This window comes from Schistocerca nitens, chromosome 4 (assembly GCF_023898315.1).
Source record: "Schistocerca nitens isolate TAMUIC-IGC-003100 chromosome 4, iqSchNite1.1, whole genome shotgun sequence".
In the NCBI taxonomy this organism is placed as follows: domain Eukaryota; kingdom Metazoa; phylum Arthropoda; class Insecta; order Orthoptera; family Acrididae; genus Schistocerca; species Schistocerca nitens.
This window is the reverse complement of record NC_064617.1, coordinates 556944577-557521292: the sequence shown is the minus strand read 5'-3', so window position 1 is coordinate 557521292 and position 576716 is coordinate 556944577. Positions and strand designations below refer to the sequence as shown.

Sequence of the window (576716 nt, the reverse complement as noted above, 5' to 3'; positions counted from 1 at the left end):
TTTCCGTTCCACAAATTTCATTAAACATTTGTAAGCAAACTTTTTATATTGTTTGAGTCACATTAGCTTCAAACCTAGTTCATAAAGTGCATACTAGTATCATAAAGTGCATACGGAAAACGCCTTACACGAATACATTATGTCTGTTCTTTCGGACATGTCCTCAGCTGTGACAGATATTATATAAATTGAAGGCGGAGAGTGAAGAAAGAAAAGGAAAGGGAATGAACTATTGATGTCAGCTGCATAGGGGCTTTATGCAGAAACAGAAGACACTAGTGAAGAAAATACCAGATCGAGATTCCAACCTGGGATCTGCTGTTGACTAGGCAGCTGCGTTACACTGCGCCCTTCAGACGCAGTGTTCATTGCAGCAGCGCGAACTATATCGGCGTGTCTCTCGGGCGACTCAAATTCCCGCCTAGCGCCACCTATCAGCGATTCCTGTCCATACCTTCCATTCACGCTACTTTGAGATTCCTGCAGGAGTTACAGTTTAATTGTACTCCCCATTGAGGGTGGTGAATGCATTTCCCATAGAGGAATATCAGTTATATGAATTTATGGTGTCTGTTATTCTGACACACATTCGTATAATCGATTCGTTTCGACGGGTAATGAATCCACCACTTTCAGTGTTGATGAACAACTACTTTTAATCCCTTGCGGGAACCTCTAGATAGCGAGCATGCAGAACATGGACAAGGACTGGAAATAAATGGAGCTAGATGGAAATGTAGGTCGGAAAGAGATGTGTCAAGATAATTTGCACAATAGTGATAAACAGTGTACGGATGTCACATTGGTTAACGAAATTGCTTAGTATACAGGAGATTCCTGTCTCGGGTCCTGATCCACCACCCATTTTCGTCCGCCACCACTGATTGTGCGTGAAGTCCCGACGCAGCTGACATCAACAGTTCCTTCCCTCTCCTTTCTCCCGCACGCTTCCACCTTCAATTTATATAACAAATGTTCTTGTATTTTTCAGTTGCTGGAACTGCTCTCCCAGGGTGTAAGGTATAGCCTGTAATATGCTGTATAACGTAAAATAAACAAATTTTGAGATACTGCTAAAATCGCTTTGTTATTCCATAGCGGAAATGCCCCTAAAACACAACAAACAATATGAAAACGATTAAGTTCGCCTGTTAAACTGATGTAATTCAATGCTGGTTGTCAATGATATTCACACTTGTTTACACTGGAGGTGGCCATGGAGCTATTACCGACGCCGTCTGTTAGTCACTGTTACGATCCTTTACTTTCGTCATTTTTCGATGCGCTGGTACTGTAGCATACTGCCATACACATTTAGATTGAATATAATCAATTTTGAAAGAAGTGGTTGTGAGCGCATTTAGAGAGTTAGGTCTTAATTGACTAACATTATCATCGGTAGTATTCTGCTTCCCCTTGGCGCTCTGCATGGGCTCACGCACGAGTCGCGCATGAGGGAGCAGTCAGCCGTGTTCCGGGCCACGGGCGCAGTTAAAGCACGCGGCTGCCTCTTAACCGTGGCGTGAATTGGAGTGCTACGTCCTCGAGTCTGGGCTAGCGGTCTCCGTCGCTGCAGATTCCGGCATTGGCAAGATGTCCGGCGCCATCGCCGAGTTCAGCAGAGGGCCCGCTGTGTAACTTCGATATAAGAAGTCAATGACCCACTTACCTGCGTTTATATGCACGTTTCGTCGTGAGTCATCCCTCACTCCCAAACCATACCTCTCGGTCTTTTTTTTTTAGATATTACAACGTCTGGGAGGTGTCGTTTCGCTTTCCAGCACAATACGTTGTGTAGGGAAGTGTTCGTCCACGTCCAACACTACGTTTAGATGAGAGACTTGGTTTTTGTGAATAGTGAGAGAGGCAGTGGCACTTGACATTCGTACCAGCTCAGTAAAATGTTGTGCTGTGAGTTCAAGTTTCAGTTGTATTACTTTTTATGTTTGCTCTCATGGTCTCAGTTAGTTGTTTGAGCTAAGGTACAAGAAGTTTAGAGTTACTTTCGTGAAGTCGCAGCAACTCGTTTATTTACCTTTGTTCAGAGGTAATTGTGGATGGGATAAATTAGTGCCAGAGAAATTTCCATTTGGCAGTTTGTTTGGGCACCAGTCTCAGCGTATCAGAGCTGTAGCAACAGTTTGTTCTGTATGTAGAGGCAACATGTATGTGGGCGCATGCTAGTCGTACCACGGTTCTCATTTGCTGGTTTCATCCTATATATCTCTGCAGCGTTACTCCCGGATATTTAAACGACTTAACAGAGTCAAGCAGGACACAAGTAATACTGTATTCGAATATTACAGGTTTAATATTCCTACATATCTGCATTAACTTACATTTTTCCACATACAGGGCTATCTGCCACTCATCACACTAACTGGAAGTTTGGTCTATATCATCTTGTATCTTCCTATGGTCACTCAGCTTCGACGTCTTACTATACACCACGGCAGATTGCTACCCACCCTGTCCGCCAGATAATTGATGAATACAGAGAACAACAGCGGTCTATCACCCTTCCCTGGGGCACACCTGACAATACCCTCCGATGAACACTCGGCATCGAGGACAGTGTACTGAGTTCTATTATTTAAGATATCTTCAAGTCACTCAAATATCTGTGAACTTGTTCTATATGCTCGTACCTTCGTTAACAGCCTGCAATGGGTCATCGCGTCGAATGCTTTCCGAAAATATAGAAATATGGAATCTGCCTGTTTCCCTCCATCCATAGTTCTCAGCATATCACGTGAGAAAATTTATCGCACGAGCGATTCTTTCTAAAACCATGTTGATTAGTGGATATAAGATTCTCAGCCTCAAGAAAATTTATTGTATTCGAACTAAGAATATGTTCAAGGATTTTCCAGCAAACGCAATTTAGTAATATTGGTCTGTAATTTTTCAAGTCCGCTGTTTTAATGAGTGGTTCCAGATATGTAACAGAGTAATAGTGTTACTATAGGATTTATACATCGTTACCCATGGTTGTCCATACCTTATAGATGACCCATTCAGTCAGAGTAGTGCCTAAAATGGGCATACCACTCCATACCTTATTGGGAGTATAACCATCCTCACATTCCATAACCTCTAACATTTGTTTCAAAAGTTCCAGAAATTGTGACAGTGACCATACTCACTAGGTTCTTCATACGTTGAATAACCAGCAGATGACTTTTTTGGTGTAACCATTCACCCATCTTTCTCACTGTACCTTTACATTCAAACCTTCTTCTCTGTAATTCACACATTAGCTTGCCTGTTTTCAAGGAAGCCAGATCCTTTACGTTGCTAGATATACTAATAATACACTCCTGAAATTGAAATAAGAACACCGTGAATTCATTGTCCCAGGAAGGGGAAACTTTATTGACACATTCCTGGGGTCAGATACATCACATGATCACACTGACAGAACCACAGGCACATAGACACAGGCAACAGAGCATGCACAATGTCGGCACTAGTACAGTGTATATCCACCTTTCGCAGCAATGTAGGCTGCTATTCTCCCATGGAGACGATCGTAGAGATGCTGGATGTAGTCCTGTGGAACGGCTTGCCATGCCATTTCCACCTGGCGCCTCAGTTGGACCAGCGTTCGTGCTGGACGTGCAGACCGCGTGAGACGACGCTTCATCCAGTCCCAAACATGCTCAATGGGGGACAGATCCGGAGATCTTGCTGGCCAGGGTAGTTGACTTACACCTTCTAGAGCACGTTGGGTGGCACGGGATACATGCGGACGTGCATTGTCCTGTTGGAACAGCAAGTTCCCTTGCCGGTCTAGGAATGGTAGAACGATGGGTTCGATGACGGTTTGGATGTACCGTGCACTATTCAGTGTCCCCTCGACGATCACCAGTGGTGTACGGCCAGTGTAGGAGATCGCTCCCCACACCATGATGCCGGGTGTTGGCCCTGTGTGCCTCGGTCGTATGCAGTCCTGATTGTGGCGCTCACCTGCACGGCGCCAAACACGCATACGACCATCATTGGCACCAAGGCAGAAGCGACTCTCATCGCTGAAGACGACACGTCTCCATTCGTCCCTCCATTCACGCCTGTCGCGACACCACTGGAGGCGGGCTGCACGATGTTGGGGCGTGAGCGGAAGACGGCCTAACGGTGTGCGGGAATGTAGCCCAGCTTCATGGAGACGGTTGCGAATGGTCCTCGCCGATACCCCAGGAGCAACAGTGTCCCTAATTTGCTGGGAAGTGACGGTGCGGTCCCCTACGGCACTGCGGTCTTGCGTGCATCCGTGCGTCGCTGCGGTCCGGTCCCAGGTCGACGGGCACGTGCACCTTCCGCCGACCACTGGCGACAACATCGATGTACTGTGGAGACCTCACGCCCCACGTGTTGAACAATTCGGCTGTACGTCCACCTGGCCTCCCGCATGCCCACTATACGCCCTCGCTCAAAGTCCGTCAACTGCACATACGGTTCACGTCCACGCTGTCGCGGCATGCTACCAGTGTTAAAGACTGCGATGGAGCTCCGTATGCCACGGCAAACTGGCTGACACTGACGGCGGCGGTGCACAAATGCTGCGCAGCTAGCGCCATTCGACGGCCAACACCGCGGTTCCTGGTGTGTCCGCTGTGCCGTGCGTGTGATCATTGCTTGTACAGCATCTCTCGCAGTGTCCGGAGCAAGTATGGTGGGTCTGACACACCGGTGTCAATGTGTTCTTTTTTCCATTTCCAGGAGTGTATAAATATCATAAACATCACAGAAAACTACCTTAACCCAGGAAATATCCTCTGTAACTTATTAATTTAGCTCACTCGACTAGCATTTCTTATTTGCAGTTGCGTCTTTAGAACTGAAGGTTGGGATCGATTGACTGAGTCTGGGTTACCAAACCAATATTTACACAATTTGATAACATGAATAAACTGCATGAAGCAAATTCAGATTTGACTTGATCACATGAAATGGTTACAGCCACTACATTCACCAACAGTACGTTTCCGAGACTAAAAATTAGTATAGTAATATATTCAGAATACAGACTAAGGGTAAATAAATTGAGTGCCATATTTAAGACAACAAGAGTGCAACTACTAAAAGCCAACTGATTTATAGACAGAATGCTTCCAGACAAAATGTTAATAGCAGCAACAAACGAAAGACTCAAATTAAAAATTTTAAATGAGTTTACATCCTGGTTAAATTAACAACTCCATACTTAACTGATCTGGTGAAAGGCTATTTCAGAAATGTATTGAGTCTGAAAGACGGAATGTTCAGCATATGCTGTATGATAGTAGCTTAATTTCCCTTCCTTTTTGAAAGGACATAGATGTTTGCGGTTTGAAGACAGAGAAACATGCAACTTGATGCATGGGTGTCAGTGTACATCTGCAGACTCTAGGGACAAGGAAATACCACATAAACTGATCTGTTAAGTATATAATGCTGATTATACAGCTAGCTATATACACATCACTACATACACATCATGGACATAGTAAAACTTCCTGTGTCTAACATACAAGCAACACGAACACACTACAACCAGTATCCACAAGCCAGAACTTCATGTCCCTCAACTTTGCTCGGTTCAACAGACCCTCAATAAGTAACGTATGTCGTGTCACACCAGTACGCCCTCTCCCGTCCTACAGCCTAACTTCTAGTGCTGGCCAATCAGTTCCTTCAATACACATGTCTCTGCTCAGAGCTCCCCCTCTGAGCACTCCATGCTGACAAATTAAACACTACCTCAGTCAGAGAGTCGCGCCAAGGCAAATAGTTCCACATTCGGCACAATCCTAAGCTACGATTTATTATTTTGCAAGTAGTTAAACTAATTTAAAATTTTAAATTAGTAATTGGGTAACAATGATTAATTAAATAATGAATACAAGTGTTGTATATCTATCAATGAATACACTTGGATGTACTGTTGTATTAAAAGACAATAAACGAATATTATCTAAAGGGAGAAATTTTGTGGATTAGTTGTGACACATTTCAACAAAAAATTCAACTACAAAAAAGTAACTCACTAGTACTTTGCTGTATTAAATACAAAAGTGACAAATATTTAGAGTTTATTTCTGGAGAAATAACACAGGCTCTTTTTAGTTACACCTATTATATTTTAGTCTTTACCAAAAAACTGTTAAAATGTGTGTGATACCTTATGGGACTGCCAAGGTCATCAATCCATAAGCTTACACACTACTTAACCCAAATTATCCTAAGGACGAACACCCACACCCATGCCCGAGGGAGGACTCGAACCTCCGCTGGGACCAGCCACACAGACCATAACTGCAGCGCCCCAGACCGCTCGGCTAATCCCGCGTGGCTAGTCTTTGCCTAATTGCTCCACTTTTCCATAAATACTTGGCTTAAAAATAATGCATTTCTATATTTTTTGGAAACTAAATCAAACATTTAATATCAAATAACCAAAAAAATTGAGTCAGAAAATTGTCTCAATGCAATGATGCATGAAATTTTTATGTGAAAATCACTAATATAATTGAAATATTACAGACTATAATTCCCATTGAATAAGGATTTAAACTACAATGAGCAATATATTTGGTTGAAAAATTAATGATGGCACCTCTTAAGTCTTAAAAACGAGCGAGTTTTGTTGAAGACAAAGTTAGTCTACTTATATAGCCAAAATACTATAACGGAAAACTCATAATTGTAAAGTATTAGGTCATTCACTTCACAGGCTAGCAGACATCGTCTTTCTCTTCATTCGAATTTCACCTGTTGTCAAGCTCTCTTCGATATTTACATGTTATAGGTATGTATGAAGATATTTGTAGTCGTTGCGACATTATTTTTAATATAAAGCTTTCCTATCCCTTACTATAGTGGTGAAACTTGCGCTGCTGGACATGAATTATCAACCACTATTTATGATCCTTAGCTGTTGTCGTTCACTATATACGCTCCGTCATGGGATTCACCTTTGATTAGTATGTCATCAGTCTTTCGGTTTACCTTGTAGAAATATGTGTGGAATAATCTGAAGTGGCATTGTGCTGACTGTCGTAACACAGCTTATACAGGTTCCTTGAAGTGATAGGCAATATCTGACAATGTTATGACTTTCCAGATCACAAACAATTCTCTGTATTTCTTTAGGCTTGTGATTGCTTCTGAAGTCCAAAGCTCTTCTCTGTATGTGAATGAAAAATGTCTGATGACAAGAATGAACAACAAAACACTTCCCCAGCGCATAACCTTTTCACTGCTGCTTTGTTCAATAACGCTTCACTAATCGAAAAAAAATCTTATAAGGAGAACAACATTAGCCATACACTTTTCCAATCACTATCTAATATTCAGCAATGCTGATATGGGACAAGCAGCTGCAGCCAGGTTGACAAATTCCCTTCACATGTTTGCTGTTTTTTCTTTGAATCCAGCGACTCTAAAGAATATTGTCTTTCGTTAGTAATCTGCTTGATTGGCTCTGACGAGTATGACGTTTCATTTATATAGTTGTATGGAGAACTATGCACTTTGATCATATTATTTGGTAAGTATTCAGTTGGCCTAAGAGTCAAATAATACACATAGAATGTCATCGATTTCCTCCTCAGGTGCCTAACAGACTATAGTTGATGTTTCAGCGAGACAACAGAAATTTTCAGTAACATAGCAGTTTTCAACTATGGTAATTTCACTGTTTCTTTTCGATTCATATACCTTACGTTTTCTTTCATCACTTTCCCTTTGGTTTGATTGTACTATAGATTCTTATGCATATGAACATCTGTGCGCTTAATCATAAACATTAACTCTTTCACTTCAGTATTTGAAATTAAGAAAGAGCCAGCATAACATTTCCTGGATCTCCGTGAATATATTCCCAACATTTATTTACATCTATATACTGTGGCCTTTTGTCCATGAATGTTGGTATGATTGTAGGGAGGACCAGCTGGCCGTAAATGAAAAAAACGAGTGATTAGATAAGCTGAAACATTTCCAGACACTGTACTCTTGCTCTTATTGTTTCACTGCTACAACCATTCATTACTAGTGTCCGGACATTACTAAAATCATCGCCGATCATCTCATCATTATGTTAAAGTGGGTTAAGGCAATTTTAATGCATTTACATCAAAGGTGCATTGATATTTTTGTTTAGAACATTATCACAGACATTCATCGAGCTGTCTGTTTTGAGAGTTGTCACAGTTATCACCTCGCGTTCAGCCTATTATATTAAGTACTATTTGCTCGTAATAACGAACATTCAGGCAGTATGTCTTAATAGTAGCTTCAAAATGTAACACTTGTATAGTGTCTTGGTAGCAAATGGATACGGTATTATTTATGATCTCAAGCGAAACACTTTGTGGTCACTAAGTCCCATGTAGTAGTTACGTCCCCTTTAAAAAATTCAAAAGGCCAAAATTAACGAACTGCAATCTGGGTATTTCTCATTATGGTTATATACAGAACGATAATTATATAGCGCCACATAACGTTTTGTTTAAAATGTGTGATGCCGTATTATTTCCTATTGGTTAATATCCCCATTGCTGTATCCTCCTGAAATCCTGCTAACAATAATCAATATTTACCTAATAATCAAGACAGAAAAACAAGTTTACGCTTTGATGTATGAAATTGTCATATTCTCGTCGTAACCTACTGTCTATGATAAGAAACTAATTTACTAATCCAAAGAATGGTTGTTTGTGTATTATTTTCAGAAATGGTTTAGATATGAAAAGTTGATTTGGATTATGCACGAGAATATTTAACTACTTCCACTTACGTATTATGCTTTGCCTCATCCTTGCTCAGTCCTTCAATTAATTAATTTAATGTGGTATTTACATTAACTTTATATTTATTATTGAGTTTGAAAATTATAGAAGTTTTTCATAGTTCAAACCGATTAACGGTACTGAAAACATTTACTGTTTCAACGCAGTCGTACAAAGAGCAGTTCGTTCACATACGTTTAAAAAGGCATAGAAATTGTAAAACCTATATGGTGATTGAGATATCGGCTTGTTAGAAACGGTTATGAATCAGAAACAACACGTAAACAAAATGGGACTTGCCCCACTGATCGTAATAGAAAGTACCGTTCTGCAAATCATTCTATTGCATTCCCTAACAAACCACACTGATTCTTTATAGGTCACCAGATCATAATGTAAGGAAACACATTAACTTGTGTTGCAAAATAGGAATATAGAGAGGGGCTATACCCGCTTATTACAATCAGTTCATCAATAATAGGCGAAGCTCACACATTTCTCCCTTTCTTTCTCTCAGCATATGTCAATGCAGCCACATTCGTAACGACACCATATCACTTGTAAGTAGGCTGTTTCGGTTTTTTTATTGGTAACGCCACCTCTGTATGAAAATCACTGGCTGTGCTGTGTGTAGCCTGTGGCCAGTTTGCATTGTTGTAATACTCGCCATTGTAGTGTTAGGCAGCTGGCTGTGAACAGCGCGTAGCGTTGGCCAGTTGGAGGTGAGCCGCCAGCAGTGGTGGATGTGGGGAGAGAGATGCCGGAGTTTTGAAATTTGTCATGAACAGCTATACATATATATATGATGATATCAAGGTAAATACATTGTTTGTTCTCTATTAATATCTTTCATTTGCTAACTATCCCTATCAGTAGTTAGTGCCTTCCATAGTTTGAATCTTTTGTTTAGCTGGCAGTAGTGGCGCTGGCTATATTGCAGTAGTGGGAGTAACCAAGATTTTTGTGAGGTAAGTGATTTGTGAAAAGTACAGGTTAGTGTTAGTCAGGGCCATTCTCTTATAGAGATTATTGAAAGTCAGATTGCGTTGCGCTAACAAAATATTGTGTGTCAGGTTAAGCACAGTCCCGTAAAATTGTTCAACAGGGGACGTTTCATATGTCGACCCTTAGCCGAGGATACCTCACTGGAATCTTCTGATTTTTTTCCTTGTAGTTTGTGTAATTAGTGTAGCTTTTGTTTATTGCTAGCGCGTAATTGTAGAGAGAATCTCCTTTGTAGTTGCAGTCTTTCGTTGTTGTACAGTAAAACAGGTGTGGCACGCATGTAGATTTGCACCAAGTATTTCGCAGCTGCAATTAACTAGATATTATTTTCAGTGTTATGGTAATGTGTTTTCTTATTTTTGCTCTTCAAATTGTGTTTTTCTGTGTTGTCGTGTGAAATACTGTGACAATAATGGCGTGTGAAAAACGTAATACTAGGCTCCAAAGTAAACTGCGAAATGACAGTGAAAACGAAAGCAGTGTGTTAGCGCCACCGAGTAATGAATTAACTGATTTTCAAAGTAATAATTTGGTAATTGTGCATAGGGAAATGGAGCGGGCGGCAAACAATGGCGTAGACAGTGAAACAATTAGTGAGCAGGGAAGCATTATCGATCGGTCGGTCGGCAACAGCTCGCCTCAGGAAACCGAAATGACAGGACACCATTTCGCAAATACTGTAGATTCAGGTTCTGGGTCATCACCGTTTTCTCAAATGAGTCAAGACACATTTTCTGCTTGTCAAAATGTGAATGTTGCCGGTGAAAATGCACTGCCAAAAAGCATAGAGAAACAGATTCCAGACACTAATACATTATTATTGCAATTAATGCAACAAATGGAACAAAATCAGAGACAAACACAGCAACAGTTAGACACAATGGAACAAAATCAGAGACAAACACAGCAAAAGCTTCAAAAGTTAGACACAATGGAACTAAATCAGAGACAAACACAGCAACAGCTTCAAAAGTTAGACTCATTGGAGCAAACTCTTGAACAAACACGTGAGGATTTAACTACTGAGTTACATCACATTGAATCGAAATGTCAAAAAGTCTGTAATGACGTAAAAACACAAATTTGTGAGCATTTCCAACCTATTTTTTCGCGGCATGAAAATGCACTACAGAATCACGAAGCAGCCATAAAAGAACTGCAAACTACTGTTCACGAAAATCATGAGACCTTGCAAGCTAAATTTGACTCAGTCGCATCTACCGATTCAGTTACGCAACTTGCAAAAACTTAGGAAAACTTAAAGGACACGGTAGATACTCTGAAACTTGGTTCAGAAAAACACACTGAGGAAATGTGTTCACTATCGGAGAAAGTAGCCAAACTTTCGGATCAGTTCACTAACTTATCTACGAAGGTAGATGATAATCTGAATGACACAAAACCGGTAGTCTTTAATGACAAGGAAGAGAGCGAACAAATTAGGAAACTGAAACAAAATCTGAATCAAATTAATACGCAACACCACAGAGAAATCCGCGAAGTACAAGATCAGCTGACACAGGTAATACAAGAATTACGTATTTCAGAGGACACTCGCGCCCCAACACGGGAAGAGGGACTTAGAAATACGGAAAAGACGCAAAATAATAACACAGGGCATTTCGGAAGTTATGAAAGAAACTGGTAATGTGCACCGAATTTTGAGATGGAACGGCCGACACGACCTAACAATGACCGATATGCGACTCGCCGACATGATGATTTTGACTATAAGCTGTTCATTACTACACGTAAATTCAAAACATTTAAGAATTCTGCCAACGACATAAATCCACAAGCGTGGCTCCATTAATTCTCTCATTGTTTTCCTCCCAACTGGTCATTAGAACACAGATTAGAATTTATGTGTGGCTACTTAGAGACTGAACCAGCTGTAAGAATGCGATCGGTCATTCACGATTGCCACAGTGAAGGAGAATTTTACCATGCCTTCCTCTCAGCATATTGGTCTCAAGCCACACAAGACCGAGTAAAACATAGTATCATAATGATGAAACGTTTCGAACAATCTGAATTTTCCAGTATTATGAAATATTTTGAAGACATGTTGCATAAGAATCAGTATCTTTCAAACCCATACAGCCCCTCAGAACTCATCCGAATTTGCTTAATCAAACTGCCTGAACATTTACGGCATGTTATTTTAGCAGGACGTTGCAAAGACGACATTGAAGCTTTTCAGGGACTGTTACAAGAACTGGAAATTGACACTGACAATCGCGGAACGCGAGAACAGGAACACAACAATTACAGGTCACATCTGTCACAATTCCGCGATGACAGAAATAATACACGACAAGGCTATTCTTATAACGTAAATCGTGACCAAAACAGACACCACCCATATGACAACCACTGGCAGAGTAATAATAGGTACAGAGAAAGATCGCACTTCCATAGTAATGAATATGATAGAGATTACCATGGAAACAGACAATATGGGAACCAAAACAATTATTATCAAGGGAGACAGAATAGCTTCAGACGCAACAGTTCGGCACACAGTTACGATTCAGGGAGAAATTCTCCACCACGTGACGGACAAGAAAGAAACTACGGAACCTACCGACAAGACGACAGACGATATATTCGTAACGACAGACCTGAATTGCATCAGAACTGGCGGGATTTAAACAGGACAGGGCCTTCTCGTCAGAGTGAATTTGTAGAAGTTAGGTCTCCTAATCCCAATAACGGCGCGCGCCAACAAAGAGACAGACAATGACTCGCACAGCAGGCAGCCGCGTGCGCCCGCTGGCTCCGATATAAATAACACAGACGCTAACCTTGAGAAAAATTCCAGTATTCTTTACCGACATATACCACATGATAATTGCGTTAAAGTTGAAACTCTACGTACTAGGAAGAGTATAGGTTTACACCACATTTCACATGTAAAACCGTTTATTGAAAGATAATCTGCTTTTTAACTTTGTCTTTGCTATAAAACTTTTCACTTTACATTACTAGTATGCTTTGTAAGACTTAAGAAACTGTTAACATGCAACAATGTTTGAAGTTAAATATCCAGTCAAGAACCAAGAGAACTTATTTAAACAGAAATGACGAATGCATTGTTATAGTGAACAGACGTCACAGTGTCATTGTATGTGTACATTCTTGCGTGTTAGTTGCATGATTACGTAACGACTATAAGGCTTACATACTTAGAACATTTACCAGTACTGCTAATGAGATTTTAATGCAACATTTTGGTTTACTTGAAAATACATTCTGGATTTAAAGTACTTTCTGTGAGATACCAGATGACACAGAGGTTAGTTTATGTGACAGCTACACGATTTTATCACGACATTACTAATGAGTGACAATTTACAATGTTGCTTTTGCGGTGTATCTGTTTTATATCTGCACAGTTTTTCTGTATTATTCTTTTGGAAAGAAAAACATGTTTTAGTAGTAACTTTTGTGGTATAGCAACAATGAGACAGCCTTTTTCGTGGCACAACAATATGTTACAGTACAGTACTTTCTTCATCACAACAATAAGCGTAATAACTAAGATATCTATTCGCAAAGCATTTCATTTTTGTGTATCGTGAGGTAAGTACATTGACTTCTGCAGAACTTAGCTTTCGGAGGACGATAACTACGACACTTCCACAGAGATTATCTTACAACAAGACGCACAGTTTAGCGCTACAGTACACGCATTTGAGTGATTAATTTTGTACTTAAAACATTTATTTTTAAAGATATTTGAAGTACAATCATACAAAGGTATTCCGTGATACATTTCATTCCATTGCTGTAATCTGTAACACCTGAGGGTATTATTCATTTATCCTCAGGGGGGTACACGCCTACTTTGTGTACCATGTGTTTGGCAAGCACAAGGAGCCCTAGCTAATATGGTATTTGCTCATACAACTTTACACATCGGTACCATATTTCTCTAACACAGAATTACACAGCTATCTGATTATTTGACAGAGATAAACATTTATTTTACTACATCTGTGACAGACGTTTACGTAATTACACCGTTGGATAACTTCACACTTATGAAATTGTATTTTGTCTGTACTTTGTGAACTGTTCATATTTTTTCGGAACCATTGTGATACTATGAGAGCTTTGAATGATGTATTTGGTATGGGATCATGATTTTTAAAGTAAGTTTGAGGTTGATGACACTACTGAAATGAGCAGAGAATTTTTTTAGGTTTTGAAACTATTGGAGGAAACTACGACGATTTTGAGAGTTGACTGAGGTGTTATGATGTTATTTTTACGACGACGATGTGTATTATGCTGCTGAGGTATGTTTATGGTCAAGAAGCTGATGCTATATGAGGAATTTGATTATGCTACATATTTCATATGATGAAATATTAAAGAAGTGTCGACGAATATATATATGTGTAATAAGGTAAGGAGTAATGAGTAGCGGTTAGGGACTCTTGACTTGTGGAAAAGGATGTTGGAAACCAAGAATCGTACTTTAAGAGTTATGAAATGTGTGTAAATGCGTGAATGTATCATAATGCCGGCGAAAATTTTTTGGACACTGTTATATTCATACGATTTTGTTTCTACAGATTTGTAACGCAAATTCTTCACCTATGAAATTTTTATATGAGACTGTCGCTGTAGCGAAAACTGCTGTCGTAAATATTTCGTTAAGAAAGGTAAGTGACCGTGAAGTAATTTGTTGTGAGCGGCCAGGTGTGTCAGACGATTGGAGAAAAAGCCATTATTGCGAGCCCTTTTCCGCGGCACAGGTAGAAAAAAAAAGGGAGGCTATTATCCTCGCTATTGACGTTCCTTTGTAGAGAGCATCGCAAAAACGACACGGTCGAACTTGAAAACATATGTTGACACTGTGGAGCTCTTAATTTATGATATTTACAGAAATGCCTAATGAAATGACGACAAATATTTTTACATCTGCACACCTGATTATGACAAGCGTCTTTCTACGAGAGTTGAGAGAATGTCTACTAACTTATGAAATGTCACATGACTATTGAATGATATTTTTATGCTTTGGTTTGCGTAATTGCTTATTTCATTTGATATCTAGTTTCTAGCTGCACTGCAGCATTGGTTAAAATAAAATTTTATAGGTGTACTAATATAAATATTTTCTGTCTACAGATCGAGTAAATAATAATTTTTTTAAAAAAAAATGAGGGAGCACAAAAAGACATTTACCTTCACAGGAACTGCAATCATAGTTTTCTTTTCAAGTACTTGTTAATTTCTTTTGTAGAATAAATTGTGATGCATCACTCTAGTGTTAAGATGTGACATAGGTATTAGACATGGCCATTTTTAGTCTAATACTTTTTCTGCTTGAACCTTGTCATGTTTAGGTATAAGTTATGCTGTTTGCCAGGCATAGTGCTACTGAATTTTAATTTGTGTTACTCTGCTAAGCCAGATTTATTTTTCTTGTTTGCTGCACATTGCCTTATATTAGTCGTAATATTGCAATTGCTTCGCTAATTTCTAAAATGCTGCTTCCTTTGCAAATCTGCACTTTTTTGTCATTGCTGTTTGCGTTAATTGTTTTATGTGCTGCTGCATTGCCTTGTCCCTTAGTTTAGCATCTGAGCTCAGTAGATTTAAGTTAGCTTAAGAGGGGTAGACTATATAAGAAACTAGTTGTGATGAATGGAAAGAAATGCATTGAAGGTATATGAAAACGTTTTGGGCCAAAATGAGTATTGTACAATGATCTGTAATTATTTTGAAAGAAATATGAACAGAGTAGAGAAAGCAGGTATTGATAGGACTTTTTGGAAATAATGAGAAACGAAGGGAGATCTCCGAGAAGTAAAGAAAGTTTTGTTTGCAAAATACTGCAGTAAAAGAAACCCTGTCCTTTCCTTGTGTTATCCCACTATGTGTTTGTGTACCCATGTGTATTTGTTTTCTTCCTGTCTCTGTGTACTGTTTCATAGAATTATTTTTCTCTTCTAATACTAAGCTACATTCACTATGATGAGGAATACTGTTATCCTCAAATATAATTTGCATTAATAATATGTTATTTTCTTTGTAAAGATGTTTAGACATTATTTATTCTGTTTTGTTTTAATGCTCATGTGTAAAGTTGATGTTTCAAAAGTTATTCTGATGTTTTATGTATTTACTTATGTCATAATTCCTGTAACACTGTTGTATATGTTATTTTGATTCTTTTGTAAAGCCTGTACTACAAATGTTATCTGTATTGTTATGTTCTTTAATGATGTATTTTGTACCTTTGTAATTGTATTCTTATGTTATAAAATTGTAATTGACACCAGGTCATCAAATTAAGTAACTTGTAAGTTCCATTTCACTGCACACGATTCTGTTGGTCGTAGTATATGGACAAAATGTGAGAAGTAGGGACTGTTAGTGTTTGCACGTGTGTTAATAATTCAGCAAGGGACTGGATAACAGCATTGCTGGTTCTAAGGACAATTCAAAAACTTTGTGAGTGCACATGTGGTGGTTATGGACTTGCTCTATTATCCGCAAGACTCTTCAATGGTGATTGTGCACCTGCATAGTCACAACAGATGGCTGCTGGCCATCTCTACAAGGACTACATTGGGTCTACATCTTTGATGATCCGTCAATACCATTATTTCTACAAGGACTGCAGTGGGTCTGCACCTCTGGTGGCCCACCAATACCGTAATCTCTACCAGGACTACAGTGTCTCTGCTCTGTGATGACCTACCCACCAATACTCTTCAAAACTTCGACTGACTCCGCTTTGGGTTTGCTCTGTTGTGGCCCATGACCTGTCAGCATGTCAAGAGTCAGCACTGTCTTTCCGTTGGAAGGACAACACTACTTCTTCTAGACTGCATGGAAATCCACTACTTTCGTATGCATTTTCTTCTACTGCTCAGACTTTGAGAAAAACACTGAAATGTTATTGTGATGAATGATCAGGACTGTCTTTATGGACCGTGAGAAAATTTTAGCTTTTGAGCAACATTGTATCAATAAGTGTGTGCATTTGATTTCTTTGTTATTGTAATTATGAAAAATTTTTTCAAATCTGTATTGGCCACTGCCCAAACCAATTTGTAAAATTTTTTGTGGGGAGCATGGGGGCTATGTAAGTAGGCTGTTTAGGTTTTTTTATTGGTAACGCCACCTCTGTATGAAAATCACTGGCTGTGCTGTGTGCAGCCTGTGGCCAGTTTGCATTGTTGTAATACTCGCCATTGTAGTGTTAGGCAGCTGGCTGTGAACAGCGCGTAGCGTTGGCCAGTTGGAGGTGAGCCGCCAGCAGTGGTGGATGTGGGGAGAGAGATGCCGGAGTTTTGAAATTTGTCATGAACAGCTATACATATATATATATATATATATATATGATATCAAGGTAAATACATTGTTTGTTCTCTATTAATATCTTTCATTTGCTATCCCTATCAGTAGTTAGTGCCTTCCATAGTTTGAATCTTTTATTTAGCTGGCAGTAGTGGCGCTGCTGTATTGCAGTAGTGGGAGAAACCAAGATTTTTGTGAGGTAAGTGATTTGTGAAAAGTACAGGTTAATGTTAGTCAGCGCCATTCTCTTATAGAGATTATTGAAAGTCAGATTGCGTTGCGCTAACAAAATATTGTGTGTCAGGTTAAGCACAGTCCCGTAAAATTGTTCAACAGGGGACGTTTCACACTCAAGGACAAAACACACCTCCCTCCACACCTGCCCAAACGCCATGGACTGTACGCCTTGTTATCCTTCAAGACAAGAAAGCCACTGAGGTGACCACAGCCTCGCTAGACTGACCGGAGCCACAGAGACCTCCAGGTAGATACACAGCGTGACCAAGGCAGTCGATCAATGTACCAAAGGTATAACATTAAACAAAATTGCTAGCGAGGAATCTAAGCGAAAACAGAATATATGGAAGACGGCTAATTACAAAGTACACATTGCACAATTACAGTTACCACAAATGCGAGTGTCTTCTGTGCAGAGGACAGTCTCGTATTTGCATCGATGCATATTGTGTTCATTCTCAGTGACTTGGTTTGAAATCAAAGCTAATTTTTTAATAAGTTATAAACATGCATGTATCCTGTTTTGCAAGCTAACACTTCAGGTGTAAGTGTGTAAGTGTATATAGAGTGGAAGAAACAGTCATTTGAGTTCCAGGGAAATGGTGATATATTAGATAAATTTAGTTCGACAACTTGAGGATACAATACTCAGGTACCGCATAAATCTGGCGCCGACAGGACTCCGCAAAACTTCTAAGTCGTTTGGGTTGCCGCGAGCCCAGCCCCTACGGAACAGACACCGCGAGAACTCCCATTTTGGAACGCAGTGGTCATAGCAGGAAGTGGCGAAAACAGCTTTCCGAACAGGCCGTTAAGCAGCGAGCATGGCGGCGGTAGAGCTCATTGACGTACCGCAACTTTTCCTGCAACCGTAGGATCACGTGCCGAAAATAGGCCCACATGTGTTCTTCTGCGAGGCAGCTAATTAGGTCAGCGCGCGAGTTTAGCAGTTCAGATCTATCGTAGATCAAGGCTTCATTACCATCTTCCAGGACAGCATGCTGCCTGCTCCGTCTGTAGTGTAAGTGCGTTCGGCGACGTGCTAGCAGTGTTCTTCCCTGACAAGATAATGCCAAGACTTTGCTTTGTGCGTCTATAATTGCCTTACTTAGAGACTTTTTAAACTGGTTGATTGTCGATGCTTTGAAAGGGTTTTAATACCTTGCCTTAAGATAGACGGCGGGCTTTGTTTCCAAACTCAAGAAGTGAGGAACTTGCTTCTTGCTGAGCTTAAATTTTATTAGATTTCAAGAATTGGCTCACCTTTAAGGAGTGTTGTGATTAATTCTACCGATTCAGGAATGTAACTATTTTTTCGGAATCAGGAGCTGCAAGTTAGTTTATCATTGAAGAACTATTGTTTGTTTGTAGGCTAGTGGAAGCATGTTGTTTAATTTCAGTTTTAATAGCATTTTACCTGTGCAATACATTCAGGATTTTGGGATTTTGTTAAAGGTGTTTTAGAGAAATAAACTTGTGTCAGTGTGACTACCTGCCTCTTTAGTGAATATCTCCGTGGAACGAGACATTTGTTTTACGTATAAGGGAATGCAGATAGACTTTGAAGACACATTAGACCACGCAGAAACTGCATATCTTGGGGTAAACTCTACCCAGAATTGGTGGCACACATGATGGACATGTCGAGTTTTTACACGGCTCGCTCTGACACAGATACAGCGGCCGCTGGGTTCTGGCTACGCTGGAAAATCTCCGCGATACACCATGCGTCCGATTAATGGCAGGATGAAAGCTAAATTTCTAGATGTCTATGTAAGGTACGAATAATTGATTTACAGGCATTCCTAACTATTACTTCAAACGTCGTCATGCAACGTTTATCATACCTGGAGAGTGTTTTTCAGAGGCGAAAAGGAATCTACGGAGCAGAATGTTAAATTCCTAAACGACAAAAAATGATAACATCACCGAGAATCACCAGCGCAGTCGTACAGTGCCTTGCTATGTAGACCAATGATGACTGTCAAGGTACTGCGTCATGGCCTATGCCACCTAAAGGTTTCACAACCCATACAGCCAACTATCTATCTGCGTATGAGAACAGGCAGTGCAGTCTACCATATAACGGCAATTACCACCGAGGAAACGCCCCTGAATGCATCTGAAGCTAGCTCACTCACTTTATATGTAGAGTATATTTAACAGTTCCACGAGTTAGTAGTTTCTTTCAGTAATTATAATTTATATCTTTAGTCACTGATTCATGTTACCGTAGCACTCGACAGACCTTTAGGTTCTGGAGGCTTTTTTGATAACAACAGTTAAAGTGGAAAAATGAAGACAAAAGAAAATTAAAATCAAGTCTTAAGTTTTCCTCCAGAGCAATGCAGCTGGGAGGAAATTCTTGTACAAGCTTTAATTTACCCAGAAACCGATGTTACCAATATTTAAGAAATCTCAGACAGGAGAGAAACACTTCTTTTAAAAATAAACGAGAGGTATTCGTCTTTAACAGTGTTTACACTTACATGATAAGGCAGAAAATCTCATCAAAAAACGCAGAATCTATCTAACAATGTCACACATTATTGCGAAGGTATGAGACAAATTACACTATTCTGAAGAGGTTTCAGATATTACATAAAAAATTACAGATATCATATGGCAGCAGAAAAAGATTTTCCAGACGGCAGTGCGCCATCCCACGTCGCTTCCGGGATTCGAGGAGTGGCATCGATCGCCCATGGACACTACCTGGTTGATTGAGGACGAGAGCTAGTGCGTCAGTGTTTTTTAGGCGTTTAGGCGTATTCCCACACCCACCAAGCTGAATACTGTGCTGGCATCCAGGTGCCCCCTCATCTACATGATGCACAAATATTAAAAAAACGTTCTCGCACATTTCCATGGAACAACAATAGACGCAAATTCGGTGCACAACTGTCGTCTCTGCGAGAGATGAAGCGGCGACGTGGAGGACATTCGGCCACCAACTACAACTACATTGCGAAACCTAGATTAAAATGCCGATTCCACGAAGATGCAGGACAAAACCAGGGAAAAGAAGAAGGAGAAGATACACCGGTGGAGTTTGCCAGCAAGAAAAGCATCTATCACTTGAACAGCTGTTGAAAATGTATTCCAAAAATTGGTATTATTAATTAAATTCACCTTATTTGTTGCGCTAGAAAGATTATAGACTAAGAGGTGGCGATAATAAAAGTTTCATATTATCACAAGCTCGTACCGTACAGAGCGTACATAGATATGAAACAGTTGTACAAGACAGGATAAATGTATATTAGAGTTGCGGTGGGGCGGTGTTCTGTTCGCTGTGCAGGCTGCACATTAAAATCCACCTACCTCAGGACGGCGTCTCCTCGATGTCCATCCACTCGGCAACGTAGATTCTTACAAGACGATTTACCACAGCATTGATAAAAAAAACACCATCTAATATCTACATTTACTAAGGTTGCACGACTCTAGTAATGAAAGGAAGATCTGTAGAAAAACTGTCATTCAATTTTATCGGGCAGTAAGAAAATCGATTAGCTTCAGGAAAATAGTCAGAAATTTCCACACAAAAATGTTTATTTTGTCCTTGTTGTCAAAGAAACAATACTATTCAGTCCACATTTAAACTATTGACTATTTTCATCGAGTTCACAAGTGATACAAACATTTCATACGCACAACAGCCAGAAATCTGCCCAGACCCGACTCGAATTAAACAACGTTTACACAGCCATTAATTTGCCCACTAATTTGAGTCACAACATTCAGTCCTTCTTGTGGATTTCTAAAAAATAAATTACTCGCCAAAAATACTCAGTGGCTGAATACTGAAACATGCCATGCGGATACTATGATGGCCAAATTGTCTCACTCAAATATCTTTCCAACAAAACAATTCCAAAACTTCCAAACTTCACAATACTGTCCGTAAACGCAACTGCTATTATGGCCACGCCATCTGGACGCGAGAAGCCAAATATTTTTCATTTTAGACATTAGTTTGACTCGCACTAGTAACATAACCGTCCGCGCTCGAGCTAGTGAGTGACTCCTCTTCTTGCAGCCTCACTCCCAGTATAACCATCAAGTCACGAACGGGAACTATCTCAATTCCGATTGGCTGATCATATTCGCTGCCAATCAGCATGCTCGCTCATGATCACACTCGTGCTAAAACTGTCCTGCACCAATCCTTATACACAGACGCATTTACGTCATTCTGACATACAAATATTACAGTACTGTTTGATAAAAGAAAAAAAAGGCAATAATTCTGGAAACATTCCTTAGAAACTGATTTTACTCCATCTGACTTTCTAGCTGCTCTGTTACAATAGCAATCACACCTATACATACATCATCAGCAAAGTGGGTACATTCCCTACGATCATTTTCCCACGACAGGCTTGTGTAACTCTTGCAGGTTACTAAATATGGTACATCATGCAATATTAAAATCTGATGAATGTCCCACGTACACACTCTCATTTACTCACATTTATTCCCACAACAATATTAGACACAAATAATAATTTTGTCTGATTTTTATACTATGAAAACGAAAAATAGTTAAAGCTATAATTTGAAAATCTCAATTAATTCAGCACATTGAGGGTTCTGTTTATGTTTTCCAATTATACCAAAAGATAAACTACTATATTCCCTAACTGAATTTAGCTTCCTAAATTTAGATTTTTTTTACTTTTTTAGCAATTTTTTTATCTCCAAAACTATGATAGTTTCGATGTTGAAATTTTTATACAATCTTCTCCTGAATAACAGAAGATAGTGTACCGAATTTTAAAATGATTGAATACTATTTAATATCATTTATTTAGGTTCATATGTGGCTTGAATATACAGTTACCCGAAGTGACACAGACGCTGTTCTCACGCTGCATTAGCAGTAGGTGTATTTGAGCCATAGGTAGGACACAACTTGCCGTCTCCTTCACAGCCTCTGGCTCCAATTCTGCGGCCTGTACTGCAATGTGCCTTACTGCAATAATTGCTATCGGGCATCAGCTCGCAACGTCACACACCCCCTAAGAACCTAAAATTTCTCTTGAGCATATTTTATGGTTCTTATTACAAGCAAAAGCTGAACCTTTAACTAACATGACACTCTTAATCAATCTTTGTTATGCTCAATTTGCCAAGTATCTAAACTTTATGGCAGTATTATATACAATTATACTGAATATCAAACGCATACAGCATACAGTGAAATTAATTTACAGAGAATTTCCATCTTTCTCCATAATCACCCTTTTCTCAAAATTTAATCTGCAGAATATTTACATTGAACTTATCTTCTCTGAACAAAAGTTTTTAATCTTTCACTTTGACTTCAAGCAACAATAATAATTTAATTATGTCGCTTATCAGCATTCAAAAATTTACTAAAATACAATTTAGGCACTGTGTAGAGCGTCTTTTCCTGAACCTTAACAGAACATATTCATTTCGATATGGGGTCGTCTTATTTTTCTTTTTACCTAATATTTCTCTGACAACATGTTGGGTTCTGATAACTGTCTCCGAGGAATAAAATGGTCTCAGATCACTTCTAATCAACACTTACTTATGGGTCACATCATGGCTTGTCACTCACTACATAATTTCAGCTCTTAGTTATACATTGGAGTTCTCCCTCAGTTGTGTATTGGGTTCTCTACAGTTTTTCTGTACCTGCAAAATACAGTACATCTAAGTATCCATGCTCAATATCTACATCCTAACGTAACACACATATTTACTTTAATCAGCAATTGCTGCTCTCAATTCAAAAGCAAAAACTCCATGAAAAATTTTTCAAAAACTTTACTGTCCTCCCCAGTTTACTTCTTATTTACACAAAGCTTTTTTATCAGACAAATTCATAGTTTATTAACACTCAACATCTTATATACAGTAGTTAAATGCAGTATTAATCATCTCTGTAAAAAGTGAAATAACTGTCCCTCAAAAAATTAACAGTACCAATATTAGCACTACTACTAAAATCTTTTTCCAATATCTGTTTTAATCATTAAGCAAGTTACTGTTACACATTCTGCTGACTATACAACATTATAAAATATCCTGAAAAGTAATCTCCGCCACCATCTGCAGCTCTGAAAAACATCATTACACACTATGTACAGAAATACAAAATTATTGAGGACTGAAAATCAATCAGTCCACCTCCTGCAGTCCTGCACGGCCTTCTATATACATCTTACAGAAAGAGAAAAACAATTTTATGAAATCACTGAAATACTACTCACGCCGTACATACTACTATTTACAAAGAACATCTATTCAATAGAAAAGTCCTCATAAAAATCTCAGAAAAATGTCCTTGCCATCATCTGTGGCTTGAGAAAAGTCCTCACATTTATCCTATGTACAAAATTTACCATGCTGTGGTACCAGACTGAAAATCCTTTACGCCAGCTTTTGTGGCTTCCAGCAATACACCTTAGACACATCTTTTGTGAAGCTTATAAATACTGACAATTACTGCCATGAGTCCTTGTATAAGATATCTGAACATAACTCATGCCCCCTCTGTGGCTCTGTACTTCTTGTACACAATATTCAAGAAAACTACAGAAAGTCCTGATAGTGAAGTACTGAAACTACTGTCTGATTACTGTGGCTCTTTATTACATATTACTGAAACTAGATCTGGCAAACTTGTGTGGCTGTTCAACACACCTCATTCACTATATTCAAGAAAAAATACTACTGAAACAAGCCAACCTCAGTGGCTTTCAAGTCATCTCAAACACAAAACATCTTTTTACTCGTTAGGCACACTGCCTCTGAACAAATTACATTTACAACAACATTTCTACCAGTTACATAAAACTTTCGGAAGATTAGACATCTTAAGCTCACCTCTGTGGCTTTCAAAACATATTTTAGACCTTACTTCCTTGAACAGGCCCTCTCTTGCCTCAAACGCATTTCTTACACTGCAACGTTTTTACAGGTTACAAAAACTTTGTATTACTTTTCATGTTACTGTAAGGTCACCTTAAAGTAATCTTTTCTGTCATTAATAGGCATTTTGTCTCATCTAATTAGTCACTTCTTAGTTTCTAGTGCTGGGACACTCGGTCTCTGTGTACTTTGTAGTACTTTAGTACGCTATTTACTGATAGGGAAGAAAGTAATCTTTTCTGTCATTTATAGGCAATTTTCTCTCATCCGATTAGTCACTTCTTAGTTTCTAGTGCTGGGACACTCGGTCTCTGTGTACTTTGTACTACTTTAGTACGCTATTTACTGATAGGGAAGAAAGTAATCTTTTCTGTCATTTATAGGCAATTTTCTCTCATCTGATTAGTCACTTCTTAGTTTCTACTGCTGGGACACTCGGTCTCTGTGTACTTTGTACTACTTTAGTAAGCTATTTACTGATAGGGAAGAAGGAAAGACGATAGTGAAAGTTCTAAGTGAAGAAGAGGAAGATTAACAATACGAATAGAAACGGAACTAGTATTTGTCAATAACTTGAGCACATAGTGTTCGCCAGATACTTAGCATTGCATTGAGTGCAATTTCCTCAGAGGCTTCTCAGTTACTGCTATTTAATGGCTGCTCCCTTATGTTGTCATTCAAATCACTGGTATTACGCCATCCCTTTGCGTCTGATAGACCTACTTCTCTCCCTTCGCCATACTCATAATAGCCTTCAATTAACTTAGCAGTCCTGCAAAGACGTATTGGCAAATGTCGAGCAACAGAAAATGTTTCTCCTATGAATGGAACAGATATGGTTTCACCCTGTACTATAATTACCTCCTCCATAATTCCTAAATCCAATTTACCTAGGTACTTCTGAAAAAATCAGCACCTACTAACATTTCAGCATTTACACCTTTAATAATTAGAAAATTTTGTTCGACGTCAACTCCACCAATAATAATTGGTAACCATATTTCTTGTTTCACAACCTTTTTACTTTTACCAGTATCCACAGTAATGTTTAACCACTTACTAGCATTATAACAACTGCTTTATTTTCTGGAAGAGCATTCACAAATTCCTGTGACACTGCACAAATTTCAGAACACTGTCAATTAAACAAGTAACTTTATCATTAAATAAAATTACTTCACTAATTGGTTGTCTAGGATTTATTTTTAGACATTGAGTTTCAGGTTCATCTAGTAAACCATGCACAACCTCACGTCTGTCGAAACCTACCCCTCTTGTGTAAATTAACTGTACACTTACAGGATCCTCTTTCACCTTATTTCTACTAGTACTCGCCTCTTTCACTAAATTACTCATAATGGAAAAAACATCTTCTTTTCCCTCCTCACCATCTGAAATATATTCTGTTTCGGCAACCCTATCCGAGGTGTTGACAGAATATCTATATTACCCCCTTCTTCTTCCTCTCCTGATTCCTCATCTTCACAATCTGAAATAACTCCACTTGCTTTATTCAAAAACTGCTCAACACTGTCATCGTCTTCCACCTGCGTTTCCATAATATTAATTTCACAGTCTCGAGGTAGCCTCTCAACTGTTCTGCAGTGCTGATCCACCTCCACGTCCTGATCTAGATATGTGAAATAAGTTCCTCTTTAAAATGGTTCAGCTGATGTTTGAAATTACACACTCACCAAATGCTACTTTCTTTTCTAAACAAACAAATTGTTTAGCAGTGACCTCTCCTTAGCCCTCCTATTTTCGTTAATATTATTTTCAAAATACAGTTTAGTATGTGCCTTCATTACAAAGGGCTTTGCTAGCGGGTTTAGACTGTACAGCTGCAGTCTGTAAATGCTAGCGTCATCACAGACTGTTAACAGTTTTCCTGCCGTGTAACGTTATTGCCTCTGCTGTTTCTACCACCTGACAGGTGACGCTCATCAATTACGTTGTCGTCTCTTAGCTGACTGCACTCGAAATGCCGGTCCAGGTTAATGAACCTGCTTTTAGCCGTACCGCTTCTTGCCATTCTTCCCCCTCTCTTTCTGTAACTGTTCACTCGCAGCACTGAAACCATGTTTATGTTGACGTCTGCTCGGTTTTCACTGGATCTAGTGGGAGGCCTATATTCTTTCCTAGCGCTCTCACCTTCTTTTAAGGGGTTCTCAAATCTTTCCAAATAATGAGCAAAACGGTCAATGTCTTTCCTGGGAGCAGAAATGATGTTATTTCGGCAATATAAAGGCAACTTGTTTTCGATCCCCCTAATAAACTGCTCTATTTTTTAACTCAACTGTGACAAAGTAGTAACCCCCTTTTGTACAAACCTTTTGATGTTGTCTCTCTTGGGATCATATTTTTCCACTGACCAAAATTTATTCGAAATTTCCACCTGTTGTCTTTTTCCCCAATACTCATCGAAATAGGCTTCTTTAAATTCCGCTAATTTTTCGTACTTATCTGATGCCAAGTTTCCTCAAATTATTGCCTCTGTAATCAAATTTGAAGTAATGAATCCTATTTTCTGCTTATCGCTCCAGAAGTTTGGCAAAACGTCCTCAAAACTTCTCCAAAATTCATTAGAGTGAACATTTTTCCTGGAATCGAATAGTAAAAACTGGCGGTGAATAACAGGCTATTTCAGATGAATCTACAACACTGTTAGAATGATACTATACAGCCACAAAGGTTGTTGGCCTTTTCCTCCACTTTTGTTAGTCTACTTTCATGCTCAGAAAACTGCTCATTCACGCTTGGACTAAACTGTTGGGGGTTAGTTTCAATGTTAGTAATTTTACTCGCTACTTCATGCCTAACTTCGCACATACATCTTTTCCGTCTTTGATTTGACTTTCTAACATAGTGTGAATTTCCTCTTAGTGATTATCTACATGAGAGACATGTTCAAAACTTTGGCTATTTCTAAACGTAACTGCTACTTTGACTGTTGGTTGTCCTCAGAAACTTGCTCAATCTGTGTAGTTAGTTCACTTTTCACTGTCACAGTATCAATATTACATTCTTGTCTGACCTGATTAATATCACTTTTAACATTGTTAGTGAACAAAGTCAGGTCATTTTTCCAAGAATCTCTCAAATTCCAAATTTTATGCTCCATTTTAGCTTCCATTTCTGCTGACAAGTTAGTAAACCCCTGATCAACTTCAGCGTGTAACTCATTTATTTTCAAACCTAATTTCTTCATTTTGGTATCCATATCCATACCTAATTTATTCATTTCGGTATCAGTGTCATTACCCATTTTATTAATTTTTGTGTCAATATCAGAACTTCCTGAGGATTTAATATCCAAACCCATCTCCTTTGTATGTTTGAGAATATTCGCAAACATATCTGAAACACTATCTTTTGGTTCACAAGCCCCTGACATTGGTTCCTGTTTCAGTTCTTTAACAGTAACAGGTATATAATGAGCATCGGCCTCCACCACGCTCAATTCATTATCTACACCATAGTTAGATGATATTGATTCAGGGAAACCACGGTTGTCTGTTCGTGATACATCAAAACTGAAATTACCTGTCATTGATTAATCTTCGTAATTTACATTACCAAAATCTACCTTCAGTTTCTCATCTACAATTTCCTGATTCCCTTCAGCCATTCTGCAAAGTTTCTTGGCACACACACCAAAAACTTTAAGTAGAACACTGCTTATCTTTGGCCTCGTCCGCTTGACTGTGCAACGAGATGAAACAGTGGGTCCGTCCTCCGAGCTCTGCTTACGTTTGACCCGATTACGGGTCATCGCTTCCGCCACGACTCCAGTTTCTTCAAATGCCGGTCGGCTGCAGCTTCAACGCCGTCTCACGAAGTTCCATGATCGCCAACATAGTCTGCCACCTCGGTCCACTGGCTGCCATTTCTTGACGAAACTTCTTTTTCACATGTGTCTATTGTCCTTTTACACACGCTTGTGAAAACTTCACGAGTTCAATGGACACAGCAGCTTTTATAATGTTACTACTCATCCGAATTTCACTATTGTTTTTCCCGGCCGATAAAGCACCAATTTCGATGGGGCGAGGTTTTGTTCTCTGTACAGGCTGCACATTAAAATTCACCTACCTCAGAAGGGCGTATTCTCGATGTCCCTCCACTCGGCAACGTAGATTATTACAAGATGATGTAAAAGCAGCGTTGATAAAAAACAACATCCAGTATCTTCAATTACTGAGGCCATGCAACTCTAGTAACGAAACAAAGTTCTGTAGAAAAACTGTTTTTCAATTTTATCGGGCAGCAAGAAAATGGATTAGCTTCTGGAAAATAATGTTATAAATTTCCGCACAAAAATGTTTATTTTGTCCTTATAGCCAAAGGAACGGTACTATTCAGTCCACATTTAAACTATTGGCTATTTTCTTCCAGATCACAATTCATACACACATTTCATATGCACAGCAGCCAGAAATCTGTCCAGACTCGACCCGAATTGAACAACGTTTTCACAGCCATTAATTTCACCACTAATTTGAGTTATTACATTCGGGCCTTCTTGTGGATTTCTATAAAAGAAATTGCTTGCCAAAAATTTTCAGTGCTTGGATACTGAAATATGCCACACGGATACTAGGAAGGCCAAATTTTCACACACAAATGTCTTTCCAAAAAAACAATTCCAAAACTTCCCCAACGTCACAAAACTCTCCATAAATGCATCCGCTATTAGGCGACGCCTTCTGAGCGCGAGAAGCCGTATATTTTTTTCATTTTACACATTATCTTGATTCGTACTTGTAACATGACCGTCAGCGCTGAAGCTAGTGAGCGACTCCTCTTCTTGCAGCCTCACTCCCAGTATAACTATCAGGTAACGAGCGGGAACTGCCTCAATTCTGATTGGCTGATCATACTCGCTGCCAATCAGCATGCTCGCTCATGATCATGCTCGTGCCGAAGCTGGCCTAACCAATCCTTATACACAGACACATTTACGTCACTCTAACATACAAATATTGAAATACTGTTTAATGAAAGGAAACAAAAAGGCAATAAATCTGGAAATATTCTTTAGATACTGATTTTACTCCTGCTTTCTGACTGCTCTGTTACAATAGCAATCACACCTAGACATGCATCATCAGCAGCGACAGGCTTGTGTAACTCCTGCAGGTTACTTACGACGATATATCAAACAACGTTTAAATCTGATGAATGTCCCATGTACACACTCTCATTTACTCACAGTTATTCCCACAGCAATATTAGACACAAATAATAATTTTGTCTGATTTTTATATTAAAAAAACGAAAAATAATTAAAGTTACAATATGAAAATCTCAGTTAATTAAATCTGCACACTGAAAGTTCTGTTTCCTCCCCCATGAACCATAAACCTTGGTGCGGGTGGGGAGGCTTGCCTACCTCAGCGATACAGATAGATGTACCACGACAGGCTTGTGTAACTCCTGCAGGTTACTTACGACGATATATCAAACAACGTTTAAATCTGATGAATGTCCCATGTACACACTCTCATTTACTCACAGTTATTCCCACAGCAATATTAGACACAAATAATAATTTTGTCTGATTTTTATGTTAAAAAAACGAAAAATAATTAAAGTTACAATATGAAAATCTCAGTTAATTAAATCTGCACACTGAAAGTTCTGTTTCCTCCCCCATGAACCATGGACCTTGCTGCGGGTGGGGAGGCTTGCCTACCTCAGCGATACAGATAGATGTACCGTAGGTGCAACAACAACGGAGGGGTATCTGTTGAGAGGCCAGGCAAACGTGTGGTTCCTGAAGAGGGGCAGCAGCCTTTTCAGCAGTTGCAGGGGCAAGGGGCAACAGTCTGGATGATTGAATGATCTGGCCTTGTAACACTAACCAAATCGGCCTTGCTGTGCTGTTACTGCGAACGGCTGAAAGCGAGAGGAAACTACAGCTGTAATTTTTCCCGAGGGCATACAGCTTTACTGTATGGTTAAAGGATGATGGCGTCCTCTTGGGTAAAATATTCCGGAGGTAAAATAGTCCCCCATTCGGATCTCCGGGCGGGGACTACTCAAGAGGACGTTGTTATCAGGTTGTCACCAAAAGATAAACTATTATATTTCCTAACCGAATTTAGTTCCCAAAGTGTTGGTTTTTTACTTTTTCAGCGATTTTTTTTACCTCAAAAACTATGATAGTTACAATATTGAATTTTTACACAATCTTCTACTGAATAATAAAACGTAGTATACCGATTTTGAGACTGATTGAATAATATTTAATATCATTTATTTAGTTTCATACGTGGCACGAATATACAGTCACTCGAAATGACAGAGGAGCTGTTCTCACGCTGCAGGAGCATCAGGTATCTGTGACTCATAGTTATGACACAATTTGTGGTCTCCATCACAGCCTCCAGCTCCAATACTGCAGGCTGTACTGCAATGTAGCTTACTGCAATTATTGTTATCGCGTATTAACTCGCGACGTCAAAGAGTGTATGTATGAAAAAGTAGGTACAAGAAATGTAGGTGAAGAAAACATTCTAGAAACTGAATAATCTACAGACTTATTTGGAATATGTAACAAAGACCATCAGAGATGAATGAATTGAACTTGAAGGTTCGAAGACAGATGGAAACTATACCGATAGCCTGCTAAGAAAGTTTCAGAAACCCGCTTTAAGTATGATTCTATGAATATATTGCAACCTCTTACATATCACTTACATAAGGGTCTTGAGGACGAGATTAGCTCCATGAACATGAGTTTCATGAAGGACTATGCCCGCTGTAGACTTCCTCCCCTAGCTAGCTTTTGACGGTGACAAATACTGATCCTCTAAATTAGCTAGTACTGAAAGCTGTTCAAATAGCTCTGAACACTATGGGACTTAACATCTATGGTCATCAGTCCCCTAGAACTTAGAACTACTTAAACCTAACTAACCTAAGGACAGCACACAACACCCAGCCATCACGAGGCAGAGAAAATCCCTGACCCCGCCGGGAATCGAAACCGGGAACCCGGGCGTGGGAAGCGAGAACGCTACCGCACGACCACGTGATGCGGGCACTGAAAGCTGTTTGACGGAGAATGGTATGCTAATAAGTGGGGCAGGGAGGAGTCAGATACAAGGCTAGGCAATGTGGTAACCACCATCGGTATTACTCCAGCCTGGCTTTGCACTTCTACTGTGTCAGTGTTAGTTATAATACTACTGTAGGCTACCTTAGACTACCATAAATAAGCGTAGACCAAATTAGTTCTCATAGTACCTTTGGTGAATGGGTAGTACCCGCATTTTCTGTACGTTGAGCGTGTTGCATTACAAAAGGATGTTAGTTCATAACGATCGCTTTCTTTACGTATGCGATCAGTATGCTACTAGATTCCCCAATAACTGGAGGCGGTTAACGGTCTACAAACTGATTAAGTAAATACATTATGTAATCAGAAGTATCCGGACACATGGTTGAAAATGATTTACAAGTTCGTGGCGCCCACCATCCGTAATGCTGGACTTCAATACTGTGCTGGCCCACCCTTAGCCTTCATGACAGCTTACACTCTCGCAGGCATACGTTCATTCAGGTACTGGATTCTTGCGAAATGGCAGCCCATTCTGCACACAATTCCACTGCACTGAGGAGAGGTATCGATGTCTGTCTGTGAGGGTTGGCACGAATTCGGAGTTACAAACATCCCAAAGGTGTTCTGTAGGATTCAGCTCAGGACTCTGTGGAGGCCAGTCCGTTACTGGGATGTTATTCTCGTGTAACCGCTCTGCGACATGCCGTGAATTATGAACAGGCGCTTGACGTGTTGAAAGATGCAGTCGCCGTCCCCCAATTGCTCTTCAAAAGTGGGAAGCAAGAAGTGCTTAAAACATCAATGTAGGCCTGTGTTTTGATAGTACCACACAAAACGAAAGGAGTGCAAGCCCACTAAATCAAGAAAAACGACCACACAATAACGCCACCACCTCCGAATTTTATTGTTGGCACTACACACGCTGGCAGATGACATTCATCGGGCATTCGCCATACCTACACCTAGCCATCGGATCGCCATATTGTGTACAGTCGTCCGTTACTCCACACAATGCTTTTCCACTGTTCAATCGTTTAATATTTACCCTCCTTACACCAAGCGAGGTGCCGTCTGGCATTTACCGACTTGATGTGTGGCTTATGAGCAGCCGTTCGACCATGTAATCTAAGATCTCTCACCTGCCCCCTAACTGTCTTAGTACTTGCAGTGGATCCTGATGCAGTTTCGAATTGCTGTGTGATTGTCTGGATAGGTGTCCGCCTATTACACATTAAGACCCTCTTCAACTGTCGGCAGTCTTTATCAGTCAACAGATGAGGTCGACCTGTACGATTTCGTGCTGTACGTGTCCCTTCACGTTTCCACTTCACTTTCATATTGGAAACAGTGTGCCTAGGGATATTTTCGACAAATCTCGCGTACAGACGTATGACACAAGTGACACCCAATCACCTGACCACGTTCGAACTCCGTGATTTCCGCGGAGGGCTCCATTCTGCTCTCTCACGATGCGACTACTGAGGTCGGTGATATGGAGTACCTGGTAGTAGGTGGCTGTACAGTGCATATAATACTAAAAACTTTTGTTTCTGGTGGTGTCAGGATACTTTTGATCACATAGTGTATAATAGGCGGAGTAACATACGGAATCTTTTCGTTGTACATCGTTATCCTAGTGTCTGTTATTTAAGAATAAGTAGCTTTATGGCAAATCTGCAATAGCCTATGTTTACTGTAGGCTGTTTTCAAAAATTGCTGATGTTTGACGTGAACGAGAGAGCGGTTATATTGAAAAAATCTTTATCATACAGCACTGAAAAATTATATTCCCTCATTGATAGGTAAAATAAAAAATAACGAACAGAAATACATCAACATCACTTCAATGCTTCGTCGAACTTACATACGAGAAGTTTCTGTTATTCATATACAACTTTCGCCTTCATCAGTAATAACACAAGACTGTTTCTTTTAATGATGAGGAACGTTTTACTGAGTAATATGTATTTAATGTTTGAGCACGCAAAGCAGACAAAGAAAAGTCTCCCACGAATCCTGAGAATGCGGTGGCACCCGTCCCACCGCAAACTTCCAGCTCTGCGTCTGAAGATGTGGTGGAGATTCTGGCATCCGCTGAGGACCTGGATCTCGCTGGTCCCTCAGACCCGATGGATTAGCTGTTGCTCGGGTAGTCGATTGGTGGCAGCCGGTGCCCAGGAGGCGTAAACTGCCTCGCCTGTCCCTTCACGCCTTTCTCAGCCATGGACAATACCATCCTCCAGTGGAACTGCAGCGGCTTCTTCCACCATCTAGCTGAGCTCCGACAACTTCTCAGACTTCACCCTTTTCTCTGTATTGCTGTGCAAGAAACTTGGTTTCTGTCAATGCGAAGCCCCACCCTCTGTGGCTATCGGTGTTATTATAGGACAATAGCAGTCTGTGGGGTGGGTCAGTGGCAACAGGTCGAGGCGCAACTGTTGGCAACGTATTGACACAGCTCGACCATTCCATTTTAAATGATGGTGCCTTGACACATATCAGTGTGGCGCATGGCACGTACTCCAGCATCGACCTTTCGATCTGCAGCCTTAGTCTTGCACCATCTGTCCAATGGAGTCTGCATCACGACCTGCATGGTAGTGACCACTTTCTGATATTACTGTCACTGCCACAACGTCACTCTTCTGGGCGCCCTTGCAGATGGGCTATGTATAAAGCTGACTGGGGTTGGTTCTCCTCCATGGCCGCAATAGCGCCTCTTTCTAATGAAGCCATTGTTGCAGTGGTTATGGGCGTTGAAGTCGCCCAGTAACAGGAAAGGTGGCGGCAATTGGGTTATCAGCGCAGCCAGGACAAGCTGCGGGACACCACATTCCCGAGGAAGATAAAGACTGCGGACAGTAACAGCCTGTGGCGTCCACACCCGAACAGCGACAGCCTCTAAAGGTGTTAGGAGAGGGACAGACTCGCAGTGAAGGCAGTGGAGGACATAGATGCAGACTCCACCAGATACCTTTTCATAAGCTGCCAGGTTCCTATAATAACACCAATAGCCACAGAGGGTGGGGGTTCGCATTGCCAGAAACCAAGTTTCTAGTAGAGCAATACAGAGGAAAGGGCGAAGTCTGAAAAGTTGTCAGAGCTCAGCTAGATGGTGGAAGAAACCGCTGCAGTTCCACTGGAGCATGGTATTGACCATGGCTGAGAAAGGCGTGAAGGGACTGGTGAGGCAGATTACGAATCCTGGGCACCTGCTGTCACCAATTGACTACCCGTGCAACAGCTATCCATCGTGTCTGAGGGACCAGCGAGAACCAGGTCCTCAGCAAATGCCGGAATCTCCACCTCATCTTCAGACGCAGAGCTGGAAGGTTGCGGTGGGACGGGCGCCACCGCATTGTCAGGATTCGTGGGAGCCTTTTTCTTGGTCTGCTTTGCGTGCTGTGCCTTTGGTGGTTCTGGCTGGGAGGGCTTCACTGGGGCAGTCTCAGGGACGGACGACGACCTTGAGGCACTACGACCAGCGACCGGTTGATGTTTCAGAATCTTGCGGGTGTCCGCTTTGGCACTGGACAAAGCCTGGGATGGGAGGGCCCCAGGAGACCCCTTCCTGGCGACAGTAGCCAAAGAAGTCTCACGCTTCTCTGTCTAGGAAGGGGGAATTAATGTCCCCGATGGTTGGGGTGGTGTTGCTCCTGAAGTAGATGGAGCAGGAGCTACAGCGAGTGCCCCCCCCCCCTCCCATCAAGGGGCTGGTGGATTATGACGTAACAGAGAGCCAACTATACCTGATGACATGGGAGATGATAGAACCGTTGTTTCCACAGTGGCATAGGTTGATGACATTGGCACAAGATGTAGCTGCTCATATTTCCGCCTTGCCTCGGTGTGGGTCAGGTGGTACAGGGTCTTATATTCCATTAGCTTCCGTTCTTTCTGGAATATCCTACAGTCCAGCGAGCAGGGGGGAATGGTGTTCTCCGCAGTTAACACAGATGGGAGGCAGGGCACATAAAGTATTGGGATGCGAAGGACGTCCACAATCTCGACACATAATACCGGAAGTACATCAGGATGACATGTGCCCAAACTTCCATCATTTGAAACACCGTATTTGAGGAGGGATATATAGTTTCATATGACAATGGTGAACCATCACCTTGACGTTTTCGGCTAAGATGTCACCCTCGTAGGCCAAGATGCTGGCCTCGGTGGCTATCTGATTTTCCCTCAGACCCCGATGGACGCGCCGGACGAAGAGAACACCTGGTCGTTCTAGGTTGGCGCGTAGTTCATCGTCCGACTGTAGAAGAAGATCTCTGTGGAATATCTTAGGTCAAGATGGATTTATAAAACACCAGGTACAGTGCCCCTCCCCAAATAGTACACACTAACAGAAAATGTTGAAAGGTAGTGGTCAAACCCCTTAGGCCAACATGTTTGAGACTCCTTTTAGTTGCCTCTTACGACAGGCAGGATTACCGCCGGCCTATTCTAACCCCTGAACCCACAAGTAGGTCTAATGTTCAGGATGTGCAGGCTCGGTAAGGTTTTTTCATGAAATGATATATAAAAGAATTTACATGTGTAAATGATCATTATATCGTGCAGACTGTAGCTGCAGACATTAATCTTGTTGCAGATGTAGCATATTCGTCGCCACCTATTGTGATGGCGCTCCTACAGACGGAGGCTTGGAGGAAAGAAAGGGCAAAATAGATCGCTCACAAGACTGAATCTCCTCAGGAATGGGAGCCTTGGGAGGTTTGTACAACTTATGACGTTTACGATATAACAGATACTGTGGTAAGAGAAAGCATCATGCGACAGATAGTACTTTACAGTGCACAGTGGAAATCGCTGGGGAGTCTTTCCAACTGGAATAGGTTGTCCATAACGTACTTCCTGGCAAAGAACGAACAAAGAGAACTGCGTGCCACGTCACAACTAGTGAATTAGCTTGGCATAGTACAGCAAGGGTCGAATACAAGGAAATGTAGCAGTGCAAGCAGTATTCTGCCTACAATTAGCATTAAGGGAAGGGAAATAAGTGAAACTAACGTGGTGGGTAGTGGTTCTATCATATGAGGTTATGTGTCAGAACAGTTTTATGCATCAGTTTGCTGTTGAAATAACGAGTAAATCTTTGGTAGAAAGACAATGTTCCGGGGGACATAAAATGATCCAAGTGTAGAAACCGCTACATAGATGAGAGGAAATACCACGCATGAGACATCATCTGAGTATAACCAATTCCTCTTGAAAAAGAACATTTAAGGAAATTTGTTAAGAGGGAATAGTTTTGTAGCATAATTTTTTACTGTTTCCTTGGTACGTAATTATTCAACTGTAGTAAGGTCTGCGGGTGAAAACCGAGTCGAGTTCAGTGAGCTAATAAGACCCAGAATGACGCATAAATGCAAAGTCGATATTCCAGCACGTACGATGATATCGTTACGATCAGGCCAAGCGAGCCGCGATGGTACATTTCTCAGTTTCGGATACTACTACAGTATCGCCTCTTCTTTACGCAGCCACTACCTATTAAAGGCGAAAAACCGCCCAAACAGTGAATAAACATTGTGGTTCAAGGTGAATCACACCTATATGTGACGTACATGTATGTAACATCTAAGAGATAAGTTAAAAATGCCTCCGAAATGTGGCCTGTCTGCAATGCGGCGGAGAGGAGGCGAGCTACGGCTCCGGTTTCTTTCTTTTTCTTTCTTTTTTTTTCTTTGCGGCACCTTGTTTGATGCTGTTCGCCACGAATTCTTACCCTGTGTCAACCTTTTTATCTCAGAATACCACTCTAACGTCCCCTACATCTTCAATCATTTGCTAGATGTATTCCACACTGATGTCCTCTACACATCCCTCTAATACCAAGAAAGTGATTCCCTGATACCTTAACAGATATTCCATCATATTGTGAAGGTTGTGGTTGTTCTTATTTCCATGATTACTAAGAAAAAGGAATTCCATCTTATGCAGAGTCTCTCGTACTTTTCTTTCACCCAAATATGATTCAGCACTATTTGTGCTATTTTCAGTGGGTTTGTATATTTTTCATCTGCAAAATTGTTACTTATTATCTGATAAAGAAATTTTTGGTAGAAAATATTTACTATTGTAAAATGAGTGATTATTGTTTAATGTTTTTTTACATTGGTTTTTCATACAGTACAGAGTTGAGATATGTATCATTGAGTTGATGCATTCAGCGTTGTTTATTTATGATACGTCTAACCTTTCTATGTTCGTAACTCAATTTGAAATGTAGTGGCCGTATGCATTTCTTTATATACCTCACAGGGAGCTATTGAATATTTATGCTAGTAGCTTTTGGTCGGCTATGGAGTCTACAGCATTTCATTTGCAAACAGGGATACTTAATTTATTTTTTCTGGTTTTCATACATTTTGGATCGAGACCATAATATATGATATTGTTTGGCGTGATGCTTACTGTTTTCGTGCTGTGTTATTACTTTCTTCTGTAGATGAATCACGTTTATCTTTTTTTGTTTTTTTCGTCATGCATCATTTCATACTATTTATTGCCACTTACAGCGAGTTCACCGCCGTTATGTGTTGCCGCTGCCATGTAATGTTCATATACTTCGTGGCTTGTTAGTTTCGGATGTGTTGTTGTTGTGGTCTTCAGTCCTGAGTCTGGTTTGACGCAGCTCTCCATGCTACTCCATCCTGTGCAAGCTGCTTCATCTCCCAGTACCTACTGAAACCTACATCCTTCAGAATCTGTTTGGTGTATTCATCTCGTGGTCTCCCTCTAAGATTTTTACCCTCCACGCTGCCCTCCAATACTAAATTGGTGATCCCTTGATGCCTCAGAACATGTCCTAACAACCGATCCCTTCTTCTAGTCACGCTGTGCCACTAACTTCTCTTCTCCCCAATCCTAGTCAACACCTCCTCATTAGTTATGTGATCTACCCATCTAATCTTCAGCATTCTTCTGTAGCACCACATTCCGATAACTTCTATTCTCTTCTTGTCTAAACTATTTATTGTCCATGTTTCACTTCCATACATGGCTACACTCGATACAAATACTTTCAGAAATGACTTCCTGACCCTTAAACCTCTACTCGATGTTAACAAATTTCTCTTCTTCAGAAACGCTTTCCTTCCCATTGCCAGTCTACATTTTATATCCTCTCTACTTCGTCCATCATGAGTTATTTTGCTCCCCAAATAGCAAAACTCCTTTAATACTTTAAGTGTCTCATTTCCTAATTTAATACCCTCAACATCATTCGAATTAATTCCACTACATTCCATAATCCTCGTTTTGCTTTTGTTGATGTTCATCTTATATCCTCCCTTCAAGACACTATCCATTTCGTTCAACTGCTCTTCCAAGTCCTTTGCTGTCTCTGACAATTACAATGTCATCGCAAACCTCAAAGTTTTTATTTCTTCTCCATGGATTTTAGTAGCTACTCCGAATTTTTCTTTTGTTTCCTTCACTGCTTGCTCAATATGCAGATTTAATAACATCGGGAGAGGCTACAACCCTATCTCACTCCCTTCCCAACCACTGCTTCCCTTTCATGCCCCTCAACTCTCATAACTGCCATTTGGTTTCTATACAAAGTGTAAATAGCCTTTCGCTCCCTATATTTTACCCCTGCCACCTTCAGAATTTGAAATAGTGTATTCCAGTCAACAGTGTCAAAAGCTTTCTCTAAGTCTACAATTGCTAGAATCGTAGGTTTGCCTTTCCTTAATCTAGCTTCTAAGATAAGACGTAGGGTTAGTATTGCCTCACGTGTTCCAATATTTCTACAGAATCCAAACTGGTCTTCCTTAAGGTCGGCTTCTACTAGTTTTTCCATTCGTCTGTAAAGAACTCACGTTAGTGTTTTGCAGCCGTGACTTATTAAACTGATAGTTCGGTAATTTTCACATCTGTCAACACCTGCTTTCTTTAAGATTGGAATTAATATATTCTTCTTGAAGTGTGACGGTATTTCGCCTGTCTCATATATCTTCCTCACCAGGTGGTAGAGTTTTATCAGGACTGGCTCTCCCAAGGCCGTCAGTAGTTCTAAAGGAATGTTGTCTACTCCCGGGGCCTTGTTTCGACTCAGGTCTCTCAGTGCTCTGTCAAACTCTTCACGCAGTATCATATCTCCCATTTCATCTTCATCTACATCCTCTTCCATTTCCATAATATTGTCCTCAAGTACATCGCCCTAGTATAGACCCTCTGTATACTCCTTCCACCTTTCTGCTATCCCTTCTTTGCTTAGAACTGGGTTTCCATCTGAGCTCTTGATATTCATGCAAGTATTTCTCTTTTCTCCTAAGGTCTCTTTAATTTTCCTGTAGGCAGTATCTATCTTACCCCTAGTGAGATAAGCCTCGACATCCTTACATTTATTTACTAGCCATCCTTGCTTAGTCATTTTGCACTTCCCGTTGATCTCATTTTTGAGACGTTTGTATTCCTCTTTGCCTGCTTCATTTAGTGCATTTTTATATTTTCTCCTTTCATCAATTCAATTCAATATTTCTTCTGATACCCAAGGATATCTACTAGCTCTCCTCTTTTTACCTACTTGATCCTCTTCTGCCTTCACTACTTCACCCCGCAAAGCTACCCATTCTTCTTCTACTGTATTTCTTTCACCCATTCCAGCCATTTGTTCCCTTACGCTCTCCCTGAAACTCTGTACAACCTATGGGTTAGTCAGTTTATCCAGGTCCCATCTCCTTAGATTCCCACATTTTTGCAGTTTCTTCAGTTTTAATCCACAGTTCATAGCCAATATATTGTGGCCAGAGTCCACATCTGCCCTTGGAAATGTCTTACAATTACCTTCTAGTATCTCCAGGATTCTTCCATGTACACAACCTTCTTTTATTATTCTTGAACCAAGTGTTACCTATGATTAGGTTGTGCTCTGTGCATAATTCTACCAGGCGGCTTCCTCTTTCATTTCTTACACCCAATCCATATTCATCTACTACGTTTCCTTATCTCCCTTTTCCTACTACCGAATTCCAGTCACACATGACTATTAAATTTTCGTCTCCCTTCACTATCTGAATAATTTCTTTTATTTCATCATACATTTCTTCAATTTCTTCGTCATCTGCAGAGCTAGTTGGCATATAAACCTGTACTACTGTTGTAGGTGTGGGCTTCGTGTCTTTCTTGGCCACAATAATGCGTTCACTATGCTGTTTGTAGTAGCTTACCCGCATTCCTATTTTTTATTCATTATTAAACCTACTCCGGCATTACCCCTATTTGACGTTGTATTTATGACCCTGTATTCGCCTGACCAAAAGTCTTGTTCCTCCTGCCACCGAACTTCACTAATTCCCACTATATCTAACTTTAATTTATGCATTTCCCTTTTTAAATTTTCTAACCTACATGCCCGATTAAGGGATCTGACATTCCACGCTCCGATGCGTAGAACGCCAGTTTTCTTTCTCCTCTTGAGTACTCCCCGCCCGGAGATCCAAATGGGGGACTATTTTACCTCCGGAATATTTTACCCAAGAGGACGTCATCATCATTTAACCATACAGTAGAGCTGCATGCCCTCGGGAAAAATTATGGCTGTAGTTTCCCCTTGCTTTCAACTGTTCGCAGTACCAGCACAGCAAGGCCGTTTTGGTTAGTGTTACAAGTCAATCATCCAGACTGTTGCCCCTGAAACTACTGAAAAGGCTGCTGCCCCTCATCAGGAACCACACATTTGTCTGGCCTCTCAACAGATACCCCTCCGTTTTGGTTGCACCTACGGTACGGTTATCTGTATTGCTGAGGCACAAAGCATAACGCAGTTTCGGATGTGCCACGCAAATGTGAAGTGTTGTTGACGTTTGTGGCGTTTCGTTTGTTTGTGTGTGTGTGTGTTTTTCTTGATAAGGAGAGAGAGAGAGTGAGAGAGGGACTGGGAGGGATGAATTGTAGGCTGCCTACCTTGTGAGGTCCGCAGCTGGTGCCCGGGCCACTTGGTCGCCCAACTGTGAGCCGCTATTATCCTCACTGGTGTCTACAGTTTGGCTCTGCAGGCTCCCATGTCTCCTGCGTTAAGCTGTGTACCTGTGTACCAGTGCCAAGCAGCACGTCTGTATCCTTCGACTACCATATACCACCCTTCCTTGTAATGTTACCTAGCGCCACCGAAAGAGTTCTGATGACGTGGCCCCTCCTCAGCTGTCGCCTGCTGGACTGGACTGACGTCGCCCGCTGTTGCTGATCACGCCCACTGTGGATTCCTGAAGGACTCCCTATTCATTAGCACCGTAGCTCCACTAACCACTTAGAGATCATCTGATCTCTACAAGATGTACACTTCCTCGACGTTTACAACTGTATATGGGTTGAGAGTGAGTTTCCGTCACAATGGCGCGAAAGCGTTGATATCCCGTTTTCGAACCCGGCAACAACCCATGGGAGGTGGACAGCTACCGCCCCATTAGCCTCTCCAACGTTCTTTGCAAGTTGCTCGAACACATGGTGAGCTGGAGGTTGCGTTGAGCACTCGAGTAATGGGACCTTCTGGCCCTGTCACAGGGTGGGTTCCGTAAAGGCATCTCTGCCGCCGACAATGTGGTGAGGCTGGAGTCAGCCATCTGTACGGCCTTTGCCCGCCGTCAGCACCTCATCGCTGGCTTTTTGGATATGCCTAAGGCATATGATACATGGCGCCATCACATCCTCTCCACGCTTCATGATTGGGGTCTTCGGTGTCTACTGTCGATTTTCCTACGAAAATTTCTGTTGCGTCGTACCTTCCGCGTGCAAGTCACGGCCTCCTATAGTTCCTCCCGAGTTTAGGAGAATGGAATACCACAGGGATCTGTCCGAAGTGTCTGCATGTTTTTAATTGCAATTAACGGGATCGCTGTGTCGGTGGTGACGTCTGTCTCAGCTTCCTTGTATGCTAACGTCCTGCCTCTACTACAGCTCCATTGGAATTGCAGTTGCTGAACGTCAGCTGCAGGGCGCTATCCGCAAGGCGCAGTCTTGCGCTGTATTGCGTGGCTTCCAGTTTTCGGCTGCCAAGACCTGCGTTATGCATTTCTGCCGGCGACAAGCAGTTCACCCTGAGCCACGGCTTTATATTGCCAGCGAACTTCTTGCTGTGGTGGAGACACATCGGTATGGTGTGGTTTTTGATGCACAGTTGACTTGGCTCCCACGTATTCGGCAGCTTAAACATATGTGTTGGCGGCATCTTAATCCTCTGCAATGCTTGAGCCACACCACCTGGGGCGGCGATCGATCTACCCTCTTATGACTCCACCAGGCGTTAATCCAGTCCCGTCTGTAGTATGGGAGCCTGGCTAATGGTTCAGCATCCCCATCTGCATTGTGGATGCTGGACCCAATCCTTCACAGCGGGATCCGACTTGCCACTGGTGCTTTCCCAACCAGCCCTGTGGACAGCATCCTTGTGGAGGCAGGTGTCCCTCCACTGCGGTTAAGGCGCCACCGTTTACTGGCCGCTTATGCTACGTATGTTTGTAGCTTGCCCGGGCATCGTAATTGTCGTCTCCTGTTTCCTCAGTCGGTCGTCCATCTCCCAGAACGTCGGCCCCGGTTGGGTTGTACGATCGCGGTCCGCGTCGGAGAGCTTCTCTCCGGGCTTGGGAATTTTCCTCTTCCACTTCCTTTCTGAGCCTCTTCTGCGTACACCCCGTGCTGTGTACCCTGCCCTTGCCTTTGGGTCGAATTGGCACAGGGCCCGAAGGACTCAGTCCCTCCGGAGGCCTTCCGCCGCCGCTTTCTTTCCATCCTTGCCACATATGAGGGCTCTGGCGTTGTTTACACTGACGGTTCGATGGTTGCTGGTCGTGTCGGTTATGCTCTCACTCTAGGGGGCCGCAACGAACAATATTCCTTGCCAGCTGGCTGCAGCGTTTTCACTGCTGAGGTGCTCGCTATCTTTCGTACCCTAGAGTATATCCACTTGTGCTCAGGTGTCCTGCCTGCCTGAGCAGTTTACTAGCTATCGACCAGCGTTTCCCTCACTCTCGTCTGGTGATGGCTATCCAGGAGTCCCTCCATACTATTGCCCGTTACGGCCGCTCTGTGGTCTTTGTGTGGACCCCTGGTCATGTCGGCATCCCGGGCAATGAACATGTTGACCGCCTGCCCAAACAGGCCACCAGTGAACCAACTCTGAGCATTGGCCTCCCAGAGACTGATTTGCGAGCTGTCTTACGCCGCAAAGTTTTCGAACTTTGTGACACTGAATGGCGCGCCCTGCTTTCACCAACCAAACTTCGGGCCATCAAGAAGGCTACTAGTGTGTTGCGCTCCTCCTTGCGAGTCTCTCACAAGGAGTCAGTTGTCGTCTGCCGGCTGCGCATTGGGCACACATGGATGATACACGGCCACTTATTGCTCCGAGAGGACCCTCCTCTACGTCGCTGCGGTTCCGTTTTGTCTGTGGTCCACATTTTGTTGCAGTGTTCCCTTTTAGCTGTGCTCAGGCAGACGTTCGCGCTGCCTGACACGCTCCCTGCCATTTTAACAAATAACACTGCCATGGCAGACTTAGTTTTGCGTTTTATTCGGGGAGGGGTTTTTATCACTTAATCTGAGTGTTTGTTATGTTTTTTTTTTTTGTATGGTCTAAGATTTTATACCGAGTTTTAGTGTGTTTCTCGGTGGTTGGCTTTTCCATTTTTGTCTCTATGGTCGACCAACCACTGTCACACTCTGTGTGATTTTAGTTCGTTTTGTCTGATTTCTGTATGAGTCTTTCTTGTTCTGTGTCGTCTGTTGTCGTCTGTGTTCTTCGTTTTTATTCTGTGTGGGTGTTTGCAGTTCTGGAAAAAGGGACCGATGACCCTTGCAGTCTGGTCCCTTCAATCTCACAACCCAACCCCCCAACCTGAACATAAGAACCACCTATCTCCAGAGGGGAACATAACTAAATCACCATCACCCATGCTGCTATTTACACATTCCTTTATCTCAGTACACCATACTTTAACTTAGTCTGTAGATTCAAATTCTGAAATCTCACTAGACATTAGAACTACTGATCTTAGATAATTTTCTGTAATTTCCTTAACTTTTGCAGCAACTAAACCATCAATATTAATTTCATTTTCTTCATTATCTGCGTTCTTGGTAATAGTACCAAGATTCAATTTCTCGACCTCCTTCTACTTAACATAATTGCATTGAGTCTACAATCTGCGCTCTGCTTCCAGCCTACCTGTCTTCATACGTTTTTCGCCTTCACAAAAATATTAGAAGGGTTAGCTTGACAGCTGAGTGCTGAACCTACTGCTGCAGCAGGTAAACTAACGTAGCCCTGCCCCTAATAAAACTTTCAGTTGCTTATTCATACTTACATTGTCCGCTACCATGTCTTGTCAACAGTAATCAACTATATTTCCTACTCAGATAATGTGGAGCCTCTCTACAAAGAAAGACAAACGACTGGCAAACAGAACAGGTTGCCGAGGAAGGTATTTAAATGTATCACTGAGTGGCTACTGCTGGCTACCACTTTACGCACTTACAAACAATGAGTCATAAGCATTACTCAAAATAAGCTACGATGCCCAAGACAAGCAAGAATTGATATAAATTTTTGCTCACTCTCAGAAAAGTGTCTGCGTTTAGTTGTAATAACTTGAATATGAAGAAAGAATCTGGTGGAATGCCTACTGGCTCGCTGTGATAGTTGTGGCAAAAAGAGAAACTGAAAACAATAAAAACGCCTACCGTATCTTCTTGCACGGACAGCAGTTGCCATCTTAGAGCTGGTACTTCTAAAATAGAGTTCAGATACTGTAACACTTCTGACGTCAATTATAGAATGACGGAAATAAAATCGCAGGACCAAGGAGGATTTGTGAGTCATAAATTAAAGTTGATAGGCGTGTTGCTATATCTAAAAAGTAATGTGTATTCAAATTTCGCGCAAGTCACATGAGAACGTTGGACGTAGCGGCAATATATGAATGCAAACCATATTTGCTTTTAAGCACGGGCTCTAACAGTCGTGAGCAATAGTTACGTTTGAGACTGTGCACAACTATGGATATAATATCGGTACATTCATTACAGATTTCTGGTTCATCTTTACAATCCGTGCAGTCTGTTCACACAATATTTCGACAGGTAATATCTATAGGTACGTTGTAAGTTCTATAAGCGAGAACCATAGTATGGATTTCGCAGCTTATCGGAAATTACCTCGATGCAGGCTTACAACCAAAACTGCAAGTACACAATCATTGAGAAAACAGAAATTTTGAACCAGACAAAATGCATATTACATATAAGCAAACCTCTGATTGGTAATATCATAGAAGCAGAATTAATTTCAATAACAAACCAAAAGAAGGAAGTTATAAATCGTGCAAAAAAGTTAAATAATGAATTAAATTACCTTTAGAATTTTTTATCTCATTTGAAAGCTTGGGAGAGAGAGGGACACTGAAATGTTTCCTACTTTTTGTCAGTTCTACCGCAAACAGAACATAGCTAAATATGAAATAAGAAAATGCGTCGTAATTTTTAATTCAAAAGCATCGCTGATTCACAAAAGTGTACACACCAAAATTACTTTTATTATTCATAAATGCTGCTAGTGAACACAAAATAGATGTAACCCATTCATAGAAGAACACAGAACAGCAAAACACTTGTTTGACAGTAACAGTGGAAAACACGCTGAAATTAAATTAAGTGTACGATTATCAACACAATATTAACATCATATTCTCATAAATAATTATCAATGGTTATTGTACATTCTATGCTTAAACTGTATGTTTTATATTCTCCAGTTTTTGTAATGACATTAACCTGTTTCAAAAGCGTCCAAACAAAAAAGGGAGTAACTACTCCAGCTTGAAGATAAGGTTTTACGTCTTTCACTTATCGATCAAGACGACGCAGTTGGTTGGTAGGGATGCTACAAAGCGGATGTGTGTTACAGGTTCGCTCCATGAATTGTAGTCGTCAATAACGTGTTTGAATATTGTAATCAGCTGTGACAGTGTATCATAATCTGCTATTAATTCATCCGGTGGAGAATGGCATCATGGGAAAGACTATTTCTTAAAAGGAAAACGTCAACTTAAATTTACTCTGAGAACATGTTTTTACAAGCTTGCACAAGAAGAAGAAGCAGCAGCTTGGGAGACTATCGACAAAACTTCAACATCAATAAACTAAGAATTATTGATTCATGGCCAAAAGGTATTTCTTGATCTATATTACTAACACCTTCCTCTACAGACCGACTAATAGTTTCATCAAACTCGGGAAAGTTACAACTGACACATTCATGTGAACACATTTTGAGTTATACGGTACTGTACTGAAAGAAACAAGTACGAAGTTCACGACAAGCGGTCTAGGAGACTCCAACTCCTATCAGTAACGCATGTCAAGAACAAACACAGAAAGCGGTAACGCAACCGACAAGAAAATATATGCTACGGTCGCAAGTTCGAATCCTGCCTCGGGCATGGATGTGTGTGATGTCCTTAGGTTAGTCAGGTTTAAGTAGTTCTATGTCTAGGGGACTGATGAACTCAGATGTTAAGTCCCATAGTGCTTAGAGTCATTTCAACTATTTGAAAAAAAAAACATAGTAGGCTTGGCAATTTAAGCGGGGTGGGGGTAGTGTAGAAGCATTCCACTACAACTGGCCTTGTTAGTTAAGGCTTAAGTACACCAACGACTTTTTTTTTCTCATGCTTGTGTTCTGATTGTGGAAACTTTTCTAATTTAAAATATGCTTTAGTATCACCATTTTGTACGAAGTAAGTAACAGTTTTTATCTAAAATTTCGAATACAGTTGACGAAGTAAAACAAGAGTCAGATGAAGAGGAGATACAGTTTTTGCAAGCTAATGAAGGGACGGTGTCACTTGCAAAGTGAAACGTAGATCTAGTAAACCTTAAGTCAAGACAGTCATGCCAAAGTGAAAACCCAATGGACAAGGGAATTTTCAAAGCATTTTACTTACAATGTATCGGAACATTAATGTCATTGCCTAGACAAATGACCTCATTACTGCTGAACTTACTAAAACCTGTCAAAATAATAACAGAGCTTCATTTGAACGTCAAATCTAAACAAAACAATCGTAGATACAAACATTGTAATTCAGACCACAAGGTTTGACGTAGTTACTGTACTAACCAGTCATAATAATGATGTTAAGAAGGAGTTAACTGGCTGTGTGACAGTGAACAGAAACCAGATGAGCGAATACGAAACGTAGTAAACAAGGCAGTCAACTTAGATTCCAGATCGACAATTTTAGAACGGGGAATGACTGACTTAAATAAGAGGGTGGAAGTTGTAACTGGTGCTATAGTAACCCAACGTAAGGGTAAACTTGAAGCTATTAGACAGAAAAACATGGGACACATGACAAACTCTGTAATAAAATTGAAAAATTTCAGAAGGTGTCTCAGAGCAATTCGAAACAAATGGGAAAGAAACTGATAACAAGGTATCAAACTACCATGCAGATTTTGCAAGTATGCTGAAACAAGTGCAGCAATTACAAGAAGGAGCCTGTTCCTAAATATTTTTCAATGTTGGATATTCTGCCTGGTCAAATATGCCTATGGAAATCTTTCCCGGTAATAAGATTTTCACCTGGTAGATTTCAAGTAGCACTGTAAAGATGGCTTCATATCTAGAATGAGATATGACCTCAAACTTAAATTTGTGAAAAGATTCGTAGAAGGTGAAGCTTTCTCTTTGACAAACCGAATTAATTACCATAGTTTAACGTTTACTGGGTTTGAGGTTAGTTTTTTGAAAAGTCTGGCGTGAAGCAGAACATGTCAGAATTTTTATTTGTCTCATAATGAACTAATATTCCATACTTGAAGAGTTACTGTCTTTAGTTCTATTACTGACACCAATAGATTTGTATATTTCTAACACTGTTAAAAATGTGTTGACAAAGCTGGTGGTTTTAAAAACTGTTCAGAAATTTGCATCGATGGTGCACGAGCTATGGACAGAAATGAAAGAAGTTTCACTGGTAAGTTATGAAAAAAACAGAATAAATTGTTTACGTTTTCATTACATTATACATCAGGAAGTGCTATCTGGGAAAATCTCAATATGCTGTCTGCAGTGACTAATGTAACAAAAATTACTAATGTAATTCGAGGTGGAAGTAGATGAGTGTCTCAAGTGAAAGTTCAACAAGTTTTTGAAGACGTCGATGTGGAATACAGAGATATCACTCTTACATTCCGCAATTCCTTGGCTGAGTGCAGGAAAGTGCTTAGCTCGGTATTTTTCCACTTAGAACGGAATATTTCGAGTTTCCGTATGAAGAAGTAACATTGGATACTATGGAACTTGAAAATAAGCTGAAGGGTTCACTGGCTTTTATTCGGAACTAGCATTTCTAACAGGTTTTAATATTTAATAATTTTAATCTCTGTTTGCAAGAAAATGAGCTCAGTATTTGTTATACATACATATATATATATATATATATATATATATATATATATATATATATATATATATATATATATATTAGTCAATATATATGTATATATATATATATATATTGACTAATTGATTATTAATGGGTTCTGGTGTAATCAATTGCTTTTTATTGCAATTAAAAAAGGAAATGTTATTATTTTTCTAGTTGCTGTGAAATGAAACAGGAATTTATGGAAGTAAAATTTTTATTATTGTGTTTGTGTGTGTGGTTAGTGTTTAACGTCCCATCGACAACGAGGTCATTAGAGACGGAGCGCAAGCTCGGTTTAGGGAAGGATTGGGAAGGAAATCGGCTGTGCCCTTTCAAAGGAACCATCCCGGCATTTGCCTGAAACGATTTAGGGAAATCACGGAAAACCTAAATCAGGATGGCTGGAGACGGGATTGAACCGTCGTCCCCCTGAATGCGAGTCCAGTGTGCTAACTACTGCGCCACCTCGCTCGGTAAATTTTTTTTAATATAAAAAAAAATAAAAAAAATTTTATTATTGATGAAATCTTCCATGTTTCAGAATCGCGTACAAGACTTTAAATCTCCAGAGCCAGATATTATTTTCTTTAACAGTCCAATGAAATTTAGCCTTTAAAGCGATAGAAGCGATCTTCAAGAAGATGTCTGCAGTTTACAGAATGATACATCCATGATATCCGTAATAGAATAGATGCAGCAAATTTTTGAAATCATGCTGCAATATAAGTAACTAAAAGTCGCTGGCTCGATTTTTAAAATAAAATCGTTTCCTCAGATCAACTTACCTTTGTGAAAGTACACTTTCTAAAATGAGTTACATTAAATCTTCTGAATGTAATACATCAACCAGTAAGTCGTTGGAACACCAGTTTTTTATGGCTATAACGGAAACTGAAGTAGATAAATTGCAGAAGTGATGAATATTAAGTTAAATAAATCCGACACAAATATTTATATACGTTATTTATGTACATAAAATAATAGTAGATAACTAAGTATAAGTCAAAGTTTTAGTAGTGTATATTTTATGACGTTTACATATACGGACTAGGTAGATGTCATGACCCACACTGGCTGACAGTTACTCCTGCAATTGGCTGATGTGGCACTGGCGGGGCCTTGACAGTACAACACGAGTCTGGTTGGAGGGAGAAGCACTTGCTGGAAGGGAATACTTGCCTCGCTCACCCAGCCCTGACCTAGGTACAGAGAATCAAAAGGTATTATGAAGAAGTTTTGTAGAGACCAGCTGAAAAATATTTGAGTGTTGATCAATTCCAAAAATATGTGGACAAGCTGATCAGGGCACTTGAAAGAATAGACAGACAAAGGAATGATTACAGGAGACCTTATTGAGTAAAGAGTAACAGTAATAATGACAATATTAACTACAATAATAACAACTGTGGAGAAGGAGGATCTAATAACAACTGTTTCATGAATTATTATTCAGGAAGAGGACCTGAAGAAGCAACCAAAACCTTCTTGGTGATAGAAACAGGGGATTTGAAGGTAGAGGTAGACAGTGACCTGAATATAATAAACCACAAACAAATTTCAGAACACATGAAGAAAACTATTAACCATTAGACTGATGACCTCATGGTCGGCAGTCCACAATACGAGAGAAAACAAAAAGGATTACACATTTACTAGTGCTACAGATATGCACTTGCCTCAGAGTTGCGATAATGTAAAATACAGCATAGTTAATATCTTTTAAATAAATAAAGAAGTAGTAGATGACGAATTTTAGAAAGCCATATAATGATGAAACATTAAGTGATGAGTTTTGTTTAGAAGAAAAGGATCTATAGAAGTTATTCAATTAAGGTCTTCGTGGTAACTTAAAAGGAAGTGATGGCAAGGAGATTTGCCTTGTTTCAGCAGATGGATGAGGGTATAATAGAAAATTAGGTAACTGATGTTTCTCCAAGGGATAATATGTTAAGTAAAGATAATGAGAGCTTAAGAGCTGAAGCTGAAAGTGATGAATGCCATAATGTTAAGCATTTTATAAGTTTAAAGGGAGGAGGGGTCTTAAGAAATTAGGAAGATGAGGTCTCAGGCCCTGTCGTTTGGTGTATATGGGGCAATAGGGAACTATAGGGAATATTTGAGTTACATGAAGTCCAGAGTGTTTGAAATGCCTAATTTTCCTCGGTATGCAAGTAGTAAAAGGGGTGAAAGCTATGAGTGTGCTAAATAAATCTACAATGTGTGGAATCAAGTGGTATGAAGGAGAAGGGTACAACAGAACTTTACCAAATCTTGGAAAAACTGGCAGCAGTAACATACTAACAAACTCCTGAATGGTGAAATATTGATAAATGTGTATATTACAAATATTTGAAAGAAAATTTAAGTAATCAGGAACAAAAGCATTAAAATTTGAATGTTTGTTTTAAAAAGATGGGAATAAGGTAAGTACTCTCAATTTTGAAGTAAGTGTGAAACTAACTGATAAACTGATCAAGATTTATGATAATTATGATACAGAGTATGGGTAGTTATGTGAACCTCTTGACCAAAAGTCTAAAGCAAGTGAGGTGGTAGGAACTCCTTTAATTTATATAAAAGCTGGAACATGAGAAGAAAGGTTGCTAACAGACTCCGGGAGTCAGATTTTGGGTACATCTGGAACACTTAGCACAGAGCTAAAGGAAGATCCAAACTATCTAGAATTTCCAGTGACTGAAGCACAAAATAAAGAAGCTACTGGTAGACAAACAAGGAAATGTAGTATCAAGCTCTAATAACGATTAAATTTGGTGAATCCATGTTCAAATATGAGTTTCTTGTTATACCTGACATTAGTAAACAATGCACCCTTGTTGTAGATTTGTGACACCAATTCGTTGCAATAGTGAATTGGAAGGAGAAGGACTTATATAATTTGTGTGATAGTGGAGAAACAACACAACCTAAACTTTTACAAGAAAGTAGGTAAAATCAGCAACTTATCTTGTGTTGACAACAGTCCACATACAGTAGAGGGCAATGAAGAAAAAAATCGAGAAGACTGAGGATTTTAAAAAACTGGTTAATGGAAGGATGTCTGAGCAGAGGGACTATATGATCAACAAAAGTAATCTTTGAAGTGACTAATTTTGAATTATAATGTGAATTCAATTTTCAGTTGAACTAGATCATAATCACATAATCATTTTTATCAAAAGTACTATCACGTATATTTTGCATAAAGACCTGGCGTTGAAAAGGAGCTACTGGAGCTAGACAAATTTAGTATCACTGAAAGAAATGATAGTCAATACAATAACATATCGGTTGCTGTTGCTAAATATGATGGTGGAGTCAGACATGAGTTAGACATGTGACATTTAAATAAATGTATTCAAGGAGAGAATGAGCACCCAGAAAACACTGAACTGCTTCAGATATTTTCATATGTAAAACTAATATCTAGCCTAGATGTAATTGCCAGTTTCCATCAGTACCATAATCATTATAAACTTCTGATAGTGTTGAGATACAAGTTGGCCATCAGCAGAAGATATACCTGTATGTAGCCAAAGCTGGGAAGACTATTATGAACTTTTGAAAGAAAACATTGTTGAATGAAGAGAAGGAGGTACGACCTTCAGATTAGAGAAATGTAAATTTTAAGTAAAAATTAAAATTACTTGGACACCATATTTATGAAGAAGTTATTTTACACCATCCAGGAAAGCTCAAAACTATCGCTAAATTTCGCCTACCTACGGACCGAAAACTGTTAAAATCCTTTTTCAGCTTAATGGATTCTACCAAAAACTTATAAATGGACTATATATGAATACACCATGCCTAGGTAACTCATTAAAGAAGAACACTATCAGGAAATGGGACAAAGACTATTGAGACACCACTGAGAAACGGATACAAGCCTTATGCAATTGTAAAATAATGTATTGATCTAATTTTCTTCTACCTTATTTGAGTTGTGATGGCAGTGATTATATTTTATTGGGCAACCTGTTCCATATCGGTGAGGATGACGGGAAAATAATGAATTATACCATTGCTTTTAAATGTAGAATGCTGTTACAACACGAGAGGAAGTACATAGCAACACGGTGTGAGGTAGCGCAGTGGTTAGCACACTGGACTTGCTTTCGGGAGGACAATGGTTCAAATCTGCATCCGGCCACCCTGATTTAGGTTTTCCGTGAATTCTCAAATTACTTAAGGTAAATGACCGGATGGTTGCTTTAAAAGATCACAGCCAACTTCCTTCCCCATGCTTTCCTAATCCAGGGGACTGATGATCTTACTGTTTTGTTCCCTCATCCTAGAATCAACCAAGCAAGCAATCAAACAACACAGTATCATGAAAGGAGCTACCTGCAGTTCACTGGGCTTTCACAAAGCTTAAAAACTGTTTGATGAGACATGAGACCGTAGTGTATTCTGACCACAAAGCCTTAAGCTGTTTACAGGAACCCAGGTTATCTCACAGTCGGTTATCTAGGTGGGCAATGTTCCTCCAACATTTGGATTATGACATAGAATATGTAAAATGTTCCAAAAAGAAGATAACAGATGCCCTCTCAGTTCACCAGTGGGAGCAGATCAGGGATGCCTTGAGGTCTAAGAAAAGGAATTAACATTTATAAACATAAAGGGGATGAAACTGGGACAACCATCAGAACGTTTTGTAACATCATCAGGAGAAATGAAAATCACACTGAAAACTCATTTCAGAAACCTAACTTTCCCCATGATTCTACAGTTCTGAACATATTTTTTTCTTATGCAGTATATGTACCTTAGATTTGGGGGCAACATTTAATGACATTATGCATTTGTGTGCACATGCTTACTTAACATGTGATCATTTAATTTTAATCCGAGTTTTGGGTTATATATATATATATATATATATATATATATATATATATATATATATATATATATATATATATATATATATAATTTTTGCTTAACTAGTGTTCTGATACAACAACACACAACCTACTATGAGCTCTCACAGAGTAATATACAGGGTGTTTGAAAAACGTATGGCCAAACTTTCAGGAAACATTCCTCACACACAAAGAAAGAAAATATGTTATGTGGACATGTGTCCTGAAACGCTTACTTTCCATGTTAGAGCTCATTTTATTACTTCTCTTCAAATCACATTAATCATGGAGTGGAAACACACAGCAACAGAACGTACCAGCGTGACTTCAAACACTTTGTTGCAGGAAATGTTCAAAATATCCTCCGTTAGCGAAGAGACATGCATCCACCCTACGTCGCATGGAATCCCTGATGCGCTGATGCAGCCCTGGAGAATGGCGTATTGTATCACAGCCGTCCACAATACGAGCACGAAGAGTCTCTACATTTGGTACCGGGGTTGCGTAGACAAGAGTTTCAAATGCCCCCATAAATGAAAGTCAAGAGGGTTGAGGTCAGGAGAGCGTGGAGGCCACGGAATTGGTCCGCCTCTACCAATCCTTCGGTCACCGAATCTGTTGTTGAGAAGCGTACGAACACATCGACTGAAGTGTGCAGGAGCACCATCGCGCGTGAACCACATCTTGTGTCGTACTTGTAAAGGCACATGTTCTAGCAGCACAGGTAGAGTATGATATCATGATAACGTGCTCCATTGAGCGTAGGTGGAAGCGCAAGGGGCCCAATCAAGACATCACCAACAATACCTGCCCAAACGTTCACAGATAATCTGTGATGATGACGCGATTGCACAATTGCATGCGGATTCTCGTCAGCCCACACATGTTGAGTGTGAAAATTTACAATTTGATCACGTTGGAATGAAGCCTCATCCGTAAAGAGAACAATTGCACTGAAATGAGGATTGACACATTGTTGGATGAACCATTCGCAGAAGTGTACCCGTGGAGGCCAATCAGCTTCTGATAGTGCCTGCACACGCTGTACATGGTACGGAAACAACTGGTTGTCACGTAGCACTCTCCATACAGTGACGTGGTCAACGTTACCTTGTACAGCAGCAACTTCTCTGACGCTGACATTAGGGTTATCGTGAACTGCACGAAGAATTGCCTCGTCCATTGCAGATGTCCTCGTCGTATTAGGTCTTTCCCAGTCGCGAGTCATAGGCTAGAACATTCCGTGCTCCCTAAGACGCCGATTAATTGCTTCGAACGTCTTCCTGTCGGGACACCTTCGTTTTGGAAATCTGTCTCCGTACAAACATACCGCGCCACGGCTATTGACCCTTGCTAATCCATACATCAAATGGGCATCTGCCAACTCCGCATTTGTAAACGTTGCACTGACTGCAAAACCTCGTTCGTGTTGAACACTAACCTGTTGATGCTACGTACTGATGTTCTTGATGCTACTACTGTAGAGCAATGAGTCGCATGTCAACACAAGCACCGAAGTCAACATTACCTTCCTTCAATTGGGGCAACTGGCGGTGAATCGAGGAAGTACAGTACATACTGACGAAACTAAAATGAGCTCTAACATGGAAATTAATCGTTTCCGGACACATGTCCACATAACATCTTTTCTTTATTTGTGTGTGAGGAATGTTTCCTGAAAGTTTGGCCATACCTTTTTGTAACACCCTGTATAAGCACTTGCTACAAGACCAGGATATTCCTTCTGTACTATAGTCACATTTGCACACTGACTGAGATCAAAAACGTAGTATCTTTGTTGAACCATTACTTTTACAACAGATATCTCAATCATCACACTATAAGACATTCTTCAGCAACTAGAGATTTCAATCATATTTCATTTATACGTTGATGCAATTTTGAGGTCTTGTTTGAAACGTATCTACATATACACCTATTTACTGAATTTTTGCCAAAATATTTTTCGTATGGTCTGTGGAACATGTGTTTCCATGTATCCATTAGGATTATCATAATTTTTTTCTTTATGTACAAAGAGTTTCTTTAACCAAAAATATGTCTAAGATAGAAGATACTTTTATGAAAATTACATTTAAAGTTTTGAGTGCACTTTTATATTTGAGGACATTAATCTTTTACTTATGTCAACTCCTTTATAGCACGTTTATACAGTACAGTTCATTCCAACCTACGCTTCTGATAAATGGAGTCTGTGTTAACATAATTAAATGTACCCAGTTTTTAGTGGATTTTCTTAACGCAGTACTCAGTTCTGAGAGATTTCAACCACTTTGAATCAGTCGCTAATTTATTTATAAGTTTTGGGAAATCTGGATAGTTGACAGAACCCATTTCTTATAGGAAAGAAAATCCACAAATCCAGAAAATCCCACAAAATAATATACATCTGCAGAGAGAGCAATAGCAAGCAAGAAGATGATAAAAGTGGCCATCAAACAACAACGCCACCCAAGATCCCGTGATCCTGAACCAAACGGTCAACACCATCGGCAGATCAACTGACACTACAAACAGGAAGAAATTAATTCTGTTCTAAGATCTCTAGAAATTTTTCTAAGATTTATTTAGTCTTTGAGAACATGCCGTTTTACTTGTATTCCTCACTAAATTAAATTTTCGGACGGTTCTCATAAAAAATACAGAACATAAACCTAGTTGAATTGTAAATGTAAAATTTCGAACTCATTACTGGACAAAACTGTTAGAATTCCGTCGAGAGTGGAAACGGATTGGATTTCTAAGGGGATATTATACCATTATGGATATTGTATCGGCAGATTCAATGAATTTCTCTCTTTCATCTTTACAATGTGTTCAGTCTGTTCACAGAATATTTCAATAGATAACATATGTAATGATCCTACAAGTTTTATAAAGCAGAAGTATAATTTGGATTTTGCAACTAATCGAAAACTCTCTTAATGTAGTGTACAGTAAGGACCGATACTGAACGGATTTATTAGTATCAAGTACGATTTTTATTATTTCACTTTATGTTCGTCAGTACCTTCTGCCTGGCGGTATGCTGCAGCATCTCAGTCACGTTGCCCAGAACCAGATAGAACCAACCTAAAACTCACGTATTGAACCATCAGCAGCTAAACTCACGTGTTACTGATGAGGTAACGCTACCGAACTACGCGTCTTACGATATGACCGACCAATAGGAAAGCTTGGAGGTGGTGAAGTGGGGGGGGGGGGGGGGGGGGGACCGCAGCCGGCTGCCGGGAGTGGACATGCCGTTCGCTCTCTTCTGCTGGCAGCTTCCAAACCGATCAGACGCCCTCCTCACCTGCTCTCTTGAGCGGCTGCCCATTCAGTCCCGGTGGCTTCTCCAGGCCTGATTTTCTTTACGGCATTAAAACATCATACAGTTTAAACTATGTTTTATTTCTCACCTCAACGGGTGCCTACTGCTTTCCCATCCTGGCCAATCCTGACACATTAACAGTAGGCTTACAGCCAACTCTGCAGCTACCCGTGGTCTAGGGATACCGCCTTTCATTGGTTACCAGAACGTCCTCGGTCCCAGGTTAGAAACCGTCACCACATAAATTCTGATTAATAATCAACACTGGCAGCCGAAAACTTCCGGCGTAACATGTCAGCCTCGTTCTGTGAACAGCCTCGTCAAAGAGGGTGGAGGAGTAGACAGAGGTAAATCTCTGTCCTCGGGGCGGGAAGCTACCTCTAAAGACGGAAGAATCAGCAATGATAAACGGCATGAGGATGCGGAAGGTAATCGAAACCTCCGCATTAAAGGAGCATAACGTGTATCCAGTGGGCATGTGGTCTGTAATTGAAAAAGTGTGATGATGGTCTCTTCATTGACAAAAGATTTCGGAATAGTCCCCCATACGGATTTCCAGAAGGGGACAGCAAAGCAGGAGGTGACCATGAAGAAAAGACTGAATAATAGCCGAAAGGATGACTTCTTACTGGTCAGGGCAGGGATTGTCAGAAGCTTCAACGTGCTAGAGAAGCTAGAAAATCTGAAAAGTGAAATGCAAAAGCTCAATCTAAATACAGTAGGGGGCACTGAAGTTAAATGCAGAGAAGACAAGGATTTCTTTTCAGATGTGTATAGAGTAACATAAACTGCAACAGAAAACGGTGTAATGGGAGTACGATTCGTCATGAAGAGGAACTTAGGACAGAGCAGAGAGGGTAATACTGTGAGCAGATCTGTGATACGGTAGTTCAGAATCGACAGATAATCACCAACGACAACGATTGTTAAATTATACTTGCCGATGTCGCAAGTGGCTCATGAAGAGACAGAGAAAACATATGAGGATATTGACAGGATAATACAGCACGTAAAGGGGGATCAAAATCTAATAAACGTGGGGAACTGGAATGCAGTTCTAGGACAAGGAGTAAAAGAAATGGTTACAGTAGAATATGGGCTTGGGACAAGGAAAGAGAGAGGAGAGATGCTAATTGAGTTCTGCAATAAATTTCAGCTAGTAATAGCGAATACTCTGTTCCAGAATCACATGAGGAGGATAATAAGCAGAAGAATCGAAAAGAATATTTAGGATGTGTTAGATGAAGATCAGTTTCCCTTAACGAAAGGTAAAGGCACCAGAGAGGCAATTCTGACGTTGCGGTTGATAATAGTAGCATGACTACAGAAGATACGGGAAGACTTCAGTTGGATTACATTATGGTGAGACAGAGATTCAGAAGTCAGATACTAGATTGTAAGACGTACCCAGGAGCGCATATAGACCCACACCACAATGTTGGATACGCTTGAAGTTCTCTAAAGCCATAGGTACGAAAATAGGGAATAGCTAACTAGGCAGTAAAGTTGAAGACTACCTCTATAAAGGACACTCAAAGAATTTGGAAAGGGAAATATATAAAAAGAAGGTAACTGCGAAGAAGGCGTGGGTAATATAAGCAATACTTCAGTTGAAGCAAATACACAAAAATGCTTAAGGAAATTCAGGTATACAGAAATACAAGTCGCGTGGGAATGAAACAAATAGGAAGTGAGAGGAAGCTAAGACGAAATGGCTGCAAGAAAAAACTTGAAGGACTGTCGGAAGTACTGACTCAGCATATAGCAAAGTGAATTTAAAAGCAAGGATGGTAACATAAAGATTGCAACGTGAATTCCTCAGTTAAATTCAGAGGAGAGAGCAGATAAATGGAAAGAGCATATTAGGGGGAGGACTTTCTGATGTGGTAGAAGAAGAAATAGGAGTCGATTTAGAAGACGTAGTGGATCGAGTATTAGAATCAGAATTTAAGAGAACTCTGAAGCAGTTAAAATGTAATAAGGCAGAAGGAATGGATAACATTCCATCAGAATCTCTAAAATCATTGGAGGAAGTGTCAACAAAACGACTATACATGTTGGTGCGTATAATGTATGAGTATACCAACTTACTATCTAACTTTCGAAAAAATATCATCCATAAAACTCCCAAGACTGCAAGAGCTGGAAAGTGCGAGAATTAACGCGCAATCATCGTAACAGCTCATGCGTCCAAGTTGTTGACGACGAAAATAAGCAGAAGAATAGAAATGAAATTTTAGGATGTGCTAGGTGAAAATCACTTTCGCTTAACGAAAGGTAAAGGCACCAGAGAGTCAATTCCGACGTTGCGGTTAATAATAGAAGCATGACTACAGAAAAATCAACATGCGTTCATAGGAATTGTCGACCTGGAAAAAGCGTTTGTCAGTGTAAAAGGGTACGAGATGTTCGAAATTCTGAAAAAAATAGCGATAAGCTATTGCGAGAGACGGGTCATATAACAACATGTACAAGAATCAAGAGAGAATTATAAGAGTGGACGACCAAGAACGAAGTGCTCGGATTAAAAAGAGTGTAAAACAGAGAAGTAGTCTTTCGCCTCTATTGTTCAGTCATCGAAGCAGTAATGATGGAACTAAAGGAAATTTTCAGGAGTGGAATTAAAATTGAAAATGAAAGTATATCAATTCTTCCAATCCATATGTGGCATACAGACAACCAGTGCTTAACAGTATTGGTTAAAAACAGTCTTGGTTGCAATTTTAGTTTTTTTTATTTTTCAACGACGCGTTTCGCCTTATTTAGGCATCTCCAGGTTATCTTTTCTAGATGGACGCGAGACGCATTCTGTTACTCGCTCCTGTGAACGGGAACGCGTTATACAGATCCTGGTGTCTCTCGCATCCATCTAAAAAAGATAACCTGAAGGTACCTAAATAAGGTGAAACGCGTCGATGAAAAATAAAAAACTAAAATTGCAACCAAGACTGTTTTTAACCAGTGATACGATTGGCTGATTACATTGCTATCCTGAGTGAAAGTGAAGAAGTATTACATGATCTGCTGAATGGAACGAACAGTCTAATGAGTACAGAATTTGGAATGAGGGTAAATCGAAAAAAGACGAAGGTAATGAGAAATAACAGAAATGAGAAGAGCGACAAACTTAATATCAGGACTGATCGTCATGAAGTAGATGAATTCTATTACCTAGGCAGCAAAGTAACCAATGATGGACGGAGCAAAGAGGAATCAAGGGCAGACCAGCACAGGCAAAAAGGGCATTTCTGGTGATGAAAGTCTACTAGTATCAAACCCAGGCCTTAATTTGAAGAAGAAATTTCTGGGAATGTACGTTTGAAGCGCAGCATTGTATGGTAGTGAAACATGAACCTTGGGAAAACCGGAACATAAGAAAATGGAAGCGTTTGAGATGTGGTACTACAGACGAATGTTGAAACAGGGGTTGTCTGCTGAGGTTAAGAATGTGGATGTTCTGCACAGAATCGGAATTGAACGGAATATGTGGAAAACACTGACAAAGAGAAGAGACAAGATGATAGGACATCTGTAAAGGCTTCAGCGAATGACTTCCATTGTAACAGAGGGAGCAGTAGAGGGTAAAAACTTTAGACAAAGACAGAGACTGAAATACATCCAGCAAATAATTGAGGACCTCGGTTGCAACTCTGAGATGAAGATTTTCTGACAGGAGAGGACGCGGGACGAATCAAATCTATCAGAACACTGACGACAAAAAGACCAGAAACCATAAATGTTGAAACAGATAAAATGCAAATTACATGTAAACAATCGTCTGAGTGCTAAGGTGACGGAAACAGCCAAGTTAATTTCAACAACAAAACAAAAGACGGAAGTTCCAAACTGTTCAATAATGTTAAAAAACGAGTTACATTACCTTTTGGAGCTTAATATCCCTTCTAAAAGCTGGCCGTGGTGGCCGAGCGGTTCTAGGCGCTACGGTCGCAGGTTCGAATCCTGCCTCGTGCATAGATGTGTGTGATGTTCTTAGGTTAGTTAGGTTTAACTAGTTCTAAGTTCTAGGTGACTGAGGACCTCAGAAGTTAACTACCATAGTGCTCAGAGCCATTTGAACCTTCTAAAAACTTAGGAGATGAGGACACTGATGTGTTTCCTAGTTTTTGCCAGTTCCATCCCAAATAGATACTTACCAAATTTGAAATAAAATAAAATACGTGTAACCTATTCGAAGAAAAACACAGAAATGAGAAACACCTGCTTGGCAATGACAGTGGTAAACACACCCAAATCAAATTAAGTGTACCATTGTCAACACTATATAATCATCATATTCCCATAAATGTAAATGTCGTGTGACTAAGGCCTCCTGTCGGATAGACCGTTCGCCGGCTGCTAGTCTTTCGATTTGACGCCACTTCGGCGACTTGCGCGTCGATGAGTATGAAGTGATGATGATTAGGACAACAAAACACCCAGTGCCTGGGCGGAGAAAATCCCCGACGCAGTCGGGAATCGAACCCGGGCTCCTAGGATTGAATTTCTGTCGCGCTGACCACTCAGATACCGGGGGCGGACTTCCAATAAATAATTACCAGTGGTTTCTTTATGTGTTATTCTCAACCTGTACGTTTCATATTTTTCTAGTTTTTGTAATGCTATTAACCGGTCTGGAAAGCGTGTAAATAGCCGCACAGTTTGGCACTGCGGCACTACTCAGTGCCTCACACACGAGAGCATGCATAATGGAACGGTCGTGGATGGCAGCCACAGTGCCTCGCGGCTGCGAATTTTGTTGATACAGGCAATGGCGAGCAGTAATTTAGTTTGTACGCAGACCGTGATGAACAACTGTACAATTATACCACTCAGGGCAACGACGTTAAGGGAGTTAGGTGGTCCTGATATGAAATGCAGCTCCAGAGTGGACGGCCTGCAGTGGATGGAAGCTTGGCTGAAAATCACGATGACTCGCGTAACTTCTCCATCATAGCTGGCTGTGGGTACTTATGCTTGTCTAAAACTTATGTGAGCCTCTTCCGCGATTATTTTTGAAACAGCAGCTCTTTTCCTCCAGCAGAACTGTGGTACGGGTCTTAGTCGTTGGGCAATCATGGCACCACCAACTCAATTGCCCAACTGTGTTGGTGGTACTATTGTCCTGGCGTGCTCTCATGGTGCCGCATCTTTGTTTTTCAAGAGATTGCTGGTGACGACTTTGCAATATCAGTACAGTGTTAATATGGCTTCTTTCGCAACTACAACTATCACTGAGAGTTTTTGCGCCACCCTGTCGTGATGTCTGCCTGCTGAGTTATTCATGTGTATCTCCTGCTTAGACAGAGCAGAGTTGGAAAAACACAAGAGGGCCATTTCAGTAATGAAAACTACATTAGCGTAATCGTGGCGACGAATGTTTGAAAACAAACATGGTGAATGATTTCCGACAAATTATATATATATATATATATATATATATATATATATATATATATGAAAAATTAAAATAATATATATATATATATATATATATATATATATATATATTATTTTAATTTTTCATTATTTCTGGGACACCTATCCAGTAGTATTAATGCAACAAATAGTGAAAATTCAGAGAAGAATGGATCAGTTTTGGTGGACACCAAGACAGCATCACAAAAAAGCTTAAAAAGTTGGAGAGAGAAGCATCGTTGGAAAGATGTAAAGCGTTACTATAAACATTACATCTAAAATACATTTAATTAAGAAATATATTACTTCCACCAATACACAAAATGACAGTAAAAGTGGATAAAACCACACTAATATGGGAGCTTAGCGTCGACAGTCAATTTTACTACTGCCCAAACCAATGTGTAAATAATCAGGAAGTCCTGGAGAGCAGAGTGCGATGGTATTACGAGTAGAATGCATATCTTCTGCAACCATATTATATTTTGGAATATGTAAATATGGTTGATAATTTAACAGCATGCAGGATTCTTAGGTAAACAGAACATTCTCAACAAACAAGAATGTTAACAGCGATACCCTCACATAAATTGGACTACTGTCTTGACATTTAAACGTATATTGATTAACTGAAACAATTGCCCATTTATATAAAAAACACCATACATAAAGTCATCACTTTTGCACGATTTTGTCTCTGCTTCCGAGAATACTGACAATAACTAAACAATCTTCGCCCAACAACGCTGATCCGTATGAATCACATTTAAAACTAGTGCATTTGAAGTTTTATGATACATATATTCTTGTGTCACTGTCTCTATGAATCGCTTCTGTGAACATTAGGTCTGAAGTGGTAATTTGAAAGTGTTACTACGCGGAATACTAAGTCTTGTCAGTGCTAATCGCATTTTCATTTTCCGATAAAACACGAAACGCGGGCCTGGGAACTGGAGTCGGTATCACAGACCTTTAAAGGGCTGCACGTTCTCTGTATGAGATTGCTCGTATATCACACGAAGCGAAAAGAAATAGAGCTCTACTGGTTTGGAAGAGTTAAAGCTTTGGTTTGTTTTTGGTTAAGAGTGAGGCCATTCGGACTGCAGTGGTGAAAAACCAATAGATGTCGACGTTTTCTGTGACAGCCAGAAATTACATTGGCATTTGTAGTTACAGAAATTTGTTTGTGTGGCCAAATAATCAGTCCTGGAAAACATTCATGCCAGAGCTGGAATAAATGTATATTTTGACTGCAGTTTTTGAACGCTAGGAACTGAGATGGATAGAGGTCCAGAAGCATACATTGATATCTACAAGTATCAAGACGGACTGATGATTCCATGCCACCAATAATGATAAGTTTATATTCCGACGGCTGTATGGATTTAATGAATCTGATCTCCTTTGCCATTTGTCGAGAAAGATGACGAAATTCAGTTCAATCTTATAGTAAATGAACTAGGAAAAGAAACACCACTGCTTCAGTTCGACCCCATTGGTGAGAGTAAGAACATTACAGTCCTGAGGTAACGTTACCGTCACACATCGTAATGCGATACTAATTAACTTTTTCCCTGTTATTTCTGCTAGTGTACTTGCGTTGCCAACTTGATTTATTGTAAGCTGGAATTCTGGATTCTTTAACAACGAATTCGCGAACTGCACAGGGAAGCATCACGGTCTTTAATTCTCCATGAAGTCCCACAAATAAATTTTGGTCCCTCCCACAGGGTTTGCATCGCTTGTGAGCAGGTTAAAAGAATGTTTAAATACCTGTGCACTCTATCAATTTGTTTGTTAATGTCATGAAACATAGCGAGAAAATAAACTCCTGTGACATACAGACTTGACTTCAATTTCCAGATCCTTTAACTTGTCTTAGAACTTTCTCCGGTTAGACGACCCATTAAAAAATAAATGCAATCTGTTGTATTTCTAGCTGGTTAAGTTCATTGTGAAGGCATTGTCCTTGAGCAGAGTATCTAAAGACACTAATTATTCGTTTACGAACTGCCAGCATGGTGGCATTATTTCAGGTCAGCAACATCTGTTAATTAGTACAACGCAAACCCAGCAAAAGCTGCAAATTTCCCCTTTTTTGTGTTTCCGGGCTGGATCCTATTTTTATATCACCCAGATAGTCAAAGTGGTATTTCCACAAATACAAGAAAAGTATCAAATTAAATATATACGTATCACGAACTACAAAAGAAACGGCTATAGTGTGTACCGATAACTGCTGCGTGCGCTGCAACTGTTCCTTTGCACTTCATGATACGTATATATTTATTTTGAAATGATTTTTTTGTATTTTTGGAAATACCATTTTGACTATCTGTGTGATTTGAAAATGGATACCAGCCCGAAACTAGGCATCCTGTAAGTAAAAGATATAAATTTGCAACTATGGCTAGTTTTCCTTCGTACTGATTAATGTTCGTCTTGTATAAGGTCGATTTGGCTTTTGTTAACTAAGAGCAGCGGACACTTTCACATCGACCCAAATTCAACTGTCTAATATCGATTTTTTTTAGTTTCCTGCAGTAAGGATGGCACAGTGAAACACTTTATGCAGTACAGCAATTTATAGCGACCACTTTGTTCCATGTATGCCTCATCCAGCAGCTGCAGCATACTTTTGCGTGGAACATTCAAATCTTTTGTGGCGTAATAAAGTTCTGTATATACCTGCATTACGGGGTACTTTATTGAAACTTTGTACTGCGTGTGAAGGTTTTCTTGTATATCGTGTAATAACTTTATATTATTGTCAGCTGGCTTATTTGTTCATGTTAAATTATATGGAGCAATTTTCAGTTTCAACTGCTTCAGACATTGATATGTCTAGTCGAACGTGGTTTAAAGCGACAAGAAAAATTACTAGGCGGGGAAATTGAGTAGATCCAGAGGAACTCGTGTTGATACCTTTTGTGGGCGATGTGAACGTAGCAGTTGCGTTGAATGTAACCGTATAAACAGTACAGAATGTCGGGAGCACGAAACTAGCGAGATTTTCGAAATGGCGTCTATAGCAGAACAGAGCAGTTCAAATTCTGGAGACATGTGGGATATTCCGCTGTGGGCAAAGTCAACGCAAGAAAGAGCCGACGTATATAGAAAAGAATCGGAAGCTGACAGAAGAAAATACCCAGTGATAGATGCCAAAGCTGAAGCAGACAGGACTATAGCTGAAACAATTAAATTTGTTTGAAACATAGTTTTTGGGTATAAAGGCATCCGTGTAATACTATTAAAATCGTTAAGCAGTAAAAACAGTCTAGATTACATACAGCAGTTTTCTTTCAAATTAATGAAGTTATGGTATATAGACTGTTTTTATTAACAGCGGATAAAGAAGAAGCAGGGGGACGAGAACAGTTTATGGAAAAGATAACAGCGTTATGAGAAGAACTTGACAGTCGTGTTACTTCAGTATAGGGAGGAAATTTTCTACCTACACCGCTTGCGCCTAAGTAAGGCAATTTAAGGGCATTCTACTAAATTCCAAAGAAATAGTGATAAGTAGTCAAAAGATGGGTGGTGTTACTGTGACACTTTCGGCAGTCACCAGACACTGTACAACGCATGCGAAACTCAAATCCGAGATCATGAAACTGTACAAGTTGGCTGCAAAACAAAACTGGGTCAATTAAATATCACAAAAGCCCCTCCATCAGCATAAACATGCTTCCAGTTTACCCGTAGTATGTTGCCAGTGTTAGCAGTAAACTTTTTGTGTAATTTGTGTTGTGATGTTACTCGAAGTTGCTGTATTTTGTACATGTGCATGTGGACTGTAGAGGCATGTAGAGTGGGAACAAATGCATACGGCGTCCAAGTTAGACATCCTTAGCAACATTATTTTGGGTCAAAAATTGGTGTGCAGACGCACGTGTGCTCGTCGCAGAAATTTGGTGGCACGAAATTACCATATAGAATAACATATTGTGCACTCCTCTATCTCACTTTATGATATTCACTAGCCTGTGATTCTATAAGAGTTGTTTATTTGAATTTATGCTGCACTCACTGCAAACACTACGTAAAACAAATCTCACTTTGATCACTATATGGACAAATCTACAGTCAAGCACCAACAATAATGTGTTATTCTTATTGAAGCTATAATGGAATCTAGACCTTTCACTGCTTACAGGTGTGGACAAATACCGACGACAACAGTTGAAAAAATGTATGCCCGGCCGGGACTTGAACCCCGGACCTCCTGCTTGCATCGAAGACGCTTTATCTGACTTTTTTTAATAAAAACATTTATTAAAGAAACACTGTTACACATTCAAAATACATACTAAGTACATATATTAACCATGTATACATGTTATACACCAAATGGTTCAAGCCAAAACAGTTTGATCATTGCAATTATGCTGATGTTAAAGAATACAACAGAAGAATGTGTTACTGACTAAATTACCAGAAATAATTAAATGAAACATCAAGAAAAGTTTATTTTAAAAAAAAGACATTCAAACTTCAAACATGAAGAAGTAAAATCTGCACTTTGAATGACAGGTGCTCCAATCTTTACATAAGCATAAATAGCTGTTTATGAAGGATGTCAACAATTTGGTGGGATAATATGTAATATAGTAATGTACACAAGGAAATCGTCTGTGTGAGAGACTGGTTGATGGTAGAAACTGATCTTTAACCTTCTCAGCCTAGTCACACTAACTATATTTCACGCAAATGTATGGAAGTCATCAAATACAGAATATGGAAAATTTATGCCCATTGCACATAAAAACAATTTAATAATCATATTAGACAATTTCTGAAATACTGGACAATAAAGTTGACTAGCCTTCCAACCACACTTTCTGGACATTAATTGAATGTTAAGCATCTGAAGTGATCAGACCTATATAATAAGTCTTTCACTGCAAAACTGACTTACACATCACAGTGCAAAAATGAACAGGGGAAAAGTGCCAGCCATTGAATATTACATTATATCACATAGAATCTTATGATCTTAACCAATCAATAAGGACATTTCCATAAAAACAGTCAATTTCCTGATTTCTAATATAAATAAAAAACGCAGCTTTAATGTTTTGTGTTTTGAAACTATTAGACACAGAATCTGACTGTCACATAATTTCTGTACATTAGCTTATAAAATTTCCTAAACTACTCTCTGAAGTAGAAAAAGCACACCAACAAAAAAAGTACAATTTCCAATAATATCCCTAAGGTAATTACAATACATCACTGTCAACACAGTCTTCTTTTTCATATTAACCAATGCATATTGTTTCAAATATAATTTTTAACATATTACTGAACTTTTTCTTGCGATTCCAATATCTTCTAATTTTGTGGAATTCACACAGCATGTATACCTTGAACTCTATGGCGCCGTTGGCTCCTAATTTGTTAAGGACGTAATTAACAGTAATTCCCATCAACCAGTACACAGCGTTAATTTTGCCTCTAGGAAATAGCGTGCTTTAGGCCTGTGTATTAATGACGGCGATAAATACTCAAGGGAAGTTCTTGTAATCAGAGCTATTTGCTCCTGGATCCACTTTCAACTATTCATGTGACCACTGCAATTATATCTATGAATTATTGTGTCAACTAGATGGCATTGTTGACATAAATTTGTTTCACAGACTCCAGTTGCGTACAGTCTTTCATTGGTGCTAACTATATTGTTAACTGTCTTGTACTATGACGTTTTTATGTTAGTCATGAGCACATTAGAACTAATGATTTTCCAAATATCAGTCCACCCAATGTTTGGAAGCTGTCGTTCTATTTTGTTCGTTCCTTCGCTTTTCTTTCGTTCCCACATTATGGCTCTTGATGTTAAGTTTCGTGACTACCTGAGTTCGACACTTACATAAATAAACTCAACATAGAAAATCATCACATGCTGTAAGCGACTATTGATATTCTGCACGTCAATCGTGAGAAGCAGCCTTCGAGGTTTAATGATCTCGAAAAGTTAGCTGGTTATGCTTTCTCGTTAGTCTCTTATTAAACTAACTTACCTTTTGATAAAAAGTGCAGAGGCTTTATCCGTTATGTCACCTAATCATAGGCCACCACTTTTAGGATTAAAAGTGCCTACTTTAGCAGGCACTCTGGAAACTTCACCTCTTCACAAAAAGTTGGTGATTTTGGACATTATTCTCCTCGCTATTATTCTAGGTATTGGAAACAGTTGGGCAGTATAATGAGCTTCAGCAAGGATGCATGAGTTGATATACTTTGTTCTTTGAACTTGGTTCATATATCGAGCAAAATTCTCTATACTGTCTCCTTGCACTTTATCTGCTGCTACTTTCCAATTTAAACTATCATTCTCATGGGGCATGCTGTCAGGGTAATCCCAAGTGTTTTATGTTGTCGGACTAATTTTGCCCACTCGACGTTGATAATATCAAAACCTCTGAGATTTAACATCCTACTTTTTTTCTCGTTTGCATTGGCTCCAGATGCTCCACGGTACGAATCAATCACTGTTGCTTGCGTGGTTATCTCGTCATTAGTCCTTATAATGACGCCTATATCGTCAGCATAGGATATTACAACTGTTTATGCCCTGATAATGTTAAGCCTTTTAATCTAGCACGGACAAGTCGGAGGAAAGGTTCCAGCGAAACGGTGAAGAGCGACATGGACAGAGGACTTCCTTGAGGAAGATCTCGTTATATTTGCATCGGCCTGGATTAATGATAACTAACCGCTATTTTAGCATTTATTTCAGTTGCTATGTTCCTTATCAACTGTGTGACCCTATCGTTGAAACCTATTTCATTCAATGCCTGTAGAATATATTCATGATTTACTACATCGAACGCTGTATAAAACACTAAAAAAAATAAAGCACACTTTATGTTTGTTACAGAAGTTATTGCAATGATATCCCTGAATTCTGCTAGATTTAAAAAAATGGTTCTGCCTTGCGCTCAGTTCTGATGTTGACTAATAATATTGTCTGTAAGGCATGAAATTCTCTTCTTTACTATTCTAGCTATTAATTTATAATCAGAATTGAGCAGTGAAATTGGACGATAATTATTTATATCTTTGTTTCTGTTATTTTTAGCACCAGAACAATTTTACTCTCCTTAAACTTAGCCTGAATCATTTTACACTGAAGAACCTCATTTAAATTGCCCATGATTTTCGCACCTACTATTGGCCGGTAACGGATGTAAAACTCTGCTGGCAGACCATCCGGTCCTGGGCATTTTTTTGGTGGTGAGGCGCACAGAGTCTCATACACGTCCTCTTCACTGACAACCTCGAGAAAATTTTTGTTGTCACCTTCTGTAAGCTGTGGGGCTAGGGTGTCAAGGAATTCATCCAAGGAAGCATCCTTATTTTGTTGTACATAATATAGCTCGCCATAATAGCGATAAATATCGTCCAGGATACGCTGCTGGGTTCTGAGAATCTTACCGTGTTTTGTTTGAAGTTCATCAATAAAAGTCCTTCTCCCGTCTTCCGTATGCTTCACTAAATGATACAGGGAAGTAATTCCGTCTTCTGACACCGAATTTGCCTTCGATTTTATTTTCAACCCTTCCATTTCACTTCTATTGATATTAAGCAACTTGGCTTTGACTTTTTTGATGTCTGCCATCCGAAGTGAGGAACCCGCTGAGACTTGATCGTATAGATCTCTCAAAAAGGAATAGTAATATTCTTTAGCGGATTTCATTCCTCTTGCGCTCTGGGCTCTGTATTGAATAAGAACCTTCGGCAACTTCCACTTTACCATTTTAACCCCCCAGTCAATAGCAGTGGGGTATGTACTATGAGTACACAGGCATATAGCCCATGTTTCTTTAATCTAGTCTTCTAAATTATGATTTACTGACAAGGAATAGTTCAAATTCCACTGATTCTTGAATCGGCGAACTGGGTGTCTAGGCAGATGTATGCAAGCTAAGACGCTTGAATGGACTTAAAAGTACGTAGGAATGGTTTCTTCTTTTGTCACGGAAGATATATGATCTATCAGTTCTGCTACGTGATGTTCCTGCGATATAAGTGACCTCAACAATGGAGGGGTATTTGATTTCCCATATCTCCTTTAATTCTAAACCAGTAACTAGTTATTTTATTCCACTTGAGATATTAAAATTAGGTAACTGATATTATTGATTCAAAACACAATTAATTCCACTTCCAAGTAATAATATTTTGGAGCTTTCCTTAACAAGTATATCAGGTCATCTTTGAAGAAACGTGCCCTGTCAGCTTGGTGAGAGCTTCCTGAAGGGGCATACAAGTTGATGATAGCCACATCATAGATATTTAGTCCTATTATAATTCCGGATTTCAATCGTTCCGCTTCGCTTACTGTAATCCCTTCCCTTACCAAAACAGCTTGTTTCGAGAGACACATTTATGTAACTGACAAAACCGGGAATTACTAAATCCGAAATTAGAACTTCTTGTAACAGGGCAATATCAGTTGCAGATTCGTACAAAAATTCCTGAAGTGCCGATAGTTTCAAACCGGACGTAATTTTATTTATGTTTGTAGTGGTGACAGAATAAGACTGCTTCATTGAGCTGTCACTATGAATTTGTTTTGATGAACTAATTTAGTTTCCTGTAGTTCTGGGTTCAGTTAAGCTATAACAGTTTTCTCTGAAGGCTGAACATGGAGTAACACTTCAATCACGCAAGCAGAGTGATTTCCTGGTAAACCTGATTTTTCCTCCAGTGATTCATGTAGGATAGTTTCGGACCGAACATTCTTTGGGCTTGGGCCGCCCTTGCCGGATTTTCCCTTCTCTTGGTTACGAGCTACATTCTCATTTGGTTGTGTCGGTATTTTACTTCGTGGCTTATCTGGAGCAGCAGCAGACGCTTTCGCAATTTCTGTTGCTAGCGCCTGCCCTGAGATGTTGACCGTGATTTCAGTTTGGCCATCACTTCCTCGTTCTTTATTAATATCACTTACTTCCTTATCGAGGAAAACAAATGGATACTGCAGTTTTACAATCTCTCCCTGAATTTGTTTATTAACAGATACCTGCTGCTCTTTACAGTCGGCTACTGTATCTGTTGCTTCTTGCAAATTAATACTGATTACACACCCTTCATTTTCTGGTACCGTATGTGTATTATCTTTCTGATCATCAGTTTCCATTCGCATTTCGCCTTCCGGTTCCTCTGCCTCCTCATCGCACTGTTTTTGCTTTCGAAGAGAGGGAGTTGGACAAGACAGCTCGTCCTCTGAACAACTATCAGTTGTCTGCAGAGGTGTAGAGATGTTTTTTTCGGTTGCATTTTAGTTTCACGAGTGGTGGGAACAGGATTTCCATCTGTTGTTACCGGGGTAAATTGACTGTTATCATGAAGGGAGACATCAGGTTGGCCCGCTGCGTTAACATCCTCAGTCAGTTGATCCGGGCTGTTCTTTAGTAACAGATCATTTAAGGTAAGAACAACAGTTTGCGGCGGACATTCCTGTCTGAAGTGGCCAGTTTCGTTACATATATGACATGTAGATTCCTGACCCGTATAAACAATTTGTGCCTTATACCCACAAACAGTTATGTGAGACGGAATATTCGTCTTAACCTCTATCTTTACACAGTGGACCCCGTTGCAACACTGCAGTTCAAGTCGAGGCGACCATCTTTCATTTGCAATTGATTTAATGTCCCCGTAGTTTGAAGAGCTTCCTTAATCTTATCATTTTCAATTTCAATGGGAAGATTCCAGACACGAACGGTTTTGTAATGAATGTCTGCTCTATAGAAGGAAACCTTACTTTTATAACCATTTCTATACACAAAATCTAATTCATAGCCCCACTTTTTAAATACTTTATCAACACTCACAGCACTGATGAACTTGACAAAAACACATTTCTCCTGATCCAGTCGCCAGGTATGAACCGTTTCAGAACTGAGACCAATTACCTGTGTAATCCAGTCATTTGCTTCCTGGGATGTTAGCTGAACAGGACGGGATTCCTTGTCAAAAGCAAATGCCAGAGTATTCTTCCTGGGCGTTGTAGTCATAATTAATCCAGCGATGCAATTTCGGTTAAGCAACCGAAATTCCAATTAGCAGCAGCAAGACCAGAAAGAGCGATCAGATCACAAGGAATATGAACGAACACGGAGATTAACGGTCGGACAGCACTCGGCGAAGCACAAGTATAGCGATTTAAACGCGGAAGTGCAGCGCAGGACTCTCTAGCGCGGCTGAAACGGAACTGACTAGTGGTGGGCAGGAATTCGCATATCTGTTAGAAATCACAGTGACTGAGAAGTCACAGATATCACAATAACAACTTTACAGAATCTGCCATTTCAGTCACAGTTAGCAGTCGCAAGTAGTATTTCACATTCAAAGACGTGAGCCATCTGTTGGTCGAATTTAGCACTGCTTTCTGCGATTTCAGTGACAAGTCTCAACTAAGAGTCGCCAGAAGCAACTAAAAGCGCGGTTAACAGCGCCATCTGTTGGCCAAAGTTTGTACTGCGCTCGTCTCTGCGATTTGCAGTCGAATCCAACTGCGATTTCCGTGACAAGTCGCGACTAAGAGTCGCAAGTAGCAACTAAAAAGCGCAGTTAACAGTGCCATCTGTTGGCCAAAGTTTGTACTACGTCCATCTCTGCGATACGCTATCGAGTCCAACTGCGATTTCCGTGACAGGTCGCAACTAAGAGTCGCAAGTGGCAACTAGAAAGTGCAGTCAACTGTGCCATCTGTTGACCAAAGTTCGTGTTGCGACCATCTCTGCGGTACACTATCGAGTCCAACTGCGATTTCCGTGACAAGTCGCAACTAAGGGTCGCAAGTAGCAACTATAAAGCACGGTTAACAGTGCCATCTGTTGGCCAAAGTTCGTACTACGCCCATCTCTGCGATACACTATCGAGTCCGACTGCGATTTCCATGACAAGTCGCAACTAAGAGTCGCAATAAGCAACTAAAAAGCGCAGTTAACATTATTTGTCGAATGCCATCTCTTGATCGACTTTCGTACTTCGTTATAAGGACACGAGATGATATCAATGAATGGTCGAAGAATTGAACCACGGCTTATGTTATAAGCGGCTGATTCGATCCCATTCGTTAGGTCTACGTTACTGGGACATTCCCCAACTAGTTGAAAATTCCCAGAGTGGGGACAGGATTTCCGGTATTTCCTGATTTTCTTCCATTTCGTCTCTGGTCGTTCAAGGGTTTACTTCTTGTTTCTGCCAAGATGAAGAGATCATGGTGGAGCGAATTGTTTATCATTTCACTATTCTGGATCAAGAGTATGCGAAATGTGGTTTATGCGGCAAAACGTTGTCGTACAGAACCAGCACGACGAACTTGAAGAAACATATCGAAAGGTCGCATATAATGGTCAACTTTGCGACAAATTCTTCAAGATCCGTCGACCCTATGTTGCCAGAGCCTGGTATGTTGCAACAACTGATTGTTTTATGGGATACTTAGTTTTTCTTCGTCTGCACTCTTTTTAAAACAGCGCTGTTAATACAAAGAAAACAACATGCTCGGCTGTGTGATTTTTTCAGTAGATCATTTAGAAAATTTACTCTTGGGGCTAGGATTTTACTTTAAATTTTCTACCTATGGTATATGCATTTGTAAGTGTAATAATACCCATCGAGCTTAACTGAAATTTGAACGAGATATTCTTGCCGTCCGTGGCACTAGAAATGTGCGCGATTGTGTTGTGCTGTTGGCAATGCCACGTGGTAGCAATAGCCAATAAGAATTCGACATAACCGCCCGACGCAGCCGTTACCAACATGCGCACACAACATTTACACAACATTTTATTTCTTCCAACACGATTATTTCCTGAGGAAATTGCTCATTTGTTACTAGAATAGTTAAATGACATTAACTGTCCGAATTACAGTGAGGATTTCAGCTTTTGGTTTCATCTGTAAGTATAAAATTCGAGTTAAAAATATATAGCGTTGTGTAACAGGCTGCAAAGCAACCCGCGAGTCCGCTCTATTTAAATTAGAACGTCGATGTTCACTTCCCTGAAATTAATGTTCTACGTCAGAGAGTAATTAGAAATCAGTTTCCACTTTTTTTTGTTGCTGTATAGTGTAACTCAAGGCTGCGATTTCATTTTGATTATAACAAATTAACATCGAGTGAAGTGCGATGTAATTTAAAATCTGAATGGTGTATTGTATTTCACGTGGCTCTTAATTACTGTTGTATAAGATTTCAAACTTGGACTGGCGTGAGGAAAGGTTTACATTGCACTTTTAATTCTTCCTTCTTCTTCGGTTATCAACCCACAGGTTGGTTGGCAGCAGCACGCCATTCCGTTCTTTTGTCAACTTTCTTCTTCATATCTGCATAGGTCTGGCACCCGATGTCATTTATTACTTGTTGAATGTAGCTTAATCTATGTCGTCCTCGGCGAGTTCTTCCTTCAATGATTCCTTCTAATATTCTCTTAATGAAATTGTTATGCCGTAAAATGTGACCTATGAAGGTTATTCTTCTTTTCTGTATATTTCGCCAAAGAGATCTGTTTTCTTTCACTCTTCTGAGGACATCTTCGTTTGTAGCCTTGTCTCGCCAGCTGATTTTTTCCATTCTCCGGTAGCACCACATTTCGAATGCCTCTAATCTTCTCTTTTCTTCTTTTCCACTAGTCAGAGTTTCACATCCGTAAAGGGCTGTACTCCACTAATTAATAGAACAAAATAGAATCCTTATTTGCCTATCGGTATGCTATCCATACAATTTGCGTCTTCAATGTGTTGAATACATAAAAGCAAAATATAATTATGCAAGTATTTATGTGCATGACAAATATACATATGCTTAAATAATGGTAATAACAAAATAATCATAATTACAGTGGTACTACACATTGTTAACATAACAACAGTAGTAATAGTTACTTACATTTATCACATATTATACAAAAGTATCTATATAAATATGTGTTATCTTATGTACCCTGTAGAAAAAAAGTGTGAATGCTTATACATTACTGTCACACACCTGTAGTCATACTTCATTATGTAGTTACCACCTGATTACTGCTACTGCATATTCGCTATCACTGTTTAGAAACTCATCCAGTGAGAAGTATAGCATACATTTGAACCACGCATCTATGGGATGCTTCAAACTATTCATTAATATATTTCTTTCTGCTCTTATGGGTTAATGTCGGTCTTGAGTATGAAGATCTGGATTACTATTATTTTGGATCTTACGGCCATGGACTTGGGATCTTAAATTAAAATTCTTAATGTTTCCTTTAGCATGTATTAAACAGTTGTAGGTACACATACGAGGCAGAGTAATTATCTTGAATTGTATAAAGCATTTTTTACAGCTTTGTCTTGGTGGTATATGCAATATACATCTGCTTTCTTCTACCACTTCAAGAAGGTACTTGAATTCACTGAGTTACCACATAACAGTATTCCATACTGCAATTGTCAATGGATGAAAGAAAAATATGCAGAAATTAATAAATGTTTACTAATAATGCATCTCATGTTGTGCAGTAGGAAGAGAGTACTAGCAAGTTTGACACACAGATGATTTATATGCTTATCTAATGTGAGTTTTTTTATGAAAATGCAATTCCAGTAATTTAACACATTTTGTGTCTTGTTTAAATGTCCTTAGGGTGAAGTAACCTACCTCCTGCTCGTTTCAGTTACAACTTTGTAGTATTCTAAAATATACTTCTGATTTTCTCTATCAGTGATGAGTGTCATGTCATCAGCATGCAGTACTTGGAAAGTAAATTGTACTCTAAATGTATATCCTGCCTCTTATTGTTTTATAGGTGAAGCCTCTCTTGCACTGGAGTTGCCAGAAGAAGGGACCACAGCCAGCAGCACACAGGGGGAAGCAGTTCCCTCCACATCACAGCATCAGATAGCCATCACAGAATACATTCCGAAAAAGATGGGATTGATTCAAAACGAGAAGTTGGATAGCAAATTAATGGGTCTGTTCTCAAAAGGCTATCAACCTTCCTCTATTGTAAATGACTCAGGATTTTGTAGTATTGTACATGCACTGAATCCCGCTCATGAAATACCGAGTAGAAGGACTGTAACAAATGTAATGTTGCCAGCAGCATATGCAGAAGCAAATGAGAAAGTACAACAAAAGCTGCAAGGCATAAAGACAATCTGTCTAACAACATATTGCTAGACATCAGCTTCTAATGAAAGTTATATGGCTGTGACTGGACACTTCATAAATGAACAATTCAGATTACAGTCTGTACTGCTGGAATGCAGTCATTTCAGTGGTGCTCATACCAGCTCAAATTTGTCCACAGCTTTGATTAAAATTACAAACAAATTTAGTCTTGGTGGTAAAATTTTAATGGTGGTCATGGACAATGCACCAAATATGAAAAATGCTAATTCCACCATTCTCAAGTGGAAACATTTTGGTTGTTATACTCATGCTCTTAATTTAGTTGTGCAGGATGCACTTAAAATGTTCAGGAAGTTCACCAGAAAGTCAACACCAATTGTAGGTTTTTTTAAAGGAGCAGCAGTGCAACAGAGCGCCTCTTAACATACCAACAGAACAGTGGCAAAGTAAACATCAAGAAATTGATGCAGAACTGACCCACAAGGAAGAATTCAACCCTGTTTATGTTGGAACGTATTGTTGAATTGTCAGAGGCAGTGAAATTACAGTTGCCCTTTGTAACAGGCCCACAGAACTTCCGTCACAGTCAAATGATGAGTGGGAAATCTGCTCCGAACTCTGTTCGAATTTGAAACCGTTTGAGCAGGTTTCGAGGCAGCTCAGTGCAGAGGAGTACCCAACTGGCAGCTTGGTAAGTTAATAATTTACTTTATTTGGCTCATGTAAGTTCAATGTCACTTTATTGTATACTTTTTTATATGTTGTGTAGTTGTTAGCATATTTGTCTCAATTTTCTGGTTACAGTCCTGACACGTGGCCTTCTGGCAGTGCTCGACGACGTGGTCAAAATGCAGTTACATGAAGTTTCAATGAAAGTTGTTGATGCACTGAAAGAGAGGCTTACAAACCGGTTTTCGAATCTTGAGCAAAGCAAATCCATTGCCCTTGCTACTCTTCTGGATACACGTTTCAAATTGCTGGCATTTCAGAACCATACAGCAGCAGACAACACGAAGAAACAGTTAATTAATATTGTTGCCCAGAACCTGGAAAAATATGTGACAGTAGGTATTCAGCCTTCACAATCTATTGAGCCAAATAATTTGGCAACTGAGTACTTCTCTCTGTGGGGCATATTTGATAAGTTAGTGAAACATGCACAGCCACATGGCACAGTACAGTCATGTGCTATTGTAGAGGTTCAAAGGTATGTTGACAGCTCAGTCATCAGTAGAAATGAGGATCCTCTGGCACGGTGGAGACAAAATCAGTACATATACCCAACCATTGCAAAAGTAGTGCAAGAGAGATTTAATGTTGTAGCAACTTCTGTGCCTTGTGAGAGGGTGTTCTCTAAAACTGGACATTTAATAAATGACAGAAGGACCCGCCTCAAGCCATCGAACATAGAGAAACTAATACACTCCTGGTAATGGAAAAAAGAACACATTGACACCGGTGTGTCAGACCCACCATACTTGCTCCGGACACTGCGAGAGGGCTGTACAAGCAATGATCACACGCACGGCACAGCGGACACACCAGGAACCGCGGTGTTGGCCGTCGAATGGCGCTAGCTGCGCAGCATTTGTGCACCGCCGCCGTCAGTGTCAGCCAGTTTGCCGTGGCATACGGAGCTCCATCGCAGTCTTTAACACTGGTAGCATGCCGCGACAACGTGGACGTGAACCGTATGTGCAGTTGACGGACTTTGAGCGAGGGCGTATAGTGGGCATGTGGGAGGCCGGGTGGACGTACCGCCGAATTGCTCAACACGTGGGGCGTGAGGTCTCCACAGTACATCGATGTTGCCGCCAGTTGTCGGCGGAAGGTGCACGTGCCCGTCGACCTGGGACCGGACCGCAGCGACGCACGGATGCACGCCAAGACCGTAGGATCCTACGCAGTGCCGTAGGGGACCGCACCGCCACTTCCCAGCAAATTAGGGACACTGTTGCTCCTGGGGTATCGGCGAGGACCATTCGCAACCGTCTCCATGAAGCTGGGCTACGGTCCCGCACACCGTTAGGTCGTCTTCCGCTCACACCCCAACATCGTGCAGCCCGCCTCCAGTGGTGTCGCGACAGGCGTGAATGGAGGGACGAATGGAGACGTGTCGTCTTCAGCGATGAGAGTCGCTTCTGCCTTGGTGCCAATGATGGTCGTATGCGTGTTTGACGCCGTGCAGGTGAGCGCCACAATCAGGACTGCATACGACCGAGGCACACAGGGCCAACACCCGGCATCATGGTGTGGGGAGCGATCTCCTACACTGGCCGTACACCACTGGTGATCGTCGAGGGGACACTGAATAGTGCACGGTACATCCAAACCGTCATCGAACCCATCGTTCTACCATTCCTAGACCGGCAAGGGAACTTGCTGTTGCAACAGGACAATGCACGTCCGCATGTATCCCGTGCCACCCAACGTGCTCTAGAAGGTGTAAGTCAACTACCCTGGCCAGCAAGATCTCCGGATCTGTCCCCCATTGAGCATGTTTGGGACTGGATGAAGCGTCGTCTCACGCGGTCTGCAGTCCAGCACGAACGCTGGTCCAACTGAGGCGCCAGGTGGAAATGGCATGGCAAGCCGTTCCACAGGACTACATCCAGCATCTCTACGATCGTCTCCATGGGAGAATAGCAGCCTGCATTGCTGCGAAAGGTGGATATACACTGTACTAGTGCCGACATTGTGCATGCTCTGTTGCCTGTGTGTATGTGCCTGTGGTTCTGTCAGTGTGGTCATGTGATGTATCTGACCCCAGGAATGTGTCAATAAAGTTTCCCCTTCCTGGGACAATGAATTCACGGTGTTCTTATTTCAATTTCCAGGAGTGTATTTCTGAATGCCAATGGTACCTGTGTTTAGACACTGTTGCTTGTAAGCGATACATCATTAGAACACAGTACGTTGTTAAACTGCTCATAATCACAATAGTTTTATATGAACAAGAATAATCATCATCTTCAATACGCTTCTTACATGCATACACTCTCTTGCAGAAAATTCTGGACCTGTGTGAGGTTTGCTTCCATGGAGGTAACTAGGCACTTTCAACACAACTAAACAAGACCACACAACTGTATGATGCCTAGCAATATTACAACATGTGAGTGTGTGTATCCAGTATGTAGATGATACATTTTATTCTTCTAATACATACGTTGTCTTGAAAAAAACTGTGATTTCATTCTTATTTTGATCACATGCAGGTAACTGGGCACTTTCAACACAAGCGAACAAGACCACACAACTGTATAATGCCTAGAAAAATTTAAATATGTGCGTATTTGTGTCCAATACATAGGTGAAACCTTTTACTCATCCAGTGCATATGTCGTCATGTAGAAAATTGTTAACTCATTTGTATTTTTATTATATGCAGGTAACTGGACACTTTCAACACAAGCAGACAAGACCACACAACTGTATGATGCTTAGAAAAATTTAAAATATGTGAGTATTGGTGTCCAATACATAGGTGAAACCTTTTACTCTCCTAGTGCATATGTTGTCAATAAGAAAATTGTGAACTCATTTGTATTTTTATTATATGCAGGTAACTGGGCACTTTCAACACAACGAAACAAGACCTCACAACTGCATGATGATTAGCAAAATGTAAAATATGTGAGCTCTTTGGTGTTTCATAATTAATGCTAAGAATAATTTTGCCGCAATAAGTTATTTAGGATGTAAGGGATATAACTAGGATCATGAATGAAATGAAATGTTTGGGCTCTGATTCACTTTGTAACTGTGCAAAGTCAAGTGTTATAATGTATTGCACTAAGATATAATTGTTCAATATTGTTTTGATGGATGAACATATAGTATAACAGAGCATAATCCTTATACTATAAAGGTTCACGAACAAGTCATTTGTCATACACTGTGGGCTTACTAAAATTAAATTTTTTCATCTTATGTTGCAGATACTTTTCACTTACTGCAAGTATTTCACTTTGGCATAAATGTGAGTTACATCTCTAGCATCAAAAGATTGGTAACACAGACCATTGATATCACTTCCAAGACTATGTTTTCTTTGTCATATTAGTTTCTGTCTGTTGAAAAACACAGATTTAGTTTTGTTGACATATGCACAGTAATGAACAATGAGGCAGAGATCACATATTTTTAAGCAGAATTTCATCATCATCCACTACTACACTTAAATCTTATAGATCGTTAACTATTTGTTCATTCATTTGTCCACAGAAAGGTGACAGAGGAACAGGTCATACTGGGAACAGTATGTCTGTGACTTGGATGGAGCACAGTTACTGATATGATACCATTAAGGCACAAAGCTTTGTAATGATTAAATGGTGAGTGAATGTAAATACTGGAAGTGTTATTTCTTTATACTAAAACCTGCTACTTTAAGTTATGTTTCAGAAATATCTTGAGCACCTTGACTTGAAAAAATAACAGGAATACCATCTAGAATATTACAAGTGAGGACAGTCAGTCAGTGATAATCCATGAGCTTAGGCTGAAGGAAAAAAATCTATATATGTAATAAAAGTTGATTATAATGTGTGATGTTGTAAACATACAATAATCTGTTTTGTGCTATCTTTTACATAATGAACTTGGTGACCACATGTGGATGAAAACAGGAATGAGCAAAGAATACCAACCAAATTTAAGACCCAAAAACAAGAAAGAGCCATGACCAGTGGTGGAACACACGCAAGTTTGAAAAATTATTTCCGAATGCACACTAACAGTTTTTTTTCTTTTTTATGTTGATTGTACATGTACATATATGTTCCTGTCTCCTGCTAAAAATGATGAACCATCCCAACTAGCAAATATTACTTCTTTATTTAGAACTTTGTTAATTACATTAGTTAAGAGCCACCTGCACTTTGAGAGGACTAAAACTGCTGAGCTTATATTCTTCATCCAATAACAAGATTAATATGTGGGGCATGTGAAATGTGTTTTGCTCATACTTGTACATATGTTTCATGTAACCTGACGAGGTGAACCCAAGATTCAAGAATAAGAGGAGGAGGAGGAGGAAGAAGAAGAAGAGGAAGAAGAAGATCCCTGAAGGCTGCAACATAAAATATTTAACATGTAGCACAACAACTATACACAGCTGATAACGTCGTTCTGGGGTTTTAAGTAGCTGGTTTTCTTCCAGACCATAGGCAAATGTGAGGACGTATGAGAAGTTTCCAGCTCAGAAAATGCTCATTTTTATGAATTTGTCAGTAAAATGCTGTAGATAAATACCAAAAGAAAAATGCTCCCTGTAACACAGATCATTTATTAAAAATGTATTGTAATAAAGCAAGTTGTAACTTTTTTAAATATTTGCAGTCTGTGTAACTTGAAAAACTGAATTAATTATGTAGAAGAAACAGCTTGTCTACATAACAATGTAACTGTATTTACACCAACATTATATGATTTAATATTTACTGACAATGCCACATGTAAAACCATAGATAAATAAAATCTATTTGAGAGATGGTTGGTTTGATGATTAAAGGGACCAAACTGCAGAGGTCATCGGTCCCAATCTATTTGAATTTAAACAGAAATACAGTAGCTGACACCTCATATTTGACATTCCCTGAACCTGTTCAGTAAATTATAAGTGTGCATTTTACCTGGTAGGAAATAGCTCTTATCCCTTGCAATAGCCATTCAGATGATTAGATATGTGCTCAAGGTCACAATGTTACTGCTCACTGTACGCACTAGCATTTCTCGAGACCACTTGTTAGTGAACTGTTAAGTCTCTTACAAAGGTAAAAATGTGAAAAATTTAATGAAGTTTGTTCCTGCAGTTGCATTTAAGTTCACCAGGTGAGAATGTACCTTTCCAGCACCTAGTGTTTTTCTTTGAACCAAATTAAGAGCAAGGGCTGCAGACAAGTTTAAAATTTGGAGAGCAAGTTTAACATATCATTTTTCTAATAGACTTGGGTAAAGACTCCCATTTCAATGTGAAATTTTGAATATCTGTTTTATGCATATGTTATTCCCTAAATGTGGCTGTAGTGTCACCATCTTCTTCAAAACAACCTGCTGTGAATTGTTCAACTTGCTTGCTCCAATTCAGCCCCTTTTTACATAGAGCCTATACATTTTAAACTTAGGCACTGGAAAAGGAATTGCTACTGAGACTTCATACTGGCCTCACCATCTAGGTGTTCGCCCTTAAAATTTATCTCAGCAGGATTACTGAAGTATTACTTGGTCTTTATGTTAACTACACTATTTTTAAAAACAACTCCAATAACCTCATACTTAAAGTTATTGGCAACTTACTTCACATATTAAAAAAAGAAATCTCCCTCAGTGGTTTTAACGCTTGTAATACACCTCAGCTTGGGACTGTATGTGCATACTGTATGACGACATACACATTCAGGACCAGTAATGGTTGGTCAAACAGCTGTAACTGAAGGTATTATATCAATAAGAAGCAGCATTGCCCATTTATCCTGAAAATATCATTTACAGACAAGTAACCTGAAAAATATGTTTGATTCTGCTTCCAATATGACAATTGTGGTAAATACTCCACCTGCCTACAGGAATTTGCAATGTTAACACAGCAGAACTCTGACATCTGCATAAGTGTAATGAAACAAATACAATAGTTTTGAATCATATGAATGCCACACTTTTGTTCTGACACAGTTCAAAAATTTTTACACCTGGCGTTCTACATGGCAACTACTCACAAGAACTTTTTGCTGACACTACAAGGACCTACATAAGTAAACATTTCCTGGTTTACCTTTAAGTACTGCACTTAAACGATTCCTGAAAACTGGAAGATCGGTACTTCCCACTTCCATAACGGGCTCAAAATGCATACGCTAGACCTTGTGCTATGTTCCAGGTCAGTATCACACCAAGCTTCTGGGGAAAGGGGGTGGGGGCGGCGGCATGTCACACTCTCCAATAAGTCTTTACCAATAATTAAATGGTGGAAAATTTTTGGGTATAGGACGGATTAACACGTGGAAAATGATATTTTGTTTATTCACTCACTGTATTTAACATTTATCGTTCCTTTAAAATTGCATAAGAACAGTTCAATCACTCATTATGCACACTTATTTCATAATTATGGCACTTTTAAACAGCAAATCCTCTAAGAGCTGTCTTGAATATTCACGATTCTCTCTCAAGAGCCTTTTTTAGGGCATAGATACGTACAGAAACCAGTAATCAGGGTCGGAACTGCGTCTACACAATTAAAAGATTTATTAAACATTATTGCTGTCACTAATTACAAACAATGTAATTGGCAGACTATTATTACTAATATATGCTGGCATGAAAGCCATTCAATGGGGGACATTTCACATTTGCAAGAATGATCTCATTTAAGTAATTAAGTTCATCGAAACACTTAGAAACTAACCTCTCGTCTGACGAAGACAGTCTAAAGACGCAGTGGCTGTTGACGATAATATTTCGAATTATCGCTTTACTGAGTGACTGAAATGTAGTTCGGGTACCTGTGAACATAACAATACGTTATAATTCTCTTTGTAAACACGAACTATTACGGTACTGTTTGGCTAATAACAAATTAATTACACTATTAATATTTTCAATATTGTTTCTTTAATACAAAAGTAAAGCCAACGGAAGAACAACTGTAAAGCACTCTTACTAATGACAGTTTTGTTAAGATGCAATTTTCTGTGTGAAGACATGTAACATTTTCATTCGGAGATAAGTCGCAGAAATCGCAGAAGTAGCAGAAATCGCAGAAGTCGCAGAAATCGCAGAAGTCGCAGAAATCGCAGAAGTCGCAGAAATCGCAGTGGTAGAGTGCGGAGGGTTACAAGAGCTGGATTCCTTAACTGCGATTCTTAACTGCGACAAATCACAGTTAAGAATAACAGATACAGAAAAGTAGCATTCACAGATATCACTGATATCGAAAAATCGCAGTTTTGCCCATCACTAGAATTGACTGATAGACCGAGGACACAGGCGATAGTGCGACTGCAGGGATTTAACTCTGGCACGCTCCCCGTGAGACCCACACTTTCCCACTTTCTGTCCACAGACTACATATGTAGTGCCCCTGAACACGATAGTCGGAACTCGTGGTAGTCAATCTACCGGATAGAGCGATTGCCATGTAAGCAGAAGGTCCCGTGTTCGAGTCCCGGTCGAGACACACATTTTTCAACTTTCCTCGTTGATATTTATGAACTCCTGTAAGCATAGAAAGGTCTAGATTTCATTGTAACATCATTCTTCGAAAGCTGCAAGATCACCAGTGATATCTGTACATATACCAGCTTCATATCTTATTAAAACTGTCGAGGGAACGAGATTATGGAGACTGAGTAACGAAGATTTTTCAGTCAGCAATACGAACTAACTTTAAGTGCAGTAAACATAAATTATTTTGCATGAAAATGTAGTGGAATAACCGCAAGTAAAGTCTTCCATTAAATTCTTCATAGCTGCACACACTCATACTTGCTATCATGTGGTGCACTGTGGTTGTATGAAGAGGCCAATATTTGCTCATTGAGGGTGACACCTATTTCAGAAGTAGGCGAGTAGCGAGGTGCGTGAGGACTTGCTTGAGGCTACAACGGAGGGATCCGCAGACCCTACGGCAAGGGTGGCCAAGGTTTCGGCTTGCGGGCAGTAGCCGGGATCGAGTGCCTAAGCCCTCAGCCTCACTTCACATTTGCTCCAACACCACGCCGCGCTGACCGAGTGTGAGGAGGGGAAGAGGGGAAAACAGCAAAATGCCGCATCTAAATGGTAGTACCTTCATACTGCATATGACTTGGTTCTATATTCCACATTTCTCAACAGCTTGGATCTAAAACAGTGTTAATTATTTCTGGCCACACATAACATAATTTGGATCTGTTCCAAACTGTTGGCATACAGACAGGCGCAGACAAGACTCTGGCACTCAAGTTTCTACGTAATCGAGACTTATTGAGATTCATAATTGACGAAAGATCTTTCATACCTATATGTCGACTGATGTATTCTAGCACTTTTGCAATCTCATTATGGACACTTGGAGACCAACCTGAGAAAATCAAAGTACTTCGTGGACAGTTTTAACGTATAAATATTTGTCATTAATCTGTAATTAACTTGCAGGTCAATCAGATACATCTACACATGCACAGGGGCTCTTTCAACTGAACGGTCTCGAAAACAGATTTAAGACTGACAGTGTCCTAAACCTTTATAAGACTATCATTGCAATTCTTGCAAAGATACCATGAATTCTTCATACCTCGCGCTTTATTTGACGTCAGTGAGCTGAGGGAACTGGATTGTCTTTGTCAGAATGTGTCCCATGCATACCATCAAATCAGAATAAAGTTATATTGCAATGTTTCACTGTGGCCAGTGTGCAGGCAAGTCCACTAAAATGTGAGATCTGTAATCCATTCCTGACAAGGGCATCGCCAAGGGGGAGCGGGGCAGCTGCCCCTCCACCATGGATTCGAAGTTTTTTTTTAAATTCGTACTGCTCGCCCAGTTGGTGACACGACAACTCAGACTTCCTAGTCACGGTTACCTTCATTTGAAGAACAGTTGAAAATTAAAATTTAATATATCTCTATATCAAAGTCAAATCCCACTGCAAGACAATAAAGTAGAGGCATTCGAAAAGGGCGCTACCGGCACGGTGCACTGTTGGGAGGTGTAGTGTGGTTTGTTCTCTTTTACTTGATCTCAGCAGCTCTGCATTACGCTAATTTCGGCCGCTGAGCGTTGTTTATCGATGTACTAAAGATGCAGCATAGATGGAATTAACGTTTCATATATTTTAGCATATGTTTCGAATATAACAACGCCTCAAAATTGTAAAAACTAAACCATTGCTTAGGATGAGGCTCGATGTAGACAACGACCGTTTGGCGTGCAGCAAGCAATAAGAGATTTAAAAATACTAAGTTAAAATGTGTTTAATTCGGGACCCAACAGGACAGTGAAAACCGTGGTGCGTATATAGTCATTACATCATCCATGTCATACACATGGACATTCTAGCCTCTAACTCTTAGTTTCCTGTCGTCAAAGGTAAAGAAAAAAACAAGAAAAGTTGTCATGACGCAACGCACAAGGGTTTATCGCAACAATGCTAAACGCACGGCATATTCCTCCACAATAGATTTTGCGTTGTCACAACCGACAGGCTTCGTTCTGTTACACCGAACACTCGACAAATTGATGCACTATTTGATGCGACATTACATTCTTAAATGCTATCGAACCATTTTAAAATAGTACCCTTCAAGTCTGTGCCGGGTAAGACACACAGCAGGTGAACGGCTGGACACTGAAACCACTAAGTAGAGCCCAGGTCTGGTGTCGGAGGCAGGTAGCGCTCCAAATCCCTTTAAGAGGCAATTAGCGAAGGAAATGAACATTTGTTCGGAAAGGAAAAACCAGACAACGCTCTAATCCCCTACCCCACCATTAAGCATTAGCAACAGACTAGCACTAAATGACCTAGGACGGCCACCGTTTGTTGGAAGTGCAAAGCTGCAGACAGACGTACATCCACACAACATACATATCAGAAACTTTTTTGGTGAGTGATTGCTTTCAGCTTTTATATACATCTATTTATGATTACTTATTAGTGCTGATATAAACGCTAGTTTTTGCGAACTGTTAATTTGAAAAAAATAGTAATAATTATCTTTACACCACGTTTATAATCCTATTCGAAACTAAGGGTCTGATGAAGCCGTTTCAGATGCTCACAAGCAGCAGAACAGCGTTAAACCACCTGCAAGGAGCAGGTATAGAAAATAGATGTGACCCCTGCTGACTTCATATACCGGTAGGTCTAATTCAGTTTTGTGTTCTAAACAATACTGTCGTACGAATTAGCAGTTTCACTCTTTCCTGAAGACCGGCTATAAAAGCAACGAATAAAAGAACAAACTGGCGAGGAGTGAGAGTATCTCACGGCTCACAAACACGTCTGATGTGTTTGAAGTAAAGCTCTTATTATTGTGGTTAAAGCCAATACCCGAATCCACGCATACAGAAAAAGACGCAAACAGAGATAACCTTCTGATTTAAAACGAACTTGCCCATTGTGCATCAACACAGTAACATTTTTCTGCTGGATGTATTCCAATCTCTGTCTTCCTCTACAGTATTTGCCTTCTACAGCTCCCTCTAGTACCATGGAAGTCATTCCCTCATGTCTTAATAGATGTTCTATTATTCTGTACCTTCTCCTTATCAGTGTTTTCCACAAATTTCTTTCCTCTTCGATTCTGCGCAGAACGTCCTCATTCCTTACCTTATCAGTCGACATAATTTTCAACACTCGTCTGTAGCATCACATCGCAAATGCTTCGATTCTCTTCTGTTCTGGTGCAACCATTCTCTTCTGTTCTTGTTTTCCTACAGTTCTTGTTTCACTACCATACAATTCTGTACTCCAGACGTACATTCTCAGAAATTTCTTCGTCAAATTAAGGCTGATATTTGATATTAGTAAACTTCTCTCGGCCATTGCTAGTCAGCTTTAGATGTCCTCCTTGCTTCACCCGTCACTCGTTATTTTACTGCCCAAATAAAACAATTCCTTAACTTCATCAACTTTGTTACCATCTCTCTGTTGTCATTCCTACTACTTCTCTTTATCTTCGTCTCTCTTCGATTTAATGTCAATCCATACTCTGTAATCATTAGACTGTTCATTCCATTCAGCAGATCATGTAATCCTTCTTAACTTCCACTCAAAATGGTAATGTCATCAGCGAATCGTATCATTGATGTCCTTTCACCTTCAATTTTAATTCTGTACCGTTCTTTTATTTCCATCATAGATTCCTCGATGTACAGATTGAGCGGTAGGGGCGAAAGACTACGTCCTTGTCTTACACCCTTTCTAATACGACCACTTCGGTCTTGGTCGTCCACTCTTAGTTTCTTCCCTCTTGGCTCTTGTACCAAATGTATATGACCCTTCTCTCCATATAGCTTACCCTATTTTTCTCAGAATTTCGAACATCTTGCACTAATTTACATTGTGGAACGCTATTTACAGGTTGACAAATCGTATAAACGTGTCTTGATTTTTCTTTAGTCTTGTTTCCATTATTAACAGCAATGATGGATGGATAGGATGTGTGACTGCTGTGTACAGACGCAGGAGGAGCTGGCCACTGTTCGTGAACAGCTGAGCGTGTTGATGGGCGCGGTCAGCCGTCTTAAGTCTGCTGCCTCGGAGTGTAGCGGCAGTGGGGAGTCTGGTGCGTCGCATGGTACACCCCAGGTGTTACATGCTTCCCCCACTTTCCCTGCTGTCGAGACATCTTGGCGGGTACCGGGCACGGTTGGGCCACCCTCTACCCAAGGGGAGTGGCGGGTTCAGCGGCGTTCGCGGCGCACGAGGCGGAGGGTAAATGTGGAGGCTGGCCGTGTGGCATCGCCCACTCTGCCTGTGAGTGGACACTCCTTCAGCAAGGTCCGAGCAGGCGCACGGGGGGAGGGGTTTATTAGTTATTGGGAGCTCCAAAGTTAGGCGGGTGATGGAGTCCCTTAGGAAAATAGCGGAAAGGTCGGGGAAGAAGGCCAGTGTTCACTCTGTCTGCTTGCCGGGGGGTCTCATCCAAGATGTGGAGGAGGCCCTGCCGGTGGCGATAGAGAGCACTGGGTGCACCCGACTGCAAATTGTTGCTCATGTCGGCTCCAATGACGCCTGCCGTCTGGGTTCAGAGGTCATCCTCAGTTAGTACAGGCGGCTGGCGGAATTGGTGAAGGCGGAAAGCCTCGCTCGCGGGGTGGAATCAGAGCTAACTATCTGTAGTATCGTTCACAGAACCGATCGCGGTCCTCTGGTTTGGAGCCGAGTGGAAGGCTTAAACCAGAGGCTCAGACGATTCTGCGGAGATCTGTGGTGCAAATTGCTCGACCTCCGCTATCGGGTGGAGAAATTTAGGGTCCCCCTGAATAGGTCAGGCGTGCACTACACGCCGGAAGCGACTACAAGCGTTGCGGAGTACGTGTGAAGTTCACATGGCGGTTTTTTAGGTTAGAGAATTCCCTCCCTAGGCCCCACAAGACGCCTCCTGAGACGCAGCAAGGTAGGAGTAGGCAAAATGAAACAGGGAATAACAATATTAATGTGCTAATAGTAAACTGCAGGAGCGTCTATAGAAAGAATACATCACCCATATAGTACTAGGGACAGAAAGTTTGCTGAAACCAGACGTAAACAGTAATGAAATCCTAAATTCAGATTGGAATGTATACAGCAGAGACAGGTTGGACAGTGAAGGGGGAGGCGTGTTTATAACGATAAGAAGTGCAATAGTATCGAAGGAAATTGACGGAGAACCGAAATCTGAAATAATTTGCATGAAGGTCACGGTTAAAGCAGGCTCAGACATGGTAACTGGATGTCTCTATAGGTCCCCTGGCTCAGCAGCTGTTGTGGCTGAGCACCTGAAGGATAATTTGGAAAATATTTCGAGTAGATTTCCCCACCATGTTATAGTTCTGGGTGGAGATTTTAATTTGCCGGATATAGACTGGGAGACACAAACGTTCATAACAGGTGGCAGGGACAAAGAATCCAGTGCAATGTTTTTAAGTGCTTTATCTGAAAACTACATTGAGCAGTTAAACAGAGAACTGACTCGTGGGGATAACATATTAGACCTTCTGGTGACAAACAGACCCGAACTACACTCCTGGAAATGGAAAAAAGAACACATTGACACCGGTGTGTCAGACCCACCATACTTGCTACGGACACTGCGAGAGGGCTGTACAAGCAATGATCACACGCACGGCACAGCGGACACACCAGCAACCGCGGTGTTGGCCGTCGAATGGCGCTAGCTGCGCAGCATTTGTGCACCGCCGCCGTCAGTGTCAGCCAGTTTGCCGTGGCATACGGAGCTCCATCGCAGTCTTTAACACTGGTAGCATGCCGCGACAGCGTGGACGTGAACCGTATGTGCAGTTACGGACTTTGAGCGAGGGCGTATAGGGGCATGCGGGAGGCCGGGTGGACGTACCGCCGAATTGCTCAACACGTGGGGCGTGAGGTCTCCACACTACATCGATGTTGTCGCCAGTGGTCGGCGGAAGGTGCACGTGCCCGTCGACCTGGGACCGGACCGCAGCGATGCACGGATGCACGCCAAGACCGTAGGATCCTACGCAGTGCCGTAGGGGACCGCACCGCCACTTCCCAGCAAATTAGGGACACTGTTGCTCCTGGCGTATCGGCGAGGACCATTCGCAACCGTCTCCATGAAGCTGGGCTACGGTCCCGCACACCGTTAGGCCGTCTTCCGCTCACGCCCCAACATCGTGCAGCCCGCCTCCAGTGGTGTCGCGACAGGCGTGAATGGAGGGACGAATGGAGACGTGTCGTCTTCAGCGATGAGAGTCGCTTCTGCCTTGGTGCCAATGATGGTCGTATGCGTGTTTGGCGCCGTGCAGGTGAGCGCCACAATCAGGACTGCATACGACCAAGGCACACAGGGCCAACACCCGGCATCATGGTGTGGGGAGCGATCTCCTACACTGGCCGTACACCACTGGTGATCGTCGAGGGGACACTGAATAGTGCACGGTACATCCAAACCGTCATCGAACCCATCGTTCTAGCATTCCTAGACCGGCAAGGGAACTTGCTGTTCCAACAGGACAATGCACGTCCGCATGTATCCCGTGCCACCCAACGTGCTCTAGAAGGTGTCAGTCAACTACCCTGGCCAGCAAGATCTCCGGATCTGTCCCCCATTGAGCATGTTTGGGACTGGATGAAGCGTCGTCTCACGCGGTCTGCACGTCCAGCACGAACGCTGGTCCAACTGAGGCGCCAGGTGGAAATGGCATGGCAAGCCGTTCCACAGGACTACATCCAGCATCTCTACGATCGTCTCCATGGGAGAATAGCAGCCTGCATTGCTGCGAAAGGTGGATATACACTGTACTAGTGCCGAAATTGTGCATGCTCTGTTGCCTGTGTGTATGTGCCTGTGGTTCTGTCAGTGTGATCATGTGATGTATCTGACCCCAGGAATGTGTCAATAAAGTTTCCCCTTCCTGGGACAATGAATTCACGGTGTTCTTATTTCAATTTCCAGGAGTGTATATTGTGAGTGGAACCAAGACACTTTCTGTTGTAATTACAATCTATAAAATCTTTTGTCTTTTATCTTTAGCTAAATTACATCCAGTGCAAATGAAAATCCAGTCAGCTGCTAAACTGACAGGAGCTTGTGACACCGTAGCCACGTTTTGCGATTTGTCAAACATCAAAAGTGAAATTGAACTTTGGAACAAATTATGGCAGGATACACAGAACCAAAAGGAGCTAACTATTTGTGATACAATTTCAGAAACGAAAAACGTCTTTCCAGAAACCCACATTCTTTGAAAACTTTGATTACTCCCCGTTGTCCAAATTGCACTGTTGAACGGTCTTTTATCAATTTAAGACCAATGAAAACTTCGTTGATAAGCGCGATAGTAGAAAGTCGTCTCATTGGCCTAGTAATGATGAACATCCGCAGAATAATTTTTGACCATAAACTTTTCATTGACGAAGTGTTGCAGGAAAATAACAAAAATCCGCAATAATTGTCTTTTAACTAATTTCCCTCAAATGTAAGTCGTTTAAATATTCATTTTCATTGTTAGTAATATGAACTGTTAATAAACAGTTTCCTGCTTGAGTCATTGTACAATTACATATTCATTTCCTCATCCTCTTTCTCATTCCACTCTCTTAACATATTGGCTGGTGACGCCCTTGTGCTGGGGCAAGGACCTGTGGGTCCCGGAGAAGTGTTCCTGGGGCTCTTCTGAAAATGTTTCATTTTAAACTTTGATTTCTTGGATAAAGTCAGTAAATTTTAACGCAACAAAATCGAACATCTTATCTAATAAACTTTTTAATGGCCACAGTTTACATAAATTCAGTAGTATTGTCCATCAATTTAATCACTAATTACAAATGTATATGTGATTTTTAAACAATCTAGCGGGTTCAGTGAGGGCCTCGTCCCCCAGACTTTGGTTCAAAATCATAGTGCAGGTACCAAACTTGTATATCTTGTGTAATTGTTTAGGCACCTTGGCCGATAAGCCCCCTTCGTGGACCTGCGTCCAGGGAACTTTGACCCCTTGCCCCACTTACCCACCCCCATAACGGCCCCCTTTACGAAAGCTGTGCTTGTGCTATCTTAAACTGTTTTGTTTGTTTGGATTATATTTCACAGCAGTGGGAAAAATAACAAAAGCTTGTGAAATCTACCCCCAACTTTAAACATAAATAAACTGAAATGAAAACTTAGCGGATACTGTTGCTCAATAAACAGAATTCAATGAATGTAACTGTAGTTGATATCTCAAAACAGTCACGAAACATCTTTTCAGACAGTAGTACTGTGGTGTGATATTATTTTAAGAAACCATAATCAAAATTAATAAATGTTTTAAGATGAGAGAAAAAGACCAAAGTACTTTTTGTAATAAATTTTATTTCTTTTCTTAAATTTTTATTCCTGTGACAACTTTTTGTTCCGATCCACTCACCTAATGACCCTGCCCCCCACTACTCGTCTAGCTGGCGACACCCTTGATAACGGATGTTCTAATTTTCATTCCTGCACTCCTTTTTCCTTCACAAATTGAACAAAAGTGCGATTTAAATCGGAAAATCGCGAAAGGGATGCCTCTTTACCTAACTAACGCACTTTGCAGTAATAGATGAAGTCTCCTTATGCTTACTTGACTTCCATTAACAACTGTTGCAACTGAAAATGGAATAATGGATGAGACTTCTGAAACTCTAATATTTACACTACCAATTTCCTCAGTGGTCCATGTGGATCTTGATGTACAGAACAACGAATTCCGCTTTTCGATTGTTGTAATTGTTGGTCTTCCATTGTCATCAAAAAGTTTAATTTCTTATTGCATGGTACTGTAATTTCGTTTCGTAGCAAATAAGCTCCACATGACTTTCATGCGAGGATCCTCATGAATAAAAATGTCATTTTAGTAATAGCAGCTGGCATACATTTAATATCGGCTTCCGCCGTACTCAGTTCATTTCCTATACCATAATTAGAACTCATACAATCTGGAAACCACTGTCAATGATTTATGATACATCAAAACCGAAATCATCAACCATGGAATGATCTTTATAATTTACATTACCTTCAGTTTCTCATCTACAATTTCCTGATTCTTTTCTGCCATTTTGCAAAGTTTCCTGGCACCCCCCCCCCCCCACACACACACACACACAACTCTAAGTAGTACACTACTTATCTTTTTCCTTTTCCGGCAGACTGCCCAGCGAAATGAATCAGTGGGTCCGTCTACCAAGCTCAAACCTACGTTGCACAGTAATATGGGCCACCGCATGCGCCACGGCTACCAGCTGCTCCCACTGCCAGTCTGCTGCAGCAGAAAAGCCGTCTTTTCAAGTTCAGCGGTCGCTGATGTAGTCTGCCACCTCGTTCCACTTGCTACCGTTTCTTGATGAAACTTCATTTTCACATGTGTCTACTGTCATACTATAGATCCTTTACACGCACGTGTGAATTCTTCACGAGTTCACTTGACACTGATGCTTTTACAAAGTTCCTACACACCCGAACTTTACTATTGTATTTACAAGCCAATAAAGCACCAATTGCGGAGGGGCGGGTTTTTGTGTAAATTTTGCTCGTTTTTCGCACTGTTCACTGCAAAATTTCCACCTACCTCAGTACGGCGGCAGATCACCAGTCCGTTTCTCTGCATATGGATGTACTGCGCTGACGACATAAAAGCAGTGTCGAAGAAAACACCGTCAATACCTACGTTGCAAAGTCCGCGTAAAATCTAGTAGCAAGCTACCCAGTAAATTCTTATATCACTTTTCGGGCGGACAATGGTTACTTCGCTCTCTCAGTAAAATGTCAAAATTCCGAAACGAGTCTTTTATTCCATTTAGGTTCAAAACATACCCTGCCATCGGCCCACATGTAATTAGCAAACATCACTGTCCTCAATTCACAGTTCATGCAACCCAGTACATACTCAAGGAAGACAGAAATGCACTTAAGTTCAACCCGACGAATTGCGCGATTTCACAGTCAATACTCCGCTACTATATCTGAGTTCCACATTCAGTCCTTTTCAGTGGATTCCTATTAAAGAAAATGCTGTCCAAATATTACGAAACATGCAACGCGGAATTTTACATAGGCCAAAAGTTCACACGCATTTATATTTACAACAAAACAATTCTAGAACTTCCAAACTTCACAAAACTGTCCGTAAATGCAACTGGTTAAACGGCAACACAATCTGGACGTGAAATTCCAATAACGTCTCCATTTTACACATTATGCAGACGGAGACGTTCAACATGAGAGTCTTTATTGTGCTTGGTAGTTGGTATCTGATATGCACCAGAAATGGCTCCTACATTGATGTATCGGTAGTCACGGCAAAAGCTGAACTTTTTATTGCCATTGTGCAACTTTCTTAGGACCAAAATTACCGGTGCCCCTAATGGGTTATCATTATACTTAACAATACCGTTAGCTAGCTGCTGGTCTATAAATTCTTCTACTATTAGTTCCATACACTTTGCAGCTCGATATGGGTTCTTGTACTATAGAATATTATCCTCTGTGGGTATTCTGTGTTTCATGAGTGGTGTCACTGGTAATGGACCACACGGATTAAATAAATCTGTCAACTGGAGTGACAAAGTTTCACTTCCTCACGTAATGTAGATGCAATGACGGTTTGTTTGACCGATCACCTATTCATGTCGCCTTACTCCAAAACATCCATATCAGCAATTAGTAAAACCTTTGGCATACTCACTTAGTCTCTGCCGCAGTTATTAAGACTGACCAGAGCCGTGTCACTGAACTGCAGTGAAACTGAGCTGTCACTGAACATACTACCCACATACGTACTAAATAGAATCAATTGTCCAACTCTTCCTTTGTTTCCAATGGCTCTAAACATGTAATCAATTATTAGGTAGGTCCGTGTCGATGCTTACCCAGACCAACTTACCTGTACCTTGCAGTATCGTATCACACGAATTAATCTTTAGTGCTTGTCTCAACAGTTTATTAGATACCATCTTCATAACCAATCAGTCTTGTGACCGTGTAACACTTGTAGATGTAGTTCGTAGTGTAGAAAAGATCCTACAAAATTCAGATGTATGCTGTTGAAGGTCAGTTTTTGCGTGATATTAAGAAGAAAGTCGAGTCCCAGGATTGCACAATACCCCTCACCAACATACAGCAATACTTCTACACACTCTCGTCCTTGCATACGTTTCTGCAGCCCTGTGTTCTACTGGGTATGCGTTCCGATGAGATACCCCCAATAATTTTTAACGATTGCTTACACGACGTTGCTTGCCCCACACTTTTTTCCCGATAATCACGCACTTTATGGCCTACCTCCCCACATTAACAACATTTGGGCGGACCGCCTTGTATCCTGATGTGGCCCGTGCGATCACATCTAAAACACTTCACTGCAGAAAAAAGGACATTCCAATCACTCTGCCTTCGTGTAGGAATAACGATCTCTTCCAGTTTCACTGCAATCCAGATAAGTCACCTGATTACTCTATTCTGACTCTCCTTGACATATCAACAGAAATACCTCTTAGAAACACATTCTAAGCTCTATTATCTGCCTCACACAGAATAAGTCTATCCGCCTCCGCATTCTGTGTTAGTTCTTACTTTTGGGAGTTCAGTTTCCTAATTATTTCAGTGAAGGATTCCGCTGATTTGTCGGGCTTTTGCGAAAGTTCATGGAGTTTTTCCCTACATTACCTCGCACTGTTCTGTTTCTGATAGCGTTGGATTAGACCATGAGACACTTCATCAAACTTTTGGTCCTTACTGAGGGTATCGTGCTACTTAATATGCTTCTTTGTATCACCCACTAACCTTAATCTGGCCATATTAAAGGACATTTCTTCAGGTCGTTTTCCCAATTCGGCGGCAATCTTTTCTTCTCAAACAAAAATAGATACATCCTCGGCTGATTTCCCCTAAAAATAGTGCGAGGTCGGTAGAATGGGTGGTTACACTGGAGACGGCTCTACTTTCTCCTGAATCAAGGAGTCAGTGGTCACCAATAGCTATCACTGCTCTATTCTCCTATGAAATGCTTCGCTGTCTTACCTCTGTTGCAATACAGTTTGTAACAAGGAAGCTATCTGTCCCTTCAAAACTTCCCCTTTTCATTCAGAGTCGATGCTCGTTGGTGTAGCAATTGTGTGAACTACATGCACCATTAAGACTTAAGATAATATCATAGCTCAACGAGATTCTGTGCTCTAGTGTGCCTCTGTACCAAACCTTCTACACGTATTACAGGTAGCTGATGCAGCCTGAACTAGGGCAAGTCAATCCCAGACACATCACAGTCTGGACGCCTCACTGGTTGCAAGTAACCTTCTCTGGTGTTCCCACGGAACTGAGACAAATCTGTACATTCCTGCGGTCTAACAAATAACATTTATAATGTACTGTGAAGGTCCTTCCGGCTCAACATGGCCATACGATAACAAGAACAAGAGTGGAAACAAGTATCCGGCAATCTCAATACAGCACTGCTATGAATTTCAACTAGTAGCTGTGGACCACTCGTTGTAACTACATAGATGGCCAGATAAATGTATGAGGGTTACACAAGACATAGACGTCACAGTACTGACAACCACTTGCTAACACCAGACATGCTAATCTGATCTCAGACTTCTACAGTCATCAGGACAGAGCTGGACAGGATGCTGTGGTGCGGACCTAGTTACGCTCGTGATCACCGAGAAAAGATAATTGACAATAATACAGGACTGCCTTCAAAAGCGCTGCATCACAGCCAGGTCGGCGTAACGGTGGCTTGTCAGCAGCAGAAGGCCTGCAAGAGCTCGTCTCTGAATACCGCTGATATTTTCTTCAGAGTTTCGCCCCAGGTGCACATGAAGTATTTGGAGGCTATCAGTGGTAGGTTCTCAGTCCTTATTTAGAAGACAGGAGGCGGCAGCGTTGGTGTCTGCCAAAGGAACGGAATGAGCAGCACTGGTACCTCACACCCCATCTAAAAATTTGTGTGATTGCCGGCGTGCAGGTCACGCAGGTCAATCCTCCAGCAGCCTCGTAGGTTGATGGGAGCCTCTGTGCAACATCAGTGTTGCCTTGACAGTGCAGCCGGCAGCAGCAGCGTCCTTCCATCCAGACTTGTGGGTCCATAGACGACAGAAGGTAGCTAGGCTTGCCGAGGGTCGTCCTTCATAGCGTCTCATCTCACTGGATGCCTGCAACTGACACAAGGGCTGAGAAAACACACCTGGCAGACGACAATCAGTAGTCAGCAATGAGACATTTGTTAAGAGGAGGGGGGGGGGATACTTGTTTTGATACTTAGAGTGTGATCTGAGGCAGTAAAGACGGCCATCACATCATGTCACCTGGTTTTCCCTCTCTGTCAGGTCTGGTGACTTCAGACTTTCGAAATTTCGCCGTTCAGATGCTCTTTCTGCTGGTTCGGCATCTGAATACGTATTGCTGCGTTGTACCTTGCCTTCCTTACAGCAGTATGTTTTTTCACTAGTACGACGGTATCTCTCGGCTTCCATCATGTCATTTGCTTTGCTTGCAGACTTGGGAGCTCACTTGTTCCTCTGTCCTGTGATAGCTTCCGTGTTTCCCGCAACTCATTCAGAATTGCCCACTGCTCATTAGCAGACTCGGTTTGGTTTCTCGGAGCTGCTGTGATAGAACAAAGAAAATGGTTCAAATGGCTCTGAGCACTATGGGTTTCTGAGGTCATCAGTCCCCTAGAACTCAGAACTACTTCAGCCTAACTAACCTAAGGACATCAAACTCATACATGCCCCAGGCAGGATTCGAACCTGAGACCGTAGCGGTAACGTGGTTCCAGACTGTAGCGCCTGGAACCGCTCGATCACTTCGTAGGATAGAACACAGACGAATTTTCGGTGTCCTCCAGGAACATTATCAATGGGCATAACAGCAGCAGTTGTCAACGAAAACATCTGTTGCTCAGTAAATACCGTTAAACCATTCTAAAGAGCTGTCGGTGCTTTACCACATGTGCCATCAGTTACGCCAGTATCGAAACAGGCGTCGAGAAACTTTGACAGACAGGTATCTAATGACTACAAAGAGGTATACATTTCACATTACACACACAGATCGCGAAATATGAGCTGTGTGAGAAAAGTAATGAGACTGATTTTTTATCTACCATAACTTTAACTTTTTTCAAAGGCCAATATTGTCCCCTTCAACGTAGGTTCCTTTAGCCTACATACACCGGCGGAATCATTGCTCGCTCTTCTGGTAGCAGTGCTAAACCGCTTCAGCTGATAGCACCTTAAAGATGCCGGTGACATTTTTTTTTGTATTCTCCGGACTTCTAAAAATGACTCCTTTTAACGCAATTTTCAATTTCAGAAGAAAACATCACAACTTATATCAGTTAAGTAAGAGAGACTGTAGAACAACAAGAATGCCATTTGAGAAAAAAATCCCGTTATTGAAGTGGCCTTGTGACGTGGGGCGTAGTAATCATGTAGCGTCCACTTGTCTGTAAATTCCAGTCTCACTCTGTTTACCCTTTTCCAGAGCCTTTCAAGGACCTCTTTGTAAAATACTTTGTTGACACTTTGACCTTGACGAAAAATTTTTTGTGCACGATAACCATGATTGCCACAGAAGCAAATCAGCATCGTCTTGAACTTTGATTTGCTCATTTGAGTTTTATTCCGTCGAGCAGATATTTCAGTGTGCCACTCCACACTCTTGACAGTTCTTCAGGTTTGACACAGAAACTGATGGCTTGATCGTAGAATTGTGATCTGAATTCCGCTGTTCGATTTTCGTAACACACAACAAAAACCCAGCTTTACTAATGGTGCTCTAAAAATTAACGTGATGGGTGCTGGGAGCTGAAACTCGTACTGATATTCTAAAAAGTGTTAGCACACCGGTCTACACAAGATGAACAATACAGCGTTGCCAGATCTCTCTCAGTGTTGTCGGTCTCATTACTTTTCTCCCACATTTTGTAAGTAGTTCTGGCTAGGTTTATATATTGTTTTAGAGTTAGTTGTACATTCGTTATCTTCAAATGTTGCTATGTATTTAGTAGCGTGTAGTTTAAGAAGTTTGTATAGTGTCGGGTACAGTTTATTTTCTTAGTTCTGGCTAGGTTTTTATATTGTTTTAGAGTTAGTTGTACATTCGTTATCTTCAAATGTTGCTATGTATTTAGTAGTGTGTAGTTTAAGAAGTTTGTATAGTGTCGGGTACAGTTTATTTTCTTCTCCTCTGCGTGTACAAACATTTTCAGAAAAGGGGAGGGACTGATGAATCGTTCGTTTCTATTAGGTGGCGTACCGTGATAGACTTTCAGGATGGTTATCGTAGTCCACATAACGCTTCACTTCGTCAAGGGAGGATTACCGAATGTAGTAGGGGACCAGTGGTTCTATTCTGAGATATTGTTCTTCGGTCACCCGGATGTGCTAATAAATAGTGACAGGCGACCGGTGAGGTTAAGCTTTGACAAAGCGGGAATAAGGAATGAGCTGTGCAGTTTATAGAAGGTATTTAGGGAATTACAGTAGGAAGGACAGCATTAGAATGTTTTGGAGGAAATACATAAAGTGTACAAAGAGCTAAGACTCTCATATGAGAAATTGAAACCACAAGGAGGGAAGTTACTGGAAACCATATTTGGCATGGTAGACAGTGAAGATATACGAAATATAAGTAATAAAGTAGAAGAAACACAATAAGCAGCGGATACCACAAGAACTACAGTAGAGTGGCATAACACAGTTGACAAACATGGAACAGAATCTGCTTAGTAACACAAGGTTGGTAAAAAAAATTGACTACGGATTTGGCTCGGCATGCAAAATACAGTGTGCGAACAATGAATAACAGCTTGGAAAGAAATCAGAGTAGGTGAGGTATATTGTATTTGGCGAATGACCATAGTCAAGCTGTTGTGAACATTAACAGATGGCCTGAACGCTACAAGGCTAGAAGTAGCAAAACTGCAAGATGCAGTCTGCCATACAGTGCAGGGATACCTGTGCAAGGCACTGTCACACTCAACCAATTCCTAACAGGAGTACCCGTAGTACAAAAAGAATTTCCCGCAGAACTGCAACATATAATAACTCTAACCGTAACAAAAGTAGTATTATTCTACCACTAGGAACCTTTGAATTTAGAGTACATGGAGTGAAAGGGCATGCATCCTTTCAGTTTCGGATAGTGATCAGGAATACACGAAACTAGTATTTTATCGCTCACATCGTCAGAAACATTAGTGAATCGTATAGAAGTCGATCCAAGCAAGAGGTATTATTAATCTCAGAACAAAGGGTAGCTTATGTCTTCAGGTGATTAGCAGAGTTAAAAGAGCAAATAAGAGAAAACATCACGATTTGTCAATCCTATGTACTAAGGTACAGACTTGTGAGGTACATCTTTTGTTATTAGCGGAAATGGAAGCATCAGAGTGTAAAAGGAAAGTACTGCTCCGACAGCCACATTTCCTGAGAGTGGGAGGTACAGTGGATTTATTTACTTTTCTCAACGGAACTTGTCATGCTGAAGTGGTTATAGAAGTCGAAACCCACGCCCATGACCAAAGCAGAGATAAGATACAACGCTATTTTAAAAAATGGCACAGCTTGTGATGCAGCAGGATCACAAATTCTTCTTCCAGCTACTACCGTGCCTGTGATAACGATCTCGTTCCCACAATACACGTTGTATTGACCGGAAAAACCATAACAATTGCTGCCCACACCGTACCAGACATTACAGAACATCACCTTAAGTCCCAACCTGATGCACACACTATATGCGCAAATTAAATATCAGTAAGGACGAATTTAGGCAGAAAAAACGTTCCTGCGTCTTAAAAACTATATACATAAGAACAAGCACCGTGGTCTAGGGGAAGTGTCTTCGATCAGCAATCAGAAAGCATCCTCTGCCTCGGGTTCTCTCAGATTTTGAATAAAAGTCATCAACAATGGTGCTTGAAGACGTATGGCATGAGAAGTCACCTTCATTTTGTCAATGTCATTGTCAAAGAGAGCGGAGGAGCTGACAGAGGTTCAGAGCACTGTATTGCGTATGGTGTGGTAAACTGCCCCTAAAGGTGGAAGAACTAGCAATGAGTGTGGAGCCTGTAACTGAAAAAAATTATGATTATCTCTTCAATGATAAAAATTCCAGGACCGTCCACCTTTCGCATGTGCGGGAGGGGACTGACAAGATGGAGGTGACCTTGAGAAGAAGACTGAATAACCAATGGAAGGATAACATTCTACGAGTCGAGATGTGGAATGTCAGATGTTTGTAAGTGGCAGGGAAGATGCAACATCAGAGTAAGGATTTGCTAAGGCTCAGTCTAGGTATAGTGGGGGTCAATGAAGTGAAAAAGAAAGAATTCAGGGATTTCTTGTCAGGTGAGTATAGAGCAGTATCAATAGCAGCAGAAGATGGTATAACGGGATTCGGATTGGTTATGAATGGGGAGGTAGGGCAGAGAGCGAGTTACTGTGAACAGTAGACTGATAGGGTTGTTCTCATCAGAATCGACTGCGAACCAACATCGACAACGATACTTCAGGTATATATGCCGACGTCGAAAGTGGAAGATGAAGAAATAGAGAAAGCATATTGGGGTAGTGAAGGGGTAATTCATGTAAGGGGAGATGAAAATCTAATAGTTACCTGAGACTGGCATGTGGTTGCAGGGAAGGTATAAGAAGAAAGGGTTACGGGAGAACATGGGCCTAGTACTCGGAATGAGAGAGGTGAAAGCCTAATTGAGTTCTGCGATACGTTCGAGCTGATAGTAACGAATATTGTGTTCAGGAATGAGAAGAGAATGAGGTATGCTCGAAAAAGGCTAGGACATACGGTAAGATTTGTTAGATTTCATCATGGTCAGAAACTGATTCCAAAATACGATATTAGATTCTAAGGCATATCCAAGAATAGATATAGACTCACATTACAATTTAGTAGTGATGAAGAACTGCCCAAAGTTTAACAGATTTGTTATGAAGAATCAATGCGGACAGATGTGGGATCCCAAAGTACTAAGGAATGAAGAGAGACGCTTGAAGTTCTGTGAGGCTGTAAATACCGCAATAAGGAATAGCTCTATAGCCAGTTCAGTTGAAGAGGATTGGACATCTCTAGGAAGGGAAACCACAGAATTAGGAAAGGAAAACATACATACAAGGAAGGTAACCACGCATAAGAGAAAAAGTCTTTAATTGATCGATGAAGGAGGGAAGTACAAAAATGTTGCGGGAAATTCAGGAATACAGAAACACAAGTGACTTAAGAATGAAACAAATAGTAAGTGCAGGATATCTAGGCAAAATGGCAGCATGAAAAAGAGATGATTGTGAGAAGGGCTGACTCGGCGTCTAGAAAAATCAAAACAACCTTTGGAGAAACTAAAAGCAAGATGCAGTTGGGGGATGCAATGGGAATTCCATTGATAAACGCCGAGGAGACAGTAAATAGGTAGCAAGAGTTCATTGAAGTTCTTTATGAGGGGAAAATCTTGTCTGGTGTGATAGAGGAAGAGACAAGAGTCGATACAGAAGAGGTAAAGGGTCCAGTATTCTAATCGGAATGTAAACTGACTTTCAGGAAAACATCATCCATACATGGGCTAGCAAGTGTACTAGAATTATTGTACAATCAGCTTAACAGCAAATGTATCCTAGTTTCTGACAAGATAATATACAGAGGAATGGAAAAGAAAATTGAGGATGTGTTAGATGACGTTCAGTTTAGCTTTAAGAACGGCGAAGCCACCAGAGAGGCACTTCCAACGATGCGTTTGATAATGAAAGGAAGTCTATAGAAAAATTAAGACATATTCATAGGATTTGTCGATTTGAAAAAAGACGTTTGTCAATGTAAAATAGTGTAAGACGTTTGAAATTCTGAGAAAAATACGGATAAGTTATAGGAATACATGGGTAATATGCAAAATGTACAAGAGCCAAGAGGGAACAATAAGAGTGGAAGACCAAGGACAAATTGCTCCCTGTTCGATAGCGATGTGGTCTTTCTCCACTGCTGTTCAGTCTATAGATGGAAGAAACAATGACAGAAATGAACGAAAGGTTCAAGAGTGGAATTAAAATTCAAGGTGAAATGATATCATTGACAAGTTTCCCTTCTGAATGTAATGGTTCAATAAGTACAGAGTATGGACTAGAATAAATCGAATAAGGGTGGAAGTAATGAGAAGTAGCAGAAACGACAACACACTGGTGAGCACGAAGTACATGACTTTAAGGAATTCTGCTACCTAGGCAGTGAAATGACCCATGACGGATGAAGCAAGGACATAAAAGCAGACTAATACTGGTGGAAAGGGCGTTTCTGGCCAAGAGAAGTCAACTGATATTCTGAGGTGTGAGGTTGATATGTTAGTCTGTTATTCTGCGCAACGGATTAATCTGAGATGTACCCTTTAACCTGTGGCTCCTGCAAGATTCAATTTCCACCACCCACACTACTACAGAGTCAGACAGACGCTCCTACCGTTCTAAAGAGAAATGCCTGAAAAACTTTCAGCAGTAAATATCTTCTGGAGTCGTCAGCTGTAAGGAAATGACACTAAAATTCACAAAATTTCTTACAGTACTAGTGTGATACTTGGGTAGTGGAGTAGCGCTAGTTAGTGTAAGAAAAACATGAAACTAACGAAAGTTATTATATATTTTGCAAAAATTCTGAGAAATCACAATGGCACTTTTAGTTATGAGTTAAACAAGTTATATCCTGGTTCTTTTTGGAATGTGAAGTTATCTCTCAAGGATAGGATTCCCTAATGAAATTACTATACAAAGTTTAAGATGGTTGTTGACTTGGCAGAATGGCTGAGAGGCGTGCCTACTCAACTTGAATAATTATCCTTTAGAATGTTGCTAGGTACGGTAGAGGCTGTCACGTGCGAAATGCAGTGAAGTGAACTGTTGTGGAGGAAATATGGGACTCGCAACAGCTGTAGTGCACAATACCCTAAGCTGCGATGATTTGTGTCTGCGCTGACCAATAAGATAACTCTTGTTCTATCTGGATTGACCTTCGCCAATCAAACTCTCCCTATGCCTTGATGAAGTCAAGGATTCCTATTTGCCCCTAGTCTATTGGCGTAGTAGACGGTCAGATAACCAGTCCACCGCGATGCAACTCAAAATTCGCTCGCAGGCGATTAACTATAACTCTGTCTGTTCACACCGCACAGTAAGTGTGTCAGCCAATACAGTCAACAGCGCTTAATCACAAGGACTCAATATAGAGTAGCACTTAGATTCGATTTCGACAGATGTGCTCTCCCAGTGAACTACTGAGGAGAGACTTGTTCCTCACTCCAAGAGCGACAACGGAACGGCGTCTGTCCACGCCAGACATGAAGGGGTATATCTTTCGGTCTCTTCCATTATTCCTTCAGCTCAAGGAGTCAGAAATATCGTCTGGCAATCAGCATTGCTCTTCTAAAACGGGAGAATGACGATTCGTTTAAAGCGACCAATCCGGAAACCTGTAGCATTGGCGTTTGGCGTGTGATGTGTCCCTGTGAAAATCTTTGAAACTGCGTGCTATGTGTAAAGAATGCGTAGGCTGGCCGCTCCCACACAATGTAGCGGAATTGGCTTTTAAGCCAAACACGGGGTTGTTCCCCCCTTTCACTCAGGCCTACGGTGTCCGCTACACGGGCGGTCACCGCCCGACATAGGCTGGGTCGTCCTCTGAAGGGACCGGCGTCCCATTGTGTGGTTTCTTTCCCGAACTAAAAGCTTCTGTGTCCGTCGCCTCTGGAATGTATGTGTGTACGCCAGCCTCGAGTATTTCAGCCATGGTGTGCTAACTTGTTAATTGCATATCGTTTACATGAATTCATACAACATTGACCTTATCTTATCGAGTTTGGGTTCGAATGAAGCATCTTGATGTGCGGGACATGATTGTGAGGGCAAAATATGTAAGCAATGAAGGTCAGGAGACCATGACGTCTTACATATCTCCCTCTTTCTGACAAAATTTTTGTCTGGGGTTTGTCAATGCCGAGGAAAACATTGACGAAGTCAGGCAAAAATTGTTCTTTTAGATTTTCCAATCAACTTTTTTTCAGCCATTCTTGACAATTTTTTCTAATGATTTCTTTATAGCTATTGTTTCTATTTTTTAATTGTTGTTAGGCAAATATAGGCTTTACAAAGGTTCTTATTCTTCTTTGTTGCCAGTACGTGTGTCTGTTTTTCTTTTTTATTTCCAAAAATTTGTTTTTACAATATTAATTTTTCTAAACTCGTAAGTGTACAGTGTATCATGTTTTAGTGTGGTTATATCTTTTCTTTAGTTAAGCCTGCGTAAATGTTCGCAAAAGCTCTGTTGTGTTACTTTGTTTCATTTATTTAGGCATTATTTTTTTCTTAAGGTGTCATTGTTTTTTTTTTTTGTAAGAATGAAGAAGCGTTTCCTCTTAATTCTATCCTCAATATTAATATCATTACCCCAAATAGGTGTTTTTGAATGTTACTTAAAGAAGAAAAATCCTGCAGAAATCCTTTTCTAATTTTAAATATAAAAGAAATAAATAGAGTTTTCATGAGTTTGTGAGATTATATAACTGTACTAAGTTTCTTTACAAAAGGTTTAAGGTATCTATAAATTGTGGATTTTATGTACATAATAAAAATCATTACTTTTACAAGAAAGGAAGAAGGTACTTTTACAAATATATCATTTTTTTAATTCTACATTTGTTTTTTATGATTTTTATTAATTTTTTTTTTTTGCTGCGTCAGATCTGTGCTTGGTGATCCCCACTGAAATGCTGGAAGGCATCGTCTCATTTGTATGGGTGCCACAAACCATGAGAGGAACACTCTAGCATGCGATGCCGGGTCTTACTTGTTGACATTGTCATCATGGAGTGGTACTTTTAACTGATGATGATAACTATGGTTTACTGCGTAAACAGTGATGTCTTGGTACTTCTTTGCTGTCACACCTGCGATGGTGTAGCAGTTTGATGATTGTAGTTGACTACTGACGATTTCACCCAATATTTAGCTGTGACGTCTTGGTACTTCACACCGGGTTCAGTATGGCAATTTGATGATGTGGTAGGGAGAATACTGTCCATTTTGCTGAATCTATTTCTAGATAATGTTGGTTGGTACTACTTAATATTTCGTTTGCCGTTTGCTTGTATTTGTTTGACGATTCAAGGTTTATTTTTGGAGAGGTGGTTGTAGTACTTGCTATACCTCAAATATCATGGAAAGATGTTTGTAGCAATTTGCTTTGTAAGATAGGAAAGAAAGGTATCTTGCTGTCTTCTGCCCTTCTTCATCTTGCATCTTCTTCTCTTCTTTCTTGCATTCTTCTGTTCTTCTTGGGCCAGGAATATGTGAATTTTAGCGTAGGAGTGATAAAGGATTTGTAGGATCTGATTGCCTTTCCAACTGTTACTTGATGAGTTTGTAGATCTTAGTAATCTTTTGTACCTTCATTGTCGTCTTATCATATTGTGATTCTCCCCACACTCTTCTGTTGCGTAACAGTGTCAAGACATATGAAATGGCCATGCTGCATGTTGTCCTCCTGAAGTCCAACCTGTTTGCAACCTGCATTTCCAGTGTGGCGTTGGTCTTCATGTTGTTGTTATTGCCCTAAGTGCTTTCTCAACATGTCTGTACCCTCTCCGTCGCTATCTCGAAGCATCTGGTGTTAAGAGAGCTGGTGATTGGTGTTGGTGGTGATGTCCCTCTGACACATAGAAATACAATTTTTGTTTCACATATATTTGTTATTTACAAAAAAAAATTCTGATTTTATACAATGCAAAAATTTTCTGATAGTGGCAAAAATTATTGTATATATATGATATCTTTTCTTTATTCTAATTATGTCCTACCACATCTTCATTCTTTTAATTGTTGTGTAACATATATTTTTGTGTGCATGTTGCAGTGTACTTGATACTACAACATATTGTTAGTGTGTATTGTGTCTCTTTTATCTATTAATTAATGTGTTACTTTGTTGATTCTTAATTTAGTTTTTGATTTAGTAGTTAGTACACAATTTGCCATTGCTGCTCTGTCTGTTTCCCTCTCTTCTCTTTTACCATTTCTTTCATTCACTTTCTTTTAGGTGGCTCACTTGGTAGCTGCCAATACTTTTACCTGTTTTTGGATTCATTAGCTCTACGGCATTTTCTTGAGCGATCATTGAAATTATCATTGGCCCTTTATAGATTGCAAAAAATTTTCGGAATTTATTTTGACTCTTATGTGAAAGTTAATGAGTTTTTACGAATACCTTTTGGCCCAGAGTGAAGCGTTTCTTTGTGGCAGATTTGTCTTGAGTGATTTTACGTCTCATTGCTACTGAGCGAATGTTTTCTGGGGCAGAAGCGACGATTTGTCTATGTTGCTTTCGGGGAATAACTGGAAATTTAATGATTTCTTTTATTTTTTCTAGTGGATCTATATTCTTTAATATTGTAATTGGTGGATAAGTTGTGGTACTATGTGGTGGCTCATTAATTACCTCTTGGAAGTCTCATAGATATAGGTCCCAAGTACGATGGTACTGTGGTGTCACCGCCAGACACCACACTTGCTAGGTGGTAGCTTAAATCGGCCGCGGTCCATTAGTACATGTCGGACCCGCGTGTCGCCACTGTCAGGATCGCAGACCGAGCGCCACGACAAGGCAGGTCTCGAGAGACGTACTAGCACTCGCCCCAGTTGTACGACGACGTTGCTAGCGACTACACTGACGAAGCCTTTCTCTCATTTGCCGAGAGACAGAGAATAGCCTTCAGCTAAGTTAATGGCTACGACCTAGCAAGGCGCCATTAACCATTTGTAACGTTGCATGTATCTCAAGATAGTCTCACTTGTCTCATCAAGATTGCTGTATACCAAAGGACAATATAAAAGTTAAGTGTTCTAGTAGCTACGTCCTTTTCTTTATCACATTCATTACGACTCCTGTTCCAGACTTAACGCCAGACGGCGTGAGTTGACGCGTGCCCTTTCGGCTACTTCACTGTGGACTGGCTGCCTTAACAGTCCACTACATTGGCGACGCGGATTAATCAGGATCTTGTTCTTTCTCATTGCTTCCATTTACTTGTGTCATGGCTTCGCCACATTCTCCAGATGTACTGTACGAATTTTATCGCTTGCAGAATCAGCAGACGAAGGCCTTATTGGATGCCCTTGGACAGCTCGTCCAGGGTCAACGTGCGCTGCAAACCGATGCGGCCGCCGCCGCTTCGTTGCTACCGCAGCCACATCATGCCGTTGCACCCCCGTTTCGTAGCTTTGTGGCAGCCAACAAAACCTGGACAGAATGGTCCCGACAATTTGGATTTCATCTCGCCGCCTACAGAATTCAAGGTAATGAGCGGCAGCCGTTTTTGCTTTCGTGTGTAGGTGTGCCCACCTACCATGTGATAGTGAAATTGTTTCTCCGACGCGACGTAGCAACTCTGTCATACGAAGAAATTTTGTCTGCTTTAGATGCCTATTTCAAAGAAACAGTAAATGTCATTGCAAAACGGTATACGTTCTTTCGTACAAAACGTACGGGTGGTCAGACTAATAGGGAGTGGGTTGCAACTTTGCAAGGACTCACTAGGGAGTGTGCATTTGAATGTGACTGTGGACTCCCTTATTCAGATACTATGGTGAGTGATGCAATTGCACAGAACGTTTCTGATGTTCGTATAAGGGAACAGATTTTGAAACTAGTAAATCCCTCCCTTCAGCAAGTGATAGACATATTAGATAGGCAAGACACACTTGACTTTGCTCAGGAATCATTTGCAACTTCGCCAGCTGTGTGTCACATTAACCGGCCCACCGGGCCCGCTGCACGGAACGCTAACCTGCCCTCGCGCACGTCCGCGCAGCTGCAGCCTAGCTCGCAAACACGTGTCCCACGCAAGCAAGCAAATGCAGTGAAATCATGCCCGCAGTGTGCAACTAGACATTCGCGTGACAATTGCCCGTCACGCCACGCTATTTGCTTTTTCTGTAATAAGAAAAGACATGTTCAAAGTGTTTGCCAGAAAAAGCTCAGATCAGACACTCACAACCATTCCAGGCCCTTTGCTTCGCGCCGGAATAAAACCAAGGACAATCGGGCTCGTGAACCTTCGCCCATGGACATTCATGTAGTTAATTCCATCCCGTCCAGTGTTCCTCTCTCTAACAGTGACTGTGTTCGTCCCACAAAAAGTGTGCGTCGACGTCGACGGAAGTCCCGTCACGTCGCGCGTGATTCTGTACTGGTGTCTGTTCACGTTGCACAAAACAGTCGCTCTTGTCGTCCGCAGGACAATAAACTTTTTGTAGATTTGGACTTTGCCGGACAAGTGATACCATTCCAGCTCGATACCGGAGCTGCAGTTTCATTGCTCAATCACGCCACGTACAAACAACTGGGCGCACCTCCGTTGCGTGCCGCAACTGTTCAGCTCAAGAGTTATTCTGGACAAGCTATCCCTGTGTTAGGACAGTGCACTCTTCTTGCTACATACAAGGAACAAACAAAACTTGTGTCATTTTACGTAATTCGTTCTTCTACGGCAGTGAACTTGTTTGGTTTAGATTTATTTCAGTTGTTTAACTTGTCTATAGTAAATCAGGTCCTATCAGTGAATCAGACTGTGCCTTCAGCCAGTGTTTCTAGTCATGTGACGAATTTGCGGTCATTTTTGCACCGGGCCTTGGTTACGCTACGAACTATGAAGCACATTTGGAACTGAAAGTCAAAACGCAACCGAAATTTTTCAGAGCACGCAATGTTCCCCACGCATTGCGTGATGAGGTCGCCAGAACATTAAACGATTTAGAATCGCAAGGTGTCATTGAACGTGTGCAGGCTTCTCTCTGGGCCTCACCCTTAGTAATTTTGCAAAAACCTTCCGGAAAATTGAGACTTTGCTATTTACAGGCTGTTTGTGCGTCGGTCCCTACTGCTGCGAACTATCTGGACGATATTGTGATCTCCGGAAAGACAGAAGCTGAACATTTAGCCAACCTCCGCACATTATTTCAGGTCTTGCGACAAAATGGTCTTCGCTTGAGGAAGGAAAAATGTGTGTTTTTTGCTCGTGACTTACCATATTTGGGACATGTAATCAATGCCCAAGGCATACATCCGAGTCCGGAGCACCTCCGTGCCATACAGGACTTGCCTTCGCCACAAAATGTGAAGCAGCTACAGAGTGTGTTGGGAAAAATTAATTACTACCATAAATATGTTCCCCATGCCTCTTCCATTTCAGCTCCGCTTCATCGCTTATGCCGTAAAGGTGTTCCGTTCGTCTGGACGACGGAATGCGAACGCGCCTTTCGCCAGTTGAAATCGGCGTTGCTTTCCAATACTTGCCTTACGCCATTCGATCCCCAGAAACCACTTTTGTTGATGGTAGATGCATCGGATTTCGGGATCGGTGCTGTGCTTGCGCACAAAGATGGATCGCATGATCGCCCTATTGCCTTTGCGTCAAAACTGCTCTCGTCTGCGCAACGCAATTATTCGCAAATAGAGAAAGAAGCTTTGGCTCTCGTGTTTGGTGTTACGAAATTTCACGATTTCTTGTATGGTCGTCACTTTACCATCATCACAGACCACAAACCTTTGACATCGCTTTTTCATCCGAACAAGCCTGTACCTCCAAGTACAGTGCAGAAATTCATATGCTGGTCGATTTTCCTCTCGCAGTACCGCTACGATATCTTGTATCGGTCCACTGTTAAGCACGGAAACGCTGATGCGTTGTCCCGTTTGCCTCTTGCTGAGGATGAAGCATTCGATTCTTCTGAACTTGCTTGCATGTTCATTGATTCAGAAACCGATGACGTAGTCGAATCGTTTCTGATTGATTTTCGTCGTGTAGCTACAGCCACAGCTGCTGACCCTGTCCTTGCTACTGTTTTGCGTTTTGTTGCTACGCAATGGCCCTTGTCGAAGTCACGGATCGAGGATCCGTTGGTTCGCCGATTTTTTGCTCACAAGGAGAGACTTTTTGTACGACGTGGTGTTTTGTTGCTGCTTTCTGATAATGATCAGTCTAGGGTCGTGGTCCCACGATCGTTACAGTCCTCTGTCTTAAAGCTTCTCCACCAAGGACATTGGGGTATCGTGCGTACGAAACAATTTGCTCGTCAGCACTGTACTTGGTTCGGAATCGATGCTGCGATTATGGATATGTGCTCTTCTTGCATGGCGTGTACCGAACAACAATCCGCACCACCGCGGAAATTCTTTGCGTGGCCACAAGCCACTTCCCCTTGGCAACGCTTACATATCGATTTTGCTGGTCCCTTCTGGAATGCTCGATGGTCGGTTGTTGTCGATTCCTTCAGTAATTTTCCATTTGTTGTCCGGATGTCTTCCACGACGTCTTCTGCCACCATCCAAGCGTTGTCCGCTATCTTTTGCATTGAAGGTCTTCCACAGACTATTGTTTCCGACAATGGCCCACAATTCATGTCCGCAGAATTTCAGGCATTCTGCAAGGCCAATGGTATTCAACATCTGACGTCCGCGCCGTTTTCGCCTCAGTCGAATGGTGCCGCTGAACGATTGGTCTGGACTTTCAAGTCACAGATGTTGAAGTTGAAAGAGTCGCATTCTCGGGAGGACGCGTTGTTGCTCTTTTTGTCTTCGTATCGCTCTCAGCCCCGAGATGGTCACTCGCCGGCTGAGTTGTTGCACGGTCGTCCTCATCGAACCTTGATGTCTTTGCTGCATCCGCCGCATCAGGTTCCTGTGCAGCGGCAGACTCCTGCTTTTGCTTCTGGCGACGTTGTCTTCTATCGCAACTATCGAGGTTCACGGCGTTGGCTCGCGGGGCGCATTCTTCGCTGCCTCGGCCGCGCGATGTATTTGGTTTTGGGGGCCTCTGGTGAGGTGCGTTGGCATCTCAATCAGCTGCGCCTCTGTCGTCGCCTGGGTTCTGCCGCTCGCCGTCTGCTTTCAGCGACGGTGCCGTCCGGTCAGCGCCCTGGGGACCCATCTACTGGCTCGCCTCATCCCCAGGTGTTACCGACGATGCCTTCCATTTTGCCCCATGGCGTCGTGCCGCCGCCGCCGCAGCCGGCGCCGGCGACGGCGCCGCCCGCAGTGGACGCTTCGCTGCAGCCGCCCAGCGCCTCCCTGGGTCACGCGCCGCCGTCCGCTTCCCGTGACCAGCTGTCGTCCGCCATGGAACTCTTGCCCGCTCCGGACCACATGGCGTCATCGCGCGTCGGATCCCCGACGCAATGGAGGTCGACCCTTCGGCCCCTCCTGTCTCATCACGGGCGCATACACAGCATGTTGACGTGCACCCTGGACTAGGTTTTCAGGCGTTTCCTAGCTCCCCTCGGACCGAATGGCAGGGTGCGGGTGGCACAGCCTCGCCTGTGTTTAGGCTCCCCACCTCATCGCCTACGTCAACATGGGGTCCTCCCCACGGCGGGCGGAAGCCTTATCACACGACCGTTCGCCGATTTGCGGGGGAGGAATGTGGTGTCACCGCCAGACACCACACTTGCTAGGTGGTAGCTTAAATCGGCCGCGGTCCATTAGTACATGTCGGACCCGCGTGTCGCCACTGTCAGGATCGCAGACCGAGCGCCACCACAAGGCAGGTCTCAAGAGACGTACTAGCACTTGCCCCAGTTGTACGACGACGTTGCTAGCGACTACACTGACGAAGCCTTTCTCTCATTTGCAGAGAGACAGTTAGAATAGCCTTCAGCTAAGTTAATGGCTACGACCTAGCAAGGCGCCATTAACCATTTGTAACGTTGCATGTATCTCAAGATAGTCTCACTTGTCTCATCAAGATTGCTGTATACCAAAGGACAATATAAAAGTTAAGTGTTCTAGTAGCTACGTCCTTTTCTTTATCACATTCATTACGACTCCTGTTCCAGACTTAACGCCAGACGGCGTGAGTTGACACGTGCCCTTTCGGCTACTTCACTGCGGACTGGCTGCCTTAACAGTCCACTACAGGTTCTTTCTACAAAACAGCCTACGAAGTGTTCCCAAGATTTTAATGGTACTTACGGCCGGATTTCCACTTGGTTTATATTTGGAAATAAAGGTGGGTTTGATTTTTAATTTGTCGAATGTTTTTTTCCAATGCATCGATCTTGGGCCCATTATCTCAGATGATCCTTTTCCCTCTCCTGACTTGTTGTATAAAGTCCTTTTGAAATGCTTTACTAATTGTAAATCCAGTGGCTTTCTTTAAGGGTATGAGTGTAGTGGATTTTGATGCTACTTCAATTACAACAAATATGTAGGTGAAACCTTTCCCTGTTCGTGGAATTGGACCATAAATATCGGTTGCTGCAATCCGTCTTAATTTATCAGGGATAATTGGAAACATTGGGGGTCTGGTCTGATATTTCACATGTTTTGACTGTGTGCATTTTTTACAACTTTTAAGAACACGTCGAATACGTCGCTCCATCTTTGGGAAGTGTACTGTTTGTTTCATTTTTAGATAGCATTTCGTGGGTCCAAAATGTCCACTGCTAAAGTGGGTGTACCAAATGTATTTATTAATAAGTTCGTCAGGGATGCATGCTAACCATTGTGAAGCATCATGACTATGTTTGAAAAATAGGATATTATCCTTTACTATGTCATTTTTTTTTCTAATTTCTGTGTTGGTTTTATCGGAAGTTGGTGTCTGATCTTGAGGTGGGTCTAATCTTAGTTTTGTTCGTCAGATAAAATTTTTAAAGCATTTGTGATAAGATTTTCGGATGGTACGTGTTTTAGATAATGGATAGTCCGTTCTTCATCTTCAATGTTGATTTTCTGGTCCTCTGCTATTCTCTGTGGTAAACGAGATAATGCATCGGCCAGAATATTTTCAGGTCCTGCTATGTATGTGATTGAAAAGTCATACTCCTGCAGTATTTGCATCCATCTTGCCAAACGTCCATTGTGAGGAGATTAAAGACTCTAATGCTTTATGGTCTGTGTATACTTGTGTTTTTCGCCAAACAGAAAATGTCGAAATTTTTGAAATCCCCATACTATGGCTAGAGCTTCTAATTCTGTTATGGAATAATTCTCTTCTGCTTTCGATAGTACTCTGCTTGCAAAAGCTATTGTTTTATATATTTTCTTACCTTTTTCCTCAATTTGTTGAAATAGTAGCGCCCCTAGCCCGGTCTTTGCACTATCAGTTACTAGATGGAACTCCTGACTTAAATCTGGGTGTGATAAAATTGGAGCATTATTAAATGCCTCCTTCAACTTATGATATTCTTCATCTGCTTGTTTAACCCCTATCCTTGGTGTGTTTTTTCCTGTCAGTGCACATAGTCTAGGTGTTGCAAGTGTGTCTATCCATATAAATTTTTTGTAAAAATTTATCAACCCCAAGAATCCCCTTAGACTTTCCTTGTTGTAGGGAGTAGGAATATTACAAATAGCGTTTATCTTCTTCTCGTCTGGCGTTATACCTTTTGCAGATATGATATGTCCCAAAAATTTTATTTCTGATTTTGCAAAATGCGATTTAGTAATGCTGACGGTGATCCCATGTTTTTTCATAATTTGTGGGAAAGTATCTAGTATATAATTATGTTCTGCCCAAGTTGCCTCCGCCACAAGAACGTCGTCCACACAGCAAGTAAATTTATGAAGTATGTCGAGATTTAGTATAGACTTCACACCGCGAATAAAGGCAGCTGACGAAATTTTGAGGCCAAACGGTAAACGTTTGAATTGGTAGCAACGACCAAAGACCATAAAGGCTGTGTATTTTCCACATGAAGGATCCAATTCTATTTGCCAAAAACTTGAACGCAAATCGATGGATGAAAAAATCTCCACTCCATGAAACTTTTGAATTAACTCTTCCAGTTTCTCTGGTCTGTCTGTTTCCGAAATTATAATTCTATTTATTTGTCTTGAATCGAGTACCAAACGTATGCTCCCATCCTTCTTACTTACAACGTGTAGGGGTGAATTATATGGCGATTTCGCGGATTCGACTATCTCATCATCCAACATTTTTCTGATTTCAAGAAATACTTGCTCTCGATAACTAGATGGTATGGAATAAGGTGGAACACAAAAGGGTTTATGATCTTTGACGTCAAGTTTGTATTGAAAATCTTTAATGCTACCTATCTTTGGTGCAAATACCTCCGCATGTGATCTGAATATGCCTTCTAAATTTTTTTTATCGTGGAGCGAAATATCATCTATTTCCGCTATCTTCTTACTAATTTCTTGATGAATTTCTTCGATTATTTCGGGCAGGAGAGGGTCAAGGTTTTCCTCAAACTTATATCTAGGGTGTCTATTCTCCTCTATTTCATTCCCTTCTTGACTTAAATGTAATTGCTTTACTTTTCCCTGTTCTTTTTCATCGTTCAAAGTTTGAATAAAATATAATATCACATCATCTACTGTAACGAAGCCTTGTGGTATGCAAATGTTAACATTGCGCTCATTAATGAAATCTACACCGATTATCATACCAGCTGTAAGTTTTGGTACGATTATAAAATTGTTTTCAAATTCGTAACCTTGGCAATTGAATGAAAGACGTGTTTCGTATTTCACCTCTGTTGTATTTTTCCTAAGGCTCCAAAAACTATTATCCGTTTTGTCCATAAAATCGGTAATTCTTTCTCTCTATTGCACCTTCCAAATAGGCTTTCTTATATAGCCGTCACTTGACTCCCACTATCTATGATTGCATGTGCCGTGATTTCACCATTGTTTATCTTTAATATGGGTTGTATAATTGTGGATGTTACGATTTCCTTTTCTTGCATCAATCCTCTGCCAAAGATTCATAGCTTAACCTGTGGATAATTGTACCTTCCCTATGTGTTTGTGTCTGCTTTGATGTTAACTCCGTGAACAAAACCGTTTGCGACTTATCTATCTCTTTTCGTCTGTTTTCGAGCTCCTGTCTCTCCTTTTCCTTCATTTCCAAACATTCCCGAATGTACTCTCTATCTCCTCATAGTCACCCATGTTATATACATTACACGTCTTTTGTGTTCTTGGCGTCTGTGTTTTGTTTTTATTTAGGATAATCTGCTCTGTTTTATCGCGTTCATTTACTTGCTACTCGTCACAATTCTTCATCGCTTGGTTCTTTAATACACAGAAATGGTGGCAGTTCATCCTCGTTTTCAGAATTTTCCCATTCTATGCTGTTTTCCCAGGCTATGTAGCGTAATTCAAGTGTATCTGGTGCTGACTCTTTATCTGAAATTTTCGCCGTTTGTCTGAATTTTGGCTATTTTCAGTTTTTTCTGATTTTGATCTAGCTACTTCCAAAACATGAATGCCCTTTTTTGAGTGTTTTACTAAGGGGACGTCAGTTTGCCTAACCTCTTCCGGATTTTCCCTTCAATCTTTACGTTTTTCAGGATTTGGTTGCCTAAGTTCTACTTCTGGTTTCCCTTTGCTGTGTTGTTCTTGTCTTTGTGGACCATCATTTTCTGGGTAATTATTCGCGCTCTGGTCTCGCCAGTTGCTGTTTCTGACATCGTGACCTCTTTCAAAGTACCCTTGACCGTTGGCATTTTGATTCCTAAATCCATATCCGCTACTGTATGAGTATCCATTACCGTTCCTATTTCGGTATCAATTAGTCTGGTTATCGTTTCTATGTCAATTGTCTCCATTGTGCCACTGTCCTTGTCTGTTAAATTGCCTGAAATTATTGGTGTTAGGATTACGATTATTAATATTATTGGAATATTCGTTCCTAGTGCTCTCCTTTTGCTGTTCCCTTTCCTTTCTCTTTTCTTTCACCTCGTATTATTTAAACATAAATTCTAGTTCCCTTAAAACCTCTTTGAATTCTTCGGTATTTTCATTTTTTCCTACCGTCGCCTGTTGATACTTTACCGGTAATTTCATTCTACATAGACATATCAGCTCTCCGTTACTGTATGGTTTGTATAGGCATTGACTCTTTTAGTCCATTGTATCAAAGAATTTTACCACGCTTTTCTCTCCTGAGTTTTCATATGGTGTCATTTGAAGTAACTTGTATTTAATTTTGTTTTGCGACTCCTTAGACCAATATCTTTCGAGAAATGCTGTTCTGAACTGTAGGTAAGACGTACAGGCAGCTGTGATCTCTTGCATCACCACTGCTACTCTCCCTGACATGTGTACAAAAATGAAGTCAAGTTTGTGAGCTACGCTCCAGTGGTTTGGTAAGCCTACTTCAAACTGGTCGATGAATGTGCGTGCATGCAAGCTACCGCCTTCTTCCTTGAAATGTTGAAATTTTCTAACTGTAAGGAAGTAGTCTGTATCATATCTACTCATAAATCTGGTTTATGGCTGATTCATGGACTCCATTAATCTGCCACTGCTTGTGTCGTCGTGTTTATTCTCTGGTAATCTATTGCCTGTCTGCCTATTCTCAATTTCCTGACTCGTATCCGCGTCATATCGTATCATTGGTGAACAAGTGTTATTCGTGTGTTTCTACTCTCGTCGTTCGCCGTATAGTATCTGTGCTGCTATTATGTTGTGTCACTGGATTTACTGGTTCAGTTGCCTGTCTTTCGATTGGTATCGGCTGAATGTATGTGTTCCGTTTCTCTAGATACTGTGTCTGGTCCTGTGGCATGTCATGTATTACTTTAATCGGGGTTTTCTGTTTCGATTTTTGCGCGAGTGTTACGTCCACTCTTGGTTTTACTTGAACTTTCTTAGACGGTGCGTGTTCGCATACTGAACTAATGCTTAACGTGTCGGTTCTTTCGCTACAGGTGTAATCGGTCTCGATCTTTTCTTCGATAGTTTGTATCAACTCTGTTCGAAGCTTGTCCAACTGATCTTCGTTTTTGAGTTCTATTTCATTGATACGCTGATCATATTTTTTCAGTTCAACCTTTGCGACCTTGCCTTGAATTGCTCGTTCTTCCGAAATTTGTATTGTTGTTCGAGTGGCTTTCTTCGTAAAACGTTCCACCTCTTTTGTCAACGTTTACGATGTCCAATTGGACCTTGTCCACGTCAGTGCGTAATTGCTGCTGACTTTGTGATAGTACCTGAATTCTTTCTCTAGAGTCTTTTACATATTTGTTTATTTAAGTGATCTGACTATCAATTCTGGCGATCCCGTCTTACATCTGGATTTTAACCTGTTGGATCTGTGTCTTAATAGCCTGATTATCCTGTTTCAATTCCTGATTATCCTGTTTCAGTTCCTCATACTGGTTTGTCATCTGTGTATTCTGTTTCGTTATCTGTGTATTAATACCCTGATTCTGTTTCGTCATACGAGCATTCATTTTTTGTAACATCTCCATGATCGCGTCCTGTCCTGTGACACTACATCCTGCTGAACTATGTATTCTCGAACTGTTGTTCTCTACTCGGTTAGTTACGTCGTTTACTGGGCTATGCTGTGGCGTTTCTAAGTTTGATAACTGCAATAACCCGTGATGTCTGAGTTGAGGACTAGATGCGTTTGTCATTGAACCATTACGTGGCGCAAACAATTCTGCCCTCTCTGTTGTGTATGTGTTGTGTTTACAGCTACAGTTGTGTCTGTTACGGAACCTTTCCGTGGCGCTCGTAACTCCGCAAAATTCTGTGTCTGTTGTTGGGGCATATTTAGAATGTGTACGATAGGTTCGAGGTATTATAAATGTTCCCCCTCTTCCTCACTGTCTACTTCTTTTTGAACGTTAGCTACTGCCGGTTCATTGACTGTATTGACGCGTATTCTGTCCCTGAATATGCGGCAAACAAACGCGTTTCCTCTGCTCGTTTCGCTTCTAATCTTTGCCGTCTCCTACGTAGGCTGTCTATTTCTGGCCCAGAATGTGCCCTACCCTGAACTTCATATTCTGGAAATTCGATGTTCTCGTCCCTTCGATTCCTATCTGTTTGATCTGTCTCAATTTTATCCCAGTTTAACTGAGCCTGCCGATTCTGCAGCTCTCCGACTGTCCTATTCTCTGATTCACCGTCTGCCCTATTCTCAGGTTCACCTTCTGTCCTATTCCCAATAAGCTCGTTTACTTGCTATCTGGTTGATTCTCCCCCATCTTGTCTACTTGCTGTCTCTCACGTAACCTTCTGGCTTGTGCTCTCGTTAACATTCTTTGAACACACCACAACTCTATCTACAAAACAGTACGACCACTTACCAGTTGGTTGAAACAACAACAACAACATCGTCGCGACTTCTCCGCTAATGTTCTGTCAGCTCTGCTACAGTCTCTCATCTCCACCTGTGGGCTTGCAAATGGAAAAATATGTTATTTCTTGATTCTAACTTATATGATGCTGCGTCACACTGTGTCTCTGCGTCACTCTGCGTCTGTGCCAATCACCTGAAAATCCTATGCCCTAACAGCTACTCTAAAATCGTAAAAAATTTTCCAACACAATAACACACGCTCTTTTCCCAACAATTTTGCCTTTTTCACTACCTGTATCTGTTCTGATCCCTATCTTCGCAAATATCTATATCATACATGAAAGAAAGTTCTTCAAACTCCTACTGCTGCAACCTGCCGTACCTAATTATCCTGACACTTTCGTAGCCCGGTAGCTTAACTATTTTACCTATCCTGGTAGGGTTGCCACTTTCTGTGAGCGACGTGGGTGCTATAGTGTCATTCTGCACGAGGAATTAATCTGAGATGTATACTTTACCCTGTGGCTACTACAAGATGGAATTTCCATCCCCACACTACTACAGAAGTCAGACAGATGCTCTTAACGTTCCTAAGAGAAATGCCTGAAAAACTTTCAGCAGTAAATATCGTCTGGAGTCGTCTGCTGTAAGGAAATGACACAAAAATTCACAAAATTTCTTACTTAACTAGTGGGATACTTGGGTACTGGAATTGTGCTTGTTAGTGTAAGAAAAACATGAAACTAACGAAAATTATTATTTATTTTGCAAATATTATGAGAAATCACAATAGCACTTTCAGTTATAAACTGAACACGTTATTTCCAGATTCTTTCCGGAATGTGAAGTTACTTCTTAAGGATAGGTTTCGCTCATGAAATTTCTATAGAAAGCTTGAGATTGTTATGACTTAGCAGAATGGCTGAGAGCTGAGGCTACTTGATTTGAATAATTATCTGTTAGAATGTTGCTAGGTACGGTCGAGGCTGCCGCGTGTGAAATGCAGTGAACTGTACTGTTGTGGAGGAAATATGAGGCTCGCAAGAGCTGTAGCACACAATACCGTAAGCTGCGGTGACTGCTGTCTGTGTCGCTCGCTGCTGACAAATAAGATAACTCTCCTTCTATCTGGATTGATCTTCGCCAATCAAACTCTCCCTACGCCTTGATGAAGTCAAGGACTCCTATTCGCCCCTAATCTAACTGTTGGCGTGGTACAAAAGTCAGATAACCAGCCCACCGTGATGCCACAAAAAATTCGCTCGCAGGTGTTTAACTGTAACTCTGTCCGTTCACACTGCACAATAAGTGTGGCAGCCAACACAGTGAACAACGCTTAACTGCAAGGACTCAATACAGAGTCACATTCCAGTTTGCTCTAGCCAGAGGTGCTCTCCCAGTGAAGTACGGAGGAGAGACTTGTTACTCCCTCTTTCAGTACATTTAAAAGTGCACACACACACGTTACATGTTCTCGCTCCAAGAGCGACAACGGAACGGCCCCTCTCCACGGCAGACATGAAGGGGTATATCTTATGGTCTCTTCCTTTACTCCTTCAGTTCAAGGCGTCAGGAATATCGTCTGCCAATCAGCATTGCTCTTCTATAATGGGAGAATGAATTTCGTTTAAGGAGACCAATCTGGAAATATGTAGCATCGGCGTTTGGCGTTGCTATCTCCCTGTGAAAACCTCTGAAACTGCATGCTATATTTCTAAAGAATGCGTAGGCTGGGCGCTCCCACACAATACAGCGGAATTTGCTTTTAAGCTGAACATTGGCACAGACAAAGATATAAAGATATACAGACAGGCAACCTCCGTAAGGGCCTGTTGACGCGGACAGGGGTGCGGGACGGGGGGTTACAGCAGTTCTGTCAGATGACACGGGATGGCGCTGGGGTGCGAAACTGCTCGGACAGCGGGCAGCAGGTAACTGCACACGAGGCCGTGGCAGTGGAAATCCCCACCACCACTTCCCCTCAAATGCCGGCACAGGGCACCATCCAGTTCTGAGACATTAGTTAAATGCCCAGACACCTAACTCAGTCATTTGCAACGATAAACGCACTCTTCGTAACAAACCGAACCTAAAATCATTCTATGAATCGGCATGAGCTGACTAAAGGAGCGATTATTTGTGTAATCGTATTCAAGCAGATTATTGATCCTTATGTGACTGGTCGGCGTTTTTATTCATTTACTATGTCCTATGAAATCAGGATAAAGTAGATATCATTAATTGCAACGCATGTTACTGCCGCCAGTTGCAGCTGTATGCAGAATTATGCAACAGAATTGTCTTGTGACACTATGTTGTAACGTCTGTTATAGAAGGCCAGTTTTCGGCATAAAACCTAGCTATGAATATTGGATCATCACGGCTCCCTATTAGAGAATAAGCCAGCTGCTACAGCCAAAATTGCGCACAGCGGAGAAGCGCAAAATTTTGTTGCGGCGCTCCTTTCCATTATTTGTTAGAAGTATTTTCCAACATTGCTTATTTCAAAAGGTCTGTCTTCACGTACTGTGAAGAACTTGTCTCAGGCTTTGCTGCCTCAGGTAGGGCCCATAGTGTCTGCGCAGAACTGCTCCGATCTGCGCAATACGTCACCGTCGAGAAGCTCGGCACGGTTCGCGCGCACTGTTACGTGTTGAAGCGATAAAGTTTCATGTTGTTGCTGTTTATTTTTGTCTTCTTTCGATTTTGTTCGTTATGTTTGACATTAATAATGCCGAATTGTCCTACGGCTGTGTGTGAAAACTGTAATCAGAAGACTAAAAGGCAGTAGTATTACTTGTCATAAGTTCCCTCGAATTCCTGAAACATTTGCTCAGTGGGCTCAGCTCTGTAGCAGTAGTGACAGCATTAACATTAAAAATGCTACTGCCTGTAGCAAAAACTTTAGAGAGGACGTTTATTTACAGTATCTACAAGCTGAAATAAAGAAACTTCAACCAAAATAGAAGCCGACTGCAAATTCTATAAGCTCGTGAAACTCGTAAACGTGCACTTAACATGCTAGAAAAAGTAGATCAAAGCATGGAATCAGAGAAAGGTATTATCGAGGATGAAATGAAAAAAACTTAATGAAGAATTATCACCATTGAGAGAAAACAATTCTGTGTTTAATTTGCTTTTCGTTCTCAGTATATTGTTATCCGCTATTACTGTTTCACGCGTTAAGCAAAGAGAGGAAGTAATGCAAAGCATTAAGTATCTACACAGTGCTGACGACTAAAGTACACAAAAGTTTTGCTAAAAGCACTTCACGAGTAAGCAAAAAACAAGCTTAAGTGAAGCAGAAAATTTGTGTGTTGAGAATTTGATGAAATGATTGGCATATGCTACGACTAAGAAAGTGACGCCGTATACGGACCACATAGCCAGGTACAGGTTGTGTGACCTGAGTTTCTCCTGGCGTATACAACTTTCAAATAACTTCCGGGAATTCAGCCAGGTAACACTTTCAGCAGTTTGCCTTGAAAATCGCGGGGTGTTCTCCCGCCGAAATATCGGCGGTCGCTGAAAGTGTTACCTGGCTGAATTCCCGGAAGTTATTTGAAAGGTACAGGTTGTTATTGCATGTGGTTAATATGGAGCCTGGAAGCAGTCTGTATACTGCTGGCCACGAAAGAGACGCAAAAATACATCACTGGATGTATTTCTTCCAGATCCGACTCCATAGAGCAATCACTTGGACATCATAGTGACAAGATAATAGTAATATCAAAAGGTCCTATAAGCTCTGCGGCAACTGAGGAACTATCTCGTCCTAGCTTAATCGTCTCTTCAAACGCAGCTCTCTGTGTAAAGAAGCAGATGTGAATAAAAACCTGCCAAAACTTTTAATCGAAAGCTTCAAACTATTTCTCAAGAGATCTCCGCAATTTACACTAAGATCATTACTGTGCCTACATCCGGATAAGGCACCTAACACGTCGGCAAAGACAATGAGGGCTAAACAGCTGCAGAGAGGAGCACACACATGGAGAGCTTCCGCAGTTCATTCCAGATGGGATTAAGGTATTTAATTTGTTGTTGAATTGTTGAAGTACGGCGATCAATACTGAAGCTTCAGGATCATCAAACGCAGATGTGACAAGTAAATGGAATTATATCGTTTCCTTTCTACTTAATATCTGCACGAAAAAAAATGTTATACACTATTGCTGATTTTGACGAAACTGCGTTTAGAAACTGAAAGCTCTTATGATTGTTGCGTTTCTTGTACTATTAAAAATGTGTAATACTTAATAACGACTGAAGGATGCCAAGTTATAACTTATCTCATAGAATGTATATGTCAAGGTGATCCAAAATACGTAGTTATACATCTGTCATTACTAGAAAGACAATATGATAATTTCATTGCCGTAGGAAGCAGTAAGTCCCTGTGTAGGTAAGTTTCAATCGAACTCATATCTTATTACATCGCCCTTCAGTTTAGCAAATTAATGGTGGTTTAAGCGGAATACGGCCATGCACGAACGTGAAAAATCGTCTCTTCTCGACAGTGACGTCACGCGGAAGCTCGCCGAAAGCGTTGGCCCAAATTTTCTATATAAGTATTGCTTGTTGCTGCCCTCACAGATGCGGCTACGCTCTCTCGGTCTCACCCCTCTGTCACCCCACCACGCTACCCTTGACGTCAGGGAGGCCGTTGCCGAAGCGTCTCTAGCGTGATCTTCCGAAACTAACCAGGCGACACGCCTGACATCTACTGTCGTCTAACGGAACTACGAGCACACCCCGGGACAGTGGTTTAGGGGGGGCTTCCTCTCTGTATATGTTACACTCTGTGACATTGGCACAGACAAGTTACTCTGTGACGCCAGCCTCGAGTATTTCAACCCCAGTGAACATTTGCGATTTACTTGTTATTTGCATTTCGTTTATATGAATTCTTACAACATTGCCTTTATCTTATCGAGTTTGGGTTCGAATGAAGCGTCTTGATGTGCAGAATATGATTGTGAGGGCGGAATATGTAAGCAGTGAAGGTCATGAGACCATGACGTCTCACAATGTAACAAAGCCCAAGTTAACTACAGCAAGAAGAAACACTGAAAACGGGGATGGGAGACAATGATACTATCATCTCCTTTGCATTCATACCATACAAATATCTCAGTGAAATTTGCATTACGATTCTACACATGCACTATTCTGGTTAGAGTTTTAACCAATGAACGAGGTTGTGCGATAATTATTGAACATACTAATTGCGTCTGCTTCTGACAAAATGGCCATACTATAGCAGTTGCTGCATTCTGAATCAAACTGTTGTACTGCTTTGTAGAAAGTGCACAAAAGAACAGATATTCTTGCACAAATTATAGCTCATTAAACAAGAAAACTGTTAAAATAAAGCTTATTGCGGTGCCATGGTGTACCAGAAGGTTCATTAAGTACCAGACACGTGGCACAAAATCGACACACAAAAACAAAAGCAACTTCTACAAAATATGAGATTAAAATTTGTTAAAAAAATTACTCTCTTCACATGCTTCAGTTAGGCTGAAGTTCTTAAGTATTTCATCAGTTAAACATAATGAAGTCCTAACTCAACCTGCTTCCTATCACCTGAATCCCCCCTTAAGAGCTACGATCCTACTCACCAAGCGTTCACCGAAGATGCTCCTTTCTTTTTCGAGATTATCTAGGTCCCCGTGCAAAGGAATCTACCAGAAGGGTAGCCTCCGTCACCTACCTCACACACAAAAACAGTCTTCGACGCAGCCTTCGACTAAGATGGGTAAACCTCTCTGTTCAGGTACTGGAAACCTAAGCTGGTCATCCTGTGTTCTCCATCAAACGAGAAGCAACATCGCCTGCTCCAAGAATACGATGACCAACTCAGCGTTTCCCACAAAACAGAACTGAAACCCCACATTAAAACACACATATAATATTCAATAGGCCTTATTTGAGTGCTCAGTCTTTCTGGAAGAGTTCATGAATTGAACTATAAGCAGGTAGTAAAGTGAATAAGTTGTACCGAATTCGAAAAGCGTCTTATGAAACGACTACATGGAGACGTTTCATCACACTGAAGCCCCCCAAAAATACTGTGCCGGGAACGTTATTGTCATGCTATGACGTTACGCAACAGGCTTTTCCTCTCTTAAATTTGATAAAAACGTATGAGTTCAGGCAACCAGTAATTCCGAAACATAATTACAATTACAAGTTAATGCTAAAATCATTATATTGTGAATTAACTTGTGGTACTAATTTACTGAATTAACTATTGACCTCATTCAGTCGGCAATTGAACAAGTAGTTATAGACAAAGTATCACAGCAAAAATGGTGTGTGGATGTAACCCATGACAGTGTACACAACAGGACATCAAATGAACTATCATATTTACTTAACAAAAAATTTTAAATTTTGTACTGAAATTTTTCGTCGTACTGCTTTACTGAATTTTACTGTTGACTTCATTCGGTTGGCAATGAAACAAGCAGTTATAGGCAAAGTACCACAACCAAAATTGGAAAAGAAATTTTAAAATTTATACTGAAAGTTACTTGTGGTACTAATTTACTGAATTTACTGTTGACCTCATTCGGTCGGCAATGAAACAAGGAATTACAGGCAAAGTACCACAACAATTGATAGTACACAAAAGCAAAATATGAATTATACACATAACGTTTACTAGTCTACAAACTAAAACAACAATAGTACTAGACAAACCCACTACATAGATACAATATTACAGAATATACAAAGTATTAATAAAGAAAAATAATTCGTGAAAACACAGTACATGACACATGGACGTAATATTGTATAACATATGAGAGTCATAATTAAAAAAAATACAATCTTTTGACATATTATTACATAGTATACAAATAATGGAAACAGTAAATCATGAAAACAAGGTTATAATGAGTTACTAAAAAGTGAGTTTATCCTCATAAAATTTAGAAACATGTGTCTTTGGAAAATAAATTATTTGAAAGCTAGGTTCCTTAAAAAGAAACCTCCTAAAAATATTCAAGTAATGATTTGTGAAAGAACTCTGTCTTTTTATCATTAGAACGATGGATGTAACAAAAAATGCTAAAGAAATTGCACTTGTTTACAAAAATCACTTGTCATACGGATATTTGCACTGCACAATCACATATCTGTGTTTACATAGAGATGGAGGCAACTTGTCGAATTAACTCGCAGTATTGTTTCCAACTGTCTCATATTCCCACTACTTTAACTGTTCTCCTTACTCAGCAACATCCATGAGAAATCGCCCAGCTACTATCGTCTCCAAGAAACGACAAGTGGTAATTTGTTGTCGCAGCTTCCACTTGTGACGATCACATCGTCCTCAGTATTGGCAATGTTGATAATTTGCTTGTGGCTACAACTGGTTTTAGACATGTGGATGCTCTGGCAAGAGAGCGACACTGACTGGCTCTCGTTTGTACCACCCTCTGCAGCACAGAGCATCGACCAGTATGTTGTGCCACGACAGTCTAGGAGCGGCTACTCTCGAACTATCGAGTGACATTGTGGTGGGTAAGATGTCCTCGCGCAAGGATGGCGCTAAATGGCTCTTCTGCACGCCATCCGAGGCAGCAGAGGACATCGGCTATTTTGCACCTTCCCCGTCTTTCCCCAGCTCCTGTCATCCACTATGAGTGTGTACGCCACCAGACAGGTTGCATTGGTCCCGCTATGCTGCTGGCGCACGCATGGACTGCGTCTGATTGATTCACCGGCCGGGGTGTGCGGTAGGAGAGGAAGGTAGGGGTAGCTGCCCCTCTTCCTTCAGCCGAACCGGGCCGCCAGCTGGCCAAAGTGAAAGTATTCTCCGGGCCCCGCTGTCTTCCGATGCCGGGCTCCCACTGTCACTTTCCGCGCCACTCGTCCGGGTGCTCCACCCAAAACAATTGTGCACTGACAAATATTTGGGCAAACAGTAAAATGCTTCTGTCTCGATACTCCACCATATCACATTGTTGCTTACATTTATCAAGATACTAATCCAATAATGTCTTAGCCCCTGATTGCCAATTTTGTCGGAAATACAAATAAGTTTAATGTTTACTTGCACCAAGCGCAAAAAAATCTTACAACAGGTCTACAATGTATCACTTTAAAACATTTTTTTAACCAGTTATTCAGTGGTTCCACTAAGAAATTTTGTCAAGTGTGTAATGCACTGATTTGATTAAACATGAGAACCTCATCAGAGATAAGGTGAATTACACAATGTGAATTACACATGAGCTTGGCCGGCCGGAGTTGCCGAGCGGTTCTGGGATCTGCAGTCAGGAACCGCGCGACCGCTACGGTCGCAGGTTCGAATCCTGCCTCGGGCATGGATGTGTGTGCTGTCCTTAGGTTAGTTATGTTTAAGTAGTTCCAAGTTCTAGGGGACTTATGACCTCAGATGTTGAGTCCCATAGTGCTCAGAGCCATTTGAACCATTTTTTGTGCCCTTTCCCTATGTGCGTGGTGACACTGGTTCCTGGTATCTAGTGACATTGTTGATCTGCGCTCCTTGAAACATGCATGTAAGTCTTACATTATTTCACTTGTAAATGTTATATAAAAATACTTCCTGTTCAAAAAAAATTGTTATTACCACTTGTCATTATTTTAAATCATTAATATACTCTCTAACGCTACTACATTCATTTACTCATTTGCAATAAACTGTTGATTGGCATACTAATGAAACAAAATAAGTTTAAATATGGTACTCTCTGTCACCATGGTTAGCAGTCACCTGTCCTCTCTTCTCATTACTTGCTGTATGGCTTGCTGCCTCGACAGCCTGCTTGTAGGAAAGCTATCTTTAACATACGTTTTAGATAGAAACAACAATTACACATACAGTTACATTTTTGTTTACAACACTTCATTATCGTCGGCAGTTATTCCCTCTTGTTTTAACCAATACACTTCCGTGGTTTAATATAACCCGATGCAACGCTTCACGATCCCCATCCGCATTTTCGGATAGAATATTGCCAAAACTATCATCCTGACACTGCTCGGAGAACTTCGAAACCGGTCCATCCACCAGGTTAACGTTGAACTCGAGTTCGGGTTGCGATTCGGTACAAACGGAAAATCGCAGGCAGCTCGTTTCATTCTCATTGCGCAGCACGAGCTCATCAACATTTAAACTGACGGGGTTACCATGAACCTCCACCGCCATAAATCGTTCACTAACGTTAATTCTTGCATCATGTGCACACATAAAATCGGTCCCCAGGGTGACGGCCACCCGCATCAGGGGTACAATATAAAAATTGATTTCAAACTCGTAACTTGGCATGTGAACTTAATCCGAGCTTGCCGTTTGATTTCCACACTTCTCCCGAGAAACGCTCCCCTTACTCTCGTCCCTCGCACCGGAAGAAGAGGCCAATTTCCCCTCTCCTTGCACTGCCTGAATTTGTCTTCCCCAATAACTGAACATGGACTTACTGTGTCCAGAGTGCATATTAATTTCAAGTCACCAATTGAAACCGATACACCGGGAGTAATTACTGCCACGTCTCTGCCTGGAGTCTCCTGTAATAAATCCTCCTGTATGTCTTCGTTCCCCAAGTACAAAATGCTTGTGTCCGTCCTATTTGCAGTTTCGCTCCTTTCCGCGCCGGTCTAGAGTCAAAGTTCCTGCCTCTCATTTTCAATTCGGTGATTGTGTGCGGGATTCGCCAGCCTAGTTTCCACCCTTGGTGATACACCTACCTCCCCGTTGCTATTCGCATCGCGTTCTCTGCCTTGTTGGTTTCTGGGTTCTTGTTCGCGATTTCCACCATTTCCGGGGTTCGTAACATGATTTCCGTATACTCTTTCATTACCAAATTGTCGGCTCCTATTGAACCCATTGTTCCTGTTATCCCCACGGTTTTGCCACCCATTATTATTGATTCTATTCTGACGATCATCAATCCGTGATTGGTTCCGTTCGCGCCCCCTATTCGACTCTTGTACTTGCGCACTACGGGGTTGGCCCGCTTAATTAGACGTATTCATTTCCGAGTCGTCCTCAAGTTCCTGTATAATTCCTTTGAAGGCCTCCACATCATCTTTGCATCTTGCAGCAAGGACGATGTGGCTCATATGTGCCGGTGGTTTAGGTAAGCAAATTCGGATCAGCTCTGCTGGTCCAAACGGTTCATACAGATACTGATTCGCCTGTACCATATGATCAGAAAGCCGAGCTGCGCTCGTGAAACCTGAGTTTCTTACTAAAGGTATCATGAACATTTTATGTTTTATCCTGTCCTGTGTGGCTTCTGACAAGTTGGCCGAAAGGAAAGCTGCCTTGAATTCGCCTACCGTGCCACAACTACGCGCTACGGTTCTCATTCTTGCGTCGGGTTCCCCTGCTGGAAAACTGCACATAAATTACCTTTTGTGCGTGCTGGGCCACGACTGAGGTAGGGCAAACTCAAATTGCTGGGTCCAAGAAACGGGGTGGATCCCATCACTTGCGTTGCTGAACACATGGAACTTTCTCAGCGAAAGAAAGTGTTTGAAATCCACATGCTCCCTTTTCCTTCGCGGAGAACGCCGGCGTAAATTCATTGCTCGTCCCCATGAGTTGCCTGCGCCCTCGTTTTCGCTACTGTTCCATCCGTCCTCGTGCCCATAGTCCTTCTCCGCACTTCCGTGTGTTTTATTACGTCTGGGCACCTTTCGACTACGTTCAACGGGTGTTTCAAGATCCCCTATACGTTCAACTAAATCACGGGTTACTCCCGCTTGCTGTTGGTTTATTAAATATTGTCCATTCTGGAATTTTAACAAGGATCGCACCTCTTCCGTGTTTTCGCTAGTTCCTGCCGCCGAACAGTTCCTTACCATTTCTGCGACCTTCGCGATCTCATTTCTTATATCCTCGGTTTCAGAAGAGTTTCCATATTTGCTGCGCTCCAACTCGTCTTGGAGAGCACTAATCGCGCTGCTATTGAGGTCCACTTGTGTCTTAATGGCCTCCAGACACTGTGCGCCCGCTACCTGCATCTTAGACAATAGCTCCTTTCCGCCTGAATTTCCAAAGCCTGGAATTTCTCCGTTATGATTCGCGCCTGCTGTTCGACCACATTAATCAGTCTTAGCTGATCATTTTCCACGTGCGCGATACCTTGCTCCACCACAGTGACCGCTTTTCCTGTCTCTGTGGCTATTTCTTCACGTAGTGTAGTTTGAAATTCCTTCAGATTATTCACAACATTATTTTCAAGTTTCTCAAATTGTTTCTCATTCGCCTCCAATCTCTTTTGTGTCTGTTGATTAGCCTCTATCGTAGATTTATGAATCTCGTCGATCTTGCCTAACTGCCCCAAGATATTTTGTAAGAGTGCCCCCATGCCAACTCCCATATTATTAAACTGGTTATTGGTGGGTTCATTACCTTCCTTCTCTATACTGGATTTATTCTGTTTGCTATTTAGATCCTCCATATCTTGTACTTGGTGACAATCTGGATCGACGCGACTTTTTACTGTTTCCGTTTGTTCGACTATGTCCAGTATCGTGTTTTCCACGTGTTCTACGGGCTCATCATTCGCACTCATCCTGTTGCTACTGTCGTCCTGATTATCCCGACTACTATTTTTTATAGTTCAAGAAAAAAAATCCACACAATAAGAAAATGGCTCTGAGCACTATGGGACTTGACATCTATGGTCATCAGTCCCCTAGAACTTAGAACTACTTAAACCTAACTAACCTAAGGACATCACACAACACCCAGTCCACACAATACAAAAATAACATACGCGTCCCCTAATCACGAGAGCACACGATTATGTGACTGAATAAGAACACAAATTGGAAGTTGCCTGCACTTAATTTCGTCACACGCAAACCAATAACATGTTAACACATCCCACAATTTAAAAATAAATAAATATAAAAAGAACACATACTTAATTACAATAAACAACAAACAACGCCGTTTACAACGTCGAAAGAAATATTCTTTCTCAAGCAACCGAGAAGTTGTTTGAGCACTGTGAAAAATTTTTTCCATATATTAACACACTGGTAACTCTAACTTAATATCTCAGAAGTTCGCAAGGTTTGCGCATCCTGGGCCAGGGTCGGCTATGTGTAATGTATTACTATCTTTACGACGTTCCTCATGGAGCCATATACGTTATCTCGCATTTCTAGCTGCTTCTGTTACACAAATAATGATAAAAATTGAGAAATTCAGGGTCGCCACCAGCCCAAGCCCTTCTAAACCATTTAGAAAAAACGGAGCTGGAAAATTATTAATTTAATAACTTTAATAATTTAATTACAAGTATGAAAATTTCTTTAAGTAGCCATGTTGTGCATGAAGCAACTTGATTAATTCAGGATTGGAAATCGGAGTAAGTGGGTAAGATCAACATCACAGAATTTATCTTTCAATTTTATTATTTATTGTATCTAAGTAATTGGTTGCACATCCTAACTACACATAACTGGTGCCTGACTAGAAATATTTAAGTAAGAATTACGTGAGAATGTAACAAATCACAATTTAACAACAGCAACGAGAAACACAGAAAACGGGGGTGGCAGACAATGATACTATCATCTCCTTTGAATTCATACCATATAAATATCTCAGTGAGATTTGCATTACGATTCTAAGCATGCAGTATTCTGGACAGAGGTTTAACCAATGCACGAGGTTTTGCGATAATTATTGAACATACTAATTGCGTCTGCTGCCTGCAACGGCCGAACTGGAGCACGTGCTGCATTCTGAATCAAACTGTTGTACTGCTTTGTAGAAAGCGCACGAAAGAACAGATATTCATGCAGAAATTATAGTTCATTAAACAAGCAAACTGTTAAAATAAAGCTTATTGCGTTGCCGTGGTGGACCAGAAGGGTCATTGAGTACCAAACACCTGGTACAAAATCGACACACAAAGACAAAAGCAATTTCTACAAAATATGAGATTAAAAATCATGAAAAGGTATCTCACTTCACACGCTTCTGTTAAGCTGAAGTCCTTAAGCGTTTCACCAGTTAAACATAACGAAGTCCTAACTCAACCTGCTTCCTATCACCTGAAACCCCGCTTAAGAGCTACGATCCGTACTCACCAAGCGTTCACCGAAGAGTGCCGCTTTCTCTTTGGAGATTACCTACCTCCCCACGCAGCGGAATTTACCAGAGGGGTAGCCCTCCGTCACCAACCTCACACACAAAAACAGCCTTCGACTAAGATGGGTAAACCTCTCTGTTCAGGTACTGGAAACCTAATCTGGTCATCCTGTGTTCTCCATCAAACGAGAAGCAACATCGTCTGCTCCCAGCATACGATGACCAACTCAGCGTTTTCCACAAAACAAAACCGAAACCCCATATTAAAACAAACATATAATGTTCAATAGGCCTTATTTGAGTGCTCAGTCGTTCTGGAAGAGTTCATGAATTGAGTTAAAATCAGGTAGTAAAGTCACTAAATTGTTCTGAATTCGACAAGCGTCTTATGAAACGACTTCACAGAGACGTTTCGAAGATGGAAGAAATACCTACACGTAACTTCTTCTGTGTTAATAGTTATTACAAGAGAGAGGACTGAGTGAGGTGGCGCAGTGGTTAGCACATTGGTTGGTATCGATTATAAATTTTAATATCAGGATATGTTTTATAAATTTATTTTGCTGGGGTATAGGCTTGTATATAACTGAAACGTGTCCAACAAGCGACTAGATGAAGAGGAAGACGCAAACTTTTATAATGAAGTGCTACAGAAGAAAGTTGACATTTAGAGGGGCAGACGAGAGAAGTCATGAAGAGGTACATAGTCCTACTGTGGAGAAAATATGTCTGTGATACGACTAAAACGACCGATGTGTCGAACGGACACATTATGGGACATCTACTAGTAGTCAGATTTTTTACTGATGGAGGTGTGTGTGAGAGAGAGGCGGAGGAGGCGGGGATGGACGGTAGAACAGCCGGAGGGCTTGACTGCTTTAAGCATGGTCAATTTGATGTAAGTTTCAGCCCAGAACTGAAGACGTTTGCACTGGGGAAACTGACGTTTTAAGATGCATCAAATCAGCTTTCGGACTGAAGACCACACCAGGAACGAAACTGACAAAATAATAGTCTGATCATATGAAATTTTACGCAAAAATCCATAACTGCTTGAGAGCTTTGTAAATTTTTGCAGACATAAAGCAAGCAAGAAACATTACAGTTCAGAAAATGGTGTTGTATCTCGTTGCTACTCGTTTCCAAGTGATGGATGGGGAGTGGTCCATTGCATTTTTTACTGAAGCCTTCCATGTACTCGGATAAGTGGACGTTCGTTTTGCAATTCAGTAACCTTGCATTTGTTTCTGGCGGGTATTGCTGTTTATTAGGTTTCTTAAGGATTTTGGGTTGTTTTTAAAGCCGAAAGCTACACATGTTCAACTTATTAATGGGAGACGACGTAAGGAGGATCAAAGTAATTTCTGGTCTAAGGAAATCTTCCAGTATCAAACACATGGGGTAATTTGAAGAAGACTTTTCTGAGTGCTGTGTCATCCAAACGAGACACAACCTGGCTATGTCGTCCGAACAAGACACAGCCAGGGCAAAAGCAGCACAGGCGCAAAGATGCGAGCTGGTGCCAGTGCCATAGAGACTCGCCAGTTGCGCGAGTTCCACCAGCGCCACGGGAGGCGCCTCGACCAACTGCCGTCCGAGTATAGTCCGCCAATGACCAGATGACAACGGGCAGAAGCCTACTCGGTAGACAGAAGAGCAGCTCTCGCGCACTTATTTAAATATCATCGTCAATGGCTGACTTAGACAGGGAACGTTGTTTAGTGAACAGACGGTTATTGTAAACTGTATTTGGTACGACTGTGAAGTTTCAAAAAATGGTTAAAATGGCTCTGAGCACTGTGGGACTCTGAGGTCATCAGACCCCTAGAACTTAGAACTACTTAAACGTAACTAACCTAAGGGCGTCACACACATCCATGCCCGAGGCAGGATTCGAACCAGCGACTGTAGCAGCAGCGCGGATCCAGACTGAAGCGCCTAGAACCGCTCGGGCACAACGGCCGGCGACTGTAAAGTTTACCTACTATTATTTTTTCTTAGCCACTGAGGGCATTTTTCTGTGTTATATTACAAGCAGTGTTGCAAATTGCAAACTTCATTATTCAACAAGTCACAAAGAACAGTAAACCTCATTTGTGTGACTTTATACTAATTTGTTGGAGTGTTTTAGAACCTTCATTCTCCTATACTGTTACCTGACCCTGGAGCATAACTGTATAGTAGTGGCAGGGAGAACTTTTCTTAGCGGTATACTGCACCAGAAGCTATTTCACGAAATCACAAACTTGGTCTACAGTAACAACAGCGGCAACTCGGACTGCACAGCAGTAGCGACGAAGCCTTTCAAAAACTGGCGACGAGGGTTTACAAAACTAGGAATGTATTATACGTTTGGAGCACAGAGTTGAATTTAAGTTAATCACAGACCATAGGAAAATCAGGTGGAGGATAGGATCTAAGCGGTTGAGATACTCTGCTACAGAAGGATACTGAATTTTAAGTACAGTGATAAATAATGAGAGGAGAGGAACACGTGGAACACATTTACACTGGTAAGGGACGGAACCATAGAACATATGAAATCAAGGAATACTTTCCATGGTGCTAGAGAGTTCTGTAGAGGGTATTACTATGGGGGAAGGCAGAGGTTGGGAGATGATGAAGAAACAATTGTATATGTTACTCTGATGTGAAGAGACTGTAAAAGGAGATGAATTCGTGCCGAAGTGTGTCGAACCATTCAGAAGACTTAAGACTCAGAATTTAAGGAGACTGTGTGGCATTTGCGTAAACGCTATTCTCCTGCTCGGAACGTGTTCAAACGTAAATTAAAGGTGACCGAATCTTGTAACTCATACGGTAGCTTAGCGCAACACTTATTTTTTATCCTGGTAAAAGTTCCAAATTTGATGAAGAAACACTGCTGTTCCCAACTTTTGCTGTCTGTATCAGTGCTTCAGAAGGGTTGTTTAACTAAACGAGATGTTGCATGTTCTCGCTCCTCAGGTATCATGGGTCTACAGACTAGAAAATGACGTCTACTGAGTCCTCTAGCAATAGTGATCAACGGGGAAAAGATGTCGCCAGATGAAGTGTAAATAAGCAGTGTTGGCAGTCCTGCGAGTGTTGGAAGTTAGTGAATGATTAAGTTTCCAGCGATGTGAAACCCCGCCCTCCATGGCTATCGGGGTTATTATAAGAACTGGGCAGCTTATGACATGGTGTCTGGTGGCGTCTGCATCTATGTCCTTCGCTCACTCCACAGCGAGTCTGTCCCTCTACAAACACATTTAGAGGCTGTTGCTGTTTGAGTGTGGACGCCACAGGCTGTATCTTCCACCGGATGGTGATGGCAGACAGCATGTCCTGGCTGCGCTGATAGCCCAATTGCCGCCACCTTTATTGTTACTGGGCGACTTCAACGCCCATAACCCTCTGTGGGGTGGGTCAGTGGCAACAGGTTGAGGCACCACCGTTGAGGATGTATTGGCACAGCTCGACCTCCCCCTTTTAAACGATGGTGCCTTCACACATTTCAGTGTGGCGCATGGCACTTACTCCGCCATCGACCTTTCGATCTGCGGCCCTAGCCTCTTACCGTCTGTCCCATGGAGTGTGCCTGACGACCTGTGTGGCAGTGACCACTTTCCGATCTTTCTGTCACTGCCACAGCGTCAGTCTTCTGGGCGCCCTTGCAGATAGGCTATGAATAAGGCTGACTGGGACTTTTTCTCCTCCATTGCCGCTATTGAGCCTCTTTCTAATGTTGCCACTGATGCGGTGGTTCACTCGGTCACCACCGGCATCGTTACTGCCTCAGACTCTGCCATTCCCCATTCTTCTGGGTCCCCTCGGCGGAGGACTGTGCCTTGGTGGTCGCCTGCGATCGCCGAGGCGATTAAAGATCGCGGGCGAGCGCTCCAGCGTCACAAGTGGCATCTCTCATTAGAAAACCTCGTCGCCTTTAAACGGCTCCGTGCACGGGCCCGCCGCATCATTCGCCAACACAAGCAGGAGGTCTGGGAGCGGTATGTGTCCACCATTAGCCTCCATGTCTCTGCATCGCAGGTCTGGGCCAAGATTCGACGCCTCTATGGCTATTGGACCCCTGCCAGCGTCCCTGCGCTCTCACTGAGTGGAGCAGTTTGTACTGACTCCAACGTAATTGCCAACCACTTGGTACAGCATTTTGCTCTCAGTTCCGCTTCTGCGAATTACCCACTGGCCTTCTTCTCCATTAAAGAGCGGATGGAACGTCAGAGCCTTTCATTTCGCACCCACCATCCTGAAACCTACAATGTTCCATTCAGTGAGTGGGAATTTCACAGTGCCCTAGCTGCTTGCCCTGATACTGCTCCTGGGCCAGATCACATCCATTGTCAGATGCTGAAACACCTTTCAGTGGACTGCCAGCGACGCCTCCTCGACCTTTACAACCGTCTCTGGGTCGAGGGTGAGTTTCCATCGCAATGACGGGAAAGTATTGTCATCCCCGTTTTGAAACCTAGCAAGAACCCTTTGGAGGTGGACAGCTACCGCCCCATTAGCCTCACCAACGTTCTTTGCAAGTTGCTCGAACGGATGGTGAGCCGGTGATTGAGTTGGGTACTCGAGTCTCAGAGCCTCCTGGCTCTGTCTCAGGGTGGGTTCCGTAAAGGCCGCTCTGCCGCCGACAATCTGGTGAGCCTGGAGTCCGCCACCAATACGGCCTTTGCCCGCCGTCAGCACCTCATCGCTGTCTTTTTTGACATGCGGAAGGCGTACGATACGACGTGGCGCCATCACATCCTCTCTACGCTACATGATTGGGGTGTTCGGGGTCCGCTGCCGATTTTTATACGCAATTTTCTGTCGCATCGTACCTTCCGCATGCAAGTCGCGGCCTCCCATTGTTCCACCCAAGTTCAGGAGAACGGGGTGCCACAGGGATCAGTCTTAAGTGTCTGCCTGTTTTTAATTGGAACTGACGGGCTCGCTCCGAATGTCGGAACGTCTGTCTCCGCTTCGTTGTATGCTGACGACTTCTGCCTCTACTATAGCACCATTGGCATTGCCGCTGCTGAACGTCAGCTGCAGGGCGCTATCGGCAAGGCGCAGTGCTAGGCTGTAGCACATGGCTTCCAGTTTTCGGGTGCCAAGACCTGCGTTATGCATTTCTGCCGGCGACGCACTGTTGACCCGGAGCCGCGGCTTGACGGCGAACTTCTTGCTGTGGTGGAGTCACATAGGTTTTTTGGTGTGGTTTTTGATGCCCGGTTAACTTGGCTGACTCATATTCAGCAGCTTAAACAGATGTGTTGGCGGCATCTAAATACTCTGCGATGTTTGACCCACACCAGCTGGGGCGCCGACCGATCTACCCTCTTACGGCTCTATCAGGCGTTAATCCAGTCCCGTCTGGATTATGGGAGGCTGGCTAATGGTTCAGCATCCCCTTCGGCGTTGCGGGTGCTCGACCCAATCCTTCACAGCGGGATACGCCTCGCTACTGGTGCTTTCCGGACCAGCCCTGAGAACAGCTTATGGAAGCAGGTGTCCCTCCACTGCAGTTACGGCGCCGACGTTTACTGGCCGCTTATGCTGTCCATGTTTTTAGTTTGCCCGGGCATCCAAATTATCGTCATCTGATCCCACAGTCGGCCGTCGATCTCTCAGAACGTCGGCCCCGGGTCGGGTTGTCCAATCGCGGACCGAGTCAGATAGCTTCTCTCAGGGCTTGAGGGTTTTCCTCTCCCACCTCCTTTCCGGGCCCCTCTGCTTACACCCCCATGGTGCATGCCCCGCTGTTGCCTTCGGCTCGGATTGGCACATGGCCCGAAGGACTCAGTACCTCCGGAGACCTTCCGCCGCCGCTGGTCGCCATCTTTCGTGCCCTAGAGTATATCCGCTCCTGCTCAGGTGTGTCCTTAGTTATCTGTAGCGACTCCCTGAGCAGTTTACGAGCTATCGATCAGTGCTTCCCTCGCTCTCGTCTGGAGATGGCTGTCCAGGAGTCCCTCCATACTCTTGCCCGTTGCGGCCGCTCTGTGGTCTTTGTGTGGCCCCTGGTCATGTGGGCATCCTGGGCAATGAACATGTTGACCGCCTGGCCAAACAGGCTACCAGTGAACCGCCTTTGGACAATGGCCTCCCAGAAACTGATTTCCGAGCTGTCTTACGCCACAAAGTTTTCGAACTTTGGGACACTGAATGGCGCGCCCTGCCTTCACCAAACAAACTTTGGGCCATCAAGGAGGATACCGGTGTGTGGCGCTCCTCCTTGCGCGTCTCTCGCAAGGAGTCTGTTGTTCTCTGCAGGCTGCGCATCGGGCATACGCGGATAACGCACGACCACTTATTGCAACGTGAGGACCCACCTTTATGTTGCTGCGGATCCATTTTGACGGTGGTCCACATTTTGTTGGAGTCTCCACTTTTAGCTGTGCTCTGGCAGTCGTTCGCACTCCCTGACACGCTCCCTGCTCTTTCAACAAATGACACTGCCATGGCAGGCTTAGTTTTGCATTTTATTCGGGCAGGGGTTTTTATCACTTAATCTGAGATTGAGTTTTTAATGTGTTTCTCGGTGGCTGGCTTTTTTTCCTCTATGGTCGGCCAACCACCGTCACACTCTGTGTGATTTTAATTTGTTTTGTCTGACCTCTGTCTGAGTCTTTCTTGTCCTCTGTCGTCTGCCGTCTTTTCTGTTGTTCGCTTTTTATTCTGTATGGGTGTTTTTAAGTTTTGGAACAAGGGACCGATGACCGTAGCAGTCTGGTCCCTTTAATCCCCAAAAACAACCAACCGACCAACCAACTAACGTGGCCATTGCTGGAAGAATTAAAGTGATGGTAACCATTGTCTGCAGAGGGAAACGAAAAATAATGCCCCGACCAATTCGAAGAATGTGATTTAAAGGAGAATCGAACGGGAATAGCAAAACACAGAGAACTGTCTCGGGGACAAGTTTTTGCAGGGACAAAATGCTCTTGACTGAGCATTGTTGCTCGTGGAAGACAAATCAGAAACGTAATATTTCTGCAAAGTTTCTACATTCATGTAGGTTATGATGACGAAACGATTATTTGAAGAAATGTACCGAATGTATGCAAATGCAGGCATACTGTCACACGTTCTGAATAATGTCACCCACACAAACACCTAAGTAAGAAAGGCAGATGAATGTGAGACCCATAGCTCACTTATCTCAACAAGTCACGCATCTAAGTCGCGGACGAGAGCACTATTAAGAAGAAAAGAATGCAGGGTGAATTACTGGTCTTTCTCTTCCGGCAAAGAAGAAGAGGTAGATGCCAGTGTAGAAGTAATGATCCTTCGGAGCAGGAGGTCACGGAAGAACCATTTTTTAAAATATGAAGTGATGCCCTCACTTTAATTTTTTAAGTTTAAAAATGCTACCTCAACGGGAAACAAACACAAATTTTTCAGCAGAGTATATATATATATATATATATATATATATATATATATATATATATATATATATATATATACTCCTGGAAATTGAAATATGAACACCGTGAATTCATTGTCCCAGGAGGGGGAAACTTTATTGACACATTCCTGGGGTCAGATACATCACATGATCACACTGACAGAACCACAGGCGCATAGACACAGGCAACAGAGCATGCACAATGTCGGCACTAGTACAGTGTATATTCACCTTTCGCAGCAATGCAGGCTGCTATTCTCCCATGGAGACGATCGTAGAGATGCTGGATGTAGTCCTGTGGAACGGCTTGCCATGCCATTTCCACCTGGCGCCTCAGTTGGACCAGCGTTCGTGCTGGACGTGCAGACCGCGTGAGACGACGCTTCATCCAGTCCCAAACATGCTCAATGGGGGACAGATCCGGAGATCTTGCTGGCCAGGGTAGTTGACTTACACCTTCTAGAGCACGTTGGGCGGCACGGGATACATGCGGACGTGCATTGTCCTGTTGGAACAGCAAGTTCCCTTGCCGGTCTAGGAATGGTAGAACGATGGGTTCGATGACGGTTTGGATGTACCGTGCACTATTCAGTGTCCCCTCGACGATCACCAGTGGTGTACGGCCAGTGTAGGAGATCGCTCCCCACACCATGATGCCGGGTGTTGGCCCTGTGTGCCTCGGTCGTATGCATTCCTGATTGTGGCGCTCACCTGCACGGCGCCAAACACGCATACGACCATCATTGGCACCAAGGCAGAAGCGACTCTCATCGCTGAAGACGACACGTCTCCATTCGTCCCTCCATTCACGCCTGTCGCGACACCACTGGAGGCGGGCTGCACGATGTTGGGGCGTGAGCGGAAGACGGCCTAACGGTGTGCGGGACCGTAGCCCAGCTTCATGGAGACGGTTGCGAATTGTCCTCGCCGATACGCCAGGAGCAACAGTGTCCCTAATTTGCTGGGAAGTGGCGGTGCGGTCCCCTACGGCACTGCGTAGGATCCTACGGTCTTGGCGTGCATCCGTGCATCGCTGCGGTCCGGTCCCAGGTCGACGGGCACGTGCACCTTCCGCCGACCACTGGCGACAACATCGATGTACTGTGGAGACCTCACGCCCCACGTGTTGAGCAATTCGGCGGTACGTCCACCCGGCCTCCCGCATGCCCACTATACGCCCTCGCTCAAAGTCCGTCAACTGCACATACGGTTCACGTCCACGCTGTCGCGGCATGCTACCAGTGTTAAAGACTGCGATGGAGCTCCGTATGCCACGGCAAACTGGCTGACACTGACGGCGGCGGTGCACAAATGCTGCGCAGCTAGTGCCATTCGACGGCCAACACCGTGGTTCCCGGTGTGTCCGCTGTGCCGTGCGTGTGATCATTGCTTGTACAGCCCTCTCGCAGTGTCCGGAGCAAGTATGGTGGGTCTGACACACCGGTGTCAATGTGTTCTTTTTTCCATTTCCATATTTGCCAATTTCTTCCACTTCTTAAGGTTGAGCAGCAAATTTAATGGCTGCTGGGAGACTTATAGATGAGTAGTGAATTTAAAAATAGTCCATGAATTAGGAGTACTGATCGGGTTGTTTCGCCCGCAAAACCATTAACAACGCTGAGGTACAGTGCCGTCATTTGATGAAAAACTCAGACGATTGTCACACTTCAGTGGCTGAAATCATTGTCTCTCAAATAACTCAGTATTTTAAAACGTATTGACAACATAACGTGGGTAGGGGACAGAACTTGTCTAATTTTATAGAGTCTTTGTAGGGTAACATCTCGATCACTGTTATACCGTGCATGCGTCTGCTGGACCATCGCACTTAAAGGTTCTCGATGCGGTTCAGAATGAGTGAATCATGCAATCACAGGGGTATTGATGCCCAGCTTCATCCCCAGCATTTGAGCTGAAGCTGGGAAAGCGGTACCTAGTATCAGACGTTAACTCCTCATGGTACGGCAGGCGTAACAGGCCTGTTCTCAACCGTAATCACGTATCCACAGTAAGCTGTGATCTATAGAACCAATTGTACGGCAGTTTGATCGTCCTTCTGGCTACAAAAATGGGATGATGTGGGAGCGATACGTTTTCATTTACGACATTTTCTTTTCACCGATGACTTCATATTTGCTTTATGCAAGTTGAAAGTTTTAGTGTTTTGTAAAGGGACTTGTATATCTTTTTTATTTTACTTGTGTGTGTGGTCTTCAGTCCAGAGACTGGTTTGATGCAGCTCTCCATGTTACTCTATCCTGTGTAAGCTTCTTAATCTCCCAGTACCTACTGCAACCTATATCCTTCTGAATCTGTGTATTGATCTCGTGGTCTCCCTCTACAATTTTTACCCTCCGCGCAGCCCTCCAATACTAAATTGGTGATCCCTTGATGCCTCCGAATATGTCCTACCTACCGATCCCTTCTTCTAATCAAGTTGTGCCACAAATTTCTCTTCTCCCCAGTTCTATTCAATCCTCCTCATTAGTTATGCGATCAACCCACCTAATCTTCAGCATCCTTCTGTAGAACCACATTTCGAAAGCTTCTATTCTCTTTTGGTCTAAACTACTTATCGTCCATGTTTCACTTTCATACATGGCTACACTCCATACTAATATTTACAGGAATGACTTCTTGACACTTGAATCTATACTCCATGTTAACAAATTTCTCTTCTTTAGAAACGTTTTCCTTGCCATTACCAGTCTACGTTTTATATCCTCTCTACATCAGTTACTTTGCTCCCCAAAAAGCAAAACTACTTTACTACTTTAAGTGTCACATTTCCTAATCTAATTGCCTCAGCATCATCCGACTACATTCCATTACCGTCGTTTGGCTTTTGTTGGTGTTCATCCTATATCCTCCTTTGAAGACACTGTCCATTCCCTTCAACAGCTCTTCCAGATCCTTTGCTGTCTCTGACAGAATTACAATATCATCGACGAACCTCTAAGTATTTATCTCTTCTCCATGAATTTTAATTCCTACTCCGCATTTTTCTTTTGTTTCCTTTACTGCTTGCTCAATATACTGATTGAATAACATCGGGGATAGGCTACAACCCTGTCTCACAAACTTCCCCACCGCTACATCCCATTCATGCCCCTCGACTCTTTAACTGCCATCTGGTATCTGTACAAATTGTAAATAGCCTTTCGCTCCCTGTAATTTGCCCCTGTCACCTTTAGAATTTGAAAGAGAGTATTCCAGTCAATTTTGTCAAAAGTTTCTCTAAGTCTGCAAATGCTAGAAACGTAGGTTTGCCTTTCCTTAATCTGTTTTGTAAGATAAGTCGTAGAGTCAGTATTGCCTCACGTGTTCATACACTTCTGCGGAATCCAAATTAATCTGCCCCGAGGTCGGCTTCTACCAGTTTTTCCATTCGACTGTAAATAGTTCGAGTTAGTATTTTGCAGCCGTCACTTATTAAACTGATAGTTCGGTAATTTTCACATCTGCCAACCCATGCTTTCTTTGGGATTGGAATTATTATATTCTTCTTGAAGTCTGAGGGTATTTCGCCTGTCTCATACATCTTGCGCACCAGATGGTAGAGTTTCGTCAGGACTGTCTCTCCCAAAACTATCAGTAGTTCTAATGGACTGTTGTCTACTCCCGGGGCCTTGTTGCGACTCAGGTCTTTCAGTGTTCTGTCCACTTCTTCACGCAGTATCATATCTCCCATTTCATCTTCATCTACATCCTCTTCCATTTCCATAACATTGTCCTCAAGAACATCGCCCTTGTATAGACCCTCTATATACTCCTTCCACCTTTCTTCATTCCCTTCTTTGCTTGGAACTGGGTTTCCATCTTAGCTCTTGATATTCATGCGAGTGGTTCTCAAATGGTTCAAATGGCTCTGAGCACTATGGGACTCAACTACCGAGGTCATAAGTCCCCTAGAACTTAGAACTAGTTAAACCTAACTAACCTAAGGACATCACAAACATCCATGCCCGAGGCAGGATTCGAACCTGCGACCGTAGCGGTCTTGCGGTTCCAGACTGCAGCGCCTTTAACCGCACGGCCACTTCGGCCGGCGCGAGTGGTTCTCTTTTATACAGAGGTCTCGTTAAGTTTCCTGTAGGCAGTATCTATTTCACCCCTAGTGATATGCGTCTCTACATCTTTACATTTGTCGTCTAGCCATCCGTGCTTAGCCATTTTGCACTTCCTGTCGATCTCATTTTTGAGACGTTTGTATTCCTTTTTGCCTCCTTCATTTACAGCATTTTTATATTTTCTACTTTTATGAATTAAATTCAGTATCTCTTCTGTTACCCAAGGATTTCTATTAGCCCTCGTCTTTTTACCTACTTGGTCATCTGCTGCCTTCACTATTTCATCTCTCAAAGCTGCCCATTCTTCTTCTACTGTATTTCTTTCCCCCATTCCTGTCAATCGTTCCCTAATGTTCTCCCTGAAACTTTCTACAACCTCTGGTTCTGTCAGATTATCCAGGTCCAATCTCCTAAAATTCCTACCTTTTTGCAGTTTCATTAGTTTTAATCTACAGCTCATATCCAACAGATTGTGGTCAGAGTCCACAAATGCCCCTGGAAATGTCTTACAATTTAAAACCTGGTTCCTAAATCTCTGTCTTACCATTATATAATATATCTGAAACCTGTCAGCATCTCCAGGCTTCTTCCATGGATACAACCTTCTCTTATGATTCTTGAACCAAGTGTTAGCTATGATTAAGATATGCTCTGTGCAAAATTCTACCAGACGGCTTCCTCTTTCCTTCCTTACCCCCATTCCGTATTCACCTACTACGTTTCCGTCTCTTCCTTCTTCTACTATCGAATTCCAGTCACCCTTGACTATTAAGTTTTCGTCTTCCTTAACAATCTGAATAATTTCTTTTATCTCCTCATACGTTTCATCAATGTCTTCGTCATCTGCGGAGCTAGTCGGCATATAAACTTCTACTAATGTGAGAGGCGTGGGCTTTGTATCTATGTTGTCCATAATATTGCGTTCACTATGCTATTTGTAGTAGCTTACCCGCATTCCTATTTTTTTATTCATTATTGAACCTACTCCTGCATTACCCCTATTTGATTCTGTATTTATAACCCTGTATTCACCTGACCAGGAGTCTTGTTCCTCATGCCACCAAACTTCACTAATTCCCACTGTATCTAACTGTAACCTATCCATTTCTTTCTTTAAATTTTCTAACCTAGCTACCCGATTAAGGGATCTGACGTTCCACGCTCCGACCCTTAGAACGCCAGTTTCCTTTCTCATGCCCGCATCTCGTGGTCGTGCGGTAGCGTTCTCGCTTCCCACGCCCGGGTTCCCGGGTTCGATTCCCGGCGGGGTCAGGGATTTTCTCTGCCTCGTGATGGGTGGGTGTTGTGTGCTGTCCTTAGGTTAGTTAGGTTTAAGTAGTTCTAAGTTCTATGGGACTGATGACCATAGATGTTAAGTCCCATAGTGCTCAGAGCCATTTCCTTTCTCATGATAACAACGTCCTCCTGAGTAGTCCCCGCCCGGAGATCCGAATGTGGAACTATTTTACCTCCGAAATATTTTACCCAAGAGGATGCCATCATTATTTAACAATACAGTAAAGCTGCATGCCCTCGGGAAAAATTAAGGGTGTAGTTTCCCCTTGCTTTTATCTATTTTTTTTTCCAGAGTTTAGATACCATACGCACATCTTACAATCCTTTAATGCTTTCTCCTTGAGCTCTCGATTTCATGACATATTTTAGCAGTATTTGGTTTTACGCATGAGAGCACACACGCCTTGTGTGTTTGTGTGTGTGTGTCCATAGAAGCGTTCTGTGCCAATATTTTATGTTTACTCGCCTCAGCCAAATTCATCTCCCCAGACTAAAGTACGGGCACTAAATGCCACGATATCGTACGCCAAAATATTATATCATTGATGACTCATTCTACAGTGAACGACGAGTGATGCACAACATTTGAAAAAAGTAAGTGGCAATAAGAAACGTAGGCGCTCAACATCGAGAATCTTATGCTAAGATGGCGACAGACAGGTGCTTGGGAAACAGATATAAATGCAAAGGCAAACCACAAAACTCTTAAGGCCGGAAATAATAATGGAAGGCCTATGGAATGAAATACACGGCATACGGCGCACAAAATTTGTAACAGTAAAAACCACAACAAAGATGAAAATGATAGTGTTTTCCTTCCACAAATATTGGGAACGACACATTAATGTGGAAGTGAAAGAATACCTCTACCCTTATATCCCAGTACGGCCAAAATAAGGAATAGATCAGAGACAGATTGACGCAGACGAAGAAACTTTCTACTAAAATGAGACCTAATCGTATGTAATATTGACACGATGTTGAGGAAAAAGATCCTGAAAGTGTACGTCGTCAGTAGCGCAGGACTGTACAGAAGTTAAACAAGGAATTTAGCAAAGTATGATGAAGAAGAAATTAATAAAATATGGCGTTCCAGTCTTCGATCGCTATACTTTATTTTCAATTACCGGTTTCGGGCTAGCTGCTCATCTTCAGATCTGTTAGACAAACTTAAAAATTTAATTAATAAAAGAGATACAGTTAGTGATAGACACATCTTAGTTTACAAAAAGAAATTTTGGAACGTATTAAATGCCAACATACCATATATTGTAGTTACAGAGCAACATGTGCGTACAGAACACTCGGTTCGCTGTCATAAGTAAAGTAAATTTCAATCTGTTAAAACCTTATATCGCAGTTTTTAAGAAATTTTGTAGTAAATTATTACATTTTGTGCGATCGTGGCTGAAGTAAGTCTCTCACGCTGTATTCTGATAGATTTCCATGTGGATTATGGTAAAATCTCTTAAAATTACGTGTGGGAACATAATAGTTGCGTGCCGTGCGACGACGCAACTATCTTATTAAATAATCACGAACAGGAACTGCACTTTACTATGCATGACCACAACTGGGCACATACCGTGCACGCAGATATGTGCAGGAGAAGGCTTGTAGGCGTAAACACCATTGTCATTCAGAAAATAAGGCGACACCATTGCAGCGAGCTACCTTCTCAAGCAGAAAAATGTGTGCCACAAAAAGCTTTACTGGCCTAATTGGTTGCATGTGGCATTGCTTTGTTGAATAGACGTAGCTGTATATTTTGCGCGTTTGTTGTGAATAAGGTAATGTTCTGTGTTAGAAAGTGTGTCTGTGTAAAGTGGTTGAAGTAGTAAAATTTATGGAGGAACAGGTTGAGACAGCTAGCGCATAGATGGTTACAGTATAAAAACTTGAAACACGTACATAAATGGAAATGCATATGCATACATCACGGAAACGTCAGGAACTACTATAACACACTTTTGTCTACTGGATCGAACAGTAGGATTCGAAGACAATAAGACAGATTAAGTAAGTACAAACACAGGTCCTTGACGCTATAGCGTTTTAGATATACAGACGTTCTCAATAACTATAATAGGAAAGTTGGAGGAAACCAATAGACACCTTGATAGAATGATACATGACAATGGAGGTGGAATGGAGGAAAACGTAGATGAAAACATTAGATACCTTTATATAAGGATAAAGGATAACATGGCTGTAACGAGACAAGCAAGTCAGCAAACTGAATTCTCCACTATGTTTAGTGAACGGATCGAAAACTACGAGGAAAGGAGTCACATACATGAACTTAGAATTCTACAAGTTGAAGTAGTTGAGACGGATTGCTCCGAAAATGGTAGCCAGCTAAGCATGTAGCTACTCCCTATGCAAGACGAAGCAAAAAACACAGCAAATAAGGTAACCAAAAATAGTGGATGACGGAAATCGCTAAGTTCTAGGTGGCGTTAACATTTGCTAGCTCTGTGACACTTGGAAATAATTACTTGGGTAACTTCGTAATGCGTATATTGTGAAAAGAAGCAGTGGATCTCCTTACAGCAGTAAACAACATAGAACTGGTTTGGAAGAAATACGAGAGGAAGACATCTTTGTGCAGGCTTTAAAGAGTGGTGTCTTACTTTAGACAGAATAGCGTACAACGAATTTGAAAATAATTTTGTAGGAGAATATCGATCACGGAAAATTATCACTCCAGGAAATTGAAATAAGAACACCGTGAATTCATTGTCCCAGGAAGGGGAAACTTTATTGACACATTCCTCGGGTCAGATACATCACATGATCACACTGACAGAACCACAGGCACATAGACACAGGCAACAGAGCATGCACAATGTCGGGACTAGTACAGTGTATATCCACCTTTCGCAGCAATGCAGGCTGCTATTCTCCCATGGAGACGATCGTAGAGATGCTGGATGTAGTCCTGTGGAACGGCTTGCCATGCCATTTCCACCTGGCGCCTCAGTTGGACCAGCGTTCGTGCTGGACGTGCAGACCGCGTGAGACGACGCTTCATCCAGTCCCAAACATGCTCAATGGGGGACAGATCCGGAGATCTTGCTGGCCAGGGTAGTTGACTTACACCTTCTAGAGCACGTTGGGTGGCACGGGATACATGCGGACGTGCATTGTCCTGTTGGAACAGCAAGTTCCCTTGCCGGTCTAGGAATGGTAGAACGATGGGTTCGATGACGGTTTGGATGTACCGTGCACTATTCAGTGTCCCCTCGACGATCACCAGTGGTGTACGGCCAGTGTAGGAGATCGCTCCCCACACCATGATGCCGGGTGTTGGCCCTGTGTGCCTTGGTCGTATGCAGTCCTGATTGTGGCGCTCACCTGCACGGCGCCAAACACGCATACGACCATCATTGGCACCAAGGCAGAAGCGACTCTCATCGCTGAAGACGACACGTCTCCATTCGTCCCTCCATTCACGCCTGTCGCGACACCACTGGAGGCGGGCTGCACGATGTTGGGGCGTGAGCGGAAGACGGCCTAACGGTGTGCGGGACCGTAGCCCAGCTTCATGGAGACGGTTGCGAATGGTCCTCGCCGATACGCCAGGAGCAACAGTGTCCCCAATTTGCTGGGAAGTGGCGGTGCGGTCCCCTACGGCACTGCGTAGGATCCTACGGTCTTGGCGTGCATCCGTGCATCGCTGCGGTCCGGTCCCAGGTCGACGGGCACGTGCACCTTCCGCCGACCACTGGCGACAACATCGATGTACTGTGGAGACCTCACGCCCCACGTGTTGAGCAATTCGGCGGTACGTCCACCCGGCCTCCCGCATGCCCACTATACGCCCTCGCTCAAAGTCCGTCAACTGCACATACGGTTCACGTCCACGCTGTCGCGGCATGCTACCAGTGTTAAAGACTGCGATGGAGCTCCGTATGCCACGGCAAACTGGCTGACACTGACGGCGGCGGTGCACAAATGCTGCGCAGCTAGCGCCATTCGACGGCCAACACCGCGGTTCCTGGTGTGTCCGCTGTGCCGTGCGTGTGATCATTGCTTGTACAGCCCTCTCGCAGTGTCCGGAGCAAGTATGGTGGGTCTGACACACCGGTGTCACTGTGTTCTTTTTTCCATTTCCAGGAGTGTAAAATGAGCTCAAGAATGAACTGACTACGAACATATAACAGACAAATATATGGGTAGCTAACAGGATTGTTGCATGAGTCACTAGAAATAAACAGATATTTGTTCACTCTACTGTAAGACAAAATATTGGTAAGATGGGTAATGAAGAGCGTACAGGCGTAATAAGAAGATATGCCACATGGTATCATGGTTGAACAGCAAGACAGAGCCGAAATTATTTAAATATGTATTACAGCGTGCTGAGCACGCAAGGAGGTAACCAATAGTGTCAGATCAGTGGGGCTATGTGAAACGCTGTAGACAATTAAAAATGATTTTTATTGATTTGTATACATGACGTAGCATGGTAGGCACGTCTCTCCCCATTGCCCCTAGCTGGTGATGAGAATGGTTAGCAGCTTACGGCCGTAGCCACTGATCTGGCGTTCTGCGTTGCCGAACCGGTGCCATTTCAAGGTCACGGCGTCAGTGGGGCTACACGTTATGCTGCGACGGTGTTCCACCATGCCATGTAGCCTCGGTGGTGGCGTGTGGAGTTTGCTGTGTGCATGGTTCAACCCGCTGCTCTTGGACTGGAGTTGAACAGTGGGCAGCACCAACCCCCGTGAAGGACTCGTCAGTGTCGGTGGCAGGTGCAGGGCAGTCTCGAACCCACAGCTGCTGGTGGTGGAGACCAGACGCCTCATTGTCCTGCACAGCTCTAACGTCGTGGTGGTGCTGCTGGTTTCTGGCGACAAGAAATGACTCCTGTCTTCAAATTCAGATTTATTTATACGTCTCCAGTGCCCATTTGTTTCACTAAAAACTGACACCTTGTCACACCGCCATAACAAGAGACTTCTCATGGAATGGTGACATAGGCCCCTTAGCTAGACGTTTACCACTAACCGTTACAGTTTATGGCTGTGATCGGCTACCCTTGCTTCGAAATCTACTGGCGCATCTGTTCTTGTGACCCATATGTAGCCACACTGGCGGCTGCCGACCCGCAGATGTTAACTCCACGCTCAATGGTGGTTTCCATATTACTTCTCCTTAACTTTACTAAATACTTATAATTTTCCTCCATAGACTGGATAGCTGCACTACTGTATTGAAGATGGATCTAAATAGGAACGTCATAACAGTAAGACGAATAAAGAGGGCAAAAACTGGTGAAACGACGAATGCAGAGGTGAACAGGTAGCAACCGTCGTCCGTCCGACGCATGAATGGCGGACGGTGGGATGGCAGAGAGAGTTACCATAACGGAAAATTTCCATTCACGGCTACGGCGGATATAACGATAAAAGCTTCGGCGCAGGCTTTTGCTCGCAGGAACAAGAGACGAGACAACAGGTGGAAGAGGCAATCTAAGAAAAACAACTCGAGGACTGAAGATGGCTCTGTAACCCCTCGTTACGTATCTGGTCTTTTGAAACTAAAATTTATTCGAACTGGCCATGATGAACTCCCATGTTTCATATAAAATTGCGAATTCCCGTTTTAAAGCACAGAAAATTAAATTAAAAAAATAATAAGAGCCAGTGGAATAGGGTGTTTACGTAAAGTAGCAGCGTGCTTTATTCAGAAAGTTTCTAACGAACGTCCCTTTTGTTTCACAACTAGTTTATAAAACCAACGCGCTTATTGTTAACATCTTTAGCGTCTGAGAGTCTCTGACGTCTGGGAGTCTTTCGCGTTTGGTATTTTCTAGCATTTGGGACATTTTGTGTTCAACATTTTAGTGTCCGAGCCTTTAGCGTTTGAGTCTTGAGTATTCGCGTATCGTAAGTTCATGCGCCACAGCGTGAAATAATCATCTTCATTGGAATCAGGGCTACTTAAAAATAAATTTCGGTTCGTTTGATTTATTGTCAAAGACACGAAAACTGACAGAAATGAGATAACACTGAATCCAGCCAACATCTCAATGGATAAAAGATTGATGTCATTAATTCCATTTCAGGACTTCAGTTATTGTCGAAGTTACTATTCAAACATTGCGTCGCAACTTGACTTTTGATTATAGTCCATGTTTGGGCATATACTATCGAACTTAAGTTTGATCATTCATATGAAAGAAACTCTATCAATGAAAACCAAGTTGAGAAAAAATTGTAGTGTCCTAGATTTTGAACAGAGTATCACTAAAATGAACCGTGTATTGGATTATTTATGGTCAATAATAATAATAATAATAATAATAATAATAATACAGCAAGCATATTATTAAAGACCCCAATACCACAACAGATAAATGCAGACTTTGCAAACAACAAATAGAAACAGTAGATCACATAACAAGCGGATGTACAATACTAGCAAATACAGAATACCCCAGAAGACATGACAATGTAGCAAAAATAATACATCAACAGCTTGCCTTACAACATAAACTTATAAAACAACACGTTCCCACATACAAGTATGTACCACAAAATATACTGGAGAAAGATGAATACAAATTATACTGGAACAGAACCATTATAACAGATAAAACAACACCACATAACAAACCTGACATCATACTCACCAATAAAAAGAAGAAATTAACACAACTAATCGAAATATCCATACCCAATACAACAAATATACAAAAGAAAACAGGAGACAAAATTGAAAAATACATCCAACTGTCTGAGGAAGTGAAGGACATGTGGCATCAGGATAAAGTTGGGATTATACCAATTATACTATCAACTACAGGAGTCATACCACACAATACCCACCAGTACATCAACGCAATACAGCTACATCCAAACTTATATATACAGCTACAGAAATCAGTAATTATTGATACATGTTCCATTACCCGAAAGTTCCTAAATGCAATATAACACATACCGTACAGTTAAAAGGAAATGACGCTTGATCAAGGTCCGCGTCACTTTCCATTTTTAACCAGACTTAACGTCTGAGAAAGTAAAGAAATAATAATATAAATAATAATAATAATAGTTTACTCCATATTAATGTCAAACGGAATAATTTTCAACGGGCAGAACATCGTGCTGTGTTAAGTGGATATTGTGACCTTTGAAAGAATTTATTCGGTGTACATGTGCTACGCAAGTCAAAGATAGCAGTTAATTTTGAAACGCGAATCGGCCGCGTAGAGCATCTTTGGAGCAACAGCTACAAAACTCAGCTAACCGTTAGTAATAATTTGAATCTAAATTTATTAATCAACAAATATTGACTGCAATAACAGATGCTGTTGTGTCGTCTCACTTTCACGTATCTCGACGAGATGAATAATACTGGCTGTGCATTGAAAAAGGGCAATAGACTTTAGTTGATCGTTGAAGTGCCAGTAGGCAGGAATGTTATAAAAATTTATGACAAAGGACAGTACATCACAGAGAGGATAGCAAGTAATGCACAGCCTTTGGCGGAGAACTGTGGAAGAAGAAAGGGGAACCAGGAAAACGTAGATTACTTACAGTTTGGCCTCGCCCTGGAACTGTGACTAAGGGGCAAACTGTATAAAGACCAGAAGACCTAATGCAGAAATGAAATATTATCTGAGAAATCAAGTTCAATTATTAGTCAGTAATATATATAAACAAGCAAAGCAGTTTGAGAGTAGTACCGAAATAAGTGACGATATATTGATTACGGTAAATGGGAAGTGTATGGGTGGTAGTAAAGTCGAGCCAGCTAAATATGAATATTGTGGTGAATGATGGGATCATAATACATTCATAAGAAGAAGATGATACCATAATATCAAAAGATACGTTTCTAAAGGTACCAAGCAATTCTAATTTTGAAGCGTTGATGGACCTTGCAATATTATTTGAAATGTTGGATGTGCATACGGAAGGCATGTGAGTGCCACAATATAAAAATGTAGTTGCAGATTGCGCCTCGACGACGGCGATTGCCGAATAGTAGTAGTAATTAGAGAAGAAACAAGAGATATAAACAAGAACAAGGTCAAACATTGCCGAATTATTTGAGATACTATGATCGAACCGAAGCAGACCAGATGTGTGGAAGCTGAATGTCATATTTCCATAAGCAGACCTAGCAGGCGTTACTAAGTTAAAGAATAGCTTAAATGGTCTGAAAGTAAATCTCAGTGCTATGGGAGAGAGACCGCCCGGTTAGCCGTGCGGTCTAACGCACTGCTTTCCGGGTGGGAAGGAGCGCAGGTCCTTGGCATGAATCCGCCCAGCGGATTTGTGTCGAGGTCCGATGAACCGGCCAGTCTGTGGATGGTTTTCAGGCGGTTTTCCATCTGCCTCGGCGAATGCGGGCTGGTTCCCCTTATTCCGCCTCAGCTACACTATGTCGGCGATTGCTGCGCAAACAAGTTCTCCACGTATGCGTACACCACCATTACTCTACCACGCAAACATAGGGGTTACACTCGTCCGGTGTGAGACGTTCCCTAGGGGCCCACCGGAGGCCGAACCGCACAATAACTCTGGGTTCGGTTTGGGGCGGCGGAGGGGTGAAGTGGACTGCGGTAGTCATCGTGGGGTTGCGGACCACTGCGGGTGTGGCGGGGACGGAGCCTCTCCATCGTTTCTAGGTCCCCGGTTAACATAACTATGGAAGAGAAGTATGAAGTGGAAAAGAAGAAAGGACGGTTTCTATCATTCAAATAACTTTTTAAAATACTTGTATTCTGTCAAAGAGAAGGGACTGAAAGCGGCTAAAAAGAGGATGAAGGAGTTAGAAAAAGAGAGAGCTCAACACCGAAAACCGTTTAAAGATATAGAATGTAACGGAACGCGGATAACGATGCTAAATCCACCAGTTTGAGAAGTACTCCCTTTGGAACAATATAGGAGAACCAATGTGAAGAACAGCGACACCACAAGGAAGGTGCAATGACAAAATAAGAACCAATGTTAATGGAAATGTGGATATAAAGAGAGAAATGTATACATGCGATTCTCTCAAGAAGGAAGTGAAAGGGGACCAGTCTGGTAAAGAAAAAAGACAGACCCGACAGTTAGACGTAAACAGAAAATGCGACGAAGGATGTCACAATTTGATCAAATTTGCTTTCGGTTTTCATGCACAAGAGAAAGTCGTCATGTAAGGACTGCGAAATACAGAATATGTTAGATCAGAGAGTAGCAGATCAATGACGAGCCAGTTTTGGAAGGACGTTGCTTCTGAAGCAGGAATGGTCGTGGGAAGTAGAGCTTAGCCGTATTTGGACCAATGCAGGCTACGTATAGTAAGTTGTGAGTGGACTCTGCAGAACTGCCAGTGAAGTAGATTATTTTGCTTGGATGCTAATTTAGTGTTGCGCCCCGCAGCCTAGGTTATGTCACACTGTTTGTGGCATTTCCAATGTTTCATTCGAACATCACGTGATCGGTAAGGGCAACGATCTTCAGCCCATGTGCAGCCGAGACGGTGGAGCTTCGAGAGTGGCACTTGGCGAACACTTGGTTACACAGGATAACGGAAGATGGATATGGTGATGTCATGCACAGAGGATGTGCGCTCTGATCTCATTAGCAGACAGCCGCAGATGTACAGCTGACCGCGCTCGGTGCTACACAAATGAACAGCCTTCCTGCAGGAGAAGTTTGAAATTTAGCTCAATGCTGCCTACAACCCTCCTAAGTGATGGTGGAAAACCGTGGTGTTCCGTGACGCCACTCTCGGGATCGGTGAGGCAACAGGCAGTAAGCTGTCGACACGTGCCAAAAAAAGTCACAGCTCACTTCATGTCGTGTGTAGTGGGTTAATGATGTCACTGCAGGAGTGCCACACGACGAGACGATTGTCACTTCCTCTCTTGCCCACACTCCACATTTTTTCTGACGCCTCTGCGCTCGTGGTCAGAACCGCTATGCCGACAGTTGAAATGGATGGCCGAGGAAAGCGTTACAGACATATCGCCGCTGAGTATCAACGAAGAGTTCTCAGAGACTGACATAAAGGGCGTCAATGAAAACAGCCCTTCCCGGTCGAAAACGATATTTCGCAGTACGATGAGCAACAGTACGACGTTCCAGACAAGCCTTGACACAGCTTATTTCCCCACGATCCTGCCACGGACGATTCAAGCCTTCTCTAAGGACATCGGGTACCTGAAACTCCGTTGAACGTGATCGCGCTCCTTTGAGCGTAGTCTGACGGCAGATTTTGCCTTCGTGTACAGAATGGAATCACCAGGGATCTGCCAAAACCTCACGTTTCGCACCCTCCTGTGGCACGATAAGGAGGCAGTGCTACGTCGACAAAGAATAAAACGACCAAGACCCTCCCCCTGCCCCCCCCCCCATCCCCACCCGTTTAACACTCTCGGTGCCACCCACGCACATTTGTTGTCACGTTAAAAATGTGACTCCAAAGAGACATCCAGTCATTCATCACTCGGCAACCGTCTGACAGGCCACCATTTCGACACCCCTAAGCTAAGTGGCACTACGTTGTTGAAATGTCAGTAGACCGAATGCGAAATCTTACGGGTGTTGAAAGGCATGCCTGTCACTCCGGTGCCTAGTATTCAGTGACTAACTGTCTTTGTACAGGTACATTTCTAAAGTGCTCAAAATAGGTGCGTGAGTTTCACCAAGGGGGGGGGGGGGTGATCATCTGGTCTTAGCGCGACCCTTTGCATTTTATTGATGCATGTGTCAATAATGACACCATGGGAGGGAGCGAAACAGGAGGGATGGAAAAGCATAAAGCTTTGTTGCTGTTTCGAGTAAAGTTCAAATTTCGTCGAATGTTTTTTAACAGTCCGTAATGGTTCAATCCTGTATAACACAGCAAAATTGTGGTCGCGGTAAACTGCAAGAGGGTGCAATCATGTTCATTGTAGTTGCGGGTCCATGTTTTCGTTAGAGACGGGCGGGAGGCGGTGGTTTATCTGAAATGTTTCCTTGACCACTCATAAGAAAACCACCTGATTTCAAACCTGGACAACTGCCGGCGATTAATACAGCTCATTATTAATACAGATGCGACTCACTGCCTTCCTGTTCCTCACAGACATACAAAACTGTATGTCACAAAAAGAACATATCAGAGGGGGTTTTAAAATAAGCAAAGTGGTTTTTGGATTTTGGGATCTTTATTTATGGCAATATCCAGTCAAATAATCAAAAACTTTAACATTTTCGCCAACACCAGATCATTTACACCATCTTGATCCACGTTAGGACGACTCCGGGCCCTCAAAACCGATGGAACAAAGGCAATATCAGAAACAGACTAACATTCCTTGCTCGGCGTAGCTCTGTCTACGTTTTTCTTATTTTTTTTAGTATTGACAATCATAATCTTATGATTACGCGTCTTTATTCTGTATTAGTTTTATTCTGTGACATGGCCAACGTTTGCCCCTCAAAATAACTTAATTTTTGTTCTGAAGAAGATACCATTATTGCCATCGAAACCTTGGTGAACTCAAGAAATTTTACCTTGCAACTGAAGGCTGAATTTGTTGTTGTCTGAAAAATTCACGATTTGCTGAAGCGCAGCATTATGTTAAAGTCTAGCACTGGCGAAGACGGCATTCCTGGACAACTCTACTTGTATCAAAAATAGGCCTTAATTTGAGGAAGAAAATTTTGAGAATGTACATTTGGAGAATAGTATCGCATGGTAGTGAAACATGGACTTTCAGAAAACCGGAACAGAAGAGAATCGAAGCATTTAGGATGTGGTGCTACAGACGAATGATGAAAACTATGTGGACTGATAAGGTAAGGAATGAGGATGTTCTGCGCAGAATCGGAGAGAAAGTAATATGTGCTAAACACTGACAATCAGAAGGGATAGTAGGATTGTACTTGCGTTAAGACATTAGGGAATGACTCCCACGCTACTAGAGGGAGCTATAGATGGGAAAACACTGTAGAGGAAGACTCTGGAATACAACGGGCAAATTATTGAGGACGTAAGTTGCAAGTGCTACTCTGAGATGAAGAGATTGGCCCAGGAGGGGAATTCGTGAAGTGCCGCATCGAACCAGTCACAAGACTGATGACTAAAAAAAAAAAAAAAATGGCCTTAGTACTGAGGACTCGCAGTCGTAAGCGGGATCAGGCAGGGATGTCAAAAGAAGGGTGAGATGTGGGTAAGAGGGGGGTGTGACGATCTACTGATAGTGTGACACGTTCGTTGTGGCGTTGGGCAGAACTGTGGAGAGATTTAATTACACTGTTCCATCATTAACCCATTTTCACTTCTTATGAACTTCTGAGCTGTGACCTTTCCTCGGACTCTTGTTGCCTGAAGCATCTCCATGCCCGAGGGTGAAGTCGTAGGGCGCCACTCGTTTATATCATTAAAGAGGAAGTTTGTAGGTTACTTTGAGGCAAATTTCAAACTTTTTTAATTGTGTTGCGTTGTGTGTTTACTGAGTCCTTACAAAGCGTTAAATATTTCTATACGCTTTTCATAAATCCCGACTGAGTGATGTTCTTGTGTTTCATAATTAGACTATCTGCAATTTTCATACTTGTATTTCTGCCTGGATATCATTAATCTAAGTCAACCGAAGGCAGTGGTGTGAATTGCCGTAAAAATTTAGTGGTGAAAATGAGTTGCAGTGTTCTTATTTTTAAAAATGTACTAAATCGACAGACGCTTGGAGGAGTGTTTCGATATTTTTTAATGTCATGGAATTTTCGAGCTGCTAAAGTTTTCATTTTGCACAACAATTACGGACGGCAAAATGAGGATATCGTGATCGATGTCCTTGCCAACGACCGTCGTATTAACAGGCTCTCGCAGCATGCTGCAGATGGAAAATGGGTCCACAACTTATTTTACAAATGAAGTAAATGATTCTAGCTCCGTCATAAAGCGCATTGCGAAGTATATTTTTCTTATTTCTTGATGGTGACACCTGTGTTCATTTTAAAAACATCGTACACACAAAATTAAAGTTGGAGTGACAATTTCTATAAACGAAGCACATATTTGCAATATAGTTATAGCAAAATAATATAACTTTATGATCAACAAATTTGTCGTATTTATTTAGTTTTTACGAGTTGCCTTGCTAGTTACATAATGTATCGCAATTGTGACAATACACGTGAGACTATGTAAAAAAACTGCCAGGGCATTGATAATCAGGGCGGCACTATAACCGCCTCAACACCATTAAAAAACCACAGAGGACCAAAAACAGAGAACTGGTGTGCAGTCACACCAGTGTTTAGCAACCCTACAGGCCGATAACAGCGGTGAGCGTCGAAGATATATGTTAACTGGCTAAACATTGCGTTCTTTTTCTTTCATTAACTTAATGTAGACTTAAATAACCTACAACACCAAAACATCTTTTTTTCTAAGACCACTCAGTGTTCTCCAGTCGGTGGAATTGCACCACAGTCTATGTGTTACATCATGACGTGACGTCACCTGCAATAGACGCAACAGCTGCGTGAGCTACGCTCAGTAGTTATACTCTTATGTATTACATATAATTTATACCCAATCCATGAACAGTTGCGTGTCCCTAGCGCAGCGCAAAACCATAAAGTTTCCAGGCCATGCTCTAAAAATAAATTAACTTTCCTGTTACAAAAAGTCTCCCCCTAAGTAGATCATCTCAACAGTAATACATTAGTTTGTATTCAGTAATCTAACGGAGAAGAGAAGCGTCTTACCTTCATATAAAACATAGTAAAATAGTGGAATTGAGATAAAAGCGGTTAAGTCTGTATTCAGAATAGCATTTCATTGAAAAAGAGACGTCGATTCGTCCACGGCTTCCTCAGAGTAAATGACTCTTTTAATTTTTCAGTTTAACGAAAGTGAATGAGTATGATATAAAGAGGTTTATTGTACACTGTTTGAAGATGAATGAGTTGTAAATGGATGTCAGCTTTTATTTCATAGATTCCTTACCATCTTTTGTGATTAATTTTGTAACAACTAATTAGTCACAGGTAGAGCTAGGCAGAAATTAAAAAGTTTTGTGCGAACGTGGCTGATGTAAGTCTCTAACCCTAAAGTCCATTAGCATCACAGTGGGAAATCCTAAAATCAGGGAGACGAGTGCATACAACTGTTACCTATTTCAGGGTAATTTTTGTAGCTACACAGTAATTTGTCATGTGGTATTGAACATATGACAGTGAGACTAATTGCGCATCAATAAGGTACTGTAGAACTACAAATATTATCTGCACATCGGCGGTAGTGTCTCTAAGAGCCATTTTAAGATATTATAAGAGCGATTGACAAGCGGAAGATAAACGTATTTTTGCTATCTATACTGAATCTAGATTCTATTGGAGTTTATACTTGCATGCTACTCCACCACACAGTATTAAGTAGACATTTTTTCAGATGTAGTTACTCTTCACCACCATACCCCCTCCCCCCTCGCCGTATTCCATCCCCTACCCCCGCCCCCCTTCGGTTTTTCTATTTTGCGTTCCGTAGTAAAACAATTACAAGTAGGAACATTAACACATTCTAAACTTCGTCTATTGTACGGTATTCGTTCGAACAATTTTTGTGCAACGTATATTCTGTTTTTAAATCTACGTAACATATTAAAAGCGAACATTAAATTTCATCCATTCGTTATAATTTATTACCATCCAGTGCTGGATCGTAAAATCAGTATCGGTGCTTTCGATCTGACAGGAAAATAATACACGCTGACAGTTCGATGCACTCACAACTCTGTCCATAGACAGCGGACGGACGCAAATATGTCTGATTTATTGGCTAAAAGTGGTAGTTTTGTGAATTAATATTACCCGTTCACAAAGCAGCCAAATACCCCGATGTGGATTTTAACTTCAAACTGACAGGTAAAACGAGATATTTGCGTGAAGCGTTTGTTTGACATAAATTACACAAAAGACTGTTACTTTCTGTTTTCCCTTCGTATATATCATCATTGAATTCAGATGAATTTTCTATTTTCTCTTATCCATGTGTACATGTTCACTCCTCAGTGAATATGCGGGATACTACTGTAGCAACGGTATTTTTACGAGCACCACGCTGAAATGTTCTGTAGCAAACACCTAGTAAACTGTCATCATCCTTCGGTAATTTTGTACAAAATTTCATGTTCTGTTAACCTAAGAACTTGTAATAGTTCTCTAAGCCGTTTCTTGTCTAAGGTATTTATGTCACAAATGATTATTTGTGGTATTTTTGTAGTTAAAACCAATACATAAATACACCTCGGAATTAAATCTATTCCATTGACGTTTATTTTAAAATAACCTGTTCGTATAGGAAAACCAGCAGCCCGCTAATTTGAGAGATGACGATGTGAGCCAGAGACGGTCGGAAAGAGAAGCAGCCCCTGCACCACTGAGTAAATGCCAGAAACAGAAGTAAGAAAGAAATTTTGCATATAATCGTCGAAATGAACACGACATTGACCATTTCTTCTACGTTCTATCTTGTAGACTATTTATGACGTTGAAGACACATGTTATAAAAGAGATAGATTGCATACAAAGATACACTGTTACTAATGTCACCCAATACTGCGTAATTACAGAATCTGCTGGTAGAGAAATATCTCGACAATGCTTGGTTTTCAAAAAGTTCTTGCTATCAATATATCTGGTAAGACGAAGGGAGTAACTCAAGAACATAAAACGTCCTCATTCTAATGCATCCACGATGTATCTGTGTACGATTGTGGCGACACTGACATGTAGGCAGATTGTGATCAGCAGGAGTAACCATAACAGAATTAGCACCAGAAAGAAGGGCCACACAGACATTATTCAGATGGGACGGAAATCGATAAATGTGATGAACAATTGCTGAGTAAAAAGTGATTGCTGTTTCATAGCATTGGAAGATTTATTCAGAGAAAGAACTTCACAAATTAAACAGGTCAATAAACCCTTACTCTCCTCAGTAGTGGGACAAGGGGTTTCTGGCGCCACTTTTGATATCAAATTGGCATCAAGTTAATTATGCAAATTAGTTGAATTGATAACTTAATTACCGCAACCCTTGTTGATGTCATGGGTCATACTGGGGCCCCCTCAGGGACCTCATAGCCCATACCCTCCGCCTCACCTCAACATCCCCTCCCCCTCCTATCCTTAATGTAATTTGGAACAGCATCGATGTTCCGACTTCAGCAGATCATGCAGACTTCCGTTATTTGTCTGCACCACATCGTCAGCAATGATGGTAGGCATGTCGACAGTTCACAATCTAAATCCGAATATCTGTAGCGACGTTTGCATGTTTAATAAAGTGTGTGCATGACGGAGTTTGTAAACTAATTTAGTTTTTTTTTTTCTCTTCACAGTGCCGATAGAGCCGTATTGGGAGATCTGAATAATCAACTTGTTGACTTTCACGGTGAGGAAATCATTATCCGATTACATCTAAGGCAGGATAGGCGTCCGATATAAAACCAGAGCAAGATTCCACTTTGCTGCTGAACTTATAATTGACAACATGTGCGAACTATCAGTTTCTTAAATCAGTAATCTTGAAACCTCGCAATAACGTCCTCACTCAGTATAACAATTCCAGTAGAGTATCGCTTAAACCTCATGCTTCCATCCCATTTAACAAGAATGATGATTGTCATCCAGCACCAAGACAGACTGATATTTCCACGTCAGAGTTTCATATGTCTGGAGGGATTATTGAAGAAAACCGATGACAGCACTAGTGTGTGCTTCAAGCTTACAAGTAATGATTTAGCATTCCTATTTCAAGAGATGCGCTACGAAATCATGAGGTCTTAGATTAACCATACTGGCAATGTCAGCATAAAATCAGCACTGAAACCGTACACCTTTGCATAACTCGTGACTTTGAATGGTTTAGAAAGTCCAGGATGGTTCATAGACGATCCAGTGAATATAACAGTTGCAGAGGACAAACGTAAGCTGTCACAAGAAAGCTCTGGGGTTTACAGTATTTCTTGTGACACCTACCCTTCAAAATACATACCCCGAATGGGCAGAAGGTTTAGTGTAAGGGCCGCGCAGGATTGGCCGTGCGGACTAATGCGCTGCAGCCACGGACTGTGCGGCTGGTCCCGGCGGAGGTTCGAGTCCTCCCTTCGGCATGTGTGTGTGTGTTTGTCCTTAGGATAATTTAGGTTAAGTAGTGTGGAAGCTTAGGTACTGATGACCTTAGCAGTCCCATCAGATTTCACAACATTAAATTTTTTTTTCTTTTTTTTTAGTGTAAGGTTTAGGGAGTATACTCCTAATTCCACTACAAAGTCAGCTTTCAGTGCTCACTTGCAAGAGATGGGACACAGTCTCCGATGTTGCCAGTAATCTTCAAATACTTCACCGGGGAAAAAGGGTAATGTTCTAAATATTTTATACATCTGGAGATTTTTACAGTATTGAAAAGAGCCCCAGAAACTATCTTCAACTCCCAGACAGATTTACATCACAGAAACGTCGTTACCAATTGTGATTATTTAAGTATATGACGTTTTCCAGCCCTACCATTGTTCTTTTATTAACGTAAAAGCCTCTTCATTTGTGAAAACAATTTTATTAATTGTTAGGACACTGCATTGAATAGAATTTATAAATTAATTGTAACAGCAATTCTGACTTATGCGACTGATAACTGTTTAATGCAGTTTGGTAATTTAAAAGCAACAGCCAGTTCCCAAATGTCAATCAAGGTACCTGGTTCCTTATTGTTTGCGGCGTTGCGCATGCAGGGCTTTCTGTGTAGGCCTCGCGGCAGATACCGGTCAGTTGACACCGGCAGCAGCAAAGCTTCCTTCCCGGGCCGTCTACTAAGGAGGTAAAGTATGGTACTATTGACAACTGTTCTTCTTTTTATGTTACAAATGCGGTATTTTCCTAAGTATTCCAAAATTTTTATTTTAAATTATTTAATAGCTACTACGTTCCTGCTTCGATTTTATTATGGGTTCTTCTTCAGCTTAGGGGTGGCCTTAGCCCGTATTACAGACGTTCGCACATACCTTGTAATATTGCTACATGAATTTGCTATGCTGAGATCGGTTGCTAATAGTAGAATAAAAGCGGGTTACAAGCCGTGAGCTGTCTGGGGAGAAGTTAATCTTGCATTACTAAGCAACTGTTTCACGACTGGGTATCTTAGTCTAAGTTTACCACATTACCAATCAGACTAACATTGATTTTAATCTTTTACAGTCATACAACAACCGGTAATATATATTTATAAAAGGGAGAATTTAAATAAAAAGAAAGAATTCAGTTTATATTTGCAAATTTATTTTAAAGGTTGATCATTGAAATTTCAGCATATTATCCGTGAGTTATAACTGAGCTGGTGCCTTATTTACGATTGTGAAAATGTGAGATTGGAATCTTACTGAACACATAAAATATGGAGTCAAGATTGGGAGACTGGATACAACACTGCATTCATAAAACAACACACAAAGAACATTGAAACACATGCGAGAGAAAGTTAACCACAACCAACAGATTCAAATTTTCAGTCAAAGTAATAATGTTCGTAGCACAATCCTGTCCGTCATGTAATTACCACACACTGGTATACTAAATTCATATTAACTCTTTGTGAAATCTTCCCAAGAAGAATAGCTGAGGGCTACTTTGATGATTACACCACATGCTTCACGTGGTCAATTTGGTTTACAGAAAGCGTATAACTCCACAATAATTTAGATAATAAAAATAAATTAGATCGAAAATCAAATTACAAAAGAAAAACCTCGAACTGGTTACTAACGTCTTACTGTTAACCTGATGGGTCAAACAGTTATATAAGCACGTGGTACTGGTCTCACAAAGTACACCCCACGTGGGTTGAACATAAAGAAAAGTTGCTATATTGAAAATATTATCAAGACCAGACGTTATAATCACACAAGCATTCGCATTTAAGATTGATCTTAGTTAGAGTTACTGACCAACACGTGGTTCCACTTTACTCACAAAGTAGTAACAAAGCAACTCCCGGAAAATAATATGAACCTCACACGAGAATTACACTACGCTGCAATTTAAGATAACCTTAGATATCTTAGAGCTAAACCCGAAATAAAAGTGATTAAATCCTCAGTTAGGCTGAACTTAACAAATCCATTGTCCTACGGACTCAGCAGACACGCGCTTAGCCGGAGATCTTACCATTTCAGACGCTCGCTACCGCCAGACTGCAACTGCCTACTGCCAGACTGCTACTCTCCAACTGCCTACTACCCAGCGTGCTCCTGAGAGTCGCTCACCAAGACAAACGGAAGGGGCCAGAGGAGCAGCTTCCTATACCAACATGACAAGGGACGGACCGAACCATACTAAGAATAGAAACCTCTCTGCTTTTAGGAACCGTAGCTACCTGTTCCAACGTTGGTCCTACTGTTCTCTAGCAGACAGCCTTGTCTGCTACCCTCAAGCATGCAACTACAAACACATTTGATCATTCATCCTCTCACACAGAAGGGAAGGGGGATGACAGTATCTTATCATATACAGTATATAACAGAAAGCGGATGTAGGTTCCGTATGAGACTGTGTGACATGAATTACATATAAGAATTACATATAAACTGTGCTTTAAAGTGTAGTAGTGTGACAGATCGTTCTTGTTTACGTGTAAAAGTAACACGTTCCACTACTCAGTCTCCTCCCAGATAGTCAGAAACGCCACAGTAAATTTAGGAGAGGAATTTACTCCATAAATGAAAACAAATTTGAGAAATTAAACATGAAAGGAATCCAATAGAGACCTTTCATAACCCCAACGCTCCGGGAAAAGACTGTGCAGGGAATTTTCTGGCCATGCTAGGACATTCCCAAGCAGGCTTCTCACACCCTACTTAAACCAAAAGTGTAAAGAAAAGGCAAAAGGTCACCAGCTACTTGCTAAAACACAATAATTTCAAACATTTTTACAATCTACCAATTTCAAACAGAAAAAAAACACACAATCTGTGACACCTATTTAAAAGATCGTCTAGACCTAAATCGGTCAGCAAGTAAAAACAATGGTCCCTGTGTCATTAATATGAAAACAATTTCTGGTTGTTACCCTTATGGAGTTCACCAGTATTTGCTCATTGCAAGAGCCAACTGATCACAGGCTAATTTATGACTGTTTATTAACAAGCAAAATTTATAAAAATAGCAAAGGTGCCACAGCAATTAAAAAAGAACATGAAATAAAATCAGTATTATAAAGCAGAACATTACAATGCACAATCCGCAAAATCAAAAAAAATATAAGAGAAAAAACATGTTTTACAAAGTGGTTATCGCAAAAAAATTCTATATCTTATAAAACTAATAATTTGTAGAATTAAAATAACTATGTGGCACTAATTTAATCACTCTACTATATTTCAATTAGCTAGCAAACAATGATCACTGTGTCGTTACACTGAAACTACAATAATTATGTGATTGTTACCATTAAGCGGTTCCTCACAATAAATATGGCCCATTGCAAGGGCTAATCGATCACAGTCCAATGAGAATGAAAAGCTATCTGACTGATAAAGGAAGCAGTGCCACAGCAATGAATTTACGAAACAAAATAACACAAATCTAATACATAACACAAGAACAAACATTGATCAATAAAACAGTACAATAGTCAACATCTAAAACAAAACACCAATTAATAAAACACCTGCAAAATACAAGAGTCAAAGTTTTAAAAAAAAATATAGAACACCTGCAAAATACAAGAGTCAGAGTTTAATAAGCACCAATAAATCGAGTCCCTGCAAAACACACGAGTCAAAGTTTCTGTGACAGAAACACACGTATATGCATTGAACTAAGAACCGTATAATCATTGTTCACTGATACACTCACTAGTTCCACTGTTCCGAGGCACAATATAAGGGGAGGGGGAGGGTGTTCGTCGCCGCAGCTGTCAGTAGGGATTTTTGTCCATCTGTTGCGTGCGATCCCGCCGTCTCTGCCCTCTCATGAAGTTTCTCTTGGTAGTCTGTGTCACGTACATCTCGATTTGGTTCCATGTTTGTGTTGTCAAATTCGTGCGGTATCCTCGATTGACACGCCAGGTTGATATTCCTGGGCAAGGATGACACTTCAATGGCTCTTCTTTTGTGCCACCCTTAGCGACCAGAGAACATCGAACCATGATTTACTGTCGCTTGACAGTAGGCATCCTTCAGGAAATGTCGATAGGCGTCGTTGACGTCTGCAATTTTCTTTGGACAGTACCTGTCAAAAGGCTCCACGCCCCTTGTTTTGTTTCACCGCGGCCGTCTCGTCACGGTCGCGTGCGTGTGGTGCGTTGCCAGGAGATGGATTTACGCGCGGTGGACCACTTGCCCATCTCAGGTCATCGCCTTGAAGAAAGGGTCGCCCGGGGCGGCCGCCCATTAGCAGCAGGTACAAGGGAAAATGTTTGCCGCGTCCCTTCTTTTGTGGTTGACCGCGCTCCCGTCTTTTGTTGTCGGCCACACTCCCAAAGTGGCCTGGCTGACAGCGTGTCCCGCTGGGAAACCCGCCAGTTTACAACTAGTCTGGCTGCTCCCGCTGTCTCTTAAGAGTTTTGCCGGTTCGCTTTCACGTTCTCAACTGCATTCACAGAAATTTTTCATCATTCTTATGTGATTACACAATGTCATACATAATACCACTTAGTATTGTCTTTCACAATTTTTAAGAACAAAGTGAGACTTAATAAATTTTTTTTAATAAAAATAATTAGATGAATCGACAATATAAAATAAAATTTAAATGACTTGACAATGTAAAAATAAAAGTGAAATGACTTGACAGTGTAAAATAAAAATTTAAATGGACTGACAATATCATATTTAAGTCCACATCACTAATGTGGTTCACTTACGTTTTAATAAATCAAGTGCTACTTATTAATTCACTAAAATGAATAGGATTATGCCTTGTGCAAGTATAGGTCAGGACAGCATAGGGTTCGCATGTTATTTACACACACACACACATGCACACCTGTTGTCTATTCTACAAACTAACTACCCATACACATGCATTACTCATAATTCTACTTCTATCCACTACTAATTAATCCCACAAGCCACTTCAATGCTACTTCAACAAAGTGTTTACACCACTACAGCAATGTTCTAATTCGCCCTCTTCTTGACGCTCGCGGCATACGTCTTGTCACATGATAAATTGAGAAACTTTCCTTAAACATACACAGTAAAAAGAACAATAGTCATTTACACGCAAAAACATTTATACCAGTTCGCACACCTGAAAAGAGACTCGCAATTATACATTTATCATATTCATATATTCACACATAAAACAGTAAGAAAATTTCATCTAAAATTTACGTTATTACAAGAATTAATCACACAGATGGCTCTGAGAAGGTTAAAAATTTTTGCATTATACAGGTTATACTACATTTTCTTACCCATTTTGCTGCGATTTCGTTCCTTCTTTAAGTTACCTTTCGCTTCCAAATCAGTTATTTCGCCTGTGGTGGTTATTCTCGATTCATTTCTCATGAATGGCAAAATTGTGGTCACCTCTATTCTGTAAAACAGTATCATCTTAACATATTGAACTTACAACAGACACAAAAGATCCGAATCCTCCTGTAGTTTAAATGACAAATATTTTGCTTCATCCTTATTACCTTAAACCAAGCTTTCCTTCGTTCCCATAATCAAAATTATTTAATCATCCTCTACCTTCAAGAGGGAAATTTCCTCAGTACCAATCATATAAGCTGCAGTGCATCCCGCACCAGCGAAAACAGTAAGCTGTAATGCTCACCGCATCAGCAAAACACATAAACGTCGCTTTTCCAGGACAAGTATTAACGCAGAATAATTTTCCAGGCTTTGGCTCAACATCAATCAAGACTACAAAAAGGATCCATATTTCCGTTCCATTCTCCATTTGCTGAAAAACTGCTCGTATTTGACTACCACAATAATATTTCAGAGCCACGTAAATTACACAAACCACAATTCTTCTTTCACCTTGAAGGGAATCAATATACTTACGAAATCCACAGACAGCACTTTACGTACTCAGCTATAAAGAACAAAAAGACATATATCATCAATATTAACATATCATCGCATATTGGGAAGCCAATGGTTAAACAATCGTATTATCGCATCCTGTTTTCAAGATTCCAGATTTACTCATTCCTTTCTCAGAGTTCTCCTATCTTAAAATATTCATACAGCACGCATACTATAGTAAGAGATCCTCATTTATACAGACAGATATAGAATAGTAATAGATAGATAGTAGCACTGAAAGCAGAAAATCGGAAACAAGGCTACTAACAGCTGGGGACCTGGGTTTGCCAGACCCATAATACCCACAGATCGGATATTCCCCTGAGTTTTTGCACTAATTCAGCAACGATCTTGCTTCTCTCAGGAGCGACTCCTTTTCAATTTACTCACACAAAAAAAAAAACAGCATTTTACTCGTTCACAAGGAAACCTTTTATGTTCACATTTGAATCAAACTAAATCCTAATTGCACAAGGAAAAAAAATTAAAACATCACATAGAAACATCTTTATCATTATTTTACCAACGTATTATTCAAAATGCATACACCACAAATTTAAACTAATCAATTCATTCTCCTCTCTATAAACCCTATGTACTCATTTGCCATGTCGCTCATTTGTTCCGATTTGGCGCCTTCTGTGCTGATCGTTTGTCATTGCCGGTTTCATTCATTTCCATTTACTGGATTATGTCTAGGGTTGGCCGGCCGAATTTCCACATCATGTGGGGCTCCGCCTACAATCCTAGTCCCACCGTGTTCATCGTAGTAACGATGCTGGTTGCCGTACCTGTTGCGTTCACGATCTTGTCTACGTCCTCGATCATTTCTGTTGTTCCACCTGTGCTCGCGAGTGTTACCCCTGTTTCTATATGGCCGGTCCCGCTTATTGTTCCGTTCGCGTCAGGACGACCGGTCACGCCGTTGATTAGTACTACGGCCACGACTGCGATCGCGCTGCTGTGCCCCGTAATAACTTTGTGCCTGATTAGGCGGGCATTCTGCTGTATTATATTCCAACTCTTGGAGAAGTGTTTTAAACGTTTCCACGTCCTCTTTGCATCGTCCCGCAAGAATGACGTGGCGCAAGTGCATCGGTAATTTGGTGATGCATATCCTAATTAGTTCCGCAGGTCCGTATGGGTCGTATACAAATTGATTTTCCTGCAGCATGTGATCGAATAGGCGTGCAGGGCTGCTGAAACCAGGCTGGTTCAGCTCGTGAATCGCTAAACTGTTGTCCGCTATTGTGTTGCTAACGGACGTGGGACAATGCGTTTCCGCCTCCTGGACCCTCGAGAGTACCTGCTGGCATTCTTCTCTCAGCTCTTGGAAATTCCTAAGTAGCTGTTCTTCGCTTTCTTTAGATTCGGCCTCGCCACTCCGCTTGTCCTGTTCAAAGGCTTGCAGACGGTCATCGATTTGTTCAAATGTACGGCCTAATTCTTGGATCGGTTTTTCTGATTTGTGCGTCATTTGTTCGCCTGGCTCTCGGATCGATTTTTCAAATGTATGCGTCATTTGTTCGCCTAGCTCGCAGATCGATTTTTCAAATGTATGCGTCATTTGTTCGCCTAGCTCGCGGATCGATTTTTCAAATGATTCTTCTTGTTCTCGGAACGATTTTTCAAATGATTCTTTATTTTGTTGCAATAAGGTTTTCAAGAGTTCTGCCAAACCAATTTGGTTAGTAGGAGGCAAATTTATTTCTGGCTCTGCTGTGAGCCCGCTCGTGCTGTTTTGCATTTCGTCTGAAGTATTCCCCATTGCATTTTCGGAACCGCCCGACGCGTTAATATTGGAAATCAAATTATCCCCTTGGTCCATGTTGCTTAAGTCGCGTTAATATTGGAAATCAAATTATCCCCTTGGTCCATGTTGCTTAAGTTGTCGGACCGCTTACTTTTAGCTTGGTTACGTGTCAGCATTAGTGCAATTTACACCCAGTACGCAACACACTAATCACAGTAAATGTATCCCCCAAAAATTTCGACAGTTACACGAAAGGTACCCAACCTAGTACGCACTTTTTCACACGCAAAACAAATTTTTACCTTTGATCGAAGCAGTGGAATTTACAAGCGAGGAAAAACAAAAACCACACACACATATGAAACACACAAATATAGAAAACAAAACAACAAGACAAACAACACAACGCCGCTCAACAACGCCGTGAATCTTTTGATAGTCTCCTCAGAAACAACGCAGAAGTTGTTTGAGCGCTGTAGGGAAAAAAAAAATTAAGATTATACACGCTCGCAATCTAACGTATCAGAGATTCCAGAGTCTAGCGGAATCACAGAACAGGGTCGCACATGTGTAATATTGCTACATGAATTTGCTATGCTGAGATCGGTTGCTAATAGTAGAATAAAAGCGGGTTACAAGCCGTGAGCTGTCTGGGGAGAAGTTAATCTTGCATTACTAAGCAACTGTTTCACGACTGGGTATCTTAGTCTAAGTTTACCACATTACCAATCAGACTAACATTGATTTTAATCTTTTACAGTCATACAACAACCGGTAATATATATTTATAAAAGGGAGAATTTAAATAAAAAGAAAGAATTCAGTTTATATTTGCAAATTTATTTTAAAGGTTGTTCATTGAAATTTCAGCATATTATCCGTGAGTTATAACTGAGCTGGTGCCTTATTTACGATTGTGAAAATGTGAGATTGGAATCTTACTGAACACATAAAATATGGAGTCAAGATTGGGAGACTGGATACAACACTGCATTCATAAAACAACACACAAAGAACATTGAAACACATGCGAGAGAAAGTTAACCACAACCAACAGATTCAAATTTTCAGTCAAAGAAATAATGTTCGTAGCACAATCCTGTCCGTCATGTAATTACCACACACTGGTATACTAAATTCATATTAACTCTTTGTGAAATCTTCCCAAGAAGAATAGCTGAGGGCTACTTTGATGATTACACCACATGCTTCACGTGGTCAATTTGGTTTACAGAAAGCGTATAACTCCACAATAATTTAGATAATAAAAATAAATTAGATCGAAAATCAAATTACAAAAGAAAAACCTCGAACTGGTTACTAACGTCTTACTGTTAACCTGATGGGTCAAACAGTTATATAAGCACGTGGTACTGGTCTCACAAAGTACACCCCACGTGGGTTGAACATAAAGAAAAGTTGCTATATTGAAAATATTATCAAGACCAGACGTTATAATCACACAAGCATTCGCATTTAAGACTGATCTTAGTTAGAGTTACTGACCAACACGTGGTTCCACTTTACTCACAAAGTAGTAACAAAGCAACTCCCGGAAAATAATATGAACCTCACACGAGAATTACACTACGCTGCAATTTAAGATAACCTTAGATATCTTAGAGCTAAACCCGAAATAAAAGTGATTAAATCCTCAGTTAGGCTGAACTTAACAAATCCATTGTCCTACGGACTCAGCAGACACGCGCTTAGCCGGAGATCTTAACATTTCAGACGCTCGCTACCGCCAGACTGCAACTGCCTACTGCCAGACTGCTACTCTCCAACTGCCTACTACCCAGCGTGCTCCTGAGAGTCGCTCACCAAGACAAACGGAAGGGGCCAGAGGGGCAGCTTCCTATACCAACATGACAAGGGACGGACCGAACCATACTAAGAATAGAAACCTCTCTGCTTTTAGGAACCGTAGCTACCTGTTCCAACGTTGGTCCTACTGTTCTCTAGCAGACAGCCTTGTCTGCTACCCTCAAGCATGCAACTACAAACACATTTGATCATTCATCCTCTCACACAGAAGGGAAGGGGGATGACAGTATCTTATCATATACAGTATATAACAGAAAGCGGATGTAGGTTCCGTATGAGACTGTGTGACATGAATTACATGTAAGAATTACATATAAACTGTGCTTTAAAGTGTAGTAGTGTGACAGATCGTTCTTGTTTACGTGTAAAAGTAACACGTTCCACTACTCAGTCTCCTCCCAGATAGTCAGAAACGCCACAGTAAATTTAGGAGAGGAATTTACTCCATAAATGAAAACAAATTTGAGAAATTAAACATGAAAGGAATCCAACAGAGACCTTTCAACCTGAATCAAAAGTTTGAAATGCCTGGATGCAAAAATAGAGTCATGGCTTTCTCTAGCTTAAATAAATCCTTTAAACTTTTAAGTGTAACTAGACACATAACTTATCACTTTTATTTTTCCATTTCTTGGCATGGCTGAATTCCGTTTTGGTTCTATTATTCCTTTGTACACGGTGAAACACCTGAAGATTCAAATTTAATTTGCGAAACCTGTCGTGTTCTCCAATAAAGAATTCTCAAAGTCACAGGGGTCTCGCTTGTTCAAATCCTGTATGGCTTGCCATGAATGGCACCTAGAGTTGTAGAATATCGTCGACGTACCGACGTTGGTAGCACAGCATTGTAATGCGGTCAAACATGGACTGTGAGAAAACCGGAGGAGAAGAGAAGTCTTTGAGACGGGCTCTTATAGCCGAATGTTGAAAATTAGGTTGACTGATAAGGTAAGGAATGAGGAGGCTCTGCGCAGAATCGGAAAGGAAACGAATATGTGGAATACACTGACAAGGAGAAGGGACTGGATGATAGGACGTCTGTTAAGACATGAGGGAATTACTTCCATTGTACTAGAGGGAGCTGTAGAGAGCAAAAACTGTAGAGGAAGACAGAATTTTGAATACATCCAGCGAAAAATTGAAGACGTAGGATCCAAGTGCTACCGTAAAATGAAGAGATTGGCACAGGAGAGGATTTCTTGGCGTGCAGTATCAAATCAGAAGACAGATGACTCAAGGTAAAAAAAAAGCTGCTGTGCTGTAAGGGTGCCCCAAATAACAACCAAAGGGGCCCTCCTCTGACCTCAGACCGTCACTGCTAGCTGTGGGGCCGTATGGCAGGCGACAGGCGGGATGTCATCGCACCACAGTCTGGGGCGTGTCCAGATACTTCTTCGCTGGCCTTTGGGCCTCAGTTCCAAGCGGAACACATCGCTGAAGACAATGTTTCTCCAGTCAAGGAGATTCAAGGCTGAAGATGTGTGCGGAGACAACCCAGACAGCACTGGGGTACCAGCCTAACTGTAGCTAGCCATACGGACCAACAACCAGGAATGATCGTCTGAGGTGACACATCATTTCATAGCAGGACCAATTTTGTGGTAATCCACCTATCCCTTACAGCACAGCGGCACTTCGATGATATTCTACGCCCCTCTTTGTTGGCCACCATGTCAAGCAATCGCTTGGGTTACATTGTAGCAAGATAACGTTCGCCACAAAAAGGCGAAAGTTTCCGTGATTGTTCCCGCGCTTGCCAAACTGTACCTTGGCCAGCAAGATTGTCAGATTTCTCCCAAAATGAGAATTTTTGGAGCACGAGTAGTAGGGTATTCCAGCTGGGTAGTGATTTTGACTATCTAATGTGCCAGTTGGACAGAATTGACCACGATATTCCTCCAGAGAACATCCAACATCTCTGTTAATCAATGCCCAGCTGAAAGGACCAGATGTGAACCAACACGTTTTTGTATTGCTCAACTACTCAAACTCTTTCTCTTGAATAAGTCATCAAGTTGTTGGAATTTGAAATGATACCATTTGTTTGTCTGTAAGAGTACATCACACCTACAAATTTCCCTAACATTACTGCAATTCCTTCGTGGTGCGTCTGGCTTTTTTTTTTTTTTTCTTTGAGTGTATGAAGAATGCAGTCGGTGTCCAATGCAAACCGCACATTCCACATTCATTCATTCTTTTCCTGTTCTGTGTTACCACAGGTAACATGCAACGGTTCTCACTTGTACTGGAAACAAAGGACATACGACGGACCTATTTTTACCCTGCCACATGAAGGAAGAACACTGACACTGAGCAATGACTCGTCTACCTGATGATGTCTTCTAAAAATGTCGTCCCTGTGCAGACATAGCACCCAGGTGCTGGGAGCGTTGTTTTTGAGGTGAGTCTGTAATAATCTAATGCGCTAAATAATCAGATTTCACTCAGGAATGCAGAGGTTTCGGTTTAATTACCACACGAATCATATTTCAGATAAGACCTCAAACTGATATCAGAACACTTTACTAAATTATGTGTAGAAAGTAACATGTATCACAGTCCATGTTCCAAACGTTAACTAGCCTTCTGTAACAAAAGAAACTGGTGGAGAAAGCCTCAAAAGTCCAATATATTGCAAAATGTCCCAGAGAACGAGGTGAAACACATTACATCGATATGGTAGAAAGGGAGACGCACTTCGACCACATACTGAACAAGGAAGGAGTAAAAGGGAGACCAGAGAGCAGACAGGACACAGTGCCACAAACAACTATGGAATGGGTCCCATTCATCACAGAAGAGGTCAAAGAAGCCATTAAATGGACCTAGAACAAAATTGCTGCAGGCCCTGACTGACTTTATGGCGAATATTTAAAAGACACTGTCTGAATACTAACGCCAATGTGGGAAAAACTGTACAATTAATGCGTACCTCCATTCCTGAACAGTGGAGACAGTGAATACCAAAAGAGCTATATAAAAGGAAAGGAGACCCCCAAAGAGACTTGCAAATACAAAGGCTTATCCCTACAAAACTTACCTTCCAAAGTGTTCACAAAAATATTAACAGAAAAATCGACGAACACTTCCCTGAAAGCCAAATGGGATTCAGTAAAGGAAGATCAACTGCGTCTGCAATAGAACTTGTGCTAAGGAGCGTATTGGAAGCCCTTGAAGACAGAGAACATTTTATGTAGTACTTGTAGACTTTACAAAATCCTTTGACTTTCTAAACAGAAAATTAGTGAGCAAAAAGCTAGAGGAAACCCTAAGTGAAAACAACATATGAACACGAATCACAAGCAAAGTGCTGCCATGGAACGAAGTAAGGGCCTCAAACAACCTCTCCCTATCGGGAACGATACTCCAGTCAAGCGGAGTACTTCAGGGAGACCGACTGAGTCCTGTGTTATTTATCCTTGCAGAGGAATAAATTGTAAAAATACCCCAGATGGAGGGTGTAATCTCATATGCTTACGCAAACTGTATTGTAACAGGATCAAAGGACATTGCAAAGTTACAAGAAGCAATAAACCGTATGGGAGACTGGTACGTCGAACACCACGTCGGAATACATGTGGCAAAAAGAGAAATGATGATGCTCCGAAATTGAGAAAGAGAACCTGCATCAGCAGAGATCTTCATACAGGAGAGAAAACTGAAAACCATACCAGACGTCAAGTACGTAGGGTTCCAATACAAACAAACTGCAAAGTGTTCCATGTAACACGTAACGGAGAAAGCAATGCAAGAGTAAAGGAGACCTATATAAAGAGAGCAATTGGTGTGTCCAAAACAACACGATCCCGACTTGTATACCTGCCGGTGATGGACCCCATCCTCATCAGAGACTTGCGGGCAAACCTGATGCTACCCAATACCAACGCTTCGGAAAGTCTACCAAAAACATTGAACGGAGAAAAGGAAGACGTACCTCCAGCATTTTACAGCGCTGGCGCCCTGGCGCCATCATTGACCGAACATGGACAAAGGAAAACTTCGAAATGAGACACGTGATCACCAGAATGGCCATCGATGGTTTCCACCACCTATTTGCAAATATCATGGACATAAATCAATGTGTGATTGTAAAGTTTGTCATAAAAAATGCAAGCGTTACCATATACAACTATGTACCATAATGACACGGTCAATAAGAGACTATATAAACCACAATATGTATAATTTATAATTTCGTGTATTATTATTATTGTACTTTGAATTAAGACATTACTTTCACGTGAAATTATTCTATACGGCAAGCAACTTAGATCTTAAGCATATGGCGCATAACTCGAATGCACTGTACACCCATTGGTAACCGACTCGTTTGACAGTTTCGCCGGCCGTTGTGGCCGAGCGGTTGTAGGCGCTTCAGTCTGGAACCACGCGACGGCTACGGTCGCAGGTTAGAATCCTGCCTCGGGCATGGATGTGTGTGATGTCCGTAGGTTAGAGCAGAAAACGCACATAGTGCTTCGTCTGACTATCTTTACTCTGCTGTTAGCGGAATTTGTTATTAAAATGGCATCTGAAATGATTGGATGACAGTTTACTATAGAGAAGCTACTTAGGGTCATAGATAACTGTATATGAGCTACGCTTAACGAAAGAGAATTAGCGATTATGCTCTCTGGCTGTTTTGTGGCAGCCAGTCAGATTATCCTCTTACTAAACTAAGTTTCTGTCGGAACTGGACCCACTGCTGCTCACTCCACTTCTTACCCTACAACTGAGTTCATGCAGTCTCAATCTGTGCAATGAAGGGATGGAATATTGTGGCCTCTGTGGCCAGAAACGTCACACAGCCCAGCCTTTGCGACACTTTCAAAATTTGATTTTTCTGGCAGACAAGAAACAGTTTTGACATAACTTGTGCACGGATCACTATGATCAGAATTAAAAAAGAAACATAGATCTTTCAGTAGCAGTTTTACCACACTGACATTCTGTCTCTACCTGAACCCTAAAATTAATTTTCACATTTTTTGTCTTCAGTAAACAATATTGCGAAATACAAACCAAAGCTGTTGATAATATACTAAAAGAATCATGTCTTTATAACATTATTTAGCTGTTAAACTATGGATGCGTTATCGTTGAAGCCAACATTTCCTCTTACTAATTCTTTAAGTATTTTATCACTGTTCAAGCACACAATTTTTTTATTTTCTTTCTCGTGATTATTTCTGGAACTCAACACTCTAGTTTGAAGTAGAAAACTAATTTTCAAGGGTATAATACATTACCAATCTCTTTATTTACATACAACATCCAACAATCAAATTTAATTTCATATTTTTCTGCTGGGAATGTGCATAAGCGGTCTTATAATGAAACTTTCATGAAGATTTTATTTAATCAACCAAATTTAATTTCATATTTTTCTGCTGGGAATGTGCATAAGCGGTTTTATAATGAAACTGACATGAAGATTTTATTTAATATTGTTTTCTGTCCGAATTTAGAATAAGCATTCCCTTAATCACATTGCAGCAATTAACACAAACTAACGTACTTGTTATGAGTAACCTTTCCGTTGGCACAGAGCCGTCCTTTAACACCACCACAAATCATGTTGTCGCTTTGAGTTCTGTTTTTATAGAAACATTTTTAAGGAACTTAGACGCGTATACTTGATCACCTTTCGTGTTTCTTAGAAAGGAACTTTCCACTTAACCACTTTTCACGCACTTGGAGTCGGAGGATTCCCTTATCTGACAGACCTACTAAGAACTAAAGTAGATATTCCAGCGACACCGAAATCTGGATGTCATTCGGTTAACTGCATTGTGTCTCTGCACTACGTGATGTAGGAATTCGCGGCCCACAGTCAGAATTATGATTGTGTCTCTCTCATTTCGTCTCCAACGTCAGCGCAAAGGACTCATACATAATTACATGGAGTACACAAATAATTGCATCAATTATTTGCTTAATTTACATAGTAAAAAGTCTGGAATGAATCATAATAGATCCCAACAACACTCACAGCTCAGAAACATCTCCATTCATATGTATTGTACAGACGACTCAGTAGTCGAGGCATCCGCAGCTGTGGTAGACGTTTTACGGCAAAAACTCGGTAAACAGCTGTATCCTGAACCAATTCTATTAATGTACCACCGGTTTCGTGGCTTATAGCCACATCATCGTATGCATATAAAAATTTAAACACAGTGAAGGACATGCTTCATAGCCAGCCAGAATCATGTCAATGAAGAAGAGAATTTGAGTGGTTGCGGCGCCTCGCCTGGAGGGCTCTATGCTGCACCTCGACCTGTGGGCGCCTTCTTGTTACTTGTCTGGTGAGTTATCAGTCACCCACCATTTTATTCATTGACTATGCGCCCTTCGGCTATGACGGCTTTAAGGGTTGTGCCTTCTATATTCTCCGCCATGTTGTTTACCATGTTCTAATTTTTACATCCACTAGATAAAATGGCTGTAAACGAGGAAATCGGTACTGACTTAATAAGATTATTCCCATGCGCGTTGACTGGTCTACCTACACACTAGCTATACCTTAAAACGGTTTGCGGTCTGATGCCACATAATTTGCTTTACATTATGGTCACTTCTCTTCACTGGTTATTTAATATACGAAAACACAATGTAAAATTTGTATCAACTTACACAAACTATATCATAAGTACTTAACAATGTCAAATTTATGTGTGCTTTTTAGCTTTACTCAATTTCTTGTAGATATTCCGCATATGTACATGTGTTTTTCTCTGAGAACAGCATTCTGTTTTACAAATTACCTAGATGTAAAAATGTGATTTTCCGCTATTTTCAGAGAACATTTTGGTCATTATATCAAGTAATATCACACTACATGTTTTCATTAGGTAATAAAACCAAAAATCAGCTACGAGTATAATTCGTTGTTACTTTTACTCGACTGTTGTAGAGTTGCCGGGTGATACATAACCTTTCTCCAAGCCTATAACAGAGCAACATCTTAAAAGACTCCTCCTCACTTTTTTATTGACTCATTTCCAATAAAACATATTTGTATGAGAAATACAATATACACTATGTGATCAAAGGAATCCAGACACCCCCAGAAACGTAAGTTTTTCGTATTGGGTGTATTGTGATGCCACCTACTGCCAGGTATTCCATATCAGCGACCTCATTAGTTATTTGACATCGCGAGAGAGCAGAAGTGGTTCTCCGCGGAACTAACGGACTTCGGACGAGGTCAAGTGATTGGGTGTCACTTCTGTCATACGTCTGTGCGCGAGATTTCCACACACCTAAACATCCCAAGGTCCACTGTTTCCGATGTGATAGTTAAGTGGAAACTGGAAGGGACACGTACAGTACAAAAGCTTACAGGCCGACCCCGTCTGGTGACTGACAGAGAGAGCCGACAGATTAAGAGGGTCATAATGTGTAATAGGCGGGCATCTATCCAGGCAGGAATTGCAAACTGCACCAGGAACCACTGCAAGAACTATGACAGTAAGGCAGAAGCTGAGAAAACTTGGATTTCATAGTTGAGCGGCCGCTCATAAGCCACACATCACGCCTGTAAATGATAACGACGCCTCTCCTGGTGTAAGGACCGTAAACATTGGACGATTGAACAGTGGGAAAACGTTGTGTGGACTGATGAATCACGGTACACAGTGTGGCGTTCCGGTGGCAGGGTATGGGTATGGTGAATGCCCAGTGGACGTCATCTGCCGGCGTTTGTAGTGCTAACAGTAAAATTCGTAGACGGTGGTTTTATGATGTGGTCGTGTTTTTGATGGAGGGGGCTTCCATCCTTTGTTGTTTTGCGTGGCACTATCACAGCACAGGCCTACATTATTGTTTGAAGCATCTTATTTCTTCCCACTGTAGAAGAGCAATTCGGGGATGGAGATTGCATGTTTGAACACCATCGAGCACCTGTTAGTAATGCACGGCCTGTGGCTGAGTGGTTACGCGATAATAACATTCCTGTAATGGACTGGATTGTAAAGTGTCCTGACCTCAACCCTATTGAACACCTTTGGCAGTTTTTGTGACGCCGACTTCGTGCCAGGCCTCACCGACCGACATCAATACCTCTCCTCAGTGCACCACTACGTGAAGAATCGGCTGCCATTCCCCAGGAAACCTTTCGGCACCTGATTGAACGTATGTCTGAGAGAGTCCAAGCTATGATCAAGGCTGAGGGTGACCCAACACCATATTTAATTCCAGCTTTACCGGTGGAGAGCGCCTGGAACCTGCAGGTCATTTTCAGCCAGGTATCCGGTTACTGCGGCGGGGCGGGTTAAAAGTTGCGTAACTGCTTACGGCGTTCTGCCAATGGCAATTGTTCCACGTACCTCAGCAAAGCATCTAGTCACCAACCCGCGTCTGTGCGACGTAGGTACTGTCCAGGCGATGTTAAAAGTAGCGTTGAAGAAAACTATCGTCCATACTTATGTTTGTAGAGTTCACAAAAACTCGGTAGCTACATGTCCTGTAATACCTTTTAACTAAATTTCGGATGGAGGGCGATTGCTTCATCCTTTTAGAAAAATGACAAAATATTCGAAAATTTCTCTATTGCCTAGAGAAGCAAAACTAAACAGGTACCATGTGCCAACATTTACACTACTGGCTGATATCACTGATCCTCAGCTCAGGATTAATATAATTTCATACACACGCAAAACAGCCAGAAATTTACTTCACTTCTAACCGAATTGTTACGCGATTTTACCGTCTATAATCTGCTACAGTATGTGAGTTTACAATCGGTATTTTTCAGTGGATTATTTTAAAGAAGTTACTGCCCAAAAAGGTTCCCTATTTGAATGCTGAACATTCCACGCGGTATTTCATTACACAAACGCCAAGAGTTCACTGGCGTTTATCTCTCCAACAAATTACTTCACAACGCTCGATTTTTTACGATCTGTCTGTAAATGCATCTGCTTTCACGGCGATGTAACCCGAACGCTAAATAACAGTCACTTCTTCATTTTTCACATAGCTTTTTTTGGACGCGTCCAGTATGACCTTCCCGTCCGACAGCTAGTCCATCAGTGACTCAATGCCGTTGGTCACAGCGGATATACTACTTGATGGAGTGCTGGAAAGACTTGACTATGATTAGTTGATCAAACCAACAGCCAAACAGATCAGTCTTTCAAGATCATATTCGCGACTAAACTGTTTTAGTCCAATCAACATTCGCAGATGCATTTACGTCATTTCATGCTAGAAATATTAACTAAATGTTCCACCAAACCAAACCAAACGAAAACTAAGAGAAAACTGTGCTTCAAATACACATTAGTACTGATTATCCTGTTACCTCTCTGGCTGCCTTATTGAAAAAGCAAACACTCATAGACATACGTCATCCACCGGTTAGTGGGATTTACAGTTTTCATGACACCGTGGTGGCGTAACGATTGCTAGTTATGTACGGTGTAGTACAATATACAATTGAAATTTGATGTATGTCCCACATACACACTCACATTCACTCTCATTTACTCTCTCCCTAACACAAAATATAAATATTAACTTTTAAACTGTTATTTTCATTACGGAAGAAAAACTATCGAAAGCTTGGAATTGATAATATTAATAAAATATATCAGCACAATGACAGTGCTATTACTGTTTTCAATTAAAAAAGAAATAAAAACTGTTATAGTTCCTATCTGAATTTACTTTCTTAAGTGTCAGTTAAGTACTTTTTAATGTTTTTTATCTCCGAAACTATTACAGGTAGCGGTATTAAATTTTGACACAACGTACGCCAAAATAACAAAAGGTAATGTGCCAAATTTGGAATAAAACAGACAATATTTAACATAGTTATTTAGTATCTTAGGTGAGGCGAATAAGTGATTTTGATACAAGCCACAGGGAGCACTCTCACGGTCCGCTTTAATGACGGGTGTGGCTATGACACATACGGGAGGCCACAAGTCGTCCCCCGCCTTACGAAACTTCTTACCATAACGTAACAAAACTTACTGCAAAAATGTGCAGTCCGGTAATAGCTGGGACGCTACACACCCACTAAGAAACTAAAAATTTTCCTGATCATATTTATATGTTTCTTACAATTTTTGCTGTAATGTTTTTCCTTAACTACCCTAACACTTCTCATTAAACCGTTTTTACTAAAAAAAATTCATTTGATCTAATTATTTACATTAGATAACTTCACAACATGATATATCTATTTACATCAATTGTTAATGTCTAGGGCTTGATGATATACAGGGAATTAATTTTACAAGAAAAATTATTTTTCATCAGCTGAAAAGAAAAAAACTCATCTAATGTTCTTTTAGGGATGTTTACAATTTAATACTTCCTTGTTCAAAGAATGATTTTAACCAAATTCAACTTTCAAAGTTTACTTACTACAACATTTTTTTTACATTATGTAAATTTTCAAAATATTCACGAGGAAAATTTTTTAGAAAAAGTTTTTGAAACAAGAAATTTTTTTTAAATCCAAATCTTTCATTTTAAAGAATAAAAAAAACACTAACTTTATTAATCAAAATATCCACGGGTGTGCTGCCGGTCTATAGTGTCCAACGGGCACAATATTTCGGCGATCATACATGTCGCCATCATCAGGTGAACTGACGGACTGAGCTCCTGTGAACGTGCCGGCACGGAGATCCGTACGCTATGGCTGCTCAGAGGGAACTGGTTTCGGTCGCGGCGGCGGCCGATTTAAATACCCTCCGCCCGCGGCGCGCTTCCTCCGCCATCCGCGCCACGGTCGCGCGGTGGAACAGATTGCGACGGCGTCTGATATGACGTCGGTGTGATGGCTCTGTCCGCCGTGGTCGTCACAACTATACGTTTGCTCGATTCACTCTTGAGTAACCCAATCGCCGGTTCCCAAGCCTTGCAAAGATTATAGCCACAGTCACGGTTTATGAGGTCGTCATTTGTGCGAATTTCGATGGCCTCTCTAACAACGCTGTCCCAGTATCTCGACGTCTGTACCAGAATCCTCGTGCGGTCATACTCCATGGCGTGATTTTCCGACAAACAATGTTCAGCGACCGCCGACTTGCTCGGATACGTCAGTCGAGTGTGCCTCTGGTGTTCACGGCATCGATCCTCGACGGTACGCATCATCTGACCAATGTACGACTTGCCACATTGACACGGAATCTGGTATACGCCGGCCTTCCTCAAACCGAGGTCATCTTTGGCGCTCCCCACCAGTGCACGAGTTTTATTCGGAGGACAAAATACAGTTCCGACCCGGTGTTTCTTCAGAATGCGGGCGATTTTCCCCGAGAGTGCGCCTGTGTATGGAATAAATGCTGTGCCTACCTCCTCCCTCGTGACTTCATCCATCTCAACAGGTTGTGCTGCAGTGGTTGGACGGAGAGCACGTTGAACCTGCCACTCTGAGTACCCATTTTTTCGAAATACAGTTCTCAGATGTTCCAATTCCTGGGGTAGACTCTCTGCGTCGGAGATAGTGCACGCCCTATGTACTAGAGTTTTAAGTACCCCATTCCTCTGTGAAGGGTGGTGGCAGCTGTCTGCGTGCAAATACAGATCAGTGTGCGTTGTCTTCCGATACACCCCATGACCTAGGGTGCCGTCAGGCCTTCTCTTGACCAAGACGTCAAGGAAAGGTAGTTTACCCTCCGTATCAGTCTCCATAGTGAATTTGATGTTGGGGTTTATGGAGTTTAGATGTGTAAGGAAGTCAAGGAGTTTATCCATACCATGTGGCCAGACGACGAACGTGTCGTCCACGTAACGGAAAAAGCAAGTAGGTTTCCATACGGATGACGACAGGGCTTCCTCCTCAAAGTTCTCCATGTACAAATTCGCTACCACCGGTGAGAGTGGGCTACCCATGGCGACTCCCTCCGTTTGTTCGTAGTATTCTCCATTAAAAAGAAATTACGTGGAAGTCAAGACATGCCTAAAACGTTCAGTGGTCTTCTCGTCAAACTTCTGACTAATCAATTCTAGTGACTCTCGCAGCGGTACCCTCGTAAACAAGGAAACGACGTCAAAACTCACCATGATATCTGACTCATCCAACCTGAAGCTATCAAGGCATTTAACAAAATCCACGGAATTACGGATGTGATGAGGGCATTTACCCACATAAGGATTTAATATTTCCGTCAGGTATTTGGCCAACAAATATGTAGGTGCCCTGATGTTGCTGACAATGGGGCGTAATGGTACCCCCTCTTTGTGAACCTTCGGGAGTCGATATAGTCTAGGCGGTACCGGACCTTGGGGTAACAATTTCTTAGCGTCACCCTCCGGTAAATCTGCGTCCTTGACAAGCACCCTCGTCTTGTTCGCCACCTTCTTTGAAGGGTCAACGCTGATCTTCCGGTAGGAATCGTCATTTAGCAGGCTCTGCATCTTATCAGTGTAGTCGTTATGGGAGACAACAGCTGTAGCATTGCCTTTGTCAGCCATTAAGACAACAATTTCAGAGCGCTTCCTCAGATCACGAATGCCGCCGTCTCTTTACTGCTGATATTTGACTTCATCGGCATGGATTTCGTCAACGCACGACAGGTTTCACGACTTATTTCCTCGGCTGATTCTGGCGGAAGTCGAGCTGCAACCTGTTCAACAGTACTAACAATTTCTGCGACCGGAGTGAACTTGGGGGTGGGAGCGAAGCTGAGACCTTTCTGCAAAACCGAGACCGCATCATCACTTAACACCATGCCACTCAAATTGATGACAGTCTTGCACGGAACCTGCAGAGATGGTTTGTTAAGGAGGCGTGAGAACTTAGCTGTTTGACGTCCCGTAGCCTTCATATGGGCGGAATCAGCTGACACCCATGTGGCACCATCAATCCAATCCCAGGAAAAAGGAATGAACTTACTAGCCAGTTGCAAATGTAGTTTGATTAATTCCTGTGAGATAAACTCAAGGCTCCGGCGGGTGAATTGCACTCTCTCACGTACCAATGCGACGCAGGCTCGTTTCTTGATTCTCTTAGTTGCTGCAAAATCGATTTGATGCATAACCTTAGCAAAATTTGGAACAACATTCTCGGAACGACATCTCTTTAGAAAGGCAAGTGTACTTAGCAAACGACATCTACGGTGGCGCAACTTTTCAAATTTCTTCATGCTGTGATGCATCTCCTCCCCGTAAAGGTGTATGATGTGATTCTTGAGTTTCTCCCGGCGTATTTGATAATCAAAATATCCACGGGTGTGCTGCCGGTCTATAGTGTCCCACGGGCACAATATTTCGGCGATCATAGATGTCGCCATCATCAGGTGAACTGACGGACTGAGCTCCTGTGAACGTGCCGGCACGGAGATCCCTACGCTATGGCTGCTCAGAGGGAACTGGGTTCGCTCGCGGCGGCGGCCGATTTAAATACCCTCCGCCCGCGGCGCGCTCCCTCCGCCGTCCGCGCCCCGCGCCGCGGTCGCGCGGTGGAACAGATTGCGACGGCGTCTGAGATGACGAAATAGCCAAAAAGTCAATCTGCTGTCAGAGCGTTTTACAAATTTACGCCTACAATGTCTTAGGTATCAAGATATGTGCTTGAAACTCTAAAACACTCTCTACATCAAATACATTGCAAGAATTACTTTCACCTAAGACTTCTCTTACGGCGTGCAACTCATATCTTCTCCTAGATATGTATGTACGAATACTTATGGCTGCAATACCCTAAACCGGTTCTGGTCTAATATTCTCATGTTTTGCTAGATGGTACCTATAGGGCTACGAAAATATTCAGTTCTCCATCTGCAGGTTTGAAACATATCTTACAGGACATACAAACGAATTTTTAATTATAATTTAGATGCAAATTGTTAATATGGATTGAAGTGGGAATATGACAAATGTGTACGAAAGAAGACATAAGATACTTAATGTGTTTGCTGTATAATTCTTGTAGCATTGTATCTCTGTGTATCATGTGTTACACTTTCGTCTTGATTACTCGTGTCAGTGTATCGTAGATGTAAAATTTGTTTCACGTTGGGATATTTCCTTTGTTAATCCCATGCAACTTAGTACCACAGTACGACTTACACCACCGTATAAGGTGAATTGTGAAGACATACTGTAATATAACATTTCTAATGTTGAGGCGCCTGTAATGGCACATTCAGAAAGACAAAAAATAAAAAGCAAAACAAACAAATAAATTCAGAACTTAATCATGCGGCTCTAAGTCGGACTACACCGGACAGCCTCCCGTAATCGACTCGACTGCCAGTCTCAAGCTCCTGCATAAGTTTTTGGTAGTTAGCACGCATCATTTGTACATAGTGCATTTTTTGGAGGGATAAGAAGATGGACGAAGTGCTTCGTCTGAATACCTTTATTGCAGTGATGTAGATATTTGTCATTAAAATGAGATCTGAAGTGAATGAATAATTGCTTATTATGTACAGGTTAATTAAAGCGATGGGTAATTAGCCCTGTGACATGTTTTATAAAATTTTAACAAATCGGAATTAGAAATTGGACCCGCTGGATCCTGCTATCGCAGAAAGTCAGATTGTCCTGCTATTAAAGAGGCATAATTTCTCTCCAAAGGGGTATTCACTGTATCATCCGTCATTTAATTCTCACTCCACTTCTTACGTTGCACCTCAGCTAATGGAATCTCAATCTATGAAGTGAAGGAAATGTTTTACAAAAGTTTTTGAAACAAGAAATCCTTTTTTAAACCCAATTCTTCCATTTTAAAGAAAAAACACTAACTTTATTCATCTCTTAATGACGTCCAAAAACTTTTCACAAAATCTATTTGAAGCATTATGTCGTCTGTAACTATCACACTAGAACTTTGACACTTTGGGGGTTTTCAAATGTTTTCACTAACGAAGTAAAATGAGTATTGGTCATAAGCAGTTACACTTGAATCTGAAAATGGCTCATCACTGGTATTTAGCATCCAGCTCGGTCTCAACCTCGGGGTCTCTCTCAGCACCTGTAATATACAATATGCCTCTGTGTCCATTCTCAGTCTCTACAACCTAATCCTAACACGCACATTTATCCTAATAGATAATATTTCTTAAAGCTTGCCTCTCAAATTCAAAAGTTAAAAGGAAAAATTTTTGAAGTCTTTTTAAAAATTTTATCCAGATTCTTTTTCAGGCAAATTTTTATTCATTTTCAATCCTACATTTTCTAATTAATTCACTGAAAAATGAATTAACAGCTTTTAAAATCTTTAACAGTGCCCCAAAATTCCCACTACTACTGAAATCTTATTTTCAAAATATGTGTGTATATATGCAAGTTATTTGTACAAATATTACTAATTCAAAATTTTACTCTTTCATAACTTTCTTTCAGAAAACAAAGTTTACTGCTTGACTTTACACTAATAAGATATTGTACACAAAGAAAAAATACGTCATTAAATATTCTGTGAAACTACTCCTGCCACCATCTGCGGCTCTGAAAAACATCAGTACGCTTTACGCCTATTGATACAAAATCATTAAGCACTGAAAACCATTCAGTCCACCTTCTGCAGTTGCTCAACGCCTCCTATATACATAGTGAAAAAGAAAAAACAATTTTCGAAAATCACTAAAATTTCTTATGTCCGCTTCAGTAGCTCTGAGGCACATCTTACGTACTACTATATACAATTAATACCTATTCTCCAGAAAAGTTCTTATAAAATTACTGCAAATAATCCTTGCCATTCCTGTGGCTTTAACAACGTCTTCACACAGATCCTATATACAATAAAATTACCATATTGTGGTTGGCAAACTGAAAATACCTTAAGCCAGCTTGTGTAGCTTAAGTAATACACGTTAGATACATATTATATAAGGAATACTCATTATTATTAACATACAGAATACCTTGTACAAAAATTTGAACATAACTCATGCCACCTCTGTGGCTCTGTACATCTCATACACAATATTCTAGAAGGAATACAAAATTCCATATAGAACTTTACTGAATCTTCTAGCCCATTACTGTAGCTCTATACATATCCCTTCTACACTAGCCAAATACTGTGTCTTTTCATCATCTCATGATCCAAATTACATAATATATGTGTATAGTACATACAAAAAGGTACTTATAGAAAAACATTAAGCACAACTCATGCTAACTTATGTGGCTCTTAAACCCATATCGTACACTACAGTCAAGAAAAACAAACGTCACTAAAAACATTAAATTCACTTAAGTCCACCTCCATCGTCCTCTCTTGCCTCTGATACAGTACTCTTACAACATCTTTACACGTGACAAAAGTTTCTAAAAATTCTTGCCATATTACTCTATCACCACATTAAAGCATACTTTTCATACCTCTCTCTTTCTTGTAAGTCCTTTAAGTTTATACTGGGACACTAGCTCTCTGTATACTATGTGCTACTCTAGTACAATATATACTGATAGAGAAGAAGGAAAGAAGATAACTAATGTTCAAAATGAAGAAGAGGAAGGTTGACAATACGACAGTAAAAGAAAAATATTATTGTCAACAACTCGGATGCCTAGTGATTGTCAACCACCTGACAACGCATAGAATTTACTGTGGTTCTGCGAAAGCGTATTGGCTAGTCTTTGGCAATGAACCCTTTTTCTCCAGCAAAAGGGGTGGATATAGTTTCCCCTCGTACATTTATTACCGCCTCAATGTTTTCAAAATCTAATCTTCGTTCGTATTTCTGTAAAAAGTCGGCATCTACCAGCATCTCAGCAATAAGTCCTTTAATAATCAGAAAGTTGTATTCCAACTGAAGCCCAGCTATGGTAATGTGTATCATGAAGTCTTGCTTCACCACCTTTTTGCTTCTACCACTGGCCACAATAATGTCGAACCCACTTACTGGCATTACAACAGCTGCTTTACTTTCCAAGAGAGCATTCATAAATTCCTGTGACACTGCAAAAATTTCAGAACCACTGTCAATTAAACACGTAACTTTATCATTAAATACAATGACTACAATAATAGGTTGTCTAGGAATTATTTTAAGACATTGAGTTTCAGGTTCATCCAGTAAATCATGAACCACCTCTCGTCCGTCGAAACCTATCCCTCCTGTGGAGATTAACTGTACGCTTAAAGGATCCACTTTCGCCTTATTTCTACTACTAGTAGCCTCTATCGCTACTCATAATGGAAAAAGCATCTTCATCTTTTCCCTCCTCTCATCTGAAATATATTCTGTTTCTGCATCCCTATCCAAGGTGTTGACCGAATTGTCTATATCACCCCCCTTCTTCTTCCTCTTCTGATTCCTTTTTTCTGAAATAACTCCACTTACTTTATTCAAAAACTCCTCAACACTGTCATCCTCGTCCTCCTGCGTGTCCATAATATTAATTTCACTGTCTCCAGGTAGCTTCTCATCTGTTCTGCGGTACTGATCCACCCCCACCTCCTGATCTACATATTTACTTTCTGAAATAAGTCCCTCTTTAATATGGTTCTGCTGATATCTGTCTGAACTTTCACTCTCACAAAATGATCATTTTCTGAAGAAAGATATTGTTTAGCAGTGTCACTCTCCTTAGCCCTCCTAAACACTGTTTAGTATGTACCGTCTTTACAAAGGACGTTGCTAGGCTAGCTGATTTAGTCTATAGAATTGCTGTCTGTAGACGCCAACCTCCTCACAGACAACTAAGCGTTTCCCTGACGTGTGATATTACTTCCTCTTACGTAGCTACCACCTGACAGATGTCGAGTATCCATTACGCCATTGTCTCTCAGCTGACCGCAGTTGGCATACCGGTCCCGGTCAATGAACCTGCACCTATCGGCACTTCCCCTTCTTCCCCTTCCTCTACAACCGTCCGCCCATAGAACTGAAACCATATTTATACTGATGTGCGCTCGGTTTCCACTGGATCTAGCGGGAGGCCTATATTCTTTCCTAGCGCTCTCTTCTTCTTTTAAAAGGTTCTCAAATCTTTCCAAACAATGAACAAAACGGTCCTTGTCATCCCTGGCAGCAGAAATGATTTTATTTCGCCAGTATAACGGCAGATTGTTCTCAATCCCCAAAGTGATCTGCTCTGTTTCTACCTTTGCATTTAAATATCACAAAATCGTAATCCACATCTGTACAAATCTCTTTATGTTATCATTCTTTGGGTAATATTTTTTCCCCGACCAAAATTTGATCAAAACTTCCATCTACTTCCTGTTTCCCCAGTGTTCTTCGAAAAAGGCCTGTTTGAAACTATTAATATATCGTATTTTTCTGAAGCCATATTACCCCATATTCTAGCTTCTCCCATTAGATTAGAGACAATGAATTCAACCTTTTGCTTGTCATTCTACACTTTAGGTAACACGTCTTCGAAATCACTCCAAAACTCTTTAGGGTGAAGATTCTTATTTGGATCAAATTTCAAGTACTGACGATGGGCAACATAGGCTACTTCTGAAGATTCCACAAGACCATTAGACTCTACACAAACGTTATTCTTATTAACATCCTGTTCAACTTTCATGGTTACACAGTTGCTCATTCACACTAGTACTAAATTGTTATATTAGTTTCAGTGTTAGTAATCTTACTAGCAGCTTGCATAACAAACTTAACACATGCATCATTTCCTTCTTTGATTTTATTTTCTAATACAATGTGCCTTTCCTCACAGCACTTTTGCATCTTGTGAATCAGTTCCTGAACTTATTTCTGAATGTAATTGTTGCTCTACCTGCTGGATGTTCTCAGCAACTTGCTGAATTTGCAACGTTAGTTCACTTTTCCTTGTTAAAATAGTAGTATTACATTAGAATTTTACTTGATTAATTTATTCTTTAATATTATTTCCAAACAATGTCAGGTCATTTTTCGACGAATCCCTCAAATTCTAAATCTTGTTTTCCATTTGGATTCCAATTCGCCAACTTCAGTGGGTAAATTATTCATTTCGTACCCAAATTTATTCATATTAGCGTCAAGGTTAGTACCCAGTTTAATTATTTTATCGTCAATATCAGAATTTAATGATGTAATTTCGCTACCTTATCCATTCGTTTTACTATTAAAATCTGATCCCATTTCTTTCATATGCTGTAGAATATGCGCAAAAATATCTGAAACACTGTTTTTTGGTTCGTCACCAAATGACATTGGTTCCTGTTTTGTTATGGGAATATCTAGAGGTAGATATTTAACATGGGCTTCCACTATGCTCATTTCATTTTCTAGACTATAATTAGAAGGCATAGACTCAGGCAAACCTCTGTCATTTGCTTGTGATACATCATAACTGAAGTTACCTAACATGGAATCATCTACATAGTCAACACCCCCTAAACCTACCTTTAGTTTTGCATCTAATATTTCCGGCTACATTCCGCCATGCTGCAAAGTTTTTCGGCACACACACACACAAACAATGAAGTAGAACAACACTTATCTGGTGTTCCTTGTGATCTGCACGGCGAGGCGATAGAGCGGGTCCGTCCCAAAAACTTCGCCTTTCCGTAGCTCTGCTGTCGCTGCTAAGTTTGTCGCCTCGTCCGACTCGTTGTCGTATTTTCGATGCACGTACACTTGCACACGTGTCTTTGATCCTACATTCCACTTCCTTTTTTCACACGTGTGTGAACACTTTAACAGTTCATTTAAACACTGATGTTTTTATTTTCAGTTCCTTCTCTTCCGAACTCTGTATTGTACTATTCTCGGCCAATAAAACACTAATGGCGGCGGGGCGGGTTAAAAGTTGCGTACCTTCTTACTGTGTACTGTCAATAACAATAATTCCACCTACCTCAGCACAGCATCTAGTCACGAACCCACTTCTCTGCAACATAGGTACTATCCATGCGATGTTAAAAGCAGCGTTGAAGAAAACCTACGTCCATACTTAATGTTTGTAGAGTCCGCAAAAACTCGGTAGCTACATATACCGTAATATCTTGTAACTAAATTTCGGATGGAGGGCGAATGCTTCATTTTTTTAAAAATATCAAAATGCGTCAAAATTTATGTTTTGCCTTGAGAAGCAAAACTCAACAGGTACCATCTGCCCACATTTACACTACTGGCTAATATCACTGATCCTCAGCTCACAGTTAATACACTTTTGTACACATGCGAGGCAGCCAGTAATGTACTTCACTTCTCCCGAATTGTTACGTGATTTCACAGTCTATATTACATTCAGTACTTTTCAGCTTACTATTTAAAAGAAGTTGTTCGCCCAAAAAAATTTCCGTATTTGAATACTGAACATTCCACGCGGTATTACAGTACACAAAGGCCAAGAGTTCACAAGCGTTTATCTCTCCAACAAATTACCTCACAACGTTAGAATTTTCACGATCTGTCCATAAATGTATACGCTCTCACGGTGATGTATCTCGAACGGGAAATAACAGCCACTTCCTCATACAACTGTTTTTGGAAACGTCCAATATGACCTTCCCGTCCGACAGCTAGTCCACCAGTGACTCAATGCCGTTGGTCACAGCACATGTACTACTTGATGGAGTGCTGGAAAGACTTGACTCTGAATGGTTGATCAAACAAACACCTAATCAGATCATTCTTTCAAGATCATATTCGCGACTAAACAGTTTTACTCCAATTAACATTCGCAGATGCATTTACGTAATTTCATGCTGCAAATATTAACAAAATGTTCCACCAAAGCAAACAAAACGAAAACTAAGAGAAAACTATGCTTCAAATACACTTTAGAACTGATTATCCTGTTACCTTTCCGGCTGCCTTACTGAAAAAGCAAACACTCATAGACCTACGTTTTCTGCCAGTTAGGGGGATATATAGTTTTCATGACACCCTGTTGGCGTAACACTTGCTAGTTACGTAAAGTGTAATACAATATAGAATTGAAATTTGACGTATGTCTCACATATACACTCTCATTCACTCTCCTTTACTCTCACCATAACATACAAATATATATATATATATATATATATATATATATATATATATATATATATATATATATATCAGATTTTTAACTATTATTTTCATTATGAATGAAAAGTTAACGAAGGTTTAGAATTGAAAATCTTTATAAAATAAATCAGTACAATGAAAATGGTATTACTGTTTTCAAATAACAAAAAATAAATAAACTGCTATAGTTCTATCTGAATTTACTTTCTTAAGTGTCAGTTAATCATTTTTAAATTATTTTTTATATCTCCGAAATTATTATAGATAGCGGTATCGAATTTTGACACAAAGTTCGTCTGAATAACGAAAGGTAATATATGAAATTTGGAATAAAACATATAATATTTAACATAGTTAAATAGTTTATTAGGTGAGGTGAATAAGTGATTTTAGTACGCACCACAGTCAGCATTCTGACGGTCGGTTTAGCGACAGGTGTTGCTATGACGCATACGGCAGGCCACGAGTCGGCCGCTGCAGAATGCTACTATGCGGCAGACTTCCAAAAACAGCTTGTTATAACGTAACAAAACTTACTACAAAAATCTGCAGTTGCATAATAGCTGCAACGCTACAATACCTTTGATTATACAGTGTATCTCAAGAGGTTAATTAAATTTTCAGTAGCCGTGTTATCCTTTGTGTAAAACAAACGCGACCTTTGATAAGTGTGTTTTCCTCTTTCTTCATTACGTTATGTATTATTGTCAGTATTACTTACCTGCTATTACGTTTCTCACTGGTGGCCATCGTATATCCAATGCTGTATTTCGTGTTTACCAACTGAGTATGTCTCCTTCATAACACTGCAATGATCTTTGGAGGAAATCACTTCGCCTTTCATCTCGTAATACTTCAGTCTCATCAGCTACGAGTAATTATCTTACTTGGTTCCCAAAATAATCTTCTCAAACTCTCTTTGGCTGACGTGTCTGCCTCCCCATCAAACTTACTGGCAGCACCATCGTTTGCCGATTGACATTAAACTTACTGGCAGTACCATCGCTTGCCTATTGACACCAACATAAAACAGACTGGCGGAAATACACTCGCCCAAAATAAACTCTCACTACTAAACCATAATATTGTTCATACATAAAACCGGCTTCACTTTACAACCCAGACAGTTTAGTAACAGCACAATCTTCTGTTATCACCTGTGTAATTTACACTTACTTCGTAGTTCCGCTGTTTCGTCAGTACCACTTACTTCGATTTCATAATTAACTTAGTCTACTGCAGCAAACGTTTTCGGTACTATACAAAACCTTGTGTTTTCCGCATCTATTGTTTTTAACAGCCTTCGTGACAGTATTTGGAATCTCATTACCTCTTTGATTTGTTTTTACAAACCGTGTTCCTTGATAAACTGTGCTCATTAACGAGTCTCACGCTACTATAGTTTCTGTCTACGTTACGAAAATGTTGTTCTGCTGTATGGTTTGACTCAAATATGTTTGAGATTTACAGACAGTTGTTATTATGTTTACTGTTAAGCAAATATAAAATATGTTCTCCAAATCAAAACGTGCTGTTGCTCGTTGTTTTACAGTAGTATTAGTCTACATACATTGACTGTTTCAGATTGTCTTACTTTCATATGGTCAATACATATCATCATTGTATGTTAGCATAGTAGTATCACAAGTCGATGCTCTCATGTCATGTTTTCTTTGCGTAGGCGTATGGTTTCCTGTCCTGATCTATTCCTGTTTAATCACCACACAATTTTCACCACTCTTCACACTTTCTCCGGTCACAGCGCAATTTTACTTGATATTTTAGTGATATCAACGGTTCCCGTTCGACTACTACTACTACATCAAATTTCTATACCTACGTCTATACCTATGTCTCTCAAAATGACAGATCATATTTGCACTGTATTTTCAAATGGAATTTCCATTGTGAACTTTACTAATTGTTCTACACATTTCCTTAGACGTTGAATGAATCTGTGCATCCCGATGTGTATGACCCGTACTACGAAGTTCACTAGCCACATCCTTCGATTTGACAGTTTTTCTAACCTTAGCTTCTAATGTTTCAGAACTAAACATTCGTTTCGTCTTAACCAACTGATTCCACAATAACCACATCAATGCTAAATTTGTACTGTTCCTCAGGCACTGACACAGCGCTGATGTACTGACTTTGATTACTTGTAAGACAATGTTCAGTGACCTCACTTAGGATGTCTACAACTTGAATACCTTATAATTTATGGTTCAATGACAATCTGAATCACATTCGTTTCATCTTCGCTAGATAATTCATTTAGCAACACTAGTGTTAATTTCACACTACCCCGCAGTCATTGAATCAGGTTGTGTGTAATTTGTGCTTCAGCTGTTATTGACGTTATTTTGTGCATTAAAAACTTCATTCACTTTAGGATCAAATGGCTTGACACCAATCTGAATTACATCTGTTTCATTATGTGTCAACTTTTTCAGTTACTCTATCATTTATTTCATCTTGACACTCAGCGAATTGCTCTCCCAGTCCTTTCGTTTCCGGCTGCAAATTTTGTTTCACTACAACATTATTTCCCCATTAACATTTTCGTTTGGCAAAGTGTCATTCGACGCAGTGTCGTAGCTTAAACTACGTAAGTCACCTGTCTCTCATATTAAATATTGAAAGAAGATAGTTTCTCTGGCCTCTTCATTCAAATCTACCATGCTACTGTGATCAAATCGGACAGAATGCTCACTTTCGGTACAGTGATTTACATCAAACTCTAGAGTTTCATGTACATTATTTCTAATTTAGTCTGCATTACAAGTCTCACTAATATTATTGTGCTTCTGCGTTACTATCTTAGCCTCTTGACCAGTATCTATTTTAGTTAGCTTTCATTTGCTTTGACATTAGCCTTATTGCAATTTTAAATGCCTTATTTGTACGATTAATACGTTCTTCATTAAATTTACCCTCCTCAGTATGTAATACTTCTTGGATTGTAATGAAATAAATATGATAAAATATTTCAGAGAATATGAAATTCTTATTGAATGCATTTGGCTCTTCTCTTGTTTATCTCACACACGGAATCGTGAATTTTAATAAGGTCCATGATTACGATCACAGATGTGGGTTTGAATTTAACTCCCTTACGGCGACGTTTTTCTTCGCTATGCTTGATTCCACGCTTTTGATACTGATTTCATTAATAGCCTCATTTGAAGTTTCCCAAACTTGTCATAACATTTACCGAAGTCTTCTTTTATTTCGTCCTCGCATTTCAGTATTTCATAACACACATTACCAATGAATTATCTGAGCTCCTCGCGGATGATCTTAATGTAATTTTTCCTTTACTGAACTTCTAGTAAATACTAGACCATAGATTTCAGTCTTAACCTCGTCTCTGGTGACGAGACGGTTTTCGTATAATACAAAACTCTTATTACCTGCCATTTTAACAGTATTATGAACCAGTATAACATTCATACAAGTAACTTCTGGCAGGTTGAGCCCATTTAATTTCCTCATCCATCATTTATGCACATCCATCTATGCCTTGAAAGCTTTATACTTAGATTTTTTAGCGTCATCTGTCTTTTGATTGGTGTGGTGCAGCTCGCCACGAATTCTTCTTCTGTGCCAAACTCCTAATGTCAGAGGAGCACTTGCAACTTACGTCCTGAGTTATTAGCTTCTTGTGTTTAAATCTCACACTAACCAGTTTTAATCTGCTTGCTGACATCCACAAATCGTGGTTCTGCTGCCGACAGCTGAAAATAGCACGACGTACAGCTTTCAGACCTGCTGAAACACCTTTTTCGGCTTCGCTGTTAATGCGTCCGTTCCCATCCCCAGCCGCTGATTCTTTCACCCGGGGTTTATGGCTTCTTCAGTGGACTCCCTGGACTGCTTTCTGCGCCGGGTAGTAACGGATTACGACGAAATCTTCTTAGCATCACCACTCACGTAATCCAAAGACCACACATACGAGTGTTAGTATAAATTCTTGGCGTATTCCGACGTTAACTGAGACTTAAGCCTCTTTTCAGGTACTGCATATACGATTACGTAACAACGAAACGGTTCCTAGCACAAGTCCTCACTGTTCAAACTCAGTTTAAGTACGTTACAATATGGTTGAAAAAGAGTTCATGTACAATTCTCTTTTGCAGTTTCTACTGTTCACATTCTTCTCTAATAATATTAAGCCCCATTTCCTCAAAGGACCACTCTTTAATCCTCAAAGATATTCCTCGCTGGAGATTCCAAGTATGCCTATACTGAAATGAAAGGGAAATGGGAAGTGGGAATAAGTTGTAGCACCAATGTGACGAAAGCAGTCAGCGTCATCCCGCATATTCGACGTTCATTCATTCTTTCCTGTTCTGCGTTACCACAGATAACATGCAACCATGCCCATTTGAACTGGAAACAAGGGAAATGCGAGAAGCCTGTATCTGCCCTGAAAGCTGAGATTCTGTAAGGTTTACCCACATCATGTCTTCTATAGATGCCCCGTCCATGCGCAGACGTAGCAGTCAGGTGACGAGTCCGTTGTGTATGAGATGAGGCTGTAAGGAACAACGAAGATATCTTGTAAGTAGGCTGTTTAGGTTTTTTTATTGGTAACGCCACCTCTGTATGAAAATCACTGGCTGTGCTGTGTGCAGTCTGTGGCTGCTTTGCATTGTTGTAATACTCGTCATTGTAGTGTTAGGCAGCTGGCTGTGAACAGCGCGTAGCGTTGCGCAGTTGGAGGTGAGCTGCCAGCAGTGGTGGATGTGGGGAGAGAGATGGCAGAGTTTGGAAATTTGTAAGATATACAATGATCTGATATGTATATTATGAGTTTTCAACATTATTAAGGTAAATACATTGTTTGTTCTCTATTAAAATCTTTCATTTGCTAACTATGCCTATCAGTAGTTAGTGCCTTCAGTAGTTTGAATCTTTTATTTAGCTGGCAGTAGTGGCGCTCGCTTTATTGCAGTAGCTCGAGTAACCAAGATTTTTGTGAGGTAAGTGATTCGTGAAACGTATAGGTTAATGTTAGTCAGGGCCATTCTTTTGTAGGGATTATTGAAAGTCACATTGCGTTGCGCTAACAAAATATTGTGTGTCAGTTAAAGCACAGTCTTGTATAATTGTTCTAAGGGGACGTTTAATATGTCGAGCCTTAGCCGAGGATACCTCACTGGAATCTTCTGATTTTTTCTTGTAGTTTGTGTAATTAGTGTAGCTTTTGTTTATTGCTAGTGCGTAATTGTAGAGAAAATCTCCTTTGTAGTTGCAGTCTTTCATTGTTGTACAGTAAAACAGTTGTGGCATGCATGTAGATTTGCACAAAGTATTTCGCAGCTGCAATTAACTACATATTATTTTCAGTGCTATGTTAATGTGTTCTCTTATTTTTGCTCTTCAAATTGTGCTTTTCTGTGTTATCGTGTGAAATATTGTGACAATAATGGCGTGTGAAAAACGTAACACTAGGCTCCAAAAGTAAACTGAGAAATAATAGTGACGACGAGTGTAGCTTGCCAGCACCACTGTGTAATGAATTAACAGACGTTAAAAGTAGTAATTTGGTAACTATGCGTAGGGAAATGGAGCGGGCTGCAAACAATGGCGTAGACAGTGAAACAGGTAGTGAACAGGGAAGCATTATCGATCGATCGCTCGGCAACAGCTCGCCTCAGGAATCCGAAATGACAGGACACAATTTTGCAAATACTGTAGACTCAGGTTTTGCGTCCTCACCGTTTTTTCAAATGAGTCAAGACACATTTTCCGCTTGTCAAAATGTGAATGTTGCCGGTGCAACTTTATGCCGAAAAGCACTGAGGAACATGTTTCAGACACCAGTGCATTGTTATTACAGTTAATGCAACAAATGGGACAAAAGCTTGAAAAGTTAGACACAATGGAACAACACCAGAGATAAACACAGCAACAGTTAGACACAGTGGAACAAAATCTCAAAACGTTAGACACAGTGGAACAAAATCTCAAAAAGTTAGACACAGTGGAACAAAATCTTAAAAAGTTAGACACAATGGAACAAAAGCTTCAAAAGTTAGACTCATTGGAACATACGCTTGAACAAACACGTGAAGACTTAACTACTGAGTTACATAACATCGAATCGAAATGTCAAAAAGTCTGTAATGACGTAAAAACACAAATTTGGGAGCATTTTCAACCTATTTTTTCGCGGCATGAAAATGCATTACAGAATCACGAAGCAGCCATAAAAGAACTGCAAACTATTGTTCATCAAAATCATGAGACCCTGCAAGCTAAAATTGACTCAGTTGCATCTACCGATTCGGTTATGCAACTTGCAAAAACTCAAGAAAACTTAAAGGACACTGTAGATACTCTGAAAATTGGTTCAGAAAGACACATGGAGGAAATTAGTTAATTATCAGAGAAAGTAGTTGAACTTTCGTATCAGCTAAATAATTTATCTACGAAGGTAGATGATAATCTGAATGACACAAAACAGGTAGTCTTTAAGGACACAGAAGAGAGCGAATAAATTAGGAAACTGAAACAAAATCTGAATCCAATTAATACGCAACACCAAAGAGAAATCCTGGAAGTACAAGATCAGCTGACACAGGTAATACAAGAATTACGTATTTCAGAGGACACTCGCGCTCCAACACGGGAAGAGGGACTTAGAAATACGGAAAAGCCGCAAAATAATAACACAGGGCAATTCGGAAGTTATGAAAGAAATTGCAATGTGCACCGAATTTTGAGATGGAACGGCCGACACGACCTAACAATGCCCGATATGCGACTCGCCGACATGATGATTTTTGACTATAAGCTGTTCATTACTACACGTAAATTCAAAACATTTAAGAATTCTGGCAACGACATTCATCCACAAGCATGGCTCCATCTATTCTCTCATTGTTTTCCTCCCAACTGTCGTTAGAACACAGATTAGAATTCATGTGTGGCTACTTAGAGAATGAACCAGCCGTAAGAATGCGATCGGTCATTCACGATTGCCACAGCGAAGGAGAATTTTACCATGCCTTCCTCTCAGCATATTGGTCTCAAGCCACACAAGACCGAGTAAAACATGGCATCATAATGATGAAACATTTCGAACAATCTGAATTCTCCAGTCTTGTGAAATATTTTGAAGACATGTTGCACAAGAATCAGTACCTGTCAAACCCATACAGCCCCTCAGAACTCATCCGCATTTGCTTAATCAAATTACCTGAACATTTACGACATATTATTTTAGCAGGACGTTGCAAAGACGACATTGAAGCTTTTTAGGGACTCCTACAAGAATTAGAACTTGACACAGACAGTCGCCGGATGCGGAAACAGGAAAACAATCACTACAGGTCACATACGTCACAATTCCGTGACGATAGAAACAATAACTGGACACGACAAGGCTATTCTTACAACGCAAATCGTGACCAAAACAGACACCACCCATATGACAACCACTGGTAGAGTAATAATAGTTACAGAGAAAGATCGCATTTCAGTAGTAATGAATATGACAGAGATTACCTTAGAAACAGACAATATGAGAACCAAAAGAATTATTATCAAGGGAGACAGAATAATTTCAGATGCAACAGTTCAGCGCACAGTTACGATTCCGGGAGTAATTCTCCACCACATGACCGACAAACAAGAAACTATGTAAACTACCAACAAAACGACAGACCTGAATTTCATCAGAACTGGAGGGATTCTAACAGAGCTGGGCCCTCTCGGCAAGGCGAATTTGTAGAAGTTAGGTCTCCTAATCCCAATAACGGCGCGCGCCAACAAAGAGACAGACAATGACTCGCACAAGCAGGCAGCCGCGTGCGCCCGCTGGCTCCAAGAAAAATAACATAAGACGCGAGCCTTGAGAAAAATTTTAGCATTCTTTACCGATGTATACAACATGATAATTGCTTTGAAGTTGAAACTCTGTGCACTAGGAAGAGTAAAGGTTTACACCACATTTAACATGTAAAACCGTTTGTTGAAAGATAATCTGCTTTTTAACTTTGTCTTTGCCATAAAACTTTTCACATTTCTAGTATGCATTGTCAGACTTAGAAACTGTTACCATGCAACAATGTTTGAAGTTAAATATCCAGTCTAGAACCTAGGGAACATTTTTAAACAGAAATTACGAATGCATTGTTATAGTGAACAGACGTCACAGTGTTATTGTGTGTGTACATTCTTGCTTGTTAGTTGCACGATTACGTAACGACTATAAGGCTTACATACTTAGAACATATACTGGTACTGCTAATGAGATTTTAATGCAACATTTTGGTTTACTTGAAAATACATTCTGGATTTAAAGTACTTTCTGTGAGATACCAGATGAAACAGTGGTTAGTTTATGTGACAGCTACACGATTTTATCACGACGCTACTAATGATGACAATTTACAATGTTGCTTTTGCAGTGTTTCTGTTTTATATCTGCACAGTTTTCTGTTTTATTCTGGAAAGTGAAACATGTTTTAGTAGTAACTTTTGTGGTATAGCTACAAGGAGACAGCCTTTTCCGTAGCACAACAATACTTTACGGCACAATACTTTCTTCATCACAACAATAAGCGTAATAACTAAGATATCTATACGCAAAGCAATTCACTTCGTTTATTACGAGGTAAGTACATTGACTTCTGCAGAACTTAGCTTTCGGAGGACGATAATTACGACACTTCCACAGAATTATCTTACAGCAAGACGCACAGTTTAGCGCTACAGAACACGTATTTGAGTGATTAATTATGTACTTAAAACATTTATTTTTAAAGATTTTTGAATTACAAAGAAAGTTTTCCGTGATACATTTCATTCCATTGCTGTAATCTGTAACACCTGAGGGAATAGTTACATTAATCCTCAGGGGGGTACACGCTTACTTTGTGTAACATGTGTTTGGCAAGCACAAGGAGCCCTAGCTAATATGGTATTTGCTTATACAACTTTACACATCGGTACCATATTTCTGTAACACACAAATTACACAGCTATCTGATCATTTAACTGAGAGATAAACATTTTTTTACTACATCAGTGACACATGTTTATGCAATTTCACAGTTGGGTAACTTCACACTTACGAAATTGTATTTTGTCTGTACTTTGTGAACTGTTCATATTTTTTCGGAACCATTGTGATACTATGAGAGCTTTGAATGATGTATTTGGTAAGGGAGCATGATTTTAAAGTACATTTGAGGTAGATGACACTATTGAAATGAGCAGAGAATTTTTTTTAGGTTCTGACATTATTGCAGAATGCTACGACGTTTTTGAGATTTGACAGATGTGTTATGATGTTATTTTTACGATGACGATGTGTTTAATGCTGTTGAGGTATTTATGATCAATAAGCTGATGCTATATGAGGAATTTGATTATGTGTCGACGATATGTATATGTATAATAAGGTAAGGAATAATGAGTAGTGATTAGGTACTCTGATTTGTGGAAAAGGATGTTGGAAACCAAGAATCCAACTTTAAGAGTTATGAAATCTGTGTAAATGCGTGAATGTATCACAATGCCAACGAAAATTTTTTTCGACACTGTTATATCAATAAGATTTTGTTTCTACAGATTTGTAATGCTAATTCTTGACCTGTGAAATTTTTTATATGAGACTGCCACTGTAGCGGAAACTGCTGTCGTAAATATTTCGTTAAGAAAGGTAAGTGACCTTGATGTAATGCATTGTGGCGCCCAGTTGGGCCAGCCACCGGGAGAAAAAGCCATTAGGTGGAGAAAAAAAAAGGGAGGCCTTTAACCTCGCTTCTGACATTCCCTTGTAGAAAGCATCGCAGAAACGACACGGTCGAACTTTAAAACATATGATTACACTGTGGAGCTCTTAATTTATGATATTTACTGAAATGCCTAATGAAATGACGAGATATATTTTTACATCTGCACACCTGATTATGACAAGCGTCTTTCTACGAGAATTGAGAGAATTTCTACTAACTTATGAAATGTCACATGACTATTGAATGATATTTTTATGCTTCGCTTTTTATAGTTGCTTATTTCATTTGATATCTAGTTTCCAGCTGTGTTGCAGCATTGCTTTTAAAAAATAAAATGCATTTGCTAATGTGAACACTTTCTGTCAACAGATCTATTAAATAATTTTGTAATCCACATTCTTAAAAAATGGAGCACTTGGAAAAGGAAAGAACAATAAGAAGGGACTAGTAACAGTAACTGCACACATAATTTTCTTTTCAAGTACATGGTAATATTTTTTTTACAATAAGTTGTTGTGGTGCACCACTTTAATTACATAGACATTAAGATGTGAATAGACATTTCCCTTTTCTGCGTTGTTATCTTTAGTGTACTATTTTTTCTGCTTGAGCTATGTCATGTTTAGATATATGTTTTTTTTTTTATTTGCTGCTGCTGTTTGCCAGGCATAGTGCTACTGAATTTTAATTTGTGTTACTCTTCTAAGCCATTTTACTACTGATTTATTTTTCTTGTTTGCTGCACATTGCCTTATATTAGTTGTAATATTGCAATTGCTTTGCTAATTTCTATAATACTGCTTGCTTCGCAAATCTGCATTTTTTTATTGCTGTTTGCGTTAATTGTTTTGTGCTGCTGCATTGCCTCGTCCCTTAGTTTAGCATCTGAGCTCAGTAGATTTAAGTTAGCTTAAGAGGGGTAGACTATATAAGAAACTGACTATGGAGAATAGGGAAAGAATGCATTGAGAAGTTATATGATAAAGATTTGGGCCAAAATGAGTATTGTACAATGAGAAATAATTATTTTGAAAGAAATATGAATAGAATACAGAAAGCAGGTATAGATAGGACTTTTGGAAATAATGAAGAACGATGGGAGATCTCCGAGAAGTAAAGAAAGTTTTGTTTGCAAAATACTGCAGTAAAACAAACCCTGTCCTTTCCTTGTATTATTCCGCTATATGTTTGTGTACCCTTGGGTATTTATGTTTTTCCTGTGTTTATATGTTTATCTGATAAGACTTACGTTGTAGAATTTTTCTAATACTAAGCTACATTCACTATGATGAGGATTACTGTTATCCTCTAATATAATTGGCATTAATAATATGTTATTTACCTTATAAATATGCTTAGACATTATTAATTCTGTTTTGCTTTAATGCTCATGTGTGAAGTTGATGTTTCAAAATTTATTCTGATCTTTTATGTATCTAGTTATCTCATAATTCCTGTAACATTGATGTATATGTTATTTCGATTCTGTTGTAAAGCCTGTACTACAAATGTTATCTGTATTGTTATGTTCTTTAATGATGTATTTTGTACCTTTGTAATTGTATTCTTATGTTATAAAATTGTAATTGACACCAGTTCATCATATTATTAACTTGTAAGTTACATTTCACTGCACACATTTCTGTTGGTCATAGTATATGGACAATATGTGAGAAGTAGGGACTGTTAGTGTTTGCACGTGTATTAATAATTCAGTAAGGGACTGGATAACAGCATAGCTGGTTCTAAGGACAATTCAAAAACTTTGTGAGTGCACAAGTGGTGGTTATGGACTTGCTATATTATCCGCAAGACTCTTCAATGGTGATTGTGCACCTGCACAGTCGCAACAGATGGCTGCTGGCCGTCTCTACAAGGACTACAGTGGGTCTACATCTTTGATGATCCATCAATACCATTACTTCTACAAGGACTGCAGTGGGTCTGCACCTCTGGTGGCCCCCCAATACCGTAATCTCTACCAGGACTGCAGTGGGTCTGCTCTGTGATGACCTACCAAACGATATTCTTCAAAACTTCGATTGACTCCGCTGTGGGTTTGCTCTGTTGTGGCCCATTACCTGTCAGCATGTCAAGAGTCAGCACTGTCTTTCCGTTGGAAGGACAACACTACTTCTTCAAGAGTGCATGGAAATCCACTACTTCTGTGTGGAATTTCTTTTACTAATGAGACTTTGTGAAAAGAAAAAATTGTAATTATTATTATGATGAATGATCAGGGCTATCTTTATGGACTGTGAGGAAATTTTAGCTTTTGACCAACATTGTATCAAGAAGTGTGTGCATTTGATTTCTTTCTTATTGTAATTACGATTATGAAAAATTTTAACAAATATGTATTGCCCAGTGCCCAAAACAATTTGTAAAATTTTTTGTGGGGAGCATGGGGGCTATGTAAGTAGGCTGTTTAGGTTTTTTTATTGGTAACGCCACCTCTGTATGAAAATCACTGGCTGTGCTGTGTGCAGTCTGTGGCTGCTTTGCATTGTTGTAATACTCGCCATTGTAGTGTTAGGCAGCTGGCTGTGAACAGCGCGTAGCGTTGCGCAGTTGGAGGTGAGCCGCCAGCAGTGGTGGATGTGGGGAGAGAGATGGCGGAGTTTGGAAATTTGTAAGATATACAATGATCTGTTATGTATATTATGAGTTTTCAACATTATTAAGGTAAATACATTGTTTGTTCTCTATTAAAATCTTTCATTTGCTAACTATGCCTATCAGTAGTTAGTGCCTTCAGTAGTTTGAATCTTTTATTTAGCTGGCAGTAGTGGCGCTCGCTTTATTGCAGTAGCTCGAGTAACCAAGATTTTTGTGAGGTAAGTGATTCGTGAAACGTATAGGTTAATGTTAGTCAGGGCCATTCTATTGTAGGGATTTTTGAAAGTCAGATTGCGTTGCGCTAAAAATACTGTGTGTCAGTTTAAGGACAGTCCTGTAAAATCGTTTAAAGGGGACGTTTCAATCTAAGGCTCTCAGTGATACGAAATAATCTATCAAACTTATGTCAGGGATTCCAGAGGGTTTTCTTTAATTAGCATACGAATCACGTAATAGCCAAAAAGTCAATCTGCTGTCAGAGCATTTTACAAATTTACGCCTACAATGTCTTAGGTATCAAGATATGTGCTTGAAACTCTAAAAAACTCTCTACATCAAATACATTGCAAGAATTACTTTCACATAAGACTTATCTTGCGGCGTGCAACTCATATCTTCTCCTAGATATGTATGTACGAATACTTATGTGTGCAATACCCTAAACCGGTTCTAGTCTAATATTCTCATGTTCTGCTAGATGGTACCTATAGGGCTACGGAAATATTCACTTCTCCATCTGTAGGTTTGGAACATATCTTACTGGACATACAAACGAATTTTTAATTCTAATTTTGATGCAAAGTTGTTAATATGGATTGAATTGGGAATATGACCAATGTGTACGAAAGGATTCTTGTAGTATTGTATCTCTGTGTATCATGTGTTACACTTTCGTCTTGATTACTCGTGTCAGTGTATCATGGATGTAAAATTTGTATCACGTTGGAATATTTATTTTGTTAATCCTATGCAAGTTAGTACCACAGTACGACTTACACCACCGTATACGCTGAATTGTCAGGCACACTGTAATATAACATTTCTAATGTTGAGACACCTGTAATGGCACATTCAGAAAGACAAAAAATAAAAAGCAAAACAAACAAATAAATTCAGACCTTAATCATGCGGCTCTAAGTCGGACTACACCGGATAGCCTCCCGTAATCGACTCGACTGCCAGTCTCACGCTCCTGCGTAAGTTTTTGGTAGTTAGCACGCATCATTTGCACAAAGTGCATTTTTTGGAGGGATAAGAAGATGGACGAAGTGCTTCGTCTGAATATGGTTGAAATGGCTCCAAGCACTGTGGGACTTATCTTCTATGGTCATCAGTCCCCTAGAACTTAGAACTACTTAAACCTGACTAACCTAAGGACATCACACACATCCATGCCCGAGGCAGGATTCGAACCTGCGACCGTAGCAGTCGTGCGTTTCCGGACTGAGCGCCTAGAACCGCTCGGCCACCGCGGCCGCCTTCGTCTGAATACCTTTATTGCAGTGATGTAGATATTTTTTATTAAAATGAAATCTGAAGTGACAGAATAATAGCTTATTACGGAGAGGTTATTTAAAGCGACTGGTAATTAGCCCTGTGACATGCTTTATAAAATTTTAAAAAATCGGGATTAGCAATTGGATCCGCTGGATCCTGCTATCGCAGCCAGTCAGATTGTCGTGCTATTAAACTGGCGTAATTTCTCTCCAAAGGGGAATTCACTGTATGATCCGTCGTCTAATTCTCACTTCACCTCTTACGTTGCACCTCAGCAAATGGAACCTCAATCTATGAAGTGCAGCTGGGGTGCAATATAATGGCTTCAAAAGCCACATATCTACAAGCTGATCCTATCTTGAAAAAGAACATATTAACCTCACATCTTTGCGTCCGGAGCACCGAACTATTCTGGATTCAATAATCAATACAAACAGCACTGGGAGGCAATGTAATACTGCTCAATCTTATCCATTATCAATGAAGAGATTGTGATTGTAGTAATCTGAATCGAAAGCACTGAAAATGTGCGTTAATCTGTCACTGTTTTGCCGCCTCCATTAGTGTCCTTATGCTGCGGTATGATTAACTCACAATGATGAACTATGCCAATGCACAAGTTGTCTTATTCAGAATTTCTCATGTGGTAGGTGTAGAGTATGTGTGCAGTCTAAAGGTAAGCGGTATCTGGAAGGACACGCTAAGACAAAAGAAACGACACAAGAGAAAAGATTTATCCGAACGGGACGCCAAAATCGGTAGATGTGATGTATATGTACGCAAATTAATGATCTCAGTTCTAGAAAGTTGAATGACTCAAAGAAAACGAGCTTCGCGAACGGAGAAAGTCACTGGCTCGTTCACCTCTGGCCCTTTTGCATGTAATTATTAGGCTTGTCATTCAGTGACACATTTGTTGTTAGCGCTCCTGAAGCATGTCTTGCCAAACTGTCCCACTGGCGCGATAGATCGTCGAAACCCCAAACTGGTTATACAGCCCTGCTCCAAACATTCTCAGTTGGTGAGAGACCGGGCGACCTTACTGGTCTACGCAGGGTTTGGCAAGCACGATGATTAATAGCAGAAACTCTCGCCGTGTGCGGGTGGAGTGGGTATTATCTTGCTGGAATGTAAGTGCCGGATGTTTCTTCATGATGGGGAACATAACGGGGCTTAGAATATGGTCGTAATACCGCTATGCTGTAGGGGTGCTGCGGATGACCACCAAACGGGTCCTTCTTTGAAAAGAGATGGCACCCGTGACCACCGCTACTGGCTATCCGGCAACATGGCGGGCGGCATTGGTACCCAACCGCTGTCCAAGGCGTCTTCAGACATATCTACGCTTGTCATCGGCGCTCAATTCGAAGAAAGATCTATTACTGAAGACAATTCTCCTCCAGTTCTCTACTCTGGGGCTTACACTTCAGCGAGATAATACCCGCTCGCGCAAGGGAAGAATTTCTGCTGCTAGCTCTCGTGCTTGCCAAACTCCTATATTGGCCATCAAGATCCCCGGATCTCTCCTCAAATGAGAAAGCTTGTAGTATTATGGCCAGGTCCCTCGAAACTGTTCCGGAGTTTGACGATCTAATTCGCCAATCGGACAGAATTTGGCTCGACATCCTTCAGGAGGACATCCATCAACTCTTTCAATCAATGAATAACAGCTTGCACGAGGACCAGAAAGTGGCCTGTGCGTTATTGACTTGCTCGATTTGTGAAGTTTTTCCGATTAAATAATTTATCCTATTTACTTGAAACTAATAACTTGTTAGTCTGTGAGAGCAAATAACATCCACCAACTTCCGTCCCTCTCGGACAATTTCTTCGTGGTGCGTCTTAGAGTTTACTATGGCTAGTGATGCTAAGGAATGTAGATGAGTGCGAAACAAACGTGTAGTAATATGTTGGTGAACACCTATGACCTAACATAACTGGTAGGCACACAGATTTTCAGGGGACCATAAGTAGTCTCGTACAGGATAAGCAGATGGTTGAATGCCGATAAATTTGTAGAATTTTCTGAAACTTAAAAGGTTACAAGTCGTTTGCCTTGCCTCCTTCCATTTATTTACTAAATTCATCTTCCCTTTGTTACGACTGGCGATATGCAACACACTTTAGTTTATCACGCTAAAAACTCATAATGTTGTCTAATGCTGGGTATTGTATTTTGTAAATCCGAAATGGTTGTAGGTCGAGGTTTGTAGTTCCATTCTAAGAATGTGTGAGAATGGCTCAGTTCGCACGTGACTCAGAGAGCGTTAAGGAAGATCAAAAGGCATCCACAGGCTTTTTTTCCGTCTTACGTGTTTCAGGGAGACACCTGAGAGGGCTCACATAACTCCCATGTCAATCAATCAAACAAAGACGTAGTACTCGGAATGGTTCGGCTTTGTAGCACACGGACGGTGACAGTTCAAGTGCTGGCTGCCACCTAATAATTTATGGTGAGAAATCACAGGTCTTGGAATGCGTCGGCCTAAACAGTGGGAAGAGAAGCTTTGCATTATTCCTGTCACGTTGTTTAGGCTTCCGTAAATTCAGAAATGTACAAACAATGCTCTGATTCACGCATCCTCTAATCACAAGGGAACTCCAAGAGCCAACTGGAGAGGAAAAGTGTACCCTCATTGGTCCGCATCGTTCTACTGTGGCTTTTTACACTATTGGCAGAAACAGCAACTCATTCCCTGATTCATGGTTGCGGTCGAAATAGCGCAACCAGCAGAGTCAGAAGCAGAGCTACATGAAAATGGGCTCTCGTGTTGTATGTGGAAGGTGAATCGTCGCTGGTTTTGGATGTTGAAGACTGAGTTGAGATGGTGTATGGGCTTAATGGTGTCCAAGTCCTGACGAGAGCGATTTTGGAGCCGGCCGAAGTGTCCGAGCGGTTCTAGGTGCTTGAGGCTGGAACCGCGCTACCGCTACAGTCGCACGTTCGAATCCTACCTAGGGCATGGATGTGTGTGATGTCCTTAGGTTAGTTAGGTTTAAGTAGTTCTAAGTTCTGGGGGACTGATAACCTCAGATGTTAAGTCCCATAGCGCTCAGAGCTAGAGCGATTTTGGATCTTCATATATGTCCGTGCACAGCCGACTTACTGCCACAGCAGATAGGTGAGAGTATGCTCAGTACCAGTGATAGGTGGGCGTTGATGTTTGCAGTACAAGACGTTCTGTTGCCATAGTACCGTTAATCCTGGTTGCACTGATAGTATCTGTTGTGGGTCGGCGGGAGAGCCAACACCGGTTTACTAGAGGAAGCCGAAAGGCACGCGTTTTAGCTCACGTAGGCTGGCGTGAGGTCTGGAACAGATCAAGGAAATTAGAATTTAGAAAAACGGACGTAGCTGGTGGAATACTTAACTTTAATCCATTAATGATGAGCATCGCTCTTGACTGTACATGATTCAATATCAATAGTAACGTAATGGCGCCTTGCTTCTTCTTCTTCTTCAGTAGCTCTCCAGCCCTTGGTGAGCCTTGGCTTCTTCAACAATCTTCCTCCACACTTCTCGGTTATTTGCTGCTCTTTTCCACCCCCGGACTCCCATATTGCTGATATCCATTATTACCTCATCGATCCATCTTCTTCTTGGTCTCCCTTTTCGCCTAACTGAATGGATCATACTTTTCATCATTTTCTTTGGAATTCTATCCTCTGCCATTCTCTCCAAGTGTCCTAGCCATCGTATTCGTTGAGATTTCACAAATTTTACTATGTCCCTGCCTTGTATTAACTCTTGTAATTCGGCATTGTAACGTATTCTCCAGCCTTCTTCCTCCCTTATTGGCCCATAGATTTTGCGTAGTATTTTCCGCTCAATGCTTCTTAGAGCATTTTTATCGTGTTCTGTCAACGTCCATACCTCTGAGCCGTATGTGTTTACTGGGCGGACTAGGGAATTATATATTAGCAGTTTAGTTTTTCTTGTAACAAGGCTATTTTTGAAAAGCTGCATATTTGCAAAGTAAGCTCTGTTTCCTGCTTGTATTCTTTCCCTTATAGCCTTTCCAATACTGTTATCATTTGTTATTAGGGCTCCCAAGTAGTTAAAAGAGGACACTCCATTGAAGCATTTCCCATTGATGTTTAGGTTTTTAGGGGTTCTTCTGGCCTCAGATTGTGACATTACCATATATTTTGTTTTGTTTTCGTTTACTATGAGGCCAATTTTTAAGGCTTCTGTTTCCATTGCCCGGTATGTTCCTAGGAGTGTATTGGTATTTCTTCCTACTATAGCAATGTCATCAGCGTATGCACATATCTGGCTAGTTTTCATAAATATGGTGCCTCTTTTGTTGATTTTATTTACTGCACTATGCAGGGCTATGTTGAATAGGACAGCGGAGAGACTATCCCCTTGCTTCACACCTTTATTAAAGTCAACGCTATCACTTGTTCTGCTAAGGACCTTTACTTTTGCTCTTGTCTCTGTCATTGTCATTCTGATTAGTCTTATTAATTTAGCACATATACCAACTTCTTTCAGTGTTCTGTATAGTTCTTGCCGATTTATGCTGTCAAAGGCTTGTTTGAAATCGATGAATAAGAAATGCAGATCTATATCGTATTCATAGAACTTTTCCATCATTTGCCTTATCACAAATACTTGATCCGTTGCTCCTCTGCCTGGTCGAAAGCCCCACTGATATTCCCCTAGTATGCCTTCTGCACACTTCTGTATCCTTTCGTTTAATATACTTGTGAAGATCTTATAAGCTGTACTTAGGAGTGTTACACCTCTATAGTTTTCACATGCCTTTCTGTCCCCTTTCTTATAAATGGGGACCATTATTCCAATTTTCCAATTATCCGGCATAGTTTCTGTTTCCCATATATCTGATATTAATGTGTGCAGTTCCTTTATTACAGCCTCACCACCAGTTTTTATTAATTCAGCAATTATGCTGTCTTCCCCAGGGGCTCGATTGTTTTTTGACTTGTGCACAGCCTGGGAGACCTCTTGTAGTGTTGGCTTTCTTGCCTCATTGGTTTCATTGTCTACTTCCAGCTCCACTCTTCCCGCCTGTGCAGCTGTCTCTTCATCTTCTAGGCTGGTGCTTAGTGTATCTTTGAAATACTCTGCCCATCTTTCCACTATCTGTTCTTCCTCCCTTATCATTTTCCCATCTTTACTGGAACAGGCCGTTGTTTTTGGTTGGAATCTATTCTTCATTTTGCCTATGGCATGATAGAACTTTCTTATTTCACTCTGTTCCTTTAGTTCTTCTAGTTCTTGAAATTTCTTCTTATTCCACTCTCTTTTCTTTGTCTTGCACAGTCTGTTAGCTCTTCTCCTTAATTCTCTATATTGTTCCACATTATTTCTGGTTTCTCTCTATAGCACTTTTGTTCTTGCCCTGTTCTTTTCCTCTATTGCTGACCTGCAATCTTCATCAAACCACTCCTGGGTTCTTCTGTTCCTTCTTATGCCTATTATTTCTTCTGCAGCATCCTTAATGGCTTTTTCAAACCTGTTCCACCTTTCATCTACTCCTACTGTGGTCTCTTCATTGCTCAACTTTCTGCTTAGTGTTACTTGGTATTTTTTTACTTCATCAGGGATGTTCAGTTTGTCTGTATTCCATTTCATCATCTTTCCCATTCTGTTGCCCTTTGTTAGTGACAATTTCTCTCTCAAGACTGATTTTATCAAAAAGTGGTCTGAATCACAGTTTGGTCCTCTGCAGCTCCGTACATCCGTAACTGACGTGGAGTGGCGTGCAATCACTAAAATATGGTCAATCTGATTGACTACTCCATTGGCTGCAGACTTCCAAGTACCCAGATGGATCCTTTTATGTGGAAAGCAGGTACTTTTAATAATCATATTATTCCTTGCTGCGAATTGGCATAGTAAGTCTCCATTCTCATTGTTTTCTTCATGTAGTGAATATTTTCCAGAAACTCCATACGGATGTTCATTCCTCCCTATTTTTGCATTAAAATCTCCTATTACTAGCACCAGGTCATATTTAGGTACTGCACAGCATACATTTTCCAAGTCTTCATAGAACTGTTCTTTAATTATATCCTCTTTTTCCTCTGTTGGTGTATGTGCATTAACTATTGATATATTCCTAAATTTACCTTTTAGTCTGAGTCTGCACATCCTTTCATTTATGGGTTCAAATTCTAGAAGGCGCCTTGCTAGGTCTTAGCAAATGACGTAGCTGAAGGCTATGCTAACTATCGTCTCGGCAAATGAGAGCGTATTTTGTCAGTGAACCATCGCTAGCAAAGTCGGTTGTACAGCTGGGGCGAGTGCTAGGAAGTCTCTCAAGACCTGCCGTGTGGTGGCGCTCGGTCTGCAATCATTGATAGTGGCGACACGCGGGTCCGACGTATACTAACGGACCGCGGCCGATTTAAAGGCTACCACCGAGCAAGTGTGGTGTCTGGCGGTGACACCACTTTTCTCCCCCGCAAATCAGCGCACGGTTGTGGCATAAAGCTTCCGCCCGCTGTGGGGAGGACCCCATGTTGACGTATGCGACGAGGTGGGGAGCCTAACAACAGCCGAGGCTGTGCCACCCGCACCCTGCCATTCGGACCGCGGGGAGCTAGGAAACGCCTGAAAACCTGCTCCAGGGTGCACGCCAAAATGCAGTGTATGCGCCCGCAGGGAGACAGGAGGGGCCGGAGGGTAGACCTCCATCGGGCCGGGCCACCCGACGGGCGAAGACGTCATATGGTCCGGAGTGGGCAAGAGTTCCATGTCGGAGGACAACTGTTCACGGGAAGCGATCGGCGGCGCGTGACCCAGGGAGGCGCCCGGCGGTTGCATCGACGCGTCCACTGCGGGCGTCGCCGGCGGGAGAACAGGCGGCGGCGGTGGCGGCGGCGGCGCGTCGCCATGGGGCAAAATGGAAGGCAGCGTCGGTAACACCTGGGGCCGAGGCGAGCCAGTATTTGGGTCCCCAGGGCGCTGACCGGACGGAACCGTCGCTGAAAGCAGACAGCGAGCAGCAGATCCCGTGCGACGACAGGGGCGCAGCTGATTGAGATGCCGACGCACCTCACCAGAGGCCCCCAAAACCAGATACATAGCGCGGCCTAGGCAGCGAGGAATGCGCCCTTCGAGTCAACGCCGTGAACCTCGATAGTGGCGGTAGTAGACAACGTCGCCTGGGGCAAAAGCAGGTGTCTGCCGCTGCACAGGAACCTGATGCGTCGGATGTAGCAAATACATCAAGGTTCGATGAGGGTGACCGTGGAGCAACTCAGCCAGCGAGCAACCATCTCGGGGCCGAGAGCGAAACGAGGACCAAAAGAGCAATACCGCGTCCTCCCGAGAATGCGACTCGTTCAACTTCAACATCTGTGACTTGAAAGTCCTGACCAATCGTTCAGCGGCACCGTTTGATTGTGGCGAAAACGGAGCGGACGTCAGATGTTGAATACCATTGGCCTTGCAGAATGACTGAAATTCTGCGGACATGAATTGTGGGCCATTGTCGGAAACAATAGTCTGTGGAAGACTTTCAATGCAAAAGATAGCAGATAACACTTGGATGGTGGCAGATGATGTCATGGAAGACATCCGGACAACAAAGGGAAAATTACTGAATGAATCTACCACAACCAACCATCGAGCATTCCAGAATGGACCAGCAAAATCGATGTGTAAGCGTTGCCAAGGGGAAGTGGCTTTTGGTCATGCAAAGAATTTCCGCGGTGGCGCTGATTGTTGTTCGGCACACGCCATGCAAGAAGAGCACATATTCGTAATCGCAGCATCGATTCCGAACCTAGTACAGTGCTGACGAGCAAGTTGTTTCGTACTCACTATACCCCAATGTCCTTGGTGGAGAAGCTGTAAGACAGAGGACTGTAACGAACGTGGGACCACGTCCCTGGACTGATCATTATCAGAACGCAACAGCAAAACACTACGTCGTACAAAAAGTCTCTCCTGGTGAGCAAAAAATCGGCGAACCAACGGATCCCCGATCTGTGACTTTGACAAGGGCCATTGCGTAGCAACAAAACGCAGAACGGTAGCAAGGACAGGGTCGGCAGCTGTGGCTGTAGCTACACGACGAAAATCAATCGGAAACGATTCGACCACGTCATCGGTTTCCGAATCAATGAACATGCAAGCAATTTCGGAGGAATCTAATGCTCTATCCTCAGCAACAGGAACGGGACAACGCATCGGCGTTTCCGTGCTTATCAGTGGACTGATACAAGATATCGTAGCGGTACTGTGAGAGGAAAATAGACCAGCGAATGAATTTCTGCGCTGTACGTGGAGGTACAGGCTTGGTCGGAAGAAAAAGCGATGTCAAAGGTTTGTGGTCTGTGAGGATGGTAAAGTGACGACCATACAAGAAATCATGAAACTCTGTAACAGCAAATACGAGAGCCAATGCTTCTCTCTCGATCTGTGACTAATTTCTTTGTGCAGACGAGAGCAATTTGGACGCAAAGGCAATAGGGCGATCGTGAGAACCATCTTTGCGCGCAAGCATAGCACCGATCCCGAAATCCGATGCATCCACCATCAACAAAAGGGGCTTCCGGGGATCGAATAGCGTAAGGCAAGTATTGGAAAGCAACGCCGATTTCAACTGGCGAAAGACGCGTTCGCATTCCGTCGTCCAGACGTCCAGACGGCGTAAGCGATGAAGCGGAGCTGAAACGGAAGGGGCCTGTGGAACATAGCGATGATAATAGTTAATTTTTCCCAGCAAACTCTGTAGCTGCTTCAAATTCAGCGGCGAAGGCAATTTGTACGGCATGGAGGTGCTCGGGACTGGGATGTATGCCTTGGGCATTGAGTACATGTCCCAGGTAGGGTAAGTCACGAGCAAAAAACACACATTTGTCCTTCCGCAAGCGAAGACCGGTTTGTCGCAAAACCTGAAATAAAGTTCTGAGATTGGCTAAATGTTCTTCTTCCGTCTTTCCGGAGATCACAATATCGTCCAGATAGTTTGCAGCAGTATGGACCGACGCACAAACAGTTTGTAGATATTGCTGAAACAGTACATGGGCGGATGCACCCCGAATGGCAGTCGTTTGAAGCGATACAAACCAAGATGCGTGTTAACCACCAAAACGCGCAGGGATTCTTCGTCCACCGGTATTTGCAAGCACGCATCTGCTAAGTCCAACTTCGAAAAATATTTACCCGGGCACAGTTTGTCAAAAAGATCTTCCGGGCGAAGTAAAGGAAAAGTTGCTGTCACTAGTTGTGGATTCACTGTTGCCTTGAAGTCCACACAAAGTCTCAATTTTACGGAAGGTTTTGGCAAAATTACTAAGGGTGATGCCCAGAGAGAAGCCTGCACACATTCAATTACACCTTGTGGTTCCAAATCATGTAATGTTTTTGCGACCTCATCACGCAATGCGTGGGGAACATTGCGCGCTCTGAAAAATTTCGGTTGCGCCTTTACTTTCAGTTCCAATTGTGCTTTACAGTTCTTAGCGCAACCGAGGCGCGGTGCTAAAATGTCTGCAAATTCTTCACATAGACGAGAAACACTGTCTGAAGGCACAGTCTGGTTCACTGATAGGACCTGATTTACTATAGTCATGTTAAACAACTGAAATAAATCGAAACCAAACAAGTTCACTGCAGAAGAAGAACGAAGAACGTAAAATGACACAAGTTTTGTTTGTCCTTTGTATGTTGCAAGAAGGCTGCACTGTCCTAACACAGGGATTTCAGTACCTGCATAGCTAGTTAACTTAACATTAGCAGCACGCAACGGAGGTGTGCCCAGCAGTTTGTATGTGTCTTCATTGATCAGTGAAACTGCAGCCCCGGTATCGAGCTGGAATGGTATCACTTTGCCTTTAATGTCCAAGTCCACAAAAAGTTTACTGTCCTGCTGACGACAAGAGTGACTGTCTCGTGCAACGTGAACTGACACTGGTGCAAAATCACTTGCGACTTGATGGGAGTTACGGCGATGTCGACGCACACTATTTGTGGGACGAACACAGTCACTGTTAGAGAGAGTGGCACTGGGCGGAGTGGCATGAACTGTATGTATTTCCATGGGCGAAGTGTCGCGAGCCTGAGTATCCTTGGTTTGATTCCGATTCTGGCGCGAAACAAAGGGCCTGGAATGGTTTTGAGCTGCCGATCTGAGCTTTTTCTGGCAAACACATTGAACATGTCCTTTTTTATTACAGTAAAGGGAAATAACTTTGGCGTGACGGGCAATTCTTACGCGAATGTCGAGTAGCACATCGCGGGCATGATTTTAGCACTGCATTTGCTTGCCGGCGCGGTACACGTGGCTGAGAGCCTGGCGGTAGCAGCGCGGCCGGTCGCGAGGACTTTTTACTGTTCCGTGCCGCTCGCCCGGCGGGCCGGTTAACCTGTCACACGGGTGGCGAAGTTTCAAATGATTCCTGAGGAAAGTCAAGTGTGCCCTGTCAATCCAATATGTCCATCACTTGTTGAAGGGAGGGAGTGACTAGTTTCAAAATCTGTTCCCTTATACGAACATCAGAAACGTTCTGTGCAATTGCATCACGTACCATAGTATCTGAATAAGGGAGTCCACATTGACACTCAAAAGCACAACCCCTAGTAAGGCCTTGCAAGGTTGTAACGAACTCCCGATTAGTCTGACCTGCCGTACGTTTTGTACGAAAGAAGGTATACCGTTTGGCAACTACATTGACTGATTCTTTGAAATATGCATCTAATGCAGACAAAATTTCGTCGTAGGACAGAGTTGCTACGTCACGTCAGGGAAATAACTTGACTATCACATGGTATGTGTCCACCCCTACGGAGGACAACAAAAAAGGCTGCCGCTCGTTACCTTGAATTCCGTAGGCGGCGAGATGGAATCCAAATTGGTGTGACTACTCCGTCCATCTTTCCAGTGCAGCATCAAAAGGACGAAAAGGTGGTGCAACTGCGTGTTGTGGCTGCGTTAGCGGTGGAGCGGCGGCTGCCGCATCGTTTTGCATTGCAAATTGACTCAGGACGAGCTGTCCAAGGGCATCCAGTAAAGCCTGCGTCTGCTGATTCTGTAGGCCATAAAATTCGGACAGTACATCTGGAGATGGTGGCGAAGCCATTATACAAGTAAATCAGGGCAGCCTCGTCGCCAATGTTGTGGGTTGGCAGGAGAGCCAACACTGGTTTACTAGAGGAAGCCGAAAGGCACACGTTTTAGCTCACGCAGGATGGCCTGAGGTCTGGAACAGGTCAAGGAAATTAGAATTTAGAAAAACGGACGTAGCTGGTGGAATACTTTAATCCATTAATGATGAGCGTCGCTCTTGACTGCACATGATTCAGTATCAATAGTAACGTAATGGCGCCTTGCTAGGTCGTAACAAATGATGTAGCTGAAGGCTATGCTAACTATCGTCTCGGAAAATGAGAGCGTATTTTGTCAGTGAACCATCGCTAGCAAAGTCGGTTGTACAACTGGGGCGAGTGCTAGGAAGTCTCTCAAGACCTGCCATGTGGTGGCGCTCGGTCTGCAACCACTGATAGTGGCGACACGCGGGTCCGACGTATACTAACGAACCGCGGCCGATTTAAAGGCTACCACCGAGCAAGTGTGGTGTCTGGCGGTGACACCACAGTATCGTTTTCACTTATTATTCAGTCAACCACTAATATATAGTGTGTTAGACCACCCACTGACTTTCGCCCATAGAGAGCGAAATGAGATGTCAGGACGACAGTTGATTTGTTTAACTAAATTCTTTATTCCAGTCCTCAGCAATAGTACATCAGGAACAGCTTGGTAGAGGCACCTAGTTGCCTCTCACGTGAAACAATAGGCGTCCAGCACCGATGTCAGTGCAAAGAGCGGGGCCGAGCGTGGCGTTAATCTACTGCTACTGTCAGCGACGACTCCATCTGAAACCATGATGGCAACATGCCATAGCAAGTGACAATACTGCGGGGGTGGCCGTGACCTCCCTGCAGCGAGTGGACAGATCTGCTCCAGTGGCAGCTGCTTTCTTGACTCAAGCCATTCTCTCCTGCCTCGTAGTCGAACAGTTCACCCTGTAGTGCATTCCAGAATGTCGCTCTAGGTGTCACAGTCTTGGGGTGTAGGGTGCTGTACTGAGTGGATAGCATTCTACTGCGCAAATGGCTGGCTACTTATATGTTCCTGACTACGTGCGTTTAGGGCTCAAACCACATACACTGAACACTCCTGTGGTGGTAAGTGAGGAAAGGCTTCCGTCTTTCCATTAGCGTATTGCAGTGTCAGTTGTTGCTATACTGGGCTAAGCTGACTCTGCCTAGCACCGCTTATCAGTCATGTTTTGCTTCAAAAATCATAATACTTTTGCCTACCTGCAAGTGGCTCCGCTGCAACTCACTTCCGCTAAACCAAATACGCTCGATACGCTACAGAGCCCTCCGTTATATCAAGACCTGGTAGCTCGGGACGCCCTTTATACTAGAGTTCGTGTACAAAAACGTCTCAAAAATGAGATCAACAAGAAATGCAAAATGGCTAAGCAGGGATGGCTAGACGACATATGGAAGGATGTGGAGGCTTATCTCACTAGGAGTAAGATAGATACTGCCTACAGGAAAATTAAATAGACCTTTGGAGAAAAGAAAGCCACTTGTATGAATATCAACAGCTCAGATGGAAAACCAGTTCTAAGCAAAGAAGGGGACACAGAAAGGTGGAAGGAGTATATAGGGGATCTATACAAGGGCGATGTACTTGAGGACAATATTATGGAAATGGAAGAGGATGCAGATGAAGAAGAAATGGGAGATACGATACTGCGTGAAGAGTTTGACGGAGCACTGAAAGACCTGAGTCGAAACAAGGCCCCAGCAATAGACAACATTCCATTAGAACTACTGATGGCTTTGGGAGAGCCAGTCCTGACAGAACTCTACCATCTGGTGAGCAAGATATATAAAAAAATGGCTCTGAGCACTATGGGACTCAACTGCTGAGGTCATTAGTCCCCTAGAGCTTAGAACTAGTTAAACCTAACTAACCTAAGGACATCACAAACATCCATGCCCGAGGCAGGATTCGAACCTGCGACCGTAGCGGTCTTGCGGTTCCAGACTGCAGCGCCTTTAACCGCACGGCCACTTCGGCCGGCCAAGATATATGAGACAGGTGAAATACCCTCAGACTTCAAGAAGAATATAATAATTCCAATCCCAAATAAAGCAGGTGTTGGCAGATGTGAAAATTACAGAACTATTAGTTTAATAAGTCACAGCTGCAAAATACTAACACGAACACTTTACATATGAATGGAAAAACTGGTAGAAGCCGACCTCGGGGAAGATCAGTTTGGATTCCGTAGAAATGTTGGAACACATGAGGCAATATTGACCCAACGACTTATCTTAGAAGAAATATTAAGGAAAGGCAAACCTACGTTTCTACCATTTGTAGACTCAGAGAAAGCTTTTGACAATGTTGACTGGAATACTCTCTTTCAAATTCTGAAGGTGGCAGGGGTAAAATACAGGGAGCGAAAGGCTATTTACAATTTGTACAGAAACCAGATGGCAGTTATAAGAGTCGAGGGACATGAAAGGGAAGTAGTGGTTGGGAAGGAAGTGAGACAGGGTTGTAGCCTCTCCCCGATGTTATTCAATCTGTATATTGAGCACGCAGTAAAGGAAACAAAAGAAAAATTCGGAGTAGGAATTAAAATCCATGGAGAAGAAATAAATACTTTGAGGTTCGCCGATGACATTGTAATTCTGTCAGAGACAGCAAAGGACTTGGAAGAGCAGTTGAACGGAATGTACAGTGTCTTGAAAGAAGGATATAAGATGAACATCAACAAAAGTAAAACGAGGATAATGGAATGTAGTCGAATTAAGTCGGGTGATGCTGAGGGAATTAGATTAGGAAATGAGACACTGAAAGTAGTAAAGGAGTTTTCTGTTTGGGGAGCAAAATAACTGATAATGGTCGAAGTAGAGAGGATATAAAACATAGACTGGCAATGGCAAGGAAATCGTTTCTGAAGAAGAGAAATTTGTTAACATCGAGTATAGATTTAAATGTCAAGAATTCGTTTCTGAAAGTATTTGTATGGAGTGTAGCCATGTATGGAAGTGAAACATGGACGATAAACAGGCTGGACAAGAAGAGAATAGAAGCTTTCAAAATGTGGTGCTACAGAAGAATGCTGAAGGTAAGGTGGGTAGATCACATAACTAATGAGGAGGTATTGAATAGAATTGGGGAGCAGAGGAGTTTGTGGCACAACGTGACAAGAAGAAGGGACCGGTTCGTAGGACATGTTCTGAGGCATCAACGGATCACCAATTTAGTATTGGAAGGCAGCGTGGAGGGTAAAAATCGTAGAGGGAGACCAAGAGAAGAATAAATTAAGCAGATTCAGAAGGATGTAGGTTGCAGTAAGCACTGGGAGATGAAGAAGCTTGCACAGGATAGAGTAGCATGGAGAGCTGCATCAAACCAGTCTCAGGACTGAAGACCACAACAAAAACAACAGAGTTCGTGTCGCATGGTCCTTCTGGTCCTGTTTCGCCTCTTAAGAATTGTTCTCGCAGTGATGTCCTTAACCCTATTACACATACCTACAAGGCCACTTGCCTGCTCCTTAACTCAAACACTAGGGAACGTATTTCATTACTTGACATCTTGCACAAAATCTTTTAACTCTCTGATCCAGACATAAAAGCTAAATATTATCAAATATCCTTAATACTTCCACCTAGCGCATTCATCTTCCTTCTACTGCTTTTATGATCAGAGTACCCAATCAACTGGAATCTGAAAGACAACTGAATCTGAACTCACTGTTCTGCTTCATCTTGTACATACCAGAACAAGGACAACACCAAGCAGAACAGGTGCTGTTGTGGTGACTCTTTCCGGTACTGATTTTCTCGATATAAATTTACATGCTACAATGAGGTTTCCAGATAGACTCGTCTGTCATACAGGTTCAAAAGTGTGTTTATAGACTGCATTAATTCCGTACCTATAGTTTCATTTAAGCGCATTAGATATGCGGCAGGTACCGTTTCCATAGGCTCCTCTGGTCAATACAAACGAGGCTGCGAAATATTCAGGTGCGATATCCCTGGAATCGTGGCGGGCAGATGGCCCCATTAGCTAGCACGCTGTTCCAGTTCATAATAAACTGCTCCCGTTTAATGCTAGCCTCATTGCTGACGTAAGCTTCCCCTGCTCGGAACATCTAGCCCGTACTAACGTTTAACCAATGCAAATCGACCTGATGAAAGAACAATTTTCTGCTCAATCACTTATTTATCGTATTCTCTTACCTCCTCTTGTCCCATTAACAGTTTCAGTGCCCAGAAATCCTACCCATCCTTTATTGTCATATTCGGACAGACTGTGATTTCCCATCATTACCATTTTTGTAACTTCGCTTCCTCCATTTCTACATAACTGCAGTTGTTTTTTGCAACTAATAATAGTCGATGCGTTTTTAATTTTATAAATATCTTAAATAGGCACCACTTGACAGGATACACATGGACTATCTAGGACTAGTAACGTGCTTGTTTCCTGCCACTAGTGCGGAAAAGGAGCTCCACCAGTTTTCATCGATACTGTGGCTACCTTGAAATAAAAAGCTCGGTTTTTGTGCTTAGGTTCTAAACCCAACCATAACACCTGTGGTAGTTCCTTCTGTATTTTCCTTAAATACTTTAAATAATGTAGTAGCCACAGCGATGGACATACAAAAACTCTAAATAATGCTCTGGCGACAGTAAATTTAGCCCCACCTGACCTCGTACAGGTTTCTGCGTAGCCTCCCGTAGTTCCGTTACTTTCCCTTCTGATTCCGAAACACTGTCTTCTGCAGACAGTAACCATTTTGTCATTACTACTTCCCTATCTAAGACTTCTACTTCAGTTTGTAGTTCACTGAAATTCCGATTGACTGTATCTTCTGTTGCTCTGACATATCGCTTTACTTTTACAGTCAGTTGTCGTAGTAGTCATGTATTAATCAATACGTTTTTCTCCAAACGCAATCTGCATAGTGTGCCAGACACTCAGGGTTTTGTTCCCTTTTGCCCTCTTGTACGGTGTCGTTCACCCTCAGAATGTCTCACTCATCAGCAGTGCTAAATATTGCTTTCATAAGCCGATCTCCAGCGTCGATACAACCCCTCTTCCTCCATGTGTGTGGAATAACCCCCAGTACCTGTGTCATCTCACTCCTTCGTTTCTCGTACACTACACGTAGCCTCTCACATACCCCGGCATTTCTTTTGAGTATCCCATGCCTTTACGTTCCTTGACGGAATATGTCGAATGATTATTCCAGTCTTCTCACCTCGTTACGCATACCCCTTACGGTGAATACCACCTGTACGACACAGCGGTGACTGGTGATCACTACGTCTTCCTGCTTCGAAAATAGCACTCCCCTTTCCCGGTGACGATTCCGAAACGCTTGCACTCCGACTGTGATCGATAGTCTTGCTGTGAATCGTATAATCTCACCTTCTCTGCACCTCGCTAACGGGCAGGAATACATATGACTTTTTCTCTCCTTAAATTCACTGCTGCTCCGCAGCTGCTTGTACTAACTACACCAAATCTGTACTTAACGTTGAATTCCTCTTTAATAGGCCTTATTTCATACAGGTTCCTGGCTACCGTTTGATTCACCACCACTTGTTTTTCTGGTCCACCTCTCCTACACCTAGAATAACTTCTGAACTCCTCTGAAGACATTTCAACCGCCATACGTCCACAACTGTCGTTCTTGATGGCAGTTAAATATTTACATTTACTAGTGACACAGTCGCTACCACTTAGTAAGGCTCCAGGCAATTTGCAACAAATTTCTTTTTCTTTCCCTTCAGCGTGTACGACGTTAACAGCGTCACGCACTGAACAACCGCATACTGTGGGATTCTTACGGTGCGGCCCACTGCTTCTTTCTATTTCTCCAATTATCATGAATTTGCCCACCGTATTCTAGTCCAAATTTCCCTGATCACTCAGGAAAATTTGTTAACAAACTCTCCAGTCTTCCCTTTCTGCGTTTACAATATGTCGAACGGTGATGACATTTTATGACAATAGACTACTTTATAAGGCGTTAATCCTGTACTCGTTTGCTCTTTTTAGTTGTAATCCGAGACGAAATACTTCAAATGAACATCCCACTTGGTGTGAGATAAGTAAGCGTAGTATCGAAGCATCTTCCCAATTGCCGTATGCACTCTTGTAGTTCTTCCATTGGCCTGTGGATGGGGAGGACTCTTATTTTCTTCACATTCAATAACTTTCACTATTACTTTAATAGGTCTGACATGAAGTTCGTTCCATCGTCTGTTACTACTGTTTCAGGCACTGCAAACATCAGTAACCGATTATTCATAAGTTCTTGTGCCACTGTTGCTGTCTGCTGGATTGGCATCGCGATCATTTCTACGTATCCTGAAAAATGATCTATCATTTTATGTACTTATTCCCTGCAAGTGTTTTATTAAATGCACCTGAAGCATCAGTCTCCAAAAATTCGAATGGTGCTAATGCTTCAGTTAATGTCAGAAATGATGGGCGCTATATGCAATTCCGCACATATTGGTTTACTTGACTCTCCCTATTCCTCCATCAGTACATTCCAGCTACTCTTCTGTTGGTAGAGCTGCAACCTTCGTAATCACCCACTAATATGTGACCATGAGTTCCTTGTATTCTCTAGTCCTTAGCTTCTCTGGTGCCATTACCTACCGACCCATCTTGCTTTCTCTGCATATCAACGTATCTTGTTTACAAAACTGCGACTGCTTGAAATACTGCATACATTCATCATCCATTCTCTGAGCAGGTTGCCATTTTTTATGCTCAGTACCCTGTAATACTGATCTTTTTCTATTTGCACCATCAGCATTTATGTCCTTATTCCCAGGTTTATGCATGACTTCGAAATCAAATTCAATTAGTCCTGCTGCCCATTGCATCAACCTACTAGAATTATCCTTTAACCTCAATAACTATATTAATTCCACGTAGCCTGTTATTACCCTAAACTTTTTACTGCTCAGATAACACTAGAAAAATATGATTCCATAAGTAAGGCTTAACACCTACCTCTTGTAACAACACACAGCCAAGTGCATGGTTTGGTGCATCACATGATAAAACAGATTCTCTATTAAAATGCGGAAATACCAATATCGGACTCGATTTTTTAATGATTCTTATAGATCCTTCGTTCTGGCACTCTTCTGACCACACAAATTTAATACCATTTTTATAATAATTGTGTCAACGGTCTGGAAATATCCGCAAATCCTTTTACGAACTGACGTAACAGCTCACCAGTCCCAAGAACGATTTACAACTCCTTTACAGATTCTGGTACAAGAAACTCACGTACAGATTCAATTAATCTTTGGTCTGTCACAACCCCCATCTTTACTTATGAAATGACCTAGATGTGCTACCTCTTCCATCACAAAATTACAATTTTCTAAATGCGATGTTAATTTCCGTGTTTTTAACCTTAGTAATACTTCCCTTAATCGCTGCAGTTCTGTATCACTCCCACAGACGATTATGTCATGAAGACACATAAACACTGCCGTGGTTTTAAGCCTCTGAGCAAACCGCCCAACAATCTCCGAAATGTTGAAGATGCACTTTTTAACCCGAATGGCATTCTTCTGAATTGGTCGTGCGCCCAGGATGCTGAAAACACTGCTTTGTGTCGATCCTGTGATGCAACCTCTATCTGGTGATATCCACTCTTCAAATATTCGTAAATTGCTGAAAAATTTGTGCATTACCCTATATGATCCAAGATTTTTGTGCTGTTTGGCAAAGGGTAGGCGTCCGTTATGGTTTTCAGATCTAGAAGTCTGTAATCACAACAAAACTTATATTTTTGTGTTCCATGACTCGATTTTTTTGGCATGACTATTATTACTTTACTCCATGCACAACTACTTTCTACAATTATTCCATCTTTCTGCTGTTTGTGGATAAATTCCTCCAAAATTGGCTGCAAGTACCTAATTATTCTGTATGGTTTGAGGTAGACTGGTGATTCATTCCTCGTTGGTATAGGGAGCTGTGTAATATGTATAGCTGCTAATAGCCCTTTTGGGCAACATATCCTTAAATTCCAAAGGTAATTTTTCCAACCGTTCCCTATTGCTTCTCTCTAGACGCTTCACTGTTCGTCGTAAGCCGGCCTTAGTGGCTGAGCGGTTCTAGGCGCTTCAGTCTGGAACCGCGCGACCGCTACTGTCGCAGGTTCGAATCCTGCCTCGGGCATGGATGTGTGTGATGTCCTTAGGTTAGTTAGGTTTAAGTAGTTCGAAGTTCTAAGGCACTGATGATCTCAGAAGTTAAGTCCCATAGCGCTCAGAGCCATTTGAAGCATTTTTTTGTTCCTCGTAATGAACTTGCAATGACATTCGACGACTGTCTACGGCTGACAACCCACGTGCCCCATTTTTATTCCTCCAGGATATCCATATTAGCGATTAGCAACCCCTTTGTTAATCCTATGTCAGCTGTGCTAAAATCATCTATAGGAACATGTATCTTTTTTTCACCCTTTGTTTCCTGTGTGTGTACTATATTTCCTGTGTGTGTACTATACCTCATCCATTCTCTTCTAACATTTCCACCAGACGCAGAATTTCTACCAGCAAGGTAGACTAAACACTGACATGATGTATTTCCCAGTACCCTTAATAGACTCTCGTGCAACTCAAGTCTTAGTGTATACGTTCGCAGTTTGATGGGTTCGTCTTTCACGACAGACTCGCCTTGTAGCATTGCTACACTGAAAATGGCTTCACCAAACTGAAACATTTTTCTGTCAAATTTCAGCCACTATTGCCAAAGCATACGTACCGATTCTAATGGTGTGACATCTTTATACCCCTTTCACGTCCTCTATACCATAGTGGGTCCCATTACTTACATTTCATTGGATCACTATTGGCTACCCACACATGCACCCGTATGCCCAATAATATCTAGCAACCCTTTTTCCTACATTCCTCTTATGGCACAGTCCTCCTCTGTATACGATTTCATATCGTCCAATCTTATTGGGAGTGACCGAAAGTGGACCTGGAGCTGCTATTGGCTTTAATACCTTATTCGCCCCCAGTTCTTTAGTTTTAAAACTATTACTTCCTCTTATCATATTCACATCACCCCGAGGCTGGTGACACTGTCTCCTTACTAGCCCCATTCGTCCACATCTGAAACATTTTATACTAGCTGCAAACATTGTCCGTTCACCCTGCATTCCTCACACTCTATAGCTAACCGCACCTCTGTGCGCAAAGCTGTCGGACCGACTGTCCGCTCATGTCTTTGCATTTCCTCTTAAAAAAGCATCAAGCTCAGCCCGTTGCAAAGTAATTCCATTGTCTCTAGAATCCTCTTCTAATTGATACGTACATCCATTAATTTTCCCTATCCTGTCTGTATACGGTTTCACAGCTTCTGCATTTCTCTTAATTGTTACACCGAATTGTTCCGTATAAAGTCTTGACTGTCACCCATGTAGAGTGAAATGATACATCACGACAGTAGATTTATCTAATTTTCTCTATTTCAGTTCTAGTTTGGTGGAGGCGTCCATTTGCTCTACATGTGAAACAATAGAAGTCTGGCATTCCACTCCCGCCGGAGGTTCGAGTCCTCCATCGAGCATGGGTGTGTTGTCCTTAGCGTAAGCTAGTTTAAGTATTGTGTAAGTCTAAGAACCGATGACCTCGGCAGTTTGGTCCCTTTGGAATTAACACACAATTGAACAATTGAATTGAACATCTGGCACTGCTGACAGTACAAAGAGCAAGGCGAAGCATGACATCACTCGAATGCTGCTGTCAGCGATAATTCCAGCTTCCAGCTGCGAGTGTGATGACAGCATGGCAGTGCTACTGGCCATACTTTAGGGGGGGGGGGGGGATGCGTGTGACCTCCTTCCAGAGGATGTCAGGCTCGCTGCTCAGCAGGAGCTGCTTTCGTGACTCAGGGCAGGCTGTCTTGCAATGTGGTTCTTGAACAACGGACCACATACTGCATTCCAGGATGTCGTTCCAGGTGTCACAGACTTTTCTTGTAGGCTGTGATACTCAGACGAAAATAGTACATGAATGGCTGGGAACTTATATACATCGGACTATTTTAGTTTATGGCTTAGGGCACATACGCTAAATGCTTCAGTAGTGGCAAGTGAGGAATGACTGCACCCTTCCCATGGCTCTGCCTCGCAGCACATAACACTCTTGTCTGTCTGTGGCTGAATGTGTAGCAACAATGACTCCCCCGCTCGCGTTCTTTTTTTGACTGAATATGGTCGATTCGCTGCAGGTGGGTTCCATTTGTATTATTGAGTTAATGTGCAGCTGTCATATAGTAGTGATCATCCACTTGCTTCACACCTTCGCTTCAATCACTTTTTCGAACAGTCATGTCACTGAGTCTTTTGCTATGTCATTGCTTTCAATATAATAAAACTTTTTTTTAAATTCGTGTTTGTGTTTCATTCGAAGTAAATTGTAGTTTCCTTCAATTAATTACTATTATTTGTCGGTTGATTAAAAATAGTCATTTAGCAGGATTTTATAGCAAGTCTTCAACGTAGGATTCCATATTAGGGTCATTTTTAGATAGTAATCACGCTGCAAAATTTAAAATTTTACATCATTCTAGTTCGATTTCACATCCACACACAAGGGGTTTTACAAAAAACTGGCGAATCTTCCTCACTCCTCGTTTCTTGGGAGATTTTGTGGGTACACTAACTTTTTCTCTTACAATATAACACATATTTAGTTAGTAGATCTAGTGTACAGTTCATATCATTATTTCCATTTTGCGACCAATTGCGGCAAGCTTTGTTAAATTCGTGCTGGTGTTACATCAGTCATAGTTTGATGTTGACTGTTTCTTCGTTTATTTGTGTTTGCTATTTACTTTGTTCCCGAGGGTTCTGCCCCGCGTTTCTATGTCATTTGGCAGAGTTAATACTGGTGTTGTATTTTGGAAGCATTTTGTGATCATTATCTATTAGTTTACGATATCTATGTACCATTAATGTTATGTTAGGGAAATCTGTTGTAACATTCCACGAATTTTGTAATTGTGTGTATTAGTATTCATTCAGAATGTCACTCGAGCTAATGCCTGGAGTCCAAAAGATTCATTAAAAGTAGATGCTATAGCGAATATAAACTACAGTCAGACTGACGGAGTCGCAAACACAGGGGAAGATCACATGGTCGTTTCTGTGGTACAGCCATTCTCAAATGTGGCGGTCAATCACATGAATGGGTGAGGTCAAATCCAAAGTGAGGGTGATGCACACCACCGTGATGATAGCACAGATGGGACAATGGTGAGGTCAAATCACGACGTGAGAATGGTTTAGAAGACAGACTAGATGGCGAAGCCCAGATCAAAGCAAGTTCCAGCACGAAGCCGACCACCCTCACGATCAAATTCATCCACATCCCCACGCAACAATAGGATTGATACTGAACAGAGTAGGGACGATCTGTTTACACTCTGAAGGGAAATGGAAGAAAGGGCCGTACAGAAGGAACTAGAATTCAAGGAAATACTAAAAAAAATGGTAAAAGAAGCAGAAAGAAGGACAACACAGAGGGAGAATGTAGGAGAAAGAGAACAACACAGGGAGGAAAAAAAAGCAGAAAGAACCGCAACAGAGGGGGAAAAAGAAGCAGAAAAAGGGCAACCCACTGGGGCCAAGCAGTGATCGAAAAAATTAGAGCACAAGTAAAATAGGAAAGCTGAAAGAAGCGAACACCACATGTGTGTACCGTGAAGCAAGCACGGGAGGCTAAACTTTTAGCAACGTCAGAAGACAGAGACACAACGAAGGCTCACGTGGACAACGAGAAGCTAAAAGAGCAGGATCGTGAGGTGTGAAAGCAGGAAAGAGACAGATCATGCGTGAAACGCATCGTCCATTGTGACGAAATCGCAAATGATTTTACAATTCTTCAAAAGCGCATGGAAGAGACATCAAGGAGCTTCCAGACGACGAGTGATATAGACAACTGCATACCACTATGCAGAACTTACGAGCCCATGCATTATGTGGCCAGTCCTGTAGTAAGCCACACCGGTATTGTGAGAACAAAGCACCTGATAACCTTTCAGGACGGAATTTCTATTTCAGATACTTCGTGTCCACCAGGAAACCTCCGAATTACAATGACAACGGGAGCATCTTGCATCCCAAGAACATCTTACAGTTTGACCCCTCGTTATCTCCAAAGCGACCACTAGAATATAAATTACATTTCATCTGTGGATACGTCGTGGGCAATGGAACAGAAAGAATGTGCACGATCGATGTAACATGCGTATTGTACAAAGAATTCAAGGATGCGTTCTTGGTGAACTACTTGTCAACCAAGGCACAGGAACGCATCAAACACCATATCATTTTTTGTAAGGACCTGGTCACCTCAAGATTTAAGAACCCTGTCATATTCTTAGAGGCTGTGTTCAAAAAGAACCAGTTCATTGATATCCACGTAGTGATGCAAAAATAATGAGCTTGTGCCATTTCAAGCTCCCACCAATCTACCAACAAATACTGATTGGCAAGTCTGGTAACGATAATGAACCTTTGAAAGATCCTCTGTGAGAGTAAGAATTCATGCTGGATTAGCAGAGCATGAGGGAAAGAAGACGTGGCTCTAATCTCAGAGGCAGCAATTGCACACAAATGGAGGTAGAACTTCAAGTGCTTACAGACACAACAACAACCAACTCGGCAAAAGAGGAGGCTGGAACAATCAGCACTATCGCCAAAATGATAAGAGAAGCAGTTGAGGCACAATGGGTTTGCCGCTGGAAAGGATAGAGTACAAGGAGAGGTCGTTGAACGCCGCTCACCTAACCCCTTTTAGCAGTCATCAACAGGAAAATCAGTGGGCATTCACATCAGCCATCTGAAACACTTAACTGATCAGAATAATACTGGATCTTAGGAATCCGTAGTATAGACTACACTTATGTTGAACAGGTAATTTTGTTACATTCTTCCTCCCAACTTCTATTATATACCTCGTCTTACTTCAATATTAATATAAGTTTAAAACCCGTGTAATCGGAACTTGTGTGGTTGTGACTAGAAAACTGAGTGTGCCAAATAATGTATGCCCTTCTTAGAACGTGCGCCGGCCGGAGTGGCCGTGCGGTTCTAGACGCTGTGGTCTGGAGCCGAGCGACCGCTACGGTCGCAGGTTCGAATCCTGCCACGGGCATGGATGTGTGTGATGTCCTTAGGTTAGTTAGGTTTCATTAGTTCTAAGTTCTAGGCGACTGATAACCTAAGAAGTTAAGTCGCATAGTGCTCAGAGCCATTTGAACCATTTGAACCAGAACGTGCCTTGAAGAACGTCAGTGTTGGCTGTAAAGAATGGTTGAGAAGAGAAGACGTGCTGTCTGACATCTTCGTTATCTTTACTGTAGCGTTACGCGATTGTAAAACATATACCGTTGAGCTGGCTATGTATTCCATAGCCAATGGGAAGTTTCCTATCTCGTAGGTTTTCGTTTTGCCTGTAGCGTTCTCAGGGCGTTCAACTTCGATTTGGAACGCATCTACGCCACCGCTGCATGGACCCATATCTGTAGAGTGAAGATTTTGCTTTGTATTGTGTAGTGTGATTCCAGGGAGCACTTTCACTTATCTCGTATAACAGAAAAGAGTTTTATCACTACTGTAAGAGGGACAGAGTATGCTGTATTGTAACTGAGGAAACGCGGACTACGAGAAGAGACGAGACACCAATGTTTACATCTGCTTTAATTCCACGAATCGTCCATCCTTTCTCACAAGAGCATGGGTTCAGAAATTTGTTAGTAATATTTTTTTCAATACAAAGGTGAAATAAGTTAAGGAAATGTTCGATGTGTTGCCTTTATCTACAGGACATTCTGTTTACAGCGATACATTTATACGAGTATTATGTCTAATAAGTAAGTGGTACATATTACGTACACGTGAAAATGTACATGTTCTAATGTAGTCTTGGCTACGTTCAGTTACGCAGCTTTACAATAAGTTCTACCGTTTTGATAATTCTATTATTTCGTGTAGCTTTTCGCATGATGTGTCTTACAGCCTTGCTGTATCTTAATGCATAGCTTCAGTATTGTGCAGAACCGGCCAGACAATGGTGCGGCGAAGCGTTGTGCTGGCAAGGGTGACTTATAATGCTGATGCGGCTCGAACACACAGCAGTGGGCGGACATAGGGTGGAGCGGTGCGGCCGGTGGCTACCGGGGCGGGTGGCTGCCGCTAGAGATGAAACACAGGTGGCTCTCGATACTTCTGATCAGTGGGCAGTGGCAATGACAGCAGACTACTTTAGGTCTCCTCGCCCTGTCGCGTGCTGACATGGGCAGTGTGATTCGTCACGTGCACTGATAAATGACGCTGGGATAACGGAATTATCTTTCTCCCTCAGGGAGCATCAAATTTGGCAGGTTGCAGTCCTGTAGCTCTGTGCTTGCAATGATGTCCACATATTTTGTCTCTGTGAGACCACCCCTATAAACAAAGTACTCTCAGCGGCAGTCCCATTGATAGGGTACACATGTTGTGGACTCTTCTGTAATTCACAACCTACTTGACTTGCACATGTGCTCTCGACAATTCTCTGTCAGTACAGTCGAGTTAACCCTGTAAGTGTTGCCGACGTGGGCGAAACTCCACACGCTGAGAAGACAGCGACGAGATGATAATTCTAGTGTTCATGCTAGTTGCCACGACTGATGGACGCAGTTGCTATTGCTGTCCCGTGATGGCGCTGGCCTAGGATATGCCCACGGCTGTCCAGCCCTTTGCAAACCAGTGGTCAACCCTCTGATTCACGACTCTCTGCGAAACAACACTCTGCTGTATCTGTAGTGAACCACACTGCGTTGTGTGAACATGTGACAGTGACACATGCACTTGACACAAGTCTCAGTGTTCATTAGTAATTTCGTTATTTTCTGCACAACTACAGATTCCTCTTTTTTCAACAGTATTAAAATATGTCGGCATACTTTCATAATTTTACCCCATTAGGACACGAAAATGCCAATGTCTATAAAAAGACTCTTGCCGCAATCAACTCTAAACACGAACAATGAAACGTGACCATCTCATATCCACACTGTAAACCAATAATTTGCTTTAGTATGGTGCTGTTACCTACATCTTCTTGATGTAACCCTTGGTGTATTTGCAATATTAGTTTAATAATGTCTCATTTACCCAAACCATATGATTGAACATCACACTTACACTTGTGATATTTCACGCTAGATAATTTGCATTACGTCATTTGTATGCCCACAGCGTCATCCTCCATGAAGACCCCTGCGTCACATTTTCTCCGCAAGTCACATAACGTTAAGCCGTTTCCTTTACCTGTAACTTCATTTTCCAAGACTTACTGTTCAGCATGTTAGTAGTAAACAATTTGATGTCCAGCTCATTCTATATGGCTATCGTTCCAGCGGCATAGATTATATGTATAACGTCTTTCACTAAGCAATACATTTTAAAGCTTATCAGAAAATTTTTTGGTCGTTCTTCTACTTGAAAGATTCGGAACATCTAACATAATTATGAAATGGGTTGGACTCTGTGAATAGCTCTTTTGCTACTTTAGTGTAGTACACACATATCTGCGAAACAGTAACCACAGAATCATGCCAGAGTCTTGGCTGATAAACTTGTACTGTAACACCAAGCAATTAGTAACTGTACTAGCAGGAGAGTCATACCATGTTACGTTGTTCACTGTTGTATTAGTTAAGTCTGCTGGCGCAGATATAGTGTATAATCAACATTAAACTAGTTCATATGTATTCAAATTCTATGCTCGAGAGCGTCATCCTGTGGCAGAACACAGAGTGTATACTCTGTTTCCGTCCCTGTTATGCTATTCCATGCTGCACAATTTAGTAAATCGTAATTAAAATTATACTGTACCGGGGAGGTTGTGAAAGGCTTCAAACCATCTGACTTGCATTTCTAGCTATATTCATCTTCCCCTTGTCACAACTGGCCATAGGCGGGACACAGTAGGTTCATCATGAAAGAAGTCTCATGGCATTATTTAATGCTTCTGAACATATTGTATGAAACTGCAATGGTTATCTGTTGAGGCCTGTGATTCCATTTTAAGAGAGTTTGAGAATCGCTCACTTCGCACAGAACTAAGAGAGCGACAGGGGACACCACAGGGTATTCCGCACGGTTCGGCTGTGTAGGTTAACGGCGCTAGTATCAAGTGCTGGCTGCCGTCTAATAATTTATGGTGAGATATCACAAGTTTTTGAATTTCTGGGTCTATGCGTTAGGAAGAGAAGCCTTGCGGAGTTCCCATCACGTTGGTTAGGCTTCTGGAAATACATAAGTGTGTAAACAACCTTCTGATCCGCCATTCGCCTACTGAAGTCAGACGAGGATTTCTAGAGCAAAGTGGAGAGGAAGATGTGGTCTAATTGACATTCTATGGTGCAATTTTATGAAATGTAGTAATTTTCAGGTTATTGACGGAAACAGTATTATATTTCCTGACTGGTGGTTGTGACCGGAGCAGCACAACCAGCAATGACGGGAGCGGGGACACGTGGAAATGGCCTCTTGGTTTGAATGAGGAACGTGAAAGGTCCCTAGTTTTATACGTCGGGAACTCTTGAGTTCAAACGGTGGATGGGACTTCATAGCGTCTGAGTCCTGACAAGAGATATTCTGCATCCTCACATGCGACCAGACATGGCCGACTTACCGCCACAACAGACTGATGAGAGTGTGCATCAACACCGGAGATACCCTTGCCACACATAGCATCATTTTCATTTATTATTCACTCAACCACCGGTGTAGCTAATGCATTAGGTGAATCGCCCTCGCATTAGTGATTGAATATGCTGCTAGCATACGGTAGCGCTTTCCTAGTTGCTCCATACCTGTATTGCTCATCTTTTTTATACCAATCACGTAAATGATTCCTTTCCTGGGTCATTGCTTTGAACATAATACATCACATTAATTTTTATTTGTAGTTCATTTGAAGTAACTTGTAGTTTCCTTCTGTCAATTATTGTTATTACTTTGCCGATCGAGTAAAACTAGTCATTGAGTAGGGTTTTATAGCAGTCCTCCATCTTATGATTCCTTGTTAGGGTCATTTTTGAGATTGGGACTGCGATCGGCAACGAAATTTTACATCAGGTTTTAAGGGGTGTGTGACGGAGTTTGGGCAGTTGCATCATTCCGGTGCGATTTCAGAAACACACACCGCGAGGCTTTACATACTACAGCGTCAGATCACAGCACAATTAAGTACGAATTTTTGGAACAATCGCATTCGTTAATTCTGTCATCACAACTGTCAGTTATCAGAAGTGTCGTTATACACCTCAAACGGAAGCGCGCATTCTGCCATGGATCATCTGTTCTGGGTAACGTCGTCGCTTAGGGGTATCGTCCGTTTCAAATGTAGAGAGATTCTCCGACTATTCCAAGCGGCTTCTTTGAGCCCAACCACACGTCCACTCTCAAATTCTGACATCTGCGTATATCTTTCAGAATCCACATTATTCTTACAATTTTTTTGTGAATGGTATAATGATGTTGTACTGATACATACTGATACATACTTACATAAAGAAAACATTTCCAAAATATTCAAGAAACCAAACTAACTATCAGCTTTTCCCCCATGGAATAATTAATACTTAGCAAAACCTGTCAAGGAAACATTATGGTATACTTACTGCTTACAAGTAGACATATAACTTACCCTAGACATACCTGTAGAAGTAGTCTTTCACAGTTTATATGCTAGTATCGCCTTCCTTATACTTACTATTCGTTGAGCTGTACTATGAATATCTTACCTTTTGCTGTGTAAGGTGGGACGATATTACTCCTTACATGAGTCAATTTAACGTGACTATAATGACTTTGCGAGCACTTTAGGTCAATGAAAACGACAAACAGTGGCGCAATCTCTTTGTAGAAAATTAGTTGTTGTTTGTTGGAGTAATACTCTCGATTACAGTGTATAAAATGTCTGTGGAAACGTATCGGGACGCTGGCTATGTAATGCAGGGAGAATTACGTGATTTTGTAACTATCGAATTTTGCGTCAATGCATTACTTGCGAGGCAACGGGGACAGCGCTCGGCCAGCAGCCTGACAGCGCGTCCCCAGGTGTGTAACCTCAAGTGTTTACAAAACAGAGCAGTGGCTTGCTGGGCGTGCCCTTGAATAATTGAAGTGGGGCAGGCCAGGAGTCCCTTAGGAATTAAAAATTCCGGAAAAATTGTTGTTATCCGCAGCTGTGGATCTTCCCAGGTTGATTGGGTGTTCACTCACGAAAGTTGGTAGAAAGGGAAGAATAGTGGAAAATACACTCCTGGAAATGGAAAAAAGAACACATTGACACCGGTGTGTCAGATCCACCATACTTGCTCCGGACACTGCGAGACGGCTGTACAAGCAATGATCACACGCACGGCACAGCGGACACACCAGGAACCGCGGTGTTGGCCGTCGAATGGCGCTAGCTGCGCAGCATTTGTGCACCGCCGCCGCCAGTGTCAGCCAGTTTGCCGTGGCATACGGAGCTCCATCGCAGTCTTTAACACTGGTAGCATGCCGCGACAGCGTGGACGTGAACCGTATGTGCAGTTGACGGACTTTGAGCGAGGGCGTATAGTGGGCATGCGGGAGGCCGGGTGGACGTACCGCCGAATTGCTCAACACGTGGGGCGTGAGGTCTCCACAGTACATCGATGTTGTCGCCAGTGGTCGGCGGAAGGTGCACGTGCCCGTCGACCTGGGACCGGACCGCAGCGACGCACGGATGCACGCCAAGACCGTAGGATCCTACGCAGTGCCGTAGGGGACCGCACCGCCACCTCCCAGCAAATTAGGGACACTGTAGCTCCTGGGGTATCGGCGAGGACCATTCGCAACCGTCTTCATGAATCTGGGCTACGGTCCCGCACACCGTTAGGCCGTCTTCCGCTCACGCCCCAACATCGTGCAGCCCGCCTCCAGTGGTGTCGCGACAGGCGTGAATGGAGGGACGAATGGAGACGTGTCGTCTTCAGCGATGAGAGTCGCTTCTGCCTTGGTGCCAATAATGGTCGTATGCGTGTTTGGCGCCGTGCAGGTGAGCGCCACAATCAGGACTGCATACGACCGAGGCACACAGGGCCAACACCCGGCATCATGGTGTGGGGAGCGATCTCCTACACTGGCCGTACACCACTGGTGATCGTCGAGGGGACACTGAATAGTGCACGGTACATCCAAACCGTCATCGAACCCATCGTTCTACCATTCCTAGACCGGCAAGGGAACTTGCTGTTCCAACAAGACAATGCACGTCCGCATGTATCCCGTGCCACCCAACGTGCTCTAGAAGGTGTAAGTCAACTACCCTGGCCAGCAAGATCTCCGGATCTGTCCCCCATTGAGCATGTTTGGGACTGGATGAAGCGTCGTCTCACGCGGTTTGCACTTCCAGCACGAACCATGGTCCAACTGAGACGCCAGGTGGAAATGGCATGGCAAGCCGTTCCACAGGACTACATCCAGCATCTCTACGATCGTCTCCATGGGAGAATAGCAGCCTGCATTGCTGCGAATGGTGGATATACACTGTACTAGTGCCGACATTGTGCATGCTCTGTTGCCTGTGTCTATGTGCCTGTGGTTCTGTCAGTGTGATCATATGATGTATCTGACCCCAGGAATGTGTCAATAAAGTTTCCCCTTCCTGGGACAATGAAATCACGGTGTTCTTATTTCAATTTCCAGGAGTGTAGTTCGATTCCCAGGCCGTACATTGGTCGGCACTGGGAAACTGGGTATTTTGAGCGTTTCTAGGGATGTGATTCACTCGGTTAAGTTTTGGTGAGGAAAACAGAGGCGAAGAGCGATCTTGCTCGACTCTCTGTTGACGTCTTCCGTCTTGGGCTTTCGTTCTGAGAGGACGTGAGCCATATCAGCTCTTCGCTGATGGGAAGATTGTCGTAATTTGAGAAGTTTACGGACAGCAGTCTGTTGTCCAAGTATTGAAGGAGTGTAATTTCCGAGGCGCCGCACCCGGATTCCATGGCCACGCCGTCGCCCGCTGGAGACCGCAGCCACAGCAGCAGTAGTACGGAGAGATTGCTCCCACATTGGCCTGTGTTAGGAGTAGCGTTAAATAGTTGGATCACGTGCGATTGCTGTTTCCACTGAGGTTTTACGATACCTTGGGGTATACTAATTCATCTTATTTTTCGTCTTTTGTCGATGTCAGTCGGTCAGCCAATTTATAGGACATTGCGTTTTGTACAGATTTTGGCACAGTTCACAGCCAATCCCAGCTACGAGGGTAATTCATAAATGGCTCACTTGTGTTTTTGTTTAGAACTGGTGTGAAGTTAATAGTAAATTTATTGATTCGGTAGAGTTTCTAATTTCAGTAATTTGATCTTGAATTCACCTCTTGCTTTATTTTATTTCTTTGTAATTGTCTGATATCATTGAACCCCTTAAGTGTTCGTTATGGTTCATGTTTGGAATTAAAATTAGGTGTGATTTATCATCAACATTACCACCGCAGATTAATTAAGGGCGACAGGGTGACATTTAAATCTAGCGTTACCCATTCTTGCATACATTTCCACTCACGATTTCTCTGTAAGTTGTTTGACGGGGGTGAAGAAAGGCAAAATCCAGACAAACAACAGGTGGGGTGTTATAGCTGCAAGACTCTGAACATAACATCACTAATATCAGACGCACTGGAGCCAATCACTCACACTGTTCCTACCAGGCCACGTGATACGTTATTGCAGTTTAATTCTAGCTCATCGTCTTAAGACTCTACATTAAGTGATTATACAGCGATAATATATCGAAATGAATCTCTGTAAATTTCAGGACCTAATTTTGTATTCATAAATAGGAATATTCGACTCATTACATTTTAATCAAACTGAATTGTATTCATATAAAATACAAAACCAATTAATGAAGAATACAAAACCACTTCTATGAACTAGTTACACGATTGTTCAAATTCTCAACACTTTAAAGTTTCGCGAAAGTCTCAGATAGATATTGGCTATCTTCAGTCCCTTGTCATTTATCCTAAAGTGAGACTCTGGCTGTTATGTACCCGGTAGCATTCTGATTTTAGGCGTTGCAATACTACCTTAGTGTTGATTAGTAACAGCCGAAGAAACATATTATTAAACAGGAAAAAGTCGATAATAGTTACTATTCCAAAAAAAAAAAAAAAATACCATTTGTGTACAGAAATGTCGTTAAGTGTCCTTTGGGTGAGTTTGCTAGTATTCAGCTTTGTTGGTGCAGAACATCTTTCACAGAGCAAGTTGTTAACAGAACATTCGTAAGGGGGGACCTTTCCTGAAAGGAGGAACAATCGTTCTCTCAGGATTTCAATGAGCACATCACGCGATTCACTAATCTTTAAATCAATGTATAAGCTTCATAATGTAAGTTAACACGTGTCATCTCACTCTAAAAACTTTGGTCAATGAGAATGCTACACTGTTTGAAATGTACTCCGAAGTTGAACTATAGGGAACGGTACTATTCTTGTTGGGAAAACGTCTTAACTGTAATCAAATTCACCGTGAAATTCCGGCAGGATATGGACCAAATGCAGTGTGGCATCCAGTCTTATTGAAACGGTGTCAACTATTACACCATGGTGCTGTCCACAAAGTTCGTATCTCGCAACAGGAGTTCTCCATCTTTTCGGTGAGGTGAAAGAACATCAGAAGGGAAAAGACATTTTCCGACTATGATGATAGAGGGTGTATTTACCGTCGAGGAGATGAACGGCTGGGAGCACGTTCCGACCATTGTCTATACAGACGTTGTGACTAGACTGAGAAACAGTGCCACGTTCAAAAGTGTAGTCCAGAACTGCAAAAAACTTACTTGGCCTGCGTTAACAGTGTGTAATTGTTTTAACAAGGCCCCTTGTATTTTCTTCCTTGTATTGTTCTGTGCGTCTGAAAACCAACGAATGAAAGGTTTCTGTAATATTGAGTAAACAAAATAAATACTGAGTAACAGTTATATTTTATTTACACCGTAAGATACACAGAAAGACATGTTTGTTTAGCAGCAAATACTCCTCCCCTGGCGTGGCAGAGATTAGCGCACTGGCGTCCCTGACGTGGGCTCATTAGCGCCGGGGACACCAGCTGGCGTCTCTCTCTCTCTCTCTCTCTCTCTCTCTCTGCAATCCCACATCCTCTTACTTCAGCACTGGGCCAGAGGAGTCTTATCTTTTAACAGCAAACAGAGCAGGCCATTGAACCGAGCCAGCTTCCAGTCCGTCTTGTATGTCCACAAAAACTGTCTTTAAACAGAATTAGGAAGCAAAGTGGCAACAGTCAAGATATCTTACATAAGTAAATCACATTAACTCATAACACGAGCAAGACCAATAAAAAATATTACACACAGTTCGTCATCATAGCAATGAATATACTTCTGCAGAGGCAGCTGGAATAGAAGAAAGCGAGGAATACATTTACTGTAAAAAACAATTTTAGATAACCACAGGTCTGTGGAGAATTTGTGGTTTGACGTGGAATTGTTTTCTATATTTACATAGATTTTGATATGCGGTTCTGCACATGCGGTATGGTATTTTCAAATTTTGATTCGGTTTATGTATGATTTATCGTCTTGTTTACGGAGAAGCTACAAACTAGTAGTAACGGTTAACAGTTAACTCTCTTGAACTTTCTTGTGTTTACAGGTGGTGTTTGGTAGAACACACCAAACCCTCGTGGTACGGTGATAGATGTGAGAAAAAGAAATGTATAACATGGAATTCACGGATGTGCGAACGTTTACAAGATGTCGCGAGAATTAACGACCTGATGTAGGGAATTTAAGACATGAACAAGATGGTATGGTAAATTATTACAGAGTAAACGGGATGTGTGGCAAAATGAGGATGTTTGTCCTCATGTTAGAGATCTTTGTCATAGCATAAAGAAGAGACAAAATGGAGAAAGGTTCATCTATTTTTAAGTCTGTAGTTGTACTATAGGTCTATCAGTTGAGGATAGTAGGAGTTACTTGTCGATCAGGTTAGTGTTTCAAAATTTTCTGCATAGTTTTCTAGACTATGACTTGTAAGGAATTAAAAATGACTAATGCATTTATGAAAGAATAGGTCATATTCAAGTGGAGTATGATCTGTTATCAGCTTTAAGAAATTATGTATCGGACTGCAAGTCACACTCGGATTTGTGAAAGTACTCACTGTGATGTTTTAACGAGTCGAATCAAAGTAGTATCCCATGACACTGATGACAAGGAGTTACTAACGACTCAATGCCACGAAAAAGGTGGCACATACTAGTCAGCAAAGGAATCTTCCCGGCTTCGCTAAAGCAGCTCCTCTATACAGCTCATTCAATCATCCGTTGCAGTTCTATACCGAAAGAGTTCATTCGCATTCAGCAACGGTATGTTGTCTCGCACACACTTCTCGCAGCTGCCACTCGCCAGTTCAGCATCGCGTGCTCAACAACGAAGGCGAAAGCTGAAGAGGGCGACGTCAGCAGAGCAGATATTCGGTTTTCGTGCTGTTCACACTAGAGCATTAGAGTGCCGTCACTGATGCCTCCTTGGCGGTGGGCCGTAGAAAACTGGCTGCGCCGTTGCGGTGCTGGAGGGGTAGCAGCGCCCCCTGATGGCTGGCGGCGGCCGCGACGGTGCTGCTGTTGGCGGTGGGCGCGGCAAGCTGCGTACGGGTCGTGCCGTCTTCCAAGCCGCCGCCGCCGCCCCGGCCCGTACCCGTTTCGGCGCAAGACGTGGGCCGCGCCAGTACTGGAACACGGACGGCGGGTAAGCAGATCTGCAAATTACTCGTCCAGCAACAAGGCCTAAGTACTTCATACAATGATAACCGTGGCCAACTATAAGTACAAGAATCACGTCTGTGTGACGTCAGCAATGTAGTGTTAAATGTGGGCCGACACAAACGTATGGATGCTGAAAAGTTAACAACAGCACAATACGTTGGTGGCGAGTACACTGCCTGAAAAGAAAGAGAAACGTAAACGGCACTGTGTGAAACTGTGCGTAGCGACAGGAGAAGCCCAAAGTGTTTACCATAATTAGCTACGTCACCTACAGTGCGAGGACATAAAAACAAGGAACATTATTTGAGAATGCGTGAACAAACGTTTCAGATTGCCACGTTGAAATTGGCCTCTAATATTTGCATACACAACACTCCTTTAAGAAAAGTCTCTTTTTAATTTCATTCATCTCAACCGTTGTATTTGAAAAGCCTGCAACTGCGTCATTGATGATTTAATTAGTGAAACACTGCACTAGCTACGTATTTTTCGTGCTTAATATGTCGCGTTTCGAGAAAAATAAATATTCGCACAAGTATTTTATGTGGTTTTTGTATGTGTGTTATCTGCCTCTCTTGCCATGCAGTTGTGTTTCACAGGTTACCGCAATCGGACAAATTTCTTTTGACTGGTTTTCCAAAACATTGCATAAAATACCTATGTAAATATTTGTACTTAATCTTGGGAATAATTTCTTGAAAAGTATCTTGCAAAAATTCTTAACTGACACAGTGTTTCATTGTTTAAATCATGAATGCTATTTCTGCTAGAGGTCTTGGCCAAGTTAAGATTATTATCAACAGGCGAAAGCTATTCCATCTTGCAATATATTACTCGAATCTCCATGTACTATTTTACATATTATTGCAGAAACATGTGAACCAATATATAAATCACCTAATGAGTAAGTTATGAAGGCTAAATTAGGTTATAAGAGTACAAATAAATACATACATTTCACTTATGTACAATTTCAAAAAACTTGGATTTTCACATCCATTCTTGTTATATGTCAGCTTAACATCATTTGCAAATTCGAACACAGCTGGTATTTCTTTGTAAGATTCCGACCGCTTACTACGGGTTTTGTAGCCACTATGCTTTGTGTAATCAAGAATTTCGTATTCTTCATATTTTGCAATGTTCACTGTGGTGGTAGGCACGCACCACATATACATCGTCATTTTACAGCTTACATGCACTAAGGCAAGTGAAGTGGCATTTAAGCAATGGCCGTAACTCTTACTTTTATCAAAGATGTTCGATAAAAGCTTCTCTACTAAATAGCTTTTATACATATTTATCTTTGGCCACAAACACTATATTTCTGACGTCACAAAGACGTGCGCTCAAGTTAGGTCACGGTGCAAATGTAACGTAAACACTCTCCTATAGGTCAACGTAGGAACTGATGAACGGCCTATATTCAGAATTGCGTGCTGTTTGTCGTATAGGATACTTGCACTGCAGTGAATATGCAGTTGGCTATTAAAACTGGAACAGCAGGAAAAAATAGTAAGTAACGAACGTTTAGTTATTGTGCGTATTCATTAATGAACATGTGGTCTAGGGGTAGTGATTCGGACTTGTAATCGAAACAGCGTGGGTCCCGGCTTCGAGCCTATCCATGACTTAAATATTATAGAAAAGTCGTCAACAGTGCCGGACAAGGACTTCCGACACACACAGTCACGCTTGCTCTGTCAAAGGCATTGTCAAGGAAGGCGGAGGAATGGACGGAGGTTTTGGGAACCCCCTTTCCCTTTGGATGGGAAACTCTCCAAATAAGCCGTAAGAATCAGCAATGATCAACTGCACCAGGATGCAGAAGGCAATGATAACTACAACATTAAAGGCACAAAATATGTATCCATAGGATGCGTGACTGCAATAAAGAGAGGATCTGTCCATAGGATAAAGATTCCGCACTAGCTCCCCATTCGTATTTCTGAGAGGGTACGATCAAGGGGAAGGGGGGGGAGGGGGGTGGTGAACGTGAGAATAAAAGTTGAATAACCAACGAAGAGGTAACATTCAACGAGAAGGAGCATGTGTTGTCAGAAGTTATAACGTAGTAGGAAAACAAGAAAATCTCAAAAGAGAAATGTAAGACCTCAGTCTAGATAGTGCAAGTCAATGAAATGAAATGGAAAGAATATAATGATTTCTCGTCGGACGAATATTAACAACAACATAATATGTATGAGAGGAGTGGGATTCGTAATGAATCGGAAAGTAGAGCAGTGAGTGAGCAAGTGGACGTTCAGTGGTGGGATTGTTCGTATCATATTCGACAGCAAACTATCGCCGACAATGGCTATACAGGTATAAATGCCGAGGTCACAAGGAGAAGAACAAGAGATAAAAGTATACGAGGTTAGTGAACAGGTAATTCTGTATGTAAACGGAGATGAAAATCTAATAATTACGGGAATTGGACGCGGTTGTAAATGAAGGAATAGAAAAGATGTTACATGCCTGGCATTTGAAATGAGAGAAGAGACAGAATTCTCCGTTCAAGAATGTTACGAGGAGTTACACTTGGAGAAAATGAGACACAGAAGATTACAGATGCGTTTCATCATGGCCAGACACATACTTCGAAATCATGTATTCGATTGGAAGGAAAACTATTTGCAGGTATTGACTCAGATCACAATTTAGTAACGATGGAAGTTTATGAGAACGTTCGGATGAGTGTGGAAGAAAGTGGAATACTGAAGTACTGACGAACCATTTGAGATTCGTTTGGGTTGTGCTAGGGACTTTTATACTGCGATAAGAAGTACGACAGTAAAAATTTCAGTTGCAGAGGAGTGGACATATCTAGAAAGGCCAAGCAAAGATATTGGTGGATCAAACAAAGGTACAAGGAACATAACTCAGCAGAAGTAGAACATTTGGTAAGAGAAGAAATATTTCCACTGACAAACTGGAATGTATCGAGGCCAAGAGGAAAGGACTCCAGGATAATGTGAACCAATCTAAAAAGGAGTAAGCGTCAGGAGGACTGACTCATATTGTAGAATAGTCACACCAATGCTCTATGTAATGAACAGAAGGGGTGATAACATTAAGAAAAAGGGAAAAAGTAAAGTTCAGCGTTCGGACTCCAGACGGACATATCAGGCCCGACATGGACCCTGTCATCCTCTGCCAACGGCGTCTTTGGACGCCTTGAGGAGACACACGTGGTCAACAAACGCTCTCCCAGTCGTCGTCTGGTTTCTTGAATTTGTAACCGCTACCAGTAGGTCGAGTAAGTCCTTAGTTTGCCTCAAAAATCAGAGTGCAACCCGCACAAATCGACCCACCAAGCTACGGAAGCAGACGATAACAGCAAGAGTGCAGTCGGAATTCCGCTGCTAAACGCAGAGGAAAGAGGGGATAGGTGTAAAGAGTGCACTGAATCCTTCTGTAAGTGACGGTAGAAAATGAAAATTCGTCAGTGGAATAGAACGAGTTGTCTAAGAGCAATTATTTTAAATTAGATTTAAAACTTGTTTCGCTACCTGTCAGATACGCGCGCTGGCTTAGCCTCGCCTGCACAGTAGCTCAGCGTGTTCGGCCACAACAATGAACTTGAAAGGGTATTACGTGACGTCCGCCCAGACCAAATGTAATGAACAATAACGAACAAAATGTAGAAAAGAAAAAAGAAAAGGGGGTAGCGTCCTTGATTTGTACTCAAAACGTCCTCGGTACCGTATTCGAAACCCTACATCGCTTAAATTTTGAATAAAAAGCATCTGAAATGGCGGTCGAAGACTTCTGGCATAGGAACTCACCCCTCTTTTAGTGAACGACCTTTCCAAAGAGGATGGAGGAATGGACCGAGTTTCAGGACACTCTCTTGCCTTTAGAGTGCGTAACTGCTCGTAAAGACGGAGTAATCAGCAATGATCAACAGCATGAGGATGCAGAAGATGGCGAAAACCACTGCATTAAAGACACACAATGTACATCCACAAGACATGTGGCGTCCAATTGAAATGGCTCCTGATGATCTCTGCACTGGCAAAAAATTCCGGACTAGACCACCATCCATATCTGCAGGAAAAACCTGAATAACCAACGAAAGGATTACGTTCTACGAGCTGTGGCGTGGAATGTCAGAAGTTCTAACAGTATAGTGAAGGTATAAAAGCTTGAAGGGGAAATGCTAAGGTAGAATCTAGATATAGTGGGGGTCAGTGAAGTGAAATGGAAATAAGACAAAGATTTCTGATTAGCTAAGTACAGGGTAATACCAACAGCCGCAGAAAATGGTATAACGAGTGTATGATTGATTACGAATATGAAAGTAGGGCGGAGTGTGAGTTATCGTGAACAGTTCAATGATAGGGTGATTCTCATCAGAATCGAAATTGGAGTACATAGAGCTCTCATCTTCGGCAGGAACAGTACCTCTGAAGCTGCTGTATATCGAATCGAACTGAGCTTTGATGACACTTACGGATTCGGTATTACATGCTGCTTCAACAGTAGGGCAGAGTTCGCCAATTCTGTGGTTGGCGAGTGTTCCCAGTCTTCCCCGCCATTCACGGGAATACTTCTGGAGAACGCGTTGGTCGGAGCAACAGTCGAATACTCTAAGACACAAAGTGTGGTCATGCGTTGCCTTGTTATTAGATTACACCAGAGTGACATAGGCCAACAGACAAGCGTTAACAGAAACATGGGGGCTATACCAAACAGACATGACTGTATTGTGTACCCAATGACACCCTACATCATGACAAGCACTGGTCCTGTGCGACGAAGACGAATGGAATCTGACAGCTTTCGTTCTTCTCGAAACGTCGAGATACGAATAAGTCCAACGTGATGTTGTAACTCGTCTGCAAGGTCAGTACTGCGTCCAGTGCTCTTATGGGGCGGACCACAGTCGGTAAACCTACTTCTGATGAACCATCAAGAGAACCATAAAAAACATTCGCTGTATGTGTGGATCTATCTCTGCCGAGCGATCAATTTCTGTCCTCACGTAATCCCTGTTACGTGCGACAGTTGAAATCCAGCATGTTCCACCTGATGCAGTCGAGCCCATATTTGCACTTTAGTCATCATACCGCGAATAGTGCGAGTAGCAGTATCGTGGAATGGTAAATCTTTGTGTCAGCAGAGCCAGAAATTGCCGTTTTCGGATTCCGACAAGTCCTGGTAGATGCTCCGCCTTATTGCATGACTGTCTACCAAACTACCAACATCCAAATGCTATTTCAGAATTAGAATTTCATTGTGAAATCTTTAATAATATACGGTGAACCATAACTCTACAGACAAACTTTCTTCGACCAAACCGAGATAGAAATGTGTAATAAACATGGGCTCTACATTGCATGCATTAGCAGCTAAGGGCACTAGCTCATCTTTGTTACTGTGAAACACACCTCTTCTATAGAAAATGTGCTCACAGCTCGTAAGGTATGCCTTTTAGAGCCGAAGGTTACAGGACATTTTTTTGTTTTGTTTTGTTTTGATCCATACTACTACCTCTGAAAGTTTGTCGTGTCGTTGGAGCTCTGGTTCATCCTGTATATGGACTGCAAAAGTCGTTAATCCTACCTGCCTTCCTACTTGCCTACCTACCTAAGCGTAGTTAACTGTACTGAAAACTTTCCGAAGGCATGATAACCCTTGCGAAGCATAGAGGAAATAGCGGGCGTGAGGTGTCCACAGCGTATCGATGTTAATGGTAGCAGCGTAACGTAAGACGACATTCTCGTAATCCTCATTCCGGACGCGTACTGCTATTCCGTACAAACGCATATTCGAACCACTACATATTGTGGTCAATTAGGGCCATTCGCAGCACAGCCAAAACCGACATAGGCACTTTCGAAGCAATTTGAACAATATGTAGTCGCAGATTAAAGCAAAGGTAGAGATTCGCAGCCCAATTAAAACCATTGAAGCCCATAGAATGTGACACAGGACTAACAGGAAATATTTACTACTAGCTGCTCAACCAGATTGTGTTCTATTCGTCATAAAGCCGTCCTCCAATGGTACAGCGAAATATGAAGATGGGGTGGGGGGGTGGGGATGGGGGAGGCTAAACGATATGATGATACAGGAAAAGTGTATAATCTGTTTTGCTGTCAGAAAGATGGCGTGAATGTGTGGCTTCGTTTAGGAGAGCCTTAGTTACCACTACACCATAATCGTCACAATCAACATCTCCACTATGTGAAAATTTTAATCTGTGATAATTATATACATATTTTGCTTGTTGAATGAACGTTAAACAGTGTAGGATAGTTCCAGAATTCCATCTATCCCATTCTCTTCTCACTCGTACAGCGCCATGCAAATGTGCTTCTTCGCCAGCACAATCTTCGTTCACACAGTTAGGGATTAACCAGTGGTGTATACCCCCGCCCCCTCCTCCCTCAAGACGATCACTGTCATCCCCTGAAGACTCATGATACTTTATGGCACATGGCGCGAGGATGCATAGTTTTGTCTGAAATACATGACAAATCCATTGTATATTTATGACAATATTTACTTGTAGTGGCGCCAACTATCACCAAAGGAGACATCTCTGTGATAGCACCATACACGATCACAGCGCATAATTGTAACAGGAGGAGGCCATGCGAGATACTGAAACTATTCACCATAAGTACATGATTCTATCATAACACACTCATATAAAATACATGAGTTAATAGTAATGTTCTGCGTTCTGGTCCCAGACGGCCCGCTCTAGCGCGACCGACCGCCGTGTCATCTCCTACCAATGGCATTACTGAGTGCAGTATAGAGGGCCATATGGTAAGTACACCGCTCTTCCGGTCGTTGTTGGGTTTCTTCGCTTTGGAACCCCTACTAATCGGCCGAGTAGCTCCATAGTTGGCGTAACGACGAAGCGTGCTCCCTTTGAGGAAAAATCTCCAGAGTACCGGGCAGCAAACCCGGGTGCCAGGCCGGCACTAAGGATACAACATGTGTACCCACAGCGTGTGTGGCCTTTAGCTGAAGAAAGTCATTAAGATTTCTCCATTGCAAAAGATTCCAGATTAGTGCCCCATTCGAATGTATGTGTATGTATCTACATTTCTCGAGGTATAAGTGAAGAAGATTCCCACTGATCTCCTACGTGACTATATCCATTGCCCCATACATGTTTAGGTAGAGGGTACCCATATCAAGCAGATTCTAGACAGGTAATCCTTGATCTCACATGTCTTGCAATTTTTATATATTCACTATATTGCTAGTTGCTCATTCAGACTCACCGCAAATTAGCTCTCTTATTTGGAATACGGTGTTATTGCTTCGCTGTGGGACATTACAATCGAAATAAGCAGAGATAGTGAGGTAACACAACGGTGAATAATAATCACTGCTCTCAGGAGACATCCTGAGGTAATAGAAGGAATTATGTGTTGGGTGGAATGTGAAGGTTGTAGAGGGAGGAAAGGCTTGAAACGGTGAAGAAGCTGAAGTAGATGTACGATGCAACAGTTTTGTAGAGACGAAGAAGCTTGCACAGGACGGAGCAGTGTGGGCAGCTGCACGAAATCCTTTTGGGATCTGAATGCCACAACAACAAAAATTATTTTGTTATGTCTTATAACTGATTTTTAAATGTAATTTTAAGGTAATGGCTTTGTATTATATCTCTTAACAATAAATTATGTCATTTTCGCGATTAGTGGTCAATGACCTATCAATGTTCTTGGACACATATTACCACGTATTTTGATCATATGATCTATATGTAACGTTTCTTTATGTTTCCTTGTATTTTGGCATGTGCACTAATGTACCACTTTTAATTTTGTCATTTTATGTAATTATGTAATTTTATGTAATTTATGACACGGCGCCACCATTTAACCCTTCTGTCACGTAGCGGCAATTTTATCTTTCGACCCTTGCTTTATGGGAACTCACTTAGTACGTCATCTCAAGTCACGTACACAAATGATAACGTTCTCACCCTTGAGCAACCTTTGCTCTTGGGTAGGTAGAAATGGACTGTATTTACACTTTTGGTTAATGTTGTTTAGTTATTACCATCTAAAAAGTTATTCTAATGTATTTTTGTATATCAATTCATTTGTTACGTTTCTATTTTAGAGTTCTGAAGATGGAAATAATCCCTATACGCGTCATGCATACTTCGTGATCAATAACGTCAGTCTTCACTTTCTGGTTGACCTCATTCTAAACATTTTGAACTTTAGTACAAAAATGACTACAATTACTTCTACATCAGGGCGCTCATAATAAATTGTGAAAGACGTGCTTACAAGTATATTTTAGATTAACCGAAGGAAGGAAACGGTTCTTACGTTGCTGTCCAATGACCGGGTCAGTTTTAAGTCTTTCAAATTCACTTTTTGAGTCCTTATTAAGTTACTCCATAGATTTCTGACATATTTTTTTAAAAAAAAAGCCTTTTTCCCAACAGTTCAACAATAATTACTACAGGGCAGTTAAGGAAGACTAGAAAATAAAAAAAAAACTGCTTTTAAATTTACCCGATACATGTTTCCTACTGTAATGACATGTAAATGAAGATGTAGTCACAGTGATGAAATCTATAATGTGAAAATAAGCTGCACAGAATGTAGTTTATTATAAAGATAAGGCATCTGTCATCATCGAGGCGTTATTTATTTAATGTTTAGGGGTTACTAAAGTATTAAGCCTAATACATAAGTCCAGTTCTTTATTAGTTCTGTAACAGTGAAAACTACTTTGCTGGATGGTTCATATGTAACAGTTTCATCACGTAATTACAACATTCTCTACTTCAAACAAAATAATCAGATACCCACACATTACACCTGTTGTATTTTAATGAATTTTTAATGTAGAACAAACGACGTACCCAAAAAAATTCCGAATAATTTTACAGAAAGTTACTCGATGTCTGAAGTTGTGCACAATTTTCATTCATCCATTTGTGCAGGATGTTTCCCATTCTTTGCGAAAAACCTCTGTGGGTGACGGATTACGTCATGGTGAACGACTTTAGTTAGGGACAAATTGTTCCCAACGACGCTTGACGTGTTTTAGTATCCCTCAGCCCTGGGGTTAGAGATTTCACCGAATAAGCGTAGTCTATTAACCAGGTGCACAGCATGAAATCTATGCCAGTAAATTGATGGAGTGATTCTCAACAAGAAAACTATAAGAAAGAGTTTGTCTGAGGGGAGAGAGTGATTTTAGAATCAAGAACTTCAGTTTTGCTACACCTACCACTTTTCACGCGGTATGAATCCATGACAGGCGTCACACATTGCATACAAAGGCTGCAGATTGCCTCCTTGCTGCCTCCTTTCTGGGGCGCAAACACTCTTGAACGATGACATTAGGCGTAAGCAAACATTTTGTCTCTAACACTAGTTGTTCCCCATGTGATGATTTATCACATCTACACGTTTGTAATAAATATTTTTTTAAAAGATGTACATTTTTAATCATGTAATGATTTATCACACCTACACGTTTGTAATAAATATTTTTTGAAAAGATGTACATTTTTAATAACAGCAGATTTAATACTATGAACAATTGGCACTTCCAATCTTGTGGATGTCTAAATGTTTATATGTGCTTGAGCGTGGTTATTGCTGTTTAATCAGGAATATCATTTTTGAGTCCGTATAGAAGGTTGTTTAATACACAAACTATTCTGTAGTCTCTGGCTGTTATTTGTCACATCAGAACTGTTGTCATCATGGGCGAGTCAGAGCAGCTGCTACTTTAATAATTAATATCACAGTACAACGTACATAGTAACAAGCATTAATCTTTGGTAACAAACGAACGTATACTGAAAACAGTTACATGAAAATGAAACAAAATTTTTAATTTAATAATTTTGATAACTACTGGATGCCAAATTTTTAGCTATCAATAATTTGTAATCTCTGTAGGGGCTTTAAGAAATGGTAAACCAAGTTGTAGCTTGCTTACGATTTCCTTTTACGTTTACGTGTTGTTCGCTCAGTGTAATGTTATCGTCACGAGTAGACACTCCATTAATTCTGAACAAGCTCTCATCTCACGTAACATACACGTTACCGTCACACCACCGTCTTACCCCTTTTGCATCTCGAAGGGAGCAGTTGCATGAACTCGTGTCGGATGTTGGAGTTCAGCCAGCCGTAGACGATAGGGTTGCTGACGGCTGACGTCATGGCGGTGATGTGGCAGGCTGCCAGGGCGAGGTACTGCGCTTCCGTTGTGGCCTCGGGAAACCCCAGGTCCATTACAATCTGGTACAGCCCTGCGAAACAAAACGTATGCGGCTGGCTGCATTACACTAATTGTGACTGGGGACAATATATGGGAGTCCGTACCATACATCCATGAAATCGTACACTAGTATAATTGCATCACCAGAAAAAAATAGAAAACAATAGAAAATTAACTATGCGTGTGCCGAACAGCAGGAAGGATACGTGATTAAAGTCGTGTACGTTTCGATAGTATAGAGGGTGAGAATTCAGAACATCAAGTTGCCACTTCTGATATCAACAGGAGCTCTAGCCCGCGTGGAATCGAATCGCACTGAGTCTGGATGACCGACAGGGCTACGTCGCCCCATACTACTCCTCCACTATGCTAATGATAATGGCTACCGAGTGTCAGTGTGCCAGTCTCTCAGCAAGCAACAACCAAGACTACAGTAGGACATGATGTGCATAGAGGTAGTTCAGGATTTAAAAAAAAGAAGCACTCTGTCTTCAGGCCGCAAGCGGCCCATTGCGACCATCCGACTGCCGTGTCATCCTCAGCGGAGGAAGCGGACAGGAGGGGCGCGTGGTCAGCACACCGCTTCTCCGGACGTTATGATGGTTTTCTTTGACCGGAGCCACTACTATTCGGTCAAGTAGCTCCTCCATAGGCATCACGAGGCTGAGTGCACCCCGAGAAATGGCAACAGTTCATGGCGGCCTGGATGGTCACCCATCCAAGTGCCGGCCCTCCTGACAGCGCTTAACTTCGGTGATCTGACGGCAACAGGTCCATCCACTGCGGCGAGTACGTTGCTAGCTCAGGATAGTATAGGAAAAATGCGGTCTTGCGTTTTGTTGAAGGATAACTTCACGGAGACGTCGATTATAGGGCTTAACCTCGGGGCTCAGCATGTCAGACACGTAACCTTACGTCAAAAGTACCCGTTATGTGAAGCTGAGGTGGTCGTATCAGATGCGCAATGGTCTGCAACACCATCACGAAAGGTACTGCACCAGTATGACAATGACGAATGCAATCTTATAGCCTCCAAACTCTGGTACATCCATCGTGATGCCGAACTAAGACTTGTCTGAAATGTCGGCGTTGTGTCACTCCTGTGCCCCGCGTTCTCGTTAGACGAACCATTGTCAGCAAACCTTCCTCTACTGCCGCGTTATGGAAGTTGTATCTACTGTCTTCTTGTTGACAGTCCGTGGTGCTCCAGTCGTCACTGTAGCATCCATACCTGTGTTTTTGAGTTTTCAGAAACACCAAGACCATGGGATGTGATCTCAATTAAATTTATTCCACCATTTAGGGACATGACACTACACAGATGGTTACCTTTGTTGACTTGTACATGCACCTTGACTCCGTAAATTCTGTAAGGAGTAGCGCCACAATTTGTTGCAGTGAGAGCCATCGGACGTGTGGAATGGAATCAAAGAGCACTTGAACATGCTGCTGGAGAATACTCTGCTACGCAGTTTTTAGGTGTGTCCACAAAGCATCAATTGTGGCTGCAAAAGAACCTTAACCTACAAATTCAGACTGACCATATCCCACACATTTTCAATGGGGAACTTGTTAGACGAACGCACAGGTGAGGGAAGCTGTGGTGCACAGGAGACCTTTCCTCGAAGGAGACCTGCATATTTCTCGCCACATGTGGCCAGACATTGTGCTACTGAAATATGGCATTTGGAACGGCATGCAGGAGGGGTAATGCCTCAGGCTATAAAACTGTCCTCATGTAGCCGTAGCTGTTCAGAGTTTTCTCAAGACTAACGCGGCCGGGGTACGTGTTATAAGCAATGGTGGCCCCATCCATCACACTTGGCATTTGTCCTCTATGCCACTCAACAATATAGTGTGCGCGATTACTTTCACCACGGCAGCGTGTAACGCGTATGCGGCCATCACTACAGGACAAGATAAAGTGGAACTCATCCGTAAACAATACATTTTGCTACACATCACGTCCTGTCGACTTCACGAGCCCATTTCCGTCTGCGGCGTCGGTGGGTTCTGGTCAGTAGAAGCCGACACAGTGGCATGCTTGCCACTAGTCCAGTCAGTTGAGGACACCGTCGAACCGTCGGCGGAGACATGTCCACAGCCATTGCAGCGCGTCGCCCAACACCATGGACGAAGCTGTTCTGTCCGTTATTGCCAAGCGGACGTGACGGCCATCATCTAGCGCTGTGGTCACTTTGTGTCGATCAATACACTGTCGGCGCTGTTACGGCCCTCTACTCTCCACTGGTCCCACATAAGGCTCACTGCTGATGCAGCGTGCCCTGTATGAGCCGTAGTGTCATGGAACGATAGACCAGCCTCCCGCAGAGCAAACCTCGGCCCCATTCGAACGCACTCTTTTGCCGATATTGCACCCTGTGACGCTGGCGAGGAACAGCGGCAACTGATTGTACGTTTACACTTCCTACGAGGGCGCCGCACCGCCTGAGCGTTGCGAAACACTCTCCTCTTCTGTCACACAAAAGGAGGTGCTGTTGGGCCTAACTGCATGCCCCCTCTCTGTCACTGAAATTACTTATTATGGTTTCGCTGTTCTACAAATTTTCTTTATCGTGGAGTGTTGTTGCAGACCATCTCTCCTGGGTTTTCACTTTTTACAAATGTTTACTTGTTGGATGTATTCCAGTATCTGTTTTCGACTAAAGTTTATGCCCTCTGCAGCTCTCTCTGTTACCATGGAGGTTATTCCCTCATGTCTTGACACAGGTCCTGTTATCCTGTTCCTTCTTCTTGTCAGTGGTTTCCATGTATTCTTTTCTTAACTGATTCTATGGAAAAGTCCTTATTCTTCATCTTGTCAGTCCACCAAATTTTCAACATACTTCTGTAGCACCTCATCTCAAATGGTTTGATTCTTTTCTGTTCCTGTTTTTCCACGGCCCATGTTTCACTGCCACACAATGTAGTGTTTATGATGTAAAAACTGAGAAATATTTTCCTTACATTAAGGCTTATTTTTGATACTATCACCCTTTTCTTGCCCAGGAAAGCCCTCTTCGTATGTGGTAGACTGCGTTTTAATATTATCCGTTTTTCCCTATTTCTTACTCCTACGTTTCTCAGGACATCGAACATCTTGCACTATTTTGCAATATCGGCCGTTTTTCTAGGTCGACGCGACAGATCAGATGGTTATTTTTTTTTTAGTCTTGTTTCCATTATCAAACACAACATCAGAGTCACTTCTCTGGTGGCTTTATCTTTCCTAAAGCCAAACTGATCGTCATCCAGCTGATCCCCAATTGTCTTTTCCGTTCTCCTGTCAGTAGTTTGGATGCATGAGCTGTTAAGTGGACTATGCAACTATTCTCTCAATTCTCGCAATTGTTGGCTCTTGCTATCTTAGGAACTGTGTGAATGATATTTTTCCGAAAGTCTGATGGTACATCGGCAGTCTCCCATATTTTGCACACGAACTTGAACGGTAATTCGATTGCCACTTCTCACAGTAATTTTATGAATTCCGATGGAGTGTTACTTATCCCTTCTACCTTTCATCTCAAAAAAGTCTTTCAATGCTCTTCTAAATTCGTACTCTAATATTGGATCCATTCTGGCTCTAATACTGGATCCCCTGTGTCTTCCTTATCACAAATAATCTCGTCAGAGAAGCCTTCCACCTCATAGAAGCCACCTATCCCCTCTCTCCTCTGCGGTTAACAGTGAAATTCCCGTTGCACACTTAATGTTACCATCTTTGCTTTCAGTATCAGCGACGGTTGTTCAAACTTTTCTCTATACTATGTTATTTCTTTTCTTCCGCCAGTCATTTCTTTTTCGATTTCTTCACATTCTCCCTGAGGTCATTCATCCTTGGCTTCCCTGTACTTTTTATTTATTTCATTCCTAATGGATTAATAGAGCTACATTCCTGTCTATACCTGAGCGTGTTTGTACTTCCTTCTTTCGTTAACACTTTAAGTACATCTTCTGTTATCCATGGCTTCTTCGTAGTCAGGGCCCTTACACCTATGTATTCCTTTCCAACTTCCGTGATTGCTTTCTTTAGAGATGTTCCTTCCTCTTCAACAGAACTGCCTACTGAGCTATTCATTATCACGGTATCCAAGGCCTCAAAAATTTGAAGCGTATGTCTTCATTCCTTAGTACTTCCATGTCACATTCCGTTGTGCATACATCCTTCCTGACCATTATGCTAAACTTCAGCCTACTCTTTATCATTAGCAAATTTTTATCTGAGTGTACATCTGCTCGAAGGGCGCCTTGCAATCGCATATTTTATTTCCGTGTCTCTGCCTAACCATGATGTAATCTAACTGAAATATCCCCGTATAATTCGGTCTGCTCCATGTATAGTTCCACCTCTTGTGAGTCTTGAACAGTATATTCGCTATTAAACTCTTAAACTCTGAAATTTACTGCAAAAATGAATTAATCCTTCTTCTTTCTCATTCCTACTGCCAAACACATATTTTCCCGTAACTTTTTTTGCCGTTCCTTCCCTTACAACGGAGTTCCAAACAACGACGTTTATTAGATTTTCATCTGTCATTGCATAATGAGATTTTCATCTGTCATTGCATAATGAATTTCCCGCTCAGTATCTTTGTACACTTTCTCGATCTCTTCATCATCTGCCTGCGACGTCGGCATATGTACCTGAACTATCATTGTCATTGGTTTGCTGTGGAGTCCGATGGGAACAACCCTGTCACTGAACTGTTCACAGTAACTCACTCTCGACCCTCTCCCCTATATTCCTATTCATAAGGAATGGTAATCCAAATGTGCCATTTTCTGACGCTCTTGATATTAGGTAAAAGAAACAATCACATTTCCCGACACAAGGTACGTGACGCCGCTACATGATGCGGCATGCTTTAGTGAACAAAACTGTGTCTTCCTTAGGGCATTGGTCGCTTGGGGACCCAGAGATCCAGCAACGCGTTAAGTACGGCCCCACCGAACGCATCGATGCCCTATTCGCTATACAGGCATTGGTTCTCGACCAACACCTTCAGCAATATCGGTAAACGATAATCCGCACTCAGGACAGACGCTCCTTCTGATTACATGAGGCACAACACTATCTTGGCGTTAGTCCGACTACTTTACGCTCTTGTGCTAAAGTCCTAACCATTTACATATACATTCATATAGTACACATCGTATCAAATTGACGTTTGGCGAATGCCGCTTCCTTGACGATGCAATTTTAATGGCTTGCAATGTAACTCTCGTTGGAAACAATGTATAGAGCTAGTCGCAACGCGAGGATCTCATCTTATGGAGAGAAGTACTTTAAGTAATTGTTGAGGGGGGTGTAATGTATTTGGATAAAAAAAAAATTAAAAATATTATTTTCTTAGCCTACAGAGTTTAATCTGTGTTGTGCTTAAATTTTATCGTCGTAGCAGAATTAGAAATTTCTTTATAATGTTAAAATGTTTAACTCTGTACTGACAGCGACTCCCTTCTTTTCCAAATTTGGGAATGTGCTGGCTTCATTGGAATTGTTGTGAGAGTTAAGGAATGAGGTAGGTTAGAAATTTTAAAAGGGGACATGGATAGGTTGAAGTAAGATACAGTGGGAATTAGTGAAGTTCAGTCGTAGAGGTAACAAGGCATCTGGTCAGGTGTATACAGGGTTATAAACACAAAATCAAATAGCGGTAATGCAGGAATAGGTTTGATAATGAATAAAATAATAATAGTGCGGGTAAGCTACTACCAATAGCACAGTGAACGCATTATTGTGCGCCAACATAGACACGAAGCCCACGCCTACCACAGTAATTCATATGCCAACTAGTTCCGCAAATGGTGAAGAGATTGATGAAATGTATGATGAGATAAGAGAAATTGCTCAGATAGTGAAGGGAGGCGAAAATGTAATATTCATGGGTACTGGCATTCGATACTAGGAAAAGGAAGAGAAATAAACGTAGCAGGTGAATATAGAATGGGAGTAAGGAATGAAAGAGGAAGCCGCCTGGTATAATTTTGCACAGAGCATAACTTAATCATAGATAACACTTGGGTCAAGAATCATGAGAGAGGGTTGTATACATGGCGAGGCGTGGAGATACTGGAAGGTTTCATATAGAAGAAACTGCAAAATGGTGGGAATTTAAGGAGAGGGGACCTGATGAACTGACAGAACCAGAGGTTGTAAAGAGTTTCAGGGAGAGCATTACGGAACGATTCACAAGAATTGCGGAAAGAAATACAGTAGAAAAAGAATGGGTAGCTATGAGAGATGAAATGGTGAAAGCAGCAGAGGATCAAATAGGTAAAAAGCCGAGGGCTAGTAGAAATCCTTGGGTAGCAGGAGATATATTGAATTTAATTGATGGAAAGAGAAAGTATAAAAATTCAGTAAATGGACCAGGTAAAAAGGAATACAAACGTCTAAAAAATGAGATAGACAGGAAGTTCAAAATGGCTAAGCAGGGATGGCTAGAGGAAAAATATAAGGATGTAGAGGCATTTATCACTAGGGGGAGCATAGATACTGCCCACAGAAAATTAAAGAGGCATTTGGAGGAAAGGCAACCACATGTATGAATATCAAGAGCTCAGATGGAAACCCAGTTCTAAGCAAAGAAGAGAAAGCAGAAATGTGGAAGGAATATGTAGAGGGTCTATACAAGGGCGATGTAATTGATGACAATATTACGGAAAACGAAGAGGATGTAGATGAAGACGGAATGGAAGATATGATACTGCGTGAAGAGTTTGACAGAGCAATGAAAGACTTAAGTCCAAACAAGGCCCCGGGAGTATGCAATATTCCATTAAAACTAGTGATAGCTTTTGGATAGCCAGCCCTGACAAAACTCTACCATTTGGTGAGAAAGACGTATGAGACAGGCGAAATACCCTCAGACGTCAAGAAGAAAACAATAATTCCAATCCCAAATAAAGCCCGTGTTGACAGGTGTGGAAAGAACAGAACTATCAGTTTAATAAGTCACGGGTGCAAAATACTAATACGAATTCTTTACAGACGAATGGAAAAACTAGTAAAAGCCGACCTCGGAGAAGATCAGTTTGGATTCCGTAGAAATGTTGGAACATGTGACGCAATACTGACTGACTCTACTACTTAGAAGATAGATTAAGAAAAGGCAAACCTACGTTTCTAGCATATGTAGACTTAGAGGAAGCTTTTGACAATGTTGACTGGAATAGTCTCTTTCAAATTCTGAAGGTGACAGGGTAAAATACAGGTGGCGAAAGGCTATTTACAATTTGTACAGACACCAGATGGCGTTATAAGAGTCAAGGAGCATGAAAGAGAATTTGTGGTTGGGAAGGGTGTGAGACAGGGCTGTAGCCTATCCCCGATGTTATTCAATCTGTATATTGAGCAAGCAGTAAAGGAAACGAAAGAAGAATTTGGATTAGGAATTAAAATCCATGGAGAAGAAATAAAAACTTTGAGGTTCGCCGATGACATTATAATTCTGTCAGAGACATCAAAAGACTTGGAGGAGCAGATGAACGAAATGGGCAGTTCTTGAAAGAATGATATAAGATGAACATCAACAAAAGCAAAACGGGGATAATGGAATGTAGTCGAATTAATTCGGGTGATGCTGAGGGAATTAGATTAGGAAATGAGACACTTAAGGTAGTAAAGGAGTTTTTCTATTTGGGAAGCAAACTAACTGAAGATGGTCGAAGTAGAGAGGATATCAAATGTGGACTGGGAATGACAAGGAAAGCGTTTCTGAAGAAAAATTTGTTAACGTCGAGTATAGATTTAAGTGTCCAGAAGTCGTTTCCGAAAGTATTCGTATGGAGTGTAGCCATGTATGGAAGCGAAACGTGGACGACAAATAGTTTGGGTAAGGTGAGAATAGAAGCTTTCGAAATGTGGTGCTACAGAAGAATGCTGAAGATTAGATGTGTAGATCACATAATTAATGAGGAGGTATTGAATAGAACAGGGAGAAGAGAAATTTGTGGCACAAAATGAATAGAAGAAGGGATCGGTTGGTAGGGCATGTTCTGAGGCATCAACCGATCACCAATTTAGTACTGGAGGGCGGCGTGGAGGGTAAAAAAATAGTAGGGGGAGACCAAGAGAGTAATACATTACGAAGATTCAGAAGGATGTAAGTTGCAGTAGGTACTGAGAGAAGAAGAACTTTGCACAGGATAGAGTAGCATGGAGAGCTACATCAAACCAGGCTCTGGACTGAAGACCACACTAACAACAAGGAAGGAGGTAAAAATTTTAACGTCCTTGGTGTAAAGGCTCTTTTCTTTCAATATCTCTGGCTGACACTGTATCTTTGCCAGACTAGTTTCGTGCATATGCTTAATTTACTGTTTTACAATACTGACACATGTTGGTTCGTAGCAGGTTGAATTAGCAAACCTTTACGTGGAAGTGAAGATATATGCATAACGGGTTATTTTATGGGATAGCTCTCAGGACAAACACAAAGAAATTAGAGGCAGTTAGGCTTGCTGTGTGGGCAATTTTATTCCACAATATGCCCACCGATCAAAAACCAATGCACAATCCGTGACTGAAACACGATTGTTGTAAGGACAACTGAAAAAATGAGATGTATTCACATAAACAATGATTACCAGACCCTATTATAAATACATTTAAGCACTTATCGCGGTTCCTTGCTAACCCTGATGTACTGAGGAAGTGTCTTCATGGGAAGACACAGAATGCAAATTAAAGCCTCAATAATTTAATTTTGATTAGATGCTCAAAAAGGGCATATTGTGGACTTGAAATACTGGAAGTAGATGTCAATGATGTAGTTTTATTTTGTAATGACGGAAATAATGGCAGAATGTCTCGAATAAAACTGGTATAGCTCAAGGAGCATACACAACAAAAGAATTTTACATAATTGATGAGAGCAGGGTTAAGGAAGGTGATAACTCAGTCTTACCAGCCAAAAAAAAATCATTATGGAGTTCTTAAAAATTGAGCTAGCCTTATTACACTGAAGAGCCAAAGAAACTGGTACACCTGTCTATTATCCCCGCGACCACGTAGAAGTGCAGCAAAACGACGTGGTATGGACTCGACTAAAGTCTGAAGTAGTGCTGGATCCTGCAGGGCAGTCTGTTAATCCGTAAGAATACAAGGGGGAGGAGATCTCTCCTGAACAGCATATTGCAAGGCATCCGAGATATTCTCAATAATGTTCACACCTGGGAACTTTGGTTGGCGGCGAAAGTGTTCATGGAGCCACTATGTAGCAATTCTGGACGTGTGGGGTGTTGCAGTGTCCTGCTGGAATTGTTCAAGTCCGTCGAATGCACAACGGACATAAATGGATGCAGGTGATCAGACAGGTCCTTATAAATGTGTCACCTGTCAGACGTATCAGGGATTTCACTTCACTTAAACTGCACGAGCCCCAAACAACTACAGAGCCTCCACCAGCTTGAACAGTCCCCTGCTGACATGCAAGGTCCATGGATTCTTAGAGGAGTTCTTCAGCCTTTTGATGTCACTCTTACAACTCGAAACCTGACACCATGAGTACTAACCCATGTAGAAGATACGGCAAGTGCATATGAGTAAGACAGCAGACCTTCTATGCCCAAAATACTTTCCTACTGCACTACAACTATACTAAACATTTTATATAGTCTAGAAATGGCGGAACCGCAATGAAAAAATCGTAGGTTTACAGTCTATGATAACATAAGAAAGCTCGTGGAACTATATGCAGACTGTAGCGGACCTCCCAACATAAGCACGAATGGTGCCAAGGAACAAAGGTACTATCAGAGGCCGGCCGGAGTGGCCGTGCGGTTCTAGGCGCTACAGTATGGAGCCAGGTGACCGCTACGGTCGCAGGTTCGAATCCTGCCTCGGGCATGGATGTGTGTGATGTCCTTAGGTTAGTTAGGTTTAATTAGTTCTAAGTTCTAGGCGACTGATGACCTCAGAAGTTGAGTCGCATAGTGCTCAGACCCATTTTTCTAACAGAGCTTCAAAAGTATGCAAATATTGCATTGCAGCGCCACTTTACTAGAGACACAGTAATAACCCTCAACAAAAGCCTACAACCAAAAATTATGTACGTATACTTAGGCATCATTGTCGATGAGCGATGAAATTTCATCGTTCATATGTAGATACTGGAAAGAGTTCTAAGAAGCTGATAAAGAAAGTCATACGCCTGACTCGTTGCAACTATATCACTGAGCTATTTAAGCTGGCATTATTTTTTACAACGTCACTTGTGGGTTTACTGCCTGTAACAACTAATGGTGCCTCATCATGAACGTATCTAACGTGTCGTTATATTTATAATGTCACTTGAGTTTACGGTCTGCTAGTGCCAACAGAAGTATGTAAATAAATAGGTGCTGGCTATGGCTCTGAGCACTATGGGACTCAACTGCTGAGGTCATTAGTCCCCTAGAACTTAGAACTAGTTAAACCTAACTAACCTAAGGACATCACAGACATCCATGCCCGAGGCAGGATTCGAACCTGCGACCGTAGCGGTCTTGCGGTTCCAGACTGCAGCGCCTTTAACCGCACGGCCACTTCGGCCGGCAATTAGGCGCTGTTGGCACCTTTGTCATTGCAAGGACTCTCGTCCCCATGTCCGAGGTCGTCAATACACGATTGTGCAGCGGTTATCGGTTCTGAGATGGTTGTTTCGAATTCTGGTGGTGAATATATTTCCATTTTCAGTACTGAGCCGGCAGGAGGAGGTAGGCTGGTAGCGTACCGTTCCTCGTCACCAGAGTCTTCACAGCGATTCGTGGAGTAAACGTTTATGGTGATCCGTCGTGAGCTTTGGCTGCCACAGGCCTCCTTGGTCTATTGGAGAGGAGTATGTTATGTGGACTAGTACTTATCCATTCTCTTCTCTCGTGAGAAGATTAGTGGAATATCTGATACGACATTTTTGAATAGCCAACTTAGCGGAAGAAGGATCAAAAGAGGGGAAAATGATGTTTGCAAAGACGAGAATTATAGACAGTGTAGGTTGTAGTAGAGCTGAAAGGATCTTCCAAGGCAGAGAAAGATGAATAGCCTTATGGAAACAGTTGAAAGGCAGACGATGTTAAAAACCCTGTGATATATTTAGAAACTTAAATAAAATTAGTACGAACTCTCAATCAAATCAAGAGATGTGCGACGTCGTATCACTGTACTACATGTTCATTTCTGTCCAGACACGCTTAAGGCTTGGTGGCTGCCTCAAAAAGATTTCGAGTCCTGCAAACTTCTTGTCGTCCACCCTTTCGCAAACCCTAGAACAACAAGCATTTCGCAGCTGATTGCTAAACTGTTCTACTACCAGCAACGTGCATTTCGCGCAAGGACTGCGAAGAGAAGGCAAGAAAAATTTGTTCTCGTACTGAGGCATGTAGACAGTTGTTTTTTCTCAGTCAATTTACAAGCGCAATAGGAAAGGAATGGCTGGAAATAGTACATGGTACCATCCGCGTACACCATACGGTAACTTGTGGAGTTGGAATGTACATGTAGAAAAAAAAGACGTATTTGTAAATGCAGATCCGAAGTGCTTCCAGTCGACTTGACACCCTCTAGCTAACAGGCGCTTCACCTTTAATGCAGTCGCAGACTGATGAATTAAGACAATAGGGTGAAATGACAAAAGTAGTGCGAAATCGTAAACTCTCTGAGACAAACATTGTTATGATGCTGAAGAAGCGGACATACCTATAACTCTCTCGTTGACTTCAAATGGTTCAAATGGCTCTGAGCACAATGCGACTTAACTTCTGAGGTCATCAGTCGCCTAAAACGTAGAACTAATTAAACCTAACTAACCTAAGGACATCACACACATCCATGCCCGAGGCAGGATTCGAACCTGCGACCGTAGCGGGTGCTCGGTTCCAGACTGTAGCGCCCCGAACGGCACGGCCACTCTGGCCGGCTCGTTTACTTCCAACAGCCTTGATTTATGAAACATAAAACTGTCAAGAGAGTTGAGGTACTCCTCGATATGGCACATTCTCTCATCCAATACGAAAAAAAAGAAGTGCTTGACGATTACCCTCCAGAGCACAGCATCTGAGAATTACATCTGCTTGTGGGCTGGGTTGGGGTTGATTTGAGGGAGGAGACCAAACTGCGACGACATCGGTCTCATCGGATTGGGGAAGGATGCGGAAGGAAGTCGGTCGTGCCCTTTCAAAGGAACCATCCCGGAATTTGCCTGAAACAATTTAGAAAAATCACGGGAAACCTAAATTAGGATGGCCGGAGGCGGGATTGAACTGTGGTCCTCCCGAAAGCAAATCCAGTGTGCTATCCACTGCGCCACCTCGCTCGGTCATCTGGTTATGCCTGGTGTCGGGACATCTATGAATTTTGAAAACTGTTCCCACTTTGATGTATCAGTAATGTCTGCTTTTAATCTGGAATGGTAGAGTTGGTGAAGTTGTGGTCTATTATAGTGACATGTCTCGATGCCAGGAATGCGTACTCAATCACCAAGTAGCTGATTTATTATTATACCTGGTCGGGATCATCATCATATAATCAGTCATTTGACAATTTGACATATAATGTTGGATAAAGGCTTCTTCTACACATTTCAAAGCAATTATGCTTCTCTTATTCTGTGTTGGTTCATAAATGTGCTCTCTCACTCTTTATTTTGCCTGATTTCTTCTTTTAGCTTCCCGTAAAGCTGTTGTCTTTCCGTATGCGAGAGACTAGTCACACGAAAACTGACCAGATGGTTTGCCTTATTGCTTCAACTGTACTGAAATCAGTCTAATTGACCGCCTGCTTAATAGCTTTCTTGTCCGTCTTTGGAACGAAATGCCACATTGAGATTGCGTATTAGGGATCCGACAGTTTTTGGTAGGTTTTTGGAGTTACGTGGCAATAGAAGTCTACAAACATGTCACGTAATTCGCGTAAATCATGGGCCTGTGATTTGCGCACCCGGTGGTGGCACCCGGTAGCAACCCAGATTCACATCAGGCGTATCTGGTAGCCGACACATCAACGTCAGTTGACTGTAACACTCCTAAAACCACTGTAGCATGGCTCCGGCTCCGAGACACGGACAGTTATACTGTTGAATGATGATATCGCCTCCGGGAAAGACATTATTCATGAAAGGATGCAGGTGGTTCGCAGCTGTCAGCCTGCCTTCAATTACTACCGCAGGTCCAGTGCAAGCACAGGACAATGTCTCCCACACCATAATACTGCTCTTACCGGTATGCGTCTGTGGCCCGCTGCATGTTTCGAACCGCCTTCTACCTCGATGAAGGCGTTTGTCGAGACGCCCATTGGCCTACTGGAGCAAGGCACGAAGAGGTAACACGCTTCCATTGGTCGGAGGTCGGATCCCGATGGTCCGGTGCCCACTACAGGCGTAAATGACGATGTCGTTGTGCCAAAATGTGAGCACGTAGTGGTGGTCCGCTGCGGAGCTCCATGTTTAAGAATGAACGATGAACGACGCAACACTTGTGCTTTCACCAATATCGTGCTCTTTTGGCAGAGACGCCATTGATCACCATCTATCCTACATCACACAGCAGACGAGCCTCCATTCCCCACGTTCTGTGAAGAGTCGTGGACGACCAACCATTTTGCGCCTAGTGGTAGTTTCACTGTCCTTCTACTTATTCCCGTAGATGCACACGACATAGTACGTGAAGATTCGACCAGTTTCGCCGTTTCTGGGATACTCGTTCATAGGCTCTGCGTTATAATAAGCTGCCCTTCGTCGATGTTTCTTATCCCAATGGGTTTCCCCATTTGCAGCTCATACCTTCGCTAGGGAGATCCCCCATCCGTATCTGCTACCCTTACACACTTTTGTTACTGCTTCACGTGGCCCAGCACCACTGAGCGGCATTCAACGTCGCGGTGGGCAGTAGTCATAATGTTTGGACTTACCTGTGTATGCTCTAAATAATAGACTACTTTCAAGACAACTTCCCAAATCTCGGCCAAGTAATATGAACGCGAAACGGGCTGATTCAGTTCATTAATTTTGTTGTGACACTTTCTAACGTTCATGGACTGCTCCCAGCTGTAAGACGGAAGTTGTATAATGATGTAGTAGGATATTCTCTGTCGCTCTCTCTCTCACTCTCTCTCTCTCTCTTGGAGTAATACCAAAATCGCGACATTTTCACAGAACTTGGGCAGCTGCCGTGTGTGATATGTTCACAGATAGAAAGATCACATATCAGTGTGTTAGTTTTATTCAACGAGTGTAACATTTATAAAGATAATAGCACGGTTTATTAGTGTATCATATAGTGTAACAGCCGACAAGTGTGTGGGTAATGGTATGACACATTGCCCAATGTGACTTATTTTTTGGAAATATGTCGGTCCAACCTTATAGACCTCTTTGCTATTGAGGATATATGGGTTTCCTGCTAGTTGTCATACTCGTGATATGTTAAACCAGGCCGAAGTACGATGAAAGTGAAATTAGGCTTCAAGTTGTAATGTTTTGCCTTTATCATATAGCCTTTCTACATTCAATAATTGCTGACGACAGCTGCACATCGGGACTTTATTGAATACCATCGTTCATCTGAAGTAATAGATAGTAAAACGAAATTACGCGTTGTTCTGTACAATGATATACCATTGGTTTTATCATCATATAAGGTTTTATGGTTTAAAGGAAGATTAAAAATATAACTGCATAACTTGGTACTAATTTTGCCGTTGAAATAGTGCTTCCAGTATTCGACAATATCTCCACCTTGCATCTCACATATTCCAACACTGATAACTGTATTCCAGTGTTGGTATACTAACTACTTAACACAACAGAATTTGCGTTGACGTCTCGTCTTGTGCGATGTTGGATTCGGCGTTGATTTCACGATTCGGGAAGTAAAGCTGATGTTTCATGATTTACGGTGCACTTCCAATTTTCAGAGCTGAATACCAATTATAAAGAGGGGTATCAAGGCAAAGGGACCATTCTACGAAACGAAAAACAGCTGGTCATGCGCAATGGGAAGTCTTTCCCTAGAGAATTTGGTTCAAATCCACATTCGGCCATCCAGATCTAGGTGTTGAGTGACTTCCCCAAACTGCTTAATGAAAATAGGCCAGGACGGCCCTACTGAAAAGACTCGGCCGATTTCCTTCCCCGTCCGTTCCGAATCCGAGATTGTGCTCCGTCTCTAATGTAGTCGACATCAAGCAGTAGCCTTCCTTCCTTCCCTCCCAATATTGGATAGGCCGTGCCCGGCACCGTCGTCCTGCACGAATGGGTACAAAAAACAAGCATTAAGTGCTGGAAGGGCCCCTCCAACTGTTTATAAACAGCATTTACTTTGAGCTGACACTGACACAGCCAATAGGTAACAAGCTACAGTTCCTACGAACTGTGAGTGATTGGCAGGCCATGTATGCCAATAATGAATACAGCGCTGTAATCAGTGTATGAGACAGAGCTGAACCCTAAGACAGTAGTTGAAGGTTGAGGCCGTGTAGCATTATTCCTATACAAGTCAAAATCATAGCTAACTGAAACCACTGACTTCTTTTATGGCGTAGCGTTACCGCTAAGACTTTGTTAAACAGTATTTATGTAGTATTTTGTTTTGGCTTTAGTGGTTAATCAAATTTCAGAGCTTTGACTTTATTGGGAAGGTGAAAGCATTCGATGTAGTATATCCTTACCAATGAACATAGCACCTCAGAATGTCAGCTAAACAGTTAAGATGCTTACAAAAACTTTCAACATTAAGTCAGATAATTTTGGTTGATCATTTATACTGCATACTTACCCTATAAAGCATCGAAAACTCATAAATTAAATATTTCGTATTCCATCCTCCACGAAGACGTTCTTCACAGTTTGTCTTATATTGTTAAGCACGAATGTGGTACTTTTATAACGGTCTCGAAGTAACTTACATTATGTACTCTTCACGATCATTCCTCTGAATCCAAAAGTGGTGTACCTTACGCCTCTTAGACGTGCTGTATTTTCGCCCAGCTTATGTTGATTTTTGTAAGAATATAAGTTACATCCTCGACTCCTTTTTCTTCCTCGATACATTTGTCTTTGTCTCTGTTCTGCGTTGTATCCATGTGATTCGCAGCAGGACTCTTCTTTCAACTCATCTACGATCCCCCCTCCCCCCCAATTGTGACGTTACTCGGAGCCAAATTGTCCACTCCACTGCTTCTCTCAGTGATTAGACAGATTAATTTTAGCTGATGTGACGTACGTGACAGACTAAGTTCCAGACAACTGCCGTTTATTTCCGTTGTACACTGCCGAAAAAAGAAATAGTACACACTTTTAGAGGTTTCCTATGCACTCAAGTTCTGTTGTTGCAACAGTGCATATCGAGTATATGAAATGCTTACATTTACAGATTAATAGCTGAAGCGGTTCTGAGGTACCAGGTAACAATCCATTCTAAAACATATATCTCAGTACGTAGTGTAGCCTCCGCAGCCGCCAACTCTGGCACCTAGACGATTGGACAGATGCCAAGTACTGTCCTGGGACGTGTTCTTCGACACATCCTCTACTTGTTCACGTAGTACTGTAAGAGTTGTTTACTGATGAATCTCACGACTCACATCTCGTCCCATCTTTTCCCACACGGATTGGACACTAGCCTGGAGACTGTGCTGACCACGTAAGTTGCTGCACATATTGCAGGGCATAGTGAGTTCCACCGGCAATGGAAGAGCGAGCATTATCCTGTTGGAACAGAAGATCACGTTTCTGTTGCAAGAATGGAAAAGGAACGGGTATAACAACATTCAGCATGTACTGAGCGCTTCTTAGCGTCCCCTCCGGAAACACCACAGGTGAACGACAATTGCAGCTTATCGCACCCTAGGAAGAACGCACTCTACGAGACGGCCCTCATGTGGTCTATGTCGTATGTGCGAACGATCATCACTTTCGCGTAGACGGAATCTGCTTTCATCGTTTAAGACAACAGCGCGTCATCCCATCTTTCAATTGATCCTCTGACGGCAACAGTTGAGCCGTGGAAGTTGTAAGGGGTCCGCAGGCCCTTACTATTAAAATTTGCGCTCACACAGGTCGACAGGGCAAATATCGAGTAGTGTGTGCAGGACGCGCGAGCCAGAGGGGATTCCCCGGAGTGCCGAGTGGACGGCTTGGGTAGATTCCCGCGAGGCGGGAATAACTGGGCGGAGAGCAGTGCGAAGTGAGTAGCGTGGAGGATGCCGTGAGGGTGTGTTAGGTTCCCGCGAGGCGGGCATAGCTGTGCAAAAGCCAGCAGAAATTAATACAAATTACCGGCAAAGGGAGTGGCCAACGCCGTGGTTTAACCCCTCTGTATCAATATTATGCGGGAAAGTGAGAAAGTTTTATTATAAAGTGATTTCAGTGAGATTGAGTGCCGCTGTTATACTTCCGCGTCTACCGCGCCGGCATTAATTGGATTACAGTGATTGGATATTGCGTGTGAAGATTAACGATAATTATAGAGACCTGTGATGAGATTAGCCGTCATTAACAGTGTATTGACGAGGGCAGTGGCTGTCTCCTTATTTTTGTGCTTTGCTAAGAATATAGGTTTTGTTCATGAAACTGTGTTTGCTGTCCTCATTACCACCAAACCATACTTATTACCATATTTGTGAGGACAGTACGGAATGTAACACCTCCTGAGCAGTTCAATCCAATTGCTAGCCCATTAGGTACACGGTCACATTAATTAATTATCTAATTTTGGGCTGCTACTTAGGTCCGCGAACGAGCGGATAGATAAAATATATAAAAGGACGTGTTACACGTTGGCTTACCGTTGACAGGACTCGGACTAATGCAATTTTCGAACGCCGTGTTACACCGTTGGCGAGCCGTGAAAGGACAACTGCAATTTTCGGACGAATAGTGTTACTACACAGTTGGCTTATCGTGAAAAGAACAAGTGCAATTTTCGGACGAGAAAACAAAATTTTCAATGTGGAATCGGGACAGTGCATGAATGTTAAAATCGCGATAAGGAACAGTGTAATTTTTGAACAATACGAAGTAATAATATCGCAAGATTGTGACTAAACTGTTTTGCGGGCTATATTAAACGGTGTTGCAAAGTACAAATGCGAAAATCCGCGCGAAAAACTGTGAAAAGTGGACATAAAAAAAAGAGACACGTGTGAACAATAAAATAGTGAGACGAGCCAAGATTTCGTCACAAAAGTTGTTAGAAAGGTGTTTAATGATAACATGTTGACCGAAATTGCGCTTTGAACAGTGAAAATCGGACGGTTTCGTGTGGACCCATAAACTGGTATGCTGACGATAACGTATTGTGGCGACGCAAGTAGTGAGTGACGTCACGCAGAGCCACGTAGCAGTTGCACCAAAGAACTTCGACCCGCGAGGTGATTCCACACGACATCCTACTACAGAGCGACGCAACTTCGAGACAGCGAGCGCAGTCCCGGCATCTAGCGGCCGAACTACAAACTACGCCCGCCTGCAGCGCTACGGAGCGGCCGACGGGGAACTACGTCGCCTTGCAGCTGACCAACTTCACGCGAGCTACAGCGGCAGCCCGGCCACACCCATCTGAAACGTCAAAACATCGCGACTCGCGGTAACGTCGGTTGGTGAGTGGAGCCGACGGGTTAACCTAACAGTAAATTGCAGTGTGCAGTCTTCGTGATAAATAAACAGTTTTAACTGATATTCACGTTAGGGAAAATGCTAAATTGTAGTAATTTCAGAAAAGTTGCGAAACATATTTTGAAGTCTAGCATGCTTATTGGTGCACACTGCATTGTATAAATGATAATGATTTTGATGAATTTGCGTTTATAGATGTTGTGAATGTTGTGATTATCTTGTTTAAAATATATTTTGCATAAATTGTGTATGTGAAAATTGTTCTTGAAGTATTAGGTTTTTGAGAGCTGTTATGATTAATACTCATGCATGTGATATCATTTTGGGAACTAAATGAAAGGGTTACAGGTACTGTTTGAGTAGGTTTATGGTAATTAGGAGTGTTTTGAATTATTGGAGGTTGTTTTGTAATACTTGCCTGGGCATTAAAAATAAACCAAAAATGTCTTTTGAAGATAGGCAGGTCTGTGAGGCAGTAGTTGAAAGAAAAGGGGTAGCACAGAGAGACAGGGATGATTCAGGAATCAGTGATTGTGGATTGTCATTAGGAAGCCCAGCAGCACATTCAACTAGTTATCCTGAGACACTGGAACAAGCGATGAGAGCTAGGCCAGTTTCAGAGGATGCAGATATGCGATCGATGTTGGCGGCCTTGCTAAAAGAAAGTAGAGAGAGGGAAGAAAGGTTACAAGAATCATTAGTAAAGAGTTCACAAGAAACAAGAGAATCGTTAGAGAAGCGTTTACAAGAAACTAATGCATCGTTAGAGAGGAATTCGCGAGAAACGAGAGAATCAGTAGAAAAAAGTATACAAGAAAATAACGCGTCGTTAGAGAAGCGTTTACAGGAAACTATAGCCCAAGAAATCCAAACGTCACAAATGAAAATAGAATATAATCTGAAGAAGGAAATACAGGAGCTACAAGAACAGTGGAAAATGGATATCAACGAAAGAGAGAATAAGCTGCAGAAAAATATAGACCAGGTCCAGGGGGACGTGGAGAAGACGGAAGGAAAGCTAACAGAGAAGATAGAAGAAGATGCTGAAGAAAATAGAACCGAATTGGGAGAAAAGATCACCGAAGTGACGCAGATGCAGAAACAATGCGTGGTTGAGGGGATAGGAGAGAAGCAAAACCAATTGGCAATCAATCCGAGAAATGCTGTAGCCATGCAGCGAGAAGATTACCAGAGGGGTGTAATCGAAGGTGAGGACTTCACTTGTGGAATCAAGAGGAAGAAAGGGACTACGGATAATGGTCAGTTCGGAGGAGAATTATTGAAGAAATGCTGGCCCAAGAGTCGTCAATGTGCAGCACTTGAGGACCCACTACGATGCAGACCACTTAGTAATTGGAAGGGAACGTCGGAAGAATTTGCCAAACATTTGTGGAAATGGAACGAGGCTTTGGAACAACCCCTGAGTGACAACGTAATGATATCTGCAGTAAGAAAAAGATTAAATCATAAAAGGCAAGGAACCGTATCTAGGAGCCTAATCAAAGGTAGAGAGGCCTTAATGAAGATACTGGAGCAATTGGAGTCTATTAAATCACAGAAATACAAGCAAGCTAATGATAGAAACAGAGAAGGGAGTAATGACCCAAGGATTCATTTTAATCATTCGTCTGATTACAGAGGAAGAGGCGGAGGAACCGAAAAACCGAATGACACTCCAGATGTAGTCCGATCTAGAGTGAGGGCTATAATGACCCAAAATAAACATGCTAAGACATGGTTAGGACAATTAGCTGTAAAATGAACAATTGAAATAGGAAAGGGTTTATTTACATTTGTGCTTTGTGACATATTACAATTAGAGTTGCATATTTCATGTCAAAGACTATCTCAGAAGGAATATAAAACTTGTAATAACTATGTTGTAATAATAATCCATATGTTCTGTATTTAGGTAAGAAATTTTGAGTATATATGTTGTGTATGTTTTCGTTTTTGATATTGGACTATAGACGACTTGCTGGTTAAAATGAAAATTTGTAATTTTGAACAATGCCATTTATGTGATGTAATAACCTTTTTGTAGAAATTGTTGTGGAGGCAGCCCACTACCGGAGTCCAGGATTATTTTGACAAATTGTAAATTCATTAATGATTTGTATTGCATGTTTTGATTCAATGTAACTATGTTTTTAAATCCCTAGCCGATTCTTTTTCACCTGTGGTTCAAAAGAAGTTTTTGAGGGCGGGGATGTAAGGGAACCGCAGGCCCTTACTATTAAAATTTGCGCTCACACAGGTCGACAGGGCAAATATCGAGTAGTGTGTGCAGGACGCGCGAGCCAGAGGGGATTCCCCGGAGTGCCGAGTGGACGGCTTGGGTAGATTCCCGCGAGGCGGGAATAACTGGGCGGAGAGCAGTGCGAAGTGAGTAGCGTGGAGGATGCCGTGAGGGTGTGTTAGGTTCCCGCGAGGCGGGCATAGCTGTGCAAAAGCCAGCAGAAATTAATACAAATTACCGGCAAAGGGAGTGGCCAACGCCGTGGTTTAACCCCTTTGTATCAATATTATGCGGGAAAGTGAGAAAGTTTTATTATAAAGTGATTTCAGTGAGATTGAGTGCCGCTGTTATACTTCCGCGTCTACCGCGCCGGCATTAATTGGATTACAGTGATTGGATATTGCGTGTGAAGATTAACGATAATTATAGAGACCTGTGATGAGATTAGCCGTCATTAACAGTGTATTGACGAGGGCAGTGGCTGTCTCCTTATTTTTGTGCTTTGCTAAGAATATAGGTTTTGTTCATGAAACTGTGTTTGCTGTCCTCATTACCACCAAACCATACTTATTACCATATTTGTGAGGACAGCACGGAATGTAACACCTCCTGAGCAGTCCAATCCGATTGCTAGCCCATTAGGTACACGGTCACATTAATTAATTATCTAATTTTGGGCTGCTACTTAGGTCCGCGAACGAGCGGATAGATAAAATATATAAAAGGACGTGTTACAAAGTCTATGCTGTAGCTATGCAGGAGAGCGTGCTTGTAGTGCCACTAGTAATATCCGCCTTGGAACAGTTCATATTAACACGTCTGGGCCCACAGAGCAACTGGTCTGTGCTGTGCTAGTTGTACGATCTACCACTGCTGCCCTTGAAAAACGAAGATCCTGGCGGGCGTCTACGCTCCGTGGACGTTCAGAACCTCGTCTACAGATGTGACAACGTACACGTGACCACTGATACAAGTATCGTTGCACAGCTGATGCAGCAGGTCCGACCTGTGTGTCAGTTCTGCGAAAGGACAACCCCACCGTTCGGAAGGCCACAATTTCACCTCTTTCAGAATCACTCACTTGGCTGTAGGAAGTACGAGTGCGTCTCCGTGAGAATGTTGTCTGCATGCTGCACACTTTTGCACCATCTGAGACTTCTGGCTGTGAGAAATACCTATTAAAGGTTAGACAGAAATGACGCTCTTGTAGCTAGGCCACTACGCTATCTGTTGGCGGGCGACGTTGAAACTATTATCAGTACATTTACTGTTCCCCATATGGTATATGCCGTCATCGGATCAAAATTGAAGTAGTGTAATTTTGTCCAGCAATGTATATACAGTGAGACCAGTGACCGACTGCAAAGCCTGTAAGTGTGTTACCAGGGAAGTTGTGCTAAGAAATAATACTAAGAAAAAATTCGATACGTTGTGCCATTTCCGATTTATATGGCACTGAAGATAGCCAATCATGTGGCTCAAATTCAAGCATCCTGCCAAAGGCTGTGTTTCCAAACGTGTTCTTCATTCGGCTTCCTCAAATCGAACAAACATATCTTTTCCTCACTTAGCTTCAAGTTATTACTTTCGAGAGGGGCACATGTAATTAGTAATTAGCAGTTGAGCAAGTGTTAAATGATGGACCGACAGATGTGGGCGCAGTGCAGCAGTTTACCTAGTGCACGTCCTCGAATTTGCTGGCGCCGTGACTCCATTGGTTAACTTCAATGCTAAGTGACTCGAAAACTACATTAAGTATTGCATTTTTTCCTCAACAGTTATTTCTCAGAACAACCTACCCTGCAACACCGTTACAAGCTTTTCAGACTGTTTCTGACCATATACATTCAGATTCAACTGGTGCTTGCAGCAGATGCCGACAATAGTATGAGATCAAATACAGTAGTCAAATTTATTATTTTAATAACAGTAGTATTATGAAGCAATGTAGATGGATCAGACCCGAACGAAGTTTTTCGGGCTGTGATAGTTGGAGCTAAGCAGAGGAATTGGACGGTTGGGCGCGCACTTAACTACGGCTCCTCGTTTAGTTGTAGGCAATGCCGCACCGATGGAGTCTTATTTGCTCACCTAGTACGTAAACATTACTGTACCGAAACTCTGCTTACAATGCAGGTCAGACAGTATAAGTAGGAGTTACCCCGCTATGTGCAGCATATAAAATTTTGCGAACTGTATCAATATTGTTTACTGTGAACAATATAATGTGTGACACTAAAATCCCTCTTTTATCCTTTCATTTGTTAACAGTTTTTGATTTTATTTGCTACGTCGTCTTCATTTAAAATTAAAAGTCCCTGGCAGCCCTGCACTTTAAGTTCGACTTCTCATACAGTTGTCAGAGAACTTAAGCCGATACACTAGTAACTTTCTTAAAAACCTCAAATGAAGTGAGCTGGGCACAATGACTAGCTTGCTGCCTCTGTACCAGAGCACCATTATCAACAAGTCATAAGGTTGGTGGGCAATCGGAACATTTGTGTGTTCTACCTTGACACCGTAGGATACAACTGTGGCACCCCACATGCTCTGCTTGCCAACTAGATATATGGACAGGCACACGTAATCTATGGTAACACAGAGGAGGGAATTCGCAGGACGTTAGCTGTGAAGAACACTGACACCCGTTTCCAACAGGCTGCAAAGGTTAATTAGTTTCCGAAACAATTAGTGATCACCACCAATAGTTGCACCCTGTCAATAACGTTCCGCCGTACATGTCAGCACTCGTAAGGTGAAACAAATATAATTCTCTGTATACTTGAAGCTGGAAATAGCTGGTGAGGACAGTGAGTAAACGCGCTATTGTATCGCTGACCTATCGATACTCGCCTCTCCGGCGAGGCTATAACGCAGCAGTCGAGTCGGAGAATGGTTACCGTGGGGCGCGGGCATTGTTCAGTGTTTATGTAGTACGAATTTCTCAAGTTATTGTGATGCAATTAAAAATGTTTGCCACGTAAGTTGTACATTTCATAGCAGTGTTTACGGCTCAATGTTAATATTTATCTAAAAGCGTCGGGACGGTTATGGGAATATAAAGTGGACTGGATTGAAATTAATTAGAAGTTCCAAGTGAAAGAAACGTCAATGGCTTGACTGTTTGAATGTCACGAGGGCAGGTACATTCTCATTCGGGACATCGCACGCCGACTTTTTAAAACGTCCTTGTCGCAATTCGGTCACGCGCATACTGGTGTGATGAACAAAGGAATTATTTCTTAGTACTGACTGGAGGAACTGTGGTCGCCGGCTGGAGTGGCCGATCGGTTCTAGGCGCTACCGTCTGAAACCGCGTCACCGCTACGGTCGCAGTTTCGAATCCTGCCTCAGGCATGGATGTGTGTGATGTCCTTAGGTTAGTTAGGTTTAAGTAGTTCTAGTTCTAGCGGACTGATGACCTCAGCAGTTAAGTCCCATAGTGCTCAGAGCCACTTGAACCTTTTTTTTTGTGCTTACTGTCGACTTTCAAAGCACCTTTCGAGCAGTTTTGGTTGCATGTACTTGAATTGTATAATACTACTTCTACACGACTGAAATGCAAATACCGACAACGTAAACTAGCGAATAATGTTAACAGTGAACACTGTAGCCCAACCCTGAGTGTACTGCATTCTGCCACTCTAAGTTGGCACTCTGCGTGTGAGTGGCTCCTCACGTCGTTACGTATTAATTATTGCAGGACGAACAGAAGCAGGTAGATCAAGACGAGAAGAGCTACGGGGAAACCAGGTACGTGGGATTTAGGCACGGCCACACCGTGGTTGAGGTCGAAAAAAATCGATTTTCGGTTTTCATAATATTTCGATGGATTAAGGTTTTGTTTAAGTACTCTGAAAAGGATTTTGCTGAAAAAAAAATTCTAAGCGTTTGAACAGCATGTGTGTTTATGTGTCACGCCCACTTTTCTGTCACCCACTTTTCTGCATATATTTTAGATCTTTATATCCTCTACATTGCACGATAGGATTTTTTTATACTCCCGAGTGTGTTGGCTACCCTTGGAATGCAACGGTCGGTATTCTTTTGTTTGTGCAGTTTGTAAACAACACACTTTCAAACTCGTGGGTAGTTCAAGTGTGATTGCCAGTAGTTTTTATACTTACGTTTCCAGTTCTTGTTTACGTGTGTTTTGTTGTGTTTATTGAAGATGACGAAACGTAAAGGCATTTTCACGAAACGACAATTTAGAGGAAATAAGTACAAGAGGTTATGTCGCCGGGCAACGACGTTTCTAATTGTAATTCCTCAAGAAGTGCATCATCAAAGAAGCTCTCACCATTTAAAGAGAGTTACAACGAATTTACTGTAAGTGACAAGGGGTGCAGTAACATTGTTATAAATATGTGAATATTATCAGACGTAATTTCTAAATTTGTACAATGTAGACAGTGTGGTGAGTCACAGAGTGGGAAAATTTGTGAGAGTGCCAGTGGGAGAAAAGGCCTAGTAATTGCTTTGGATTTAATTTGTACTACATGCTCAGATGTGATTTCATTTCTGAGTTCTTCAAAACCAAATGCAAGTGGCCCTTATGAAATCAATATTAGATCAGTTGATGCCTTACAATCCACTGGCAAGGGCATGACTGCAGCGAGAACATTTTGTTCAGTGATGAACTTACATCAATCACCAAATAAATTTGAAAAACTGACTGCAATATTAGAGAATTCTGTGATTAAGGTCAATGACGAAAGCATGAGACTGGGTGCTAGGGAAGCAGTGGAAGAAAATGATGGCTGTTCGGTTATTGCAGTTACACTTGATGGAAGCTGGCAGCAAAGAAAACATTCTTCTCTGAGTGGATTGTAGACACCGGTAAAGTGTTAGATGTGAAGATAATATCTAAATATTGCAATTCTTGTAAAGTCAATGAACGTAAAGAACACAACTGAGTGACTAATTTTAGAGGAACAAGTGGTGGTATGGAAGCTCATGGAGCACAACAAATTTTTCCTTGCTCTATATAAATAAGATGGTGGACGATGGTGACAGTAAGGCATGCTACAATGTGGTGAACTCTAAGCGATATGGAGATGACATTATTAGCAAAATAGAATGTGTAGGTCATGTTCAAACACGTTTGGTAACAAGGCTGAGAAAACTAACTGTTGATATGAGAGGAAAAAGATTGGAAGATGGAAAATTGTTGACCGGAAAGGGTCAGTTAACTAAAACTGAAATAGAAAACTTGCAGGTATACTATGGGCAGGCAATTAGGAGAAATAAAGAAAGTCTGGAGGCAATGAAGACAGATGTTTGGACGATATTCTTCCATAAGTCCTCTACTGATGATAAGCCATGTCATGTACTGTTTTCATCAGGAGAAAATTCGTGGTACAAATACAATTGAGCTCAGGCAACTGGAGAATCTTATTCTCACCAGCATCCTCTTCCTGCTGCTGTTATTACAGCATTGAAACCTATTTTCAGAGACTTGGAAAAGTCGGCATGGGCAGACACAGAACCCAAATGAATGTTTCAACAGCATAATTTGGAACCTCCTTCCTAAAACTGTATTTGTAAGCATGTGTACTATGAAACTAGGAGTTCATGATGCTGTCATTACATTCAATTGTGGTAATATTGGAAAGTGTTGGGTACTGAAAAAACTGGGAATTAATCCTGGTGAAAATATGATCACTGGGCAGCAATATTGCGATAAAATGAGGATAGACGATGCAGACAGGTCTGCATCTAATATGGCCAAGAAAGCAAGACAAATATCCAGGAAGGTGAAAAAGAAGCTGGAAGACCTGCTAGAGGCCAAAGAACGGTCATCATATGCCGCAGGACAGTTTTAATTAACAGTAAGTAACAAATTTAAAAAGTTTTCTTCTTTGAAGTCAATTTCCCGCAAACTAAAATTTTCAGTAAGTATTCCCCATTATATCAGAAACTATGATAGATAAATGAATGAAATTTTCAGAGACTCTGCATAACATAAAAAGCCACCTCTGGTACTACATTCATTAATATTCCCCCATTAGGAAGTTCTCAAAAATATTTTATGCAGAAAAACTTAATTTTTTTGTTGATAAATTTTAAAAAGTATTTCTTAAAAACTATAAAGTGGATGAAGCAGATTTTACTACAGTTGACTCTACTAGCATCATGTAACATACAGTAAAAATATTAACGTCCTGCATCAAATAGTTTTTTTTCAGAATTGGGTCAAATACTTGCCTAAATTAAAATTGGTTAGATAGACAGGTTGTGGTCCCCTGATAACCAGCCCCCATTCCTGTGTTTAGGGAGTCTCTGCGCATATGTAACTATGCACTGGGCGCATTATAAGTGAATTGTTTGAAGTTGGTTATAACTGTGTAGGACGGTTTGAATGGCGATGTCATTGCAATGAGTAAATGTTTGTTACGTCACAGTGAGTGGTGGGAGTGAGGCTAGTGGCTCAGGTTAAACCAGACGCTAATGGCGTTGTATGAACATTCGTTTGCGCGGGTATTGGATTAATCACGTTTCATCACGTAACTAATCTGTTCATTGCCATAGGAAACAGTGATGAGCAGACTGCAACGGGCGAGGCGTTTGGTCAATTCTGCAGGGAGTGTGTGCTGTCACGGCAGCAGCAGCAGCAGTACCTGACGTCACTGGTCTACACTTGTATTATTAATTTGGAAGGAGTGGTGACTGTCTCTCAGGAAGGAGTGAAGTGGATTTTTATATGCTTTTTTTAATAGGTATACGTTTCGTTTGCTTTTGGTTTGGGGGTTACAATATTCAATGTCGCTACGACAACCCTGTGTTCGCTAATCCGTGTATCAGTTTTGATGCTCGTTATTAACTCAGGATCATTTGTTGCTAAGGGGTCAACTGCGTTTTCACAACCGTTTACTACTCCCGTGGCCACTAGAACTAAAGGCTCGAAATAATTTTCAGAGAATGCGTTTAGCACAATTTCGGATGATGTTTTATGCATATATTCGGAATTAAACATATATTTTGCCAACATATCTAGAGTAAATTAAAGTCACTACCAACTATAATCATTTGAAATCAAGTTTTTAACAACTGTATCATCTGAATTGGGAGGTCGGTAAAAGAATCCAGTTATTATTTTATTCCGGTTGCCAACAATGACTTCTCATCATACTAACTCACAGGAACCATCTACTTCAGTTCTGCAACAAGATAAACTACTTCTAACATTAACAAACATGCCACCACCAAGCGTGTTTAGCCTATCCTTTCGCAATACTGTTAAGTACTTCGCAAGAATTTCGGCTGAGCTTTTATCTCCAGCTGTAGCCAGCTTTCAGTGCCTATAACGATTTGAGCATCAGTGCTCCGCACCAGCGCTTGGAGCTCTGGTACTTTCCCAACACAGCTACGACAATTTACAACTGTTATATCGATGGTTCCTGTATCTACGTTCTGCCTGTGTTAGGCCTGCACCTTTTGTGACTGAAGCCCTTCTTCTGTTTTCCGTAGACCCTCTAACCTAAAAAACCACCCAGTCCACACCACAGAGCCTCTGTTACCCTTGTAGCTGCCTCCTGCGTATAGTGGACACATGACCTATCCAGCAGAACCCGAAACCCTACCACCTTTTGACGCAAGTCAAGTAATCTTCAGCCTACACGGTCGCAGAACCGTCGGAGCCTCTGATTCAGACCCTCTACTCGGCTCTGTACCAGAGGCCTTCAATAAGTCCTGTCGACTGTCCTGCAAATGGTCAGCTCTCGCAAGCAAGACTGGTAGCCCTTACCACTTCTGTTAGCTGTTAGAAACCAAAGAGAATCTCCTCTGATCCAAAGTGAGACACATCATTGGTATCGACGTGAGCCACCACCTGCAGTTGGCAGCACCCAGTACTCTTCATGGCCTTCAGGAGGATCCATTCCACGTCTGGAATGTCTCCACCCGGTGTGCACACGGAGTGCACATTGGTTTTCCTTCCATACTTGGCAGCTATGTCCCTAAGGGGCCCCATAACGCGACTAACGTTGGAGCTCCCAAATATCAATAATTCCACATTCTGTGATTGTCCGGATCTTGTAGGCTGAGCAGTTTCCTCTGAAGCAGGACAGGCGACGGCACCTGGCTCAGCGACAGTCAGTCACAGGCAGCACCTGGAACCTGTTTGTCAGACTAACCGGAGGGGCCTCACGTGGGTAGCCTGGGAAGTCTTTCGTCGCCTGCTACGCCCTGGAGCGATCTCCCACTCGACACAGGTAAGGGGTCAACCTCTTGCGAGCTGTAACTGGGCTGGCCACCGGTGAGGACTGATCGGAGGACTCGGACGTGCTGGACGTCCGTTGGATCCCCATGGCTGGCCAGCAACAGTGCTGCCCTTCCACTGCAGCCTCAAGATGTGTAACCGAAGCCATCGTAGCCTGGAGCTGAGAGCCAAGTGTCACCAACTCAGCTCGCATCCGCACACAATAATCGCAGCCATACTAAAATTCTTGGAAAACTAAACTACGAATATAAACGGTCTATCGGCATGTGCAGCGCCACTATACTGTAGACACTGACGAAAAGCCAGGAACTGTCTAACAAATTAGATTAATACGCAGATATTCAAAAACCTAACTACCGAAGCACTCAGGTGAAATTAAATAATTAGCACCTGATTAGGAACTTGTAACACGTCACAACATCGGTTTACTTTCCGACGCAAACGAAAACGTGAAAACTGTAGCTGTTAGATATTAAAATAACAGGCAGAAAATGAAGAGACTAAACTACTAAGGAACACAGATGACATTCTAATATTCGCTCCTGGTTAGAAACTCATAAAAGTCAGGAACTTGGTTACTTTCCTGTTGCTGCGTGTATCTCGGATTGATGCTTGATTCATATCATGCGCCGGCTGTAAAATATCTCACATCATTCAAAGAATTTTATAGGCGACAGAATATTTACCTAGATTCTTAATATGTAATCTTCTTTCCGTATTAACAAGTTTTATAGCTACTGGAAAACCGTAGTACAGCGAAGTTTTTGTTGTGGTCTACGGACCATAAACTCGTCTGATGCAGCTCTCCTTGCTATTCTACACTCTGCAAGCTGCTTCATCTCCAAGTAACTACAGCAACCTACATCCTCATGGATCGGCTTACTGTATTCATCTCTTTGTCTCCCTCTACAATTTTTACCCTCCACGCTGCCCTCTAATAATAAATTGGTGATCCCTTCATGCCTCTGAATATGTCCTACCAATCGATCCCTTCTTCTAATCAAGTTGTGCCACATACTCCTCCCCAATTCTGTTCATTATCTCCTCATTAGTTACGTGATCTACCCCTCTGATCTTCAGCATTCTTCAGGAGCACCACATTTCCAAAGCTTCTATTCTCTTCTTGTTTAAACTATTTACCGACCGTATTTCACTTCCCTACATGGCTACACTCCATACAAATACTTTCAGAAGATTTTCTGACACTTAAATCTACACTCGATGTTAACAAATTACTCTTCTTCAGAAACGTTTTCTTTGTCATTGCCAGTCTGTATTTTATGTCCTCTTTAATTCTACCATCATCTGTTATTCTACTTCCCAAATAGCAAAATTCATTTACGACTTTAAGTGTTTCATTTCCTAGTATAACTCCCTCAGCATTCCATATCCTTGTTTTACTTTTGTTGATGTTCTTCCTATCTCCTCCTTTCAAGACACTGTTCATTCCGACGACTGTTCTTACAGGTCCTTTGCTGTCTCTGACAGAATTACAGTTTCATCAGCAAACCTCAAAGTTTTTATTTCTTCCTCATGGATTTTAATTGCTACTCAAATTTTTCTTATGATTCCTTTACTTCGTAACATACAGATTGAATAATATCGGGGAGAAGCTACAAACCTGTCTCACTCACTTCCCAACAAGTGCTTCATTTCATGCCTCTCGACTCTTATAACTTCCATCTGGTTTCTGCATAAATTGTAAATAGCCTTTCGCTCCCTGTATTTAACCCCTGTCAGCTTCAGAATTTGAAAGAGACTGTTCCAGTCAGCATTGTCAAAGGCTTTCTGTCAGTCGACAACTGCTAGAAACGTAGGTTTGCCTTACCTTAATCCATTTTCTAAGATAATTCGTACCGTCAGTATTGGCTCACGTGTTCCAACATTTCTACAGAACGCCAGCTGATCTTCCCCGAGGTCGGCTTCTACCACTTTTTCCATTAATTTGTTAAGAATTCGTGTTAGTATTTTACCGCCGTGACTTATTAAACTGATAGTCCGGTAATTTTCACACCTGTCACCACTTGCCTTCTTTGGGATTGGAATTATTATATTCTTTTTGAAGTCTGAGGGTATTTCGACTGTCTCATATATCTTGGTCACCAGATGGTAGAGTTTTCCCAGGCCTGACTCTCCAAAGGCTAGCAGTAGATCTAACGGAATGTTGTCCACTAGCGGGGCCTTGTTTCGATTTAGGTCTTTCAGTGCTCTGTCAAATTCTTCATGCAGTACAGCGATGTTAGATGTCTGGGTATACCCACACTCAATTTGGTAACAGCGTTCAGCGCTGCTGAAAGAAGTGCGTAACTATTATCACATCATAGGTTTTAGCTACCTATACTAAACAGATAACACCACAATAAAGGCAATGTACTTCTCACAGTCGAGTCAAGGCAACAATTTTTACCGAGTGAAGCAGGGCAGTGGTTAGGACACGGGACTGGCATTCAGGAGGACGACGTTCTAACCCGCATAGATTATCTATGATTTCCCTAAATCGCTTCAGCCAAATGCTGGGATAGCTCCTTTGAAAAGATACAGCCGACTACCTTCCCCGTCCTTCCATAATTCGATGGGACTGATGACCTAGCTGTATGGTCATCTCTCTCAGCTCATCCAAACAACCAACGTTTCCTTTGGTCTCAACTTTCGGTTTTTCTATGATGCTGCATACAGTCAGATTCTCTTTGACCTATGAACTAACGTGTTCTCTTGAAGCTACGAAACTTAATTGCGCGTCTAGGTAGTCTGTAAGAAAAATTCAAAACATATCAAGACTATGGATTAGAATTTCAGTAAATTTATGTGATTTACTGCTGCTGTAATGTCACATGAAATAACTCACACGTCCATGGAAATTTTGACATATCCTAAATCAGTAAGATTTAAGTTACACTGTCAGTACTGAGACGACCTATTATAAAATTGTTACGGCATATTTATTAACCTGCTGACCGTCAATAAAAGTGATAAGGTGAAACGTACCCTTAGAAAAACTTAGACTGACGGTGCTGGAAAAACTCTTACGTTATTTGATACAGAAACAGCCGAGTAAAACTGAACGTACTCAGACAGTTTTCTCTTTACTTATTCTGATCATCACTAAACTGACACAAAATATTTTAGCGCAACGCAATCTGACTTTCAATAATCCCTACAAAAGAATGGCCCTGACTAACAATAACAATAACCGATACCTTTCATGAATCACTTACCTCACAAAAATCTTCGTTACTCAAACTACAGCAATTCAGCGAGCGCCAATACTGCCAGCTAAGTAAAAGATTCTAACTACAGAAGGCACTAACTACTGATAGGCATAGTTAGCAAATGAAAGATTTTGTTAGAGAGCAAACAATGTATTTACCTTAATAATGTTCAGAAGTCATCATATATACATTTATCAATTTATGACATCCATCTTTATAAATTTCTTTTTTCTGGCGGACACACGTCCAGATCGTCCGCTCCAAACTCTGGCATTTCTCTCCCCACATCCACCACTGCTGGCGGCTCTCCTCCAACTGCCCAACGCTACAATAGCGTATATTCCGACAATGAGTTTAACCAGCCACAGACTGCACACATCGCAGTCAGCGATTTTGATACAGAGCACTACGTGGCGTTACCAACATAAGAACCTAACCACCCTACTTAAAAAGGATATGAAATATATTTCAGGTTTTGATAGTGTAAACCAGATTACTAATTAGCACTGTTTCTTGTATTTTCATTTCACTATATACGTGTATGCTGTCGATGTGAAGAAAGGAAGCCACAACAGGATTTACTTGTGTTACAACTTGGGGTTGCCCGACGTCTGGCCATTAAATTTTACACTATGGTTGGCTGACTTACGTTCAGACACAGTTGGCTGCTGTTCACCACGCCCCACTCGCCGATCAAGTTCAGGAAATCTTTCATCTCCATGCAGAACTGGAGGTTTTGTATCTACTGTGTTGTTAGTCAAAAGAAAACGCCAGTGTCACGATAGTTAAAATCTGTAGTTTTTTGTGAAGTGCTACGATAGAAAAGACGTCGAAAAACGAGTGTTTTTAAGATATGATAATGTGATAGGACGGCACTGTGTCGGTGAGTTGATTATGTTGAATAGCTGTGTCCGCGTTAGTAGTAAAGTTTTCAGTAATTAACGATCAGCTGTTGAAAGATCCTCACAACGTATAGCTGTAGTTCTTTTATAGCGTGTATTGACAGGATGATGAAGCACTCCAGTTTTAAAAAAGCTTTTCATTTAAATGATGACCATTTCCAATACAGAGTTAAAAACGTCTTGATGTTTAATTGTGCAAATTTCAAAAAAGTTAAACTATAGATTTAGACATAATAAGACAAGCACAGTATGAAGTGCTTCTTTCCTATTTTTAAAGAAAACGAGGCAAAAGAGCGTGAAGATACATTTCCTTGAGCTATGTGCATTTTCGACAGATCAGTTAACTAAATTAGGTATTTTGCTTATTCTTTGTATGATATTTAACTATTTGGCTGGTGTTTTCACTAGTGTTGCTTTCTTTTTGTATAATTTTAATGAACTACTTAGTTAATATTTTCTTAGTATAAATTTATAGAAGAATGGTGTAAATTGATTTTGAGGTCAGTTACCAACTTCCCTACTACGAAATCATTGCTTTTGAGAAGTCCTTGTTTTGTCATTTTTGATTCTTTTGATTAATAATTCTCTAAGGATAAAATACTTCAAAACGTGAACTTTTAAACGCAAGGAATGGAAAGTGTGAAATAACTCTCTGAGAGGCACAGCATTCACTCCCGTACCTCACTCAGTTTCCTTGAGTCATCAGTATTCTGACTAGTTGGATGCGTCCCGCCTGGAATCCCTTTCCTGTGCGAAATTTTCATCTCATCTCCACAGATACTTATAGTTCCATGGAGGTCATTACCTGATGTTTCAACAGATGTCCTATAATCCTGTCCCTTGTTGACATCGTTGGTTCCTATATATTCCTTCATCACCGATTCTGCAGAGAACCTCATCATTCCTTATCTTATCAGGCAACCAAAGTTTGAACATTCTTCTGTAGCACTACATCCCAAAGGCTTCGATTCTCTTCTGTTAGGGTTTTGTCCACAGTCCATGTTTCACTACCGTAAATACTATGGTTCAAACGCACATATACCGAAACTTCCTTCTCAAATTAAGGCTTATATTTTATACTGGTAGACATCTCTGGGCCAGCATTGATATTTGTTTCCAGTAACAGCCTATTTTTATGTCCTTGTTTCATCCATCAGGGGCATTTTGTTTCCTATGTAGCAGAATTCTTTAGCGTCGTCTTCCTCGTGATCCTCAACTCTGATGTTAAGTTTTTCGCTGTTCTCCTGTTTGCTACTTTCATTACTTTCCTCTTTCTTTGATTTACTCACAATCCATATTCAGTACTTATCACTGTTCATGCTATTTAACATATCCTGTAATTTTTCTTCACTTTCACGAGGTTAGCAATGAGATCAGTGATTCTTATATTGATATCGTTCCACCATCAATTTTAATCCCACTCTTCAACCTTCCTCTTGTTTCCATCTTTGGTTGTTAGAGTGGGCAGTAGGGGCGAGGCTCCATCCCTGACTTACACCATTATTAAACCGAGCACTTCGTTCTTGGTTTTCCACTCTAATTGTTCCCTCATGGTTCTTGTACATACTATATATTACCTTTCTTTTGCTACAGCTTACCGGTATTATTCACAGAATTTAGAACGTCTGACAGTGTCGAACTCCATTTTTTAGGCCGACAGATCCTATGTACAATACTTGATTTAGCTTCAGTCTTGCTTCTATTATCAACCGCAAATTCGGAACTGATCCTCTCAGGCCATTGCCTTTCCTAAAGCCAGGTTGATCGTCACTTAACAGATTCACAATTTTCTTTTTCATTCTCCTGTATATAATGCTTGTCAGCAAATTAAATGCATGAGTAGATAAGCCGATTCCGCGATAATTTTCCCATTGGTCACCTCTTGCTATGTTTGGAATTGTGTGGATGATTTTTTTCCGAAAGTCTCACAGTCTCATACATTCTACACACCACTTCCCCCAACGACTTTAGAAATCCCGATGCATTGTTATCCACCCCTTCATCCTTATTTGATATTAAGTCGACCAAAGCACTTTTGAATTCCGATTCTAATACTGGGATCCCTATCTTTTCCCTGTTGACGCCTGTTCAGGGACGGCCTTAGGCATGTGGAAACATTCAACCAAAGGCCATCGGTAGTTTTGTTATTGGAGATCAACTGAAAAAATAAAGTAAGGTGTTTCTGAAGCTCATTTTAATGTGATATAATTCTGTTAAATACCAACTGTGACATGACTGTGGCGACTGGAGTACGTCTTTGAATATTATGCCTGCATCGGAGTCGAGGGAATCAGGGGCTATGATAGTGATGTGGTATGGTAATTCTATTCACAATATATGACTATTGCTCATCCATAAATTAAGAAGTACGCGATTCATTATTTCTCAATGCCTCCACCCGCACTTTCTACTCATTTTCATGGCTAACAATTCAAGCATTATATTCTGCCATCAGCAGGTGTTTCGAACACAATGATTGGTTCATTGTGGTCAGTTTAAACGTACGGTGCATCTCCAGTTCACGCTGTTTCACGTGTTGTGTGTGCACTGTGTGTGAAGATAAAATGTTTTTGCCTGTCATGTGAAGTTCACAGTGTCAATGGTGAAATGTCTTGTGAAAAGAACAGACGTAGAAAATACGATTCAGTTTCTGAAAAGATCAAGAAAAAGCTACTGTACGAATGGTTTCTGAAAAAAAGGCACTTTCGGTAAATTTCTTCGACCAAAAACATCAGAGAGTTTCTAAAGTATCCTTAAAGGACGATGGCATAAAATAGCCTCTTATCATATGGTGCTTTAGATGAAACATCGCAGTGTGGACATGCTGCTATGCCATATTCAGGTACGCTTAGTAGTAGCAGTTGTGAAGTAACCACAGATTCTGACCCAGGCACTTGGCCTAACACGTTAACAATCTCAATGCTAAATGACATTGTACGGAAAGGTCCCACTAAAATTGTATGTTTTGAGTAATCTTTAAATGAGAACAGAAGAAAAATTTCAATTCATTTTTAAGTAAGAAATTTACCAATGGAGAAGAAAGGTATCGTAAATGGCTCTTGTACTCGATACACATCGTCTAAGTTCTCTGTTTTTGTTGTAAACTTTCGGATCTTCTTCAAACAAGCTGTCAAGTGATGGACTCTGTGATTGGATTCATTTTGGAAATCGGCTTCAAGAGCATCAACAATCATTTAACCACATAAACTGCGTAAAAAACGGATATAAGTTGAGATAGTTTGAAATAAAAAAGTAGTATTGATCAAATTGACCTTCAACTACTGGAAAAAGAGGAGGAGCAGTGGCATCATGTTCTAAAATGAATTATACTTACCGTCAGGTACCTAGCTCAACATAATTTGGCGTTAAGGGGAACCAGCGATAAGCTCAATAAAGAAAATGCTAATTTTCTTGATTTGATAGAAATGATAGCAGAATTTGACCCTGTTTTGCAGGAACATTAAGGAGAGTAGACACTCAAGAAATTCATGACAATTATCTTGGGTAAAACATTCAACATGAACTCACAAGTTTGTTTGGTAATAACGTAAAAACCAGCGTTATTAATTTTGCGGAAGAAAGTAAATATTTTTCTGTCATACTTGACTGTGCGCCTGATACAAGCCAAAATGAACAAATGACTTTGATCGTTACGTTCGTAAATTTATCAGAAGACGTAGTGACTGTATGAGAACACAAAAGCGACTTTCTAAACGTCACTTCAGCCATACGAGAAAGTCCGACTGAAACCCTTTGGTCGAGACTAGATCAACTAATATTCGATATTCATGATTACAGAGGCCGAAGTTACGATAACGTCGCAAATGGTGTTCAGGCCACAATCGTAAATTGCAATCCAAGAGCATTTTATATGTCATGTGCCAGCCACAATCTTAAACTTATGAATTCAGATGCTGCAATCTCTACAGCAAAAGCGTTCACATTTCTTTTGTTGTGTGTAGTGCAAGGAATATACATTGTTTTTAGTACATCCAAACAGAGATGATAAATCATATTGAACGTGCTAGAGCTTTAACAGTAAAACAAGCTTTTGGATTCTCAGTGGAAACGTAGGGAGGAGAGTGTCAAAGCTATTAGGTGTCAGACAAGAGAAGTCGGAGATGCCCTCCTTGAGGTGAGAAACATTGCTGTTGAATCTAAAACAAAGAGCGAAACACATTCGGTTGCTATGAACGAATTAGAAAGCTTTGAGTTTACTGTACGCAATGCCATATGGTATGACCTGCCGTCGCTTGGTTTATCATAAATATATGTCCAAGTGATGCTAAATGTTATTATCTGTACGTACTGACAAGTGTTATCTTCTGAACATCTTCGAATTGTGAGCTACACTTTTAATTTTTATATATGAAATTAATAAATTTACTCGTGGCAGTTTGTTGCCTTTGTCTGTAGTTCCTTTCAGAACTCAAATAAATCACCAGATTAATAACTTAGTACGACTGGATTCTGAATTGCTCGTTTATCCATGTATCACCACAATAAAAAATAAAAACTGTGAATGACTGTAGGAGTATGAGTGATAACAGTGGCGTATTTCAGTTTAAAGAATAATGGCAAGTTTTTATTAATGCTTAGAAAACTACAATCGAACTGATAAATCTTACAATAAATGATTAACATAACTCAGGAAAGGAATGATGCTTGATTGGCAAAGCATTCATTGGGGTGGAAACTATACAAGTTCTCCCCTGAATTAATACCTTTTACAACGCAAACAGGCTTGTTTAGACGAATCCACTGTGAGGCCAGATACTAGTCAAATAGAATTAAGTACGACCAGGTACGGCACAGACTATGATTCACGGCGAACAGGGAGCCGAGAATATCATTTAACAAGCTACGCCGGTGCCACCACGCTTTATCCTTTCACCGTGATTTAGTCGGCAGCTGAAAAGGCACGCTGCAAGCAAGGGACGGAGCGCGGCGGCAGCTGTAATGCTCTGACGCATCCACGAAAATTTCCACACTACGCGGAATGAAGTTCTGATTATTAGAACGCGGGAAGCTTCCCTATCAGAGCCCTGAAATACCGGCAGATTTCAGTGTGAGGTGCACCCTGTTGTTGGTCTGAGCAAGCAATTTGACTCACATGCACGACAGTGCGTGCTCGAATTGTTAAAAGTCTGACGACCGACTCAGGGCGAATATGTTCACCCTCGTGACACACGATATGACCGAAATGATATGCAGCTCCACTATCGGTACAGTTGGAACCGGCCTCTGGTTCTCAGTGCATCACAAGTTGCTTGCCGCAAGTCCCACCCTCTATGGAAAGACCTGAAGTTCTCCACCAGGGGAAAACTAGAAGACGAAGAAGGCAAATAATCACACTCACTTTCCACCAAGCGTCGTACAGGGGAAGAATTAGCATAAAAAAGCCGCATCCATGCTGTTTAAACCATTCACACTACCCTCAATTCATTGTATCTGGCCTCTTGACTGTTCTTCTGGCCTGATAACCAATCCAGACACTGCTTCGGGGTTCCTACGATGGGAGAGCAAGCCCCTGCTTTGCATATCCTGAAGGGAGTCAATTAGCAACCTTTCTTGACGGAAAAACGAAGATTTTACATTAGGGTGGCGTCGTACTCTTGCACGCATGGCCATGTTTCGGCAGAAAACGTCTACCTATGGGGCCACAGTTTCTCATTTATGAAGAGATATAATCTTTCCCGACCAACCATTTCCCGCTTCTGATAGAAAGCTTTTAAGCTTCCCAGACAGTGGTGCCTGTGAAATATATGTTTTTTTTTTACTCGATAAAAGAAACTAGCGACTTCCTGGCGTCAGAGAAGTTACAGTGTTGCCTCCACTAAACACGTCCTCCAGCCTCTCTGATTCTTTCACCCCAGCTACTAACACGAGAATGCTTATAGTTTTATGACCGTCCTGCCATTTGCACAACTCAGATTACAGCAGTTGCCTTCCTCCAGCCACTTCCTGCCACCTTCGAGACGGACTGTCACCTGGCCCAGGTAAAATGTTGTGCGATCTGGCGCCCTCCTGCTCTGACCCTAAGTGGGAAGAGTGGAGGGTTACGGCCTGAGGTCCCTCTTCAGGTGCAGTTCACAGAGTGCTGCTTCTTCAGATCACTCTCACAGCCAGGCCGCTTGAGACATTTATGGCCCACCATCCATCCTCCTCTCTGTTCTCCATCCAATCCAATACGGCCCCTTGGGGACAAGTTCTCTACAGGCTACATATACAGTTATTAGAACATTCTGCTCACAATTTCCTTATGTAAGAAAGCTCATAAACCACAGATACCAAATATAGTATTGGGAGATACCGAAATGAAGCGATCGTATGGCATTCTAGGCCGGGAGGTCCCATCCGGCTAAGTTCGGCCACAGAGTGCAAGACTTCTTTCAGTCGACGTCACACTGGGTGACTTGCTTGCCGGTGACGAGTATGAAATGATGATGTGGAGAACACAACACTCAGCCCTCAAGCGGGGGGAGGGGGGGGGGTTCGATGTAGAAAACGACTGCTTCTGTTATCGATGATAATACGTTGCATGCTCAAGAGTTGATAAACCGTTTGACTTTTATGTTTATGCAGAAGACGGACAAACAAAAAATGTATTCAGTCCACTAGCTTTACGATACAAAATGGTTTTCTGTGAAAACGCATTTTTTCCGTTCCTTCATTCCACATAGCCACACAACGCAAAGAATTATATTGAATAGAATGACGTGTTGTCTTGGTGACTCTAGGTTCGCTAGAACACTTTTAATTATTTTCAGAATCATTTCATATCAGACAAAGACACAACGAAGCATGGCCGGATTTAGCTAGTGCTTGATAATGCACCACCATGTAACAATCAGTAGTTGTCTAATACTTTTGCTCTGTTAAAGGAACAGAACATTGTTAAGTGTAAGCAGGGTGGATCGCCGACTAGAAATGGAGGAAAGAAGGTCCTATGAACACTTGTCTAGAAATGGAAGATGTGGGCGCAACGACACACCAAATTGTCCTGGAACTCTGTACAGGGGTGCATCGCATTCCCGTCACAACAGATGTTCAAAGTAGCCTCCGTGGGACTGCAGGTGATGGTGGTGGTGGTGGTGGTTGCCATCCGGGGCCCCCACAGCCACAGTCCGGCCACGAGGCGGGCCACTTGCCTGCAACTTGTACGAGGGTTGGCCTCAGTATGCATTAGAAGCCTGTCCTGCAGATCTGGTACACGCGCAGTCCGACGCCTCCTTGCACATTCATCTGTCTGAAAGCCCAAAATGGGCTTGAAATGTTGTGTGATATTGTTGGTATCTTCGAGAGTACTTGGTCTGGTGTATCTGGGCTGCCTCTCGGCCGCTCATATCTGTCTGGCCGTAAACAAACTACATCTCGACATGAACACTGCACCAGTCTGCTGCTTACAGTACGCTGCGTCAATCACACAGTCTCCACCACACAACTAACTCACGGTACGTGTTCAGAGGAACTGGCGTTCGTCAACCCCATCTACCATGACAACGATGAATTTTCAAACACATGTTCATAGGACATATTTTCCTCCAGTTACAGTTACGAATGCTTCCTTCCAGTTTGTCGGTTTTATTGATATTCACCCTGTATATTATAGATTTATATACTAAACCAATGACATCTGAGTTCATTTATGATAACAAGTATCTAACTGTGGTTCATGATACCAAAACTGCACTATCCTCTTGTGTTATCTATATGATACGCTGCTGAAAATGTCACAAAGTGAGCCGATAGCGGGTGATCACGGTCGGGGCACATGAGATATTAATTGTTATTGCAGGAAACTAAAGAACGGAATTAGAGGAGAAAGAATCCCCTAGCCATACACGTACAAATACACAGGCTAACAAACAAACCACGAACTCCATATAAGATGCTCAGAACTTTTCAAGCTCCAAGACACTTGGGCTGGATTGAATTATATCAACCTCTGTACAGGTTGTTGGACGAAGAACGTGATATAGAATGTGGCTTGCAATTTGCTGTTGTCCGCATCTACTCTGCCGCTATCACCCATGTGTGGAGATGAGGTGTTTCCTCCTATCACATTTCCTGTATAGTTTTGACAGGAGGCACGATAAGCTTGCTAGCCCATACAATTATCAAAGATAGTTGCCGTCTTTTCTCTTGTGTCAGAAAGAAAAATTCAAAAACAGTGCATTTAACATTACCGTAGATTTCGATCTGCCCTTACGTGTTTCTGCTACTTGGTATCTCCATCTACTGATTATTGGCTTAGAAATAATATAGTGAAATATCGTTTCGATAATACTGACACGTATTGATTCTTGTCAATTTCATTAACCAAATGAACAACCCATTTTTATTAGTGAAGGCAGTTCTTTCGGAAATAACTATTAATGAAATGAGAGGATGTCACGTGCAGATTGGTCATGAGTGTACCTGTCTTAACTTCCTGTCTACCACTTGAATATTTGTCTAAATGTTTAACTGCCACAATATTCGAGCTTGTTAATTGTCGACGAATCCAGTTGCGTTTGTAATACACTGAGGTAACGAAAAGATGGGGTAGCGATATGCACATATATAGATGGCTGTAGTATCGCGTAGACAAGCTATAAAAGGGCGGTGCGTAGCTGTCATTTGTACTCATGTGATTCGTTATGGCACACAGGGATAATTAACAGACGTAGAAAGCGGTATTGTTGTTGGAGCTAGACTCGTGGGACACTTCATTTCGGAAACAGTTGTTGAATTCAGTATTCCGAGATCCACAGTGCCAAGAGTGTGTCGAGAATACCACATCGCAGGCACTACCTCTCACGATGGACAACGTAATGGCCGATGACCTCTGCTTGACGACCGAGAGCAGCGGCGTTGGAGAAGAATTGTCAGTGCTAACATACATGAGACGCTGCATGAAATAATAGCAGAGATCAATGTTAGACGAACGATGAACGTATCCGTTCGGCCAGTGCGCCAAATTTGGCGTTAATGGATTATGGCAGCAGTCGACCGAGGCGAGTCCCTTTTCTAACAGCGCGACATGGCCTGCAGCGTCTCTCCTGGGCTCGTGACATATCGGAAGAACCTTAGCCGGCTGGAAAACCGTGGCCTGGTTGGGTGAGTACCGATTTCAGTTGGTGAGAGCTGACAGCAGAGTTGGAGTGTGACGCACCCACTGTGAAGCCTTGGACCTAGGTTGCCTACAAGGCAATGTGGAAGCTAGTGGAGGTTCCATAAGAGTGATGGCTGTATTTACATGGAATGGACTGGGTCCTTTGATCCAACACAGCTGATCCTTGATTGGAAAGGGTTACGTTCGGCTACATGGGGACCATTTGCAGGCATTCGTCGACTTCATGTGCTCAAAGGAATATTTGGACTATTATGGATGTCAATGCACAATGTCACCGGGTCACAATTGTTTCCGAATGGTTTGGAGGACATACCGGACAGTTAGAGGGAATGAATTGGTTTCCAGACAATGACTGGTATTATGATGGGTGTCAATGCGCCATGCCGTCGGGCTACAAGTGTTCGCAATTGGTTTGGAGAACATTCCAAACAATTCGACAATTCGGGCGAATTATTTGGTCACCAATCGAACATTTATGGGACACAATATAGAGAGATTTAGGAAAGGTAAAGGCACCAGAGAAGCAATTCTGATATTGCTGTTGACAATGGACGCAAAACAAAAGAAATATCAAGACACGTTCATAGGAGTTGTCGACTTGGATAAAGCGTTCTAGAATGTAAAATAATGCGAAATATTTGAAACTGTGAGAAAAATATGGATAAACAATAGGGACAGACGGGTAGTATACAACATGTACAAGGGCTTAGAGAGAATAGTAAGAGCGCACGACGAAGAGCGACGTGCTCGGAGTAACAGGACTGTAAGACAGGAAGATAGTACTTCGCCCCTGCTGTTCAACCTGTACATAGTAGAAGCAATGGTGCAAATAAAAGAAAGGTTCACGAGTGGAATTAAGATGCAGAGGGAAAGGATATCAACGATACGATTAGCCGAAGACATTGCTATCCTGAGTCAAGAAGGATTACATAATCTGATGAACGGAGTGAATAGTCTAATAAGTACAGACTATGGATTGAAAGTAAATCCCAGAAAGACGAAAGTAGTTAGAGGCAACAGAAATGAGGACTGCGCGAAACTTAACTGCTACCTAGGTAGAAAAATAACCAAAGACAAACGGTGAAAGGAAGACATCAAAAGCGGAATAGCACTGGCAATGGCAAGACAGAGATTCCGAAATCAGATACTGGATTGTAAGGAGTACGCAGGAGCAGACATAGACTCAGATCGCAATATAGTAGTGGTGAAGAGTAGGCTGAAGTTTAAGACAATAGTCAGAAAGAATCAATACGCAAAGAACTGGGATACGGAAGTACTGAGGAATGACGAGATACGGTTGATGTTCTCTAAGGCTATAGATACAGCAATAAGGATTAGCTCAGTGCCGGCTGGGGTGGCCGAGGCGCTACAGTCTGGAACCGCGCGACCACTACAGTCGCAGGTTAGAATCCTGCCTCCGGCATGGATGTGTGTGATGTCCTTAGGTTAGTTAGGTTTACGTATTTCTATGTTCTAGGGGACTGATGATCTCAGACGTTAAGTCCCATGGGCTCAGAGCCATTTGAACCATTTGAATAGCTCAGTAGGCAGTACAGTTGAAGAGGAACGGACATCTCTAAAAAGGGCCATCACAGACGTTGGGAAAGAAAACATTGACACAAAGAAGGTAAATGCGAAGAAACCATGGGTAACAGAAGAAATACTTCAAATGATCGATGAAGAAGGAAGCACAAAAAACATCCACGAAATTCAGGAATAGAGATATACAAGTCGCTGAGGAATGAAATAAATAGTAAGTACAGGGAAGCTAAGACGAGATGGCTGCAGGAAAAATGTGAAGACGTCGTAAAATAAATGATTGTCGGAAGGACAGACGCAGCATACAGGAAATTCAAAACAACCGTCGGTGAAATTAAAGGCAAGGGTGATAACATTAAGAGCACCACGAGAATTCCACTGTTAATTACAGAGGAGAGAGCGGATAGGTGGAAAGAGTACATTTAAAGCGTCTATGAGGGGGAGGCTTGGTGTGATGTGAAAGAAGAAAAAACAGGAGTTGATTCAGAAGACATAGGGGATACAGTATTGGAATCAGAATTTAAAAGATCTTTGGAGGACTTAATATCAAATAAGGCAGAAGGGATTGATAACATTCCATCAGAATTTCTAAAATCGTTGGAGGAAGAGGCAACAAAGCGACTATTCACGTTGGTATGTCTGGCGACATACCATCTGACTTTCGGAAAAGCAGCATCCACACAATTCCGAAGACGGCAAGAGCTGACAAGTGCGACAATTACCACAGAATGAGCTTAACAGCTCATGCAGCCAAGTTGCTTAGACGAATAATATACAGAAGAATGGAAAACAAAAATTGAGGATGCGATAGATGACCATTAGTTTGGCTTTAGGAAAGAAATTTGTGGTAAGGTCTTGTGGTACCAAACTGCTGAAGTCATCGGTCCCCAAGCTTATGCACTACTTAATCTAACTTAAACTAACTTACGCTAAGGACAACACACACACCTGCCCGACGGAGGAACTGCACGGACCGTGACAAGGCGCCTAAGACCGCGCTACTACCCCGCAGTTAATAATGAAAGCAAGACTAAAGAAAAATCATGACACGTTCATAGGATTTGTCGACGTGCAAAAAGCCTTCAACAATGGAAAATGGTGCAAGATGTTCGAAATTCTGAGAAAAAAAGGGTTAAGTTAATGGAAGAGGCGGGTCATATACAATATGTAGTACAACAGCCAAGAGGGAATAATAAGAGTGGACGACAACGAACGAAGTTCTCGGATTAAAAAGCGTGTAAGACAAGGATGTAGGCTTTACGTCCTATTGTTCAGTCCGTACATCGAGAAAGCAATGGTGGAAATAAAAGAAAGGTTCGGGAGTGGAATTAAAATTCAAGGTGAAAGGATATCAATTATACGATTCGCTGATGACATTGCTATCCTGAGTGATAGTGAAGAGGAAGTAGATGATCTGCTGATCGGAATGAACAGTCTAACGACTACAGAGTATGGAGTGAGAGTAAATCGAAGAAAGACAAAGGTACTGAGAAGTAGTAGAAATGAGAACAGCGAAAAACTTATTATCAGGATCGATGGTCACAAAGTAGATTAAGTTAAGTAATTCTGCCACCTAGACTATAAAATAACTAATGACCGATGGAAGACGTTGGACCTCAAAAGCAGACTAGCAATGGCGAAAAGGGAATTCCTGACCAAGACAAGTCTACTAGTATAAACAATGGCCTTAATTTGATGAAGAAATTTGTGAGAATGTACATTTGGAGCACAGCATTGTATGGTAATGAAACATGGACTGTGGGGAAATCGGAGGAAAAGAGAATCGAAGCGTTTGATATGTGGTGCTACAGACGAATGTTGAAAATTAGGCGGACTAACAAGATAAGGAATGAAGAGGTTCCTCGCAGAATGGGAGAGTAAAGGAATATGTGGAGAAGACTGGCAATGAGAAGGGATAGGGTGATAGGACATGTGTTGAGATGTCAGCTAACGACTTCCCTGGCACTACAGTGAGCTGTAGAGGGACAAAACGGTAGAGGAATACAGAGATTGAAATAAATCCATCAAATAACTAAGGACGCAGGTTTCAAGTGCTACTCTCAGATGAAGAGGTTGGAACAGGAGAGGAATCCATGGATGGCCGCATGAAATGAGTCAGAAGACTGATGACTCAATAAAAAAAAAAATCCTGCAGCGGCAACACTTTCGCAATCATGGAGGGCTTCGCAAGCACTTCGCTTAATAATTCTGCATTTGTTTCCAACGTCTTTTTGAGTCCATGCCACGTCGAGATGCTGCACTACGTCGGGCAAAAGGAGGAGCGACGCTGTATTAGGGGGCATCCCATTATATTGTTCACCTCAGTGCATGTCTCCTTACAAGGTAGCTTCATAGGCCTTCCAGTCATCAGCACCGCGATAATAATTTTTGTAGATCCAACACTTGTCGGAATGAAGTGTTTTCATACATTTAACAGAAAATAAAAGAAATAGCTGTAAAAAGACAAATATTAGCCTACTGGTACTTGTAAACTCGCCATAGAATGTGTTATTGTGCCAACGCTTTCATGGCAGTTATTTAAGGCGGGGTTTGCGCTACGGTTACGTAGGGTGAGGGTAGATCTCGGGCAAATATTACTATGTTTGTGACGCTGTAAACGTCAGCAAGCAATTTTGGCAGCTACTACCAAATGCTTTTTATGCTGCATTTCGAATTTTCTATGGTGTTGCTCATTTTCCTATTTTAATATCAACGAAGGAGAGTCTATTTCCGTCGCAAGGTTGTACTCCCCCACAGCCCCAAGAAGGGTCGACTATCGCTTTAACCGCGAGTTTGATTTCACCGGCCAGAGTAGCCGAGCGGTTCTAGGCGCTACAGTCTGGAACCGCGCGATCGCTACGGTCGCAGGTTCGAATCCTGCCTCGGGCATGGATGTGTGTGATGTCCTCAGGTTAGTTAGGTTTAAGTAGTTCTAAGTTCTAGGGGACTGATGACCTTAGAAGTTAAGTCCCATAGTGCTCAGAGCCATTTGAACCAGTTTCGATTTCGCAGAAGCACAAAAAATGTGTGTAAGCTGGAAGCACTGCCATACGGTTCCTCTCCCCACGGAGGCCCCCATATTTGTTTACGCTAGCAGTCGGCTGCGACATTAAAGTTTCCATGATATTTACATTTACATGTATTCCGAAAGCCGCTGTACGGTGGACGGCAGAGGGTACCTCGTACAACAACCTACTCCCTCCTGTTCCTCCCTGAAATAGAAACAGGAAAGAACAACTGCCTCTGTGCATCTGAACGAGCCTCAGTTTGCCTTGTTTGAGATCTACGGTGGCAGCAGTAGAATCGTTCTGCAGTCATACGCAAATGCCAGTTCTCTGTTCTCTATAGATTTTCGAGAAAATAACATCGTCTACTCTTCAGGGATTCGAATACACGGAGCATATCTGTAACATTCGCTTGTTGATCGGACCTGCTGGTAACAATTACAACAGCAAACCTGTGAATTATTTCGACGTCTCCCTTCAACTTCACCTGCTGAGGGGGTCCCAAATACTCGAGCATTATTCAAGAATGGGTTACACAAATCTTGTTTACGTGGTCCCTTTTATAAATGAACTACATCGTCTTAGAATTCTCACATTTCCGCGTGAGTCCCTCCGTCGGAGGTCGAGTCGGGCATACATGTGTGTGTTGCCTTTAGCGTAAGTTAGTTTAAGTAAGATTAAGTAGTGCGTCAGCTTAGGGACCGATGACCTCAGCAGTTTGGTCCCATACGACCTTACCAAAAATTTCCAATTCTCCCATTAAATCTAAGTCGACCATTTACCTTCCCTAAAACTGATCTTACTTTCCCATTCCATTTCGTGTAACTTTGTAATACTGTAGCCAGAAATGAAACCTACACGACTGTGTCACGCACAGTAGCAGTAATAGTTAATGCACTTATTACAAGGTTGTTTTTCCTATTTATCTGCATTAACTTTCAAGTTTCTACATTTATAGCAGGCTGACATTGATCGCATCAAGTATAAATTCAGTCTAAGTCATCCTGTATCCTGTTAATGGAATGAACTGCAGCAGTACTTGAAGCTGAAGACAGTGCATCAGGTCCTGTGAATTGATTGCCAATAGTCGACACCCCTGCCAGTTCGGCAACTCAACAGAGGTCATAAGTCCTACGTCGTCAGATTTCCACTTAGCCTGGGAGTGGTAGTGTTGCAGAAAGCGTCGGTAGTTTCACTGACTGTTGCATGAAAACAGTCCAGTCTTGATAATTGCCTCTGTTCCACTATAATCCTGCATGGCACACATCTGGACATTTCCACAAAGTCAGCTGGTCCACCCATCATTGTCAAGCAGCTGGGCAGAAGTGTGACGTCCAGTCTACGTTATACATCTCTCTGACGATGTCGCGACTACCGCTACCATCACCAAACTTCGAATGCCTGTCTGCCGTCTAAACCTCTGGGCGTTTGGGCAGCTCGGGATTCTGCCACAGTTACGGAACTGCGAAGCTTGGGATCCGAGCATCCCCACCTCTATCACTGTCCCAACAGACAATTTCCTCGCCTTCTATCAACTGGGGAGAGTCGCAGTCCTTCATATTCACATGAAGCGGTCACATCAGGCCGCAGCTCATTGCTGAACACGAGGCTCCAGTGATGCAGCAGTAGGAGCAAATATTAGTGCCTGCTTCAGGAAGGCCAGACTGGAGACTGACGTACTAAGAGACAATGGGACGAAGTATTCGCCTTACTTGGCACTGATGCTAGCAATGTCAGATTCCAGCAGATGTAAGCAAAATGCAAAAGGAAAGTTTCAGTACTAACTAACTCCCTTCTCCAGCTGCACCTGCGTCCATGTTCGATATAAAATCGCCACCCAAACCCAGCATACCTGGTAACCACATAATTAATGTCAATTTAGGTGTGTATTATTCTTGTATCCGATTATTCCGTCTACAGTCAATCAACGACTGTTTCCCGAACAATGCAGTGAAGTAAACAAAGAGTATGAGACTGCTAACTCTATCTGTTGGATCATTTACCGGTACAGAGTAAAGGAGCGACCCTATTATAATTACCCTGGAACACTCATAACAGTAACCTTGTCTCTGATGAAGCCTTGCCGTCCAGGACAACATACTACTTTTTGTTACACAAGAAGTCCTTGAGACATTCACATCTCTTAGAACCCTTTCTAAATGGTCAGATCTTCATTAACAGTATACAGTGAGAAACAGAGTCAAATGTTTCCCAGAAATATGGAAAAATAGAAACTCCGGATTGCTTTTTGTTCATTGTTTACTACTACACAACAGTATTTTAAATGGCCCACTATTCCCAATTATATACAAATTAAAAATATTGTTCATTTAGACTTTCCATTTATTACATGCATATGCTAATACAGGGTGTACATAAAGTTCGCGAACACTTCCAGTTATTTATTGCACAGGAATCAAATATTGAAGACATATTATACATATGTCACTTTGAAGAGAAACCGTTAAATTTTTGTTTCATGTATACCGACACAGCGTAGTTCGGTTGTTGTTACGGTCTTCAATATTGAGACTTGTTTGATGCAGCTCTCCATGCTACTCTATCATGTGCAAGCTTCTTCATCCCCCAGTACGTACTGCGGCCTACATCCTTCAGAATCTGCTTAGTGTATTCATCTCTTGGTCTCCCTCTAGGACTTTTACCCTCCACGCTGCCCTCCAATACTAAATTGGTTATCCCATGATGCCTCAGAACAAGTCCTACCAACCGATCCCTTTTGCTAGTCAAGTTGTGCCACAAATTCCTCTTCTCCCCAATCCTGTTGAATACCTCTTCATTAGTTATGTGATCTACACATCTAATCTTCAACACTCTTATGTAGGACCACATTTCGAAAGCTTCTATTCTCTTCTTGTCCAAACTATTTATCGTCCATATTTCACTTCCATACATGGCTACACTCCATACAAATACATTTAGAAACGACTTCGTGACACTTAAATCTATACTCGATGTCAACAAATCTCTCTTATTCAGAAACGCTTTCCTCGCAATTGCCAGTCTACATTTTATATCCTCTCTACTTCGACAATCATCAGTTATTTTACTCCCCAAATAGCAAAACTCATTTACTACTTTAAGTGTCTCATTTCCTAATCTAATTCCCTCAGCATCACCCGACTTAATTCGACTACATTCCATTACTCTCGTTTTCTTTTCGTTGATGTTCGTCTTATATCCTCCTTTCAAGACACTATCCATTCCGTTCAACTGCTCTTCCAAGTCCTTTGCTGTCTCTGACTGAATTACAATGCCATCGGCGAACCTTAAAGTTTTTATTTCCTCTCCATGGATTTTAATACCTACTCCGAATTTTTCTTTTGTTTCCTTTACTGTTTGCTCAATATACAGATTGAATAACATCGCGTCGGCCAGTGTGGCCGCGCAGTTAAAGGCGCTTTAGTCTGGAACCGCGCGACCGCTACGGTCGTAGGTTCGAATCCTGCCTCGGGCATGGATGTGTGTGATGTCCTTAGGTTAGTTAGGTTTAAGTAGTTCTAAGTTCTAGGGGACTGATGACCTCAGATGTTAAGTCCCATAGTGCTCAGAGCCATTTGAATAACATCGCGGTGAGGCTACAACCCTGTCTCACTCCCTTCCAAACCACTGATTCCCGTTCATGTCCCTTCCGTTATTTGCCGATAGTCGGCGCTAGTCGCAAACATGGCGAGATCAGATGCGAGAGCACTGCGTCGAGAGCACTGCCACAGGATATTCCTACTTCCACATGGTGCAACAACGGCTGATGGCTCAAATGCAATCGGCCTCTCCATCTTTCTGCAGGATGGGGCTCAACCCCATTTACATCGTGAATTTCGTGGGTACCTGAACATGGAGCTGCCGCATAGGTGGGGACCGCTGTTTCATGAAATGGATTCCCCAATCACCATATCTCTCTCGGTGTGACTTTTTCCTGTGGGGACACATTAAAGGTCTAGTGTATGTACCACCTCTACCACGTGATGAAGCAGAGCCCCGGGAGAGAATACAGGAAGCGACTCCCAAGTCGAGCATGACAAGCTGGCACGGGTATGGGAAGAATTCGATTACCGTTTTGGCGTCTGCAAGATCATTCATGGTTCGCATATCGAATGTTCGTAAAAGAAGCTTTCAGAGTTCCTCTTCAAAATGCAAATTGTATGAGATCTGTGCAATGTTTAGTTCTTGTGCAATAAATAATTGAAAGTGTTCCCAGACTTTATGTACAACCTGTACTATAATCTGTAATATGTTTGTAAATACTGAAAATTTTGTGTTTTTAGGAAATTTATATATGTCTAAAACTATAGAGTATACTGACTACAATTTTATATACCGATCTCATAACCACTGTGAAGATTATCACCAACCCTACAGCAGAGAGAAGTGGAATCAAAGGCTGGAATATGGTGTATTGGTTAATAAAAAGAAAAAGAGAAGAAAAGAAAAGGTTGAAAATGTGGGAAGAAATTGTGAATAAAAACGGGGTTTTAAAATCGTTAATGACCCTGAAAAATGGAAAGAATAAAATGCAAATCGGACTTCGTATTACAGAAAAATTGTCGGACTTAGTGATTCGGAAAAGCTATTGTTGGGGTGGTCCTTGTGGCGTTTCTGAGCAAAAGCAAACCAATCTCCACTACAAAAATTATTTGAAGGAGAACAGAGAATAACAAAATGTGATTAACAGGAGGAAAGGGCGTAGATAAGAGTTTATCCTTTACCATGTTAACATGTCTTCTTTCGTGCGGTGTGCAAGTCTTCAAAAATCTCCTACTTCATTTCTGCGTGAAAAGTAGTAGCTGCTCCGAAATCTTGCAATCTTCCAGGAATCACTAATTTATACAAATCAAAACCATCTTGGTATTGAATGCAATTTATTTTACGTTGCTACTTCCATCCTCCGAATTTGATACCCACTTCCACAATACGTCTGCACATCAATGAGTTTTTTTCGTCTTGATCCGACCAAGACTGGCTAATAAGTCAGTTAAACTTCCGCTCTCAGAGACAAAAGACGGATAGAAAACAAAAAGGGTTACCATTTCAGTACCTTCATTTTCTTATATATTCTCACTGCAGTCGAGCGCTCTTACAGCTGCGACGGTATAGTTTATATCTGAGGGAACGAGTGTAGCGCGGTGAAATTCAAAGTCCCGCCACAATGGTTTAGCGTCTTGCTGCATCAACCACATCAGTTAACGTGTTGCATGGAGTAAGAAACAGCCTCCTGAGTCGCTCTCCATACAGAATTTGCAAAGGCATAAGACTGCCTCCAAGATTACAGTTGAGTCAACGTTTAACTTGATCACTGACATTTCCAGTGTAGGCCCGCGAGCTTTGCAGTCCCGCATACCGCGATTTTGTGAGCACCTCTACGGCAACACATCAGTGCTTTTCAAAGCTCTGCAGATGGCTAATGTTTTAGTCTGTATCCTTTATCACTTCCCACCTGAAGGCTGGCAAAGGCGCCGCGAGATGTCAGGGACCTCGTTACGCCGTCTCGACAATAGCTACGCCACGCGCAGTGCGTCTAGCCTACCTTGCGGCAGCCAGGAGACGACGAAGAGTACGGCGACGCCGGAGAGCAGCAGCGTGGTGCGGCGGTTCCTGCGCAGCTCGCGGCTCGCGCGGCGGGAGTCGGCGGCGGTGTTGGCGTGCGCGTGCAGGTAGCGGGCGATGCGCGCGTGCACCGTGGCGAGCACGGCGGCGGGCAGCACGGCCTGCAGCAGCAGCAGCCCCGCCGCGTACGCCAGCTGCAGGCGCCGCGACGGCCAGCGCTCGATGCACGCCTCGTAGAGCACCAACTGCAGCTCGGGCCCGGGGCCGCCCACCAGCGGCAGCGTCACGCGCTCCACCACCTGCCCAACACCGCCAGGCAGCGTGAGCAGTCTTACGCCTTATCAGCTGGTTGCCAACAACCGAGTCGACAGCATCCGGGAGGTTTTAGAGTTTTAGACTGTTTGAAGGCAGAGGAGAATGGGACACTGTGGCCATTAAAGTCTGTCACTGGAAGCTGAATTGATACAGCACACGAACATGAAGTATAGTTTTTTTTTTTTTTTCACACTTGGGACTTCGCGTACAGAATATCACTCGGGCGAAGATATGGAACTTTCGCAACATCAGCGAGTTTTATTGTAGGTGGCGATCCGTACGCAGAGAGTCGAGGAAAATGTGATCAGTTACGAACATTGTTGCCAGAAACAGCGACTAGTCACATACCGGGAATTCAGGAGAGACAGCCTGCCAAACAGCTAAAGACCAAAGGTAATGTCCCTAGTCGAAAAGCTGACGTTTCTCTTTTATACTATTTAGTTCAGTACCTGTTTTTCGTGTACTCCAGCGAAGAAGAGAATTGTGTCAGTGTACTGTACGGTGCTGACTATTGTTTACTAATCAACTGTAAGGTTTTTTGAGAGAACTTCAGTGTATTACCTTTGCGTGAGCCGACTTTGGATCGTAGTTAAAAGAAAAACAAAATAGCGAAAAAGAAAAATAGAACAGAAGCTGAATAGCGTAGTAGCGCAACATAGATAGCGCCAATCGACTTTTCGGGTTAGTGCCAGATTATTTGTGGTACAGACAAAAACTGTATTTGTCCGTAAGCAACTGTCTGTGTCGGCTACCGTTTAAAAGCTGCTGGCTGCTGACCTCGTGGTATTGGGGCGACCTAAGAAGAATGCTTGGCACCTCTGGAGACGATAGTGTCGCCTGGAATCATGGATGACGCTACGCCTCCCGGTTCACAGAGAATCGCTGCGTGGTCTGTGTGGCCAATCGCTATGGTTGGAAGCGTTCGCGTGCGAAGGCGGCTTGTAATGTTAGCAGCCGGCCGCACATGGAGAAGTGCTGCCAGAGATGAGTTTCTCGGACGCAAGTAACGGAAAGAGCCACTGCTCGGTGCGGAGGTTTAATAGTGGTCCATACCATAGTCGGGAAATAAGTCCACTCCACTATCCTGCCAGTGGATCTGTTCGAATTAAGGTGGATGTTCTGCCGCAGCGACTGTGTGCTCCTGGTACTCCCTGATACAAATCGTGGCTCATGTAGCTACAAACGACCCCTGTCACTTGGATTCGGAAGAAAACCTCGGCTACTAGTGACTGGCACTTTTGGTGAAGATATGTAGCTCCTCCAAACAGAGGCTCAGACGATTCTCTGTCGATGCTGACTGAACAACTTCTGCTGTTGGGTAGAGAACTGTAGCACCCTCACAGGCCCCGGTGCAATTAGGAAGCAGCAGTTAGGGTAGGTGACTGCATGTAGCTTTCACATGTTGGTTATTTAGGATAAAGGAATTATCTCAGTGGCACGATTAGAAGAATTCTGGTTCTACAAAGGGTACCATTCGTCGTAGTAATTCGGAGAAAAATAATGTTAATATGATATTAATTAACTGAAAGAGCTGCAATGGTTACAATACCCATACAGTACCACATAGCTGGCTGAAGCCGGACGTCAATGGCAATCAAATTCTAAATTCCGTCTGGAATATGGCAAAGAAACATTGAACTCTAGTAGTGAAGGCGCATAAATGGCTCTAAAAATGTCATAACATCTAGTTAGATTAGTAAAGATTCTCAATGCGAAATAGTTTCGGCGAAAACAGATATTAAAAATGGATCAATGATGGTCTTTGGATGCTTTTATAGAGCGTCTGCCTCTGGGGCATTTCATGCGGAACGTCTTAGGGTACACTAGGAGAAAATTTGGCGTAAATTTCCTGATGATTTTGTAGTATTCGGTGGAGGATTCAGCTTACCGGCTATAAAACGGGAGACTAAAGTGGTTATGGCGTTTAGTAAGGATAGGGAATCGTATTAAATTGTTGTGAATGCCTCATATGAAAACTAATTTAAGCAGTTAATTTGAAAACCAACATATGAAGATACAATCTCAGATCTACTGGTGAAAAAGAGACCAGAACTTTTCGACTCAGCGTAGAAGAATTAATCATTGATCGTAATGCCATCACAGCAACAATACTTAAGGGTGTCAACAGGAATTCAAGAAAGGTCGGAGAAGACAACTGCTTAGCAATAGGGCCAAGAAGCGGATTTCAGATTACCTGAACCGTCAGTATGGTAATTTCATCTCAAACACTAACAATATTAAGTATTGGTGGACAAAGTTCAAGAGCACTGTACTGTACGCTGCAGACAGATCTGTGCCGATCAAAGTTCTGTGCGATGGAAGTGTCCCGCTGTAATTCGATAATCGCGTCAGGAAGCTGCTGCGAAGGCCAAGAGATCTTCCCGGAAAATTTAAACGTAGTCAAACCCTCAAAAACTAACAAAAACCTAACGAAAGCAAAATTAGCGTAAGGAGAGCCATGCATGTAGCGTTAAATGAATATCAATGCAGATTTCTTTCACCGATTTGACAGAGTATCTTGAGAAATTTTGATGGTATGTTAAATCAATAAACGTATGTTAGCCATCTCTCCAGACACTATGTGATGGGTATGATGTAGACATCGTGGCAATTGGCACGGTAAAATCCGTCAAATTTTTTAGGCAGCCATAATTTTTGTCCTGAGAATGGGCTTCAGGGGGCAACATAATGGTTTACATTTGTTTACTTAGAATCGCAGGGAGATTCGTATTGTTTCTCAGCTCTTTAGCTATTCTGTAGAAAGGTTTGAGAATGTCTTTTATTGAAGTACTAAATCTATTAACTTCATCCCAGTTACTTTATTGAGAGAATATTTCTGACTTTGTAAGAGGTTTGTGAAATATACCTTAAAACCAAGGAAACATGATAAAAATAATAACCTTATATCACCTTGAAAAAATCTCCGCTCCCTGCAGTATACATTCGGTAAACCGTTCAGGGTGCCCTTTCAAATCTCCTACTTTTCAAAGGCTCGGAAAAAAATCATTACAATAAAATTTCTTTAATGCTACTGATTGCTGATTACTTCGATAAATTTAGCTTTTGAATTATAACAGCTTAAAGAAATTTGTACTATTTGTAAATTTTTAATTATCATGGGCAAAGTAGTCGAGGATTCAAGTACTACATATAGGAAAAGAAATTAATGTTACTGAAAGTGAAACAATAATTATTGACTTTATATACACCAATGACTATGCTTATTCACGTGCAATGGAATTTGCACTTCGCAAAGTATATAACAGTTGCGTCCGAGTTACATCTCTTCGCTACAAATGGCAGTGCGTATTGCATGTAAAATGTGGTGCGTGTTCGTGATGTTAACAATACTGAGATAGAGAATGTATATTTCGTTGGTAACGGGCAGCCTAATACCCTCCATTAACATAAAATGGGCGTCCATTTTATGAATACCGCCAGCAGTACCAGAGTAACTTTTACAGAGTTACGCAAATGTATGAGTACTTCACAATCACATGGAAAGTTTGGGTTGGAATATAGACAAAATCCTCAGACGAGTTACGTTAATATTTTCAGACATACGATTAATCCACAACATGCTAAAATTCTAACTGGGTTACTAAGAGTGGAAAATCAAGAAACTTGAAACCATAAGTGAATGAGATAGCAAACTGAGTTTCCTAGACAACATAACCCACCTGGCCGAAAATAATGGAAGAAACAGACTATATTGTAAAGTCTGCATATTAATCAGTAACAATGAAATTAAGACGAAGTAATCAAATGTGACAAAATCTAGAATAGCGAATAAACATAAGATTTGAGGAATGTATGCCATTAAAATTGTGAATGAATTCTGATATGTGGAAGCAAGATATGAAAGGGACACTATGGAATGGTATGGAAATAGTACCTGGCCCATCACGAAAAGGGCGAAGGGGAACTGTAACACTCGAATACGTTTCGTACAGATCAGAGTAAACGTAAATATAACTGATACCAATTATTTTATGTCACGTATTATGTCATTCCCGTAAGTTTGAAAAAAGTCGGCGGCTGACTAATTACAGATGGGACTCGATTCACCGGACTAATTGTTGTCGTAAGCCATACGGATAATCGGATATACGTATAACTGAATGTATGCAAAAAGCGATTTTTGTGCTATTAACTCTAGGTAGATAACCCACGTCGTCCGTTAATTTTTGTCTTTTAGGTACACTATCATACGTTTATCTTCCAAAGTTTAGTACTTAGTATTTGGTATTCATTCAAAACAACAAAAACAAATTAAATTTATTAAAATCAACAAAACACAACGTTTATCAAGAGGTTTGAGACCCATTTCTGTATGTTCATAATATTTTCTTAAAATTTCTGAAATACTGTAATCCTAATCACGTAGTACCTAACAAATGTGACGTTGGACAGTCATTGTAGTTCAATTCTGTTTACGCCAAATTGTAATTTGGCATTAACAATTTGTGCTTTCCTTTGCTGCAACATCACGAATCCATTGTAGTAAACTCATGGTATCACATCCTATTTTTCTAACCATTTGGAAGCTGTTTCCGGGGCTTCAAATGCTTCCGCAGGAGATGGTCTTACATCATTTCCTGCGGCTACGTTTTCTTCTGGTGTCATCTTCTTGCATTTCCTGTTGTTAGTTTGGCTGCAATATGTGTTCAAAAATTTCATTACCCCACATGATCTGAAAACCTTTATCATTAGTGCCACAGGTGAGGCGCTGTCTCATATCATCGGCATCACTTTATTGGCCTATTTTTATGTTTGACACTAGCACTTTTATATCCTTCGAATCATCCGTATGGATTATTGAATATTCGTGCACTGTTCCAAAATTCGTTCATAGTTTTCTTTTCAGTCAAATCGTACTCATATACAACCATGAAACAACAGTTCCTTAAATTCATTTGCTGAGCGATGTCTTCGTCAACAGATAACGATCTACGTAAAAGTTGGTTTCGATAAAGTCGTTTCATTGTTATGAAAACGCTTTGTTTCGTTGGTTGAAGTAAATATCTCACATTAGAAGGCAAAAGATTTACAGGAAGAACTGAAAGAGTTGAAAGCAAGTATGGGTTCTTAATCGAATACTAGTTCAGTTTTACGAAGAGTTGTCTGAAACTCAAAGTCCCAAATAGCTGCTCCTAGAGTTCGGACACAGGGCCACATTGCAACTGTTAAAGAAGGCACAAGGATACAGAACAGGTTCCCAGATATGTTGGTGGCTCGAAGACTTCTTAAATAACAGAACCCGGCATATTGTCCTTGACGGTGAACGTTCATCAGAGAAAATGTATCGTGAGGAATGGCCCAGGGAAATGCAACAGGACCAGTCTTATTTTCTATGTACATAAATGATGTGGCTGAAATGGTAAGCAGCAGTCTGCGGCTGTTTACTGATGATACTGTAGTGTACGGGACCGTAGAAGAATACAAAATGACACAGACAAAATTTTAAGTTGGTGTGTGGAATGGCGACTGGCTCCAAATGTAGAAAAATGTAAGTTAATGTAAATGAGTAGGAGAAAAAGAGGAGAAAAAGTCCTCTGATGTTCGACTACAGCATTAGAAGCGTGCGGCTTGACACAGGCAGTCACGTCGATTAAATACTAAGCTTACAGTTGTAATACGAAATGGAATGAGCATGTAAGGATTGTAGTAGAGAAGGCGAATGATCGACTTTGGTTTATTGTGTAATCTGTAAAGGGGGCCGCACGTAGGACACCAAAGTTATACACAGCTCAGCTCCATTCGAGTATTTGGGATCTTCACTAAGTCGGACTGAAGGAAGAAGTCGTACCAATTTAAAGGCGAGCTGCTCTTTTTATTACCGGTAGCTTCAGACACGGCGCACGTAATAAGGACATGCTTTGGGAACTTAAATGGGACTCATTGAAGGGCAGGCGATGTTGTCTTCAAGGACGAGTATTGATAAAACTTAAAAAACCGGTGTTTGAGACTGACTGTGGAACGACTTTACTACCACAGATGTACATTTCGATATAGGAACACGGAGATAAGATTAGAGAGATCAGCATCCGGCCACCCCTTAAAATCAACCGTGCCAAATCCGACCTTAACCATGCCGACCCTGCGCAAAAAGAAGAAGAAGAAGACAAGATTAGAGAGATTAGGGTTCCTACGGAGGCAAATAGACAGTTTTCATTCCCTCTTTCTATTTGTGAATGGAACAAAAGAGTAAGTGAGTGATAGTTGCATAGGGTATCATTTTCCACGCACCATATCTACCTCATGCTTATTATCTAGCTTACTACGAGTTTCTCCTTCTTTTAATCACTCCACAATGTTTCTTTTATCTTTAAGCGATAACTCCATTCTCTTGCACTTTGACTTTTTTAAGCACAGACGCGACACGGGGCCGTGGCAGAGCCACTGGCAACTGTCTAATTAAAACAGTAATGAACCGCTTGGAGCAGAGGCGCGCGTTGTGCGGGTGGGCAGTGCCAGAAGGACGTGTCCGCACACGCACACACTACGCTACAAAGGTATTTGCTCACTGTTGACAATCGGGATGGTTGCGAATCCGTATAATTCAATTACGGACAATGGAATCTCCATTGTATTCAAAGCTGGGGTTTAATTTCACATCCTACTTTTAATTTCTGACTGTAAGGTCGTATTCATTGAGACGATCGCGACTCCCTGCAGAATTTTTTTCAGATTCTCCGAATTACAAACGAGCAGCAATAGTCCCTCTGTCTGTAACTTTTCGTTGATAAAGCGGACTTATAAGAATTCTGAGTATTTGGAGTCTGTAGAAATTTTAGATGAATGGAAAATGCTTTTCTAGACGTTCATGGCCAATGCTCATCCCGACCGGTACTCCCATATCTTAACAGGCAGTCTTCTGATCGTTAGTCTTTTATTGTTCGATGCTATTGCGTTACTAAATTAGCATGTAACCTTTGTTAGCTGTGAAAGTAGTTGACCTACTGCGAACGCATTTAAGAGAGTAACGTTTTTCTGCCTTATCTGAAGGCAGAGAAATGTCTTAGAGGTAGTGTAACTTCTGGAAATTGGTGTCTAACAGAGGTAAAAGCTGCGAAGTGTTTTGAGCAGTTCTGCGTTTGTATACTAACACTATCATTCTAGAGTCCATAATTTCACGGTTCTCGCTACGTTGACAGCTGGTCGATCATACAGTAATTAAATTACTGTATGATCGACCTCCCTGCAGAGTTGAGTAGCTGGTGCTTTAAGACATAGTAGCAGGAGGTTTTGGTGGGAGGAATGGGCCTGAGGAAACTGGACTAACTTGCATAGCCTCCTGGTAATCTAAAGTGATTGACTTTATTGTGAGATTTTCGATTTTATTTATGAGTTCTCATTCCGAAACGTTTTGTTTGCAGACAATGCCCATCACATTGTAAATAATCAGTTAAAAATTGGTTTCGAAGTTACATATATCCTTTCCTGGTAACTGGGAATTTGCCTTAGTGTTTTGACATTTCCACCCTCCATCGCTGATGAGAGCGAGGATTACTGATTCGAAATAAAATACCCTTTCCTTCATCTACTAGTGCAGGAAAGTAATAGGAAATCTCTGATAAACAGTATGGTTTTCGACAGTTAATGGAAACAGCTGGTGTAACAAGGTACAGCAATGAGTCACAATAAGTGTTTTTTGTAGCAGATCCGCATTTCAGTGCTACAGGTAATACAGGAACCAATTAAAATACTATCATGATGCACGTTAACACGAAAGTACAATTAGTAAATTTCACATGTAAGTGGATGATATATACATGCAGATGAGGATATCACATTTGAGTTATAACCAACTATGTATGTACAATACGCTACTGTAACATGGCGTATGTATAGAGGGCTCCATAGTCATATATGAAGTATACCAAGGCCAGTTGCGAGGTAATTGTAAATACCGGCCTCAGCGCAGTTACAATCTTGACGTGTATAGTCCATGAGCGACTATGCCCAATAACGGCTTAAGTTTGATAACTTTTCCTGCTGGTACGTACCATCTACTTATATGTGAAACTTATAAAGAGATACTTTGCTGTTAACAACTATGCGATGGTACTTTAATTGGTTCCTGTATTACGTCTAGCATTGCAGATGGTAACTCAGTGACCGAAATCTAGATCAGCTGAAATAAACGCAAGCTGCGACTGATTGCTGTACCTTTTTTCACCAACAAAAATAAGCAAGACCGCTGAGCATTTCCTGGTTTCACGTTGAGTCAAATTTAAGATAGCTAATTACTTGAAGATGTTGGTTTAATATGCATAGCTTAGGCTTGAAGAACGTGAGTTGAGGCATAAAAATTATAAATTCTGGGAAAAATACTCTAAAATCGAATCGTCAACTTAAATTACATACGTACACTGTTGGAGAATAAAATCACAACAACAAGAAGGAGAGCTGTGCGACATTAGCGAAAGCTGGTAGCACTGTTTCTACAGCTGAAATATGTCTATTAAAATTTCGTGTCAGTTGCGTAAGTGTGTCGCTAGTAGTGCCCCTATGAGGATGCAACTCACTTTTTTTAAAAAATACAAGCTGTAACGGTCGTGAGCGTTTGTTACCTTTGAGATTGGACGTTATGAGTTTATGTAAGTCAATAGTGCCTTCAAGGCATTGACTGCGTAATAACAAAGTCGTGTAATACTGCTATTAGAAGCTGGATATTTCTTGTGCGATACTGGAGAAAGACTTGACGCAAATGTAGACACTACATGATTCCTGGTGGCGGTGGCCTCGAGATTGTTTGGTTGCAAGAAGACCGGACTCCAGACAGCCACGTATCACTGCCAAGAGGGAAGACCATCGTGCTCGGCGTATGGCTCTGGCGCATCGTACTGCAACTGCAGCAGCAATCTGAGCAGCAGTTGGCACCACAGTGACATAGTGAACTGTTACAAATCAACTACATCAAGGACAACTCCGAGCCAGACGGCCTGTAGTGGACATTCCACAGGCCCCAAACAACCGCCATCATTTCAGTGGCGTCAAGAGAGAGCTCATTGGAAGGCAGGGTGGAAGTCTGTTGTGTTTTCCCGATGAATTCTGGTGGCCGACTGTTTGTTAGAAGGAAGCCATTGAGGGCTTGTAACCAACCTGTCTGGGTGCTATACACACTGAACCTACACCTGTAGTTATGTCACGATTTCTTGTGACAGCAGAAGGACTGTCATGGTTATACCACCCATCCTGACAGCAAAGTTGTACGGCAGTCTGATGATCAGATCTTTTTTACTGCCATTGATGAACAGCAAGCCAGGGCATTGTGTAAACTGAAAATGGAAGAGGGAGAAAGGGAAGGAAAGGGAAGAAACTCATGACGTCAGCTGCATTGGGAATCTATGCGAATTCAGCGACGCTAAATAAAAATGCTCTCCGGACCGGGTTTCGAAACCGGGATTTCCTGCTTACTAGGCATTTGCGTTAATCACTGCGCCCCGCGGAGCAAGTGTTTATAGAACTTACGTGAATTATCTCCGTACGTCTGTCGGCTGACCATTCCCTCATAGCGTCATCTTCCTGCAGTCCCCTCCATGTCCTCCATGCTCTCTACTTGGAGGTTCCCGAAGGAGGTCGAACGTATTGTACATTCGCACTGAAGGTGGTGAATTCATAGCCCATTCAAGGTGACTCAGTTATACGAGTGTGTCTTGTTCGTTCTTTCGGATATGCCCGAAAGAGCAAACACCACGCATTCAGATAATTCCTGCCGGCCGGAGTGGCCGTGCGGTTCTAGGCGCTACAGTCTGGAGCCGAGCGACCGCTACGGTCGCAGGTTCGAATCCTGCTTCGGGCATGGATGTGTGTGGTGTCCTTAGGTTAGTTAGGTTTAATTAGTTCTAAGTTCTAGGCGACTGATGACCTCAGAAGTTGCATAGTGCTCAGAGCCATTTGAACCATCAGATAATTCCGGGTGGTGTTCTCCAACTTGTTAACTCTCGCCCATAAACCGCTGTTACAACTCAACACCCTCTGCAGAGTGTCGACATGTTGCCTTGAGCTACTCTATTATCAAATCTGTCTCCAATCGAGCACGTATGGAACATGATCGGACGACAAATCCAGCGTCATGCAAAAACACATTTCGATCACTATATTGACGGGAAAGTGTGACAGGCATGGAAGTGACGGCACTTGTTAACACAATGCATGCACGTCTGCATGCTTGCGTTCAACATTCTGGCCGCTACACCGGTTATTAACGTACCAAGATTTCACATTTGCAATGTCTTATGTCGCTCTTATCTTAACCTGCTATCTTGCAGCGTTAATCATTTAAATTTGATACCTAGAATAATGTATTACCATATTTTCGTTTATTTTTTATGTAGCGTTTCTTTCCGTCAGTGTTTTATAAAAATAAATGTCTTAATGAGTGTATGTGTGTATGTTCCGCATCTCGTTAAACTACTGGGACTGTTTCAACCAAACTTGATTCACATATACGTTGGTTTCAGGCAACAATCGCTGACGCGATAAGAACCAAAGACCTATCATAGTTCACCACATGTGACGTCATAAACAACGAGATGCATTAAAAACTCCGCATGATGCGTCACTTTCAAATTTATTTCTCCTTTGCTACTAACTCTGTTCCCAAAATTTTTCACATGTAGTGTCCACATTGGCACGAAATGTATTAGCACATATACGTCACTGCACGACACATAGTTCAAGAGATACGACATTACAAACATTCAGATACCCGAAAAAATGTCGCATCGTATAAAAAGTTTTAATACATTAATTCGTACTATTTACCCACTCCTACAGTCGAGTCAACTGAACGAAATCCATGGCTCCGGGCAGCACTTTTGATAGCTTTCAACTGCGAAGCGCATATGGCTCTAGGCGAAAACAGTAGCCATCGATAGAGCTATGGATAAGCGTTAACCATAGAGACGTTTACAATATAGGGTTGGAGACACGCTGTGCAGCTGCGTCAAACGTACAGAAACTGTCCAAGATTCTGTACGTACAAATCTGTACTTTTCTTTGGAGTCATCAGTCTTCTGATTGGTTCGAAGCGGCCTGCCACGAATTCCTCTCCTCGGCCAACCTGTTGACCTCAGAGTAGCATTTGCAGCCTACGACCTCAATTAACTGCTGGATGTATTCCAATCTCGGGCTTCCTCTACATTTTTTGCGTCTGCAGCTGCCTCTAGTACCCTGGAGGTCACTCCCTTATGTCTCATCTCCTGATGTCGTCACAGATGTCAATTCTTATTGTCAATGTCTTCCACATATTCCGTTCCACTCCGATTCTGAACAGAACCTCCTCATTCCTTACCTTATCAGTCCACCAAATTTTCAACATTGAGCTGTAGCTTCACATCAAACTGCTTCGATTCTCTTCTCTTCTGGTTTTCCCGCAGTACATGTTTGACTGCCATACAATGCTGTGATCAAAACGTACATTCTCAGAAATTTCTTCCTCAAATTAAGGTCTGTGTTTCGTACTAGTAATTTCTCTTGGGCAGAAATGCCCTTCTGCCAGTGCTAGTCTCCTTTTTATGTCCTGCTTGCTCCGACCGTCATTGCTTATTTCGCAGCCTAGGTAGTAAAATTGCTTAACTTCATCTACTTTGTGATCGTCAATCCGGATGTTAAGTTTCTCGCTGTTCTCATTTCTGCTACTTCTAATTACTTTCGTCTTTCTTCGATTTACTGTTAACCCATATTCTGCACTCATTAAACTGTTCGTCCATTCAGCATATCATGTAAATCTTCGTCAGTTTCATTCAGGATAGCAATGCCTTCAGCGCATCGTGTCATTAATATCCTTCCATCATGAACTTTAATTTCATTCCTCAAGTTTTCTTTTATTAGCGTCATTGCTTCTTGGATACACAGATTGAACAACAGGGCCGAAATACTACAACCCTGCCCCCCTCTTACACCCTTTTTAATCTGTGCACTTCGTTCTTGGTCGTCCACCATCAATATTCCCTCTTCCCTTTTGTTCATATTGTATACTGCCCATCTCGCTCTATAGCTTACACCTATTTTTCTCAGAATTTCGAACATCTTGCACCATTTTACGCATTCGAGCGTTTTTTCCAAGTTGATAAATACTATGAACGTGTCTTGATTTCTAATTATTATTGCTTCCATTAACAACAGCAACGTCAGAATTGACTCTCTTGTGCCTTTATCTTCCCTAAAGCTACACTGATCATCATCTAACACATACCTAATCTTCTGTTCCATTCTTCTATATATTATTCTTATGAGCAACGAATCATGAGCTATGTTTATGTGAATTCCTAAGGGACTAAACTGCTGAGGTCATCGGTAATGCCAACACACACACACACACACACACACACACACACACACACACACACACACACACACACATGCCCGAGGCAGGACTCGAACCTCCGGCTAGAGGGTCCGCGCAATTCGTGCATGGCGCCTCAAACCTCGCGGTCACTCCGCACGGCTGTATGAGCTCTTATGCTGACTGTGAGATAGTTCTCGCACTTGTCGTGTCTTGCAGACTACGGAATTGTGTGGAAGATATTTTCCGAAAGTCGGATGGTATGTGGCCAAACTCATACTTTTTACACGTCAACGTCTATAGTCGTTTTGTTGCCACTTTCACCAATGATTTTAGAAATTATGATAGAATGTTATCTATCCCTTCTGCCTTATTTGATCTCAATTCCTCCAAAGATCTTTTAAATTCTGATTCTAATACTGGATCCCTTATCTCTTCTAAACCGACTCCTGTTTCTTTTTCTGTCACCTCATAAACTCTCCCCTTCATATAGGCCTTTAGTGTACTCTTTCAACCTATCCGCTCTCTCCTCAGCATTTAATGCTGGAAGTCCCATTGCCATCTTAATGTTACCATCGTAACTTTTGATTTCACTGAAGGTTGTTTTCACTTTCCTATATGCTGAATCAGTCCTCCCGATAATCATTCCTTTTTCGATTTATTCACATTTTTCGTGCAAGCATTCCGTCTCAGCTTCCCTGCACCTCCTATTTATTTCATTCCTCAGTCACTTGTATTTACCTGAACATTTTTATACCTCCTTCTTTCATCGACCAACTGAAGTATTTCTTCTGTTACCCACAGTTTCTTCTCAGTTACCTTCTTTGTACATATGTTTCTCTTTTCAACTTCAGTCATTGCCCGTTTTAGAGATGTCTGTTCCTCTTTAACTGTACTCCATACTGAGCTATTCCTTATTCCTATATCTGTAGCCTCTGATACCTTGAAGCTTATCTCGTCATTCCTTAGTACTTCTGTATCCCATTTTCTGATAAGAACATCCCCGTCACTGAACTGTTCACAGAAACACACTCTCTGCTCTACCTTCCTGCGCGTAACGAATCCTACTCCTGTTACACATTTCTTTGGTGCTGATGACATTACCCTATACCCTTCTGACCAGAAATCCTTGTCGTCTTTTCATTTCACATCACTGACACCTACTATATCTAGATTGAGCCCTTGGATTTAACTTTTCTGATTTTATAGCTTCCCTACCACATTCATGCTTATGACATTCCTCGCCCCGACTGGTAGAACGTTATCCTGTCGTTGGTTATTCAGTCTTTTTCTCATGGTTAACTCCCTCATCTGAATGGGTGTTATTCCCGACCTTTTGCCAATGGACAGATCATCACGACTCTTTCCCAGTTACAGGTAACATGTGCTCTGGGTACACGTTATGTGTCTTTATTGCAGAGGTTTCCATTGCCTTTTGCATCCTTATGCCGGTAACCATTGCTGTATCCTCATGCCGATAATCATTGCTGATTCTTCCACCTTCAGGGGCAGTTTTCCATCCCAAGGACAGGATAGTGCCCTGAACCTCTGCCCGCTACTTCGTCCTCTTTGAAAAGGCCGTTGGCAGAATGTGGGTGACTTCTCATACAGGAAGTCTTCAGCTGCCAATGCTGATTTTTAATCAAAATTTACGCAGTGGCAGGTTTCGAACCCATGACCGAGAACTTATCAAAGACGTTACCCCTACGTCACAGGAGCGGGGTGTGTGCTTTAGGCATATTTCTTCATACGGTTGTTTCTTAAAAACAAAGGTATTTTCACGAATACAAGGAAATGAATTTTTTTCGATATTGCATTAAAACGCAGTTAGATTTTTATTCTCCTTTCAGTTATAAATTTGGCAAAATGAGTATTCGGGCAATGCCGGCTTTGCCGACTACCATGTCTTTAAATCATAGTGAGGAGGTAGTACGTCATTGCTCAGAATTTTGTTTTGTAGTAGATTCCTATATTATCTAAATTTTTCCAGTCACTATAATCAAATGTACATGTTATGACGATAAATACCTTCTGAAGTAGGCCTACAGGAGTTACAGGGGCTTAATATTCTCAACGACAGGTTACTTTCAAACAGTATTTACTGGTTCTCGATGGAAAATATTGTATCCCTTACAGGAAGCAGAAGAAAATTTTATAGAAAGTAAGAATAAGAAAAGAAAAGTTTAACGATCAGTATATGTCATTAAAAACGGAGAAAAATCTCGATATCGAAATGGATGAAGAAGGATATTTGTGTCGTCCTTTCCTAAGGAACCATTTGGGTACTCATCTAAAGAGATTTTAAGGAAATCTAAATGTGGAAAACTAGACTTTTAACGTATCTCCTCCCAAATGCCAAATCTGTGCTGTAACCAGTGCACCAAATTATTCGCTTACAAATGTGGTGCGATGCTGTAAGCGACACGCAACCAGTTTCTACTCTGAGATACTGACCACGAAAATGTGAAGTTTGTCCGTGCTGAATTTCAGAAAATTACAGCAGGATCGTTCTCGATGGGCGTACGGTCCTATTCTACATCAATAGCGTGTATACAATTTTGCTGCTTGGCTGCGTTTCCGGGTTGTTTACGCCGATTTCCGCTGTACGCGCTCATTAGAGCCCGAAATCAGCCAACCACACTAATCGGGAAGGACTGCAATTATGCATGGCTCATAGCACTACCTGTTAGCGTCGTTGAAAATATTTTGACTTCGTCCGCATGAGTTCACTTCCCCGAAGCGCTGGCGTACCTTCTGAGCAGCGTGGGTTAGCGCGTGGTGTCAGGCGTTTTTCCACGGTTCACGCGGCTAACCCCGTCTGAGGTTCGACTCTTCCCTCGGGCATGGGTGTGTGTGTTGTCCTTAGAGTAAGTTGGTTTAAGTAAGATTAAGTAGCCTAGGAACCGACGACCTCAACAATTTGGTCCCATAGATACTACCCCCTACCCATAACTTATGATACTTCCTTAATATCGATCTTTATATCTTTGGAGTGTGCAAATTCACAATTTATAAGTTACATCAAGCAAGTAAACAGAACGAGATTTTCAAATGGAATCTTCAAGTCACCTCACAAATAATCATTAAAATTTTACATTGACAAAAATGACACACTATAATAATGTTATACATCAGAAATAAAGGAACAAGGAGTGATGTTTGGGAGACAATGTAATACAACCATCAAAACAACAGTAAGGAGCTAGAGTACAAATCTGTCTGCTCTGTTGTATGTCTAACCTAATCAGACATAATCAAAATAAATGACGTACGTGCTGGACACCATTATGTATGTTGTGTCTGGACGTACAAGTGTCATATATGTATAGGAAGCTTTACCTTCAAGGAGAAACTGCAAAAGTGAATTCCCACCAAAATTCTCAGAGCATTTCCTCTTAGAGCCCATGCACGACTGACATCCAAAAAATGGTTCAAATGGCTCTGAGCACTATGGGACTTAACATCTGAGGTCATCAGTACCCTAGAACTAAGAACTACTTAAAACTAACTAACCTAAGGACATGACACACATCCATGCCCGAGGCTGGATTCGAACCTGCGCCGGCCGGAGTGGCCGTGCGGTTCTAGGCGCTACAGTCTGGAACCGCGCGACCGCTACGGTCGCAGTCTCGAATCCTGCCTCGGGCATGGTTGTGCGCGATGTCCTTAGTTAGGTTTAAGTAGTTCTATGTTCTAGGGGACTGATGACCTCAGAAGTTAAGTCCCATAGTGCCCAGAGCCATTTGAACCATTTTTTTAAACCCCCGCACTCGGCAATTCTGTGTGTTCACCTCACCCGTCAGAGAAATATAAGATTCGTCTGTCCATAGGATGGTCCAGGGCCAGCCTTCGTCAAATTAAATCCTTGCGAAAATGTGGAGAGCGGAGTCACACATCATTGTGCATCCTGTGGTGCAAGGTGCTTCAGTACAGTGGACCACGGGATATTTAACTGCCGTGACGCAGCACGCGCACTGCCTGACGATCGGGAATCGCGCGCGGCAACAGCGATTTCGTCAACCACTTCTGGTGCAACCGCCCGTCGGCCTCCTCCCGTCGCGACGCCCAGTTTTCCAGTTGATTCGAACTTCTTCATTATGCTACGCACAGCAGTTGAAGAAAGAGCAACCTTCCATTTTTCCGACGGTGGTACTCTCGAAGTGCAGCTGCAGCATTACTGTTGTTTTCATAAAAGAGCTTCCTTTGGCCCAAGCTCATGTTGACATGTCGACAAGTTCACTGCGACCGGTCAGGTGTGTGAGACTACGAATCACGATGACTAATCACGACACCTGGTGGCGTAGTTGGAACTGGTCGGTGGCGCAGTGACGCAAGTAAGTCATACTCCCCATACTCTGGACATTAATGCTACCGATTTTGGTACTTGTGCGATAACTAACGTGTTAGGTAGGGTAAGTTTAATTATAGCCACCTGAAATTCGTTTAGATGCTGTCAGAACTGCTCCACAGTGTAAAATCTCCACATCGCGTAATAGGAATCGAAACTTCAGAGATATTCTTTCCAATGGCATGAAATGTGCGTACTGCTTTTTATACCTTGCACTTTTCGCCCTTTCATCTTCTGAAGCGCTGAAGTCACTTATGAATAACGCCGTAGAACGCAAAATGTGCTGTAAAGTAGAGTACGTGTCCTGTGGAACAGCGTTGTGTAATAAAATTTCTTTTTAATGAGAGAAATGAAAAGAAACGCACACATGGGCCGTAGTGTTTGAGTAGTATATACTCGTACAACCTCGGAAGATTTGGATACCTAACCCGTACGGATATATTCGTGATCTCCTGTTATGCTGATGGATGTTTATTGTGACCACTTTATTGTGCGAGTTCGCAGTGTTACGCAGAATTCAAAACAAGTGCCTCTAGTGTCGACAGTTGCTTACTAGCATTTATTTAAGAAAAGCTATTTACAAACTGTACCTCAACTGCGAGACCAACTACTACAACTTTTGCCTGCCGCGGTGGTCTCGCGGTTCTAGGCGCGCAGTCCGGAACCGTGCGACTGCTACGGTCGCAGGTTCGAATCCTGCCTCGGGCATGGATGTGTGTGATGTCCTTAGGTTAGTTAGGTTTAAGTAGTTCTAAGTTCTAGGGGACTAATGACCACAGCAGTTGAGTCCCATAGTGCTCAAAGCCATTTGAACCATTTGAACTACAACTTTTAAATATGACCATTTGTTTAAAAGAAATCTTTCTCTTCCGGCTGTCTTAGATTGGTGAATCTTCCGTATTGTATTGTCACGAGCAGTTCTAGGCGCCACAGTCTGGAAACGTGCGACCGCTACGGTCGCAGGTTCGAATCCTGCCTCGGGCATGGATGTTTGTGATGTCCTTAGGTTAGTTAGGTTTAACTAGTTCTAAGTTCTAGGGGACTAATGACCTCAGCAGTTGAGTCCCATAGTGCTCAGAGCCAATAGTATTCCAACAAAATGAAGTGAGTTCAGAATTGCACAGCCGCCCGTGGAGGTCATTTCCGAGGTAAGTTATAACTGCACAATAGCTTGCCGAACACCCTGTATTTACATCCAAATTCTACCGTAAATTTCCTCAGCGCCATTCTTAAAATTCATAAGAACTGTAACTATACTAATGTATACCAAGAGCTGCTTTCAAGGAACTGCGATCCCAAATAAAACAAACACGGTGTCAGGAACGATCCCTTTACTCCTAGTGATACTGTCAAAATAAGAGGCCATACTGTCGTCGTACTAATCACAGTGTATTTCTTAGCCAATGTCTTGACACAATGTCCGTTTTCACTTCACTCTCAATAACCTCACGTAACAGATGAAATTTACATCACACGTTTTGTGTCCTGGTAAATGACTCTTATGATCCAGGATACGCGAAGTATCTTGTCCTCCGTCGATACATATACAGCCAAGGTCCGCACGGTGCAATTTCTAACGTTAAGTGGAGCCCGAAGTAACACTCAACACGGACCTTGTAAGCTGGGCGCTGCCTTGGCTTCTCCAGCTACATTTCCATACCGATTATGTTGTGTCAGAACCTTCGAACTCCCCTGTGGATCTCCAACTACAAAACGACGTCATTATTATCGTTTTTTAAAATAAAACTTCCTTGTCAGATATTCTCTCGCTGTTGGTCGAAATTATTGCAGAGACCTTACAAATGTCCTTTCAGTTGCATCTTCTTTGCTTAACCCGTCCCCTCCTACTCGTCCCGGCGGATGTTCGAGTCCTCCCTCGGGCATGGGTGTGTGTGTTTGTCCTTAGGATAATTTAGGTTAAGTAGTGTGTAAGCTTAGGGACTGATGACATTACCAGTTAAGTCCCATTAAATTTTACACAGATCTGATCATTTTTTTAACTCGTCCCCACTGTTTGTAGCTTATTCCTATTCTTCAAATACCGCTTCAAGATATATAATGAATTAGAAATCGACGTTCCACATCAATCGGCTTTCATACAACTCTCAAAACAATGTCAGCCGTGCCGGCCGTTGTGTCCGAGCGGTTCTAGGTGCGTCAGTCTGGAACCACGCGACCCCTACGGTCGCAGGTTCGTTCAAATGGTTCAAATGGCTCGGATCACTATGCGATTTCACTTCTGAGGTTATCAGTCGCCTAGAACTTAGAACTAATTAAACCTAACTAACCTAAGGACATCACACACATCCATGCCCGAGGCAGGATTCGGGGATTTTCACTTCCAGTCTCTGTGCATGAAATTCCTATAAGTGGTGAACGTGTCAAAGTATGGTGTGGCTTCACTGCAGTATTGGCCCATTATTTTTTGAACACGTTGGCGATCAAGACCAAAGACATGCAACGTGACAGGCCAGCGTTACTGCAATACGCTTCGATAGCATGTCATAGCCGCCCTACAGGAGAGAGACCCATTGAACTCAACAGTGTTCATGCAAGATGGGGCCCCACCGCACATCACTAATGAAGTTCACCTACTACTCCGAAACACATTTCGAAACGATCGAATAATCAGCCAGTCGTTTCCAAATGCTTGGCTGGATCGATCACCTGAGTAGTGGGACGAAATATGTAGGGCCCCACATTTCGTTGTTGCCAAATTTATTCAATATGGCAGCGATGAATTCATCCAAGATGGCGGTCTGTAGACTTGGTAACAGCGCATGACGTGATCCAAGAATGGCGGATTTTGCGGAATGTTTGAATTTTGGTGGGAGGATAGGTCAATTGGGCTACCTCCACTAATCTAAACCTCCAGAAAAAATTGGCGGGAAATTCAAATTCCAACAGGATAATACGTCGCCCATAAGGAAATAGACCTATTGTGTTACGTCCACTAATCTAAGCTGACCGGCGTGGCCGAGCGGTTCTAGGTGCTACAGTCTGGAACCGCGCTACCGCTACGGTCGCAGGTTCGAATCCTGCTTTTGGCATGGATGTGTGTGATGTCCTTAGGATAGTTAGGTTTAATTAGTTCTAAGTTCTAGGGGACTGATGACCATAGAAGTTAAGTCCTCAAGTGCTCAGAGCCATGCGAACCATTTGAACCACTAACCTAGCCCTCTATAGAAAAGTTGGTCACAAGTTCTAATTCCAACACGACAATCGGTCACACCTTCAAAAAAAATCGTCTGAAATAGGCCAGTTTGGTCACATCCACTAACCTAAGTCCACCTCATCCTACAAATTCACGCCTAGTTTGAATTTAGGCAGCCAGTTATGTTTTCGCTGCTAAGCTATGAAAATCGCGTCACCTCCTGTCGATTGATGGGAAAAGGACTGAAGTCTTTATTTCAAACAGTACTGTCATCACTTATGCTCCAACAGACTTAGTACACATCATCGATATGGCAACACCAACAGCGCTCACCACTAGATCAAGACTTCAACTGACTTAATACAAATCGTCGCCAGCAGAGGAGACTACCCTGGTGCCACCGGTCAGCGGTAGCCCAACCGGTCCAGCGACTGCTCATGTCACAGACCTCGGTCGGAAGGCGAAAAAGCTGTTTTGCTGGACAATGGTATCTGCCCTGATGTCACACAACTGCCAGTCCACCACGTGGCTTGCTCGACAAAGAACGCTCTCACTATGTTTGTAAATAGGTTGTTTAGGTTTTTATGTTGGTAACGCCACGTGGCGCTCTATATGAAAATCACTGACTGTGCTATGTGCAGTCTGTGGCTGGTTGGCATTGTTGTAATATTCCCTATTGTACTGTTGGGTAGTTGGCTGTTAACAGCACGTAGCGTTGTGCAGTTGGAGGTGAGTCGCCAGCAGTGGTGGATGTGGGGAGAGAAATGGCGGAGTTTTGAGAGCGGATGATCTGGACGTGTGTCCATCAGAGACACTAAATTTGTAAGACTGGATGTCATGAACTGCTATATATATTATGACTTTTGAACACTATTAAGGTAGATATATTGTTTGTTCTCTATCAAAATCTTTCATTTGCTAATTATGCCTATCAGTAGTTAGTGCCTTCTGTAGTTTGAATCTTTTATTTAGCTGGCAGTAGTGGCACTCGCTGTATTGCAGTAGTTCGAGTAACCAAGACTTTTGTGAGGTAAGTGATTCATGAAAGGTATAGGTTATTGTTAGTCATGGCCATTCTTATGTACAGATTATTGAAAGTCAGATTGCGTTGCACTAAAAAGACTGTGTGTCAATTTAGTGTTGTTCAGAATAAGTAAAGAGACAAATGTCTGAGTACGTTCAGTTCTCAGCTGTTTGAAGATCAAATAATGTAAGAGGTTATCAGCACAGTAATTTATTATTTTTTCTCAGGGTACGTTTCATATGTCGACCCTTAGCTGAGGAATCCTCAATGGACTCTTCTGATTTTTTTCTTGTAGTTTGTGTAATTAGTGTAGCTATTGTTTATTGCTAGCGCGTAATTATAGAGAGAATTTCCTTTGTAGTTGTAGTTTTTCAATGTTGTACAGTAAAACAGTTGTGGCATGCATGTAGATTTGCACCAAGTATTTCGCAGCTGCGCTTGCAATTAACGAGGTATTATTTTCAATGCTATGTTAACGTGTTTTCTTATTTCGCTCTTCAAATTGTGCTTTTCTGTGTTATCGTGTGAAATATTGTGACAATAATGGCGTGTGAAAAACGTAATACTAGGCTCCAAAGTAAACTGAGAAATGACAGTGAAGACGAAAGCAGTGTGTTAGCGCCACCATGTAATGAATTAAGTAATGTTAAAAGTAGTAATTTGGTAACTGCGCATAGGGAAATGGAGCGGGCTGCAAATAATGGTGCAGACAGTGAAACAATTAGTGAACCGGGAAGCATTATCGATCGATCGGTCGGCAACAGCCCGCCTCAGGAATCTGAAATGACAGGACACAATTTCGCAAGTAATGTAGATTCAGGTTTTGGGTCCTCACCGTTTTCTGAAATAAGTCAAGACACATTTTCTGCTTGTCAAAATGTGAATGTTGCCGGTGCAAATGCACTGTCGGAAAGCACTGACGAACATGTTTCAGACACCAGTGCAATGTTATTACAATTAATACAACAAATGGGACAAAATCTTCAAAAGTTAGACACAATGGAACAAAATAAGAGACAAACACAGCAAAAGCTTCAAAGGTTAGACACAATGGGACAAAATCTTCGAAAGTTAGACGCAATGGAACAAAACCTTCAAAAGTTAGACACTACGCTTGAACAAACACGTGAAGATTTAACTACTGAGTTACATAACATCGAATCGAAATGTCAAAAAATCTGTAATGACGTAAAAACACAAATTTGTGAACATTTTCAACCTATTTTTTCGCGGCATGAAAATGCATTACAGAATCACGAAGCAGCCATAAAAGAACAGCAAACTATTGTTCATGAAAATCATGAGACCTGGCGGGCTAAAATTCACTCAGTTGCAACTACAGATTCGATTACACTACTTGCAAAAACTCAGGAAAACTTAAAGTACGCAGTAGATACTCTGAAAATTGGTTCAGAAAGACACATGGAGGAAATTAGTTCATTATCAGAGAAAGTAGTCGAACTTTCGGATCAGCTAAATAATTTATCTACAAAGGTAGATGATAATCTGAATGACACAAGACCGGTAGTCTTTAATGACACAGAAGAGTACGAACAAATTAGGAAATTCAAACAAAATCAGAATCAAATTAATACGCAACACCAAAGAGAAATCCGGGAAGTACAAGATCAGTTGACACAGATAATACAAGAATTACATATTTCAGAGGACACTCGCGCTCAAATACGGGAAGAGGGGCATAGAAATACGGAACAGCCACAAAATAATAACACAGGGCTCTTCGGAAATTATGAAAGAAATTGGGAAGGTACACCGAATTTTGAGATGGAACGGCCGAAACGACGTAACAATGACCTCCATGCAACTCGCCGACATGATGATGTTGACTATAATCTGTTTATTACTTGAGGTAAAGGTGGATAAAAGGGCCCCCACTTTGGTTTTTTTTATATAACACCTTTTATTTTTACTATAACCACCTGAAATTAACATAAAGCATTTCTCTAGTATGTCCTGCAAATAGTCATGACATGCTTTGGCTCAACTTTTTAATAGTTAAAAATAAATTTTATTTTTCCTGATAGTCTGCATTTTGTTGCGTCAAGAATTTGTGCTGGTAATATGGGCCCCAAGGTAGTTTGAAATAAAAAGAAACAAAAATTTAAAAAAAATAATTTTATTTAAATTTTGTGTATCATGAAAGAAAGATTCACTCTGAACGTTATTAATTTGTCTACTGGTGGGATGATTTTCACAGCCTACGCCTAGTCTATTCACAATAGTCACACACATAAGCATCTTTTTACACGTTACAAGTGATCCTCTTTCAGCTGCAGATAATGTACCAAATTGCCTTTTTCCCCTCAGGCCGATGCCACGAGAAATTTTTCTTTGAACGGCACTAAGACCTGACTCATCTGCCGGCTGGGGTGGTCGAGCAGTTCTAGGCGCTACAGTCTGGAACCGCGCGACCGCTACGGTCGCAGGTTCGAATCCTGCCTCGGGCATGGATGTGTGTGATGTCCTTAGGTTAGTTAGGTTTAAGTAGTTCAAAGTTCTATGGGACTGGTGACCTCAACAGTTAAGTCCCATAGTGCTCAGAGACAATATTTTGATTCGTCTACATTAAAAACTCTGTCTTCAGGATATTTGTAGTTACTGAACGCAGCTTCAAGTAAACTGAAGAAATTGTCGAAAGCTTGTTCATTAAACTCATTAGCACGTGAAATCGAAGTTGCGGATGGCTTCAAAATAGAATATTTTTGTGCCGTGACATAAAATGGTCAAAAGAAGTTCGACCAGAAACTTCGCCCTTTACAAATGGATGAGGGATTTTATTTCTTGTGCAAAGCTGCTAGGCCATGCGCCTGACGTCATTTCTGGTAAGGCTGCAGAATTTGGATTCCATAATGAGAGGATATTTAACCAGTTCGTCCCTGTGGTAAAACCGGTGGACGGCCCAGTTTAATATTAACTATTTCTTCGACCGGTTTATCGATTCGTGAAAGCCTTTGGAGCGTAGAACGAGGGACAGAGTACACTTTAACCGCTTTTTTTAACCCCATTTTTTTCTCTTTAATAGCTACAATAGCATTTGACATATTTGCTTTGTCCCACGATTGCCGTTTCAATTTTTTTGGTGGTACAAGATGTCTTCGAGGCATCTGAAACATAAAGAGTAGCAATATTTGTAAATGGTCCCATAAAATCTGATTGATTTTACGGGGCCCATAATACCAGCAGCAAAAGGGGCCCATATATCCATCCTCGACATCTTGAGAAAAACGATTTTGCCTACAGTTAGTTTGGTTCGCAACCGGCGTTAATTAATGTAAAACGGCATCCCAACAACATGCCAAATACGTACCTTACCTTAGTTTTAGTAATAACATGTTAGAAATTAGAGTTTTATTCAAATAAACACTAACCTTTCAGACTTTTGATGACAGCGAAAAAACTCACAGCACAACTACTCACAAACCTTGACAGCTACTACGTCAGCACACTCTACAGTGAAGTTTGGCAACTAGTTCTAGTAGCTCATTTGCTCTCCGCTAGAATTCATGGCCTTTACTTCCAAATATGTAGGGGGCCCATAATACCAGCAGGGGCCCATTTTTCCACCTTTGCCTCTACACGTAAATTCAATACATTTCAGAATTCCGTCAGCGACATTCATCCACAAGCACGGCTTCATCAATTCTCTCACTGTTTTCCTCCCAACTGGTCATTAGAGCACACATTATAATTTATGTGTGGCTATTTACAGAATGAACCAGCTGTAAGAATGCGATCGGTCATTCACGATTGTCACAGTGAAGGAGAATTTTACAATGCCTTCCTCTCAGCATATTGGTCTCAAGCTACACAAGACCAAGTAAAACATAGCATAATAATGATGAAACATTTCGAACAAATTGAATTTTCCGGTCTTCTGAAATATTTTGAAGACATGTTGCACAAGAACCCTTTCAAACCCTTACAGCCCCTCAGAACTCATCCGCATTTGCTTAATCAAATTGCCTGAACATTTACGACATATTATTTTGGCAGGACGTTGCAAAGACGACATTTAATCTTTTCAGGGACTGTTACAGGAATTGGAAATTGACACTGACCATCGCGGGACGCGAAAACACAAACACAACAGTTACAGGTCACATCCGTCACAATTCCGCGATTTAAGAAGTAATAACTGGACACGACAAGGCTATTTTACAACGTAAAGCATGACCAAAACAGACACCACCCGTATGACAACCATTGGCAGAGTAATAATAATTACAGGGAAAGATTACCTCTATACGGTAATGACTATCACAGAGACAACCAGAGAAACAGACAATATGGGAACGAAAATAATTATTATCAAGGGAGTCAGAATAAGGTCAGACGTAGTGGTCCACCGCGTAGTTACGATTCCGGGAGAAATTCTCCACCACGTGACCGACAAGGAAGAAACTATGGAATCTACCGACATGACGACAGACGATATGATCGTAACGACAGACCTAAAATGCATCAGAACTGGCGGGATTCAAACAGGGCTGGGCCCTCTCGGCAAGGTGAATTTATAGAAGTTAGGTCTCCTAATCCCAATAACGATGCATGCCAACAAAGAGATAGCAGACAATGACTCGCACTGCAGGCAGCCATGTGTGCAGGCTGACTCAGAGAAAAATAATGTTCACGCTAACTTTGATAAAGATTTTAGCATTATTTACCGATGTACCATATACCACATTATAATTCCGTTGAAGCTGAAGCTCTGCATAGTAGGAAGAGTAAAGTATTGCACCACATTTCACATGTAAAACCGCTTATTGAAACATAGTCTGCTTTTTAGCCTTTGCCATAGAATTTTTCACTTCACGCTAATAGTACACTTTGTCACACTTACGAACTGTTAACATGCAACAATGTTTTGAAGTTAACTATCCAGTCTAGAACCTAGGGAACATATTTACACAATAATTACTAATACATTGTTATAGCGAACAGATAACACAGTGTTATTGTGTGTGTACATTCTTGCTTGTTTGTTGCACGATCACTTAACGACTATAAGGCTCACATACTTAGAACATATACCGGCACTGCTAATGAGATTTTAATGCAACATTTTGGTTTACATGAAAATACATTCTGGATTTAAGGTACTTTCTGAGAGATACCAGATGACACAGTGGTTAGTTTATTTGACAGTTACACGATTATATCACGACATTACTAATGGGTGACACAATTTATATTATTGCTTTTGCGCTGTATCTGTCTTATATCTGCACAGTTTTTCTGAATTCTTTAGCAAAGTAAAACATGTTTTAGTAGTAACTTTTGTGGTATAGCTACAATGAGACAGCGTTTGTTGTAGCACAACAATACATTACAGTATAGTACTTTCTTGGTCACGGTACTGCACGTAGTAACTACGATATCTATAGGCAAAGCATTTCACTTTTGTTTATTATGAGGTAAGTACATTGACTTCTACATAACTTTGCTTACAGAAGACGATAATTACAACACTTGGCACATTTTTTACCCTTAAGTAATGACAGATTATCTTACAACAAGATGCACAGTTTAGCGCTGCAGTACACGTAATTGAGTGATTAATTTTGTACTTAAAACATTTGTTTTTAAAGATTTTTGAATTACAATGATACAAAGGTTTTCCGTGGTACATTTCATTCCACTGCTGTAATTTGTAACACCTGAGGGTATAATTACATTAATCCTCGCGGGGTACACGCCTACTTTGTGTTCCATGTGTTTGGCCAGCACAAGGAGCCCTAGCTAATATGGTATTTGCTTATACAACTTTACTCATCGGTACCATTTTTCTCTAAGACATGAATTACACAGCTATTTGATCATTATACTGAGAGAGAGAGGAACATTTTTTTACTACATCAGTGACAGATGTTTGCATAATTACACAGATGGCTTACTTCACACTTACGGAATTGTATTTTGTCTGTACTTTGTGAACTGTTCATACTTTTTCGGAAAAATTGTGATACTGAGAGAGCTTTGAATGATGTATTTGGTATGGGATCACGATTTTTAAAGTACGTTTGAAGTAGATGACACTATTTAAATGAGAAGGGAATTTTTTTTTTAAGTTTTGAAGTTACTGCAGAAAGCTACGCCGTTTTTGATATTTGACTGAGTTGTTATGATGTTATTTTCAAGGTGACGATGTGTATTATGCTGTTGAGGTATGTTGATGATCAATGAAATGATGCTATATGAGGAATTTGATTATGCTATGTATTTATTATGAGGAAATATTGAAGACGTGTTGATGAATATGTATATGTGTAATAAGGTAAGGAATAAGGAGTAGTGGTTATGGACTCTGATTTATGTAAAGGATGTTGGAAACCAAGAATCGTACTTTAAGAGTTATGAAATGTGTGTACATACGTGAATGTTAGTTACCACAATGTTGACATAACTTTTTGGACACTGTTATATATGAGATTTTGTTTCTACACACTTCTAATGTTAATTTGTAACCTTTGAATTTTTTTATTTTATATGAGACTGTCACTGTAGTGGAAACTGCTGCTGTAAATATATCAGTAAGGAAGGTAGATGACCTTGACGTAATGTGCTGCAGAGGCCCATATGAGCGACAGTCACCTTGAAAAAATCCATTAGTGTGTGCCTTTCAGAGGCACAGGAGGAGAAAAAAGGAGGCCATTATCCTCGCTATTGACATTTCTTTGTAGAAAGCATCGCAAATACGACACGCTCAACTTGAAAACATATGAATACACTGTGGAGCTCTTAATTTATGATATTTACTAAAATGCCTAATGTAATGATGAGAAACATTTTACATCTATTGTATTTCTAGGTGAGAGATTTTTTACTGCCTTTGGAGGCGCCATTTGCATAGTGAATGGCGTTCACGGCCTTGCTTTATGTATTTATTTGCTCATTTTGTTTAATATCTAGTTTCTAGCTGTACTGCAGTGTTGGTCAAAATAAATTTTTATAGATGTACTAATATAGATATTTTATGCCTACAGATCCAGTAAATAATAATTTTATGATCTACTTCCAAAAAAACGAGAGAGCACAAAAAGACATTTCAATTCACAGAAATTGCATACATAATTTTTGTCAATGACTGGGTAACTTGTTTCGTAGAGTAAGTCAAGGCGATGCATCACTCTAGAGTTAAGATGTGACATAGGTATTAACCATGGCCATTTTTACTGTTATATTTTTTTCTGCTTGAGTCATGTTTAGGTATAAGTTAAAGCATTTGCTGCTGCTGTTTGCCAGGCATAGAGCTACTAAATTTAATTTAGTATTACACTGTTAAGCCAGTTTTACTACTGCTTTATTTTTCTTGTTGCTGCTCATTGCCTCATATTAGAGGTAATACTGCATTTGCTTTGCTAATTTAGATATACTGCTGCTTGCTTTGCCAATTTGCATTTTTTTGTCATTGCTGTGTGTGTTAATTGTTTTGTACTGCCTTGTCCCTTAGTATATATAGTCTACCCCCTCATACGCTAACGTCATATATATATATCTGATCGCAGTAGAATGACGTTAGCGTATGAGGGGGTAGACTATATAAGAAACTAACTATGAAGAATAGGGAAAGAAATGCATTTAGAAGCTATAAGAAAATGGTTTGGCCAAAAAAGTAGTGTACAGTGGAGAATAACTATTTTGAAAGAGGATGTCAATAGAATACAGCAAGCATGCTTGGATAGGATTTTTTTGGTGGAAACAAATGTTGAAATAAGAAGAAAGATCTATGGAATGGAGTTTTGGGTTGGACTGCAGTACCAAATGTTACACCGAAAACAAACCCTGTCCTTTCCTTTTGTGTTATTCGGCTATGTGTTTGTGTACCCTTGTGTATTTGTGTTTTTCCTGTCTTTATGTGTTTGTCTGATAAGACTTTTGTTGGAGAATTTTTCTAATACTCAGATACATTCACTATGATGAGGCATACTGTTATCCTCAAATACAATTTGCGTTTATAATATGTTATTTACTTTATAAAGATGTTTAGACATTATTAATTCTGTTCTGTTTCAATGCTCATGTGTGAAATTAGTGTTTCAAAAACTTTTCTCATTATTTTATGTATTTACTTCTGTCATAATTCCTGTAATACTGATGTATATGTTTATTTCTATTCTATTGTAAAGTCCCTATTACTACAAATGTTATCTGTACTGTTATGTTCTTTAATGATGTACTTTGTACCTTTGTAATTGTATTCTTATGTTGTAAATTTATAATTGTATAGACAGCAGTTCTTCAAATTAAGTTACATTTCACTGCACACGTTTCTGTTGGTCATAGTATATGCACAATAGATGAGAAGGTGGGACGGTGTTTGCATGTGTGTTGATAATTCAGCAAGGGACTGGTTAACAGCATTGCTGGTTGTAAGGACAGTTCAGAATTTTTTGTGAGTGCACAAGTGGTGGTTATGGACTTGCTATACTGTCCGGAAGACTCTTCGATGGTGATTGGGCACATGCACAGTCGCAACAGATGGCTGTTGGCCATCTCTACAAGGACTGCAGTGGGTCTGCACCTTTGATGGCATACCATTACCATTATTTCTACAATGACTGCTCTGAGTCTGCTCCTCTGGTTGCCCAGCAATATTGTAATCTCTAACAGGACTACAGTGGTCTGCTCTGTGACGACCTACCTACCAATATTCTTCAACTTCGACTGACTCTGCTGTGGGTTTACTCTGTTGTGGCCCATTACTTGTCTGCATGTCAAGAGTCAGCATTGTCTTTCCGTTGGAAGGACAACACTAATTTTTCAAGACTGCATGGAAATCCACTACTTCCGTGTGCAATTTCTTCTACTAATGAGACTTTGTGAAAAAAACTGTAATTACTATTGTGATAAAGATCAGGACTGTCTTTGTGAGAACAATTTTTGCTTTTGACCAATAGTGTATCAATAAGAGTGTGCATTTGATATCTTTGTTATTGTAATTATGAAATTTGTTTCTCAAATCTGTATTGGCCACTGCCCAAAACAATTTGTAAAATTTATTGGGGGGAACATGGGGGCTATATAAGTAGGCTGTTTAGGTTTTTATGTTGGTAACGCCACGTAGCGCTATATATGAAAATCACTGACTGTGCTATGTACAATCTGTGGCTGGTTGGCATTGTAACATTCGCTATTGTAGTGTTGGGCAGTTGGCTGTTAACAGAGACAGTAAATTTGTAAGACTGGATGTCATGAACTGCTATATATATTATGACTTTTGAACACTATTAAGGTAAATATATTGTTTGTTCTCTATCAAAATCTTTCATTTGCTAACTATGCCTATCAGTAGTTAGTGCCTTCTGTAGTTTGAATCTTTTATTTAGCTGGCAGTAGTGGCGCTCGCTGTATTGCAGTAGTTCGAGTAACTAAGACTTTTGTGTGGTAAGTGATTCATGAAAGGTATAGGTTATTGTTAGTCAGGGCCATTATTATGTACAGATTATTGAAAGTCAGATTGCGTTGCACTAAAAATACTGTGTGTCAGTTTAGTGTTGCTCAGAATAAGTAAAGAGACAAATGTCTGAGTACGTTCAGTTCTACTCAGCTGTTTGAAGATCAAATAATGTAAGAGGTTTATCAGCAGAGTAATTCATTAATTTTTCTAAGGGGACGTTTCAAGTTAACTGATCATGCAAGTCTCGTTATTCAACCCACATGCCCCGATTACCGAATCCAAGATCGTCGCAAAAACACATGCGCGTATGCGTGAGCCATCGCTCGCGCCAAGCTTTCTACCTCCGCAAGTCAATCTAAAATAAAGTCCACAACTCAAATCCCTATCTAGAAAAACTTAACAAATATTGGTAAGAGAAGGTGTTCACTACACTTTCAACTATTTAGTTTCAACTACATTTCAATGTACAGACCGCCACCTCTTCCCAGGAACCGGAGACGATTTGGAATTCTGCCAGTAAAGAAAAAGCACTTGCGCTTTCTCTACCAACCTAAGAAAATTGGGGGAAAGAAAGGACACTTGTACTAACCTAAGCCACCTGACCACCACCTTTTCGTGGAAACCAGCGGTGAGTTTGAATTCTTGGCTGTAAAGAAACGTGACTAGCGCATTCGCTACCAACCTAAGAAAATTATCTCAAACGAAGGTTACCACCACTAACCTAAGCCTCCAGGATGTTAACTATTCCTAGGAGTTTCTGGTATAAGGAGTCAGCCTGCACTAGGCTCATGGATGGAGGAATGAATAAACTTTGCTTAGGGGTGGAGTATATGTATCACAAAACACAGGCACTTACATGTCCCACAGCATACAGACCAGGAAACCACTCCTACATAACTCATTTATAACGCTCTACACACACACTTGCTTATTGTAAACCATCAGAAATAACGCACCACACAGCCTACAGACGTGCAAACCACTTGTCAATAATGCAAAAAATTTACGTCCAAATAGCCAAACTACTCCTAATTTTCCAAAACAATTTCAGAACAGACCTGCAAACTGTTCCTAAATAATACAGCACAATGATATATAGACATACTAAGTACTCGTAAACTGTTCAAATAGCGCATATCAAGGAATACAGACCCGCTCCCAAAACACTGCAGTCAACGTGCGCAAGAACAGTCCAGAGCCCCCGCTGTCCATTGAGTACACAGGAGGTAGCGTTAAGTGACATATCACTCAGATGTCAAACCGCGCACAGCCCCTGCTCGGCTTCCCCAAGCATGAGATGACGGCACCTCCCATTCATACGTAACACCTGAGAAATTCCTATCCAAATACATGTTCCCCTACACACACGTGCTGATGTGATCGGGCGGGAGCTCAACCCCGAACTGCAGCCGAACGCAGGCCAAGGTTGTATGTAGACGCCTTTAATGACCAGCCGTTTATTTACAGTCAGCGCACTCCAAGCAGAGCCGCGCGCGTTCCGCGTTCCTCCATACCCTCACTCTTAACTGCGATCCAGCGAATATGATGCAGAATTCCGTACCACAATAGCAGAACCTGATTTCTCTTTAGCGATTCTAACGGACCCTACATCACATTTGACTCACGCTTCACTGCGCTTAGCTACATACTACCGCGAAGTGAGGCAGCCACATGTCGGGTCCCACGCGTGTCGTTGAACACCGGTGAAAGTTGCATTCCAAGCATCGCTCACGCCAGTCACATATGCCAGGCATCTCCAGGTGCCACTTGTCTCTACCATTGAAGGCAGGGTGTGTTGTCACACACACACGTTCAACCATAATTAACTACCCAACACGGCTTTCGTCTCGTCATGAAACGTCTGCGTGATGACTCGCAACCTAAAACGTTCTCAACATTATTCTTACCTCACATCACTCTTTAAAAATATAATACCCAGGGCAACCTCTAGAAAATTGAATAATGCCCCATAAATAGTTAACGCTCGCTCACTCTCGCTTTCTATATGTCTCAGGTTGTGTGCACGGAAATTCTTTCCATAACAGAATCTACGAAAATAACATGTAATCCACTCTCCCCAATGATCCTAACATGATACGGTTCCATTTCTCAACGTACACAAACTTTCCCCCCCTATATTCCGCCACAATCAATCGAGCATTCTGATTCTCTGTTATCGAATTTACCTGCAGAATTAGTGATGCAGCCGGCATCGAAGCACGATTCTCTTTTTCTTTCCGACGCTTTCTGTGCTTATTTTGCACAGATCGCTAAATTGCACTGTCAGTTAAACACACAAAATTGCCTACACATTATAAAATACATACCAGATTCACAAGAATGTTGGAAGAGGCGAAGATAATTACCAGTGTAACTAAAATTAAATATTACGATTGCTGCTACATTCTGACACCGGACAATGTACTGTTAATGTTTCCACTTGACGAATGCGACTCACTATCTATAGCCCAAATAATTTTCCAAGTAAAAATTCGCTCTCCGTTATCCATGTACTCAATCTATACGTCCTCTCTAGTCATCCCATAACATAAACAATACAAACTTTACAATGCAATATATACACAGTTCACATAGTGCAAGCAACACTAACTTTAAAATGCAATATAGGTCTATTCCACACAAACAGATCATTTACCTTTTATATCTGTACAGCACACGAAAAAATTAACTTATGCCTACACTCACACTGCCTGTATGTCACGATGCTCCCCTAGTCCTAGGGAAGCACTGCCATCCTGTTCTTTCTTTCTACAGACGCTACACTCAACACTAATAAACTGTTTTACACTGATGACCATTTTGCACTGACAACTGAACATCGCAATGTTGTCTACAGGTCATCAGGAACATACCAGACTCGCAGGAAAATTGGAATGACAAACTGATCTCCAACCAGAGAATACATCGCCATATCAAATCACCCACTTTAAATTAGTGAACCAAAGTCACTCTCAGAACTGATGTGCATGGAGAGGGGCGCCCCGGCGACACGAACACGTTACAGTTTCCGCTTTCATGCTCACATTTCTACTGACATCTCCAGACTCATTGGTTACAAGAACACCAATATTTTAGTAATAATATTGTACCAATTTAGCTGTAAATCTCGATATCAAGCACCAGGCAGCATTCTACCGATCACTCACCCAACATAATTCTGAATATGTAGACTGTGAATTAAATTTGAGCAATGTTAGCTAAAAACTTGGATAGATGATAACCCGTACTGCGCGATTCTAATACTGATCGTGCTATATTCACTAGCAGTAATATGGATGCTCTGAGGTTGAGAATGCGCTGTGATGTCGATGAAGTTCATTTTTAACTGGTTTGCTTTCAACCAGTCCATTCATCGTTATTCGGCTAATGTGTTTAAACTTTTACAGATTTATGTCTCCTAGCAATTCTCAAAAGAGCCAAATAATTTAAAGAAAGATACCTTTTCACCAGTTTTTTTGTTAATAAAAACTACTTCGCAGTAATTGCCAGATTATTGATTTAATTTTCAAGTGCAGCATGTGACCACATCCATTTGTGCAACTGAATGTGTATCCAGTCAACATTGTCGAAAGCTTCCCCAGTGTTATCACTATTCAGTCTGTGTAATGAGTAAGTTGTGAAGAAAAGGAAGGAGAAGTTTTGAAGGGGAATTAAAGTTCTGGAAGAATAATACAATTTCTAAAGTTTGATGATGGTCCTGTAATTCCGTCATGTAAGGGAAAGCACTTGGAAAAATAACTGAATGAAATCAATAGCGCCTTCATGAGAGATTATAATATGATTCTAAACAGCAGTAAAACAAAGGTAACAGAACGTAGTCGAATTAAATCAGGTGATACTAAGGGCATTAGATTATGTAATCAGGCACTCAAAATAAAATGTGACTTGTGTTATTTGTGTATGAGAATAACTTGGAAATTTGTGGTGAAGTCTTATGAGAGCAAACTATTGCAGTCATCGGCCCCTAAGCTTACACACTGCTTAATCTAACTCAAACTAACTTACGCTAAAGAAGATACACACACACCCATGGCCGAGGGAGGACTCGAACCTCCGACGGGGAAAGCCGCGCGGACCGTGATGAGAAGCCCTAGACCACGCGATTACCCCGCGCATCTGAGAATAAGTGATGGCCGAGGTTGGGTGGATATAAAAGGCAGACTGAGTATGGTAGCATAAGCATTTCTGGAAAACTTAAATTTAAGTGTGAGGAAGTCTCTTCTGAAAGTACTTGTGTAGACTGTTACTTTACGTGTAAGTGAAACCTGAACGATAAATTTAGACCAGAAGAGAAATAAAGTTATCAGGATGACGTGCTATACAAGAACGCTAAAGAATCGACTTACAAATGAGGAGACTTGGAGACACAAGAAATTCATGGCACAGCTTCAGTAAAAGAAGAGATCGGTTGACAGAGCACATTCTGAAGTGTGAAAGAATGGTCAGTTTGGCCATGGAGAGAAATGTGGGACTTAAAAACTGCAGAGGACGACCATGGTTTTAATATTGTATGTATTTCAAACGGATGTAGGTTTGTGTGGTTACGAATAGTTGTAGAGGCTTACACAGCGTGGACTAGCAGAAAGACCACCACCGAATCAGTCTTCGGACTGGAGACGATAACAACGATAATATGTGTGTATTTCGTATGTATATTACAACCCCGCGCGTACGTTTTGGACGCGTGGAGATCTCAGGAGCAGAGAGCGCGACCCACCTGGAAGAAGAGGATGGGCGTGATGGCGACGACGGCGAGCAACCATGTGAGCACGATGGAGAGGATGACCCGCGCCCGGCTGCCCGTGGGGTGGGCGGCGGAATGCCGCACGATGGTGAAGTAGCGGTCCAGCGCGATCACCGTGATGGTGCCCACCGAGACCATGATGTTGGCGCCCTGCAGCGCCGGCACCAGCTTGCACAGCAGCGCGCCCATCGTCCACTCCCGCCTGCAAATGGCACAATACCCAGAAACCACATTGTGGAACTATGTTAACCATGCTCCTGTCAGGAAAAGTTTTGTTGCAATAGCCGTTGCGAACGTATTTATATCGTTATTCTTTCTAATAGACATAAATCATAATCCATTATTACTGCCACAAAGTACAAGAGGCTTTCAATAATTGATGCAATCCTTTTCTTAAAAAAGCAGGTTAGTTTATTTCAGAATTTCAACACATTGTATTATTCCTCACAATTTTGTCTAGAAATTCATATCTTTCAACAGGATCTCCATTCAATGCTATGTCCTTACGCCACCTTAGTGAAAGGGCCTGTGTTACTGCATGGTACGACTCTTTATGGTCGACGTCGGAGCCAGTGTTCTGATGCATCAGTAACCTCCCCATCATCCATGTACAGCTTGCCACGCAGTGCAGCGTTTATTTGCCCAAAGATGGAAGGCGGAAGCTGCGAGATCCAGGCTGTAGAGTGGATAAGAAACAACACTCCCCCCCGCAGTGCCCAGTGAAATTTTGAGGACTCCTTTCGGGTGCGCAGAGTAGTGTGAGGTCTTGCGTTGTCTTGGAGAAGTTCGTTTGCATTTTTGTGGTGACGAACACGCTGAAGTAATTTCCTCAATTTCCTGAGGGCACCACAACACCCTTCAAAGTGGCACCAAGAGAGAGAAAATCAAACAGAATAACCCTTTCAGACTGCCACAAGAACGCTGCCATCACATAAACAGCTGAAAGTATTGCTTTGAACTTTTTCTTCGGAGGAGAAGTGGTGTAGCCCCTCTCCACGTACTGCTGCTTCTTCGGTTAGAGGTGATGTGTCCATGTTTTATTGCTTTTGACGATATTCTATAAAAAATTGTCAAGAGCAGTCTCGTAACATGCAAGAAATTCAGCATACATGGCCTTTCGTTGCTCTTTCTGATCTCCTATTAGGCAGAGGGAAAAGGTCGGGCACGCACATTCGCCTAACTCATGTGGTGGACGCTCCTGTCAGCACCACTAACAGATCCGTCCACTTGAGCAACGAGGTGTTTGACTGTGATCACCTCGAATGAGAGTTTTCGCACATCCCTACACAGCGTGGATATCAGCCGCATGCAGCCGACCAGTACGGAGGAAATTGAACAGGTTTGTGCGACCTTGTTGCGGTTATGACAGAATCCTCGCCAACGATTCACAGTGCTTTAGTTCACTGCCTGGTCTCCATATAATTCTGCAAGCTCCTGTGAATATCTGTGATGTTCTGGTTTTCCGCCAAAAAACTCAGTTTGCCGCTTGGAACGTACCTCCGTTGGAGACGCCATGTTGAAAGCTATGTATGGCCCTGTCACCTACTGGAACTTCATGAAACTATAGGCGCTGATGCGGGAATATTTCACAACAATTTCCACATTTCTTCAACCTAAACTGGACGATAAAAAAATGTCACGCATTACCTATTGAAGGCCCCTCATAATACAACCATTTCAGGTGACAAAGATAGAACAATAAACGCAAATTACTCGTACGTTACTGAGATGATTCATGGGTAATGTATTATTGTGAAATTGAGGTAGAACATAGAATATACGGTAACTAGTTGCTATAGAATTCAAGGATCTGTAACTGTTACCCATTATAGCTAAGAAATCGAATCAATAGAATTTGTCCAGCTTTTGAATGTACATATAGATTACTTCCCACATTGGCTAACTCATTTTGTACGTTTCATAAGCCATCTAGTTTCCCATCATTTGTTGTTAGCATGACGATACTTGCAGACGATTTAATCTTTAAATATAAATCATTAAATTCTTAAGGAAATCAGAGCACATAAAGTACAAATTTTGACCCTGTCGATGAACCATCGTTTCTTTAAAATAATACAAAGCACAGGTACAAAACTAAGACTAGAAACAGTTTCCTCAAAGAAATAAAGCATTTACACGTACGAAGGAAGGAGTCACATACATGGAAACGTATTGATATAGGACAGTGTGAATTAAAAGTCTTTTTTGTACAATAGTAGCGAATCATATCCAGTCAAGTTTCTCGTGAACGATGTACTGGACGACGTTCTTGGAATTTTGTAGAACGCGGCCTTCCTTTTAGAGTCAGTGACGAATTAAATTTACGTGACTAAGCCATAGCCTTTAAACCAGATATTTACGGAAAGAGGCTGCGCATTTGCTGTGTTTGAGAGACTCTCCAGATTCTGTATTTCGTTGTCTCAGAAAAGTTCATCCGTCCAGTTAGCCGCGCGAGACAGTACTCCGCTTATGTAATTCGTTCAGTCGATCCGGACGCCTAATGAATGCCACACTGCAGCGTCTGTGGTGTTAAGAAGAACGTCCTAACTTTCAGTCTTATATGCTTGTATGTCCGAAGGAAAATTGCATAGTTCTCTCTACTAACAAAGGCACTGTAGCATGGTATTTATTCGTCGATTCCAGCCAGCGACTTTCAATTAAAATGGTCTCCACTGTATGGGGATTACATAAAGTATGTACGAGTACGATTTGTACCGCAGGAACAACGGCCTATGGATGTTGGGGTCTTGCCGTATGTCGTGGACGGATAGCCGAATCTGTTAATGCGACCGCTCATTTAAAGCGGGAAATCTGGGTTCGAGTCCCGGCACTGCACAGATTTTGACTGTCATAATTCTCTTATACAGCTGGTTGTTGTCCATCTTTGCAATTGCAAATACATTGAATCCGCCTGAATAATTAACCCCTATGACTGTTGTACGGTCCAGCCTGATGTCGTTTTTGGGCAGTTTCCCATATCCAACTAGGTGAATACCGAGCTGGTACCCACGAACCAAAATGCAGAAAGTTTGGGTGCAGATATTCAGTCCCGTGGGTCATAGTGTGGGGACGGAAGGGCATCCTCAAAAACAGTACCGGTACCGAAATCCGGTAAAACTCATGCCAATTTCGTGTATCTACGGAATGCAGATAAAAGTGAAGGAAGACTGTCCTAGAGATGCTCACATATGTCTTCGGCAATCAAGAAGAAGTGAAGATCCCTCGGTAATACCGAATATCCCCGAAGATCTACTGTATAATAAAGGCTTCACCAAGTTCGGAAACTAAACATCACAAATAGCCCCACATAACCATCGTCTAGGAATCTACATCTCTTATACTGAAAATAGAACCTAAGTTACCAGAAAATCACCTATGATTGGACCATAAGCCAGTAGATTGAAGCCATCTGAGATGAAATGGACTTACGAGTCATCTTCTGGAAAATTGTGCGAAGAAAGTCACAGCAAGTTTGCAAACAGCAATACGGGAAATTTCCAGCTGTCAAAATGATAGGAAAATGCCACAAGTCCGAATACATCACACAACGGTCATCGCTGCATCCAGCGATACCAACCGGCGTGATACAAAATGAAGTCACTGGAGAAGAGTCTTCCTGCACCAAGTCGATCCTTCGAGCAACTTGAGCAGTTTTCCAGTTCGAGAGAGCACTTCAAAGATTGTATGAAGAAAGAAAGAAAATTTTCAATAGTTTACCCCTTCTCATGGCCAGAGCTTACAATTTGATTCATATCAAAAACGCAGTCGTCTTACAGAAATCTACCGCAAGCAACATAGAAGCACAAATCGTTGAGAAACATGAAATAGTGAAATAATAAAACGCTTTCACGCCTTTTTATTCATTGTGTAGAACCACATCCTATTCTTCATATACGAAATTAGTATATAAATTCACAACGGCTCCTTTGGGGTCCTTTTCGGTTTTCTGTGGAATGATGTCTTTTTCTAGCATAATACGGGAACATAAGTAGGTATATAACCTGTTGGCTACTGCAGAATCCCTAGCCTTAGTCCCTTTCACTTTCAATACGTGTAGTAAACCATATCGGAAGAAAGAGTCAGCAGCCGAGTACGTCCTTATCTACTAAAACTTTATACATTCTCAGAAATCAAGTTTCTTCTGAATCTGGTTTACAGGCAGGTATATCGTTTTATCAAGCATGCGTGTTTTCTCTACCTTCCCCATACTTGTGATGTCTTAATGCTGTACGCCTACCATTCTTTCCCATTACTCCCCTCTTTGAATGAAACAGTGAGGATTAATGCGTCGGTGCACTGGATTTTTATAGTGTTCGGTGACTGGCAAACTTTTCGCCTGCTACTGTGGCAGCCTACCAACTCTTGCATAGTCTTAAATTGAGGCAAAGACGTTTGCTTCCATGCGGTTGAAGCTCTATTTTGTTTAAGCTGGCATCGTGCGAAATGCTGTCTGTCTGACAACTCGCACTAACTGTGTGGACCCAGATTTTGCTAGGATGCTCTTCACTCGTTCCAGGGATTGTGGTGAGTCAGGCTCTTCGTGGGAGCGCGTTTGCAGTAATTTTGGAAGGTAAGTGAGTTTGTATAAGTTTCAGTCTACCTTAAGTATTAACCCATTTCTTTTACAGTTCTTAATAATAACGAGGAAATTTTTATTCAGTATAGATCGTGGTAGAGTTTTTGTAATTGCTCGATTTTACTGGTATACATCTAAAAAATTTTGGAGAGGGTAATATACATTTGTCTTCTTAACATGTGACCACAAATAAAATATTGTGCAAGTCGCAGTTAAGATTTTTAAAGGATTCCGATATTGAGATATGGTGAGACTGTACTTAATTCATTAGACAATAAATTACAGGCTAGTGGTACGTTTTTGATCTATGAAAGGGATTTGACAGCATAAATTACAATTACCGTTTAAGTAAATTATAATATTGCGGTGTAACAGGAAATGCTACAAGATGGCTCAAATCGTGTATCTCTGACCCCAACAAAGGGTGTCAGTAGGAAAGACACTTGTATTAATTAATCAGGCGTCCACCTGGGAGCCGGTAACATCTGGTATCCCCCAAGATTCCGTCTCTAAGCCTCTTACATTTTCTTATGTGCCTCAATGATATTTCGTCAGCAACATTAACAGACGCCAAGTTTGCTTTGTTTGCCGATGATACAAACATTGCAGTAAATAATAAATTAAGTTTACTCTCAGAGAGGTAAGCTAATGAAATTTTCAATGTCATTAATGAATGGGTCCTAACCAATCCACTGTCAGTGTACCATGAAAAATCATACTGTACCCAGCTCAGAACTTGTAAAACTTTCCTGCCTGTATATGCCAAAATACGACGACAAGCAGATAGAAGAAGTTGACAGCGTTAAATTCCTTGGATTACAGCTTGATAACAGATTTAACTGGGAGGAGAATACCACTGAACTGCTGAACCTCTTAATAAATTTCTATTTGCTATGCGAATGTTGTCAGCCATAGGTGATATAAAAAAAAAAAACTAGCGCACGATCCTTACATTCATTCCAAAATGTCATACTTGATTATTTTGTGGGGTAACTCATCAGGTCAAACGAAAGTCTTACTTGTTCAAAAACATGGAGAATACTCAAGAACTTCTAGGAGAGAGCTGTTTAAGGCACAGCTTCCCAATATATTTATTCCTTAATGAAGTCTGTCATTAAAATGTACATCCTTATTCATACCAACAGTTCAGTTTATGGAATGATTACTAAAAATAAGAATAGCTTTCACAAAGAGTTAAAGTCACTTAATTCGATTCAGAAAGATGTCCCCAATTGAGCGATACATATTTTCAATAACGTGCCAGCAGCCATAAAAAAGTTTAACTAGTAATAAAGATCATTTTGAGAGAGTCTAAAGGATTTATTGGTGGGCAATTTCTTCTACTACACTGATGAATTTCAGGGCAGAACAACTCATGCATGTATTTTATTAATAATATCACATAATGTGAATATAGCGTGCAATCTGACTTATGCACAAATTTTGTGCAGTAATGCTATCACTGTAAATAAATGCAGTAAAATATGTATTTTTATTTGATAATGCGTAGCTACAGTAGCCTGAGAATTATCATTTCATCTAAGTGTATTGAACATTTAACATTTGGTGACAGGTTATATATCCTTTTAAATGCAAATACGCTTAAAGTTCTTTTTACGTTCCACATCCACAAAGGACAATTTAGTCTGGTATCTGTGGAAGTAACATTGGCATTTATATTCTTATTCTGTAAATATTTATTGTGTATTCGTATTTTCTGACATGTTCCACGTCCCAGAGGATCTCCTCATTATGAATCAATAGCAACCCAAAGTACATCCAATGTAATCTAATCTACGAATTTGGGAGTGCTATGCATGAGTTACGCTTCGTCACACATTCAGTGTGATCGTGCATGTGAGTTTCTTAATTTCTTGACTCTTTTCTCTCATTAGTTTCATCTCTATACTGTAACTTCTGTCTGTTAGTATAAGTGTCTTTGTTTGTTCTATCACACGTGCTAGTATAAACTTTGGAGAGCTTTCAGTTGTTCGAATCGGTTTGTTCTTCGAATTACTTTCCTGTAATTATCTTTCGTGGGCAATTGTTTCACCGGGATAAACGATTTTCAGAATTTTTTATTTTCTCTTGCTCTGTCTTAATGTTGCTTGATCCACGTGGTTCTTTTCTGAGCCATGTTAGATTCATCCGTATTTTTCCAAATTAATGAGTCTCTCATTTTGACGTGAATAGCATTTATATCGTAATTTCTACATAGCTCTACAGCACGAATTTTCAGGTTCATCATAAAACGTTCGACTGTTGGAACAAACCTTTGCCGACTGTATGTGTTCCTAGTGCATTCTTCTGGTTTCTTTTCCTACTTCTGCTTAACGTTAGGGTGGATGTGTACGGCATGTGTGTTTCCCCTGGCATTATATTATATCATTTTATGAGTATCCAAGGATTTAAAAGGCCATGAGATTATCCAAAGCAGGTACCAGCAACTATTATGTTTTTTAGGTAAATGTATGACTTTTCTAATTATCTACATGGAATAAATTTTATGTGTAGTTTGAATGGAATTTTACTGTTACAGTTAGAGATTTATCCCACACATATCAATCACTGTTTCTGTGGAAGCATTCTACAGCACTTTATCTCATGCAATGTATACAGAGTGAGTCACAAACTATCGGTAGGAGCTGAAAAGTTTGTAGGACAAAAGCTGCAAGGGACAACGGGGGCCATAATATGACGTTGGTTTTTTGTTTCTAGGGGGGGTCGCGTCAGAGATATGAAGGTCAACTTCGTTTTTTTTTTTATATGGGATGCCATATTTTGGTACCCATTTTCTGATAGCGGCTATCAAGACGAATCTAATGATGTGTAACAGGAAGGTCTTTGAAGGTCAACGAAGGTCAAAAAGGCAGCATGAACGTGCATTTACAGAAGGTGTTCGAAGTGATGACCACTGGTATCAATACAGTGCTGTAATCTTATTATCATGGGTAGAGTGCTATTCCTTATCGGCATTTATCGAAGCACATGGTTCTGACAATTCTCTCTCGCATATCTTCAGCTGTAGTTTGAGCGTCTTTATAAACCATGCCTTTTACTAATCCCCACTAGAAAAAAAAAACCCAGAGGTGTACAGTGTGCCGCACGAAGTGCGAGAATTATAGAAATTTACCTTCTGTCTCTTATTATGAAAGTTTTGTGCAAATATTACTATTTCTGATGTTGTAATCAGAAATTTCAATGCCTGATTCATAAGCAGTTTGAGTGAAAGAAAAAAATCCTCGGTTTTTAATATCATGATCCTCCTTTAGGACAACCCAATTCATCTTCACAAGGTACTGAGATATGATGTAAAGAATATCACATAACTGTTTGGTGAAGACAAAATTAATAGTAACTACAGGAAAAATTTTTTCGCGTTTCCCCACAAAAGGAGGTTTTGGACTTTTTCCTTTCTTTAGACTACCAATTCGATTTTAATCCTACTCTTGATTCATCGTTTTATTTTCGTCACTGCGTCTTCGATTTACGTACTGAACAGTAGGGAAGCAAGACTGCATCTCTGTCTAACACTGTTCTTAATCCCAGTACTTCGTCCTTGGTCTATCTAATTTCATTATTCCGTCATGGTTCTTGTACATATTGTATATTATCCATCTTCCCCTATAGCTTACTCCCGTTTTTTTCTTTCACATATTTTCCTTGTCAGCAACATGGGCGCATGAACTGTGAAACTTACTGTGCGATAGTTCTCGTACATATCAGTTGTTGTTATTTTCGAAATTCTGTAGATGATTTTTTCCGAATGTACAGAGTCCCAACTATTAATGATGTCACAACATGGTACGGAAACTAAACGAAGCCGTGTTGCATGCATGTATGTATAGACGGAACATTTTTTACTGACTCGCATAACCCTGATGCCGCCAGTAGTCGTGGAGATGTACACTTACACCCAACGGTCACTCTCTACGGTTACTGTGGTCCAGCTGCTGCAAGCAACGACGCCCAGTCAGAAGTGGACATCGGCCTCGTCCCCAGACCATGTACATTACCACGACCGGTCTTCGCATCACTCAGGTGTTTGGGCACGGTACGGCCGAATGCCTCGGCTAAATGCCAATAGGAGAAGCATGAGTGCAGCTATCAAAATTTTCACTTTGGCAAGTACGGGGAAGCAACACTAGTCTCCACTGGGTCGCTGCGTAGTTATGGTCGGACGCTACAGAGGGCGCACACAATAAGGAATATTTTATGCTCTTATCCAACGTCACACAAATATTTGTGAAGTGAACATCTAACCAGCAAACCTGGTTAAAGGCACTCTCATGGCTTTATTCAGTCAGTTTATATCCTCAGTCGGACCGTGTGCCTCAAGAGCGCATCTTGAATCCCCGTAGTTGCGGCGCAAAAGAACCCAATGGGATTTTGTACAAGGTATATTAGTCATAATATCCTGGATTCAGGACTAAAAGTTAAATTAGTCATCACACACTGGGTTCAGCACTAGACCAGTGTTTAAATTAGATGAGCACAAGTAACCAACATTGCCCCGCATCGTCTGCACACTCGAATTGTCTACACTACTATATAAAGACAATTTCTTTTAAACAACGATGTAGGGATTTTCAGTTAACACTTATTCCGAGAAAGGAAATTCCGTGAGGTGAAAATGTGGGGTTTCGCTCCTTTTCATTTTTTTTTTCACAGACAGTTTTCATTTATCAGGGCACTGAAACTTTTAGACTTATTCTTTCGCATATATTCTTTACCTTTGAATATAACTTTAGACAAAAATTTTATATACAACAGTGCTATCTTCTGTTGTGTGCATCGCAGCCAGTTTTAAGAGGACACAGGAATGTTATGTTTATTACTTATTCACTAATGATTACAGTACTACTATGCATCTGAATCATCTGGAACTTTCCAGTTCTACCCGTTCACAGTTTATGAGATATACTGTTACTGAAGCTATGATCTTTACAAATTCAGAAGCTGGAGAGGTCTCTCATGTAATAACTATATTAATGATTCCAACCGATTTACCTGTTAATTTTAAGTAACTTCATTTCCCAATCGAGGTTTCGTTTTCATTAAAAATAAACAAGGCTCATTGTCAGGGAGAGAGACATGGGGAGAGTAGATGGACAGAGAGCGGGAGTTGGAGAAAATGAGTGAGGGGAAGGGAGATGAGGATAGAGAGAGGGGTGAGAAGGGTATGAAGAGAGACTGGGGAGGAACAGTGAGAGAGGGAGGAGGAGAATATGAATAAAGAGAGGGGGAAGAAGAGAAGATGGACAAAGAGAGGGAAGAGGAGATAACAAAGAGGAGGGAAAAGGAGATACGGATGTATATACATTTCCCATATATCTCTATAAGTTGCAAAGCATTACTGGGATCGCTTGCGTAATGCAAATTTTAATAAATTATCATAAATTGTTGCTAATTTGAATTGCCCTCAAATGTTGCATACTTTCCATAAACCTGTTCGGCCATGTGACGAGGCTGAATTGTTGCTTCAGACAAGCAAGCCAACTCAATACCAATTCAACGACTTCACCTACTTGAAGTGGTTATTGGTTTTCTTCATGCCACATTTATGTCGGATGCCAAAGTATTAGATGAATACAATAAAACCAAAAATATAACATAAAAGAAAACAATAATAATGCCTCAAACAGTTGCCGATTTGGAGGGACAGACTGAGTCAGGAAAATCGTGTGATGCTGGTCCCACGACACAGGGGGAAAAGTCAAGTATAATGCTGAATTCGTACACTTATAATTATTTTTCTAAATTTCATAATGTAAACAGCGCCAATTTCGGTTGAATGTATTGTTTACTCGAAGGAACTCTACGAACTTGCTATGTTTGATCTGAATTCACTGGTCTGATGCAAAATCTTACCAAGAAAGGTTAGTAGGGAAACATTCTTAGAAAACGGAAAATGCGAAGGGTGAATTTTAGAGCTTCATTCGTGATACGTCAATTCCTATGAATAATGTCACTCTTGCAGCTCATCAATTGTCTCCAGTGATCAGAGTATTGGACGGTATAAAGGTCTTCATGGAGAAACAGGAATATATAGTCATAAGACGGAAGGAGTGGCTGAACGAATAGCGTGATTTATACTCCTGCAGAATATACTCTTAAGGACGGTAAACCACTTTGCTTTGCCAAGTAAGAAATTAAAAATCAATATGAGATCTTTGCTTATCACTGACGTCACTTCAGTGGTCTGCATGTCAATTTCGCTGCTTCTTTTCTATTCAAGCACATCGTGTTTTGGCTTAATGAAGCTGATTTGAACCTGTTAGAGATCTTTCACAGACTGGAAAAGGACCTGAGGCCTTCACGCGAATAACCAGAGCTTCCAACCACTGAACCACGATAGTGGTCTGTAAAAGAAACTTCAAGCGTATAACATTTCACCACAGAAGTAATGAGACACGCATATACCCACGTTTTCAGTTGAAAGATTCATTGTGACAGGTGCCTCCGAGAGACTGGATGAAATATCATTTTAGCCTCACTACTGTCTCAAGGTTGTTAACCCGGTAGAGCATACGCTTTGTGCTTTATATCCCTTCTCCTGGTACTAGGTGTTCCACACCGTCGCAGGAGAGCATGTACAGATTTTTATCACATCGGTGAGATATTTCACAAGATTGAAAAACTAAGGTCATTGAAAGGTAAGAAGATAAAACATCTGTAATAAAGACAATTGGAATTTTCATACCAATGAAAACTGTAGGCAAATGGAGGGGAAAAAAGAGGTGAAAGTTAACACAAGTTACTAGATTAAGAAAGACAGAACGTTGTGAAATTGTATGTAACACTAGACACCGTATACCGAAATCACAGAGAAACGCAGTTGATGAAAATATAGATCTGAGTAATGTATATTATACAGAAAATTGAAACTTGTGGGAACACCCTAACCAGTCGCGTGGGAAGAGACCTGAAAATACTGAGAAACCAGAAAACCCGCTATACAAAAAGGAAGGTAGTGCTTAATCAATGAATCATTTGGACCTGTGTACAAGAAACAAATTTTACTCGATACACATATTGACGTAGAAATAGGACACGTAGATGTATTTAGAAATCAAGTCACACAGGCAGAAAGGTGCCTAAGACAAGAAAGTATGAGGGTATTAACAAAGAACGAAATTGGAACAAGTTGTGGCAAACAATAGGAAACATTTTTTTTTCATGTATTTCTTATCCTCTTGCGAAGTGTATGTCTCTTTCTTTTATGTAACTTGGTCAGAAGTAGAGCAAGTATGCCTATATTTTCCTAGTCTGTTATTCTGTTTCTCACAGGGAGAAAGGTGCCCGAGACAATAAAGTATGAGGGTATTAACAAAGAATGAAATTGGAACAAGTTGTGGCAAACAATAGGAAAAAATTTTTTTCATGTATTTCTTATCCTCTTGCGAAGTGTATGTCTTTTTCTTTTATGTAACTTGGTCAGAAGTAGAGCAAGTATGCCTATGTTTTCCTAGTCTGTTATTCATTAACAGACTAGGAAAATATAGGCATACTTGCTCTACTTCTGACCAAGTTACATAAAAGAAAAAGACATACACTTCGCAAGAGGATAAGAAATACATGAAAAAAATTTTTTCCTATTGTTTGCACAACTTGTTCCAATTTCGTTCTTTGTTAATACCCTCATACTTTCTTGTCTTAGGCACCTTTCTGCCTGTGTGACTTGTTTTCTAAATACATCTACGTGTCCTATTTCTACGTCAATATGTGTATCGAGTAAAATTTGTTTCTTGTACACAGGTCCAAATGATTCATTGATTAAGCACTACCTTCCTTTTTTGTATAGCGGGTTTTCTGGTTTCTCAGTATTTTCAGGTCTCTTCCCACGCGACTGGTTAGGGTGTTCCCACAAGTTTCTATTTTCTGTATAATATACATTACTCAGATCTATATTTTCATCAACTGCGTTTCTCTGTGATTTCGGTATACGGTGTCTAGTGTTACATACAATTTCACGTTCTGTCTTTCTTAATCTAGTAACTTGTGTTAACTTTCACCTCTTTTTTCCCCTCCATTTGCCTACAGTTTTCATTGGTATGAAAATTCCAATTCTCTTTACTACATTCTTTTGACAATAACTTGTGATACACATGGAATGTTTTTGAGATATTCAGTGTCCACGGAAATATATAATCACTTACAGTAATTGGTAGCACTGCTATGACTTTTCTTTCTGGCAGAAAGAAACATACAGTAACTACGTCGTAGGTTCATATTCGTAAGTAGTGTATTCCAAGCTTTTTGGATCTGCAGATACAGACATCTGAACACCCGCTTAAGGAATCGTTTCGGGGAGGTCGTTGTTAATATTTATAATGCGTATCAGTGTCAGAAAAATATAATAGATTTTACATAACTGGATTATATTACCACGACAACAAACGAAAATAAGTCAATTAATGGGATAATATTTGAAGTTAATGATATATTCTGGTTATTAATATGGTACGTAGAAACGGAAACTTTCTGTAGCTTTTGCTATAGCTTAATTACGCCAGATATTTCGTTGGGACTCTGTGTAAAATAATGCATATATTTCCAGCATTTAACAAATAAAATCGACAATGCTTCTCTCAGTGGAAACTTTCTTTTTGCTTTGTCCAATCAGTATGATCTTTGTAAGTCACTCTAAAATCCTTTTCAAAAGAAAATAACCGTGTAGTATCGAAACTAGAGAAAAGCTGTTCACAATATTCACATGTTATTAATTTTAGATACAGTCTACAAAATGTGTCACATAGTTATGTAACTGGGAAAAACGTATAAACTTTTGAAACCAAAAGTTGAAACATAAGCTTAAGTCTTATTTTCTCCAGCAAGAAGAGTTGCCATTGTCAAAGGTACATTCTCCATTACAGGTGTCGAAGAACCCGAGATAGAAGCAACAGTCAATAAGTCAGTTACGAATTAATTTATTACCGGGCTGGTGGTAATAGAATCTAACGTTGGCACAAAAGCCGCTCACTCAAAAAGTGATGCTGCGTTGTATGTAACAATAAATTTCACCCGAGTAAAGTCTGCACTGTAGAATGAAGGGTTTGTTTCCATTCAGCCAGTTGGTCGGTGAAGAACAGCTGTAGCCCTGCCTTCTGACGTAATGCTGCTATAAAAGCAGACCAAACAGGGCTGTCAAAACAGAAATTCTTTCATCCGATTATGTGCTAGCACCAACAGCGTTGTCGATGGAGAAATTTGTTGCGCTGAAAAGCTGTCTCTTCTGTCAGGCAGTCCGAATATTATGCCTTAAAAAGGCATTGAGGAAACACAGCTAGCATAAAAAGGAAGGTCAGCATTTCATTCTTACAGCTGATACGGACAATGCTAACAATTATTAAATTCGTTGATAAATGCTAATCAGTACGCTCAAATGTATTTCTAGTGTATTAGAAAGTTCAAATATTTTGATGCCGATATATAGCTACGGAAATAATTTGAAACTATCGAGATCGGGTCACAAAATACTTACAGCAGTGCTCCTACACCACATTTGCCAAACTGGAGTATGTTCACCGAATGAAATAAGTATTGATGATGCATGTTTCGGGCACTCAATGCTTGGAAATAAATGCTAATACACAGAATTTCTTATTACTTACTCGTTTTTCCGTAGTTTCTGACGTACTATCTATCAATATTTTACTTTTTAAGGCGACAGTCAAATAAAAACATTAATAACATCGATGTTCGTAATGAACCAGAGATTTTTATGTTTATGCCACGATATTTGCCTTTAACCATTGTTAGGAGTCTAATTAAGCAAGATTAAATTTTTACATGAAATCATTTCGGATTGAAATACTACATAGATAAAAAGGCTAATGAATAAAAAAGTGTACATTCAATGTTCACTCTGGTTCCTCTTGCCCACAGAGTCACATGTAATGCCAGCAATGCTAATAGTAACTTTTCTCGGTAGCTGAAGCTGAATATCTGACTTAGCCCTGGCGCTTTGATCAAAGCAAACTGCACCTATCCATTTTGTCTTCAGTATTCGTAGAGTGAATGTAGCTTCTGAACAATGGTTATGATCTTAAGAACAGAGTCCAATGTAAGCAATGCGGTTTCTCCAAACTTTTCTTCATTAACTCTCTTCTACAGTGACAAAAGCTGTACGTAAATCTATGTTCGTTTTAATTTGCTTAAAATATCAAAACAGAGCAATTTCTTTTCCATTTGTATGTGGTCATCCCGTTTCAGTCTGACTGTATATTATACTCGTCCTTGGAAGACCAGTTATTAATACAGCAATCTCGTCATCATTATGTACCATTTAGGCTTCTTTCATGAACGTATATATCGCAGATATGGGTGGTACTAGGGAAATGAAATACGCAGGGTTGACCAAATTCTAACTGCAACCTAAACCGTTAGCGTCTCTTCTGGCATCCCGCAGGTAGTGGTCATCGTGTATTCACGAAGTTGGTGCGGCTGCTACAAATATGTCTTCATCTTAACAATCAAGTTCCTAACATTCGTGATCTCCAAAATAGATCACCACACCAACTTCCAACTTGAAAAAATCGTGATGGAACAACAGGAAAAATATCCACCACGCCAAGGCCGAGTAAATGTACTGGACTCTCTTGGTCATCGCATTCTGGAGGACTAGTAACATCATGAGAAGAATCGGATCTTCTCGAAACCTGTTTACAAACACTATACTGCCACGCTCAACACAAATACGTTGGTCAAGACAGGCAAACTGAAACAGCTTACAGATGTTCAGGAAAAATTTCATTTCAAAACCCTCGCAGTATAAGAGACGCGTTTCACAGACGAAAACCACTTTAACTCAGAAAATTCCAGGATATACAAAGGAAAACCTGCTGTCAGAGGAGGATCACCGACAATATTTGGCGCAGGATTTGCGGTTCACAATATGCTAGATCTCAATTGAGCTTCAGAAAGAATCTGTACAACAGCCTTCTAATCACGAAACCAGAGATACACAACCATCAATGCGCATGCACCGGCAAACGATCACAACAGAAAGAAAACACAAGAAATCGAAGACTTTTGAAGAAAACTTGGACGAAATAACAAATAAAATACCAGAAAGACATGTTAAGATTATATTAGGAGACTTCAGTTCACAACTAAGCAAGGAGAAGAAGTACAAGCAAATCACAAACCTATACTCAGCAGAAAAACGCACAAACAAGTATGGGGATCATCCAATAACTTAATGTCAAAATTTTAGCTTAAAAACTATGTTAACGCAATTTAAAACGCCAAAACGAAACTCACAACATGGAAAACGCCCAAAAACGTATGGGAGAATTTCAAATAGATGACGTGGCCATCAAAACCAAAAATAAAACGAAATTCAGAATGTGAGAATACGCAAAGGATTCTTCAAGTCCGACATTCACTTGCTATAAGTGAAAATTAGACAAATCCCAAGACAGAAAAAAATCACAAGACTGGATCCAGAACAATTGAAGATTGAAAAAGACAAAATTATTGAAGAAATTAAAGTTCAACAGAAAATTGGGCAGACCTCGCGAAGACAATTCAGAATGCAAATGGTTTGGATCTACCACTTAGGAAATGTAAACATAGATGATGGAACGCAACTTGTTATCAGGCCATTGAACGTAGAATCCAAGGTTGGAGGAATTTTAGCAGAAACAGAAGAAAAGAGATATGGCTAGATTTCCACAAAGTCCAGAAACGATCCTCGAAAGATATTAGAAGAGTGAAACGGATATACGACAAAACTAGACTAAATGAAATCGCGGAAGTCCTTAAGAGACGTAACTTGAGAAATTTATACAGAATTTTCAGGGAAAATACAAAGTGTTATCAGCCTCTAACTATTTGCTTCAAGAGAACAGATGGATATCTCGAAACAACTTCTGTATAAAACTGCAAATTTCTTGAAAATGGTTTTGATACACTCATCAATTTCGAGAAGCCTAAAGAAAAGTTACCCTACACGAAAACGGTACCAAACCCTCTATCTGACGTACAAGAGATGGTAAAACAGCTAAAAACAACAAAGCCCCAGGAGGAGACGGCGTTACTTCCGGCTCTGGAAACTTAAAGACCAAACCATCACAAAGGGAATCCATAAAAGTCTTATAGAAACATGAAATACAGAGAAAATTCCACAGGAATGAAAATGTTCGTTGATTCACACAGGCCAGAAAAAGGGCGACAAGGCAGACCTTAATTATTACAGAGATATTTCATTACCGGTAGCCCACAAAATGCTCTCCGAGATTTTACTCAACAGACTAGAACCACAAGCTGATACAGAGATAGGGGAACACCAAGCAGGCTTCAGAAAAGGAAGGTCCTGTATTGAACAAACTGGGAACTGGCAAACGCTCCTGAGAGTCATTCAGATGAGCGACACTGTAGTCGCACTCTTGGACTTTAAGAAGACCTTAGACTTAGAAGAATATGTAATAGACAGAAAGACTAGGATACTCCTGTGACAGCCACAGACACGACATCCTGCATAATATTTATAGGAGAAATTTCAGACCCATTCGCGAGACATACATGGGTCAGACAAGGAGATGGTCTCTCACCGCCTCTATTCGACGTTGTCTTGAAAATAATTAGCAAACAAGGGGGGAAAAAATTAAAGGAATACGGTTAGGAAGAACGTGTTCAAACAAGATGATCATAAAATGCCTGGCATTTGCAGATGACCTTTCAATACTAAGCAACAACTGTCAAGAAGCACAATAAGCACTGTAATAGTTACATGAAGTCTCTGTGAAAGCAGGTCTACAGGTATCGTATGAGAAGGCGCAATATATGAAATAAAGAGCAACGACAATCAATTCATATGTACAAAAGACGGAAAGGTTAACAGAGATGAAACATTCAAATAACTTGGGGAATATATACAAATAGGAGGATAAAACGAGGTATCCAACATGCAAAGAACAGAAAAACTTTCAGAAACAATACAAACTGACATGGACGCAATAAAATAAAAGAGATATTTGAAGATAGACTGAATGCAAGCACCACAGTACACTTGTACTACCAGAAGCACTCTACACATCGGAAACGGTCACCATCAGAACATCAGGCATCGCAGAGATACAAAAAATAGAACGTAACATCCTCAAAAGAATTTGGATCAGTGCAAAGAGATGGTATACGAATGAAGAGACCAACCAAAGAATCACATTGTATGGACACAAGAACAGAGTCATGGACATGGTCAGAAAATGCTGACAACCATTCTATGGACTCGTACATAGAATAAACAACAACGCACTCACAAAGAGGGTGTTTGATGTAGTAAATAGTTCCATCAAAGAAGTCAATTGTTTTCAAGAAATACAAGAAGACCTAAAACAAGCAAGGACTCGTATTTAAAAGATAAATGAAACAGATAAAGTTAAAAACAAAGTTATGAACAGGAATTTTGAAGTAAAAGAAAGGAAGAAAGGCTAAATATGAACAAAGCAAAGGAGACAGGAACAAAGCCAAAGAATGAAGAAGTTCCAGGAAGAGAAAAAGAAGAAGAAAACAAGAAAAATTCATAATAATGTAACGTTCAAATTAATCACTGTCATGTATGTGTATCTACGTAAATGTATTAGCTCGTCTGCGCCGAATATACATAAATACCTTATGAACTATTTCAAACATTAAATGAGAAGTGCAGCTGCCGCAGTAGGCGTACAGAATGTGAAGGTAACGGCAGACAAAGGCAATTAGTCAAAAATAGCTCCTGATGTTCAGGGTTCCACTGCCATCTTCTAAATGGGAACTTCTTCCGTGCTATAATTTAGTATCTGTCAGGACTGGAGAGGATCGATTCCTTACAGTTAGGTTTTACCGGCTTACGCGACATCCAGAAGCAGCTATTTTTCGAACAATGAAGTACTGAGAAGCAAATTTATTTTAGTCCTCTTCACGCAACTAACGTTAAATAAATTTTTGTTTTGTTGCTGCATTTTGAAAACCTTTCAGCACCACGGAAAGCTCTAATGATTGGTAATTAAGCTCATTTTCCCTCGAGCCTGTAGGTGTGGACATCACTGTCCTGAAATCGCGATGGATTATTTATGATGAATTTCACTAACGATGACGCAGTTGCAATACGTAGTTTCTCTTACTGCTCACTTTTCTGCAATCGTTTCTTTCTAAGTGATGAGTTACCCCAGAAAATTTTTTTCATATGACATTATTCAGTGGGAAGATCCAGAATATGTCAGGAGATTCATGGTAACGTTTCCACTATTAGCAATTAAACGAAGAGCCAAAATAACTTAATTACATTTTTTGAGACGCTCAGTAATATTCTTCTTACAATTCAAGTTTTAATCAATATCTACACTAAAACATTTGGAGCATTCTACTATATTTACTTACTCCAGCTCATATGATACATAAACTGTTGGTATGACAATTTGTTGTACAGAAGTGAACATAATGGTTATTTTATCAGAATTTGTAGAGTCAGTTTTCTGATAAAAAGTTCATAATTCCTTACAAAGTGTAATTTTTCATTTCTTCTCCCGTTTTTTTCTGGAGGGCTTATCGAAACACTGGTACCATATGTAACAAGTACCATTTCCTCATGTTAAATGTTAACTGGAAGGTCATTGGACACAAAATTGAACCTTGTGGGACTCCTTCTATGATTTCTCCAAAACCACTAACATTTTCTAGCCCTCCAACATTGTTTAAATTATTCAGCAATACCCACTGTTTTGTGTTTGCGCATAACGCTGTCAGTTCCATAAAAGTTGGGCGTTTCTAGGAGTAACATGATTTTCACAACCAAAAGCCTTCGAAATAGTACAAAAAATACAAACTGGTGAGATTTTGTTATTTAATGCTTCTAATATTAGGCGAGTGAATGTATAAATATCATTCACAATAGAGCTACCCTTCTAAAATCGAAATTGTGATATGCAGTAAATTGTTTCTGCTTAAGTGTGAGACTACTCTTTAGTAAATTACTTTTTTGAATCTTTTGGAAAAACACGTCACTAAGGAAATTGGTCAATAATTGTTTCAGCCTGTCACCTTTCCTATGAAGAGGTTTAGAAACTGCATATTTTATGCTGCCTGGAAAAAAATTCCCTGTGCCGTTGATGAATTGCATATATTGCTGTGGAGATTACACCTTTTCAGAATTCTGTCTGAAATCCTGTTAACCACAAGTGAGCTTTTGTTTTTTTTATTTACTTTACAATTCTGTTAATTTCAGTGAACGCTTTCAGTGCCACATATTTTTGCTTAAAGCTTTGTGGGACGGCGTTAATTCTGTGTTCGCTGCTAGAATCAGAAAGTAATTGATAGGAGTACTCTAAATGCGTGAATTATCAGTCACAACATTGCCCTTTAGTGCAACACTTATGGTATCTTGTACACCGGCTGGCTGTCGAGTCTCCAGTTTGAGAATATCCAAAAGTTCTAATCTGTATATCTACATTATTTATTTCTGTCAGGATGTGCAAACGTCTGATCATTTTAATGACTTTTCTTAGAGTACTACAGTATCTTTTATGTTATGCAACTAATTTCAGATCATGACTTACTTTAGTCTTTATATAAATTTCACACTAAGTCTTACATGGGATTTTAATTCCCTTTGTTATCCAAAGCTTACTAGTTTTTTAAATGGGTCTTCTCGATAATTTTTTAAGAAAGCAACTCTCGGATATTGACTCAAATTTGCTACAGGATAAACAGAATGTATGGACTATATATATATGAGTCTATACATACCTCATCCTATACTACTCCTTTTAAAGAACTTTTAAAACACTTATCCCATCCTCATTAATAAACCTCAATACTTCGTATGAATCGGCCTCGGGGCCGTAGGCTTTCATATTTTTTATTTACATTAATAGACAATTGTGAATAAATAGTCCATTAAAAACTGGGTACACATTAATTTCATTAGCCTGAGAACTGTCTATAAAAGATGTTATCAGTTGGTGTCCTAATACCTTGCTGCACATGAACTGGAAAACAGACTACTGAAATTACGTTCAAACATCCAAATAATGATTTTAATTTATTTTTCCTGACTATATCTTCCTAAAAATCTTCACTGAAACCTCCACAAATTACTGTCTTATCTTGTCCGACAGGCAGCTCAATAACTCATCTACATAACTCATAAATAGCTGAAAGTTTCCTAGAGAGGATCTGTAGACTGTTTCAATTCTCAAAGTAGTATTCTTCAGTAACAACTCACAGTGGTATGCTTTTAGGTTCTGATAAACACAAGAACTATTTGTTTCAATATTTCTGACTTCGTATCGAACTTTTACATATGTTACAAATTTGTCATTTTTCCATGTTACCTTTACAGGAAAATGCAAATCTGCTACCTCTGATAGTTAACTTCTCCATCCCTGTTTTACACGGCTTTCAGAGATGCACTGAATGTCTGGCATTTCAGAAGTTTATACATTTTCTAGGCATACAAGAAACGCATCTGTATTGCTTTTGAAACCTGTAATGATCTAATGAAATAAGTTAATTTTATCTTTCGAAGACTGTTGCATATATTGCAGTGATGTTCAGTTCTAACTTCTTACAATACTGTCTGCCTGTTTGCTGACTGCAACGTAAAAAAATGTCTCTCTTTGACTCCAGTAATCACAGGGATTTTCTCCCCTTACACTTTCTGCAAGACACTCAGCTAATCTATCCTTCTCCTTCCTATTCAGGTGCTGACCATGATTTGCGTATCCCCGTCTATCAATTAGAGGCACGGCACAGATATGAGACATTGTATCAGTTAGAGGCAATTTGTTCAGCTCGTTGTCCAAATGTCTAACAGCCGTGGTAACACAGGACTTGTCATCTTGCTACCCCTACAGACCCCACACGGGTGTGCACTGTTCCTCCATGTCACCTTTAGTGTTATATTCCAAGTTTTTAGGCAATTTATTTCCTGCAGCTTCTACTACATTATTATCTCCATCAAGTTCTCTGCACCGATTCCTCATGTCCTCTGTCTCCTAGCTAAGCTGACTCTAGGTTTCACGATTCTTGTGACTTGGTATGCTACACCTAGCTCTTCCTGTAGCACCTGGTTCAAAAATAGCTCTAAGCACTATGGGACTTAACAGATGAGGTCCTCATTCACCTAGATTTAGAAGTACTTAAAATTTAGAACTACTTAAAATTTAGAACTACTTAAACCTAACTAACCCAAGGACATCATACACATCCACGCCCGAGGCAGGATTCGAACCTGCGACCGTATCAGTAGCGAGGTTTCGGATGAAGCGTCTAGAACCGCTCGGCCTACACTTCTCCAATAACTGCTACCTATAAACAGGGCTTTATTCTTTCTACGTAACTTTTCTACCCACCTTGCCTTAAAGTCGCTATTACAAGTTCGCTGGTTTCTAGTTACCCCAAAACTTGTTTGAAACTGATCTCCTACATCAGGTAAAAAGTCGTACTGATTACTGGAATTTTAAATGTGATTTCTGAAGCTTTCTTCTTGTGGCCATTATTTACCAAATTATCCCACCTCCCATAGTGACTTTCCTCCTTCAACCTATCTAATCCAGGTTATGCCTATTTCTAATTCTGCGTAGGGATCACAACTATTTCTTCCCTATTCCTTGACATTCTTGTCTCGACTACATAATCTGCAACTTCACGAAAGAGTCTCATCTGTCACTTGTTTTTAGCTTCTCCGCTGCATTCCTCCCAGTGAAACACCAACCAGCAGTCCTGACGTGTTTCTCCCATAGCAGTTAACCTACGAGAAATCCACATTTGCCGCAAATGATGCTGTTCTTACGGTAAACCAAATGCATTACATCACACTTTAATAGTCTTACAGTAATAACTAGTAAAATTTACTTTTTGATGAATTATGCAGGTAACTTAGAGGCGTCAGGGTGATGTAGAATTAGACGACAGATGTTCGTTGAACGTAGGTAGTAGAAGACTAAAATGAACAATATTTTCTAACAACATTCCTAAACCGACGCTATCGAGAAACCATGTAAATCGCCACAATGCATCCGAAATAACACACAACGATAAGACGGCGGGAAAACTTTAACACTAGCTTGTAACCACACCATCAATATTCACTGAAATTCAGTTTCAAACGACGGAAGACACAAAATGAATTAAAACTCGAAACAACACGATATTTACTACAACAGCGTTGAACAGACACTATTCAGAAATTATGGAAAGCACAGCAGTGATTCCAGAACACATCGTCACACTCCGTTAAGTTGTTGTTTACTTCCGAGCGCTTGAGTAGAAATGAATCAATTGCATAATCTATTACGATATTCAGTAAGAACATATCGTCAGATTGGCGTGAGATGTGGGAACTTGACGTCATAGGGGAACTTGTATAGTGATGACGTATACGAGCAGTTAAGCGAATCAATGAAGAAGCTGCATACTGACAGTCCAAATTCAAAGATTATCTGTGTTAGGCTCAATGTTTTTCTTTCCTGGGCGCACGTGCGGTGACAGACCCGCAGTGACATTGAAGAGGACAGCAAGAACGCAGCAGTGGAGAGCGGTGCAGAAGTCTGCAGCAGTGCTGAAGAGCTAGTGGGAAGACACGCATTGAAAGTCACAAATTCTCATCAACTAGCTCCAAACCTGACTAACGAATCAGAAACACACATTCATATTAAGCTGTTAATGAGGCACAGTTAAAGAGAACAGTTAAAACGTTTCTACTAAGGTGACGGGTTTATGACCGCGATGTCACACGGGCGCTAAATAATGTTCACAAATGTGGTCACTGAATAACAAACATGACGATGGATGGGCTTGAAGCGGGCTCTTATTGTTAGAGACTTCGGTAGCTGTAGGAGTAGACAACACGCCAGTACCATTCACACCTTCTCTTCTTTCTTTCCTGCGCCTATTCGGAAGGCCAGAAGTACAAAAAACTATGACTAGCCGATAATCATTACAACTGACCCAGCGTCGATCCTACTTGTTCAGTATCCTACCCCATGCAGTAGCGGCATGGGCACTAACAGCAGTATTAGAGATCAGGATATTAAAAGCTTCAGTTCTAAAGGAGCATGAGTAAAGTTTTAGGAACTACTAATACCATCAAGAGAAGAAAACTCGGACACTATGACCATTTTATGTGCAACAACTAGTACCGCCTGTTTCAACTTATTCCGTGTCGACAGACTGATGGGGGACCTGCTCCAGGATATAGAAGGTTACCTTGGCAATGGTTTCAATTTGGCACAGAATCGCTGTTCAGAGGAGTTGTGGGTAATCAACAGAACATGCTACTGGCCGCCAGTCTACATGGTGTGTCGTCCTCAATTATTCGTACGCTTGGGTTCTTTTTCGTGTAGTGCAAATTTAACCATTCTCCTGAGTTCTCTAGAGTTACTGATCTGAACAGTTATTACTTCGAACAAGTGTGTATGACTGTACAGTACTCACACGCAGCGTGCATGCTACCTGTTTGTAACACGGCAGTGGATGTCGTATGGGTTGTGTATGGAATCTGCCTTATTGTCCACATTCCTAATTAGCAGACGTACTAAAAACTGAAACCCACGGTCTCGAACACGTGGCAGCTCTAGAGGGCAGACCGATAATTAGTTTCGTCCTGAGTATACCAATAATTACAAATCAAAAAAGTAGACAGACTAGCAGGTGTTTATATTACAGCGTTTACGGCAATATAGAGGCAGCAGAGAGGCATTTCTGCCATTGAGCTTGATTACAGAAGCAAGATATTATACAAAAAAATTTTCTTACGGCTAGTGTACCAAGAAAAAGCATATCTAAATTGGTGGAACATATTCGAAATTCACAAAAAGCAGTGGTAGGGAAAGACCTGTGATATACAATGTGAAGAACGTGAATGGAAGGCTAAAAATGAAGTGCTCGGATTCAAAAGGGAGTAAGACAGCTGTGAAGTCTTTCACACCTCCTCTTCAATTTGTACATAGAGGAAGGAATGGGAAACATAAAAGAAAGGTTGAGGAGAAGGATCAAAATTCCGTGTGAAAGGATACGAATGATAAGATTCGCTGATGAAACTTCTATCGCCAGTGGAAATGAGGAAGGGCTACAGGAGCAGCTGAATCGAATCAAGTGTGATGGGCGGAACTAGGGAATTGTATATTCAGGAACTGGATGATTTTAAGTCGTGGCGGGCAGAATCAAACTAATCGGAATACCTATCAGAACACAGATGACCACTCCTATCTTCACACTCTGTCCCAAGGAAAGAGGACGATAATATCAGCAGGAATAAAAATTAATTTGACAAAGTAAAGCAAAGCAGGAGTAAACAGAACAGTAATGTGGGAAAAAGAAAATTTTTAAGGATAATGTAGAACAGGAGAGTTGTGATGAAATAGCGGAGAATCCCTATAATGTACATGTTAATTGCGACGCTGTTGGCCCGCAGTGCGCAAAGGGAACAAGTAAAAGAAAATTAAGATCAAAAGCAATTATACGTTATAATTATTAGTCAAGAGTAACGGTAAAACCAATAATGCGGTAAAGAAATTGTGCTGGTGACCTGACGAAAGTATTTTGGCATGTGAAATTCAGTTGTCTAACTCCTCCATAAGTAGTAATTTGGAGTCGGGAACGTCTCATGAAATCATAAAATGGAGACATAATGTGCCAAAGTAGGTTACTAAATGAAGATACTTTTCACGGTATAAAGAGCAAATTCTTATTTCGGGACTAATCAAGGAGGGAAATCGCAAAGTTTTATGCGAAAAAAGCTACGAAGCTAATAGGATACAGTAAGTTCCAGCAAATCGTAGAAGAGAATGTTCGCGTGTTCTGAAGGAGAGAGTTTGGCGTGTGCTCATATTGGAGAGTCGTATGGCAGCTATTGTAACATGTGGGTCTACATTTTTTATATCAAAAACGTAATTTACACCGTTAAGAAACTGAGTGGTTCAGAAAATGACAGAGACTTTTTCTAAGCAATAATTTTACTGACTTACCAAAAATTTCCTTTCCACCTTGTATTAGGATATGTAACGAGTAAATGTAGGTGCGAATGAGAAATGGCAAAAGGGAAGAAGGCACAGAATAAACTTACATCAATAGGATCTAGATTTGTAAAAGTCTATGTGCCACCGAATTGCCATGGCAATTCGGTGGCACATAGACTTTTACAAATCTAGATCCTATTGATGTAAGTTTATTCTGTGCCTTCTTCCCTTTTGCCAAATGAGCTTATTCCTGGTATCGTAAATAAAGGTGTGTTCGAAAAAAAATGGGAACTTTCCAAACCTTTAAAGAGTAAAGTTCACGTATTTTGACAGTCTTAATCATACCGGCCCTGCCTGCAAGAAGACAGCCTTATCTTATTTAGGGCGTGTCAAGTAGTGAACTTAGTCTACGTTATCTCCCTTTCAACCCCTATGTTCATGATTCCTCCATGGTTTTGTGCTCAGACGGCAATGTGCTCCTGAGAAACTGACAGACGTCTCTACGTGGCGATGAGCAGTCTTTCTGTATCCCACAAATCCTCTTGAAGTAGGTAGATGTCAGCTTTCCGTACAGTTCAGGAAGTCGTTTACCACTTTTTCAGTTCTGTTATGAGCTGTGTACTAGTAAACTATTTTTCAAAATTGTCATCATCTTGCAAATGATGCGCTGAAATTATTCATCAGAGTTTTTACATTGTTGCTTGGAATTTTTCGCAGTTCGTTCTCTAAATGAGTCTGTAAGAGCTCCTACTTCTTCAGAATTTCTTCTGTCGGCGTCGTTACGACAGCATATAGCGTTTGCACACTTAGTACCAGAGGTGACACTGTTACGGAGGCAGAGCAAAAGTTTACTACAGAGGCAATTATTGTATTATGTACACAAAATATCATCGCAAGGTGCTGAAGACTTCTTCATACTTTTGTCCGTTTCCCTTTGATACTTCTGTGTTCCTCTGAATCCATGGTATTCAAGTCCGTACCTTAGAAAATTTGTTATCTGTCGTTCTGTCTTTCTGTCTGTTTGTTGGAAACCCTCTTTCTCAAGAACAGTTAGACATTCCACGTTGAAATTTACGCCCCGTACTAAGATCTATGCCGGCCGGAGTGGCCGTGCGGTTCTAGGCGCTACAGCCTGGAGCCGAGCGCCCGCTCCGGTCGTAGGTTCGAATCCTGCCTCGGGCATGGATGTGTGTGATGTCCTTAGGTTAGTTAGGTTTAATTAGTTCTAAGTTCTAGATGACTGATGACCTCAGAAGTTAAGTCGCATAGTGCTCAGAGCCATTTTAACCATTTTAACTAAGATCTATGGTATCCTGGCAGTGTAAGAAATTGAAATTTGGATGTCAGTGGAATCAAATGAAACGGCCATTTACAGGGTGACAATTTTTGAACAATATGAAATAAAATCGTCATAATTTCTGAATGGTTTGCTTTAGGACGTTCAAACTGCGAGGTTGGCCGCGAGGCATGATGGGAATTAGTGTGCGCAAGCCTACGCGCCTTGTTATTGTCGACCATTTTCATTTGGATGAGTTAGTCAATAAGCAAAATTTGATAACTGAGAATCCTAATTTCGCTGACGACAAGTCTCTTCACCCTCAACGGATGACTGTGTGTTGTGCAATGTCGAGTCACGGAATAATGGGTGCGATATTCCTTGATGGCACGGTGACTACGGAACGGTACATGAAGATTCTGGAAGATGATTTCATCACCGTTATCCAAAATGACCCTAATTTCAACAAGATGTGGTTCATCAAGGCGGAGCTCGATCCCATCGAAGCAGGAGAGTGTTTGATGTCCTCGAGGAGCACTTTGGTGACCGCATTCTGGCACTGCCATGGGGCTTGACTTGCCGCCATATTCTCCGGATCTGAAAACATGCGACTCCGTTTTGTGGACCCGTACAGCAATAACGCCAGAACTACTGCTGAGCTGAAAACAGCCATTCAGGATGTCATCGACATCATGGACCTTCCGACACTTCAACAGGTCATGTAGAATTTCGCTATCCGCCTGCGCCACATCGTCGCCAATGATGGCAGGCATATCGAACATGTCATCACCTAGATCCGAATATGTGTCGTGACGTTTACATGTTGAATAAACTGTGTGCACGCGGTAGTTAGTAATTAATTACCGTCTTTCTTCATATAGTTCAGTAATTGTTACGCTATAAATCGCACATTTTGATGCTCGCAAATTCCCTCATCAAAACCTATAGGGTACTTGTAGTTTACTTAGGATCATGAAATTTGAAGACTTGCAAAGTGTGACAGTTCAACCAAAGCAAATACTTTCGAAAATGTCAATTTTTAATCACAACACACGATTTTTTTCATTTATGGTCTGTCTGTCTGTCTGCCCGTCTTTCTATTGTGACCTCTTTTCTGAGGAACAGGCAGTCGTATCAGGTTGCGACTTAAATCACATACTGAGGTCTATGGTGCCTTGGTGGTGTACTAAATATAAGCTTCTGAGTCAGTGTAATCAAAAGATATGTCTACGTACGTCACATGTTTTGATACTCAGAAACTTACTTATCAATACCTGCAGAGTACTTCCCGTTGACATAGAATCATGAAATTTGACAGGCAGCTAGATTTCACTACATCATACGGAAAAAGTCGCCATTTGTTAACATACTGTCTGTTCGTCCACCTCTTAAGACTCCTGTTTCTCAGGGACGGGTATATGTACCAAGTTGAAATATATGTCACGCACTGAGGCCTATTGTTCCTTGATGTTACAATGAATGGAAGCTTGTTATTCAATGTAATCAAAAGATACGGTCATTTACGTCACATGTTTTGATAGTTCCAAACTCACTTACACAAACTTGTAGGGGGCTTCTCCTTGACTTAGATACATGAAATTTGGTAGGAAGCAAAATTTCACAACACAAGTAAGAGGGAACACCAAAAAATGAATAATTTGTAACTGTAATCAAATGGCTCTGAGCACTATGGGACTTAACATCTGAGGTCATCAGTCCCCTAGAACTTAGACTACTTAAACCTAACTAACCTAAGGACAGCACACACATCCATGCCCTAGGCAGGATTCGAACCTGCGACCGGAGCGGTCACGCAGTTCCAGACTGTAGTGCCTGGAACCGCACGGCCACTCCGGTCGGCTTCTAATCAAACCACCCGAAAAAAATTTATCTTTCAAATTAAAACTTTATCGACAATCTTCGTAACTGTGGACTCATATCTTGCCTGTATCAATGTCCATAACAGGGAAAAATCGTCCATACTATCAGTTCCCGGAATGGATGAACAGTCTAGATGAATAAATAATTAAATCTGTGCGGAACCATCAGAGCTCAGGTCTTACTCGCACATGCTCAATTTTTTTCTGCTGTTTTGGCAAAACTCGTTGCCACAGACCAACAGACACTTGCAAAAGTAATAACTTTAGAAAGAGTAGAATGTGGAATGCCACAGTATACAAGTGTACCTACAGGAGGGTTTATGAGTTTCATTGAGTTTTTTACTGACATTAATTTTCTATTAGTCGGTGTAGACTATCTGACTTTAAAAATACGGTTCCAGTTGTAGAAATGAAAGAGAGAGATCCCTAGGAAGAAGTTAGCTGCTCAAGAATATTTTTGATGTGGCTCTATGCAGCGGGAAACTGCAAAGAAAACTCTTGGGCATTGAGACACTGGGAGAAAGTAATTAATAATGATGATGAAATAATATGATCTTGGTGAGAGTAGTGTGCGGAAGAATCGCACTACAGTACAAAACAAAAGCAATTTTGTGACGAATAAATACTTTTGATCATCATCTTGCATGTTCAATTACATATCGTTAATGGATGACTAAGTGGTTTGAATCATAGAGATGTAACTCTCATTGTCGACGACAATCAGTGCTGAGACAATGGAAGCAAGTGAAATACAATTAGTTCCCTCTTTAAGGACTGCCTCTCTTCGGTTTAGGTGCCAGCGTAAAATACGAGAGGCGCTCGATAAGTAATGCAACACATAGTTTCTAGAAAGAAGTTAGTTTCATTCAGGAATCAAATACATCATATTGATCCACACTCTTTTGGCTAGAAACCCAATTTTTCAACATAATCTGCTTACACCACCTTAGTGGAAGGGCTGTATGCTCGAATTGAGCCACTCCACTGGTCGTTGTCGGAGCCAACATTGTGCTGCACAATAACTCCCAGTCATCCATGTACCGCTTTCCGAGGAGAGCATCCTTTATTGGGTCAAACATGATTCTTCGCTGCTCTTTGTGGTCTTCTAACGAGGAACCTTGCTTGTACACACCTCGGAGTACGCCAGCTAGTGGATAAGTGTGTCAGCACCGCCAACAGAGACATCCAGTTGAGCAGCGAGGTGTTTGATGGTGGTGCGTTGATCACCTAGAATGAGAGCGTCCGCACGTTCCAAGATTGCAGGAGTCACGGCCGTTTGGTGCCGGCCGGCAGGCGGGAAACCGCACAGGTTTGCGCAGCCTTATGGCGTTGGTGACACACGTCTCGCCTAGTGAGTCATTGTGATTTTGTTCATTGCCAGACCTCCATTGACATCCAGCACGCGTCTATGAATTTCTTCGATGTTCGTTTTCCTTCATAAGAAACTCATTGAAAGCTCTATGGTTGGGACGCATCGCCGTTACAGACGTCGTTTTGAAGCTTGTGCAAAGGGCAACCACGAATCAGAACGTCACAGAACTACAGATGCTGAAACAAGAATATTCCACGACGTCCCGCAACGGATTCCACATTTTTTCAACCAAAACTGGCCATTAAAAGCTATGTATCGCATTACACACTGAATGCCCCTCGTAATGATAACACGACACTCTCGTGAAACTCAGTTCTTTGCTTTCTATCATGTAGATGAGTGTACTGTGTGTACCATCGTTTAAGTGTTACACTAAAGTTACTGTATGATTTGAATGAACAACTGAGGAAGGAACAGTAGAATGTGTCATGCTGGAATATTTGTCTACGACGTTGTTGAAGCACACATCTGATCATGTAACTGGAAACGTCTCTTACATGCAGGGAAATATTAAATTGAATTTGCTGTAAGAAAAAGTGATCAGCACTAGCATCGATGATCCGCAATCTATTTCACCACTATGGTAAATAATCACTTTAAGTATAGATAAGTTTTGTCATAGGTTAATTCTTGTTAAACGTAAACTCAATTCTTGTTTATGTAGATTTGTCATAACTTTCTGCATGACGCATGTACACAGTCACACAGACTAGCCGTAGTTGTTTATTACACCGTCCCATACATAATAGTGTTATACTGTCGTATTGTTTAATTAAATTATATGTCGTACACAGTGGAGATTTACTTCTCGTTGTGATTATGTACTATTATGTTATATGATATATTTCACTTTTAGTCGCATTTGTGTTTGTTAGTCCGACTACTCTACGTGCCAGTAATTACTAGATGACTTACTATGAAAATACACGACCACGTTGTTCCCAGAAGCTGACGACAACAGGTACGCAATCATATTCGCCTCCCACCGTAGTCGTTTATCTGTTGTTCAGTGTGTTAACCATCATGCATCATTTCGTACAATATCTGATGTTAAATGAAGCTACTTTTCGCGGAGTAATGCAAACTTCCGTTGGAGTTGACTTTCATTGTTTGGAAAGGATTATCGCAGTAGACACTTGTATTTCATTGAGTAAATGCTTTACTTATTGCAGGAAGATTCTTATAATGACGATAACAGTTCTGATGATTTTCTATGATCGACTTAATGTGCTCCGCTGCGAGTTATTCTGAAGTGATTCTAACTTTCTGTAAGAAATACATCTTGAAAGATAATAGTAGTGACCTAGGATTCGCAAGTGTATAAAGTATTCTCACAATAACCTTAACCGAGATTCCATGTCGAGACGATGCGGTCTTAGTTGTTTCGTTGACTAAGAGATTAAAAGCTTACGGATATAGAGCTGCTATGTCCTTCTTTACCTGACAGTGTTAGTGTGCCATACTCTTTATGAGTGATGCCTGGTACATAATGGAACTAAGCTCCTTTCATCTAGAAGGCGACTGTGCGGTGCGAAGGGACGACGACGTAAACAGCGCTGTTTGTTTACAAAATTTTCGGGTTTAATGCTACAAAGCGAGCTCTACAAGAAGTGTGGGGTTAGGTAATACCATCTCTGGCACTGTGGAACGTAAGCACTGGGAATAGGTTTTGATGCTGTGCAGCAGATAGAATTTTAATTCCACTACGTTACAAATTTTTATCCTATCGAGTAGTTTCAACCATTTAGTGATTTACATACAATAAATTAAAAGGTTCGTAACATTCTGTCGACAACTGTCAAGTATTTCACAGATTTGTTGAATAAGAGGAAATCAGTGACCATAAGACTGCTACAACATTGATGAATGCAGGTATTAGCCCGCCGCTGGTGGCCGAGCGGTTCTGGCGCTACAGTCTGGAACCGCAAGACCGCTACGGTCGCAGGTTCGAATCCTGCCTCGGGCATGGATGTGTGTGTTGTCCTTAGGTTAGTTAGGTTTAATTAGTTCTAAGTTCTAGGGGACTTATGACCTCAGCAGTTGAGTCCCATAGTGCTCAGAGCCATTGAATGCAGGTATTCAAAGGATTATTAGGAAAGTATATTTTTATTTTTTATTTAATTTTTTTAGCAAGTGTTGCCAAAAGCAGAAGGGCCCTTAGCTGAACAGTCAACAACAAACACCCATTTCTGAGTACGGTGCTGGGAAAGATAAGTGGATGAGATAAAGCATTGTACTGTTCGCTATATAGATGCATATAACGAACAAGGTTGTGATGGAATCCACACTCCTTCCACATTCCGAAGCAATGTATTGGAATTCCGACTGCCCTGAGACTCCGCATGAACTTTAATTTCTATGATTTTCCCTTTTGTGGTCATTTCGCGGGGTGCATCTGGGAGGAATATTGGAGAATGCAGCGAAACCGAAGAAATTTGAAAGTATAATTTTTCCCACTGATCTGATGAAAAATACAAAAAGATTTAGACATTGAAGATCAATGTCATTCCTTTAGTTGGACAGTAGTCATACTGGCTCCGAAATACAAGATGGAAGACCCCGTGCCGAAATACTAAATTTGGTCTTCTGAAATTGAGACAAGTTGCATAAAATCACTCAAGAGCGTATGGGCGTCTAGTCCTCGCAAGGCACATGTACGGTTCTATACATTTTGAAATAAGCTGCTCTCTCCTGTCAGCCGTTTACATTAGGTCGCTGGAGCAACGAAGCCTTGCGAGCGATTGGCAAATGCGTGTCTTGCCCGTTTCCAAGAGCGATCAGATGCAGGTTTGTATCACTGACATCTATCTTTTGCAGGAATACCAACTAGTTTTACGCCTGGTGTAGTTACCATTTTTCGAGAAGAAAGATCTTCTAATTAGGAATCAATATGCATTTCACAAACAGAGATCTTGTGTATTACATATTCCTTTTGTTCGCCTGTAAAATCAAAGGACCCATCAGTAGCATTGCCCAGATTGATGCCGTGCTACTTGAATTCTCTCAGACACTCAGTACAGTGCCATTGTGTCAGCATATGAACTAAAACTAAGTTAGCGAATATAGAAAACCTTTGTGACCCAATTTCCTAACCGAGAGACCTTAGCATCTAGCTGTTAACTGGGTCAAATAATCAGATGGACAAGTAGTTCAACGTATTTTTTTCGAATTACTACCGTTCATAGTGTGTGTAAACTATTCGTCTGATGACTTGGAAGGTCCATGAGACAGTTCCTCGCTGATGCTATTGTACGTAGGAACGCAACAACAAAACTTTGGCAAAATGCCAGATAATCTGCAAACAGTTGACCTACGATGTAAGGCCGGGGAATAAAGTAAATTGAACAAATTGTGCTTGGCTAAATGGCTACCCTCTTTTAGTACTCGGCTATACTATTGGCCGTAAATCAGTTCAGACAGTATTACCCGCCAAAAGCGAGCTAAACTGAAGCGAAGACATAGAACTAGTTCCAAGAAAAGGAGTACCCAGGTGAGTTTCGTTGGATGACTCTAAATGAAATGTAATTCACCTACGAAAGAAGGCTATTACTATACGTTCTTCCGCCCTGTTTCTAAGTAACGCACGACACTCTGGACCCGTAACTGGTCAGAATTAATACAGGTGGAGAAAGAAACAAAGAAGTGCAACACCTTTCGTCACAGGTTTGTTTAGTAAGCGCGAGATCGGTACGGAGTTACTTATCAAACTATGGTGAAAGACGATAAGGGAGAAGCACCATGCGGAATGGACCAGTGCACAGTCAAATACCTGGGAGCGTATTTTCGAGGAATAGTCAGGCTGCATCTTATACCTCCCACAAGCACGTTGTGACGTCACCACAACGGAAAAATCAGAAAAAGTGAGCTCATAAGGACACTTGACTTCCAGCACAGTTCTCAGCAATGTAACAGGAGACGGGAGAAACGGCAGTGATACAAGAGATACCAGCCCATATCTAGGCCCATAGTTGAAGGTTTCATTCAGAAAAACAGCCCGTATGCGCGTTAGCATTCTTCACTACCAAGATATCTATTCCCTTATATATATGAACGCTGATTAGTAACTACGATACGGCGGATGGGAGATCAGAGCTTCGTAACCGATAATGTAATTCAGATACTACGTCAATTTACCCGTCATGAAAATTTTGGCATACAACGAAGCAATAACAGAAAGTCAAGGTTACAAGGGACCTCCTCGTATAGCTACTTCATGCACAATACTCCACAAAAATTTCAAAAACAAGGAGCCGAAGAAGAGGAAACGTAGCACTACATCATGTAAGCAGATCGTTCCTGGCTAGAGTATTGCAACTGACTATCTATATATAGGAACATCGTGATAGATTAAAATTGTGCACCAGACCTTGGTATTTCGTGGGCTTTACCAACTCAGTTATGCAAACACAACCCACAACCGGCCTCGACAGTACTTATTTGGCGAGTAGCTCCCTCAAACCTTCCATACTTCACAAAAGATATCCTACACAGGAGAGGTGCTTGCATAATAAAGATATGAGGTTGACTGTGAGCCGTGCCTTCTTAGCTCCGTCACCGTTGCTCCCGAAAAGCAAACACCCCACATTCGAGTGCCGGTCATATCAATGAACACACTGCTGTATAATGAAGATTCATTCAGCCAGTTTATTCACAATGAGAATGTGTAAAATTGTTTTCTCTGTAAGACTTTTAAAAATTTGAAAAGTTGGAAATTTTCTATATAAGAGTTCACTTATGCTGGCTGAATAACTTAGCCAGATCAGCAATAGTAAACACGTACGCATCCCATATCGTACATTACAGCTACATAAACGGTAACCTTCAATTGTTCACACGGTATGGAAAGATAAGGGAATACTGTTATATCAGTATCATGGCTGAGGATCAAGCCTGAGTTGGGCTATATGTACATTCATTTTTCATTTATGAGTTTCCACAAAGTTTAATAAATAATGAACCAAAACATGCAAAAGTAGCCCCTATCGTACTCAAGTACCATTATTATACCGAAATGAGAGGTGGCTACTCTGAAACGGTGGGTTTGGTCGTTTGGAACAGACGATGAAAGGAACATGAAGATGAAAACATAAGGCATTTTGAGATGTGTGTTCATCAGAATGACCATAACGAAATTTATACGTTACACTATGGTAAGGAGAATGAAGTTCACAGGCGGAAAAATGGGAAGTTGGCACGGCATAATTAGAAGGGACAGCAGAAAATGACAAGTAAGAGAAACTTCAAACATAAATACTTGAGGCTGTATTTATTTAATTAACACTGTTGTGTGTGCGTGTGTGTGTGTGTGTGTGTGTGTGTGTGTGTGTGTGTGTTTTTGTGTGTGCGCGTGCGTGTATGTATCTGACGCGATGACTCCTTTACAAAATTATTAGTAAACTAGTTGCATCCCGCGAAGTTATCCGCGATTAGAAAAAATGGTTCAAATGGCTCTGAGCACTACGGGACTTAACATCTGTGGTAATCAGTGCCCTAGAACTTAGGACTACTTAAACCTAACTAACCTAAGGACATCACACACATCCATGCCCGAGGCACGATTCGAACCTGCGACCGTAGCAGTCCCGCGGTTCCGGACTGAGCGCCTAGAACCGCTAGACCAACGCGGCCGGCTCCGCGGTTAGACATTTATAAATAAAAGTTAATGCCGAAACGCAAGAGCCACATGTATGCGCCACCGCAAAAATTATCTTTAGGAGGTATTGAGGTGCGAACTACTTGCGGCCCAGCAACTTGCTCGAGATCGGAAAATAAATAAATAAGACGATGGGAGAAGCTCACAATTCTCTCGTGTACTCAAGGAAAACATTTTTTACGCGACCCAATACCGTATAACAAATCGTGCCAGGAAAGGGAGTAAATAATTTCACGACTATTTGCGACATGACTAGCGCGGAAAATATAATACGAGTAGCTGTCTTGGTGAATATGGAGAGTCAGAAATCTGCTGTAATACGTCTCCGTAAGCAACGTTTAAAGACTTCAGTTCTCTGCGAATATTAGATATATGTGGCTCTCGATACGTGCAAGCGGCAAATGTAGAGTTGTCCAGCGGAAAATATTACGTGCTCTTCTAGTGCTTGCCCTTGACTCTTATTCATAGTGATTAAGAAGGCCACTTTCAAAGAAACTGCAGGTTTTTGAACTGCAAAGGCAAGTCCGTTTGGATGACAGGATTTCGTGGTATCAATACCGTCTCTCATTTGGCTCTGCCGTTATGATGGTGGCCTACACGAAATGCCTTCTCAGATCCATGATGTGTAACTTGGGCCATTACCCGATCTTGGTGCATCGAGGTGAAACGAAGTATTTTCATGCGCGTACTTTGTTACGGAGTTTTGTGATAATTTTATCCTATAGAAATAGTTTTACTGTCCTAAATTTATTCATGTACTTATTTAATTTATCAAAACAGACAAAAATTAATCTCTACATTAAAGTTAATGCGTTTTGTAATTGGTAGTTAACTTTCGTGGATGACGTTCCAGTCACGTCATCCATTCCACGGGTACAGCAGTTCCGTAGAACAATCCATGCGTACAGTGATTACTTTCTGAATAAAAGATAGCCTTGATGTGTTAAATCGAGAGTACAGACGCCGAAGAGGATAGCGTAGTGGTTAGCACGCTGGAGGAGGAGGTGACGGAGCAAGAGCCTAGTGTTCAGCGTGTCGTCGACAACGACGCACAAGCTCGGATTAGGGACGAATGAGAAAGAAATCCGCCGTGACTTTTCAAAGAAAATACCCCGGAATTTTCCTTAAGCGATTTTGGGAAATCACGAAAAACCTAAATCTGGGTGGCCGGATGTGGATCTGAGCAGTCGTCCTCCCGAATGTGAGGCCACTGTGCTAACCACTAGCACACTGGACTGGTATTCGGGACGTCGACGATTCAAACCCGCCTCCAGCCATCCTGATTTAAGTTTTACGTAATTTTCCTAAATCACTTATGAAAAAATGCCTGGATGGTTCCTTCGAAAGGGCAAGGCCACTTTCCTTCTCCATCCTTCTCTAACCACAGCTTGTGCTTCGTTTCTAGTAACGTGCCGTCGAAAAAGACACGTTAAACACTAGTCTCTTCCTCCTCTCCTCCTCCTCCTCCTTCTCAGGGTATAGACTTTCTCCCTTCCGAAATTCATCAAAATCTGCCCAGCACATTTAGCCTGAAGGAGTAACAAACATAGTCATTGGACGAAGCAAGAAAATAAGTAAGTTCTAGTTCGGTGCAACGAATATTTTATAATATTCATACGTGCAACAACATCATTTTCCCTTGTGTGTATGCCTGTTACCAGCGGATACGCTCGCAGATAGTAATCAAATCCTGCCTCACTGCGCGTAAAACCACGACGTCTCTCTTTCGTACGACATTCAAACGAACTTCGCTGCGAGTCTCTTAGCGTCTCAGAAACTATAAGATACGCTTGGTACTCGGCGGATAAATTATAGCGGGCTTGTATAACTGTAAATATCAAACACTCGGAGAATTATCTTGAATTGTAGGACATATTAAAAGTAAAATAATTTCCACAAATACGATACAGCTCAAAAGTCAAGCAGTAAATAGCTTTATCTAAGACTAATTATTGTTCCACGTTACACATTATTTTCTTCAAATCAATAAATATATTGCACCACACACTTTTTTGAAGAAATAGCCTATGTATTAATTCATTGTATCACCAAATTTCTTTCCAAATTTCTTATAAATACGTCGACCAATTTCAGCGTGAAGGATTAACAAACATATAAACAAACTTTCGCATCTGTTATATATAGGATACAACGAAATAATGGAATACGATTAGCTAGACCTTCATACATCATGGCCGGCCGGAGTGGCCGAGCGGTTCTAGGCTCTACAGTCGGGAGCCGCACGATCGCTGCGGTCGCAGGTTCCAATCCAGCCTCGGGCATGGGTGTGTGTGATGTCCTTAGGTTAGTTAGGTTTAAGTAGTTCTAAGTTCTAGGGGACTGATGACCGCAGCAGTTAAGTTCCATAGTGCTCAGAGCCGTCTGAACCATTTTTTCATACATCATGAAAGCACAGTCTGTAAGACTTTTGGAATTATTTAATCACGCAGCCTGTTTCATGTTTGCAGCCTAAACAGCGGTAAAATTGTCGACGTTATCTCGAAGAGCGAAGACGCTTCATTTCATTTTTACTCTGTGTACTTTCAAGCGTATTTTACGTTACTGTTCCTACTTGCAGAACGTCTGTTTATCGATCTAATTATATCAAGCGACTTTGTTACGTTCGGAAGCTTATCTCTTCGTGCCATTTTTTTCTGCTTCAGATAATTTCACTAAATCGATTATCAAACTAAATTGCTACATCTATATATCTTTTAAGTAACTGCACTCTATGACATTCATTTACTCGTAGTAAATAATCGCTTATTAAATTTCTGTCACCGTTCGTTCCAGCAGCGCAATCGTCTCCAAACTTTGTAACTTTCGTCACTTAGTTAAATATGACACACCTTTCATCTTGTTCATAATATTAGTTTACGACCACAACGTTCTGTGCGCCGTTGCTCTCTTGAAAATAATTAGGTATGCGAAAATAAATTGACTTACGTGTTCCTCAAAATTTAAAATACACTTGCATTTATTTTACTTGTGTTCTGTTACTGATGATCACTGCAAAGCCAGTATCGGTAATCTGTTTGAATAAATTAAAATGTGACAAAGACCGAGAACTCTTAGGCCTGCATAGGCATAAATTAGGCAACGCATGAGAAGTAGAAACATTCATCATTTCCGCCGAGAAACTTAAATCATCCCATTTATCATGCCACTAGGATATTAATATTTTTCCAACAAAAATGGTTCAAATGGCTCTAAGCACTATGGGACTTAACTTCTGGAGTCATCAGTCCCCTAGAAAAAAAAATGGCTCTGAGCACTATGGGACTTAACACCTGAGGTCATCAGTCCCCTAGGACTTAGAGCTACTTAAACCTAACTAACCTAAGGACATCACACACATCCATGCCCGAGGCAGGATTGGAACCTGCGACCGTAGCGGCCTCGTGGTTCCAGACTGTAGGGCCTAGAACCGTTCGGACATACCGACCGGCTTTTTCCAACGTTATGGTGTGTGTACCTTTAGAGCTTTTCCTTAACGTCGTTCCGTAAAACCACCAAGTGAAGAAACAGTTTTTGTCACCATGTATTCTCCTAGCTGTAATTCTGTCTGTAAATTTTTCAGTTGAAGTAGTATGCGGTTTAATTGAGATGCACATTAATAACATGCACTGAATGTGGCTAATATACGTTTGTGAATATATTCTGAAAACCAGTATGAACGGCATGCACCACGACAGCATTGTACCACGTGTTATGGTTTCTTCCCGTTTCGGTTGCGTATGGAGCCCGAAAAGAATTACACCTCAAATGCTTCTAGGTCTCCTGCAGTTGGCCTAATTTAACCTCCACGCTCACTATGGGAGAGACAAGTAGAGGGTTTGGGATGTCTCTGTGTCCTCCACTTAATACTCATTCTTGAAACATTGTGATCAATAGTGACGGCCTTCGCTGTAAACAGTCATCACTACCAGGTAGTCGTACTTGATACGAGTCCCATACACTTGAGCAATATTTAAGGCGGAGAGCCGAATCGCAGGTCGATAGGTCTCGCCTCGCTTGCTTGCGAGTAGGCATATCGTTGGTTGAAGGACGCGGTGAACTGACGCTCTGTTAAACTCTCTCAAAATCGAACTGGCAAGGAGAGAGATGGTGGTAGAAGGAAGCAAGCAGCTCGGTATGCTCTGTGGTCTATACGTGGCGCGGGGTCGTGTTGTCCGCTGTAGGAGTACTGAGATCGTCACTGTGCTGGTTTGTCGGTCATGTTTTGGAGGAAAGGGACCAATAGGATCAGTCCGGCGCGCCCCCGCGGAGCGAGGAGGCGATCGTTGGCAATTGTTTGGCCGCTGCCATATGAGGGTCACATTCTGCAGTGGGCCTCCATTACGAGGGCTGCAGCACTTGTCTTCTTATAGCCGGAAGCAGTTTTTGAGATGACCTCATTTAAGAAACCGGGTGAGCAAGTGTTGGAAAACTTTACTGGAATTCTGCTGTCCTGCTGCGTCTTTCACAGTGCTGTTTACACATGGGTTAGCTCCACCCCGCACCACCGCCTTCGTTTGTCTAGTGGATCGCGTTTGCCGAATGAACTTCCCCAGCTTCAAATTGCCACTATAGTCGACTGTCGTCTCATTTTGGCTAAGCTGAGTTTTCCATGATGAAAGTTCTTTTTGATGTTTATTGCTGTTTATTTAATTCCTTAACATTTATATATGTACATATTAAATTATCGAGCACTGTATAAATTTTATGAGCGTTACTTAAGGCCTTGTGCCTAGCTTCTGTATTGCACTATTTGCTTGTGACTGTCTATGCGAGAAGTGTTTACTGAGTAATTACCAGTAGCCATTTCTAGCCGCACGTACGGGAAGTGTTGAACCATCATAGGGATGTGTGGGGAACTGTAGTTGGCATCACGCTGTTGCATGATTACGTGAACCTTTCGCTTGTTTTGAAAATTGTGTTTTATGTGTTATTTAGAGGCAGCTAATCTTAGCGGGGTGACGTCAGACCCGATATTGTTTAAGCATGACATTCTCTGGGAATTTACTGCCCCACTTTACGTCATTTACTAATTCTGCAATTTGAATTCGAAGTATTTGTTATTATTTTCTGCTTTACTGTTTTGTGTTTTCCAATGATTACCAAACTTAATATTCAGCCTTTCCTGCTAAGGGGATTAACTATTCATTTTAATTTTAACTGGTTACTCCTGTAATCCTGTTGTATTACCCAAAGTTCTTTGCTGTTCTCTTAGCGAAGAGGAAATAAGTAGCTCTAGTGTTGTACGTTTTTGGGATTTAAGTGAATCTGTCTTTAGAAATAAATGTAAAGTAGAACTGTTGTGGTAAACGTGTTCATTATCCATTCAGTCTTATCTTGTTCGAACTCAATAAGTACGCAGTGTCACGTAAAAGGCTGCTGAGGAAAGCGCAACCAGTCGGAAACGGTGGCATCGTGGAGCTCGGTTCGTCTACGGATGGTGCCCACGCTCAAACTGCTCTTTACTGCCGCGCGGGATTAGCCGAGCGGTCTCAGGCGCTGCAGTCATAGACTGTGCGGCTGATCCCGGCGGAGGTTCGAGTCCTCCCTCGGACATGGGTGTGTGTGTTTGTCCTTAGGATAATTTAGGTTAAGTAGTGTGTAAGCTTAGGTACTGATGACTTTAGCAGTTAAGTCCCTTAAGAATTCACACACATTTGAACACTTTTGCTGTTTACTGGAGTCCGTTCTGGCCAGGTAAGTTCCACGCTGGAGCGCTGTGCCGCTTCTCTTTCTGATCTTGAGAACAATCAGGCGTTCCTAGAGGATAATAAACCATCCCGAGGACAATGATAGCGAACACAAGTGCAGATCATTCACTAATTTAACCGAATCGATGATACAGAGCTGATAGTGTCTGATTTAAAATCAAAGGGAAAGGTTAATGAACAGCAAATGAAAGTATTGCAGTTTTGGATGAAATTGAGAGCTTTACAATGGTGTGGGAGAGGGAACAAAGTGAGAGTGAAGACAGTGTGTTGTTAGAAAATTCGCAAATTCAGCTACTGGAAGGAGGCAGAACATGGACAGTGACTCGTTATACTTTGCAAAATTGACAAACTCTCTTTTAAGTGTGATGAATGGGTGGACTACCTTGCCATCGATACTGTGCAAAATTAGCAAGGATTTTGAGATTTTCTGTATTTTTAGAGAGTCACGTTAGTGTGTTCAAGTTTTCGTCGTGTATAATTTGTCAAATGCGATATCGAGTGTGTCAAGGCATCGTTAGTGTTGTCCTAGGGGACCATGGGAGTCTGCGGGTGTTGTGCACTAGGATCCTATGGTAGAGGTTGCACGCCAGACTTAAGAGTGACTTAATTAACGAACACCTTCTTCGTGTCCAACGCACGGGACAGCCGTTGAACGAATATGTACGGGAGGTGCGAACAGTACGACTTGCTTTTGTTTTTCAGATGTATTACTCTGATGTAGCCACTATTGTGCAGGATTTGATGACGGAGATTCGCTCCCGCGTGTTATTTGGTGAGAAGCCACTCACTTACGGTGACCTAGATCATTTGGTGACTAGCATCGACGTCGTGACACAAGTTCATATGAGATATGAGTGCGAAGGGGCGGTCGTTCGGTTGAGTGGCCACGGCGCTGGCGTATAGGGGTGCTGTTGTTACTGCGGCGAGCCGGGTTACCTTGCTCGCATTTGTGGCTGACAATCCGTCACTCTTTGCGTGTGTTAATTTTCATCACAAACCATTATGTGCATTATTAGACTCAATTGTGGATTGCATCTTAGAAATCATACTATTTGTTAATTATCTGTATTGCCACCCGTCACAGGGACGTGTAGAGCCGTAGTCAAAAGCTTCCTCTGACTGGGTTTTCTGTGTTGCTGTAGGGCTGGTGACTTTTCCTGGCCCTTGGAAGTATTGATGGCGAAAGCTTGAACACTGGATTCCTGTTAGGACGTGATTTCATCAAGAAGACGGAGATGGTTTTAGATTATTCGCCCGCTTTTGCCATTTTAAGTTCTGTTCATCATAGGGAAACCTGATTTGTGGGAATGGTCAACTTCTTTCGAAATCTCGTCCCCAAGTTCGCGGAACTTGTGGCTCCTTTAAATATGCTGAGTCAGAAGGGGAATTTTCAAATGAACTGAGAGCCAGAAGGCCACATTCGATAGGTTGAGGACTGCGTTAAGTAACGCTTCAGTATTGGTGACCCCAGACTTCGACTTTTCTATTATCTTAAAAACGGGGTGCAGAGGCAGTATTGTTGCAGGAGAACGATGGGGAACACAGGCCAATGGCTTACACGTGCAATTTGTTGGCTTCCACTGAAGGCAGATATTCGATGTATGAAATCGATGCTCTCGCAGTTCTATTCGCTACCGAGAAATTCAAGTTTTATTGGGGGAATCGCGATTTGTCACTTGTAATGGACAACAAAGGTTTTACTTGTACAACTGGACGCACTGTCCACTGGGGATTGTTAATCCCCACGTTCAGATAGTCAGGCATATAAGGGGACGGGAGAACGTAGTGGGCGACGCCCTCAATCATATGTTCGAGGAAGAGATGCACCCTTCCTTCGAGGACCCATGAGAGAGGCGGGTGGTCTGATGCTTACCGAGGTGCCAGACTTGTTTGCGGATCACGGCGAGCAGCAGAAACAGGATATGGAGTTGGGGCCTATGAAGAATCGTTTTGATTTAGATGAAAGCTGCCTGGGGTACGAGTCAAAACGAGGATCCTGTGCTTTCGCGCAAGGGAAGATGGTCATTAAAGGTTTGCCTACATAGAAATCTGGTACTAGCTGTATTACGATACTATTATGATCCAGTCATGCGAGGACATCTGGGTTCATGCAAAACGGTCCATAGGATTAAGGAGCCGTTGACGTGGGTACTGTTGCATGTCAGCTTTGTATAGGGCAGTAGACCGGAAAAAAATTTTCGAAGTCCCTTTGCGCAGCTATCCTACTGCATTACGCAATGCACGCCGTCCCAATAGTCGTCTCTTGCGCTGTCATTGTATAAGGGCATAAGAAGAATGGTAGGGCAGTGCCGGGTGTGTAAGATTGCCAAACCACACTCTGATTAATGTAGGGGGTTTCACTAGTCCACCCGTTCTGAGCTCCAAACAGAGCATCCGTTCGTCTACTATGTAAGACCACTACACCCAGGCAGCTCAGAAGTATATTTTGTGGCTGTCGATTCCTTCTCCAGTTTCTGTGATTGGCACCGAGCTGATCGGTGACAGCAGGTGTTAGTACTAAGCACCGCAGCGAAATATTTTCCCTATTGAGCAGTCCAAAAATTGTCATTAGTGACAATGGTGCAGCATTTGTTTCGTGGGAGTCATACGAATTTTGTTTTCAGCATAGTATCACACACGCCACCAAAAGCCTTACTTCACTCAGACATCGGTTGCAGAAATATTCAATAGGAACTTTATAAAATTGCTTTGATTATATAACACGGTGAAGCAGAGACAAGCGGGATTGTTCAATGCTGTGACATAATTGTGTGTTTAACACAAAAAGTCACGAAGCTCATGAACTGACACAGGTGTCTCCCACGTTTGTTAATCCGTTCAATTTCCCATAATCCAATGTGTGGTCGGTGACGGACATGGTACCTGAAGAAGTCCTTCCTTATTATGGACAACTGACGCATGGCTAAGACCAACATAGAAAGGATCCACAAAAGGGAAGCAGGGTGGTAAGCTACAGCTTTCGTCCAGGACATTTAGTTTTTGTGAGGAACTTTGGGAGACGAGAGGGTGAACGCAAAGCCTTGGGTTAGTTGGCACTATATTTGAAGGGTACGTGATGTTCTCTCGAAGTACTGAAACCGTCGCTCTCTGGATCAGACTCGAGGAGACTGGGCGTGGCCAGCTGGTGCACCTGAGACATGTGAAGCCTGACGATTCCAGATAGCTAAGTTTAAAAAGCTTTGTAAACTTGACCTCAGGGGTTGAATTTATGAGGGTGAGGTTGAGTTGTGTCGCGAGCCCATAGGTCATATCTGGTTTGCGACTGGGCATATCTTTGGCCAAAGTGCACTCGCCTGTGGTGAACTGAAGCTCTGATAAACTCTCTCTCTCTCAGAGTATAACCGGTAAGGACTGAGGACCTGGTTACTGGAAGGAAGCAGATCAGTTTTCTCATTGGCTTATATATAAAGCAGTATTTTGTGGGCCTTTGCGAGAGTCCTGAGTTTGTACTAGAGATGATCTGTGGGAAATGCAGGGCATGGTTTCGCAGAAGTTGTAGGAGAGCGCGCAAAAGGATGAATTTAGCGTTACCACGCGGAGCCGGGAGACTACAGTGTGCGACAGGCAGCCAGTTGCTGCCTGCAGTGAGCCTCTAGTTCTGAGAGCTGTAGCACTTCCATTGTGAGGTCGGAAGCAGTCTCATGACAAGTCTCCATTAAAGACACAGAGTGACAAAGTCTTGGAATGTCTTACAGGAATTCTGCTGTCCAGTGGTGTATCTCCCAGTGCTGTTTCAACCTGGTGTAGTTCCACCTCTGCACAACCGTCTGTGTTTCCGTAGAGCGTGCTTGCAAGCTTATTGCGTTTGCCCAGTGAACTTCCCTGGCGCCAAATTGCCACTATTTTCACCTGTCGTCTTGCTTTGTCTTACTTCAGTCTCCCATGAACAAAGTATTTCTACTGTTTATTGCTGTTTGTTTAATGCCTCCACATCTATGTATCTATACTTGTTAGTGCCTCTGGCGCTTTGTAAATTTAAAGATTGCCGCTGACGAGCTTGTGCCTAGTTTTGGGTTTTACTGCTTGTTTGTGACCGCACATGCGAGTAGTGTTTATTGATAAAAGGAAGTGTAGAACTATCATAGGAATGTGCTCGAAATTGGAATTGGCATATCGGTGATGCGTGATTAAGTGCAGCTTTTCTCTTGTTTTTAAAATCGTATTTTATGTGTGTTTCATTAGCAGTTAAAGTGAGTTGCTTTTGGATTTCATGACTTGCTTGTGACCGCCTATGCGAAAAGTGTTTACTGAGTAGTTACCAGTAGCCACTCCGTACCCCACGTACGGGAAGCGGTGAACTATCACAGAAATCTGCGGAGAACTGGAGTTGGCATATTGCTTTCGCATGAATATGTGTACCTTTTCTCTTCTTCTTGTATTTTATGTGTGTTAGAGGCAGCTCAAGTGAACTAGTTAGGCGGGTTATTGTGAGGCGTTCGACTTCGCGGGGTGATGTCAGACACCATGTCATTCTGGGTGACAACTTTTGAGAGTTCCGCTAGAAACGTAATGGCTTTCTTTATGTCTTTTAATAAAATTATAATTTGTAGCCAAAATATTGTTATTAATTTCTGTTTTATCTGGCGTTCGTCTATCAGTGATTAAGTAATTTATTTTTTGTACTTTGCTGCTCATGGGATTTGCTGTTTAGATTAAATTTAAGTGGTTGCTCCTGCAATCTTATAGTCTTTACTAAAGTACAGGCCGTCCTTTTAGTCAGGAGGAAATCATTACCTTCATTCTTATGTGTTTTGGCTTTATGTGAAACTGCATTTGGAAATAAATGGTACTTTCGTTGTTATTCTAACAAATGGCGTTCAATTCCCTTTCAGTGGTCCTTTCAAGTACAAATTCATTAGGCGTGCATTGCAAGCAACAAACTGGTAGGCAGAGCTTGGATATCTTTAGATGTAGGGTTAGCTGACTGAACATCATTTATCACTTATGTTATAGAAATTGTGTTTAATAGCAATTGTGACATATAACTTTCTTGTTTTGTCAGAATTTACTTGCGTGCACGCTGAGGTTTTATGGAGCCTGAGCTTTTGATAGGGTTCGGCTGTCTGAGGAAAGAGAAACTCAAGTACGAGTTGCGCATTTGCGGCCAATCGTAACACGGCCACATCAGGAAACTGGATTCTTTTCAGCGGGGCGGCGACCCTCAAAGTATAGGTTACTGCGGACCGTATTGGTCCTGTGAGTGCCATGCTGGAATGCTGAGACGCTTCTCCTTCTGATCATGAAAAAAATTTCGTGTTTCTAGAGAGTAGTGACTCATCCCGAACACAAGTGTAGCCAATAGATGTGCAGATTACGCACTGGTTTAAACGAATCAAGGGTACAGGAGTGCTAATGTCTGATTTACAGTCTGAAGATAAGGTTAATGAATTGCAAACGAAAGTATTACAGTTACAGATAAAACTGAGAGCTATAGAATGGGGCGGGTGCAGGCGAGAGCGAAGAGGGCCGTGTCTAGCTATCAGAATGGATACCTTGCTATCGATACTGTGCAAAATTAGTAGCGATTTTGTGTTTTTTATTTAATTTAGCGAGACAGATTAATGCTTCAAGGTTTCGTGGAGTATGATTTCTCAGATGCTATGTCCGTGGTGTTGAGGCTCATTGGCTGACATCGTTATTGTTGTCCTGGTGGACGGTGGGAGTCTGTGGGAGTTCCGCACTAGGATCCTGGGAAAGAGGTTACTGACCAAGCTTAAGAGTGGCTTAATTAACGAACACCGTTCTCGTGTCGAACACACGGGAGGGACGTTGACCAAACATGTATGAGTTTTGATGTTAGGGTGTCTGAGTCTCAGGTGGTAGCCACTAATGTGCAGGATATGAAGCCAAAGGACCGCTCCCGTGTGCTGTTTGGTAAGGAGCCCGTCACTTACAGTGACTTACACTTAAGTGACTATCATTCAGGGCGTGACGGCAACTGATATGAGGTGTGTGCCGAAGGGGGAGCCGTTCAGCTGAGCGACAACGACGTTGGTAAAGGCATCGTCTCTGGTAACGCCACTGGCGTCACGGAGTGCTGCTGTCACTGTCGTGAGTTGGGTCACCCAGCTTACACTTGTCGCGCCAGGGCAGACAATAGTTGCGCAGCTGACACCAGAGAGGGTGCGGTAGATTTCCGTCTTCCGTTTTGCCGAATGCTCCGAACGTGGTCAGGGCAGTGACTATCTGCTATTCTTTGTGTGCGCTAATCTTAATTACAAACCATTATGTGCATTATTAGATTAAAGGAGTAGGATTTCGTTATTAAATTACGATTTTTATCTTAGAAATCAAACTATATGAATTTTCTCTACTCAAACCCCTTCACAAGGCTCTGTAGGGCTATTAACTGTCGAATGCTTACTCTCACTGGGTTCTTGAGAGTTTTGGTGACTTTTTCTGGCCCTTGTGATGCACTGATGTTGAAAGCATTGAACAATGACGTACTGTTAAGGCGTGATTTCGTCAAGATAGACCAGGCAAATTAGGAAAAATGGGGTAAAATTTTATAAAGCTTTAAAACTTTGGGAAAACACTCTTAGGGGACGCTGAAATAAAAAGCATAAAGTTCCTTCCCCTATCGGGGGAGCATACCCTCCCCAACCCCCTTAATATATTTTATTTTCCTTTTTTCAAACTTTACAGAAAACGGTTCATTTAACGAAGTTGTCTATACGACTGAAAATATTTCTGGTGAAATTCTACTCAGAAATGTCGAATTCATGTTCAAGCAAGGTAATTAGGCTTTTGGATTTTTTGGCATTGAGGCAAACAAGACCCCATCACCGAAGTGTTGAGTCACTTTGTTTCTCAGAGGTTTTATAGTCAGTGTCTCTTCTTCTGGGAGACATTCATTAATTTTCTGAAACAAATCTAGCAGTGAAAATTGTCATTCTTCTGAACTATCAATAAATTTGCATAATTCTTGAAAAGCGGCATCGGGGTTGGTATTTTGACGGCTCCTTTTTCGAGCAGAGGAAGGATTCAACACTAATTTAGCATAGCAATCTTGATGACAATGGGCTTCTGCAGCTAATAAACACAAAAAAACTGTTGATGCGTTCGACAACCTTTCTACCGAAATCATAATCGCGTTTCTTTGCTTTCTCAAGCAGCGTATGTGCATAGTTAAGGAGCGAACTTCAAACACTCCACGGCGTTTGTGGAGTGGTTTTCTGTTCCCCTTCTGTGTCACACGTTTCAGGTCATATGAGACAGTCTTGTTTGAAATTGAATGGATAAGAGAAAGAGGGTCTCAAAGTTTTATTATCTGCTTATGCAATATTCTGATTAATTAGTTTTCTTATATTACATTCCTTACCATATTCACGTTGACATTCCTTATGCACTTCAATCAGTCCAGTGTTCCGTAGAAGATTATGAGCCCCACCCTTCCGTTCTTTGGTGACTCGCATCAGAGTTTCGATTCCATTCGTCACTACTGGTCTCCTTCCGAAACAAATTTACCACAAATAAAACAAGTAGTGAGGTGGAGTAATATTGTTTTCCCAGTCCAGACAAAAGAAATGAGACTAAGAAAAGCACCTCATAACACAACAACCTGATAAATACTGTCTCAAAAACAGAGCCCTCCGGCATTACTTTCACAGTTCACAACATTAACTCAATTGAACTTGAGACTGGGTAGAAGGAAAAGGCAGCGACAATAGTGGTTGGGGATCGCTGAGTGAATGGGAAGGTGAACTTGACGTCTTCGTTGTTGGCACGTACTCTTGATTTCTTCAATACTGATCACAAAAGAAAATGGCTCTGAGCACTATGGGACTCAACTGCTGAGGTCATTAGTCCCCTAGAACTTAGAACTAGTTAAACCTAACTAACATAAGGACATCACAAACATCCATGCCCGAGGCAGGATTCGAACCTGCGACCGTAGCGGTCTCGCGGTTCCAGACTGCAGCGCCTTTAACCGCACGGCCACTTCGGCCGGCGATCACAAAAGAAATATCATCAATTAGAATATATAGGCTGCGAAATATTGCCATAAACTTAATTACGCTTTTCATTTAAATGCTTTGCTGCGTAACAAAAACTGTAAACTATTACGTTAACAGAATTGTGTTCCAATTCTTATACCTCAAATACCATTTGAACAAATGAAAAGATGCACAAGACCTTTTTCGTGTACAATTTTGTGAGGAATATATTTACTAATAGGAGCTGTGTTCCAAAAATAAGCCTTTTTGCGTATAAATTTATAAAAACTATACTACTAAACTAAACGCCGTCCGAACAGGCTTTGGACGGCGCCGTGTCATCCTCAGCCCACAGGTTTCACTGGATGCGGATATGGAGAAGCATTTGGTCAACACACCGCTCTCCCGGCCGCATGTCAGTTTTCTAGACCGGATCCGCTACTTCTCAATCAAGTAGCTCTTCAGTTTGCCTCACAAGGGCTGAGAGCAACCCGATTGCCAAAAGCTCTCGGCAGACCGGATGGGTATAAATTTATAATGTGGTACAAATTGACTTCTGGAGGGAATAAAAGGGGGACTGAGGTGGTTTAGGATTATTGATGGGGATTTTCCAAATTCTGTTCATCCGTAAGTTTCGTTATGTTTTGGAACGTTAATTTCTTAAGTTTTCGTTCGACAGCAGCCGGTCGTGGTTGGTTGGATATGGCTCACGTGCACAAGGACCCAAGGAGCAAGCCCAAGAGACGCTCGTAGTGTTATAGGAGTTCCCAGAGGTTTTGACGCGTAGGGAAGGTGTCAGTTAGGCAGCCGTATTGCAGGCTGGCGGACCCTAAAATAAGGCCGTTGCATCAGACAGAGGAAAACATGCTGATTGAGAAATTTACCCGTCCTTCTATATCTCCTTCTGCGTCTTCGATTTATTTGGTGGCAAAAAGCAATTGAGGACGATATAAGACAGTAACTGGTTATCGGGATTTAAACCGTAAAGTAGTTCTGAAGTCCGTTCTTCTTCCGGATTTACAACATTGCTTTACTTGGTGCGATGAAGCTCTGTGTTTTTGAGCGAAGTTAAGTACTGATTCGTGTACAATTACTTGTACGATTTCATGGTCCACAGTAAATCTTTCCTTAACCATCTGGAACACCGTCAGGTCCTGTTGCGATTTGGGGAGGCGGATTCAAAGTAGAATCTTTCAAGGTTAATCTTAAGAGTCAGATTTCTTTCTTGGAATATTTCGTCTCTGCCAAAGAGGTAAGAACTCATCACTCATGAAATTTCGGCCATACAAGACTAAGAAGGGAATAGCCAGATTCGTGGGAATTGTCAATTTCGTTCGAAAACCCGTCCCTTAGTTCAAGGATCTGTTGCCTCCTTTAAATGTCCTGAATCATAAGGGGAAACATTTCAAATGAACTGAGATCCAGCGTTCAAACTTAGAAAGGTTGTGGACTGCATTGAGTAATGCTTCAGTGTTGGGTATCCCAGATTTTGCCCTTCATTTTATCTTAAAACAGAAGCTTCCAACTTGGGAGTAACAGTAGAATACTAGTAGGAGTATAATGCGGAACAAAGGTAAGTGTTGAATACATCCTGTTCTTTGATTGCCTCTCAAGTTGATATTCAACATAGGAAGTGCTCTTTCGCTGAGGACTCAAGAGACTGAGGACGGGGTTGGAGGGGGGGTGGGGAGGGGGTTTCCAACTCAGTTCTTACCGAGTTGCCAGATTTGTTTTTTGTTTGCGGACATAAGCGAAGTGAGATCCTCCAGCATATTTTTTTGTGGGAGTTCCGGAACTTTTGTTTTCTATATGAGATCACACATGCCACATTTTTCCTTACTGTAGACACAACTGGCGCAGCGCTATGACCAAAGGGCCCACAAAATAGAAGTGAACAGCGCCGCATAGAACATGAAAGGTGTTACCGTCTGCGCTGTGGCGAAAAGTCAGCTGTAGCAGAGCGTGCTGTGGAAAACGGACACCGAATTGCGTTCGATGAGACGTCTTTTATTAAACGGACTAATGGCTTCTGGGATAGCGTGGTAAACGAGACCATAGAGATTAGAATTTCTGACAAGACCTTCAATAGAGACGGAGGATTGCAGCTGAGTACAGCGTGAGATCCGGTGTTGAGGGAGTTGCAGCGAGCCCGGTGGTCGCGCGGCCAAAACATTACCATATATGGTGCGGGACCGAGCACCAGTGAAGTCACAAATGACGTTATGAGCGACGGCGCGGCCATATAAGCACGGCAATGACAACCACACGACAGTCATCGACTTGACAATGGCAGAGGAGATCTCTGCCGAAAGCTCGTGGGCAGTAAACCATTTGACGCTGCTTGAAACTCGAGAATGTTTTACTAACGGATATCGCCGGGAAAGCATGCATTCGTATATAACGTACCTCTACGGAAAGGAGACGTGGCGCAGCATCAACCGCCTGGGAAAGCTGTACGTTAAGAAGGCTAATTTACTAAGCTCGCTCCCCATTCTACTACGCTGCCGTGATGAGAAGACAGTTCCACGTTTTACGCTCGTTAACCATCACATCGACACCACGGCAGCCAGAAGAATTTTTCTCCTAGTTAGCTTCGCCCTACTGCGGGAGAGGATACATTTCACCAGAAAACATCTCGATACAAACGGTCGAGAGCTTTTGGCCGTTCACCTGCAACTGATAAGATCGCATTAAGCTTTGGATTGGGACTGGATAGACGCAGCAACAGTTGCACAGCAAACATCATCGAGACAGAGAACAACGGTTAAGCAGAAAGGGAAATTCAGTAAACTTTCGCTGCAGCAACATGGAGCAGAACATAAAGTTACGGAACGTGCTGTGATCAACATGACAGCAAGAAACATCGACGCAGGTGCCATCTCAGCTCTTAAGAAGGGACTTAACTTTGCTCCATCTCCACGAAGCATCCCCTTCGTTGACATATTGAGTGGTGTTGAACGTGCGGTTTGTAAGTTTCCAAGTAATGTGGCTGAGGAAATTCGCAGAGAAACGAGCCATATTCTTTTAAAATCCAAACCACCAGCTTCAAACATGACTTGAGCTGAACGCAGTGGCTTCCGTGCTCTCCGGAATGATCCTCTCACCGAAATCCTACCAGCTGACAAGGATAATGCTGCCGTCTTAATGGAACGAGCCGACTATGTCGCAAAAATCAGACGGATGTTGGAGAAAGACACATACCAAAAACTACCTCGTGACCCAACATCCAGAATAGTGAGGAAGACTTCAGAGCTTCTCAAACGGTCATCGCTGGAAGAGAATACTATGAAGAACCTCCTCGCCATGGCACCAAGACCGTCTACGTTCTATGGTCTGTCGAAGGTGCATAAGAAGGACACACCGTCGAGGCTGATAGTGAGTACTCTCCGGTCGCCGACCTACAAACTTGCTAAACATCTGACCACCATCCTCTCTACGCACTTTGGACGCTGTGGACACCATATAAAGAGTACTGCGGACTTCATCAATCGGATTAAAGGTCTGCGTCGTGATGAAGGGAATATTATGGTTAGCCTAAGTGGAAGGAAGACAAGGATTTCTGGTCAGATGAGTATCGGGTAATATCAACAGCAGCTGATAATGGTATAACAGGTGTAGGATTCGTTATGAATAGGAAGGTAGGGCAGAGGGTGTGTTACTGTGAACAGTTCAGTGACCGGGTTGTTATAAACAGATTCGACAGCAGACCAACACCGACAATGATAGTTCAGGTATACATGCCGACGTCGCAAGCTGAAGATGAACAGATAGAGAAAGTGTATGAGGATATTGAAAGAGTAATGCAGTATGTAAAGGGGGACGAAAATCTAATAGTCATGGGCGACTGGAATGCAGTTGTAGGGGAAAGAGTAGAAGAAAAGGTTACAGGAGAATATGGGCTCGGGACAAGGAATGAAAGAGGAGAAAGACCAATGGAGTTCTGTAACAAGTTTCAGCTAGTAATAGCGAATACCCTGTTCAAGAATCACAAGAGGAGGAGGTATTCTTGGAAAAGGCAGGGAGATACGGGAAGATTTCAATTAGATTACATCATGGTCAGACAGAGATTCCGAAATCAGATACTGGATTGTAAGGCGTACCCAGGAGCAGATATAGACTCAGATCGCAATATAGTAGTGATGAAGAGTAGGCTGAAGTTCAAGACATTAGTCAGGAAGAATCAATACGCAAAGAAGTGGGATACGGAAGTACTAAGGAATGACGAGATACGTTTGAAGTTCTCTAACGCTATAGATACAGCAATAAGGAATAGCGCTGTAGGCAGTACAGTTGAAGAGGAATGGACATCTCTAAAAAGGGCCATCACAGAAGTTGGGAAGGAAAGCCCGCATCTCGTGGTCGTGCGGTAGCGTTCTCGCTTCCCACGCCCGGGTTCCCGGGTTCGATTCCCGACGGGGTCAGGGATTTTCTCTGCCTCGTGATGGCTGGGTGTTGTGTGCTGTCCTTAGGTTAGTTAGGTTTAAGTAGTTCTAAGTTCTAGGGGACTTATGACCACAGCAGTTGAGTCCCATAGTGCTCAGAGCCATTTGAACCATTTTTTTTTTTTTTTTTTTTTGGGAAGGAAAACATAGGTACAAAGAAGGTAGCTGCGAAGAAACCATGGGTAACAGAAGAAATACTTCAGTTGATTGATGAAGGGAGGAAGTACAAGCATGTTCCGGGAAAATCAGGAATACAGAAATACAAGTCGCTGAGGAATGAAATAAATACGAAGTGCAGGGAAGCTAAGATGAAATGGCTGCAGGAAAAATGTGAAGACATTGAAAAAGATATAATTGTCGGAAGGACAGACTCAGCATACAGGAAAGTCAAAACAAACTTTGGTGACATTAAAACCAACGGTGGTAACATTAAGAGTGCAACGGGAATTCCACTGTTAAATGAAGAGAAGAGAGCCGATAGGTGGAAAGAAGACATTGAAAGCCTCTATGAGGGTGAAGATTTGTCTGATGTGATACAAGAAGAAACAGTAGTCGATTTAGAAGAGATAGGGGATCCAGTATTAGAATCGGAATTTAAAAGAGCTTTGGAGGACTTACGGTCAAATAAGGCAGAAGGGATAGATAACATTCCATCAGAATTTCTAAAATCATTGGGGGAAGTGGCAACAAAACGACTATTCATGTTGGTGTGTAGAATATATGAGTCTGGCGATATACCATCTGACTTTCGGAAAAGCATCATCCACACAATTCCGAAGACGCCAAGAGCTGAGAAGTACGAGAATTATAGCACAATCAGCTTAACAGCTCATGCATCGAAGCTGCTTACAAGAATAATATACAGAAGAATGGAAAAGAAAATTGAGAATGCGCTAGGTGACGATCAGTTTGGCTTTAGGAAAAGTAAAGGGACGAGAGAGGCAATTCTGACGTTACGGCTAATAATGGAAGCAAGGCTAAAGAAAAGTCAAGACACTTTCATAGGATTTGTCGACCTGGAAAAAGCGTTCGACAATATAAAATGGTGCAAGCTGTTCGAGATTCTGAAAAAATTTGGGGTAAGCTATAGGGAGAGACGGGTCATATACAATATGTAAAACAACCAAGAGGGAATAATAAGAGTGGACTATCAAGAACGAAGTGCTCGTATTAAGAAGGGTGTAAGACAAGGCTGTAGCCTTTCGCCCCTACTCTTCTATCTGTACATCGAGGAAGCAATGATGGAAATAAAAGAAAGGTTCAGGAGTGGAATTTAAATACAAGGTGAAAGGATATCAATGATACGATTCGCTGATGACATTGCTATCCTGAGTGAAAGTGAAGAAGAATTAAATGAACTGCTGAACGGAATGAACAGTCTAATGAGTACACAGTATGGTTTGAGAGTAAATCGGAGAAAGACGAAGGTAATGAGAAGTAGTAGAAATGAGAACATCGAGAAACTTAACATCAGGATTGATGGTCACGAAGTCAATGAAGTTAAGGAATTCTGCTACCTAGGCAGTAAAATAACCAATGACGGACGGAGCAAGGCGGACATCAAAAGCAGACTCGCTATTGCAAAAAAGGCATTTCTGGCCAAGAGAAGTCTACTAATATCAAATACCGGCCTTAATTTGAGGAAGAAATTTCTGAGGATGTACGTCTGGAGTACTGCATTGTATGGTAGTGAAACATGGACTGTGGGAAAACCGGAACAGAAGAGAATCGAAGCATTTGAGATGTGGTGCTATAGACGAATGTTGAAAATTAGGTGGACTGATAAGGTAAGGAATGAGGAGGTTCTACGCAGAATCGGAGAGGAAAGGAATATGTGGAAAACACTGATAAGGAGAAGGGACACGATGGTAGGACATCTGCTAAGACATGAGGGAATGACTTCCATGGTATTAGAGGGAGCTGTAGAGGGCAAAAACTGTAGAGGAAGACAGAGATTGGAATAGGTCAAGCAAATAATTGAGGACGTAGGTTGCAAGTGCTACGCTGAGATGAAGAGGTTAGCACAGGAAAGGAATTCGTGGCGGGCGGCATCAAACCAGTCAGTAGACTGATGACCAGAAAAAAAAAGTGGTTTCTTTATTCACGTGTGTCCCCATCACAGACTCTATTGACGTGTTGTCCCAACTCTTTGACGAAACCATAGTAGATTTATTTAAGCACACTCTGCGTCATCATATTTCTTACATGATGGAGAATATTTTAACCAAACTGACGGCGTGGCGACGGGAAGTCCATTAGCTCTAGTAGTAGCCAACCTCTCTATGAAACATTTCGAAGACATCGCCTTGGGCACAGCTCCTGCAAAGCCGAGCTGTTTTTATCGCTACGTCGAACATACCTTCGTCATTTGGCCACATGTACAAGAAAAGGTAAAAGAGTTCCTGGAGCACATCAACAGCTCCCACGATCACATCAACTTCACAATGGAAGTAGAGAAGGAGAGTTCCCTGCAGTTCTTGGAAGTGCTTCTCCGCCGTAAACTCAATTGGTCTCTAGGTCATAGAGTAACCGCAAGCCCACTCACAACAATCGGTATCTGCACGCCACCAACTTCCATCACCCAGCACAGAAACAGTCAGTTCTGAGGACCTTACTACATCGAGCTGAAATCGTCTCAGACGCTGGAAACTTGCCTAGATAACTGAGCCACTTACGCCAAGATTTTAAGGAAAACGGTTACAACAACAAACAGTTCTCACAAGCAGTGTCATCCAAAACTCAAAGGAAGAAGACCTCTGAAGAAAACACCAACCAGGTTGCATTCTTACCGCTTTGTGTCTCGACAATAGGGAAGATTAGTCGGCACCTGAAAAGGCATAATATAGACACAATCTTCAGGCCTCCGGCAAATATCTGGTAACTAATGAAATCTGTGAAAGACGATGTAGGCCTCAGAACGCCAGTAATTTACAATATACATGGATGAAGGGTATCAGACGGATGCCATATTCCTTGACTTCCGGAAAGCGTTTGACTCGGTGCCCCACTGCAGACTCATAACTAAGGTACGAGCATATGGGATTGGTTCCCAAACATGTGAGTAGCTCGAAGACTTCTTAAGTATTAGAACCCAGTACGTTGTCCTCGATGGTGAGTGTTCATCGGAGGTGAGGGTATCATCTGGAGTGCCCCAGGGAAGTGTGGTAGGTCCGCTGTTGTTTTCTATCTACATAAATGATCTTTTGGATAGGGTGGATAGCAATGTGCGGCTATTTGCTGATGATGCTGTGGAGCACGGGAAGTTGTCGTTGTTGAGTGACTGTAGGAGGATACAAGATGACTTGGACAGGATTTGTGATTGGTGTAAGGAATGGCAGCTAACTCTAAATATAGATAAATGTAAATTAATGCAGATGAATAGGAAAAAGAATCCCGTAATGTTTGAATACTCCATTAGTAGTGTGGCGCTTGACACAGTCATGTCTATTAAATATTTGGGCGTAACATAGCAGAGAGATATGAAATGGGACAAGCATGTAATGGCATTTGTGGGGAAGGCGGATAGTCGTCTTCGGTTCATTGGTAGAACTTTGGGAAGATGTGGTTCATCTGTACGGGAGACCGCTTATAAAACACTCATACGACCTATTCTTGAGTACTGTTCGAGCGTTTGGGATCCCTATCAGGTCGGATTGAGGGAGGACATAGAAGCAATTCAGAGCCGGGCTGCTAGATTTGTTACTGGTAGTTTTGATCATCACGCGAGTGTTAATGAAATGCTTCAGGAACTCGGGTGGGAGTCTCTAGAGGAACGGAGGCGTTCTTGTCGTGAATCGCTACTGAGGAAATTTAGAAAACCCGCATGTGAGGCTGACTGCAGTACAATTATACTGCCGCCAATTAATATTTCGCGGAAAGACCACAAAGATAACAGAGATTAGGGCTTGTACAGAGGCATATAGGCAGTCATTTCTCCCTCGTTCTGTTTGGGAGTGGAACAGGGAGGGAAGGTGCTAGTTGTGGTTTGAGGTACCCTCCGCCACGCACCGTATGGTGAATTGCAGAGTATGTATGTAGATGTAGATGTAGATACCAAGTTGATGTAGGCAGTTCTATGTCGGCTAGACAGTTAGCACTATTGAACAGCGCCGCATAGAACATGAAAGGTGTTACCGTCTGCGCTATCCCGAAAAGTCAGCTGTAGCAGAACATGCTCTGGAAAACGGATATCGAATTGCATTCGATGAGACGGCTATTATTAAATGGACTAATGGCTTCTGGGATAGCGTGATAAACGAGGCCATAGAGTTTAGAATTTCTGACAACACCTTCAATAGAGGCGGTGGACTGTAGGTGGGTAGAGCGTGGGATCCGGTGCTGAGGGAGTTGAAGAGGGCCCGGCGGTCGCGCGGCCAAAACATTACCATATATGGTACGGGACCGAGCACCAGTGACGTTACGAACGACGTCATGAGCGACGGCAAGACTATATAAGAACGGCAATGACAACCACACAACAGTCATCCAATTGGCAATGGCAGAGGAGTTCTTTGCCAAAGCTCGTGGGCAGTAAACCACTTGACACGGCTTGAAACCCGAGAATGTTTTATTAAGTTTTGTAATAGTTCTCTAGATTTCAGCTGTCAAGCAATGTCTCTCCCAGTGCTATTTACATGTTGTTTGAAGCAACTTGTGCGGCCCTGGTTGTGTGTTTTCCTAGAGTATGCTTGTTAGCCTATCGTGCTTGCGGAGTGAACTTTGTGAGTGCCAAATTGTAATTATTGTCACCTGTCGTCTCGTTTTGGCCGAGCTTGGTCTCTCACGAGGAAATTCCTCCTGGTGTGTTTATTGTTCATATAATGACTTCACGTTGACGTATGTAGTTATTATTATATGTGGTGCTCTGTAAATTTAGTTTGTGATATTGACGACCTTATGTCTAGCTTTTGGATTTCACTATTTTCTTGTGACCGGCTTGCAGTGTTTACTGAGTAATTTCCAGTAGTTGTTTCATGCCTCAAGGACGGGAAGCTGATGCCCATTATTTAGTGTTCATGCAGTTCCAGTTGCCTGAACTATCATAGGGACCGGCGGAGAGCTGTAGTTCAAATATCGCTTTTGCGTGATTGTGTGTACCTTTTTCATTGCTTTTTAATTTATAATTTATGTTTGTTTGAGAGGCAGTTGTGTTGATCGGGCTGTCTATTGTGAAGTATCCCGCTGCGTGGTGACATCAGAGCCGATTTTGTTTAAGCGCGACACTTTCGGAGTTTCTCTGGGAATTTAGTGCCCGACTTTACGAAATTTAGAACTTCAAAACATTTCTTATTAATTACCCTTTAGTCAGTTTTGCGTTTTCCAGAGGTTAACTGATTTATTATTCAATATACGCTTATGTGGGGAACTAGTGCTCAGTATAATAGGCTACTCCTGTAATCCTTTAGTCTTAATCTGAATAATTGCTGTTCATTTAGCCAAGAGGTCTTCCCGAGTTTTTGGGTTTTAAGTGGATCTGTGTTTGGAAATAAATGGAATTTAGTATTGTAACGAATGACGTTCAATCCTCTTTCGCTCCGTCCCTCCTAGTGCAAATTCAATGAGCGAGCAGTGGCAGGCAACAGGTGAGATGCAGAAGTGATCTGTAAGCAAAGCACTTTATGGGCTGCATGTTCCCAGCTATCTGCAATGAATCCATGATTGATCTTTGTGACGTTAGAGTCACGTATCACGCAGCGATATTTGATTACTTTCTTCTCATTTCTTGGCTACTTTAACGAGAGCACAAGGCTTTGAAAATCGGCAAGAAGGCTTCATATTATGTTGTTAAGAGTCGATTCATCCGTGGTGTAGGGGTAGCGTCTTTGATTCATACACAGAGCTTGTTCGTTCCCTGGTTATAATAGCGCCGCTGGTTAAATTTTGATTAATAATCAGCATTGGCAGCCGAAGACTTCCGGTATAAGTAATCACACACATTCTGCCAACGGCCTTGTCAAAGAAGGCGGAGGAGAGGACAGAGGTTCAGGGCACTCTCTTGTTCTAGGGGTGGGAGACTGCCACTAAAGGCGGAAGAATCAGCAACCATCAACGGCATGAGGATGCAGAAGGCAATGGAAACCACAGCATTTATGACACGTAACGTGTATCCGCAGAACATGTCGCCTGTAATTGAAGAACTGCAGTGATGATCTCTCCATTGGCAAAAAATTCCGGAATAGTCTCCCATTCGGATCTAAAAAAGGGGACTGCCAAGGGTGCCTAGGATTCGTTATGAATAGGACGGGAAGGGAGAGTGTGTGTTACTGTGAACAGTGCAGTGACAGAATTGTTCTTATCAGAATCGACAGCAAACAAACACCGACAACGATAGCTCAGCAATAAATTCCGACTTCGGAAGCTGAAGATGAAGAGATATAGTAAGAGTATGAGGCTATTGAAAGGGTAATACAGTATAGCAAGGGGGATTAAATACTAAAAGTCATGGGTGACTGCAATGCTGTTGTAGGGGAAGGAGTAGAAGAAAAGGTTAGAAGAGAATATGGGCTTAGGACGAGGAATGAGAGAGGAGAAAGACTAATTGATTTTTGTAACAAAATCTACAAAATCTACAAAAGCTACTAATAGAGAATACTCTGTTCAAGAATCCCAAGAGGGGAGGTATACTAGGAAAAGGCTGGGTGATATGGGAAGATTTCATTTAGGTTACATCATGGTCAGACAGAGATTCCGAAATAAGATCCTGGATTATAAGGTGTACGCAGGAGCAAATATAGACTCGGATCACAATTTAGTAGTGATGTGGAGTGGGCTGAAGTTTAAGACATTAGTCAGGAGGAATCAATTCGCAACGAAGTGACATACGGAAGTACTAAGGAATGACGAAATACGGTTGAAGTTCTCTAACGCTGTAGATACAGCAATAAGGAGTGGCTCAGTTGGCAGTACAATTGAAGAGGAATGGACATCTTTAAAAAGAGCCGTCACAGACGTTGGGAAGGAAAACATGGGTACAAAGAAGGTAATTGCGAAGAAACCATAGGTAACAGAAGAAATATTTCAATTGATCAATGAAATGAGGAACAACTAAATTTTTCCGGGAAACTCAGGAATACAGAAATACAAGGCGCTGAGGAATGAAATAAACAGGAAGTACAGGGAAGCTAAGACGAAATGGCCCCAGGAAATATGTGAAGACATCGACAAAGAAATGATGGTCAGAAGGACACTCAGCATACAGGAAAGTCAAAACAACCTCCGGTGACATTAAAAGCAAGGGTGCTAACATCAAGAGTACAACGGGAATTCCACTGTTAAATGCAGAGGAGAGAGAAGATAGGTGTAAAGAATACATTGAAAGCGTCTATGAGGGGAAAGAATAGTCTGATGTGATAGAAGAAGAATAAGGAGTCGGTTTAGAAGCGATAGGGGATCCAGTATTACATTCAGAATTTAAAAGAACTTTGAAAGACTCAAGATCAAATAAGGCAGTAGGGATAGATAACATTCCATTAGTATGTCCAAAATCATTTGCGGAAGTTGCAACAAAACGACTATTCACGTTGGTGTGTACAATGTATGAGTCTGGCGATATACCATCTGACTTTTGGAAAGCATCATCCATACAACTCCGAAGACGGCAAGAGCTGAATAGTACGAGAACTATCGGACAATCAGCTTAACAGCTCATGCATCCACGTTGCTTACAAGAATAATATACAGAAGAATGAAAAAGAAAATTGTGGATGCGCTAGATGACGATCAGTTTGGTTCTTAGAAAGATAAAGGCACGAGAGAGGCAATTCTTACGATGCGGTTTATAGTGGAAGGAAGACTTAGGAAAAATCAAGACACTTTCATAGGATTTGTCGTCCTGCAAAAAGCCTTCGACAATGTAAAATGGAGCAAGATGTTCGAAATTCTGAGAAAAGGAGGGGTAAGCTATAGGGAGAGTCGGGTCATATACAATATGTACAACAGCCAAGAGGGAATAATTAAAGTGGACGACCAAGAACGAAGTGCTCGCATGAAGAATGGTGTAGGACACGGACGTAGCCTATCGCCCCTGTTATTAAATCTGTGCTTCGAAGAAGTAATGATGGAAATAAAACAATCGTTCAGGAGTGGAATTAAAATTCAAGGTGAAAGGGTATCAACGATACGATTTGCTGATGACATTGCTATCTTGATCGTAAGTGAAGAAGAATTAGATGATCTGCTGATCGGAATGAACAGTCTAATGAGTAGAGGGTATGGATTGAGAGTAAATCGAAGAAAGACGAAAGCAATGAGAAGTAGTAGAAATGAGACCAGCGAGAAACTTAACATCATGATTGATGGTCACAAAGTAGATGAAGTTAAGGAATTCTGCTACGTAGGCAGTAAAATAACCGATGACGGATGGAGCAAGGAGGACAACAAAAGCAGACTAGCAATGGCGATAAGGGCATTCCTGGCCAAGATAAGTCTACTAATATCAATTATCGGCCTTAATTTGAGATAGAAATTTCTGAGAATGTACGTCTGGAGGACAGCATTGTATGATAGTGAAACATGGACTGTGGGAAAACCGGAACAGAAGAGAATCGAAGCATTTGAGATGTGGCTTTACAGACGAATGTTGAAAATTATGTAGACTGATAAGGTAAGGAATGAGGAGGTGGTGCACTGAATCGGAGAGTGCCGGCCGCGGTGGTCTCGCGGTTCTAGGCGCGCAGTTCGGAACCGTGCGACTGCTACGGTCGCAGGTTCGAATCCTGCCTCGGGCATGGATGTGTGTGATGTCCTTAGGTTTGTTAGGTTTAAGTAGTCCTACGTTCTACGGGACTGATGACCACAGCAGTTGAGTCCCATAGTGCTCAGAGCCATTTGAACCACTTTTGAATCGGAGAGTAAAGTAACATATGGAAAACACTGAGAAGAAGAAGGGACAGAATGATAGGACATCTGTTAAGACAAGAGGGAATCACTTTCATAGTACTAGAGGAAGCTCTAGAGGGCACAAATTGTAGAGAAAGACAGAGATTGGAATACATCCAGCAAATAATTGAGGACGTAGGTCGTAAATGCTACTCTGAGATGAAGAGGTCAGCGCAGGAGAGGAATTCGTGGCGGGCCGCATCACACCAGTCAGAAGACTGACGACCATAAGAAAAGAGTCGATTAGGCCCAGATACTCGTCCCTTAGTTTAGCTTTATCGCAGGATGTCAGACACAGAGGTTGCCGAGATGGGTGTCGGTCCCCAGGACACAGCAGTTCGCAATAGCTCATTCGGTAAGCGCCGGCCCCACGCCTTGGTGGCAATTCCGGTTTTCTCCTTTGTAGGAAGTCTCCTGTTAAGCCACTGCAAGTAAGTGGAAAATAGTTGTACATCACGTCCCAGTATGCAAATCTTAAAATCGGCCGGGAGGTGCTGATCCACCACCACGAGGGAATTCGTGATCTTTCCCTCCACATAATTATCAATTCAAGTTAAAGTTATCCGCCATCGTGATTAGGTGCTAAAGGCTCGCTCTATAATTGGAACATGGGGGAGGGGCCTATACCAGACGCTTGCTTGTTAAAATGCGTTCTGTAAGCCAAAAATGGAAAATTTCAACATGGCTTCCCTGTACTTCCGTAAATAAGCTAAATTCTTGCTGGTCCCTATGGCAATGGCTTGGCTTCACACCTTACACCTGGAGATTTTCCACGTTTCTGGAGGAGGATAATTCTGTAGACATGCCGTCTTGCCATGGAAAGAGAGAGATACTTCCGTTGCTACCGCAGAGGGACGGAAACTTCTGGTCCTGGTGCGCGCCCACTGGGACGCACGTTTGTCGAGTTCTGAAAAAGCGTTATATTTTGCATCAGCGCTATCGACTTCCTGAGCGGCTCCCAATTTACGGGATACGCTACGCAACTTTCCTGATTATTTACAAGCATTTGCGGGCTGCATGGATTAACAAAGGATGTAGCGTTTCCCAAACAGATTTCCACGAAGTTGAGGAACACCCCACAGTGTTAGCGGGACATTCTAAATTAATTTGAGCTTCGAAAGAACTCCGTCAGCACTTTAGGTGACTACAGTCGTTGTGTTCGATTCAAATGGTTCAAATGGCTCTGAGTACTATGGGACTTAACTACTGTGGTCATCAGTCCCCTAGAACTTAGAACTACTTAAACCTAACTAACCTAAGGACATCACACACATCCATGCCCGAGGCAGGATTCGAACCTGCGACCGTAGCGGTCACGCGGTTCCAGACTGTAGCGCCTATAACCGCACGGCCACTCCGGCCGGCCGTTGTGTTCGAGCAATTTCTCAGTAAATTTACGAGACATAGTGTTCACTGCGTTGGAACCTTTTTCTCTGGCATTTTAATATGATATGTGTCGTGATCTTAGAGGAAACAAATGACTTATTAAACTCAGATTTGATTTGAACGTTAGCACCAAACTATTATCTTACAATTGATTCGGGTTAGGCTACCCTCTACAAGCAAATATTACCACTGCATTCTTTATTCGTCTGTCTCACTGTGACACTATTCCATTGCAAATGGGTGGCTCCCTTTTTGTTCAAATATTAAATATGAGAGTATTTATCTGCTGTTGTGACTTATAATTTACGAACATTACACTGAGCTCGTTACAGGTGTGCTAAAGGCAGGTTAGACACGTACGTAAGACAGGCAGGGTAAGTTCAGTTCAGCCTTTGTGATCGACCCATTTCATAAAAGTACCCATTGTTGCACCCAGATTTTTGTGCGAGGAGACCTGTTCCAATTGTGATTCATTGAGGTTTTAGTCACTATGCTATTTTTCTCCGTTTTGTTAAGTTCACACTTACACTTTCCTGAAATTGTAAAATAAATCTGCCCAGTCTTGCACCACTCTGAAGTCTCATCAAGAATTGACAATATCTGTGCAGTCTTTTTCACATACTACGCTAAAAGTCTTACGTTACTATTAGTATCAGCTGCAAGGCCACAATACACATCCCGGGTGATACGTGGTAATTGCTGGAATTAAGGAAAACGTGGAAGGGAGGACCTTCCAATGTTCCAGTGTAACTTTCTTTCACACAACCTGTTTATTTAACAATATATAACCGTAAAATTTTGTTTAACAAGATGAATAAATTTGCAAATTTCTTTTGACCTTAAAATTTAAGTTGAATGTGCTTTTACAAAAAAATCTGAAGTGTTGTATTGCACAACAGCAAACAATATGAGAGTGATTGCAAGACGGCCGGACCTGCAGCGCGCTCGTTATTGGGTGAAACTGCTATGTTTACTACCGCGCTGGACACAGTCTGTCTTATTAAATGCCCTTCTGCATCACATGAAAACTATATAAGCACCACTGATGACAAGAGTGATTCAATTACTCAAAACAGAATACGTAAGTTTTAATTTGAAAGCTGTATGTCGAAGGGTGCGGGGTTAAAATGTGCGCCTGTGCTTAAAGGTTGAACAGATTAGGAAACAATATGACAATGATGAGGCTTACTTCAAAGCAACCAACCTCTTAATTTCTATCCGCACCCAAGGTGCGACTGGATCCCAACCCGTCCCTTCTGACAATTTTATTTTGACTAATGCCCTTGTGGCAGTTGTCTGTTAGTATTTCCAAAGTTCAACTCATTGTCAGTTATTAAGACCGCTCTGAAAGAACGTCTTGAAACATTACTTGTGAACACTTATTACAAGAGAACTCACTCGGCGGAACAACGCGGTCCAGCTAAAATACACCAATAATGACCCGGTCTTTCAAACACATCAACGAACAGCTTAGTACAACAGGTTGTTCAAATTGTAACTAATGACTAACAAATCCATTTTCAATCAAAGAACTGAATCGGTTAACACGTTAATTTAACCACAGGGTTCCTTTTTGTTTAATGGCAACCTGTGCCTTAGTACAATTGGTCCGGGTATATTTACGACCAAGAGCTGATTCATTAGATCATTAATGATCGGGTACAAAACAGAAAAGAAAGGCAATATAACGGCGGGACAAATTTTCAAACGACAACTAGTGCCTTAATACCATACTACGGCCTATATTTACGACCAAAGAGTCGACCGAGTAAACCTCTGAGGGGCGGGTATAAACCAGAAAATAATAAGGACAGGTAGACAATGACACAAATCACCACGATGATTACAGAATATTACTCCCTTTATCAGCAAGCCCATGGATCCACGGTGTGTCGCAGCGGCTACTGATTGGTGCCGATGAAAGCCAGGTAGAAGAGGGCAGCCAGGCCACGGGCGGTCGTCGGACACGAATATTGCCAATTAACCGACGGGATGTCGGCCTGCTGCTTGTAGTCGACGCTAACCTCGGTCGAGTACTCCCGTATCTTCGTTCTGCGCCGGCCCGCCTTACGCATATCGTGGCTTCGGCCGCGGGGACCTCGCGACCACCTCCTGTCGAGACGGTATCGTCAATCCCCAAACTTCGTGCCTCTGTCTCGGGCCAGCGATCCCCGTATATATATCGGTAAGCAAACACCTTCCAAGGGCACAACCCACAGATACCAAATCTTTTTTGCATATATTGGCAATGGGGCCGCAAGAGGGACATTCGATACTTCACCTGAGCCAGTGGCGCCAGACAGGGCAGTCTACTAACTCAATGGTGCCGCGGTTGATATGGAGGCTCATGAGCTTTTTCCCTCATCTGACTTTCATCGAAAACATCACACTGAAGAAACCCTCAATCTAGTAATTACTTTGTTTGATACTCCACATAATCACACTTTTCTCAAAATCGGTGCTGTATTACCATGTGAAACGCCTTACGGAAGTCAAGATATTGTGCATTCCCATGACTACCTTGTTCCACTGTTTTCAGTATGTTATGTGAGAAAAACGCAAGTAGCGCTTCGCACGATCGGTGTTTCCGGAAACCACGTTAGTGCGTATGGAAGTCACTGGTTTCGCACAAGTCATTGTTTGAGCTTAAAATATACTCTGTGATTCCCAATTGCCGGATGTCAATGAGATAGGACGGTGTGATTTTAACTATTTACCAGCGCCATTGACACAAATATTGTAAACCAAGGACTGAAGGTGTCATATTATACACAGATGATTTGAAGTGCCTCATGAATTCGTTTTACGGAGGCTTACTTTCCAAACGGATTTTAAAAAGATCTGTACGTAGATGTTTCCCAGGTGCTAGAACGAGAAAGGTGTTTTTAATATTCTTTGCATAATTACACGTTGAATCTCTTTTGTGTGGATCGGCAATGAACATAAAGCAAGAAATAAAGCGCATTTCTCTGTGTACCTCGGAGGCACCTGAGCCACAGGAAACATATCAAACTTGTGCAGTGCAGCGGGAACGAAGAGCGGATTCCGCTTAGGAGATGTGACGCGAACTGGGTTCCCGAGCCAAGTTAGGCAAGTTCTCCCGGCGGCAAGCCGTTGCAGCTGTGCAGCTTCCGGCGCGAGAGGTCATTACTGGAGCATGTACCTCCGGCGTATAACGTTCAAGTGCGGGAAAGTGCGAGACTTGTAGATGGAACAGAACCGCTTCAGCGCATTAATTACGTGTCTTACTGTGATTCTCGTCTACCCCCCACCAGGCAGCTGTTCTCGCAAACTTTGGTGAATCTAGTTAGATAACAGAAACTTGAATGTTCAGTGCGAACTGCTCCAAAGGGAAGGAACTAACGTGATAGAAAAATATTTCATCGGCATTGTAAAAGGGTAAATTGATGTCTGTAAATTGCGACTAGAGTGGTGTATGTGGTATCTAATCGGCTCACATTTCCCAGGAAGACGAAGCCGTAAGCTGTCTAAACACGCACAAAAAAAGCCTACAGATGGTATACTTAAACACCGAAACTGGCAGCCATATAATAAGTAATATCGAAGGAACCGCTGCAGGTATTCCGTTTTGTTATATGCATAAAAAAACCTCGCATTACTGAGAAACTATTTGTTGTGGCGTATTTGGACACAAATGATTACACATTTCTAACGTCTTCATTGGGTTATAATTTTTCTCCAAAATGCAGTAAAGTCGGCGGCATTTACACGCTAACCTATTTCTTTTTGTCTTCTGTTGGTCATCAGTCTTCTGATTGGTTTGGTGCGACCCGCCACGAATTCCTCTCTGGCGCCAACCGCTCCACCTCAGAGTGGCACTAGCACACTATGTCCTCATTGTTTCTTAGATGCATTCCCACCTGTCTTCTCCTACAGTTTTTATCCACTACGACTAGTTCTAGAACCAAGAAATTATTCCCTGACTTCTTACCACATGACCTACCACACTATCCCTTCCTCTTTTCAATATTTTCGATACGATCTATACTTTGCAGATTCTGCAGAGATTTTCCTCGTCCGTTATCAATCCACCTAATAAATGTTAGTAGATAGGAATTGGGAGACCTGGACCATTTTTCATATAATCAAAAAATCACAATAAATCAAACATCTCTGAGTTAACAGAGCACTCCATTAATTCGGGCTGAAACACATCTCCCCTCTTTAGGAGAGGTTTCAAGCCCGCCCGGGGTGATGATGAGTCATACAAAGGCGAAGGTGAAAAGGTTTTAGCCAAATGGCTAGCTCTCTCTGCACATAACGCTTTAATGACCTCCAGTAATGGCCACTCCCTTCGGTCAGCGCTCTATACAGAGTTTGGCTGACAGTAAGAAGCTCGGACATTGTATATATAGTTGGTATTCGACTGACGAAGTTGTTTCTAAAATGTGGTTAATTTAAGTCAAAAATTAAGAAGTAATAGACTTTTTATGGTATTTATAACACATCAGTTTCCTAGTATGAATTAAAATGAACACCTTCTGAGTAAGAGAAAGGTTTTAATTTTACTTATTAAAGAAATAATCAAATTAAAAGTATGAGTTGTGCCCCTATATTTTCCCTATATGTATGTATGTGCTGCCATCTCTTGTGTAAGTCAGGAACCACTTGATCTTAGAGCCTGAGCATTTCTATCTGTAAAGATATTCTACTCAACATGATCCACAAATACTTCTACCTGTCAAGATATTCCACAAAACTCTCGACTTCAGTTGGCATGTCAGGCATATAAAATTTAATTTTGTTATAACTTTATTATTTTTAGAGATAAACAAATTCTGATTGCATTTTTGGACAGCACTATTGCCCCTGAAAAACCGCTACCTGCAATACATGGAAGTAAGAAGGGTTGCATAACTCGCAGGGGCAAGGTGTAAAAATTGCATCTTTAATTTCTCAGACAAATATCAACCGATTTTAAAAATTCAAAGTGCTAACATAATCTACATTAAGAGAGCTATCTAATAAAATAAGAAAAAAAATAAAAGAAACATTATCTTAAACTTGAGATTTCAAAATTTTTCATTTTTATCACAATTTTCTTTCTTAAAATATTTCACAATGAAATATAAACATGCTGTGAATACATCAACGACTTTCTCTAATTTTTTATTCATTTATTTAACTAAAAATTTTCGGTAAGAATTCTGTGTTGTGAGTCATATGTTAAATTTCTTTTCCCATACATAACTATATAAGCTAATGTTTTATCAGGTATCTTATCATTAAAGACAGCGCATAACTTCATTGTTGTTAGTTGAGTTGCTAATACATTCTTTCTACGGGTCATATTTATAACATAAATAGGACAGTTGGTAATAAAATTATATGGATTAACATCAATATCACCCTTCAACTGTGTAACACGTTTAAAATCTCTAAATGCATCATAAGCTTTCATAAAGTTCTCTGGTGGATTCAAATTCCACATTTCCTGAGGAAAAACTTCATTTCTTCCATTCTTCAGATAAATGTTCTGCAGTTTAACATGATCAAACAGTGATGAATCTTTAAGCTGATTATTCTTTCTATCTGTTTGAAATACTACAAATATGAAGTAAGGCATATCAAATTCCATTGAATTATAATAATTTGTGATGTCTAATTCAAAATGTTTGCTACCACTTAATCCAGCAACCTCTTGAGTCTGTAAATCATAAAAAAATATTGGAATCTTAGGATTTTTAAGTCTTTCTTGTTCTAATTCAAGTTCATATTCAGGTTCATTTTTTACGATTGGAGCTCTAATTTCCATGCTGTTTATAACTATTTTACCTTCTTTTGGAAGTGTTCCAGCTACTTCACTTCCATCTACATTTGTACTAGACCATCTAAGAAGAGCATCAGTTACAGATGAACTCCATGTAAAAGATATGGTTAAATCACCTTCCCACATCATTTCCTTGTCATCCTTGAAGAATCCACCAAGCAGTTCTAATGGATATAGAACTTCATTCTTCTTCCTAATTATTTTCCCATTGTTCATTATAATACCTTCCAAAGATATTTTATCAGAAAGAGATGAAGTTAACTGAAGTAAAACTGTTGAGGAAATAAAAGGGTTCTCAATTCTAGAAAGGATATTATTCCCCTTCTTTATTGTTATCAAATCAAAAAGCTTTGTAACAAAATTGTCAATTAATTTTGCGTTTGTTTTACCCTCATATTCAGAAAAATCTGTTCCATCTTCATGAATAACATCAAAACTCATATACAGCTGAGCTCGATTAGGATGTAACCAACCATCACCGATATTGATATTAATCTCCACATCTTTGTTGGGAACATTCAGATTAAACTTACTCTTCTCGTTTACTGGAAATGACTGAAATTGATAGCTCTCGATTCTGTTCATTTATATAGGATTAAAAATACTCTTATTTCATTTCTAAAATAACTGTCACATCAGCTCCATTAAAATCGATTATTTCTTCATTCTCATCAGTTACAGTTATTACTATATCCTGAACTTTATCATGTATTGGTACAAATAATGGGTGGCTCGGTTCATAAATAATGGGAGCACCAAATTCAACATTCGGCTTAAATGAAGCAATAATATTCGTTTCTCTGTGAAAATGATCACCATTTTTAACAAACACAAATTAAAGCTTACATTAATCAGTTGAAATGGAATAATTTTGGGAACATCAGTAGCAACAGTCTTTTCATTTGCATTAATAGTCTGATTACTAAAGCCTAACAGACTTCCAATACCATCCTTTACATCCATATATAATTTAACATCACTTTCAATAACAACTCTATTTAAAACTTCATCTGGTTTAATACTTATATTAGGTTTGTTCATGTGAAAAAATCTTTCCAAATTTTTCAAACTATACTGCCCTTCTGGAATAACAATAGTCTCTCCATCACAATACAGTTTATTATTTTTAGCTGTAACATTTGGTGTGAGAAATGTTGAATAAAAGCCAACTAATGCAACTTGTTTAAACTCATCTCTTAATGGAACATTTAATCGTTTTCTCAATACTGAGGTCTTACCATTCAATAGAAATAGTCTACTCATTTAAATGATGAAAAATTTATCTAAATAAATGACTAACTGGGAACCGAAAATACGCCTAAAAGAAAAGAAAACGAAAAATAAGCATGGGGAATTATTACCTAACTCAATAAGATGTGCAATTATTGGTCCAAGTGGATGTGGAAAAACAACTCTAATGATCGATAACTATATTAAATTGGGATAAATTGGGATAAATTGGGATAAAATAAATCATTTGTATGTTTATTCTAAAAGTTTGGATCAGCCAAAATACCAAGAGTTTTAAAAAAGTGTAATAAAATTGAAGAAAAAATTGATGACAAAATTGTTACTTTCATTGATAACAATGAAGATTCAATAAGTCTAGATGAATGTGAAGATAAATCAGTTGTTTTGTTTGACGATTTCATTCTTGAAAATCAGGACATTGTTAGAGAATACTTAACTAGAGGTAGACATAAAGGAATAGATTGTTTTTATTTAGCTCAGACATATTCCAAGATTCCAAAACAATTAGTGAGAGATAATCTCAACTTCTTGAATATATTTCGACAGGATGACACAAATTTGAATCACATTTATCACGAGTTTGTAGGTGGAGATCTGAAATTTTATGAGTTTAAAGAAATGTGTAGTAAATGCTGGAATGATGATTTTGGTTTTATTACAATAGATTTAACAAGGAAAGCGAATGATGGAAAGTACAGAGATAGAATAAAAAATTTCTTGCTATGTAAACATAAACATTAAACATGAACATCAACATCGACGTGAATATTAAACACGTATGTTTAAGATGATTAATAAACATCAAACATGAACATCAACATCAACGTGAATATTAAACACGTATGTTTAAGATGATTAATAAACATCGACAGAAATGACAATATTTTCTCCTTAATAAATGTTCGCAAAATACGATCACTCTACGGAGGTTAGTAAGCATAGTGGTTATGATCCTGAAATTGTTAAGAAAGCAAAGAGAAATAGAAAGAAAAAAGAAGAGTTGAAAGAAGCTTTTCGAACATGGAAGAAACAACCGAGAACAGAGTATGAGAAATATAAAAAAGAAGATCAGCCTGTTATTGATGCAATTCAACAAGTTAAGGAAGGAATTGAGGGCTTAGGTGATAATGTGTTGAAAGCAATTGAAGAAAACAGAGAAGTTGAAAAACACATGGTTCCTTACCATCATCATCATCAAGAAAATTATGATGATATATTTCCGATTCCTTCAACACCAACTGAAACATCATTTGAGAAAAGTTTATTCCCTAAAGATGATGATATTCCAAGTGTTTCTACTCCATCACCTCAAAAACAGAAACAACTTGAACAAATGCTGAAAAGTGTAGAACAAAAAGAAAAACAAAAGATGAGTAGAGAGAAATTATTGCCTCCAACTACCTATATTGGTCCAGCAGTATCAAAATACCTTGGAGCTCTTAATGACAGAGTATTTGGGCTACGATTTGAAAATGGAAAACATTATATAGGCGATTCACAAGTTAAATTTAATAATGACACCATTTTAATCAAAGGAAAAGTTTACAAAGCAACAGATGATTTAATGAAACTCTTAACTCAAAATAGTGTTGATGGTGATGGATATTATGAAGAAGATTTAGATACATATGAAGATATTTTACTATTAACTAATGCAATATTTCAAAACAATGATCCAGATTCTAAGAAACCCAAATCCAGTGTAAGTGATAAATATAATGAATTAATTAAACCAATATGGCAGAAACTGAGAAACAAATCAAGCCCAACAAGATCTGGTGAAGGATTGATAAAAAAGTATACCGAGAAACCCGTTGAATATGTTTGGATGAATGATGTGAGAGATTTAATCGATCGATTAACTGTTATTCATGGGGAAGAATTAGCTGGAAATTAAAACTTTCACAATGAAAAGGTGGCAATAACAAAAATGTTAACAAACAAATTTAATGATTTTATAATTAATAATCCTAAAGGTATTCCATATTTAATCAGATTTTTGAATAATTTACCACACACATTCTGGAAATCAGAGAAATATGGTAAAGGATTAGTCAACTGGGTTTTAAACAATGCACCATTTCCTGAGATGCATATTCCAGAATATTCATATTGTGGTCCCTTTACGAAGTTAGAAGAAAGATTGGCACGAGGGGATAAAGGAATCAATCCATTAGATGAGGCTTGTAAAGAACACGATATTGCATATAGAGACAACAAAGATTTAAAGTCCCGACATGAAGCGGATAAAATTTTACAACTTAAGGCAAAAGAGAGAATGCACAGTCCAGATGCTGATTTGAAAGAGAAAATAGCAGCAACTGCTGTAAGAGGAATAATGCATGGAAAAAGAAAATTAGGAATGGGTATTGAAATGGATGATAATGGCTGGGGAGTATAACATAAATTTTGTTCCTATATAAATGAAAACATTTTCAATTGACTATAATATTACTCCAGGTGGTAAAACTAAACCAAAATCTGTAAAGATAAAATTATCCAGAGATGAATTAAATAAATATGATTTCCTTGATAATTATTTAACTGATGTTCAGAAGAGACAAAAGTCCAATCAGATTAAAAAAGGTGGCTCTCTTATTCTGACATTAGGTATTCCAGTTATTAAAAAGATCTTTGAATACTTGAAACAAAAGAAAGAAGGTTCTGGTATAAATGAACATGAAGGAGGTTTTCTCCCACTATTATTTGCGGCATTAGGTGCATTAGTATCATTAGCAGGAGGTGCTGCAGCAATTACAAGTGCAGTTCAGAAGAAAAAGAAAGAAGATGCTGAATTGGTAGAACAAAAGAGACATAATTTGGAGATGGAGAAGAAGAAAGGTACTGGGATTAAAAAAAAAATTTCAAAAAAATAATTGAGAACTATAAACACGCTTTAAGTAATTTTGATATAGAAAAATTAGTAAAAGAACTGAAAATTAAGAACTTTAGAGGTGTTTTCATGATTGATGAACTTCCATTAAAGCCAAATAAAATTGAATGTGGTATCGTAAATTTAGATACATCAGATCATGTTGGCACACACTGGATTTGTTATTATAAAAGCAGTAACAAGAAGTATGTGTTTGATTCATTTGGAGGAAATATTCCAACAGAATTGGTTAAATATTTAGGATCAGATGAGTTGTATTATAATGTAGACAGGATTCAAAAATTCGATGATTATATTTGTGGACATTTATGTTTATTCGTTTTAAAACTGTTTTCCGATGGTTATAAGTTTGATGAAATTTTAAATATATTAAATGGACATTTTTGGAAATAAGATAGCTGAGACAAGTGATATAGTGTTACCCGATTTAGACAAGCTGAAAGATGTAGAAAAGAATTTTCTCAAGTTTCAAAAGTATTTTACAGATCTTCTTAAGAAATCAAAGAGTTATATCAATTTTCTGGGAAGAAGAATAGTTAATATAGCTGATCCAATAAGTGGATATGATGCAGTTACAAAACAGTATCTTGAAAACAAATTATTGGATGTTGTTAGTAAAGCTGAATACTCAAGTATTCTAACACAGTTCAGTAACTACTACAGTAAAAAAGAGATTGAGAAAGCTTTTTCAGATTACTTTACTAAAACAGATTTACAACCATACATTACTCAGATTGAGAAATTAGATAATAAAATCATTGACAAACAGTTTATTGAATTCACTTTTAGAAAGAAAGATGATATACTGAACCATATGTTTGATTATGGCATTAAAATTATGAAAATTATTGTAAGAGCTTATAGCAGTATTGGTGGATTAATAGAAATAGATTTGGATTTTAAGTTTATCATGAAGGACATTTAAGCAAATCAGTTGACTCTAAAGACATAGATAATGTATCTATTACCACTTGTACTGATGATGTAATGTGTGTAAAAATCACAGATACAATAGTTCCTATTCGAGTAAAGTTATACATATTTGGAAAAGTAGAACATTGTATTCATGAAGATAGCTTGGGAGGTTAGTATTTTTTCTTCTATATAAATGAATGATCACATTTGGTGTTTAAAGTGTAAGAAGTATACAGAGACACATCATCCTCAAAGAGTGACAACTAAAAATGGTAGACAGAGAATTGAAGGTATTTGCACAGTATGTCAAAGCAAAAAGAGTAAATTCATTAAAAAAATTTTGTTTAGATCAAAATAAAGTTGGTTCTGGAAGTGTGAATATTCGTGAAGAAATTATAAATGAATTGCATAAACCAATGAGGAAAAATTTTCCCAGAAGAGAGGTTATTTCACTCGGTATTGATGATTTATGGCAAGCAGATTTAGTAGAAATGGATTCTGGAAAACTGAAAGGGATTTCAAAAATAAATAGAGGCTATAAATATTTATTAACAGTAATTGATGTTTTCTCAAAGTATGCATGGGCTATTCCAGTTACAGATAAGAGAGGTAAAAATGTAGCTGATGCTTTTCAAAGAATATTCAATGAAAGGTATCCTAAACATCTACAAACAGATAATGGTAAAGAATTCTATAATAAAGATGTTGAAAAACTCATGAAGCAGTATGATATCAATCATTATTCTACTTTTACAGAGATGAAAGCATCTGTTGTAGAACGATTTAACAGAACACTTAAAGAGAAAATGTGGAAGAGATTCGCTCTTCAAGGTAATTATAAGTGGATTGATTTAGTCTCCAAATTGGTCAATGATTACAACAATACAAAGCATAGAACAACAAAAATGAAACCAAAAGAAGTTGATAAGAATTACAAACCACAGAGTGTTGTTACAGTCACTGAGAAAAATAAGTATAATGTTGGAGATAAAGTGAGAATTAGTAAACTGAAAGGAATATTTGAAAAGGGATATACTGCTAACTGGTCAACAGAGATATTTGAAATAACAGATGTTGTGTTATCCAATCCAGTTACATATAAATTAAAAGACAGTAGTGGTGAGGAGATAAAAGGTTCTTTCTATGAATATGAATTACAGAAGACAAATTACCCAGATGTATATCTTGTTGAAAAAATATAGAAGAAGAAAGGTGATAAGGTATATGTTAAGTGGTTAGGCTTCGATAATTCTCACAATGGTTGGGTTAATAAGAGTAATGTTATCCTGTAATTCTTTTATCTTTCTTTTTTATTTTAAGTGTAGACATTGGCTATTAGTACACTAAAGACAATAAATAATGCGGAAGTAGAGATTTTTTTATTTTCTTATTCATTCAATAATTTTAACCTATATAAATGAAAATATTAATTGTAACCTTGTTGTTAGTGAAGATAGCTACAGGAGAAGATAGTAATGAAAAAGAAAACATTATAAAGTATTTACAGGAATTTGGATATCTCGAAGCAGAATCAACAAATATTGGTGAAATTTCAGATATCAAAAATGCCTTAATTTTATTCCAAAAGAAGTTTAATTTGAAACCTACTGGTGAAATAGGTCAAGAAACTTTAGATCTGATAAACAAACCTCGATGTGGTGTAGAAGATCATGCAGTATCTTTTACCTCACATATTGCTAAATGGAATAAGAAAACTATTAAATGGTATTATGCAGGTTCATCGAAAAGAATGAAAGAATTGAGTGAAATTGCTTTTAATACTTGGAAAGAGCATACAGATCTAATTTTTGAAGAAGATAGTTCAAATTATGACATCATCATTTCAAATAAGAGACGTTTGCATAGGAAAGAATCAAGTGGACAACATTATTGTCCTAAACGATTTGATGGTAAATCAGGTGTACTGGCTCATGCAAATTACCCAAATTCTAATAATGATGTTGTAGAAATCCATATGGATCAAGATGAAGATTGGTACTTTGAGATTGATACAAATACTCCAAAAGAGAAGATAAACTTTTATGCAGTTTTAGTTCATGAAATTGGTCATACATTAGGAATTCCTCATTCAGCAGAAAATACCTCAATCATGTATCCATTATATAACAGTTCCAATATTGAATTAAGTAAAGATGATATTCTTGTAGTACAAAGCTTATATGGGAAACCAGTTGTAGGAGATGATGATGATGATGAGGAAGATGAGGAGACTGATGATGAAGAAAAAGATTTAGATCCTCCAGAATTATGTAAGCTGAATAATAAAATTAAAAACTTTCTGATTGTCGATCAGGTCCTATAGATTTACTATGAGAAATGGGTTTGGATAATGGATTTGGATAATTTAGATGTTCGCACTAAACCACAACTTATAAGTGATTGGTTAACATTTCTTCCAAAAGGATTTAACAATATAACTGCTGCATATCAAAGACCATCTGGAGATGTTATTTTATTCATTGACAACAAACTGTATATAATGAAAATACCCTCTTTTAGGTTAAAATTTGGTTATCCAACATCTTTAACATCTCTTTCATTACGAAAAAATGTAATTCTACATTCAGCTGTGAACACATATTCTGGTAAAAGCTTTATATTTTTTGATGATGTTTATTATGTAGAAATTGATGAATGTAAGGGAATAAGTAAAAAATATGGACATATTACAAAAGAATTTTCAGGAATACCTCCAGGTATAGAATCTAGTTTCAGATATACAAATGGATTATTATACTTTATTAAAGATAAAACATTCTATGAGTATAGTGAATTTACAAATTCTGTTGTTAGAGCAGGTAAATTTGATCTTTCATTATTTGGAATAGATTGTTCAAAATCTACTTCCAAGATGTTGGATATCATAAGCAATTTGAAAGAATCACTTAATCAATTAGAGAATTTCAACTAATGTCATTTATGTTGTTGATTTACTATAATGACCATATGGTAATGTATCTATTTTATTTTCTAAAACAATTCTCTTATTATCATGTGGGCTTAGAGCCTTTTTATTCACTTCCACAGTATATATTTCATGTTTCTCACTTCTAATTAAATTCATTGATCTATACTGCTCCTTATTATTGAAGAGGCAATCTTTATAATCGTCTAACGTTACTTTATTTTTTACTATACATTTTTTCACACCTTTTGACTTTTTATTCTCTTTCTCATCCACTTTGTAGGCATACATTTTAGCTCTTAACCCTACAAATTCTGTCATAATTTTTCCACTACATTCATCTTTCATCTTACCCAAAACTTTCTTATTCACTTGTGGTATGCTATACTGGTTATCTTTTGGATAGTCACTTGTATCAAATAGTTCAACCATATCTTTCATATCTTTGTAGAAATCTTCAGTTTTTATGTTATATATGAATGAGTCAGTGTCTTGATAACAGTTCAATATTATCCCCATACTTCGGTTTCATAATATTGTAATGGAAATCATACATCAATTCTTTTGATAAATCTAAGATACTCATACCCACATATATTGGCTTATTGAACTGTATTTTTATCTTCTGCATGTGTATTGCAACCAATTTTTCATTGAATATTGTTCTAGACTTGAAATTCGGTTTAGCTATTAATATATCACATACTTCAGCATCAGATACTAACTTTATATCCACTCTGTTCCTTATATTCTCCATCGTTTTCCCAAACACTGAGTTATTCATCAGTTTATAGAAATCTTTTTCAAAATCATTTGTTGCCTTAGTTCTCATTTGAGTATTCAAATCTATGTATTTCTTTAACCAATCTGACTGTTTAAATTTGAGAATTCTATGTATTTTTCTCATCTTCATCCCCAGTTTTAAATACTGTTTTAAATTTCTGTAATGTATCACATATTTCATTTTGTTTTGTAATGTTGTTATTAGTTTTGACTCTTTTGTTCCTGAAATAATTTTATTTTCTGGAGCAAGTGGAAGATCTTTATGTTCATCATGTAATTCTTCTGGATATTCTAAATCCACTTCAAGAATGTACCCATATTCAGAATTATCTTCCATTTCCATAATGTTTTTTCTCCAACGGTTTACATAAAATTGAGGATAATTCAACCATTCAAATTCACCATAAGGTAAATATTAAGACATTGCCCATCCATATAGATTATTAGCATCAAGATACATTAAATAATTTTAGTCCTTTTCTTTATCAAAATCTTTTATATATTTGTTATTTGCTTTTACATATCTCTTACAGCATTGTGATATTCCACCTCTAATTCCTTTCTCAATCATCAATATCATATCATAATCATGTAATAAATCAAGTGGTTGTTTAGTCATTTTCAGCATTGCATCCCAACTTAATCCCGGTGCTGTGTAGTACCATGCTGGATCCAAACTATATGCTTTCATGCATGTTTCTCTAAAGTTTTCAAATACATCAGCTAGTAATAGAACATCAGTTTTTAAATACAAGTCGTGATATTCTCCAAGATTTTTTATATTAAACTTTTCCCAAACTAATTTCGCATGTTCATAATCTTCATCACTTATGTCACAATCACACAGTTTACTATAGAATTCAGTTTTTGATGGTAGTTGTGTTTCTTCAAATCTTTTCCAGCTGTCCATGTAATCATATGGATAAACACCTTTTCTGATAACCAGATCCACTTTACCTTCTGGAAAGAACTTTTTGGTATTTTCCATTTGATCTTTCTTCAAATTAGATGAGAGATTATCTAAAGAAGAAGCCATGAATCTGAATGAATCTAAGAACTTCATCTTTATATTTTCAGTACATTTGCCAAAGCTTATGTATTTTTCTTCATTATTTGGAATCAGATCTATAGGTTTCTCATCATATCCAAGTTCTTTTACAAATAAATGTGAATCATATCCTGAGAGATTGTGGAGATAAATGGGGACAAATCTTGGTAACTGATATCATAGGTTACAGTAACTATGCGCAGCACCTCTGAATAAACCAGTTAAATGATCATGATCATGAACTTTTTTAATATTACCTTCTGCATTATCATTGAAAGTTTCTAATTGCTTATTATTATATTCTAATTGCTTATTATTATATTCTAATGAGTTTTTATATCTTTGTACCTTCTCATTACTTTCATCTATATTTCTTTTCCTTAATGACTCCAATTGACCATTAATGTGTTTTATTTTATTTTCTATAGAATGTTTTAATCTCATCAATAAAGGAGGTAATTCACTCAATTTACCTTCACAGATATGACATATCTTTGCTTTAGAATATGCTTTTCTTTCATCTGTTGTTAGTGGTTTCATTGGTTCTTTTTCGGAATAAATATCACCTATCACCTCCACTTCTTTCTTAATCATCTCAATGAATTTGCTTTTTGCATCTGGCCCTCTATATACAACCGGATCTTTATAATGTCCATTAGCATACTTTATATAATAGCAGAATCCACATGGTTCATGTTTATGATACTTCATTGTATATGATTCATCTGGATTTGGTTGACATGTGTCAATTTTATTTAACAAGCTCTCAAAGTCTGCATATATGACAAAAGGAACTTTCATTTTATTCTTGTAATTTTCAAATGTGATTGTGTCTCCTTTAGATGGTAGTTCTACTTTAACCGGTTTATTTACTAAGCAATCTGGAACATGTGTTTTCAATTTTTCTTCAGAATTGAAGTGGAGTAAACACATATCACGAATAAATTTGCGACCATTGTGTTTTGTAATCTGCATTGATGCTAATTTTGATAAGTGTTTAATCCAACAATAATGTCCATTGTCTTTTTCTTTAAAATATAGTAAGTTAATATGTTTATCTCTTTTATTTCCTGTCAGTTTTAGTGGATAGATGGAATATCCATCATTAAAAGAATATACATTAAATGAGATATTCAGAACATTTTCTATTTTTTTAATGTCTTCTATTTTAATTGGATACTGGAATTTACTTAGTTTTTCATCAATTTCAAGTCCAACTTTTTTATATTTTGAAAGTCTATCTACATGATCTTTTGCAGGGAATAATGCTGATTTAATAGCCCAAAGAAAACATTTTTGGTCATTATTTTTCACATTAATACACGCTTTTTTATTTTTTATTTCCTCTGGCAATTCAATATAAGATGATCCTCTTAGGGGATTATATCTGTTAATTGCTATTTGTAATCCAATAACTCTTTCTAAGGTCCATCCTGATCCTCTTGCTTGAAACTCTGTTAGCTTTGGTGACTGTTCTCTTTTTGAATTCTTTAAAAATTTGTTAATATCTTTCTCATGAGTAATTGTATGATTGTATGACTGAAATTTAAATGTTTGAGTTTTATTGTTATTGGGTAGTTTAAATTCACAGAATAATTGCATATTCACTTTTAAGCCATTGTGGATCTTTAAATTATCTTTTATTAATTTAAACACATCCTTTTCAACAGAAGTAAGGAAATACCTTGGATCTATCAACTTGTTAGTATTTTCAATATTGATGGTTTGCAATCTGTTTGAAAAAGCTTTCTCAACAGAATAACTCCTGTTGGTATTTCTTGTTCTAGGCTTTTCAAAAACATTTGTTGAGAAGGGGAATATTTCCTTCAACTCCTTCTTTGCTGTTGTTTGAAATATATCTGTAGAGAATGGAAATATATTCTTCAGATCTTTCTTTGATGGCTCTTGAAATACATCTGTAGAGAATGGAAATATATTCTTCAGATCTTTCGATTCTGCTTTATATTCTTCTTTTATATCTGCATCAAGAAATGGTAGAGTATCAAAATTTACTTTCTTAACTTGGTTAACATTATAATAATGTCTAGCAATAGTTTTAATTAATTCATCTTTTGTCATTTTATAATATCCTCTTATACCAAGAGACCTAGCTAGAGGTCTAAGATCAACAACTCTCATAGTGTTGAGATTCTGAGCTCTCAGATTTCTCTCCATTTATTTGGGGAAAAATTTATTTAATAATTATTCAATAACTTTAGTGTTCTCCATTTTCTTGATTTTCTCCATATTCTTGAGCCTCTCCATATGGACACCTGTTTGTTGATGTTTTTTGAGATATGTTTTACATACATATTTACCACACTCACAAGGAACTTTCTCAAGCAATTTTTCCTTATTTTCATGGTATCTTTTTTGCTTTTCATTATTCGTGATTGCATACCTTTCTGGATGTCTGTCTACATAGTTATGAAAATATGCTCGAATTTTTTCTCTATTATTTCTGCAGTATTCTTTATGTATCTCATCTGAACAAGTTTTACATGTAGTGGAACGTTTATCTTTTGTATTCTTATTTCTATAGAAATTGTCTAAGTTCTTGGTCTCACCACATTTATTACACACCTTCACTGACAGTGGACTTTTTTCCTCCATTTATTAAGAAAGAAATTTGTTAATAAATATTTAATAAATTTTTTCCTATATAAATACAAACAAAAATGAATAATCAATTGTTCGCTAAGTTAAACAACTCATATGAGTTTATAAAACTGAATGAACTTGAGATTAATAGAAAGTATAAAGCATCTAACTTTGAAATTTCTGATACTAACTTCGGTAAGAAAGTTAAGTGTATCCTAGATGGACAATTTAAAATTACATTACCAGACAGATATGTTAAGATATTTGACAAACATACTCTGAAAGCAGTGAATGATGAAAAAAATATTTTCTTAACATATAAAAGTTTAAAAGAAACGAAAACTGGTAAACCAATGCATGAAATACTTTTAACCAATGAGTGACTCAATGGTGTTCTTTTACTTATATATTTACTTGTGCAGGCTCGTTCAGGCTTGTGCAGGGTAATTTTTCAAATTTTGATTAAATGGATGACTTTTTGAAGTTTTTGATGTTATTTTTAATTAATTTTCTTGTTTTCTTTTATTTTGCGATTTTTCGTGCAGGCTTGGCTGGACCAGAAATAGGGATTTTTTGGAAGTATAAAAAAAATCGATTTATTTCTGATTTTTGTGTGTGAATTACGAGAAATGTTTGATTTATTGTGATTTTTTGATTATATGAAAAATGGTCCAGGTCTCCCAATTCCTATCTATCAATTTTAATTCATACTAGGAAACTGATGTGTTATAAATACCATAAAAAGTCTATTACTTCTTAATTTTTGACTTAAATTAACCACATTTTAGAAACAACTTCGTCAGTCGAATACCAACTATATATACAATGTCCGAGCTTCTTACTGTCAGCCAAACTCTGTATAGAGCGCTGACCGAAGGGAGTGGCCATTACTGGAGGTCATTAAAGCGTTATGTGCAGAGAGAGCTAGCCATTTGGCTAAAACCTTTTCACCCTCGCCTTTGTATGACTCATCATCACCCCGGGCGGGCTTGAAACCTGTCCTAAAGAGGGGAGATGTGTTTCAGCCCGAATTAATGGAGTGCTCTGTTAACTCAGAGATGGTCTCTGTGCAGAGCTGACATACAGAAGGACAGAGACCTGAAACAGGGTATTCGGTGAGGATGTTTTGCTCCTCCATACCATGTTGACATAAGGAGGGTTGATCCAATGAGTGACTCAATGGTGTTCTTTTACTTATATATTTACTTGTGCAGGCTCGTTCAGGCCTGTGCAGGGTAATTTTTCAAATTTTGATTAAATGGATGACTTTTTAAGGTTTTTGATGTTATTTTTAATTAATTTTCTTGTTTTCTTTTATTTTGCGATTTTTCGTGCACACTTGGCTGGACCAGAAATAGGGATTTTTTGGAAGTATAAAAAAATCGATTTATTTCTGATTTTTGTGTGTGAATTACGAGAAATGTTTGATTTATTGTGATTTTTTGATTATATGAAAAATTGTCCAGGTCTCCCAATTCCTATCTACTAATGTTCCTCATTCTTTAGCACCACACCACAGATACTTCCAATCTTCTTGTCCGGTTTTTCCACTGTCTAAGATTCGCTGCCATACAAAGCTGCGATCGAAACGTACGTTCTCAGAAATATCTTCCATAAATAAAGGCCGATATTAGGTACTAGCTGCCTCCTTCGGCCAACAACGGCCTTTTTTCCTGTGTACGTCGTTGTCATTGCCGCTACTCCTCATTATCTGAGGATTCTTCGGTTTACTCTCAATTCATAGCATGTGCGCGTTCGACCGTTCATTCCATTCAACACATCTTGTAATTCTTCCTTATCCCAGAGAACAGCAACGTCATCAGTGAATCTTCTCACTGATATCCTCTCACAACAACAACACCTTCCGAACAGGCCTTGGAGGCCCAATGGTACCGACTAGCCGCCGCGTCATCCTCAGCCCTAAGACGTCACCGGATGCGGTTACGGAGGGGCATGTTGTCAGTACACCGCTGTCCCGCCCGTTGTCAGTTTCTGTGATTGGTTCCGCTTCCTCTCAGTAACACCTCAATTGACCTCACAAGGACTAAGGGCACCTCCCTTGCCGACAGCACTCGAAAGACACAGATGGTGACCCATCCAAGTGCTAGCCAAGCCCGACTGCGCTTAAGTTAGGACAGCTGACGAGAACCGGTGTTACCACTGCAGCAACACCGCTGGCGATATACTTTCACCTTGAATTATAATCTCGCTCTCTCTTTGATTTCCGTAATTGCTTCTTTAATGTACAGACTGAACGGTAGACGCGAAAGACAGCACCCTAGTCTTAGACGCGTTACAACGCGAACGCTTTGTTTATTTAAATTACGCGCCGACGGCTTAAAATTATTGCAGTGCTGGTAGGACATTAATGGCATAGGCACAGAGATTCACTACACACAAAGCATTAATTACAATTCAATAAAATAGACACAAAACAATAACAATCCAGGGATTAACATATACAACAAGGATTTGTAAAATGTAGACATTAGGACAAAGAAAAGAAAGACAAACAAACCTCAAGGTAAGTGTCTTCATATTCTGCGGAGAGTTCTGTTGTCGGTGGTGTTGACTCTTTTCCTTGCTGCAGCAAGGTCACTGTTAGTGAATGTATTCTTGCAGACTATCAGATGTTGATGGACTTGTAAATAATTACCATCTCAAGTTCCATGATCGGTTCTGAGGTCCCATTTCCTGAGGCTGACCCTGCAAGCCGGCCGAGGTGGCCGAGCTGTTCTAGGCGCTACAGTCTGGAACCGCGCGACCGCTACGGTCGAAGGTTCGAATCCTGCCTCGGGCACGGATGTGTGTGATGTCCTTAGGTTAGTTAGGTTTAAGTAGTTCTAAGTTCTAGGGGACTGATGACCTAGGAAGTTAAGTCCCATAGTGCTCAGAGCCATTTGAATCATTTGACTCTGCAACGTGACACTGCAGTTCATTAACTACAGGCATTCAACCAGAAAGGAAACAGGGTGGATCTTCTGCACTGGCTCGCTGAAAACGAAATAGAAATATCCTCTGGAAAGTGCCCGGAATGAATTGATTCTACTTCGAAGGTGACCTTCATTAAATGATCCTACTGGCCAAGTGCAGAGTGCTATAGCTTGAATTTCGTTGCTTTGAGTCGGGCTTTTCTGTGGGACTTTGACGAAACTTTTCACAGCATAACGACATATATTATGTCTCAAATAAAGGTTTAAACAAAGGGCAAAATATAGCTAAGTTCGAATAAAATACGATATCAGAGGAAAGCATGGAGTTTTAACTATTGATATCATTTCGAACAAATAAAGTTGTGCAAATAATTTTCTGTTCCGTTATGGGCAGATGTCATAAATCCTGATACACACTCAAATCCCAGCGGCACTCTACCGTATCACGTCGACAGGAAACCAATTCAAACTGTCGCAGCCCACTAAGAAACTGGACTATCGTATGGGACATAATTCTATGAACGGAAACAACGCTGTTATTGTTCATGTTGAGTTTGTGGAAGTCGACAGCCATAATGCATCATCAATTAAAACAGTGGTCAACCAGCCCAGATGCATACAGATTAGCCCATCAACTTGATTGATGAACAACGAAGCTGCAGACCATCTTTCTGTGTAGAAACTGGAATTGCGAGAAAAATGCGAGAAAAATGCAGGTGTTAGTACTGTAAGACCAAAGTAACAAAGCCGAGGACAACCTGGAAAAGCGAAAAACAGTTATGGATAAGTTTCCATCATATTACGAGAAATTTTGAAGATGACAAACGTCACCGTCCGCTGACTTCCGATACTGCTCACACCCATTGAACGTCGCGGTCAAACTGAGATAGCAGCGAAAATGTTAGAGTGGTCAGGGCACTTCAGATGATGTCTTTCGTTGTTGTTGTTGTTGTGGTCTTCACTCCTGAGACTGGTTTGATGCAGCTCTCCATGCTACTCTATCCTGTGCAAGCTTCTTCATCTCCCAGTACCTACTGCAACCTACATCCTTCTGGATCTGCTTAGTGTATTCATCTCTTGGTCTCCCTCTACGATTTTTACCCTCCGCGCTGCCCTCCAATGCTAAATTTGTGATCCCTTGATGCCTCAAAACATGTCCTACCAACCGATCCCTTCTTCTAGTCAAGTTGAGTCACAAACTTCTCTTCTCCCCAATCCTATTCAATACCTCCTCATTAGTTACGTGATCTACCCACCTTATCCTTAGCATTCTTCTGTAGCACCACATTTCGGAAGCTTCTATTCTCTTCTTGTCCAAGCTGGTTATTGTCCATGTTTCACTTCCATACATGGCTACACTCCATACAAATACTTTCAGAAACGACTTCCTGACACTTAAATCTATACTCGATGTTAACAAATTTCTCTTCTTCAGAAACTTCACTCGATTTAATTTGACTACATTCCATTATCCTCGTTTTGCTTTTGTTGATGTTCATCTTATATCCTCCTTTCAAGACACTGTCCATTCCGTTCAACTGCTCTTCCTAGTCCTTTGCTGTCTCTGACAGAATTACAATGTCATCGGCGAACCTCAAAGTTTTCACTTCTTCTCTATGAGTTTTAATACCTACTCCGAATTTTTCTTTTGTTTCCTTTACTGCTTGCTCAATATACAGATTGAATAACATCGGGGAGAGGCTACAACCCTGTCTCACTCCTTTCCCAACCACTGCTTCCCTTTCATGCCCCTCGACTCTTATAACTGCCATCTGGTTTCTGTACAAATTGTAAATAGCCTTTCGCTCCCTGTATTTTACCCCTGCCACCTTCAGAATTTGAAAGAGAGTATTCCAGTTAACGTTGTCAAAAGCTTTCTCTAAGTCTACAAATGCTAGAAACGTAGCTTTGCCTTTTCTTAATCTTTCTTCTAAGATAAGTCATAAGGTTAGTATTGCCTCACGTGTTCCAACATTTCTACGGAATCCAAACTGATCTTCCCCGAGGTCCGCTTCTACCAGTTTCTCCATTCGTCTGTAAAGAATTCGCGTTAGTATTTTGCAGCTGTGACTTATTAAACTGATAGTTCGGTAATTTTCACATCTGTCAACACCTGCTTTCTTTGGGATTGGAATTATTATATTCTTCTTGAAGTCTGTGGGTATTTCGCCTGTCTCATACATCTTGCTCACCAGATGGTAGAGTTTTGTTATGAATGGCTCTCCCAAGGCCATCAGTAGTTCTAATGGAATGTTGTCTACTCCCGGGGCCTTGTTTCGACTCATTTCTTTCAGTGCTCTGTCAAACTCTTCACGCAGTATCTTATCTCCCATTTCATCTTCATCTACATCTTCTTCCATTTCCACAATATTGTCCTCAAGTACATCGCCCTTGTATAAACCCTCTATATACTCCTTCCACCTTTCTGCTTTCCCTTCTTTGCTTAGAACTGGGTTGCCATCTGAGCTCTTGATATTCATACAAGTGGTTCTCTTCTCTCCAAAGGTCTCTTTAATTTTCCTGTAGGCAGTATCTATCTTACCCCTAGTGAGACAAGCCTCTACATCCTTACATTTGTCCTCTAGCCATCCCTGCTTAGTCATTTTGCACTTCCTGTCGATCTCATTTTTGAGACCTTTGTATTCCTTTTTGCCTGCTTCGTTTACTGCATTTTTATATTTTCTCCTTTCATCAATTAAATTCAATATTTCTTCTGTTACCCAAGGATTTCTATTAGCCCTCGTCTTTTTACCTACTTGATCCTCTGCTGCCTTCACTACTTCATCCCTCAGAGCTACCCAATCTTCTTCTACTGTATTTCTTTCCCCCATTCCTGTCAATTGTTCCCTTATGCTCTCCCTGAAACTCTCTACACCCTCTGGTTCTTTCAGTTTATCCAGGTCCCATCTCCTTAAATTCCCACCTTTTTGCAGTCTCTTCAGTTTCAATCTACAGGTCATAACCAATAGATTGTGGTCAGAATCCACATCTGCCCCTGGAAATGTCTTACAATTTAAAACCTGGTTCGTAAATCTCTGTCTTACCATTATATAATCTATCTGATACCTTTTAGTATCTTCAGGATTCTTTCAGGTATACAACCTTCTTTTATGATTCATGAACCAAGTGTTAGCTATGATTAAGTTATGCTCTGTGCAAAATTCTACAAGGCGGCTTCCGCTTTAATTTCTTCCCCCCCAATCCATATTCACCTACTATGTTTCCTTCTCTCCCTTTTCCTACTGACGAATTCCAGTCACCCATGACTATTAAATTTTCGTCTCCCTTCACTACCTGAATAATTTCTTTTAACTCGTCATACATTTCATCAATTTCTTCATCATCTGCAGAGCTAGTTGGCATATAAAGTTGTACTACTGTAGTAGGCATGGGCTTTGTGTCTATCTTGGCCACAATAATGCGTTCACTATGCTGTTTGTAGTAGCTAACCCGCACTCCTTTTTTTTAATTCATTATTAAACCTACTCCTGCATTACCCCTATTTGATTTTTTATTTATAACCCTGTAATCACCTGACCAAAATTCTTGTTCCTCCTGCCACCGAACTTCACTAATTCCCACTATATCTAACTTTAACCTATCCATTTCCCTTTTTAAATTTTCTAACCTACCTGCCCTATTAAGGGATTTGACATTCCACGCTCCGATCCGTAGAATGCCAGTTTTCTTTCTCCTGATCTCTTTCGTTATGATCGTGAAAGGCCGTTGGATGTCTCGGTGTGACCATGAGACAAAAGAGCAAATGAAGCCGTTGATACTTGTGGATCTGGAACTGATGAGAAAGACAAATAATATACCATCGACAGGAAAACATGAAGATGAATGTTTTTTTGGGATTGCCATGCTATACTGCCAAGAAATTATGTTCGATAAGTGTAAGCTTTCAAGTGTATGTCGGGTTATCGATTTATCAAAAGATATTACTTTTATTTAGAAAACTACTTTCTAGAATCTGGTAACATTTAAATTTATTGTGTGTAAGATCTGTGATTGTTAATCGACACTCTCATTTTATCACTGAACTTTTTTTCGTGTCTTCAATGCTTTTCAAATAACGAACACATTAGTGCGTTGGTTTTTTTCTGTGTGCTATAAACGTCCGCAGCTCGTGGTCGTGTGGTAGCGTTCTCGCTTCCCGCGCCCGGGTTCCCGGGTTCGATTCCCGGCGGGGTGAGGGATTTTCTCTGCCTCGTGATGACTGGGTGTTGTGTGATGTCCTTAGTTTAGTTAGGTTTAAGTAGTTCTAAGTTCTAGGGGACTCATGACCATAGATGTTAAGTCCCATAGTGCTCAGAGCCATTTGAACCATTTTTTGTGCCACAAACACGTCACAAACATTACGACCGGATGATTTCTCCATGGGCGTAACTGGGCCACTAAGTAGACCAGGCCTGTCAGTAAGGAAACCGGTTTTGCGTCCACAAATCCACTTCAACACCACATCAGCTGCCTAGGGGAAAATAGCCATTAAAGGCTTGCTCCTGCCATACATACTTGGAGCAACTAAACAACCAAAAATCATACGACTTATAATAGCTATAGTCGTTAGTCTGTAAAAGATGTAAACCGTGATGTAACGTTGTTCAGAACACTGTCCTCAGTTTCCAACAGAAATATCTCCACTTATACAACAATGTGCATATAAATGCAGATCTCAGACAAAGTATAGTTGTTCTAAATTGAAAACTGTATTTTGAAACTCCCAAAAACAATATTTTTAAAGAAAGACCCATCTCTTAGATTAATTTCATGATGGCTCAAAGTCATGGTACTCTAAAGCGGTGTCAAATATTAAACAAGCTTATCAATTCATGTGAAAGTTAAATTTTAGGTGACTCATAAAACTCGTGTAAACATGACTGGTAACTGAAGAATATGTTATCAACAGAAACCTTATATTCCGCTATTGTAAATATGAGTCTCAAATTTACCAGCATATATTAAATTGGTGGATAAGTTCGTAACATTAAAACAAAACAGATGCATCTAGTAGAGACCTAGTTTTGATGCGACCCCCCATGAATACCTGACTTCCGCCAACGACTTCATCTCAGAGTAGCATCTGTACCCTATGTCCTCAATTATTTTCTGGATGTTGTGCTGCCTTTAAATCATATTGTGAATGCGAAAATTTAGCACCGTCCAACATAAATATTTAAATATATCTACAGTTCTAAATTGTGATTCAGTTACTGGTTTACCCAGCTGGATAATGACATGAGCACGAATGTGAATTAAATTGAAACCCACAACCGTATTCATATGTTCTCTTTAAAGAAGTGTATCTGTTTAAAATTACTCAATTTGGTTCGTTGACTCCTTTCATATAAACTTAGTTCACTCTTGAATATCACTTCACTTTAATGACACGGAGACACGCAACACTGGAATCCGCGAATTTTATTGAAAGGATTTCTGAGGTTTAGCTAAGAAAGTTTTATGCTCCGACACCAGCAGAGAATGCTAGAATTTAAAACAGTCTCTCATAGCAAAGATTTTGATATACAATCAAGTTACCTTTACGTGGGTTCTTTTTACAATGGGAAATATATACGTCTGAATTATTCGGCAATTTAAACTCGCCGTGTAAAGCTGTCGTGAAATGGCGGCAGATACATGTACATCTCTGTATTACAGAATCGATCTGTTCCGATTACATGAAAATAAGTGATTGAATTCGATTAAAAGACATTAATCAACGATAAATAATTGTTCTTAGTATTATCAACCTGAAATAAATCTGTAATTGTTGCCAATAAAATCATGTAAATAAATTACCGCTATTGGTGATGTTGCAGCTCGTCCGCAGCGAAGCATAGATGGAATGCAGAAGATCACGATTAGTAATATTCTTACAGAAAATAGGACATCAACTTCAATGACATTATTCTCAATTTTTTTCCACAATTAACCACAGATAGTATACATAAAAGTGATAATACCATCATGGTTACTCGAAAAAGAAGAAAAATGCAACAAAAACGGTGATAATAATAATTGTTTTCAGTCTATTTTCTGTAGTTTGTGAAGATACTGTTACACCGTCTCCTCACTAGCAAACCCAAACTGTTTCTCTGACAACACACTTTTTTCTCACAATATCACACATTAAAAAAAATAAATAAAACATGTTTTCATGGACTATAAAATAAGGGCTTGGATACTGTAATGTATTTCAGCCCCTGCCTTCCTATACTATTTTTGCTGTCTATAGCTCCCTTAATTACCATGGAAGTCATTCCCCGATGTCTTAACACATGTCGTTACATCCTGTCTCTTCCCCTTTCTTTTTTTTTCACATATTCCATTCCTCTCTAATTCTGGGCAGAATCTCCTCATTTCTTACCTTATCAGTCCACCTAATTTTCAACATTCGTCTGTAACACCATATCTCAAATGCTTCGATTCGCTTCTACTCTGGTTTTCCCAAAGTCCATATATCACCACCATACGATGCTGTGCTCCAACAGTACATTCTCAAAAATTTCTTCCTCGAGTTAAGGCCTATGTCTGATTCTAGTGGTCATCTCTTGGCCAGGAACGCCGTCTTTTCCAGTGCTAGTCTGCTTTTGATGTCCCCCTTGCTTCGTCCGTCATTGGTTATTTTGCTGCTCAGATAGCAGAATTCCTTAACTGCACCTACTTCATAACAATCGATCCTGATATTAAGCTTCTCGCTGTTCTCGCTTCTGTTACTTTTCATTAGTTTCATCTTTCTTCGATTTACTCTAATATTTTGTACTCATTAGACTTCTCACTCCAGTGAGCAGCTCATGTATTTCTTCCTCAATTTTACTCAGGATAGCAATGTCATCAGCCAATCGCAACATTTCTATACTTTCACCTTGAATTCTACTCCTGAATCTTTCTTTTATTTCCATCACTGCTTCTTCGATGTACAGATTGAACAGTAGGGGTGAAAGACTTCATCCCTGTCTCATACCCTCTTTCATCCGAGCATCTCGTTCTTGGTCGTCCCTCTTCGCTCTTTTGTGTGTGTGTGTGTGTGAATTCCTAAGGGACCAAACCGCTGTGGTCATCTGTTCCTAGACTTACACATTACTTAAATTACCTTTAACTAACATGCTAAGAACAACACACACACCCATGCCCGAGAGAGGACTCGAACCTCCGGCGAGAGGGGCAGTGCAACCCGTAACATGGTGGCTTAAACCTCGGGCAACTCGACGAGGCCTTCGGTCTTGTACACATTGTATATCACCCTTCTCTCCCTATAGCTTATCTTCATTTTTCTCAAAATTTCGAACATCTTGCTCCATTTTACATTGTCGAACGCAATTCCAGATCTACAAATCCTATGAACTTGTTTCGATTTTTTTGTAATCATGCTTCCATTATCAACAGCAACGTCAGACTTGCCTCTCTGGGGCCTTTACCCCTCACCTAACATATCCTCTTTTTATTTTCCATTCTTCTGTATATCATTCTGGTCAGTATCTTGGATGTATGAGATATTAAGCTGATTGTGCGATAATTCTCACACTTGTCAGCTCTTGCAGTCTTCGGAATGGTGAGGATGACATTTTTCCGAAAGTGAGATGGTATGTCGCCAAATTCACACATCATCTGCAAATAACCGTTTAGTTGCCACTTCCCCCAATGACTTTAGAAATTCTGATGGAATGTTATCTATCCCTTCTGCCTTATTTCATCTTAAGCCCTCCAAAGCTCTCTTAAATTCTGATTTTAATACAGGATCCCTTATCTCTTTTAAACCGATTAATTTTTCTCCTGTCACATCTGACAAATCTTCCCCTCATAGAGGACTTCAATGTAGTCTTTCCACCAATCTGCTCTCTCCTCTGAATTTAACAGTGGAATTCCGGTTGCACGCTTAATGTTACCAACCGTGCTTTTAGTTTCATCGAATTTTGATTGGACTTTCCCGCATGCTGAGTCAGTCCTTACGACAATCATTTCTTTTTAAATTTCTTCACATTTTTCCTGCAGCCATTTCGATTTAGATTCCCTGCACTTCCAGTTTATTTCATTCTTTAGCGACTTGTATTTATGTATTCCCGAATTCCCCTGAAAATTTTTGTACTTCCTTCTTTCACCGATCAACTGAAGTTTTTATTCTCTTAGCCATGGTTTCTTCAGAGCTACCTTCTTTTTACCTACGTTTTTTCATTCCAACTTCTGTGATTGCCCTTATTAGAGATGTCCATTCTACTGCCTACTTAGCTATTCCTTATTTCTTTATCTATAGGCTTACAGATCTTTAAGGGTATCTGTCATTCCTTAGTACTTCCTTATGCGTATTGACTTTTCCTGACTAATCTCTTACAAGTCAGCCTCTTCTTCATCACTACTAAATTCTGATCTAAGCTTATTCCGATCCTGTGAGCGCCATTCAATCCAATATCCGATTTCGGAATCTGTGTCAGACCATGATGTACTCTAACTGAAATCTTTTCATATCACACGGTCTTTTCAAGTCTACCTCATTCTCTTGTGATTCTTGAACAGAGTATTCCATATTACTAGCTGAAATTTATTACAGAACTCATTTAGTCTTTCTCCTCTCTAATTCCTCGTCTCAAGCCCATACTCTCCGGTAACCGTTTTTTATACTCCTTCTCCTACAACTGCACTCCATTCCCTACTCTCTCCCCCCCCCCACCCCCCCACCCCCCCAGCTATCCGATTTTCATATCTCTTTATGTACTGTGTTACCCTTTCAAGATCCGACGTCTGCTTGTATACCTGAACCACCGTTGTAGATATTGGTTTGCTGTCGATTCTGACTTGAACAATCCAATCACTGAACTGTTCACTGTAACACACAATTTGCCCCCTATCTTTCTATTCATAACGAATGCCAGTCCAGTTCTACTATTTTCTGCTACTGTTCATATTACCCTATTCTCATCTGACCATAGATCCTTTTAATCCTTGTTTTTTTTCCATTTCACTTCACTGACCCCAACTATGTCTAGACTGAGCCTTTACATAACCCTTTTAAGATTTTCTAGCTCCCTACTACGTTCAAGCTTCTGACGTAGCACGCCCCGACTCGTAGCACGTAATCCTTTCGTTTGCTATTCAATCTTTTACTCATTGTCACCTGCCCTTTGGCAGTCCTCTCCCGGAGATCCGAATGGGGGACTGTACCGGAATTCTTTTTCCAATGAAGGGATAATCATGATACCTTTTCAGTTACGGGCCACATGTGCTTTGGACACAAGTTACGAATATTTAATGCAATGGTTTCCATTGCCCCCTGCATCCTCATGTCGTTATCATTCTTGATTCTTCCACCTTTAACGGCAGTTCTCCAACCCAAGGAAGTCTTCGACCGCCAGTGTTAATTATTAATCAAAATTTAGGCGGTGGCTGGTTTCTAAGCCAGGACTGAGGAAGTTTTGATTACTAATCAAGGAGGCTACCACTAGACCACGGTTATAAACAATACATTCTACTTCACTATTTAGAACAGTCTGCCAATGTTGAGTTGTATCTTTTCGATTCCGTGACTGTAGAAATCACATGGTTTTTAGGCAAAGAACCAATCGAGCTATGTTCGGAGTGAATTACCATCCGGAACGTAAGTTCTTTGAAGAATTTTCGATAAAGAGTGGTAAAGGTGAAAATCTGGGGGCGCAGAATCAGGTGAATCTGAATAGCGTTTTTTGTCGGTCTAACAGAATGCGGGAGAGTGTTATCAAGGAGTAGCATCGCTTCTCGCAGTCTTCATGGTCGTTGGTTTTGGAGTGCGTCTGCAATACCCCTCTGTTGTTGACAATGAATGTCAGCAGTTACCGCTGCACCCAAGGGAATCAATTTGTAATGTATCACACCGTCGCTGTTCCACAGATGCGTAACACTATCTTATATGAATGCGCTCATGTCTTTCAACTTGGAGTTGCTGCTTTGTTTGCGCTCAGCCACCGCCTTTCTTTCCTTACGGTAGCATAAAGACACCATTTCTCAGTGTAGGAATGGTCGGTGTTGTTCACGAGCCAGTCGATGATAAGCAAGCTGAAATGCACGTGCATATGGTCACCCGCTGATTTTTGTGATTTTGTCTTAGAGCGTACGGTGCCAATACGCCCGAATTTTGTACCTCCCTCAAAGCATGAAAATATCGCACGATGGTAGAATGACCACCGTTCATCACAACCGCCAGTTCTCGGATACACTGTCAGTCTGGATAAATGCGTTTAAGCAAACTTCGTTTAACACTGAAGGTCCTCGTGATCGTTGAGAGTCATTAATGTCAAAACCATCCTCCTTAAAACGAGAAAACCGTTTTCTCGACGTGCTCTGTCCAATGGCATTACCTGCATACACGGCACAACTGTATCTGGCTTCCTCCACTACTGTCACACCTCTATTGAACTCAAATAGAAGAATATGTCTGAAATGGTCCTACTTCTTCATTTGACACTCCATTTAGTGGCGTCCACAGCTTCACTCATTATTTGCTGATGACAAAATGACAATATGCAAACTCAGATAGCAACAACTAAGTACAAATAATATATGAGAATCCAGAAAGAAACCCATAGGAACCGGAATACCAACATGCAAAACAAAGCACTTCGAAATTAGGCAGCAACCTTGTATATCGATTTACACCAACATGGAAAATAAGCTTTGTTGAAATATTTTTGAAGGAAACCATTAAAAAAAGGAATGTGCTACATATTGAATTTTTTTCAATAACTGAGTTGCAGATATTGGCAAGCAGTCTCTCAGCCTGGACAGAAGCTGCAACAACACTCAACGACCGTCTTACTAAATCCTTAAGATGATGTCAGCTCAGAGCTGAGGTTTTGCATTATATCCGTGTCTGATAGCTATTTACTGGTGTTTGCAAGTCTATAGAACTTGCTGCCAAGGTTCTCAGCATTGGACGAAGACACTCTCTTTTCTTAGTTCATTTCGGTGCTATTGACTTTCGATGTGACAATACACTTGAAGGATCTGTCATTGTAACCATTTCAGTCTCTGACCCTCATATCTTTTCTCACAGATTTGGAACTCGTTTTACTCTGGTTACGAGTTTTCGTTCATGCATTTCCGATCCAAACAATTTGAGGAGGCAAGTAAATATGTATTCACTATTTCCTTGGGCTCTTTCTTGTGAAATTCCTGTAGAAAAGCTGCGTTTTCTAGTTGGTGCCCAATCTAAGTTTTGAAGAGTGCTTAGTAATTGATTAGAGGCACCGATTTGCACTCAGGATCACTGACAACAGCCCACAAAGAGATAAGCAAACTACCAAAGCGAAACTTTGAAAACAAATCCGGAGAGTTCCCATATACACTACTGGCCATTAAAATTGCTACACCAAGAAGAAATGCAGATGATAAACGAGTATTCGTTGCACAAAGATATTATACTAGAACTGACATGTGACTACATTTTCACGCAATTTGGGTGGATAGATCCTGAGTAATCAGTACCCAGAACAACCACCTCTGTCTGAAATAACGGCCGTGATACGCCTGTGCATTGAGTCAAACAGAACTTGGATGGCGTGTACAGGTACACCTGCCCATGCAGCTTCAACACGATACCACAGTTCATCACGAGTAGTGACTGGCTACTGTGACGAGACAGTTGCTCGGCCACCATTGACCAATTGGTGAGAGATCTGGAGAATGTGCTGGCCACGGCAGCAGTCGAACATTTTCTGTATCCTGAAAAGCCCGCACAGGACCTGCAACATGCGGTCGTGCATTGTCCTGCTGAAATGTAGGGTTTCGCAGGGATCGAATGAAGGGTAGAGCCACGGGTCGTAACACATCTGAAATATAACGTCCACTGCTCAAAGTGCCGTCAATGCGAATGAATAAGAGGTGTAACCAATGGCACCCAATGCCATCAGGCCGGGTGATACGCCAGTATGGCGATGACAAATACACGCTTCCAATGTGCGTTCACCGCGATGTCGCCAAACACGGATGCGACCATCATGATGCTGTAAACAGAACCTGGATTCATCCGAAAATATGACGTTATGCCATTCGTGCACCCAGGTTCGTCGTTGATTACACCATCGCCGGCGCTCCTGTCTGTGATTCACCGTCAAGGGTAACCGCAGCCATGGTCTCTCAGCTGATAGTCCATGCTGCTGCAAACGATCTCTAACTGTTCGTGCAGATGGTTATTGTCTTGAAAACGTCCCCATCTGTTGACTCGGGGATTGAGACGTGGCTGCACGATCCGTTACAGCCACGCGGATAAGATGCCTGTCATCTCCACTGCTAGTGATACGAGGCCGTTGAAATCCAGCACGGTGTTCCGTATTACCCTCCTGAACCCACCGAGTCCATATTCTGCTAACAGTCATTGGATCTCGACCAACGCGAGCAGCAATGTCGTGACACGATAAACCGCAATCGCGATAGGCTACAATCCGACTTTTATCAAGGTCGGAAAAGTGGTGGTACGCATTTCTCCTCCTTACACGAGGCAACACAACAACGTTTCACCAGGCAACGCCGGTCGACTGCTGTTTGTGTATGAGAAATCGGTAGGAAACTTTCCTCATGTCAGCACGTTGTAGGTGTCGCCACTGGCGCCAACCTTGTGTGAATGCTCTGAAAAGGTAATCATTTGCATATCACAGCATCTTCTTCCTGTCGGTTAAATTTCGCTTCTGTAGCACGTCATCTTCGTGGTGTAGCAATTTTAATGGCCAGTAGTGTATAAATGACCGATGATTGGTGCCAATGCATGTCCCATAGACCCTGCAGTACCGCGTCAAACGGGCAAGTGTCCCCACTTCAACCGTCCGAAGCTGATCGACACGCCGTCTGGCTCGCGAGGTCAATCGTCGGAGTGTTCCGTCAAACGATGTGGGGAGCAGTATACACAGATGGCATCAACGTGCGACGTACCGGATCTGAGCCGCCAGGAAGACGACAAGGTGAAGGGACTGAATATCGTTTGGCCAGCGATCTGGGAGTCTACAGACTAGCTCCATAACATAAACAAGTGGATGTACAGGTGCCAGTTGTTATACAAACCATTTTCAGGCCCTTTGCGGATTCTAATTTGCAGTACAGGCGCCGATGTCGTTTACTGCCATTAACACCGTGATATACGCGACTCCTCCTAGAGAGTTGCCCCTCAGTCCAGAAATACGTGATCTGCCAACTAGCAAAACGTAGTGTTTAGTGATGAATCCTGATTCGTTTTGATGAAAGATGATAGCAGCATACAGTTGTGAAGGCAGTCTGGTGAACGGTACAGTTCCACCCAACCTGTCGCTCGCGACTCCCCCCCCCCCCCCCCCAACCGACGGTCTGGTGGGTAGACGATCCCCTTGTGGTAGATGGAACCCCAAGGAGCCAGCGTTATGTTGCAGTACAGCCGCATGTGGGACCCTGCGTAGGTGGTCTAGGAGGGGCACTTTTCCAGGAAGAAATGCTCGTCCTCATACAACTCGAACTGCTCAAGACTTACTACGTTATGATCCAACTCTTCCGTGGTCGGCCTACTCCCTCGACCTGGCCCGTATAGAGCACGTGATGGATCAGTTGGAACGCCACATGGTGCCGTGTCATTGTGTACATGATTTGTCAGTGGTCGATTAAGATCCCCAAATTGCTTCAGGACAGCATCAGATGTTTTATCAACTCGAAGCCGAATCATGTTGCGGTAGTATGTACCGTATTCCATCAAAAGGTGGCCCAACACGTTATTATCGTCTAATCGTCTAATCCCTTAAGCTATTACCTGACCATGGTTAGCCCTTGTTATTGCCGGCAACTACCTTCAATTTTAAATACCTGTCTTACATGTCATAAAAAATTTGAAACATAGTTATTACTTTTTTCTACACAATAATCTATAAACCGATGACTATGCTTATCAAACTAACAACTTTCTTGAAGCCTTCTACACATAAAACTACTACTAAACTACAACCATCCGCCAGACAACGTTCGTGCAGCAGTAGTTCGTTCGTCAGATAAGCTTATTTAAGATATTCATTCTTTACGGCTTTTTTGTACTGGTGAATATTCTGGTACATATGAGTCTCAATTTAGAATTAAGTAATGGCGAATAGCAAACTGACAGCTCACAATTAGTACAGCTTCCAAGAAATCTTGGTCTCAGTGGAGTGTTGAGTACGATGGACGTCCCGAAAGTAAAGGCTCCTACTTTTATTAATGGAAACTACAGCAGATACATGAATCGCAACAGCAAAGCTACATACGATAGTATTTTAGCTACAGTCATTTTTCCACATAGTCATCACAATTTGTTATGCACTATTTTCAATGATGAACCAGAACCTGCACGCCGCGGTAGTAAAAATCGAAAACAGTGAGACTAACAATTTCCTTACATCTTGGACAACAGCATCCGAGTCTCAAAAATGTTCGCCCCTAATACATATTTTAGAAGCCCAAAGAGATGGAAGTCTGGAGGTGTTAAATCGGGACTGTGCGGTGGTTCTGCTGAGACAGTCAAACCGAATTTTTCAATGAGTAGCGTGGTCGCAAAACTGGTGTGGTGTCTGGCATTATTATGTTGCAGGTGAAAATTAGTCTTCTTCCCCGGCCTTACCCCGGAAATTCTGGCGCTTAGGCAGAGTCGTCTTGTAGCGTGCTGAATTGATAATTTCTCCAAGCTCCAGGACATCCAAAAGAACCTCACGCTGACTGCCCCAGAAGGGTCTAATTTCGGCTGCAGAGAATTAGCGTGTCGGCATTCCATGGAATGTCTTTAGGACTCCGACTCGTAGATGTGACACCGTGTCTGATCTCCGGTGACAATGCTATTCAGAAAGGTGTCACTTTCAGCTTCATATTAGTCCTGGAGGTCCCGAAAAATGTTCATCCGGTAAGTTGTTTGTTCATCTGTAAGCATCTGCGGGGCCCATCTCGTACAAACTTTGTGATAACCAAGATACGTGAACATATTTGCAAGGAATTACAGCCGACATTCAGGTTTCCACACAATTCTCTCGTCGTTAACCGCCGATCGGCTCTTCATTGCGAGGGATGACAGCCGTGCAGGTGGACCCAGCTTTGGCTTGTCATGCACTACCTTGAAAATGCCGTACCCCTCGCCTCATATTTCTCACGTCTATTGTATCGTCTCCATGCACCTTTAGCAGTGACGAATTCAATCTCGCATCGCTGTTTCACATGCATGTCAATGATGAACCAGAGCCTAGTAAAAATCGAAACCAGCTGAGACTAACTACTTCCTTACATCTTTGACAACAGTATCCGAGTCTTTGAGCTCTGCTCTGCTGGCGCCAACTACCGCAGAACAACGGCACTACCTGCACATGGAAGAGAAAATTTCAAGCAATAGCACTACACCAACGACACCTGGCCCGGACATCCTTAGTCACCACTTTCAGAACGATCCTCGTATTGTACAAAGGAATGATGGTACTTCTGGATGGTAATACTTCTGAAAAGTATTTTCCGTTTATTCTGCTTCTTAAACAGTGAACTGAAGTACGGTGGATTAGTGGAATACCTTAAAATTGTAGTCGATTCATTATAAAGAATGCAGAAAACAGACGGAGAACGATGGGAGCTAGCTCAAAATAAACACGAAGCAGAACAAAAGACGATGTCCGCTGTGAAATAGCACCTTACATGTAATTCCTTCGCACACTTTTAGAAAGGGAAGACATGTGTAAGTAAGAAGGTAACGATGCGTTGGGAAGACGCTCTTATCTGTCAACCACTCCTGTGTTCACGCTTGCGAAAAGAAAGACTGTTCACAGGGTTTCTTGGAAAAGCAAAAACATCTTCCGCTGTGAAAGCGGAATTACTATCAACAAACACAGCACAGTTTCCGAAGGCCAGTGTACCTGAGAAACAGTCTGCAAATTCTACAGAACCTTTCTTATGTAATGGCAAGTGATGAGCCACATTCTGTAAATAGGAATGATGCCTTAGATGTGGTTCCGGGTCTTGTCAGCAGAAGGTCGTAGATAATAAAATATTCTCCATATATGTGCAACATCTCATCGAAGTTAAAACTTGAGAAGTTATAATTTATAAGCACTATTTTCGACATGTATAGGCTCACGAGAGAATGTCTTGACGAAGATGATGACTTCCAAATGAACCTGTGAAATTTGAGTATTAACTTTAATACTGATTAAGCGCCGAGTTAATTACATACTAATACAAAGCTCGATTTTCTGAAAAATGTAAATAGTTTCAAGTAGAGTGGTAGATGGAGAACGACAATCTTCTTTACATTAAAACTGTTAACGACACAATAGTGTGCGAACTGAGGGAGTTCTCCTGCTGATGCAACAAGAGTTTAAAAAGTGGTCGAAGATATAAAAAAATAGAGCGACCCAGTTGAAGAAAGTGTATCATCAGAGCACATCAGCGTATGAAAGTGAAACTTAAATTATACGAAGTACGAGAATAAAAAACTAGAATCATTTGAAATGTAATTCTATAAAAGGAAGTTAAAATTTAAGGACAAAAGAGAGCATGCGACGAGAGGTATCTATGGAAAACCCTTTGGGAGAAGATGAAAGATGTTAATGGGAATGTTGCTGTGGCCACTAGTAACAGTTGACTTGGAGCTACAAGGAGAGAGGCAATAGAGGAAATATTTTTAGCAGTTGAAAACTGAATAAGCAAATTAGGTTGCTGATTATCATGGTGTGACATTTATGGAGAGATGAAACAATTAGCACAAAATAACGAGGTGGGAACGACAGTATAAAACTACTTGAAATACTGGTGATGTCAAAACCAAACAAACTATACCTTCTTGTTAGACCCTGTTTTGCCATCTGTTGACGGCCTTATTCGACGGCAAGGGCGTCGAATAACCAAGTCACAATTTAGCACGCTCTCGGCCGATACTTTCAGCTTGTGGGAAAGGTGTTCCTGTTCCTATATGTAATTTCTCAGTGACCATAAAGTCACCGGGAGACACGAAATGTTTGCTAGATGTTAATGCTGTAGGCTTCACGTCCGTAATTTTGATTTCCTCAAATGATTATAAATGGAGATAAAAGTCAAGATAACTCTAGTTCCCGTCCTACTATATTTAAAACTATATAAAAATCATTCACCATGTGAAATCAGACACAATCCTCAGGTGGGTATAGCGCAGAAAAATCTATGAAAAGGTCATGAGACGCCATATTCAGACGTATGTAGAGCAGGGTCACAGCGTGAAGAAGAAGTACATACGGAATATGTCGAAGTTTCTCGTAGAGTAACAAAATATAACGGTACTTAAGTTTGCAGGTAATGTAGTCCTTTTACCAGAACATAAGACGTCTTATTAGCCCCATTGAATTTAATAGGTAGAATTTGCGTACAAAATATTGCTCAAAATAAAGAAAGCTGAGAAGAATGTTCAAAATTGCGGATGATACAACTGTATATAGAAAGTAAGATTACACTGCGTGTCCGAAGCCAGGAAGGAATAGGAAGTAGACTGGAACGAATGTTGTAAATTGATTTATTCAGCGAAAGATATCGACTGGTTTCGAAGATGGAAATCCAGAAAATGTGTGAATTAAGAACGACATTGAACAAAAATGAAACCAGTGAAGAAATTTAAAATTTTGTTGTGTGTTATTATCGAAGAATATTGGCAATTAAGTATACCATAAACCTGAAGGGAGAAGACGATATTAAAAGAAAAGGATAACAGCAGGAAGAATAAACAGGAAATAATAAACAAGCGGAACGGAGGCGTAAGCTGAACATAGGTTACCCTAGCCAGAAAAATTGTGCCATGCGTTCGAAGAATCGTAACATTATAGAAAATAAAGGGGAAAGATTATAGAATGAGCAAAGTAGCTTGCGGGGAGGTGTTCGGTGCATATGTTACACAGAGGTGACAAGATAAAATAAAAATATGAATAAAAGAACGGCTTGAAGCTATTCTAAAGGTATGATTCAAAAATGATGCCCCATGTATAGCAGTAGCTTACTTTGCTAAACAAATCTTTAATAGAAAATTTCTGAAAGAGTATTTTAAGACAGAAACATTATCTTACAGTAAATTTTTTACCTTTTACTATTTTTAATTTGAATTTTTTCTGGAATATGAATAATATAAAGAGAAGAGTTTCGTGATAGACGTCGCCCTAATTGCAAGATATTAATCGTTGTGGATAGATACGAGCGACAAGCAGGGTTGTTAACGCCACAGATAGCTATCAAGGTTTTATTTCAAGACGTTGCTCTCACATTAAAATTTGAGAAGATAGTGTTGGAGCGTGTGTGAGGAAAACCACCAGCAATCAGCCGCAGTCGCTAACTTGCCCGTGAAAATCACACATCGTAGACTGCCTCGTGGAACAGCGACTACAGCCCGCATCTCGTGGTCGTGCGGTAGCGTTCTCGCTTCCCACGCCCGGGTTCCCGGGTTCGATTCCCGGCGGGGTCAGGGATTTTCTCTGCCTCGTGATGGCTGGGTGTTGTGTGATGTCCTTAGGTTAGTTAGGTTTAAGTAGTTCTAAGTTCTAGGGGACTGATGACCTTAGATGTTAAGTCCCATAGTGCTCAGAGCCATTTGAACCATTTGAACAGCGACTATAGTCTATTAGAAGTAATGGCTACAAGCGAGCGCAAATACGTTTGAGCCCACAATTAAGTTCTGTTTAGGGAATATTTTTTAATGCAGTCACTAGAACTAGCGGTCGTTGCTTGGAACATTTGCTACGTTTTTAAGTTTTGGTTGTTAATTGTTTAAACAGGAAATACATATTTCTTTCTGGCTATTGGTTCCATCAGTAAGAAATTAAATATTTGTTTCTAATCACTAATTCTGTATTTTAAAAAAATAGTTTTAGCATCCTCTGCCACGCGCACTATTGGGACCTCTTAACGTTGTGTAAACTATGTAGTCATTGTAATATTAGTAATTTTCGCCTCACAAACATTAATATACGCACAATAGTAAACGCCTGATGGCCTAAAGTTATCGAACAATTGTAAAGTAAAAGAAATGAACCATCGCATAGCAGCGACAGAATCTATTATTCTTTATCTGTGCCGTTCTTTCGCGGTGCCAGTAAATCTATGTACATGTATCGATTAATGGTATAAAAAAGAATTCTGTTGTTTCAAGACAAATGAGGCTTTTGGCGCCTCACCTTTTACTGTTTGTATTCCATGAGAGGCGGACGCGGACTTGCTGCGTTCCGCAACTGTATTTTATATTCTATGTGAAAATATCGAGTGAATATGCTAATTGTCATTTTTTTTCCAATCAGAAAACATGTAGTTTCTTGTAACTGATTACGAACAGACAGCATCAAGAGGACATTTTAACTGTTATGTATAAAGTATTTAACCACAATGGTCATCTATTGTAATTAAATATGAAAAGGTACGTAGCATTAAAAAAACGTGTGTTAAAGATAAGTGTGCTTATTTTCGTAAATTAACCTTGATAATTCCATCTCCTTATTAAGTTGAATATTAATCATTTTGTGTTACTTCATCACCAGAAATTACGATCACGCTGATGGGCCGAACGCAGCATGAGGCAGAAGGAACATTATCGTTTTCCTATTATTTCTGAACCAACTCTTTTTTTAATTGTGTAGTGTTGCATTTCTTTTAAAGTCTATAAATCTTCTGGTCCCTTAGTGTTGATCCGGGTATGACTACATCGCGACTATAAAAATGCACAGAAATGATAATGTTTCTTCGGAGCGATCTCAAATATATATATATATATATATATATATATATATATATATATATATATATATATATATATATATATGCTGCTCTTATTCAGGTATCTAATGGTCAACGTATGCTATTATAATAGTGTAATCAATCCCTGATTCTGTTGCCAAGTGGCCCACCAAAATATTCACTTTTTCGACAGTTTCAAAAAAAAAATAAAATAAAATAAAATATAAATTCTTTTTCTTTTCGTCCCCCAAGAGCAACGCTACACTAATACTTTTGAGCCCACAATTAAGTTCTGTTTAGGGAATATTTTTTAATGCAGTCACTAGAACTAGCGGTCGTTGCTTGGAACATTTGCTACGTTTTTAAGTTTTGGTTGTTAATTGTTTAAACAGGAAATACATAATTCTTTCTGGCTATTGGTTCCATCAGTAAGAAATTAAATATTTGTTTCTAATCACTAATTCTGTATTTTAAAAAAATAGTTTTAGCATCCTCTGCCACGCGCACTATTGGGACCTCTTAACGTTGTGTAAACTATGTAGTCATGTAGTCCAGATTTTCATTTTTATGGATGAAAAAAAAAATCACAGTCTTGTAAGCCGAAAAACGGTTAGCGTAGTAAACTGATATTGTAGAATACAAATTATGATTTTCATTGATAAATATGAAATTTTTGTATGAAGCAGTGTTGGAACAATTCATTGGCATCAAAATATCCGTTTCAGTCTGCTGTTGTAACGCACAGTCGTTATTCGATCAGTCGCGGTATACGAGTACTATGCAGTTAAATTCATTTTGATCTGCGTTGTTAATGTCAGATTGTCTCTCCTCGAACGTACACCCGATCTCATCTTATATATATATATATATATATATATATATATATATATATATATATATATATATATATATATATATATATATAAAAGCAATATTGCTTCATCATATTCCACGATTTGTTAACTGTTATTCAGTGTGGAACTATGAGTACAAATGCACAATTGTGAAAGAGTAGTATTTTTTGCAGCACCCAGACAACACAAGAAACTTAAACTATGTGACCGTCTTAAGTCGGTAGACGTCTTGTGAATGCGAATTATTTGTCGATATTTTGGTATCTGTTTTGTAATGTTTTCACGTCTAAATATTATTATGCCAAACAACACAGTTTTGAGCTTCTTATTTTTCTACCAGAGTGTAACGCTACCAATAGTATTCGTTCAGAAAGAATTATTACAAAGTAAAAATATTTGTCTCTGCGTAAGGTTTTTCTTTGTTATATGTGTGGCTGTAGACTTCTGATTAAGACCATAAGTTGTTCACGCTATTTTTTAATAGTGTCCGATACTGTAGCAGAATTACTATAGCTCAAAATAAGATTATGAATAACCGCCCTACAAACGTACTATCGTACACAAAAGACCGTTGCGACATAGGCCTTTCTGCTCCGTGGTAGTCGTCTTTGTCTTGATACTGACGGAGGATTTCCATGTTTCAGCCACTTTTCTTTCAGGTACTTTATTACATTATGTGTGAATCCTATCTATTGTTGTTGTTGTTGTTGTTGTTGTTATGGTCTTCAGTCCTGAGACTGGCTTGATGCAGCTCTCCATGCTAATCTATCCTGTGCAAGCTTCTTCATCTCCCAGTACCTACTGCAACCTACATCATCTGCTTAGTGTATTCATCTCATGGTCTCCCTCTACGATTTTTACCCTCCACGCTGCCCTCCAATGCTAAATTTGTGATCCCTTGATGCCTCAAAACATGTCCTACCAACCGATCCCTTCTTCTAGTCAGGTTGTGCCACAAACTTCTCTTCTCCCCAATGCTATTCAATACCTCCTCATTAGTTAGGTGATTTACCCACCTAATCTTCAACATTCTTCTGTAGCACCACTTTTCGAAAGCTGCTATTCTCTTCTTGTCCAAACTATTTATTGTCCATGTTTCACTTCCATACATGGCTACACTCCATAGAAAAACTTTCAGAAACGACTTCCTGACGTCCGCAGCTCGTAGTCGTGCGGTAGAGTTCTCGCTTCCCGCGCCCGGGTTCCCGGGTTCGATTCCCGGCGGGGTCGGGGATTTTCTCTGCCTCGTGATGACTGGGTGTTGTGTGATGTTCTTAGGTTAGTTAGGTTTAAGTAGTTCTAAGTTATCGGGGACTGATGACCATAGATGTTAAGTCCCATAGTGCTCAGAGCCATTTGAACCATTTTTGTTGACTTGCTGACACTTAAATCTATACTCGATGTTAACAAATATCTCTTCTTCAGAAACGCCTTCTTTGCCATTGCCAGTCTACATTTTATATCCTCTCTACTTCGACCATCATCAGTTATTTTGCTCCCCAAATAGCAAAACTCCTTTACTACTTTAAGTGTCTCATTTCCTAATCTAATTCCCTCAGCATCACGCGACTGAATTCGACTACATTCCATTATCCTCGTTTTGCTTTTGTTGATGTTCATCTTATATCCTCCTTTCAATTTACTGTCCATTCCGTTCAACTGCTCTTCCACGTCCTTTGCTGTCTCTGACAGAAATACAATGTCATCGGCGAACCTCAAATTTTTTATTTCTTCTCCATGGATTTTAATACCTACTCCAAATATTTCTTTTGTTTCCTTTACAACTTGCTCAATATACAGTTTAAATAACATCGGGGACAGGCTACAACCCTATCTCACTCCCTTCCCAACCACTGCTTCCCTTTCATGCCCCTCGACTCTTATGACTACCATCTGGTTTCTGTACAAATTGTAAATAGCCTTTCGCTCCATGTATTTTACTCCTGCCACCTTTACAATTTGAAAGAGAGTATTCCAGTCAACATTGTCAAAAGCTTTCTCTAAGTCTACAAATGATAGAAACGTGTGTTTGCCTTTCCTTAATCTTTCTCCTAAGATAAGTCGTAAGGTCAGTATTGCCTCACATGTTCCAACATTTCTACGGAATCTAAACTCATCTTCCCCGAGGTCGGCTTCTACCAGTTTTTCCATTCGTCTGTAAAGAATTCGCGTTAGTATTTTTCAGCTGTGACTTATTAAACTGACAATTCGATAATTTTCACATCTGTCACCACCTGCTTTCTTTGCGATGGGAATTATTATATTCTTCTTGAAGTCTGATGGTATTTCGGCTGTCTCGTACATCTTGCTCACCAGATGGTAGAGTTTTGTCAGGACTGGCTCTCCCAAGGCCGTCAGTAGTTCTAATGGAACGTTGTCTCCCATTTCATCTTCATCTACATGCTCTTCCATTTCCATAATATTGTCCTCAAGTACATCGCCGTAGCATAGACCCTCTATATACTCCTTCCACCTTTCTGCTTTCCCCTCTTTGCTTAGAACTGGGTTTCCATCTGAGCTCTTGATATTCATACAAGTGGCCCTCTTTTCTCCAAAGGTCTCTTTAATTTTCCTGTAGGCAGTATCTATCTTACCCCTAGTGAGATAATCCTCTACATCCTTACATTTGTCCTCCAGCCATGCCTGCTTAGCCAATTTGCACTTCCTGTCGATCTCATTTTTGAGACGTTTGTATTCCTTTTTGCCTGCTTCATTTACTGCATTTTTATATTTTCTCCTTTCATCAATTAAATTCAATATATCTTCTGTTACCCAAAGATTTCTCATAGCCCTCGTCTTTTTACCAGCTTGATCCTCTGCTGCCTTCACTACTTCATCCCTCAGAGCTACCCATTCGTCTTATACTGTATTTCTTTCCCCCTTTCCTGTCAATTGTTTTCTTATGCTGTCCCTGAAACTGTGTACAAACTCTGGTTAGTCAATTTATCCAGGTCCCATCTCCTTTAATTCCCATCTTTTTGCAATTTCTTCAGTTTTAATCTACAGTTCATAACCAATAGATTGTGGTCAGAGTCCACATCTGCCCCTGGAAGTGTCCTACAATCTAAAACCTGGTTCCGAAATCTCTGACTTACCATTATATAATCTATCTGATACCTTTTAGTATTTCCAGGATTCTTCTATGTATACAACCTTCTTTTATGATTCTTGAACCAAGTGTTAGCTATGATTAAGTTATTCTCTGTGCAAAATTCTAACTGACGGCTTCCCCTTTCATTTATTAGCCCCAATCCATATTCACCTACTGTGTTTCCTTCTCTCCCTTTTCCTACTGTCGAATTCCCCTCACCCATTACTATTAAATTTTCGTCTCCCTTCACTAACTGAATAATTTATTTTATCTCATCATACATTTGTTCAATTTCTTCGTCATCTGCAGAGCTAGTTGGCATATAAACTTGTACTACTGTAGTAGGCATGGGCTGCGTGTATATCTTGGCCTCTATAATACGTTCACTATGCTGTTTGTTGTAGCTTACCCGCACTCCTATTTTTTTATTCATTATTAAACCTACCCCTGCATTACCCCTATTTGATTTTGTATTTATAACCCTGTATTCACTTAACCAGAAGTCTTGTTCCTCCTGCCACTGAACTTCACTAATTCCCACTATATCTAACTTTAACCTATCCATTTCCCTTTTTTAAATTTTCTAACCTACCTGCCCGATTAAGGGATCTGACATTCCACGCTCCGATCCGTAGAATGCCAGTTTTCTTTCTCCTGATAACGACGTCCTCTTGAGTAGTCCCCGACCGGAGATCCGAATGGGGGACTATTTTACCTCCGGAATATTTTACCCAAGAGGACGCCATCATCATTTAACCATACAGTAAAGCTGCATGCCCTCGGAAAAAGTTACGGCTGCAGTTTCTTCTTGCTTTCAGCCGTTTGCAGTACCAGCATAGCAAGGTCGGTTTGGTTAATCTTACAAGGCCAGATCAGTCAATCATCCAGACTGTTGCCCCTGCAACTACTGAAAAGGCTGCTGCCCCTCTTCAGGAACCACGCGTTTGTCTGGCCTCCGTTGAGGTTGCACCTACGGTACGGCTATCTGTATCATTGAGGCACTCAAGCCTCCCCACCAACGGCAAGGTCAATGTTTCATTGGGGGGGGGGGGGGGAGGATCCTATCTATTACATAAGTAAAATGCTTTCTGAACTAGCAAATTGTAATACAGTATAGTGTTCTAGTTTCTCGCTGTTTGTTATGCATACGGAGTAAGCGTGCAAGCAGAAGTTACTGATACCTTTATAACCTGAACCACAATTCATTCAGTATCATTTAAACTACGCATTTTATGGAACAGAACAACAGCGTCAAGGATTCTGCGGAAAATGTTTTGACGTTAACATCGTTAGAGGAAGAGAGTGGACGCCTGCAGATATCAAAAAATGGTTCAAATGGCTCTAAGCACTATGGGACCTAATATCTGAGGTCATCAGACCCTTAGAACTACTTAAACCTAACTAACATCACAAACATCCTTGCCCGTGGCAGGATTCGAAGTGGTGCCAATGACGGCTAACTGCTTATTCGTATGATCACAGGGGACGTATCCTGGTTTTCTGATTTCTATCCTCACACAAAGCGATACACTGAGACATGTCCACCCAGGAAAAAGCTCGAATGAGCAAAACGAAGATCAAAACGGTGCTGATACACTTATTTGACAGTAGGGTGGTTAGTGGTGGTGGTTAGTGTTTAACGTCCGGTCGACAACGAGGTCACTAGAGACGGAGCGCAAGCTCAGGTTAGGGAAGGATTGGGAAGGAAATCGGCCGTGCCCTTTCAAAGGAACCATCCCGGCATTTGCCTGAGACGATTTAGGGAAATCACGGAAAACCTAAATCAGGATGGCCGGAGACGGGATTGAACCGTCGTCCTCCCGAATGCGAGTCCAGTGTGCTAACCACTGCGCCACCTCGCTCGGTTTGACAGTAGGGGTATAGTGCCTAAGGAATGTTTTTCTCCAGGACAATCCATCAACCAAGAATTTTACAAAGATGTCCTTCTAATGCTCAGTAAAAGTGTAAATAGGGTAATACCGGACATTAGAGAGGAGTGGTTGCTGCATCATGACAACTTTCCACATCACACAGCCGCTTCCATTACCGAATTTTTGACCTCAAAATTCATTCCTGTTGTTCCACAGCCCCCTATTCACCTGATCTGAGTGCTTGTGACTTCATTTTAATCCAAAAAATGAAAAACATATTAAATGAAAGTTAATTTGGGATTCAGTAATATTCAAGAGAATGTGAGCAACATCTTAAAGGCGCTACCAGTTCAAGCCTTGCGACCTGCTACCAAGACTGGGAACGACATCATCGGTGTACATCTGCCGAAAGGACCTGATTTAAATGGGAAAATATTGTTCTTTGGAAAAAAATAAGATCATTTCTGTACAAAAAATCAGTCTCATTAGTTCTCTCAAACACCCTGTTGCGAATCTAAATTAATAGCGAGTATGAATTAAAATGTATCAAGACTAGTTCAGCTAGTTAAAGGCAACGAAGCGCATGCTTCGGGAAGAAAAGCGTTGCGACAGTATTTGTTAACGATAGGAACCCAGCCGGCGCAGCGGCGCCGATAGACAAATACGTTAGGTGATTACTTGACCGCCGTACCCCGGATACATAGCAGGGCACACACGTCTCGTGATGATGGAATTGTACCAGTACGTGTGGCCAGCCTCCTAGACGGAGATACAGAACTTTCTAGAAGCTTCTAGAAGATTTTATGACGCACAACCGCAGTATAAATAGGGGACCTTTAGGGAGTCAAGGCAGTCGTCAGCGGGTCACCAGCGAGACGTCAGGTAGACGTCAGTCAGCAGGAAGTACTTCGGTATCCGCTAAGGGACTTAGTACGATACGCTAGCCTCGGCTCCACAGCAACCAGGGAGATAGATTCCAGTAACAACTGACAAGAATTTGGGCCAGATAGTGCCAGTAGGAATTCTCAGTTATCAACGGATAGGAATTTTACGAATTATGCCCTGCAGAAGTAACCACTCAAAACCGAGTTCCGTATCCTGCACCATAGTACTAGCTTGCTTTTCCTATCTGACGGAGTTGCAGAAGCTGCCCACTCCTACTTCTACTCTTCGAGACAATCGGACGAGGTAAGACCCCTGATTTTTATTCGTGTCATTCTCACTCCCTCTCGGGACACGACAACCCCATATAGCAGTGGCTACTGTTATTTAGTGTCTTTGTATTCTTAATCTATATTTAATATTTTCCTATGGTTTCAGGACGGTTTTCAAAGGGCTTGGACATTTTTCTATGAGAGTTGTCGCACGACAGAGGCATGTTACCTGAATGAAAGATAAAACTCACAATTTCTGGACAAAGAAAAACCAGTGTGTACGAATATGAACATAATATGGGGTTATAAACTTCATTATATAACATTTATACAACAGTGAGAAGGTCAGCTGCTTTGAAGAAGAAAAATTTAGTTCTTTTCGATTTTATTCAACAGTGAGAAGGTCAGCTGCTTTGAAGAAGAAAAATTTAGTTCTTTTCGATTTTATTTGGTTCTTACAAAACACGATGAAGAGGGTGAAAAGTTTCTTTGTATTGTCTTGTAAATATTGATTTCTATGGTTGTATGTGTATACTTTCTTGATCATACACATTACACTGTTTTCATATTTACAGACGATCTATTTACTGTTCTTTATTTTCTCTGTAGGGTGGAAAATTACCAAACTACCTTTGGCTGTAACATAGGAATTTCGGTCTGGACATTAATAATATTGATCCTTGTTCCTTAATTTTGTTATATAATTCCGCCTAGTTGCAGCACAGATAGTACTTCATAACCTCGCTTTCACAAATCAATACCGAGACAAGTTAAGTGACATGGTCTTGAGTGTCTAGTGTGAACATATCTAAATCTTATAGTGATGTTGCCTTTCATTCCATACTGTTCCGTTGACATCGAATTTGAAACGACCTATAGACGCCAATTTTAACATTTTCAGCTGGTAATTGGAGTTTCACGGTGCTGCGGAAGTGGAGAGGTCAGAGACCTCTGAGGGAATTTTGCCGTTTGTCACGCCCTGAGGAGCCCGACGGGTTGCCGCAATTTGTCACGGAAGGGGCAGCGCCCTCTCAACGGGGCATCCATCGAGTCAGCTCTGCGATCCGTGCAGCACCGCACGGTGAACGACAAGGCGGCTCTCAGCTGTGCTCTCTGGAGCTCCAGGGACATAGCGATGCAGAGAACCACCTAATGTCACTACCAAACACGGATCGTTAGTTCAAAATTTACATCTCTGAGTTCATCCATGGGGGTATCAAAATCCAGAGAATGGAAGTGAAAGCAGAAATCATAGTCTGTTGGGAACATGTGATGAGCAGCAAAAATAAATTGTGAGTAAAGATCTAAATAAGATATACCACTTGCGACGAACACGGCACAACTAGAAACATTGCATCACAGAACGTGGAATTTTTTTTTTTCCAAATTGTTTGAATGTCATCATATTTACCTACGAAATCGGTGCACGGAAAATGACTAAGAAAACTTAAGACACTCACCCAACAATCACACATAAAGAGAGAAATAAAAATAAGGTACTATAACAATTATTCGCTGACAGCTATAAAGAGAAACGCAAGAACTGCAGCTATCCAAATGAAACGAATGATCCCCACTGTTCATTCGCTCCAGGTACCAGAAAATATTTCAACATGTAAAATACGAAGCGTAAAATATGAAACACTAAAGAGACAGCTAACAAGCAATTACTGTATCATACTGGAAAGAGAAATTGATATCCATTAACAAATGAGAACTGCGGAAGTAAGATTTCGTCCAAACACTTACGACGTAAAAGGATTCGAACAATTTACAATCTATAACAAGGACGTAAGCTGATTTTCAGCTATCAATTAACATCTTGTTGTACATAAATTTTCGAAGACAGCTATTGAAAGCCATCGACTACTGTTGTCACGTGTGGAGTGGAACTAGCAATGTCAACAAAGCAGATATCCATCTAAACGGCGCTGTGGGAATCGTGTCAGGTGCTATTAAATCCACAACAGTACCATGGCTGTCAGCACTCGCCATTATTATCCCCCCTAATCTACGATGATAACAAGAGAAATACATTAATTATGGAAACTCAAAACTTCCACAGCCGTACCGACTAATGAAGCAATGAGGAATTCACCGCGTACTTGAGAAAGATCTAGAAAACCTGTGTGAGTAAACAATGGCCAAACAGCTCCAAAAAGTTATGATCTACGAGAAAAATGATCAGTGGACATTCTTCGATGGCCATGATAACGTAAGTAAAAATCATTCTCACCATGCAACTCCTGGTAGTGAAACAACAAAATACATGTGGAGCTTCCTCAACCGCGTCAATACAGGTCACGCTATAACCAAACCAACATTAGATATATGGAGACTAACCGATGATGATCAATACTCCTGCACAAAATCGGAACAAACGTCTCACCAATTTGGCACGACTCCCCAAAAAGGGAATTCATGGGTACCTGTAATCACTTTGCAGATATAAAACATGCAGCAGTGAAGTGTCTGGAGTCTTTGGATGGCTTCTACTGCAGCGTAGATCCATTGTCTCAAAGCTGTCAGATCTCGAATCTTTGTTTGGAAACCGTGTCCTTGATAAACCGTCTGGAACCGCACTACCGCTACGGTCGCAGGTTCGAATCCTGCCTCGGGCATGGATGTTTGTGATGTCCTTAGGTTAGTTAGGTTCTAGGGGACTGATGACCTTCGATGTTAAGTCCCATAGCGCTCAGAGCCATTTGAACCTCGATAAACCCACATGTATTGGAACTCAGCGGAGTCAGATTAGGGGCAGGGGCAGTGGGATCTTCCCACCCTCCGAGCCAAAGCTCAGGATATGTTTGTTGGCGAAATGTGGTAACATACCCGAGTTAGTGCGGTGGGCTACAATCCTGCTGGAAAAGAACATGGAGAGGCATCTGTGGAACTGCGTACTGTAGTTCACCAACATGTCGAGATAAGCGTTCCCTGTCATTGTAGACTGTATAAAAAAAAGTGGTTCAATCACACGACGTTAATGTAATCCTAACCACATATTAACTTTTGGTGTATCCTTTCGTACTCAGTGACCTCTTCCGGAATCTCACATGTCCGTATTCGATAGTTACGTCGGTTAACTTTGCCACAGACGTGGAAGGTAGATCTATGACTGAACAGCATTGCATCAAAGTAGTTGTTGATTTCATCTATAGGATGCAACAGTTAAACAGCAAAAACGAAGTCTATGGTGATCCTCACACTTAATGTGATGAGAAAGCTTGTAAGCACACAACCGGAGACATTTAAGCACTATGTCATGCACCTGCGAACAGGGAATGGCTAGCTTGTCTAGTGGATTTACATAGGATTCTAACGAAAGCTTTGCGTACACGTTACACTGTCTTTTCATTCACATGCGGTTTGGGATGTTTACCAGCATTTGAAACCAAGCTTCCTCATTTGTGCAAGAGTTAGGTCTACTGATAAATTGATTTAAGCGTGGGAGGATCCACGTTCCCTTCTCTTCACCCCCCCCCCCCAAAATCTGCTACAGATTTTAAGTCTGCTAACCATAGCACGCACTGTACCTTCCGTAGTGGCAACCTCATTCTGACTAAGTAGAGTACGTTTGCCTGTTGCACAATAAATATCTGAGCGCATGCGCCATACCACTCAGAGCTGTTCATGAAATGAGGAGGAACACATACTGGAGAGCGTGTCTCTATCGATGCCGTACTTATCAAAAAACATAAATTGTCGAATTCTGTCGTTACTTATTTGTGTTTACCTCCAGTCCCTGTATGTATCAGATAAATGAGGCATTGCACGAGTATCCATTTTGCCAATTTTCTATCAGAAACGAAAACAAAGCGTTCACTTGTAACACCATGGCTCAAATGCTCTACTCATCTATTTTGCTTTTTTTTCATTTAATATTACATCGTTAAGAACCTGTAAATGTTTTTGATTGAATAGATAACACAAAATTGTATACTCTTTTCTTTGTTAAAACTATGATGTCGTAGTTTGTTTCAATGCAAAGTAGTTTATCTGTACTGTAAATACTTTGTCCCATTTGGAGGGAACAAAGCTTACTGTATATAATTGTAATCCTGTGTAAATAATTTTTTGTAGAAGTGTCAATATGTGAAAATGTTCTGTTTCATTTAATGTGTTTGTTTGCTGTTATGTAAACTGCTGACCTTCACTTAGGGCTCTTAGTTATTCTGTATGTAAAAGGTGTAATGGTTCCCCTCGGGAACGGAACTGTGTAGCGCGCGCAAATTGTGGTTGGCCTAGGTAGAAAAGGTGGAACAAGAGTCAGTCGGGGACGAGCCACCGATCAGAGATGAGCTATGAGTCCGTGCACTGCCGTGTAAAAGTTACATAGTGCTGGTTTCGAGAGAGGCTTTTCTGTTATTTTCCAATGCCTCGGATGGATGGATAAATAGCTGGGCTATTCTGGAATTTGTATCTATCATCGCCACCAAGAAATGACAGAGTCCAGCAATTGTGCCAGCAATTCCACCTACCAACATGCAGTTGCCACCACATTGCGCAATCATTGCAACGTAACACTATAATGATGTACAGTGAAGGATCAGCTTAATGGATGTTAGTGTGCTCAAATACAAGGTAAATTTTATCTGAATTTATGTACCTACCTTGATTTTTCTCCTCATCATAACACCTCTCAGGGTCCTCTCCGTTTGAACTAAAGTGACTACCGAGTGTCCTTACTGAAAGTACGTTAAAAATCCAGTTTTCTAATTAATGACTCTTGAACTTAGTAAAAATAAGGTTAAAGTTAATGTGGCAATAGAGTGAGTTAAAGTAAATATTATTTGCTCAAAATAACTTTCCTATTAAAACTCCTATTTAAAGTGCTTTTGCTAACTTCAATATTAAAAGTTCTTAAGACTGAGACTTATAAGGCAAATGATCACATTATTGTCTGTAATAAATCCTAAAAGGTGAGTCAGTTTCTTGCAATTTGGTCAGTATTGTGTTTCGCTGTAGTAAAAGTGAGAAAGCTGCAGTTGTGAAACTTTATATATTCATGTTTGCTAAGTGTTTGTGTATCTTGTGTATTAGAAGTGCATGTTAATAGTAATATTATAAAGACCATTCATGTTATGTAAGCCTGAAAGTAATAGGGTGTTTCGGTATCTCTTATAATTTAGCAAATAGTTTGTGCTGCTCCAGTTGTTAGCTTCAATCTTAAAACATATGTGTGTCAGAGTTCATTGCCCTCGCGTGTGGCCAAGTCTAGGTTGTGTTTGTCCGTTATAGTTACTTATACCTACTTTCTTAAACGAGAATGTTAATCATTCTCTTGCCTAGTTAGGCTGGCGGCCGTTTTCTTTATCCATTGAACAGTGCAGATAGGCAAAATTTTGCTTAATATTGTTAAAATATTTACGTAATTCTGACTTTCATTTCCGATAAGCCACTTCCGTTAGGTACAACACGGTCAACTTAACAAAATTCCTCCCAGAGGGTAACATTGCTCTGCTGCTTTGTACCATAATTGCTTTTACAAAATAGTTTTATGTTGCAACCTGTTTCTGGCATTGAGGTTATGGTGCAGTAATAGTAGCAGACAGGAGTGTTATACGTGGCTTTTCCGTGACAGGACTATTTTGTTCTGTTGGGGACATACCACGTAATAAACCAAACTTGGTACTTCATAGTTTAAGCTACGTAAATACGCTGTTGTAGTGTTGTACGAGGCGCCGCGTGACAGGACGTTGTTCGATTTGCACTGACAAGCGGAAAAAAATTATAAATAGTTTGCATTTTACAAACATATAGTGAACATAAAACGTCCAGCGGCACGAACCTGTAATTTATTTGACAGAACGGGTAATGAATGTTCAGCTTAAATTGAAAATAAAACGTATCAATACTTAATAGCAACTAAACAACGTATAGTGAACATAAAACGTCCAGCGGCACGAACCTGTAATTTATTTGACAGAACGGGTAATGAAAGTTCAGCTTAAATTGAAAATAAAACGTATCAATACTTAATAGCAACTAAAATGGACAGGAAAATAGAAATAAATCTAGACACGCGAGAGCAGAATGCAACCGAGAGCAGTTCAAGCAGCACACCAACAGATGGCACGACGCGCGAATTAAATTACATACGTTATCACGCAGACGTTAATAAACAGATCGAAGCTATGAATGTCGCGCATACTAAGCAAGGCAATATGAGCAATGTTGTGGAAGACAGTGGCTATGTTAATGAATCGCGGGATATGTTTGAATCACCAAAAACTGAGAGGGAAGTAGGACTCGAACATAAAAATGTAGCAGAAACCAAAAGTGAAAAGACACCAGATGTGACTGAATTGTTAAAAATGTTGTCTGCACAAATCGCAGCACTGGGGCAACAAAATGTAGAACAAAGACAGCTAATTGCAGCACAGGGGCAGTTAATTACAACACAGGGTAGTGATATTAGTAAACAGATTGAGAAAGTTGATGTAAAAGTAGACATTGTGAGTAATGAAATTAAAAACCTCAAAAGCGAAATTACTGTCATCAATGGCAATATTGCCAACATACAGGGACAAGTTGATGACATTAACGAAAGATTTGACACGGGAGTAATTAAAATCCAAGATCAAATAGAACCCTTAGTCTGTACTAAAGTGGATGAAAAGGTATTCGGTATTAAATCCGAAATACAAACCGAATGTAACGAGGAATTTGCACAGATCAAACAGTCTGTAACAGAAACAAGCAGAGCTCTAACCAAACAGATTCTTACTTGCGAAAAGAAGTGTGAACATACACTTCACAAATCCAAGGCAAAATGTATGACTTGGAAAGAAAAATACAAACCGGACCTACACATATTACTGAAAGAATGCCTCTCAGTAAAATATTAGAGGGCGAAGAGAAATTCGACCCTGCAAAGAGGCATAACGGATGGCACCCCCTAGACTTTATAAAGAATTGTGAAAGAAATTTTCCTGAATATTTGTCCGATCAGGAAAAAATTAATGTCGTAATTAGTGCACTAACAGGAGAAGCAAAAAGATGGGGGTTCAATCTGGATAATAACCAGATGTCTTTTGAGACCTTTAAACAAAAATTTATTGACGAGTACTGGTCAGAACAAAAACAAGACCAGTTGTGGCGTGAATTTCTAATGGCCAGACTGTATGATGTCAGAGGTAGGCAAACCATGAAAGAATTCTGCGAATCATGGTACAGAAAACTGATACATTTGAAGGCTAGAAGGACTGAAGCTGAGATCGTTTGGGTTCTTTGGCAGAAACTGCCTGAAGATTCTAAACGATATGTTGGAAGTACACACAGAAGTTTTTTTGCGTTTTTGGAAAGGGTAGAGGATGAAGATCACTGGCGAAGGAATCGCGAGCCCCGTCCTGATAATAACAACAATCATTCGCGAGAAAGTAATGACCAAGCTGAACGACATGAAAATGATAGGTTTCGTGTAAACACAATTCAGAGAGGTCGCGCGAGAGGTAGAGGAAATTATACTACGCGCGGCAGAGGATACATGCCGCGGAATTTCCAAAATAGAGATGAAATGGAAAACTGAAAACCGCGTGTGTTACGGGCCGGATTCACGCGGAAACCGGTTTTGGGCCCAAAGAAAAGATGTCAAATATTAGATTCGAGAAGGAAAAATGTAAACTACGGGGCAGAAAGGTTAAGGAGGCGCCTATAGCAGACGGGCGAGGAGTGATACATAGTGGACGATCCCAGTGCGAAGTCACGTGACCATTCGTGCTCGGGCCAGCGGTTGCCGGAGCAGCGTACATTGCACTTGGCAGCAGACACAAATGGCAGACGTCAGAACAAGATGGCTGCCGTAGAAACAGAAGAGGCGGGATCGGACACTTCCGATGGCCGGTTTCAGTAGTAAATGAATATAAAAATGAAAATAAAGTTAACATGTCATATGATAAGGATAACTCAGTATCGGAATCGTGAGAAAAGACTTCATTAAAGAATGAAAGGGAGACAGAAAAGGCGAGTGAAAAGGGAAATATTGGCACTGTTAATGATGTGTATGAGGTAAAGGACGTAGATGTGGGGGAAGTTATGATGAATAAAGAGAAAAGTGAGGTAGAATATGCCACGCAAAAGACGTGTGCACAATTAAAAATAGGTAAAAATTATGTAGAGGAGGACGTTAGTAATCATGACATTATAAGCAGTGCAGATGAAATTATTGTTGATGGAAAGGTGTTTAATGATTGTAATGCAGAAGGGCCTAGTAAGAATTTCGCACGATTACCTGAAAATGACAGCATGGAAGAAAATGAAATGAAAGTTATTAATGTATATGACGAGCATACTATGTACGAAACTGAGGCTGAGATCGTTCAAAGTAATTCAACAGAAGTACCTGAGTGTCCAAACGATATGCATTGTGTAGAAAATGAGTCGAAAAACGAAGTGGCTGAGGCATCTAGTGATAATCTGCTCCACTGTCTAAAGGTTGCTTTCCTGCTCGAATCTGATGACGAAAATGAAATCTATGATAGTTCAGGTGATGAAGGGTATACGAATACAGATAGGAATGAATATACTAACTTTCCCTGTTGTTCAAAAGTAGCGTACGTACGTGAATCTGATAGTGAGGAAGAGAGTAGTGATGACTCCAGTGAAGATGAATTCTCAGGTGTAAACGAAAGTGAATATACTTTTACTGAAAGAGGGTATGAGAAGATTAGTGACATTTTTCCAAAGCAAGATACAGAAAGCGAAAATGGGCCAAAACCGAAGGAATTATTCAGTAATGTAACACAGGTATATAATTTGCAGGAACCTCTAGATGATACTGTACTGGGGCAGGCTTTAACAAATGTTTTGAAAGAGTGTGAATTACAGGGACAAAAAGAGCCTCCTGATAAAATAATAGCAGAACAAGAAATGTGGTACCTTGCTAAAGACTTTGAAAGCCCAAGACCTAAAAAGCCACCTGATGAAACAAAACGTTGGCAAGATTTGAATAGCATAGTGAAAGATGTAGAAGATAGAAGGCCTAAAAAGCCACCAGACCTAAGTGACTGTTTTATGAACCATAAAAGACTGCCTTGTTAATAAAGAGACTGGGGGCAGAATGTATGTATTTATTTTGTTAATATAATGCATGACTTTAGTATTATTATTGTATCTGAGTGTTATCTGAAAGTGAGTTATTGTTTTGTTGACCTTGAGGCCTGTGGAAGTTTGTTGTTTATTTACTGTAGTATACTGTTTGACTTTGCTTAGGAACTGTTTATTTTCAATTGAATACTTGTTGTTGCCAGCCTAATTATGAGGCTAGGGGCATGTAGTGAGGCAAACCTTAAAACTTTATGAATAATGATGCTTATGGTTACTTTATGAAAGTGCAAAGAACTCTACAAGATAATAATTTACTTCTAATATACTTAAAAATCAGAAAGGGCTTATGTTTGCAGCATGTAGTGTATTTAAAGGTACATGTCCTCAGAGGAGGGTTGTTCACCCTCAGGGGACAATGCACTCTTTGCATTGTCAGGTGCCTGACGAGCACCAGGGACCCGAGTCGTTGCCAGTACTACTTCAGTTTCTTTTCGTGCTGCCAACCTTCCTCTTCATCATTCAGAACTTTTACTGTATTCTTTCCTTCTTCTCTCTCAGAATAAATCGAAAAGTGTGAAAATAATGTAAGATACTGCGTAATTTTTTTTGTGGACAAGTAAATGAATAATTAAATTGGGTACACTAGAAAATGACTAAGAATAATGAATGTATAGTGGGTACAGTAAAAAGGAATAGGAACATGCAGTTAAAGTAAATATTCTATGCAGAAAGATGTAAGTGTGAATAAAGGTAACGTTTATAATGGATAATCTAATATGATTAATGTATAAAGATGGTTGTATAGAAATGGGTAAGAACGGTGGTGAAAAATGTTCTGTGTCAAAACCTGATTAATATGTGTAAAGTAGATATGAGATATATGTGTCCAGTGCCACAAAGAGTAGGCAGAAGTCACTTACAGTAGGACGTAATATAATTGTTCTGAGCTTGACGTATCTGATGACCTGATACTGTCTTTAAAAGAAATGTTACTGAGTAAGAAAATGAGGAGAAAAACCATAAATCAGGGACTCTCAAATAACCCCTGAACATTGCCATTATTCCAAAAATGTCATTTAAAATTTTCTTGATTAATGTATATGTCTCCTGTTGTTGTCATTTGAAAAGAAATGGTTTTGTTGCCAGTGTCTAATTACTGTTTCAAAGTTGCAGGTTTTATATTTTGTACCATTAATGCAAATGTTACCAAAGATGTGACGTAATGATGAAAAACACAAAGATGATGACAATAAACTGCTCAAAAGTATGTTGTTGGGCAGTAAAACAAGACAAAACAACAAAAATGCTGTGGTCCTGAAGTTGAGGGCTACCAAATATACTGTGTGAGCAGTAGCCAAAGGACTTGCCATTGTGGGGCAAGAAGTTAAGTGGTCACGAACTGCCAAACCTAGAGGATGGGGCAGTGTGTCAATTTAAAAATGTGTTTTCTTTAGGGTTTTTAATCTAAATAGTGTTTTGTGCCTAAATATTTATAGGTAAAGACTGCCAAAACAATAATGGGCAGAATGTGTAACATGGACTGCTAGTGCTGAGGCAAGCAGTGAACTTAGTTAGGTTTATTGGTCAATGTGTTATGAACTGACAATTCTTTCTGAAGTCAGTGAAAATTTATCAAAAAATATGTATACATTCTCATTCAAATGGATGTAGATGTTTTGATGCTAGCTTTTTTGGAATAACTTAAAGTTTTGGACTGTCTGTGTGCAACAAACATTTCGGACTGCTATTAATGAAGAGCAGCTTTAAAGTAATTGTTTTGAGAGAACCTTAAAAAGCTAATTTTGTGTTTAAGCAATCAGTTGGAAAAATTTCTAATAACTGTTTTGTGTAGATATTGGTACATATGTGGATGCAAAATGACTTTTTTTACATTCCATTAATTGCTGAACCTTGCAAAATGTACTGTGATCATTAACATGCTTGTGTGTCTGAAAATTTACATTCCTTTAAAAATATTGAAAGACAAATTTCTGCTTTGTTAAGTTAAAATGTTCTGTGCTATTGTATATGTGTTTAATTTTTTCTATATTATTTAAAGGCTTTACCTTTTCTACTAATATGAAGCTTATTTTGTGTAATGTCTTGTCTTTTATTTGAACTGTGTGTGTATGAAGTGAACATGCTCAATGATAACATGTATAACGATGCAAAATTAGTTTCCTTAAACCAGTCTGAAAATGAAAATTACTGTAAATGCTTTACTTTGAAAATGTTTTTGGAAGAAGTGTATGAATCTCCTTAGTGTATATACTGTATATTTGTAATATGTGTATTTTTTTTGTCCCAACTGAAGTTGGATGGTATAATTTTTTTTCTGTAGCCAACACCACTTAGGTGCTATAGATGTTTCCTTGAAGTATCCCTTAGAGGAAACTTCAACGAAACATGGGGCATGTGTAACACCATGGCTCAAATGCTCTACTCATCTATTTTGCTTTTTTTTCATTTAATATTACATCGTTAAGAACCTGTAAATGTTTTTGGTTGAATAGATAACACAAAATTGTATACTCTTTTCTTTGTTAAAACTTTGATGTCATAGTTTGTTTCAATGCAAAGTAGTTTATCCGTACTGTAAATACTTTGTCCCATTTGGAGGGAACAAAGCTTACTGTATATAATTGTAATCCTGTGTAAATAATTTTTTGTAGAAGTGTCAATATGTGAAAATGTTCTGTTTTATTTAATGTGTTTGTTTGCTGTTATGTAAACTGCTGACCTTCACTTAGGGCTCTTAGTTATTCTGTATGTAAAAGGTGTAATGGTTCCCCTCGGGAACGGAACTGTGTAGCGCGCGCAAATTGTGGTTGGCCTAGGCAGAAAAGGTGGAACAAGAGTCAGTCGGCGACGAGCCACCGATCAGAGATGAGCTACGAGTCCGTGCACTGCCGTGTAAAAGTTGCATAGTGCTGGTTTCGAGAGAGGCTTTTCTGTTATTTTCCAATGCCTCGGATGGATGGATAAATAGCTGGGCTATTCTGGAATTTGTATCTATCATCGCCACCAAGAAATGACAGAGTCCAGCAATTCTGCCTGCAATTCCACCTACCAACATGCAGTTGCCACCACATTGCGCAATCATTGCAGGATCAGCTTAATGGATGTGTTAGTGTGCTCAAATACAAGGTAAATTTTATCTGAATTTATGTACCTACCTTGATTTTTCTCCTCATCATAACACCTCTCAGGGTCCTCTCCGTTTGAACTAAAGTGACTACCGAGTCTCCTTACTGGAAGTACGTTAAAATCCAGTTTTCTAATTAATGACTCTTGAACTTAGTAAAAAGAAGGTTAAAGTTAATGTGGCAATAGAGTGAGTTAAAGTAAATATTATTTGCTCAAAATAACCTTCCTATTAAAACTGCTATTTAAAGTGCTGTTGCTAACTTCAATATTAAAAGTTCTTAAGACTGAGACTTATAAGGCAAATGATCACATTATTGTCTGTAATAAATCCTAAAAGGTGAGTCAGTTTCTTGCAATTTGGTCAGTACTGTGTTTCGCAGTAGTAAAAGTGAGAAAGCTGCAGTTGTGAAACTTTATATATTCATGTTTGCTAAGTGTTTGTGTATCTTGTGTATTAGAAGTGCATGTTAATAGTAATATTATAAAGACCATTCATGTTATGTAAGCCTGAAAGTAATAGGGTGTTTCGGTATCTCTTATAATTTAGCAAATAGTTTGTGCTGCTCCAGTTGTTAGCTTCAATCTTAAAACATATGTGTGTCAGAGTTCATTGCCCTCGCGTGTGGCCAAGTCTAGGTTGTGTTTGTCCGTTATAGTTACTTATACCTACTTTCTTAAACGAGAATGTTAATCATTCTTTTGCGTAGTTAGGCTGGCGGCCGTTTCCTTTATCCATTGAACAGTGCAGATAGGCAAAATTTTGCTTAGTATTGTTAAAATATTTACGTAATTCTGACTTTCATTTCCGATAAGCCACTTCCGTTAGGTACAACACGGTCAACTTAACAAAATTCCTCCCAGAGGGTAACATTGCTCTGCTGCTTTGTACCATAATTGCTTTTACAAAATAGTTTTATGTTGCAACCTGTTTCTGGCATTGAGGTTATGGTGCAGTAATAGTAGCAGACAGGAGTGTTATACGTGGCTTTTCCGTGACAGGACTATTTTGTTCTGTTGGGGACATACTACGTAATAAACCAAACTTGGTACTTTATAGTTTAAGCTACGTAAATACGCTGTTGTAGTGTTATACACTCTATTTAAAGGGTACTACCACGCACATTTTCTGTACGTGGGCGCAGCTGCTTCTCTTGTAAACAATGCTATTTTGCAAACGTCACTATGGTAACGTCTCTTCATAGCTCTATAGACGGTAATTATTTATGCATAAAGACGTGTGCACTTGGCAGTTCTGTCAAAAGCGATCCCAAGTGTCAGGGATTTTCTTAACCTGACTCGACTGCCGGAGTGTCTTAGTACTAAATAATAAATGTATTAAAATTTCATGCATCTAGCGGCACTTATTCGCTCATCTCAGTGGATTTGACGTCATATCTCTTGAACTGTGTGTTGTACAAACATATAATTCTATAGTGAAGTGAAGGAAGACAAGGATTTCTTGTCAGACTAGTATAGGATAATATCAACAGCAGCATAAAACAGGAGTAGGATTCGTTATGATTAGGGGCAGAAAGGTTCTTACTGTGAACTGTTCAGTGATAGGGTTGTTCATATCAGAATCGACGGCAAACAAACACCGACAACGATACTTCAGGTATACATGCCGACGTCGCAAGCTGAAGATGGAGGGATAGAGAAAGTGTATGAGGATATTGAGAGTGTAATATAGTATGTAAAGGGATATGAAAATCTAATAGTCATGGGAGACTGGAATGCAGCTGTAGGGGAAGAAAAGGTTATAGATGAATATGGGCTTGGGACAAAGAGCGAGAGAGGAGAAAGACTAATTGAGTTCTGTAACAGGTTTCAACTAGTAATATCGAGTACTCTGTTCAAGAATCACAAGAGGAGAAGGTATACTTGGGAAAGGGCGGGTGATATTGGAAGATTTCAGTTAGATTACATCATGGTCAGACAGAGATTTCGAAATCATATCCTGGATTATATGGTGCACGTAGGAGCAAATATGGACTCAGATCACAATATAGTAGTGATGACGAAAGGGCTGAAGTTTGACACATTAGTCAGGAAGAATCAATACGCAAAGAAGTGACATACGGAAGTACTAAGATATGACGAGATACGGTTGAATTTCTCTAACACTTTACATACAGCAATAAGGAATAGCTCAGTAGGCAGTACAGTCGAAGAGCAATGGACATCTCTAAAAAGGGCCATCACAGACGTTGGCAAGGCAAACATGAGTACAAAGAAGGTAACTGCGAAGAAACTATGAGTAACAGAAGATATACTTCAACTGATCGATGACAGGAGGAAGTACAAAAATGGTCTGGGTAACATAGGAATGAAATAAATAGGAAGTACAGGGAAGCTTAGATGAAATGGCTGCGGGAAAAATGTGAAGACATCGAAAGTGAAATGATTGTCGGAAGGGCATACGCAGTATACAGGAAAGTGAAAACAACGTTCTGTGACATTAAAAGCAAGGGTGATAACATTAAGAGTGCAAGGGTAATTGCACTGTTAATTGCATAGGAGAGAGCGGATAAGTGGAAAGAATACATTGAAAGCCTCTATGAGGTGGAAGAATTGTCTGATGTGATAGAAGAAGAAACAGGAGCCTACACGCTATGATTAAACAGGAGTAGATTTAGAAGAGATAGGAGGTCCAGTATTAGAATCAGGATTTAAAAGATCTTTAGAGGGCTTACGATCAAATAAGGCAGAAGGGATAGAAAACGTTCCATCAGAATTTCTAAAATAATTGTTGGAAGTGCCAACAAGACGACTATTCACGTTGGTGTGTAGAATGTATGAGTCTGGCGACATACCATCTGACTTTCGGAAAAGCATCATCAACACAATTCCGAAGACGGCAAGAGCTGACAAGTGTGAGAACTACTACGCGATCAGCTTAACTGCTCATGCATCCAAGTTGCTTATAAGATTAAGATACAGAAGAAAGGAAAGGAGAATTGAGGATGCGCTAGATGACGATTAGTTTGGCTTTAGGAAAGGTAAAGGCATGAGAAAGGCAATTCTGACGTTGCGGTTAATAATGAAAGCAAGACTAAAGAAAAATCATGACAGCTTCATTTCGACTTGCAAAAGCCTTCGTCGATGTAAAATGGTGCAAGATGTTCGAATCTCTGAGAAAAATAGGGGTAAGCTTTAGGAAGAGTCGGGCAATATACAATATGACAAGAGCCAAGAGGGAACAATAAGAGTGGACGACCATGAACGATGTTCTCGAATTAAAAAGTGTGTAAGACAAGGATGTAGGATTTCGAGCATACTGTCCAATCTGTACATCGAGGAAGCAATGGTGAAAATGAAAGAAAGATTCAGGCTGGAATTAAATTTCAAGGTGAAAGGATATCAATGATCCGACTCGCTGGTAACATTGCTGTCCTAAGTGAAGTATAATTACATGATCTGCTGAACGGAATGAACAGTCTAATGAGGAAAGAGTACGGACAGAGTAAATCGAAGAAAGACGAAGGTACTGAGAAGTAGTAAAAAAGAGAACAGCGAGAAACTTAACATCAGGATTGATGGTCACGAAGTGGAAGAAGTTAAGGAATTCTGCAACGTTGGCAGTAAAATAACCATTAACGGACGGAGCAAGGAGGACCTCAAAAGCAAACTAGCAGTGGCAAATAAGGGCATTCCTTGCCAAGAGAAGTCTACTAATGTTAAACATTGGCTTTAATTTGAGGCAGGAATTTCTGAGAATGTACGTCTAGAGTACAGCATTGAACGGTAGTGAAACATGGACTGTAGGAAAACAGGAAAAGAAGAGAACCGAAGCATTTGGGATGTGGTGCTACAACCGAACGCTGAAAATTTCTTGAACTGATGAGGTAAGGAATAAGGAGGTTGTGCCCTGAATAAGAGAGGAAAGGAATATCTGTAAAACACTGATAAGGAGAAGGGACAGTATAATAGGACATCTGTTGAGACATGTGGGAATGACTTCCATGGTACTAGAGGGAGCTGTAGAGGGCTAAAACTGTAGAAGAAGATAGAGACTGGAATGCATCCAGCAAATAATTGATGACGTAATTTGCAAGTGCTAGTCAGAGATGAAGAGGTTAACGCAGGAATGGAATTCGTGGCGGGCCGCATTAAACCAGCGAGAAGACTGATGAAAAAAAAAAAGTTTTATTCAGAGATATACGCGGATACTGTCTGAAATATAAGTTGCGAATAGAGTTAGTAACAAAGAGTTACTAAATTTAAATATCGTGCACAATGTGGCAGTTTTTCACCCATGTCAGTGTTTGTGACATCATGCACACTGATGTCATTTCTCCTGCACTGCAAGGGGTGCTCAGTAAGTAACGCAGCACATTTATTTCTGAGAGCAGGTTCGTTTTATTACAAATTCCAATACATCATATCATTCCCCACTGGCTAAAAAACCCAATTTTTCAGCTTCGTCTCCGTTCAATGTGACGGCGTTATGCCATCTTACTTGGAGGCCCCGTATGGTACCATTCTACTGATCGATGTTAGAGGTAACGTCTTGCTCCATCATCCATATTCTGCTTCGTGAGGAGTGAATCATACAATGGAGCAAACTGATGTAAGAAAAAATTTGTGAGATCTGTGCTGTAAAGTGTATGAGAAGAACAGTCCAACGAAATTTTGTGTGTTCGTCTTGGGCCCGCAGTCTTGTGTAAGGTCTCACTTTGTATTTGAAGAAGGAGAAGTTTGTTTATATTATTGTGGCGACGAAGACGCTGATGTCATTTGTTCAGATTCCTGAGTGTAGCACAATACACTTGAGAATTGGTCATTGCACCATCATGGAAGACCCAAGCAGAATAACCCATTCAGAGTTCCAGGAGACCGTCACGTGGCTTGCGGTGCGGCTTTCTCCGGTTCAAGAGACTATGTTCGACCAGAAATTGTCACAATCAGCCAGCCTCGTAACGCCCCAGCAACTCAGCACAGTTGATTGCTCTATATGGTCTTCTGCTAGGCGGCGACGAACCTAGCGGAACACACATTTAATTATCCCAACGGGTAGACGAGTATGTAGTAATTACCATCAGAGAAGTCTAACAGTGCAGCAGGGAGTTTCATTCGGATCCGTCGATCACCTTGGATGAGAGTGTCAACACGTTTCAACACTGCAGGAGTCACAGCTATGTGCCGCTGGCAGGTACATGGGAGACTGGATAGGTTTGAGCAGCCTTGTTGCGGTGATGACAGATGTCTCGACCAATGATTCACCATGCTTTCGTTCATTACCATATCTCTGTAGTCAAATTGCAAGTGCATACGAATATCTGTGGTGCTTTGGTTTCCCGCAAAAGAAATGCAATGAAAGCTCTTCACGTACAACACCGATCAGTCACAGACGCCATTTTGAAGGCTGTGTATAGCGTCGACACCTATCGAAATTTCATGAAACTCTAGGGGACGATGTGGAAATGTTCCGTAATATCCCAAATCAATAGAAATTGGTCGACAAAAGAAATGCATTGTTAATACGACGCCCTTCATAGTGTAGCGTTTTAAGGATGTTTAGCTGCATATGAGGATACTGTCTATGAAATTCAGAATTTGTGGTAAGATCTTATGGGACCACACTGCTTAAGTCATCGGTCCCTACGTTTACACACTGCTTAATCTAACTTAAACTAAGTTACGCTCAGGACATGACACACACACATGCCAGAGGGAGGACGCGAACCTCCGACAAGTTCAGCCGCGCGTAGCGTGAGAAGACACCCTAGACAGCGCGGCTACCCCATATGCCATATGGCTCTGTGAAACTCATTGGGAATGGAGTTACTAGCGCAGAGGTAATAAATCTTAACGTTATAAATGATGCTGTCGGTTGTCACATTTATTACTGATCATAAGGTTTTATCTTCTGAACCATTATAGGCTGATGGTTCTTAATGTGACAATATTTCTTGCCAGATAGTAAGGGATATGTGGACCAAATTTGGTTCAAATCGATCCGGTGTTTTAGGAGGAGATGTAGAGTGCACACAACACACAACACACACACACACACACACGCACACACATACACACACACACACAGAATCAATTTTTATTATGTATACACTATGTGATCGAAAGTATCCGTACACCTGGCTGAAACTGACTTACAAGTTTGTGGCTCTCTCCTTCGGTAATGCTGGAATTCATTATGGTGTTGGCCTTCCCTTAGCCCTGATGACAGCTTCCACTCCCGGAGGCATACTTTCAATCAGGTGCTGGATGGTTTCTTGGGGAATGGCAGCCCATTCTTCACAGAGTGCTGCACTGAGGAGAGGTATCGATGTCACTCGGTGAGCCCTGCACAAGTCGAAGTTCCAAAACATTCCTAAGGTGTTCTATAGAATTCAGGTCTAGACTCTGCGCAGGCCAGTCCGTTACCGGATGTTACTGTTGTTTAACCACTCCGCCACAGGCCGTGCATTATGAACAGTTGCTCGATCGTGTAGAAAGATGCAGTCAACCACCACGGAATTGTTCTTCAACAGTGGGAAGCAAGAAGGTGCTCAAAACACCAATGTAAGCCTGTGCTATGATAGTGCCAATCAAAATAACAAGGGGTGCAAGGCCTCTCCATATAAAACGCTACCACACCATATCACTACTGCCTCTGAATTTTAGTGTTGGCGCTACACAAGCTGACAGACGATTTTCCACCCTGCCATCGGATCACCACATTCGTTACTCCAAACATCGTTTTACACTGTTCAATCGTCCAATGTTTACACTCCTTACATCAAACGAGGCATCGTTTGGCATTTACCAGCGTGATGTGTGGCTTATGAGAAGCCTCTCGACCATGAAATCCAAGTTTTCTCACCTCCCACCTAACTGTCATATTACTTGCAGTGGATCCTGATGCAGTTTGGAATTCCTGTATGATGGTCTGGATAGATGTCTGCCTATTACACATTACGACCTTCTTCAACTGTGTAATGAGTGAGTCAACAGACGAGGTCGGCCTGTACGCTTTTGTGCTGTACGTGTCTCTTCAAGTTTCCACTTCACTAACACATCGGAAACAGTGGACTTAGGCATGTTTAGGAGAGTGGAAATCTCGCGTACAGACGTATGGCTCAAGTGACACCCAATCACCTGACCAAGTTCTAAGTCTCTGACTTCCGCAGAGCGCCCCATTCTGCTCCATCTCTAGTGACTACTGAGTTCGCTGATATGGAGTATCGGGCTGCAGGTGGCAGCACTATGCACCTAATATGGAAAACGTATGTTTTTGGGGGTATCCAGATACTTGTGATCACATAGTGTATATGCCAATCGCCTTGCCGCAGTGTCAACACCAGTTCCCAGCTGTTCTCCATAGTTGAGCGCTGTTGGGCATGGTGTGTACTTGTATGGGTGACTGTCTGTTGTACTGAGCACTGTTGGCAGGATGTGCTCAGCCACTGCGAGGCAAATTGAGGAGCGACTTGATTGAGAAGCAGCGGCTCCAGTCACGAAAACTGGCAACGCTGGCCAGGAGAGCAGTGTGCTGAACACAAGACCGTCCTTACCCACATTCAGTGATGACTATATGTTGAGTATGACACAGCAGTTGGGCAGTGCCAGTGGGTATTCCAGTCTTTCCAGACCTGTTCAAATGGAGTGTATATATATATATATATATATATATATATATATATATATATATATATATATATATATATATATATATATGCTATTCATTATACTTATCTTGTATCGATTTAATGCAAGTACTTGTAAATTAGAGTTCTGTAAGAAATACCCTAAACCAGTTACAAATAGGAAACAGAGTGTATGTTGGTATGTGTGAATGTCCGATAACTCGTCCAAAAGCACTTGGTTGAAATCAACCAAATTGAATATAATAATAGCAGACATCACAAGTATTCACACATTAGTCTTCATAACCTCATAACTCCAATGGAAATGACAGACATTCTTTCGAGCCCCTGGCATCAGACTGACCTGAATGACTGTCCTGTGTTGTGGGAACAGTATCAGACTGCCAAGAAACTGCTTTTCAGGGCAGCCTACATGTCGGGGGCAGGAAACAGTTTTCTGGGGCCTGAGTTGTAGGCTGGTGTGCATGACAGGCATGTTGTGTTGGCCTACTTTATTGAGGCTTCGCAGACTTTGCATCCAGAGCACTAAAATGATTTGCAAGCCCCAGATGTCTAATCAGCCCTGCATGACTAGCATCTTGTTGGCTTAGTGTTGATGTGCTTTATTGAACTGCATTGCAGGGGCTACATGTGCCATTAAGCATGACTAGGAACAGGATGAAACTGATGGAAGAGGGTATGGACATAGCAAGGGGGACGAGGGGACAAAGGGATGGGAAGAGGGGGAGATGTATGAGCCCTGTGGAATGTGCAGAGGTGTACTGGGCAGGTGGAAAGGGAAGTGGAGGTGGAAAGAGGGTGAGTGAGGAGGATATGGTTAGAGGCAGGGGGAGGGAGAAAATTATAGTAAGAGAGAGTGGGTGGAGGAAAGGACAAAGGCAGAAGGAGGTGAAGAGAGGGAGAAATTTGGGAGGAGGAGATAGGTGGGCACAGGTGAAAGGATGAGGTGAGCAGACAGAGGGAGGGAGAGACAGACAGGGGTAGGAGGAAGTGTGTTCAATATGTGTTTGGAATCCATATTTGGGTTGAACCACAGGAAAAAGACTAGCAAATAAATTTCGGCAGATCCCATTCCAAGATAGAAACGACAGAAGGAAATGTAGGATTTAAGGCCTTGTCGATGACAAGGTTCTTACAAACAGATCAGAAAAACAGGCTGAATAGTCGTGATCATTTTAAAGATAACATCCCAAAATTAGGCTTAAATGATAAATAGAAAGTATCGAAAACTAGAAAATGGACGACCAGATGTGATTCCAAACCATTGCATTCAGGAATGCGAGTTAGTTACATCAACCACTCTGCTGCGCCGATGGAGGTTATGTTCTTCTGCATGAGTTGTTTTAACGAACGCCAAAAAAAGATCAACAGTTTGATATCCAAGTCTCAAGAAGATCACAATGAATAGGTGTTTCTTAGTACTAAAGGACTCAGGTCTCTAACAAACAATCTGTTAGTAATTTAGTAATTTAAAAACAGTAACACAGAATCGTAGCAGATAACGTATTTGACACACGTTTGCTTTTTGATAGAGGAATTAGGTAGGAACTCAAAAAGAGAAGCAAAAGAATCTGAATGAAATGAACACCATGAAAATTTTATATTTATGCCGCATACCATTTTCTACGAAAAATTACTTCTTATTTCTTTCCTGGCCTTTATCCCATATCACCATGGCGTCAGCAGGTTAATTTATGGATTCGGCAATGTTTAATGTTTCTATCGCTCCCCGTTCAACCCGCTTTCCGTCCCCACACCCCTCCCGGGACGGAAGTTCTGCATCTCATTTGTCTACATGTAGTGTTATCTCATGTAAAATGTGCGAACGAAATGTTTGTGAATCGCGTACCTAAGGCGCACCCTGGGTACGAGCTCATATTCACCTAGTCGGATTTGGGAAACTACCTAAAAATCATGTCCATTCTAACCAGGATACCGGCCCTGATCGTTAATCTGCCACAGCTGGTGCGCCTCCCTGAACCCCAGAAGAGGTGTACTAACGTGTGCGGTTCTCCCGATGAGTCAACTATACGAAAAATTGACAACTGATCATTGATATTTTATAAAATAGGTAAAGACTTATACAGTTGAATCAATGTTTGGCACATCTCGTCAGCTCTAAAATAATGATCCAGCGAAATGTGGGAGGATTATGAGGTGATAAGAGGAGGGATGAGAGAGTTCTACTAAAATAATACCATTAAAGTAACTTTTACTAACGCCATCGTAATGGAATTTGAAATATTCCAGTGCTTACGGGAAATAATAACGAATTAAAAGGGTCTGTTTTTCTTACAAGAACACAATTTTGTTTTTGTTCTGTTCTCTATACATATTTGACCACTGTTGTGGTATCACCAGTGGATTTTTCTTTTATCCTGAAAAATATGCATACAAGGATGTTTTGTTTACTCAGAATATGCTGACACCAGTTAATTTGTTGTTATTATTTCTATTACATATGCAAATTGGACATAACTTCTTTTAGCACTGTGTGTTCCCTGTGGCTTTTAAACGAACACCGTAAAAATTTTATATTTATGGCGCATATCATTTTCTACACACGAACGTTAAGGCAACGTCTGCACAGAATTTTTGTCTAGAATTTAGCGTCAAAATGAAGAATTCAAGTAAAAACTGCTCTATGCTATATTTGACCCTTACCGTTGCTGCAGCTGGGAAATTTTTATTACTGTGCTGTTTCCCAGAATTTGGCATTTACAATAAGTGAAAGAAACCCTGTTATAAACCCACAATACCATATACAAATTGCATACCATAACAAACAGTTCTTTTAAAAAATTCATCTAATTTTACGGACGCTTACAACCCTCTCTAAATATATACACAACAACAGCACATTTACGACCCAAATGATAATTACAGTTCAGGAAAGATAAGTTCAAATGGCTCTGAACACTATGGGACTTACCTTCTGAGGTCATCAGTCCCCTAGAACTTAGAACTACTTAAACCTAACTAACCTATGTACATCACACACATCCATGCCTGAGGCAGGATTCGAAACTGCGACGATAGCGGTCGCGCGGTTCGAGACTGTAGCGCCTAGAATCGCTCGGCCACCTCGGCCGGCTGAAAGATGTGATAGCAATGGTATGAGTCAAATGAGGCAAACGCCAGCTGAAATATATAATTTTGAGGTCGTTTTAAAGGAAAATTCCATACAGACTTTCTGTTAGCTTCCCTGCATTCAGGTTACGTGCTATGTTAGCACAAACGTCTGGTTTATTTCGTTTGACAGCCACAGGAAACACATTGTAAAACAAGTATGTCTTGATCAAGTGGGGTTCTCTAGCTTGATGAAATATTCGTAGTAAAACAAGGTAGTTCTGATACATGTAATCTGGCCAATAACAACAATTGATTTTATTTTCATATTCCCAATCTACTTAAAAATTTTGTGTGTAAATATTTCACTAGAAAAGGAGAAGGCACTGAAGATGCCATCTCGGTGGTGAAACACTTTTCAAGAATACAGCAGAAAAACGTTGTGCTCTGGCAAGAAGGTGAACCTGTTTTATTCACTATAATTTTACTTAAAAAGAAGTGAGTCTTGTCATCAGTTAATTTAAGAGAGAAACGTGCAAGACTAAATGGGATACAAGTGCCTCCACCTAAGTGAAATACTGTGCTCAGAGTTTCCTTCAATGAAAGGTACCGGCGATATAAAAACAAAGTAAGATAATGGTTACACAGAAAGGAATCGAAAAAGACACTACACATATAACGCTATCCGGTATCTTGTATAACTCTCGTTCGGCTGCTCGGTCACGTCAATTCTCGCCGATATTCCGGCAAACAGACTTGTTTCAATCTGTAGATCATTCTTAATGACTGATGCTCTGTCCGGCATCCTATATACGTTGACTGTTCTCTCCTCCACAATGGGTATGGCGGCGCCCGATCCGCGGAGCACATTTTCTGCGCTATCACCGCCGGTATCGGACCTTACTGTAAGGAAATGAGGCTCATCGCAAGGCTCCACTCTTCACTCAGTTTCAGGTCACTAGTTATGTACGTTAGGCAGTCTTGTACCCTAATTTCACTGAGTTTTTTAATCATGCAATCACAGAACGTCGAAGATTGCATATCTTGGCTGCATGGACAGCATCACGAGTGCAGGGGTCGAGGGGGTAACGACCAACCTATATTGGATGCCGACTCGAACTGAGCAACAGTTGGGGTCGGCACCGGGACCACCTGAAGATGTTAAAAAGACTTTTTCTCGAAAATTTACAACCTGAACTACGCGAACACCCAAGAAATTAAATTTATTGGGATAACATACGATCACATATCAACCAATATGTTCACTACACACTGTGGAATGTTAGAAAATGAACGTATTTGTGATGGGTCCTCTCGACAAAGCCGTTTAATAATGACTCCAGTATACCAGGAAATATTTTGACGGCACGTAGCTCATCAATTAAAATAACGTAACTTGTACGAAAAATAGTTAGATAAAGTAATTTTGAGGTAAGAAATAGGATCAATATCTTTATTATAGTCTCAGTCCTTTCACTTTGTCATAGAAAGAAAAACATAGTGGGGCATTTGTCACAGGCAACACACTATTAATAGTTCCTGCCAGAAGAGCAGTATGTGTAAGACTACACAAGAGATACCATTCTCTTCTAGAGAAAGATGGAACTCTGTGTCATTGATCTGTATCTGATATATTAAGATGGGGAGAACTTCCCAAAAACTTCAGTGAGGGTGCAGCCCACGGATATTGTGTCACCAATAACACTGCGGGCATTCTCACGAATGAAGAAGACACTGCTAGTTAACCACTTACACCAGAACAGTCGGATATCTTTGGAGCTCTATATTATTGAAAAGTATGTGACCTGTGAAATGTACGATAATCTTAGATAGGTTTCAGGTTTATCGTCTTGTCGACGATAGGGTCATTATATCATAATTCTGGAGAATTTACGACTATCTATGTGTGAAAAATTGCGAGATACTCATGTTACGGATGACCATTGCTTCGGTACTGGAAAGTGGAACTCAAATAAATCGCTATTAATTTAAAGTGATCGAAAAGAGTAAGTTGTAAAGAATAGGACATGCGTACGTAACATATACCTAGTCGCTTTGGGGACTCATTCGACGTCATAGTGTAAGCGCCTGCTTCCTCTACACTGGGTATACGTACCGTATGAAAAGCAAGTTGATGTCATACTGTGTAGTAAGCTACCACCACAGGCAAAGTCGTGTGGTGTTACAACAGCAGAACCGTTAAACAATCGCCACGTGTGTTTACTCTTTAACTCTGGATTATCATCGTTTAATGTTCACTATCACACTACAAATAAGCTAGTTCAATATACAAATTCAACGATGCAATAACTACAGACAAAAACCGTTTTCACAGCGTTTCCTTAGTCACGTGTATAAAAATGTGACGTGCCTTTAACAGTATGGTAGTTGTTGTCGTCTTCAGTTGTTAGATTAGTCTTCTAGGCTAGTCTGTTCTGTACAAGCCTGTCCATTGCATAACTACTGCAGCCTACATCCACTTCAAGACACAATCTTACATCACTCTTCACGTTCCATCGTGTACCTTTCCTTCCATTTCAACATACTTAACTGCACTCAATCCCTGGCATCCCTCTTCATTTTTTACCTCGTATGCTTACTCCAGTTAAGAAATCGATGAACCCTTGATTCCACAGTATTTATTCTATCGCGCGATCCTATCTTTGAGCCAAGTTTTACCATATGTTTCTTTCTTTCCTAATTCTGTTCAATACCTCTTCATTAATTACTCGATCTATCTATCAAATTTTGTGAACTCTTCTGTAGCAATACGTTTCAAAGGTTTGTATTGTCCCCTTACATGAACTTCCTTATTAGACTGTGCTACATAATAGTACATTCTGAAAAGACAACACTAAATTTATGTTTCACGTTAACATATTACTCTTTTTCAGAAACGCTTTTTTTTGCTTTCCACTCCGGTCACCGCCAGTTCTCTTGCTGTCAATGTAGTAAAGCTCATAGGTTGCTCATTTCCTGTTCTAATTGTATCAGCATCACCTGATTCAGTTCTTTTATGTTTCGTTACCCCTGTTTCACTTTTACTGATGTTCATCTTACAGATTCTTCCAGAGACATTATACACTCCCTTCAAATTTTCGCCCAAGTCTCTTTCCTTCTCTGACAGAAAGACTCGCAGTTTCTGAAAATAGGTCACAGTTAAGCCATCAGAAGCTCCTTGTCTGCAGCTGTCGGCGGTTGAACTACCGTATTTTCAAATGCTGAAGAGTCATGTGGTACACCCTTCACAAAATATATTCAAGACTTCTGTATATTCTCCATAAAAATCATTCCCAAGTTCCATCTTGGTTTCCTCTACTGCTCTATCGATGTACAGATTAAATAAAATCGGAGAGAGGATGCAATAGTTACCCAAGTCTCCACTACTGCTTCACTTTCACGCTTTTCGACTCGTTTGTTCCTGTTGGTTCCTGTAGTAGTTGTAAGAAACTTTTCACTTTCTGTGCTTTTCTCTTGCTAACTTCAGTACTTCGAAGACTGATACCAAAAGTTATAAGAAGTAAATAAGGATGTAGTGTTATAAGCGTATGTTGAAAATTATTTAAAAGTGGGAAGTACTTGGTTAAATTTCAACCGGCAATCAGAACAGATTAAAACTTAATGGTCTAGTTTCACAATGAAAGCAGCATCATCTACTGGAATGCCTCGCAAATTGCTACACGACGCACAGAGTGTCAAATAGTTGAGAATGTGTTTTTCTTTAAATTAACTCTAAACTTACCAGCAGTTTTTTGCAATGGGTCTGTAGTGTATGCGTTCTCAGAAAACGTAACAGGGTTCTAGACATATTCTTAATTCATTGGCCACCCACACTGTATAAACACAGGACAGCAAAATATAGTGCGTAGTGTGGGTGGACAGCTTTCCTTCTTGATTTAAGGGCAGAGCGGTGGTAAATCTGCATGCGGCAACCAACGCTCCACTATAGATAGGCGACTCCTGCAGCCATCAGCACAGCCAGCGCACTCCTCTGCTCCTAACCTCTTCCTTTTAAAAGATCACTAGGCAATGCCCTTTGCACACACCCGACTAATGTCGCAGTTTATGCTCCCGCGGTTACCCCGGTTTCGCACAGCACATCTTTTTTACAAGATGAGAAAGAGTATGTACCACATCGCGATCATTTAAATAATTTCCCCGATTGTAAGACACAGGCATGCCTAAATTTTCGCCTCATTATTACCCAGACCTACTGAATTCGTTTAGCTTTTGTATGAAACGTTCTCATCCCCTCAAAGTAAAATACTGTTACGAGAAGCGTTCAATAAGTAACGCAACACATTCTTTTTCCCGGTCAGTTTCAGTTGAGAAAATCTACATCTACATCTACATTTATACTCCGCAAGCCACCCAACGGTGTGTGGCGGAAGGCACATTACGTGCCACTGTAATTACCTCCCTTTCCTGTTCCAGTCGCGTATGGTTCGCGGGAAGAACGACTGCCGGAAAGCCTCCGTGCGCGCTCTAATCTCTCTAATTTCACATTCGTGACATCGTCTGGAGGTATAAGTAGCGGGAATCAATATATTCGATACCTCATCCTGAAACGCACCCTCTCGAAACCTGGACAGCAAGCTACACCGCGATGCAGAGCGCCTCTCTTGCAGAGTATGCCACTTGAGTTTGCTGAACATCTCCGTAACGCTGTCACGCATACCAAATAACCCTGTGACGAAACGCGCCGCTCTTCTTTGGATCTTTTCTATATCCTCTGTCAACTCAAAATGGCACGGATCTCACACTGATGAGCAATACTCAAGTATAGGTCGAACGAGTGTTTTGTAAGCCATCTCCTTTGTTGATGGACTACATTTTCTATGGACTCTCCCAAAGAATCTCAACGTGACACCCGCCTTACCAACAATTAATTTTATATGATCATTCCACATCAAATCGTTCCGTACGCATACTCCCAGATATTTTACAGAAGTAACTGCTACCAGTGTTTGTTCCGCTACCATATAATCATACAATAAAGGATCCTTCTTTCTATGTATTCGCAATACGTTACATTTGTCTATGTTAAGGGGCAGTTGCCACACCCTGCACCAAGTGCCTACCCGCTGCAGATCTTCCTGAATTTCGCTGCAATTTTCTAATGCTGCAACTTCTCTGTATACTACAGCATCATCCGCGAAAAGCCGTATGGATCTTCCGACACTATCTACTAGGTCATTTATATCTATTGTGAAAAGCAATGGCCCCATAACACTTCCCTGTGGCACGCCAGATGTAGACGTCTCTCCATTGAGAACAACATACTGTGTCTTGTTTGCTAAAAACTCTTCAATCCAGCCAAACAGCTGGTCTGATATTCCGTAGGCTCTTACTTTGTTTATCAGGCGACAGTGCGGAACTGTATCGAACGCCTTGCGGAAGTCAAGGAAAATGGCATCTCCCTGGGAGCCTGTATCTAATATAATATTGGAACTGCAGGCTTTGTTATGTGATATTGTGGAATATTCTCGCTTCAGTCCCTGAAGTTTCATGAATATGCGATAGGAGGCGGCGATGTACGTAGCCTTCAAAAAGGCTTCCGTATCGGGCGGGCGTTTCAAGCAGAGGGCTGTCATTTTGTTTCGGCGGAAAACTAGAGGGTCGCAGATATTCATAGGCGCTTGCAGTATATCCACGGAGACCTGGCAGTGAACAAAAGCACTTTGTGACGTAGGACAAGGTGATTGTCATCACGGCAAAGTCGTACAAACGTGTCCATTCTCCCACGTGCCGGCCTGCCGCACACAGCTCTGATTCCTGCTGTGCTGGAACGTGCGGACACTCTTATCCGAAATGATCAATGGATCGCCGTCAACCACTTCACTACTCAACTTGACGTTTCTATTGGTAGAGCTGTCACACTTTCCCACCATTGTCGGTACTAAAAGGTGTAGTCCTCTTGGAGCCTCGTCACCTAACAGAATACAACCAGAAGCAACGAAGGACCATCTGTGCGGAATTACCACGCTGATCGTGACGATTTTTTGTGTAATATCTTCACAAGCGACGAATCGTGGCTTCGTCACTTCGATCCAGAACGAAGTGGCAATCCATAGAGTGGCACCACACTACCTATCCTCGGAAAATAAAACTGAAATCCACATCCTCAGCCGGTAGAGTCATACGGACGATCTTGTGGGACTTTGAATGGGGTATTCTGTTTGATGTCTTCCTTCACGGTGCAACGATCAACTCTAAAGTGTACTTTGCTACCCCAATGAAACTGGGGAACCACTTCAGTGTGTTCGTCGCCAAAAAAATGCAAACTTCTCCTCCTCCGTGACAATGCAAGGGCTCTTCCAAGTCCTCGCACCAAAGAGGGGCTCTCAAATCGTAAGTGTGGTGTTCTTCCTCATTCACCCTACAGCCCAGATGTCGCACCTTCCAACTTCCATGTGTTTGGTCTGATGAAGGACACACTCTGCTGGATGACAGTGTTATTATTGATGCAGCAAGACGCTGTCGTCGACCAGTAGAGTGGTACCGTGCGGGCATACAGGCCCTTCAAGTAAGGTGGCGTAAGGCCGACGCATTGAACGGAGACTTTGTTGAGAAACAGGGTCTTGTAGCCAAAAGAGTAGGGAAAAATGATGCATTGGAACCCTGAATAAAATCAATTTGATTTTAGAATAAAATGTCGTACATTACTCATTGAATGCCCATCGTATTAGATATCAGTTACAGTTGGACTGAGTTTGTGTACAATATCACTCGTGTGCACTGCCATTGTAACTACTAAAAAATTTGTGGCCTAGCTTCCTATCATGTAGAAATAACTACGTCCTCTTTATATTCTTACATAATACCAATATGATTACATTACACATGTTAAATAATGTGCTTCAAAGGTTCAAATGTGAGTGAAATCTTATGGCACTTAACTGCCAAGGTCATCAGTCCCTAAGCTAACACACTACTTAACCTAAATTATCCTAAGGACAAAGACACACAGCCATGCTCGAGGGAGGACTCGAACCTCCGCCAGGACCAGCCGCACAGTCCATGGCTGCAGCGCCTCAGGCCGCTCGGCTAATAAATAATGTGCTCTTTGATACTATTATATAACCAGTGACAAATGGTACTAGTAAAGGAGCTCTGCTCACTTGCTTCTGTAGCGAAACGGATCAGGCATAGTTTGTGGTCTTGTAGGCTATGAAGTCTTCTAGGCTATGATCATTATAAGAAATGCATTTTGTAGTACTATGATATGCCTAAAATTATATACATACTTAGTTCGTGAACCGGGAGTCTACTGCTGCCTTTTGAATTCAAATGTGGTGTTCATTTCCTTTAACGTTCAACTCAAGATCCCCCCAGACGCACAACTACAGATTATACAACTGAGAAACTGGGCACTACAAGTTAATCATAATATCTCGATCCAATTCTGAGAAGTAATGGATGTATTTGTGTGACACATAATTGTACTCCACTTTTGACCCGTTTTTAACATAGGCTTGTAGAATTTTCCAGAAGAGTGCTTACGATAGAAGAACGCGAGGCTGTTGTTAGTGCACGACTGCGTGGTTTATCTTATCTGAAGCTGTAACAGGAGTTCACTAGGAAATTTCATAATCCAGCAGCAACAATAACGAACATCCGGTCACTTTCAATTTCTCAAGAGCTGAAAACGGTGAATCATGCTCCGAAAGACCTGTTGCATCACAACAGACAGTTAAGCGAGTTAGACAATACAATTTCAAAAGATCAAAATATATTCAACTCAGCCCGTCAGTGATGGGAACAATGTTCGAAATGGACGGACGTCATGTTGAAGTGCGATGAAAATTTTTACATACATTGGCAATAAATAATCATGTGTGTTATATAAATGCATCCACTATATCTGAGGCAAAAATTAAGGGTTTACGGCAACCCTAGATACTTCTGGACAGTCAACGATTAAACGTTATGAAGTAGTTGACGTAATACCTACACAAAAAGAAAGAGAACTGGGAGTGTAAAATAACGAATTAAATATTTGACATATTTGAAATACTTCATTACCTCTGCTTTCAATTCCTTACACGTGGTAAATGTGGAAACTAATCTCTTAGCAAAGAAACGCTTACAACTGGTTTTCGGTGACGATTTGTTACTTTAGATGGGGTATGAGTTCTGGCATCACAAGGAGATCTGAATAGCAATACTATCACAGGGAGGAAACCAACGGCCCTGCACGAAAGACGGATTCAATTTGCTGGAAAAATTATGAGCTGTCTTTTCCAGCGCATAAAAAGGGCTCCCTTACAGATTATTTTGCAGAGGGTAAACAGTGAATACTGAGAAAAGGCTTCTCAAACAACAGAACAAAATGTTATGTGAGAAGAGGTCCGATTTGGGAAAGAAAAACTGACGCAGTCCATCTTCAGTAGAAGAAAAATAGATTTTTTTTTTTTTTGCTGTTGACTCCGAAATTTTTTTACGGTATCATATTCAGATGCTTAGACAAAGTTATAGAAATAAAATACTACAATGGCCATCATATGTTGCTGCTGCATCACTAAATCCTCTAATATAATGATTATAAGACTAGTTTGCAGTACTACGTTGTCTTACAAGTCGTAGTCCACCAAAATAATCGTGACACAAGAGAAAGTCACTGAAAGGCGTAATTTATTGCCCTTTGTCATGCCACTGTTTATATCCAGAGACCAATTTTAGAAAATGGCTCTAAGCACTATGGGACTTAACATCTGAGGTCATCAGTCCCCTAGACTTAGAACTACTTAATGCTAACCCACCTAACGACAACACACACATCCATGCCCAAGGCAGGATTCGAACCTGCGACCGTAGCAGCAGCGCGGTTCCGGACTGAAGCGCCTAGAACCGCTCGGCCACAAGGGCTGGCAAAACCAATTTTAGACGAAGTATTATTCCCCTTGGGTATTAAAGTAATTTTTATAAGCATTCTAAGCCGCACACCTACATTGTTTGCAATTTTAATGTATTTAGAAAATGCCTTTCCAGCCATCCTACAGCTGGTGTTATCGTTCCTGAGATTTTGTCGTTTCGAAACTATTAACACATTAGAAAGCTTTTAGGTGCAAAGTGACGTAAATTTATCAAAGTACGAGTAGTGACATCTAAAATTCAAAGTACAAAATGACTGAGATAAGGAATTTAAAAAATAAAGGCTTTCCCGAAATTAAAGAATGAAATATATCGGATCTCTTCCTGAAAATGATTCAAATTAAGAAGGAGTAACACAAGTTTTATTAGTTTTATGAGCTCACGTTCGGATGGTGGCATGTAATTGTTGATTACAATCTCGTGGGTAGTTCGTACGTTACTATACAGTTGGTAGTTAACAAAGTTTGTGGACTGGTTGAAAGCTGGTAGTCAAGTCACCTAAACTTGCTTTAGAATTTATTTATGTGTTCCGTAAACCTAAAGTACTGCAAAAAAGATTTAGTTTTCTCTCCACACAGAAGTACGGGTGTAACACTATGATTGAATCTACGAAGGTGTTGCTTGACATTTCAATGGTGAAATTAAAATCTTGAAATAGCCGCAAAACTTCTTGATGTTTTATATTACGAAAATAACGAAATTGATATCCTGAAAAATTACAAACTGCCTATTAGTTGTCAAACTGGTGAACTCATCGTATATCAAAGGGAAATTCTAAGTGAACAAATATCTATCTATCGAGTTATCTGATTTACTTGTCAGGGAAATCTACGTAAACGGAAGGACATTGTTTATTTGAGTAAAGATAATATTTCTGTAACCGAGCAAGAAAAAGTTGTGTAGTATATTGTGAAGAACGACGATGCGAAATGATAACTGCAACTAAGCAGTAGATTTTATAAAATGACATAAAAATCTATCTAGAGCCACCTATGACGAACAACTACATTTACGAAAGCAGACCGTAAGCAACTGGCTGAAGTGAACTTCAAAATTATGTATCAGTTTACTGCCGGCGGTATTATGAAAAGAGTATGTAGCTCTTACCGACTGGGCCTCAGAGTAGAGCATTACACTTCAGTGGTGTTTTATGGAACTACCCTACCATCACCGGAACTGGGGTAAGGAACGCCTTTATCGCTTTTGGTCGATACATCGCTTCCATCAAGCGCGGATGGTGTGAAAGAAACGGTTGAAAGCACTGTGGATAGCTACGGGTCCGGAGTCGTTCGTGATATCGATCGTGACAGACAGCATTGAAGAGAGAGGCTATATGCTTGCTTATGTTCCAATCCTGTAAAGTATATCTCAGCCACTAACTAGACATCAGTTTTTCCTGAAAGTTTATCTATACTCCTATATAAAAACAAGGCATTGTTCAACGTTGTTACCAAAAATCAAGATAAGTTTTTGGCCGACACGATAATCTAACAAGCACTCAGACGTGCATAGGCTACGTTTATCTTACATGAAAAATAATGCCACAGATATTTTTATTCTTCTCTTAATATTGGTTAAGATATTGCTCGTCGTCTACATTAATCGGTCGATTTTCCCGTTTTGTTGACACAAGTTGCTCCAAATATAGCGTGTAAGGTGACGTGTAACGTAAATACGAGGGTCGGTCAAAAAGTAATGCCTCCCATTTTTTTTCTACTTAAAGAAATTAAGTTAAGTGAAAAATTTGAATTTGGCGCCATTCCTCAAACCTTCTTCTGCAATCCACTGCAGTAGTAACTTTCTGTGTCAACAGGTGGCAGCACAGCAGAAGTTTGTAAGATGGCCGACATCGATGTTCGTTTGAGACAGCGTTGTGTGATTGAATTCTTGAATGCAGAAGGTGAAACGCCCATACGCATTCATGAAAGACTGAAGAAGGTGTATGGTGTTGTGACAGTGGATGTCAGCACTGTTAGACGATGGGTTCGTCGTTGTAAGGAAGCTGAAGGGCAAACACCGTTGACTGACGAAAAGCGGAGCGGCAGGCCGGTGAGTGCAGTGACTCCACACAACATTCAGCAAGTTGATGACATCATTCGTGGTGACCGTCGGGTGACTGCAGATGAAGTGTGTTGCATTATTTCTCTTAGTAAAGGCAGTGTGATCACGATTATTAAACAATTGGGGTACTCAAAAGTTTGTGCACGGTGGGTTCCAAGAATGTTAACCGATCAGAATAAAGAGGCAAGGAAAACAATAGCCTCCCAACACTTGCAGCGCTTCCGTTTGGAGGGAGATGAGTTTCTGAAAAAAATTGTGACCGGGGACGAAACATGGGTGCATTTTTTTGAACCCGAATCAAAGAGGCAGTCAATGGAGTGGCGTCACACAAGCTCGCCGAGGAAGAAAAAATTCAAAACTGTGCGATCGGCAGGGAAAGTTATGGCAACAGTTTTCTGGGATACAGAGGGTGTGATTCTGGTTGATTTTTTGGAGCAGGGATGCACAATAAATTCTGTTCAATACGTCACAACCCTCAAAAAACTTAAAGCACGTCTTCAGCGAGTTCGCCCAACAAAATCAATGGCAGATGTTCTTCTTTTGCATGACAATGCAAGACCACACACCAGTCGTCACACCTCTGACGAGATTGTCAAAATTGGATGGGAAGTTTTGCCTCATCCCCCATACAGCCCTGACCTGGCACCATCAGACTTCCATCTGTTCGGGCCACTAAAAGAAGCTCATCGTGGGATTCATTTTGAAGATGAGGAGGCCGTCAAAACATCCGTGCGTCAATGGCTTAGGAAGCAGAGCTGTGATTTTTACCGTGCTGGGATACATGCCCTTGTTCAAAGATGGACCAAAACTGTAGAGATGGGCGGAGATTACATTGAAAAATGACAAAATGATCCTCAATGTTGTGGTTTTCAACCTATGTAATTGCATTTAAATTTCCTGACAATTAAACGTAGAAAAAAAATAGGAGGCATTACTTTTTGACTGACCCTCGTATGTCGCAGCACCAAAGCAGCGTGTTGTAATCGGGTTTTTAACAGCAGGAAACATGTACACACGGAGCACCCTCTCCGCACCGCTGCAATGTCACACCGTAGATGAACTGTGCGACATCTGAAACAATCCGACGCCTTGGGTTCACTACCATTGACCTCTCTGAAAATTGTCCCGACTTAATCCTATTCGATTTTCATCACTTTCCAAAACTTAAAGACCTCCTGCGACGACTTCACATTGATAGTAACGAAGCGGTGCAAGCAGAGGGGAGGTAGTGGCTTCGAAAACGAAGTCAAATTCTACGGTAATGTTATCAACAGATTGTTTGTCATAGGGAGTAACGTCTTCGTCCTGAAAATTGTCCCGACTTAATCCTATTCGATTTTCATCACTTTCCAAAACTTAAAGACCTCCTGCGACGACTTCACATTGATAGTAACGAAGCGGTGCAAGCAGAGGGGAGGTAGTGGCTTCGAAAACGAAGTCAAATTCTACGGTAATGTTATCAACAGATTGTTTGTCATAGGGAGTAACGTCTTCGTCAACATGGGGACTGAGATAAGAAATAAATATGTAAGCATTAAGAATAAAGATGTAGAATTTTAATAAAGTTAGTTTTATTTAAAGGTCTTTGAGAGGTTTCCATAAAAAATTACTAGGAATTAATTTTCAGTGTGCACTCATAATAAATGAGTATATAATTTATAAATGCGTATATCACGTGTTTCAAAATTAGACGACAAAACTTCAGGAATGGATTCCTCATATAACACGAAGAAAGAGGCTATCTCAACATGGGTCTGGAACTGCATCATTACAGACTAATTCGATCTTCAGATCTTGCTAACTGCATTGTATGTCTGAACGCCAGCTGGTACACTCTGAGGAAATGTGCTGAGTGACCTCTCCCTCGCAGAATGGAGGCCTCCGTTCGTTGATTCTTTAAATTCTGCGCTGGATTAAAAAAGTATGGTGTACTTCCTAGTCTCTGAAAGACTGCTACAATTAGTGGCTGGAAAGTAGGTTCAAGCGCAACAGCAGTCGAATACACAAGAGTTCTTACAAGAGAACATCTAGGGTTTAAGTTGGTTGAACGGCTTCGCAAACAATCGGTCAACCTCTGCCGATGTAGCTCACAGGAAAATGTGCTATGAGGTGCTCCAGGAGGACGGACTGAAATGTGAGGGAGCATCATCTTGCATGAAATACAATTGCCAACAGTACCAAGTGGCATGTCTTTTAAGTACTCAGGCAATCAAAAACCTGTATAGTTCTGTCCAGTAAGTCCCCCTAAGAGGACATAGGGTCCTAACGAGCAATCACCAATAATGGCTGCCCAGCCGACCGCTGTGTCCGAGAGGTTCTAAGCCCTTCAGTCCGGAACCGCGCTGCTGCTACTGTCGCAGGTTCGAATCCTGCCTCGGGCATGGATGTGTGCTCTGTCCTTAGGTTAGTTAGGTTTAAGTAGTTCTAAGTCTAGGGGACTGATGACCTCAGATGTTAAGTCCCGTAGTGCTTAGAGCCATTTGAATTTGAATGGCTGCGCAGATGATAATGGCGACGCCTTTTGGGAAAGGTGACTGGATAGTTCCTTAGCGATTTTTGCCTTCTAACACTTTCTGGTTAGCCAAATTCTGGATTCCGCGTCCCTTTTATGTGTCACTTCATCTGTGAATAAAACAACAGCTGCCACGTAGTCATTTCTGTAAAACACTGCCAGAACCTTACTCTTCGATGATAATCCACAACATGCAAAACAACTGTAATCGGAAGATGGTACGGACACAGCATGTCTTCACGTAAACGTCTCCACATCATAACGTGCAGCACATTCCTCTCCAAGCCCAGACGCCTTGTGCTGATTCCAGTACTTTCCTACAAGCACTGAGAAAACTTTCCTCATCCTCTGGTGTTGTGTGTTTTGGCTGGTGCCCGCTGCCTAGAGGACGTGCGAAATACCCGTACTCACAAAGGCGGCGATGAATTCCTTCAAATGTCTGTCGTTCTGTTATTCAGCGCAGCGGGTAGCGTTCCTGGTACAAGCAACGTGCCTCCAATACATTGTCATTCGCCAAACCGTACTTGTAACGCATTGCCGCGAGCCTTTGGTTGGTGTACATTTGTAGACTGAAAAAAGCACTTTTCAGCGAGTACTGTGTAACGGAAACATCCTCTAATAATTCGATAAATATGCATTCCCGAGCTCAACTTGATATAGCCTTTTTTCCTTCTTGTTCCGTGAGGAATCTTTTCCTAAAGTTATGCCGACGACTTTTGACACAATGAGTATGATACACAGACAGGAAATTTTAAACACGCAATATAATACATAAAGTGGAAATATTGTGAGCAAAAATCTCGAAAAATTCTTGAGCGATTTACTTCACATTTTTAAGCTACACTCTAACAAATATTCCGACAGACAAAGGCTACACCTTTCTAAACCTATCAGTACCAATACGTTTCCCACAACAAGAATTACCAAGTGGGGGCATGAGTATTTTTGCCAAACCTAAAAAAAGAAAAAATTCGTTAATTGTTTTTGACTTAGATTAACCACTCACTCTTAAAGAGGTACTGATAGTTAACAACCTGAAAATATCTTTTAGAACACTCTTAGCAAGTAACTTGTACTACCTAGCCGGGTGTACTGCATGACCACCACAAAAAATTTAAAAATGTACATTTCGTTAAATGTAGCTGAGTTTTAGTTGCAACATTTGTTTACAGAGACTGACCTTGAAAATAGTGATTATGACTTTCACTGTGGAAAGTGACTACTAAGAATTAAATTTGTGGGTTACATTTACCTTAAAAATTTAAAGTATTTATTCTATCTGACAAAAAAATTATTAAAAACAATATATATCTTTTTTCTAAGTTCTTAACATTAAAATACTACCCTGAACTACAATATTTTCAAAAGGTGGACACAATGTACACAACTCTTGGCGTTCCGGGTGTACACTGCTAAGATCGACTGCGAGAAACAAAAATGCTGTGCAGTGCCGTGAAAACATGCAGTTTCGTTTCCTTTCACGCATTCAGTTGGAATTAAGATGGCAGAGCATGGACACATATTGTGCCTACCATTTATATTCTTCATGTCTTACATATAGCTTTACACAAAAATTGTACACACAGCAATGGCTGTTCCGTTTCCTTCACTTGATTTTAACAGAAGAAAAGGAACTATGTAACTATGGCTTATTGGCTTATGATTAGAATACTACTACGGAATCTGAATCGTCGAAACTTTGTAATCCCATATGTTTGCAGACTTAAACCAAGCGAAATACTGTAATTGAAGCTATTATCCCTCCCAGATCTAGTAGCTGGAGAGGTATCACTCATATTCCCCAAACCAATGGTCAGAATTGATTTACAAATTCCTTTTGAGTGATTTCAATTCCCAATGAAGGCTTCGTTTGCAGTAAGAATGATCAAGGCTCTAGGGCCGAGAGAGGGGAGAGGACGAAATGCACAGGGATGAGGGAGGAGAGGAGGAATGGTCTTGGGGGGGTGGGGGGGGCAGGGTTTACAGTGTAATGAGGGGCTGGAGAAGGACACACAGAGGTGAGAAGACCATGGACACAGAGAGGGAGATGGAGGAAGAGATGGAGAAGGAGAGGGACAAAAGGAGCTGGACAGAAAGTGGGGAGAGGAGAAGGAAATTAAGACGTCAATCCATTTCCTACGCATACTTAGTAATTGCGAAGCATTGCTGTGTTCGCTTATCTGCTAAACGCCTAAATATTTAAAGTAATATACAACGAATTATTGCAGTAGTGTTTGGTTGAATTTTACGCAACAGAGCACAGTAATTGCCATACGATGAAGAAACCATTGAGAGACAAGGAAAATAGTTTCACAAAATGTAGGTAGCCGCGTGAATGCACATGCGATGCTGTATCAACAACTCTCTTGTCTTCTTTCCTACATGTACACTGTGTTGGTAGTATGGCAGCTGGCATATGACAAGCGAGATTCTAGATTTATTTCCAGGACAGCAATTCAGTAAATTGTAACAAGTATTGGAGCATTAGTATCGCATAACTAAGTCCAATAAAGGAAGCAAAAACGTTTATACTAAAAATCAACCTTATCCAAATTGTGAGCAAAAGGACTTTCGGGGGTGAAACCTTAAGAATGAAATGATAGAACTACCAATAAATCGTAGGTGTTCTATGGAGCTGTCTTAAGTATAAATAGGATGAAAGGTAAGAGGTTAACTCTTTCTAAGGCATCTTTTCGATCCACTTCTCTAACTTTATTTATCTATTTTACATATACTGGTGAAAGACAGGTTAATTTCCAGATTAACATGAGCTACAGACCTTCAACAGTTACATGACTCTCTGACAGCCACACAAAAGAGGAGCGATCACTGTTCACAAATTCTGTCCTGCGCAGCTGTCTCTACATTGTGAGAGAGAGCGTTCTATAGAATGTATATAATATTGGAAGGATGGATAAAGACGTGCTGCCTTTAGAACAAAACTAACATGACATGCAATGGAACAGCCATCACTAAATATAACGCTTGGCGGTGCAGCGACTTCTCGGGAACGGTAATTTGGTGTGCAATATTCGACGCAATCTAATATTGCAACTGATATGCTTGAGCTAGATGAAACGTAGAGCTGCATTTTCGTGCTGTATTCTTAATCTATAGTATGAGGTTACGGTTGAGCTTTTTGCATCCCCCTGGGATAACGTTGAGATATGAACCCAGTGATGTTTGCGGTGAACAGATAGGCCCGGATAAAGCCTGATGAATAATGGCACCAAAGTTTCGAAACAAATAATTATATGAGGCGTCTGAATTTAAACAGGAGTGGCATTCAAATACACGACAAATGGATACTGTACACTGCCGAAAAACAAAGGTGGTATACCCTTTTACTCTACAGGTGGCAATGCAGCGCTGACCCTGGCAGCCAGTCGATGGCACAGCTGGCGAATACTATCACGGGATACTTAATGACACGCTGCTCGACCTGTGTACGTAGTTCTGTAAGAGTTGGTTGACAAGTCACACAACTCATTTTACGTCCCATCATATCCCACACGTGCACTATTGGAGACAAGTCCGGAGATCGTGCTGGCTAGGAAAGTAGCTGCTCGTCTTGCAGAGCACGTTGAGTTTCACGGTTAGTGCGTAGGCGATCATTATCCTGTTGGAACGAATCATCGCCTTCTTCTTGCTAGAAAGGCAAAAGAACGTGCCTATGAAAAAAAATGTTCAAATGTTTGTGAAACCTTATGGGACTTAACTGCTAAGGTTATCAGTCCCTAAGCTTTCACACTACTTAACGTAAATTATCCTAAGGACAAACACACACACACACCCATGCCCGAGGGAGGACTGGAACCTCCGCCGGGACCAGCCGCACAAGCCATCACTGCATCGCCTCAGACCGCTCGGCTAATCACGAGCGGCAATGTGACTATCGACATTTTACAAGTACCGAGCACTGGTTAGCGTCCCTTCCAGAAACACCAACAGTGAACGAGAACTATAGCTAATCGCACCACAGACCGTAATGTCTTGGGTGAGATCAGTGTGTCTTGGACGAATGCAACCTACGATACAGAGCTCATCACCTCTAAGTCGTACGTGCAAACGATCATCACTCATGTGCAGACAGGATCTGCTTTCACCGCAGAAGACTACGGTGCGCCATTCCATCCTACAAGCGATCCTCTGACGGCACCAGTCGAGGCGTCCACGTGGATACAGTGGTGTGAGTGGAGAACGGCTGGAGGTGTGCGTGCCCATAGTCCCACTTCTAATAAGCCGTCCGATCTTATGTGTACTGTGGCATATGTACGATCAGCCATTGCTACCCTTACAATTTGACGATCCCTGCGGCCTTCTGTGCTGCATGGACGTCCAATGCTTCGTCTGCGGATGTGAGAGTATTCACGTGACAACTGATATCAGCACCATCTCACAACTGACGCAGCACATTCATCTTGTGTGTCAGATATCCAAAGGGACCATCCTGTCACTCAGAAGGCCACAGTTTGACCCCTGTCGGACTCTCTAGGTTGGTTGTAGGAAGCCAGAGTGCGTCTCCTTGGCACGGTTGCCTGTTTTACTTCACACATTTGCACAACACTGAGCCGCAGTCCCTATAATAGGATAGACAGAAATGCTCTGGTAGTTGTACCACTAGGCGATCTGTTTAGGGACGACGCCGAAACTACTATCAGTACATCTAGTATCCCAGAGATGGCATATTCCGTCGTCGTGTCAAAATCGACATCATCCTTCCACGTGTTCTAACATTTCTCCGGCAGTGAGGATATAATGAGTAAGACTTCCTCTGTTTATGGAATGAAACAAAAGGTCACTACAGAGTCTTGTTTATTGCTAGAACTCGTGGACTAGAATAGATAACACAAGTAATTATTAAGAACGCAAAGATTTAAATGGGTTATGGGACATACACGATAATACCTTGGCACAAGTAGAAGGAATCGGAAAGGGAACGATAATAATGATGTACAATTAGCTATGTCCACGTAAGCCGCCTTTGAATACTGCATTAGTTAACAGTTTAAAGGAAAGACCCCAAATGCACATATTTGCACCAGGTCCCTCGTTTAAGCTCGCATTGATTTCAAATGGGTGATTATGGGTGAAACTGTGAATTAGTTCATGAAAGCAAGTTTTTAATTCGAAGCAAATAACTTCGCATGAGCTGTCTTCATGATGTGCATTAATGCTGCATTTGCTCTCCATCGTTATAAAACACTTATGCAGAGAATGATGGCAATGGTAGCTGAAAGTTATAAAGTTTGGGCTCACCGTCAGTAATCGGTTCTAAGACAGTTTGAAAACGGCCGTTAGCTAAAGCGTTGTCTGATGGAAGCACAGAAAAAGGTGAAGTGTTCCCTTCCGAAGCTCTAGCATCCACCGTGTATATTCCCTCCATCTCAAAATTTTGCTGGATATGCCAGCTGTGGTCTTTCAGTTTCCTGTCCAGGCAAAAATTCATAAAGATATCAGCCATCTCCCTCGTATTAAAGTATCTGCTATGATTAACCATTAGCACATATACCTATCTACGATATGTAATTAAGCAAAGTTTAGCAACCTGCTTCAAATGTTCAGAAATTTAAAACTGTGCATTTGACAAAACGAAAAGACATAATATGCTATGACAATAATATGAATGAGTCACAGTAGTTGGAATCGTTTAACTCATACAAACTCATACACTTTGTAGGCGTACAAAACGGAATGATCACATAGCTTCAGTCGTATGTAAAGCAGGTTGCAGGCTTCGGTTTGTAGGCAGAATACCGAGGAAATGCAATCAGTCTATAAAGGAGACTGCTAACAAATCACTCGCGTCACCATCCTAGAATGTTGCTACACTTGTGATACCTATACCAAATAGCACTAACAGAGGATATTGAATGTATGCAGACAAGGACAGAATGAATGGTCAGACGTTTGTTTCATATCTGGGACAACATTTTAGAGATTCTGAAGAAACTGAGATGGCAGAACTTGAAGACAGATATAAACCATTAGAAGAGATCCTACTAACAAAGATTCATGAACCGGCTTTAATTTGTGACTCTAGGAATACACTACAGTCCCCTGCTAATCAGTCTCATAGTGCACTTGACGATAAGATTAGATTAATTACATTAGTCACAGACATCTGACCAATCAACCTTCCCGAGATGTATACGTGAATGGAATGGGAGAAACACACCCTCTGTTACGCACACCACAGCGATTTCAAGAGTATATATGTGTATGAAGACGTCGAAAACAGTTTCGGCCTCGGTTGCCTGAACTGATCAACACATATACTTTACTTTATTTTGGATCTGAATGAGGACCAATGTCTCTAACTGAAGAATCAAAGTTCCTGTTTTCTGCACGGATTGGAACTCGTTAGAGTTGGACAGAGTTACCTTAGGATCATTTCTGGTAGGAGCCTTCATGGATGAAATGAAAATTCGTCGTTTAATGATTACCTATTTGGTGAGCACCTTCTACATCTTAGTCAGGAGTTCTCCTATTTAAGGAAGGTGGGAACAACGGTGAAAGCTACCAGTAGTGCCCGACTTTTCAGGCAAGGAGAAAGCGTTTTTACGTAATTTGTTAAAATGTAAAAAATCCTGTAACCCCATAGATTGGCCACATATATAAATTTTGATGACTATTCTAGTTTCGGTTGTCAGTGCAATCACCCTCACACCACGCTCATGTAAGCTGCAGTCTGAGAAAGTCTAGAAATGACTTGAAGAACCATATATTGCACTTACATGCAATTGCACAGGAGATAAGTCCCGTGAAGATATCTTTTTATTGAACTTGCCTTTATACAGCTGCAAGTTAGTGCATAATATGATTTCTACTGGTAATTCTCGATTTTGTTCATCTGCATCTCATGCGAGCATTTTCGTATTTGACGTTACCACTAAGTATTTTATTCAACTTATCTCTCTTACAAGTGCAAGTTATTTTACGATATGGCTATTACTAGTATATCCCGTTTGTGTTCAACCAGAATCTAATACGAGCATGATCTGAGGATAGTTGCAACATAAAAGCTATTAGAAAAATGTATTTTTTAAAATATTTGAATAGACCTACTAAGGTTATTCCAGCTTTTGATGTGTTTAAGCAGTCTCTCAGTAATGCTTCCAAGAAAACCATTCTGCATTTTTAGAGGCAGTTCATTGCACACACCAATACCCCACTTCAGGAGTCGCTGCACACCTGTTACAAGAATTAGATACATATCATTGGCCTGTCGCATTACCTTCAAAGGCTCTTTCAGTTACAGTGTTTAAATATTCCCTACATTAATTGGAATTATTACGATTTTTTTGGCGTGGAAACACTATTTGGAGTAGAGGGACTACTTGCTAGAAACACACGATCGGGCCGTAAGCTGGCTACCGGCTGGAACCCGTAATACTGCGAGGATAGCACGCTGCGCAGTTCGTGTCTCAGCTTTCGGTTTTGATGTAAGACACATCCACCTGGCCGATGTACTGACTTGTAGGTTTAGTGGGGATTAGGAGTTCGCTGAAATCATACAACCAGGTGATAATGTTCAGTGCATTGCACCTACACTAATAGTGATGCCATCAGTATTTGAGAATTTTAAGGGGCAGCAAAGGTGGGATCAAATGCTCAGGAGTATGTGCGATCAACTCCTTAGTGGGTAGCAATTTGGTAGATATCTTCTTGACAACAGTCCCCTATTTTATTGGTCAAATTACGAAGGGAATTGAAAGAGTTTTCTCACCAGAGAGCTAATTCCATATGCATTTAAGTACTTGCACGGCATTTTTTAAAAACGTTATTGGGGTTCTTTTAAGATATTTATGTATATTTAAAAGTACTTTACCCGCTCGTTGAGTAATTTTCGGACTTCAAAAATTTAGTCAAGGAATGTCACGAATGTTTTTCTGTGAAATCCAATCACAACTCATGTCGTGGTTTCTTGCTCTCCAGGCAGGTAGAGAGGCAGATGGACTAATTGTTTGTGGATTATTCAGCCTGCTTCCACGCATTAAGAGTGGCAGTATGCGTATCTCTGTTGTGGGGGATGCTTGGAACTGGTTTTTGTGGCTTGTTTCCGTTAATGATTTGACTACAAATTAGACAATTCTGTAAGTTTACAAAATATTTCGCTACTTTGACCCTCCAAGACATTAGTAAGTGATAATGCATCTATCCTTGCTTCTAGAGAATTAATGAAATTCTCTTCTGGTGGTAACGCACATCGACATTCATGAATCTGTTAACCAGAACCATAAATTTGTGCTGACAATTTATCATAACCAATCTGAGAAAAACTCAGATAAATCGATCACATAGATTTGTTCTGCTTTGCGGTCTGCTACGCATGAGGTGCATAAGACCATCCCCGCAGAATTAGTGCTTATGTACCGTATTAACTCACCGATATCTAACGTTTGTTCCATCAGTAACATTTCCCATGAGGAATTAGATTCTCTCATGATTAAAAGAAACTGGATGGAGGTGATTAGTAACATTTATGTAAGTCTGCAGGCTTTCGTGGCCATTGTCACTGAATAACATGGAGGCACCGAGTTATAACCTCATTCAGGGTTGGGGGTATTTATTTTTGTACTGAACTTCTTAGCTCAAGGAAAGAGAGTAGAGTAATTTTGTTTCGTTAGATTGTTTCTGATTCTAAACATGCCCAACCCACTTACCATAGTAGTTAAATTTTTGCTAAGAGTAAACTCTATAGAGTTCATCTTCGTCAGGTCAGGATTAGGTTCCTTCTAATGAATGTGAGACAATAGAAGCTCAATTAAAAAAGAGAAGATACTCGGAATGGAAGAAGTGACGTGTGTACTGCTTCGAGATGTACGTAAAAGTGTGGTGTAATCTTGTTGTCGGTTTAGCTAGTCAACTGCTCCCTTTGAATCCCAGGAAGAGACTAGAGTGCTCTCCACTGCGACAATTTTACTGCATTACGCAGTAGTTTACCACCGCTAACAGAAGGTTGGCCATCCAGCGGCCAGTGGATGCAGTGACTATTATCCAAAGTTGAATGTGACTTTAAGCGCGTGTGTGATTCTCTATCCTACGAACGAACATACCTGAGAAGCCCGTTGCTTGAATTTGATGTTCCTACAGAATTCGTGGGCAGACTGACATTAGTGATCACAATAATTGGCGCTTGCTAGACTTCTTTTGTGAGCACCTTAGTGTGTTGTCTGTACCATCATTTATTTGGCGCTATCCACTACGCTGTAGGCAACTGTGCGTGTTATGTTGTTTCAGGTTTCAGATAATCACGATGTTATTTAGAGGGCTTATCATCTCCAACGTGGCTAAATTACATTGACAAAACAGTTTTTGCCACAGTTACAAGGGCAGGGTGGCCAAGTTCCTTACTACTGGGTTTTGAGACTTATGGGTAATTTATGAATATTATATGTGCTGATTATTTCGAACTTATTTTGTACTTAGGATATAACGTAAGTTGAATTTTACCCCCTTCTGCTTTAGTTTAAGCCATGTGAACATTTTATTTAGTTCTTTCGTAGAACTAGCCTCAGTTTTCATAAAATGGAGCAACGTTCGTTGGTTCACATTCCATAGGTTGGGATTTGATTTCTACCTAATTCTATGTTTGGCTATTTGTTCCGAATCCCGGGCTCTTTAATGAGACAATGGCTGCCAATCTGTGAGGGTTCAAATAACTTTTATCTCGTTCATCTCATTTAAGTAGAGAATAGACTTTACATTTTTCTCATACCTGCTCATTGCCTATTGCGATCTAATGTGCTTGCAGGTGTTAACTGGCGTGTTAAACAACTGTATATTGATGCTTCATGTATGATTCTGTAAGAAAACTGGAATGTTTTTCTGTCTATTGTAGTTGCTCCTGAATTCATACTGTGCTTTAATGAATTTATTACATGACAGAACCACCTGCGTGTTGAAACTTTATACACAGCCATTTTGTGAAATATTCAGTTAGTATTGATCAAATCTGAAATACTAAATGTTTATCACTAATATTCTTAGATCACCATTTACAGTTGCACTCTTTCGCAGAATATACACTCCAGGAAATTGAAATAAGAACACCGTGAATTCATTGTCCCAGGAAGGGGAAACTTTATTGACACATTCCTGGGGTCAGATACATCACATGATCACACTGACAGAACCACAGGCACATAGACACAGGCAACAGAGCATGCACAATGTCGGCACTAGTACAGTGTATATCCACCTTTCGCAGCAATGCAGGCTGCTATTCTCCCATGGAGACGATCGTAGAGATGCTGGATGTAGTCCTGTGGAACGGCTTGCCATGCCATTTCCACCTGGCACCTCAGTTGGACCAGCGTTCGTGCTGGACGTGCAGACCGCGTGAGACGACGCTTCATCCAGTCCCAAACATGCTCAATGGGGGACAGATCCGGAGATCTTGCTGGCCAGGGTAGTTGACTTACACCTTCTAGAGCACGTTGGGTGGCACGGGATACATGCGGACGTGCATTGTCCTGTTGGAACAGCAAGTTCCCTTGCCGGTCTAGGAATGGTAGAACGATGGGTTCGATGACGGTTTGGATGTACCGTGCACTATTCAGTGTCCCCTCGACGATCACCAGTGGTGTACGGCCAGTGTAGGAGATCGCTCCCCACACCATGATGCCGGGTGTTGGCCCTGTGTGCCTCGGTCGTATGCAGTCCTGATTGTGGCGCTCACCTGCACGGCGCCAAACACGCATACGACCATCATTGGCACCAAGGCAGAAGCGACTCTCATCGCTGAAGACGACACGTCTCCATTCGTCCCTCCATTCACGCCTGTCGCGACACCACAGGAGGCGGGCTGCACGATGTTGCGGCGTGAGCGGAAGACGGCCTAACGGTGTGCGGGACCGTAGCCCAGCTTCATGGAGACGGTTGCGAATGGTCCTCGCCGATACCCCAGGAGCAACAGTGTCCCTAATTTGCTGGGAAGTGGCGGTGCGGTCCCCTACGGCACTGCGTAGGATCCTACGGTCTTGGCGTGCATCCGTGCGTCGCTGCGGTCCGGTCCCAGGTCGACGGGCACGTGCACCTTCCGCCGACCACTGGCGACAACATCGATGTACTGTGGAGACCTCACGCCCCACGTGTTGAGCAATTCGGCGGTACGTCCACCCGGCCTCCCGCATGCCCACTATACGCCCCTCGCTCAAAGTCCGTCAACTGCACATACGGTTCACGTCCACGCTGTCGCGGCATGCTACCAGTGTTAAAGACTGCGATGGAGCTCCGTATGCCACGGCAAACTGGCTGACACTGACGGCGGCGGTGCACAAATGCTGCGCAGCTAGCGCCATTCGACGGCCAACACCGCGGTTCCTGGTGTGTCCGCTGTGCCGTGCGTGTGATCATTGCTTGTACAGCCCTCTCGCAGTGTCCGGAGCAAGTATGGTGGGTCTGACACACCGGTGTCAATGTGTTCTTTTTTCGATTTCCAGGAGTGTATATGTCTTTGGGCTTTGAATTGTAAAAGTAACCCCACCAGTATCGCGTGACACCTCTCCTTTTGAGCGTGTCACTGCAGTTAGATGAGCCTTTCCATGATAATTTCGCGCTTACGGAGGGTACAGAAGATTCTGTTTATCACTACTAACTAAACCAAGACAGAGTACCCGAAATGATCCATAGGTTTATTACTGTGTAGTTTTGACTAATCTGTTTTCTTTACTAGTTTCATGTAGTATCTTAAATACCTCATTATATTTAATTTGAGAGTAGTTCTATAATTGGGGAAATGAATGAAATCTGTGAAAGAGACTAATAGCTGCGAGCATCTACCCAATGGCATTTTTTGAAAACTCTCGTTGTACCACAACCGTTAATCCGAGTTTTCTGTAATCTACTGTGACGCTTGACTGTTCCGGCAATCGACCTATAAATCTTTGCTGAATGGGAACATGTTCTCCCACAAAATGGAAGCAGCTGAAAAAGAAAGTATTGAGATGAGCTTTCCTATCAGAGGGTATGTGGACATCGATTAAAGGGGAACAGTGGCTGACTGGATGAACGTTACTATACTAAAACAGTTAACATATTCTATGAAAGTGATACTTCACAAGACGTAAACATTTAGAGAACGTCATACTTAGTTCCACAGCCACGGGCTGCCAATAAATAGTTCTGCATTACAATCGGTTGCAGTCCTCAGATCATCGTCAGGTGCCCTAAAGTTTTTTAAACGAGCTTACAATGCATTACAAAAACTGTGACACCAAATACGAGGGCGTGTTGGATTGTAACCTCTCAGAATTTTTATGTGAAAACACGAAAAGCTTTTGCAATAAAACAAAAGTTATTAACGTTCTTCATCTTTATGCTTCGTGCTTAGGCATTTGCAGCCCTCTGGCGTAGATGGATGTGAATTTTAGTGTTTTACATGGCGGTTAACTTAGCTATGTCGGTGCGTGAGAAACAGCGTGTTGTAATCGAATTGCGTATTCTAAAAGTTCGTCCATACATGGAGCACCCTCTCCTTCAACATGTGAGTGCCAGACCACACACGAGCGCTGCGAAATCAGCAGCAGTCGGACTTCTTCAGTTCACCGTCATCTATCATCCGCCATAGAGTCCCGACTTGGCCACATGCAACATTCTTCTGCTCCCAAGCAGAAGTGATGCTATGGATCCTTCAGGAAAGTCAAACATTGTACAGCGGTGGCATCAGTAAGCTGCTCTCTCGTTGCGACATACGGATTTGTTGCCAGGGTGAATATCTTGAGAAGCAAAAATGTCGGCATGAAGAAGAAAGACGTAGTAAGTTAATAACGTTTGATTTATTTGGAAAGGTTTGAGAGTTTCACATAAAAAGCCCAGAAGCAGTACGTTTCGGAACGCCCTCGTAGCATACAGTCCACCATACTTGACCTACGATGATTTTTACTTCATTAGAAGAAGGTCGATGCTACTACAAACATCATAGTGAACGCATTATTGTGTTCAAGATAGACACGGAGGCCACGCCTACTACAGTAGTACAAGTTTATATGCCAACTAGCTCTGCAGATGATGAAGAAATTGAAGAAGTGTATGATGAGATAAAAGAAATTATTCAGGTAGTGAAGGGAGACGAAAATTTAATAGTCATGAGAGTAGGGAAAGGGAGAGAAGGAAACATAGTAGGTGAATATGGATTGGGGCTAAGAAATGAAAGAGGAAGCCACCTGGTAGAGTTTTGCACAGAAAATAACTTAATCATAGCTAACACTTGGTTCAAGAATCATGAAAGAAGGTTGTATATATGGAAGAATCCTGGGGATACTAGAAGGTAGCAGATATATTATATAATGGTAAGACAGAGATTTAGGAACCAGGTTTTAAATTGTAAGACATTTCCAGGGGCAGGTGTGGACACTGACCACAATCTATTGGTTATGAACTGTAGATTAAAACTGAAGAAACTGTAAAAAGGTGGGGATTTAAGGAGATGGGATCTGCATAAACTGAAAGAACCAGAGGTTGTACAGAGTTTCAGGGAGAGCATAAGGGAACAATTGACAGGAATGGGGAAGAGAAGTAGAGTAGAAGAAGAATGGGTAGCTCCGAGGGATGAAGCAGTGAAGGCAGCAGAGGATCAAGTAGGTAAAAAGACGAGGGCTAGTAGATCTCCTTGGGTACAGAAGAAATATTGAATTTAGTTGATGAAAGGAGAAAATATAAAAATGCAGTAAATGAAGCAGGCAAAAAGGAACACAGACGTCTCGACAGGAAGTGCAAAATGGCTAAGCAGGGATGGCTAGAGGACAAATACAAGGATGTAGACGCTTATCTCACTAGGGATAAGACAGATACTGCCTACTGGAAAATTAAAGAGACCTTTGGGGAAAAGAAAACCACTTTTATGAATATCAAAAGCTCAGATGGAAACCCAGTTCTAAGCAAAGAATGGAAAGCAGAAAGGTGGAAGGAATATATAGAGGGCGATGTAATTGAGGACTATATTATGGAAATGGAAGAGGATGTAGATGAAGATGAAATGGGAGATACGATACTCCGCAAAGAGTTTGACAGAGCACTGAAAGACCTGAGTCGAAACAAGGCCCCGAGAGACAACATTCCATTAGAACTACTGATGGACTTGGGAGAGCTAGTCCTGACAAAACTCTACCATCTGGTGAGCAAGATGTATGAGGCAGGCGAAATACCCTCAGACATCAAAAAGAATATAATGATTCCAATCCCACAGAAAGCAGGTGTTGAAAAATGTGAAAATTACCGAACTATAAGTTTAATAAGTCACAGCTGCAAAATACTAACGCGAATTGTTTACATACGCACGGAAAATCTGATAGAAGCAGACCTCGGGGAAGATCAGTTTGGATTCCGTCGAAATGTTGGAACACGAGAGGCAATACTGACCTTACGACGTATCTTAGAAGCTAGATTAAGGAAAGGCAAACCTACGTTTCTAGCATTTGTAGACTTAGAGAAAGCTTTTGACAATGTTGACTGGAATACTGTCTTACAAATTCTAAAGGTGGCTGGGGTAAAATACAGGGAGCGTAAGGCTATTTACAATTTGTACAGAAACCAGATGGCAGTTAGAAGAGTCGAGGGGCATGAAAGGGAAGCAGTGGTTGGGAAGGGAGTGAGACAGGGTTGTAGCCTGTCCCCAATGTTATTCGATCTGAATATTGAGCAAGCAGTAAAGAAAACCAAAGAAAAATTGGGAGTAGGTATTAAAATCCCTGGAGAAGAAATAAAATCTTTGAGGTTCGCCGATGACATTGTAATTCTGTCAGAGACAGCAAAGGACTTGGAAGAGCAGTTTAACGGAATGGACTGTAAATTGAAAGGAGGATATAAGATGAACATCAAAAAAAGCAAAACGAGGATAATGGAATGTAGTCGAATTCAGTCGCGTGATGCTGAGGGAATTAAATTAGGAAATGAGACACTTAAAGGAGTAAAGGAGTTTTTAAATTTTGGAGCCAGATAACTGATGATTGTCGAAGTAGAGAAAATATAAAATGTAGACTGGCAATGGTAAGGAAAGCGTTTTGAAGAAGAGAAATCTGTTAACATCGAGTATAGATTTAAGTGTCACGAAGTCGTTTCTGAAAGTATTTGGATGGAAGTGAAACATGGACGACAAATAGTTTGGACAAGAAGAGATAGAAGCTTTCGAAATGTGGTGCTACAGAAGAATGCTGAAGATTAGATAGGTAGATCACATAACTAATGATGAAGTATTGAATAGAATTGGGGAGAAGATGAGTATGTGGCACAACTTGACAAAAAGAAGGGACCGGTTGGTAGGACATGTTCTGAGGCATCAAGGGATCACAAATTTAGCATTGGAGGGCAGCGTGGAGGGTAAAAATCGTAGAGGGAGACCAAGAGATGAATACACTAAGCAGATTCAGAAGGATGTTGGTTGCAGTAGGTACTGGGAGATGAAGAAGGTTGCACAGGATAGGGTAGCATGGAGAGCTGCATCAAACTAGTCTCAGGACTGTGACCACAACAACAACAAGAACATGCAACTTTAATGTTAAATCCGAACAACGACCGTCAATTAAGACAGATAAGTACATATATTTGACATAAATATAGTTGAAATTTGCCATCAGGCAAGATGTACCCTGTACGTTTCGATGCCACAGTTATTTAAAGTTGTTTGAATTAGCCGCCCTACCTGAGTATGGATACCAGAGTGAAGGGCATGCAGACGAGGCAGAGCGAGAAGTCTGAGGCGGTGAGGTTGGCGATGTAGAGGTTCCGGGGCGTGCGCATGGCGGCGCGCCGCGCCACCACGAAGGCGACGGCGCCGTTGGCGGCCAGCCCCAGCGCCGCCAGCAGGCAGTAGGCGGCGATGAGCGCGGCCTCCGCGCCGGGGCGCACGTTGCGCGCCTCACGTGCCTGCCGCAGCACGTCCATCATCTGCAAAAGACGTGACGTGTCCATCACGCGACACGTCTACCAACGTGGTGCATCCACCATCAGCAAACATCATGGTGAATCCACCATCTGCAAACAACAAGGTGAATCCACCATCTGCAAACAACGTGGTGCATCCACCATTTACAAACGACACAGTTGATCCACCATCTGCAAACAAAGTGGTGAATCCACCATCTGCACACAACCTGGTGCATCCACGATTTGCAAACATTGTCGCACGTCTTTCATCTGTAAATAACGTGGCACATCCACAATCTGCTAACAATATGGTGCATCCACAATTTGCAAACAATGTGGCACACCGATCATCTGCAAACAACATGCCATGTCCATTATCTCCAAACTATGTGGCCTACCCACCATCTCCAAACAACGTGCACATGGTGCGTTCACCATTCGCAAACAATGTTGCATGTGCATCATATGCAAACAGTGTGGTCCATCCACCATCTGCAAAAATTTTACCACATCCATTACCTGTAAACAACGTGTTATGTCCATCATTAGCAGACAAAGACCCGCGTCCATCATTTGTAAACAACCCAGCGCACTGTTGATTTCCAACAATGCGACAATACTGAGCCATGTGTCCTTGGCCTTTAATTAATTTCGTCCCTCGTTGACGATATTTCTCCGAATGACTTCGAAGGTACGCCAGTGGCTCCAGCGGTGGGGACAAAAGCCGTGAAGTAAGCTTTTGGTGTGCGGAGCGAGTCAGCTGGGAACACAAGAGGTTTGGAGTTCTAGATGGTACACGAGAGTATGAATTGGCTCCTGCAAAGCAACCGGATGTCGGTTATTACTTGCCCTGCAAAGCGGTTTCCCTGAGTAGGCACGATATTTTAGAAAACACACCTACCTCTTGGATGTTATTTGGCCACTTGGACACTAGTGAAGGTGATCTGGCGGTGAGGTTTATGCAACCACCACTCATAACTAATAGCAGCTAAATAAAATTCATTTGCTTAAAATCTGATCAGTGAATTTTGGTTACATGCAGCTGCTTATTTAATGACTTTTAATTGTTTGCAAAATTCTCTGTTTTGCTGTCTACTGAATGAGAGTGGATTCACAGTTAATAGCAGCTGTATAAAAATAATTTGCTTAAAATCTGGTGAGTAAAATTTGGTTAACTATAGCTGCCCACTCAGTGCTTATTATTTTTTTAAAAATCCTGTCATTTGTTTGTGTACTGAGTGAAATTGGGTTCATAATTCATGGCAGCTGTTTAAAAGTCATTGATTAAAATCTGAATATTTGCTAACTGTAGCTGTTGAGAAAGTAACTGTTAATATTTTTAAGTTATGTATTTTTTTGTCTACTGAAAGTTAGTGGCTTCATAATTAATGGCAGCTGTTTATAAGTCTTTTGCACAAAACCTGATCAGTGGCTAAGTGCAGTTAATTGATTTTATATTTCTGTACTTTTGGTGTTTCGATAATGGAGGGTGGCTCATATTTAGTGGCAGCTATTTAAAGGTCATTTTTCTAAACTATGCTAAGTCAGTTTCACTGTTTATTGTTTTTAAAACTCGTTTCACTTTGGCAAGTTATGTATTAAAGATGATGAATGCTGTGGGGAACCCAGTCCTTGGGTTAGAGCGACCCAATCCCAAATCTTCCCACCCAAATCCCTAATTATCAACTGGTAGCCAAGAGTGTGCATATTTTCATTTTTCTGGAAAGATGCTGAGGGTGAAAGTGGCCACCCTTTCTCTTCTTGCAAAAGCTTTCTAAGTTACTTCCTTACTCGTGTTAGCTATAAACTGTATTTGGTCAACTGCTTACTGTTATCCAGGTAGCAATCATCTGCATGGAAGGCAATCCGTGGCCAGGGACAGACTACCTCAGGAAAGACAACTTTTTGCACTACTTGCAAACTAGGCAACAAACGGCGAAGGCACAGTGCCTGAATTATTGAGTGATCATCTGCGGGGCTCCGTGGGGAAAGCCTTGGACTTCAGCGTCGGCTCCAGTGGTTGGGCGGCGTTGAAATGGACTGTGGGAAAATGTGAACTTATTACAGAACAGTGAGCCTACGTGCAAACAAGGGTATAGGATTCAAGCACAGGCCACACATACTATGAATCGTCTTGGCTTTTTAAAGCAGACATCCCCAAAGCTCGACGAAAGTGCTGTTATTCATAGCTTAAATAGCCAATTTAGGAAGGTACAGGTAGGTTTTGAGTCTTCTCGCGTTAGTTGATCTAACTAATGTAAGCGAAAGGAACGCTGTAGCTGATAATCCGCGCCGTCAGTAGACTGGGCAGTAAATGTGATCTCCTCTAATGCTTTTGCTAGGTTGACAAACTATATGTAGTATCTACTGCAAGGGATTAAATAGCTTTCTATCGATCAGGTTTAACAAGATGAATTTGTGTTATGGCTAGTGTTTCGGTTTGAATTTCATGCTTATGCATTGTTCCTAAAGGACAAAGTCGCGATTATCGGCCGGTTTTCGATTATAGGGCACTCAACAGAAGGTCGTACAGGAGTCACTTCCGTTGCTTGACTTTGATAACTGCGCCACGTGGTTCGCAGTTGAACTGGACCTCAACCAAGCCTACCATCAGATATCCTTGGTTGAACTGGACCTCAACCAAGCCTACCATCAGATATCCTTGACAGAAGATTCCAATCCAGTGCCTTTTGCACTGATCCGAACCTTTACCAGTTTAATCGGGTTCCTTTCGGACCCTCTATGGGCGCCGCCGATATCCCGTCTTTTGGGCCATGTTTTGGAAGATCTTAACTTCAAATTCGTTTGTAAATATATTAATAATGTGGCGGTTTACAGTGCCACATTCCCAGAGCATTTTGACCACCTCAGAGAAGCTTTGTTAGTCTTGAGGAGGCCGAGCTTACTGTCAAGCCTTCCAAGATTGTCTTGGCTCACCTTCTATATCCTTTTCGGAGCACTTGGTTCCCACTGAAGCGGTAGGCATTGATAAGGACAGGATACGTTTCTGGCATAATTCCCAACCTCCCCTCCCACCCCCGTCAAGGAGCAAGAAGGGAGTGGCCAGATTTCTTGAAATGGCGGTATTTATTTTGTCCTTAATTTCGCCCAAGTGCCAGTGCCCTTGAATAAGTTGCGCAAGAAAGGCAAGCCCTCCCTTAGCGGGAAGAGTCGTTAGCATCCTTCGAGGCAATTTAAGCCACCCTTAGCAAACCTCTTTTGTTAGTTATCCCCAATTTTGGCAAGCCCTTTATTGTCCCGATAGACGCACTGAATTATGTGGTAGCAGCGGTACTCCTCCAACAACTTCAGGGGAAGTGACGCCCTGTCGCGTTCGCATCGCGGTGCTAATCTGCAGCTGAATTAAAATACCTTCACATTGGAGAAGTATAAGTTCTGGATACTGATAACCTTGTGCTAAATTGGGTAGTGATCCGTCCCAGAAAAACTGGTAGGGTACATGTTGGGTAGTCCGCATCTCCGCATTTCGTTTTGAAGTTCATCGTGTCAGGGGTCCAGACAATAACGTTGATGACACTTTAAGTCGCATATATGAAGAATGTGACGCCTCACAATACGTGGAGGAAGGTGGCCAACTTGCCTTGGGAATTTCTGTGTTGACTGAAGTTCCTGAACTCCTTTACGATCTCAAGGAGAGACAGGAAAAAAGATTCTCTTACTTTCCAAGTAAGAGTAACGCTTTTAAATGGTGACCACATAGTTACGTTCTTAATAAACGTAATGTGCTTAAAGAGGGGAAAGGCGAAGGCACGTTCAAACTTTGTTTGCCTGAGGTATTGGTTCCCGCTGTTTTCAGTTATTTTCATAGCTCTAAGGTGGATGGTAATCTCGTTTGTCATAAGAATTTGGCCAGAATTAAACAGCATATGGTTCGGCCATATATCTCGTTTTTCATAAGACTTTGGCCAGAATTAAACAGCATATGGTTCGGCCATATATATATATATATATATATATATATATATATATATATATATATATATATGGGAATGTCAGCTATGCAAACAAGGGAAACCCAATTATAACTCACACAAATATCTTCTCCAGTCTACTCGTGAGAGTAAACCCATGTACTGCTTCTTTGTGGACAAAGTTTGACTCCTTCCTCATACCTGGGGTGAGGAGGGACCCTTACATCTTGGTGGTTTTGGATGGTTTTTCAATCTGTACAGCATCTTACCAAATATTGGCTTTCTTAGGACCACCGAGCACCCTAGTAAGAACGCTCCAGCGTTTACATCGATGGAATTCTGAAGGTTTTCTTTCGATCTTGGTTAGAAATATTATCACTACCCCTTACTACCCCCAGCCGTTTTTTGCTATGAGCGTGTATAGAACTTTGAATGTCGCATTCATAATATTTCATACAAGGTCACAAAAGCGCTGAAACCTTCCTATTGCATGGTTGAATCTTGCAGTTAATACTGCTCAGAATAAGGTCATCAAGGTCACTCCAGCCTTATTAACCATGACCTGTCCTAGTCTTTGGATCACTTACGAGACGCTCCCTGAACAAGACCCCCAACCATCCAACATAACTGGTAGAGAGCTATGTACGAGTAAAGCTCAATCATAGAAGACAGGCATACAGATAAAGTTTTGGAGGAGATCATGCCTTTGTGCATATATTCAATGTCAGAACCAAGGCTGCAGTAACCCCTTCCAAAAAAACTTGCTCTTAATTTATAGGTTGCTGAGTACAGTTAATATCTTGACTCCTAATGAATTGGACGTGACGATTTCTAGAATTGATATTAGTCACGATAAGTGGGATAGCTAGCCCCAAATTTACCTTCTACCCATGGTAATTAACCTCAGGGGGTGTCTGTGATTTTCAGTTGGGTAGGTTCAGGCGTGTCTGCTTGGCTTTCTATCGATTTCGCTCCATTTTGATGATCTTTATATTGACAACTTCGGGAGTACGCCTATGGTGCCAACCATGGCGACAAAATCCGCAAAGCTGGAAGGCTTTAGGGAGTGAGCATGTGGTGTGCAGACCGAGTCGGACGGGGCGTAAAAGGTTTGGAATTCTGGATAACACGTGAGAGAATGAATCAGCTCCTATATAGGTGCGGAGTCTGGATTTCATTGTTGGTTATCACCTAACCTGCTAAGCGGTTTCCCGTAGTGGGCATGACATACCAGCGACTTGGAGGTTATATGGCTGTTTCGACGCTACTGAAGGCAGTCTGATATCTTGCAGGCTTAAGAAGTGGAAGGACGTTGGCAACCCAGTTCAAGTTAAGTAACTTCCGTGTATTTTCTTACCCACTGCTCTTTCCTTTCTTTCCCCTGGTGGGGTTTACACAACCACCAATCATAATAAATAACGGCTGTTTGTAAGTCATTTGCTTAAAATCTGATCAGTCAATTTTGGATGACTGTAGCTGCTTATTCAGCGACTGTTAATTATTTTCAAAATTCTCTATTGTGCTGTCTACTCAATGACAATAAGTTCAGAGTTATTAGCAGCCGTTAAGAAATCATTTGCTTAAAATGTAGCTGCTTCTTCAGTGACTTTTAATTTTTTAAATTCTGTTTCTTGCTGTCTGCTGAAAGTCAGTGGGTTCATAATTAATGGCACTCATATACAGGGTGGTCCATTGATAGTGACCGGGTCAAATATCTCACGAAATAAGCCACAAACGAAAAAACTACAAAGAACGAAACTCGTCTAGCTTGAAGGGGGAAACCAGATGGCGCTATGATTGGCCCGCCAGATGGCGCTGCCGTAGCTCAAACGGATATCAACGGTTTTTTTATTTTTTTTAATAGTAACCCCCATTTCTTATTACATATTCGTGTAGTACCTAAAGAAATATGAATGTTTTAGGTGGACCATTTTTTTTCGCTTTGTGATATATGGCGCTGTAATAGTCACAAATGTATAAGTACGTGGTATGGCGTAACATTCCAACAGCGCGGACGGTATTTGCTTCGTGATACATTACCCGTGTTAAAATGGACCGTTTACCAATTGCGGAAAAGGTCGATAACGTGTTGATGTATGGCTATTGTGATCAAAATGCCCAACGGGTGTGTACTATGTATGCTGCTCGGTATCTTGAGCGACATCATCCAAGTGTCCGGACCGTTCGCCGGATAGTTACGTTGTTTAAGGAAACAGGAAGTGTTCAGCCACATGTGAAACGTCAATCATGACCTGCAACAAATGATGATACCCGAGTAGATGTTTTACCTGCTGTCGCGGCTAATGCGCGAGGATACGGAATCTCAAAAACGTCGGTGTTGAGAATGCTACATCAACATCGATTGCACCCGTACCATATTTCTATGCACCAGGAATTGCATGGCGACGACTTTGAAAGCCGTGTACAATTCTGCCACTGGGCACAAGAGAAATTACGGGAGATGACAGATTTTTTGTACGCGTTCAATTTAGCGACGAAGCTTCATTCACCAACAGCGATAACGTAAACCGGCATTATATGCACTATTGGGCAACGGAATATCCAAGATGGCTGCGACAAGTGGAACATCAGTGACCTTGTCGGGTTAGTGTATGGTGTTGCATTATGGGAGGAAGAATAATTGGCCCCATTTTATCGATGGCAATCTAAATGGTCCAATGTATGCTGATTTCCTACGTAATGTTCTACCGATGTTACTACAAGATGTTTCACTGCATGACAGAATGGCGATGTACTTCAAACATGATGAATGTGCGGTAAATAGCTCGCGTGCGGTTGAAGCGGTATTGAATAGCATATTTCATGACAGGTGGATTGGTCGTCGAAGCAGCATACCATGGCCCGCACGTTCACCGGATCTGACGTCCTCGGATTTCTTTCTGTGAGGAAAGGTGAAGGATATTTGATATCGTGATCCATCGACAACGCCTGACAACATGCGTCAGCCGATAGTTAATGCATGTGCGAACATTACGGAAGGCGAACTACTCGCTGATGAGAGGAAGGCGAACTACTCGCTGATGAGAGGAACGTCGTTACACGTATTGCCAAATGCACTGAGGTTGACGGACATCATTTTGAGCATTTATTGCATTAATGTTGTATTTACAGGTAATCACGCTGTAACAGCAAGCGTTCTCAGAAATGATAAGTTCACAAAGGTACATGTATCACATTGGAACAATCGATATAAAATATTCAAACGTACCTACGTTCTGTATTTTAATTTAAAAAATCTACGTGTTACCAACTGTTCATCTAAAATTGTGAGCCATATGTTTGTGACTATTACAGCGCCATCTATCACAAAGCGAAGAAAGTGGCATAACTAAAACATTCATGTTTCTTTACGTACTACACGAATCTGTAATAGAAAATGGGGGTTCCTATTTAAAAAACGCAGTTGATATCCGTTGGACCTATGGCAGCGCCATCCAGCTGGCCAACCATAGCGCCATCTGGTTTCCCCCTTCAAGCTAGACAAGTTACGTTATTTGTAGTTTTTTCATTTGACGCTTATCTCGTGAAATATTTGGCCCGGTCACGATCAATGGAACACCCTGTGTAAGTCATTTGCTTAAAATCCGATGAGTGAATTTCTGATGACTGTGGTTTCTTATTAAGTGACTATCATTTTTTGTAATTCTGAATTATGCTGTGTGCTGAAGGACAGTGAGTTCGTAATTAATGGCAGCTGTTTGTAAGTCATTTGTTTAAAATCTGATCAGTAAATTTTGGCTAACTGCAGCTGCTTATTCAGTGACTGTTAACTGATTTTAAATTTCTTTACCTTTGCTGATACTAAGTGACACTGGGTTTATAATTAATGGCAGCTGTGTAAATTTCATTCAGTTAATGCTCAGTGACTTTTGCTAATTGTATTTAACTGTTTTTAAATTCTGTACTTTTAGTGTATCATTACTGGCTGCTGGCTCATAATTTCTGACAATTGTTTATAAGTCATTTCTCTAAAATCTGCTCAGACTTTTTTAGTGTTGATTCTTATTGAAACTCGTGTGACTTCGGCAAGTTATTTATTAAAAGTCGTGAACACTGAAGTAATTACGTAGAGAACTCAGACATTCCTTTAGCGTGACCCTAATTTCTAGTTCTTAGTTCCCACTATCTGCAAAGAACACAGCACATCCAGCGTCTGCAAATACACTCCTGGAAATTGAAATAAGAACACCGTGAATTCATTGTCCCAGGAAGGGGAAACTTTATTGACACATTCCTGGGGTCAGATACATCACATGATCACACTGACAGAACCACAGGCACATAGACACAGGCAACAGAGCATGCACAATGTCGTCACTAGTACAGTGTATATCCACCTTTCGCAGCAATGCAGGCTGCTATTCTCCCATGGAGACGATCGTAGAGATGCTGGATGTAGTCCTGTGAAACGGCTTGCCATGCCATTTCCACCTGGCGCCTCAGTTGGACCAGCGTTCGTGCTGGACGTGCAGACCGCGTGAGACGACGCTTCATCCAGTCCCAAACATGCTCAATGGGGGACAGATCCGGAGATCTTGCTGGCCAGGGTAGTTGACTTACACCTTCTAGAGCACGTTGGGTGGCACGGGATACATGTGGACGTGCATTGTCCTGTTGGAACAGCAAGTTCCCTTGCCGGTCTAGGAATGGTAGAACGATGGGTTCGATGACGGTTTGGATGTACCGTGCACTATTCAGTGTCCCCTCGACGATCACCAGTGGTGTACGGCCAGTGTAGGAGATCGCTCCCCACACCATGATGCCGGGTGTTGGCCCTGTGTGCCTCGGTCGTATGCAGTCCTGATTGTGGCGCTCACCTGCACGGCGCCAAACACGCATACGACCATCATTGGCACCAAGGCAGAAGCGACTCTCATCGCTGAAGACGACACGTCTCCATTCGTCCCTCCATTCACGCCTGTCGCGACACCACTGGAGGCGGGCTGCACGATGTTGGGGCGTGAGCGGAAGACGGCCTAACGGTGTGCGGGACCGTATCCCAGCTTCATGGAGACGGTTGCGAATGGTCCTCGCCGATACCCCAGGAGCAACAGTGTCCCTAATTTGCTGGGAAGTGGCGGTGCGGTCCCCTACGGCACTGCGTAGGATCCTACGGTCTTGGCGTGCATCCGTGCGTCGCTGCGGTCCGGTCCCAGGTCGACGGGCACGTGCACCTTCCGCCGACCACTGGCGACAACATCGATGTACTGTGGAGACCTCACGCCCCACGTGTTGAGCAATTCGGCGGTACGTCCACCCGGCCTCCCGCATGCCCACTATACGCCCTCGCTCAAAGTCCGTCAACTGCAAATACGGTTCACGTCCACGCTGTCGCGGCATGCTACCAGTGTTAAAGACTGCGATGGAGCTCCGTATGCCACGGCAAACTGGCTGACACTGACGGCGGCGGTGCACAAATGCTGCGCAGCTAGCGCCATTCGACGGCCAACACCGCGGTTCCTGGTGTGTCCGCTGTGCCGTGCGTGTGATCATTGCTTGTACAGCCCTCTCGCAGTGTCCGGAGCAAGTATGGTGGGTCTGACACACCGGTGTCAATGTGTTCTTTTTTCCATTTCCAGGAGTGTATGTAGCAAGCGCGTCATCTGCCAGCAATGCCGGACATGCTTGATGTTCAGCCAACATGGCCATTCGCCCCCACGAGCATGCGTCTCGTTGGTCGGTAGAATAGGTGCAGCAATGTTTTCAAATAACTTATGGGAATGGAGGCGAGTGACGCTTCGACTATTACCGTTATTTCGACAGTATCAGATCATGTAACTTTCAAGTCAAAAATACTTTTGCTGTTCATCAAAAGGTTCTGTTAACTTACTGAATCGCCCGATCAAGTTGGTGGATGATTTTTATGTAATGACTGGAGTTTACAGCAACACTCAATATACTTCTGATTTAAATGTTTTACTGAACACTGCTTGAGAAAAACGTATTTGCCTTTACAGAGTCTCGCACGTCGATCGGTAAAAACGGAACCCTTGTAAGATCACTTCCTGCTCTGTCTGTAAGTCTGCCCGCTTGCATGTCTGTCTGTCTGACTGTTCAAAATTCCTTTTGTAAGGGATGGGTAAACGTATGACATTGCAATTTATGTCACATATTAACGTCTGTCGTCCTTGGAAACGTAAAAGGGTGAAGGTTCCAAGTCAAGGCAACCAAAATGTACGTGCAGTTACATAATATATCTTGATACTCGGAAAGCCACTCACCAAAACCTACAGGGTACTTCTCATTGATCTATAATCATTGCCACGAAGCAATGGTTCACACTACAAACAAAGAAGAAGATTCGAAAACATTTAATCTATAACTATAACACACGAACAAACATTTTTTGCCATATTCATCAGACTGTGTTTCCGTCCATCCGTCTTTTAAGTTTCTTTTTTCTCAAAAACGGTTTTGACGTATCCAGTTGAAATTTGTTTTGCGTGCTGACGACCATAGTTCTTTGGTAGCGCTAAAATGGTAAACTCTAAGTCAATCCAGTCAAAAGTTACGGCCATTTATGTCGCATAATTTGATACTCGTAAACTCACTCATCGAAGCCTGTAGGGTTCTTCCCATTGACGTATCCCCAACACCTGTGGTGGTACAGACTGAGATTCTGAGCACAGTTGAGCGCAAAATCGTTTTCGTATGTTGGAAAGCAATGAATAAAATCTAATTCACAGTTTTTACTGTTTATTTTAGAAAAATAATTGCTTTCTGAACTTTGAAAATTTTCGTATCTGGACCGGACTTGGTGCTGTACTGAACTTGATGTGTAATGATTTATTTTAGGTATCCAACATGACTTGGTTATTGTTTTTAATGAATGACAAGGCACTGTGGAATGAGAATATACCTTTCTATTTTTTATCTGTAGAGCCCTTTGAATATTTTCATTACATGTTGCTTTTGATTTATTCTTGGACTCTTAAGTGTTGATGTGGAACATTTAGTATTATTGTCCTTTGCTACTGGTGTTGTTGGGATACGTAGAGAATTTGCTAGGTTGGTAGAATACTTAGTTTTTTCAGCTGTACGGCATGCCATTATCACTTCTTTTAAACTTACGTGTCCTGGTGTGCTACTCCTAGGAGTAAATCATTCTTCAGTTTAGTTTCTTACACATTATAAACATACCGTGACCAGACGTGCCAGAATTGGTAGGATTTTAGATCCAAGTTGGGGCGTAGCGCCTTACATCGTGCATACTGAGATAGACAAGACAGCATTGAACAGGTGTGCTGTAAGAGCTTTGTGCAGGGCAGGTGGCATCAAGTGAGTGTAGGCAGTTCCTCTGCGATCTGGCAGAGGGCGCTAACTGGCAGACCCCGTACTATGGTTCTGTTTGTTTAATTTTCTAATTGTTTATTATATACTGCTACAATTGTGCCTAGTTATGAGAGTGAATGTAGGTGTGAATGTGAAATAATGTTTTGTGTAAAGGTTTTATACTATACGTTGAAGTCTGTGGTCTCGTGTGTAATGTTCGAGAACGACGTGTATGTTGGTCATTCGGACCGGAGAATTTCTTGTAAACTATTCCGTCGGTTTAAGGTACTCGGGAAATCAGATTATGATTTCGGTACAGTAATTTTGTTAAGACGAAGTTAACTTTATATTGTAGGCTTTCAAAATTTACTTGTGTTAATTCACTGTTCTGACTCAGTGACAAATTTTGATTGGAACTGTATATATGTGCAGGACTGAACGTGTTGGGTGCTGCTCTCTCATTAGCAGTTATGCATCTCTGCCAGTGAGACATCAGCATATTCACGCGTATATGGGGAACTCCCCCCATGAACCATGGACCTTGCCGTTGGTGGGGAGGCTTGCGTGCCTCAGCGATACAGATGGCCGTACCGTAGGTGCAACCACAACGGAGGGGTATCTGTTGAGAGGCCAGACAAACATGTGGTTCCTGAAGAGGGGCAGCAGCCTTTTCAGTAGTTGCAGGGGCAACAGTCTGGATGATTGACTGATCTGGCCTTGTAACATTAACCAAAACGGCCTTGCTGTGCTGGTACTGCGAACGGCTGAAAGCAAGGGGAAACTACAGCCGTAATTTTTCCCGAGGACATGTAGCTCTACTGTATGGTTAAATGATGATGGTGTCCTCTTGGGTAAAATATTCCGGAGGTAAAATAGTCCCCCATTCGGATCTCCGGGCGGGGACTACTCAAGAGGACGTCGTTATCAGGAGAAAGAAAACTGGCGTTCTACGGATCGGAGCGTGGAATGTCAGATCACTTAATCGGGCAGGTAGGTTAGAAAATTTGAAAAGGGAAATGGATAGGTTAAAGTTAGATATAGTGGGAATTAGTGAAGTTCGGTGGCAGATGGAACAAGACTTTTGGTCAGGTGATTACAGGGTTATAAATACAAAATCAAATAGGGGTAATGCAGGAGTAGGTTTAATAATGAATAAAAAAATAGGAGTGCGGGATAGCTACTACAAACAGCATAGTGAACGCATTATTGTGGCCAAGATAGACACAAAGCCCATGCCTACTACAGTAGTACAAGTTTATATGCCAACTAGCTCTGCAGATGATGAAGAAATAGATGAAATGTATGACGAGATAAAAGAAATTATTCAGGTAGTGAAGGGAGACGAAAATTTAATAGTGATGGGTGACTGGAATTCGTCAGTAGGAAAAGGGAGAGAAGGAAACATAGTAGGTGAATATGGATTGGGGGGAAGGAATGAAAGAGGAAGCCGCCTTGTAGAATTTTGCACAGAGCATAACTTAATCATAGCTAACACTTGGTTCAAGAATCATGAAAGGAGGCTGTATACATGGAAGAAGCCTGGAGATACTGACAGGTTTCAGATAGATTATATAATGGTAAGACAGAGATTTAGGAACCAGGTTTTAAATTGTAAGACATTTCCTGGGGCAGATGTGGATTCTGACCACAATCTATTGGTTATGAACTGCAGATTGAAACTGAAGAAACTGCAAAAAGGTGGGAATTTAAGGAGATGGGACCTTGATAAACTGAAAGAACCAGAGGTTGTAGAGAGTTTCAGGGAGAGCATAAGGGAACAATTGACAGGAATGGGGGAAAGAAATACAGTAGAAGAAGAATGGGTAGCTCTGAGGGATGAAGTGGTGAAGGCAGCAGACGATCAAGTAGGTAAAAAGACGAGGGCTAGTAGAAATCCTTGGGTAACAGAAGCAATATTGAATTTAATTGATGACAGGAGAAAATATAAAAATGCGGTAAATGAAGCAGGCAAAAAGGAATACAAACGTCTCAAAAATGAAATCGACAGGAAGTGCAAAATGGCTAAGCAGGGATGGCTAGAGGACAAATGTAAGGATGTAGAGGCTTGCCTCACTAGGGGTAAGATAGATACTGCCTACAGGAAAATTAAAGAGACCTTTGGAGAGAAGAGAACCACATGTTTGAATATCAAGAGCTCAGATGGCAACCCAGTTCTAAGCAAAGAAGGGAAGGCAGAGAGGTGGAAGGAGTATATAGAGGGTTTATGCAAGGGAGATGTACTTGAGGACAATATTATGGAAATGGAAGAGGATGTAGATGAAGACGAAATGGGAGATAAGATACTGCGTGAAGAGTTTGACAGAGCACTGAAAGACCTGAGTCGAAACAAGGCCCTGGGAGTAGACAACATTCCACTAGAACTACTGATGGCCTCGGGAGAGCCAGTCATGACAAAACTCTACCATCTGGTGAGCACGATGTATGAGACAGGCGAAATACCCTCAGACTTCAAAAAGAATATAATAATTCCAATCCCAAAGAAAGCAGGTGTTGACAGATGTGAAAATTACCGAACTATCAGTTTAATAAGTCACAGCTGCAAAATACTAACGCGAATTCTTTACAGACGAATGGAAAAACTGGTAGAAGCCGACCTCGGGGAAGATCAGTTTGGATTCCGTAGAAATGTTGGAACACGTGAGGCAATACTGACCTTACGACTTATCTTGGAAGAAAGATTAAGAAAAGGCAAACTTACGTTTCTAGCATTTGTAGACTTAGAGAAAGCTTTTGAGAATGTTGACTGGAATACTCTCTTTCAAATTCTGAAGGTGGAAGGGGTAAAATACAGGGAGCGAAAGGCTATTTACAATTTGTACAGAAACCAGATGGCAGTTATAAGAGTCGAGGGGCATGAAAGGGAAGCAGTGGTTGGAAAAGGAGTGAGACAGGGTTGTAGCCTCTCCCCGATGTTATTCAATCTGTATATTGAGCAAGCAGTAAAGGAAACAAAAGAAAAATTCGGAGTAGGTATTAAAAATCACGGAGAAGAAGTAAAAACTTTGAGGTTCGCCGATGACATTGTAATTCTGTCAGAGACAGCAAAGGACTTGGAAGAGCTGTTGAACGGAATGGACAGTGTCTTGAAAGGAGGATATAAAATGAACATCAACAAAAGCAAAACGAGGATAATGGAATGTAGTCAAATTAAGTCGGGTGACGCTGAGGGAATTAGATTAGGAAATGAGACACTTAAAGTAGTAAAGGAGTTTTGCTATTTAGGGAGTAAAATAACCGATGATGGTCGAAGTAGAGAGGATATAAAATGTAGACTGGCAATGGCAAGGAAAGCGTTTCTCAAGAAGAGAAATTTGTTAACATCGAGTATAGATTTAGGTGTCAGGAAGTCGTTTCTGAAAGTATTTGTATGGAGTGTAGCCATGTATGGAAGTGAGACATGGACGATAACTAGTTTGGACAAGAAGAGAATAGAAGCTTTCGAAATGTGGTGCTACAGAATAATGCTGAAGATAAGGTGGGTAGATCACGTAACTAATGAGGAGGTATTGAATAGGATTGGGGAGAAGAGAAGTTTGTGGCACAACTTGACTAGAAGAAGGGATCGGTTGGTAGGACATGTTTTGAGGCGTCAGGGGATCACAAATTTAGCATTGGAGGGCAGCGTGGAGGGTAAAAATCGTAGAGGGAGACCAAGAGATGAATACACTAAGCAGATTCAGAAGGATGTAGGTTGCAGTAGGTACTGGGAGATGAAGAAGCTTGCACAGGATAGAGTAGCATGGAGAACTGCATCAAACCAGTCTCAGGACTGAAGACCACAACAACAACAATGGGGAACTAGAAACTTTTCTGTTTAGAGATACGAGCAGAGTCGGGACTTATATCACACACTGACCAGATCTGTTGGTAGGTTCTCCGATGATAATTATTAACGTTGTGATATTTCGGTACTAAAATGTTTGAGAAGTGCCTTGAAGTGTGGAAGACAGATCGATTTAATGCGCGGTGTGTAATTCAGAAGTTCTGGTGACATTTTAAACTACTGAATTCCCCGTGGCGTGTTCTATACTCGTGAAAGTAAACATTTTATTACGTGAGACTGATTATTTCCCCCCATGAACCATGGACCTTGCCGTTGGTTGGGAGGCTTGCGTGCCTCAGTGATACAGATGGCCGTATCGTAGGTTCAACCACAACGGAGGGGTATCTGTTGAGAGGCCAGACAAACGTGCGGTTCCTGAAGAGGGGCAGCAGCCATTCCAGTAGTTGCAGGGACAACAGTCTGGTTGATTGACTGATCTGGCCTTATATCACTAACCAAAACGGCCTTGTTGTGCTGGTGCTGCGAACGGCTGAAAGCAAGGAGAAACTACAGCCGTAAAATTTCCCGAGGTCATACAGCTTTACTGTATGGTTAAATGATGATGGCGTCCTCTTGGGTAAAAAATTCCGGAGATAAAATAGTCCCCCATTCGCACCTCCAGGCGGGGACTACTCGAGAGGACGATGCTATCAGGAGAAAGAAAACTAGCGTTCTACGAATCGGAGCGTTGAATATCAGATCCCTTAATCGGGCAGGTAGGTTAGAAAATTTGAAAAGGGAAATGGATAGGTTAAAGTTAGATATAGTGGGAATTAGTGACGTTCGGTGGCAGGAGAAACAAGACTTTTGGTCAGGTGAATACAGGATTATAAATACAAAATCAACTAGGGGTAATGCAGGAGTAAGTTTAATAATGAATAAATAAATAGGAGTGCAGGTAAGGTACTAAAAATAGCATAGTGAACGCATTATTGTAGCCAAGATAGACACGAAGCCCATACCTACTACAGTAGTAAAAGTTTATATGCCAACTAGCTCTGCAGATGATAAGGAATTTGATGGGCCGCGTGGGATTAGCCGAGCTGTCTGGGGCGCTGCTGTCATGCACTGTGCGGCTGCACCCGGCGGAGGTTCGAGTCTCCCTCGGGCATGGGTGTGTGTGTTTGTCCTTAGGATAATTTAGGTTAAGTAGTGTGTAAGCTTAGGGACTGATGACCTTAGCAGTTAAGTCCCATAACATTTCACACTCACAAGAAATTGATGAAATGTATGATGAGATAAAAGAAATTATTCAGATAGTAAAGGGAGACGAAAATTTAATAGTCATGGGTGGCTGGAATTCGAGAGTAAGAAAAGGGAGAGAAGGAAACATAGCAGGTGAATATGGATTGGGGTATGAAATGAAAGTGGAAGCCGCCTGGTATAATTTTGCACGGAGCATTACTTAATCATAGCAAACACTTGGTTTAAGGTTCATAAAAGAATGTTGCAAGGTATCAGACAGACTATATAATGGTAAGATAGACATTTACGAACCAGGTTTTAAATTGTAAGACATTTCCAGGGGCAGATGTGGACTCTGACCACAATCTATTGGTTAGGAACTGCAGATTAAAACTGAAGAAACTGTAGAAAGGTGGGAATTTAAGGAGATGGGACCTGGATAATCTGACTAAACCAGAGGTTGTACAGAGTTTCAGGGAGAGCATAAAAGAATAATTGACAGGAATGGGGGAACGAAATACAGTAGAAGAAGAATGGGTAGCTCTGAGGGATGAAGTAGTGAAGGCAGCAGAAGCTCATGTAGGTAATAAGACAAGGGCTAGTAGAAATCCTTGGGTAACAGAAGAAATATTGAATTTAATTTATGAAAGGACAAAATATAAAAATGCAGTAAATGAAGCAGGCAAAAAGGAATACAAACGTCTCAAAAATGAGATCGACAGGAAGTGCATAATGGCTAAGCAGGCATGGCTGGAGGACAAATGTAAGGATGTAGAGGCACATATCACTAGTGGTAAGATAGATACTGCCTACAGGAAAATTAAAGAGTCCTTTGGAGAAAAGACAACTACTTGCATGAATATCAAGACCTGAGATGGAAACCATTTCGAAACAACGAAGGGAAGGAGTATATAGTGTGTATCTAATGACAAGATTATTGGAATGGAAGAGGCTGTAGTGAATATGAAATGGAAGATATGATACTGCGTGAAGAGTGTGACAGAGCACTGAAAGACCTAAGTAAAAACAAGGCCCCGGTAGTAAAACTACTGACGGCCTTGGGAGAGCTACCTCTGATAAAACTCTACCATCTGCTGAGCAATTCGATTGTGACAGGCGAAATACCCACAGACCTCAAGAAGAATGCGATATTTCCAATCCCAAAGAAAGCAGGTGTTGACAGATGTGAAAATTACCGAACTATCAGTTTAATAAGTCACAGCTGCAAAATACTAACGCGAATTCTTTACAAACGACTGCAAAGTACTAACCCGAATTCTTTATAAACGAATGGATAAACTGGTAGAAGCCGACCTCGGGGAAGATGTTTCGATTCCGTGAAAATGTTGGAGCACGTGAGGCAATACTGACCTAACGACATATCTTAGAAGAAAGATTAAGGAAAGGCAAACCTAGGTTTCTAGCATTTCTAGACAATGTTGACTGGAATACTTTCTTTCAAATTCTAAAGGTGGCAGGGGTAAAATACAAGGAGCGGAAGGCTATTTACAAAAAATGGTTCAAATGGCTCTGAGCACTATTGGACTTTACTTCTGAGGTCATCGGTCCCCTAGAACGTAGAACTACTTAAACCTAACTAACCTAAGGACATCACACACATCCATGCCCGAGGCAGGACTCGAACCGGCGACCGTAGCGGACACATAGTTCCAGACTGCAACGCCTAGAGCCACTCGGCCACTTCGCCGGCGCTATTTACAATTTGTACAGAAACCAGTTGGCAGTTATAAGAGTCGAGGGGCATGAAAGAGAAGCAGTGGTTGGGCAAGGAGTGAGACAGGGTTGTAGCCTCTCCCCGATGTTATTCAATCTGTATATTGAGCAAGCAGTAAAAGAAACAAAAAAAATTCGGAGTTGGAATTAAAATCCAGGGAGAAGAAATAGAAACTTTGAGGTTCGCCGATGACATTGTAATTCTGTCATAGACCGCAAAGGACTTGGAAGAGCAGTTGAACGGAATGGACAGTGTCTTGAAAGGGGGATATAAGATGAATATCAACAACAGCAAAACGAGGATGATGGAATGTAGTTGAATTAAGTCGGGTGATGCTGAGGAAATTAGATTAGGAAATAAGACACATAATGTAGTAAAAAGGTTTTGCTATTTTGGGAACAAAATAAGTGATGATGTTCGAAGTAGAGAGGATATAAAATGTAGAGTGGCAATGGCAAGGAAAGCGTTTCTGAACAAGAGAAATTTGTTAACATCGAGTATAGATTTAAGTGTCACGAAGTCGTTTCTGAAAGAATTTGTATGGAGAGTAGCCATGTATGGAAGTGAAACATGGACGATAAATAGTTTGGACAAGAAGAGATAGGAGCTTTCGAAATGTGGTGCTACAGAAGAATGCTGAAGATTAGATGGGTAGATCACATAACTACTGAGGAAGTATCGAATAGAATTGGCGAGAAGAGTAGTTTGTGGCACAACTTGACAAGAAGAGGGACCTGTTGGTAGGACATGTTGTGACGCATCAAGGGATCAAACATTTAGCATTTGAGGTCAGCGTGGAGGATAAAAATCGTAGAGGGAGGCCAAGAGAGGAATACACTAGCAGATTCAGAAGGATGTAGGTTGCTGTAGGTACTGGGAGATGAAGAAGCTTGCACGGGATAGAGTAGCATGGAGAGCTGCATCAAACCAGTCTGAGGACTAAAGACCACAATAACAACAACAACAACAACTGATTATAGCAACATTTGAGCGATCTATTCTAAAAGGAACGATCAGTTTGTAAACTTTCTGTGAAGGATAACTAATAATTGCCTAAGCTGGTTACAGTTATGAAATATGTTTGAGTGTGGTATATTCAGACTTTGTACAGCTTATAGTAAGGTTAGATTGCAACTGGTGTACGCATGCTTACCATAATAGAGAGAAATTTTATGCACATAATTACGTTCATTGACTTATTATTGACCTTCCATCCACAAAACAACTTTTAATGCGACATGTGGTTACGAGGTGTACATCTGTTTTTTCTACAGTTTCTTCTGGCTGGCAACTGGATTTCAGTAACTCAAAGGAGGCGTGCGTGTGAGATTTACTACAAGGTGAGCGGATCTTTATACGCAGCTGCACCGCACCACGCCGCCAGAGAGCGACAAGTGTAGGTTTATGAAACTTCTGGTTCTAGTGTTCGTCTGCCGACTATGGCTCTCCAACTGTTGATCATGGGCCTTCTCGTAAATCAGATAATATGTTGCTTAGTCAAGGAGATGTTGTAGGGATTCGTGCTGTTGGTGTTGGTGTTGGTGTTGAGGATTTCGAAATGATCGTGCCTCTTGAATCCACTAGTAATTTTGTATCTTTTACGGATAAATCTGCTCATGGGACTGCCCGCCATGTTCAGGATGAACAGCTGTATTAATTCGGTTCCAAAAGTTACTTTCGATAAAGATTTTATCACTTGTTTTGTGACATCCAAATGGGAAATATTTGAGGCTAGAAACACAATACAGTACGTAAAGATAGGGGTGAAATCAGACTAATGGCAGAGAACTAACCGAAAGAACAGAGGTGAATGCAAGAGAACAGAAAGGTAGTTCACATAAATTAAGGGAGCAAGAAGAGCCTAATTCAATGGAACAGTAAACTGACGTTATTGTAGTACGAGGCATTGAGAACAGAAGTTTAAATTCACTGGGGGTGATATCTAAGGCAGATTTAATGTACTGACCATTCGTTTAACGGGAGAATTGCATTCTCAACTGTGTAAGTCGATCTCTGTGGTTAAGAGCAAATTTTGTGGCTGCATAGGAAGTGCAATTAAACTGAAAGATCTTGTGGACGAACATCATTAGCAATTCTCCTATTGGATTTTCAGCTTTTAAGGGAGGACTGAGTGGGGGACAAAGTGGAATTGTCAGATAAGTTGGGGTTGGGGTTGGGTTGTTTGTGGGAAGAGACCAAACTGCGAGGGCATCGGTCTCGTCGGATCAGGGAAGGACGGGTAAGGAAGTCGGCCGTGCTCTTTCAGAGGAACCATCCCGGCATTTGCCTGGAGCAATTTAGGGAAATCACGGAAAACCTAAATCAGGATGGCTGGACGAGGGATTGAACCGTCGTCCTCCCGAATGCGAGTCCAGTATGCTAACCACTGCACCACCTCGCTCGGTCGCTATTCTGTCAGAAGTTATATAGGCACAGTTTTCCTATTATTCAACATAATTACAAGGTCTCGAAAAGAGTGCTGAAGATTTAATAGCCAGCGTCAAAAATCTCAAAAAACCTAAAGGGTGGTTGATTTAGATATTTGTAACTGTATCTGTTAGGGCACGACATTGTTCAATTGGTAGGGTACCAGTCGATATTGATATTTCAGAAGAAGTAAAAATATTTAAGGAAGGGAATACTAAATTACGAAAACAATTCGAAGTAATGAAATCTGTTGCAAAAGAACTTACTTTAACTGTAGACAAGCCCACTGGTTGTGCTCGTCAGGGCTCGGAAGACACAGTGGCAGACTGTTTCCAATTTAGTGGAGGTCACACTTGTATAGAAGGAGATTGTAGCTCATCCTGCTGACCATGCAGCACAGGTTAAACCAGAAATGAGAGAGGTACTGACTGACGTTTTAATGAGAAATGAACTCTCATGGGCTGTGGTTTCCTGTGTTGATGGTATGTGCAGTTCTGTGAATGCTTTGTCAATAACGAGTAAAATTTACAATGTGATTATGCCTATTGTAAATGATAATCATTGTCTATTTCTGTTGTCAGATTGTATGAGGCAATGAAGTGATATTTCTGTCCTAGCGTATTGGCATGTAATGTCTTACTTTGCTGTTGGACGTTTTTTGTGTGATATGTGCACATGATGTGAAAGGTGTTTTACCTGCTCCATTATTAATGAACCATTGTCATTAAACTGTGAGGGTGCAAGTGAGGATCTTATCAAATGAGTTTAATACCTTGACTCTCATGGAGATGTAATATATGTGTATATTACGGGCAAGGCATCCCCACTGTCCTTAGCTGGCACCAGTACTCGTTTCCTTTCCCTTTTTCTGTGCTGTCGTCTATTCCGTTACTATTCAATTTCTGACTTAAAAAGGGTCTGTTGATATCAGTGTTCTTGTTGTGAGAGCTGTTTTAACGAAACTGTCAGCTCCGAGTGAGAGTGCCCGCCCATTCATTACGAGAATAAAATCTAATAATTCAGATTATATGAGCTATGTAAGGGTGTACGAAGGCTAAAGGTACCCATGAGTAGGATCTGAGGTGGGTGCAGCTCTAAGGTTCAAATGGCTCCAAGTACTATGGGACTTAATATCGGAGGCCATCAGATGCCTCGAAAGGGTTTGTGCAGCTTGCACTATTGGCTGGAACAACATACAAAGATTCATTTCTCTCCTTGATGAGCGGCAGGTAAATTTGATGGAAATCCCTTCAAGGCCTACAAACCCAGTTTAATGGCATCCATATTAACTAAACTACTTAATTTGGTATCTTAACCTTCTGGTTTAGTAGACGAGGCCATCGTAGCGGGGTTACTTCTTCAGAGAAACTTAGTAATTAGTTCATATTGAAATGAAATGAGTAAGTGCAGTAAACGCGCCAACTACAGCTCACAATTAACAAACTGAAGAAGTCGGTGTTAGTAATGAATACACATACCAGAACAGTAAGAGTGCTCGGAATGTTGAGGTTGTTTCCTGGTTTAATAGATCACTGGTGTCCCATATCAAACTGTGCACCTCGTACCAGACTAGCACAAATTTTCATAAGTCACAAATGGGGAAGATGTCTGTATCCATTGCAGCTTATATCATGAAATCCACATTTAGTGAATAATTTGGAATAACAGTGTCAGTTGGACTGTCTGTGAGAGAGGCCTCTTTGTTTTGCAGATGGAGACAAGTCTAGTATACTATTTGTTTGCAAATTATATATATGAGCTTCAAACAGGAGCCTCTTAATTATTTCTGTGTAGATACTAATTTAATTTCTTTATTTCTTGCGTGTTTGAGTGCTTACCAGGAACAGTCTAGTTTTCTACTGTGTGGTGTACAGTTTTATCGTCTTTTGTATGAATAGGAACAATGATTGTGTTGTTGAGATGGAGAGCTGAATTGGTGAACATTCATGCACAGCTCCAGGTGGTGTTGACTTCTGTCATATAGCTGTGGACGTACTACAAAGAACTTGGGAGAAAAAAAAAAATTGTGCCAAAATCTGACTAGCAGAAGGAATTGGTTGATAGGACACATCCTAGAACATCAAGAATCCAACAGTTTAGTACTGGAGGGAAATGAGGAGGGGAAGGTTAAAATGGTAGGGAAAGACAAAGAGATAAATACAGTATGCAGATTCAGAAGGTTCTAAGTAGCCATAGTTATTTGTAGATGACGAGGCTCGCACAGGACAGAGTAATAAGGAGAGCTGCATCAGATCAGTCTTGAGTCAACTGAAGACCGCAACAACAGCTTCACACTCATCTCAGACTCAGTGGGATGTTGTCACATTTCCAGGTTGCTAGGTGTGGGCCACGAGAGATCGTATTCCTCTCTCGCCGGCACACCACGGCCGACAGCTGGTCCGGCCTGTGCGGCAGGTGAGCGAGTGCCCGACCGCCCGCCGCTGCGCTGGCGTGCTGCGCCTCGCCGTGCCGGACCGGATGTTTACGCAGGGGTGGCGCGTCGCTGCCGGTTTACGAGCGGAGCGGCCGAGCGCCGGGCGGCCAGGGATCTGCTGCTCGTAAATCTGACAGCGGGAAAGCCAGCCCAGAGGTGCGTGACGTAGGGTCGTAGCGGGTCCCCAGCGACTACTGCCCGTGGCTGCGTTCATCGACACCTAGCAGTCGCTTCTACTCACCTTGAGTGTGACCTCAAACACGCTATCCACCTCTAACAGCCACTGGATTCCTTCGAAATGTTGCATCCGTAGCTCCGCGCGAAGTCCGACTCATGCGCACGGTCTCTTGGAAGTGGTCGTCCTCGAGTTATATTTATAACGTCAAAAAACGAAATAAAGATTATCATAAATTTGTCTCGAGTAATGACTTTTTCTTTTCCTTGAGCTAGAGTCATGTAAAATTTTCGAAAACATGTTTTCGTCATCTGACTAAGTATAATGTGTTTATTTCACTATCTAGATTTCGGCCCTCGGCCATTCTCAAGTGTTACTTTGTTAAAAATCGTTCGACTTGCGTGAGACTCAAGTCTTCGTCGAAAATAACCTTGCGTGTAATTTTCGAATATAACTTGTGTTTCTCATAAATCGAACGAGTTTTGAGTTGTAACGTTTGAAAATGGCCTAAAGGAGAAATCTCAGTAATGAAACAAACACATTATGTACTATGGCGGAAACATCTCTCAGAGAATTTGTCTCAGTAACGGACCAAAATCTATGTACTACACTGAGACAGCCACAGGCGGTCCTTAGGAAATTTAAATGGGAAATAATACTAAAAATCGTTGATGGATATTGCCATTTTGGCGGTAAAGTAATTAGAGGTAGACGATCGAGAGGATATAAAATGACTGCTGGCGATAACAACAGAAAAGTCTCTGAAGAAAAGAATTCACTCACATCTATCATGAATTTGTATTAGGAAGTCTTTCCTGAAGTTATTTCTGTGGACTGTAACGTTTTACGGAAGAGAAACGTGGACGATAAACAGTTTACACAAGAACGGTGTGGGAGCTATTAAAATGTGGTACTACAGAAGAATGTTACAGATTGGATGGCTTGATCGGATGCTGAGGAGATAGTGAATGGAACGGAGAGAAAAGAACATTAGCGATAAACTTGAGTAAAGGAACACATACTGAAGCATCAAGTAATTGTCAGTTTGGTAACGGAAGGACGTATTGTGGGAGAAGGTGGGCTGCGATAAAAGTTGTACAGGGAGGCTAAGACAGGTTCACACAGATAAACTCCACAGTAACTGTCCAGAGATAGACAGGCTTCTACAGCAACTGCTCGTCAGTATTTTCGAGATGATAGTTCAAACTTCATACCTACCACTTCAAGCTACTTGCGGCGCGTGAAAACAAATTATATAATGTATTGTTCTACAGGATTTATATGATGTATTGTTCCACACGATTACCAAAATACGTTCATCACGGGAACATAATTAATACCCAAAATTAGGACAGCGTCGAAAAACCTGTAGTAAGACTCGCTTTGAGCATAGAGACAGAGTTATATTTCACTGCTACTATACCAAGGACAAATGCCCTTCAGCAGCTAGCAGCAAAGCTACTCACACTAACGCTTTCAAATCCGACAATTGCATTTCACAACATACCCCACAAACAATCACTACAGTGCCTCCAATCGCCGCCGATAATCTCTTCGAAGAACAAACAACAAAACAATCCAAAGTCCAAAAGGAGATAGTTGCGTACGGAAAGCAGAACATTGTGTTTCAACATATAGTAATGTAATTTATTGGCTCAACTAGGCACTTCCAGTTCTGTCATTTTTATCAAACGGTACCTCCTAGCTAGCGAATAGCTCACTGATGTGCCTCTGGCCAACAAGCACTTTCCCACTGATTAAAATGTCTCGCCATACAATACGGAGGAAGATGTACAATATAAATACCATTTCCGCATAAGAGAATGCACTTCAAAATTCCTACAGATATCCATATCAACTACAGTCTGTATATTGAGCAAGCAGTGAAGGAAATAAAAGAAAAATTCGGAGTAGGTATTAAAATCCATGGAGAAGAAATAAAAACTTTGAGGTTCGCCGATGACATTGTAATTCTGTCAGAGACAGCAAAGGACTTGGAAGAGCAGTTGAACGGAATGGACAGTGTCTTGAACGGAGAATATAAGATGAACATCAACAAAAGCAAAACGAGGATAATGGAATGTAGTCGATTTAAGTCAGGTGATGCTGAGGGAATTAGATTAGGAAATGAAACACTTAAAGTAGTAAAGGAGTTTTGCTATTTGGGGAGCAAAATAAGTGATAATGGTCGAAGTAGAGAGGATATAAAATGTAGACTGGGAATGGCAAGGAAAGCGTTTCTGAGCAAGAGAAATTTGTTAACATCGAGTATAGATTTAAGTGTCAGGAAGTCGTTTCTGGAAGTACTTGTATGGACTGTAGCCATGTCTCGATGTGAAACATGGACATAGTTTGGACAAGAAGAGAATAGAAGCTTTCGAAATGTGATGCTACAGAAGAATGCTGAAGATTAGACGGGTAGATCACATAACTAATGCGGAGACACTGAATAGGATTGGGGAGAAGAGAAGTTTGTGGCACAACTTGACTAGAAGAAGGGATCGGTTGGTAGGACACATTCTGAGGTATCAAGGGATCACCAATTTAGTATTGGAGGGCAGCGTGGAGGGTAAAAATCGTAAAGGGAGACCAAGAGATGAATACACTAAGCAGATTCAGAAGGATGTAGGTTGCAGTAGGTACTGGGAGATGAAGAAGCTTGCACAGGATAGAGTAGCATGGAGAGCTGCATCAAACCAGTCTCAGGACTGAAGACCACAACAACAACAACATCCATATCAACGAATAAGTTTATAACGGAGGGTCACTTACTCACAAATACGCATTACCTTAAGTATCACTTGATCTGTAGTCCACTGAGGGCTGCCAAAAGAGCGCTCTATTTGTAGCTCCAAGCAGTCCCACGAAAACTGTATTATATCCAGACCTTTCAGCCAGTCGGATGCAGGAGCAGAATGCATCTAATTTCGTCGGCCAGTTTCCGAACACCCCCAACCCCATGATATTCTATAAGTACTTTGCTGCTTCTTGTCGGGGATTTTCAAAAGTTTGTTTCCAAAAGGTAGTGGAAATCATCTGTTATCACTGGTGATTTCTCGGCCAGAAGCCAGCATATAAGGCTCCAGACTACGACACATTTGCGAAATTACTCACTCATCACCTTCAGCCCGAACTAAGCACTCTTCTCTTGGGTACTAGATACTGCCTCTGGCATTTGCGAAAGGTAAGACGAGTAGTCTCAAGGCACAGCAAGGTATTTGTTTACAAATCACATGCACGGTGAGACTGCATCAGAAGTAACACATACAATACTACTTTGACAACTGTCCAGTATTCAAGAAACCTCTAAACAGCAAGCTTGGTCGTCAGATAAAATGTAAGTACTCAACCGAATGATGAAAACAGGAAAAAGTTAAAATTTTCAGGTTGTCTGTTTTTCATTGTACTTAAAGAGTCTATGCCAGAAAGCTTTGCCGTGATAAGCGCTGAATAAGTATCAACATACCTCTCATATAAATAGACCAATAAACAAACGTTGAGGGACGCAGTCCTTCCCTAAAACTGTTTTCCTCTACCGCAAGCTTTCGCTTATAAGAAATGTTTTTGTATTGGTTGGCGTGACCAGTAACCAACATGTTTCTATTAATAACAAATATTAAGATAGTGTGTGACGGAAACAATACCATTGAAGCTTATGAAAACTTCTACGTTCTTGGGGGCTGCGCTCGTCTGAAACAGTCTGAAAACCTTCTAAGGGGAAGTTGTGTTGATGAGTAAGTATTAAGAAAAAAATCGATACGCTGCACCGTTTCCGGGTTAATTAGCATGGAAGTTAGCCTATTAGGCCGTTGCAAATGAAAATTTTAGCGGCCCGTTAGGTACAATTAGTGCAAGTTTTTCTCATAGCGTAGATAACAGACTCGCCTTTGCTCAGCCTCTTTCACTGGTGTTCAGTCCTGACTATCGTCCCATGCCCAGTTTCTGCCTCCATATCCATCTCTAACTGCGAACGTGTTAACGACGCAGGATATTGTGCACGAACAGACCTGTCGATTATGTGGCATAAATGATACTTCGGGAGATTTGGGTGGCCGTATCATTCGGTCGAACTGTCCACAATGTCCTTCAAACCAATCGCGAATAGTTGTGGCCTTGTGATATGGTGCATTGTCATCCACAGAACTTCCGTTGTTGTTTGGGAACATTAAGACCCTGAATGGTTGCAAATGGCCTGCAAGTAGCCTAACGTAACCATTTTTAGTCAATAATCAGTTCAGTTGGACCAAGAACACTGTCTACTCCGTGTTAACACAGATCACACTATTAAGGAGCCACCAAAACGTGTACAGTGCCCTGTTGATAACGTGGGTCATGGCTTTTTGGGGTCTGCCCACTCGAACGCTACCATCAGCTCTTACCAACTACATGGGGATTCATCTGACCTGGCCACTGTTTCTCAGTCGCCTAGGGTCCAGTATACACGTTAAGGAGCCCTGGAGACGCGCTGCAGTCGGTGTTTTAGCAACGACACTGGCGTCGGTCGTCTGCTGCCATAGCCCGTTAAATCAAACTTTCGCTGCACTCCCCTAACGTATGAGTGTGTTGTGCGGCCTTCATTGATTCCTGCCGTTGCTTCACGCAGTGCTGTGTACCTGTTAGCACTGATAACTCTATGCAGACGCTGATGATCTCGCTCGTTACGTGAAGGCCGTCGGCCCCTGCATTGTCAGCGGTGAAGGGTAATGACTGAAACTTGACTTCTCGGCACACTCTTGGCACTGTGGATCTCAGAATATTGAATTACCTAACGATTTCCAAAATGGGATGTCTCGTGCATCTCGTAGATTTAGCTACCATTCCGTGTTCATAGTCCGGTAAGTCCCGTCGTATGATCCCAATCACGTCGAAAACGTTTTCACCTGAATCACTTGAGTGAAAATGATACCTCCGCAAAGCTGCCGCCATATACATATATCGCTGTTTGATTTAGGCTCAGTAAGTTGGATCCATCTGGTCATGTGGCAGAAATAATGTAAGTAGGTATCGTGTTTGGCTGTGTCTCTGAATAAACTGTGAATAGAGTTGCCCAGTTTTTTGGTGTATTAACGTGGACTGCCCATTCTATCTACTAGGAATGTTGTGCCACTCGCAGCCAGGTAACGTCATTAGAACAAAAGTCCTATAAAAACCCTAATCGACATGGTCCAGAAACTATTGTTACGGCTTCCCGAAAACAACAAGCTTAAAACACCACGGTAATTGTTAACATCCGTGAATGAAGGCCCATCTGAACCAGTTCCTAAGCGAACAGTTTAATGGAAAAAGTACTCATCACCAGTCGAATGGCCACCGCTGACAGTGGAAGATAAAGTTGACCGTCCTCAGTGGCCGACACCACAGAATCTAAACTGTTGTTGACTGGAGGCATTTGTGTGTGCGGTCCGACAAGTCTTGGTTTTAAATACTTTCAGATGTTTCAAGCCGTCGAGGCCTCCGACGGCACGGTGAGAGTGTCTTCAGGAGAGGAGTGATTACTCGATGTTTTTTTTTTTTTGTGCACTTTCCTCTAGATCTGTTCAATGAGTGTGTTGTGAACAATCCCGTCTTCCTGATTATGATAGTCATGCTGACAGTGCTAAACGAAGACAGTTGCTGTTGGTTCTAAGAACACCTTGACTAACCAACCTATCAACCTGAAAATCGCACATAAATTCCTTGGCTCTATTTGGAACAGCAGAAAACGCAGGAGTCAAAATGCTCACAGTTTTGTATGTCTGCTGCATTGTCAAAGGGAACGGACGAGCTCACATAGTTTCAGGGCACCGTCCTGGTCTTTGGTTGGTGAATTATCCTTATGTGGCTGAAGAAACACAAATAATCAACAGCCTGAGAATGCGGCAGGAATGGGAGTCATTGCATTAAAGAAACACAACGTGAATCCACAAGTAAAGTGGCCTATTATTAAGGAATGTCTTAATGACATCTACATTGGTAAATGATTTCAGAGTAATCACATTTTCGAATTCCAGCACAGAACAGTGTAGGAGGAGGTGATATGAGAAAAAGATTGGTAAAAGCGCACGAAAAGGCAGCATTCCTCCAGTGGGAGTAAGGAATGCCTCAAGACTGAGCATGTAAGGAAAGAGAAATAGTAAGACAAACTAGATGTAGCGGATGTCAGTCAAGTGAAATGGAAACAACGTGGAGATTTCTTGTCAGACAAATACAAATAATATGAAAAGCAGGAGAAAATTATATAATGGTGGTAGTATTCAATGTGAAGAGGAAGGTAGGGCAGAGAGTGAATTTCTACCAATAGTTCAATGGCAACGTTGTTCCCTTCAGAATCTACAGCAAAGCAACGCAACAGTAATGGTTTGGATACAACTGCCAAGGCCCCAGCTGGGACGAGTGTGGTGACAGTGTTTTACTGTTTGGTTTTAAGATACCTGCGGTAGAGGAGTCATTTTCGGTGTGGCGAACATTCTCCCTTGATAGTTTTTCTGCTTGACAAATTACGCCCTACACTATTACTGTCGTCGTCTGTGGAAGCGGTGGGAATGTGACGGCGGTGGCAGGTGCCACTGGTGCTGCAAGACACATTTATGATTAACGTGCTCTTTTAATTGTGTTTTAGATTCTGATCTGGCCAGATCTGTTAGTATAAGAGTGCTCTGCCGGACAGCTGTGAAATTTTCTGACACCCTTTGGTGCTGTAATGCGAGATCTCTTAAGTGTTCCTTAGAGCCTGATTGGGACAGTGAGCCGTATTGTACTGGTACCTGACCGGTACCAGGATTTCAACACGGAAGGTAAGTTCAAAATGTTATTTCAAATCTATTTAAACTCTATTTGTAGCTTCGTTATAACAATATGCTAATTGTTGCTTCTCGCCAGTGTTTAAATTGTTTTGTTCTTGATATTCTTAGTTTAGTCTGTTAATCACAGCTTGCTGGCTCTTCTTGTAACTTATTACAGATAGCTTGTACAGGGAACTATTCACTGAAAATGTGTTACCGTGCCGGCCGAAGTGGCCGTGCGGTTAAAGGCGCTGCAGTCTGGAACCGCAAGACCGCTACGGTCGCAGGTTCGAATCCTGCCTCGGGCATGGATGTTTGTGATGTCCTTAGGTTAGTTAGGTTTAAGTAGTTCTAGGGGACTAATGACCTCAGAAGTTGAGTCCCATAGTGCTCAGAGCCATTTGAACCATTTTGTGTTACCGTACTAACTGTGTTTGTAGGCATCTTCTGAGGTCATCAGTCCCCTACACTTAGAACTACTTAAACCTAACTAACCTAAGAACATCACACACATCCATGCCCGAGGCAGGATTCGAACCTGCGGCCGTAGCAGCAGCGAAGTTCCAGACCAAAGCGCTTAGAACGGCTCGGCCACTCGGCTTCTTCCTCACATGCTTATTATACAAGAGCCCTGCTGTTGCCTGATTGATCACCTACTGCTGCTGCAGTCTATGTGTGCAACAGGCACGGCCTGACAAGGGTGAGCGGACCGCCGGCACTGTATTACTAGCCACTAGTTCGGATTCGCTGCTGCCACTACCTTGTGTGAAGTTGCGTTACGCAGAGACCGCTGCTTAATTTACATCTTTTTTTTTCACCGGCGAAAATGAGTCCGCTTCCGGAGGTATCTTAAAACTAAACAGCATGAAACTATCACTACAATCGTCACATCGTGGATCACAACTAAGTTACTTTTCCGAAAGTAACGCAGGGCGCTTAGCGAACACCGAGATGGGCACGATGAAACAAGCGATACAGACGACAATAGCAGCGGATCCAAACTTGCCCGAAACCTTAAATTCATACCTCAGGGAAGAATCACATGTGGCACGGCTGTAATAAAAGAGCCCACCTAACGCTGCAAAAATAGATCACACAACACGGCTCTACAACATTAAAAAGTGCCCTTTATTGCACCGGAATCAGCTAATGATAATCAAAGTCATTGCCATTGCAACGGTTCCCTCAGAGCGAATCTGTCAAGAAACCGACCACCGGCGTGTGACAGCGCATGTTATATATACTAAGATGGTACCTGTTCTTTCGGACATGTCCGAAATACCATCTTCAGATACCATCTTCATATAGTTAAGGCTCACCGGCCACTTCACCATCTTCTTATTCTCTACGGGTGCACTAACAGTGCCCGAACTTTCACGATAAACGGCAACGCGCCACGAGTACTGACATAATGGGCGGGGACACTACGAATGTAGTGACAGAGATAAATCCGTGCAGTCGCACTATCCTCTTTGTCCTCGGTGGCTCAGATGGACAGAATGTCTGCCATGTAAGCAGGAAATCCCGGGTTCGAGTCCCGGTCGGAGCACACATTTTCGCTGTGCCCGTTGACGTATGTCAACGCGTGTCAGCAGCTAAGGGTTTTCATTTCATTGTAACAACGCATATTCCCTCCAACTAATTTCCTTCCTCCTCGTCCCCAGCGGCTGTCCGTCCCACAATGGCCCACCTCGCCAACATTTCGAACGCAAGGGCGCCGTTCGGTGACCGGAGGGAAAACGAACCGGAGATTTGATCCACCGACCGATACCAGCCGACACTGCTCAAGCTAGTATTGGCGAATAAACTTTCAAAAATCACAAGAGAATCAGGTGTACTTGTAACAGGTCTGAAGATGCGGGAAAACTTCATGGTTAGACAGAGACTCTGTTATCAGATTTTGAATTGTAAGGTGTTCCCTAGAGCAGATACCTACCCGGACCCCATTCATATTGTGTGCTGAAGTTGAATCTTCTGGTAGAATCCGCATAAGTCAGATACTGAAATGGACTGAAAAGCTACATTTCTTTTGTAATGCTGTAAATACTGTGATAATGAATGACAACGCCGGCAGGTCATTCGAACAGAATTGGATATCTCTAGTAAAAGCGCTCACGTTTGACACATAAAATTAGATTTAAGAAATATATTTGCAAAAATACTGTAATACATCCGACCGAGGCCACTTTCGCCGAAGCGCTGCTATGTGCCTAGCCAGACACACTGGGGCGAGCCGCCGGGTGCAGTCACTCTGCAAGCACAGAGCGGGGAGCCGGGGCCGACTCCTCGCCTCGCTCAAGGAGGCACATGATCCGAAGGGCTCATCTGACAACGAGAAGCGTACCGAGGGCTGATGGACACCTGCAGCCATTAGGACAGAGCGCCATCTCTTTCCAGTTTATTGCCTCACCCCAATACTAGGCTGATTGTTCTGTTGCCCACAATATTTCTTTGCAGATAGTATGCAATATGTTTACCAAGTTTCGTAGAAATCGGCCAAGGAGTTTAGGAGGAGCTAAACCTGCGTATGTGTTTGTAGCATATATTTCAGGTATATAGGGTTTCCACCCACACTTCAAAGGTGCAGCAAAAAGAAAATACTTAGATATGATAATGAAACCTAACCACACGCTAGAGCAACATAAACAATGTGTTCAATAATCATCACTACACCTCTACGTACGAACATATGTAGCACGCTCAATATCGAGTTTGTATTCCATTTCTTGCCATGTTCCTCGTAACATGTCATCTGTCAGTGTTGCAATCGCCTCAGTGATCGATGTCTTAGCATAGGAATATCGTCCACTTCGATCGGATACACGCAGTCATGGATCATGGAGTTCCATCTTCTATCAAGTATACGGGACGTTCGATGATTCCCCATACAGACTTCTAGAACTTTTAGAGGGGAGTGGGTCTATAATATTTTGAACAGGAATCAATGTCCGGCAACGACATCCAACGGTTCTACCGCGCGTCAAAGTTACAGGCGCCTGCGCTTATAAATGTATATATGTATACGGGGTGATCCCCTGATGATGTTAAGAGACTTTCTAGGATGATGGAGAATGATAAGCGTATCAGTTTGAGGTAAGGGTCCCTGTACCGGATATGAAAGTGTCGGATGTTAGAAACGAAAACCGTTGTCATACCTCTGACAGTGGACTATATGTACTGGAACTCGTGTTGCTAAGATTGTGGGGTAGGCAAATTTAGGAGGTAAGGGTATGGACAAAACAAGGAAAAAATATCCAGAAAACATGAGCTCTAAAACACATAAGAACTATGAGAACATATTCAATTAGGAGATGTGTTTCACAGTACCGAAGTAGAAGAAGTGCTCATAGCTCCTCAGGTATGTACTTGTGAGACGATGTTTACTGGACATTTTTTCCTTGTCTTGGCCCATGCTACGAACTCTGAAAGTTACCCATCCTACAGTCTTAACAATAACAGTAGTAGTATGTCTGTTCAATGTCAGATGTATCAGAACGCTTTTCGCTTATAACTTTAGACTCGTCCTTTTCCGGTACAGGAACCATTACCGATAATTGATACGGTTATCCTTCTCCACCATCTTAGAAAATTTTACATATCATCACGGAATCACCCTGTATAAACATGTATTTACAGACGCCGACGCCTCAACTTCGATGCTCTGTAGCGTCCCTGGGAGACTTTTCCGGACATGATTTCCTGCTCAGAATATTACGTACTCACTTCCCTCTACAAGTCCTTGAAGTTCGTAACGGAATTTCCGAACCCCCTGTGTAAACTAACTCATTCACCGTGTTTTCTGCCAGGAAAAATGGCTCAACATTCATGTCGTTCATTTGCCCACACCGGACGACCAGGTTAGGGCTATTCTGAACATGTTGAATGACAGCCTGCAGATGTTGCGAGCCTCATAACCGAGCAGTGTAGCGATTAACCGTTTCACATGAAAGGACGCTGAGAGTGACATTCCGTAGCAAACTGGTGTCGGCATGGTTTGCCGTTCTGCGTCAGATGTTGCAGAATTTGCAGTTCCTAAGTATAAAACGAAGACCCTTCTGTACTACACAATTCAGTATTGCTCGGCGTGCATTAAGTTACCCAGATGACCGCCGAATAGACGTGTATGGACATCTGAGAAACAGCTGTCTGATGTCCTCCACTGTCTCCTCCTAAACACTACGATTTGCTCCATCAGAATGTTTCAGAACACTTCCAGTTTTCAGAAACACGATTCCATTCCTTAATCGTTTCCACATCAGGTGAATCACATCCATACAACCTATCATAATTTCTCTGTAAATCACACTACTGACTGCGCGCACTGTTGTGAAAGCGCCATTCTCACTTCATGTGAACATTTTGCAGCGTAGCGACAAGAGTTGATATGACTGATGACGAAATATATATTCTTTGAGATGCTCTAGCAAATGGTGCAATTTCATCATAATTTTTACTGTTGCTTTTTTTTGGACATTTGAAATATTGGAGGTTTGAAAGGAATCCTCTGTATTTAACATATTTCCCCCATATTTGTGCACGTATTTCACCCGCGTTCCTGGCGAATTTCGCCTGCAGTGCTTTTTTTATGCAGTTCAGTGTTTAAGGCGCAGTATCTTCTGCACTATGAACTGTATAGTGATATAATTTTGCTGATACGTACAGTGGTATATGTGGAATTTGAGGGTACTGTCTGAAAAAATAGGTTGCGAATAGAGTCAGTAGCAAAGAGGTATTAATTTAAACCATCATGCCTGACGCAGCAGTTTTACTGATCGATCAGCGGAAATGTAGTAAACTTTTTTCCTTTCTTACTTTTGTAGATAGCGTCAGCGAGAAAAATTATCGTAAGGGTTTGAAATTACCCGTAAAGTTTGATGCGGGTGACTAACTGCTCTCGTTCTCAAATACTAGCCGAATATGTCCGGTTGTCTGCGCATCGTAAGCTACGATTTCCATATCCAGCCATCCCTTTGAGATGGAGGTCTTTCTTACCCCATAGTAGTTTTTCCCAGACAGTAAGTGATATGTGTACCAAGTTTGGTTCATATCTATTCCATGGTTAAGGAGGAAATGTGGAACATAAAGATACATAGATATCCAATTGAGAATATTGTTGGATTCAGGGAAATATCGAGAGAAGCGTGATGACTTTGCTTCATGAGAGGTGTGCTAGAAACGTAACTAGACATTGGTTTTTCTTAAAGAATCGTGATATTTTGTTCGTGAGTACGGAACAGGGAACAGCCTAATCCTTTAAAGGAAGATGATAATGACATAGAATATTCAGTTATTCGTCAACATCAACACTGACCTCTTCAAAGTAATCACACTCATATACAGCTCATTTGTGCCCGTGCTTCTTCGTATCTTCGAAGCATTTCTGGAACTCACTATTCGTTAAAGTGTTCAACTCCTTCAGCAAGTCTATTTTTATATCATCAATGGTGGTATAACGAAGCCCTTTCACGGTTCTCTTCAGTTCCGGAAATAGAAAGAAATCCCAGAGGACCACGTCTGCCGAACACGGTGGCTAAGGCGACATAACTGTTCTGTTTTTTTGCCAGAAGATCACGAACAAGCATTGACGGGTGAGTGGCAGCATTGTAGTGATCAAAATTCTACGAGTGGTTTTGCCACAAATTCTGGTCGTTTTCTTCGAACTGTTTCACACAAACGGAGCAAAATTTCCAAGTAATTTCCTTATCGACCGTACGACCGTAAGGCTGCAATTAATTATCCACTACATACCCGTGTACTCATGTTGCTTCACCTATTGTAAACTTCCTTAGAAGTTTTGGATCGTCGTAGACTTCACTCAGCAATTCCTGAGCGATTTCTACGCGACGTCCTTTTTGGCCGAAACTCACAAATTTCGGAGTCCACGTTTCATGCCCGAATCTTCGGAAAAAATTGCTTGACACGAGCCAAAGGCTATGCTGACATCATTAGCAACCCCTTTGATGATGATTCGGTGACTTTCTAAAACCATCCTATTTACTTCTTCCACATTTTCGTCAGTAATTGACGTGCTACGGCGTCTAGACCCTCTTTGAAACGTTTATACCACTCATAAACTCTTGTCTTGCTCATAGTAGATTCGTCAAAAGGCATAGTCAACGTTTCGAATGCGGTGCTGATATGCGTGTGGATTTTAAGTTGCCGATATTTTGCGATTTCCCGTACTGACGTGTTCTTCGAGTTGGACTTCGTCTGTTTACAAAATGTCCACTTCCATGCAAGCAACGAATTCCAGAGCGAACGTTTGGTTTGCTGGCAGGTCAGCAGGAAGCTACTCCTGAACATGGAGGAATTTGTATGGATAGCAATGCAGGACGTTTCGTATAATTTCATGTATTGTGCTTTCAGGAATTACCAATATTCAACTAATTCACCCTGCACTATATGTTTGCACAACACCGCTCATCCCCTCTTGTGGTACTCTGGTCACAATCAGACTTCCTGTCAGCTGCTTTCCTCCCTCTGCCTTTTATATACCATTCAGTGTCCAGAACATCTGCAGGACCACTGGCGCACAGTCACCGTTTTGGAAAAGAACTTCACCAGCAGCCTCGGGATCCTTCATGAGCCGGCCGGGGTGGCCGATTGGTTCTAGGGGCTATAGTCTGGAACCGAGCAACCGCTACGGTCGCAGGTTCGAATCCTGCCTCGGGCATGGGTGTGTGTGATGTCCTTAGGGTAGTTAGGTTTCAGAAGTTCTAAGTTGTAGGGGACTGATGACCTCAGAAGTTAAGTCCCACAGTGCTCAGAGTAATTTGAAACATTTTTTGATCCTTCATGAAGACAGTCATTTTGGGCGTCTCGAACGCAAACTGAGGAAGAGCTAAGTGCCATGCGTCTGTTGGTCTGCATATTTTGACGCTTAGAGCACCATCCATTCCTCATTTTTCATTACATTTTTTTTTTGTTCTACGACATTTACGACTGCCTCTATAATATGCTGTTCGAATCCTGTTTCCACAGTGGTTTGAAACTGGTTCATTGATTATGGATGCCCTGTACGTATACGCTGATGGTGGGTAGGTGTACGAAATGTCACTTACGTCCGACAATGTCTCCTGGGTCGTTTCTCTTTCCCTGGTAACCACTGTATATCGTGGTTAAACATGAAGTTAGGAAGTGTTAACACTCTTTAGTGATGACAATGAGAAATCAAAATGACGGCGTAATGGATACAACGGTGAATGGCGAATTACAGAAACTACAGTACAAAGAGAAGTCAGATAAAGTTCCTAAAAAAGTTATCTTAATTCTACTCCATCTAATAAATACTGAATAGAGTGGAATTACTCAGTGATCGGACGAAGTCACTAACATGGACTTTATTTGTGCTAATTTGTGGTAAAAATGTTGTGTAAATAGTTATTGTGAGCCTTGAAGTATCCAGAAGCACTGGGGCAGATGTAGTACTCTGCCAGGACTGCGTGTGCGGTGACAGCAGGTGGGCAAACTCGAGCTGCGATGGAGCTCCGGGACACCAATGCTGCTATGAGGAAACTAGACGTATTGCGTACTATTCCGTCTTGCGTGTGTTAATGTATACATTCCTGCTTCGCGCGTCGAACGAGAAGGTTCTGCCTAGTTCCGCCTCTACTGAAGTGCCGTAGAAGCTTCCATGTTTCCCTTTATTTTCTGGTGAGTCCTTGTGCGCGCCGCATCGATGTTTGTCTCCCAGGGTCTAGTATTTGTCTTGCACTGTGACATTGTCCATGGCTCCAAGTAACATCCCACGTACAGTTACCTTCAGTTTTAGTTTTGACAAGTCCGTACGACATGTGCAGCCAGGTTCGTTATAAAGTCATGGTGGCTTGCAGACACGATGAAGATAACTACTTCGGAACGGTTTCCTAGCAACAATAGTATATATATATATATATATATATATATATATATATATACATACTTACTTATCGCGAATGGACCCAGAAGGATCACGCAAAGCTTTCTGACGTCGTTTCTTCCATACTTCTTTCATTCGTTCTCCATGTTTTCTTTTTCTTTCTTCTGTCCATTTTGTTCCTGGTCTCTTTAGTGCTTCCTTCTCCGACAATACATTCCACTTTTCCACCTTATTTCTAAAAGTTTTTCTATCTTTGACATCTTTAAGTTCAATATTTGCTTTTTGTAAATCTAATTTTACTTGGCTAATCCAAGGTGTTGTTGATTTGACTTTTTCTATGTAAGTGAGAATTCTGTTGGTGAGTCGTGTGGGGGGAAGTCTAGTGACATGTCCATAAAATTTTAATCTTCGCCTTCTTATGTCTGCTGCCAGGTTTGATATAGTTTCTGTGGTTCTTCTTGATTGTATCCGGTATCCTACTTCTGTTAATTTTGGACCTAAAATCTTTCTCATAATTTTGCGTTCTTCTTTTAGTATTTTTTCTAAATCACATTTTGTGTGGAGTGTGAGCGTTTCACTAGCATATAGTGCTGCTGGCTTAATTACTGCGCAGTAGTGTCTGATTTTTGTGTTCGAGGAGATGCATTTTTTATTGTATATTTCATGTGTCATACCATATGCTCTCTTCATTTTCTGTTGTCTGATCTTCTGTGCAACTTTCTCTCCTCCGGTTGGCTCCAAAATTTCACCTAGGTATTTAAAATGTTTTACTCTATTTATTTTTCCATATTTTGTGTTCAAACTGTGTATATGGAATTTCGTACAGAAAAATTCTGTCTTTTGAAACGAAATTTGTAAGCCTACTTTATCCGCGCATTCCTTAAGGATCTCTATTTGTTTGGTGGCGATTTCTTCATCATCTGCAAGTATGGCCAAGTCGTCCGCGAATGCTAAACAAGATATCTCCACGTTGTCTTTCGTTCTACCAAGATGGATTGGTTTCCAGTAGGATTGATTTTTTAATTCTTTTTCCCATTCCTTAATGACTTTATCCAGGACTATATTAAACAAAAGTGGAGATAGCCCGTCACCTTGACGTACTCCAGTTTTTATGAGAAAAGGTTCAGAGATTTCTCCCCTGAATTTAACTTTAGATACAGTGTCTGTCAGTGATTCTTTGATAAGCCTTAGTGTTTTGGAGTCAAGTCCAAGTTCCTCTAAAATGTTAAACAAAGATTGCCGGTCAATTGAGTCATAGGCTTTCTTAAAATCTACAAATGTACAAATTATGGGGGCATTTCTAATTGCTTTGTGTTTTAATATTGTCTTTAAATTAAATATTTGTTCTATGCATGAGCGACCGGGGCGGAAGCCTGCTTGATAATCACCAATTTGGCATTCCAGCTGCTCTTGTGTTCTTTTCAGCAGGCATGTTGAGAGAATTTTGTAGGTGAGTTGTAAAAGTGAGATTCCCCTGTAGTTATTGACATTTGTTCTGTCTCCTTTTTTATGTAATGGGTGAATAAGGGCACATTTCCACTCCTCTGGTAATTTTTCTGTTTCCCATATTTTTGTTATTATTTTTGTGAGCTCTTGCAACGTCTTTGGTCCTAGGTTCTTTAATAGCTCTGCAACAATGCCATCTTCGCCAGATGTTCTATTATTTTTTAAGTTTTTAATGTGACATTTGATTTCTTCCTGTGTTGGTGGTAATGAATCCGGTTGAGCGTTGGCACAGATTTCTTTGGGAAACCTTAAACTAGGTTCTGGGCAATTTAGTAGGTTAGAAAAATATTGAGCCAATACTTGACAGTTTTCCTGGTTTGTTAGGGCTAATTTACCATCCGGTTTTCTGAAACATAAATTTTGAGGGATATATCCTCGTATTTTATCTGCGAAAGTTCTGTAGAAGTCTCTTGTATTATAGTTTTGGAAATTTTCTTCTATGGCATCCAGTTGTGCCTTTGTGTACTTCCTTTTTGCTTGCCTAATAGATTTTGAAACCTGTTTTCTAACCTCGTTAAATAAATGTAGACTTTCTTGTGATTTTTTACTGTTATATTCTTGAAATGCCTTTTTTCTCCTTTCCAATGCATTTTCACAGTCTGAATCCCACCAAGGGTGTTTGAATATCTTTTTCAAGGGAATAGTTTCCTTAGCTATTCGCGTGATTTTAGAATGAAATTCTTCCCATGTGTGTGCCTTTTCCTTCTCCCATTCTTCTTTTACTTTAGATTCTTTAATCTTGTTGGTGTCATATTTCTGTAGTTCTGTTTTCTTCTGATGACTTCTTCGTGCTGTAAACTTGATTTTAATTCTAGTTAGGTAATGGTCTGAATCAATGTTTGCTCCTCTGCGTACTTGGACGTCGTAAATTTCTTTTTGTACTGGGTATGAAATCGCCACATGATCTATTTGAAACTCGCCAATTTCTTGTATAGGAGATCTCCATGTCTTTTGTTTTCTTGGACATTTTCTTAGAGATGTTGACATTATCTTCAGGTTATTCTGCTTACATAGTTCGACGAGCCTTGTACCATTTTTATTGGTAAATTTATGTGCAGGATATTTGCCTACGGTTTTTTGGTGGATTTTCTCTCTACCAATTTGGGCATTAAAATCGCCGAGTAGAACTTTTGTATCATCTTTTGGAATCTTGGCCATTATATTCTCCAAATTTTCCCAGAACTTTTCTGTTTCTATGGGGTTTTTCTTGTTGTCTCCGTTTGTGGGAGCATGAACATTAACCATTGTGTATGTTTTGTTGGCACATTGTAAGCGCATCGTCATTATCCTATTATTTACGGGAGTAACTTCCTTGATGGAGCTGAGCACGCTCTTGTGTATGATAAACGCCATCCCGATATATATATATATATATATATATATATATATATATATATATATATATATTAAGGCAAGGTTCTACACCCGCTTCAGGTAGACAAGCTCCTGTTGCGGCATGAACACCAAGCCCCTTTCACAAGCTGCGACATGGGCACTGATTAAAGCAGTGATCCAGGAAGTGTAGGATAAATTTCTTTCACTTCCGTCAATGAACACAAAATGCTCGGGCCTTAGACTGTCCGTTTCGGTTAGCAATGACCATATTGAGATCAGTATTGTAACATTGTTATATTAGGACATATTTTAAAACACATCTGGAGATGGTCCTTGCTGGCCAAAACCGGTAGATCAAGGACGAAACGTTTTGTTGCCATTGGCGGAAAGAGAAGAAATTGATTCTACCAAGTCACTTTCACTCATTTCAATGGTTCTAATAGTATAGTTATTCTGGCAAATGCAAAGGGGGACTATATGGATGTCAAAGTATTGAACCTTCTGTCTGAAGTTGATGACGGTTTCCTCAAGACAGTCCTCCTTCCGTTTGGGGACATACGGAATATACAACCGGAAAACTCATCCGCTCAACATCATCTTTTGCAAGTTTATAGTGGTGTTCGATTCGTGGACATGGTGGCAAAAAGGAATATTCCCTCTTATTTGAAGGTATTTGGACACCGAGGACGTATAATTTACACATAACGAATATGGGACCTGCTTTTACGTAATGCCGTGTAGTGCCGTTTCGTGCCATGTCACGGTCTTCGAATCCAATTATAAAAGTAGTAAAAAGCTAACTTCGGCGGACCTCGTTCCCCAAGCGACAGCTAGTGTGCCTAAGAAAAATCCTCAGGGACAACGCTAGCAATTTCTTGATGGCCCCAGTGAATTACCGTTGTTAACATCGTGCAAAGAAGTGGAATACGGATACACAAAAATCGGTTTATACAAATATTCACATAAACGCTTTTGATTTAGAAAAAACAAGTAGTTGATAGTTCCAGCAGTAGCACCCAGCAATGGTCAACAGGTGCAAATACCAACAAGTAACATTATTTCAATAGAAGCAGTCCATCAGTGGCACCCAGTAATGTTGAACAAGTGCAGACACCCACAAGTAACACCATTTCAGTATAAGCAGTTCCATTAGTGGCACCAGCAATGTTGAGCAGGTGCAAACAGCAACATGTGACATCTTTTCAGTAGAAGCAGTCCATCAGTGGCACCCAGTAATGTTAAACAGGTGCTGACAGCAACAAAAGACATCATTTCAGTAGAAGCAGTCCATCAGTGGCACCCAGCAATGTTGAACAGGTGCAGACACCAACAAGTAACACCATTTCAGTATAAGCAGTTCCATTAGTGGCACCAGCAATGTTGAACAGGTGCAGACATCAACAGGTGACATCTTTTCAGTAGAAACAGTCCATCAGTGGCACCCATCAATGTTGAGCAGGTGCAGACAGCAACAAGTGACATCATTTCAGTAGAAACAGACCATCAGTGGCACCCAGCAATGTTGAACAGGTGCAGACATCAACAGGTGACATCTTTTCAGTAGAAACAGTCCATCAGTGGCACCCAGTAATGTTGAACAGGTGCTGACTTCAGTCCATAATATTCACTATCACTAATCACACTGTTCATCAGCAGAAATTAAACATGTCCTAGTGGCACCAATCATGTAGTAAAAGTGCAAATCACAGTCCATAATATTCCCTATCACTAATCAGTCAGTTACTCAAAGTTCATTAGCACAAATTAAACATTTCCAAGTGGCACCCATTATGTTGAACAAGTGCAGGTAACAGTCCATAATATTCACTATCACTAATGAGACAGTTCAGTCACGAACAATAGTTTGAGTGCACACACAATTAACAAAATTATTATCAATGCTCTTACACTAAACATACAAATCATAATAAACGCACAAATGATATCAGGTAGTTGTCATATTAACTATTACAATACACAAATAGCAGTAAACCTATAATATTTATGAGTGTCAGTGCAATCCACAACAACAAGTAAAATAATATTTAGGAGATAGGTTGGTACCAATTTGGGATAGGAAAAGGAAAACACACAAAACACACTCACTCATCTTTCATCCACATTAGTGCTACTGTGTAGTTGAATAGTGTTAACTGTGTAAATGCAATTCTGTCAAAATTTTATGTTCATCATGTGTATCAAGTAGTAGTGGCAGCAATGTATAACAGTCAATAATAGTTAGTCAACGTCATAGTCATCATGTCAAGACCAATGTTTGCCAAGCCAGATCAAAATGTACGGTTGCTGAACAACTGTCAGTGAGCCAAGATATGCAAATGCTTCTTCTCTCAAAAAAAAGTATATACTGCTTAGTGATTTGACAAAGTGTGTGTGTAGACAATCTTCCTTCTACTTGAGTGTTCTAGTCTGCCATCTTCATCCTCCTTGTTCCATATAGACCAACAAAAAAAATATGCTCCTCACTTACTTCACCTCTTATCCACCAGAACTCCAATAATCATCAGCATCACATAATCTCAATACTTCAATAATACCTCTTTCGTCGATACATATAAACCTTATCATCAATAATACCTCTTCAATACGTCGATACATATAAACCTTATCATCAATATCATTTACCTTACCTCTTGTCCACGAAAACTCCAATAATCATCAACTTCACATAATCTCAATACCTCAATAATACCTCTTCAATACGTCGATACATATAAACCTCAGCACCAATATCATTTCACTTCCATAACAACTCTTTCCTCTAGTCAGTCTCCTCGAACAAGTACAGACAAAATCCTAGTGCAACTTCAATTCAGCATCCCATACAATCCGAAGACACAGTGTCCACACACAACCTCTGTGTAATCCATCTGACCCAAATCTTCTACTCATTATGCCTCATAAAATACATTTTGGTTACCTTGTCCATCATTAAATAAAAGAAATGCATACATGACCTCTAACAGACTTTAGTTCGAACAACTCTCAGTAATTAAGTACGAGTACCGAGTGTTAATGATCGTAATATTTCAGTGTGTACACCACTTCAAGAATTATGGCAAAATAACAGAAGCAAACATGTGGAGTATTTCTTGTGTCAAGTGTCACTTCCTATTTCAATTGCTCACGAAGAATGCAGTGTAATAGCTGTCAATGGTCTAAACCTAGTGTTGGTATGTCATGTCGTTAGCTTCCTTCCTATTAGCATAAATTTATACAGCTTCCATAAAACCTCCAGCTCATGTGACATCTATGCAGTTTCTTGTACCAATGTCGTTCGTAGAATTATAGCAGTTCATTTTCTTATCTTAAAAATATAAGGCACTGATCGTAAGCAAAACATGCAATAGCGAGTAAATATACCAGTAGAGAACAGAATGTCAACAAGTGGATGCAACACAATTCCTACAACAAGGCTCTGCCAAGCGAACAATCTATAATTAATACCATAGTGTGACCTAAACTCCATGTTCGCACACAGTATATCAGCATTTCTATACATCACATTAAAGAGTACTTATGACAACAAAAGGAAATGTGTTAATATGCAATCCATACGCAAAGCAGCAAATATGTATCTTACATAATAAACAGGTCATTATCATTATATCAGCATAAGCAAATAAATGTTCATATGTAACCTTAATAAGTAAACATGAAGGCGCAAGCAGATAAATCACAAAGTATAACTTACATACATAACCACAGTCAGCACAATTAATCAGTTGACAATTACAATTTAAATAAATAAGCACAGCAGGCACATAATAAAAAAAATATGACATCAGTGAAAAGGCATAGCAGCCAAGCGATGCATAATATACATAAGTAATAATACTGTTCATTAATCAATAATTGTCAAAATCAGCAAATGTACACAAGCACGTCGCTTCACAAGTAAATTCATAGAACATGAAATTAGCACAAAGTATGAATCACGTAATCGCGAGCAGCAAATTACATCAAAAATACGTACCTAAGTGGAATTATGTTACCTGAAAAATAAACTCAATTAATAGTTACCCTCTTTAGTTTATTACTTTTTTCTTCGAAATTACATTCTTCCTGAAATTTTCTCCATAGCAAGTCCTCTTAACGTCGGACACGCACAGAATTTACCTGAAGGTCTTAAAAACTTTATACAACCGTATCCTGAAAAATACTGAACGTTAATAACATAATTTATAAAGTCACCATAGCTTTATACAGAATTTAGTCGGAGAAATTAGACTGTGTATTTGTTTACGTCTGTCAGTGCATTCGCACTGAGCGCTCGATCAGCTGTAGACGCGTGACGTAGAAGGTGATTGTTTGCGGTCAACGACAGCCTTGTGCGGCGCGCAGACTGACTGTTGCTTTGAGTATGTGCCGCCGCCAAAACACAGCGCGGTATCCTTGTATTCTCTGCATGTTTACATTTAGCTGTTAGTTTCTCACAAGTACGTCATTCCACAAAAATTTTAACGTTTGATATATGATGTATTCCCTTAGAGCGCCGAGATTTAACAGTTTCTACTTCAACAGTGTTATCATGAATAATTTTGCGAATTCTATATGGACCGTTAAAAAGCAGAAAAAATTTGCGACATAAGCCTTTTCCTTTGTGAGACAAACGGTGAGACTTAATTAATACCTTCTGACCAACTGACAAAATTTTTAAACGACCAGGACGTTTAGCTGATTTCTCTCTTCTTGCAGCCGCAGACGCAATATTTCGTAGAGCCAGGTTGACAACTTCAGAATGCCGCAGTTGCCGTGTAGGCGGAAAAGGAACGATTTCAGAAATGCGATTTGTTGGTACCTTATTTTTTAATATCAATAGAGGCGGTAAAGAAGTTGAGTCATTAGGAAGTTCATTCAGAATGTTTTGAAAAGTATGAAGATACTGATCCCAAGTTCTGTGATTCTGATGACAATAAAGACGACACAATTTATTAATTTCCTTCATCCATCTCTCTGAAGCGTTAGATTGAGGGTGAAAAAGTGAAATAAAAATTGGTTTAATCTTACGACGCCGTAGAGTACGAAGCCAAATTTTAGAGCGAAACTGTGATCCATTATCTGATATAACCTTATCAATATGACCAACTTCTTTAAGAAAATGTTTGATGAAAGCATTAGATACTGAACGAGCTGTTGCTTTGCGTAAAGGTGTAAAACACACATATTTTGATGTCAATTCCACTGCTACGAAAATGTACGCAAAACCATTAGTAGAACGAACCACTGGACCGAACAAATCGACCGCAGCCATGTCCTTTAATTTCGCTGGAATGATAGGAAACAACGGTGCTCTGTGAGAAACAGTTGGCGGCTTAGCCTGTTGACATAATTTGCATTTGGCAAGAACAAATCGAATACGTTTTTCCATATTATTGAAGTAGCAATTTTCTCGTAATTTATGAAAGCATTTTCTGGGACCAAAGTGTGCATAACTGAAATGTCTAAACGAGGTGTGGCCAAATCATCCAATCTAACAAAGCGTCTAACAAAATTACAGACACCAAGGAAACTACGAACATCACGTTTTGTGGAAGGAACAGCATAATTACGAATAGCGTCTAGTTTTTCTGGATCAGGGAGAATACCTTCTGTAGAAATAATATGACCGAGAAATTTCACCTGAGAACGACCAAATTCAGATTTTTCCAAGTTCACTGTAATGCCAACTCTTGCAAAGATACGTAATAATGAATCCAAAATTTTGTTGTGCTCACTCCAAGAATGTTTAGCAATAAGAATATCGTCAACATATGAAGTAATATTGTCACGAAGATAAACAGGTAAAATTTCATTTCAGCTACGAATGAATGCTGCAGAAAATATAGTAAGTCCAAACAGTAATTTCCGAAGTCACTTTTGGGTAAAATCGTCATATCCGGTTAATCTTTACCTACTGTCTAGATAGATTGATAGTAGAAGAATTGTTTTTTAAAGATACAAAGAATAGTGAAAGAGTAGGCAGCGGTGCAGAAAACTAAAAGGGAAATAGCACCACTACAGCTCGGGGCCCTGTGGACGCTACGGCAAATATTCACTTAGTATAGTGAATCCCCTGAGGACATAATAGCTGCACATAAATTTCAGTTTGTGAGTTAGTGGCAAATTTGGACGAAGTGCGTACGTAAATTGATCTAACCATGAACATGGATGTATGTCATTCCTTGAATTGCGAAAGATCTTAAATTTCCGAACAGTCAAAAAGTGTTTATAGTCAAAGTTTTCGCCTCGTGGCGACAAAGACCTACCGCGTCTGTCCCAGTCCCAATGTCGATTATTGTGAAGTTCGCGCCTGGCGCTCTCTTGTTGCATCCCGTACATGAAACAAACTACTTCCTTCAAACCCCTCTGCTATCTGTGATTCTAAATTTCTTCTACTGTCTTTTCCTACAATTTCGCCTTCGATTTGTTTGAATTGCTTTCGTAATGCTTCAACTTCCCTTTTGACGCGTTCGTTAAATTTTCCCTGATTTTCAACATTTTTGTTTATGTTCTAGTACTCTTCAGTTTCCGAAAATGGCAATGGAGCTGTATCATCCGAATCTCTGTCCCCATGTAAACTAAGATTTGTCAATTTATCTGAAATTTCCTCAACTCTTTCCGATAAATCACCTATTTTTTCTTTCTGTTTATTAACGTCTTCCGTAAGTGTCGCGACTCGGGTTGACGACCAAGAACGAAGTGCTCGGATTAAAAATGGTGTAAGACAGGGCTGTAGTCTTTCACCCCTATTGTTCAATCTGTACGTCGAAGAAGCGATGTTGGAATTAAGAGAAAGTTTCAGGAGTGGGATTAAAATTCAAGTTGAAAGGACACCAATGATACGATTCATGATGACACTGTTATGCTCATTGATAGTGAAGAAGAACTATAGGATCTGCTGAATGGATCGAACAATCTAATGAATACAGCATATAGACTGACAGTAAATCGAAGAAAGACGAATGTAATGGAAGTAGAATAAGAACAGCGAGAAACTTAACATTTTGACTGGTCATCACGAAGTAGATTAAGAAATGCTACTACCTAGGAAGCAAAATAACCAGTGACGGACGGAGCATGGGGGGGGCGGGGGAGGCATCAACAGCATACTAGCACTGGCAGAAAGGACGTTCCTCGCCAAGATATTACTAATAGCAAGTATAGGCCATGTAGGGATGAAGTTTCTGAGAATGAAAATGTTGAAAATTAGGTGACTGATAAAGTGAGGAATGAGGAAGTTGTGCGCAGAATCGGACAGGAAAGGAGTATGTTGAAAACACTGACAAGGTGAAGGGACAGGATGATAGGACACCAGTTAAGACATCAGAGAATGACTTCCGTGATACTAGAGAGCGCTGTAGAGGAAGGGTAATTTTTAGAGGAAGACAGAGATTGGAATACATCCAGTAAAGGACGTAGGTTGAAACTGCTACTCTGAGATGAAGAGGTTGGCATGGGAGAACAATTCGTGCCACGCCGCATCGAACCATTCAGAACAATCATGATTCAAAATAAATAAATAAATGAAAAAATAAAATAAAATAAAAAAACGAGAACCTCGCCGTCAATTCCACTTCGAAACAAGCATAGATGGACGCATGATGGTAAGGAATGAGATGATTCTCTTCTCTTCTCCACCCTACTGAAAAAATTCCGTTGCAGGATGCTTCTCCTCTCACCGACTTCAGGCATAACGATACTATGCCAACCGCTGTTCAAGATCCGAAAGCGTCCAGCAATCCCTCCGATGTGTCGCCAATGTATCAGCATCTTTGGGACTGCGTAAGGATGAACGTGTCCAGAAATCCTTACTATATCGAAGGACTTGATGGGCAACCCTGAGTCTGTAACGTACTCCCATTATTTTTTTGTGTCCCCAGATTGGGAATACATGCCACCGACCACCGCTGATCAAATCTAACTCGTCACAACTATGCCAGTGGAACGTGTGGTGACGTTAAGAGACGCATCGTCAGCTTTCGTTTCCGTCGATTCTCAGGCGTGGCATCGCACGGCTGTTAACAGTGAAGTGTGTCTAATACTGAATTTCCGCTGCATGCGCCCCACCTCTCTACCCGTTGCTCCATGCTGCAGTCGCATTACCGCAAAACCACAATAAACAACGTTTTCAGCCTGAGCGTTAGACGTCGCAAAGAAAGAAAATAAACACACAGGATGGAGAAGAGGGATCCACCACTTTATATTCGGATTGATCCACTGACTCAATCACAGACTGTAATAGACTACGTCAAATGTCACTTGGATTAATCATCTGACATATTTGGTAGTAACTAGATGCAGGCTTATACTTTTCTGACCTTGAATGTGAGTGGAATTATTTCCTATCTTAGGCTTGTGGTTCTGGAACATTTTGGTTACGATTAAAGTGCACACATGATATTTTAACATTTTTCTATTTCCGGCTTGTCTACCTTCTTTATGCTGGCTATTGCGTCTTCAGGATCTCGCCATTTTACAGATAGATCTCGATTTTACAATGGGGATATAGTTATTATTTATTTCGTATAACTCTGCAGAAACTTGTATTATGTGGGGATATTATTTTCATTTTGCGTCCTGTGGATCAGGTATCCGGTTTTAAATTCAGTAAGGAACTACATGGTTTGGCGCCCTTTTCCCAAATAATCCATGCATCCCACTCTCCTCGGGTATATGCAATTTCATCCACTTCTAGCAGCAGACTCGCTCATCTTTATCTTTCTGATTCTTCATGTGTGCAACTGTTAGCGACAGACATGATACGCACTTCTTTCACAAATTACTGTGCCGTAGCTGTATCTTAAATGGTGTGCCGCAACCAGTAAAACTATAACGTCTCCCCTGGATATGGACACATCCCTTTTAAAGGACCTTTCGCTCGAGATAATCGTTCGAGAGGTTTGAACCCGTATCTTGCATCCCCAGGACCGTTATCCTTCTCTTATGGAATGGCGATCAGGACAAGGAAATCCACTGATCCGAAAAGTGTTAATGCATTACAGCGTTGAGAAGACGAACACAGGAATTACGTTACTCCGTCTTGCGACAACTTGATGAAGGTTCCAGACAAGCTTCCGAACGGTTTATGGATGTTTTCCAGGTTAAGGCTAAGGGACAAGAAATGGAAGGATTGAAGGTGTGATCAAAATCCCGTTCATTCCTACAGTATGAACTGACCTCCTTAAGTTATGTTATGTAACTGTGGGCGAGTCGAAAGAGAGCAAGCATCGCGTTCGTCATTTACATCAATCGTCACGTACTGACGCCTCATCGTGACATTTCCGGCGCGATCTACAATTACCTTACCGGTATTTATAACATCCATGCCACTGATACGATTTTCCTGATGCACTTAGTCCTGTCACGGTTTGCTCCTTACTGCTGCATTAATAATGAATTTATAATTGACTTCACTCGAAATGATTTGTGTCGCCTTCATGTTGGTTCGCTGTCGCAAAAATCGCCGGCACTCGACGGTTTTCTAACCAATTTTATGTACGTTTTTGGGCGATAACATTACTACACTAGTAAGTGAGATGATACAAGGGGATCTGATTCCTCTCCCTTTCAAAGTTGGTAAAATCGTTCTCATTCTAAAGACAACTGGAAGTCCAGACATTGATAAATTCAGCCCTTTCACATTCCGCCATTTCTATTACAGAACAGTCGCGCTGACAGTTACTAGCCGTTTGTCAATATTGCTTGAGAAAATTACTGTAGTTCACCAAAACAATGTGCTTGGGCGTACGACATTGACTTCTGTAATCCAATGACCGGATGTCGTCTCCATGTTTCTCTTTGCTGATTTTTATAAGACAGGGTCAGAGACAGTTTCTTGAAGCACGTGTTTCAGTCATACTGCTTGTCAAATATTATCATATTTTTGCGGTACTCAACCGCTGTCGTGGTGAACTGACATCTTAGTCCCCAGACACAATCCTCCGGGGCTTACTGCAGGGGAGTCCCGTCTCCATGTCGCTATTCGTGTTGTCCCTGGAACCTCTGCTTAGCCGTGTTGGTGCTCATTTATGTGGGTAGAAAATACTGGGAGAAACCTTCGCGGTGTGTACGCGGATATTGCTACGTCATATCGATAACATATTCTTGCTCAAGAAAATATTGGATTTCCTTTGATCTCTCTCTGGGGCCTGCATTAACGCGTCCTGTCTTCATAAAGTTGCCCGATGAAAATGGCAACACTCAGTTGGCGAGATGTTCGGATCGAATTCAAGGGGCAATTCTTGAACACGAATGCCGTTACCTTAGCCTTCTTCACAAAGTACGGATATTAGATTCCTGGATTAGTTAAGTGTACCATGCTGCACAAATATTCCTGCTCCGTGAGAATAAAAGTATTTATCCGGTCTTAACATACGGAAAAGTCTATTTTTCGACTGTGATAGTTTTCGGAGAGCCGACATTTTATCAGTCGCACACCTTACCACAAATTTTGCTTTCCCGTTGTGTAGTGTTATCAGCCATCTCCCCTACCGAAATTGTTGCGTCATTAATATCGTAGAGAAGCTGTGCGGTTTCATGTTAGTCTCTCTATCCTCCTGATGGTACTTGTCTCATGGTGGTATAGGGACAATTATAATATGATCGCGATCAACGAACGCCTCCATCACATTGGTCTTGAGTCCGACTGGTCTTTGCGACACATGTCGTCAACCTGACACATCACCACACAACCTTGTCTCTTGTGGACGAGAACTCTGGCATTGGATTCGCCTACAACTGACTTTCCTTACCCAATTAGCTAAAGCTGCTTTGTCGATTAAAATTCCTCCTTCTCCGGAGTTTTCCGTTTTCTTCCAGACGAGGACTAATTCAATAGTATGGTTCCCTGGACACTACGCCCCCTATGTAGTCGGGTGTGACAACAATCCCGACGCTGTGTTTCTCGCCAAAACATGGCGGAGGCGCTTTGTAAATGTTTCATCCTGTTTAATGCGTTGAGAAATACGAGTACACTAATCTAACTCTCTCCGATTTTCAACAAAAATTGACCATCAGTGCTTAACTGATTCTTCATATACTTTTTTAGCCATGGTTTTCTGAAGTGTAATACAACTTGTGACGTTCGCCTGCTTTATTTCTTCGTTGATAGTCCTCGGTGCCGACGTGCTGCATTGTTAGTGTGGCAGGAAATTGAAGGGGGTGGTGGTGGAATTTCAACACTGAATACTGTAAATGACGTAGCCGACTGTTGCACAATTACGTTTCACAAATATTTAATTTAATTGTTCACAGCCCCCGCCCCCCTTATTACACAATTATATGGCCAGTTCACTATTGGTGAATCGTGATAAGCCTCATTAATAGGCTGCAGGCAAAATCAGCATACTGTTACGATAGTTTGCTGTTGAACATCTATGAGCAGTAAAAACCTAACCTAAAGTGCGAGGGGCGCAATTGTTAGGGTGGTCAACAAGCTCCTCTTCCTGTCGGAGTAGGTAGACCGTGTAGTTAGGTCTTGGTATACAAAATTGCCGGAAAACGCTCTCGATAACCCAGTTAAAGCAAGCATTTGCAAGTTCGCGAACATCGTCCGTGAGCTGCCGCCATTACGCACAGATGTGCGTGCTGGTCACATCGGTAACGGCCATTGATCGAGCGACACAAAACAGCATGGTCAGTAATCAGTCTCCGCCAGCTAATTGGTAGTCTTTCCGACGCGGCGCGATAACGTGTACACCAAACGGTTTGTGCGGGAGTCGTATCATACTTCCATAAAAGTAATCTCAACCGCCCGGGACCGGTCTCTTATGACTTTTAGTATTTCACCTATCTCTTGGCGCACTCTCTCTTAAAACAGTGGTTGGACCATACAACAATATGTCCGTAATTTGTGATATTTGATTATTATTGTCACTTGACCTGCAACAAGACGAGTGTTGCCAGTTTCTTAACTTTGTTGGCCAGCAGTATATGTTATTCACGTGTAGCAGGCTACCTTTCATTTAATGTGTTGCCTTGATACAATATATGCAACATCATACCAGATCTGTCTTATCGTTTTCTTAGTGTGTAGATCCTCTTGTTGTCTCTTTAACAGTTAATCACTGAAACCCAGCTAGACGCCTGACACGGCCGACTGCGATCGGGGCTTCAGAAGAATCACATGAGGGACTTAATATCTTCAATTCTTAGGGGTACAAGAAAAACGGACTGCCAGATTACCTGTTCAGTCAGTCTTCATTCAGCTCCGTAAACTGCTTCTACCATTCATAAGATCACATTACTGAAGTCTTCCGCTCACGAGGGCGTAAAACCAGTGGACTTTACCCTGTACGAATTTTCCTACTGGATATGCTTGCTCTAACAATATGACTGAGTAAAATGTGATGGAACATCTTTCGGTGAAAACATTGTAAACATAATGCACAGAGAAGTGCACATGCAAGAAGCACAATATGTAGCAAGTTTTCGATACTACTTCCCTTCAAAAGACGAAAAATAATATGCGTTGCGTTTCGTTTGTTGCTGTGAAAAAGCTTCTGTTCTCTACACTAATAATAGTAACAACAAAATTCTCCATTTGAAGATGATGTTGTGAACCACCGGAACGCTTAGTGGGAAAACAAAGAAGTGACTGACACAGTAGCCTGTTTTATTTAAATTTATCAACAGTCGCATCTCTCATGATGTCGCCTTGTATGGAAGAAATATACGTCCAAGTAACTGTTCAGTACGCGAAGAATGCCTCTTCCTCGTCACACAAAATACTGAGAACAGAAATTTCATATCGAAAGATCGCATCTCGTCAGGTGGTGCTACGAATGACAGAAGGCGGCAAGTGAATGGTCGCTGTATGAAATTGAGATTAAAATGTGTTTTAAACAACTGAAAAGGAGTCATTACAGTATCCTCTCGTCATTTGTGGTCCCAGTTGCATGGACGTGTGGCTTTGTGGTGAATTAACTTTATGATGAATAGGTAATCCCTTGGAATTACAGTACTACATAGTTTCTGTGCAGCTTGTAGCGCAATGGAATACAGTTTGCAGTCAACCGAATTTTCTTCCCGCTTTTGTATAACCCATTGGGGACTCATACTGTAGCTTATGCACCCCACGGAGAACTTAAATTTTTATGAATTTGAAAAGCATCATTTTGGTGAACATCTGCCGACCATGGGCCGTGTAATACACTACTGGCCATTAAAATTGCTACACGACGAAGATGACGTGCTACAGAATCGAAATTTAACAGACAGGAAGAAGATGCTGTGATATGCAAATGATTAGATTTTCAGAGCATCCACTTAATGTTGCGCCGGTGGCGACACCTACAACGTGCTGACATGAGGAAAGTTTCCAACCGATTTCTCATACACAAACAGCAGTTGACCGGCGTTGCCTGGTGAAACGTTGTTGTGATGCATCGTGTAAGGAGGAGAATTGCGTACCATGACGTTTCCGACTTTGATAGAGGTCGCATTGAAGCCTATCGCGATTGCGGTTTATCGTATCGCGACGTTGCTGCTCGAGTTGGTCGAGATCAAATGACTGTCAGCAGAATATGGAATCGGTGGGTTCAGGAGGGTAATACGGAATGCCGTGCTGGATCCCAACGACCTCGTATCACTAGCAGTCGAGATGACAGGCATCTCATCCACATGGCTGTAACGTATCGCGCAGCCACGTCTCGACCCCTGAGTCAACAGGTGGGGACGTTTGCAAGACAATAACCATCTGCACGAACAGTTCGACGACGTTTTCAGCAGCATGGACTATCAGCTCGGAGACCATGGCTGCGGTTAGCCTTGACGCTGCATCGCAGACAGGAGCGCCTGCGACGGTGTATTCAACGACGAACCTGGGTGCACGAATGGCAAAACGTCATTTTTTCGGATGAATCCAGGTTCTGTTTACAGAATCATGATGGTCGCATCCGTGTTTGGCGACATCGTGGTGAACGCACACTGGAAGCGTGTATTCGTCATCGCCATACTGGCGTATCAGCCGGCGTGATGGTACGGGGTGCCATTGGTTACACGTCTCGGTCACCTCTTGTTCGCATTAACGGCACTTTGAACAGTGGACGTTACATTTCAGATGTGTTACGACCCGTGGCTCTACCCTTCATTCGATACCTGCGAAACCCTACATTTTAGCAGGATATTGCGAGACCGCATATTGCAGGTCCTGTACGGGCCTTTCTAGATACAGAAAATGCTCGACTGCTGCCCGGGCCAGCGCATTCTCCAGATCTCTCACCAATTGAAAACGTCAAGTCAATGGTGGCCGAGCAACTGATTCGTCACAATACGCCAGTCATTACTCTTGATGAACTGTGGTATCTGTGGTATCATGTTGAAGCTGCATGGGCAGCTGTACCTGTACACGCCAAGCTCTGTGTGACTCAATGCCCAGGCGTATCAAGGCCGTTAATACCGAAAGAGGTGGTTGTTCTGGGTACTGATTTCCCAGGATATGCACCCAAATTGCGTGAAAATGTAATGACATGTCAGTCGTAGTATAATATATTTGCCCAGTGAATACCCGTTTATCATCTGCGTTTCTTATTGGTGTAGCAATTTTAATGGCCAGTAGTGTACAACGTGGAGCATTTCTTGCTAATTGGACTCTCACCATACCTTTAGAAGTAGCATAAAAAACATATCCCGAGTCAGCATTGACACAGAACGCCATTTAAACATCAAAAGAGGGATTTTGTTGATACGCATGCAAATTTTTTCGTAAACAGCTAGTTACATACTAGTGGAAATTGTTTACTCTGTTTGTAACTACTAAATCCTTCAAATGTCGGTAAAAATCGTATATTAGCACCGACACCTTCGCCTCAAGAGAAATTGCATTGATTTGTAGAACTATTTGCTCTAAACTTCATGTCACAACTAAATGTAGTGGCTGCTCTTTGTAAGTTTTTTAGATTAAAGTGGCACCCAGGTCAGTCCTACAAACAGTAGGTAATAGAACTTCGTGGCCTCACTAGACAGTGTCACTTTCGGTGTTTACTTGGATTAAGTTACAGTGGCATTATGTTGACAGATGCGATACATTGATTCCTGTATTCGTGCTGCCATACTAAGGCATCCAAGTACTAAATTCAGTACAGTATTGTCAATTAATGAGTCACATTAAACTGTCGATGTAACTAAGCATGATTTTCAAGGAAATGCTATATCTGTTGTCCAGATGAAGACAATTCAGGGGTTATGTACGAACCGGTCACACCTTGGCGCTGCTAGCACAGTCACGCTAGTCCTGCCCGCGTTGCTCTCATACACATGAGTGCACAGTGTCCGTGCCACAAAGCCAAGTGTTTCGCATTTGGCAAACAAGGCCACATACCGTTTTTACAGTCCATGTCAGATATGGATTCTAACGAGGTGTATAATGCGTGCAATGGTCCGCTGATCCTGTTGTAGTTTAGTCAGATTGGCAGGACACAAACTTTGAACATATCAGTCGACAACCCAATAAGTTGTATGTTCAGCTGCATGTGTTCAATAAGGGTGTTAATTACTATTTATATACTGGTGCTACCGTTACGCTGCTCAACCGCGCTACGTACGAATGGTTAGGTAGCCCACAGCTTCAGCAACCATGTAACTCGTTGTCAGCGTACAATGGGCAACCCGCTTTAGTTTACTAGCCACGTTCCGTGGCACTAATAAAGAGTGTTAGTTCATGTGTTGTGCTTTCGCGACTCTACTAACATATTTGGTATGGATAGCTGATTGTCAGTTCTGATATACATTAATTCAGCTGGGTTTATGGCCAATATTAATGCATTATGTGACAAGTACCAGTTCCCTGTTACATGGTAACTTCAGCAAGGCCCAACGGTTCGAGGGCCAAGTGACAATGAAAGACAATTCGCAGCCCACATTTTTAGCGATCGTATTGTCCCTTATGCATTACGGAACCGGCAAACTGCCGAGTTGAACGAGAGTGATGTCATCAAACCTGTGCTGGCCAGTCAGTTAGCGTCATCTCTGGTGGTTCTTCAAAACTGTTGGGTGGGTTAAGGCTCTTTGTGAACTTTAAATCAACCTTCTATCCACAAACTGTTGTTGATTCTTTTCGAGGGATTTTATGGACAAATTAGGTCAGGTTAATTTCTGTTCAAAAATTGATCTTCAGAGGCCTACCTGCAGCTACCATTAGATTAATAGTCAAAGAAGATTTTTGTGATCATCACACACAAGTGATTATTCCAGTATCAGCGGTTATTATTCTGTAGCGCTTCTACCCTAGCTATTTTCCATAGGTACCTTGAGCAACTTGTTAGAGTAAAGGACAAGGACAGTGTTCTGCTCATGGGTGATTTTAACGCCAGGATTGGAAATCGAACAGAAGGGTATGAAAAGATTATGGGTAAATTTGGAGAGGATATGGAGACCAACAGGAACGGGAAACAACTCTTGGATTTCTGTGCCAGTATGGGCTTAGTAATCACAAACTCCTTTTTTAAACATAAGAACATTCACCAGTTTACTTGGGAAGGCAGGGGAACCAGATCTGTCATTGACTATATAGTAACAGATCAGGAATTCAGGAAGGCTGTGAGGGACACATGTGTATTCAGGGGATTCTTTGATGACACTGATCATTATTTAATCTGCAGTGAAATTGGGATTGTGAGGCCGAAAGTGCAGGAGGTCAGGTCCATATGTAGGAGGATAAGAGTGGAGAAACTTCAGGATAAGGAAATCAGGCACAAGTACATAACAGCGATCTCAGAAAGGTACCAGTTAGTTGAATGTAGTCAATTACAGCCATTGGAAAAGGAATGGACAAGGTACAGGGACGCAGTACTAGAAGTGGCTAAAGAATCTCTTGGAACAGTAGTGTGTAAAAGTAGGATGAAGCAAACAGCTTGGTGGAATGACACAGTCAAGGCAGCCTGTAAAAGGAAAAAGAAGGCGTATAAAAAATGGCTACATACTAGAACTTAGGTAGGCAGCGAAGGTTATGTTAAAGAAAGAAACAAAGTCAAACAGATAATTGCAGCATCCAAGAAGAAATCTTGGGAAGACTTTGGATACAGTTTGGAGACAATGAGTCAAGCTGCTGGAAAACCATTCTGGAGTGTAATTAACAGTCTTCGAAAAGGAGGTAAGAAGGAAATGACAAGTATTTTGGACAGGTCAGGAAAACTTCTGGTGAATCCTGTGGATGCCTTGGGCAGATGGAGGGAATATTTTGAAGAGTTGCTCAATGTAGGTGAAAATACGATCAGTAATGTTTCAGATTTCGAGGTAGAATAGGATAGGAATGATGATGGAAATAGGATGACATTTGAGGAAGTGGAGAAAATGGTCAATAGATTGCAGTGCAATAAAGCAGCTGGGGTGGATGAAATTAAATCGGAACTCATCAAATACAGTGGAATGTCAGGTCTTAAATGGCTACGCAGGATAATTGAATTGGCCTGGGAGTCAGGACAGGTTCCATCAGACTGGACAAAAGCAGTAATCACACCAATCTTTAAACATGGAAACAGGAAGGATTGTAACAACTACAGAGGTATCTCTTTAATTAGCGTTGTGGGTAAAATCTTCTCAGGTATTGTTGAAAGTAAAGTGCGAGTATTAGTTGAGGACCAATTGGATGAGAATCAGTGTGGGTTTAGGCCTCTTAGAGGCTGTCAGGACCAGATCTTTAGCTTGCGGCAAATAATGGAGAAGTGTTATGAGTGGAACAGGGAATTGTATCTATGCTTGATAGATCTAGAAAAGGCATATGACCGGTTCCTAGGAGGAAGTTATTGTCTGTTCTACGAGATTATGGAATAGGAGGCAAACTTTTGCAAGCAATTAAAGGTCTTTACATGGATAGTCAGGCAGCAATTAGAGTTGACGGTAAATTGAGTTCGTGGTTCAGAGTAGTTTCAGGGGTAAGGCAAGGCTGCAACCTGTCTCCACTGTTGTTCATATTATTTATGGATCATATGTTGAAAACAATAGGCTGGCTGGGTGAGATTAAGATATGTGAACACAAAATAAGCAGTCTTGCATATGCGGATGACTTAGTTGTGATGGCAGATTCGATTGAAAGTTTGCAAAGTAATATTTCAGAGCTAGATCAGAAATGTAAGGACTATGGTATGAAGATTAGCATCTCCAAAACGGGAGTAATGTTAGTGGGAAAGAAATATAAACGGATTGAGTGCCAAATAGGAGGAACAAAGTTAGAACAGGTGAACGGTTTCAAGTACTTAGGATGCATATTCTCACAGGATGGCAACATAGTGAAAGAACTGGAAGCGAGGTGTAGCAAAGCTAATGCAGTGAGCGCTCAGCTACGATCTACTCTCTTCTGCAAGAAGGAAGTCAGTACCAAGACTAAGTTATCTGTGCACCGTTCAATCTTTCGACCTACTTTGTTGTATGGGAGCGAAAGCTGGGTGGATTCAGGCTACCTTATCAACAAGGTTGAGGTTACGGATATGAAAGTAGCTAGGATGATTGAAGGTATTAGTAGATGGGAACAATGGCAGGAGGGTGTCCACCCAGCAGTCAGGGCGAAGAGGCTTAGATGGTGGGGTCATGTTACACGCATGGGAGAAGCAAGGTTATACAAGAGACTCATGGGTTCAGCAGTAGAGGGTAGGAGGAGTCGGGGCAGACCAAGGAGAAGGTACCTGGATTCGGTTAAGAATGATTTTGAAGTAATAGGTTTAATATCAGAAGAGGCACCAATGTTAGCACTGAATAGGGGATCATGGAGGAATTTTATAAGGGGGGGCTATGCTCCAGACTGAACGCTGAAAGGCATAATCAGTCTTAAATGATGATGATGATGATGACCTTGAGCAACTGACGTCGCAAGTGCATTAATGTTCTAACTATTTAGATGACATAGTTGTCTCCAGTCATATGCCGACAGCACACTTACAAAGTTAAGAGGCACTCTTTCAGGTGTTGTCCAAAGTGGGACTGATTTGCCACAGTTCTTAGTGTTCCTTCATTTTCACTGAAATCGAGTATCTTAGCTACATGATTTCTGTGCATGTCATCCATCTGTCACAATCGCACTTAGAGGTTGTTCGCGACTTTCTGCACCAAACAATGCTTCAGAATTGCAGGTTTCAGTGGGGGAGCTAACGTATTATATCCACTTTATCACGAATGCTGCTCAGATCGTGGCGATTCTAAACTGGATACGTGGCAGTGGCAATACGTTCATAAGGTCGGACAGATGGAAGACTGCTTTTCAGCATGGTTGGTCCTCTTCGGCCCCAACAAGCCTGTCATTCTTTCTGTAGATAGTCCATTTCATAGAATTGGTGCGTTGTTGTCAAACAGAATGGCTTCGAATGACAGAACAGCAGCGTTTGCATCAAAGACAAGGCCCAACGCAGCTATAGCTAACTTCAAAAAGAAGGAAGGTGATCATACACTTCTGTCAGTACTTATATGGCCACTGCTTTTTCCTAGTCACAAACCACAGACCATCCACAGCTCCGTTTGGATCGTTCCAGCAGGTCCCAGCAAATACAGCACAGAAGTTACAGCTGTTGCCCCTTGTCATGTACAATTACCAGTATGACTAGGGTTATAACCTATACCCGTGCCGGTGAAACATGTCATTTGACAGCTCGCGTGTGGTTGGCTGCACTGCGATTGCGAGTTTGCAATAGCTGCCACCGCACACCCACATAACTCCGAAGTACGTAAGCTAAAATCAACGTTTTTCTAACAATAGAGAGAACGACGACGGAGACTAAGCGTTTGATAGTACATTAATCCGGGAAATAACAACACCCGAAGTTAATGACAATATCTATGAAAAGTCGTCCAAACTATTAGAGTAATAGCTGCATGTAAAACGACGTATAATAATGCAAATCTAAGCATACCAAATAACACGGTATCCACACAGATAGAAAGAAATAAAGCAAAACATACATAGCCTACCCGATTGCAGAGAGAAAAAGAATTAATTCTGTATTATACATTTACACTCACCAATTTACGATGTCAATGGCGCAATTCCATCCAATTCTCCTTCACTGTCATCGGAATCGGCGCCAAAACCGTTGTCTTCGTCATCATCATCATCATTAAGAGAAATCATTAATAATGCCATCTATAGTCTGTGCTTCTCTTATCATCTGAAAGTGGCCCGATCTTCAAATTATTTTACATCCAACTCCCTCGCACCGTACGAAAATGGAATAGGACAGAAAGTACATGGTCTATTTGTTTCCTCCATGAGGTAGCGTCTACCGTAACAAGACCTTCACGTAGCAGTCTTTCCACTTCCGTTATAGTAAAAGCCTTGTTATTACTGGTAATGTAGGCCTTGACTTCAAACCAATTCAATTGGATTCACATGACAGTGATAAGGCGGTAGCCTAATTACCAAGTGACCCTGTTCGCTTGCAATTTCATCTACCACGTGTTAGGCGTCACAGGCTTATTTTGTTTCACGAGCGAGTATAACAGCAGTTTTATCATCATCATGTCCACAGCAATGTCTCTCGTCTGCAACCACTGCACCATAGTTTCTTTACGGTCACTAGTGGTGGAAGCTTTATCTAAAATCACGGAATGGTACGGTGCATTGTCCATCACAAAAGCTGTCGGAACACTAAACTGGAACAACAAATGTTTATGTCACTGTAGAAACCGTGGGTGGTCCATATCCTCATAATAGTCATCGGTTTTTTGCTATCAAGAAACTAGAAGTCCTTCAGGCACAAAGCCGTTTGAAGATCCAGCATGGGCCACAATTAATCGTGATCCTCTTCCTGTTGGCTGATGACCGCTGATATTCGGAGTATCATCTGTCCAGCATTCCTCAACTAAACCTCCAGCGTTGACCCAGGTTACGTCTAGCCGGCCGAAGTGGCCGTGCGGTTAAAGGCGCTGCAGCCTGGAACCGCAAGACCGCTACGGTCGCAGGTTCGAATCCTGCCTCGGGCATGGATGTTTGTGATGTCCTTAGGTTAGTTAGGTTTTTACTAGTTCTAAGTTCTAGGGGACTAATGACCTCAGCAGTTGAGTCCCATAGTGCTCAGAGCCATTTGAACCATTTTGAACCCAGGTTACGTCTAACCATATGACTGAGTGTGTGCCATTTCCTACAATGTTGTGTAAGAAAATGGTACGAGCTGCAACGACATGAGCTTCTTCAAGTAACAGTTTTCGTCCGTCTAACTTTTTAGAACGGAAGCCCATACTTTTTAATATCATCTTAAGTGATGTTTTTCTCCCTGAGAAAAGTTCACTTTCTTTTAAAGAAATTAGCAACTTCACTATTGTGGGGTATTGTTTCCTTTCATGGTAACCGTATATGTGCCGACGAATTGCATCGTATTGGAAAGAATCAATATCTGTAATAGGACGGGGCTGCTTCTTTTTCTTGCCCGGAGTACTTAAAAACACAGTTTCTTCCACAGGGGCTTTCTTCCACACTGTTAATTTTACTGTCTTGTAAGTCTGGAAGTAGCGCCCCTTTCCTTATAACTGTTCTTTCACTGAGTCGTAGAGTTATCGAGGTACGCTCTAAAACTCTATCGGCGGGAATCGACGCATGCCCGTGAACAGAAACAAATCCTTTTTCTTGCTTATAAAACTCACTCGTCCTCCGTAGTAATTCCAAAGCCTGACTATTTAATGGCACTCCATGGCGCAGCGGATTGTCCCTTGGTGAACGACATAGTTTTGGAGACATTGTTTAACAAACAAAAACTGTAGTCGAGGCGGTAACACAACAGCAGGCGTTCGCGTACTAACATACAATGTTTACACGGAAGCCGGCAACGTGGTAGCGTCGAAGCCGGGACCGGCTTTGTTCGGTGCTGTCAATGGTTCAGTAGACGTGGCGCCTCCGTTCCTCACTTGTTTGTTAGTTATACTACCAACTCTACGGCGCTTGGGGAGTGACCTTGAAGTGACATTTTTCAGCGGCCCGGTTTAATTGCCAACAGTGCATGGCTGACATCATGTCGAAGCTACCAACTGGCTTCGATGATGCGTTTGATTCCTCCATACTCTTGTCATCACATAGATTCAGAAGAAATATTGCTTCCGGAAGATTTTCCGGTCACCTTCCACCATGTAGTGCAGGAAATGCCATCGTATCCAGCGTTGTAGATAATGCTCAAGATCGTTCATGGTGGGTGGCGCTGGAGTCAGAAGGAGATTTGCAAGCCAGTTATACATCGCTGTTTTCCTTGTGGGCGTGTTACCTATATCCAGATGGGTGCCTCCTGATGGCCACCAATAGTGGCGATGAAAGAGTCATGATCCCCCAGTCCACCCAGGGGGTAATTCTTTAATTGTTGCACCAAGGGCAAAGAGTTACAATGTACACAAACGAGTTGGCAAAGCACCATCGTATATCCACGAGAATGGAAGCAATAATAGAGCCCATGACTTCACAGTGTGTAATGTGTGCAGATTATCAACTTGCGACTGCACAATTGAGCTTTTCGTGGCCAATTACGGACGGACCTTGGCAATGACTGAACATAGATATTGCTGGTCACACTGGAACATACATTGGTTGTTGATGCATAAAGTTCCTCATTCCAATAGAGTCTACCACATAAATCAGCACATTATCAGTTCTTACGTCGATATTCTGTACTGGAGGCTTACCTGAGGTGACAGTGTCAGATCCAGTGCAGTAGTTCACATCTCAGAGTTTGAACAGTTATATGCAGACTACAATATTCAGCACGTTGCCACAGCACCCTTTCATCTACAGTTGAATGGTGATGCCAAACGCTTTGTAAGGACCTTCAAATAACAGATGGACAAGTTGTGGGCCACTTACACACACACATACACACACCCGCACACACACACACACATGCAGCACCAGACTTGGAAAGTTTTCTGTCGTTTGATCGCTCCCTGCCTAAAGCTGAAAGGACATCAGCAGAACTCCAGCATGGTCGACACCATAAGACTGCTCAATTTACTACGTCCGCCGCAGAGACCTTATACCCCTTCTTCAGAGTCAGAGAATCACAGTTTTGGCATCAGCAACTTGTGTCCTGTCATGTTTTGGCAGAGATCGGAGATGAGAAAGGGGCGTGGTATCTGAGATATTGTCTCATTCCACTTACATCATCCACTGTCCGATGGGGTTGCACAGGCAGCATCAGAACCAGCTTCAGCCAATCCTCTTGGCTGATTCTGCAGCCCCCTTTTTGTTCACATATTCAGCATGCAACCAGGGTATGCAGCAGTCACCGCCACTGTTGCAGGCGTCGCCTCCAGTAGCACAGTCAGCAGTATTGGGTCACCCCCATGGATGTCGACCTGGCGCCATAGCGAGCATCGGAGTCGTGCTGGCTCCAATTGGAGCAACAAGCAAAAGGGTCGCGCCATGTCACCCAGCTGTACGTCTCGGAGGTTCTAGACGTTGTTTCCAGAGGTCCACCTGTCGCATCATCCGCTTATGCCCCTACGGCAGCCGACGTGCATCCTGTAGTTCCTCTCCGTTTCCAGCTAAACACAGGGTGGATACATGGCTGCGCGTGGATGCTCGGCGCTGACGGAAGCTTCCGCACCTGCCTCCGCAACTGCATCGGCCCTCCTTGCTTACCCCCCTCCACCCCCCTCCCACACACACACCATTTGTCCCCATCGTCGTGACTCACCTCCATACAGAACGCTGGGGCGGCTGTTTGGGAGGAGGCTTGCGGTGTCGTTGAGTATCGAGAGCGGCTCAAGAATTATCGACCACCGCAGAGATACTGACGGCAAGCGGTATCACGAGGTAGCAATGAGAGGCTAGGAAGAAGCCGTTCTTTCCGTAGTTGCGAGGCGTCACCGCTGCGCTTCTGCCGTGAAATAACGTCCCCAGAGGCCAGGAGGGCAGTTCTATTCGAGGTGGGGTCCTGCCCAACCCAGTAACGTTGTGTGATGCTCACTCACCGTGACACAGCCGTGTCAATCGTCAGGAAGTAAAGAGACTTCGGTATACGTGCCAACGCTATCAGATCTGTGTCAAAAAGTGAATACACCCTTAACAAGGCGTTAACAAAATTTCTTCAATCAATAAGATAAACAATCCTCCAAAATACAGGCAAGCTCGGAAGTCATACAATTTAAATGTGACTCCCAACTGGTACACACCAGCAGAAACATTGACAATGACCGTTAATAAAAATATAGTTGCCCAAATTACAAGATAATGTGGTAGGGCATGCAATTTAAATGTGACTACCAACAGGTACACACTATAAGAAAAGTTGAAAATATCCTTTAATATATATTAATTGCACAAAAATACAAGCTGAGAACTACAGCAGATGGTTATCACAGCCAGCGAGGAAGAAGCTGGCAAATTTTTCAATGGGTGGAGTTAGCTAGTGACTGTGTATCAAAGGTAAGGTTCAACAGTTTATATTGATAAGTAAAAGGCCTTTAAACTTAACGGACTCCATAAATATCAATAAGAGTGCAAGGTTTAAACGATAAATTTTCTACTAATGTCATAGACCAATTTGAATGTTTTACTTCTGATGGAGGCACCCACGGCAGACCAAAAACCAGGTAAAAAGACTTAGCTTTTGCCACCAAGGGCTATTATTGCTTTAATTTTACTTTGCAAACTGTCGCTGACCACGCAGCCATGTTTAAAACTTTAAGATTTGTGCTCGTCCCAGCTTCCAAGGCTGCCTCTAAATATAAGGATATAAAGAAGGAACTGTTAAGTACAGGTATGGCCATTCAGTTTAATAAGCAATGTAAGAAAGTGGCTAGTCCCTAATTATGTGAAACCCTATATTAATTTCGCAAATTGTAAGAAAGTTCCCAAGTTTTTCAGACCTGTAGTTAAAAATCTCATTTCTGATCATGTTAAAAAGCTATATGCTAAAAAAGATGCTCTTAATGAAGAGGCATATTTTCTATATTTAGAGCTCACAAATATATTCCGTATTAATTATAATTTTAACGTCGACGATTTATGTATGCAGATTAACGAACATTTAGAAATTTGTAAACAGAATCTTAAAAACTCTTTTGTCTGTTTACTGCTGAAAAATGTTATCAAAGTATTTTCAGTCAGAAATACAGTCACAACGTATTTTATAAAGGAATTTTATATTTGACTAACATTATTTTTACACAGAATGAAACTGTCTTACCTGACAAAGGCCTAAAGTACAATGTCATGCCGAACTTGGCAGACAAAAATGTAGTAGAAAAGACGCTTGCCGATCTAAAAATTGGTCTTCATTGTATAAAAATGGATAATTAATGTCGAATTAGAACTGCCTTTGACGTAGCTAACACTCTCAGTAAAAACACAGCCTGTGTTCAAAATGTTACGCAGAACATAGGAAGTTGGTTAAATCGATTAATATTAAACTTAAATAAGCTGATGATTTAATAGCTAAGTCTGACAAGGTCGCTCTTTGGTTATTGGCTACAATTCTGAATATATTTCTAAGATATCAGATTTTTTAAACGAAAATAGTATTTCGGAATTACAAAAAGAAGTTAGGTCAGCTATAAATGACGCAAAATATTTAATCAAACCTTTTCATAAGAAAATGCTTATCAACATGAATCCTCCGCCCCAAAACTACGTTCTCATCAAAATTCACAAACCTAACCATCCGATGCGCCCGATATCTAATAGTATGAATAGTGCAAACCATGATTTGGCCAAATATCTGAATGAAACTCTTAAAAAATCGTTCATCGTCGGGAACAATTATTCCATCCTAATAGTGACGCCTTAGACCATAAAATAAAAGAATTACAATGCAGCCAAGATACCAAGTTGTTTTCAGATACCAAGTTGTTATCGCTAGACATCAAAAACCCCTATACAAACGTTCCCGTACAAGAAACGTTTATGATGGCAGAAAAAAATGTTCATCATTTCAAAAAAGACGAACAAGTCACAGTCTTAATCAATCTAATCACAGTTGTAGTCAAATAATACTACTTTCAATTTCATGAACCATTGTATCAGAAATCCGACTGTCTTGCTATCGGAAATCCGTAAGCTGCTATCCTTGCTGACATTTTCATTAACTCTCCAGAAGAAAAGTTTTTCAACTCTTTCTCAGCTACAGCACTAGGCATTCCCTCCTATTTCAGATATGTTGATAATAGAATATGTGATCAAAAGTATCCGGAAACCCCCAAAAACATACGTTTTTCATATTAGGTGCAATGTGTTGCCACCTACTGCCAAGTACTCCATATCAGCAACATCAATAGTGATTAGATATCGTGAGAGAGAAGAATGGGTCACTTTGGGAAACTAACGGACTTCGAACGTGGTCAGGTGATTGGGTCTCACTTGTGTCATAAATCTGTACGCGAGGTTTTGACACTCCTAAACACCCCTAGGTCCACTGTTTCCGATGTGATAGTGAAGCGGAAACTTGAAGGGACACATACAGCACAAAAGCGTACAGGCCGATCTCGTTTGTTGATTGACAGAGACCGCCAGACCATTACAAAGGAATTCCAAACTGCAACAGGATCCATTTTCAAGTACTATGACGGATAGGCGGGAGGTGAGGAAACTTGGATTTCATGGTCCAGCGGCTGCTCATAAGCCACACATCACACCAGTAAATGCCAAACGACGCCACGCTTGGTGTAAGGAGCATAAACATTGGCCGATTGAACAGCGGAGAAACGTTGTGTAGAGTGACAAATCACGGTACACAATGTGGCGATCCGATGGCAGGGTGTGGGTGTGGCCAATGCCCAGTGAAGGTCATCTGCCAGCACGTGTAGTGCCAACAGCCAAATTCGGAGGGGGTGGTGTTATGGTGTGGTCGACTTTTTCATGGATGGGGCTTGCCCTCCTTGTTGTTTTTGCGTGGTACTATCACAGCACTGGCCTACATAGATATTTTAAACACCTTCTTGCTTCCCACTATTGAAGAGCAATTCGGTGATGGCGACTGCATCTTTCAACATGGCTTTGGCGGAGTGGTTACACGGAAATAACATCCCTGTAATGGACTGGCCAGTACATAGTCCTGACTTGTATCCTAGAGAATACCTTTGGGATGGTTTGGAACGCCGACTACGTGTAAGGCCTCACCAACTGACATCGATACCTCTCCTTAGTGCTGCACTCCGTGAAGAATGGGCTGCCATTCCCCAACAAACCTCCACCATCTGATTGAACGTATTCCTGCGAGAGTGAAAGCTGTCATCAAGGTTAAGGGTGGGTCAGCACTATACTGAATTCCAGCATTACCGATGTACGGCGCCACGAACTTGTAAGTCATTTTCAGCCAGGTGTCAGGATACATTTGATCACATAGTGTATTTTAGTCATCTACAAAGGCCCTGCTGATGGCAATGACTATATTTTCAACTCTTTAATGACTTCACAAGAAAATATCCTTCACCAGTCAACTATAAAATGAGGCCCATCAACGGAACTTTCTTGACTTGATGCTTACAGTAGAAGAAAAAGAAAAACTCATTCCATGCTTTTGAAAAGAAACATACGAGGTGCGAGAATAAAGTTATTTATTTATTTATTCAGCGTATGGCTCATAACATCACAGTAAAAATTACAGAAACAACATGATTTTAAAAAAATCACATATGTATAAACAGAACAATAAATAACAGTTTGTATATAAGGACACCACCAATTGTAAATTTACACTCACAGAAGAGCAATCACAGACAAACGTCCAATAAAGAGACTGATTTTCTTTCCAAGATGTGGCAACCCTCCAGGCCTGCGTAGGCATAATATCTTTGGCCTTGGTCTATAAGCTGCTTCTACTCCACGATGTATATCGATGCAACTGCTCAGTCGTGAGTTGTGCTGTAATAAGTTGTCTCTCTCGTCACGGAAATGGAACCACATAATATTGCGCCTTTTTCTTCATTAAGTAGGGTGAAAACGCGACGACAAATTACGGTAAGCGTCAGAAGGCTTTTGGAAAAGGAGATTATGTCAAGTTTTTCATTGCATAAAATGTTTAGTGAAGGCAATGTTGAAGAAGAAGACCGCAGTGGACGACCATCAACCTCACGGCCAGTTGTCAACTTGGCCAGGGTGCGTGAACTTGTACGATCTGATAAAAGATTATCCGTGAAAATGATTGCAGAAGAACCGAACATCATTCGAGAAATGGTTCATCTAATAATAACTGAAGATCTTGGTATGAGAACGATTTGTGCAAAAGTGGTCCCCAAGTCTCACACCCCAACAGCGAGAAACACGGAAAAATGTGGCAGCCGATCGGTTAGAGCGAAATGGAAATCAATCCAGAATTGTTGAGCCGTGTTATCACTGGTGATGAATGTTGGTTCTTTCAGTATGATCCAGAGACAAAACGCCAAAGTTCGCAGTGGTGCTCAAAGGGATCACCCAGACCAAAAAAGCTCGCATATCAAAGTCAAAAGTGAAACGCTTGCTTGTGTACTTCTTTGATTCCAAGGGAATTGTTCACAAAGAATGGGTGCCTCCTGGACAAACAGTTAACCGATATAACTACAAAGAAATTTTAGAAAGACTTCGTAAAGGAGTTCTTCGTGTCCGTGCCAACATTGCTGATAATTGAATTCTGCATCACGATAATGCGCACCCCATACTGCTCTGTCAGTACAGCAATTCTTAACCTCAAAACAAATTTCAGTACTACCACAGCCACCTTATTCACCAGATATCGCTCCGTGCGATTTTTTTCTATTTCCAAGAGTCAAAACAAACGATGTCCAAAAAGCTGTGACGAGGGTCTTGGAGGATATTACGGAAGACGAGTTCCAGAAATGTTACCATCAATGGCAGGAGCGCTGGAAAAAGTGTGTGCAATCAGAAGCGAACTACTTTGAAAGAGAGAACGCTAGACTTTATTAAAACGCTAAGCAACTTTTTTTTTTCACATGAGTCTCATTAATTTTTTGGCGCACCTCGTATACCTATCAGATCGTACTTAGGGCCTTCCATGCAACCACAAGCTCATAAAAACGCTTTATTTCACTCTGCAACTCATAGAGATACTTCAACTGAACTCCCGAAAGAAATATTTGATGAAGAAATTAATTTCATCAAAACGATAGCAGCTAATAACTTATATGAACCTGTCATAGTGGATGACACCCTGAAAAGAAAACTGTTAAAAGAGTTACTACACCTGGCACCTCTACCATCAATCCAGCCTCAAGGAGATTTTCTCTGTTCCTTTCTTGGGGCCCGTCTCGTACCAGATTGAACGCCTTCTTCCTACTAAATATAACTGTAATGTCGCATTTTCAACCAATAATAGATGGAAAAAAATTCATTCATAATTTAAAATTGACTCGATCCTTACGGAAAACTCTAGTGCTATAAGATTTTCTGCGACACCAGCTCTTCTTACTAAATAGGACAAACAGGACGAGCCTATACGGTCAGATACAAAGAACGTCTTTTAGGAAAAATGGCACTAGCATCCAAAATTCTGAAACTTCCTGGCAGATTAAAACTGTGTGCCCGACCGAGACTCGAACTCGGGAACTTTGCCATTCGCGGGCAAGTGCTCTACCAACTGAGCTACCGAAGCACGACTCACGCCCGCTACTCACAGCTTTACTTCTGCCAGTACCTCGTCTCCTACCTTCCAAACTTTACAGAAGCTCTCCTGCGAACCATGCAGAACTAGCACTCCTGAAAGAAAGGACATTGCGGAGACATGGCTTAGCCACGGCCTGGGGGATGTTTCCAGAATGAGATTTTCACTCTGCAGCGGAGTGTGCGCTGATATGAAACTTCCTGGCAGATTAAAACTGTGTGCCCGACCGAGACTCGAACTCGGCACCTTTGCCTTTCGCGGGCAAGTGCTCTACCAACTGAGCTACCGAAGCACGAATCACGCCTGGTACTCACAGCTTTACTTCTGCCAGTACCTCGTCTCCTACCTTCCAAACTTTACAGAAGCTCTCCTGCGAACCATGCAGAACTAGCACTCCTGAATGAAAGGATATTGCGGAGACATGGCTTAGCCACAGCCTGGGGGATGTTTCCAGAATAAAATTTTCACTCTGCAGCGGAGTGTGCGCTGATATGAAACATCCTGGCAGATGAAAACTGTGTGCCCGAACGAGACTCGAACTCGGCACCTTTGCCTTTCGCGGGCAAGTGCTCTACCAACTGAGCTACCGAAGCACGACTCACGCCCGCTACTCACAGCTTTACTTCTGCCAGTACCTCGTCTCCTACCTTCCAAACTTTACAGAAGCTCTCCTGCGAACCATGCAGAACTAGCACTCCTGAAAGAAAGGATATTGCGGAGACATGGCTTAGCCACAGTCTGGGGGATGTTTCCAGAATGAGATTTTCACTCTGCAGCGGAGTGTGCGCTGATATGAAACTTCCTGGCAGATTAAAACTGTGTGCCCGGCCGAGACTCGAACTCGGCACCTTTGCCTTTCGCGGGCAAGTGCTCTACCAACTGAGCTACCGAAGCACGACCCACGCCCGGTACTCACAGCTTTACTTCTGCCAGTACCTCGTCTCCTACCTTCCAAACTTTACAGAAGCTCTCCTGCGAACCATGCAGAACTAGCACTCCTGAAAGAAAGGATATTGCGGAGACATGGCTTAGCCACAGCCTGGGGGATGTTTCCAGAATGAGATTTTCACTCTGCAGCGGAGTGTGCGCTGATATGAAACTTCCTGGCAGATTAAAACTGTGTGCCCGACCGAGACTCGAACTCGCATGGTTCGCAGGAGAGCTTCTGTAAAGTTTGGAAGGTAGGAGACGATGCACACACAGAAGTAAAGCTGTGAGTACCGGGCGTGAGTCGTGCTTCGGTAGCTCAGTTGGTAGAGTACTTGCCCGCGAAAGGCAAAGGTCCCGAGTTCGAGTCTCCGTCGGGAACACAGTCTTAATCTGCCAGGAAGTTTCATATCAGCGCACACTCCGCTGCAGAGTGAAAATCTCATTCTGGAAACATCCTCCAGGCTGTGGCTAAGACATGTCTCCTCAATATCCTTTCTTTCAGGAGTGCTAGTTCTGCATGGTTCGTAGGAGAGCTTCTGTAAAGTTTGGAAGGTAGGAGACGAGGTACTGGCAGAAGTAAATCTGTGAGTACCGGGCGTGAGTCGTGCTTCGGTAGCTCAGTTGGTAGAGCACTTGCCCGCGAAAGGCAAAGGTCCCGAGTTCGAGTCTCGGTCGGGCACACAGTTTTTATCTGCCAGGAAGTTTCATATCAGCGCACACTCCGCTGCAGAGTGAAAATCTCATTCTGGAAACATCCCCCAGGCTGTGGCTAAGCCATGTCTCCGCAATATCCTTTCTTTCAGGAGAGCTAGTTCTGCATGGTTCGCAGGAGAGCTTCTGTAAAGTTTGGAAGGTAGGAGACGAGGTACTGGCAGAAGTAAAGCTGTGAGTACCGGGCGTGAGTCGTGCTTCGGTAGCTCAGTTGGTAGAGCACTTACCCGCGAAAGGCAAAGGTCCCGAGTTCGAGTCTCGGTCGGGCACACAGTTTTCATCTGCCAGGAAGTTTCATATCAACGCATACTCTGCTGCAGAGTGAAAATCTCATTCTGGAAACATCCCCCAGGCTGTGGCTAAGCCATGTCTCCGCAATATCCTTTCTTTCAGGAGTGCTAGTTCTGCATGGTTCGCAGGAGAGCTTCTGTAAAGTTTGGAAGGTAGGAGACGAGGTACTGGCAGAAGTAAAGCTGTGAGTACCGGGCGTGGGTCGTGCTTCGGTAGCTCAGTTGGTAGAGCACTTGCCCGCGAAAGGCACAGGTCCCGAGTTCGAGTCTCGGTCGGGCACACAGTTTTAATCGGCCAGGAAGTTTCATATCAGCGCACACTCCGCTGCAGAGTGAAAATCTCATTCTGGAAACATCCCCCAGGCTGTGGCTAAGCCATGTCTCCGCAATATCCTTTCTTTCAGGAGTGCTAGTTCTGCATGGTTCGCAGGAGAGCTTCTGTAAAGTTTGGAAGGTAGGAGACGAGGTACTGGCAGAAGTAAAGCTGTGAGTACCGGGCGTGAGTCGTGCTTCGGTAGCTCAGTTGGTAGAGCACTTGCCCGCGAAAGGCAAAGGTCCCGAGTTCGAATCTCTGTCGGGCACACAGTTTTAATCGGCCAGGAAGTTTCATATCAGCGCACACTCCGCTGCAGAGTGAAAATCTCATTCTGGAAACATCCCCCAGGCTGTGGCTAAGCCATGTCTCCGCAATATCCTTTCTTTCAGGAGTGCTATTTCTGCATGGTTCGCAGGAGAGCTTCTGTAAAGTTTGGAAGGTAGGAGTCGAGGTACTGGCAGAAGTAAAGCTGTGAGTACCGGGCGTGAGTCGTGCTTCGGTAGCTCAGTTGGTAGAGCACTTGCCCGCGAAAGGCAAAGGCCCCGAGTTCGAATCTCGGTCGGGCACACAGTTTTAATCTGCCAGGAAGTTTCAT

The 576716-nt window shown here is 41.3% G+C and overlaps 1 protein-coding gene across 1 annotated transcript; it reads right to left on the bottom strand.

Moving 5' to 3' along the window:
• Positions 1–251993: 251993 nt before the first annotated feature.
• LOC126252427 (neuropeptide Y receptor type 2-like) lies at positions 251994–503942 on the bottom strand. The gene is made up of 4 exons (XM_049953318.1): positions 503674–503942; positions 339846–340074; positions 304534–304852; positions 251994–252196 (listed from the first exon to the last, which is right to left on the bottom strand). Exons 1-4 carry the CDS (start codon positions 503940–503942, stop codon positions 251994–251996), a joined length of 1020 nt encoding a protein of 339 aa, XP_049809275.1.
• Positions 503943–576716: the final 72774 nt, after the last annotated feature.

Bases quoted from the DNA above. Each gene is read 5' to 3' on its own strand.
- LOC126252427 (XM_049953318.1), bottom strand. From the start codon at position 503,942: ATGGACACGTCACGTCTTTTGCAGATGATGGACGTGCTGCGGCAGGCA. The intron at 340,075-503,673 runs GTAGGGCGGCTA...TGCCATTTGCAG, and splicing joins ACTCTGGTATCCATACTCAG to GCGGGAGTGGACGATGGGCG. The intron at 304,853-339,845 runs GTGGGTCGCGCT...GGTGTTGGGCAG, and splicing joins CGCCCATCCTCTTCTTCCAG to GTGGTGGAGCGCGTGACGCT.